Source organism: Xiphophorus couchianus, chromosome 7, assembly GCF_001444195.1.
Source record: "Xiphophorus couchianus chromosome 7, X_couchianus-1.0, whole genome shotgun sequence".
NCBI lineage: Eukaryota > Metazoa > Chordata > Actinopteri > Cyprinodontiformes > Poeciliidae > Xiphophorus > Xiphophorus couchianus.
The window spans coordinates 18,390,603-18,832,242 of record NC_040234.1 but is presented as its reverse complement, the minus strand read 5'-3'; the positions used below and the strand labels follow the sequence as shown (position 1 = coordinate 18,832,242).

General features: G+C 37.9%; 17 protein-coding genes and 2 non-coding genes across 38 annotated transcripts; 8 read left to right on the top strand and 11 right to left on the bottom strand.

Moving 5' to 3' along the window:
* Nucleotides 1-10,966: 10,966 nt before the first annotated feature.
* On the bottom strand, nt 10,967-33,324 carry marchf4b (membrane associated ring-CH-type finger 4b). The gene is made up of 5 exons (XM_028023003.1): nt 32,969-33,324; nt 31,903-32,631; nt 19,460-19,615; nt 14,487-14,679; nt 10,967-11,575 (listed from the first exon to the last, which is right to left on the bottom strand). The coding sequence occupies exons 2-5, from the start codon at nt 32,344-32,346 to the stop codon at nt 11,154-11,156; spliced, it is 1,215 nt and encodes a 404-aa protein (XP_027878804.1). The 5' UTR covers nt 32,347-32,631; nt 32,969-33,324; the 3' UTR covers nt 10,967-11,153.
* A 5,113-nt stretch (nt 33,325-38,437) lies between these two features.
* smarcal1 (SWI/SNF related, matrix associated, actin dependent regulator of chromatin, subfamily a-like 1) lies at nt 38,438-48,772 on the top strand. The gene is made up of 17 exons (XM_028022999.1): nt 38,438-39,076; nt 39,150-39,459; nt 40,290-40,340; nt 40,441-40,695; nt 40,785-40,835; nt 40,918-41,101; nt 41,307-41,457; nt 43,725-43,886; nt 43,971-44,036; nt 44,408-44,548; nt 44,885-45,112; nt 45,935-46,005; nt 46,212-46,314; nt 46,571-46,753; nt 47,867-47,967; nt 48,130-48,226; nt 48,356-48,772. Exons 1-17 carry the CDS (start codon nt 38,765-38,767, stop codon nt 48,554-48,556), a joined length of 2,667 nt encoding a protein of 888 aa, XP_027878800.1. The 5' UTR covers nt 38,438-38,764; the 3' UTR covers nt 48,557-48,772.
* Nucleotides 48,773-50,661: 1,889 nt separating this feature from the next.
* LOC114148075 (thioredoxin domain-containing protein 3 homolog) lies at nt 50,662-60,420 on the bottom strand. 4 transcript variants are annotated; one of them, XM_028023000.1, is made up of 16 exons: nt 59,935-60,400; nt 59,803-59,860; nt 59,025-59,128; nt 58,855-58,926; nt 58,377-58,493; nt 58,089-58,170; nt 57,871-57,953; nt 57,676-57,768; nt 56,155-56,309; nt 55,673-56,033; nt 55,411-55,466; nt 55,140-55,247; nt 53,446-53,597; nt 53,212-53,356; nt 51,048-51,310; nt 50,662-50,855 (listed from the first exon to the last, which is right to left on the bottom strand). In XM_028023000.1, exons 1-16 carry the CDS (start codon nt 59,965-59,967, stop codon nt 50,788-50,790), a joined length of 1,950 nt encoding a protein of 649 aa, XP_027878801.1. In that variant the 5' UTR covers nt 59,968-60,400; the 3' UTR covers nt 50,662-50,787. The 4 variants fall into 4 exon arrangements, 3 of the variants coding, with proteins under 3 accessions (XP_027878801.1, XP_027878802.1, XP_027878803.1); XM_028023001.1 differs by having other exon boundaries at nt 55,322-55,466; nt 55,673-55,869; nt 59,935-60,388; XR_003596209.1 differs by lacking the exon at nt 50,662-50,855 and having other exon boundaries at nt 51,171-51,310; nt 51,480-53,356; nt 59,935-60,419.
* A 29,366-nt stretch (nt 60,421-89,786) lies between these two features.
* LOC114148984 (U2 spliceosomal RNA) lies at nt 89,787-89,985 on the top strand. Its single transcript, XR_003596401.1, has one exon. It is a non-coding gene; the product is annotated as a U2 spliceosomal RNA (small nuclear RNA).
* A 25,465-nt stretch (nt 89,986-115,450) lies between these two features.
* Nucleotides 115,451-141,902, bottom strand: zgc:162707 (UPF0524 protein C3orf70 homolog B). Its single transcript, XM_028022989.1, has 2 exons — nt 140,896-141,902; nt 115,451-119,581 (listed from the first exon to the last, which is right to left on the bottom strand). Exons 1-2 carry the CDS (start codon nt 141,077-141,079, stop codon nt 118,911-118,913), a joined length of 855 nt encoding a protein of 284 aa, XP_027878790.1. The 5' UTR covers nt 141,080-141,902; the 3' UTR covers nt 115,451-118,910.
* Nucleotides 141,903-141,977: 75 nt separating this feature from the next.
* Nucleotides 141,978-156,752, bottom strand: ehhadh (enoyl-CoA, hydratase/3-hydroxyacyl CoA dehydrogenase). Its single transcript, XM_028022988.1, has 7 exons — nt 156,586-156,752; nt 154,879-154,982; nt 154,531-154,700; nt 153,454-153,565; nt 151,366-151,470; nt 147,550-147,891; nt 141,978-145,824 (listed from the first exon to the last, which is right to left on the bottom strand). The coding sequence occupies exons 1-7, from the start codon at nt 156,657-156,659 to the stop codon at nt 144,575-144,577; spliced, it is 2,157 nt and encodes a 718-aa protein (XP_027878789.1). The 5' UTR covers nt 156,660-156,752; the 3' UTR covers nt 141,978-144,574.
* A 1,423-nt stretch (nt 156,753-158,175) lies between these two features.
* On the bottom strand, nt 158,176-162,599 carry LOC114147462 (uncharacterized). The gene is made up of 11 exons (XM_028021895.1): nt 161,449-162,599; nt 160,925-161,036; nt 160,635-160,732; nt 160,382-160,432; nt 160,151-160,231; nt 159,923-160,012; nt 159,777-159,830; nt 159,374-159,418; nt 159,052-159,284; nt 158,487-158,661; nt 158,176-158,332 (listed from the first exon to the last, which is right to left on the bottom strand). Exons 1-11 carry the CDS (start codon nt 161,684-161,686, stop codon nt 158,202-158,204), a joined length of 1,308 nt encoding a protein of 435 aa, XP_027877696.1. The 5' UTR covers nt 161,687-162,599; the 3' UTR covers nt 158,176-158,201.
* A 4,230-nt stretch (nt 162,600-166,829) lies between these two features.
* tmem41aa (transmembrane protein 41aa) lies at nt 166,830-176,350 on the top strand. The gene is made up of 5 exons (XM_028022332.1): nt 166,830-167,083; nt 168,089-168,239; nt 168,499-168,660; nt 168,955-169,093; nt 170,373-176,350. The coding sequence occupies exons 1-5, from the start codon at nt 166,923-166,925 to the stop codon at nt 170,591-170,593; spliced, it is 834 nt and encodes a 277-aa protein (XP_027878133.1). The 5' UTR covers nt 166,830-166,922; the 3' UTR covers nt 170,594-176,350.
* igf2bp2a (insulin-like growth factor 2 mRNA binding protein 2a) lies at nt 175,916-247,226 on the bottom strand. Of its 3 annotated transcripts, XM_028022329.1 has the most exons (16): nt 246,652-247,226; nt 245,520-245,580; nt 205,477-205,525; nt 200,339-200,390; nt 197,527-197,590; nt 194,534-194,824; nt 194,254-194,388; nt 189,455-189,577; nt 186,807-186,942; nt 184,735-184,887; nt 184,246-184,314; nt 182,158-182,280; nt 181,691-181,765; nt 181,400-181,531; nt 181,000-181,113; nt 175,916-180,391 (listed from the first exon to the last, which is right to left on the bottom strand). In XM_028022329.1, exons 1-16 carry the CDS (start codon nt 246,824-246,826, stop codon nt 180,293-180,295), a joined length of 1,851 nt encoding a protein of 616 aa, XP_027878130.1. In that variant the 5' UTR covers nt 246,827-247,226; the 3' UTR covers nt 175,916-180,292. The 3 variants fall into 3 exon arrangements, with proteins under 3 accessions (XP_027878130.1, XP_027878131.1, XP_027878132.1); XM_028022330.1 differs by lacking the exon at nt 184,246-184,314; XM_028022331.1 differs by lacking the exons at nt 245,520-245,580; nt 246,652-247,226 and adding an exon at nt 221,399-221,420.
* A 3,139-nt stretch (nt 247,227-250,365) lies between these two features.
* On the bottom strand, nt 250,366-257,127 carry tra2b (transformer 2 beta homolog). Of its 5 annotated transcripts, none has more exons than XM_028022788.1 (8): nt 256,983-257,127; nt 253,686-254,420; nt 253,419-253,581; nt 252,968-253,156; nt 252,752-252,867; nt 251,744-251,884; nt 251,532-251,602; nt 250,366-251,438 (listed from the first exon to the last, which is right to left on the bottom strand). In XM_028022788.1, the coding sequence occupies exons 3-8, from the start codon at nt 253,449-253,451 to the stop codon at nt 251,428-251,430; spliced, it is 561 nt and encodes a 186-aa protein (XP_027878589.1). In that variant the 5' UTR covers nt 253,452-253,581; nt 253,686-254,420; nt 256,983-257,127; the 3' UTR covers nt 250,366-251,427. The 5 variants fall into 5 exon arrangements, with proteins under 5 accessions (XP_027878589.1, XP_027878586.1, XP_027878587.1 ...); XM_028022785.1 differs by having other exon boundaries at nt 253,686-253,819; XM_028022786.1 differs by having other exon boundaries at nt 251,744-251,878; nt 253,686-253,819.
* A 396-nt stretch (nt 257,128-257,523) lies between these two features.
* hce2l1 (high choriolytic enzyme 2-like 1) lies at nt 257,524-261,197 on the bottom strand. Of its 2 annotated transcripts, none has more exons than XM_028023813.1 (8): nt 260,910-261,197; nt 260,732-260,801; nt 259,882-259,941; nt 259,656-259,808; nt 259,451-259,568; nt 259,190-259,368; nt 259,028-259,109; nt 257,524-258,064 (listed from the first exon to the last, which is right to left on the bottom strand). In XM_028023813.1, the coding sequence occupies exons 1-8, from the start codon at nt 261,195-261,197 to the stop codon at nt 257,932-257,934; spliced, it is 1,083 nt and encodes a 360-aa protein (XP_027879614.1). In that variant the 3' UTR covers nt 257,524-257,931. The 2 variants fall into 2 exon arrangements, with proteins under 2 accessions (XP_027879614.1, XP_027879615.1); XM_028023814.1 differs by having other exon boundaries at nt 260,750-260,801; nt 260,910-261,010.
* A 500-nt stretch (nt 261,198-261,697) lies between these two features.
* On the bottom strand, nt 261,698-269,507 carry hce2l2 (high choriolytic enzyme 2-like 2). Of its 2 annotated transcripts, XM_028023815.1 has the most exons (10): nt 269,384-269,447; nt 263,966-264,092; nt 263,827-263,869; nt 263,676-263,738; nt 263,431-263,586; nt 263,207-263,324; nt 262,905-263,083; nt 262,734-262,815; nt 262,097-262,221; nt 261,698-261,998 (listed from the first exon to the last, which is right to left on the bottom strand). In XM_028023815.1, the coding sequence occupies exons 2-10, from the start codon at nt 264,023-264,025 to the stop codon at nt 261,982-261,984; spliced, it is 843 nt and encodes a 280-aa protein (XP_027879616.1). In that variant the 5' UTR covers nt 264,026-264,092; nt 269,384-269,447; the 3' UTR covers nt 261,698-261,981. The 2 variants fall into 2 exon arrangements, with proteins under 2 accessions (XP_027879616.1, XP_027879617.1); XM_028023816.1 differs by lacking the exons at nt 263,827-263,869; nt 263,966-264,092 and having other exon boundaries at nt 269,384-269,507.
* Nucleotides 265,666-265,738, bottom strand: trnak-uuu (transfer RNA lysine (anticodon UUU)). Its single transcript has one exon. It is a non-coding gene; the product is annotated as a tRNA-Lys (tRNA).
* ankzf1 (ankyrin repeat and zinc finger peptidyl tRNA hydrolase 1) lies at nt 268,849-275,336 on the top strand. Of its 2 annotated transcripts, none has more exons than XM_028023810.1 (16): nt 268,849-268,978; nt 269,339-269,477; nt 270,310-270,410; nt 270,499-270,601; nt 271,594-271,805; nt 271,884-271,996; nt 272,085-272,238; nt 272,919-273,141; nt 273,236-273,334; nt 273,415-273,597; nt 273,669-273,815; nt 273,913-274,189; nt 274,549-274,660; nt 274,740-274,907; nt 274,985-275,055; nt 275,147-275,336. In XM_028023810.1, the coding sequence occupies exons 2-16, from the start codon at nt 269,366-269,368 to the stop codon at nt 275,271-275,273; spliced, it is 2,202 nt and encodes a 733-aa protein (XP_027879611.1). In that variant the 5' UTR covers nt 268,849-268,978; nt 269,339-269,365; the 3' UTR covers nt 275,274-275,336. The 2 variants fall into 2 exon arrangements, with proteins under 2 accessions (XP_027879611.1, XP_027879612.1); XM_028023811.1 differs by lacking the exon at nt 268,849-268,978 and adding an exon at nt 269,066-269,251.
* glb1l (galactosidase, beta 1-like) lies at nt 275,333-283,213 on the bottom strand. The gene is made up of 16 exons (XM_028023812.1): nt 283,151-283,213; nt 282,746-282,915; nt 281,825-281,975; nt 280,462-280,522; nt 280,288-280,382; nt 280,034-280,214; nt 279,906-279,964; nt 279,702-279,823; nt 278,947-278,987; nt 278,754-278,872; nt 277,924-277,998; nt 277,756-277,845; nt 277,523-277,636; nt 277,258-277,389; nt 276,945-277,172; nt 275,333-275,790 (listed from the first exon to the last, which is right to left on the bottom strand). Exons 1-16 carry the CDS (start codon nt 283,211-283,213, stop codon nt 275,587-275,589), a joined length of 1,905 nt encoding a protein of 634 aa, XP_027879613.1. The 3' UTR covers nt 275,333-275,586.
* A 9,162-nt stretch (nt 283,214-292,375) lies between these two features.
* On the top strand, nt 292,376-362,332 carry myo10l3 (myosin X, like 3). Of its 3 annotated transcripts, none has more exons than XM_028023022.1 (41): nt 292,376-292,671; nt 310,492-310,590; nt 324,205-324,363; nt 325,190-325,377; nt 325,495-325,629; nt 326,531-326,655; nt 326,759-326,772; nt 326,898-326,982; nt 327,148-327,233; nt 327,469-327,598; nt 328,824-328,942; nt 331,062-331,208; nt 332,017-332,117; nt 332,391-332,457; nt 332,964-333,056; nt 334,181-334,249; nt 336,553-336,635; nt 336,741-336,849; nt 339,174-339,254; nt 340,919-341,043; nt 341,666-341,780; nt 344,637-344,743; nt 348,395-348,781; nt 348,861-348,888; nt 348,980-349,810; nt 351,824-351,947; nt 352,131-352,374; nt 353,120-353,215; nt 353,403-353,496; nt 353,795-353,850; nt 354,944-355,086; nt 355,207-355,401; nt 355,504-355,661; nt 357,160-357,283; nt 357,597-357,894; nt 357,977-358,184; nt 358,966-359,102; nt 359,251-359,374; nt 359,473-359,928; nt 360,026-360,217; nt 360,862-362,332. In XM_028023022.1, the coding sequence occupies exons 1-41, from the start codon at nt 292,651-292,653 to the stop codon at nt 360,964-360,966; spliced, it is 6,258 nt and encodes a 2,085-aa protein (XP_027878823.1). In that variant the 5' UTR covers nt 292,376-292,650; the 3' UTR covers nt 360,967-362,332. The 3 variants fall into 3 exon arrangements, with proteins under 3 accessions (XP_027878823.1, XP_027878822.1, XP_027878821.1); XM_028023021.1 differs by having other exon boundaries at nt 327,127-327,233; nt 348,983-349,810; XM_028023020.1 differs by having other exon boundaries at nt 327,127-327,233.
* Nucleotides 362,333-363,794: 1,462 nt separating this feature from the next.
* Nucleotides 363,795-368,556, top strand: pttg1ipb (PTTG1 interacting protein b). 2 transcript variants are annotated; one of them, XR_003596378.1, is made up of 7 exons: nt 363,795-364,011; nt 364,304-364,359; nt 364,920-365,028; nt 366,034-366,136; nt 367,311-367,391; nt 367,616-367,662; nt 368,025-368,556. XR_003596378.1 is itself a non-coding variant. In XM_028024402.1 (7 exons), the coding sequence occupies exons 1-7, from the start codon at nt 363,810-363,812 to the stop codon at nt 368,066-368,068; spliced, it is 627 nt and encodes a 208-aa protein (XP_027880203.1). In that variant the 5' UTR covers nt 363,795-363,809; the 3' UTR covers nt 368,069-368,556. The 2 variants fall into 2 exon arrangements, 1 of the variants encoding a protein (XP_027880203.1); XM_028024402.1 differs by having other exon boundaries at nt 367,311-367,376.
* A 2,719-nt stretch (nt 368,557-371,275) lies between these two features.
* On the top strand, nt 371,276-376,008 carry sumo3b (small ubiquitin like modifier 3b). Its single transcript, XM_028024461.1, has 4 exons — nt 371,276-371,432; nt 371,925-372,053; nt 372,203-372,274; nt 374,937-376,008. Exons 1-4 carry the CDS (start codon nt 371,412-371,414, stop codon nt 374,997-374,999), a joined length of 285 nt encoding a protein of 94 aa, XP_027880262.1. The 5' UTR covers nt 371,276-371,411; the 3' UTR covers nt 375,000-376,008.
* Nucleotides 376,009-379,514: 3,506 nt separating this feature from the next.
* fmnl2a (formin-like 2a) lies at nt 379,515-441,010 on the top strand. 5 transcript variants are annotated; one of them, XM_028024457.1, is made up of 27 exons: nt 379,515-380,179; nt 399,515-399,598; nt 403,697-403,777; nt 409,416-409,492; nt 413,658-413,741; nt 415,621-415,776; nt 419,640-419,748; nt 419,937-420,013; nt 421,671-421,764; nt 422,878-422,952; nt 424,609-424,719; nt 425,144-425,293; nt 425,747-425,848; nt 426,129-426,441; nt 426,598-426,789; nt 429,166-429,290; nt 429,376-429,578; nt 430,248-430,482; nt 430,564-430,632; nt 430,719-430,799; nt 430,885-431,014; nt 431,098-431,261; nt 431,357-431,458; nt 432,137-432,232; nt 432,509-432,632; nt 437,898-437,997; nt 438,362-438,449. In XM_028024457.1, coding segments are annotated over exons 1-27 (3,246 nt in total). In that variant the 5' UTR covers nt 379,515-380,068; the 3' UTR covers nt 438,363-438,449. The 5 variants fall into 5 exon arrangements, with proteins under 5 accessions (XP_027880258.1, XP_027880261.1, XP_027880256.1 ...); XM_028024460.1 differs by lacking the exon at nt 437,898-437,997 and adding an exon at nt 435,217-435,337; XM_028024455.1 differs by having other exon boundaries at nt 437,898-438,449.
* Nucleotides 441,011-441,640: the final 630 nt, after the last annotated feature.

Genomic DNA, 441,640 nt, shown 5'->3' with positions numbered 1-441,640 from the left:
CCTCCGTTGTCCTTCGTAGATTGAAACTTTGTGCTTCACTTAACCAGAGTACTTTAACGCAATTACAGATGTGTTCTGGTGAAAGAAGCTATAAGAAACACTCAGACTCTGGAGTGGGTGAGTACGCAGTGGACTTTCTGAACTCGGACCTCTACCATTAGGATGATCATTTCACACTGAAATTCTGGGGTTAATCTGAAGAGACAGAGCGTCTACATGTAATTACACACTTATTTTAGCTACAGAGAAAATGTTAGGAAGTTTGCAATCATAACTTGAAGAAATACTAGTTCTGTAGGAAAGCTATTTTACAGGAGTTTAATACATTTCAGTTAAACTCATTTCTGTCAGAAAAACTAGTCCCATTCACAATGCATTAATGCTTTGTTTTCAAATGCTTAGGTTCCTGTCTAACAAATATTTATTTTCCATCAGCAGAATAACCAAGGCTACAGCCATAGAGCAGGTGATTGTAGTGAAAGAAATCAAAGGGGAGAAAGTTAAAGGAAGGGAGCAGAGGCATGTCCTTGATAATGGATCAGTTGCTCTAAGGCAGCCTTATTTAATTATTTTCTTTGCTTTTGTCTTTTGCTTAATTCTTTCCGAAGTTAATTTCTCCAAGTTGGGGTGAGGATGACCTTGGATAATATGAGCAAGATTATAGGTGGCTTGTGATAAAAGAGAAGTTGCATGAGCAGTCAGCTGATCATGATGGGAGGCACATAAAAAAACAAAAACTCTGTTATACAAGCTAAATAGAAAATAATAAAACAAAAGAAAAATGCAGGAACATCAATATGAAAATAGATATAGATACTAACAGCAGGAAGAAGCAGTTGGTAAATGCCAGACTAAATAGTTTTTTTAAAATAGTCCAGCGAAAAGTCAACCAAACAAAACTGTGCAGCAAAGCTTTTTCACAACATGGTGGCTACAACTGGAAAGTCTTGATCTCCTTTAGTTATCTGTACTGAGTTAAACCACAGATAAGTAAGGAACCTTTATTACTTGAACAGAGAGAATGGGAAACTATTTAGTTAGACGTTTAGTCAGATAAACTGCCTGACCAGTCATTGTTGTGTAGATGAAGAACTAATGTTTATCTTGATCTTTAGTGGTTGAAAGCTGGTGAAACCATTCTGTATATTCTGTAGTGGGATTTTAAAAGGATCATTATTAGACAATCCATCTTTAACTTGTGTTGGCAATACCTTCAACTAAATGGTGAAGACATAATATCTGCTTACAGATGTATATAAGATGAAAATAATCATGGACTTCCCCACATCTCATTTATTGAGCTTTAGGGAACCGTACAGGTTAATGAAACTTTCACAGAGGAGTACTTGTTATCTTTTAAAACAAAATGTATATACCATAAAGAGAAGGAGATCCAGTCCAGGGGGAATACAGAAACAAGAACCAGATAATCAAAACCCTGCTGTCCACAGTGTCAAATGCTTCACTGTGGTCAAATAGCACAACAGTACATTGATCTCACCATTGATGGCCATCAATAGATGATTAAATACCTTTTATAAACCAAACCAAGAAGCATCATAAATTCACAGTCAGGCACATCAAGATCTAGTCTGCCTTTCTTGCCCTTTTTCCAAGCTTCTGTTTATTAATGGCCACTTTGAAACAGGATGTAACAGGATCCAAAAGTTAACTTTTTTTTTTATTAAAGCAATGATCTCTGTGTGTGTAGCCCTGCATCAAAGAAGCTTTAACAGTAGTGAGCAACAAAGGGAAAGCATTGAAAGAAGATTCAGAGATTGAAGCTGGAAGAATCAAAGGAAGATGATGAGTGTGTTTCCTGCTAGCTATGACTGACAATAGCTCATTAAAGGAATCACTGACTTTGGAAGATGCATTGAATTTTTTTTCTTTTCTTTTTACTTTATGTGTAAATTTGCCCTTAATACAGATGCTAAGAATTAAACTTAACATAATACCTGCTTAAATAGTTTGTCTCTTATAAATATGTGAAAACCATAAATGGAATAAGTTAGAAAAAAAAATTATTTTCAGCTTACAACACAATGTGCTAATAATTGTTAGTCATAGAAAAACTATTTCCATCCTGGGTTCTAGCATTTTCCACCAAAGGACACAACTACCAAATACTTATCAAGGTCATTCTTAAAGTAATATTTTTTCATATTTAAAAAATATAAATGTACATATCCAAGCTAATAAATATTATTATGAATAAACACATACTTCTCATACTGGGTCTTTCATCCATAATTAAAGAGACAGTGCTGATTAGTTCATATCCTTGAATAATTAAGTATGATGACTATCCCACACAGCGTTTGATAAGCAAACTCATGAGCAACAAGTACTTATTTCCAAGAAATACCTTCATACTTATATTTCATTACATTATTAGCTGGAATTTTTTAAGACGTTTTCAAGATCTTCCAATAACAAAATCACTTATTGCATTATTGACTCAAAAACTATATCTTATTGTTGGCTAGTCATGACATTATTTGCTTTTTCATATTTAAAATGTCCACAATTATTGAATGTAGGGTCAGGTCTTTTTTTCTTGGGGATACGTCTACACTGAAGACCTTCATCACTACATAGCCACAATTTGCTATTTTGGTCACTGTGGATCTCCGGCTTTCAAATCGCAAGGCAAAACATCGCTGACATGTTACGAGAGGAGGGAGCTGCCTTACAAAACTGGAAATTGAGAAGCATGTGGCCTACTTTAGGAGATGTCTCTAAACAGAGTCACTCCATAAAGTCTGATGTTTGCTAACTGCAGGAATGCATCCGTCTGTATCGATGTTCAGAGACAGCGCACTCAGGAAGTCTCTCATCAGGGGCGCAATTAGAGAAATGCAGCAATACTGACCTGCTGGAGCTCTGCTGCTGTTAATAGAGAATGAAGTATGGGTGTGTGTGTATGTGCATGTATGGCGGGTGGGGGTGTATTTCCAATGGGATGCTGAGTGAGCACTGGAGCGATTAAGAAAGAAGCAATCGAAGAGCCTTTTACCTGGACGACATTCCCTTACACAGCTGCTGCATCCAGATGAAGACTCACAGCAGAACAACTCCACTTCAAAACACAAACAAGATCACTGTAACAGCCTCTGACTAAATGGAATTTAAAAAAAAAATTCTAATAACAATAACATAGAAAAAAATATATAATTAGTTATATTTTTTGCATTTATTAAAACCTTCATCTTCTTTTGCAGGCAAGAGTTATTTCCTGAAGATTGATTGTATATCTTGTGCAAAGCTACATAACACAGGGAATTGCTTGCATAAAGATTCATTTTCTTAGTAACTTAGAAAATTATTTAAAACAAACTGATTTAGTTGTTTCATATCCACTCAATCAATGCTTATTTATATTTTGCTGGTCTCAGCACATGTGAACAAGCTGTTGAATTTAGTAAAAAAAAAAAAAATGAAGGACCACATTTTTTAAAATCCTTAGATTTGGTTAAAATCGTGCATTGAACATTTGTAATTTCCATATCTTCATGGACCTTTTAATATAAAAATTGCATAGCTGTCAGAAAGGAATATATTTATCATAATTTCTTTGTCATTCAGCTGTTTTTGTGATGACCATTTATAGCAGTCTTTCTTCTTAATTTCTCACAGTTTGTGCATTTATTTTCATTGACAGAACTATACTTTGCAAAAGTATTGACAGCCCTTAGGTTTTACCATAAGTTGTTGGGTTACGAACTACAAAGTATCCCATTATGTGAATTTATGGGATCACATAAAGTTGGATTTAATGCTATAAAATCAAAGTTGTGAATGGAAGGTTTTAATTCTTTTTTATTTAAGTAAAATATTAAAATATTTGAAATGCATTTGTCTTTAGCCACCTTTACTTTGACACTTCTAAATAAAAGTCTGCCTTTATGTGATTACCGTAAATATCAGAATTTAGAAGAAGTATAAACACTTTTTTAAAGATCTGTAGATAACAAAACAAGTTCATTCATTGTTTTCATTATAATTATTTCTGAACATGGACATTTATTTAACTGTTACATTTTCAACAGCTCATTTGTTGTATTTGTATTAATTCTTATTTTTCTGACACTGAAAATTCCTTTTCTTTCATTTTTCATGGGAGATTTTGGCCATAGAAAAGACTGTGCTGCAGTTTTAGAGGAGTTAATTACAGGAAGTACTAATTGGCACGAAAGTCATGGCTAAAACTGGGGAATAGAAGTTCTTCAAATTTAATTTGACTTTAAATATTTCTGACTTGTCATTATTGCGACTAACAATTAGTAAAGTATGAAATGTAATTTTTTTCAGGTCAGTCATGTTCTCTCAGTCCAGTCAGTTGGGGTATTTTTTTTAACATTGTTGAGGCCAATTATCTTAACATGCATGTTTTTGGACTGTTGGACACAACTGGAGCACCAAAAGAAATACACAGAGGAGAACATTCAAAACCCAGATCCAATTGTTATAACAGCCAGTTAGGATTTTTTTTTTACTGAAATGAAATTTTAAATTGAATTTATGTCAACATTCAAAGGAAGGACTTTTGTTTGTTGAACCATTAGTTTGACAAGATTTATCACACAACCTCTTTAAAAAGCAGTTTTACAGTGGCCCCTAAAGCATTTTGTCACCAGCAAGTTGGAAATTTATTTTATTTATTTGCTGCTATTTATTTTGATAATTATGTGGAAAATGTAACAGCTTAACACACCGTTAATGTTTCAGTTTCTACAGTGTTATTTCCAGCATGGTTCTAGAAAATTTATGCAAGAGCAGCCCGATGCTAATCAGGATAATCATCAAAACTGTTTTTAACCACTTCCACGGGTTAGCAGCAAGTTTTTCTAGGGTACTTTGAACAATAACCCTTAAATTTCAAATATATGCACTAAACAGAATGAGAAGAATAAACCCATTCTGATAAGTATTTAGAAATGTCAAATTGCTTTCAGTAAAAGCAAAAAGATTGCATCCTGACTATAAATGAGCAAAAACAACATCTCCATTTAGAAATAATCTCACAACAATTTGCTCCTCTATTCTCCTGTGCATTTATCTTCACCGTTAATGTGTAAAATTAGGCCATAACCGATGCAAACAGCATCTCTGTTTTTCTGTCTTTAGCAGTCACCACTCCTCCTGATACTGACAGTGCCTCAGCAAGCAGCGCCAGCTACACTTTAACTGTTATTTTTGTCCATGTATTATTTATAGGCGGTTTATACTAATAGCAATCACGATGACTTTATTGAGTGCTGGTCATTAGTATGCGCAGAAATGTTTAAAGGGAGATGATAGTGAGGGAGAAGAGAGCATTACTTTGTTTATTTTCTCTAAAAGCATTGTGTTTCTTGCTTGCTTGTTAGTGACATCCTAATTAATGCCAAATGCAAAGTTTTAAAAGGTCATAATTATAAAGAGATTATTGAAAAATCCTTTTCAGCTTCTACTTCTGATTCCTCTGAGTTGTCTTTTTAAAAATATATGTGCTTTAGCTCTTCTAAAGGCCTGCTACAGCTCAAGATGAATGTGAATTGTAAAGCACTGAAGCTGCAACTACGTTAATAAGGTTACATAAATGTATTAAGAATTGTTTTAATAAACATAACACAGAAATGCAGAAAAAAAGATAATTATGCTATGTTATCCGCCCTGTGAGCTGCTTCATTAAATTTTCTGCCTCCATAGATCCAAGTTTGTTATTTTTTTTTCCTTGGGTGTAAAATTCAAAGGGGATTTTTTTTTCTTTCATTTGCTCTGTTTTGCAAGATGTCGTGGGCAGTATATGAAGCAGCCACCAGGGGGGGAACAAATGCAGCAAAAACATGTCACAGACAATCATTTCACTGACATATGAACAGTCCTGACAGGCTAAGAACATTTCATCTTTCCTATTTGTTCCTCTCCTGTAAATATCTATTTGGGAGAAAAATTAAAACCCATGAGGATTTTTTTCTTAGTCTTGAATACATAAAGGTACCTAAATGCATGAAGGATACACACTCTGTTGTTTGCTTTGTCATCCTCACAGTCTGTCCTGGGCGTGATTCTCAGCTCCAGATTTTCTGTTTGTGTGTGCGGCACGTTCCTCAGGGTCCTTCGATTTCCTCCCACAGTCTAACTGTAAACTCTAAATTGCCCACATGTGTTTTTCAGAAAAACATCCAATAAAAGCTTGATCAACCTTCAGCTGCCTCTGACCCTGAATGAGAATAAGACGAATAGATAGCACATACCGGCTTCCAGCTTCTGAAATTAATCAATTCATCTCACTTCAATGAAAAACAGCTCCTGAAAATGCTCTTTTTCATCTTTGGAGTCAAGAGGTCCTGGGAGTAGTTATAATGCAGGCTTTGTGCTTCAGACTTCAGACAACCGGCTACAAATGCAATTTATTCAGCTTCCAAAACCAGTTCGCTATACTCAGAAAAATATATATATATATATATATATATATATATATATATATATCCTGATTAATTATTTGAAAATATCTAAACAATTTTACCATAGTGGATATAAAGAGATTGCTTGTTGTAGTACAATATGAAACATTACGGATTACATGTTGGCAAAATTATTACCAAATGATGTTAACAAAAACAACATGACATGCTTGTATTTAAGAGGCAAATATCATCATATTAGAGACAAAAAAAAAACCTTTTTTGGTATTGTTTTGTTTCTTTCTTTAACCAGATGACATATTTTACAAACATTTTTTGGCATCAAAACATCTCTAAGAAATAAGAAGTGAGTATCAAATATGGCTGATAACCAAGATAACACAGCAATAATATTCGAGAAAGTTAGTTTTTACAGCAATCTTGGCTCTTTGTGATCTCTGTCAGTACAAATCCCCTGCTAGTCTTTACAGTTTACATTAAATTAATAAACTCTCTAAACGATCAGCCCATATGTTTCTGTTATGATTATTACCTTTCTATGCGACTGTCTTTTCTCTGTGTCTGAGCCAAATGAAGAAGAGTGATAGGTAGCAGCCTGTTTGTTTTTAAGCATTTTATTTTCCCTTCCATTCACCACATGTGTAGTGTTACAGTAGCTTGAAGTGACTTTTTAGGGCCAAAAGGATTGATGTTTTAACAGCTCCATTACTGCAGTGTGGATAGGAAAAACCTGCACAACCCTGTATGTCTTGCAGATGTCAACTAATATGGTCAAACAGTGCACATCAGATCAAAAACATAGAAATTGCAATGTACATTTGCCCTGATGCTGCAAGAATTGTAGTGTTTTGATTTACAGTTTTGTGTCAGGAAGTTTTTCCTTGCTGTTTTTAAATCATAGCCAGACCAGATTAATGACAGATCACTTTTAAATCTCTCTATAGGTTGCTGGTTTGTTAAGTTTCCAAGCTGCTGCTCTCAGACAACATTTCTCTACTTTTCCCTGATCACTGGATAAAACACAATTCAAATCTTCACTTTTTGAACTGAAATTCAAACTACAGACTGTGCAATCATATTTTTTTCCTGGTTAGGCATTGTGCTGTTCTGTTATGTCTAAGTTTATCATCTTCTGCAACTTTTGGCTTATTGAAGTTCTGAGCTGCATTGTGCTGCTTTTTTTTCTTTCAAACTTTTGACATGTTGTTCTGTTTCAGTCATTAGTCTGATTATTGCTTTGCTGAGCTACAAATCCTAACACAATTGATAGGACAAGATGTAAAAATAATGATGAAGTTGTAATATTAATAATAATAGCCATCCACAACAGTATATTTGTGGATGGCTTTTATCAACCAAGAGGTTTATATTTATGATCTTAACATGAGAAATGGGGGTAAATATTTGCCCTACTAATGGAGTGATGAGATCCTGTACATCCAGCTGCTGTTGTTTTGAATTGCATCTCATCAGAACTGAGCCTGTCTGTGAATTCAAAGATACGAGGCGTGAAGAAAAGCAGCACCAAGCAGATTCATGGTGAACTCTTTGCAACCTGCCAGCTCCTTGCAAGTTTGTTCTGAATGGCAGTTCCCTCCTATTGATATCAGTTTCAGGGCATAAATTATTCAGGAAGAAATAAAGGTGCTACCTGTGTCTTTGCAGATCTTCTACTCATGAAATTTGATTTTATTAGGAACAGGCAGATTTGACAAATAGTAAGGAGCAACCTACATTTTGAAAACTGATTAAATTAATGCCACAGGCTGAACTGAAAAACAACAAAACAGCTTGTGAATGTCTTTTCTTCACAGTCTTTTATGTATCTAAATGCTTTTCTGTTTGTATAACACTTTATATGCTAATTAAAGATGTTTAAGACTGCTATTTTGATAAGAGATCTTCTCCTCTTTTGGAACAGACAGAGATGAAAAACTGAGATATAGCCCCAGCATTGCCTAAATTAATCCTTATCATCATTCTTAAGTTAATGATGTGCTTTAATGTGATGCATGTTCTTAAAGCCAGAAGGCATCGGAGGAAAAGCTCCTAAAAAAGGTTATCACTGCAATCGGCTTACAGCTTATTTGCCTGGATTGCATAGTAACAGGATGGGTTTGGGGGCGTTAAATACGTAATTTTGAGTTATTTGTGTAAACCACATCCAAATGTATTGTTGTTTTCTTACATCTGACTTCAACAGAAATGCTAATTGTTTTGAATAAACTCAAAGACCAGTCTATAAAAAAGTTATTTAGGATTTAAGTCCACTTAGAAGAGAACAAAGACAAAATTTAAATGTGTTATTTTTTGCTTACATAATTAGATAACGCCAATTATTGTTGTGTTGAACAAGGGATTTATGTGATAACCGTGTAGGAAAAGAATTTCATAGCAGTTGCACAATTGCCAGGACAATTGCCACAAAAAGTGTGGGATAGGTTTTGACCAGTTTATACCTTTTGCATTTGCAAAGAACAGGAAAAGAAATGAGACAATTGAAGCCAGACTTTCACTTATTCCTTATTATATGTACAAGCTAACATTAGCACTGCAGCACACCTAACTGCTCTAAGAGACTATAATTTTTTTTTTTGTTTTAAAAGCTTTGCAATACATATTAATTTGTTCATGTTTTTTTTTTTTACATACATAGAAAAGCAAAGTAATTGTTTTTCCTCTACAAGTTAGTATTAGCAAGCATGCTGGCACATCTAATGACAAAAGAAAATGTAAACACTATATGCTTGAAGCTCCAGATTTCTGGTCAATTAAAATAAGTAAATTTATATGAAACATGAAGTTAAAAAAGAAGCAATTTAAAACTCCAGTGGGCTAATCCTTCAGTGTATGTTGTTTTCAATATAATTTTTATTTGATCATGTTTTTGCTCAAGCTAGTGTTAATTCTGCAGCAGACAGATATCTGTTAGCTGAAGGAATACCTAGCTGCAAACTTATTTGCATGTTTACTTCAAAAGTTGTGTGATATATTTTGACCAGCTCGTGTGTGTGTGAAGGGAGGGAAGTGACAAAAAAAGAATTGGCAAAATATTTCACGTTTTCCTGTATATGTATAAGTTAGTGTCAGCTCTATAGCTCAGCTGGCTATAACAAAAAGATATAAAAGTATCTTTTTAAAAGATTATTGCTTCAAAATGCCTCAGTTATTTTTGAGTCCTGGTAATAATCTATAGCCACCATGTGGCAGATAATTTTTAGAAGGAAAGTTTAACACAACCGTACCAGTTTTAACCAAAGCCATCTATAAAATTGTCTTTCTATACATTTACCATCTTTCATTTATAATTGATATGAAGAATAACAGAAAATGGATTGCAAAAGCGTGGCACCAAGATCAGAAGCTGAACAATTATCTAGAATAAGGACATTGCAAGCATCTTTCTTGCAGTTTGTTGTGAGGCTTAATCTCAGTTTCCTCCCATCCCCATCAATGTATTCTGCTTTGGGGATGTTTTCAGCATCGTTTCTTCGCTCCCGCTACATGCTTCAGAGATCTGGTGCCCCCTGAGATAAAAACCGATCTCTGACATGAAACCGGAGCCGTGAGGAAATATCAAAGAGCATAACTAAATCTGAGAGCCAAGAGAAGGGGGTAAAAAAACCACTGGCTTTGTGTGCCAAATGTGAGCCTGACTATCAGTCTAATGGACTGTAAGTAACACCACTGTCATGGAGCAGAAATGAGAATCAGGAAACAGGCTGAAGTAATTAAACAAACCAGTTGATTACTTCCTTTACTAAGGTTTCACTTCATTGTCAGATATATTAGGATTACTACGAATGCTCTTGTTTTGTGCTTTTTTAGACTGGGTGGTACAAAATGAGGCCTTACTATCTCCTTCGTTCATTTACAAAATAAAGAGTGAGCTCTTTAAAAAAAAAAGTTCTTTGGAAAAAAAACCCATCTGAAAATGTGATTACAAGCACTTCAGCCCCCATCAAGTCGGCTGCGGTTGTCTCTCATAAGAGACTCTGGATAAAATATTTTTGAATCTAATAATGTGACATTAAGTGTCACCGAAAAGAAATTTCTGAGTTAAGTTCAGTTATTTCAATATGACTTGTTTTTTAAAGTCTGTATTTCTAATTTTCAAAGACATTTATTTTCGAATGGCAAAGCATTTTGTTAAATTTAAATAACTACTGCCTCCCAATCCTCAGCTTGTCTACTGCTACCTTTGCAGAGATCCAACATCATTCATAGCCAAGGACATTTTTCATGCAAAAAATAAAATAGAACCCCATTCAGAGGATTCTGCTCCTTTGTCCTTCATATTTTGGTTTTGTTGCCTTGCAGACCAGTCAAGGCTAAAAAGTTTGCTGCACCTGTTTTACATCATTCTGCACTTTATTTGACATGATGTAATAACTTTAAATACTGAGTAAACTGTTTTTGTTCCATTTTATTTTTTCCATGGCCTTTTTGCCTACATGAAATATGAATTGTTTCCGCTGTAGTTTTGAGAAAATTACATACCATTTTATCAAAGACACGCTTCTTGACGATGAAAATAACTATTTCCCAACCAGTTTGCAAATCAAACCACTTTGACTTTTATTCAATCAATGTCAGGACATTAAAGATGCATTTCAAAATAAACAAGAACATGATATCAATCCAGTGCGGTTAAGACAGCACTTGTTTTGTTTTTTGTTGGGTTTTTTTTTTGACTGTCAGCTGGTTCAGAAATCTTTCAGCTCTGTGTGGAATAAGGCCTCAGACTGTGGTGACTCTCATGACCAGCTCTCTTGTGCTATTGCTGGGTTGGCTGCGGGCCTCTGGCTGCCTCAGGTGGCTGAGTAGGTGGAGGATGTTGTAGGGACAGTGTTGGTCTGGCACCATGGTGCCGCTTTCGGGGTCTAGGTGCGCTCCCAGTTCCCCCTCGGCCATCACCACGGCTGTGGAAGTGGAGCCGTTGGCTGTGGAGGCTACCACCATCAAGGAGGAGTTGGAGGCGGACACTCCTATCCCATTCTGGTAGCCCTGACTGGGCTGAGACAGAGTCCTGTCCACCACAGCTTCCTTCAGGTCGTCGCTGTCCAGCGATTTGTCATAGTTCAGAACCTTCCACTGCTGGTTGACGGCCTGCCAGCGGTGGAAGATGCGAAACACAGAGGGTCCCTCGTGGACAATTAACGCTGTGGAAAGGAGAGTGGCAGTGAGACAAAGTCAGTGTCTGGCTGCAGCCTTAATGACACCACAGAGTGATATCTATGCAGTGTTCGCACAGTGTTAAAGCCAGCAGAAAGTATAAACTGACACAGTTGCAGAACAAACACACACTCATTCTTTAAGCACCTCGCCATAAAGCCGAGATAAAATCTTTATTTGTGCGATCCAGTAAAGCCACAGAGCAACTTATGACACCGCAACAATCACCGGTTTTGGATTTAGGTCGGTAAAAACGATGCATTTGCTCTCTGCAGTTGTTCGATAACGTCTTATCTCGGCCCAAAATTGCTTATTGATTCATGTTCATTGAACTCAGTATCTGGAAAATTGGAGTCAGTCTTGCCAGCAGTTGCCTGGACCCCGAGGATGTGCAGGATCAAGTGGTGAAAAGGTAAACAGAACAAGAACAGTTTCACACCTTTAATTAGTGACAATTATTTGTATGCATTCATCCTTTAGTAGGATGTTATTAAGTGTTTAAATATTTTACCTACTTAAATCTATTTTCACGATTCTTTGATGGTATTTTAATCTTTTATGTTGCCCATTCAGGGCCGCCTGCCCCATTCTACATTTTGTCACAGTACAGCCTGTTTAGGAGAATTTTATTGCAGTTGTATGCAACAAACCAACATAAATAAAATTTTCTTTTCACAAGTAAGTCTAAAAAGTGTAGCATGCATTTGTATTCAGGCCGCTTTCCTTTATTATCCCTCATTACAATGCAGTGCAACCGATTATCTTCAGAAGTGTCACAAGCTAATTAGTAAATAGAGTCCACCCATGTGTAGTTTATCTTCAAATATCTGAGAAGAGTTGTGTGTCTTGTATTCTGAGTCAATACTTGGTAGTACCAAGTTCCACTGCAATTACAACTGAAAGTCTTTTGGGTTAGGTCCATGTTTGCACATCTAGAAATTAACATCTCTGTCCACTGAGCTCATCTTGAGTCAGTGGGCAGAGTGTTTGTGGACACATTTTTTTAAGCGTGGTCACAGATTCCCAATTAGAGTTAGGCTTAGAGTTTCTCGGGTCTATTCTAGCACATGAAGTGCTAAACCTGAGCTTACCAACTCTAGTCCTGAATTAATGGCTCTATTGCGCCTCCACCTTTTATCAGTAAGTCTGAGCTACACCTTTATAGCTCTGGCTAAGAGCTTTTTGTCCTGCTGGAAGGTGAGCCTCTAACAAATCGTATTGGGGTATTTTCTTGTATTTAAAACCATCCATCTTCCCATCAGCTCATCCCCTCAGCATGCTGTTGCCACCACAAGGTTTCACTGCCCTGAACAGGGCTGTGATGTTCAGGGCATTACATTTCTGCCACATTTAACGTTCATTACAAAAAGTTGCATTCTGACCAGAGCAACTTCTGCCCTGCTTGCTGTGTTGCTCTCCATGGCTTGTGGAAAACTAGAGAGAGGAGTTCTCGTTGCTCTTCCACAAAATCCAGATCTGTTGAGTAAGGGACTTCTAGTTCTCCTGTCAACAGGTTCATGTGAGCTGAAAGACTTCTGACAAATACTCTCCTTGTCTAGTTTGACAGCTTAGATGGGTGGGAATGATATGTTAGGTTTCCAGTGGCACTATACTCAGTTTCAAGCTTTTTTAATTGAATAGTGCTTTGTGAAACATTAAGACCCTGGGATAAACTTCTCTGTGTTCCCATCTTTCTATGATGCTGTTAGTTCACAATGTTCTCTGAGGCCTTCACAAATCTTGAAGATGAAATTACACACAGATGGACTCTCTTCACTGGTTAAGTGACTCCTAAAGGCATTTGATTGCACTGGATTTTAGGAGTACAGGGGACTGAATACAAATGAGTGCCACAGGTAGTTTTGGTAAAAGAAAAAAATTGAAAACCATTTTTCCTTCTCTTTCACAATTATGCATTACTTTGTGTTGGCCTATAAAATCCTAATAAATAACAATTAGAAAACAGTCAGAGAACACCTTTGCGAGGGACTATAAATGTGAATGGTGAGTAATAAAGTGTTACTACTCTCCATAAAAAATAGAACTTAGTTATGATGTATTATTACTACTTAGGTCCTTAGATGTGAGTCATTTCTTCACTCCTGCTCTCTCTATGCAAGCTAATCAGGTCTCTCCTTTTTTACGTCTACCAGGTGACAAGTTAATCTCTGTAAAGTGCCAAGTTAATGACTGCGCAGTCAATCCTCGCCACCAAACCGGAGACAATCAATCTCCTCTTTTCCCTCCTCTCCCTGCTGTCTGTCTCCTGCAGCAGCACAAGTTGGAGTTTTCTTAAGGTGGAATTCATCCAAAGCACACGGACCCTCGAGCAGCAAAAGACGGAGAGCGAGCTTACAGTACAGATGGGATATGTTTCATTTTGGACACCCACTCAAAATCTGAAAAAAGCGGCAAAAAGATGCCTCGGTGCACCTTATTACCTCTGATGTTATGACAGTACACAACAAGCTTCAAAAGTTTCCTGGAGTTTCAGGCTGTAGCTTTTTATTTGAGACTAAAATGGAGTTCAGTAGATTTTTCAATATCTAGTGTTTATGTTTAATTTATTATATAAGGTTTGTTGCAGCAGATTTTCATCTTTAATGTCGAGATTAAATTCGTAACCGCAGCCATGCAATGCTTTACTAACCAATGCAAATTGACATGAAGCATCTGACTGCACTGTATAGATTAATGCCATTGATTGTCAATAGTTTAAATGGTTTGCCGCATTCACAAATACTGGCTACAGCCTGAACATGCATGACATTTACTTCTGCCTCTTGAGCACACCTGGATTAATGCGAGCAGACTGGAATCACTCAATATCACTCTAAATCACTGTCTCACACTTCTGCAAGAACAGTAAACATCAGTGCTTCCTGTGAGGTTTCTCACCGATGCAGACGACATCCATGAAGCCGTACATGCCGTAGCATATCTGGAAAAGCAGGTCTTGGCGCTGCCAGCGAGCCGACGGGCTGAAAGAGGACCAGACCAGCCAGGAGATACTCGCCATCAAGAATAAGGAACCCAATATGGCTGCTGCTATCTGCACTTTCTCTATCACAGTCAGGGAGATGGCCTGCCACTGCAAGAGGACACACAATACACCTCAGAGCTCTGGTCTTTATCTGATCCTCTTATTTAAATGGAAAACGTTAAAACAAAGCCGAGAAAACCAAAACTCACCTGAATGATCACCCCTTCAAACGTGAATAAAGTGTATATATATATATATATATATATATATTTATATATATATGTATTTATTTATTTATTTCAAAATAAGACAGTTATAAAATGTCAGATTTACCTGTTACAGGATAGGTGAGAAATTTACATACATTCATAATAGGAATGTTTGCTTATTTTTATTTTAAATAAAGAAGACAATATATTGTCACCTTCCTAAAATAATGGCCTATGTAATTTTTTGCCAAAAGTGATTTTTTTTTTCTGTCTAAATCATTTGACAAAAAAAGGGTGATTCCCCCGACCACCCCCCAACATCACTTTTGGGTAAAAAATGACTTGGTGCTATTTTAGGAAGATTATCTTTTTTAATTTAAAAGTATTATTTAATTAAATTCAACTCTGTTTTTTTTTTTTTTATCAAGCCAATTCTCAACAAATGTCTTCTAAAACAACCACATCCTCTTTGAATAACAGAAATACACAATAGATTCCTTCATAAAGAGAAACTTAGTCAAATAAATTCCAATATTTTCCAGTTCAGTCAAAGTTATTAATGCAGTCAAGTTCAGTTCATTATGCCAACTGGTAAAAAAAAGTTAACCACATTAAAATACCGACTTAACAAAAAGTCAGTCCTTCTAAAGAAGCACAGAGTGAAAATTATGAATCCAGGCTTAAAGCCATAGATGCAACCCCACATGGGCACCTGAATATTTAATAATATAGGATATCTAAGTTGCTTTTTTGCTTCACTTGCTGATTCAACCCAACATTTTTCTAGTGATCAATAAGCCTCTGGCACGATTCTGCCTGGATATTTGACAACTTATCTTGCTATAAATGGTAGCTCTTATTTGAGCCTGTTTGTTTCTTGGAACTTCAACAGTGCGAAGGTCAGAGTAATTTCAGAAACTTAGTGTTACTTATTTGAGGTTGTTGCTTGAGGTTTGGTCATTTCTGGATTGTTCCTAAATTAGCTAACCAATTTGGGTCCGATTGTTGGAACTGGGATCCAATTGGATGTTCTGGCAAGATAATGATACCAAACTACAATCCAAGCTGGTTTTTAGGTTGATAAACGATGCTAACATTAAGCTTAAAAATGAGCTTGACATTACAATTTATTTAAAATGTGTGTACTATGGTTAAAAGCCAGAAAACCAATCAGTTTAATGAACCTCTAACAGTTCTGCCAAGATGAGCGATCAAAAGTCCAATCAGAACAATGCCAGAAGCTTGTTGGTGTGAATAAAAATGATGGAGTTTCTCTGCAGTTTGCAAGGGAGCATTTATCTAAGTATTATTACCGAATAAATATAATGTTTATGCACATAAAGAGCATATCTAAACTTTCCACCGGAACTGTTTCCCCAGTTGAATACTTTCTTTCTGATATCAGTCTTACTACAAACTCTCTCAATAACGTTCTTGTCACATCACTAGAAGATAAATCCGAGAGGAAAGTGTGTTCTCTCTGTTTTACGGATCAAAGAGAGAAAGACTTGTTTAATTCAAAAAGCCCATTTTTTCCCCCCTCCTTGGTTTGTGATCAAAGCAACACTAGAACTGAACCTACGAAAAAAAACCCATTATAAGTCAATGGGAAAAATGGAAATACCCTATTTTTGAGGATTTTCTGTGTCGTCACAAATTTCGTCACAAATTCACCTAGAAATGCCATTCAAATTTCATTTTGTAGATACGTCTGTGATCTCTTCGAAAGTGAAGACGGCTCGTCAATACCAGTTACGGTTTGTCCACAATTTGCCTCTAAGCGACCCAAAGTTTCTCATTTTCCCTAAAATTAGAGTGCGTCTCTCGCTGATTAGAGTGAGAAATCAAGACAACTTTTTCAACCCAAATCATTTTTGAAATCGCCATCACGGCCACAAATATCGCACGATTAGTATCAAAATCGGTCCTGACATTGATACGCCTGTCTGCTCCGGTAAAATGTTTTCGAAATTTATCTAGATCGTACGGTTTTCTGTCACGGTGCTTCAGAGCAAAGTCATGCGACAGGATTTTCTGAGGCTGTCTCAGGCTTTCTCCAATGTATTTGAATAGAATTTCAGATCTGGGCACAACATTTCTTTCTCTCATCGCTGTAAATGCTCTGAGTGAGGTACAGATATGAATCTCGGGACTATCGCAGAAGACACATAGGCCTCTCATACGCTTCAAACGCTTTTCGAATATGTATTACGGTTCCCGAACAGGAAGGATTTGTTTCCAATGCTGTTTTTCAGTAAAACGTGTTTGCTCAAACACACAATTGTGTGTTTGAGAGCTCAGAGCTCAGAGCTCACACCCTGCTGAGACCATTATTTACCATAGCAACGGAACTCAAGAGGCTATTGGCTGGTGGTTAGGACTACAAATACGCATCGCTGTAGTTCTATCTATCCTCAGTTGAAACAGAGGTTGACTGAACTGGCCTTTAGAACTAATTGCTGCTATGGGCTGTATATAACTGATTTAACTCAGTAACTGTTACACATGGGATTAGTTTTGAACTTTAAAATTAAGCATAATGAAAATTTCACAATAAAAGCCCTGAATATTTTTACATGACGTAATTGCTCTTTTTTGGCTTTATTTGACTTTTTCATCCAAAGCACTGTTACACATGGTATTAGTTTGTCCCTTTGAAATGAAGCATACTGAAAATTTCAAAATAAAAGCCTTGAATATTTTTACATCATGTAATTGCTCTTTTTGGCTTTATTTGACTTTTTCATCCAAAGCACTGTTACACATGGTATTAGTTTGGCCCTTTGAAATGAAGCATACTGAAAATTTCAAAATAAAAGCCTTGAATATTTTTACATGACGTAATTGCTCTTTTTGGCTTTATTTGACTTTTTCATCCAAAGCACTCTTACACGTGGTATTAGTTCAGAACTTTAAAATGAAGCATACTGAAAATTTCAAAATAAAAGCCTTGAATATTTTTACATCATGTAATTGCTCTTTTTGGCTTTATTTGACTTTTTTATCTAAAGCACTGTTACACATGGTATTAGTTTGTCCCTTTGAAATGAAGCATACTGAAAATTTCAAAATAAAAGCCTTGAATATTTTTACATCATGTAATTGCTCTTTTTGGCTTTATTTGACTTTTTCATCCAAAGCACTGTTACACATGGTATTAGTTTGGCCCTTTGAAATGAAGCATACTGAAAATTTCAAAATAAAAGCCTTGAATATTTTTACATCATGTAATTGCTCTTTTTGGCCGTATATGACTTTTTCATCCAAAGCACTGTTACACATGGTATTAGTTTGGCCCTTTGAAATGAAGCATACTGAAAATTTCAAAATAAAAGCCTTGAATATTTTTACATGACGTAATTGCTCTTTTTGGCTTTATTTGACTTTTTCATCCAAAGCACTCTTACACGTGGTATTAGTTCAGAACTTTAAAATGAAGCATACTGAAAATTTCAAAATAAAAGCCTTGAATATTTTTACATCATGTAATTGCTCTTTTTGGCTTTATTTGACTTTTTCATCCAAAGCACTGTTACACATGGTATTAGTTTGGCCCTTTGAAATGAAGCATACTGAAAATTTCAAAATAAAAGCCTTGAATATTTTTACATCATGTAATTGCTCTTTTTGGCCGTATATGACTTTTTCATCCAAAGCACTGTTACACATGGTATTAGTTTGGCCCTTTGAAATGAAGCATACTGAAAATTTCAAAATAAAAGCCTTGAATATTTTTACATGACGTAATTGCTCTTTTTGGCTTTATTTGACTTTTTCATCCAAAGCACTCTTACACGTGGTATTAGTTCAGAACTTTAAAATGAAGCATACTGAAAATTTCAAAATAAAAGCCTTGAATATTTTTACATCATGTAATTGCTCTTTTTGGCTTTATTTGACTTTTTCATCCAAAGCACTGTTACACATGGTATTAGTTTGGCCCTTTGAAATGAAGCATACTGAAAATTTCAAAATAAAAGCCTTGAATATTTTTACATTATGTAATTGCTCTTTTTGGCTTTATTTGACTTTTTCATCCAAAGCACTCTTACACGTGGTATTAGTTCAGAACTTTAAAATGAAGCATACTGAAAATTTCAAAATAAAAGCCTTGAATATTTTTACATCAGCTACTTGTGTTTTGAGCATTATATAACTATTTTAACCCAAGGACTATTACGCATGGGATTAGTTTGGCCCTTTGAAATGAAGTTTAACAAAACTTCCAAAATAAAAGCCTTGACAACATTTTAAATCGTACTGAATGGTGCGCGTCCGCCTCACTTAACGTTCTTGCGGTTCTCCGCGTGCCACTGATTACGTTGCGGCGTTCTTTAGCGTCGATGCCGATTTGTGGCGTGACGACGCCGGGCCCAAGCCCGACGGGCGCGCCTTGGCAGGCCCCGGCTAAATTTCTTCAGAAATTTTCTAGTTTTTTTTTACAATGCAAGCTCTAAAAACTGAGTTTCGGGCTTAACATCCAACAAACAATTTGATATGAAGACAAATATGATGAGACAAGTGGAAACAAATATTTTAATACTCAGTATTTATAGTATTTGTCAGGGCACTGTTTGTAGTTATTCCCAGTAACCCCTCGCTAGTAAGCATTTAAGGAGAATGTGATCAAATCTGAAAAGCACTTTTTCGTAGTGGTGCTTTTTGCTTCCGAGGCTTACCTGTAATGGGTTCTTGGTGCTGATGGCAATGACCTGATATTTGTAGTAACAGAGCTCGCAGGCCCAGGAGCCTCTCTCGCTGATCCATTTGATGAGGCATGGCTGGTGGGTGCAGCGTACCGACCCACTGCAGCGACACGGGCTCAGGAGCTCTCCCTGCAGGGACAAACACTCAGTCAAGAAGGGATTTTCCTTTTCCAAGAACCACATTTTTCTGGATAATTTCTTGCTTTTCCTCCAACATTTTGGACATTGAGATAGAAAAAAAACAATACTTGGTTGGGTTTAATTAACTGTATGTTCCAGAAAAATCTAAAATCTCAATTATGGTATTAAATGATGGAAAACAAGTTAAACATTTACGCCGTTGTCTTTTTTTTTTTTTTTTTTTTGCATATTTTTCCAGATTTAAAATCAAATTCCAGACATTTCTATACTGCATGAATTCCAGAATAACCTGGAGAAAAAAAATCAACTGTAGATACATTTAAAACATGATGTATTTTCTTATTATGTAAAGCTTGATTGATGCTTGTGATTCAGAGGAAATCACTGCCTACAGTAATCGCTGACAGCCAGACAACAACTAGTTTTCTCATCTTATTTACTCTGCCATTGTTACCCGCCTACACACAATATTCTAAATTACACTACATACACGGATATATATCTTTACTCTGGCTTATTGATTTTACAAGGAATCTCAATGTGCATTAGATACAGGAAATCACACTCTCATACACAAAGCCGGCTGCAGCCCGCAGCACCATTCAGGTGTGAAATGAAAGCTTTGCCTTACATCTACTTGACAGGCAAATACTTGATTACTGCTACTGTTGAAGATGGAGGATTAACCACCAAAGGCTAAATGGAAACTCAAAGCGCAACTAAGCTGCAAAATACTGTGCTAAACGTACATTGATGCAGCAGTTCGTTAAAGGAACGAAATGTTGGACAAAGCATTAAAACCAGTGAAAGAGAAAAAGGGATTGTGTCCATAAATACATTGTACCTCATGACTGCAAATACAACTTGACAGAAACCAGTTTGATCAAGCATCAGCAGGGGGAAATGACATTTGGTAAGTCTTGTAAAAAATGAGACCATGATAAATCCTTTTCTAGGTATTAGCCACCATAAATCCTCTACAATTCAACTGAAAAAATAATAGAACTATTAGAAGAAAGCTACAATAACCTGGTTTCATCCAGTCATCTTTGATTGGAGGCTGAATCAAACATCTTGACTTGACAATGTTTTCCAACTCTAACTTGTAAAAGTTCTCTAAGTGTTTAAGATTATGGACATCTTTTTGTCTATAGATCCCTTTAGGGAGAAATCACAGATCTGTATATTTAGTAGTTCCCCTGTCTGGCATAAATATTCATTTTCCTCTCATGAACTTTTCTCTTTCTGGATGTGGAAATATGCTTGGACTCAATGTGATGCTGAAAAACCAAAATCTTCATCCACTTTAACATAAAAATCTAATCAAAAGACAGTTCCTTCGGAAAAAGAAAGTCAAGGTCATGATGCAGCCACTACCATGTTTTACCATAGTTATAGGGAGCATTTTGTTCCTTTTTAACCCATCTGCACTGTGTGGTTTTAGTCAAATAATGGATATGGAAAAGAGTCTTGGGAATCCCAGCATGAAAACTGAACCAAATTTCAAACTATTCACTATAATGGTAATTGATGGTAAGTTTCAATTTAAGAAGACAAAATCCTGAAATTGAATTAAAAGTTGCTTCAGGGCTTCAGTGCAACGGGCTTCAGGCCAGTTGGACTATCTCTAGCCTGAATAGGTATATGTCCAAATGGCCTAACTCCAGCCATTCTAGTGTTAAGAAAGTCTTAGTATAAGGGTTGGCAGATGTATGTAACCAGGTTACTGCATCCCTTTTTTTTTTTACATTGCTTAGGACATACTGTATGTCACAATTATATGGACAATTTTTCATTTCATTTCATTTATGGTGGTCAGATATTTATTTTTGTTTCTGACTAAAGCTGATTAATATTTAACCATCTTTTCTTTTCTATTTTCCTAATTTTTCTTTTTATTTGCCCAAGATTCATATTACAGCTTCAGAAGACCTTCAAATAAATTGAAACATTAATTAAATTTGCACTCATATCATTAATATATTTACTTCTAATCAAATATGCTTTTTATGGTTTATTAAGCTTTAGAAAGAGAGGAGAGCCTCTGTCCTTGTTCCCAAGCTCATTTACATGACCTTGAACTTTTAAGCATTGCCACATTAAAACCACAGACTTCAATGTATTTTACTGAGACTGCATGTGCTAGACCAACACAGTTTAGCTGTAGTAGTAGTAATTGTGACGTAGAAGGAAAACATTTTGTTTAATCTGGAAACACTTATGTGCATTTGTATTCACTTGCTTTTCTCTGATAGCCATAAATATTACACAAGGCTACTAACTGCTTTCAGAAGACATTCAGTTCATAAAAAGAGCCCATCTGTGTATAATATTTAATTTCAGTGCCACAACAGTTCCATGGAGGCCTGGTAGTTTTGTTAAAGAATAAGTGAACAAACAGCTACAAACACCGTACATTACCCTGAATACTCTATTCCTGCAGTGAAACATGGTAGTGGCAGCATCATCCTCAGTAGTTAAAGAGAAACTGGTCAGAGTTGATGGGAAGATGGAGGGGGTTAAACACAAAACAATACTGATAGGAAAAGTTATTACTGGCTGCAAAAGACGAAAGACTGAAAACAATAAAATCTATTCTAAGACTTGGAAATTGCTGTTCCACTTTCAGTCTAAGTTTAACTTACTTTGCAAAACAGAATGGACAAAAATGTCAGATTGTACACTGGAAAAAAGAAAACATTTCTTATTTACGGTTAAATACTGGAATTTTACTGTGTAAATACAGTATAATTCTGTTTTATTATAAATTAGAGATGCTTTTACAGTGTAGATATTCAGTGCTAATGGAGGCAAACCAGAGACTTTGTTTGCAGAAAAACCTGCACAGAAGATCGAGATCACAGAGTGAAAAGTCCATTATTATACTTTTCAATTTTTTTTTTTTTTAAACAACATGATCCTTTGACTTTAAAATTATACACAGCTTTTTGTTGTTTCACTGGCTAAATTCCCAATGAAAGACATTGAGATTTGTAGTTGTGACATTAAAAAAATTTAAAACATTCAAGAGGTATGACTACATTTGCAAGGCACTGTGCCAATCTTGACATTCATTATGATCTAAAAAATTTAAGTGTACCCATTAAAGTCATACCCTACCCTGAGAATACTTAAAAAAAACTAAAAGCTTATACATTAATGTTTCTTTTTGGGTTTTTCATCTTAGCAAGGCAAAAAAGGGACTTGTAGTGAATAAACATATAAATTAGCCCACCCTGTCTGATGTAACAAATTCCCCTTCCTCTCTCTTCTTCCAGCTGAGGTATTAAATTCTGAGGTTAATGCAGCATTTTCTCTTCCTGTCTATAACGAGCAGAAAGATTGAAACAGAAACACCCACAAAAAAAGAGAAAAAAAATCTGCAAGTTTCCAAAATATTTCCCCAGTATTGTGCTGACATCTCCAACAGATGGAGCAGCACCCCGGTTTGAAGGGAAGAGAGGAAAATCGAGTGAGTTGCAGGAGAAAAGGCTCATCCACAGATGGCCAGGGTGGGAGTGTATTGGCAGGAGCACCAGAACACTTCTGTCGAGTCCAGTGGGACTCGGGCCGCTCGCTGCGACTGGCCCGATTGCAGCCAAGAGCTGAAACCCGGATCACTCCTATACAACAGTGGCTGGAGAAGGCAGGGGAGTCCGATAACAAACATGGCATTACAGCCGACACATGCAGAAAGTGGTAACTTACTATACTTTTGCTGATCAAATAGAAATGCATCCAGGAAATACACTTCTTTGGATGCATTATTCCACCTCCCTGTGCTGCATTATCCCAAAACAACCCAGAACATCTAATTTTCTCTCTATAAAATTAGCTCGTATTGCTATGGATATATAATGGGATGAAAATAAATTAGGTTGGGCTATTCACATAAGAGCCTGGAATCAATACGAGTGAACTCTATTAACTCCAACTGAGGAAAACTGTAGTATAATATACTACCTCACACAGAAACTGACTGAAAGTGATTTTTATAATGGCCAGTAACAGCCAGGCTGCAAGCATTTATTCTATAAAATATTTTTTTAAAAAACAATTCTTCTGTGGATTTTAATAGTCTACAAAACAACAAAAAAATAGCCCAGAAAGGTATAAATTAAAATGTAGATCATAAAATTTCACCTTTGCTTACACTGATGTTTTTATAAGAACAGTGACATTTATAGAAATAAAAAAGGCCTCTCATCTAGTTTTATACATTAGCATCTTAAGTCTGTTTACCTTCCCAAACAAATAATAAAAAAAGAAGTGAAGTGTTTATGTAACTTGTTTATCTTCCATTCCCAACAAATGGCTGAGCATCCTATCCTGTGTACAGCTAGCATACAGAGTGCCTCTATGCTGAAAGGCCATATAAAAATAATGATGCCAACTTGACCCTTAAGGCCTCTCTTTGTGATCTGGAAAACATGTTTTCCAAGTGCATTATTCCTGTTAAGATTTAGGAATGAAAGCTTATTCTTCTTTTCTAGACTAGGAAGAAATCCTATAGTTTTAACGTATGCTAGAAATAATAGAAGGAAAACACAAGGGCCTGTCACACATGCAAATATTCCTCAGTATTTAAATATGTGTGATTCACACAAAGATTTTCCAGAATAATTGTTCTGTTTCTGGTTAAAAGCAATAAAAATGATAGTTCTGTACATGATCCAGGTTAAGGTCAGGTCTGAAAGCGTAGGCTGGGATGAAGCAAATGCTGCAAGAAAGCAACAAAGAACCCCCTGTTAGGCCTCTCACTGACCTTTCCCTAAATAGAACAAATAACAGGTTGAAATGTGCTTCATGTTTTTTAAAGAACACAACCATCCACTGATATGGAAACAAGAATGCTAAACCTTTGAATTTTCAGTACACCCATCTGTTTGGCTAACAGAGTGATTCCCTTAGAAGTATTTCACATTACGCCACATTACAACAAGCTTCAACTGATTTTACTGGAATTTTATGAAGAAAATACTGTCTGGCATGCATTTATATCTTTCTCTTCAATCCCCTTTACTCTAATGCCCCTAATCAAAACCCAGTGCATCTAAATGCCTTGAGAAGATACCTATTTAGTAGAGCTGATGTCTGTTTGTAATTTAATCTCGGGTCTTTGAGGTTTGCTAGAGAACATTAGAGAACAAAGAGCAACAAGATGAGCAAAGAATATAGAAGGTGAGACATGAAGATGTAGAGACGTTTAAAGCAGAGATAGATTAGAAAACAATATCACAATCACTCTGAGCCCCATTCAATCCATCAACTGAAGATGGTATGAGAATAAAACAACTGGAAACCAAAGCATCATTTAGCAAAGCAGCCAAGAGGCCTGGGCTCACTCTGGAGGAGCTGCAGAGATTCACAGCTCTGTTGAAAAATCTACAGATAGCACAACTTTTAATCCCAAACACAGCTTGACATGAGTCATGTATGAGGCCAAAAATCTTTAGTCTATATGTGTGCAAAGCAGGTAGAGATGTGTTATTAAAAGGCTACAATTTTGACAAAAAGTAGTTCTGCAAATAGTATATATATTAGAGGTTTGATGCAATTTGTAAAAGAAACCCAAAACAACAACAATAACAACAAAAAAACAGTTTAAGCCTTGTATCGTTTTCCTTTAATTCACTCCTTTGTATTTGTCTATCACTTAAAACCCTGTTACAGTTTGTGGTTATATGTGGGTTTAAAAACTTCTGCAATGCATAGTATTTTTTTCGGATTAAATCAACTAACTCCTATACTACAGTTATATGAGTTATTTGATAACTCATATAGCATTTCATTGCATCAAGTCGATAGCACTTGATTTCATTGCATCAAGTGCTATCGACTTTTTATGCATTTATATTTGCATAAAAAATGTTACTACTCAAATTTTCTGCAGAATTGGATCACAAAAGGACATGTCAAATGCCCAGTTATTGAATTGCGTAATTTCCTTTAACCTTGTATATTACTGATCTTAAAGCAGGCATTTACTTCAGGTTTCCCTGCCTTTAAAAATACAACTATTTAAAATGTACCTTTTCCTCTGTCACCTTGACAGGAAAACTCGTAAAGTCTGCACTTTACAATTTTAATATTCTGACAGATAGAAAATGAAAATCGAAACTACCCATTATCACAGCAGAATTCAAACTGTAAGGCTTTCCTCATGGAAAATAGAGGGGAGCTATTACACAAGCTTATTTCATTCAGTGGTGTCATATTAAATCAGAATACAATCATCTTTCAGTGGCTTCCTCTGTCAGCCATTCAAGGTCCTTTCTTAGTGGGATGTTAGAGGAAAAAAACCTGTGCCTTCTCTACTCTGTGTCGACTGTTTCAGCCGTGAAGATGGAAGTGTTTTGGAGGTGGACTGTCAGATCAGATACCGCCTGACGAAGTCCGGGTGACATCCTAGAGGCTAAAAAAAACCAGATAAATATTGCCAGTACGGCTTGTAACATACAGTGATACACAGAGAGCACACTCATCTCTCTTTCTGAGCGGAGCCTCATTCTCCTTTACACCTCAGCAGATCCATATCTGGACTCCACCCAAAGCTACAACTCACGGACAGCAGGAAAAAGGAAGATAAAAACATGCATATTGATGGGATGCAATGAAATCAAGTGCTATCGACTCGCTGCGATGTTTCTGGGAAGCCTTAATGAGACATGTTGGAGGAGGCCATGGGAAATACTGCGATTTTTTGCAAGACGGTACTTTGTATGCAGTGCAGAGTGTTGCCGACTATCTGTAGAGTTTCTAAGAAAACAATGACGACGGCTTGTCTCTAAGTCTCATAATGGACCTCATGCCAGTAATAATTACAAAGGCTGAGCCCAGAGGTGGACTGATATGCAAAATTGGTGTTGTAGTAATTAGCAGATGACACATCGAGAGATTATACACAGTGGAAAGAACATGAAGTGATACAGTGAATCTGTTGCTGAGTCAAAGGAGAAATAACAATGAGGCTCATTCAGATCAGAAGTTCTGCTCTTCATCTTGGTTGTCTTGCTTCTTGAGATTTTCCTTGAACAGATGAGGTGGGACATTTACTTCAGGGTGGTCTCAAAAGCGCTGCCAAAAAGCGTAACCAATTTATCGGCAACTCTTTCTGGGAGAATTTACTGTGAGAATGCTGTAAAAATCCCACACTAAAGAGATCCTTCAGCAGCTGAGACTTTCCTCTGTTCTCAACTACAGTGCTGTGAAAAAGTATGTGCCCCCTTAAAGATTTATTTTCTTGACAGATAATCAACCAAATGGTGTGATTAGATAAAGTGATTAGATATAAGGCATATTTTTTAAATTATGATTTCATTTAAAGCTCTTCAAAGGACTCAGTCCATTTTGAAAAAGTAATTTACAACTAATCCTGACAAACGGTTTTGCTAACCTTGGTGGCAACAGCTGCCATCAAGCATCTGTTTTGTCCACTCTTCTTTGTAGAACTGTTTTAATTCCCCCACAGAATAAATTATCAGTATAAAGTCATGCCACAACATCTCAATTAAATTTAATGGCGGGAGTATTATGTAAAATTGACTTTTTATAGCTTTGTGTCACGTTATATCATTATTCCCTCACCAAAAACATATCCGGAGTATTACTTTCTTTTATGAGTGCTTGAGGAATTGTTTAATTTCCCATGGCAGTGATTCAAGGGTGCCTGAATGTTTGCTTCTGTAAGGAACTGCAGTCTCAAGTCGAGCTTCCACCTCACAGAGCACCCCTGGCCCGTGCCTTCAGGTTCCTCCAGACTAGCGGCAGCAGCAATTAGCAAATACCTAGTAGAACTGCAAGTATGCTTAGCTCATCACTGTCTGATATATATATACACAGTCTTTTTTATAATAAATGGTAACATAGTTACTTGATCGTGTTTTAAAATTGACTATGTGCCTGGAAGACACATAAAAGGCCATTTTTCATGAACACTGGCCTTAACTCAGGCAAGTTCTCTAAGAGCAATTTAAATGGTCTGCCACTCTTCCATGCTTTCTCTATTTGTGAATATTGGATCTCACTGCACTTCACTGAATTTCAAAAGCCTTCAAAGAGGCTTTGTAACAGTCTCCAGGCCAAAAGATATCAATGACTTTGTCATCTGTTCTTGAAATTTGTTAGATGACATGCTGTTTTTTGAGACATTTGTGCCTCTTACATGCTATCAACCAATTAAGTGACTTCTTGATTCTGCAGATCTGCAGGTTTCCACAAAAAATATTTAATCTCTGTTGTTTTATGATTTACTTATTCACATATGCCGAGTTGGTTTTAAGAGTTTGTTTTTCCATCAGTAAATGAAATTGTGATTTGAAAACGGCATTTGTATTCACTCAGATTATCTATGTCTGATATTGAAATGTTTGTTGATCTAAAATATTTCAGTATAGAGAAAAAGCAAACATGTTTTTCTCAGAGCTTTACTTTGACAATCTTTGGGTATTTTCAACTATTCAAATATCAAAACATTAAACTATGTTGAGAATATAATAGCTGTAGTCTCTATGTTGTATCACTTTAATAGGTTTTTAAAATATTCCACTTTTTAAACAAAGCTTCCATATAAATAACTCATGTAAAACCTTTAAATGTGCTCTTTGAAATGTATTTATATTCCTCTTACATTCAGCAATATGCACTAATAAAGCTGGATGAAAACAGTTATTACCACATATTTCAGTTTTTCTTGTGTTTTACTGATTTTATAAAATTACAGCAACACATACAGTATTTCATGTGTTGCTATGAAATAAGGTTTCATGACATTTTGATCAGATGCTGCTTTTTCCAGCCTGAAACTGAAGGACAATGTCCACTCTGCTCAAAAACAACCATATTTTTTTTTTACATACATGTTCTTCCCACTGGCATTTCTCTAATAAAACTGTAATAATTTATTCATCAAAACACAGGTAAATTTGTCCTCTTTCATATAGTGTGACTTCCAAATGAGAATTTCAACTACATGCCCTTCACGCTGGAAAATCACATTAATTTTTCCATAGAGTACATGTGAAAATCAGTTATGGTTTTCTGAGACGTAAATTATTCATCCTTACTTTTAACCCACTGCTTTGGCCATGTTTCTGACACAGTTTTTGACGGGACTTCTTCCACCTATTCCTTTTACACCATTTGCTTTTCTAATATTCCTAATGCTTGGGTCAGGCTTTTAAACAGGTCAGCTAACCAATTTCTGCAGGAATTACAATGTCTAGTTTTATGTTTTATTTCAGGCACCTCCTCTCACATTTTGTTTCCTGCTCTGTTTGATGATGTGTGCAATTATCACCAATACAGCTCCAAATGTGTAGAACTGCAACATGATTAACCCGAATGCTCTTTCCTTCTGCTGTCAAACATCATGTTACATTTATTATTATTATTAATATTTGTCTGTTGCGGGTGGTGGACATGAGGAGCCGAGGCAGAGGTATTATTTGATTTTGTCATGCAGGTAACGCTTTGATGTGTCTGACTGTAATGAGTTGTTTCTGCATTTCTGCGTATCCTCCACACTTGTCAGCCAGCAGGACAAGGTCTTTCATTATCCCTCCGGCACCAGCAGCAGCAGCAGCAGCTATCTTTACAAGCCATGCAGTGGGATAAGAAGAGGGAAAAGTGCAAACCGTGAGCTGTGTGGCTGCTTTAATAAGATACTAAAAGTAAATTTTATTCTTTTTATTTTGGAAACGAAGTTGCAGCTGTAAACCCGAAACCTCGGAAAAAAAAAAAAAACCTGAATCCTCTGAACATTCCAACCCGTGTGAAGTTAAAACGATGTGGGGAGGTTTCTAGCCACTGAATATATTTTATTCATTTCATGAACAGCTTCTGTAAAACAGGTTTGTGACAAATATGAGAACACCGAGTGGCATTGCGATCATCCAAGTGTGTGCTACTGTTTCTCAGCCAGTGGAGACAAAAGAGGAGACTTCAGTGTCAGACCCAAGGCTAGAAAAAAAAAAAAAACTCCAAAAGTAAAAAAAAGAAAAAGCATTAAGCTGCTTCTGTACAGATCTGTATTTATTGCAACAGCTGTGCTTTGTTGTGCTCTTAATTGCATCTCTGCAATGTGATTCAGTGATGCAGTTTAATTAGATATGTGGTTTATTCTACAAAGGTGTCAATCTTGCAAACATTTTCACCCTTCTTTGAACTCTGCTCAACTTGAGATGATAATGTGGATTTTCTGGTCTGCTACAGCAGTGATCTTCACATCACTGCTGGCTCCTAACTCCCAAAATAGCGGTGCAAAATGCTTGAAACACAAACTATCAGTGCAAGATGTAACGAAACATTAATAACCCAGTCAAACTAGAAAACAATGACATTGTTCCATGAAATAATCTGAATTTCAAATAAATTTTGGCTGAATTTGACTGTATATAAATAGGTTTGTTATGTTGAGATGATATTTGTTGTGAATTGGCACTAAAGTCCGACCATCTACTTTATTATGAACAGTTTCCCAACTGCTTGCTCAATAAAAATAGCAAAAAACCCAATAATTTTACAGCAGCTCAACATTTAGGGATCTAGACATGGATAACTATGAGTCGTTGTTCAAACCAAGAATCAGAATAGGAAAAAAATGCACTAAAGTGTCCCTGGATATTGGATGGTTGTTGGTGTCAGGTGACTTGATCTGACTAATTCTGAAACTGGTCCAGAGATTTTCACACACAACCATCATCAAACCTTGGACCAGATGGGCTACAGGAGAAAACCGCAAAGGGTCCCCCATCTGTCAAGATCAGGAAACTGAGGCTAATTCCCACAGGCTCAACAAAATTGGACAGTAACAGATTGGAAAACTATTTACTGGTTCAATGACTCTTGGTTTCACCTGCACCGGAACAATCTGGAAGCATGGATACACCCTGCCTCACAACGGCAGTGGAGTGGTGATGATGTGGGAGATATGCTCTTGGCACTTTTAAACATCACAGCCTATTTCTAACTGTTTATATGGAGAAACATTTTATTTTTCAGGTTTTTTTGGGTCGGGGGCTTTTGCACATGTACAATACTAAATGCAAATATTTAGGGCTAGCCATGTCTGTTTGCTTTCCCCAAACACAAAACCAACAACTTGGACATACTGCTCTTTAAAACTGTAGAATTAATGAAGGTCAAAGATCTAAGCGTTATCTAGACTTAGGTTGAAAGCCATTTTAGGGCTCTACTAAAGCCTTTCCCTCCTCTCTATCTCCCAGCACTTAATTCAGGTGACAATATTCCACTGAGAAATGGGGCACTTCTTCATGAAGCTGAACAGCATCGGTTCTGGCTGCTAATACAAGTGTGACTTAATATTCACATAAATGTTATGTAAGCGTTATCAAACCAGGAAGTATGTATTTTTATGTTTTTATGCTGTGGAAATATTTTTGACACTAATTCCTGAGAAACACAAGGCAAACAGATTAAAATTAGCTCTTAGAAAGTATTTATCCCCCTTAAAGATTCATTCTGTGTTAGATCATCAAAGTTAATCTGAGAAAATACAAAAAGAACCTTTTGTATTTTTGTGATTTTATTTCATCAATGGGAAAAAAGATAAATGGGAACCAACTGAGATTATCAACATCGTTTTAGAAAGAGTTAATTTTCACTATCACACCCAGGATTATTGTCTAGAGTGCTATGGTAGTGATCTGACCTGCAAAAACGAGAATACAATGAATTCAATGAATTCAATGAATTCTCGTTTTTGCAAGAATTCATTGCATGAACAAGAATAGAATAGTCATTCTATTCACATGAATAGGCCTAAAAATCTCAAAAAATAAAAACCTAAACCAATTAACTAATTATGCTTTCAACCATTTCGAATAGCAACGAGTCTTTTAATTAAGACCAATTGGTTTTGCAAATTCTTTAGACACATGGTGTGGTGCCTGCTTCATGTCGTCAGACAGGTCCAAGTTGGGAACTGATGTTTTCAAGTCTGACAGTAATCAGAGCTGGGTGTGGCGAGTGAAATCTAGTGAACTCACCTTTACAAAAAGGGAATTTAAACACAGAGCAAGACAAATCTATATTTTGATTATTTGAAACAAGTGCAAGTAAAGAGGGGAAATAGAACAAATCTGCAAGGTGATAAATATTCTTGCTACAGGACTGTACGGAAGACTTCAGATGTATTCATTTGTCATCGTATTTGCATGTAATTAAGCCGGATCCCCGAGTATTATCGCCTACAGGGGCCCTATGTGGGTGTTAATCCTGCTTTGATCAAGAGGAGCATATTTCCCAGGACTTACATGCTCTGGTCCCTGGAAGCAGATCCTGCAGACAGGCGTCCTGAAGCCACTCTCCGTGTAGCTGGTAAGAGAGAACCTCTCCTCCAGCTTCCCCTTTGAGCAGTCATCAGAAGAGCTGCTACAGCCGCGAAGAGCTGCGGACAGCTCGGCGGCGTCCACCCAGCCCCCAACCGGCCGCTCTCCGCCCGGGGCCCCGGCGGCTCCGGCCGCAGACGGCACAGTCCGGTCGCCTCCGTTCTGCTGCTGCTGCTGGTGGCTCCGCGTTAGGGTGTTGTTGTTGTCGGGGACGGTGACGCTCGCCTCATGGCTTTCCGAAGCTTGGCCGCTCATGGGGGTCAGCGGAGGCAGCGGTGTCGGCGGTGCCCGTGGCCCGAGAAGGAGCACCCTCAGGTCACCAAGCAGGACGCAGCAGCGGCTCTTCAGCATGCCCCGGCTGCGCTGCATCGGGCTGTGTCCGGCCAGAAGATCACAGCACCGAGCCGAGGTGCTGGAAGACGAGTGCTGTTTGTGTCCCCGGCATAAGCAGACACCTCTGCATACGTGGTTGGGTGAAACGCAAGTTGTCGGGGTTTAAATGAGCTCTTTTAGTTTATGTTATTCTGAATCGGATCACTATTCCAAAGGTTGGACTTTTATTGTCTTCCCAAGAAGACGCAAACAGAAAATGGAAATAAATCCCATCGATGCAAACAAGTGTCTGAAGCCATTAGGTCCATGAGAATGAAACATCTAAAAGAGGAAATTGAAATATTAGACACATGAAAATATAAATTTATTTCATAAAGCTACATTTTCTCCTCCTTTCATGGCCTCACAATTAAAACTGTCTGCTACAACATGAACTGTATGGACTGACTTATCCCTCCTGATTCACAATCTGCCTTTGAAAAAGAATCGGAAACATAAACACTAAGCACTTGATCTTTGAATTAAAATTTTCTCACATTGAAAGCCACTGCGATTTAATCCAGCAGAGCGCAGATTGATGTGGATGTCTTGCAAGGCTTTCTGACCAAATTAAGTCAATCGATGGTTTGCGATATTTGGGAAGCAGATTAGGTCTTACCTGAGGAAATATACACCGATTTCAAGCAACACGGTCCGCAATTTCTCTGTTTCCCTCACAGATTTTCATCCAGACTGCAGGTCTCAGCTGCACGTCTCACCGGGAAGCATTTACATTCCCAAATCATCAAATCTCTCCGCATCCGAGGACTGAACCAGAGGGGGTTTAGATCCATCCGGTAGAAAGGGGTGAAAAAATCCACCCGGGCTGTCGGACCGTCCTGCTCCGGGTGAAAAGCGTCCGCACAGAGCCTCCGGTCCTCCTGTTATCATTGGCTGCTGGATGGGTGCTGCAGCTTCAGCACCATTATTCCTGGGACAGCTCCCAGACACCGCACGTCACCGCCGCACAGTGATGCAAGCAGCCAACTCATTACTACAACTGTGCAAAAAAAAATACAGGAATATGCATAATTAGCCTGGACTTGTTTTCTTTATATTATAGCTTTTTTTAAACAAAGGGATTTCTGTACATCCAAGGGCTGGATTAGAACATACATACATGGATGTATGTTTATTGGTGGCTTTTGATCTTTTTTAAAAAGGTAATATATACATGCAATTCCTTGATATTAGGCAATCTGATTATACTAAGAGGATTAATGCAATCCATCTACAACCTCTAATATCAAACAAGATCGACCATTAGCTGGATTAATTACAAAATAGAACAGTTTTACTTAGCAATCTTACCAATTTAAAATAATTACCTCTCTAGATCTCATTATCTCATTGCCTTCATGGTCTATGTGTTATTAAAAATGGATGTGCAGCCGGTTTCCTCTACTTTGTACATTTGGGATGTTTACAGACACCTGATGGGAGCTGACACCTGAGCTCCAGTGTGATGGGCTCTGGGATGACAGATGAAGAGTGTAACCAGCGGGTGGCAACCAGGCAGGAGAAGAAGAAACAAACAAGGAGATTTCGGCAATAACAGAAAAACACTGCAACGCTGCAACAGCCTGACTGACAGAAAGGTGCTGGAATTCATTTTTGGCTTTAAGGCCTGATATGTGTTTGGCTTTCCAGTCAGTCTCCATCCTCAAAATGCTCTTTTTGATTTTTGGTGTCTTGCAAAAACATATTCATTCCTTCCGTTTGTCACATTACATCCACAAAATTTCATGAACTTTGTTGCAGTTTTGTCTGACAGACAGACCTGAATGGGCAACTTTTGCCCCAGTCTCAACTCTTTAGCACCTTTTAACAGATTGTCTTCCAGAATTGACCTGTATTTAGCTACATCTGTCTTCCCTATAAACTTCAACTAACGATTTCTCACCTGTTGATTAAATGCATCCAATCGGGATGCTGCCGCCACCACCATGCTTCACATTGTGGATGGTGTTTTAAGTGACATGCAGAGTTTATTTCCATGCCAGATTTGCTTAGGGAGCTGTGGATCTCTGTCTCTTCCTTAATTACCATTGACCTCTTGGCTGCTTCTCAGAGTAAAGTTCACCTTTTCTGGCCTGTCAGTTTAGACAGACAACCATATCTTGGTGGGTATGTAGTTGTGCTACTATTTCTGTTTTCAGGTGATAAATTGAACAGTGCTTAGTTAAAGAGCCAAGGGAGGAGGCAGGAAGCAGGCCAAACCAGGCAGACAGGCCACGGTAAAGAGTGTTTAATTAAACATGCAAAATGAATTGGAGACATGGTAGGACTAAAACAAAGAACCACCTGCACGATGAACAGAAGACAACAAGCATAACAACAGAAAGATCTGACAAGGGAATGGTTGAACAGAGTGGCTGAAATGCTAGGAAATTGATTACTTGAATCCATAAACAGACAGCCAGTGTGAGGGAAAGCAGAAAGACAGGAAAGGAATGACACACTCCAGTCTTCAAGGGCTCGTGGGCTACAATGTTTACACATGTTTCCGTGTCAACACACCTTAATCAAATACTCAAGAGATTAGTTGGACTCTGTAGAACGTGATTGGCTTCTGTGAAGGTAATACAGCAATTTGATTCTGGCCTTGTACCAGAAAAGCATTTAAAGGTCGCAGCATGCTGGACCTTAAGACCCCTTGACCATAAGATGGACTGAGAAGAACAGCTGGGAAATAACATTAAATTGATTATCAGAAAACAGAAAAACCATCTAAGCAGAGCAAAATTATATATCAAATGTAAAATCCAAGAGAGACTATAATCCTACAACAAGGGGAGCACTGGGGAAACATTTACAAAACACTGAACCAAAACCTCCCAGTCTATTTGATTGTTAAACATGACCATAGTATGTGAAATATTTTTATTATGTAACCCTGCACTCATTTTATCAACTCTCTACTTACTTCGAAAGACAATTTGCTGCACTGGATGTTGTTTATTGGAGCAAAGGAAGCTAAATACAAAAACGTCTCAGTTTTGTTTGTGGAAAAAAATAAAAACCATATCTAGTTCTCTTTCCATTTCACAATTATATATACATTTATACCCCCCGCACTCCAAAACACACGCATACACACTTTCCCCAATAGCCCTGCAATACAATGCAGTCTGTGGTTATGACATGACAAATAATACAAAAAGTTGACACTTTTGCAAGAAACTATGTAATCAGAAGTTTGTCTGGTTTACTGCTGTGCAAAAGATTCTTTGTCAAAAAAATATTCATATTTGATTTTTTTTTATTGTGTAAAAGGTGTTCAACAAAAACAAGATGTCAATGAATGGATTCATTTTTAATTGAATATAGTCTAGACCATACATATCTCAGTCAGTAGTGTTTACACTGCCATGCCTTTGTTTCTTTCAGCATGCCGTCTTTCTTTCAAAGTCTGCATGCTGTTGTCAATACTGTTTCATTTTGTGAAAGGCAGGTTTTTACAAGTTTTTCTGTCTTAATCTGAGTAACAAATACCACAAAGCCACTGAAACTGTGTGATATACTTAAATATCAAAAAGTTACAAACTAACTTCTATCAGTAAAGTATAACTATTAGATTTTAATACAATCCCCCTCCTTGATGTCAAAGAGATCTACTCTTTGGATATTGTAGTAGAAAGTTTCTGCTGTTGATATTCAGAAAACACAAAAACAGAAAGTAATCTGAACTACTCTATGGAAAGTAAAAGTCCCTTTCGACTATCTGGTGTGGAAAATGTGAAAATATCAAACAAATGAACAAACTTGTTCATTTATCTACTACAGGGTCCCTCTTCCAGTACCTAATGCACGCTCACAATGTAGTAACTCTGAAGTCCTGCTAAACATTCAAAGTCAGCAAGGTTCTAATTGTCAGCAGTTTCTGAGCCAAATGCTTGGCACGAAAATCTACAAGATGCTTCTACAAAATGTCTTAGATGACACATCTCCCTGCAGGAGATCTGGTATGCTTGGATATGATAGTGTGAACAATGATTCATTCTTTTTACCATGTTAAAGTAAGCAGGTTGCTGTTATGAGAAGAGAGTTGACACAATTTCTGGGCATGTTATCATCAGGACACAAACAGGACACAAAACCACAAAAGTTTAGAGTCATATAATGGCCAAACTGTTGAATGAATCAGAACCTGAGACCTTGTTACTGTTATAAGGCCATCCTTAAATAAATTGGTCTAAAATTGGTTACAAGTTTTGGATTTGTGTTTCGTAATTCAATAAATTTAGTTCAGCTACATCACTTGAAGAACTGAACTCAAGTAAAGATTGTATATTGTTTTTAGAACAACCTAGAAATTGTCCTCAAAAATGGCATTTTGGTGTAACTTGCAATCTTCACTTTTCACAAAGAGTGAAAATTGTTTAATTAAAAAAAATTAGCATTGCGAGGAGTGCTGAAGAGGCCAGGAGGACACAGAGGGGGAGCAATTAACACCTGCAGCTGTACTGTACCATTCTGCAAAACTCTGTGTGAGAATTCAAATATAACAGCCATCAGGCTGTGAACATTAATGAAGGACCAACAGTAAACTGCCACACAGAGAGCTTACTCATGCTGGTTTTCTGCTCTGGTGGGAGAGTGCAACTGATTGCTCTTACATAACATCTCGAGTCTAAAGTGGTCCCTGATTAAATACAAGCTGAAAATAACCTCAATTGCTGATTATTTTAAACTTTTAGAAACAAATCAGACAATAACTCCACAAGTATTCAGTTTTTATGATCACCCATCTATGCAAAAGTTATAGTTTTATTTACTCTGCCTTAATATTTTTAAGCACTGTGCAATGTCATCCCTTGGTTCTTCAGACTTTAATTCTAGGCAGCACAGTGACCTACAAATGTGACTCAGTTACACCGGTTTTGTCAATTACAACGAGCCAAAATTACAGCAAACTATTGCAGAAGGTTGAAGAATGAAACCCAAAACATTTGACCCCAGGCAATCTATAAAAAAACCAAAAAAAAAACCACTAGTACCAAATAAGGAAATGTCTGTATGGAATCCTAAATCTGAAGTTTATAAAAATCCTTCAAAAAATTTATTATTCCAGCATATAGCAAATAGAAATTATCTTCGGAATCCTAACTGACCTGAAATTGAGTCAGACGTACTTTAAAGCAGTGAGTAAAAGGTTATGTTACTTAATATAGTGTTTTATGCACTTTTAATCTCTTCTAGGATTTGGGGTTATTTGAGCTTCTGATAGGCTAATCAACTGCTACCAGTTGTAAAAAAAATATATATACCTTGTTGCCACTGAAAGTTAAAAAGGAAGAGCAAAAATCCTTTCAGGTGCACAGAATGCAAAACCAGAGAAGAAAAAAGTCAAAATATGTAATGTCTAAACCCAACTAAAAAAAGAAAAAAAAAGGATGCTCTGCTATATCTTGGCCATTCATCATATTTTTAGCCAGAACAGGGCTGTTTTGTGTTTTGACTACTAGCAATTTAAAGAAATTTTGTATGTTTCCGTACTTTACTGAATGCAGTTGAAACTGACTTCTAATATATTCTTCTAGAAGGTTACTTAGCAGAGTTTTAGTTTAATTAGTCATTTTCTGTCATAATTCATAACAGACAACTGGTCCAACATGCGATCAAAACCACAAAATATAAATAGAATGTAATACAAATCTTCAGTAAAGAGCATATAATTAAATGCAATGTAATGTGCAAATGTGTAATGAGCATTTTTGACTGTTTTCATAAGACATTAAACTATAGGATTCTTAAGACAAATAAACCCAAAGGCAAAAGTTTCAGGGAGGAAACACAAGTTGTTTGTTTAAAACTTTAATTACAACTTAAAACAATGACAACACTTTTTTTTTTACTGAAAGCAATGCTGAAAAACGCCTTTTATAAAAATAGTGAATATGAAAATTGCTTATTAAAAATAAATTTCCAAATTATGCTAAAATAGATGTATCTCAGTGATAAAAATTGAAGAAAATAATTGGGGACTTTAAAAGCCATTTCTTTTAAGGGAACAGAGCCAAAAGACTTCAATCTTTCAAAACTATCTTACCTCCCATCACTCCTAGCAACCGCCACTTAACACGTGAACCGCTTGTTGTCATTCGTCACTTCCTGCGCGGCAGATCCTAAACTAGCTAAAAAGTTAGCAGCTGGTTCGGCTTGTTTTTATGAGGATATTCGGTAGTTTTGACGATGATGATGGTCATATAAGCTGAACAAACTCAATTGCCAGTTAAAGCGGAGTTATAATATCTTACCGTTGACGACACATTAGCCTAATTAGATGTTGGCTACCGTCTTTTTACACTTTAAGCTAAAAGCTTGGCCCTGTGTTTTCTCAATGGATCACAGTTTTACTGGTGACTGCGTGTTAAGGTGAGCTCGAATTTGTCTTAATTAGAAATACTTCACCATGTCCAACCGGCTGACTGCAGAGCAGCAGCGGAAGATTGAGGAGAACAGACGGAAAGCTTTGGAGAGAAGAGCCCAAAGACTCGGACAGCAGACTTCAGCGGGATTTAATGGTGCTTCAGTGCAGACAGATTTCCCCAAGCAGAGCGAAAATCACAGAAATCCTCCTTTGTGTGTACCACCACGGTTTATCCCACCTTTTAAAAAAGACTCACAGATAAGCAGTAATCAGGTCCACAGACCAAACCAACAGCCGCTACCTGGTACCAGCAATCAAGTCAACAAAGATACTCCGAATAACTTGTCCAGACAGGTGAGAAATTTGCGTAAAGATCTAACCTGCAAGAAGTTTTCCGTTTTCTTTAACCAATAAGTTATATTTTCAGGTTACTGCTCCTCCTCGGACAAATCAGCACTTGCAAAGCCTTGGGTCATCTGGTGGAGGAAGTGTTGGTGTGAAGCCAGTCCAGGCCATTTCTGTCACATCTGGAAGTGCAGCTGGTTCATTCTACAAGCCACCCAGCATACCTGCAGCGCAGCCTCCTCCAAGCTGCACCACATCGGCTGCTGCAAAGAAGGCTGCCATCTCTGTGAGAGGGAAGTGTGTGCCTCATGCAGAGGATCGTTTCAAGGTGGAAGTGGGCTATCATGCAGAGCTTATTGCCGTTTTTAAGTCCATCCCTTCCAAGAACTATGGTGAGTATCTGAGAGTGTAGCCACCTCCACACTTATGACATTTAAAAGAGACCATAAAAATAAACATTCTGTAAAAATCAGGGATTAGTTTGCAGTCTAATGAATCTGGAGTGAAATTTAAGTATTCGCCAGGTGAATATAACTGCGACTTAAAAAAAAAGCATGATGAAAAAAGAAATTTTAGCTGCACATTAGTCCATATCCCATTCTCTCAAAGTTGTATTTATTCATCTGTTTATCAAACTGTCCATTCATTTGTCAATGTATCCATGTGCCTGTTTACTTATCCATCAATATATTTGTTTGTCCATGCATCTGTTTATCCATCGATCTGCTTATTCAGTAATGTTGAGCCAACAATCATTGATAAAACCTCATCTTTAAATACATACCACAAATTCATGGTGAAATGTTTTGTTTTGTTTTTTTTTTAATGGCTAATGAACAGAATAGCGAGAAGCTTGAGTTTTTTAAAATTATAATATAATATAAACTCTGTAATGGAAAATTTGTACAAATTCTGGACACCTCATATATATTTAATCCTTCAGCCGATGCTCAATTTTGATCACTAAAGCCAAATCAATGTAACGTCAGTGAGGATTGAAAGAGCACTTAAATGAGATAAAATTTAATTATTTAAAAAACAACAACTCTTTTAATGATGGGAGCATTGTTGTGTTTTTTCCTGATGAAGAGAATAAATATTCCATAGTTGCAATAGACTAGATGCCTTGATTATTGTTGATCTGCAAATTTGTTTGATTTTAAGTAAGTATTCCAAGTTTGTACTTTCTTTTGGAGCAATGAAATCTTTTTCTCTGCTTTAGATCCTGCCACAAAAACATGGAACTTCAGTCTGGATGACTACACACAGCTGAGTATGGAAACTAATCCTAAGAACAAATCAGCTCTTTTAAGTAAGCTTATAGGTTGAAAGCATAAATTGTGGTGTGTCTGTATTTTGACATCCTGTTGCAGTGGACCAGGCAGCTGCCATTCCCTCGGTTACTCTGAGACCGCTGGAGGGAATCGGAGCTTTGGACTCGGCGCCCAGCCGACCCTGTGATGGTGCAGCACTGGCGGCGCTGCTGAAGCTGTGTAATGGCTGGCAGAAACCCGGTGCCAGTGTGCAAGGGCAGTGCATCCTGGTGTCGCAGACAAGGTTTGAGGTTGACATCCCTTACCATGCTGATGTCATCGCAGTGTTTAAGCAGATGCCAACAAAAAACTATGGTACAAAAGCCTTCCTTTTATTCATTTTAGGCTTTCCTAATGTTTTTGAGGTGTTCTAAATGTTTCCTCAAAATTTGCCTTTATTGCAGACATGAAGACACGAAAGTGGAGCTTTTCACTCGAGGACTACAAGAGACTGAGTAACGCCATTTTATTGCTGCGCTCCTTACTGTCTGTGCTGCCTTCACCATCTTGTCTAACCATGTCGTGTTTCTTGCTCAGTGGATTTGCTCAGTGGGATGGCAGGAGTGGAGGTGGAGCCTCTTCCCAGGGCAGTAATCCAGACGTTCGCTGCCAGGCTTAACGGGACCATCGCCAAGACTTCAGACGTCCCTGAGGCGGACCTCTCAAGCATCGACCCCACCCTCACCTCCACCCTTATGCCCTTCCAGAAGGAGGGAGTCAAGTAAGTGTATCTGGGCAGTAGCTACTGCTCTCTCAGCACAATATACCCAATAACTCAATACCACTTTACATATTTAGTTGTTCGTAAAACTCTGGAAATAATGAGTCTTTGTTGACCAGTTCAGTTTTAGGTTGTTTGCTGAGTGTTTTCTGTAATTTAATAATTAATTAGTAATTTAGATTTTTTTTTTAAAACTTGCCTGCAGCTTTGCAGTATCTAAGCAAGGCCGCCTCCTCCTGGCTGATGACATGGGCTTGGGAAAGACGGTGCAGGCCATCTGTATAGCGGCCTACTACAGGAACGAGTGGCCCTTATTGGTGGTGACGCCTTCATCTGTTCGATTCACCTGGGCTGAGGTACAAAAATAAAGCTAACTATTTAACTCGTACTCCTTGTTTGCATTTAATGATGGCCAAAGAAAAGAGACTAAGCCTTACTTATAATATAAGCTGTACTTATTAAATCATTGCTTTAGGTTTTAGACAATTTAAATTTTTAAATTCCCTACCTCTCCAGAATCCAATATTTATTTTTTTTCTTCCCATTGTTTTGTCACCATTTTTTATGTTACATTACAAACATGTATGGTATAGATCAGGGGTGTCAAACTCAAATACACAGTGGGCCAAAATTTTAAATTGAACAAAGGCGCGGGCCAAGGTTGAACATTTTATAAATAAATATTGAACAAGCAAGGCTTATATATATATAACTTAAAAGTGTAGGCGTGCATAATTGAGTTGCTAAAAATAATAACAAAACATATAAATGGCATATTAAATAAAATTTAAATAAAAATTGAATGCCTCCTTTCTGAGGTAAATGTCAAAATTTGCTTCGTACACAGGCTAATAAATTTGAAAATAAAATAACATAACAACTATGAATAAATCATTAAATAAACTATGAATAAACCATTCAGGCCTTGGAGTAACAAGAAAAGGTGCATAGAAAACTTATTTATTGCTCATTTTGCGACACACTGATCTACTCTCATGCAGCCAAGCCAGATACCTGGCATCTTTTCTTGGATGCCAGTTCATCAATGTCGGGGCTCAGAGTTTCAGCTGAGGAAACCTTCATTATCAAACAAAGGTGTTCGCCAGTCAGACGTCTCCTGTGAGACATTTTCGTCATCTTCACTGAGGAGAAAAGTTGCTCACATACATACAGTATGTAAACAGATATTCTGTCTCCCACCTGTCCAGAAAAGTTATATTTTCTGTCTTTCTTTTTGCCATTTTTTGGTAGGGTAACACAGTGACAGCTGTAGTATGCGGTCGCAGTGTGGTTTGGGGGAGAGGCACGGGGATGCGGGGTGCGCCGGGGCTTTCAACCCAAGGAGTGTGCAAGAAGACGGATCACCACCTTCCTAATACATCCATGTCCGCTACCATAAGTGCTACTGACACAGAGGAGGAGGCGTGTCTGCCTCTGTCCTGATTGATGCGCCAAAAAAACAGCAGAGCATTATAGGATTTGTAGTATAAGTGGTGAATGGGGCGTCACAGCGTTGCCACCGTATAATACCAGCGGGCCGGCTCTAATATTAATTTGAAATTGCCTCGCGGGCCAAATATAATTACACTGCGGGCCAAATTTGGCCCGCGGGCCAGAGTTTGACACCTATGGTATAGATGCAGGAAATTACTGTAGTCATGGATTTAGACAAGTTAAATCATAGTCAAGTGACATCAATAAAGCTAAAAACACTGAACATCTTCATCCTTTTCATTTTACCCTGTTAGCCATGTGATTCAAGTCTTTTGTTATTGATACGTGATTATTTTCCTGCAGAACACTTGTCTGGATCAGAACATGAATGAAGTCTTGTCTGAACTCAGAAAATGCCTTTAGGGTGTAAACTCTGGTGTGCAATAAGTGCATTTTTCTAATTAAATCTACAAGTTTGTATCAGATTCCAGCATTTGGAATAGAATGGGGAAAAAATAAAATTGTATTAGGAGTTTAGTGGAAACACAACTGTTTTTACAAATCCTTATTTTTTTCCCCCCATACTTCTTCTCAGCTAGAAAGCAAAAATAAAATATATTCAACTGTTAACTCTGTTAATTTGGCCCTGATTCCATTGACTGAGTTGTTCCTCTCTGAACAAATTCATCCCCCCTGTGGGTAATCACAGAGTAAACTTCCCTTCATAAAGGACATTTTCATGGACATTCAGACAGCTTGAAAGGTGACTGACAAGTAAATGGGAAGTAATTTGTGAAAAAACGGCAGCAGTGGAGACTTATGGGTTCATTGAGCCTGAATTGCTGGAGATTTTTGACAGCATGTCACTTGTAGGACACAAAGTAATGAATAGTAGCTAAAAAGCATACAGTAGCTCACGTATCTATCCATACCCGCATGCAGCATCATATGGTTGGTGGTAGCTATATATAGTGCTCATTGGACAAGAGACAATATCATTATCTAAAAGATAAAAATCTGAATTGCTTGTCCTTTGGCTATAATTTACCACCTGAGTTAAGTTTTTGTCCAACTGACAAAGAATAATAGTACTTTCTACACCCTCTCACATGAGGGCTTTAAACATAACCTGTGAATCTTAATAGTTGTGGTTCTTTTGAGGTGGTCCCTTAATGATTCTTGCCTGTAGGCCTTCAGACGCTGGCTCCCCTCCCTTAGTCCCGACAGCATCAACGTGGCGGTAAAGGCCAAAGAAAACATGAGATCTGGTTTGGTCAACATCGTCAGCTACGACCTGTTGAGCAGGATGGACAAGCAGCACGCAGGTCCTCCCTTTAACGTTCTCATTATGGTGAGCTGCTGTTGAATCGGCTCCTTCTTAATGATCTGTTAGTTTCTGTCTTTGAAATATGTTTCAAGCAACAAATCTGTGCAGGACGAGTCTCACTTCCTGAAGAACATAAAGACGGCTCGTTGCAAAGCCGCCTTACCTCTGCTGAAGGTAAGGAAACAGAATTTGAACCTTTGGGGGTTACAAAGGGTGGAAGTTCACTTTCCAGCAGCAGAATGACTCTAAACATACAGCCAGAGCTTTGATGGTTTCGATTAAAGCATTTTTATGTGTTATAATGGCCTAAATAAAGTCCATACCTAAATTTAATTGAGAATCTGTGGCAAGAAAATTGAGGATTTTTCTCTATCCAGTCTGAATGAGTTTGAGCTACTTTGCAAAGAGTGATGATCTAAACATTAATAGTCTGTATTTTGCAAAACAGATCGATAGCCCTAAAGACTTGCAGCTCTAATTAAAGCAAAAGGTGGTTCTACAAAGTGGTGGGTCCGATCTGAGGTTCTCTTTTTTTAAATCCTCAGGCAGCAAAGAGAGTGATCCTTCTGTCTGGGACCCCCGCGATGTCCAGACCTTGTGAGCTCTACACTCAGATTCTGGCTGTCAGACCTTCACTTTTCCCTCGCCTCCATGAGTTTGGGGTGCGCTACTGTGATGCCCGACAGGTAACATATAAGTCTCATAAGCACTTGAAGGCATTAAGTTTTTATTTCTCAGACTTTGGTTAATGTTTAATTCATGTGTGTGTGTCTCATTTGATTATTTCTATTTACATCCCTGCTAAGCTCTTAACAGGTAATGTTTAATTTAGTAGACTCAACCAAAAAACACATGATGAAAAAAGATAGTTGGATCAGTAACTGGACTAGATATTGGATTCTTTCTTATCAAGTTTTTATGAGCAAAATCTAGTTTGCCTTTTTTTGTGTTGTCTGTATCTCTTTTCAGTCGGTTCATCTTTCTCATCATTACATTTGCTCTCTGGTCTTTTCTGCCTCTAGCACCAGCAGAAGAACTGGGGCTGGGACTACTCAGGCTCCTCTAATCTGGGAGAGCTAAAGCTGTTGTTGGAGGAGTGTCTGATGCTGCGCCGCCTCAAGTCTGATGTCCTGTCCCAGCTCCCGTCCAAGCAGCGCAAGGTGGTCACAGTAACCATAGAAGGGGTCAGTGGCCGTATGAAAGCTGCCCTCTCGGCTGCAGCCAAGCAGCTGACCAAAACTCATCGCAGTGTAAGTTATGACTGTTACGTTGAGCTTTTCTTTTTAAATAAACCCCAAGATGACCCTGCCAGGTTAAGAAAAATATCAAAAACAAAATTAAGCGTTTTTCTTCCACAACAGAAACGTAACCTCCTTTGTGTTTCTGTTATGTAAAAACCCAGTAAAACCCATTGATGTTTGTGGTTGTAATGTGATAAGATGTGCACAACAAAGTATCTGAGCTTGTATCATGAATCAATTGATATTTTCTAATCAGTAAATTAAATTTAGCAATGCAATAAGGAGTTACTGTAAATATAAGAGAAGCAGCCATTTCCACAAGTTTTTTTTTTGTGGAAAAAAAACCTTTTTGTTTAGAGTGATAACCTCAAATCGAAGCTAATAGGTCAGACCGTATGTCTTTATTCATTTTATCCATATACAACGACATATTTAAATGAAAAATCCAAGTTTCACTGTCCTTGAATATTTCCAGTTCTAATTGTCTCATGAGTAAAACGCGATGCTGATGTGGCAGTGTTCAAATCAAAGTCTCTGTGACTAAAAGAAAGCGTGAAACTCAGTGGTTTCTTTAGGCAGGGAATACGGATGTTTGAGTTTTGCTCTCTGTGCATGAGGGAGTCACTTCAGGCTTCAAACACAGAAGTGGCTCTAAACGGCGAGGAGTGCTCCAGTCGAGCCTTATTTCAGTCTAATGGGGGCCAGTTGCTGAGCATGATTGTGCATAATCACAGTGCTCATCACAGTAATGGCAGTCGTATCAAATCATCAAACAGAATCCTGTCATTTCTTATCTTCTGCTCCTCCTTATCTATTTTTTTCTTTTCTCAGAAAATGGAGGAGAAACAGGCTCTGCTCGTCTTCTACAACCACACAGCTGAAGCCAAGCTGCAGGCCATTATGTGAGTTCTGTCGCCCTTAATGTTGGAGATCAGGGAGTCAGATCAGAGCTCGTTTGATGGATGTGGAGATAAAAATGTAAAAATGAAACAGGATCATTTGTCAGAACAATGAGATCAAAGTGGATCACGGATGGGACAAAGACTTTGTACGCAGATATTCCTATAAATCTCTGTTAAATGGCTCTGTGTTGCTCTGTCACGGCCAGGGAATATATCACAGACATGCTGGAGTGCGGCAGGGAGAAGTTTCTTGTATTTGCCCACCACAAATTAGTCCTGGATCACATCACCACCGAACTGCTTAAAAAGGTAAATTTCTTTCACATACCAATTACACATTTTCTTTAAATAAAGATTTTATGTTTCGTTTCTAAAAAGTTTCAAAATTCAAAAAGTGTGGCTTAATTTTGCATTCCTACGGGATTAAATTACTTACAAATGTTTTGAAAACTGTCTATAGTTTTGCATTTCACTTAACAATTGTATACTAAGTTGATTGTTTTAGGGTTGTAATGTTAGAAAAGGTGCTAAAGAGTATTCAAAAGAGCTTTTAACTTTCCAACAGAACGTCAGCTTCATTCGCATCGATGGGGCGACTCCTTCAGCAGAGCGGCAGCAGCTGTGTGAAAAGTTTCAGTTTTCATCCAAGTCCTGCGTGGCCGTGTTGTCTGTCACTGCAGCTAACATGGGTCTCACCCTGCACTCTGCAGATCTGGTGATCTTTGCTGAGCTTTTCTGGAACCCAGGGGTAAGTCATCACAGCTAGACATTTCTAACAGCTGACTCAAATATGCCGCACTGTCTGGTTGTGCTCTACAGGAAGCGCTGCAATCTCTGCTTTGTATGTATGTGTGTGTGTATCTCTGTGCGATATTTTCCAAAGCTTTGTTGCCTTGTGGCTATAAAACATATAAATGCTCCCCTAAAAGATCAATAGATCAATACTTGGCCATCATTATGTAATGAATAAATGAGAAAATGTGAACCCAAGCTGCCAGGCAGGAGATTAAGGAAAAAGGGAAATCAGTGATCTCTTGGTAGAAACATCCTAAAATCGCTCTGGTGAATGGATTAGTTTTATTCAAACAGAATGAAAAGAGACAAACAACCTATTAATAATTGAATTAAAAAAAGAAAATAATCAATATGTCTGAGAAATGTTAAGGCTCTGTTGTTCAAGAGGCTTGTATCCATCAGCTGTGGAAAAAATTTCTGACCTGCTGTTATACTCTTTCCCCTGGCAAGTTTTGCACAGCAGATGCTTTTCTGTTGGCGTAAAACTTATTCTGTACCTTTTTAGTTTACAAGCTTGAATTGCAGAAAATCCAGCTGCAAGGTTTACCTGTACCTGCAGATGTTGCTGTAAAAGTTTTGAGATTTTGGAGGCTTCTTTTTAAATCCAACATCTGGTTCTGGTTTAATTTTGTTTTAACATGTCCTGGGAGACTCAAAGGTACTGATACTGTACTAGTTTTGTGGATTTTTTCCTGTTTTCTACTGATATGATCTCTATTTCAGAATAACAAAATACTGATTATTAGTGATTTTTTTAAAGACCTGTCCTCCAGAAGAAATGTCTAAATATGTTGGGGTCTAGATCCATAATTTATATGAGATGCACTAATTTCTTCCTTTGGCAACAGGATGTCACAAAGTGCATATTTCTTATCCATGGTAATTGATGGATGGTGTCTTATATTATTATTTTTGACTCTCAGCACTGATCAGCAGGTTGTCTCATTCTCACAGAAGAATCCAATAATGATTTTAGTTCAGTTGTCGTCAGCAGATTGTTGACTTGTAGCAGCAGATGAAGCTGAAAAGCCTGCAGATCAATGGAAATGTTTTCTGTTTCCTGCAGGTTCTCATTCAGGCGGAGGACAGGGTTCATCGTATTGGGCAGACTAGCAATGTCGACATTCATTACCTGGTTGCCAAAGGAACTGCTGATGATCATCTGTGGTACGTCTTAATTGGGTGGAAGTATTATGTAAATTCAGAAAATATTCTCTCTTGTTAGTCATTTTTACACCTTTGTCAGCCACTAAACCAAAACTTTAGCAGTAGAGGGGTGTGAGGTAAAGTGATGTCTGCTGTGATCTAATTATTTACGTACTGATCCAGGCCAATGATTCAGGCTAAAATGAGCGTGTTGAAAGAGGTGGGTCTGTCTGAATCCAACCTTTCGGACAAAGCTGAGAACGAAAGCTTCCACTTAAAGGTAGGTTTTATATGAACATAAACAACAACTGCATTGTTTTGTTAAATTACTTCAAATCCCAATAAATCACATCTCACTTATGAAAAAACACTTGCCATGAGATCATCCTTATATCTTGTATTCGGCCAGGACCCGAATCAGAAGAGCATCATGGAGATGTTCCAGAGATCTTTCTCTGAGGAAGACGACTTTGATGAGGCCGTCCTAATGGAGGCTGCAAACGACTGGAAGGACGCTCCACCAGAAGCGGAGCCTGCTCCATACTGTGCTGGCACCAGTTTTAGCAAAGATCCCAACAAAAAGACAATGAAAGACTTCTTCACCAGATGACTGGGAAAACTGCTGTAAATTAAGAAACAATGTTCACTATCACCTAATTATTCCTTCACTGGAGCCAGACCTAGCTCCTGTTCTATCATGATTCAAGTTAAATGTTTCAGCTCTTTTGCAAATGTGAAATACACTAGAGTTGATCTTATTTCAAATGTATGTGTTCTACAATTAAAGGAAATGCCTAAATAAAACTCCAAAGAGTCTAAAATTGAATTGGTTCCTCAGTGTTGGTCATTAATTAATTTCACTTGAGGGAGATGGTGGATCACCTAAAGCTCACTCAAATGTTCTTTGGCTTAGTCATTTGACATGTTAGGGATCATGATCAATCTCCAATTGTATCTAAGTTGTTGGTTACGGTTTGGTTAGAAATACCATAAAACCTTTATCCAGGAGGTTTTTAGTTATCCACTTTGGCAGCTGCAGCTTTTGTGGTTCCTGGGTTGTTATTGCACAACTGAGTCAATTTCCTTTCGTTGGAGGAGAACATTTGAGTCAAAAGGGACCCAGTTGGATGTTCTGACAATAATGATCCCAAACACCAAAACTGATTTTGGAGCAGATCAATCAACCTCGATGATTTTAAAAAATGTTTGAACAGTGCCAGGAAATTAAATTAAATGAGTTCTACTATTTCTGATATGAAGAGTGGTCGAGTATACATCCAGAATTTTATCTTATAGATGCATTTTGTTAAAAAATAATTCAAATTATTTGAGACTGTGCTGAAAGAGGATGGCTCAAATAAACCTTAAAAATTATGGCAAGTGAGTGTATTTAAACATTTAATCGAAACTGTGTTGTCTTTAACACATTGTCAGAATTCTCCAGTTGTGGTCTGGAAAGGCTAGAAATTATTGTTAAACCGGGAACACTGCAGTTCCTCAATATAACACAGACACCACCTACTGATGGTGTGAAATGTGATGTTTTGGCTGTTTTTTCATCCCTGTTACTGAATTGAAAGCCTTTGTGTTCCCATGATACCACACATTATAATTACGAGAGAAAATGGGCTGATTTCTTTGAATTGAGCTGTTCTTTGTAATGGAAGGCGGCTGGGATTTAAAAGCAAGGAAGGAAGGTCATATTATTCAAATTGTCACTAATGATAAAACTCATTAACTCTTTAATGTGAAGATTTCCCTGCAACAAATAAATGGAGATGTCAGTCAATTATTTGACTTTCTTTCTCCTCCCAGGTCTATATAGTCAGAGGACCAACATGTTAGGTTTTACTTTGTCCACTTAGAGCATCTCTGGATGCTGCTTGTGACATTGTGATGATAAATAAAATCAGTTTCCTCTAAAGCGCTCCTTATGTTTAGAGGGACATTGCACAGTTTACGTGAAGGTAATATTTTCTGTTCATCCTTTTTCCATTTCAAAATATAAACTGAAATGCCCTGATGCCAAATGTGGGCACCCTCTACATTGTGTACTTACTGCAGCAGCAGCAGCCTTTAGTAAGTATGACAACTTGTCTACTTGTGGAGCTTTCTGTTGCCAGCTGAAAACCTTTCAGTTATTTTTTATCCAAGCCTCATGTGAAAAGGAGAAGTGCTGTCCTGCATGGACTCCTTATCACAGATTTTAGATTATGTGTTTGCTTCTGGTAGGTAAAGGACCACAGTCTATAGCTGATTTTGGAGTTTGATTTTGATTGTATTTAAAATCATTATGCTGAGATATAAGACTTCTTTCTTTGTCTTGTAAGACAGCTGCCCATTGTTTTTTTTCTCCAATTAATTTAATCAAATCCATCAAATATAATTTCTCCCCTTCTTTTTTCTTTAAAGAATTTATAAATGACCTTGTATATCAGACCAGCCTTGTTTCTAGTCATTTCCTGGGCAACTTGACCTGAAAATGTTCTTAGTAATCAAGACCTTATAATCCTGGCTGTTCCTATTAACTCTACTTTCTAAATTATATGACAAACTGAGAGATGGCTATTTTTTTCTCATAAAGCTATTTTCTGCCTTGTGGGCACAAATTTAATATTTTAGAGTAATTGGTAGATGTGAAGTAGCATATGATTGTTGAGAAAAGGTTTAATAAACAATATCATTTCAATAAGAAAAGGAAAAAAAGACTAATGGTTCATATCCATTTTTTTTAGATTCCAATTTTATTCCAACTTTTTACACCACTATACATGCTAAGCCACTTTTTAGACATAATCATTTAATCCCCTAATTACAGAAACCTCATGCTGACCCCAGATATTAGGTTTCTTCAGTTGTAGATCTTGATATTCCTTTGTTTTCATCTCCAGAACCGCCTGGCCATTCAGCTGAAATAAACAGATCTTAACTTTAAATGTAAACTTACAAAAACATATTTCAACCAATGAAAACATTATTGACGGAAATATTTCTTACTATCATAAAAATGAAATGCACGACAAAAGAAGCGTAAATGTTTGCTTGTATGAAACAATGTGACGCTAAAGATAAAAAACAAGAATGACAATCGATCAGGATACCTGAGGTGGTTCTGCTGGTTTCGCTGTCATCAGCTGGAGCTGCGTCTGCGCTGATGTCACCAAAGACAAATCGGATCTTTTCCTCTGCGTGCTGCTCGTTGGAGGATCCATGAACTGAGTTGTGGAGGATGTCGGCAGCAAAGCGGGCCCTCAGAGACTGTGGGGAGATTTCTTTAGCTTTCTCTGGATTGCTGGGGCCCATCATGGCCCGCCACTCCTCCACTGCATTCTCCTTGGTCAAGACGAGCATCATGCAGGGCCCACTGAAACAAACAGAGAGAAGATATTTGTGGAAAAGACAAAATATTGGGAAATATGATTTTTGATCCAGCATTCTACACTTGTATTATCGTCATATCTTTATAGATCTGAACAAAACATAAGTTGTAATTTATTTATTTTTTAACAGCCATTGTTTTGGTATTGTTTTACTTCTAATGAGCCACATCGTTTTGTGATCTTCATACTTTTTGATGATCTTTCAAATATTTTTTTGGACTTCAGATTGTGTAGTGACTAGTAAAAAGCTTTGCTACGGAGAGAAATAGGACAAAAGGAGAAGTGTTCAGGAACACAAGAACTATCCACAGCAGAAGTGAAGCATCTGAAAGTCATGTTTTTATTTATTTTTTTAAGAATATAAGAGCAAAACCAAAAAATTGCAAGACCTGGCAAAGGGCCTGTGAGAACATTCTTCAGGTTCTGCATTAGATGTTTGTTTGCAAAACGCTCTTTGTCAGTGATAAAACACTATTTCCTGTCTGTCAAACTGCTATGGTTCATATTTTTCAAAGATTTACTCATTAAAACAGGAAAAAATTGTGTCTTTGCAACAAGTTTGTAGCAATAATGAGTGAAAATCATCCTCAGAAAAATTGAAAAATCACCTGAAAAACTATTAAAAGGAACTTTGAAATTACTATAAAATAATATAGCTGATTTAATTATTTTATACTAAATATAAAAAAATGTGGAGCGACAAAATTTATTTGGATTGTTCTGTAATTGCATGATAACTTTCTCAAGCAGCAGTAGTTTGCAGTTAAATAAGCTTAGAAAGGAGCTGGTACAAGTGCAAGTGGAGGATTTCTACAGCTTTTGGTTCAGATTAGGATTTATTGATTTCCAATTATTACTGCAAACTTAGCTCACAACTAGGCATGAGTCATGCATGGTATATACAAAAGTTATGTAAAAGTTACAATCTGAAAAATGCAAAAACCAAATTACTAGAGTTTTCCTGGCTGTATGGAGGACAGAAAAGCAAATCACTGCAGACCCTCTGACTGTCAGTGCGTTGGCTAAAAAAGTAGCTACACTTTTCCCTTCCATAGAAAGAAATGTTTAGTTGTTTGGAAAAAATTCACAAAAATACAACGGTCATGGTATGGAAACCAATGGAGCATCAGCCATCACTCCTATTAAAGGAAATGCTTTTTTCTTGAACTGCATTTAGTGAGTCATATGTTGTACGACTGCTGGCTGGCTACTGATAACCAAGCTAATATCAGGTTACCTGTGTTACTTCATGAATGCCAGACCAGCAGCAATATGTTTGCTTGTAAACTGACTAGATTCAACTTTATTATACCTCTACCATTTTAAATGAAAGCAATTTGAACATGTTGTTAATTTTTGCCTAGAATTTTTAGTTTTAACACGATGACATTTTCATTCCAGCTTATCTAATCAGATGAGTTTTATACCAGCCAATTCCTGAAACTCAGCTCCCTGAAATAAGCTACTAAAGAGCTGCTGAAAAATACGCTACAGGGAAAGGTTACCCTTTAAAGCACAGCCGCCTCCCTCTAACAATTCAGCTGTTGCTAGGAGTATGTCACTCTCTTTGACTTAATCTCAACAAAACAGGAACAAGAATACAATCTAAGCTCATATCAGCTCACGATCTGAGTCTGATGCGCACAGTCGCTCCTCTGCCTAGCGGTTGTGTAACAACCTGGTGAAGGGACTAATCGGAGCGGAAGATAAGTCTAGAGACTGGATGTGATGTTGAACAAAGAATGAAACTGAGATTGACTTCCAAGCCTCTGGCCCCAGGCTGCCTTGACTCTAAGCTTCCAATATCACAGTATAAATTGAAGATGAGAAAAAGGAGCTGGTCTGTTTGCCTTGCTCCTGTGTTCGTGTGTGGGGACAAACCAACCGACACATAAAATCCACCAGCTGCGTGAAGAATGGCTTCTCCCTTTGCTCCTTGTAAAACTCCTCAGCCATCTCTCTTGACAGCAAAGTCTCCTTCAGCTGCGCCACGGTGAAGCCTCTCCCCTGAATCTCTTCCAAAATCGTATCTGTCAGCATTGAGAAAATAAAAGAATAAAATAAATAAAACAAAAAGAAAATCAGACTTGCTCAGTTGTACTGGAAGATCAAGGAGAACCTCGGTGTTCCTCCAGAGCATCGGGTTTGATGACTGCCAGCGTTCGTTGTTGAGGAAAGAAAAAGTTCAGCTCTCTTTCTGCCTCTTCGGGATTTGCGCTGCCATGAAGCTGGTTGATGGGCTCATTTTCTACAGCAAATTTGGCCCTCAGACTATATAGGAGGAGAGAGAGGATTCTATTGTATGTACTGCACAGTAATAATCTTATAGAGATTGACAAACACAAAGTAGTCCAACTGGGAGAAAAGACAAACATGGCTTTCCCAGGTTTTTGTCAGGCTGAAACGCAGAGCAGTGGTGTCCAAACATTTTGCCTCAGGGGCCAAAACTGGCAAATTTTAACTTCTGGCAGGCCACAAAATTCACAAAATAAAAACTTGCAAAAATCTCTTGTAATTTTTTTCTTCATTGTTTTTTGTTTTACCTGCTCAAAAAAAAAAAAAACTTTTGTGAAATCTGTATATGACTGAAGATCTAAAACAGAAAAAGCTTCAGACTGTTTATTTATTAATAAAAGAAAAGCAGACCATTTCCAAATTGTTTGTTTCATCTGTTTTTTTTCTATTTTGTTGTCCAAATTCTTTACCATTCTTGATTAGTGGCCAGGGGCCAAACAGAATCAATTCAAGGCCCACCAATGACCCCCTGGTCACAGGTTGGACACCTGTGATTTAGAAAATCTATGAAAATCAAACAAGTCTTGCCACAAATGATTCCTTAATTGGATATAAGCTTTGACTTTGTGATAAATGTATCTTCATCCATGTTGATTTGACTTTGACTAGGCCATTCTAACACCTGAATATGTCTGGAACAAAACCATCAGGCCAAATTCGGCCTCTCAAGCCATTTGCATTTTTTTTTTCAAGATTTCCATTTATTTAGCTCCATTTATTTTCCCATAAACTCTAACTACTTTCTCTGTCCTTGCTGAAGAAAAAAAATCCCCATAGCATGATGCTACCTTCACAGTGTTTAACTTAGTTTTTTACTAAATATGTGACTTCTTAAGGCATTAGACTGAACATAAGCTTATTTAGGTGTATCTGATTTAATAGAGCTGAATACAAATGTATGGCTTATGTTTCTGTAATGTGAGAAAAAGTTAAAGATGTATGAATACTATTGTAAGTCAATGCAAGATTGACCAGAAAGTTAGGTTTCATCCATGCAGAATAATAAACACTTGATGGTTTCCAGAATTGTTCGGAGGAAATTGGGTAATTCACATGTAATTTCAGGAGTGAGATCTTTTTGGTGAGCAAATTTGAGTCATTTTCTGTGTTTCTGTTCACATCTGACCAACCTCGCATTTTGCCATCTGGTAATTTTCACAATTTAATAAAACGTCCTTAGAAAAGCCACAGAAGCCTTTGCAGGCAGGAAAAGACACAATAATAATACAAAAAATATTTTGGGACGTAAAAGTGCTGCTATTGGAAATGAAGTTATTATGCATCTGATTTCTTTTTTCTTGTGTGATTGTAGAGCAGCGAATACAGGATGCCAGTCTTTCATCTTGTTATCAAAACCTAAAAATTGTGAAACAGGAAGGTGAAAAGAGGAGCTATATTTAACAAGCTGTCACACAGATTCACCTTCAAACGTCCACCGCATTTCTGCAGGAAATTATGCCTCAGTGACCCTTTACTCTCTTTTTATCAGCTGAATGAGGAGAGGAACGCGTGACTCACCACTCAGGATCCTCTTCTTTGGCTTTGTGAAGGTCAGGAGGACCGAGGATGTTCTTCCAGTGATGGACAGCTCCTTTCCTGACCAGAGCTAATGCCAGTACAGGCCCACTGCAATCACAGAGATGGTGAATAAATGTCTGCATTCTGAGATTTAGATTCACAACAGCACAGGTCAAATTTACCTTGTCATGTTTCGCATAAGTGCAGGAAAGTAGTCTTTATCCACATGTTGGAAGTAAAACTGTTTGACCTGCTCTTCGGTCAACATTACCTCTTTTTGAAGGGCGACTGTGAAACCTGACTTGTGAATCTGGGCCAAAATCTCATCTGCAAAATAATAGGAATCCCTTTAGTGATAGCAAATGTAGCTCCATTCATGTTGATTTGGTTAGGGGACAAAAGGTGGAGTGACTCAAACCCTCTGCAATGATAATTAAGCACAACCCTATAATATTAAGAAGAACAGTGATTGTGCATGTGCTTGCATTCCCTCTCAGAAGCATTTGTGCTTGTGCCTTTGGCTTGAGCCCCACCTCTGTTCTCCCTGGCAACGTCGGGTCGGATGAGAGCCAGCGTCCTCTCCACACGCTCTTCCTCCCCATCCTGCTCTGCGTCGGAGGCCGTCCTAAAGTTGGGGAAGAAGAAGGCGAGCTCCCTGTTGGCCTGGTCGCTGTCCGCACTGCCATGCACTGCGTTGAACAGCGTCTCTGTGCCGTATTGTGCCCGCAAGCTGCAGGAAGTCGGGTGGGGAAGGAGGAAGAGAGGACCAGATGGATGCTCGGCTGGTGCTCAACCAAAGAGAAGCATAATGTTTGGGTGTGTCTGATCAAGCAGGCGAGAATGTGCTGTTCGCTCCCTACTCCAGACCCAGAACTGGGATCCTTTCCAGGTATGCTGATCAACAGTGCAGAAATAAATGCATGCATGATATTTTTCACCAAACCGAAGAGTTAGTTGCTTTGTTCTCTGTTCTTTTTCTTCAAATGTGCAACATTTGGAATTTCTTTCTACTAACCTTTCGGGCTTTTCTCTCCTGGCTTCCTCTATATCTGCTGGGCCAATGAACTCACGCCATGCTGATATGATATTGGCCGTGCCCTCTATCTGAGAAAGCACTAGAATATAGGACGGACCGCTGGACATGAACTGCACCAAGTCCTCAAAGCAAGCCTGAAAGAAAGCAGAATAAACAAGAACAGACTCGTTAAGGAGTACTCTTTATGCCCCTTGAATCTTGTCACATTTTGTAAATTTACAACCCAAACTAGTAATGTATTTTACTGAAATTCAGAGGCTTGTGGAAACTCTGGAGGAGCTGCAGAGATTCACAATTGGGAGAATCTATGAACAGGAGCTATTCATTGTCCACAAATCTGACCATTATGTAGTTCACCACTGATTATGAAAAGGAAATAGCAAACATTTTGAAGAAAAAGTTCTGGGAACCAAAACACAAACTGTGTTCTAGGCAAACACTACATCCTAGTACTGAGGCACAGTGGTGGCAGCATTATGCTGTAGGCAGGGATTGTTTTTTTCTGCAGCAGGGGAAGAAAAGCTGTCAGAGTTGATGGTTGGAGTTCAACCCAGGGCAGTTCTGGAGGAAAACGAGTTAGAGACTGAAAAGACTTTAGTCTGGTAGGAATGAGATTCACCTTTCAGTATGGCAAAGAACCAACATATACAATAAGAGCAGCACTGGAATGGTTTAGATCAAAGCATACATGTAAGTTAGAATGGCCTGGTTAAAGGGCAGACCTAAATTTAACTGAGAATCTGTTGCAAGGCTTGAAAATTTGCAGATGCTTTCCACCCAGTCTCACTTAGCTTCAGTTATTTTGCGAAGAACAATCTTTTAGTCTATAGATGTGCAGAGCTAGTGGAGATATATGCCTGAAGACTTGCTGCTGTAACTGCAGGGAAAGCAAAAGATGGTTTAAGAAAGTATTGACTCAGTAGAGGCTGACTGCAAATGCAAGCCATAGCCTTTTTTTATGTGTAAAACCTTTAGAAACTATTTTTAAAATTTTCTTCACAACCATATGCCTCTTTGTGTTAGTATATTACATAAAATTAAAACTAAAGTTTATGAATGTATCAAAACAAAATGTGAGACAACAGTACAAAAGTGTTTTCAAGTCATTGTATGGACAGTCCGAGCTTCTCTTGGTGGCTCATTTGATGGAAAAACTCATGCTGATTTTAATTTGTTGAAGAATTTCTCCTTTACCTGCTTATATATACTGCTTGGATGAATCTCAGTTTGGTCTTGTAACAAACAGCACAATAAGCAATCGAAAAATTGCTTACTCAGCAGCTCTATTTTAAGCCCTGTGAGGGAACGCAGATGGGTGTCAAATGTATTTTTTTTTCACGCTCCCATTCGTATGTTGATTTAGAATATCAATTCCCCCCACATTCACTGCACCATCATCAGTTTTCCTAGGCTTAACATGATTTTGCTATGAGTGATGCTGTATGTGCTTTTCTCACCATATGCTGCACTTTCCTTGTAATTTGTGCCATTATAGCATACCTCCGCTGCTTTATGTTGGTAAAAATCTCGAGCCTCCGTTTCAGTCAGAGTGCGCTCCTCGTGTGCAAGAATCTCAAACCCAGCATCTTGAATCTATCCAGAAGGAGAAGCATCAACAGAATGGATGAATGCCAGCAGGAGGGCTTGAGAAAATCTTGTCTTCTTGGAATGTGAACATGGTTAATCTCTCTGTACCTTCATAATGATCTCATTTGCCTTCCCATGAGCAACTGCGTCAGGCTTAATGATGGCAACTGTGTAGGCTTTACTGGCAGGAACTACACGGAAACAGAGAAGAGTTTGAATGGCGATCATTATTGCTGTTACGATGCAAAACTGTACAAAGTTAAAAATGTCACCAGGGGACTGGAAGCTACAGAGATGAACTGTACAAAACATTGCTTTCACAATACCAATTATACTTTCTTCATTTTGTGGCTGCTGAAGCTCTTCCTCCTCTCTCTTCTCTTCATTTAACAGACCAAAATCCTTCACCTGAGACAGAAACACAACTTTTAAATATGCTTATGTAAATAACAAAAGCATTGCTCATCTGATTCTGTCGTTGCTCATAAATCACAACAAAAAACACTCACTTTGAAACTGCAGGAAAAAAAGCATGATTTATAGTTTTTTAAAGCTCTAAAGTAAGATTATCTTCAAGCAGCACGCCAGGTGCATATGATTGTGCCACTGCTCACCACTTTGCGACCACTGCCTTTCTCCATGACCAGCTTTTCCTTGACCAGCTCCTCCACAATCATCCTCTGGAGCATCGGAGCATTGGCCCCTCGCAGCACAGCCACCAACTCCCCACCCTGTTCATGCAACACAAACCCAGCCATTCAGCACATTTAGTTCAAATATAAAACCTCTACTTACTTTAGCCTACAGACTTAAGTAAATAAGTATAACTCTGTGAGAGTTAAGTCAGGACACAAAATAATTAGTGATTCTGATCTGGGAAAAGTGAAAATATAAACTGGCAAACAAAGACGTCATGATATTTGGTGAGCCAATTTGTAGAATGGTAAAAATAGAAAATCCGCTGTGAAATGGAGTACAAATGAAATTGAATACACCATTTATGTGGAATTTTTTGAAAATAATTCATAAAAATGTATAAATCTTAAAACAAGCATAAGCATGCAAACAGAAGTGGTAGAAACACACACTGACTCCAAAGAAAAGGAAGGTGGGTTCGCATTTTCCTCGATACTTCTCCAGGGCATCAATACTGTCGGCTTCAGCCTGTGTCACACAAACACAAACAGATGAAACAATGCTCCTCTGCTAGTGTCGCCTTCAAGTTTGAAAGATATACATTTTGAAACTAAAACACAGCTCACAGTGGCAAAATGCAGTAGGTCATCACTGAGTTCATTCTTTATCTTTCGGAGGAGACTAACCACTGCTCGACAGGGGCCACACCACTGCTGGTAAACATCCACAACTACAAGGAGAACAGTGACAGTACATGGACAAACTTTCTGATACCAAAGGATAAAACTAGATTCGTTTATTATTACAGTAGAATAATAATTAGAATTTCTCAGAAAATCTGTAGTTTTGTTAAAATAAACAATAATTTATTAACATGGTAACCTTTGCCTCACATTAAAACGTTCTTTTCCCAAAAAATGTCAGTGTGAATCAATGACACTTTAATTCATGCTAAATTTATTAATTTAAGACTTTCCACACGTCTTTACCCGGGCTGTCAACTTATTTTGTTCTTCTCTGCATTTGAGACAAAAACTTAAAAGATTAGTGATGATGCATCGATTCCTTCTGCAGTTATACCCAAGAACACAAGGGGGCAGCATAATACAACGCATAACTGGGCATCTCTATCAGCCAAGGTGGAACGAGTACACAAACAAACTGGTGTAAAATGGAAAAAAGTACCTCGTTAAAATTGTACAGTAAAGATTTTTAAACAATTTTTAAAAGTACAAGTACATACAAACTGTGCTTAATCATAGTAATTTGAGTAAATGTAATTAGTTACTTTCTGCCTCTAATGATCTGTTATAGATTTAAGCAACACTGCTGTTTAACTGAGTGTTATGTATATTTAAAGACACAAAAAGGATAAACAACCACAAGCAACCTTTTAAAGCTTACCTGTCAAACCTTTGGTAGTAAGTATTTCCTCCCATTGTTCTTGGTTCATAACTGATGCCTGAACAACAAAATTACAAATTAAAGACTAATGAAGGTAGTGACACTAACAAAAACTATTAAATTCTATCCAACCTGCAGGCTTGCCTCTTTCTTCTTCCCTGCCATTCGTGGATGAAGCTGTATTTACAGGAAACGATATAAAAATATAAAACTAATGGGAAAGCAAAACATAAAACTCCCTGAATTTGTTATTTTTACGGTAGCTTAAAGCATTCAGTTCTTTTTCTTGTTCTGTGGACCACGCAAGTGATTGTTTGACGACTGGTTGCTAAGCAACAGTTTTCTTCGACCCTGAGCAAGTTTGTTAGTTTACGTTTTAGCCATTATTAATGCCATGCCGTTATAAATGCTCTTGATTTAAAAATGAAACGTTTTCAGTCAACCGTGCAATTTCGCAACTGTGTTTGTTGCTCTCTATTTAATTTAACTTCCGGACCCTTGCACGTGCACAGATCTCCATGTCCGCCAGGGGTCATTGTTGTCCATCTCTCAATTTAGAAGACACCCTTTATTTATTATTTCTCAAGATCATCGTTATCATGGTTTACAGCGAATCCTCCCGCTTGATTTTACAGCTTGAAGTCTTTTGGGGGTATGTCTCTTCCACTGTTGTACATGTATGACTGAAAATGTTTTCCGTGTAAATAGCAAGCTCAGGGGGCTGCACAGTGGCGCAGTTGGTAGCACTGTTGCCTTGCAGCAAGAAGGTCCTGGGTTCGATTCCCGGCCGGGGTCTTTCTGCATGGAGTTTGCATGTTCTCCCTGTGCATGCGTGGGTTCTCTCCGGGTTCTCCGGCTTCCTCCCACAGTCCAAAAACATGACTGTCAGGTCAATTGGTTTCTCTAAAATTCTCCCTAGGTGTGAGTGTGTGTGTGCATGGTTGTTTGTCCTGTATGTCTCTGTGTTGCCCTGCGACAGACTGGCGACCTGTCCGGGGTGTACCCCGCCTCTCGCCCGGAACGTAGCTGGAGATGGGCACCAGCAACCCTCCCGACCCCATTAGGGACAAGGGTGAACAGAAAATGGATGGATGGATGGATAGCAAGCTCAGTCAGGTGCAATAGAAAGAATAAAATGCGGCCATGGTGATGTTTTGCTTATGCCACACTTTTCAGATTTTATTTATAAAATTGACTATTGAAAATCATTTCAATAATCAGTTGAAATTTGTTTCGAATTGACTATTGGGGGCAAAGAAAGGGAATCAGGGGACACGTGAATACTTTTTCAGTTCACCTTGTTAATATATATAATGAACCTACACAAACTATACATTTATCAGTTTAAGTAAAGCTGCAGCTATTCATATTGTTGTCAAGATATTTCATGGAATCAAGTCTTTCCTGAAACAGGGGTAGGTTCCTTTAGTTCGCTTTGGTTCACACATACCCATTTCTAATGGAAAAAAAGGCAAAATAGAGATTTGACATTGAACTCAAACCTGAGGCGTAGATGAAAGAGAGTGCACACAAACTTTAAAAATGTTCATGGTGAGTGCAGAACTGTAATTACACCAGAGCGCCTCAAATCAAAGGAAAAAATCTAAGCAAAGGAGAAGCTATTGGTCTGGAGCTTTTGATACAAGATATAAGACTTATTGTGATCTAAAAAAGTTTAGAAAGTATACATTAAGCAACGTGGAGGTAAAGGTTAAAGGTTAAGAAAATTACAGAACTGACATTAGAGCTTCTAGTAAACTGATAATGAGATATTGATATTTTGTAATCTCTGGTGTCAGTGAGTACCAAGAGAACGTGAATGACAAAAGTTTTGTCAATAACAGATGCTCTAACTCAACATATCTGCTCTATTGGAGTGGTTTGTTGAGCCTACTTCAGTCATATAGGTTCTATTTTGATTATTTCTTGATACTACAGTTCACGGACTAATCAGTCCAGTGTGTGGCTACTGAACTTGAACTCCGCTTCCAAAAAAAAAAAAAAAAGAAAAAGTGGCTAACCACAGTTAATTAAAGGTTTACCAAGGGTGGGGAGAGATATTATTTTTTCTCACAAAGCCAGGTTGGTTTGGATATATTCTTCAAGAAATGAAATAATCTTTCTGGGAACAGTTTTTAGTATTTACTCAGGTTATGTATTAAAATTTGCGTGATGATCTGAAAAGGCAAAAGGTTCAATCTGGTTCAATATTCATAATAAATTCAATCTTGTGCAGCTAATTCTTGATCTCATAACATTTTTTGCAGCATTATTATTAGACTCATGAAAAAGAATGGTCCAAATATATCATAAAATCCCAAAAGCATGATCACTGGAACCACAGGTGTAATTTTGTAATGCCTTTCTGAAGTATTGCTGCGCTAAAGCCTGAAAGTGACATTGACATTTTCTCCTCTTGCATGCCTTTTTTATGATGCAGAGAGAAAACACTTTCAAGAAACCTTTTATGCACACATTTATTTAGAAATATTTACAATGCAGGTGAAAACATGACCAACTTTAGAACACGACAGTTTAGCTTTTATATTTGCAGCTGATGGTATACTACCACATTCACACTCAGAGTGAACCTGAAGTGTTACCTCATGTCTCTCTCAGTTTTTGCTGCTATGCCTCAGTCTCTGCCCAGTCTTGATGTTCTGTGTTTCCGAGAAAAAACAGAAGCAGTAGAATCAAAAATAACACCGGAGCTCTCATACTTTCTCACTCTGTGCTGTTTATTTATATGGTGAAATTGGCCCTCATCCGAACTCTTTTCCAGGCTCTTCCCACATGAATTTCAATGAACTGCTGCACTTAAGCTGTTCAGCTCCACAGCCTCCTCCATCATGAAGAAGGCACATGGAAACTATAACTGGAGTAATTCTTAACTGGAAATTATAACTGGAGTAATTCTTCAAAAGGACAAATCAGAGTGAACAGTGACAGCAAGTGGGACAGAAAACTTTAAAATAGGACACTCTGAAAGACGTATCCCGTGTTTTTGTCATGTTTTCCTATAAGTTACTGTTTTCTGCTATCTACGTTTGCAGTGCCTTGAGAAAGTTTTTATCTCCCCTGAACTCCTCTATATTTTGTCATGTTACCCCCAAACTGGTACTGAGACACAAAGTAGTGCAAAGGAAAAACTATGCATTGTTTGCTGTTCCTAAAAGGTGTGGTGCATATCCATATTCTGACTCCCCTAAATAAAATAAAATCTAAGCAACTGCCCTTAATATTAGTGAATCTTTGTGACCAAACACAAACAAGATGACTGAAAAAGCACCAAACAGGTTAGGGAGAAGTTCAAAGCAAAAAGAATCCCCACATCATTAGGTTGTAAAACAATATTCTGTTCAATGAGATGTTCAAAGCTTATCTCATCAGCAAGACCCTAGTCACTGCTGATTTGTGATATAATGCTTCTTCCACATCAGGAATATGACTTCACTGGTGCCTACTGAAACATTCAGAAGTTTAGGAATTTCTGCAACTAATGTCATAATGTTTTATGACAATAAATTTATCAAGGTCCTAGGAAAGCTCTATGCTTCTCCACATACTGAATACACTGAAAACAGAAGGAGTTTGTTGTGATTGCAAAGCTATAAAAAAAATCTATAAAGTTTAGATCAGTAAAAGACAAGATTTTAAATATAATTGGGATCCTTAACAGAGACTTTCCATCCAATCTGACTGAGCTTGAGCTATTTTTCAAAAAAATGAATATGAAATTATGCACTTTTTGAGTTGGTCACTTAAAACCCCATTCAAATACCCAGAAGTCTGAGGTTGCAATGAGATAAATGTGGGTACCTTTGCCGGGGACTGTAGATAGTTAATTTGGTTTGTAAGGTTTGTATTTGTAACCTCATGGCTCTCACTCTGAGCCCATTACACATCCAGATGGGGCCAACAATCATGTCGCTCCATCATGCCAGCTGTGACAGCGTCCTGATAAAGCCCTTGTTCTAACAAACAAGCATTCGCTCGCTGCTCTACATAGGATCCTGCATTTTTATGTTTCATTTCATTAGAGAGATGCACGGCGGTGATTGCTTTTGTCTTATCAAGTCAATGATGAACACTGATTTGATGCTTTCGTCTCAGGCGGCCTATTAAACCATCAACCTCTGTGTCATCAGATGTCATCAGTAATGTGTGCAGGCAGCACACATTACTGATCTGGACCTGTGGGGTCCAGATCTGCAAACTGTAGATGGACTATTCTGATGTGCATAAAGGTATTGCTGTACTATTTAAAGCAACACTTTTGCATGAAGAGTGGACATTCACACTTCCAGTTAATAGGCTATGCCTCCTTGTTTTCCCTTGGACAGAGTAGTAGTGCACTGAGCTTATCCTTCATACTACACCTTTTTGCATCAAATCATTGGTTTCAAAATAATGTCTGACTCATTTAGGTCCCTTGTGCAGTAACTAGCAAACTTCTGTACATCCGTCTGCTCAAATTAGATCTTAGAAGAAAGACTCATTTCTCTCCTAGCCTAAAAACTTTGTGGCTCATTAACATCAAACACACTACCTTAAATCTAACAGCGCTCTACTACTGACCCTCGGCTGAATTTAGAGAAGCTCTTTATGCGGGATGTAAGAGTCTCTGCCACAGGCCATTTATCTGACTGTCTTTGAAGGTCTCTGCTTGAATTTGGTTTCCATACTGATGCTGGAGGCTCCATGAACCATTTAGCAGCCTCTCGGTAGATCCCCAGCACTGATGTGAACTCTCCCCCTGTGGACTGCTGTTAATCTCTCCAAGGTATGGAGAGACATGGATTTAAAGCATCCACAGTTCTGAGGATTAGTCTCCATTAGTGAATCAGAAAAAGCAGAAGTTATATTTAAGTCTGCTCTATTTATTTTTACAAAATGCTTCATCATCTCAGCTGTAAACTGAGCCCCAAAGGACTTGAGTCTAATTACTCAAAAAACAAATGTATGAATATCCTAGTTGGTTTTCACTTCTGTCCTATTTTTTCCAAGCAACACGAATCTTAGCAACTTCTGCTTTTATTATTGAACAGCTGGGTTGCAATTAACAATTATCCTAATTATTGACTAATCTGCATGTAATTATTTGATTAGTATCGGCGCTGAAGGCATCAAAGCAACACAAGATTATGTCCTTTTAGTATCAAATGCAAAGTCTTTGACAGGATTTCTCCCCCCCAAAAACATTTTCCCAATTGATCTTTTGCACCATCCATGATGCTCACTCTTTGAGCTTTAAGCAAAGATCAGAATCATGACTCCAACCATCCTTTGTCTTTAATGATGTATAGCAGGTTTTAAGTGAGATTAAGACTCCAAACAGCCCTGAATTAGAGGTACACTAATGAGCTATAAAAAAAAACTGCAACTCCAGGACACATAGAGCACTTTGAAAAATTATTCAGACCCTTTCAATTTGCAAGGCATCACAAGTTTGTTAGAGAACAAACTTCATCATGAAGATTAAGGGGGAAAAAACTTGGATATTTAAGGCAGTATTTGGTTATAAAACAACATCTCAAGCATTGGAAGTCTTACAGATCAGCATTCAAATGGAAGATGGAAAAAGTAGGCATATGGCAAACATGGTGTCAGCATCATGCTGTGGGGATGCTTATCTTCAGAAGGGAGAAAAAATGGGGGACAGTGACTCTTAACATGCAAGTCAGAGCCTAGTCAAAGTCCAGAACTAAATCTAATTAGATTCTATGCTGAGATTGGAATTGCTGTTCACATAAGCACTAGATTCAGTTAGTAGTAGTTAGTTGAACTTAATCTTCATTTAGGGGCATCAGAGCAAACGTGGGCAGAATAAAAGCGATTGTCTGAATTTTCAGTTGGTAGAAAATTGTGAAAACAAAGTATCACTTTCCTTCTATGTCACAGTTATTCACAACTGTGTATTTGCATGTCGCGTAAAATGTTTTGAATTTTTTTTTAGGTTTATGACTGTAATGTGAATAACAATGGAGAAGCAGATAAATACCTTTGCAAGATGTTGCAATTTGTAACATGCTGCATTAATACGATTCTGCAACACATCTGATGAATCATACCATATTTTAAATGCTAAATTGGAGGAAACATGGACATTTAGTTAATTAAATAAGCAAACTGTGAATATTTTAAGAATTTCACATACTTTTTACACCATACCCACGGGATATTCTTTTTGAGATGAGATTGGAACAATACGAGCTGAGGTTCTTATACCCAACTGTGTGATTAAATAGATGAATATCCAGCAGCAAAGACTTAGGCTCTGAGTTTTTTAATAGCAGAAAACTAATGTGCCTCCAGTTTGCTGGTTGCATTCTTATCAGCTCCTCCAGGACTAAAAACTTTCCTGTAAGCAAAACAGCAGTTGAATACAAAACAGCCTAATTTCCGCTGCCATCCTGTCATGGTCAATAATATTAAGCAGTGTAGAACTAAAAGAAGTGAAAATATTAACTCAGGAAGCTGCATTTACGAGCTTCAGTGATGCCTCTCAGCAGTGGTGTGTTAAATGTGATAATTCACTGTCAACATTTTAGACGTTTCCACTGGTCCTCTCCATTTCTCTAGTGCAGTTAAAAACTTGTGGCGCAACTTTAACTGAGCGATTGTTTGCTTTCTGTTTGCTGCATTACAAAAAGATTTTATGCGAAATGAGAAACTGTGTGAGCCACAGGAAGCAGTGTAGTCTGTCAGTCTCATATACCAACAGGCTGCGTTGGTGATTAACTGTGGGTCTGTAAAAACAGGAGGGAGCTTCCTTCTCTCCTCCCTAACAGGCGCTTGTAACTGTGACAGAGAAAGCCAGTATGGAGGAAGTCATCTGCATCTAAATAAAGAGCGCCAATGGCTTTGTCAGAGTCCATTAAGCAAATTGCCATATTTGATAAATGCATCCAGCATCACTTTTTGTCCTCCCCACTCAGACAAATTGGCCTCAAGCGAGAAATGTTTTTTTTTTTTCCTTCTTTGTTCCATTTTCCAAAACAGAGTGGAAACAAAGAAAGAGCTCGGGCAAAAAAAATCAGCTGAATTGTTTGAATGTAAATGATGACTGACGCAAGAGATGAGTAGCCTCATCACTTAAGGCTATACACACCTGCTTGGAAAGTCATAATTACCATTGCAAGGCTGCCAAATGAGACAATTACCGTTTTCCTGTTGAACTGTTTATCCTCCTTGTTTGCTTGCAGAAAAAAAAAAATCCACGTTATGGCTGATTGGCTGGCGTTATGGCTTAAACGTAGTTAATTTCCAATCTTTCTGCTCACAAGTAGGCTGCCAGTTGTTGCTGTGACTGTGGTGCATCATTAGTTAGAGGCAGGTCTCTGTTATCTGTCAAAGCTGAAACTGCTCCAGGTTAATAGCTGCAGTCATGCAGTCACCTACTCTACTTATTCAGCTCTGCTGCATCCTGAAGCCTTGTTTCCAGGACCTGCAGGCAGTTCACATGCTCTCATTGTCTGCCATTATGAACTTGGTTTTAAAGTAAAAACAAGAAACAACATTTCTTAGCTAACAAGGGATTTCCGAGGTTGGGCTTTTGACATAAAATTAGCACAAAAGGTGAGAAAATGTGTGTTTGGTGGATTATTTTGCTTTGCAATAATGGTTCTTAGCAAGTCTATTCTGTTGGAAAAACCTCTATTCACTTTTAAATTGTGCCACATTTCTGAGGGAAAGGCAAGAGCAGTTAAATATGTTGGCTGCACACAAGAAAAACATCCCAAATTTTCCTCTGCCAATGCCACACAGTTTAATCTGCTATTGGTCATTATATGGGGTTATTATTTGGATTGGGTGATTGAAGTTGACAATTTAGCTATTTAACAAACAGAGGAATCAGTGGTGCATTAGTAATCCATAACAGCCTGGAATCTCTTCCTCATATTGGTCACCAGCTTGTCACTCACTACTGTGGGATGGCATCCCAATCTTCGACTATCAATGGTCACCAGTCAGCCAAATGTGTTTGTCACTCTGGGATAAACAGCAAGACCCAAGCTGATCCCTAAAATATTTATTGGCAGTAAAACCTCACAAAGTCTCCAAATTCTTTAGGTATAGTCTTTGATAAATCCCGCTCGGTGGAGGATAGAGTTCAGTTCTAGATTGTGGCGCTGTAGGATGTCCGCTGGTAGTAAAATCCTGACTACACATGCATTCACTGATGTCAAGCCTTGCTTTTCCATAGATAGAGAGTTGCCGGTCCATACTGTCGCACCGTCTCCACCAAAAACTGTTTGACATTGGCCTAGAGGATTTGAAAAGTTTTTTATGGGTGCAGCTCACAATCTCAAATTTCCTACAAATGTGGCACCATTTAAGAGAAAAGAATGTTTCCAATGGCATCTGATTCATTGACAACAAAGAAAACATCAATTAAGTACAGATTTTGATCTTATTGTGCTTTTAAATACAAATCTGTGACTATTAATTATTTATTATAGTGAAAAAATATGTACACAAAGCTTTTTAGATTAAAACCAATGGCAAAAGTAAGAGGAGTAGATGCGACTCAAATATTTGTCAGCATGAACACCAAATGCATCAGCTGTCCAAGTGTTTTTATTTCTATAATTTTTAAAAGGTGCAGAGTGGCTTTCATCCAGGAGATCTGATATTTATTTATTTTTTAAACTACAGAGGGAACTCATCTCAGCAGTAAAGGACCATAAAACCAAAAGGATGAATTGAAACTTCTGCTGACAGAATCATCTTGAGTACTTTTAATGCTGCAGTTCTACTTTCAGTTCACCGTGGATTTATAAGCTCTAAAGTTTAATTCCAAAGGCTGAGCCTGGCCACTCCACACAGGAAACTCATTACATCTTTTAATACCCAAAGATAATAGATGCAAGCTGATTGTGTCTCTTGTAATATTATGCATGTTATGTTTGGTTTTTGCTGATCACAAACAAATACAAACAGAAAGGATCCACAAATTCTAAAGAAAATACATTATCTTGCTAAAGGTGTGCAATCCCGAACCCAAATTGTGTGTCGATCCAATCAGACTTCTTCTGATTGTTAGTTAGAGAATTAGTGACAGGTACAATTTCTTTTAACATCAGTGTCTGACCTCACATATTTGCTTCTGGATAAATGGTCAAGAATTTTCATAAATATGCTGAAACTTTGTGGAAATCCTTCTCTTAAACTCTTACACCATAAATATCTGCAAAGACTGAAACCAACCCCATGGAATAATAATAATTGGATGTCGCACAAGTTCATATATGTGAGAAGTCAAATTAGTAATATTTTGGGGAAGATACTGCAGTTCTAGTGGACATGTAAGAAAAAAAAAAAAAAAAGCATTAATCAAGAAAGAAACAAAAAGGATGATAATTTGTGAAACCATGTGTTAAGAGATGAGACCACCGGTTGACCTTTGCTCATTTCGCTTCCAAAACTGCCATCAGCACCTCTTACTAAGACACACAAACACCATCATGGCCTCCAGGAAATTGTCTGACCTGTTGTCTCTGAAGCAGTTTCAGAACTGATTATTCAAAGTGATACCTTGTCCTGGTGAGAGAACAAAAAGCCTTGGGGTGGCAGTGATGTAGAGGGAGGAGGAAGGAAGAGTTATCAGCAGCACAGCATGTAATTGCTTCTGTGTTATCGTTGGAAAGTCTGATAGGTGCTAATTGAAAAAAGACAGTTTATTAGCAAACTGACAGTATTTAGAGGATCAGCTTGTGATTTGAAGGTCTTATTTTGCCCAAAAGATTGCAGATAACAGACTCCTTCTGCAACTGCTCAAGTCTTCTTTTCAGGTGTAATTCCTGCTTTCTTGTGTTTTCACTCTCCTTTGTCCCCAAGTTATACAAAAGCAGAAGTCAGAGTTGTGGGTTTAATGCTCTTCATTCTGAAGTTAAAATTGAATTTCTTGTATCACATTCTTCAGCATTTTTGTTTGTCTGCGGCAGTCTTAAGACAGCAGCACTGACGAGAGCATTATGAGCCAACTGGAGCCTCTGTGAGTTATGAAGCAGAACAAGCAAACACTGACAGTCCCTGCCACCTAATTTGTGGGGCTTTCTTTTGTGAAAAAAATAAAAATAAAAAAATAGCAGAAAATAGAGGTCGATAATGAAGCTGTGCAGCAAAAGCTGGGCTTTTATTTTTAGTTTGCTGCCTGCTCTTTCAAAGGTGTATTCATGCAGCCACAGAGTTTAAAAAGAAAAGTGCGGACAAAAATAATGAGCAGCCTCAGACACAGTCATGCAGCAGCGGTGGTCCTCTGATCTTTGCCATGGCCCAACAGTTTATGTAAGATCACTAGATTAATTTGGCTTGAGCCAAACGACAAAAGATAAAATAACAGAAAAAGCTGCAACAATAAAAACAAACATTTGGTTGCAACAGATTTACAAAAGTGTGTTATCAGAAGTTCCTCCCAGTGCCTCTTAGACTGCAACCTCTTAGATGGTTACACTCCTCTTATTTATTTCACACTTTTTGTATGGTGTTTTCATTTTCCTATTTCACTTGTACATCCTGACAAAACTGCATCTGGTATTTTTGACTGCATTGTTTGTCTTACCTTGTTTATTTTACGTTCCAGGATAGTACCTGTTTTATTTTTGATTTATATAAATTCATTAAAGTACCGACACACTCTATTTCCCCAGGGAATCTATACAATTAAAATTCCATCCTATTCTATTTTCACAGAAATTTAGGTTTAAACCTTTTTATGAAATCCTGCCTGAAGATTTAAAGTGTAAGACATTTTATTCAAGCCTGCAGTAGATTAAACAAAGTAAGTTGAGAAACGCAAACAGAGTTCCTACATGTTTTTCACGTGAACAATGTTAAAATTAAATGCTGTGGTTAAGATCTGTTTATTTCACCACTCAGTGAATAGCACTGGGTGTGTTAATTGTCATCCTCACTGTAGCATCTCCAAGGATGGCTGGTGAAGAAAATATCAGGACAACATAGCAGTCTGAAAGTCGCGCCAAAACGACAAAAAGCATAGAGAAACAAACACAAAAATTTGAATAAATAAATAAATACATAAAACAGCAACAAATATAAGATGTAAAATGAGAATAAGAAAAGTAGAAAAAAACACAAGCTCAATCGAAATACTCTACATATTGTCTATCCATGTTCTCAGCTGCACCAATGATACCCTCACATGCTGCTTCCAAGATACAAAAATTAAACAATAACTTAATTTCAAAAATAATAAATTAACAGTATAAGTGTTAAAAACACTGTTTGTTTTTGGCACTCAAAAGAAAAAGAAACTTAGGCGGTGAACCACCAGCTTTGACCTCAGGCAGACATCCACTACAATTTTTTTTTTCCCCATAAACAGAACTGTTCAGCATCGAGGGTATTTTGTCGCAGTTGTGCTGCTGGCTGCTTTCTCACAGTAGACGGGTGCAGATGGGCTGCCTGCAGTTTGACTGTAGGGGAGAAGAAATGCCACGGAGGCAGCTGATGCGTACGTCTACAGCCTGCATGTATTATTCAAAAGGCTGAGTTTTGAAAAGATGATGTGCCTGACTCACCCTGGTAGACGGACTTGCCATTCCCAGGTCTCAGAGTCAGCTTTTTACCTCAACATTGCTCAATCAGCAAGAAGGAGGCTTTCATCTAAAGCACCAAGCTAATCTGAACTCAAGCTGTTAAAAATCCACTCTGATAAAGCATCTATCGTTTAAAAAACTTACGCAGTAAAATATTTGTGTTAGTGTTATTTCTTTCTTGCTGTAGGTGGTGCAGCAGTGATACAGCTGTGTTTTTCAGCACAGACTGTACCCACACTGTGAGCAGCTACAGTTCAGGGAGTATATGATAAAAATCAAAGTTAATTGAATTAGCCTTGTCTGTAAAGTAAATTGAAAGTGACTGCTGCATTCGGTTTGATTCAGCTGATTATGTTTTTATCTGTAAACAATGTAAGCAGCAAACCCAAGACTCTGTCAGCTGTACTAATCTTCTTTGCTCCAGAGTTGAAATGTATTCTCCAATACACAGCATCACACTGAACCTCCTTAAAATCAGTGACATCTCATAAAGTGGAAGCATTAGATAGGCTGAAGAAACTTACAAGTCCACATTGCAACATAATTTCTGTTTAAATCTGGAAACAAACCTTAATAGAGTTGGTTTTTCATGAGCTTCTTTTATAAAGTAAATCTAAACCACTCGGCTAAAACTGAGGATAAAACATATTAGGTGCTTGACGCCAGCGTGTGTGCTGGTTCATGGTGTTATGGAAAAGACGTCTCATCCAGATAAGGACTTGGAGCAAATTGCCACACTGGATGGGGCTGACAGGATAGTTCCTGTGACCCTCTACAGGATTAAATGCGCACACTTGAACTAATGGAGAACAGCACAGCAAAAACTGGATACACAATGTTGATCTGCAGAAATGTTCCTCTGTAAAACTGCTTGTTGTCACATTTGCAGAGGATTGCAAAAGTATTTAAACCGCCCTTGAGCTTTTCTCCATTTCATTATATCACAAACATAATCTTAATAAAGTGTACAAGGAGAAGGATTCGTGTGAAAAACCAACACAAAATGTTGCAGTGCAATAAAAATGAATGACTTTAATAAGATTTTACAAATAAGCAACTAAAAACAATGCATTTTTAGCCCCATTTACTATGATACATCAAATGACAATAAGGTGCATGCATGCAGATTATATTTTGACAAAAACTGTGTATTAGAAAAGTTGTGTCTACCTGGAACAATTTTAGATAATACTCTTCCATTGTGTAAAAAAAAAATTAAATAAAATTGTGGAAAACGTTTTATTGTGGAAAAACAGAGCTGGCATCTCATTTGGTTCTGGAGCGCTAAAAGGTAATTTTTTTGTGTAAACATGGGGATGATACACATAAGTGAGCCGTGCACAGAGCAATGTGATGGATGGGCATATATTCCTTCATGTTTTATTCAGACCTTTATCAGCTGGTGCACCAGAGGTTAAATACAAACAACAACAGTTCCAATGTCTTCAGCTGTTTGCTTAGGAAGGTCTGCAGGGACAGGAAACTTTCTATCAGAAACTGAGTCAAATATTTATTGTGGCATCAAGTCGGTAGTAAGAGCAGCTATCATGTGTTGTTTAGAACCGGTTATGCTACAAAAAAAAAGAAAAACGATGACTTATAGGAGAATTTGGGGTGATAAGATTTCCATTTGGAGAGACCAAAGTGGAGAAATTTAGAACTTGGTTAATCCAAGACTGAGGAGTTTTTAGGCAGAGTTAGAGGCAAATCCAGGATGGTTTGGACTTCTGCAGAAGACAGAAGATGGAAGTTATTAGCCACTGATGTTGAATATGGAGCTCCCACAAAATGCCCTGTAGATGCAGTCAAGGAGAATGCAGTTAAGCCCAATATTATTTATATTGGTGGCAGATTTTGACCTCAAGTTATTTTGGCAGCCATCTCAAAATATAACATCATCATCATCATTATTGACATCACAGCATTCAAATCCTTCTTATAATTGCTGACCAAGTTTCTCCGTTTTCCACCAGTAAACATATCTTTGGAAAAGAGGTTTAAATGTCTTTCAGATTTTAGTCAGATCTCTGGGTGAAAGCGTTCTCTGGGCCTTTGTGGAAGCACAAGCCGTTCTTCCACTCTCTCACATTCAGCTAACATTCACATTTCTAATCTGTACACAGATGTCAAACCCAGCTGCGACCAGAAGGTCACAGGACAGATGAAAGACAAAAGTCAGACAAGTCTGATATTATGCTTGTAGAATGTTACAAATCCCTAAAAGTCTCAGAAATTAAATCCTGGGAAATGTCATTGTTTCCAAGACAGACTGTGTGGTCTAATTCACCAAGCCAAAAGAAATTTCAGCTTTCATCCACACCTTCTGAAGAGGGCTTGCATGACAAAGGATAGAGTGGATGCAACTGAGGCACACTTTCATTCAACTTCTAAAGTGAATAAAAGTCAGCCAATAAAAAAAACAATTTGAAGCAATGTTATCTATAGATAATGTTGATTTTAAAAATTGATTTTCAGTCTTGTCTTTCCACTATTTTTTTCATCTACAACTTTTTTGGGTAGGGAAAAGAATTTTAGTGCCATCAATTTTACCTTCTAATTTGATTCATTATAAGTTCTCTATTCGATTATCATTGAGTTGGGAAATAAACTCTTTAAATGCTTTAATTTGAAATAAGCACTACAGTGCATTTGATTCAACATTAATTAAAGGTGGATTAGAAATAGCAAGTCCTCTGTCAAATGACCGTTTTAACATGAAGTGCAACTTTTTGCACAGCAGCAGTTTTTGTGCAGACAAATTTGCATGTTTGCCTTTTGAAGGGTCTTACAAGATTTAGGGTGTCTCCAGCTGTGTTTTCCACAGCTGGAAAAAATATTATCTGTACGTATCTGCAAGTTACTTTGTTCTAACGGTTTGGGCCACAGAGAGTGAGTGCATGGAGAATTTTCTGAGCTTTCTTGGAGTAAACAACTTCCTGAAGCAGACAGCTGCCATTCAGAGAGCAGTCGACCAAGACGGTGAGCTAGACAGCTAATCAAGCTGACAGCCTTTATCAGGCTTTATAAAAACCCATGGGTGCAGCAGCTATAAGTGATAATTCTCTGCAAAAAGTGACCCATTTAAAGAGCAGCTTTATCAACAGCTGATATTAAGCAGACATGCCACTGTGAAACTAATCCCTTTCAAATCAGCAAAGTCAGTTCATAAGTGGAGTCAGAAGTGGAGACTGTTTCTCTCCCTGTAGGTTTATAATAAAGTTACTCTTTCTTGCTAAAACTCAGTATTTTTATAACTGCTTTTCTCCAAAAGACGCATTTCCCACTCCAGGTAAGTGTGTTACTTAACATCCTACTTCAACAAAGCATTTGTCAAATTATGCAGGAAGCTCCAAAAGCACTGAGTCACTGTGAATTTCAGGCGCCTGGAGTGAGAGCTAAATGCCCCTTTTCTTAGATTACTGAACTTTTTACAATCACGGAGAGTGCCAGTCGAGTGTTTTCAAACTGATTGCCTGATTATTAATGGACTTCATCTAACAATAAGAGCTTGTCCTCCTTGAGCCGAACATATTCTCTTGCCTGCCCCTCTCCCCCTTTTCCTCTTCTCCTCCTTTCCAGCCACTGCAGCCGCCCCCAACACTCTGAACTCGGCACTGCCGCGAGATCAAGGGGGGAAAAAATCAGTGACCATCAATCATTTATGCAAATGAGAGGAACAACTTTCTCTCAAGCTGCTCGGCCTGTTAAACATCAGACGACACAATTAAAACGGCTGAATGCAAATCATCTTCAGAGGGGCACTGAAAGAAAAGAGCCTTTCCTTTCAAGAGCGTGTCCACGGCAGCAGGCCTCGCAGAGCCTCTGGCCCATGAGGGCAGTTTAATGAGGAAAGTCAGGCTTGAGGCTGTGGCAGTGGGAGACTGCATCCTGCTTGGCAAGGTTGTTACCACGACAATTTGCAAAAACATCAAACTCATGACGATGTTCTAACATTGCATTTTAATTAGTTTCTGGTGCCGTGGAGGATTAGGTCGTCATTCCCTTTTGGATCTTCATGCACGACGTCGCTGCTTTGGATTTCCTAACTGAGGCACTGCAGGTAAAACATGACTAATTAGGATAAGTGCCTATTGGGCTCTTGGTGTTTTATGTCTGGTAATTCTGAGTTTGACCTTTCTGCTTTTGCAGTAGTTTGGGAATAAGATAAAATGCTTCTTGTAGGACTCTGGCTGTAACTAAGTAATTAAAAATGGCTCCACTTGGCTTTAACCTTATTATTCCAGCCTTTGAGGAATACCTTCAGAAGTTCCTAAGCACTCCTCAAAGCCTGTGGCAAAAGGGATATTTTTTTCACAGCAAGGTGTATGAAAAAATTCTACAAACCCAGTGACATTTTGAAGCCTAAAAGTCATTCCTATTAGGATCAATGCTCCATTGCACACAGCCTTGTTCCGCCTTGAGAACAGCCTGTTTTCTTGCTGACTTGCACTCAGTGAGAGTAACATGATGCACATGACAACGCGTGGAAAACATGTTGGCTTTGCATAGACAAAGTTCCTGTGTTGTATTATTAATACATCACACAGACAACAGAAAATATTTCAGGCCCACATTTCTCACAGTAGGAAGTGTTGCTGTCTTAAACAAAGGCAACCTCAAACTTTTTCATTCACAAAGATGTTTCATGAATCTACTTCAATGTTAGTCCAATTTTACACAATCTATTTTTACTTTTGACTAAAACCTTAGCTATTTTTATTTCTTTTATGAGCTGTTACTTTGACTTTAGCTGTAGTATTTTTGCCTACAGTCTGACTTTCAATCCGACTGAACAATGTTTTTAATTTTTGATGTCAACGCTCTAATACAATAATAAGTTGTATCTATATTTGCCTCCTCTAAACACGTTGAACGGCTTAATTTCTGACTATGTGGCGTCGCACAACATGAGAAGTAGTTTCATTTAGTATCTGGTGTTTCAAAGATGAACTGAATATACAGATGACGACAATTTAACTATCTAAAATAATTCAGAAAACAAAATGGAAAACAAATAGATAATACAACTGTTGTCTTTTCTCCTCTTCAGGTCAGGGAGGGATCTTTGAATTTAAATTTGAGGACTGAGATATCTATAAAAGACGATTGTTTCTGAGTTTGATAAACCATTGGGTTTTGACCACATGATATAGATCATTATGCAGCAGAAAGTTTTTTGATTAACGATCAAGGTCTCAGAATTTCCATTCAAATTTTGCACAACTTAATCAAGCCATGTTCCCTGAGAAGGTTCCCTTTGGAAAACAAAGAGGCCCACATTATCTGAGATCCTCCATCTTATTTAGAGCAACCATGAGGTGTTTTTCATAAATTCACCTTAATTTCATCTGATTAATCCACAGGGTACCAGGCGAAGCTCCTGTGGCATTCAGCAAACTCTACTTGTATATACTCTATTTTCGATGGTAGGAACAGAACAGAGAAGCAGTTATATTTCAGTGCTCATTTTCTGACCTATTGCATCAGCATGTCCTTTTGTCTTTCGCATTTTGAAAAGTGGCAGATGGAAACAGAGGAAGAAGAAACATTACTGAATAATGTTTCAGCTTGATGAACTTTAAAAAGGACAATAGAATTCGCAACAATGTTTCAGCTGTTTTTAAAACAGTAATTTTTAAAGAATCATTCAATTGCGGAACCATTAATGTACTTAAACTAAAGGTTCTTTTTTTTTTTTATTGTCAATGTGACATTTTGCTTTAAGGTGTTTTAAACCCCGTTAGCAGGGGTACCAATAGACGAGGAAGCCGCTATAGTAATGAGGCCACCCAGTGAATTATGAATTTTAATGAAGGTAAAGCACAGAGTGTCTGACACAGCTCAGGACAGCTGGAGACTGATCACCTGTAGCTTTAGTCGCTCCTGCAGAGAAGACTCCTGGCTTCTCCTTCCATCAGGAAGTACAATGTTACTAATTGGTGCTTGTTGTTTTCTTTGGGTGTGCATGTCATTATCGCTGACATTAATTAAAATTATTTACTGGCTCTCAGGTAACCAGCATTACGTGTTCAGCAAGCCGTGTGGCATCTTTATGGGTATATTAAAGTCACAGGCAGGAAGCAAAAAGGTCACTTTATGTGTGAGAAATGTTCATCTTTTGAAAACAACATACAGTACCATGAAGAAAATTGTTCTTTGTTTTAATCATGGATTTATTTTAACAGTACATTTTCTTTTATCAAAGCAGGTGTGTTGAATATAAAGATAAAAATAGGAGGAAATTTACAGCATGATTGTATCATTCACTCTTTCAGTAGGTTTCTCATAGTGTTTATTTATAGAAGTTGAGGACCATTCCTGATGTAGTTTTAAAAGTAAAATAAATTCTTGTTGGACTCTAAATTTCTGGTGAACTATGGTTCACTGACTTCTCCGTATTCTCAGTGGGGGTAATTTCAGAACTGCAGTCAGACAAGTTTCTGACTTTCCCACAATGAGGTCTTTTTTAATGGAAAGAAAAAAAAGTGCATGCAGTGGTTTGGTTTTCTTTCATTTTTTTTACTTTTTAAGTTCACATCATCTGTATAAGTGTAAAATATTTTGTCAAAACTGCAAATATAATTTTTTTAGCTTTGAAGTTATTGCACAGAGCAATGATGTAAACTGCTGTCATCAGAACAGGTTTTTGATTGGTGGCCCCTCCCAGCTGGAAACACTCAAGATTTCCAATGGGAGCCATACATTTTAAAATAAACTAGAGATCAGTTTCATATTTTGCATCAGCTACTCTTTGATAAATGTTTGTTCAAAGAAAGCAGACACATTTATTGACATTTATCTAGGTCATAAATGTTTTTTTTTCTTTTTTTTTTAGAAATTTGGTGGGTGAAGTAGCAGCTTGTGTTTCTGAACCCATGCTGAGGTTACACTCTGTAACTCTTTCTTATTTCTCTCCTTGTGCATTTCCATCCATCTTTTATATCAGCTGAATGCTTGCAGGGTTGTGCTTCTACTAGTTATTGGATGGGAGGCGTGGGGCTCCCTGGACAGGCAGCCAGTCCACTACTGGGTAACCCAGAGCCACACAGGACAAATAACCATGGATCCACACACTCGGGTTTATACTAATACCTAAGAGCAGTTTAGAGTGGAGGGACAGTCAACGTAATACATTTTTGAAAAGTGTAGAAAAGATGGAGTACCCAGAGAAACACATGCATGCTAGGAGAAAACATATTTGAATGCAGCAAAACCAGCAAATGAATTGAACCACCATGTAGTGTAAAAATGCTAACTAGATTATTAATCCTGATAATGTAAATTATTATTAACATAATTTGTTTTTCTATTTAAAGACTCAGAATGATGCTTTTAGATTTTACATTCCACTCAACTCCTTTTACAGCCTCTCTGGTACGCTCCTTTAAATCCAGTCATCATCCTGACCTTTTATCAGAAACATTAATTAGTTTTGAGATGCTCAGTAATGCTTTTTGAGTCTTAAATGTTTTTCCCCATGGATGAAGAACCAAATTAAAAGTGAGCCTAATTTTCATGCAGATTGCTGAAGGGGTGACTCAGTGTCTCTGTTTAGGTTTACTGCATCCTTTGCCTCTTCTAGTGTGGAGGTGAACATATGTAAAGATGCCATCAGAGTTGAGCCCTGCAGAGGAGGTGACCTTCATCTATTTCGGCCGACGTTTATGAAATTCACAGTGCAAAGAGAGACAGGAGATTGATTATTTGTTGTTCTTTTTTAAGCCTCGAGCCAGCCTTTCTTTTCCTGTTGTTGCTCTTCCTTTGATGTTCTTCGGCTCATGCTCACCAATTGACCACTAACTCTATGTCTTATGGTATCCTTGATACATGTGAAAACTACAACACTCAGTGTAAAGATAAAACAAGCAGAACTGGAAACTGGATATCTAAATGGTCCTTCAAAACCTGCCAAATAACCTCTATAAATCCCATTCTCAGTCTTTGGACACTTCATTCACATAAGAGTGAAGAACAGTGCACCCGTGTCTGTCATGTTTTCTCTGTATTGTTGGCAGCCTTCGTGTCCTTCTGCTTCTCTGTGGATCCCTGAAGCTTTCTGTTTTTCTTCCTGTGCTCTCTTACTTCCATCTAGGCAACAGTGATTCTGTTCTTTGTGTGAACTGATGATGGATGAGACACTCAAACTCTACAGGGACACAACACAATTCAAACAGGAACAACGATGTTGCTGCTCACCTATTTATTACCTCTGGGCAAAGGGCCAGGCTCACCCTGAAAGCAGGTAGATGTTATATTATGACACTGAGAATTAATTATGAAAATCTGGACCTTTTCAGCATAATTAAAACAAATTTGAGAAAATATCCCATTGCCTTCAACATTGTGGTAGTAAATGTAATTGCTGTAGCTCATCCACATTGTCCTTTTCTTGTATCCAGAAGAACTAAAACTAAACACCTTTAAGTTGTCTTGTCTGTAAAGTTAAAGGTATATATATAACCTAGTAACAAATATGCCTTAAACAGTATAAACGTTTTGGTATTTTGCCATGTTATAACCACAAACTACAATGTATTTTAGTAAGACTTCTTGGTATAGATGAACACAAAGTGGTGAATAAATGTAAATTAGAAGTGAAAAATTAATATGTAGTTTTTGATATCTCTTTACAAATTGATGACTGAATAGAGTGTCAGGTCTTACTGTTTAAAATCTTTTACTCTAGTACACCTAAATGAAATCCATTGTAATTACTGCAAAGTAATTACTAAACAGAGCCCACCTATGAGTAATTGTAATAGTTGTTTCAATGCAGCTGGTTTGTGAAGCTCTCAGTGGTTTGTTAAAAAACATTAGTGAAGAAATGGCATCAGGAAGACAAAGGACAAAAAGGACAGGGATAAAGTTGTAGACAAGTTGTGTGTGAAGCAGGGGTAGACCATGGAGAACAGTTCAATCCATGTTGCACTGTGTGCCGGGCTCTAAAATAGCTGAGCCAAAGTTCAGACATAGGACCAATTGAGAATATATCCAGTGACTTGAAAAATGCATCCAATTAGATTGAACTTGAGCTTTTGTGTTAAAAAAAAATTGGGAAAATCTCTGTCTCTGACTGAGAAAAGATGCACCACTATAACTTAAGCATAAGTATCGACTGCCATTTAGCTCTTTGTCTTGGTCTATCAAGTAAAATACATTCAAATACATTGTTATTGTTTGTGGTTGTGACATGACAAAATGTGGAAAGATTCATGTGATATAAACACGTTGCAAGGCACTGTACGAGTATTGAAGAATAAACAGTAAAAGCTTTGAAAGAAGGGTCAGTTTGGGAAGGAGATCTTTGTAAGGGGTTTGTTTATGAGATTAGCAGGAGCCTGACGTGAGAAGCGGGATTTGGGATTAGTGACGAACCTTAACATTTTACCATTTTGGAAATGGATTACATTTTGCTGGAACATGGGGAAGCAAATCAAAGTGTGTAAAAGCACTTCCTACTTACTAATCGATTCTCTTGGACAATTGCATTCAACGAGCTTGCTGTGCTCCTAAGTGCATCTCAGAGAGTGGAGAGTATGCCTCCATAAGAAATATCACATCCCAGTCGAAAGAACTACTAAGCTAAAACAAGGCCTGATTAAAGCATTAAAGCTTTGTAGCTTGTTGATCTTATGTCATTAGTAAGAAAGACTAATTAAAGTTTTAAGTTATGTTTGAATAAGATCTATATTTACTAAAAGATTCACAAAGCAGAAGTTGACGTCAGAAAAACTGGTCTAAATTTCTCTTAGGAGTTTAACAGAAACTTTATTATAACGTATCAATACAGAGACAAAACAAATGACTAGATAATTTTATTAGCTTTTTCACACAAGATAGCCTGAAGATCACATCACTTTTGGCAATTTGAAGTAATTTCCTATTTTTTTCAGGATATAATGTAAGTATAACAATTAGATACACATGTTTGAATATGTCTGATATTTATACTACTAATATTTTTCAGCTTAATGGTTCTCTGTAAACTGTGCATTGACCACATTGTTTCTTTATCACTGATCTTAACTGGGGCAAATGAGGCCTGCAGAGTTTTTGGCAGGCCATCCACTTTCAGGGATGGCCTAGAGTTTCCCACTGCTCCATGTTTTCTCTTTTTGTGGATAACGATTCTTCCTGTGTTTTATTGGAGCCTCAATGCCTTATGGTGCTGTAACCTTTTCCAGACTGAAGGTTGTCAATGAATATGCTTCTGTTCTGATCTGTTCTTAAATTGCTTAGATGATTGCGACATGATGGTACAAGGTTGGTACAGTGGATTCCCACCTATTTGGGGTTCAGTATTTGTAGATTTTTCTGTGAAAAGTGACTCAAAAATATTTTAAATATTTTTTAAATACTGGTTTGGGTTTACTTTTTCTTCAAAAAAAATGTTTTAATGGGTTATCTTTTTCTGCTGTATTTTAATGAATAAATATTTTGTATCGCGGGGATGCTAAAGCAGAAGAAAACTGTAAGAGGGAAAAACCTGTTTGGGATGTCATCCCACTTTTTATTGTATTTTACGTGAGAGTGTTTTCTTCTTTCAAACGTGCAAGATTTATAAATATTGAGGATTCTAAACTTATCTTAATAAACTATCTTTATAAGCATTAAGTTAATGATAGTATCTTAAAATGAAAGTTGTATCTTCTACCTACGATTTATGATTTAGTATTTTGTGGAAATTATTTGCTTGCTCTTCTCTGTGAAGTAGTAATCTTTGATTCTCCAGTTTTAATATTAAGGTTTATAAATTTATGTGGAATAAATTAAATTTTCACAATGTCCTCCTGTGTTTTGCTACATAAAGAGTAATGCACAAGTTTCCTACTGATTTCCGGTTTCATAATGATATGATAATGACTCCACCTGGAGTACAGAAGCTTAATGATTTCACTTATTTTTTGAAAAATTTTCATATTTTTTTTTTAGTTTGACAAATAACTCTCCACTGTACCTGCCTAAAATGTAGAATAAAAGTAAACTGAAGCACCAAACCTCATAGAAAAATCTGGGCCACTAATTCTCTGCCATTAGGCTCACTTTGTCCCTGTTATGTGTTTTCTTTCCTTTGTCTTGCCTGGTTCTTGCATACATATTCAAGGCTGATGTGCTCATTAAAAAAAAAAAAAGCTGTAAAATGCAGCCATTTAACAGCAACCCAGCCTCTGTGACTGAGCTCAATTTAGAAAGGCATGAAGTGAAAATGGGAGGCAGTGAGCTTACACCACCTTTAAACATTTAGTTTCTCTTGCAGAGCACAAATATTCACGCTGGAAAAACGAGATTCCCTCCCACCCAAGATATCTTGATCTTCGTGAGGAAAATAAACACACTGGTTACTCCCACGCAGTTAAATGTGCTGCCACCCAGGACATTAAGCTGTCCTCTTCTGATCCCTCTGAAGGATGCTATAGATCGTGTTTCCTTAAACAAATATAAAGACACGGAGAATAGAGCCTTATGTTAGATATTTTTGCAGTCCTACTGTCCTCGCCTGTGAGCCAGAAAAACAACACCTACCCTTACAATGCTTGTTACACAACACCATTATAGTGGCAGTGCTTGAAGATAATTTTCTCCCTGCTTGCAAAGATGAAGTGCCGCTCATTGTGCACAGTAATGGCCCTCATTCAAAAAGATAGAATGGTACTGTTGTGGCAACAACAATTGAAACTTTAAAATGTTTCATTTTCTACACATATTCTTCTATCACAGGGCTGATGATAGTAAAAAACAGTGTTTTCAGCTCATTTCTGCATAGGAAAACGGAGCTTTTTCCGCTTTCCAGCTTTTCGTACAGCAGATGATCACACTGTGAAACAGCTGATGAAACGGTGCAGAGTCCATCCTCGTCGTCTGAGCACCGCAGCACTGAAATGTTTAGGGTCACGTCAGGAATGATGGCAGAACAGATGGTCCAGATGGTCCTCTACTGTTGTTTTGGCCACATCTGTCATATATTCCTGGTTGTTTAGGCCTCTCAAGCAATTGTTCACCAGTGCACAAACAGCAATCACAGGTGTTTTTCACACTTGGTTTGAGCCCTGAGTGCACAGACTTCTAAAAACAACAACAACAATGTTTCCAGCTGATAAGTGATGAGTGAGGATAGAAGTATGACAGAATGATTGGTGATGCTATGGGCATAAGCAGAAGGCAACATGACTGTTCCAACTTATTCAAGACCTTTTTACATTTTATCTGAAAAAGTTTTTCATGACAGATAGGATGTTTAAAAGACATTTATCTTCATTTATTTTCAGTATTGTTAAAAAAAAAAAGAAGAAAAATCCTGAAATAGACACCAAAAAGACACAACAGAGGAAAAAAATAAGTAAAGAAAAATCTGTTGGGGAGTAAATCCTTTTTCAAGCCACTCCAGTGCTGGTCTCATTTTGTGTAAGTGGACAGTTTCCTCAGTTTGTTGGCATTACTTGTTGTTTTAATGTCTCTTCAACACTCAGGTATTACAGATTGAATTACATTTTACAGAACGTCTAAGTGCAAATCTGATTAACTGCGTAGGCTACAAACCAGTGAACAGTGTTTCTTGAAAATTGTTTAAAATCTAATAAATATATGAAATAAATCATCTTCAGAAATTATTTGCTCAAAATCGTAATATAGAAAAAAAATTCAATTTTACAAGATTACTTTGGTGCAATGTTCTGACCATAGAGTTCATCAATACTACTAAACCACAGTGCCTTTCTGTTTCCCCCCCGTTTAAACTTATTTACTTTCTGGAAGTATTAGACAATATCCGTGACTTCTCATCTGTTGTGACAATTTTATGTGAAGCTCCCAGTCATTTATCTTGTGAGCAGGTGGGAAAAGGTCACATAGGTTGTGCTGGCAGCTCTGTTTGTGTCAGGGTGAGGACTCTGATCTGATAATGTCCTCATTAGCCAGCCCCAGCTTGTCGGAAAACTCAGCCCGGAGCAGGAGGTCCAGTCGGCTGGTGACGGCTGGCGCCTCAGGGCCATCACAGCCCAGATGAGCCCCGGATGGCAACTCACGCATCCTGGGGGGCTCCACCAAACTCAGCTCTAAGAGAGAGCAAAGTCAAGACAGGAGCTGCTGTTTTTAAGTTTGTTGTTCCTGCTAATCAGTGTCAATTTAGATGCATCACATGAATTGACGTTCAGTCTTGGATTAGCTGCTTCCTCGTATATAAAAACCTTCCATGAATATCAAAATTCCAAGCCGCTTTGCGCTCTTTTTCTCCTTCCAATTAAGTATTTGAACAGGAAATGACACCAGCACATCTGGTGCTTCATCTTGGAGTAGAAATAGAAAATATGTAAATAGAGAGTAGTGCTGTGGTAATAACCCCTGCTTCTGTATGCTGCAGCTGCATCTGTTCTGTCTGCTTAAGGCTGCTTTGTTCTCACTGCAACAGAGATCAGTTCACAGCCACTGTGTCAAACTGGGGAGGAAGAAGGTCCTCTCATTTCCTGATGGATGGGCATGAGTATGATTCAAATGTGAGGCTTTAAGAAGTGAACAAAGATATTTGATGCTGCAGAGAAATCTCAGAGAAGGTGGATAACAATGCAAAACGGAAGACTGTGCAGCTCATAGAGAAAATATTTTTCTATTATCTATCAATTATCATTCTTACCATCATTTCATTTATATATAGAGGAATAATGCAAAAACAAAATATATTTAGGTTTTTATACATCACAGTTTATCACAGGGTAAATTAAATTACCTGCAAATTCATCATTTATTATTATGTCATAAGCAAAACCATAAAAAGATATTACATCACTTAACTGTTGTATTAAGCAGCGTGCACAGGAAATTTGAGGTACCCACTATTAATTTGGTTTCATAATTGCAGGAGTTATCACTTTTTTAAACATACGGTCTCTATTTGCTGGACCATTTTTGACCATTCCTATTCAGCATAATATGAACTAAATCAAGTTGACAAAACTCTGCATTTGGTGGAAGGAGATGGTGATCTTCTGTGTTACTTATTTCATAGTTTAATTAAATAATTAGGTCAAGTCCAATAAAAGTATTCAAGCCCCTTGAAATTGTCCACATTATGTCACATTGAATATTTTTGCAAGGCGTATCACCTACAAGTCATTCAGAACAGCTAGATGATGAGAAAACATGTCTTAATTTGGAATAGAGTGGACCCCCAATGTTAGCTGGAGCTGGGGAACACAAAATCCACTCATACTTCCACACAAATCCACACAAAAGCAATATGGACAGTTATACATAGTGTTTCTACAAAGCATACAATAAAATCTGGTATTGCAACACACTTTTTAAAAGAAAATATTGAAATTTATGATCGGAATGAAATAGCAAACGAATTCAATCATTATTACGTAAATGTTGGTCCAAGACTTGCTGCTCAGATACCAAAAGATGATAGCGACGTTACCCAAAAAATTGGGAGTTGTCCAAACAGCATCTTTCTTGGAGAAACGGATGAGAAAGAAATACTGAGTATCGTAAACAAAATGGCGAATAAAAAATCAAAGGATTGGGTAAATATGGATATGAAATTTGTAAAGGAAATTATGTCTTATGTAATTAAACCATTCACCTATATCTGTAATTTGTCATTCTCATCAGGAAAATTTCCAGATGCCATGAAAATAGCAAAGGTAATTCCCATTTACAAAAATGGTGAGAAATGTATGTTTAGTAATTACAGACCGATATCTTTGTTGCCACAGTTCTCAAAAATTTTGGAGAAACTATTTGTAAATAGATTAGATACATTTATAGATAAAAATAATATATTAAGTAGTAGTCAATACGGATTTAGAGCCAAAAATTCGACATCAATGGCCCTTATGGAACTGACAGAACATATAACAAATGCTATTGATCAAAAACAATATAGTGCCAGCATTTATGTCGATCTAAAGAAAGCATTCGACACGATTGACCATAGCATTTTACTCAAAAAACTTATTAAATATGGGATTAGAGGGCCGGCATTACAGTGGATTTCGAGCTACCTGGAGAATAGAAAACAGTTTGTACAAGTACATGATACTAGATCCGAATTTTGTGAAATTACATGTGGAGTTCCACAGGGCTCAGTACTTGGACCAAAGTTGTTCATCTTATATGTAAATGATTTGGTAAATGTATCAGGGTTTTTCAAATGTATTCTATTTGCGGATGATACCACTTTTTTTTGTCAGGGCAATGATATAAAAGGGATGTTAAAAGAAATGAAAATAGAATTTATGCAAATACATAAATGGTTCAAACTTAATAAATTATCTTTAAATTTGGACAAAACAAATTATATGTTATTTACAAGGAGACAAAGAACTGTAAACACTCCATTTAAAGTTGATGGTGTAGAGATTTGTAGAGTTAGTGAGGTGAAATTTTTGGGTGTGATCATTGACGAAAAATTATCATGGAAATCCCATTTGAATTATTTAAGAACAAAATTAGCAAAATCAATTGCAGTGCTTTATAAAGTACGGGATTTTCTGAATGATCATGCACTATTTATGTTGTATAATGCACTAATTGTTCCACACTTGGTTTATTGTGTTGAGGTATGGGGAAAGGCATGTTATACTAGTACAAAATCTGTTTTTGTTTTGCAAAAAAGGGCAATAAGAGTTATTGCTCGAAAACATGGTAAATATCCAACAAATACATTATTTTGTAATTTGAGGTTTTTGAAATTCAATGATTTAGTTGATTATAATATTTTGTTGGTTATGTATAAGGCACACCTAAAAACATTACCCTTAAACATCCAAAAAAATTTTGAAAAGAGAGAGAGTGGTTATAACCTTAAGGGGACACAGATTTTTAAGAAACCTAAATTCAGAACTTGTTTGAAAGAACGATGTACTTCGATACAAGGAGTCAAACTGTGGAACTGTGGATGTTAAAAATGTTAAATCATTACACATGTTTAAAAGAATGTTAAAGATTGTTTTTTTGAAGAAGTATGAAATAGTATAAAGTCAAAGTATAGTATTGGTCAGTTGAGATTGATGATTGACCTTGTTTCTTTGTTCTTCCTTTGTTTTCTTTTTTTTGTCACATAAGACAAATCAAAAAAATTTTAGTTTTTTTTTTGTTTTGTTTTGTTTTGTTTGTTTGTTTTTTGTTGTTTTGATCCATAGTTGAGAAAAAGGGGCAGATATTATAAGATTATTTTCTTCTTTCTGCTACCTTTCATTTCATTTTTAAATTATTTTATTTTTTTTCTTTGTATTAAATTTTTTTTTTATTTGTATTGAATGAAATGAATAAAGATTTAATAATAATAATAATAATACTTCAGCCCCGCTCTAAAAACACTTATAATTGCCTAGTATTTTAACAGTTTGAACACTAAATCTACTTTAATATTCACCAATACCCACTGAGGAAACTGTCTTAGCACTACAGCAGAGGGTAACATCAACAGTGTTTCTCCTTTCTGCTCCCTGTGGTACAGACAATTATTGCCAAGGAAAATGAATGGTACCCTGGATTGGCTGTTTTGCAAATGCCAGCCAATGGCGTGCCAAGTATCACTGCACCAGGGAACTTCACCTTTCCAAACTGCTTTTCCTGTTAATACTTTAGGTAATCTCTGGAAAATCTGTGAAAAAAGCACATTTTTGCTAATATTTTGGTGTCATTTTTCACAGAAAAATCTGCAAATAGGTGAATTTGCAAATGAACCACAAATAGGTGGGGGTCCACAATCTGCATATTTTTTATATCTGTCAAATCCTAAAGTTTAAGTCAGAAATGTGTTTTCCATAGACTTTTTGGTAAATAATATGTGAAATAAACAGTTTTAAAAGAAAACATTGGATAACAAGCCACCTGTGTCAATATTACATGCAAGCCTTAAAGGTCATGTGGTCCTTTGACTTGCTTATTATAGTAAAATGTCATAGTTATAAATTTTGAGTTTTTTCACATATGACAATGATTTATCTTCTGAAGGTTTTTGCTACATTTATAAAAGCTAAGTGAGGCTGACTATGGGTGAGATATTAAAGTTAAGGTTAATGAGACTTTTTTCCGTCTCCAGCAGCACATTTGTCTAGTCTCTAAAAATTCTCTTCTCAAGCTTTGTTTTATTTTAATCAAAGACAATCTCATGATGCAACTAAGATGCTGCTGCTAATGAACTTTTCATTTGTGTCCCGACACCATATAATTTCAGCATGATATATGCCACCTACTTACTGTACGTACATATATTTCCGTCACTTTAAATGCAGGTCTTCGTTTGGAGCTGGCAGTGGAGCCTATCTGTCCAGGTTTATCATGGAATTAAATCTATTTTTGGAGTTGAACAACAGTGATTTAAGTTTTAATACTTTCAATTGTTATTTAATAGTTTACACACTGGGACTTGGGCCAAATGTTTTGGTCATCCTCCTTCAAGCTTCTCACAACAGTTGAATAGATTTTTGGCTCTTTTCTCCTGAAATCATTGATTCAACTAAATCAGGTTTGGGTAACACTTTATTTGGAGGGGTGTGCATAAGCCTGACATGACACTATCATAAAAATGACATAACACCTGTCATGAAGATGAAAGAGTTTTTATGACTGTTTATTGAATTGTGGGTTAGGGTAATGTTAATGTTAATGGCTTTTTTGCCATTTCCGAAGAGGCGGTTAGCTTTACCGCATTGACAGATGGGTAAAGCTAACAGTCTGGTGCTGACTGTCGGCTTCTATCTAACACTTCTGATAATGCTGACACTAAAGTAGGAGCACTAACATTGATTTTTAAAATATTCATTAACTCAATGAGTCGCTTCCTCTCAGCCATTTTTCTGTCAGTGAAAACCCCCTTCTCCTGCTTGGGGTCCAATCAGAAACTGAGGTTTTAAATTAACTTCCGTTGCAATCAAGCTCTGTAAGAGATGTTGGTTAGTACATGTGAGAGGGTTTGATAGTACATTTACATTTTTACAGCTATAATCACGATGTAGTTGTATTTTTTTTTTGCAGTTTTTATATTTTTCTCCTACACATTGTGTAGACAGTTTTTTATGTATCTTATATTATTTAGTATATCAATGAGTTACTGTGTTATGTTGCCTTACTTTAGCTCCACTGGTAAACTTCTTTTAACTAAATGCAACTAAACATGGAAAGTTTAGGCACGTACATTTATAGTTTTACGTGAAAAAAACCATTGGGAGAGTACTCTCTTCTCCGCTTCCTATTTGACGAAAGCGTACCCTGTAGTTACATGTAAACCCGGACATTTTCCTTTTGTTGACTGTTTAATTTCCCGAAACATACAAACATTAAAACTACCGGATCACCATTAATTATACATACCACGGTCTCTGTTTCTGTTACATGTTTTAAAATAATGTTAAAGTTTGTGAACCGTGAATCAAGTTGAGTTTGGCCTAAAACACATAGTTTCCTCCCCAGTTTTATGGTATCACTTCTCTGCCTTTTGGCTAAGATCAAGTGTAAATATCTGTTCTTATCAGTTTAATATCTGATAGTTCCTTTCAAGGGAATCATGTATTAAGTTGATTTGAGCTTGCTCTGTCCACTCTGCACATCATCCTGGTATTGACTGGACAGTATCTCAAGATGTTGCTGCAATAACATGCTCATGATCTTGAGCATTTGTGAACTGTAATCCCTCTTTAGTGTTGTTTTTTTCTTTTTTTTAATAAAGGCTTCTTCCTCTAAGATTGATGTTTGTCTCTGGAACACAGAAACTGTTGCCTTCTTGAATGGTATTGTGGCTAAATATTCCTACAATGTTTATTATTGTGTTTAACTGGTTGGACCGATGAATGTGGCACTTTTGTGCCTGTTGCATAGAATATGCTCACAGGAGTGTCTCCAATCGACTCAAATGTTGGGAAGTAACAAGAGCTTACAAATCTATGACATCATCTTCTGCCACAGTAAATAATGTACAGGCAAATTATCTAAACACATTGTAAATTTAGTAAACCTGTGTAATATTTGAACTCTAAAGAAAGTAATAGAAATATTCCGTACAATTGTATCTAAATATTCACTTTTGTAGAAAGCAACAATTTCGACTATTCACTAAAACAGCTTTAATGTCTAAACACAATTAGGAAGAAAAGGAAAACAAAATTGCATGTCTGGTTGTTTCAGGTAAGTCCTTACAAACTCCTTACAAAGGACTAAAATGACTTTGCCAAATGGTTTCTTTGCTGAGAAAAAAAAAAATGTAATTGGACAAACACACTATCCAAGGAATTTAACTCTGCATGCATGTTAATCCAGCAGTTTGTTTAGTGGCAGGAAAGAGCTCAGATGTTTCTTTTTTCTGCTTTGCATCAAAACCATATGAATTAATTATTAATAATAATATTTTTATTTAATTGAAAACACTAATTGTTTTCAATTACATTTATATTTTCAGAACCTCAAGTCCAAACGGAGAGATTTCCATCACTTATTCAGACTGGGTGATTTTTCTAAGGTGATCAATACATGACTGTTATTTTCCGCTGGGTGAAACAGTTCAAAGACTATTTTTCATTTGTAAAAGGTGCAGCGTGTATACAGAAAATTAATCACTGGCTGAAAGGCAGAACTAAGAGGTAAATACGATTTTCTGCAGTTCAAGCTTTTCTTTATAGCCCCCAGCTGATCTATTTTGGCAATCCTTTACTCTTTGTCAATTTTTGTGACTATCTGGCGATGCGAACATATGGGCTCGATTAGTAACATCTAGCTTATGCATTTACTGATCGACCACGTAGATCCTTCCCCGATACTCTGACCCTTTTGATTCTTTCTTAGTGCAAAGCCAAGCAAGAAGACGGATAGTCAGTTCCTTTTCAGCCATCTGTCATGGCCACTAAAATATCTGAGCGCACTGTAAATATAGAAGCTATGCAAAATTCAGACACTGGCTGTCACAATGTTTTCAGGAAAACTTGTGAAAAGGCCAAACAACTTTTTTCTCTTGTGTTTTCTGTCATCTTTCTTTCTCCCAGGTGTGATTGTCATGAGGAAAGCAGCACTGCTGAGAGGAAAACCGTGTAGTGAGTCATCTAGTAGGTGCTGGAGCTCCCGGAGGAACTGGCTCCCCACGTTTCGGAGGCAGGTGTTTCCATAAATCTCTGACTCTTTAGACTTTGCCTTATTTGCTTTTATACATTGTTTTTTTTGTTTCCAAGCCAACAGAAGGAAGGGGATTGCTAATTTGATCCCAGCTGAAAGATGAAATATTATGTGTCAGTGAGTCAGTATGTCACTCATGCAGCCTTCAAAGTATAAGGAAGGCATGGTAATGCTTTCACCTCATACACTCATGTATAGATTACACCTTCCATCTTTGGCTATTTCTTTCTAACCTGTAATTGAAAGCAAAAAGAAGATGAAGGTGCTGGACTTCAGCTTGAAAAGCTTAATCTATTTTTAAAACCATAAATGTCAGTGATTTTAAAAGCCATGCTGATTTATTCATCTGAGTTGAATCTGCACCAAGTGCTGTACAAACCAAAATTGCACTACTGATGGAACAGATAATAGGGGCTTCACAACACTAAGTTTAGAAAATTAGCAGAAAGCCATATTGGCTTGTTTTTAAGTAAAAATAAGGATGATTTTGCATGTAGGTCAGAAAGTTCATTTTTTGGCATCAGCTGGTCAAAGGAGCATCTTTTACATGTTGTGTGAGTCCTCAGTACAGCTTGAGGGTTTCTTCTTGTGACTATTCCACAAAAGGCCAGAGTTGAGTTCCTGCCTTAATTGTTATCCGTGAACAGATTCTCCCACCTGATTTATAGATCTGAAGCTCCTTGGTAGATATCATGTGCTGTGTGATTGTTTGTATGATGAATGTTTAACAGTCATTATACTGCTTGGCTCCTAGAGATGAGTAGGTATCACCACAAGAGGGCGCCTATTCCCCTTTTCCTTTGTTGTGCTATTGTACAGAGTAAGAACTCGTCTTCCACGTTGTTGCAGAGAGGAGAAACGTCGTTGATGATGAGGTGCAGAGCGGTAAACTACCATTACTTTTCTCATGTATGAGACTATAATGTTTAATACCGTGGAGATCTGGCTTTACGTGGACGAAGTGAAATAAAGTGAAAGTGTGGAATACTTGTGCGTCCTGCTGTTTCGCGTTAGAGTAGCACCTGCTAACCACCGCTGCTAGCTCCTACTTCAACCTCTCACCGCACCGTCACAATGTCCAGCCTGTTAGTTTGGATGAACAGGCATGTCGTGGTACGTCTGTAATTATGGCTCTTTTGAAGGCAATTAATTGACTTTAAACTTATTTGGAAGTATTAGCACAGTCTAAAAACGTTTTTAAAAAAAGTTTGTTTCCTTCCATGTTCTTCTTGCAACCTCTTCATCAGGAAGGTGTTGTTCCGCCATGTACGGTAATAAAATTGCAGGCACATAGAATATAATAGAACCTATGAGCAGTTTTTATTGCTATCACATCCTCATTTTCATGGTATATTTTAAACATTTTGCAATTAAAATGATCTAATTAGAAAATATTTAGAATACATTTTTCACATCAGAACAATGCTCAAGCATTAATCTGCACTTTGATATGTTGCTGTCTGATTTTAAAAAATGTAGCAAATACAGGTAATCACTTGGTGTTTTTAAAATTTGTGAGACATTTTCAATGTTTTGCGCATTCTGCAATTGTGGCAGAATGTGCATAGAAGAGCTCATTCTCTTTCTCCTGGCCCAATAATACCTCCTGTTTTGTACTTTGTTTCTACTTGTCTGTCTTGGTTGCCTCTCTTTCATTGCACATGTTGAAGTTGATGTGAATATTGACAGAAAAACAAACATTATTTAAGTATTCAGCCTCATTCACCCATCTAGGTGTGCTGTAAACAAAACACTCCAATTCCCGCAGAGCACATTTTGCATCCTGTGTTGCCTCCTGTGGGCTCTACCCATGTGTCACTATGGGGAGTTTACAGAGTTAGGTTGTATTTTATATGAATAATCCTCCATTCTGCGATGCATATAGGAAGAGGCTGTTTGCTGATGTTTAAGACATGATAGCAGACGTATATAAAAAATTGGGTTTTTTGCAGCTGGACATTAACTACATTTCCTTTCAGACAATGATCATGGTATTTATTTTGACAAATGTCTGCTGTCTTTTGAAAAAAAAAATATTGCCGTCATCAACCAGGAAGGGAGAACAATTCAGTTTAAAATGACTTTGGCTTTGTATTATTGTAGTGCCTTACAATTAATGCATTAGCAGTTGGAAGACCTGTTTCTCGTCAAAAATACCTTTTATAGTATTAAATTTATGTGATTTAGATGAACACCTGATGAAATGGAAATTAGAACTTTATTGAAAAAAAACAAATTTTCAGAGATGTTAAGTAAACTCAGACTGTTGTTATAATTGTTGAACGTTTCTAGTACTGATACTTTGATGTTCTGTCTTTGTTGATGAAGTTGGAAGGTCTCCTTGCCCTCACAGTAGTCTTTTCCTCTTCATACCAGCAGTCAAACATGATGGTGGTACCAAAAACCAAATTTTTTCTTACTCAAAAATGTGGTTCAATTAAATTAATTACATTTATTTATTAGGCCACAGATGTCCTTTCCAAACAAAGGATGGTTTGCAAAGTGTCTGTGTTGATCAGATTGTGATATAGGCTGTCTGAAATTATGTTCTTTCTGAATTCCTTGTGGTAAAAACAACTGAGAATAAACATCAATGCTCCAAACAATAAATCTGTAATTATTTTTCATATTGGTGTGCAAAAGCCTTTTCTCACTTTAATACCAAGACTGGAAGAGAAAATTGTCCGGCTTCTATTTTTAGATGTTCTCGCCGCCTTGCTGCTCAGTATCCTGTGCGGTTTTCTTTCATATTCTGCTTATTTTCTCTGAGATGAAACCAATAAATGAACATGATATGAAAGAGAAGTGAGAAAATCTGACTTCGTCGGCCGACAATTGCTCTTCTTATTCAGTAACTCTGAAGATACTTTTCCCAACCAGACACTGTGGTATACATGTTTGTTCTTGTCTTTTCATAGTAAACATTCTCATCCGAGTGGAGGGTCTTTGCCAGAGGAGCTGCAGCACTCTGATCCCTTTGGGAAAACTGCCACAGCGCTGACATAGCTCATAGTTATTCCTGCTCACTCATTCATGCAAACTTCCCTCTCCTTGGTCTTCTGCCTCATGCATCTCCCAAATATTTTGCTCCTTTTTCCTGCTCGCCATCCGTCTTCCTGCAGACGCAGCCATCCGTGGCTGCAACATCGGTGGCAAGCCAGCGTCCTGCCCCTGATGCTGATGGGCTGTTTTCAGATCTCTGTCTCACCCCAAAGCAACTGCACAGATTAAATGCTTAACTTTATAGATTTTTTCCCCCTTTCTCTATTCCTCTCGCTCTCTCACTCTCTGTCTGTCTCTCTCCATCCAGGCATTAAAAATTCATCCATTCTGTGTTGTGGTAAAAGTACATTATGCAAGAATCTAAATATACCCCTGGACAGGCAGGTTTTGTTTGTCCCTTTCTGTCTTTACATCTGTGCACTTGTATGCATGCTTTGTTTGGAGAAAAACACAGACCTGAGGGGCTTTTTCTTTGCTCTAAGGCTTCATCTGCTGTGTCTGTTAAATCCCAGTGGGAGGGAAAGCCAAAGAAAACCTCTCAGGTAGCAACAGGGTGACAAACATGTTAGATTAGCAACCCCTTAAATCTACAAACGCCTTTAAACTGATTAGGTTTTTTTTTTATGATGGATCAGAGGTTGAGCCTTTACTTGGTATTTGAAGTATTCCTACCTCAGACATTTGCCAGAGGTTCTGATTTGAATGAAGTTAAGCTGATCCCCGTGAACGCGTTTTATCATCCAAAGGCGAACATCGGGTAAGGAAGAAGAAAGTAAACAACAGCTTCTCCACACTGCCCGCCCGCCTCCAGCAACAAAGGCTGACAGTCACGCCGTTTGATGCTGCCTCTTGGATGAAAGGCCAAAGTAATTGGTTGCCATTACAAACTGTATACCATCCTCTACAATGGTAGCGGGCAAAGAGATAAGAAACGGGTTTTCACCATCTTTTGAACTCCAGCGAATGGCAAAGAGCAAAATAACAAAGTCCTTTGTTTAAATGAGGAGCATGGATGTTTTTTAATGTGTTAATTTTGCACTCTGTTTGCACTGTCTAATTACTTTTATCTGTGTGGTACAGCCGTTTTTATTTGCACTCAAGAATTTTTCTGCTGTTGTGTTCAAAAAGCCTTGCCTCCCTTTTCAAGGACCTGCTTTTATGTCGATGATTTATGTACTTTCAGGTTACTACACAATAACACATTCACCAGTTGATGTATTAAATAAGCTTACTCCCTTCCTCGTCATAATATACAATGTGTAACTAATAAGTGTGGACAATCCAGTTTGTGCCCTGACATGCTGAATTGCACCTCTCCACTCTGATACACAACTCTCCTTCTGGTGCCCCATTTTGCTGTGCTTTTTGGGGATCACCACTCGTCTTGCAGAAAAGTAAGAGTTTGTGTTCCTCCAGTCAAATGTGACGCCTCCTGCTCGCCAGAGCGTCTCCACAAAGACAACAGCTGGCAGCTCATCCTGCCCGTCTGCACTGATGTGTGGCGTTCCTAACTCGATCACGGTTGTGAACGCAGCACCTGCGATCTGAAAAGTTGTGGAAGCTGCCACGGTCCTGTCGATTCGGGACATGCTCCTTTCTGCCTCCTCTTCTCTCTCCTCGGCTCCTGTCACCTTCGTGTCCCAGATGTGTGTGTGTGTGCGCGTGCAAACGATGAGAGCGGCTTAGCCTGCAGGCGTTTGAAAAAAGTTTTACTCCCCTTTGAACTTTTCACATTTCTTAAAGATAAAGATATTGAAGTTTGCGGTTGAAATGTGAAGTGAATAAGTTAAAGGAGGATGAATTCATTTGCAAGCCATTTGTACATATCTCACACACTTCCACACATTTTTCTCCGCAGTCGATGACAATACCTTTGTCTGAAGTTTATTGAGAAGCAAACAAACACAAGTGTGGGTGCTATACAGCAGCACAGTGCCAGGAGCATTTATTAGCGCAAGAGGCATCACAGCAGAGGAACATCTGCTCCCTCGTGACCAATTCCTCTGCTGGTGCACCTTGCATACGTGGCGGTGTCCCCTCTGTCTTCAGCAGAAGCCGACCTGAGTGACAGTTGTTTGCAGTGCATTGGTCTGTTTTTACTCCCCGTGGGCCTAATTTGTGCAAGCTGCTTTTGAATTGTTGTAAAGAAGATGCAGGAACGGAGCTCTTGGTGGCTGGGGCATCCAGGATGTACCATTCCTCTGTGACTGCTGTTGGTTTTGCTATCAGTTGTTCTGTAAATCCACATATTTCTACCTATTTCAGCCCAGATTTTAAATATTTTGGCTGAGGCACTTAAGGTCACAGGCTGAAGAGTTTGAAGAAATTAATTCCATGCCTGACCTGGTGAGCTGCTAAAATCAGATAATACGCAGTCACAGAGAGCAAATTATATTTGCAATAACATTCACATTTCCCACAGTATATAATACATAACACCTCCTATGCCTTATATTTATAATGCCACTTTTCGTTTATAGTGCAGTGGCATTTGCTACAGCAGCTAATGATCTCCTACAAAGGCTGATGCTAAGCCACAAGTCAAAGATGCTGTTCTTTGAGGCAGAGCTCTGCTTTGCAAGTACAAGACTCTGACTGGAGCTATTTTCTCTGCAGGGGACAGGATGAATCAGCAACATCTAAACTCTGTGGGGAAAAAGTCAGAGGAAGGAGCCGAGACCTTTAAAGTGTCAGTTCTGGAAGGGGATCAAAAAAATTTAAAAAGACAACCTGCCAGTTTGACAAGTGAAGATTATGCACCTGTAACTTTAAAGGAAGACAGAATACAGAGGTTCTGCATAAAAATGTGTCGTCCTCTGCCCAAGGTGAGCTCTCTGAGCCTTTATGTGGAGCCTTTTTTTTTTTTTTTATACATCGGAACCCCCACGGCGAAAAAGGAAAACTTCTTTCCTTACACCTAAGCCATAACCACATGCCAATTTACAAGTCCCCAAGAGAGGAATTAGAAAAGTTACAGCATGCACACTGTAATCCTTCAACTGGAATTTGGGCTGATCAAATGCATCATCAGAGCAAAATCTCCCTGTTTTTAATCCCAGCTGAGTTTTAGTGTCTTTAGTTTCAGTGCCTGCTGATATTATCAGTAATGTATGTTTTCTTGACGGTTGTTCACTCTGCTAAATATTGTGCCAAGATTTCCCCTAGAAAGGTCTGTTCAGGACTTTAAATTCCTCAATTCTTAGCCAGACCTTGGTGGATTTACAGGAATGTTTTGGATCGCCATCCTGCTGTAGGGTCGAGTTCTTTTCAAGCATTAAAACATTTACAGATGGGCTCACATTTTCAAGCACCCTCTGTTACATCCTACTGTTCATGGTGGATTATAGGATGGTGAGCTGACCAGGTCCTACTGCAGCATAGCTACAGTCAAGACACTTTCTGAATTGGAAAAATCAATTCACATGAAACATTCACAACATAAATCTTTTTGTCATGAAAGCGGTCAGATGCAGGGCAAAACTGTGGTTAAACAGAGAAATGTGATAAATCGCTTATAGACTGAGCAGGTAGGACATGGACCATGGATTCATATGTGGATTCTAGCATAACAGGATTTTAATATTATGATTTATGAAACTTTGTGTGGGTATTTGTGAGAAAGAGAAAGATAAATTCAAATTTGCTTTATTCTAAAAATGATTTCTGTTGTTAAAGTACCTAAACCTTTGTTGCTAGAGATACAGCTTAAATAGGTTTATCCTCCGGCGGGACTTAAAAGGCATTTATCAGGAGGTGTGATTCAATGATATAGTTATTACTGTTTCAGAATTTTAAAAGGTCAAACTGTCAGCAGATACAAATATATCTCTTGGATGAAAGATATTGTATTTTTTTTTTTTTATCTTTCTATGCTTCCTATCTCAGTCTATTGTACAGTTCTCCAGTTGATATGTTAATACAGCAAAGCAATATGTTACCTTAAATAAATGCTTACTTTCATTTTATTAGTAGTACAAGAGTTTAGCATGTCTTAACAATAAATAAAAACACAAAAAAGTATCTGTTTTGTCCTTTTGAGTTCAGTGATTTTGACCAATTTTATTATAAATCTTTAATATTTTATTGCTGGAACTATGATTAGTTGTAGCAAAGAACGTAGAACTCAGTATTCATCTGGTGAGAGGTCCATCCCTGGGACACAACATTGCTATGCTTTTAGACTATGAGAGAAAGCTGGAGCAACAAAGAGAATGGAGAAACATTGAAAAAATGCACATAATCACAAATGTTTTTAATTTTTTGACAAACTAACAAGGTAAAGTGTATGGAACATGATTTGTAGATGTCAATGTTTTTGGGGTTTTTTTTGCAAATAATCTGAAGAGCATAGTGTGGTTACAGCATCCTATACAGAAAAGCACAGCAGTGACAGCATCATGCTGGGGGAGGTTTTCTTAAGGGATTCTGGTCAGAGTTAATGGGAAGTTAGATGGAACTAAATACAGAGTTGAAATTGTGCAGGGTATTAAACTGAAATGGTTAAATTCATAATTCTGTAGAGTTAAATCAACACTATGCCAAGTCTGTTTAGTCCTTATCAGAATTGGTGTTAATTTAAATCTCTTCAGAGTTATTTCAACAAGAAATTGAGTACCGGTAGTCTTAACACTCGAAAAAGTTATAACTACTCAAACTATTGTTGAAATAACTGTAAGAGTTAAATCAATGCCAATTCTTAAAGGAACCAAATAGACTTGGCATAGTGTTGATTAACTCTGCAGAATTTGCTGTGTAGTTGTTATCACACAGATCTTCTTGATGCTCTTACCCAAAGCATGGTAGGTCCATTAAATGAATATCAGGATATAAACTTCAATTACTCTTCTGATGATACCTTTTTCTGACAAATGGAAAAACACTTATAGATAATTATACTCATGTCTTCATGACTATAGTTGGGCAGTAATTTTGCTCTTACTGCCCTCCAGAGCAATCTTTGAGTCTATTTTTAGACAGCATATGTCATTTAACTGCTGCACAGCTGTCAGGAGCTGATGCTCTCAATTTATGTTTCTGGATATAAATTAGACTGCTCAGTCAAGTGCCTGCTGCCTCTGGAACCATGTGACTATTTAAATGATGGATTGTGAGAAAAATTCATATTATAACCCCAGTATTTAACATCACATTGTGCAAGTTACGCAAACTGTATCTCATTTGGAAAGTTTTTTTTTCAGCTTGATTATAGTTTATTGCAGGGTGAAACAATTAACTTGGCTGAGAATTTGGTTTCTGCTCTGTCTAGTGTGATGCTCATTGCATATCATTTCCACTACAATTTAAATTGCTTGAATGTAGAGCAAATTCATCATTAAGCTTAGAAACTCAGAAGTGAGAAGTGCATCCAAGCTGCAGCTTTCAAAATAGCACAGAGGAAAGCTTCAGCTATTGTTCCATAAATCAGCAGTGACATCATACCAGTTTCTGCCACGTGGCATATTTACGTTTCCTTTAGGCTTTAGAAAGTAATCACTGTCAAACAGAGAGTTTTAATGTTTTTCTGTGATTACGGCTTTGTTTTCCCAATCATTTCTCCATCTCTTGATTAATCTCATAATTAATTCTCCAGCCCACTTGATCTCAAGCTGAGCCCGGTCTGTCTCCCACTCATTGACAAAGGTATAAAAGGCTGAGTGCAAATGTTTTACAATTTCTGTGGTACAGGTTTTAATTAGAAGATTTCACCAACTATGATTTAACCTCAGCAGAGTAACAGATTAGAGAAGTCCCAAAGGGTTGGGAGAGTAGGCTGGTACTCTTTTAAATAACGTTCTCGTCATAATCCAGAACTGTTTTACAAGTTAAAATGTTTAAACACAGGAGACGAGGGGGCATTACTCAAAAGAGACTTTTTGAGCTTTATATCACGTTGTAATGTGATTTCCCCATTAAAGCCTTCCCTGGAGTGTTGCTTTGATTCTTTCAGGCATTTTTAGCGCTGCTGTGATGACGTGCTGAAGGCAGAGTGTCGGAAAGAGCGTGAGCTTCTTAAAGAGACAGAGGCCAATTTCAAGATGTTAAATTACAAAGTCAAATTTCTTTTAACTTCTGTTTAATATGTACAACATTTTTATAACAGCTGAAGGACATTCATAGAACATTGATTGTTCTATGAAATGTTAATATGTGCCTGGAAAATGCATAATACTGCTCCTTGAAATATCACTTCTAAGTAGGAGTGTAACTAGGTAACAAAACGAGACAACATGAAGCAAGGATTAAGAAAATTAGACAGTAAAAGAAAATCTGCAACTAATGTATAATAATTCAGTCCATTTGATTTGTCCATGTATTATTGTTGTAATGTTTGTCGAATACCGGAAAGGTTGAAAATGTCCCCTTTTGCTTTTACAAGAATAAAGTCTTCTTTCTGTTCATTATCTAATAAATCAGTCCTGGTTTGGTCATAATATTTTAGATTTTGAATTAGACAGAATCAAATGAAGTTCTAGCTTAAATAAAAAACATGAAATATCTCTTGAATGTAGTGCCATTGAGCTCCAATACTTATAGCTAAGAGTATGCTAACTGGGATATTTGGATTGCTTTGTATATTGTTTGCCCAAAGTACTCCCAGAACACAGTTTAGATATTGGGGCTTCTTCAGTTTTTTTGTGGTTTGTTAATATGACACAACACAACTGAAAATATGCCCTCTATCTTCAGAATAAGGTTAAAAAAAGAATACAACACAATTTCGACATAAAGTTACTCTTCTTATATCCCAGATTCCTAATAATCACAGTTATTTCACCTGACAAAGTCGACAAGGTTCTGAATCATCACCTCTGAATCTCAAGAGTCTCTAGAATGAAACTAAACACAAATACTAGCAATAAAGGATGTCTTTGTGTAACAGTTTGACATTCAGACAGTTTTATTCAGACTTGCAGTGACTCATTTCAAGATGAACTTTTATCATGGGGGTTAATAATCACTCCAGCATTAGGTCAGCTTTCTCAACAACTCGAGTGTTGATTACTACTGAACGACCAAACTGCTTTAATTAATTTCTTCAATTATCTTCGCAAGTGCAAAGAGGCAAAGGTCCGTGAATGGATTCCAGACAGTCATGCAGCGTTTGAAGTAATGGCCAGAGGAAGTTTTTTACTGATGCTTTTCTAACTTCCAGTAGCAGCTTGCTGTAGTGCTAATGTTTACATTTGCATAAAAAAGAACGGAAAGCACACTGAGCTTCAAGCTGTGTTATTTTTCTTTCTTGCCTCCTCATCTCCAACAATATTTTGGCAGAAATGAGGAGTGGGTCTGAGCTGCATGGGAGTAAAAAAAAAAACGCCTCAGCTATTGTTCCAAAATGAGCAGTTTGACATCATGGCTTTCAGATGAAAGGCATGTTTCCGTTAAGGCTTTTTGCATTTTACTTGAAATATGGCATCCAGAAGAGTGTCTCTTCCTGGAACAGTTACATTTTGATACAGTTGGATGCTACTGTGACAAACTGCAAACTGCAGAAGGCATTCTTTCAACAGCTGTTTGTCTTGCTGCTCCTCTGTAAAGGTCATATTTGTAGAAAGCATGACTAAAATTTCCCCTGTTGACAAATTGTTCAAACTGAGCTGCAAATCTTTGTAGAACCTCCAGAGGTTAATACTTTTCATCTGAGATGTCCAAAAGTTGAAACTTGCCGTATTGCTTTATAAACTAATGCTGCTTTAAAAGCTTTCTCAGCTTTTAAATAGATTATAATAGAATAGATGATCACTGATCTATTGTTTTCCATGATATTCAAACACCAGAGACCTTCAAAGAGCAGCTGAATTAATACTGAGATTAAATTGCTCTCTGTTTATTGATTTCTTTATTTATTGCACTAGATTTTATTTAAGAGCATCAAAGTAAGAGGTAATGAATATAGAGCAACAAAAAAAATTAAAACCTTTTTAATTTTTCTTTCACTTTACAGTTGTGCACCACTTTGTGTTGGTCTGTCACATAAAATACATTTAAATTTGTGCTAGGAAAAAGGCCAAAGGTGAAAATTTTAAAGTCTGAATACTTTTGCGAGGCACCAAATCATACCACTGGTGTTCCTCTTTAGGCTGTTTTAATCATTCCTGTTTTATGATTTGTTTTCAGACTAATTTCTTATTGTCTTGCTCCTAAAATAAGTCATATTTTGCCAAAAGTGTTTTTTCTTTTTTGCCTAAATCATTTTTTGGCTAAACAGTGGTGGTAATTTTGCTCTCTTTTTTCTTTTTTTTTTTTTTGGCCCAAATCAATTTTAGCAACAAATGACTTAGACCATTATTTTAGGTAGGTGATATTATGCTCTCTGGTAGATGATTTTTTTATTTCTAGGCTGCTAGCAAATATTACTCTCTCACTCATTTGTTTGCCTGGGGTTATTCTAAGAGAAACCATCACACATTTCATTTCCTATCAGTCAAAGAGCAGATCTATTACAATAATCAAATACTGTAGCTCCATTTTTTTTTCTGGTGTTACTGCTAGGAGACAGAAACATTCATTCATTCTCTAATTTCCACTGCGCTCAATTTTAACATACACAGAGGTCATTTGAATACACCCACAGATACATCTGTCAGGATTATTTCATTTAAACACGCATCAGCAAAGATTCCTCCTTCCTCTCCCACATTTTCTATATGTTGGACTGTTCCTTTCCTGAGCGTAAATCTGAAATAGCTGTGGGTGGCCGAGGAAAGTAAACAGCTGGGGTCTAATCATGTTTCTTAAGTAATCAAGGTTGCCAAAAATGTCTGCAGCACATCATAAACAGCTCACCTATGTTTACATGGCACAGCTGAGAGAGTAAATGAAAGCTAGAGACAAGCTGGGAGGAATATTACAGCACCTATAATGACTGTTGATGGAGCAGAATGTAGCATAAATCAAAGGACACACTCATCTTGAGATGTTTGGAAATTAAATTGGCTAATGGAGTGTGAGAAGAAAAGGCTGGAAACTTGCATCGATTTTTGTTTTTTAAACTAGACAATCTGAGCTACAAACCAACAAAGAAAATTGTGCTGCCAGGCATGAATGTGTCAGTTTCCTGCCTTATATGTGGATTCATTTGAATTTTCAAAAACAAGGGAGGAAAGTCCTAAGTTAAAATGTATTTTAACTATATACAGTGAAGGTGGAACATGGTGAAAATTATATTTTGCATTAAATATCTTCACTGCTCAAGGAAATTTCATTAAGAACATAAACCCTCCATCTCCAGACACTAATGAATACAATTTTAAATATAATTTGCAAAATTAAACATTGTAAACTGAATTAGAGACAAACAGCAACATGGTTATTTGACTGCTTTGAAAATTTGTCTCGTTATATCTAAGAGCAAAAGGAAAAGTTCTGTTTTTGATTTGTAATTTTTCCTTATGAAGGCTGCATTTACCCAGAGAAAGCTTGGAGTCAACATCTCCAGCTTCACAGACTGTCATCGTTTTAACAAGATGGAATCAAACTATTGGAAGATTAATGGGTGATGATCAGATTGAGTGACAGAAGTTCAGGAAGGTTGCTGGACTGGATTTGGTAGAGCAAGTGCTACCCAGTAGTTTCTGCAACTAAAGCCTCGTGTTAAACATTTGATTACCTAAATGTTGTTGAAGTTACAATCATCTTGCAAATGTGTCCATCAACACTACATTCACAAAGGATTAAAAGATGCTCTCTTCAAATCTGACCTTTGTGGAGAGTTGATTTCACATAGAGCAAATCATGAAGTTTTGTCAGGTATCGGCCCACATTGCTCAGGTGATTCCACCCTGAGTCCCAAACTCTTGACTCTGGTTTGTTTCATAAACCTCTCAAAGTTACAGTCATCCCTGTTACTTTTGCACCTTTCTCTTCCACATGTCTTCCTTCCACCGAGCTTTCCATTAATGGTGCAGTGATCTGCTTCTTTAGCAATGGTGTTTTGTGACTTACCCCATTGTGAATATCAGTGACTGCCTGCTGAACAGTTTTCTAGTCAGCAGACTTCATTGTCATTGTTTAACCAAAACATGTCATTTCTCTTTAAGAAAAAAAAAAGAAATTTCATAAATGCTGGGTAATATTCACATTTTCAGAGAAGCTGCATTTTGGGTTTTTGTTATCTGTGAGCCATAGTCATCAAAATTAACAGAAGAAAATGCTCAGAGTATCTTTCACTGTGTATGTATTAGTTTCACTTTTTAAATTGAATTACTAAAATAAATAATGTTTTTCCATGATCCTCTAATTTACTGGGATGCACCAAGCAGGCCTACCAAGCTTGAACATTCTCTGGGTCTCTTGACCAGTGTGTAAAGGTTACATTTGCTTTAGTACCGGAAAGTGTTTTTCCTCCGGCAGCTGCAGGTTTGATTCTGCAAACGTGTTTTTTCAGGTTGACGAGTTGATAACAAAGGAGTGAACTAGTCAGGTGCTGAGTGCAGAAGTGGCAGGAGTCAGTGATCATCCATCACTCCTCTCAGAGTTGGCCGGTCATGCCTACAGAGGGAGAAAGATCAACTGTCACTTTCCTCGCAGCAGAGATGTCTCTGTAGAGCAAAGGGGGGGAGGTGCTGGCAGAGTGACAGAAGGCAGCGGAGGTTAAAACAGGGACTGATAGTCAGCAACATCCATCATCAAAATACTCTTTAGACAGAAGCCTTTGTTGCATGTTGCATCAGCACATCTGCTTGCAGACCTTTTACCCTTCTCGGCTGCTAACACATGCTCCATTCGCAGCTGTCTCTGAACCAGGTACAAGCTCTATATGCTGAAGTCACAACACTCAAACGTCTCTGCTGTTATTTCTAGCAGCGGTGCCCCGACTCCCCGTCTGCTTCTTCCTGGGCTTAGTGCAAAGTCTGCTCAGTTTCCTCTGGGATGACTGCTGTCTTTTGAATAATTTAGTGCCGCCACAGCAAGCTCAGAGCAGTTAAGGACAGAGAGACGCTCTGAGTAAAACCTTCGGCGCTCTGTCATCCAGCTACCTGAAACTACCGACCTCTCATCTTTCTTCACAGGTCTGGGGGAAGAACACTGTTATGAACGTTTGTGTGTGTTCTCGTCGTTTGACAATTTCTAACGCAGAGCTACAGCTCACAACAGAAGCACTTTGCTCCGAGCAAACTGGGGCAATCCATCTTTTAGCTTCAATGATTCGATGATTAAGAGATTCAGCCTAACAAGTGCAGAACAGCTAACTGATGGGAGGGCGCTGTGTGGACGCAGTCAGTGTCCTCCAGCTGTCAGAGAAAACCAGAGGAGGCATGAATAAAGTTTAAAAATAACTTTAAAAGTCAACATTTTAGTAATCTGTGTGTATCCAATGTGTGTACATACTTGTGTACACACTTATGTGTGTACATAAGTATATATTGTAAACCTACAAGATTTTCCTACATTCCAGAAACAACTTCAAAGTATTGATGATTCTGTGGAAGAGATCAATACAAAGCTTTCTTTACATGTCTGTAGACGGACATTGTTGCTTATTCCTCTTTGCAAAATTGCTGAGTCTTGGATTCATATCTGGAATTTGAATGGATCTTTCTCCTACCACAATGTCCTTTGGTATTTGGTATTTATTGTCACTAAGGCTGTATGTTAAGGGTTGTGGTCCTTCTTAAAAGGGAACCTCCACTACAATGTAAAGCCTTTTACCCAGACAAAAAGGTTTACTCCGAGAATGGACTTGTAATGAGCTCCACCTTAAGTAGAGACGCCTCTGTCCAAAAATGTTCAATTTTGGTCTCATTTGAGGTGAGTCCCTTGGCAAACTACTTACACTTATGTTTTTCTTTTAACAGATTCTTCCTCTTGAGTACCTTGGCCGTGTCTCTGATTAATTCTCTCCTTCCCAGCTGTGTCTTGCTAGGAATGCAGTTGCATCCGATTCTTTCTATTTTGGGGCAATCCATCTTTTACCATATTTCACTATAACTTGAAATTTGGTTAGAAAATGAGACATAGCTTGCAATTACGTATGTTCATTTGCTTTAATATATCACTCAGAACAAAACTTAGGAGTGAACACGCAGAAACGAGGCCAATAAATGAAGCGGGAAATAACAAGAGGTACTGAGACTAAAATAAATTAGTGGAATGCAGAGCAACCTGCTAATGTTGCAAATTAGAATGTATGACTGCAAACAAAAACAAAACAAGGCATTTACTGTTTAGGCTTGAAAGTTTGCAAACATCATTTGCATGAAATAAATACTGCTTAAAAATTATTTGTACTTGGGTTTTAAAAAAAGAACTCTTTTTGCATGTGTTAGATAAGAAGGCTGCTCTGACTCTAATGCTGGTAAATCTGGAACTGCAAACAGCAATTTATTAATTTTGTATGAAGTCTAAATTAGAACCAGCTCAAGACAACCTTAAGGAAATTAAAAGGCCAGTTACGAAACCACTAAGAAAGATCTACATTTGGGTCAGTGAGGTCTTTAAAGGTACATTTCAATAACTTTGGACATAATAGAACCTTTTTATTAGTGTACACCTTCTCAAACTTTTGGGTTCTTGTCATTTATAACCCATCCAGGTTAAATTATATATTCAAAAAGTTTGAGTTTGTCATAGGAGAATAGATACCTCTGGTTGATTAAGGAAAAATGCTGCCATCTCATTCGGATAAGAGTCACTCTTTCTCCTGCACCCATGTGTTTAGGTTTCTACTCAATGTACGCATAATACCCCAATACTCTCAAAGCTGCAGAATAGCAGCATCTCTCTCTGGCTCAATGCAAGCATGAAATAACTTAATCAATTACAATTGTCAAGACGTTTTTCCAATATAATTTCTCATGTTTGTACAATATTTTATATCTCTACAACAAAATTCTTATACCATTATAATGCAAAAACAATATTAAAAGTACCTTTTAGAAAAGGTACCTTAGCTGCTACCCAGCACTCTAAATATTGTGATTTTGTGTTATATTTATATGTGAAAAGTATTTTGAAATATCTTGTATTTTTCTTTTGATTGTGTGGCATCTCTACACTTCTGTCATTTTCTCTGTGCATTGTTGAACTGTAAAGAGATGCAGCACAAAGTCTTAACAAGAATCATGCCACCACTAAAACCTGACTTTGGAGGGGGAAAAAAAAGTAAAAACAGTTGCTGAATCTCATGCGCTTAAGGGATCAGCTCCTCTTCTTTCTTTCTTCCTCATTATAAGATAGACGTTGCATTAATTTTTACAACCTTTAACCGTCACATAGGACACCAGCCAGCCTCACCTCTCTGCGACCTGCACCCTCCCTCTCCATAATCCCACAACAATGCAGAAAATCACATTAATGCACCAGAAGGATGGAGGTACAATGCAATCTATGACAGCTGAGGCCAAAGAGGCGTAGCTATCATTTCCATACTAATGCCGCTGGTGAAGATGATGAGGAAGAGGCCAAAACAGGGGCTTGCACTGTGTTGCTTGTTACAGAGAAGCTTTGTTGTTGGTAGAAGACCCTGCTGCGAGGAAAATCATGTGCTGGTCCTCATCTGGTGCAGCTAGAGTCCGACACACACACACACAGAACACCAAAACTCTTTTCATATTTAAATGTGTCTTCTCATCTCCTGCACAGCTCATTTTACGTTGTGATTTTAACTGATATAATTGTGTATTCTAGGTTTACTAGAACATTTGTAGATTTTCTTTCACTTTATGTGAAAGGTTTTTATTTACATGTGAGGAAACGATTCACGGCCAAAACATGAGCAACCTTTAGTTCTTTTTCACACTCTGGCTGTGCGGACAGTGTAGCTGTAATGTCTCCTATTTAGATGCGATTCAAGGACAGGCGTGGGTGCACTGCAACTTAGCTGCCCGCAGAAAAAGAAGGAAAAGGCTAAAGAGAAGCATGAGCGAGCCACAGCTGCAGAAAACTGGTAACACCAATCACCTGTGAGGCAACCAGTCATCATTTGTGGTTGGGAGGAACACTAAAATCAGAGGCACTTTATTAACTCAGAGGAAAATGCAAACATGTAGTGGAAAGTAGCAAACTTTTATTGTTGCTTTATGGCTTTATTTGAAGGATTACGACCCGCTGAAGACCAGTTGTTCCTTCAAGATCTCAGTTTACATTAACAGATCCACCAAGCTCATCCTGGGGCAGTTTAATATAGCATCTTATACAGCACTGGTTCCCACTGAAACCAATGTTTATTTAATAGTACATTAACTCTCTAACCCTATTTTTCTCCTATCTGGATTCAAATAGCTTGAGATCTGCTTGAAGCTATCTATTCCATATGTAGTGTTGTGATAGATTTGCCCCACCGTAATATTGTAGAAAATCACTAACAGAACAAAAACAGAAAACATACATGTGTTTTTGAACTGCAGCTTTATAAAACATCCATGTATGAAAGCCACATCTGTCTAAAGTGCTGCTAAAGAGGCCTTCAGCCACAGTGCTGGATCACGCGCATAGGAATTAAAGGGCTTTATGACATTAACGGATCATGTTACAGTCACAGTTCACGCTATATAAATATATAATGTTTACTGTGCTATATCTCTATCTACATAGAGGTATAAATATAGCATTTTGAATGAAGGTTGCTCTGTTTAAACCCCTGACATTTAGTTTGGTGTGCTGCTCTTCACTGTCGAAGTGAGAGTGAACATGATGGTAAGATAAAGAGAGATAACTGAGGCCTTCAGAAAAGAGACATCATCTCGCTGTCTGGAAAAAAAGTCTACAAGTGGAGGACATTTGAAACAACTCCTGACACATCCACGCCTGGGCCTCCAAGCAAGTTTAATCTAAAAGCAGACCACAAGCTGCTAAAAGACGTCTGCAAAAGCCCGAAAATGTCAAGACAAAGCCACAAAAGGTTCTTAATGCTGGTAGTTCAATACTATGCTTGTACAATCAAAACGAGACTACACAAGTTTAACTACTGCGGAAGGTGTCCAAGAAGGAAATATTTGCTGCGTAAGAAAAACACAAGTTTGACATAAACTTTTGCCAGAGAGAACTTTGACAAAGATCCGAACTTCTGAAATAATGTTTGTCTAAATTTCAATATATTCACCAGGATAGAGCATTCCTGTCCTGGAATCATGTATTGGACATTAACCAAATACATGAGTCCTGCAAAAGAACCACTTAAAAATAAAGGAGGTATGGCGGTCTCTCTTAATATTTCAACTGTGTAAAAATTTTTATAGACGTAAACCAAGTGCACAGTTTTTGGCAAATAGACATTTCAGCTATCTTATAAATGTACTGGAAGTAAAATTTAAATTTTTCTACATTTTTAAGAATAAAACTATGCAACTGCAGTAAAATAACCAATGCTAGTGTGGTGGGTGCTGTTAGAACTAAAGTAGAACTGCAGATTGATAAATCTATCCTAACTTTGATGGCTTCAGATGAAGTTAACTACATATTCAGTGGTATTTTAGTTTCTCCACAGCGTTTACACTTCTGTATTAATTATATTATTGTACTGAATTTCTCAACACTTAACTAAGGACATGAAATGTGTATTTGACATCAGTTTGAACTTAAGTGTTCCTTTTAAAATAAATCACATTCAGTGCTCTCCCTTATTCGAACAAGAAATAGCAACTATAATCATGTTTTACTGAAACGTTTCAAAGCAAAAATATCTCCCTCTTTCCGATAGCTGTAATGTTCCACTCGTCCTGCTTTTATGATCATTGGGGAAAAGATTCAAGGCATCAATTTAGACTCCATTTGCTTTCATGTGGGGCTTCTCCAATATCCTGGCTCTTTGATGTGATTAAGATGGATTCAAACTTTCACTCAGCAAACCAGAAAATTCTCTCTATCATGGGAGAAAAGAATAAAGCAAAACTTTTCTTTGGTGTAAAGGTAAACTAATGAATCCATTTATCACTGTCAGTGAACGGGCTTTTTATACTAAACCAATGCTAAAACTTTTTAAACCGTTTTGCAAATTTTAAGTAAAACTTCTCGTCCAATGCTTCCTCAGCCACACGATGATTGATGAATGCAAGCCAGCAAGAAAGATCACATTAAGCTTCACCACTGTGACTCATTTTGACATTATAAAAAATAACACTCTCCAGCTATCCAACAGAAGTGCTGAGAGAATGAATCACCAAGCAGCTTTCGGCAACAAAAAGGGAATACTTTCAAACGGAGACACTGAAGCTCGGAGCTGCCGTCTTCTTTTCACAAGGAGAGTGTCACATTCTGCGTATAAAAAGAAGGGAAAAAAATGTATTTCAAAGATGAGGGGCAGACACTGACTGAAAAGTAATGAATATTTTACAGGTGAAAGAGAGCAAAGCTGCGCTTTGTAGGACACTCTGCCGATTTTAGAGCTTATCAGAAAGTCATCACCCACAGAGCATGGCCGAAGCAGACCATGTGTCTGATAGTTTATCGGCAGAGCGCTCCGAGGTCCCCACTGTCCCTCCTGGCACCAGCATGGTGCTTGCATTGGTCCAATCACAGTGACAGCATGAAGAAACATAAATGGCCATTTTGAAATGAAAGGATTGCTGCTGTTGAGGTTCAGCCTCTAAAAAGCCAGGCATAGGGAAGAAGTTTTATGCTTTAAATGCAAATCTGGATCTTTGTGTTTAGCTGATATTTTAACATGAACAGCAAATGAAACAGCTGCTGTACCCTAGCAGAAAAAACACAAAAAAATTCAACTTTGACCCACCGTCACACATTAAATCTGTGCATTGAAGCCATTTGATGTTTTATTAAAATGAAAAAGTCAACGTTTCTTATAGCTCAAACCAAGCCCTGCAGCTTTATTGAAAAGCTGCACTGTAAAGCATTGACCTACCACAGGGACACTGACTGAACACACTTTTTCCACCTCCACCTTTATTACTTCTCTAAAAATCTCATCATTTGTCATTCTAAGCCACTGATACTCTTTACATCTTACTCTGAAAGTCGCTGCAGAGGTTTTTCTAGATAGCTTTAAAATGGAGAGGAAGAACAGGGGCCTGAAGAAAAGTAAAGACTGTAAGAGTTTTTCAATTTAGCCAAACAAATAATTCTCCTAACCTTTTGCCTCTGTGAGACTGGAACTTGTAATCCTGGGTTTTTATGGTCTTTAGGTTGAAGGACTAAATAACTTCCTTCATCTGGAGAGAGTAAACCATCCTCGATTTGAAATGGTTGAATTTTCAAAGTTACTACTTAACAAAAATAACAAAACAGCAAAAATTGGATTTGCAACTTGGAAAGTAGGACGTTCTTGATAAGTTTAAAGTAGGCTATAAAACAACACCCTAATGTTGGAATATCTCAAGGAAAATTGCCCTTTCTATTAAGTAAAATAGAAATAGTGTGGCACAACTTACCAAAACACTGCTATCCATTTAAACCAGGGATCAGCAACCTTTACAATCTCACTAAACAAAATTTGTTGACACAAAGCTACATGAAACAAATGACCTTATTTTTAAAATATGTACTGTTAGAAATTAGTTTTGATTTTTAAATTAAAGAATGATTGTACTTTGTTTTGAGGTTGTAAATAAAGAAAATTATCAAAACTTCACATCAAGGGAGTTAGTACATCAATCTTCTATGGAATATATTGGGCTAAAAAACATGCAATTTGCACCCAAAAGAAACACAAAACATTTAGTAAACTGGAATATGAATTACATTATTTAGCATCATTTGTGGATATGCTGCACACACGTTACATGAACACACCAAAGAAGCTATTTTTCCAAAACTATATTTATATTTTAAAACATTTTTTGAATTATTTGCCATTTTTTGATAGTTATTAGAAACACATTGGAGGATCTGAGGTTCTGGAGTCACAGACCACTGACTTGAATACATTTGGCTTGTATTGTTTTCATAGTCTGTTAGATGTTGACTGGAATACAGCATCTGTTAGCAGAATATTTTTAATTCTGCAACTTAAACAAGGTCTTTACTCTTACCTCTACATTTTGACACTAAGAGCTAAGAAATCTGCTGAGAATCCTTTGATATCTTTCAAAAACCTTCAATTTCTTTGCCAACAAAAAAGCTGCTTCTTACAAGTGTGAATTCTTCCTGTTCAGACAATTTCTGACATATTAAATGATTTCATATGATCTTTAATTTTGTATTACATTTCTGTTCCTAATGATGTCCCTGAACCATAACTCTGACTAGGCAATGAAGATGTGAGAACCCGGCAAAGAAAATGTGTTATTGGAAAGGTTCTCCTCCCCTTTTCAGATTTAAAATGGCTGAAATTATAAATTATTTTCAAATCTTACTTCAAAAAAGTCTTTCAACTTTGCATACATTTCTAAAATCAGGTCATTGTGCAACTAAACTTTTCATACTTACAAAACAAACGTCTGGGTGCAAAACCACATTACGCTTTAAATTTCATGCACCTTTAAACCGCGAGACACCTATGAGACTGAAGAATTGCCGTGAGATATTATTTATGCATTTTTAAGAGAAAAATAACCTACCTCGGAGCAAACTTAAATTGTGAAAACTGAGCCCTTCTGAGGTGCTAGCATTTCACAATTTTTTTTATTTTTTATTATTTTCTAACTTCTAAGTAATTGGGTTCTTCCTGTGTTTTCCCCTGGAGAGAAATAGAAATTGCATGAAATGAAGAGCAACATATTTTTGCAAACACCTTGAAATGAAGAAAAGTGGAACTGACAACACATCCCTATAGCCTGTGTGGCCATCGTGCCAGCAAAGCAGTCCTTTAACAGGGGTATTTCTTGAAATGGCATGTGTCTTCCATCCTGTGGGTATTTGTGTGCTCAAGGTGCCTGCCAACTGAACGACTTTGCTGGGAGGGATTAGCAGTACAGTGATCTCTTCAAGTGTATCTGAAGCCTTGAAAAAAGAAATATTCAACTTCACACAGATTTGGATAGAGTGCGCAAGACATCCAGAGCCTTTGCATGTTCTTGCATCATCATGCTTTTAATTGAGCTTCCTGTTCCTGTCCCATTTCTCTCCTCTCAGCCCAAAAGTGGGGAAAATAGGTACTGAGCGCATCAATATTTTTCCCAGCAAATATATTTTGTAATGAGCTTATTGATGTTAAATTCACATCAGCTGTCAGCAACAACCCCAATGATCCACGCATACAAAGAAATCATTACAAACATGTCAAGCGGTAATGAGTAATGAGGGGGGGAAGTATTGAGCTTGCTTTCTAATATAAAAGAAAACTGTAATGAGCTCAAACTGAACTTGAGGTTTATGGATAAGAAGCACAGATGAGCTACACAGCTCCAATTAATGATTAGATGCTACTTGCAGGTGAAACCAGAGGTTTGCATACACCAAAGTAAGAGACACATACACATGAAGTTAAATTAAACCAAATTACTCTTTTTTAGAACAGTTCAAATTACCAAAGTTATTTATATTTGTAAATGAAAGAAAACTTTGCAAAAACGCATACTTTTTTTTCAACTTTCTTCAAATTCTGAAATTTGAAGACATTAGCTTAGTATAAGGGATAATTGTTTTTTGAAGGTGTAATTCTTGGGTAAGATGTTTGAGTTTCCTTCTACAAGTTTGAACAAAGCATGTTTTGTACCTTGAAGTTTGCTAACAAATCTAAAATAAATTTAACAATAAGTAAGAAACAAAATCATTAATATCAATCACTTTCAAAAAGGTTATAAAGCATTATCCACAAGTGGATAATGGTGAACTTTACCAGGAGCGGATGACCTACCAAGAGGAAATCAGTGAGTTAGCAAGGAGGTCAGAAAAGAACAGAGGACAATGTCCAGAGTAGTGCAGACTCTGACTGCTTCAGATGCTATGTTCATGATCTGACAATAAAAAAGAGACTGGGCAACTTGGCATCCATAAAAGAGTTCAAATACCAAAGCAACAGCTGCACAAAGTGCACAAAGGGCAGTTACAAAGATAACAATGAAACCTTTTGGAAGTTAAGCATCCTGGTATATTTACCTTGAGACTATACGTATTTTACATAAAGGACATCATACTGACAGTCAAACATGGTGATGGTAGAGTGATGCTCTGGGGACTCTTTTCTGCCTCAGGAAGTAGAAGACTTGCCTTATTTCCTAGAGCAGCAAACACTGGAGTAATACACTCATACGCAATTATTACATATGCTTTATGTTGTTGCTGAGTGGCAGAACCAGGTTTTAAGTGGTAATTACTTTATTACATCGAGCCAGGTTAGTATGAATATATTTTCAGCATTTTAAAAATACATTTCCCATTTATTCATCTTTTCTTTAACGTTAAAAATATGTTGATGATCCGACACATTTAAGAATGATAAAATAGCAAAAGTAAAAGAAATCACAACACTGTCTTTCCAATGATCCATTTGCAACTCCCTCCTCTTCCTCATTTTGCAGGAAAGCGAATGTACAGTCACATAAACTCATTAGCATTTCATCCATGCCTTTGTTTTCTCTCTGCTCTGGCAAAAAGAATCAATAGGCATAATGCAAGTTGAAAAGAGAAGCATAAAGAAATCAATCTTGGCTTGCAGTGAGGATGAGAAACTCTCTCGCATGTGCTCTCATAATATCAGCTCCTACACAGAGAGTACGAAGGAGACGGTCTACGGGGGAGGCCCAGAGGACATGGCAGGACTTCACCTGCACTGCTGATCAGTAAAGGGGGAGGCTTAGCTGTCGCAGCTGGAGAGACTTCACTCTGATCGATATTTCATGTCTTACATAAAGCTGTTGCACAGGTCATATTTTAACCATCCCCGGGCTTAGCTCCTTTTCTTAGTGAAATATTCCTCATGCACGGTTAGAAAAAAAGGTTTCAAAAGAGTGAATGAGAAAAATCAAAGACATTCCTCAAGAGGAGACGTCTGCAGCTAAACTCGTTTTAAACAGATTCCTCTCTTTCGTTTGCAGTTTTTCTGATACTCTGCAAAGCATTAGTCATCCGTGTTGTCATGTCGATGACATTCTCATCAAATAAGTAAGTGCTGCTGCACCGCACAAAAGAGAGGGAAAAAAACACTCAGTTTCATAAGATTTATTCATATGAAAATAATATAACAATAATAAGAACATAACATACATTTTGAACTGCATTAATAAGGATTCTGTTCCAGATGTCACCCTGATTTAGGAGTCGTTTTATCTTTTTCACACAGAATCACAAAATTTGTTAAACTATATATACTGTAGATATATTATATATTTGCTAGAACAAATGCAGTCATGCAAAATGACTTCTGCTTTCTGTGCTTAAGGAAATTCAGCAACACTTGTGAAGATTTTGGTAATTTTTGCTGATAGCTTTTGACAAATGACCTGTAAAAACAAAAGAACAAAAGGAAAAGGAAGAGAGAAATGGAAAAAAAAAATCCAGCCCGCTTAATGTAACCAACTAATAAAAGGGCTGGCTCACGTCTTGTTATATCAACCACATCACAACACCTATGCAACATCCCATCTCACATTGTAATTTCCCTCTAAAGGTGCAATAAGTGATTATTTCTGTCCAATAGTACAAACTAACTGTGACAAACTATTCTAATCTACTTCTTTCCCTGCCTACTCCTTCGATTCATCATAAAAGATGCATTAATAGCACCAAAAGCCAATGAATATGCAGTCATGTTATAATATTGATTTAAAATAATACATTAGACAAATTGAGCCAATATCATGTATCTTAATAGTCTTTAGCATTCTCCTATGTTTGCTGTGCCAGAGATATGTGGAAGCAATTTCAATATCTGGCTCTTTATAAAGATCTGTATATGATTCTATTTTAATAGGATGGTTCAAATTATTTGAACTGGGGTTCTGTGGAGTTGTTATGAGCAGTCAGTATTCTGCTTGCAGTAGATGGCTACCTTAGCTAGCACAGTTTGCAGGAACAGAAATTGGTTCTCTGCAGACATGGTACAATACCCTTGAGCAAAAACGGTATTTAGATTAAATAAAGCAGATAAAAATATATAGACTTACCTAAATACCATTATTTGCCTTTATTTAGATCATGACTGCTGGAGAAAGACACCAACCTCCCAAAAAATCCTAAAAGGATAAGTGGGTATAGATAATGGATGGATGAATGGATAGATTATTTCAGTTAAAATATTGTGATTGTGATTTATAAATCTAAGCAAAAGCAAAGAAATGTGTCTTTTTCTAATGAGTTTTGCATGTTATACCAAAACACAAGAATAGAAGTCTTATATTACTTGGTTTATTAGCCAGAATTAACATACATACTGCTAAAAGCTTGTGTGAGAGAAAAAAAGGCAGCCAGCTGAATAGCAGTGCACAGCAATGGTTGGGAGGGTGGTATTAATCCACTACTCTATACTTAATTTATTAAAAGAAGACTACGGTCATTCTGGTACTATTTCTCATATAAAAAATATATTAAATTGCATAAGAGATGGAAAACAGTACAAGTTTTTAAAAACTACATACTTAGATATTGCTAATTGGCTTTCCACACATCAGAACCAATGTGAGGTTCTGGCATCTAAAAACAGAAATCTACCTCTGTTAGGCAGTGGTGTAATAAGACCTTCTGGTGCCAGATCTCAAGATAATAAAATGTCACAAATCCAAGCCTGTGTTGTAAACCGCTAACCAGCTGCTGCTAGCATATGAGTATCTGTCAAAATAAATGTAAGCTAATATTCTGAGCACTGGATGAAATGGTGAGCATTTAATCTTAGCACCCTGTTGCATTTATATACTTAAGACTTATTTTGAAGTATAAGAGGAAGTAGTTATTGAGTTGTTACCTTGTTCTATTGACAAAGTTAGCTAGTGCAGAAGCTGTCTGGTTGGTAAACCACACTCACTGACAAAAGCACTGAAAAGCCTCCACCACTTTTAAATCTCTTAACTAGCAGGTTTATTTTTGTACTCAGAAGAAACGTTGAAAACGTGACAGATAAATTAAGAACAGTTTGTAAGCATTATGGGAATATACGTATAGCTAACAGTTAATAGCGATGCAAAGATTACTGTCCGCTTTGCAGCTTCCTGTGGATGCTAAAGGAAAACATTATCTTTTTTAAATGATTCTGGATTCTTTCATAATTTCTGTTCCTATATTTTATTATATATATTTTATGTATCCTATTCTGTACTGCTGCATGTTAATTCAAAAATGTAAAATGCATAGATTGATCAAGCTTGAAATTAATAGTTTTACACTGTAGAGAGATTCTGAAATGCGCAGTCTGAAACATAGAAAATCTTAACTCTGCTTGTGTGCAATATATCGCATTTTAAATGTTTCTATGTAAAATAGGACCCCTTTAGATTTAGACATGTATGGAAACCATAATATATTAACCAGAATAACCTGGAGTAGAATATTCCATACTGATAAGATTCATTTTGGTTTGTAAAACCTTTACATTACATGTGAAATCAGAAATATAGGTCATTCTTTGTTTCACCAAAATCCAGTTAAGATCTCTTCTTGTCTTGTTCTCATGAACCTATAATCATATTGTTTTCTTCAGTGAGCTGTACCCACCTGCTGGTAAGTGTAGCCCACCGACTACTCAAACACTCCCCACAGAACCCCACTTCTAAAAATCTGACCTGTCATCTACAGTTTAGATACGTTTGTTCAAACAAAGGTGGTCAGAAGAACATAGTAACGTGTGGTAATTAGTCATAGAAGTGGTCTTTAGTGGCAGCTACCGTGTAGCAATGTGCTTCTGTGTAATTCTTGATTGTCAGATACCGACCTACCTGCCGCCTGAGATGGCGTCGGTAAAGTGCGGATGAATTGTGGCCTCTGAAAGCTTTTTTTTCCTAATGCGACAGAAGCAGGCAGCGTCTGGTCAGCTCGGAGGTGAGTCTTTAACGAGTTAAAAGGCTGATGTGCTTGAGGCCCATGAGAGGTAGCCGGCCTCGCAATCATTACGCTCAAGTGTCAGAATTAGCAATGTATGTGTGGGTGGAGTTGCTTACCAGTGAATAAGAGATGACATGGAGGTTGAATGACACTGAAGACTGACAATTGGAGAACACCAAGAGTTACCTCACTGTTCATTGTCGTCAGAGAACAAATTTGTTCCTACATAATGTAGCTCCCGTAACTTACCTACACAAGAAAATCCCAAAAAAAAGCCTATCGTTTATATCTTTCGTGTCTGTTTTGACGTGTTTCTACTCTACTCTTGAATTTCTGTCTACTGTTCACATCCTTGAGATTTTTGTGCTTCCTTCTTGATTCCAATAAGTCTCAGAAATGAACTCCATGCAGGGGAATTGGGCAGAAAAGAGGCTCTGTGAAATTTGTGGCTGTATAATCTTCAGCCACATGCAGGAGAAGAAATTCAGACTGAAGCAACCTTGCAAATACCCTACAGAACCACTAGATTGAGGTTTGCTCCCTGTGAGTCCATGGAAAATGAAATCCTGGAGTGCTGTTCTCTGTTGGACACTGCTCCGTTGGTCCTCCTCATAAGTGGTTTCTGTATGTCAGTTAGACAGTTGTTTCAATCTTTTCGATGATCTCTATCATTGATTTGGAGGGGGAGAGAAGAGAACAGTCGTCCTGGTCCCAGAGGCTTCCAGGGCTTGAGTTTCCATCTGTGCTCAACTCGTCCTCCTCATCCTCACTTCCCTCCTCGCAGGACTCCAGGTAGTGGAGGCCCAGTGCGTTGATACCGGAGTCCTCTGAGCTGGACGGGGACGAGCAGTGGTCCATTTTAGGGCCTTTTAGTTTCTCGACAGTGGAGAGGTGTTTCTGTTCGCTGTACGGCTGTGGGACCGGCGGAGCAGGAGCCTGCCGCTTCGGGCTCACCGGCTGCTCTGGCGGACTGGGATTAGGAGGCAATTGAGGTGTAGCTGGAGCGGGCGGCTGAGGGGAGGGAGGTTGAGGCGGTTCCGGTAAGGGAGGCAGGGGCCGCTGCACGTAGCACATCTTCCCATTGATCCTTTTGACAATGTAGTCGTCCACAAACAGATCCGCGATGACACAGTACTTGGGAGACTCCAGGTGAGGCGGAGACTGGAAGCTGGGTGCCAGCTTCAGGAAGCGCTCGGCCAGAGAGACGGAGAGGTCCATGGTGTCGCTGCACTCTGATCCGACGGACGGCACAGCTGTGCTGGGCAGCTGGCACACATTGGTCATGGGCTGGTACACGTACTTACCTAAAAGTAGAGAGAAATAAATGACAACGTTACTGCAAAAAGATAATAATAATAACAGTAATAATATTGAAGATATTTCAGTCAACCTAAATCGGGAAAAAATTATTTTAGAATGAATGACCTTTCAAAATGTGTAACATACTAAAAATGCAACTGGTGAGGAATACGTTAAAATATTCACACAATTATTGAATTTTTTTTCCATTTATTGTCTTTCAACATAATTACTTCACACACACAGAGTATCACATCATGAAAATCTGTTACTCAGCCTTCACAAAGCTTTGCCCTGTTTAACCCTCACACGTTTAGTTTGGTGTAAGTATTGAAGAGTAAACATTATGGTGAGCCCCCAAGACCTTGCTGATGCCTTCAGAAGGAAGATATTGTATCATGCTACGCATTTAGGAAGGGACTTAAAAAAGGAATCAAAATAATTTGAATCAGCAATTCAATAAACACTCAACAAGTGGAACAACTTCCCATGTGTGGTTGTACAAAAACATTTAATAAAACAGTTTGTAAGAGCAAAAACCTACTATGGGTTCTTGCTATTGTTGATTTGAAAATGACATTTATACAAGAACCATCACTGGTTTCCATGCTATAAGAAATGTGACTGAAAGTCTGCCAAACAGGGAAGAAAAATCTCTGGTCACCAGTAATTTTTAAAAAGGATTTTACACTGTAAAAACAAAACACCAAAGATCAGTCGGAGATAAACTATGAGTGACATGTTTGTCAAGCAGCTAACTGCGGGCTCCATCTGAGCAGACAGCCCAACTAACTAAGAAGATAATATGACCTTGTTATTGTTATGCTATTAGTGATACTTCTTAAAGCAAAACTGCAACACTTTCAGTTCAATACCAGTCCTAAATTTACCAATTGTTTACTCGTATCAACGATGTATTGAAATAACGTGAAATCACAACAAATACATGTTACAAATAACATTATTATATCTGTAATATGTTAAATTGTTTTATCGTTCCAGTAATACAGTGAAAGCCTTGTATTTTTATTAAAAGATTATTATCGTTAGAATATTTCCCCAGCTCATGCTCAGGAGAATGTCAAAATGATGATATAAATCCATAATGTCCTCCACAATGTGGAGTGAAATGCCCTCAAAAGTATACTTTAAAACTACATATAAATTTCGACATATCATTCAGACACTTCATTTAACCATGAATAACATTTTAGAAAAACATTAAGGTTAAAGTGAATAATTTTCTTACCTTGAAGTTATCAGATATGATTTAACAAAAGCAACTAAATTTACTTTTCAAGAAACATTAAAGATATAGCTTGTAACTTTTACAAAAAATATAGATTTTTTTACATATTTGTTGAAACTGTCACTATGTCATGACAGTATGGGGTAAGACAGAATAGGAAATTATTCAGTTTAATCGTAATGTTTTTCTAAAGCGGTGCATTTCTCCAGATAGCAGCTCAGGGACAATGTGGAGGAGATTGATCTTTAGATAGGATTAGCTGTCACACGGTCATGACCTTATTTAACAAATGTAAAAAAATAAATTAAATAAAATAGTCTTTATAATATAATCTTTATAATATTATTTACATATTGCACCTGTAGCAGTGACTTTCTCCTTTAATTTTCAGTTCAGGAAAAAATGAAGAATTAACAGAAGGAGTAAAACATTTATATGTTGTTTTTAATATATCGACAAACCATTTCTATATCGAGGGAAAGTTCTGTGAAGTTTTGAGAAACCCTCAAGGGATTCGAGGCAAATTTCAAACCTTTCTAAAAGCTGCCTCAGGCCTAAATCTATTTGAAACCCACAACACTGCCTACCAGTAAACACAACAACAGAGTCGGTGACTGGAAGAACAGGGCATGTGGCAGCTAATGGGCCCAGCATTTTCCACAGAAGCTGTTGAAAACCAACACAGGGTTAGAGGCAGAGAGCAAATATGAGCATCTCTGTGGCTTCGAGGTTAGCACTGTCACATCACATCAAGAGGACCCTGAAGCAACCAGAGCTTATGTGGACTTCCTCCGGGAGCTTTGGTTTCTCCCAGCATCAAAAACACGCTCAGTTAATTCGCCTGCCTTTGACAAAGTGCCCTTGACCATGACAGCTACTCAGAGCTAGAGACTGTCGGTGACTGCTGTACTGTAGCTGCTCGCTGATCAAAATACTTTAGATAGAGTGCTACTAACTCCAGCAGTATTACAGAGGAAAATAGCAGCTTCAAGTAAATCACAACAACAAGCTGTCTTTAGCATTACAGTAGAGCTGGTAGCTAAAAGTTAGCTTAGCAAAGAAGCATGCCAACACTCCTTCTCTTTAAAAGTTATGGGGTTTTCCATAATTGTTTCTTTTTTACCAATTAGCATTTAGGCAAATATTTACAGGCAATTATTGAGGCAACTGTGTTTAGAATTTGTATATACTGTATATGCCTGAAGATGTTTTTTAATATCAGTTATAGCTTCCTGCAATTATTCACAGATGCGAAATGCTAAAGAAATTCAAAATGTTTTATTTCTTGTGTCAAACCTTGGAGGAGAGATGTCAACTGCCACAAACTTAGAAAAGCTGCATTTTCAGTGTGCTTCATTTGCATTACAATCAACTATGAAGCATTGAACATGTTGCTAGTGCACCTGGCAAGCCACAAAACAGCAACAGCACAAATAAAAACACACAAAAAAATGCTTTAAGTCGATCTAGGCCAAGGATGCCCCTTTTGAATCATACATCTGTGGTAACAATCTGTTCATCCTTAGGGTTAATATTAATTTTCATATCACAAAGCAGTCTCTGCTGCCGAAGGTTAAAAAAAATATTTTCTTACTACCAACATCCGAGGCCAAACTAGAGCAGGGCAACCAAGCCATTTATTTGATGCCTGAAAATAAAATGTGTGGCCCACCTCAGGGGTGTATAAAAGACAATGTTCACAACTAGTGTAAAGTGAGAAAGTATTTACTTCATTAATAAAAAAAAAATACAATTTTAAAATTATTTTTCTTATTTATTTGAGTACATAATGTTATATAAGAAGTTTCAAATCATTGTGGCTCAGTATTAAAAGACAGTTGACTCCATTGTTAAAATATGAAATAAATCTAATTAATCCAATTTTTTGAAAAAGCTCAGTTCAGTTTCACTAGTCACTCCAAGGCCTTATTACTGGGAATAAGGAATCAACATAAATAAATCTGTTTGAACAAAAAATAGGCCAAAAGATAAAAAAAAAAAAAAAACACAACACATCCCTCTCCAGTCTACAGAAATTGAAGAACAAATGGGAAACAATTGACACTGATTAATCTTAAAAACCTTGAAATGCAATTTCTAAAGCCATAGTACTCCTGCAAACCACAGTGAGAGTCATCCCACATGAAGAAAACACAGAGCAGTAGTGAACTTTCCCAGGAGTGACCAACCCACCATTTTTAAAGAAGTTCACAAAAGACAATAGAAGCATTCATAGCACTGCTGGCTTCGTCTCATTTGACCTAAGTGTCAATTATTATAACCCCCAAACTTCAGAGAAACGTCCTGTGGAATAACAAGACAAAACTGGAACATTTTTGGAGGGCATGTGTTTTGTCATCTGGCATAGAACGAACAAAAAGAACATTAAACTGACAGTCAAACATGACGGTGGTGGTATGAAGGTTTGATGTTGATTTGCTGCTTTGGGATGGAACTATGAATTCTGAGGGAAAATGGAGAATGTTCAGCCATCAGTTTGTGGCCTTAATCTTAAGCACATTTTAGTTGTGCGGTGAAGCAAAATTGTGAGAACAAGCAATCAAATTGGCAAGCTGGGATATTACCTTCAACAGGAAGTTGAATTACTTGCTTCAAAGTTTTCCCATACAGCCAGACTGATTGAAACTGGTTTTTTTAGTTTGTTTGTTTTTTTTACTCAGATTATCTTTGTCTGAAATGAACATCAGTTTGATAATCTGAAACATGAAACTATGACAACAAACAGCAATGCATATTACAGATTCAAATGACTAATTAGTGTTAGGTTACACCAGATTGCTCACAATGTATTATAAATTAGCCTGGTCATTTACAAGTTTCTAATGCCTCCAAGATTTTGCTTGTTGTTTGCAGCTCATTGATTCCAGTGTTGCATGAATACTGTAGCTGTCTGTCTAACAGGCCCCCAGGAGAGCCAGAGAAACTACAGAAGATGACAAGCTTACACATCACTTTCAACTGCTTTGTGTCCTCGTCTTTTGTTTCCACTGGCATGAAGATCCATTGAATCAGAATAATTTTTTTTTATTCCCCAGGTTACAGTGAAAATATAAAGTACGGAAGTGGCTCGGCTTTGTGTTGTCAGTGATTTACAAATTGGCTTCTGTCACAGAATAGTTTCCATTCTTCCAACCAAATCGTTATTTAATGATGCAAGTCTCCATCAGGCACCAGTGTGGGGGGGATTAAAGAGGCTGAAGCTTTACAGTGTAAACGCCGCTAACAGAAAACACTGGAGCTCATGTCGATGCAGACAAAAGAGGGAAAGCAGCAGCCGGGGTCGGTTAAATGAGGGAAACTCAGTGGTCCATGTTCAGAATGAGATGAGCCCATTCAGCCAGACAAGAGAGCGCCCACAAATGAGAGCTAACGCTGTAAAAAGGCGATGTGTTGACATTTAGGTTTTAGCATATTACATCTAATTGCATTCATCCATCTGGAGTTTCAAATACCAAGAGCCCTAGTGAGGGACGGACAGATGCCTGCTCGGACACACGGCACACACACACACAGACATATGGAGCCAACGCTACAGCAACTCTAGCCGATTTTGGCAGAAAAAACAGGAAGATGGATACAATAGAGGCTTAACAGCGCAAGGTGGAAAATATGAGTTTATATTTGGTGAAACTGAACATAATTTGTTATAAATAAAATGAAAATGTACTGTAGCAGTTCATGGAGTAATTGAGACTAATTTTATCAAGTAAAGGGAATTACAAAGTTAGCAAACATGAACTATTTTGGTGGGAAAGTCAGCAGTTTTTAATCAAATATGTTTTATTGTGACTTCTCATTAAAAAAATCAACTCTTTACCAAATAGTACCCCAATCTTATCCCCGCCTACTTTCATTTCATACCAGGAAATAAATCAATTCACATTCATGTTTCTAAACCATTGAAATCAGTTTATTTTTCAGTGAAGTTAAATGTTATCATGAGCTGATGGAAATAAATTGTCAGAAAAATATGCAAATCCTACATAGAATTTAATTTAGTTGTACGTTATTGTCTGAAAACCTTGTATTTTAATATATTCAGGTTCTGGTCAACATTTGGGCCAGTTTTTTCTTATAAGATAAAAGAGTTTATAAATCCTAATCAAACTAAATGAAATCTGGGCAGGTTCCTGCAGGTAGGTATTATTTATTAAAGTTAAATAACTACTTTCAGCTACAGCAGACTAGGGGTATAATAAAGAAAATTACTTTTAACTCAATGGATGTCAAGGTAGGTTATAAAATGGGCCCCTGGCTTTGCTGATACTCACAGACAAATGGTTGGCATGAAATATCTTATGGTATATGGCACTATTTCATAAGCATACAAAGTTTTTAATTTTAGGCTAACTTAAAAACAAATCAATATAAACTGTTGCTTTATCTAAACTCTAACATCAATAACAGGTTGGAAACATCTGTTTTTTAACAGCTTAAACAGATGTAGACAAAGAAACATCAGGTTTGACTGAAATAATGGCAATTACCAAACATACAGCGTATGCCCATCCAAATGAATAAACTAGATTTCATTTTCTGATCACATAGCACCTTTTTAAATGTGTTAAGAACAGGATACCTGATGCTTGTGTTAAAACAGTGTTTTATTTCTTGTAAAAATAGGCACAGCTCAACATGAGGCGCATTCATTGATACACTGAAGCCTCAGCAAAGCCAGACAGATGAACAAATGTGTGCCAAGTTTGAATATCATGTAGCTACATGTCTCAGACTAAGACTGAAGGATAAATCTGGCACAAACCTATAAAAAGTACAGAGATATATTGATGCAAGTTCTCATCTTTCTCAATCCTTCTTATCAGACAAGACATTTTTAGATATTAAGTGGCGTCTGGATTTGTGTGTTATTATTCTCACCTTAAAGCCATGTTAGGGCGAGAAGTCAAGTCAATACATACAACTCTGTTCTTTCATAACTAAGCTTTATTTGTAAATGTACAATGGAAATGCTTTCAGTAGATTTATAAAGCTGTGTGGGTGTGATTCTCATTTCTGAATTTTAATAATAAATAAATTGCATACATATGCACAGGCCTGATTTCTATTCATTTTCATTCATGAATGGGTGCAGACACTCCCCTAATTAATCATTTGCATATCGCTCCATTTGTCTGCACCACCACCAGACAATAGACATGACAAAGAAAGAGACAACGGAAAAAAAATATGCACATCTTCCCCAGATGTGACACAGAGACACATTCATCAGTGAAGTAGAAAGGCAAGCCTGTTTTATCATGGATCTGCTCTTACATTAATAACTAAAGTTGCTGAATGGAAAAAGTAACACAACTAATCAGCTCTGTAGGTTTACAGAAACAACTCTGCAAAGGTGAAAGTAGAAAGTGAAGCTCATATGAAGAAAGTGTCAACATGCATGCTGGACACTGTTCTTGCCATTTGTTGGCCAAAGTGGGTAAGTTCAGGGCTGTGATGGAAATGGATTTTAATTGGTTGTAAACATAGAAAGGGCTAACAGCTGTTCTTTTTTCTTTCTCGCAGCAGGACATCCACCACAATGCCACATCATTTTCTCACTTTAAACTTCCAGCACGTTTGAACCTCCTTTTCTTTATAGTCAAGGAACACAACACAGAAAGTTTGCTACAGTATCTCATTGAAGATGAAGCTAGTGGTTTTTTTCCTTCACTGTTATTAAATCTGATTCTTATCAAAACCAGAAATAACAGACTTTTATATATGTGGGTCTCAAAGGATTGAGACCCACATATATAAAAGTTACTTGGGCTGGTCTTTATAGTATAAACATTGCATCCAACTACCCAGAATAAAACCTATTTTTATCATTAGTACCAACTTTTGCAAAAGTTGGTATTACTGCAGCACTGCTTTTCATGTCACCCAGCAACACTGAAACTACTTTGGTAAAAATACAACACCCTAGCAATCCCCCCCCCCAAAAATAATCTACCTTAAACCAAAGCTACACAAAAAATAAAGTATCTGAATATTCTTAATATTATTTTTTTTTTTATCTGGCAAGGCAATCACAGATTTCTGTCATTCAAAAAATGTAAATATGTAAATATCTCAATGGGATCAGGATCACAACATAGACTTGTAATATAAGTGCCAGTGCTTCAAAATTGATAGAACTACAAAATCTTTGCAGCACTGACTAAATATTAACAGCACTTCATGTCATGCCGCCATACGCAGACACTTTATCTACGCTGATGAAGATTCACTCACCTCAGCATCCAGAATGCTTGAGGTAGTCATAGTTGGCCATTCTTTATTAATTAATAATTAAGCTACTGAACAATAAAACAATAATTGTCTGACAAGTAGGGAGCTCTCAAAAACGGTGCAGTTTTCGACCAAGATGGTCAGAAAGTCACACAGTATAAAAAAAGAAAAAAAAAGACAGATCACCACAAAAGAAACATATTCTGCTCTTATGCAGTAACAGACTGAGCCATTCACTTCCTTCACTCCACCAGTTTAAGCCCATACAAGACTTCTTTTTTTTTAAGTGCTAGCACATAGAAAGACAAGAAACCATGTGATGGCAGCATTGGCTAAATTTGCAGAATGTAATTAAGTTATGTCCCAAACCTTTTAGTAATCCAAAGGGAGGGTGAACCAATCTGACCAATCAATTGTACAGTGTACATTTTAGGACATCTTCAGGTCTCAGGTAAACATCCTCATACATTAGAAAAAACTACCTCAGATGTCAGACTGTAGAGAAAAACCCATCAGACCTCTGGCTAAATGGCCTCAGAATAAAGTCTTGGCAAAAAACGGCCTCCGACGAAAGGTCTCAGAAAAAATGGCATCAGAATAAAAGCTGACATTGTTTTATTTGAGACCTTTTCATCTGAAACTGTTTTTGGCATTTTTTTAAAGACTTTTTATTCTGCTCAGGGGTCTATGGTCTGACATCTGAGGCTGTTTTTTCTAATACGTGAGGAAGTTTTCCTGAGACCTGAGGATGTCCTAAAATGTACACCATAGATATTTATTTATATATCATTTTTAAGTGTCTTAAATTTATCCTTTGCCTCTTAATATTTCCAGTCAAATTATTGTACATTGGGTGGACTCACCACTATTGATGCCCACAGCTGCTGAAACTTTTAGTGACCAAGAAGCTGAAACTTAAGGAAAGTGGTGGGAACCTTGTGGTTCTGAAAGAAATAAAGAGATAAATGTCTTGCAGCACCATTATGCAATGCTTAAATACCAACCTAATTAAAGCCAGTCTCCAAAGAGGTCCCTCTATTATGAATTACAGTTTCTACTGGATAAGCCATCCTGGTGCATCGTTGCCTCATAGTTTGTAAATCTAAAGTTTCTGTAAAAATTTGATGATAAAAATATTTTCCATATTTCTTCCTTTCTGTTTATAAATACTGTGGAAAAAAACAGAAGCAAAAATTAAACAGCATTGTGTGTGATCATTTCAATGAATAATAATGTTACAGTGGGCAATGTTGTACTTCATTACTAGTTATTAGGCAACAGTACAGTAATGCCAAATCCAATAATAGTGTATAGCAAGTTTACTTTAAACTGGAAATTGTTTCCAGCGTAAGACTCATTCAGTATTGTTTTAAATGAAGCTTCTGGCAAAAAAAATAGATGTTTAATGTATAAATTAATTAGATAAAAGTCTATCTTGCTTTTTTGTGTCTTTTCCTGTGTGGAAACACCAACAAATGTGATGCTGCAGGATATTTCTGGTTCTGCTTTAAAGTAAATACAGATTTAAAAAAAAAAAAAAAATTTGCCATTTACAGTAAATGCATTAACAGTAAATGTCAAACATTTTAGTCAATTCTTTGACTTGCACATTACTGAGCTTTCCACAGCAAACACAGACACAATGTTTTCCTCTGCCAGGGGTCTCATTCAACCAGCTGCTGAACATCCTACACTTTCAGCAAGGACTGAAAGAACCTTTCATCACATCACAATTAAGTACAGCTAAAAGCATTGATCAAATGAAGAGCTAATAAAGGCCATAAAATGTAGTCACAATGAAAAGCCTGTATGTTTTTCCAGCACATCTGGACATACGGATTTTTAGCAACAGATCTGACAGTAAAGTACAATTCAGAACACACTCATATTTATTCATTTTACCAAATAAAATGGGTAAAATTACTCACATGTACATGAATGACACATATGTGTGCATTTCCTTTTGAAAGGTCAACTTTTAATGGAGAGTCTCAATCTTTTCACGACTGCACATGAGAGAATATCGGAAATGAAAGAATTTCTAACTGCACTTATACAGGATAAAAATTACTTTTTTCTATTTCATCTTTATGGTCCATGTGAAAAAATAAAATCCACAGAAAACATCAAGGACATTTAAAGCTGCCTCCTTACAGTATTGAATCAAGCAGAAAAGCAAAAAGAGAATGTTGTAAATAGCCACAAGTTATTTTTTAGAGATATTTACAATTGAAGTAAGAGTAAGGAGGTTAATGGTGAAGTGGGAGGGCAAGCAGTTCATCCCCAGAGGAGGCAGTGGATTATTCTTTTGATAACACACATCTCCAGCTTGCATGTCGCTTCTCCTCCTCTTCCTGCTCGTGGCAGGCTGCAAGCTGCTTTCTCTGCTTTAATGGACAAGGTAGAGTCTCTGGAAAATATTACAGAACACTCATTTGTCTCTCTCACTCTCCATTACGGAGCTCCACATTACTCTGTCCACTTTTCAGTCCGCCTGACTGCCTGCAGGCTGAAGCTGGGACTGTAAACAAGCTCAGCGTGAAAGAAAAAAACAAAAAGAAACACAACAAGCAGTTTCACAAGTTTTGATTGTCTGACCAATCTTTATGTGCAAACCATAATTATGCATACACTTCATAGTAGTGTATGCATAATTATGACATGTCTTGTTGGATTTAGTGCAGATCACTAAATCTCCCCTATTGGCTGGGTTTTTGTGTTCAGATCTTTCCTGCGAAGAGCAGCAACACAAGCTTCAGGTTTCAGCCAAGATGACGCTCTGATTCAGGATCTTGTGAAACTCCCTTCCTCTTTCCTGTTTCAAGCACACTGGGTCAAAAACTGCTCCACATGCAGCCACTGGGAATTTTACTGAGTTCTGTAAACCAAGTTCTCTCTGTGCAAAATATGCTATTCTTAAGTTTTTCTTTCCATAAATGTTGCTTCTATGTGAAAATGTTTTTCTTTTAACAATGTCCTTTAGCTGAATAGTAGAACAGTGCTATAACAATCTTGAGCTCATCACAAATTCAAAAGTTGCCATTAGACCGTTTTCCTGCCAAACTTTCCCACCAAACATGCATGATTTCCAGTGGAATATAATGAGAATAAATTATGTGGCGGTACTGATGCAATTTGGCATTTCAAAAGGAAATTTGTTATGGTCCAAGCAGAACTTGTTGTGCTGGGCACATAACTCCTTCACTCAAACTGGAGACAATGAAGACCGGCAAAAAGGGCGAGAAACAGGCGACAGAAAGAACGAGCTAAACTTCCACTAATAAAAAACTCAAAAGCTGCATTTAAATTTTTTTTTAATACTCATATTCATGAGTAGGAATTAGGCAAGATGGTTGCTGCATCTTAAAACTGAGATTGGATAGGAAATTATCTAGACTAAATATATTACAAAATTACGAGGTTTTACTGCAAAAAGTCTGAGCCAAACAAAACCAAATACTGCTCTAAAAGTAAAATCCAACATCAAAACATAAAAAATAGTATATAGTTAGATGATTTTCATTTAAGTGGGTATATGACATCTATTTTGAAGCACAAATATGCCATTTATTGATTATATTATGAAACCAAAACAAAAACATGTTCCAGCAGTAACATTTCCAACCATACAGTCTGTTTTTGATGCAAAACAAGCATTACTTTGGTGGATGACACATTTTTCAAACAATGACATTTGGTCAACAATACAAATTTTCTCACTGAATGATATAGTAGCTTTTAAGGCTCTTAAATATAATATAAATGCAAGCAAATAAAATTAGGGCAAGTTTTGCCGTTATTTGTCAACTGAGGTTTTTAAATTTAAAATGCATCTAATCAGTTTGGGTTTTGCTGCTATAAATTCATTAATGAGAACAAGTATTTTATCAAACGGTTACATTAGAGACATTACCGCTGTGTACGTGCTGTCAGACAAAGATTGCATCAATGTTTTTATTGCCTTTTGTTAAGTGTCATTGCAGACAACATATTTCAAAGTACTCCAAGCCAAAGTAATGCAATTAGATATCTTTATCAAGATAGCTGATAAAGAGGCTGAACACTCACCTCCTCATTAGGTTTGCATTAATACATCATTAGCCAATCAGAGCTAGCAGCATTCCTATAACAATTTCCTGCCTTTTATTATGTAATTTCATATATGATATATTGCTTAGTTCTGTGCTGGCTTTTATTTCATTTGATTTTTCTCTATTTTTTATAATACCAATCAGTTCTGATTTTTTTCTTTTTCTTTTTGATACATCAAAATTGGTGACTTTTTAAAAAAAAAAACATTTTTCATTTTAAAATAAAATTACCAATATACAAACTCTGCTTTGGAGAATATTACCCTAACCTTAGCGCCTGCTCGCTAGCAGGGTTGGTTTATTTTTTCTGTTCCCGCTTATGTAAAAGTAAAATGAAAGCAAAAGAAGTAAACAGATGTGATGTTGTTGCATCATATCTGCTCCAAATCATGGCCTGAAACCTGAGATTTGGGACCCAAATGTACCCTTTCAAGTCCTACTATTTTGGTATTTGATTATATATAATATCCTTGTTTTATTGGAGGCTAGCTGTGTTTGTTTCTTCTCTACCTCAAGCAAGATTGGGTAGCAAAACAGAGGCAGCAGTGGACCCAGAATTAAACTGGCAGGCAAGATCTGAGAGGTTTTAGCCAGGAAAAAAAAAACAAAAAAACTCCTTTATATTCTCAAAGCAGAGTCTATTTACTGGCAAGCTCTACTCCTCTACGAGAGGAACTAAGCACTTGATCTTCACACGGCCCCTTTTGTGGAAGCGTGGGGTATTTTTAATGTTGTTTGTTGTCCCCGTGTGTTCATGATTACTATAAAGACAGAACACATGCAAGCAAATATGTGTGCAGCTATATATAGAAACTACTACCCAGAAAGCGATGGCGAGTAGCTGAGGAGGCAGTTACAGTAACAGCATAATTTGATGTTGCTGAAAGGTTGTGGAGCACACCAATGGGATACCTGTTCTCTCTTACTCTGCAAACATTTTGCAACCATGCAGAGAAAATGAATAACACAAATGGTTTCAAGACTTCCCAGATGGATGTCTATCTAGCTTTCCTCGACCATTAACGATGACAGGTGCACACCACTACACACTCTTCCCCGACTGTCTGACAATGCGGGTACACATTGAAAACTCCATGGAGCTTTTCTCCTCCCTGCTGTGTTGAAACAAGTGGAAAAAGTTTCATTTGAAATTTTGAAGTCACAGCAGCTTATGAGATGATAAGCAGAGAACAGAAATCCAATTAACCTCACCTTTCTTTCTACAGTCTTATATGATGCAACTCAGCTGACACTACAGCACACAATATACTGCACCCTTCACACCACAGTAAAGATTTTGAAGCGTAATCTCACGGTGAAGAATGTTGAGAAATCCAACATTTAAGTTTAATGCATTTATTTAGCAGGAGGGGGGAAATTCACCTCAACAAGTTATTGTTTTTCTCTAAATTTTAGGAGCCACACTTATCTGAATTTCTAATCATTCCTGTTGAACAAATGTAACTGCAGCATTTCTTATTTATCCTTTTCTTTTTTAGTTGAATGTTTCTGGCCTACTGTCTCCCTGAGGTTGAAACAAGGCAAAACAGAGGTGTAGTTCTCTTTTCAACAAAATGAGAAGGAGAGCATAACATGCTATTCAAATAAAGCAAACGTGTGTTAATCTTTATATAAATCACCAAATCACTTCAAGAAAATACAGCCTGGCCCAAACAATGTTTTTTCTGAAGTCAGAGCAAATTTCAATCAACTAGAACTGTGACAAAAAAGTCTGGGTGGTGACTTCAGTTTATCATGCCATCAAAGTTAGGAAGATGGTAATAAAGATAAATCTCCAAAGATCAGTGTGGAGAATCTGCAGGGGTTTTCATAACAATCATCAAATGCAATCTATATGTCCATTGTCTGTTTGGGTTTTGATGCCTAAAAAGGCTTTTCTGTCTTTCCACCACAAATACTCCTGGTGTTTTCTTAATTTTACTGGAACTTAATGTGGAATTGTGTTTTCATGAAATGAGACTAAAAGACTTATTAGTACTCAACAATAAGTTCCTTTTCCTCTCTCTCACAGCTCTGCAAGAACAAAAATGACACAAGTCTTTTCTTGGAGTCCTAGTTTGGGAATACCTGCAGCTATTTATGGCCACATCATCACACAATGTGCTTAAAGGTTCAAATGTTCAATATCTTATACTGTGAGATTATAATTCTGTAATAACAGCATAAATTAAGGAATTTTAAATGCTTTTTGGATGCAGCAATAAGTTGGAGGGTAACCAACTTATCAAATAACCTAGGAGCCATTTTAATTATTTTTCACATTTGTCTCAAAAACTCGCAGAATCGTGTTTCTGGTCAGAAATGCCCCGTAAGGGTCATCAGTGAAAGATTAATTTTTATTTTCTTCTAATTAGGCATAATTTAGCCCTCCTACTGAAAGAGAAAGAGGTCAGTGAAGTAAATCTTCCTGCCAATACTGGTTGGTAATGAGTCTTTAACACACTATATGGTGATCTTCCAGATCATTCTCCGTTCTCCAGCTGTGAGTTATGGACCATCTATTGGCAGACTAAGTGGACCACCATTGTGAGACAGTTAGCCACTATGAACTACTGACCTATACACTGAACAGGAAGACAGCAGGTTGGTGGAAAACCTTTTTAGATTTTGTCATGTTATAAGCACAAACCTCAGCTTATTTTATTGGGATTCCATGTGATTTTAAGTGATTATCTGCTTGAAAATAGAAATCTGAAAGTCTGGCATGCATTGATATTCAGTCCCCCAGACTTAATACTTTCCAATCCCTGGTTTTAAATCTTGAAAAGCTTTTTATTTGTGATGCTCAGTTTAAAACAGTGAAAGTTTACTGTCACACGTAGAACAGAGGCAATAAAAACAACAACAAAAAAAACAACAACACATTTTCTTCCTGTTGTAAAGTTTAAACATAAGTTCACATTAACCTCAGCTAAATCCAGAGAGCATAAAACCAAGCTCTTTTTCTCTTTTCTTATTAGCTAAGCTGCAGTGGGAGGATAGTAGATCAAAAAAGGGAAGGTGGTGTAATATCTAGACGGACTTCTTTCCTGGTTCTGCTCTGCTTCCATCACCAACAGAGCAGCAGTTAAAATGATCGAAGGAGCTGTGGTCTGCAAACACGAACAATCAGTCAAGAACCTCGCCTCAGGCCCCATTACTGATCCGTTAGAAAAAGGTGAAACGGTTTATAATTCAGCACTGCGCTTAATTCAGAATCAGTCAGCAAATCAATCTGCACAGGACAGGAGTAACCCTAGAAAACCTCCATGTTTCACTTTTGGATAGTTGCAACTTGCAAGCAGTGTGCTTTGACAAATGAGACAGATGAGATAATCTGACAGAGAGATCCCACTTTCCTGTACCAACACAACAAAATGTATCCCAGAAACAGAAATTGGTGCTGACAGGAAACAAGCAGATTGACAAGACTGTTCAGTGCTCATTATGGCCTCTGATAGACTTTGTTAATGAGTAATTCATCACTCTCTTTGGCAAGTGTAATCAGTTAAAGAAGGATTAAGTGAGAGGAAGAAAAAAAAAAGAATTCAGGCCAGGTGGTTCTAGTGATGCTTCAAGCAAAGGCAGTCATCAGATGTGACATATTGGCGGTGACACTAAACACAGCTAATTACTGCTAATGAGAGGCTTGGACTGATGTTGTTGTCACCAGCTGGGAACACTGCCTCCACCTACATCAAATTCTGTTTCTTTCCTCTCCATTTTCTCTGCCAGAAAAGCTACAACAGGAAAAACACTCAAAGCCGCAACGGCGGGATGTTGCTCGGTTTTCGGCTGGAAATAAAAGAAGGAATTAAGACACAGGTAATCATCGCCCCATGCTGTTCCCAGATAATGGAAATCATTTGTGTTTGAGGACATAAATGCTGAGCAAAGTGACCTTTTTTGTTTGTTTTCCTGAAAACCTATTAAAAATGTAATTAAAAAGGCAGCTCAGCAAGGCTCCCCCGTGGTGGACGAACAATTATCAGCTTCTGAACAAGTTTGTGCTAACAGGCAGCAGCTGCTGGCGCATTCGAAATGAAAACGCGACGAGATATGGGGCCGCCGCAGAGTTCTGCTCTTTTGCATTCAGCATTACTTCGCTTTGCTGGAGAGAAGTGAGCCAAGCTGAGGCAAGCATAGAAAGCAGCCGCATACAGTTTTCTCAGTGGGCGCCCTGGTTCTGTCTGATTCAGCAGCCAAAGATGGTTTATTTTCACTGCTGGTGCATGACTGTCCTGCACAGGGAAGCTGAGAGTGGAAGCAGAGAGTGATGTGAAGGTGAGAAACTATATCATGATTATTTTTTCCTACAGTTGAATGAAGAATGTCTTGCAAAAAAAAGGAAAAAAATACAATCACAACCCTTGAAAAGTTCCACATTCCCTGATGACTCAACCACAAACCTTAATATATTTAATTGGGAGGTTATGTGACAGACCAATACAATATCTGTGCTTTTAAAAAATTTGACTTTTTTTTTACTAACCACCTTTAAATAAATGCATTCAATAGTATTTAATACTTTAAAGTCAGATATGGTTATAAAACAAAATTCTGAGCTTCAAACATTTTAAAAAGTGCTGTTTAATAAACTGTTTAAAAATGGGAAGGCTATGCCAGAACTGCAAATCTACCAAGGAACCAACAGGCTGACTTTAACTCTAGAGGTCCACAGCTCCATTGGGAAAATTTGTATATCAAATACAAATATTTTATGTCAAAATTCTGGCCATTGCTGAAAGAAAGCCCAAAAAAAAGTTAGTTTAAAAAGTTTATCACAAGCCAGAGACACCAGAAAAGTGCAAGAAGGTGTTTTTGATTTGATGAGAACACATTGTAACTTTTGTGTCCCTAATTCAAAACACACTAGATATTAGATAAGGCTACAAGTAAGGATGGCAGCATCATGCTGTGGGAATTATTTTCTTCAGCAGGGACAGGTCAGCAGGTAGATCTACTGACAGACAGGGCAATACTGGAAGAAAACCTGCTAAAATCTGCAAACGGCATGAGACTGATGAAGGATGGAGGTTCATCTTCCAGCAGGAAAATGACCCCTAAACAATCAGAGTTACAATGAAATGACTGACATCAAATCATAGTGTGTTACTTCAGATTTGGATTCAATTGAGAATGCATGAAAAAATATGAAACTTTACAGACATTCCCATTCCAACCTGACACAAAGAAGGCTTTACTAAGTGAGGTGTTTTGTCAAAGAAAAGGTACACACTTCTATCCCTGGATTTAATTTTGAAAATCACGCATCGCTGTTTATGTCATTTATTTTTTGCTTCACAATTACAGCAGCCTATGCATTAGTTTCTATTGATCTATGACAAAAAAATATATATTGAAGTTTCTATTTTTAGTGTGACAAAATGTGGAAATGTTCAAGAGGTATGAATATCTTTGGACGGCAGTGTAGTTGGATAAAATAAATCTGCACTCTGCAATTGTTTTACTGCTAGAGGGGAGGATGAAGTCTAAATGTTCACAGACAGATAAACACTGGATTGGCTTTGCAGAGCCTCCTGAATGCTTTCTGCAGATTGCAATAAACACTGGAAGGGATTCATCACATTTCTGTCACATCTAATATTTCAAAATCGCGTGGCTCATTCTGAAGAGAAGGTGGGGGCATCTGAAATCCCACGATTACACAGCAAAAAGATTACAATGTGACTTGTGCGGTTGCATGCTGTAAGCCCCTGCGTGGCTGCTGCAAAGGAGATGGTGATTGTGTTTTACACTGATCTGAGGATTTTCAGGGCAGCTGGAGTGAGATGGGGATAAATTGGGGACAGCACAAAGAGACGGACACGCTGTCAGGGGTCGGGTTTATGCTATGGGGGACTGGTTCAGAAGCTTCAGGCTGAGAAAGGTTCAAACTGAGAGACAGGTGTTGGCGGTAGAAGAATGCTGCAAAATTTCACCAACACCTCTCAAAGTCACATGTTAAATTTTGAGCTGCATGTTTCCAACATCGACAGTAAAAAGGAAATTAATGAGTACAGCAGGGTCTCTGCTGTAACCCTTTTTTACAATTAAAATGTACTTTTTAGTCAGTGATTACTACCAACATCTAAAGTACCACTATAGCTCTCCATTTCTCCTTTCTCTGGAAAAGAAACATGCTTAATAAGGAGCCCAAATTAATAACAGTGTGCAACAATTTCTTATAATTGCTCAAGATTATTTTACCGCTTGCTGCCTGAATTTATTCTCAAATATAAAAATTTACTGATTTTATTTTTGATGTCATTATAGCACATACAATAAATATAAATTTAAATGTAGGTTTGATGCCAATTAGCAACATTCAGGAAAAAATGTTCATGATAACAGATTTTTCAGTCTGCATGGTACCGTTTCTGTGCAATACATTCTAGTCCTAACCAGCTTAAGTCTAGGATGTTGTTTACTGAGTGACTAAGAAATTACAGCCAAGTAGTTCCACTACAGTTCCAGGTACTGGAACTGGAACTGTACTGGTACAATGTGCATTAGCAGGCAATTTGGATGCATTAACACATGAAATTGTTTGAGTCGATTCCAGATAAATAAATGTTATCACTCAATTCTGTTACTTTCACATTTATCAGACAGGCACAGGACAGTATGAGAGACTTCATTCAGCCAGCTGACCATCCGTGTGGAGAATTAGGTAGGAAAGGCAGAGTACTGAACTACTATATGCTTTACACAGCAGCGCAAACTCTGTTCACTCCTGCACAGTCTCTAGCATTTCCTTCAAAGTACGTTTAACCAAGATAACCAGAATATACTGTACCTCAGTGTTGAAAAAAATAAACTAAACCCACCAGATGAATCACAATAAAAAAAAAAAACATTAGTATAATTGTGCGACAGTACATGACCCATGCCTTTTATCAACTTCAGAACAAGTTCTACAGAAGTGCTATTTTTAGCCATGAAATTAACACTGGCTGGTCTGCTGAGTGTTCAAAGCATTATGTTGGGTCAAAATACATGTTACTAGCAACTGTGTTGCTGTAATAACTGAGATTTAATCAGCTTTTAAATGTTTGTATATTACCTAAATCCAATCAGTTATTCATCATGCATCACAAAATCTAAATGAAAGTTTTGAAATACTTAATGTGTCACAGGCTTTAAGAGGAAATCAGCAGACATGGCCTTTAAAAGCAGAAATGAAAGTGATGATTCAGATGTGTGACAGAGTCATCAGACTGCATCCAGAAAATAGATGAGACAGAAACAGAAAAACAGAATCAGAATCTGGAACATAAAAATCCCTGTTTGCTAATGAGTCTGAGTTCACACAGCAGACTCTGTTTTCAAGAGTTTTTTATTGAAGGGTTTGAATCTGTTGAAGCGTAAATTAGGTTCTATATCATGAATAATACAGAGAGTATTTATAATAGATGTAGAAATGTTGTTAAATATAAAATACAAGTTGCTCTGAGGATATGCTCTTAGTACAAAGATAAACTTTCACAAAAAACTTTATTGCAGCATTATTTAATCATGTAATTTGCCTTAGGTACACTAAACATCCAGGAATATTTTGCAACCACAGATGCTAAAATTTATTTGATTATCCTGATTGGTTACTAATTTAATAATACATAGTGGTCATTACAGTAAAAAAACACCCATGAAAACACAATTTTCGTGTACATTTGAGGGTGTTGAAAAATATAAGTGCTTATAAATAACTTAATTGGACTCTATAGTTTTGTTCCATGAACTCCAACCTGGGAAACCAGTGCAAAGTCACAAAAGTAACGTACCTGGCAGGGTACGTTACTGAGGACTAAATTAGCTATATAATTTCCAGCTAAATAACTGCACTGACTTTGGACCTAATAAAGCACAGCAGACCAACACCAGCCGATGAAAGGACTCCTCAATTCATCACTGACTGTAGAAACTTCACACCTTTTTTCAGGATGTTGATTTCTAAATTAAATGCAAAGGTTACTCTAATCTGTAAAGACTTCCAACTGTCTATAACTTTCTTTTTAACCCAGATTTGACACTTGCAATGTTGCTACTGGTTCAGTTGCGACTTAACTCAACCAATGCAATAGTTATAGCCCATGTCAGCAATAAATGTGAGTGATGTTGCTCTTGAAGCACTGCCACAGTCTAGAGTAGACCAAATAAATCTCTCCAAAACCTTTAAGATCCTCTCAAAACTGCAGCTGTCAATGTTGCTTGTAGATGACCTTCTACACTCAGCTTTCCATTAAAGACTTGTTTTTTTATCAATGACATTTTGTGGCTTATGATTCTCCAGGGAGGTGTCAACTCATCGTTTTGTTTCATGGATGTTCTTTTAACTTCAATATGTAACCACAGATGGTTTGCTGGGAGGCGGAGAGGATTTGATTATTTTTTACTGCAGAGAAAAATACTATATCTTGAAATATTTCTGTAGTACCTTTACAGTCACAGTAAAGGTTAAACTTTACAGGGCAGCAAGTGATGCATGATGTTCAATGGACAGATAATTAATTCCAGTTGTCACCCAATCTAAAATCTAAAATTAAAGTCGTTGTTGGTTGACGTTACTGTGTAATCAAAAGCAGAACTAGTTCATGTTCATATTCATGCTTTTATTTTATCTTGTCTTGACAACTGCAACAGCCTTTTTAGAAATGCCTGCAGAAAAATCCCATGAATTTCACATATGAAAGATGTTGACCATCTCCAGTCAGGTCAGAGCGCTGCTGCAAGTCTTTTAACCAACACACAAAAGAGACTTTTACTCTCTTTACATTGGCTGCTGGTACATTTTAGAAATCATTTTAGAATTTCAGTATTTACTTGTAGAGCCCTTGTGGTCAAGTCTCAGCCAGTTTCAGACCTGGTAGAACCCTACAGCGCTTCTAGTCTGAAAGACTAGAAGAGGTCTTCCAGATAAAGGATTTCAATAGTTCCTCGAACACATTTTAAGAGCAGAGGGAGGTTGAAGACTCATGTATTCAGACTGGTTTTTAATTAGTTTATGCGGTATGATTGTATTCTGTTTTATTAGTTTGTTTATGCTTTTGTCTTATGTGGTTTTAATGGGGTTTTTTAAAGCACCTTGTGGTTTTCCAACCGTAAAAGGGGCTACATAAATAAAATGCACTTACTTTACTTTCTAATGCATCTGTGTAACATATTAAATAAATTGATATATGTATTTTCTCGATATTTGAATTTATTCAGATTTCCCTATATAATGATCAGCCATAGGATTGTAAGTATTGGTGCCTCATAGAGTGAATAAAACTGAAAAAGTAATAATATAAAAAACAACAAAAAAGGAACATAAAATTGATTTATAGTCTATAAACTACGTATTTTTCTCACAGTAATGGTTAAAATCATCTGATAAAACATGACGCACATTACCATTTTTATAGACAAATGAAATGTCTGTCTAGCGTAAAATCTATCAGTTGAAATTTTACCGATTTGTTAGCTGTTAAAAGGTACTGTGAGATTTATGAGCCTCACTTTTTGATTGATTAAATGTTCTAATTTACTGAGAAATACTTCTATTGCCACTTTATTTAGTTTTCAAATATATTTTTCTTTATCTTTTTAAAATGTCATCTCTTTAAAGAAAGCGTCCAGCTTCTCTGCCTTTTGAACATCGTAAACAAACCGAGCATTTTTTTTAGTCATCAGACGTTGAGTTTACATTCTTGTTGGTCATTAAAGCATGCAAATACAAACTTACAGTGACACCAGCCCAAGTGGCAGCACCAGTGCAGCTTGAAGCACTTCCCGTGGCTGTGCGTCGCGCAGATGGAGAGTCCATCACACGGCAGGAAGTCCGGTCTCCCCGCGCAGCTCTTGGCCAAAGCCTGCGCCTCGTCCAACTTCTCACTCTTCGGACACTTATGAGCTCCCGAGGCGGCCATGCCAACATTTCCCGGATCCAATTTTGCTTTAAAAACGCACACACGATCTGTTGGAGTAAAACTAAAACCGATCCGAGAGGTTTTTCACGGTCCACGCAGCCAAGGAAGCTTTGTAGAAAGGGGGGGATAGGTGCTGCTGGGTGTTCTGAATCCAGATCAGCTCGGTCAGTGCTCACACAAAGGGTGGCACCGCGTTCTGTGGAGGTACAAACGACGGACAATGTCACATTCGAAGCCTCCCGTGATCGTGATCCACGCATCTCCCCATCTCTCGTGCCGTGGCGTGGCGTCGGGGAAGCTCCTCAGCTGTGCGCGCTGCTTGGTGACGCGCATCCGAACTTCATCACAGAAACGGGAGGAGCCCCACGAACACAAAGCCAGCTGCTTTGCGCACTTCAAACACCACAACCAAAGGCTTTCATCAGCTCCTCACAACTTCAAAGATCAAGGCTTGAATATGAAATTCGTCATCTCCAACAAACCTTAAAGAACTAGACTTTAAAAGTGTCGATTTGTTCAGGATGTCTTTTAATTAGTGGTAATTGAAAGCCACAGAGCATTCCATAAAAGAAACCAGGCTACGTGGGTGGAATCGTGCAACCAATCAAATAAAGGATGCAGAAAATGGTTAATGGTGATGAAAATAGCAGCATTGTAAAGCAAATGATTCCAGCTGCTCTCCAGCCGCTAGGGGGCAACCCTAACATCTGCTCAGGACTGGACGTCAGACTGAGATTTACCTGGAATGAGCCATTGATTTATGTTAAAACAGTTTAGAGCTGCGGGTCTCCCTCTGTTCCTGCTGAAGCTGACCCAGGAGAAAGCAGGATCTTTTTATTTGATCTTTTGATCAAATAAAAACATCAAGCAAGATGGAAAGAAACACGACTATTCTGAAATATATATTCTGAGTATGCTTTTATTGAAGAATTTGGTCATAATTTACATGTCGAAAAATACATTACAAGTCATAATTAAAAAAAAAAAAGGTACAACGATGAGACTTTTCTTACATTTTGTCAGATTACAATCATAAACTTCCATGTTTTTCTGGGGAATTTTAATAGAATAAACCAACACAAAGAAATGCACAAATATAAGGTGAAATGGAAGTTACACATCAGTTTCTTTTTACCAGAAAATTGGTAAGAGGTAAAAAAAAAAAAAAAATAGGAAGAAGGTAATTTTATCAGATGAGACCAACATTAGCTAACTCTGCACTTCACCCTTAACACAACATCCATCAGTTAAACATGGTAGTGGCAGCATCATGTTAAGGGGTGAAATCTAGCTCAGCAGGGTCAAGGAACCACCTGGCAATAGTTGATGAGAAGTCAAACATCCTGCAACAGACTTCAAACTGAGCAGGAGGTTCAACTTCCAGAAGAATTGAGTATCCACCCCAAACTTTTCAGATGTTTAGAAAAATGTCTACTTCAACGCATTTTTATGCATGACTTCGTTTTGGTTTATTCCAATTAAATCCCTTTAAATATTGGGAAAAACAGGAGAAAACATATCAAACTTTGGGATTTTGTGGGAATTTCTCTTACTGAACAATGAATTAGTCTTGCACAGCTTCAGTCTTTTAGTGTTATAGTATATTAGTTCATTAGACTTTTTGTTTTTCACTATCAAAGTATTTTCCTATTTGTACTTTCTGCTACTATAGTCTGGTTACCTTTGTGATTAAATATTTCCTTTGGTTTATTCCTGTCATTTCTTTTTTTTCCTTTTTTTTTCTCCGAAGAGTTTTTGCGGCGCTAGTGGCTCGTATTTTTTTGACAGTAGGCAGACAGGAAGGAGGGTGAGGAGAGGGGGGAAGACATGCGGCAAAGGTCGTCACCACACCACGCCCCGTTCCTGTCATTCCTAAATGCAAATAGAAACACTTCTAACCAGAATGTGAAATCAGTCAGCTGCTGTTCTGTATAAGGTTTGACAAGACAGTAGGATTTAATGTTGTCAAATATGTCATTCATGTGTCACCCTGTTCAATCCATCCAGTGTAATGAATAGAGCGATTTCAACATAGTGTTTCATTGAGCCTCATTTGCAGATGTGCAACAGTCAGTATTTATAAAAACAGCAATATGTTCAATAGATTGTGGAGAATGATAAAAAAACTTTTTTTTCCATTACAACCTCTGATTTAGAGACTCATAATAACTTAAAGCTCCACCAAACCACAGAGGAGGTTCTTCTCTCCGCCAGCCGTCCACTAAAACGATTTTTCCCTATTTCTGCCGAGGCTGCAGCTATAACTTTAACAACCTCAACAATTTACTCCCATTACTGTCACCTTACATTTAAATGACTAGTGATCTGCATCTAAAAACACCCCGCTGGAAAATTTCACAAACTCAATTATGTTTTTATTTCATTTGGCTTTGCACATTTCTTATTCGCTTAATGTTTTGTTGTTGTTTTTAGAAGTGCAATCAGTTCTGCATTCAGAATCTGTCATTTTAACTCTATTTTTCCCCAAACAGTGCTTCAGGTTATTAAATTAAAGCATAGCACAGACAAAGCTCAGATTCTGGTACTTCAAGCTAGATCCACAACTGATGTAGACAAAAATATCTACAACTTGAACATTTTTATTGCTATGGTTTGTGCATATTTGAGTCTCTTAGAGGGCCCACTATGTGCATAATAAAGCAATTTCTTTCCACAGTATAAGTGGAGTGACACACACACTTTTGCAAAGACTATTTGCTTTCCTGACTATCTAAAAGGCCGGTCTCAAAATTACCAGAAAACATCTTGATGATACCAAAGACTTTTTGGAAATTATTCTGTGGTCTGACAAGGTACAAGTGCAAATTGTTTGGCAGGTGTTTGACTCATTACATCTCACATAAAAACAAATACAGCATTTCAGAAAGATTACAACTCTAATTTAATAAAACCTGAAAATCTCCTCTCTAACAAAAAATCCCTAAAGCAAATGTTCCGCCGATTTGTGCTGTTAAAATCAAGCCCATTTGGTAACATGGTGCAAGACCATGTTACAAAGCACATCTGACGGTTTTGCAGTGGTCTAGTCAAAGTCTGGATTTAATTCTGAGTGAGATGCTATGGTATGGTCTTAAACAGGCAGTTCAACACGAACTCTTTAGCAGGACATTTCTTTTTCACATAGGGCCAGGTTATTTGGAGACCTTTTTTCCCTAATAGATGACATGTTCACTGCAGCAGTTTTTACCCTGTTTTGGTATGGCTGATATTAAAATGTGATTTATGTTTTAAAGATTTAAGTGTGACAAATCTGTTATACTTCATTTCTATAGGTTCTTCAGCTTTTATTTGAATAAATTAAACCTTCTAAACGATTGTTACGTTTGCATTGATAAATACAAAGCAAATAGATGATGAGAGTGATTTAATGCATTGTATTAAAGCTACATGAAAGTGCAAAGTAAATGTACATTATTTGGTTAATTAGCAATGTAATTAGAAAAATCTGCTGTCACACTGGAGGTGAGCTGAAGTTTAAAGCTGGCTGCGGGGTTTCTGGATGACCTCCCTCCATTTGTGGATTGCTGGGTTGCTGATGGCTGCCAGCTTCCGGAGCAATCTGCAGGGCTGCAGACCTGGAACATCAGGGTGGATCTGCTGGTAGTGCTCCAGCCTCTCCACAACCTTGTCTAGACCCACCTGGCTAGCGTAGAACATGGGACCCCCGCGGTGTCTGGGCCAGCCATAGCCGAGCACATAGATGACGTCGATGTCTTCGGGTCCTGCGGCGATTCCGTCCTGGAGGATCTGGAAGCCCTCGTTGATCAGCGGGTAGAGGCAGCGCTCCAGCACCTCCTGGTGGTCGATGCGACGTGCCACCAGGCCGTGCTGGGCTCGATAGTCCTCCAGAAACCCGAACAGCCAAGGGTCGGGTTTAGCCACACGACCGCCGGGTTTGTCGTACTGATACCACCCTTTGCCTGTTTTCTGACCAAACCTTCCCTGTTCACACAGCAGGTCTCCCAGAGGACTGTACCTGCTGCCGCCTCGGATTCTAGCGGATGTTCCTGTAAAGGCGGGCAAAACTAAACCATCCGCCTTCCTGACCTTCCAGCCAATGTCCAGCCCAGAGAGGTCAGACACTTTGAACACACCCATGGGAAACCCGAACTCTTCCAGCACCTGGTCCACCTGCTCAGGTGTGGCTCCCTCTTCCAACAGGAAGAACGCTTGCTCCAAGTACAGCTTCAGCATACGGTTTCCTACAAATCCCCGACAGTTTCCAACTGCAACACTCACTTTTCCCATCTTCTTCCCCATCTGCATGGCGGTGGCCACGGCTTCGGGGCACGAGCGCGGCCCGTAGACCACCTCCAACAGCTGCATGACGTGAGCTGGCGCGAAGAAGTGCATCCCGACTACCAGTTCTGGACTCTGGGTTTGAGAAGCCAGCTCGTCTATGTCGAGCCCAGAGGTGTTTGTGCACAGGAGTGCGCCCGGTTTGCATATGGCCGACAGCTGCTGGAAGATGGTTTTCTTCAGAGCCATGTCCTCAAACACAGCTTCAATGACTAGGTCAACATCTGCCACAGCCTGGACGCTGCAGCTGTATTTGATTTTATCGTGTGCCAGGGGCACCCCTCGTCTCTTGGCCCCCCTCTCCAACATGCCAGACACCGCCTGCTTTGCCTCCAACAGCTGTTTCTCCTGGGTCTCCACGGCAACCACAGAGAACCCTGCCTGGGCCAGGGACACAGTTATACCTCGTCCCATGGTGCCAAGCCCTTAGAGGATAGAAATCATACGTTTAAACACAGTTAATATTTCATCCACAAATCAATTCTATAAAACTTTAAACAGTTTAATTAAATCAAGCAGTGTGAAGATTTCTTCTAAACAGGCTGCTGAGTCAAACATAAAAATTGTCTGGAATCCAAGCCTCCAAGCAGAGAGCAGCTACTCCACACACTAAACTGGGAATATCAGCCTAATTTCCAAGGATGGGATAGATGGAAAAATGAATAGACAAGCCTTAAAATACATGTACATCTAAAAAAAATAGATTATTGTGAATATGTTTAATAGTTTATTTCCTCTCTCATTTCAGGAAGATGAACTCATTAAATAGATTCAATAAACATAGTGTTAAATATTTCAATCATTTATTTCATGGAATTTTGATGTTTAAAAGTCAAAATTCTATGTCTTGGAAAATTAGAATATTGTATAAAAGTTATAGCGTATTAGTGGAAGGAAAAACTGTGACATAAAAATGTGCACCAGCAGCAGGAATAACTGCAGCCTTCAGAGGGTTGTCAAGAAAAATCGATTCAAGAATTTGAGGGAGCTTTATGAAGTGGACCGAGGCTGAGGTCAGAACATCCAGAGCCACTACCACAGATGAATCCCACACATGGGCAACACATGTCTTACTTGGCAAAAGGGAAAATCTACAGTGCTGTTGCTCTCTGCTTCAAAGTCCTTTTTTTAGGTCAATTTAAAGTTCACATTTAATTTGAAAATCCAGGTTATAGAGTCTGGAGAAGAGTGGAGAGACAAAATCCACATGGCTTGAAGTCCAGTGTGAAGTTTCCACCGTCAGTGATGATTTGGGTGCCATGTTATCTGCTGGTGTCAGTCCACTGTGTTTTCTGAAGTCCACAGTTAATTAAGCCATCTACCAGGAAATTCTAGAGCATTTCATGCTTTCTTCTGCTGACGAGCTGTACGGACGTGAGGATTTTATTTTCCATCAAGAATTGGTACCTGCCCACATTGCCAAAGGTACCAAAGGCTGGTTCAATGACCATAATGTTCCTGTCATTGATTGGCCAGCAAACTCCCCTGACCTAAACCTCATAGGAAATTTATGTTGTGTTGTCATGAGGAACCAACAAGGAAGATGACTGAAAGCAGCCATCAAAGCGACCTGTGCGTCCATTAGATGCAGGCCGCCTCCATGCCACGGCGCAAAATGAGCCCCAACCAAATATTTAGAGGATAGAAATTGACATTTTCTGCAGAAACCTGACAGTTTTGTTTAAAAAATGTCAAGTATATTTATTGGTCATACATATATTAATTTTCTGGGATACAAAATTTTAGGTTAGTAAGTCATATTCATCAAATTACATGAAATAAAGGCTAGGAATATTTCACTATGAGTGTAATATGCTCAGGTACCTTGTTCTCACCCACTAAATTAAAGTGACAGCATAATGCAGAGAGAAATGCACATTCTCTGATATCATCTTTCACATATTAAATGGTTTTCCAGAGCTTGCAATTTTAATGCACAAGCTGCTGAGCCGCACATATCCAAACTGGGGTGCATCCAATCCTCCCTGCAGGGAATAGCGAGTCCATTTACCAAACTCGGATGAACTGTTAATGAGGGCTTAGTTTCCATAGGCAACAGGACTTTGGAGATGCCACACAGATAGCTTGATGAGTCAGTGTGCCTGTGCTAATTGAAAGCTGAGTACAAATTAGAAGCCTAGAGCTCTTACCGATGACAGCTGCTTTATGCACAGGCCTGGGCTTGCTGGTGTCCCAGCGGGCTCCGCTGGCCGTGCTCCACCTGCTGACGGCTCTCTGGGCAAAGAAGTAGTACTGTAGAGCCCGGGCCTGACCCGAGTTGAAAAGTACGGAAAACAGCTCCCGCTCTCGCTCCATTCCCTTAGCATAGGGCAGCGTGACAGCAGCGTGAACTGCTTGGACACAGGTACCCGGTGCTATGGCTCCGCGGGCGCTCCGCCGCACCTGCTGCATTGCCCTTTCAAAGATCGTATCCAAATCGGGGGGACGTGGACACGGATAGGTGCTTATGCGGCGTGCATCCAAAGATTTATCTGGAAGAGAAGCAATGAGGAAGTCTCTTCAAGGAAATTGCAGCTAGTGGAAAGCAGGAAGCAGTGAAAACACACTTATAAAAGGTAGCTTCTGGTCAGACTATAACAACACAAAGACACGCACATTATAATAGTCATTAATCAATACTCTAACTGTAATCAAACAAAGTCAAAACAAAATCAAATAAAAATTACCTGAAACTGTTACATAGATCGATATGCTGAAGGCTGAAGTTATTCAGCTTAAATGTGCCTGCCATCGCATGTTCATTGCAAATAAACCATTTCCACTCTTCATAGTTTTAGTATAGCAAATGGTACACAAAATCAACAACTAAGTTAAGACAAGAAAAAAAAATCAGAAAAATTAAAAGGTAAGTGATGTTTGTGATGTTGTAAATCAACATCACAAAGGTTTCAATCAGACTTCAAAAATGCAAGTTCCTTCATAGCTGTCAATTACTCAGTTTTAATTCCCTTTTAAACTATTATGTTATTACTTTGATTAAAATCTTCTGGCAAACTGTTCCACAGCTTAACCCCGGCATCAGAGATACACATACCACAGTGTATTTATAGTATATATAGTATATATTGTAATATATTTATACTTTACTGTTTTAGTTAAAAACAATTTGAAACAATTCATGAATATCTTTAGGGAGTATATGATTGTATAAATTATTGCATGAATCTAGTTTATGGTCATATTCATAGGCATAATTTTAATTTCCAGCTAAAAAGTGCTTCCCCTTTTCAAGCAGTACTTCTCACTTCTCCACTCTGCTGGAATTTTCAACCAGCACTCAGGAAGTGTGGATATAATTCATTTTTCAGGCACATTCATCCACTCAGTCAGCTTCTGAGAGCAGGCTGATCTGACAGGCCGCTTCCAGATAATCGCAGGGACTCTGGCTGAACGCTGCAGCTCTGAGCGAAACAAAAAAGCAAAAGGTTCACTTCCAACAAAATTCTGTAGCTCTTGGAATTTTGAGCAAAGGCAAACTCTACAGTAGCTTCCAAAATATCCAGACACATTCACCTTGTCACCTTGGTGTAATGATGATGGTAACAAATCAGCTCAAAGTAGTGGATAATTGTGAACTGGAAGAGAAAATATTTAAGGTCTTCAATTTTTTGCAAGTAAAAGTTTTGAAAGTGTGACATGCACTTGAATTCACCCCTTATGATTCAATGACTTTGCAAGGCATTGTATAAGAGAATGTTTACAAGAGAAGATTTAATGTTTAATCCAACAACCTCACAACACAAGCCTTCCTGCATGCTGTGATTTTAAAGAACGAGAAAGAAAAAGATGGCCGCTCTGCCAAAACCTTGTTAGAGGCATCTTAATTCCCAATCCTAACTCCTCTGATGTGATTACAAGAGACAGCAGTCAGAAACCTTCACAGCTCTACTGAATTACTCTCACATAAGGGTCTGGGTCGGAAACTGGGTCACTGAGGTGAAGCTTAAAGCGACAGCAAGAATATCTGACTTATCTTAACCACTTTCTCCGATAGGAAACACATTTCTCAGAAGAAGGATATTAAAAATAGAGAAATGGGGATGAAGGTTATCCATGATAAAGAATTTATTCTCGGTAAACAATCACACATCGGTGAGGTGGTATGTGGAAGTGTGATGCCGTTTCAGTGTGATTTACAAGGCATTATTGCAGCAGTTAATCTGTAAATGGTTGAGCTGTGGATTTGCAGTGGATGGGAAACCTGGCTGCCCCCTCGACAGATGTAGCGGGCAGATGTTGCAACCGCTGGGTAAAAAAAAGAAAAAGTTAATCTCATCACCAGTGAGAGACTCAGATCTGTTCCTGGCCACGCCTGCATTAAATTAAATGCACAAAATGATTTTTTTTAAGCAAATGTGGACTTGTGTGGTGTTTATGTGGAGAGGCGTGACCTTAATATATTTTGTATCCTCTGCTCAAAGTTTTCATGCTTTTTTTAAACAAAAATGCATCCACAAGCTAAGGTTACTGTCCTAATACTACATGTCTGTTACTTGATTTTATTCAGGCATTTGAGCTTTACAAACACAAATCCCTTTGTCACAGGGTATCTGCACAAACACCACTTTTTCAGACTTTAATCTCCAGAGTTCTCAGTCCTTTTCAGCTCACAGTTATACTAAAGAAGTTTATTGAGAATTCATTGCAAATACTTCTGCAGATGTCAGGATTAAATTATGGTACTTGAAAAAAATTGGGTGAGTCAGGAAAAGAGAAAGAAAATAGACAAATGGGCGGATATTTTTCCATACTTATCCAGACCTGTTGAATAGTTTTCCAGACTGGCAGCAACCCTGTTCTCATGGTAACAAAGTACAGAGAGGAGACAATGGCTCTTCCTGACATTATCTTTTATTATATTATGATGTATTAAATGTATTTTTCAATCCCAAAAGTTGGCATTTTCTACAGACAAAAGAACATAGCTGTAGGCCCAATACTGACACCCAAACAGACTTCCTGCTGATTTGAACGCCTCCAAAAAAAGATGTCAGGGTTCAGAAACCTACAAACATCAGCTGCAGATGACATATTTGACACAAAGTGACGTGAAGCCTCCAGTGGAGTCATACAAACATCAATTCATGTTTGTTTCACACAGAAAAACAAAAGCTGCTCCATAAAGCAAGACCCTGCTGGGGCTAAATATGCCTCCCTCCTGTGTGTACTCCCAACACACACAACCAGCAGAGTGACGGTGTGTGTTCAGTTCACTTTATGTGAAAGAACGCAAGCTCAAACAGAAGCAGTAGACATGATACTTTGCTCCTTTCTTACTTCTTCATGTTAAATACGAATCCAAAGGTCATTCTTTTTTTAATTAACAGAAAGATATCAAGCAGAAACTGTTAGCCAAGACCCCCACAGTTTAAAACAACATTGTCTGCAGCAGATGTGGAGACATAAAGCGTTTTCATTTTTCATTTGAGAGGAGAACACTGGCTTTTCTTTTCACTTTTATCCCCATTCAGCCAAAGAGAATGACCTATTCTTCAGTCAGACTGGGAGATCGCTCCTCCGGCTCTCCAGGGATGTGGCACACTTCAGGAATCCACTCAGTGTGTAAAATGAGTCAGATTCACGTGCGTGCGGGAAATCCTCGTACCACTAATCGACTGGAGAGGGCCTCGATATTAATATTCTAAGAAAGTTTGTCCCTTTTCGCCTTCCTGAATAATACAGCAAAAGCAGTGAAGACATCAGAGCCCATCTGACAGAGCCATGAAACATTTATGGACCGTGTTGGTGGAGGATCTGGCTGTCGTGTCTTCTGCTTGCTTTGCCTTCCAAAGGCTTCACATCGACACGTCTTGATGTCGGCCTGGCCTAAAATAACCACTCTAATAGAAGTTTCTCCTCCTTCCACCGGGTTAATATTTAATGCCGGGAAGAAAGTTTCTATCACTCCATTAAATACCTCCAGAAGCATTTATCTTGCGGCTTACCTGCCACACTTTGGGCAAACTTGACAGCTGCATCCACAGCGTTGAGATCCGTCACCTCATCAACAATTCCAAGCTGCCGAGCCTCAGCTGCAGTCACTTGGCGGCCTGTGGCACACACAGAAGTCCTCTATACATTATGTAGAACATAACATATTAAAGTCAGTGGGCGTCAAATTTATATGTAAAGGGCACCTTGTTACTGGGTAGCTTATAATACTGTATATATGGCAATGCACCACTGCTAAAGTGACTTTTATCATATAAAAAATGAGAATGAGAAATGATTTCACAACTTTCCTATATTTAAATGTAATTTATTATCTCAGCAGTAGTATTAACACCCTTAACAGTCTGCCAGCCTCCCACACTTTGGCAATATACTGTATGTCCACTCTGCTTTGCCAAAAGCCTCTAAATCTACTTGAAGATGAAGACATCTCTTGTCCAAAGCTCTTTTCAGATCTCAAGGCAGACTTTCTGACACATTTAGTTCTGGACTCTGGTTAGACCAGCTGGAGAACTTCAAATTCATCCATTTTGATGATTTTAAATGCCTGCTTTGCTGAGAAATAATAATAATAATAATAATAATAATAATAATAATAATAATAATAATAATAATAATAATAACTACATCTGAAGCTTTAGGGCCGAAACTTGAAGATTTTGGTTCACAACGTCACCCAGTTTTGACAAAATCTCTAGTTCCATTTGAAAAAGCCAGAGCATGATACTGCCACCACCATGTTTCACTAGTGTTATTTTGCATTGTTTCTGTGCCAACCAAACTAATGCTAATTATAAACACATTCTTCCAGAACGTTTGATTTGTAGTGAAAGGATGCAAATGTCATGAAAATCTTAGCTGGAGAGCTAAACTTTATTGTAAATTAGTTACATTCACACGTAATGTTAGAACAAGAACAAGAAATTTTGAAATCAGATTAAAAGTTGTGTAAAACAGGGTGTTTTTCTATTAATGTTCACACAGTGCAACCAAGTTACCGCAGCTTAATTTCCCCATCTCACAGAATTGTTTGCACTTAAATATTTTAAAATCACATTAATGGTGGGAAAAGTTTTGAAATATATTTATCTTGATTTTTTATAAATCTCAAAAACTGATATTTTAGCCAAGTGTCAAACTCATTGAGATAATTCTTTATAAGTAGAAAGGCGGACACAAGCTGTACAACCTACCATGTGCTGACACCTGCTGGCCAACGGAGTAAGATGCATATAGCAACTTAAATGACTTTCTGCATTAATAAAATGCTGTCCGATAATCTGAAAAATCAAACCACACTAGAGTCTTTACTCTTACTGCAGAAGAAAGTAACCTGCTGAAGCCTGTTGAGCAACAAAAACTTCCAGAAACATCTGTTTAGAGGAAAACTTTACTTCCAGCACAAATACTTTACAAATACATCTGTGACTGGTTAACTTAGTAGAGCACTTTAAGTTGGGCCAAGGTTGGACTTTTTTCGTTTTATTAAGAATTCTGCTCTTTAAAACATTCTGTATTTAATTGGCTTCATCTGATCTTTCACTTAAAGGCTTCTGCTCTGATGTGTTGACATATAAAAGTTAGCCTAGGCCTGAGGTATCCAGTCTGATTTACTGAAGGTTACATTCCTCACAGCGCCTTGGAAAAGTAATCTACTTATCCAGAACTGGAAAATCCTTAAGTCAAATTTTATAATTTTCTTTACCAGATTTTGCATGAACCCTGGTCATTAAATTAAGCAAATTAACAGAGTCCCTGTTTTGTTTTGTTTTTCTTTTAGAGAAAACTTTGTTTTCTAATGAAGACACAGAACTTTAGAAATCCTTTGCAGCTTTTTACAGCATAGAGACTTGTCAAGTTCATAATGATGGCTACTTCTCCTTGAGGAAAACAGACTTTTGTCCAAACTTTACAACCCAGATTTTTCTAAGAATTTCTCTAGACATTTAGCTGTTTGATATGGTTAGTTATTTTGTTCTATACTTTCATAGAAACAATCAATTGAGCTGCTGGAAAATAAGACACTAAATCATTTTCATAGCAACAGGAGCATCTATATGATACGTTTTTTATGAAAGTACCTGTGGTGATGAGGTCCAAGCTAGCTGGGACTCCAATGAGCCTTGGCAGACGCTGAGTTCCTCCTGCACCTGGCAGCAGACCCAAAGCCACCTCTGGAAATCCCAGTCTGGCCTGAATCAAATTATTCATGAAGTACAATGTGTTGGTGAGCCTAGTCTCACAATGCAGACATTTGACAAAAGCGGGATTTTCTTCATATTCATTAAAATGGATCAAAATGAAAACCAACTTTTTTCACCCTGCTAATTGCTTCATCAACAACAAAATGGAAGTCCGTCCATGCATTTTGTGATGAGGTTTGTAAAAAGGAGATACAGAACAGGATTACATGGTGCAAAAATGTGGATCATCTTGGTTTTTTTTTAGTTCAATAAATACTGCATTTTAAAGCTAATTGTAGCACTTTTATGTGGTCCATGTTTGTTACATTTAATGTTAAACTATAACCAATGACTTTGTGTTAGAGCTTCAAAAGTAAAGCACAAATATTTATCAGCTCTTAAAAGTCTGATTGATGCATCTCAAGGTTTCAAAATGTGTTTTTTAGAGGATTTCAAGTAAGAAATGAGGTAAATATTAATGTATGCCACAATTTTGGGAGTTTTTCTTTTTTAAAATAGCATGCAACATCTTAACTCACAATCATCCAGCCCTTTGTGTTGATCTACACATAAAATTAAAATAAACATTTTTTAGTTTGTGTTTGTAATGTGGCAAAATATAAAAAGTTGAAGAAGCAAAACACTATAAGTCAAAACACTGCAGCTTCTCTGAAATATGCTTATCAATTGAAATATGGACCATCTTCAAAAATATAACTAAAAAAAATCAACTGTGACATGTCTGAATGTAATATGTACTTTTTGGCATAACGCTACTTTTTATATTATTATTTATGCTGATAAAGTTTACTCCATTTTAATTTACTTTAAAAGCCTGGAAATTCCGGAAAGACTTATGAAAAGTCAGTTCAGTGTAAATAACGTTATCATGAAATATAAACCTGTCACTGATGCAGCTCTACACTGTCGGAATGAAGACAGTGACTAACAAAGGGACTTGAAGTGTGAACTAACCTTAGAGTGGGCGATACGATAGTGACAAGAGAGCGCCAACTCGAGGCCTCCGCCTAAAGCGATCCCCTCTATGGCTGCCACCACCGGTTTGGACGCTGCCTCGATCAGATGGACCATTGGCACCAGAGGAGGCCCGGTCATCTTGGCCCCAAACTCTCTGATGTCTGCTCCTGTTGTACAAAATCATGATGACAAACCTGTAACATGAGCTGCCAATGATTTTAGTCATAAAAAATAAACAACTGGAACAGAACATTTAAAGAACTTTTTTAACTTTATGAAACAAGGTGAATCCTGAATTTTTTAGAAGTGCATTATCACTGACATGGAGCAGAGGACTGTCTGTACCTCCACAAAATTTTCCATTCTGGCCACAGATTACCACAGACTTCACCTCTGGCTCACTGAGCGCTCTGTGCATCGTGTCAACAATGCCTTGCCTCACCGCTGCACTGCAGAAAGAAACATAAACAGCAGATTTACAACATTGTTGGCTTTAAGCTACTCCCAACTGAGGTTCCAGAACACTAGAGTGTTTTTTGCTGAAATTCTCCTGCTTACTATTGCTACAAATACTGTTCCAGGCGAAAGCGTTCATGTTACAAACACAACCTACAATTTATTCTATCAGGGTTTTATTAGACAGACCAGTAGGACATTTTGGAAACCATACAGTGGAAGGAAAAGGATAAATGGTTTTCACAGTTTTTTTGACAAATAAAATCTAATAGGTTTTGGATCCATATATCTTTATCCCCAGTTACTTTGACACCCTTAAATAAAATATTGCACAACCAATTGCCTTCAAAAACTACATAATTAAAAGGCCGCTGCCTCAATTAAGACTTTGAATAATCACCTTCAGTGAAGTGAAGAAAATCTCTAAAGCTGGGAAAAAGAATGACACAGTATGATATCATCACCCCTGATTTTTAGCATGGGGGTGTTGTACCATGTTACTTTGAATTTTGATCTCATCTGACCAGAGCAATAATTTGCCAGGTCTCCTCCATGAGATTGTAGGAAACAGCAAATGTGTATTATTACTCAGGTTATTACTCTAAACTCCTCCTGAGTTACCATGGGACCCTTGATGCTTTTATGATTCATTGCCAGGTCAGTCAGCTAAGGTGGACGGCCATGTTGTGCCATCATATTTTTTTTTTTTATTTTCACATCATAGATTAAGTTATGCAATGTGAGATGTTTAAATCTCCAGATACTGTTTTGCTTGGGAACTGGATGCACTGGACTGTAAATACAAATGTATGCTAAGTTGCATATTTTCATTAACTAAAACATTAAGGGAGGTCAGCAAAACAAAAGCATCCATTCCATAAAGAGTTGACTTCAAACTAACAGGGAAATGAAGGCCAGAACATATTCTGGACAAGTCAAAACAGAACGACTCTGATTTAAGATGTTTGTAGAATGTTAACAGAGTGTCACTGTTAAATAAAGTTTTGTTGTCATCCAGTAAATTATTAATAACGGTGATTCATTGTAAGCACTCAGTGTATCTAAGGGAGCAATCTGATGGGCAGAGTACAACATGGGTTAAAGGTGGAGTTCAACCTCTTTAATTAGATAAGGGAGCAAAACCAAAGCTAAATTCGCTGTCTTTGTATTGCAAAGGGAGTACAAGTACGTTACTTTTACTTCGTTACTTACCTAGCAGGTATTGCTGCTTTCACGTACGGAAGGAGCAAATGTATCCCACATGGCTATGTCTATTTTATTGTTTTCTTAAAGAAATGACGGTGTGTATTCTTGAGTTGCATTTAGATTCTTGTCGGAATGTGAACTTTTTATCCCGTAACAGCAAGTTTTATAATAAACGTACGTGCAAAACACTGAAATTAATCCAAATTGCCATTTTAAATTAAATCCACGCGTTACTTCAACATTTGACCAACTGAGAAAATAACGTATTACTTACTCTTCCTTGTTTATGCTCGCAAAATGTATTTGTACATAATCATATTTTCAAAGCAAATTAGGAATGTGCAATAAGTCGTGTATTTATTTTGAAGGACAGACTTGATTGTTTCTCACCTCAGTGCATTGACGGGAGGATTCTGCAGAGTGATCATGCCAACAGAGCCTGAAACTCGGCTGTAAAAAGCCATGGTGTCCAAAAAATATTTCGTGTTGTTGTTGCACTTCTTTTCCTGTTCGCCAACTGAACTTTGAAATCGTTAGCGAGACACATGGAAGAGCGAATCAGCGACGCTGAAGTTGGTGTCTGATGCGAAGTGTCTTATTAAAGGGTTGTTTCACTCATTTTCTCAATTTAAAATACTTGCGCAGCTAAAACATGCACTTAATCAGTGAACTCTTAAGATACATTCAAAATACAAATTGTTTTTTGGGGGTTTTTTTGCACCTATACAAGAAAAAAAATAGTGGAAAGAATAGAAAAAGAAGGAGGAAGTCCAAACCACCTCCTCGTTGGATTATAAGGGGGAAGGCTCATTACTACCCCTTCTACAACATATCTTTCCCTGGCTTTTTAACCATAAGGAGATTTAAGGAGGGACAGCAAAAGCAAATGAGGGGAATAAGCAGTGTTTGACAACAACTGCACTTAATGGAAATTGAGCTGTTAGCAGGCTGTCATGAGACTTTCACACGTCTTAACTCAGAGGCAGAAGAAGTCTTCACTCAGATAACAGAAAAGAATTAGAACATCTGTAATAATATTCTTTTGCCAGATTAATCTGTTCTCCAGACACCAGAAAAAAAACGACATGTTACATAAGTACAGTGTTCCAGGAACACAACCTTGTACTAACTGTGAAGTATGGAGGTGGAAGTGTCACGGTTTTGATTTACTGTAGTATGATCTAGTCATCTCCATATTCATCGTGAATGCTACCATGTATCAGAAGGTGTTTGAAGGAAATGTGTGGCATTCTGTGGAAACAGTTGAGCTGAAGATGTAGAGGAGTAGAGCAAAAATGTCCTCAGACCAGTGTCAGAGGCTGGTAGATAGCTGAAGAAGGAACCCAGATAGCACAGAATGATTGAAACAACATTGAATCAATGTCAGCCAGAAACATTGAATCAACGTTGAACGCTGACATTGAAACAACATTGAAAGTGGTCGGTGACTTGTATGTTGAATCAACGTTAGGGTTTCAACCATAACTGACATTATATCAATGTTGATTCAACCATCATCTGTATGTCAACTTGTATGCATATTTGTGTTGATAGTACATTGAATCAGTTATGAATCAATGTTGATTCTACATTATATCAATATTGAGTCAACCATCATCTGACTGTGGTTCTGCACACATATTTCCGTTGATTCTACATTGAATCAATGTTGATTCAACACTCATCTGAACGTGGATCTGCATCCGGAATTGTCTTGATTCTACATTGAATCAATGTTGCTTCGACAGTCATCTGACTGTGGTTCTGCACACATATGTCGGTTGATTCTACGTTTAATCAATGTTGATTCAACACTCATCTGAACGTGGATCTGCATCCGGAATTGTCTTGATTCTACATTGAATCAATGTTGCTTCGACAGTCATCTGACTGTGGTTCTGCACACATATGTCGGTTGATTCTACGTTTAATCAACCATCATAACCATCATCCTGAAATAAACCACATAAAAATACCATGGCAGTGCTTAAATATTTTATTTAATTTCAGTCTTCTGGCCGTCCCTTTGGTTGCCTTTCAATGCCTCCCTCCCGGTCTGGTGCATAGCGAAACCATTTCTTTACTGTTTCGCTGTAATTTTGATCAGTTAGGCCTGGTTCGAATTGACGAGCAGCAACTGAAAGACACAAAAGAACATCATTACGATAGAGGGTATCTCACATAAAATTTCTTATTATCCCATACCCTCACTTTGTTTAGATTCTGATTCACCAACAGTCTCATTTCCTACAATTAAAATTCAAAGCCCTTTTCCAGTAGAGGAAGCTCACCTAATATGCACTCTTGCAGGATTGTGTCCTTGAATGGCTTTTTACTCTGGGAATGCCTATGTTTCTTCCCAGCCCAGTTGAACTGACTTGCCAGGGCATTTCTCATACAAGTTGTCAACATTCTTCTTACCATGTTGGCTGAATTGGTGCCTCCTACTAGAGCCAGTCGAGCAATCTACATCAGAGACAAGTACATGAAGGCATAGCATTACACAGCAGCATTATATCATGTAAATTAAAAACACAGCAGAGACATAACCTTGTTTTGATACTGTATTTATGCTTATGCACTGATATTCCACTCCATAGTGTTCATTCATGGTCATGGATATTAGCGTTATTAACCATCCTGGTCCCAATTTGGGTTAGGTCAAAATTTAAATCATCTATGTGAATAATTGCAAAATGTTTCATAAATAGCACATCTACAAGCTCTGTGACATGTTCAGAACTTGTAGATTACAATTTGTGTTCAAGTAGCTAAAGAGCTAACATTTTGCCCTTAGAAAAACACTCACACTGACATAATCTACATTGATGCTGATCAGTCTTTCAAATGAATTACCATCTTTTGACGCACTGTCTCTTCAATCAGTAATGACTCTGCTTTACTGAAATCTTCTTCACTTTCAATTGGCAGCTGGAAGGGGAGTACAAGGTTTGCTGGTCCTTGTGTGCTACCTGGTGTAATGTTACTCTGAGCCAAATTGTTCTTAATGAATTGGACATCTCTGGATAGATCCTTCACAATCACAAGAGCTTCAGCAAGCATCGATGTCATCTTATGGATAGCGAGGTCTTCAGGAGAACATTAAGAATCTTTAAGTGCAACATCAAAATAACCTGAAAATGACACATTACAAATACATTATGTCCAATAGACTTGCCTCTCAAAAGCTGCCCATTATTGCTGGCCCTTTGTGTGGTTGCATCTGCAAAACACAAATATTCATGCACAGAAGTTTAAAGGTTAGGTGTCAAAATGACACCGACTTTCTTTAGGTGTGAAATGTTTCCTACAGATCTTTTATAGATAAGGACATTTCTGCATCTAATCAGGAGAGAACTCTGATGAGTGGAATACACAAGATCACAATGGCAAAAAGAAAATACTGTCAGGGCTTTGTGTTATGTTTGCCTTTAAAAAATAATGCATAAGTGTCAAAGCATTTAAAGAGTTGGTGTCATTGCTCACACAGATGTGAGCAATGACCACAGTTCAAATATAGACACAACCTCACACATTCAGATCACAAAATGTCTACAAATGTTGGATGACTGTCTTGATACCTTCGAAACCTTGATTAGGCGCTGAATCCAATACATCATTCAGGTCGGAGTTTGCTTTTAAGTGAATAAGAAATGCAAAAACTTAGCTAAAGTGAATTCATTAGTCAACACAGATCACTGTATATGTATGTAGTAAAGTGGGTTACTCTGTGATATATCCAATGGCAGCCTATTTTGTGCACATTGTGAGAGACCAGGGCGATGGTTATACTGCCTTGAGCTGCATCCAGACAACCCTGTAGATATAGTTACATTTCGCAATAGTTTACAAGTGTAAACACAAGATACATAATCTAAATGTTTGATCAAACTAACTAATTAGCCAGAATCACTAAGATACCCATCACTATTACTGAAAGAGTACAGCATCATACCAATACTTGTACTTTGTCGCTGTGGATTCTGCAACCTGTGGTACTGGACACAGTGGGCTGTAGCAAAACCTGGCATCTCAGCTTGAACACAAAGTAGGAAATACACAAAGCAGTGAGGTTATTACTGTAACCTTCCATATGAGAAAATGTGAGACTTACATTCAGCTGACTGCTCTATATTTAAAGCATTGCTTTGACATCACAGTCTTATGAGACTGCTTGACGACTCACCATTAAGAACTTCATCAGCTAGTGATTGTTGGTAGTTGCTAGCAACAAGATCTACTAAGAAAAATAGGAAATAATTAAGAGCTAAAACTATACACAATTAGTTTTAGCTCTAAGTGCTAAAACTATACACAATTTCAGCAAGAAACACAATTTCAATCAAATTAAAATGTCCTTTTATTGGTACACTGTTATATGTAATTTCTTTTTTGACTGTGTAGAAGTGAGCATAGTGTCAATATAAAGGAAACAATACCTGGACATCCAACATCAGGTGGTTTGGCAAAACGCTTTCTTTTTGCACTGCTACTCTGATGGTCTTCAGAATCAGAATGCATAAACTGCTGATTTGGCCTACAAAACATTATGATAATACACTATATGAATATTACAACTGTAGTTAAGATACTACACTTATTAGTCAAGGCTACCGTCTGAATACATGGACACTCTGGCCACTTTGAGCCATCCTTTTAGCAGTGGTTGTTATTTTCTAGTTGCAACGCCCTAGGGAAAGTTATCACTGTGATAAAGTTAGTAATGTACCTGGATATTCTTTTTTGGCGGATAGCTCCTTCATCATGAGATTCAATTTCAGATGTTGGACACATTGTGGTGTTATATTTTGTCTCTCGTTTTTTCGCCTCATCAAGGGTCTCTGTAAAGAGCAGAGGGTAAATGCCAATTTGCATGTCTGCAGTCCAGTGCAGAACTACCCTAACAGCTCCTTCCCAACTCCCAAAAAACAGAACAATCACACCTGTGTGAAGCGCTACTATCATACATCATCTCATTCTGGCCAATCACTATTTGCCTCCTCACATTTGTCTTCTCTGATTTTACATACACAAAACATCTCAGCTGGACCTCTGAGGTACCAGCGCTTTATTATAATTATATATATTGTTTACTTGGTTTAATGTAGCCTCCTAAACAAACCTTTGCATCTGTAATGTCATGTCCCAATAGATAAACATACGTGAAAAGAAGAAAATATTGAGCTGATTTATCTATAACATGACAGCACGACTGTGTAGAACAGCTGTGCATGTGTTGCACCAGTTACTCACCACACGTAATGAGGACTCGTACATCCGTATAGGTGATCCATTTGTCGTCTGGTTGCATTCCGTCTCGAAGGGCTTTCTTGAGTGTTATGTGTTTTGGGGGCCATAACAGCGTCTGTTCCTCAGCTTTAAACCAGCTCTCTAGAACTACTGCTGTCCCACCATTTGGGAACTGTACAACTGACCACAGTGCCTCTCTACTCATCTTCGAAGGGCTAGGGATGAAATGAGAACTACTCATGATATCTCCTTACAGGTCATCCCCATTTCACTCTTCAAAGCCAAAGTGCACTACAGACATTGTAGTTTTTGGCCAGTCAAACATGTTATTTGCACAGGTAAGAATTAGATAAATGTTATTTTTAGGTAATTTATGCCATGATATACATCTCAGTTACAGATACTGCACTTTGGCAGGGCAGCATGACTATGCTAAATGAAGTAGTGGTATTACAATGGCACCATCCATGTCTGGACAGAGAAGGCATTTGCGCTTGATAGAGGCCAGTCCAACTACCCCTATATTTTCTTTCAAGCCACTGACTTTGTATGTGCCAATGTATGATGATTCACAGGGATACATGTAATATGGCTGTTTGTGTCCGTACATTCTGACGATTATATATGTATCCTCTTCTGATTTAATAATATTCTCTATTAATGCAAATCCATCTCCAACTTCAACACAATTGTCTCCTTTCTTTGTGGACAAAGTAAACCGATGAGTGGAGACCTTCCTGTACTGTTGTGAAGAAATAAACTGTGTGGGGACTGGACCATCAATGTGGATGTTAAGCAACTTTGGATAATCTCTAGAACATGTGGGTCCAACATGTGAGGTTTCAGACAACCTTTTAACTACCTGTTGTAGTGTCTGATGTGGCTTGCGTAGAAGATGCTTAATTTGACCAAGACAATTCTCAAAAGGAAATCCTGATATATTATCTAGATTGCCGAACCTCCTGTATTCTTCAGCCAAATGAGTAAGCTGGTGTATATTGTACACAATTTCATCTTTTCCATATAATTCCCCAAAGTGTTCAACAAAAGCAACCATCAACTTTTGTGCAAAGGCTAACATTTCCTCAGATATACTAGGGGACAGCAACATGTACATTCCAACGGAAAACAACATAAAATTGTCATACAGCTCACTGGGGAGTGAATCCTTCAAAACAACAGGACCCCAATATAACATGAAGGATCGGAACTCAGTAGCTTTCCACCGATCTATCTCCGACAGTCCCCTTGGTTTACGGTTAAACTCAGAAGGCGTGTAGAAACGTAGCTTTAGGAGTTTATCTGAAATGCCTGCTGCAGTTTGGGAAGGAAACTTTGTTGCTAAATGTTTCCCCTTTAACCATATATGAAGCATTTTCCTTGTAACTCCGAGACAACAGACATGCATGTAATCTGGTGGAAACATAGAAACCATCTTAACTAAACCAGATAAAGGGCTCTTTCCAATGTGATGTTCCTCATCAACCATGTCAGAGAAACTGGAGTCTGTCCTAAGTTTATGCTTTGTTTCAGAAAATGTCATTTTATTCATCCATACACCCTCCTGAAAGCATTTGTCACAACCTGAATAGCCATTGAATCCTTTGACCTGCTTAATATAAGCTCTTGCCGGCGCATCACAAATAAAGGCAGAAATTTCTACATTAAATTGCTTACCATTATAAATAATGCCATTACACAATACATTCTGAAGATCTTTGACAAACTGAGCCAGGTACTCAAAAACACTCACTGGCTTGCTTAGACCACAAAAAATGCCTACAACAAATGGGGACTTTGTGTAGTCACATGTCAGACATCCAAGTATGGGCCAAAACTGAAGTTTGGAACTTTTAAATAAAGGTAAGCCATCTATATTAAACTGGATATTAATAGTAGTCATAGTTGATGGTACACACAAACATGCCAACCGTGAAAGCACCCCTTTGACTATTCCAAAATGATAATAATCTCCCCCTTGAATTGTAGTGATGGGCACATTTCTGGGTGTTCCAAGCAATGTTCTCCCATCTTTTGGTAGGGTAGGGTGAAACATTGTCAAAATAGACAGCAAAGATGACAGTGCAACCAGAGAGATTGAATAGGATGTTGCCCAATACTTTAAACTTGTCCTGAGCAAATCATTATTGTCATCACTGTCAAGCTCATCCTCCACTATACTTTCAAAATGTGCTTCTGACTCACCTGGCAAGTCAGTATTTTCATTCACAGCACTGATAGTTAGTCGTCTGTTTAGTGGCAAGTCTGAAATATCTTGAAAAGGTAGTACATCCAACCTGCACTGACAAGAGGCTGCAACATGATATTTCTCCTGTTTCTTCCTTGGATTAGCATTAACTATTAACTTATACTCGGTGAGGATTTGCTGCTCTGTCTCTTTCAATAATTTGTTAACTCTACGTCTTTTAGCCCGAGAAGAAGCCGACATCTTAAAGAGTGTGGTGGTGCTTTACTCTAATGTAGACAAACTGCACCTGTTTACCTACAATTGTCTTCTTTCTTTAAAGCTGTTATATTTAAATATAGCTGGAAAAATAAAAAAAGGAGATGAAGAGATTCAGAATAAAATGCTGCATTTTAATATGCAAGATGAAACAAGCCGAAACATATTTGTACAATTAGATCCATATCAAGAAAGGCAATTATTATAATGCGAAAGTTACTGTTCATTTTAAAATACCAGCATAAGCAAATGCCTCACTATAGCAGGACCAAGCATCCTGAGACCTCACAAAGTGTACAACCCAACTTTAGTGTTATCAAAATCTGATTTAAAGTTAGTTTTTCAACATAATTATGCCATCACTGCTTATTTCCCTACCAAGCTGCAACTTAAGCGCAACACAATGCAGTTGGTTTATAATAAATAGGTTAAGATCAAGGTAGATTGGCCACACTTACCACAAAAGTGCTGGGGGTTGAATAATTAAATTCAGAAACAGGTTGCACCAATCCTGCTGCAAAGGGGCTATGTGGTTGGGACATACCAGTCATGAAATGGGGGAGGTGGACCACCTAACTCCTTTTAGTGACTTCTATGTGTTTTTGTGTCAACATATCACACATACATAGTCAGTCATAACATTTACAGACAAGTAAGAAGATGTACAGGACAGAATTACAACCCAATGTTACCAACACATACTACTTAAATTATAATGTGAGTAACCCTCACAAAAAATAAAAGTAGTTTCACCTGGAGTCAAAGGAGGAGAGGAGGAGAGTAGAAAGGGGGAGGGAGGTTGAGGGGTAGACAAGCCAGGTGAGAGGTGAAGGGTGGAGGGAGAGGGGTTGGGGGTTAGAATGTGAGAGTGAAGTGGAGGGGTGTAATAAACACCCCTCCACTTTTAGAACATTTAGATTACTAGTTCTTCCCCAAATCTTGTCCTCAATCAAACTGACCTGCGTGTTTTCAGTTCAGCAAAACCCTGTTAATCAGATGTCAATTAATATCATGTGTGCTGAATTAGGGAAATGCCTAAAACTTGTAGTGCCTGGAGGACCAGTGCTGAAACACACTGGACTCGACGTTGGCGGCATTTCATTTATTTGATGTTAACCACAAACCATCATTGATTTAATGACACAGTTTCAACATTAGTTAATTGGCTAGAATTGAATGGTTGTTTTATAGTTGATCCACCATCAATTGTCGACCTCAAACATACATGAAACCTTTGTGATAATAATTCAACATTGAATTAACATCGTGTGCTATCTGGGTAGTTCTTTCCCAAACCTTGTCCTCAATCAAACTGACCTGCGTGTTTTCAGTTCAGCAAAACCCTGTTAATTAGATGTCAATTAAAATCATGTGTGCTGAATTAGGGAAATGCCTAAAACTTGCAGGGCAGTGTGCCTGGTGCCGGTGCTGAAAAACACTGGATTCAATTTTGGCATTTCAATCAATGGATGTTAATTGGCTAGAATTGAATGGTTGTTTTATAGTTGATCCACCATCAGTTGTCGACCTCAACCAAACATGCAACCTTTGTGCTGGTAATTCAACATTGAATTAACATATATTCCAACAAGCCAACAGCGAAGCAGCTGTGTGGTTGGGCTATCCCACTCATGTAAACGGTGGGGGTGGACCGCTCCACTCCTTTTAGTAAGTTGTAGATGTTTTTGTGTCAATATATCACACACACACAGTCAGTGAGAATTGTTATGAACAAGTAAGAAAATGTACAGAAAGGAATCAGCACCCACTATCCTCTACAGTGCTTAATTTAAATGTGATAACCCCCGCTCAGTAATAAAATGCTCTGACCCAGAGCTCTGATGAGGAGGAGAGGAGGGGAAGGGGTGAGGCAAAACAGCTGACATTGATTCAATATTGATCAGATGTTGATCAGACATCGGCATTTCAGTCATTAGATTTCAACCACAAAACAACATTGATTCAATGACACAGTTTCAACACTGGTTACTTGGCTAGAGGTGGATGGTTGTTTGATGGTTGATCCACCGTCATTTGTCGTCTTCAACCAAAAATCAACCATTGATCAGACTTCGGCATTTCAGTGATCAGATTTCAACCACAAAACAACGTTGATTCAATGTCACAGTTTCAACGGTTTGATTGGATGGTTGTTTGATGGTTGATCCACCGTCATTTGTCGACTTCAACCAAAAATCAACGATTCTAACTATTTTTCAACGTTGATTTAACATCATGTGCTATCTGGGAACTCACTGTAGCGAGAGGACCAAAATATAGCTGGGTCAGGCGAGTTCTTCTCTCAGCTAATATCAATTTTTTTTTTGTTAATTTACTTTTTTAGTGATTAAAAAATAATTCTCCCTTTTTAAGGGAAATTAAATCACTTTAATTTTTATTATAAAACGAGCTTAGAAATTGATTTTCTTCCTTTCATATTTATTTGTGGGGGTCTAGCTGTTTGTGTATGTCTTTCTTGCAAACACATATTTCCACAGATCAAAATGTATTTTAATCATATTTATTCAATGCAGCATAATTCAGGTCATGTTTGAGCGGCCATATTTAAATTATGAACTGGAGTTTATCAAAGACAGTCCGGAGATGCTGACCGCAGTTAAACGCTTTCAAACACCGACTCTGATCCTAACTTCAGCGTTGCCCTTTACCACTGCTTTTGTCCCTCAACGGTTCCAGCTGTACACTGCTGCCCCCATCTGGAGCGGAGCGTAATTAACATCTCCATTTATTTCCACTCTTCGGGTTGATTAAAATTCTCTTATTTTGGGGAATCGTAAAGTACTGGATATTAATATAAGTGATAAATAATACTAATACTACTACTACTAATAATAATAATGTGCTTTATCTTAACCAGCCGTGAACCTTGACGGGAGTTGGATTACGCCAGGACGTGACGTCACCACCCCGGTTGGACATTGTTCTGCTCAGTGATAACGTTCAGGAGGGGAAGGGAAGAGAAGTGGTTGAGTTTTAATTTGTACCGGGGAGAATGCGCTCCCTTATCGGACTAGCCGTTGTTGTGACCGGAGCCACCCTGTACCTTTACTCTCTGTCTCTGTATCTCCCTGCTGGACCACGAAGACATCCTCAGCCGTGTCCAGAGGGGAAGGAGTCCCAGCAGACCTGCGACGTCTCCGGGGAACTCAGCAGGTGACCCCGGTGTTAGCAGTTAGCTGTTAGCCAGGTTAAAATTTCCCACTGGCTGATGGTGAACTCTTTCTCTCTCTATGTATTTTATTTTATTTTTTAAAATTCTGGGGTTAAATTATTTATTCGCTCCACTATTGCTTTGCTAATACTTTACGCCTTATGACTATTACTGATCAGCCTTCTTCCAAGAAATACTAAGGACAAACAGATCAGTAATTTACTCGAGTTAGTAGTCTTTAAGAAGTTTGGAAGCGACCATAGTTTGACTCGGTACGTTTTTATTTTATTTTTTATTTAGAAGTTTATCATCCATTCATACTTTTATTGAGCTTATCTGAGCTCAGGTTGCGAGGGTATTATAACAACACAACTCTGACAGGACTCTCCTCAACATAATCCCCAATTTATTCTGGGAATCCCACAGCCCAGAAGTGATATATCTATTATATCACATTATGGCCACCTGCCTGATAGCGTGTTGGTGCCCCTTTTGCTGCCAAAGCAATCCTAACCCTTTAAGATACGGGCTCCGCTAGATCCAATTAGACATAATAGTTCAGCTACGATATGGGATCAGACTTGCTTGAACTGCACATCCCACAAATGTCCATTTGTAAAAAGAAACAGGAAATCTGGAGGTTGTAATTGCTGTGCTCCTCACAATATTCCCGAACCATTTTGTTTTTGCGGTTGGACACATTAGCTTGTTGAAAGAGACCACAGCTTTCGGGGAATACAGTTTCCATTAAAGGGTGTACATTGTCTGCAGAAATGCTTAGTTGGTTGATACATGCCAAAGTAATACAAACATGTGTGGCAGGGACCAGCAGAGCATTGCACAAAAAGCATCACCCTTTCTCTGCTGGGTTACCTTCTTCCTGTTGTACATTTTGGTGCCATGTGGTCACACTGTTGGTGTGATTGTAAAATCACAATAGCAGACAATTCTTCTGGACTATGGAGGGTTTTTTTTTTGTTCTAACTTGAGAGTGAATGTTTCCACAGATTGAAGTTCCCATCAGACCTGGAGGACCTGCAGGAACTGTCTGAACTCCTGCAGTTTTACAAAACAGAGCACACCGCATATGTCCTGCTCCTGTTCTGCAGCGCATACCTCTACAAGCAGTCCTTTGCCATCCCTGGATCATCTTTCCTGGTGTGTGGAAGACAATAAAAACGCTGATGTATTTAAAATAGCTTAAGGTTCTTTAGTTATGTTTCAGAAAGAATCTAATAAATCAAAATGTGGCTAAAAAGCGTGCAAGGAAGGAAAAATGTGAACAATAACTCTTCCGTCATCCGTCACCTGACACTTCCAAACACTTTTATATCTGAAATAATTTCCCTCATCTCCTGCTCTGAGTGAAGTTAAGTGCTAACAGCAGACTTTTTTATCTCTGCTTGTCACTGTGCAGAACATTCTTGCAGGAGCTATCTTTGGACCGTATCTAGGACTGCTCCTTGCCTGTGTGCTCACCACGGTGGGCTCCACCATGTGCTACCTCCTCTCCCAAGCCTTTGGAAAACAACACATCATAAATCTTTTCCCAGAGAAAGTTTCCATGCTACAGAAAAAGGTACCCTGTTACTGAACACCTTTTATTTATTTTGTATTTAGTATATTAAAATTATTTTGACAGAAATGTTATTGTTTTAATTGCATCCAAGGGATTAACATATATTTTTTTATGACTGACTATGCAAAAAACAACCCGAATCAGTTATTTGTTACACTTTTTTTAGTCTATTAACTAAAATGTCAATCAAATACATTGAGGTTTCTGGTTGTCATGTGATAAAATGTGACCAAGTTCAGGTATGTGAAAACTTTTGCAAGGCACTAATGCTTTCTTTCTCACGGTTTGTTCCAGGTGGAAGACAATCGGGACTGTTTGTTCTTCTTTCTGCTGTTCCTGAGATTTTTTCCCATGACTCCCAACTGGTTCCTGAACATGTCTGCCCCCATCGTCAACATCCCTATCACATACTTCTTTTTCTCAGTATTTATTGGTGGGTGCTGCTTGCAAGGTTTTTTGATCACTGTATGTTGTGCCTCAGTCTAAACTATTCTGTTTAGGGTTGACATTAAATTAGCTCTGAAAAGACCATTGTAGACATAACTTTGTTTCAGACCTCGTCCAGATCCTTTGATGTAAACATGAGGATCGCATTGAACTAAATTAAGTCAGTGACAAAATAAGACAAAGCCAGGGTTCTCACATAGTCTTAACAGTATGGTGAGCTTTTAGCAAATTTAAAAAAAATTTAAACTCCTTTCAGTTTTTAATTCCTATTTTCTCCAAAAGACTGATTATTAAAAAAAGTTTAGGTATTACAGAGTTCTACACAGTTTTTAGCACTTCTGTTAGAGGTGTTTGAAAAAAAAAATATTGCTGTAGTATAACAAACTTTTAACCTGAATGGATATATTCAGAAATAAGCGTGCTTCACTCAATAACTGCTACTTTATGAAGACCTTTGCTGTTAAATTTTTGAATAACCCCCTTTTTGCCAACAGAACAGCAGTTTATCTTCCATGCTATTTCATTGGAAAATATAAAAAAGGAATGACTGACCATTGCGTTAGAACATCTAGAATACTACTGTAGATCCTCTCTGTTTCTCACTTCTTTTCAGCTTCATCCACAGATTTTCTTTAAATTTCAAGTCTGGAAACTGATCGTGGAATAGTGTTGATTTTTGCATCTTGTGAGCTATTTCTGTGTTGATTAATTCACATATTTTGCACTACTAATTTTCAGAAAAGACTCAGCTCTGAACCTTTTTCAGGTTATTGCCAGAGGCCACCGGATTTTTGTTTAAAAATCCTAAAAATTACAAATTTAGTTTAAAAAAACTCCTAGTATTTGCATTCTGACAAGCTTTCCCAGGCTTTTGAAAGAGAAAAATGCTGACAGCTGCATAGATCCTCCACCCTAGTTTAGTGGACATAAAGACATTTTGTACATAGCCATCCTTGATTCAGAATTTTTCTTTTATTGTGACACAATTAACCATTTACCACTTGATCTTCTGAATAAGAACAGAATGTTTTTACTTTACTCAAACCCACAGTCATTCTTGTTTAGAACTGAACTAAAATCTGTTGTTTAGTAAGTAAAACTTTATTTATACAGCATTTTTCAAGATAGAAATCACAAAGCATGTCAATAAACAGAATAAAAACAGGACAAAACTAAATGAAAGCAGATTTTAAAAATTAAGCACTTCTATAAGTATTGAACATTCTCAGTGTGGTTTGTTTTGACATTTTGTGACTCATTTTCAGGCCTGCTGCCCTACAACTTCATCTGTGTGCAGATGGGCGCCATGCTGTCCGAGGTGTCCTCGCTGGACGACCTGTTCTCCTGGGAGCACCTCCTGCAGCTGCTGGCCATTGCCTGCGTGGCTCTGGTGCCCAGCGCCCTCATCCGGCGCCTCAGCCAGAGGCGTATCAAGCTGGCCGTCCAGCCCCAGAATGGACTTGACTCGGATAAGAAGGTGCAGTGACCCCGCTGGAGGGTTTATACGTTTTTATCCACTCAGTTTTCAGATGCCTTCTGCTCTCCAGAGCAAACATTTTCAAAGTAGTAGCTGTTTAAAAAAACCTTTACGCCTATGTCGTTTTTGGTTATGGATCGCTTTACACCCGCCGGAATTGTGTGGAGATCAATAGGAAGCACTGCTTTTCTAAAAATTACAAATGCATTTGATGGACTTTTATTAAAAAAAAAGAAATGTTTTCCAGTTTTGGTGTTTTGTAGCTACAGTATTTGTGTAATGTATGAATGTACAGGAATCATGAAGAGGAGAGAAGATCTTTTGTCACTCATGTTTGACAACAAGAGTTCTGCTTTAGTTTAAACTTTGCTTTCAAAGTGCCTGTTTTGTTTTGGCCTTTAAATTCTACCTCCATGGACTCAATGAAATATTAATGTGAAAACCGCGAAAGGCCTCCCCGTATTCCTGCAGATTAGATGATGTCTCATGGGTTTAGGCTTGTCCTTTTTCTATTTGTAACTTAAAAATTGGCTAGTCTTAAGAATCCACAGCAGTCAGTCACAACATTAAAGCGTACCAGGCCTTACAAGTTCACTAATATAAAAGCACAAAACTAAGGGGCCAAACTTTTGAATCTAAAGCCATTGTATGTGCCTGGAAAGAGCCCAGATGAACAAAGGCTCCGTTCACTAAATCCACTGAACCCACAGCCAAAACCCCACTGTCACTTCAGGAAATCCAGAGTTCCCCTGTTCACAATCTGAAGGGTCACTGTTGTTTTTGTGGAGCAGAAAAATCTTCACATCCTAATATTTTAAAGCGGGTAAGGATGGGCTTTTATTTAATGCTTTTCCGTTCTTACTGTTGAATTCTTTACTGAATTTGAACTGTAAAGTTATTTCTGACCTGGTGAAGCTTTGAGGTACAAACTCTTTATTTATTGCCTCTTTTTATGAATTGTGTGTTTATCTGTTTGCTGTGGGTGCACTTTTTTATGCCTTTCTTTGAAAAAGGTTTTGCATTTGCCTTTTCTATTATTGAGGTGTCAATTATTTTAAATGTAATGTAATGTTCAACAATGTTAGCATTTACAAACAAATCACATTTTAATCCAGCACTTGGCTTATATACCCAGTTAAGATATGTAAAAAGCCTTAAAGTAAAGGAATCTTTCATTGTCGCAAAATCGAACATCAAACCCATTGGAAAAATGTATTTGTTTAAGTACATTCATTTGGTGTGGGAGAACATGAAAAAGTTTTTGTTTTTTTTATAGAATGTAAATTTTGCTGTAATTCTTTTAAAGTGAATATAACTTCTAATATATTTTTTCAAAGTTGAGCTGTTTCAAGAAACTTTTAAACTGCCACTATTTAAAATGGAAAAGACAAGAAGTCAGACTGATCTGTGATGAAGTTCAAAAGCTACTTCCTTAAACTTTCTCTTATTTACAACCAGAGCAATAAGAAAATGAATCTTTAAAACGACTAACTGTGACAGCCAAGACTGGGCAAGAAAGGCAAGTCAGAACAGGATGGTGAGAGGTTAAAAGTGCCACCAAGTCCCCTTAGCTACCACTACATACTCTGTACACACCAGCGAGGAACTTTTATACCTTAACAAGCATAAAATCACTTGAGTTTTAACTAACTGGAAATGTCTGCTTTGCTCAGATCAGACTAATTATGCACCTGCAGTTTGGGCAACACTGTAGGTGGGTGTTGAGTTTGGGGGGGAAGGACAAATCTGTGGAAAAGCCCTCATGTCTAGTGTGATCCTGTTGCCTGTTTTTTATATAAAGGTTAGTGGATGGCATTATGAGCTCTTTATCACCATTTTAAATGAAATGTTTGATAGAAGACTGAATAACCTTCTATGGGCTTCTCAATCCTGTATGAAACTGACTCTAAATGCTCCAACATTGTTAAATGTTACAGGAGAAGATAAAGTGCTTTATGATTGGCAGTAGAGGGTTATAAAAAGGCATTTAGGACAAGTGTGCTTATAAGTGCGATGTAATTGAATGTACTCAAATTAAAGCTTGGTTTTTTCTAAAATGCTTTAGCGTTATATTGTTTCTCCAATAAAAAATTAATTTATTTCAAGGCTTTTTACAAGGGTGCTAATGAACACAGTCAGTTCTGTATTAGGACTCAGTTTGGAGCTGGAAAAATACAATGGACCATCTTTATTTATTTCTATTTAAATCTGATGTGCAATATTGTTTTCTGAAAGTCCCTCCTGTTGGTGGAGTTGTTGTAATACAAGGACTTCTTTGTGCAATGATGGGTTTTGCAGGTGTAAGTGTTTCAAGTAATAAAAACAAAACAAGCTTTTTTTTCTTTCAGATATTCTTTATTGCTCAGATCCAGGTTGCTCAGCAATACAGTTCACTCACAACTCAAAACAACAGCTTGGCTGCTACCAGAAAGGCATGGATCCATGTAGTAAAAAACAGATCAGATGTCTCTCTGGTGCGGCCACTGATTTTTATTACCTTGAGGTGTTGGAAGCCTTGTTGGCTTGTGGGTAACATTGAGGGTTTGAAGCTACCAAGAAACAAAAGAAATCTCCCAGATGGAGAAAATGCGGATAAGAACTGGATCCATGTAAAAGGGAAAAAAAAACAAAACACAACTCCAAGTCTAGTGCGATGTGAGGTGTAGTACATACTGGATTACCTGCATCAATCTCATGCAATGCTTTCCACTCGACAACATAGCAGGGCAACAAAAACACTGCTGTGATTCTGCACACCTTTGACCTGCTCCTGAGAGGTTCAGCTGGCGCTTAGTGACCTCTTGTCTGTTTTTCTCCTAAACGCAGAACAAGTTTTCTATCAGCGCTTTTAAATCAGGCCTGGGTACTTTCTTTTAGCACTTCAAATGTTCCTTAAACGTTCATTATGTGTTCCAACAAAATCCTAGCTAGGATATTTTTCGTTGTCCCACCACAATTTCATGACTAGTAATATTGGTAGTGATCTAACAGGAATGAAGAGTTAGAAATTCCCAGCTACAGCTCCAGACTATATCATTTAATCAGTGTGACATACAAGAAACCAGATCAGAACAGACAACAAAAGAAAACCTCAGCTATTTAACCACTGTGTGATATGACTAACAACACTGTACACCCTTAGCCATCTGTGTAATTAGGATCTTTTCTTTCCTTTATGGTACTGAAAATTAATGCCTAACACCTCACAATACCTAGAAATACCAATCCTTAAAAATAATAAAAAATAAAAAGGTTACTACAGTCCTTGCAGGTTTCACCTCATACTGTATGAACATTCAGGATGATGTTCTTGAAGTCAAAGGGCTCCAGCTCGAGGGAAACCTGCGCCTATAAAGAGCCAAAAACACAAGAGAGATAGAGGCCTGCAGGGCCGTCTGCAATGCAGGAAAAAGAGCCGCAACGTCAGCGCACTCTATAAAACGTATCCAAAGAATATTAAATAAACTACAGTGCCTTGCAAAAGTATTCACACCCTTTTTTTATGTCGCATTACAACCAAGAGCTTCAGTGTGTTTTACTGGGATTTTAAGAGATGCACGTAACACTAAGTGATGTGTCAATGAAGTAGGAGGATTTAACATGGATTCAGATTTTAAACAAGAAATGTATCTGTTTTATTTTGTAAAATAGCTTCTTTTAGTGAACAAATACATAAACCCTGTCTTTTGATTCAAGACCTGGAGAGAAAAAGACATGATTTACCACGTTGCATTTTCTCTGGGGTCCGTTTAGCCTCCCATTTGTACTTCCAGTTCGTTCAAAACGCTGTTCTCCATTTTTTACCTGGATCACATCTCATCTACTCTGTCCTCTCTCCGCTGACTGCTGATTTTAAATTCCTTCTTCTAGGTCATAAATACCTCATTGATTTTGCTCCAGCGTATCTATCTAACCAGCCTCATGGTCCTTCGCTGAATGTTAAATCAGCTGTTTTTGTTTTTTTTCCCAGAACTAACCCGAAGCCTAGAGGAAATCAGGCTTTTTCAGTTGAACAGTGGAACAAGTGGACTTCAGATATTAGACATATTTCCTTCATGTTTTTCAGTCTCTTTTAAAAGCACATCTATTCCCAATAGCTTTTAGCACAGCTTGAGATGGTACATTCCTTTTAGCTATTCAGGTCCGCTTTTGTATTTCATGTCTTGGATGCATATATTTTTAATGTTGAGAGATCAGCCATCCTTTCTGTACACAACTGTCCCATCATTAATGAGGACATTCTCATATTTCTATTTGGTAAATCTAAAGATTTAGTTTCAGAGCTGTAAGGTTTTCACTGCCAAATCTATTCTTAAAGTTATCCTTTCTGTACTGAAACTAGTTTCTCATCAATTCTGGCTTCTTCTGTCTGTGTACAAACATAAAAATTACATTTAGGGGTTACCATTTTGGTTAGATGGTTAAAACCTGAACAAAACTGGCTGCTGTAGCAGGATAAAGAGACATTAAAGCTACTTAATTGGTTTAAATTAGGCCTCATGGTTTCCACCAGAACAACACCCCTAGACCCACAACTACTCTAGAATCGTTCATATATACACAGGTTAGAATGTCCTAGTACAAGTACAGACCTAAGCTCAATTAGGAACTGTCAAAGTTGATGTTAATACAACTTAATTAATCTGATCTGACAAGTTAATTCATCTGATCTGACTGAACTTGATGTATTTTTGCAAAGACAAATAGGCAAAAACTTCTCTAGATGTACAATAGAGACATATCCCAAAGGACTGAATACAAATGAAAGCCAAACCATTCAAGACGTTTTTCAATAAAAGTTGTTGAAAACCACGTCTTTTCCCTTTCCCAATAAAATACACAGAAATGTCTTGTTTCAACGTGAAAAACTGTTTTAAAGGGGGCGCTCATAGATTTGCAAGGATCGGTAAAAGTCTCAGTGCTACAATGAAAAGCTGTTTTCTCTGACAAACACTCTACTAAAGGTGAAGCAGACCATATAAGGAGTCGAAGCACCGTACTGCATTTTAGTTAGGTCAGGATATTTTGAATCAGGTCTGGTGAGCTCTAGTCATCAGAATGAGGTACTGTACCGGCTGTGGGGAGGCTGGCGGCAATGGCAGCCTCAGGCATTGTGTGAGTTTGTTAGACCTTTTAATATAGTACTGCAAGTTTGTGTTCACTGGGACAAAAATGATCCACCTCATCTGAAGACTAAAAGTCTGCCATCCTACAAGCACAAATAAAGAAAAAAAACAGCCCTAAACAAAAACTCCCGCTATGTTATTTGCTTGTTTACCTCCTTTTTTTGCCCCAGCTCTGTTTTTAGTATCTAACGTCAGCCATGGATTCAGAGAGGTGATTCTGAAATGTACAGCAAAACAAAAACAAAGAAAAAAAAATCAAGTTTAGAGGTCAGTTTGAGGAAAGCTGCGATGCTCTAAACTCTCCCGCCACGCTCTGATTTAAAATGTCAGAGAACGATGTATACGTGACTCTATTGTACATGTTTACAGATATACATAGTTCTTCCTGTTGTACACAGTGACATTGCAAATGACTAGACTGGTTTTGACATTCTGCACAGAAGACTTGGGTTTTACACCGCTTTCAAAGGTCCTGTCGGTGTATTTTTGCAGCTTTGTTGTTTTCTTTAAAATCAGCCCCGGTTTGCTGTGTGTTTCTATCAAACAGAGCTGGTAAGATTAGGTGGGTTGGTATAAAACGCTATTTCACATCTCACAAGTCAATAAACATCATTTGTTTTTCATTTACAGTTTTTTCTTTCAAAAAAAAAAATCCTGAAGGTAAAGTTGGGAAAAACAGGAGGTATAGGTGGTTAGTTTCTTTCTGATTTGTATCTTTCTTTCTTTTTTACCCACGATGTCTCGGGTATCTATCCTTTAACATCTCACACTTCATTCTTTTCGAACAAATTGGACTTTAGAGGTTGCATGGCGTCCAGGCAAACACAGTCCAACGGAGTATTATTTTGCAAAGTTTCACTAGTCGGCTGCACCTGAAGGTGTACAGATCTTTTTCATTAAAAAAAAAAAAAAAAAACGCTCAAAATGATCAGTTAACAAGGCATACAAAATGTGGAAAAAAAAAGGGGGGGAAATGAAAAATTGGACTGAGGTACCCTGAAGCCTGAGGTAGATCACAATACTGACATGCGCACTGTTCACATCCCAACCAAAGTTAACGCCGTGGTTCTCTTGACTTTTCTCCTATTTTTTCAGGTTTTTATCATTTATTATTATATTATTTTTCATAGTCTTAGTTTTCAAGAAAATAAACACTTCCCTTCAAAATAATATGGCAGTATCCCACTGAGGGAGGGAAAGAAGAACAGAAGAGGACTTTTCTTTTTTTTTGTTTCTTATCAATAGATCTCATCACAAAATAGGAAAAAATAGATTCATAAATATTACTCTGTTTTTATATATATATACATACACACACAGACGTACGTGCACGCACACACACACAGACACACACGGAGGAAGCTGTGCGTATTGGCAATAACCTTGCGTCTGGAAGATGAAGCTGATGGGTGATGTTTAAGAGGTGACAAAATAAGGCAACAAGCTTCCACAGTCTCTCCAAAGTAAAGCACAAAAGGACACCATGACCTGCGAGTCCAGAGGGTTTATAGAGGCAGCCGGCCACCAGCGATTACTTTTTTAAAAAAAACTCCAATATAATAGAGGAAAAAGAATGAACGAGAGGGTGACAATCTGTGTGGCTGGGCCGGCCTACTGGACACGACAGGAGTGATGTGTTCTAAAAAAAAAAGGCTGCATATTGTACATTCACAGCTGTCGTGCTGTTTGTTTAGAAAGCTCCCTGACAAAGAGAGGGTTAAAGCCAAACGTGGATGCGGTCACGTTTGCGGTTGTGTGTGTACCACAGGTCATACGGTGCCAAGCCCCACCCCTAGACTCCCAACCTCCAATAGGCATGGGCCAGTTATCTGCATGAACATGTAGCAAGATTGTAAAAAGCTAACAATTAAAAATTGATAAAACCTTTCGTTCCCACTAGAGACCGGCCGATCCAGATTTTGAGGCTGATTTTTGTAAAGCCTTGACCTGCTGATACCGATTTTAGCCATTTCTGATTTCTCCTTTAGATTAAAAATAACTTTTTCTAATGTTTTTGCCATGAATTGTCATTAATTACTTATACTAGAGAAGAGATATGATGTGATTTAAAAATGGTTATCTAAATTAATTCACTTTATAGTCTCAATTGATTGCTTTTTATCAGTTATCTGATGAATTAAGCAAAGTTCTATAACTAAAGACACTTTTGATTGATGACTGAATCCATTGAATGCACAAATGCAACCTAAACAGTCAGGTCTGACATAGACTGAATTAATGTGGCTCTGAGCCCCTTTATTTCCGCTGTTATGGACTGTTATAGATATTGTTAGCTCTGGTCTTAATCCCAATAGCAACATGTTTTGCGCAGAGTCGATGCTGCAGGCTTGAAGTCGTGCAGCACTTAATACATTCTTTTGCATCGTCTTTGCTGGTGTAGTCTGTGCATCTGTTGTTAGGGGTCTGCTAGAAATTGGGGTCCTGAGAAAAGTGTGATTAAATACATTATTTTTTCTCAATAATTTCTATAATTAACATATTAAAATACCGGTATTAATTGGGAGCAGACTTGACATTTTGGTGGCATCACAGAAGCAGCAGTCACCATGTGAATATGGATCCTTATCTTCACTCAAAGACTTTTAAAAGGCTCTCAGCATTTACAAAACCAGCATTTTCTGTGACAGAGGTTAAAGCTCACAAGGATAAAATATTACAAACTGTGCTGTGCTCCATTAAGCCACCCTGTTATCTGATAGAAGCCTTGCTTTCTCTCGCAGCCAAAATGAACACCTTGACAAAAATAGTTTCTTTTGAAATCATTTCTTACAACTTTAGTTCTTCACAAGTGATTTAGTTTTTAAACACTTCACTGATTCCGACATTTACTAACTTTAAGTGTCCGTCACTCAGTTAGAACCTCCACCCAAAGAGTCTTCTTTAAAGTCTTTTTAATAACATGCCAGAGAAAATAATAATTTTACCTGAGTTTTCTCTGGCTGTTCAGAGGATTAAGTAGCCCTGCATCCTCCCCTCCCCCACTTGTTTACTTGAAAACTACAACTAAATTTAGTGGCTATTTATTGTAGTCTTTTGCATAATTCCATTTATCAACATAGTATTAAATCTATGGTGTCGATAACATTTCATGAAACTGTAATAATAACTATACTTTACAGTATTTTAGTAGCTGCTTTGTGGATTTTAATGAATAACAATAGCAAGATTATGGCATATATAAAATTTCTGTCTAAATACTCTGATTCCACAGCGTTTTTACTTACCGGCCCATGCCTATTCTCTAAAACTAAACATGTTTTCGCCCTCCCACCCTAACCCTGTCCCCTCTGTCTGGGCCCTCTGCCACTTTGTGTTGGCCCTTGTGACGTCCCCTTTAAGGCCAAGCGTGTGACAGTGCACATTCAAAACAAATGATTACCTGCTCATTAGATAAGGTGCGCCGCTTCTTTAAGACGTAAAATTTTTTTTTCTTTGATCGTCAAAGCCTTTTTATATATATATATATATATATATATATACGGACTGTTTCAGACATCGCTGCACAGCATGGGAGAGTGATACAGTTAAATCTCATTTCACCTGTCTTTAGCAAAAAAAAAAAAGTGGCAGTCAGTTCAATGTTTCAAAAAGGCTACAAAAGAAAAAAAACAAGGAACAAAAACAAGGAACCTATTAAGAACGCAATGCCAGATGAGAGCAACCAAACAGAAATTAGCGGAAAAGAAATAATTGATTAAAGAAAAAAAAAAAGAGCAAAGCATGAGAAATGACAGTGAGGGATGCCGGGAAGGGGACGTTATCTTTTGCGTTGGCACACACACAGGCTTGTTACAAAGACTCAGAACCATTCAACAGATTCACTTTCAGGGGTTTTAAATTCAGCAAACAAAACGGGGTGAAGTCGATCGCTCTCTATGGCCAACTCAGCTCAATCTCCTGAACCAACTAACACATTTAAAACTGGACCAGGTTGTTCTGTCATTCTGATAGAAGAAGGAAAACAAACAAAAAAAAAACAGTGCATACTCTCAGTGTGTATCAATGTATGTCTCTACTCTGCATTAATACTGCTAAGGATATTCTCACAAAGAGGAGTCGCTCTCTTCGCCACTTGCTCTAACTCACACCGTCAATCCAAAATGCCTTGTGTGCACTCGTGTTAATAGGTTTATTTGTTCGATCTGTTTAGGCCTATGTTAGTCCAACTAAAAAGAGATAACGTTATGCAGGGCAACATATTATTTCCTGTGTTTTTTTGTTGTTTTTTTACTCATAAGACATTATTTCCCAAATTTTATGCTGTTTAAACCTCTCTTCTCTTCTCCTTTTTCTTTTTTGGTCTTTTTTTTCTTTTATTCTATCAGTCCATTTTCTCCCACTCTGTCTGCTCTCACAGGGCTGGCAGTGCACACAATGCCCTCAGCCTTTGGCTCTCACTTGTTTCCCCCCGTAGCGAAGTTCTTTGGTTTTGATCCCGGTGCCGCTGCTGCTGGTCTGTCCCGCGCGTCGCCCTTGGCCTCGGCCTCAGTCTGGGTCAGTCTCTGTCCGTTTGGGAGGGCTACATTCATTGGCTGGTGCCCGCTGGAGCCGCCTGGCTGGGTCACTTGGAGTGGTGCGGTGACACGGCAGCGCCCTGCTGGTGCTTCTGTTCCTGCTGTTTGACCTGCTGAATGATCTCCCGGATCTTCCTCTGTGCAGTCTGCCGGAGGAAACAGGAACAGGTGAGAGTGACGTGTGTGCAAAATGTGAAACAAGATGCAGATTTCCCGTCCGAAGCTGGATATGGATCCTTGTCTCGTAGCAATGTGAGAGCAGTGAACGTTTTTTTGTCTCATTTAAAAACCCGAACCAAGTACAGGAATATATATTTTAGTTTAGACACAGATAGAAGAATATGAGCTATGTTGGAGCCTTCAGAAAATATGAGCCCAAGAAACACTTCAATGGCTCTTTATTCCAGTTCCTTTTTTTTGTTGCACAATCACAATCATAGAATCCTGATAAAATATGTTAAGGTCTGTGGGTGTAACATCATAAAACATAAACAATTTAATTGGGAATTAATACTTTTGCAAATCACTATAGAAACATATTGCTGACCCTTTAACTCAACTTAAAAGTAGGTTTTTCATTTTGATTTATTTGACTCCTTGTTGCCATTAAAGCTCAAGCTCTGGTTGATTGAATTACTTTTTTTTTCCTCTCAACTTTTAGAGAAACAAATTTGGCTCCAAAGAAAAATGAAATCACCCAGAGATGCCCCAAAACAACAATCTTTCATTCTGTGCTGGATTGGTTTCTGTGTACCTGGCTGGCGAAGAAATGCCCGCTGATTTTCACAAAGACCTCGTCGTTCTCGTCAGGAGTTTGGTCCCGCGGTACAATGACCTCTGCACTCGTCAGGTTCTGCAGCTCATTAACCTGAAACACATCATGCATCAACACAGATTAAGATCCTGGATCAGATTTCACCTGCAGGCTCACTTACTACACACAGACATTGTCTTGGTCATAAACATTTACAGATCTCATCATGCGGTGGACATGTCATGTTAGCTTTAGGCTTTAGATATTTTTTGGAGCCATTCTTTTGAGGATGTTTGTTGGGTCCTTATTACCCCATATCACACAAAATGTGATATGTGAAGTTAAAATGTTTTTCATAGTGTAAATATAATTTCTTTTGAATAACTAAGAGTGTGCTCACCGTCTTGCCACCTTTGCCAATGACTCTGCCGGCTGCGGTTGAGGGAACCTTGATGTGCGTCTCCAGTTTGACCTCCTCCTTTCCTGAGAAGAAGTTCTCCTCTTTCAGCTTCCCAAATATCCGACCTTGGGCCTGGAACATAAAGGAGGGTATGAGGCAAGGAGAGACTGGGGAAAGTGGGGACAACAACGGTTCACTGATGTTTACTATAGCATCGGTCACTAATGTCAATCATGCAAAAACATTCCAAATTTTCTTCATGATTGAATCACACTGAGTTGGTGTTTTTACCTTAAACTGAGCCTCAGGAGTTCCAGTAATAATAACCATCCTCTCAGCAACATCTGGGCTCTCGGCTGGGGCAATCTGTCAAGAAACATTCATATGTCTTCACAGGAAGCACTCAAATACCCAATCATCTGTCAAATATTCAAAAATAAATTAAACATAAATTCAAAGAATGCAATATAAAAATTCAAATAAATGAATTGCCTCTGGTTATATTATCTGAAGTGTCCAATTTTCGAGTCATCTGCCGTTTAATCCCAAAAGCCGCCCAGACTACGGTCAGCTAGGTGCTGCTGACTCATATGGCAATCAGTTGCGACTTAATAACGTCCGCTTAATGATTGGCTTTTTAAAAAAGCATGGCACGTTTAGCTTATGTTTGAGGACTCCAGCGTGAACCAATGATTAAAGCCACTCTGAATGTTATTTGTCACTGAAGGTCAAAGAATGAGTGATGCGAAAATATCCACCTTGATGGAAGCTCCTGCAAAATGGGCGAGTTGTTTGATGTGCTGGCCCTTCTTGCCTATCAGGGCCCCGACTGCCTGAGTGGGAATAAAGAGGTAGACGACCTCCTGTTCTGGAGCCTGTTGCTGAACCAAAGAAAGAAGAACCACAATGCAGGGAACAATTAACTTTAAGAAGCACAAAAATTTAGTCTCAACTCATCAGGAAGTGGAAAAAAAGGAAATCTCTGAATGAAACATTTCCTATTAACTATGATTAACTTGTGATTATCCTTTCCTAGCGTGGTAATTGCTCATGCATTGAGGTTTTTAAAGTGAATTTTGACAAACCACAGTATAATTCCAGGCTGAAAAGTCCCCCACCAGAAATATTTGTGATGTTTTAGTGACTATGCGATGGAAAACAGCAGATCCACCATCTCTCCCTTACACAAAATGCTTACTGAGAAGCTGCAATGCCCTATTATTTACATCACTTACTGTAAATATGCAGAACTCTCTTCAATGGAAGCAAATAATGATGTTGACTAAAAGTTCCTTAAGACTGTCAGAAGATTATTTTCTTTGGCTGCATTTCACTACAATTTTATTTTTGATTCCTACGGAGAGTGAAGCGTGCCAAATTACAATAAATACATTTTTATTTTATACAATTTTATATAATAATTGAAATAATTATTTATTGAATAACTACACATCATGAAACTGACAAATTCACCTGTCAAGCTCAGTGGGCGGGTTTAGGGCAGCTTCAAGACGGACCCTGACATCTGATTGGCTGGTTCAAACAGCAAGTCAAGACAACGTCTTCCACATTTGCTAAGACTCTGAGGTCAATATTTTTACTGGAAAGCACAGAAATAACATCAATATAATTCATTTGTTGTTATTTATTTACCCCAGACTCTGGGTGAGAAACGCCAACCTTTATAATCCTAGTTTGGTCTGAAATATCTTTTATAAGTTCATGAAAGAGTGTTAGCCGAAGGTAGCACTCTCTCAATGTTAGCCCGGCTAACGTTGATCCTGTCTGAAATAATTATGATATTTTATGAACTTGTTACAGATAATTCAGACCAAACTAGAGATATAGAGGATAGAGTTGCTCTCCCAGAGCTTGTAGTACATAAATTACAACAATTTATTGAAGTTATCTTCCAGTGAAAATAAGGATAAAAGCAGACCTAATTCATCCCACTGAGTTTGATGAGAGAAGTTGACTCATCAATTAAATTATTTCATGATGTGCTTTAGCACAGAAACATGATGTAGTTTGTTAGATCATAAAATAATTATATCTAGTTTTAAAAAAAGAAATCAATACATTTAATTGAGGTAAATATAATTATTTCTGTATGTAATAATGTATTATTTTTATGTATTGTTATTTGGCAATTTTACTCTTCATGGATTCTGTATCTAATGATCAAAAATGAGAGAAGAGGAGGGCAGCATAAGATATTTCTAACTGCAGTATATGAAAGTTACATATTCATAAAAGAAGGGAAAATATTTAGGAAACCTATTACCAGAGTCGTAGGAATGATCCTTCAGTTAATTTGCGTTGATACGCTGGAGTTTCAGCTAATAGCTGCTTGGGAATTATCTACTTGATCCCTTATAATGTTTTTTCCATTGAAGCTTAATGGGATTAAATTGAATGTTTATGTAACAGTTATGGAAACAAAATACTTAAAGAATGTTATGGTTGTTTCCTGATTTCTCTAAAAACAGGTTCTAACAAACTACATTCTTCTTTTTTAACCAGCTGCTAAGGTCTAAGGAAATATTTAACCTTTGGAAAGGTCATTTAATTCCCCCCTTATATGAATGAGGTATAAGAAACAAAACAGCCTTTTTAAGCTCATATTACAGCATCTGGGTCAAATTTAAGCCTGGGCTATTCAAATTGTGTATTATTTATTTATTTATGAGCCATTCAGAAGTGGACTGAAGAGTAGAAACTCCTTTACCCTCTGTATTTCTGTCACAGGTGTTTTGTAATCTGACACACAGCAGTGAGTAAACTTCAGAGATAGTCTGAGATGAGTGAGGTGGCAGTGAATGGTGTACAGAGCAGAGGGAACGTACTGAGTGCTGGTGGGGCATGGCACTTGCTGAAGGAACCCCGTACAGGCCACTGAGATGTGAAGAGTGACTCTGGAAGTGACAAACAGCCCCATCAGATGGCATGTTAACACCCACACAAACACAAACAGGGTTAATTATTGGGGGGAAGACTTCAGGGCGCACACTCACAGTAAATCACATACTCATCATTTTGACCGTGAAGCATGCTCATGCATTCTCGTGCACTGTCTCACACCACTTACACTGGGAAATGAGCGGAGACTTTGTTTCGCACACATACTGACTCATATCAAAATAAGATGGGGGAATTCTGCTTGTTTCAAACTACATCACGCAGGAAGACCTGAGTCAACACTGTACTGTTGTCTCTAAAAGCACTTCAAGGAGAACATGGTTTACCATGTCCTGCAAACACAGACAAAACTAATCCAAAAAGGAACTTAAGGCATAAATAGCAGTTCAGAGGAAAGAAAAAAGAAGAGGACTCACTAAGAATGGGTTGTATCCTGTTGGTGCAACAGGGGGCACTGCACCACGTGGTCCAGCAGCAGCAGCAGCAGCAGCAGGGGGCAGCACCGGCAGACCAGAGGAGAAGATGCCCAGAGCGTTCAGGTTTAAGCCTGGGATCAAGTTAGCTTGTTGCTGCAAAGGAATAATGATTTGGATTTAATTAATTGAACTCTTATTTTTCCCTTGTTTAAGACAAAACTTAGTGAAAGTCTTAGTTGTTAACAAGGACTTTACATCTCTGAAATGCCTAATTGATCTTGCCTTGGGAGGACATCACCAACATATAGTAGCTAGCAACTCCAAAAATCTCCCTTTCAATGGCCAATATAGCTGATCTACTGATATCTTCCAAGCTGGGAATTAGATTTTTATATTAGATTTTTATATGTAAGAACATGTAATGGTGGAATAATGGGTATAGCCACAGAAACAACGTTAAATTCCTGTGTATCTTATACCACTACTGAGTGTTCTGGAGGTAAAACTGGTAATGATGCAAGAAATAAAAAAGACAGAGATTAAAATTTCCAAAACATAAGCAGCTGTAAAAATCTAATCGATCTTGGCTGGTGCTTTTCTCCAGCAGTCAATGTGCAAGAGACAGGGTACACTCTGCACAGGTTACCAGTGAATCACAGGAACAAACAACCACACATGCACACACTCATACATAGGCCAATTAACCTAACAAGCATGTTTAAGGCTGGTGTGAGGAAGCCAGAGTCCCCAAAGGGAAACAAGCACACACGGGGGGAACATATAAAATCCCCAGGGGGGATTTGAACCCACTATCCACCAAAGACTGATTCTTAAACAGTTGCTGTTGTTTTTAAAGTTGTTGCACAGAAGCGTGTCATAAGGATTTGATTACATAAATTGTAAAAAATGCACAAAATATTTTCCTCACTGACATTAAATCAGACTAAACCTTCACTGTGTTAAGTCAGACTTACCAAAATTATTTTGATTTGCCAAATATCACAGATTAGTAAATGAATAAATAAAGAGAAAGTGAGATTGCTTTAATTACTTTCTTTAAATTCAAATGTTTATACACACTGACATTACAATATCTTTAAAAAATTTTGGAAAACATAACATGGCTACAGCTTTTTAAGCTTCTAATAATTTCTGAAACAATTGAACTTTACTAGAGGGTTTTATTTGTGCCTATAATTGTTTGAACCAGTCATAAACACCTGAGCTTTTCCAAACCGATTCCCCCAAAAATCCTGAAAATGGCTCTGCCCTCAAAGCCATGTCAGCTGCTCTTGTTTCCGGGGTCATGACAAAACCTCCAGTTTCCTCTGTCGCCCGTCATTCCTGAATGTTCTTTGTAATATCGAAAGATTCCCTCTAGATGGCCCACTCCGCTCACAGCTCAACGTGACAGAAACAAAACCAACCCAGAGGGATGTAGTCTCTGAATGATACTGCCTGGTGATAATTTAATACTAAAGCAATAACAACAGTGGAGAACCAGCTGAACTGACACACTTGATAAAAGTAGCTTAAAACAGATCTCATGTGCATCTCCAGGAGTTTCAGCTGTTGCTCTTGATGAGCGTCGTGTTCATCCACTCCCTTCATGCTCATAAGCGGTGCAGCAGAGAGCACGCAGTGCGTGACATTCCCGCTGTTCCTCTTCGTCCGAGGCTTGACCCCAGCGGCTTATGATGTCACGGGGCTGGTGTGAAAGAGGAGCCGGGCGAAAGAGTGGCCTGAAGACATCAGTTGGATGCTGGGAAACGCGGTGTGTTACAGCAGGGACGCAGACACACACAGCGGGGAAGGGAGTGTGAGTCAGAGGCACGGAGACAGGCTGCACTCAAACACTCAGCTCACTTAATGAGCTATTCAGCGATCGTTTACTGTTATCTGTTTACAGAGCGGGCCTTACTAATGCTGGCGGTAACACACTACGGGGGAAGCTAATATGGTCCTGCGGTCAAACCCCCAGTCCTCTTCGCCGCTCACCTGTCAGTCTGTGTGAGTCACCTGACGGCCATAATCACCACAAGAACGGCACAGAAACAGCGCAGAGGGCTTACATTTATAGCAGCAATATCGTTCTCGTAGGCTTCCCTCAGCTTCTTCATGATCTCCACCTCGGCTTTACAACAAGCCTCCAAGCTTCCCTTCACCGTGATGGTCCTCTCAGGGTTGTAAATGGTTAAGTCTTGTAACCTGAAACACAGAGCGCACACACAAATCACAAGAGAAAATGTAGGATTACTCAGATTCAGTATCTTTCTGCATCATTTTTTACTAAAACTCAAGACATTTACACATGTTTATTTTAAAAATTCAATTTAATTGCATCCAAACAACACTTTAGCTGCGATATGTATTTAGGTGTTGGTGTTTTTACATCTGCTTGCATAATATTAACACCCCGCCAGAAAAGCAGAGATTTGGAAAATTATTTGTGCCTTTCGCTTTTTATAGCAAGAAAACCACAAACCTCAGTGTATTTTATTGGACTTTTCTGAGACAGACCAACATAAAGTTGTGCATGATTGTTAAATGGGGTAAAAAGGATAAAAGGCTTCAACATTTTTCACAGATACAGATCTGAAAAGTGCGATGTGCATTTGTATACAAGCACATTTACTCTGATACACCAGTGCGCTCAATTGCCTGCAGAAGTTTACGAATTAGGAAGTAGAGTCAGCCTGTGTGTCATTTAATCTCATTACAAATGAATTTAAGTTACACTGGAAAGAATAATGGGCAAAAAATGTTCCACTGTATACTTTTCAGATTTTTATTTTCTTAAATGTTTACTTTCAGTTCACAATTAGTCGCTGTTTTGGGTTGAGATGAAACCAAAATTACCAACAAAATACATTGAAGTTCATGGTTGAATGCTATCAAAGCAAATACTTTGCCAGGATTCTTCCCAGACCTGTTTGGATCGGGATGCTGGCACAATTTCTGTTTACAAGTTTAAGATCACACATACGCAATTTGCAGTCCACTAGCCATAACTAAGATAGCCCTGCTGACATAATGGAGGTTTTTTTTTTTTCCTGTTTGTTTTCAAAGCCTCTCGGGAGACAAGTTGGGAAGACATTTTCCAGCTCTCTTCTCAGGCCGAAGCCTCTGCAGGATGAGTAAAACAAGCTTTCTGTGAAACATTGTGTGAAATGAGTCTTAAAACAACGAGTGAGGCAAGGTCAGCCTGAGAACGGCAGCACCGCAACGCACACAAGAAAGAGAAAAAGAGATCATCCATCCGACCAAAACCTGGAGCGCTTGGAAAGTAGTGAACGGTTTCTGCTTTTTACAGCAAATAAAGACAAAAATGCTCATAAAAAAACTTTGAGTGAAGAAAACCATCGCACATCCAACAAAATCAATCCTCCCTTTTTCACTCTTACCTTTCCAGCGACTGCACACTTAATAGAACATCACTTTTTAGACCGTTTCTTGGAAAATCAAAGTACTCATCAAAGTTACGGCTCCATAAAACGATTCGCCTCAGTTTTATACAGCAGTTTATACTTTTCAGTCCATTTTCCTTTAGAAAAACAGAGGATGCTTCACAGAATCACCAGTTTGCCCAAAAGGATCTCCATCTGTTTCTCAGAGCAGGTTGAGCACACTCAGTCAAATGGAGTGTAATCACCTCCTCACTCATATCCTGGGGAAAGGGAGCCGTAATCAACTCAACACATTTTCACTTTTAACTACTCAGTTAGGTGGAATAACATAGAAAAAGACAAAAAGAAACATTCAGGAAGGAGGGTGTGGCTCCATGAAACAGAAAATCCTCCGCAATGTGTTGTGGTTAAGCTCAGCACGATGCGATGCCTGCTCCTACAGATGGAGCCTCATGTCAGGCTGGACTGGATGCTCAAAATGTTCTGTATTTTACCACCAAGTTGACTTTCGCACTGAAGAAAATATTCAGTGCGATGCCATTGACACAAAGAGTGAGTAAGCTGATCTTTGCGCACCTGGATGTGTTTGCCTGTCCCCAGGAGCCGAAATGTAAATGGGTCAGTGCCACAGATAGCTGAGATCTAAAGATCTTGGGTGGCTTTAATACTGAGAACATGGAAATGATTTAGCACTTTCCACCTCAATGGCGTCAACTCGGGCAAAGTGTTTCAACTGTGTTTGCAGATGCGGCAGTGATATACGACTTTAGGATGTTCATTCAGTTCCTTTATTGCTCCTGTGTGAGTCTGGATGAAGAGACGCTTATCTCCCCAGCAGACTGTGGCACACAGGATGAGTGGGACAGAACCGGACAGAAGTCAAATTAGGGTGGAGAAGAATTTAAACATTATTTCTAACTTTCCATAATTTTTTTTTTTTCATTTGTTTGTTTGGGAAAAGTAGAGAGTGGGTCAGAGAAAGTGACCACAATGCTTGCTACAATGCAGTCTGGAAAAGTTTGGAATTTCATTGATGTAGTTTCCACGAAGATTTCTACGATGTATTCCTTCATTTGCATCCTCCATATTATTGAACATCATAGTATTAAATATACCTGACCCATCCTGCCATCCACAGCTGAAAGAGATTCTGCATTTAAAGTCGGTCTTCTTTAAATTTCTGCCTTACATTCATAACAAGATTTTTTCTTCTCGAGTCATAAACTTTTTCAATCAATCCGAGAGCCGTCGTTTTAATTATTCATCAGCCTGTGGCGACATGTAAATGATTGAGTGCCCAGCGGCTGACTTACGAGGAGATGGTTATCTTGGTCCCTGTCTCCTCTTCGATCTTCTTCAGGTTGCGGCCCTCCTTCCCAATCAGTCGGCCCACCAGGCTGTTGTGGGCAAGGATTTTCAGAGGGATCTCCTCTGTCCTACCGACACACAAACACATAAAAGGTTAGTTGCGATGACTGGCTCCACTGAGTGTCGCTGACACCTCAGCGAGGGTGTGAGGAATGTTGTGGAATGTGGGCAGCTGCCTCGTAGCAAATGCTGCTGTAAGCACAGGACTTTTTCTGATAAATCAGCTAAACGATTGATCTCTTTATGTTTCCAGAGACATTCATAAGAAGCAGATCAGATGTAACCCATATAGATTCCTGTAACTGTCTAGTGATTTATGCAGTATTTACAGGACAGCAACCTCTGTTGGAAGGTCAAAAAATATTTTTGAGCTTCCTTTGCCTGAAATTTTTAAGTGTTTAAATGACAGGTTTTGAGGCTACATGAGCATGCTTTAGATGCAATTAAGAGTTTCTCCAGAGCACGACGCAAACTGTACTAGAATTTATTTATTTCTACTCTTGCACAGGGATCTTGTTTTCTAAATAATATTAAAGGAAATCAGGAATAAAGACAACAAAAATCCAGTGTGTTTAAACACAGCTTTTGAAATTAAAAAGCTGAATATCTCAAGTTTACATTTTACTTTTTAAAAATTTGTTTTTTTAAATTACGAGTGCATTTTCTTTTGTTTCATTTTAACTGCTCAACAATTAAAAATAAATGCACAATATTTGAATTAAATATTTAGATTTTTCTAGCTTATAGAGCTGTAACTCAATGTCTATCTAAAAAAAGCCTTGGATGTTTGTGAAACCAATTTCATGCGTACAACCCTTTCACATTTCTTTTCCTAGTTTTTTTAGTCTATTTTCCTCTGCAAAATATTCTATCAAAAAAAGAAATTCTTGCTGTATTTATCCAACATTACAAGTAATTTGGGGTAACGTCTGTTGTCCAATTTATTATAGTTGATCAGCCAGTCAGGGCTGCATGAAATCATTCTGAGGCACAATAAATTACTATGGACACCGCTGGTCTATAGGAAGGGGTAGCAAAGAGTCTTACCTTATCAAATAAACAAACAGTCTATTTAGTAAATATTGTCCATTAAATGTTTTCACATTACATTGGGTGTGTTGCGGAAAGGAAGCTGAAAGTGTTCCTGGAATTAGTTTTTGATTCTATTTGATTTCAATAAGAATTCCTTTGTGCTCAAAAGTTCAAAACAAACAAGAAAGTGCAACTGAGAAAATCCCTCAGACCACAACAAGCCTTTTCGCCTGAAAAGGTTTGTTGTTTTAGGGGATTAAAAACAACAAAGCAATTTGATTTGATATGAAGAACTACAGTTCTTGCATTCTTTCCTATAAAACATTCCCTACTTTTTATCACAAAAGCAGAACTCAGTTAGTTTATGTACTTCTTCATGATAACTTTCCAGCATGAGTCTAAAGAAACAAACCTAACATTGAAGGTAATTTGAGGTAACCCAAACCAAATTGAAGACCAGAAAAAAAAATGTTAGGACAGAAAATAGATAGAAAAATAATACTTTGAATCAGATGATTCATGTTTTTCTAGAGGATTTTTTTTTCCATGTAATTTGAAAGCAATGGAAGGTGAGTCACATTTTCTGTTGTGTTTAGTACAGATAATTATTATTTTTGAAATAACATTCAGCTATTGTGGAGTAAAGATGCAGGATGAGAAAAATGCACAATTTTGCTTGGACAATTTTATATATAAAGCCAAACATATATTTTCTTCTGCAAACATGAAGATAATGTATCTGCAATTAGACAATAAAAAGCTTCCTGTGCGCTGCCAGTGCTGACAAAATATTAACTGCAAAACGTCATCACTTTTAAAGGTTCAAACAAAGTATGATTTCACCACATCTGCCTCTGATGGGAGCAGATGGCATTATGATCATTTACAGGAAAAGGAAGAGTGCAACTTCTGCATTATATGCATTTCTGCTTTGTGTGCCAATTACAGGGTGTGAATGTGAATCAGGGTTGTGGCGGGGTGTGGTGGAGGGTGGCCAGATGCTGGGGGTTTCATCAGGGCTTGCTCTCAGACGTGGCGTGTCTTCAGAGATGGGGGGGCTGCGATCTGCAAATACAAATCTATGCTGCAGGCTGACATTAGTTAGGGGTGAAGTGAGAGGGAATGGCAGATGTGTGGGTTTTGTGGTTTGAGTTTCAGTGTGTTAAGGCTGAGTGAAATCACAGGGCGCAGGAAGGCAGGGGCGACCGGTTTTATTCCTGCAGGTGTGGCACCCAGGCGAGGCACTCGCTGTCCCTTTGTTGACTTATCTCAGAGGTGTGGGCGTCATTGAAGGCACTTTTGAAGGCAGGGTTAGAGCTTGACTGATCGAGGTAGGTTACACCAACTCAAACACTGAAACTCCTTTGCTTTCACTTTGAGTATAGTAATAATAATAATAATAATAATAATACTTTACAGCAACAATACCCAGACTTAATGAACACTGGTTATTTTTTTTTCTATTACAACATTCAGAAATGTATGCAGATTGTAAAATCCTTTTTTTCCTGTATGTCAAATAAAAACTGCATATTTTAAGAAATTGTGACATCACTGTTACGTCTTTAAATTAGAGGACAGCTGCAGTTAGATAAATGTTAACAACAATGAAATACAACATAGGTCAAAATAAACAAAGAAGAAAATTTATCAAATAATAACATCTTTAATAAATGCATAAATTAATAAAAAAAAGTATAGATAAATGAAATAAGATACAACTCTTTTGGCCAAAGGTCACCACTTTGTAACATCGTACATTTTTACAGTCATATTACTTCCCTACACATTTGGTAACACTGTGTTACTCTCCAATGTTAGTATATTAATTCATATTGAAATTTTTTGTGACTTGATCCTTTCCACTTGTCATGTTGATGCTTGCCTGTTGTCATGGGAACCAGGTTGCAGATTATACAACTATTTGAATTAGAAGACTGAGAAAATAAACGTGGCTGAATTGGCTTATTAAGGACATTCTACAAAACTATACAATGAAGGAATTTTTATTGGTTTAGCAAGCTTAATTTAAAAGAAATTAAAACGATTAAAATTATTAAAGATAAAAATATAAAATGATATAATACAGAAATGAGCATAACGTTTTAAAGTTAAAATAAATAAATGTAATAGGTAATAACTGTTTTAACTTATATTAAAATGAAAAATAAATATAAGAGACATAAGATTTGACCATTGGATGGGCTGATACCAATTTTGAATGTGTTTTCTCTACATAGCTGTCATTGTGTATTTAAACTTTCTGTATCTCTCATCTCTCTTTATGACTTTTCTAATAAAATTCTTCTTTACATCTCTCGAACTATGTAATATTCTGTAATATTAATATTATTAACTATGTCATTTTTAAAGGACGCGTATGGTCAGAACTGCAGGGCAGGTTATTTTTCCACCCTGAAACAATTTAATTACCATTTAGTCGTTGCTATGGAGACCAGATGAAAGGTGTGTTAAATCACAAAATGAAGAAAATTAAATTTTGTCCATTTGTTTTATTGATTAGATAAATAAGCACTGTAAACGAATTTGCAATGTAAATTTGATTGGCTTCAAAAATTTGAGGACATGGGAAAAAAAAGATGTCCAATTATGCTTAGAGCCGCAGAGTGGGCCATTTTTACCCTTCATTAAACAACGTCAAATTCTTTCCATTTGGCTGTTTCCATAGAAACAACCAAATGGACTATGGAAATGTTTCCATAGTCACCATAAGCACTTTGTGGCAACTTTGGCTAGCAACATAAACAGAATTAATCTTTGTAAATCTGGTTTATTGATTATGTTCAACTCATAATTTAGATTTTATTAATCAGAATTAATAATATTCTGATTAATAACATTAATCAGAATATGTTTTTTTATGCTACCCAATAGAGTAGAATAAATTCTCTAAACTATAGTTTGATGCTTTTCAGGTACTGAAATCATGAAAGAAATGAAGTCAGTTTGGGAACACTTGGACTTTTGAACATTAAGGATTATTACAACATTTAGACCGGTGATCAAAATCAATCCACAGAATGATTAAGATAAATATGTGTATTTTCTGCAGATTCCACCTCTCTGGTGGTTCTAGCAAATATCACAGTATTACTTCAATATCCTGATCTAAGTGAGCCTTTTCCTTATGTCTTTGTCCACCAGGACAAGCTCTACACATCAAACAACTAGTAATATTTTCTATTTCAATGAGAAGCATGTGAAATAGAACAAGGCTTGGTCAAAAACCAGCACAAGAAAACTCTTGATACATAAAAAAAAATTAAATAAATGAAAACACAATCTCCTGTGTTTTAAAAAAAGGCTTTGTGACTGTTCTGCATTCACATGCATGCTCACAAATAAAAGCAAATAAACAACAGAATAAAGGTTGCTGTTTACGCCAAGAAGAAGCTCAAAGAGCCATAAAAAAGGTACGGAGTCTCGTTAAAAGTGTCAAACCCAATTAGATCTCCCGGCTTGGACTCTTAGACACTAAGCTGCAATCACGTGCCTGCCTGGATAAGTATCCGTGTTTACTGTGTTAGTGGTCCAGGCAGAAAGGAGTGCACAGTGAGATTTAAAAGTGTGCATGCAGGGTTAAAGGATGAGATTATAGCCCTGGAGACATGATGGTTAATCTCCACATGGGATTGTATATTTACGGCCAGTGGTACGCGTGTTTGTTTGTGGAAGCTGCATGTGGGCTTACGTCTTGGTCTCGTTGGCCTCCTTCTCCATGATGTCCAGGATCATCCGGCAGGCAGATGAGCATCCCTCGGGTGTTGAATGGATGGTGATGGGTTTTTCTGCTGCGCCTGCATTTTCCTTCCGGTGGATGTCCACCCTGAAGGACGGATGTGGAAATCAGATGGCTCACAGATCTATGTTAATTTGACTTGGATAAATTGATTATGCTCTCTATTTTTGGGATAATGGACAATAAATCCAACTTGACAGTTGAAACTTTTTAACTGAGTTAAAACGCGTACTTGGACTGTGTCTGTTTGGTGACATTCTTGATGGTCAGGCCTTCTTTCCCAATGATTGCTCCCACAAACTGAGTCGGCACAAGCATCCGCAGCGGGAAGTCCGGCTGGCTGAGACGGGGCAAACCAAAGCCTCCAGATGGTCCGGGCTGGGGGGTGCCCTGGTCCCGGGAGGACCGGCCTCCGCGCCGCGTTCGGGGAGCCTGGACGGGCGAGGCGCCATCCATGTCCATGATGTACGACACGTTTAGGGCGTAGTCGTCAAACTGGTGTCCTGTCAGCTTCTCAATTGCTCTGAGGGTAGGAAGAGAGGGAGGCAGAAACAGAGAGAAAATATTGAACTTTGAGTGGTCCTGTCTATCACTGAAAGCACTTTTACATTCTCATTTACCCAAGCACATGCACATTAATACACAAGTCAAATTTGAAGGCAACTTGGACTTTAGTGCCTTGCCCAAGGACACAGTGGCAAGGGGAAGCTGTAATTAACTCCATAGCTTTTACTATCCCTGCCACGCCCACCCCAAACACTGATTCTATCCAAATAATAAGCCTTGGATATCTCTCTATCACTTGTACCCTTTTATCTTTCACTAAACTTTCCATCAATGTCCTGGAAAGTCTCTTAATACTCAGCTTCTTTACAGTAACTTTGTGTGGCTTACACTCCTTAAGGAGTGTGTCAGTGTCTGTCTGGTAGATAACTGTGAAGTCAGAAATCTTTCTTATGAGTGTGTAAACCATAGACATTATGTAATATTTCTATTTTTAAAACGTATTTTTGAAGAGAAATCGTACTCATCAAAATTACAAGAAAAACAAGCACATTAAATATGTCACTCTGATAATAATATTCTGTACAATAAATTTTCTCCTGAAATCTTAAACCTGTATATTATTATGAGATTGTTTTTGAGCTGCTTCATATAATCTGAACTAAACAGCTTCCCAAGATATTTTTTCTTTCAAATTTGTGGATTACCTAAAGATAGTGAATTTCTATAGAACATAAATGTTCTCAAGATTTCATGACAAGATGAAAAAGTCCTTAGCCAATTTTAATTAATTTGACCCCAAATCTGTCCAAGCTTTGAAACCAGAGTGACATTTACCAGAAACTATGCAGTAAAGGTGGAGAAAAACATAAAAGTCACACGTCCAGTCTCTAATTTCTCACAACACTTACAGCAATAGATCACAAAAAAAAGCTTCCAAAGCTGTCCTCTGGAATATATTGCTCTACCAACAAAAATGTGTTCAGTCTGGCGCCTGATTTCAGAGCGTTAGGTTTCTGAAAAATATGAGCTACAGCGCTATGGATGACTGAGAGAAAATTGTGTGTTTTAAAAGCCACGACTCCATCGCTAAGGGTATTTTTAAAGCACAAATTCTTCCCATTAGATGGAAGAAAAAAAAACATTCTGTGTCTCTGTGCAGATTCTGGATGATGATGCATTAATTTAAAACAAAACAAACAACAATTACATCTAATCACAGTGAGTTCTTTAGATTCAAAGAATTTTGGTTGATACTGGTCAAAGAAACAGCTTAAAAATCTTGTTCTCAGTATGTAATGGACGCAAAGATTCAACATTAGGATTTCCATTACTTCAGATTTGATTGTGAGTCCGAGTTATAACCTACTGGTAAAACATGACAGCAGCTTGTTACGTCTATGATGGACATGAAAACCCTCATAGTTTTAAATATAATGTGGGTACATTTTTAAAGCGACTCTGCAAAATATTGTAAGGTCTTTTATACAGAGTAATTACATCACTCTGTATAAAAGAAGACAAAATAACATAGCCATGATGAATTGATGGCAGATCTGACCAATTTTACAGACTTTGTAGGAACATTTAGCTCCTTAGTTATCTGCGTAGCTCGAGTTACCTGTGTAATGAAGATTAAATAGTAAATGAATAAAGCTTTTTGTCCAATTGGCACAAAAAACTGCTAGTGTGATATGAGGTGAAAACTGGAGTCTGCAGGTGTGTGAGGGAATTGACCCAGTTTGACCTTACTCCCAGTCAACAAGCATGTTTAATTTCTAGAGGCGGATCTGGATGGAGTTGTGTTGGGTGAGCTGACTTCTGACCCATCTGCAAATGCATGTTCCCCACAGCCAACGAGAAAGAGAAGCTGCATGGCAGCTATGAGCTGACTTTTTCTTTTCTTTTTTACTTTATTTGTTACTATACATAATGAAAATGAATGGAAAATAGCACTGAGCATATAATTAATGAATGTTTCTGAATAACATATTTTCCACGTAGCACTGATGTAAAATATGCACATTCAAAGTCATTCCAAAACCCACAAACCCACAACCTTAAATATATGTATTTTAAACTCTCATTATCAGTAAAAAAAAAAAAAGAATAGAGTCCACACCATCCAAATCATAAGTATTTTTAATTGTATTTCTTTATATTTAGTCCAAATTCAGAAATAATCTTCTGTTCTGGACTAGCATTATTGGAATGTTTGTTCCTTCAAACTTTCACCCTTGCAAGTCAGTTGTTGTTTTTTTTAGTTGGTATAAAAAAATCCTGTAACCTGTGATCCTTCACCACGTCCTCAGTTAAAACAAAAACCAGTCTGTTAGTGTGAACTTGAGCACAGATTCTTTTTTAAAAGTCAGTAGTGATTGTGAAAGTTGTATAGTGTGTCCCCAACTTTACCTGAAATGTTAGATATAATCGTTTCGCCAAAATGTTAGTTTTTCAGGAATCTAGACAGACTATTACTTGGCACTTGAGACAGTTAAATGTTTTATCTTTAATGTTAACTAAAACCATATTCTGCATGATGTTGCAACTTCCTGTTTAAATGTGTTTATATTTATATGCATGTTCCTCTAAATATACTGGCTTTGATCTTACAATTCACAGTTTGTAAAGCAAAGAATAGATGAGCTACAGTGCTCAAATTTGCAGTCTGCCATCTGCACATGAGCGTTACTCATAAGTAACATTATTTGTGCTGCTTACACTTTAGCTTCTTCCTTGGTTGCGTATGTAACATTCACCACTGCTGTTTCTGTGTCAGTGTTCACTGTGGGACAAGACAAGGAGAGAGAGAGATAAAGAAAAACATGAGATACAGCAAACAATGGAGTACACATGGACATATCAGGTCTTTGTTGTTTTCTGTAGGTGAGTTGGACACGCGTCCACGTTCCCGTGGCGACCCAGAAAGCTGCTTGTCTGTGTGAATCCATTACAGCCATCAGCACGCTGGCTTCTCTCCAAACCCTGCTGCTTCCTCTACAAAACGGAGCTGCTTAACACAAAGGCCTCGCTGTCACTTTCACAAAAACGGATCTGTGTCCGACATAACCGCCTGAACATGGCAAATAATCGCCAATTAACGAAGATGAAGCACACAACAGAGACACACCTTGACTAGATAGGTGGTCTAGGGTTGTTCTGCGAAGACAGGGCAGAGCATAGTGTGTGAATCCACAGAGATCATACAAGGTCTGATTCAGAGAAAGATGTTAATTAGAGAATCTATTACAAGCAGTGACAAACAACACAATCAGCTTAATCAGGTGATCAGTTTGGATGATGAGCTGATTATTTAACTCAGTTTAAAGGGAAAAAAGCTGAATCTAAAGCTAAAGTACAGAAAAATGTGATAGCCTCAGTTATATTGAACGTCCAACAATGTAATGTACAGCTCTGCCCAAAGGTTTTCCTCAAATACATTTTTGTTCCTGTTTCCAAACAGACAAGACTGTAAAGAGGTTTCGTGGCTATTCTCTAGATTTATTGAAGGTTTGTTTTTTTTAAGTTTATCTTTGGACTTTTGTTGCATTTTCATTTTTTGTGGCGTTCTTCCAGTTGACAATGCAAACATATAGTGCAGCTTTCACTTACAAATTAGGAAAATGGAGGAAAAATGAAACAGTTTAGAGGAAAAAATTATTTCCACTAAATGAGCAGTACAACCTTGCTAGGTTAAGGACAAAAAATGTGATTTAAATCACCAACATCACACCTAGATTCATTTCTAAGAGTTTCCATAACATAAGTGTGACTAAAACCATTTTTCAATTTACACTATTTTTACATTGATCGGAGTCTAGGATCTTTAAATACTAATCAAGTCAGAAATGTTTCCAGTAAATGATAAAATCATTACTCTGCATTGTGCATCTATGAGTTATGTTAATGAATCCTGGTGAGCAATACCGTCCGGCATTTTTTTGGCAAATCTGCAAAGATGAAGTTGAGCCACACAATAGTTGAATAAACCTAATGAAGAAGGCTTTCGCATGTCCTTCATGGCGTGAACTTTTAATCTAATCGATTAATTTCAGTTTATGACATAAAGCATCTGACGCTTCTCTCAAACTCAAATCCAGTTTAGTTTGTTCCACTTAACTCTAAAGGATGTGACTAAGGCAAGAAAAAAAAATCTATAGGATTTACCAGAAATGTCAAATACTGTGGAGGCTGATGTATCTGAATGTCATGCGTTTGAAACAAAATTTAGCAAAAACATGATACAGCATGTGCAAAACACATCATCTTTTAGTAGATATTCTACAATTTGCCATGTTTCCAGCTTAAATTCTCCTGATTTTTGATCCAAAAATGTCATTTGACTTTGTGGGAAATTGTGTTATCTTTGTTTTTTTCAGATTTGACTAAACGAGTCACAACTTACTGTATGGTGTCTTTTTCAATGGCTGCCGGTAAAAGAGTGCCAAACATACTGCTTAAAATTGGTTCTTGAAACGTTGTCAGCTATGTGTCAATACAACACTTGCTTATCACCTGAATTTAGGAGGCTTTTTATGCTTGACCCATTCATGGGTGAGACGTAATGATGTCAATAAAAAAAATGTAGTACTTGCCTAAAGCTGCCACATACCAAATAAAAAGTTTAAACCTTCATAAAGTCTAAAGAATTATTGAACTGGATCCGATTAAAAGATTAAAAGAGAGTCCAGATGTTTGTACTCCAAAAGCAATCACATTTTTTCTTTGAGAGGTGGCTCTGTTGGTAATTCAGAGTAACCGGTGATGTTTGAAGAGACAACCGGAGGAGGAAATTCCCTGGTGGTGTTTGGTAGAGAATGAAGCAAACTGTTTTAAAAACTTTAGGCGTAAAATAATTTCTCTGCTGGGTTCTCTTTCAGCACCTGTCATCACAACAGTGGGAGGTAGCTCATCCTGGCTGTTTTAGCACACAGAGAATCCGTCAGTAAGTAAGTATGTGCCAAGAATTTTTCTTTTTCTCAAGCTTGCATTTTTAGGTGTCTATTTGCTGCCCCCTCCCCCCCCCCGCCCCCCCTGCATGTCTGATCATGTACAGACAACAAAATCCTCCACACACACCACGAGTGAGTTCAGAAGCTTCACCACAGGCGCCTGCTGTGCCTTCCCCCCGTTACCACAATGCTGCATCCCAAGAGAGATGCAAAACTCAAATACACAGGCGCATTATTCCTGGATTTCCTCCATGTCTGCCCACTTCAATCCATACGCTAACAGGCCCAGGGGTGGCAGACTTTTCTTATTTAGAGCCTCATCCTGTCTCTGGCTCAAACATTAACGCACAGAGACAGACAAGATGATAAAGACTGAATCACATGCAGAAATAGGTTATGTTTAGATAATGGATGTGTGTGGTGATGATAATGAGGAAGCAGAGTCACGCAGGGGGTCGTGACTCACTGGGGGGTCTGGCTGTTTTTGTGTGTGTGTCACTAAAAAGACACATGTGTCAAACAGTTGGAGAAGGATGAAGTGAATACAAAACGTGTGATGATCAAGGAGTTGGGTACTGTACCTTGCTCCACGTTCTCTACAGTACCATACTGAGCAAGAAGGCCATCCAAAACCTGAGGGGAGAGAGCAGAGTTCAGGTTAGAGGCATAAATACACAGAGCGGGACAGAGCAGAGTTTATAGCACTCAATTTTTAAACGACAATGTCCAAAAGAAAATGGTAGAGTAAATTCTTAAAGATATTACAATGGTTCCCACTAATTAGAGCACAGCATCCTGGGTTATAATAAAGTTTTGTTGATGAAGTAGACATCAAATACTTCAGCTTTGCATCTTAAAGTGTATTAGGAATCTGTAAAACACACTTGATGACAAATAAACAATAAAAAAGCAAAGTTACTTTTAAAAAAATGTCTGAATTTTGTCACGCAAATTAGAAAAAAAGTAAAGAATGAAGTTAGTAATTTGCAGAAAATGCATGAGCTTTTATTTTTGTCATCATTGGGTTAATTCCAGAAGATAGTTGTCCATTAAGGTATGCTACTAAATAGTGAGTAATAATCCAGATTGAATTTTTCAGGTCGGTTGCCTGAGTGATTCCTGCCTTTCTTGGGGGCGATGCGTGCCAGACATCACCTCATGTTTTCTCATAGACCCATTTTCACAAGACACAAAAACATCAGTATAGTGATTATCATAATTTCAATCCATAAGCAGAACAATTTCTAACTTTTTATGAAGCAAATTCTAACCAAATCCAGACCCGGGACATAACTTTTAACATAACCCTCTTTTAAATAAATCCTGTCTCATCTAAGAAGGATGACTGTACTGCTTCTACTTGTGTAGAAATTCTGTGTAAGCTTTTATGTAATTAACTGTAAGGACTCTTATATTTAAGTTGGAAACAGACTTGCACGATGACAAAAAATGTTTTATAGTTTATTGTAAAACATGTTTTAAACTGCAGCTCTAAGTTAACACTGTGAGAAGTCATTGAGGTCCATCACAGATGTTGCTATGATATTGTTTCAACAGCAACAGAAGTGAAATTATTCACAGAATAATGCATCATTCTCATAATTTATACCTCGGTATGTTTGTTCACCTTGAGTTGAGTTGCCTGAACTCTTTACTAAATAATGAATGGAGATCATTTCTTCAAGCAAGTAAAAGCAGGAATGGAAAGTGTATAGTTCATTTTTAATTAGCAAAATTTCATTGAAGGGGGGAGAAAATTCAAGTTTCCCTCCACTGGAAGGACAAATACATTATTGATGTAGAGAAACTTTAGCAAGTATGTTGTAAGGCCCTTAGAAGCACTCTTCCTCATTTTCCCTCATTAGTTTTCCCTCGATATTGGAGTTGTGAACCCTCTGGAAAGTAGTTTTCATGTAATTTACATATGAATGCTTTTTCTACACTAATGTATTTTTCTGTTGTTACTGATTTTTTATAATTAACGCAATCATTTAATCAGTACTAACAGCATGTTGATTTACTCTGCTGTTCAAAGTTAAACATGCACCAATTTTCTAATCAAAAAATGAAAAATAATTTTTTTTAAAAACACCAGTGTGTGAAACTTGGTTCAGCTACCCAATCTTTGACCAATTTTGCAAACATCGTTTGGGGAAATTAGTCTATAACTTTTTATAAAATGCTAATTGACTTTAAAAACTTGAATGCTTTCCACAGGAACTATACCTTTCACCATACAGATATGCAGTGCAGCCGTGTTCTAATGAGGTAGGTCGTTACAGTCCTGCTCTCATGTGTTTATCCCCGTTAGCGTTTAGACATATTTCTGTTTGGCGTTTAACTTTTGCATAAGATTGTTTTCCTTTGCTTTCAAAAGACTGGACTTAAGATTGGATCAAGCGTCTTTTGTCAAATTAAGGATGCACTGAACGTTCAGCAGGTTAATAAAACTTGTGGATTCTTAGATTGATAGGCTGATTTGGTGAGTGGCACTTTAGATTTTCAAAACTGTATTTGTTGTGAATAGAATGACTTATAGATGGTAGTTGTCATTTATTTGTTTATCACACTGTAAAATATTTAAAATGAAACCAGACAGAGAAAGTGAAAGAGTAAAAGTCTATAAAAAAGAAACATGGCCCCTGTTATGTATTTTGCATAAATATTGAGCTGGAAGGTGTATAGTTTATAGTGAGTCCATTACTTTTTGTAATAATTATTTATTTTTCCACCAATTATGACTATTATATACTTAAATAAGTACAAGTATATAAGTATGGGATGCATGCATATTGTATGCATCCCATAAAATTCAAGACAAGACAATTCAAATTTTTTTTAATTGTTTTTAATTATTTTAGAAAATTCTCAAACATGTTGAACCCTCTTAAAATGTGTTTTAAATTAAGTGCTTGCAGAAAAAGAAACAAAGGTTCATGTTTTTTGGGGGTTTTTTTAGGTGTTCGGAGTTTTTATTTTTTATTTATTAGCTATGCTTTTTATTAAGCCAGGAAATAGAATGTTAGATTTCTTTCCGTTTGCTTGTCAGCAGCGCACAGGATCTGTTGCATCACTGCATTGTTGTCCATTTATCTGGAGAGAACGGCAGTCATTTTGGCCCCACTCTGTCTAAATATCCTTTAGACAGAATACATTTAGACATATACATTTAGACATATCCTTTGTATGTCTAAATGTCCTTTGTCTAAATATCTGAAGAATTTTAATTTTGCTTTTCCAGCAACAGATAAAACTCTGCATACCAGTGCAGTTTTGGAGAATATCTATGCTTTTAATTGTCAGTTTTACAATGATTACAGACAAACACAAAATTCACCCAGAAAATAGAAATACGTGTATATTGGTCAAAGTTAGAATAAACAGGCCAGAGATTAAAAGAGGCGATTAACGTAATTGTCGGGAAACAACCAGGTTAGCTGTAGTTTAACTCTTCAAACAGTGTTGAGGTGCTTTATGTAGAAATGTACCAGAAAAGGTATATTCAGGTTTAAAAAAATGAAAAGGGAAAAGAAATTCTTAAAATGGTCCATCAAATTCAGTATAATGCCAGATGAAATGCCAGAATGGGGACAAAATGACTGCCGTTCTCTCCAGATAAATGGACAACAATGCAGTGATGCAACAGATCCTGTGCGCTGCTGACAAGCAAACGGAAAGAAATCTAATATTCTATTTCCTGGCTTAATAAAAGCATAGCCAATAAATAATCAGCTAATAAAAAGTTGAAATAGCCTCAATGGTTTGTAAAGAGCAGAAGAACAGTATTCTGATCAATAACTTAGGCTTGTTTTTGTTTCATATTTCTGCTTTAGTCTACATATTAATATAGCAATACACAAATTTCATTGATAAAATTATCTGTGTGAGCATTTCTGTTTAAAATACATTTAAACATTGTCTAAATGCACCTTTGTCTACATAGGCTAAAATGTGGTTACATTTATTCCAAAAGTTAAAGTTTTTCTATGTGCTTTTAGAAGGTTATCAAAAGTCAAGATGTAGACCTCTTTTGTCCATGACTGAAGTCAGATAAGCGTATAAATTAGCTACACATTCACATGGTAGTGTGCTCAGACAATATGCAAGTTGGGGGCTTTTTGTGCATGTTGTAATTTCTTCCAAGTTTTCTTTTTTTTTTTTGCAAACAACCAAAAATTGAACAATCATTTTTCATCTGCCTTGGAGATATTATGTCAGCATTGAGTCATCTCTGAGCAACTGAGTTGCAGATATGCCGCGGCTAGATGAGAGAGTGTACATCTGGTTGGAAATTAGGATTTCTGCTTTGGAACTGACAGTTTTATTTTTATGAAAACAAAATGAAATTTATGTTTCTAACTCTTGTTTCTTTGGTTCCAATACAGAGAACAGTTCAATCTGGAGAGACTCCGACGGAGATGAGAAGACAATTAGAAGAGTTTATTGACAAACAGAATTTAAAGTCTTTTGCGCTCGGGCCCCGGCTTGGGATAACGGTTATCGCCGTGTTAGCGATAGGCTTCAGATGAGCATCCCCGATGCTGTTAGGAACGTCCTCCCCCAGGGCCCGGCACTGGTGGTGGAGGTTGAAGAAGGGTGCGGGCCTCAGGACCGGGCGAATGGAGGAGAAGGGGTGGTGGTGGGTTGAGCTCGGCTGGAGAGCAAAGGACGCCATGAATGAAGGGCCTTATCAGCTGGGACTTGGTCGATGATTGGACGTGACGTGGCTTGGTCCGGCGTTGATAGGTCGACGATTGTGGACAGGTTGCTTCAATTAACGGGTCCCGGTGGGGATAAAAGAGTCTTCCAGTTTGAATTTGCGCCTAGGCTTCATTTCAAACAGATGTAAATAAGCCATTATGTTTGCCTCTATTTTCACAATTTTCAGCTCTCATCAATCAAATCATACAATTCTTTAAGTGAACATTTCTGCCATAATGAAAAAGCTAGATGAAATCCATTCATCCTGGATTAAATGAAGATGTGAATTTTTCCATAAGTCACAGACTTTTGTGCCTTTTTTATGACTTTCTAAGCTGAGATGACTTTTAGTCCAAATAGTTTAAATATTGTTCTTATACAGGTCTAAATTAGGCCCACATGTAGACCTAACACTGATTTATGTTGAAATGTATTTAAAAATCAGTTATTGCTTTGAAGGTTTGTAAGTCAAGATGTTATATTATTTTAGCGGCAGTGGGATTATGTTATGATTTTCTGTTATGTTCAAAAATACCAATAAAATGTCAATAAAATTACTTTTTGGACAAAATGCAGTAAAAATGCGGATAAATTAAATAATTGATCAAAAATAACCAATGAAAATAAAAGTTTGATTTGATTCTACCAGCTTAGTGTCTTGCATCATGTCATGATCTACTAAACACAAAAAAAATTTCACTTAAATTCTTAAAAATACTTTTTCAATTCATTAAAATGTTTTGAGTTTCTCTGTAGATAATGCAGAGATATGAACACAGAGACCTTGGACCCCCACGGGGACCAGATGTTGACACAACGACACAGTGTCATCGCCACGGTAACAAACACTGACCGAAACGCGTGCTCACAAACACTTCAGCCCAAACTACAAAGGCCGGTGACTCATTGTCAGGAAACTGGTTTATTTGCCGCCTGTTGCTGTTCGACTGGGCATCACAGTCTCTCTCACACACACACACACACACACACACACAAACAGAAATAGAAAACAACTGACCTCCCACTGCAGATGAGGGGGAATGTTCCGGATCTGGATCTTCCGACTCCTGCAGAGATGAGAGACACAGATGGAGTGGATTTAAAGGACCTGAACCACAAACTCAAATACATTTACAGTCATCTGTTTACAGTAAAACCAGCTGTCACTCTATTTATAGTTTATTTGTAAACAGGTTTATCGTAACAGCAACTGAGGAGGAAAGCCTTAGATTCACAATCAGACATTATTTCATACTAGAAGTACACATTATTCACCAATGGGAAGAAGTCCCAATGTTCAATATCGTCAGTCAAGACCTGATCCAGACATGCTGAGAGAAACAGTGTGGCTACGGTTAGCCATTTCTGATAATATCATCCGAAGGCCATGAGGAAACTTAATTATTAGACATCTTCGTTCATTAATTAATGAATGAATTTCTAATAAATTTTAATAAAAAGCAAGAGTATCTCCAGAGAGTTTTGTAGAGTGGCAAGAAGGGGACAAATGATAATCTTAGAGTGGGACAACAAAAACCAAAACCCAGAGCAAAATATCAGGAGTTTTATCAGTTGTGTTTATTCTCCATAAGATTTGTTTAAACAAGACAATAGTCCATAAACTAATTTCTTCAAGTAAAAATCAGTTTGTTATAACATGCTTTTTTTAGTTCCTGTAAAATTGTGTCGATGGTTTTAAAATATCTCCAACTTATTTAGGTAAATATGAAATCCTTTATTCATTGGAGGGAGGGCTTAAGGTGAATGAAAGAAGCACTATTATTGACTTTTCTTTATTATTATTATTATTATTATTATTATTATTTATGTATAACATAGTTATTTATATTTAAAAGTAACATTAATTTAAGCGAATAAATTATCAGATCACATTATTGTATTATATATTTAGATAAATAATTACTGTTCTGCTAAATTGTGAAGTAAATAATAAAGCAAAAAATATTATTTCTCATAATAACTATTATTAATATAATAACTATTAATAACAATAATAATAATAATAATAATAACAATAATCATCATCATCATTATCCTTGGTAACAATATATTAATAGATGCTGCAACTGATTGAAGGTTGTTATTTTCTCTGTATTTCAGTCATTAAAAAATATTTATATAAATCAATCTGACAGGTGTGCTAGCCAAAATATTGGGGGTGGTTATTATCATTGCTTTAAAAAGTAAATTAAATGATCATGATTACTTTTAGACAAAATTGGAATAAATTTTAGATTTAAAATTCTATTGATATTTTGATACAACATTTCAAGCCAAAAGTTCAAGCTTAGATAATTTCTCACTACTACAACCATTAAATATTAATAATAAAAACAGATCCATTTGTTTTGGCCAATGTATATAAATGAGTTTAATAATAATCTATATTCTCATCACACTCAGAATGATTAGAAAAGACACGAGAGGGACAAAATTCAGTCACTGTTTAGAGTAAGATGAAGGGTTTGCATCCTCGGTGACCTAATCAGAACTGTTTTTGGTTTTGAATTAATCACCAAGAATATGAAATACAAAATCCAACCTCAGACATAAACAAGTCAACAGAAATGTGATTTATTTCCTTCAGTTTAGTTGATTCAAACAGCAAAGATGCTTAAACCTGAGTTCCAAATCTGATGAGCTCTAAATCTTTAACAACTTAATCAGAATATTTAGAAGCCAGGTCCCACTCTGCTAATTTTAGGTTCCAGGGTTTCCACGCTGTCTCTCTGCCTTCAGCGAGTCTTTCAGCTCAAAAAGCAAGGCCACACAAACCACCCGTGCCCACAAGCTGTTAACAACAGCATTAACGTGAGAGAGTGCGGTGCAGCACTGCCCTGACCGAGGAGCTAAGTTACTCTGAAAAGACATTTTTAAAAAGCATATCAAGCATTTGCCTCAAGAGTATAACTGGAGGAGAGACAGTAATGAATGAAATGGAGGAATTTTCACCAGAGAGGGGCAACAAATGCATGCGCAGACACAGACGCAAATTTCGTATTTTCTCAAAAAGCAAAAGCGCAAAAAAAACCCTTGGCTCAGGATCTGTCTTCTTGCAGTGAGTGAACAGAATCCTGTTGGCAGTTGGACAGAAAGGCATGTCTCTTAGTAATTGTGTCGCTCAAGGGCAGAAACAGAAGGAGCAAACTCTTTAGACATCCATCCAAACTTTCAGTAAAACAACAGAGCATATTGTTTAAAAGTCAAACTTTATAAAATACAACAAACATAATTTTAAACTAGCTTACATAACATAAAGTATAACCTTACAGACGAATACAGTCATAGATCAACATTTTAAATCTTATGATTATCACTGTCCTCTAATTGTGAGGCTTTTAATAATTTCTTTGAACTGTATGTTTTTCCCAGGGTGGAACACAGGAATTGGACACATACATTTTAATCTCTTTTAAATTTTCCCTAATCCACATAAAAGCTTAATTGCACATACACGTTCAAAGCTATGCATACGCCACCACTAATATTTGGTTCAAAAGCAAAAGACACCTGGACCACCCGCTACGTTTCCTTCCAGGTTTCTGTCAGATTTATTCATACAGATTTAAATATATTTAAGCTTATGTCTTTTAATTTAGCGAGGAGTTCAACCACAAGTTGGAAAAGTCTCTTGAAGTCATTTTTAAATTACAGGTGTAATAATAAATTATCTGTATGTACATGTCATTCAAACGTCACAATGATGAAAGGATGGCTTGAAGAGTTACATCTATGGACACTGTACCAACTGTCAAGCATGGTGGTAGTAAGATCATGCTGTGGGGCTGTTTCACTGCCAGTGCAGGTGCTTTCAACAGAAAGTATGCAAAAAGTTAGAAGGTAGAGTAACTTCAGATTTATTAGCTAGACAGAAACTATTAGCCAGTTTTCCCGAACACAAATCAAAAACAATTTTAAAACAGTTAAAAAAGGTGAAAATTAAGCTTCTTAAGTGGTTTTGCTAAAGATCAGACCTCAACACTTTTTGAAAATTTGGGGAATCTGTTTTAAAAGTCAAGTTCATTTACATTACACTTTTAGAAAAGTTTAATCGTTTTTCTGATCAGGGCACATCAAACACATCCGTTACCGAGTCATAATAACAACAACTCTCAGACACATGGCCACTATAATGTCGGCCATGCTTACTGCACTAATCACATTGAACACTAAAAAAGAAAGAAAAGTAAGTTTAAAATGACAGTTTTGACTGTTTTCGAATGTTTTGAAATATTTTAAATCAATTTTTCTCTCACATAGTGGCTTGACGTCGGATCAGATTGGTATCAGCAGGTCAAATTTAACAAAAACTGGTCGGAAATTGTCCACAAACTTCCAATTAGGTATCTTGAATTAGATTTGAATAAAAGGAAATCCACCACACATTAAAATTTTTGCACCTAATTCTTGGTTTTGAAAATGACTGATTCTATAAATTATATAATCTTTCAACCCTTGAAAATAAAACTCTCCATCAAATCATTAAAACCCAAAAAAGTATTACCTTCGTGCCTTGGTAAGCTTGGTAAGCCTGGGTAAACTTTTCTCTGGAACAGGAAGTTAATCTGGCTGTGCACTGACTATTGCAAACCTGAATATTGCAACAGTGATGTCGGTCAAGTGTGTGTTTTATTCAGAGATAAACAGCGACAAAAAAAAAACAAGAAAACCAAAACAAACAAGCCAACATTTCCCAGAGGATCGCATCACACTGCGGCCTGCAGGCTTTCTGTCACTGATGGAGGTTTAAAGCAAGAGGCTTGATGAAAGAGCTCTTTTGGCAGCCGATATCCAAACACGGGCAAAACACATCACCTATTCCGACGTAGTAAACAACCACATGGCAAGCAAAAAGCGGCCAATTGCTAAAAAGTGTTTATGGCCCAGTTGAAACCTCTGAACAGCCCAAGGGCTGGCATCCCTCAGCTGCCTCCGATGGAAACTAAAAGCTCCTTTCATTCGGCGTTGTCTGTGTGAATATCCTGCGATATCCAAGGCCCAGTCCTCTATTGTGTTTCTGCCAAATAATTATGCCGCCTGTAATCTTGATGCAGAACAAGACAACGCGATGCCACACACTGCAGCATCCTTTGCAACTTTTTCTATCCTCTTTTGTGGGATTTAAAATGACATTTTTCTCCATAAAACCAAATTACTCTGGCATCTTTAGCTGTGCTTACTTCAAATAGTGACCTTGCTTCTTTTTTTTTTTTAAGATTGACTTGCCTGTCACTCTCACATGCAGGCGAAAGCTCTCTGAAGCGGCATGTTGTGGAAAATATTACAGCACCTCCTAACAATCCTTTAATGTCTCATTTTCAGCATATTTGTGGCCACGGGCTGACCAGAGGTCCACCGCCTTCTGTCTTTCCATGTGTCTCCGGCGTAGGGAGCGGCTCACACTACATGCCATTCTGCCACATCTGCTGTTCACTCCCTGCAGCCTTCAGGGTCCTCTGCAGACATCAGCTGTTTGTGCTGAACTCATATGAGCTGCTTCATAACCAGGGAGGAATCAGGTGTCTGCTATAACATCCAGTTTGTTTGGATTCAAGCATGAATTCTCTTGACTTCTTTAGAAAAATCTGAAATGTAGCTGTGGCAGAAGATACAGGCTCAGGTTGATGTTATTTAAGGTTTGTTGAAGCTGCCTGCAGCTGGTTTAAAACAGTCTGCCAAGAAAAAAAAAAGAAGAAAACATTTCTTGATTGTGGCTTCAAATATCTAATATACCATTTATTTGAAAAGCTAATATTTACTGTATCCACACCTGAAAATAGCCAGAAATTGGGCCGTTGAAGGAATTTTAAAAGGACAGTTTTGATTTTTAGATATGTGATGTCGACAACAAGTAGTCTAACCCACTATTTTGAGATTCAGATATAAAGAGAGAGCTCTTGAGCTTGATGCTGTGTTTGAGACTTATATTCTTGAAAAATAAAATGAGATTTTCTGCGAGTTATAGACCTATTATATTGAAGGACTTGGCTAATAAAGAAATCCATTGAACTTGTCAACAGCATTCAGTTACAAAACCATTGAAGAAGCATTCAACATTTTAAAATAAAATATTAAGGACATTGTTGGACGTTTCATTTGAATTAACCTAAAATTTGAAAATAAAGTAGGAAGAAAATACATATTTGAACATAAACTTGTCAAAACCAAGGACATTTCATGCAAGTACACCAGTATAACTATGATATTCCTTAATAACATGCATATAACATACCACTTACTCCAGAGGAACTGAAGCCGCACCCCCTACATGCACTGTGCATTCATCCATCACATGATCAGATGATTTGTAGAAGCCTGGACTGCTGGAACCACATTTTGTGTCCCAGAGAACAAGTATGTTGTAGCAACACAGCTGAGCAAAGGGACATAAGATGTGGTTAGTTTCTATATTGTGTAAATATATTAGATATGGTACTGGAAGTAGCTCCTGGCTCTCTGCCTATGAAAACACAAAATGTTTATTTTTATGTTTGTGTGTGTTACAATGGTGAACATGATTCTAGTTCACAGGTGTCAAACTCAGGTTCTCAAAGGCCGGTGTCCTGAAGTTTTTAGATGTGTAATGAAATGGCTTAATTACCTCCTCCTTGTGTAGATCAGTTCTCCAGAGCCTTGCTAATGACCTAATTATTTTATTCAGGTGTGGTGCAGCAGATGCACATCTAAACGTTGCAGGACACCGACCCCTGAGGACTGGAGTTTGACACCCCTGTTCTAGTTTATTCCAGTAATTTCTCATTCATACTCATCAAACCCAAAAATTTCCCATTTGGACTATTTCTAAATTTCCACATCCTAACTTCCCATTAAAAGATTTCTATAAAGGTAAACATTCATTGTAAATTTTTCAGTCCTTTGTGTGCAAGTATAATCTGCAAGTATTTTTCAGGGGGGGGGAAAGGTTGCGTATTCAGAGACAAGATTCAAACAGTTTGTAAAGTCTACGAGACGACGCAATGGGATAACAGTTAGTTAATGACAATGATATCTGTCATTAACTAATGACGCTAATATCTGCTCCACAGCTTCTTATCGGCATGAATTTAAAGTGAGTATTAGAGTCCGGTGTACATTTGATTGTCCAGTTGGAAATCTGATATACTGAGACTACTCAAACCTAAGCTGGATACATCTACTGTACACTGAACAGGAACTTCTTAAAACCACAGTTTAGGTTTGATGAAAGCTTTATTCTAAGTATGAAAATACTAGTACAGGCATATTTGGGAGAACAAGAACAAATACTGCAATATATGGCCTGATTAAGCACAGACACCAGTTGTTTTAAACTGATTAAAATCTTTAAAACACTGTTTGTGGTTGGTAAAAAGTTTTACTCAATTTGTGAAAACAAAATCTGTGATATTTGTTTGTTTGTTTTTAAATGCCAATAAAAATATTTCTGGACCCACCAATGTAGAGTTATATTTAATAATTTAATAAAGATGGTAAAAGCTTGTTTCATTTACAGCAGGTAAGATATTCTATCTTTCTAATATTTTATTAGAACTTTTTTTTAAAAATAATGAACTATCCTTTTAACCCCCTAGCAGGCAGACAGAGGAGAAAGTACAAAGATATTTGGCTTTTATCAGTACAACCTACAGATGGTTCTCACAAAATTACCCAACCTTTCATTTTCTTCTGCTGCAAAGACAGGAAACCCAGACCTCACACCTCAATTCCTTCTAGAGCAGGGGTGGGCAACTCCAGGCCTCGAGGGCCGGTCTCCTGCAACTTTTAGATGTATCTCTACTTCAACACACCTGAGTCAAATAATGAGGTCATTAGCAGGACTCTGGAGAACTTGACTGCACTTAGGAGGTGAGTCAGCTGTTGGATCCAAGAGTGTTTCAAGGGAGACATCTAAGAGTAGCAGGACACCGGCCCTCGAGGACCAGGATTGCCCACCCCTGTTCTAGAGGATTCAAAGTTTCTCCCAGGCCAAATGGGACATATGGTCCATCAATGAGTTCAAAATTGCTGGGTCTCCTCTCAGTAGGACAAAACCTCCAAAGAGACATGATCTACCTGAACCACCTTAGATGACTCCATCACATGGAGAGGAGCACCGTCTTTTCTCCGGTATCTCTAAGGCTGACCCCAGCCGTCCTATAGCTCATTTTAGTAACTTGCATGAAGGATGCTGTCCTTTCTGTCATGATCCAGACTTCATCACTCTAGCCAAGAAGCAAAACATTGACAAACTAGTAAAGCGAGTGTTTGCCAGAAGTCTTGATTACAAAATTATCTGACAATAACTTCATTTCAAGAATATTTTTCACTTTCATGGTGATATTAGATGGGCTAGACTCTACATGCCTGCCTCCTAAACATGTATTGTCTCAAAAGTGTAAGGAATCCTGTCTTGATTATGTCTTCTTAGTTTAGTTGTGTGAATCATTATCAAGTCGGCCTTTGTGTGGGAAACCTCATCTTCCCCTCTCCTTTTGTCAGGTCTTCTATTCACATTGTCCATCTTGTTCCTTTAGCTCCTCTCCCGTTTCACCAGCCTTGTTATTCCCATGGATTTGTGTTCAGATTTCATCTGAATTAAGTTTCTGGGTACATTTTTATTCTGTTTGACACACCCACTCCCTTTCTCTCTCTTTCTACAATGTCTTAAAGAAAGTCTGACTGCTGTTTAACCTATGACGACCTTAAAAAGAAAAAACAGGATTAAGCCCAATTGATTGATCATTTGGCGTCACTAAAGTAAACTTTTGTTCTTGCTTGTACTAAAATGATGGATTTCCACCAATCATGAGTCACACCAGCATCTTGACAGAACTCATTAATTCACAATCAAAGCATTTGAAATGTTATTTGATCTAAAGAAGGTAAAGTAAATTTAGCCAATGTACTTAAGGCACTGAAACCTACAATGCAAATGGAAGTAAAGCCTAAAAGAACTGCTATGACTATTAGTATGCCAGCAAAAGATGTGATAGTTTACATTACGATTATTGTTTAAAAATGCATTTTACATTTGGACTGCACATAAAAGCCATTGAAACCAAAACATTATACTAATAATAAAACAGTTTGTGTATAAAGACAAATGAAAATGGACTGAAGAAGGAAAATGTGTTATTCTTTTCTTCTTATATATATATATATATATATATATATATATATATAAAGAGCCTCTTTTCTGTGTAAAGAAAACTATAATTTGCAACCAAATTTAAGAATAAGAAAGCACTCAGAATTTAGCCATAAAGCATAACAAAAATAAACAAATAGAAAAAAATAGAGATTGTAGCAAATTGCTACTCTGGGAGACCATTTGATTTCCACAAGAATTACAGGACCATTTTCACCAAAGGATTTATTTTTGCCAGGCTCCAACATACCAAAGTCAGACCTGATCCAGCCTCCTGTTCTAGCAGCTTTTAGAAACTCCTGTTTACTGACCTTTGACCTACCCCTGTTTCTGTGCTGCTCTTGTTTGGTTTTGGCTAAACTTTACACATCATGGTGTGATGTTTGGTCTTTTCCACTGTGACTTACCAAACAATTAATACTGACGTTCAGATTTAAATTAATAGAGTTTGAGTGAAGATGAGTTGAAAGTCTTATATTTGGTGGAGGTTCTACTGCCTGTAAAGGCTTTCTTTATCCTTCTAAGTGGATGCAGTATTGTGGATTTTTACTTTAAGGGCCTTTCTGTATCAGTTTCTTCTGTCTTAAGGCATACTTCCCAGTCTGTTTGCTTCTCCCACTGACTGTGTCATTAATTTCATCATCTATTGCTGCCCAAACACCCAGTCCCTCTGTAGATAATTGTTTGGTGCCCAGATTTCTTTTTTCATTCCCTCTAATTGCTCAAGCTTGCCATAAAATTGTCTCTGTGCAGGTAATACCAAGTACATAACAGCTAAAGCAGCCCACATGTGAAACCACAAATAGAGAAATCCCAAGACAACAGCAACCAAAAAAACCAACCCTGGTTTAAATGAAAATTTCTGGTCAGGGGTATTGTTGTGCTACAGTTGACCTCCAGAAATTATAAATATGACCAGCTGCACAACGAGGCGCAGACAAAATTATGAAGAAAGGTTTTGCATTGCAGTGTTGCACAAGAAATATATCGCAATGGATGAAAAATCTTGGTCTTTAAAAACAATCAATGGCAAATAAAGAGCTGATGCAAAAGTGTTGCTATGTAAAAATAATAAACAGAATTCAACCAGACTGTTTTAATTTTTTGTAGCTTTACATTTAATCAAATGCAACACGGGTGACTGTGCTGCTGATTTGACTTTCTGATCATTCTCAAATGATTCACCAAACTCAAATTGGCTTCAATGCTGCTTACAAGTTCCAGGTTGGAACAGGCATAAATTGGAATAATTGTTAAAAAATTATTAATTATTTTACACATGTTTATTTAAAATGTTTGTTTTGATGTTCTAATGAAGTGAAACCATGTTTTTTTTGGTGTGTTTGTTTTTTATACACATTGCCACCTTACTGTGCGAATGTCATACCTGATATGCTTCTAACAGTCTCCTGTCATTAAAAACTCCCTGTTACACAACAATACAGTGTCGGCGGTTGCTGCCGAAGAAAGCAATTAAAGTTTCTCCGACGCGCTCATCATTAAACCTAACGAGGCCTTTAGCAGCACTGTTTGCCCCTGCTCTTGTGTCTGGACGTCAGCGACGCCTCATAAAGCATGCCAGCCTGCACGCAGCAGGGGAGCCTCTCTGTGGCTGACTGAAAGGCCTTCCCAAATGGCCTTTCAGTCAAGCTCTTTCAGAGTAAAAACTCCACAAACATTTCATCCCCGCAGCCGGAAAGCTCCTGCCTAATTCACTTGAGTGATAAAGCCTGTTTTCCTCCATTTACCTGTCATTTCTTCTCTCCCGCCTCCATTTGGCTGTCAACACTCGGATGTGTTGTTTTTCGCTGCGATCAACTCAAATTACAAAAGACTAACCATTGTTTCTCACACACACATAAAAGCAAATTTGCTGCTTAATGCTTAAGGAGAGTAAATTTGAATAAAATAAGATTTTCTTTTTTTTCATCTGAAATGTGGACTGGCCGTTGACGCAACTTTACCACAACTTCTCACCAGTCCCAGAAAAAAATAAAATAAAATAAACTGAACTGAGTGGAATGTGATCTGTCCACCGTAAGTGATATTATACAGATAAATTATAACTGAACACAACTGCAGTCATAAATCATCGGGGGGGATGTGATTACGCACCTATTTCATGATCGTATTACCAATGCCGTCTGCGCACAGAGTAAGCAACACTAATTTCTCTGCTCCTTTTATAACTGTAGTGTAGTACTAAGTACAGCATAATGTGATCATCTTAATGGCCAGCTGCATTTACACCTACTACTGCATGTATGTAAGCTAATGTCTCTCGCATGTCTTTCGTGTGGCTCAATCTATCAAAACAAGGGTAACGTAGTACACGATACGACTCAGGTAGCTCCGGGGAAATAAGGCGGTGGTCCTTTTACGCCGACTACAGAATCGTCTAATCTCAATTAACCCAATTTCTGGTTTGGCCCTTAAGCTCTTAAGCGTCTAAACGCTCTGAAATCTCAAAGAGGCAGCAACAAGTCAACAATATTTAGGAGGAGACCCCTTCATTGCAGAGGATATCCTGCATATCCTGGTCTCAGTCTCTGGTGGCTCTCCCACCGTGAACTCCTTCTCCTCCCCGGATTAAGACTGAGGACAGTCCATTTCCGGGCAGCACTCTTAAGTGCTTCTCTGAGACCTGGGCAGTTGTTGTGGAGCAGAGATAAAAGGATTTGTATGAGGGAAGTGCTTAAATGTCCTTCAGCTCCTGAGATGTGTTGCAGCACAACGAGAAACAAAATTCTGATGCAGCGAGTAACAAATAACAAACACAGTGTAGAAATCTCTTTCGATTCTGCGCATGGCTGTCAACATTTTTATCTTGACATATAGAAGCTGAGCTTTTTTCTACTTTCTGGAAGTAGAAAAAAAAACACTGCACTGCTTTTGCTGACGAACTGTAGATTGTTGCTGCTTTATTCTCACTTAATTTAAAAAGTAATTTCCATAAGAACTTTGGAAAATGAGGTGTTTTGCTTTCTCTAAAGAAGAAACAAGATCTGGGTCAAAAGTGAGACTTTTTTTTAGCATCAAGACACCTTCATTCCTATGAATAAATTTCTTTCCTCTCTTTGAAATAGTCAGATATTTTGAATCCAAATAATCCACAAAGCTCTGTGCAAACCTTTCAGAGAGAGTGGGGGGCATTTCATTAAAGTTAAATCTTTAAATAGCTAGTAATACTCGAATGTTCATTCTCAACTTACTTAATCACTTTGCTTCACGCTGTTACAATATTATAAAGCCCTTCTAATAGCCCTTCTTTTAAATCTCAACTAAAAACCCACCTGTTTAAAATTGTATTTGAAATGTAATCAATTACAAATTTAATGATGGAACTTGACTTAATGCTGTGTTTTGATTATTGATTCTATGTTGCATTGTGTTTCTGTGTTTGATATGATGTAAAGCACTTTGAAATGCCTTGCTGCTGAAATGTGCTATACAAATAAAATTTGATTGATTGATTGATAATACTGGAGTTACTGATAAGATATTTTTTGATTCTATTAGAGAATATATTTCAATATAATCATTCAATTTGCTAATTAATTATCATTCTTGTGATTCTGAAAATATGAATGACTAATTGCTACAGTACATGACCCATAGTTTTGATGTATTATCATCTCTACATTGTCTAGGGCAGGGGTGGGCTTCAGGCCTCAAGGGCCGATGTCCTGCAACTTTTACATGTTTTACACACCTGAGTCAAATAATGAGGTCATTAGCAGAACTCTGGAGAAGTTGACTGCACTTAGGAGGTGATTCAGCTATTTGATTGAAATATGTTGGACCAGGGAGACATTTAAGAGCTGCAGGACACTGGCCCTGCAGGTCTGGTCTAGGGCCTAGGGATTAGTTGTATAGGCTGGTTTGAGCTGGTATTTAATTCAAACTGAATGAAAACATTGTTCAAAAAATATCATGCTATCACAGCAAATCAAAATAGTACAAATCGTTTACAGTATCCTACAACGGCCCTCAAAAATGTCCACAACCTTGTTAAATTGCCAGATTGCTTTGAATAAAATAAAGTATAATTGTATGTGTATAATTTTATATAAATCCCATACAAATGCACTGAAAAACAAACAAATCAAATAAAGGTGTGCAAGCTTTGACAAATACTTTGCTGCTTCATTCCAGCAGTCAGTCTTCTTCTGATCACATCTCCCATCGTTGCAGCTATCCTGATTGAATTTTCCTGACTTTTGCTCTTTTAAATCTTTTGGCAAAAGCCATTATTTGCTAAGCACAGTAGTTCCATAGGAACAGCAAGATCTCATTGTGTAAATGTAAATGTCAAAGGTGCACAACTTTCCACAAGTCTATTTATAAATCATAGCTCAATGAAGACAGTCATACTTGGACAAAGTATGGGACAAAAGTGACAGTAAAAATGAGAAATTAATCAAAAATTATATTAAAAAAAGACAAGATAATGTGTTGTTCAACGATTGTGAAATGACCTACTGAGTGCTACCAAAACATGGACGTCTCTGTCTCTCTTCAAGACATTTTTGAAGTCCCAGCATCTCCTACCCTAGCAGCGACGCTTTGTGTCCCTCCTCTCTCTGCTGCACTGTCACCCCGTCAACTCTGACAGAACCCTACAGTGGTCTTCCTTCAAAGCTGCTTATTGTCAGCTTTCACATTAATAACATACAACCTGTTCGCTTAAGATTATCAGTGGATGGGGAGCTGGGGTCCGTTTCAGAAAGCATGTTTTGTGCCTGAACACAGAGCTCTGCTTTTGGTGAGACTTGGATTTTTCTGTTTATTTATTTGTCTGCTTTAGACTTTGTCTAATTAATAATAAATGTTATAGATAGCATTAACATAGCTGTAATAATGTAAAACAGAATTTTGCTATTCTATTTTGGAAAATAATAAATTTAGTTTAAAATAAATATTTAATATTGTGACTAAAAGACTTAAAATTCAAGCCACATTGCTATGCAAAGTTTTATGTTGGTTAGGAAATTAAGAATTCCTTTTTGATGGCAAAAAATTACTTTTGTCAATATATAATAACAGCTATTTACATTGAAGCCTACATTTAGTTTTTCCATGAAAAATATTAGTGATACTTTCCCCAGCATTTCCTACCCTGAATAAATATTATTTGTCCTTCCAGCTGTTAATGTGACATGAAAAAAAAAACAAAAAAACATCCTCACGAGCCCATTGGAAAACATACAGTGAATCTGCTCTCCTTCCCTAACCACATCTTACACATTTCATACTCTGCGCTGCAGAGTGAACAAAGCTGCTGCTCCGTGGCATTGCTAAACGTTTTATCTCAGCGTGTAGCTCTGAGGTGCCTGTTTCTGTTTCACTCCCAGACCTCAGTGGGCGAGGGCTCATCAGGATTCAGCAGGTTCACCTGCCCGTCTCTTACTTCACTCGATAGTGTGCGGTGTGGCTGCTCAGCAGGGAAGCGCATGCTTCTCTAATGTGAGCCGCAGCCTTCCTGTTGACATATGTCTCCTCTTGCTATCCTCACTTGCTCAGCTGGCTAATAAAAAAAATGTAAATACAGAAATGCGAAGCAGTGGGTTTTTTTTTGGTTGTTTTTTTTTATGTTACTTGACCTAGAGCGATGATTTAAGTCTGATATAGTGCACTGGAGTTTAGAGAACAATATTTTATATTTTCTGAATAGATTTAAGCAATTAATGCTCTAGTACAGAACTGCAGATATTAGCTATTTTATTTTTCATGACAAAAACTTGCATGTTTATACTGCATAAGGATGATTTTTTTGTCAAAAAAATTAGAGCCTTTTAGATTTAATTTACATTTCAGTTTTATGAGAATCTCACCATATAACTTTGAGTAAAACTACCACTGCCTTACAGTAAAATGGTATTTACACAAAAATGCATAACAAAAATGGCCTAAAAGCTTTTATTTAAAGGGAAATTCAAAGATAAATACCAGCATTGCTAAAATAAGATGAAATACAGCAAGAGAAATTCCAGTCATTCCAGAAGTTTGGACTTCTGGATCCAGTATCTTATAAAAATTACTGTAAACCACAGGAATGATGTGGGCCTAGGCCTTATTTTTAACTAGATTTGCAGTGAAAGTGATATATATATATACTGTATATATATATATATATATATATATATATATATATATATATATATATATATATACATGTACAGTTCATTTTAAAACATATATATGTCCAATCATTTTAACTTCCTTATAAAATTGCTCGGTTATAAGAAAAGGTTATATCATCTATATATTACCTTGAAAGAAAGGCCTAAAGTCAATATTCTCTAGTTAATTATTACCTTAAAATAACTAGTAAATCACTCAAATGCAGGCTACTATAAAAACTAGAAATCACATAATTAGAATGAGTAACATTGTGTATTTTAACTATTTTGGGGAATTAAAATTTAAAAGTAATTACAAAATATATTTGAGTGTAGAAACTAAATAAATGATTTATATGTATAGTTTATAGATTCTAATATAATTTTATTTCATTTAAAAATTTTAATTATATCTAAATGTTTTTACTAATAATAAAAAATATATCTTGACAAGTCAAATTTGCTCGTGTTTAGTCCCTCTTATGAGTTCATTTACATTTTTTCCAGTCATTCTCTCAGTGTTAGATACACATACATCACTTAATGAATATATTTGTCGTGTTGCTGAATGGTTTCATCCACAAGAAGCAATTCTGACACATCATGTGTCTTTGATCCATGTTTGATGTCTTCAAATCCAAACCTTCTGCCATCTTTACTTGCTCTGACTTTTTAAAACAGCACAACTCCAGTGTGCATCAGTCAGCAGGAGACTTAAAATAAGGCACAAATATGTTGCTCAAGGCTCATTTAGAGCAACAATCAATGGGTAAATGCGACTACTTACACTAACTCCCAATCATTTTTCAAAAACACAATTAAAATTCCAACACAGCAAATCATTTTCATTTCTAAATCATGTTGCATCTTGCTCACACGTTTTGCATGGAGAAAAACAGCCATGCAGGCCTATTCATGAGTGAGGTATGAAGAGTTCCTCCGTTGCTGCTGGAATCACCTAGCAGTGTTTCCCAGAGTCAAAGCAACACCGTCCTGCATGTTAAAGAAGATTCCCCGCTTTTACTCATCTGACGCTCTTTCATGAGTAACTAACTGACTTTTGCTGAGCTTGACAATGAGCCGTTGAGGTGTTTCACACCTTTGAATCAAGCGTGTTGTTTGAGCAACAGGCATGCAAAACGTGCAGGACGGCGTGTCCCAGGAACCACGGCTGGGCAACAATGTCCTACGACACAAAGCCAAAGAAAACACACATGGAGAAGTGATTCAAATGGACATGCAGTGTCATGTCATGTCCCATTCTGTGGACATCAAATGCCCGTTGGATCCTCCGCTCCACTCTGAGTCCCCTCCACAAAGCACGCAGTCAGCAAAGCCACTGACAGAACCACAGAGCCACAGCGCCAGCCTACAGGGACACAGCCCAAAACACACAACCTAACTTATAGCCAGCCGCCTGCTGCCTTCTCAGACCCACTGGCTGTCTCACACACCTCAGTGCTCGGAGTTACTGACAGGTGGACACCATGACATGCTGCTGCGGCGTGGTGAGGACCCGCTGTTGGCTGCTCCTCATGGCTGCTTCTGCTTTATGCCGAGCCGTGCGGCTTGCTCCTCAGGTCTCATCCTTTAATCTGCCAGCCATGAGGTACTACACCGGAGCTGGAGGGCTGAGCCCATAGGTGCACTTCCCAGTGGGGTCAACTTACAGCATGCACACACACCAATCAACAAGCCCTCGAACTGTTTGCCCGCCCGCTCTGCTGTACTCTCCTCTGCCTGTGTGTCGTCTCTCATCGTCCCTCTCTCTGCCCGCCTCACTTCTTCCTCCTGCTCCCCCTGGAGTCAGCCGGCTTTACTTGTACGCCCCTGCACACACACGCACACACGCCAACTCACACACCACATCTCCTCTGATTTCTCCCCTCCCCCTTTCTGCAGGTCAGCTACTCTTACAGAGTGAAAATTTGCTCTGTAACCAGTTGGAGACGAGTGTATGTTCAGTGTATGAGAAACTGAAGGGAAATTTTTTAAAAAAGAAAAAAAAAAACTTGTCTGTGAGTTGGAGCCGCTGTGACAGAGAAGCCCTGACTGTCCAAACACCGGCATGTAGTTTTGTTCTAAAGAAAGACCGTTACGCAATCCGGTTTCACTTTCGTTTTGAATAATTTTTGGAAAAATGTGTTTTATTTTTTGCTTTTTAACTGAATCACATCTGCAATCACATGAAAGATAAAGAGGTACGTGCAAATAACATATAAATACCTTTATTTAAACATTAAAAACTAAATACTCTGTAAAGGTTTAGAATTAAGTTGAAATAATTTCAGCACAGTGTAGTTATAAAAGGTTAAAAGTCCTCTCAGCACACTTTAAGCAAAAGCGACAGGCACAGTTTAAATCCAGTTACACACAATCCAATTCAGGTAATTCCGGTAATCTCAGATCAGAATAGGATGGTCCAAATATAAATTACATCTATTACTGAAATCTAATTTGCAAATCAACTAAGAATAAAAACAGCTGCAATCATTAAATATTTTTGCTAAAGTCCCATGCTATCAATTTGTACTAATACCCAGGATAAATATGTTTATAAATGTCTTATATTGTAGTACTACAGCAAATATCTAGAAAAATTTTACATTTAGTATTTAAAAAATATTATGGAATAAAATATGAGTTTTTACAAAATTACAACTGCAGTCCTTCTAATAACTTCAATTAATTTTGATACAATGAATTTAATAGAAAATGTTTCAATTAGATTTTGTTTTTTCAAAATTAAAAGCATAATAGGGGTTATAGATGCAAAATATTTTTACATCCTAAAAGTTGGCCAGACTGCTGATTAACTATTGATCTCTGACCCACAACTTACTGTATTATAGAAACCAATTTTTTTAGCCACCCGTTAAATAGGAAGGACAAGAAAAATCCCTTCGGGCAAATGTCTGTTGGTCTGAATGTCAGTTTGAGGAAAAGTGCTGCTAATGTAAACTTGCTTTTATTTTTTTGGTATGTAACAGTTCAAACTGAAAATGTTCAGGATGAACCTTCCAGTTTGGCAGGCATGTGTACCTAACCAATAAAACATTATTTAAAATGTGTGCATTTAGGTGGTTTATGCACAATACTTTTTGATTTCTTTTGCAACTTTGTGATTTTTGAGCCAAATGCAATCGATAGAGAAACAAATTGAACTTGGTTTGGCTAAGTTCAATTTGTCATAAATATTTTTTAATATAGTTTGCAGTTTGTTTTCTTAATTTATTTATTTATTGTTTTTGCCTTGTGCAGGCCTACATGAAAGCTGCATATCTGGATAAAAAACATTTATCGTCAGGTAACGTACATTTTCTAACTGTGAACTTTGATGATTATTTTTATATGCTTAGTTTTTACTAAGTCAAGAAAGATTCAAGATCATCCTTCATTGTTGAATAATTAATACCATATGATTTTTAATGCAAATTTACGCCTCTAATATCTACAATCAGAGCAATAAGAAATAAAAAAAAAACATTAACCACATTGCAGCTATGACAAATGAGGCTGGATTGATGTTTATCTTGCCACTAAGCATAGTGAAGAAGCTTGTAAGGGAGTTTAAAAAGGCTCTCTAAATTTCACAGATCAAGAGCTTAGCATTTTCTGTCAATACATCACACTTCAGCTATAAAACATCAGTTAATTTTAAAGCATTTGGACATTCTTACCAAGGTGGTAATCACAGTGAAGGGTGCCATTTGGGAACAACAGATTACTTCACCCTTATATCAAGCAAAACCTTTAAATGTAATTGGATTTATAGGAAATCAAAAAACAAAAAAAAACAACCTTTTGTTTTTTCAGGAGGAAAACGCCTGAGACTGAAAGGAGACCCAGCTATAATAAGGAGCCCAGACAAAAAGCCCTTTCACACAAGTGAGGGGAAGTAAAGTAAAGTAAATTAAGTCTGATAAGACATCCAGAGATTAAGAAGGGATAGGATTATGCATAGAGGGAGGATTTATGCAGGTAGGGTGGTAAGAAATTAAAGGTTTAAACTCTGAAGTGCAGCAACAGGCAGTACTGGTTCTGCTCCTACGTGCGGTGCTGTTTCTATAAGCCTCTATAAATGCAGAAAAAAGTGTCCACTGCATTAACTACATTGTAGTGCTTCTCTTCAGAAAACCTTCGATCTTCTTGTGCCATGTGACTCACATGTGACTGAAGTGGTATTTTCCCTGTCCGATTGTAATCCTGTATCTTCAAATCTGGATATGTTAGCATGCGCAGGTGATTATTTCAGCAATGATGCCTTTTAGTTGACAATTATCTTACATACAACAGATCAATAAATAATAAATACATCACTAAATATCTGGAGTTGACATTAGTACTTCATTATAAGAGCCTGACATTGTGAGCCAAAGGTAAGTTAGCAGAAACACGAGTACAGTGTCTTGCAAAAATATTCATCATCTAAATATTTCTTAAATTTTGTCACTTTGTAGCCACATCTTTCATTGTACTTTATTGGGAGATCCAGATATTCTATGCAGGTTTGTTGGAGAACATTAGAGAAAACCATCATCATGACAATCAAAGAACACATGGAGTTAAATTAGGTTAAGTGAATAAAAAAGCTTCCAAAGCTTGTAATATATCATACAGAGCTATTTAATCTATCTTTAGAAACTGACAAGTTGAGAAATTAGAGCATTAGCTGGAGAAGCAGTCAAGAGACCCATAATAACTCTGGGGGAGCTGCAGAGAGCCTCAGCTCAGATGCGTAAATCTGACAATCTTAACAACTAAACGACTTGAAACTTGGGCAGAGCTTCACCATCCAGAAGATGAAGCCTAAATTTGCAGCTAGAGCTACCACAGAACGGTTTAAATTTAAACATAGTAACGTGTCTAAACAGCTGAGTTAAAGTCCAGACCTAAATCAAATCGAGAATCTAACCATGTGTCATTTTCTTTCCATTTTACTGTCCTGCACTACTTTGTGTTGGTTTTTGACATGAAATCCACATGCAATAAATTGGCTTTTGTGACCTGAACACAACTAAATGTGAAGAAGTTGAAGGCAGGTGTGAAGGTAAGGCTCGGCAGGAGGTGAAATAATGAAAAGATGGCCAACTGAAATAGTTTTGTGATGAACAAGACTCGCAAAGAAATCTCAGCTTCATGTTCCAAGCACAACAAAACCTCAAGGAGACCTACAGCGTTACTTAGCAGGACAAACAGAAGCTAAAATAACCTTCTATCGCAATGCGAACATTGAAAAGTGCCACCTGAATTGCAATCAAAGCATTAATTAAAGATGAAAGGGAGGTCAGTTGTGTGGTTTATGATTCATCAGAAAGAACCTTCCAGGGTTCATTCGGCTAATTTCACAAATATTTGTAGCCCTGCTTGATCTTACGACACTCCTCCTCCACACAGGAACACCAAAACAAATCTGCAAGCATTTAAAGGCGGGCTGCTTTCATCTTTCCTGGCAGAATACACGTGAGGCTGGTTTGCCTCATGAAGTTAAAGACGGGGGTCATTAGGAGAGAGGGCAGCGCTGACAAACCAGGAAGTCCGTTCTCAAAGCAGAACTGACACTGGAGCATGACAGAAGCACACAATGCATTCAGATCATTGTCTTTTGTGATCATCCAGAGTGTAATATGTAAAATTGATGCCAGATATCTACATTCATTGTATAAAAACCACAATTGTTTATTTTTGTCTAGCATTGAATCACACTAAACTTTTTTTTCTATTTTATTACTGCAGTTATTTCTGTTTGTAATTACAGAATGACAAAAGATGCATTATAAAACTATTTTTTTTACAAAACCCAAGGCATGACATCATGTCAGACAGGTTAACTCACAACAGTTGAATAAAATAAAGGAGCGTCTGTGGATATATTTTAAAATATCAGGGACAGAATTGTGTACATTAGTTTATCCTTAGGCGCTATTTGGAGGTGCAACGTTCATCTGTTCAAACATTTATACATGAGTATAAACAGCATGGGGGATTTCCTGCTATCACACCGTTGGAGAAAGGAGTCGGCTTCTATGTGCCAGAGATGAACATGCATGGCTGTGAAACATGCAAATCAACCCCAGAACAAACGCAGAGAACCTTATGAAGATGTGGATCATCATGATGCGTAATCTGAAAGACCACTCAGCATGAAAGAAGACATTACTCAAAGTCAATGTAAAATGCCAAATCACAGGGGGCTGTATGAAATTCAAAAATCTAGTGATGTTGTGAAATATTATCAGCTGCCACAAATCCACATATTCCTCACTCTGCTTGCTCTCTTCTATCATAATGAAGCTCCGACATGCTGTGTGACCTTTATTATCTTGGGCGTCATCATCAGGTGTGCACGCTTCCTGTCCAACAAGGTGAATATCTCATTGACTCCCGACACTTAAATCAAATAATGCAACGATACTGCATTCAAATGAGTGCAATATTAATATGGCACATACTGATGCTGTAGTATGTTGAGTAATCATCAGACAAAACTGAAACTTAAGTATTACATTGGGAGGAGAAAGGGGGAGCTTGCAAGCCAGAGAAAACAATGTTGATGCATGGAGGAGGATGCATTATGTTATGTAAGAGCTTTGCTGCAGGAGGGACCGGTGCACTTCACAAAATAGATTGCATCATAAGGGAATTATAGCAATGTTTGAAGACGTCAGCCAGGAAGGTAAAGATTTAAGAACAAATGGGTCTTCCGCAAGGATGATGACCCAAAGTATGCCCTCAAATTAGTTACAAATTGGTTTCAGAACAACAAAGTTAATGTTTTAGAGTGGAATCACTAAGTCCAGATCTCAGTCCTGTAGAAAAACTGTGAGCAGATTTGAAAAGGCATTTGTGAGAAAGGCGGCCTACAAATCTAAGTTTCACCAGTTCTGTCAGAATGGATGGGCTGAAATTCCTGCAAACTATTGTGAGAAACTTGTGGAAAGAAAACATCTGACCCAAGTTTAAAAGGCAGTTCTATCTGATACTGAGGAACTGTGTTTAAACATCTGAATCTGAGAAGTTTAATTAAAATCTCTCTCTCGCTTTTTCTCTCTTTCTCTCTCTCTCCCTTGCTCTCTCTGTCTCTTTCTCTCTGTCTTTTGTTTTTAGCCAGCGGAAATTTTTTTTGTGTAACTAATTGACCTTAAACTGGGATGGGTTAGTCAGATTTAACAATCTGACAATCTGATTGTTAAATCCTAGTCAGATTTAACAATCTGACTAGGAAAAAAGAGAGAGGAAAAGAAATCATACAATGTATGTAAATACTACCTGGTTTCAACTGTTCAAGCAAATATCTAAGGTCAGAGTGAAAATAAAAGCAAGCCAGAGCTGGTGGGAGCTGATGGGTATGGTCTTTTTGAGTGCTGATATTTGTTAACAAAAAAAAAGGCCCATCTGTGTTTGGGAGTTTGAGTGAGAACCTGCGAGATCCCATCTTTTGCAACGTGCTGTAAGCGCTCAACAAATGAACAAATGCCTGAAGTGGGCGTACATCCATCAAAAGGGCGCACCAATTACGCCTGAAAAAACAATCCTGAGTCCAGCTAGATTAGACTCCTTTGTTTTCCTAAAGTGCAGCACATCTGATGCATGATCTTCGGTGGCTCCACATCTCCACCGCTGCCTATCGGACATCAAACCCGCCTTTGAAGCTTGTCATTTTACATCTCTGTAATTTATCGGCCCGCGACGTCAAACTAGCGGAAACCAAGCCGCCTGGAGTCAGTCCCCACACCACTTGAAACAAAATCGTCTCAGAAACGGACTGCCTTCTTCCCACTTCGGTAGGATACCAGTGGCACACACACTCACACACACACACACAGGCATCTACTGTACTGTTGAGGAATCTGAATAGCGGTAACCACAACTCCACTAAGAATAACCTGCCTGTCTTGGTTACACTATCTGATAGGGCGGCTCACATTCAGCTTATAGTACATAACATACAGTTGTACGCTGGTTACACCCCCTTATGCATGCGTTGCCGTTCCGCTGCGTGTATGCCGGAGGAGTGGTGACTTTGAGAGCTGGAGGGAGGAAGCGAGAGGCAATATTACACGCCATCTATCTAGGTGGTATGCTGACACAACACATGCACATGCGAGGAGGAGGAAGAGGGATGGAGGAAGGGAGTGCTGCAGAAAAATGGTAGTGGAGTCTAGGTACATTTCTTTTGTTCAGACTGAAAAAGGACAAAAATGATTTAAACACTCACAGAATTTCATTTAATTTGTTGATTCACTTCAGCCATATAAATAGAAGAAAATACATGTTGCACCCCTTACAGGGTAGAGGGAACTAAGAAGAATGCATGTACATATACCCACAATATATACAGTAATCTGCATACAATTTTTAAAAAAGTAATTATCTAGTTCATCTTCTCAATGTTATTTGATCTGTATTTATACATGAGCAACAATAAGTATAGCTCCAAAGGGAATGGAAAGAAGGCAAACCTCAGAGCAAAATTATGTGGTTGCTATTGTGTCAGATTTGCAAGATATTATGAGTTATAATGTAATAAACATACAACCCTGACAGAAATTACAATCATTTTGATACCTGTACAGTACAATGTGCTTATATTATATACCGAATCATGTACATATGCGTTTACAGAGTAAATATTCTATACATACATATTGCCTTTAGTGAATGATACATTTTATTGTCAGTACACTAGATTACTGTTATTCCATCATCGCCACATTTTTATACTTAAATTTAAGTATCATCGCCACATTTTTATACTTAAATTTATGAATTATGTTATATAGTGTAGAGATATACTGTATTTTCCAATACATAAAGTTACACATGGTGATACCATGACAATATAGGTGTTGGTGGTAATCATAATTAGAGGTCCTGAAGGGGAAAAAAGCAACTTTAGCAACATTATTCGTACAGCAGCAACCTCAATAACTTCCCCAACCTGCCTTCTCTGCAAGAAAGTATGCATGGCTGCCCTGGCATCAAATATGTACCAGCCTGGTGAGCTGACGACGCCCACTGCTTTACTTTGTTTTAACGCCCACTGTTTCATCTTGAAGACTGAACTATAGGACACAGTCTTCAGCTTTAACTGGATAAGTGTCAGGGTGTGCTTGATTTAACCCGGCACAGACAGGACACCCATTGGGTCACATCATAACGCTGTTTAAATGCAGCACAGCCAGAAGACGGAGAGGGACGGATCACAGCCGCTCGGCATCAATCTGCAGAACTCGATGATGGAAGCGTTCACGTATGTTCAGAAAGGTTTGCATGTGTTGTTTCAGTCACTGACAATGTCTGTGTGTGGACTGATAAAAGGGTAGTTTAAAAAATGTGTCACTGGTTGACTGGTAGCAAAGTCTTAAAAAAGGCACAACGCCAAAGTCAATAATATTTAGCATTAAACCATTTAGAGCACATGTGTCAAACTCAGGGGCTGCACAGTGGCGCAGTTGGTAGCACTGTTGCCTTGCAGCAAGAAGGTCCTGGGTTCGATTCCCGGCCGGGGTCTTTCTGCATGGAGTTTGCATGTTCTCCCTGTGCATGCGTGGGTTCTCTCCGGGTACTCCGGCTTCCTCCCACAGTCCAAAAACATGACTGTTAGGTTAATTGGTCTATCTAAATTCTCCCTAGGTGTGTGTGTGTGTGTGTGAATGGTTGTTTGTCCTGTATGTCTTTGTGTTGCCCTGCGACAGACTGGCGACCTGTCCAGGGCGTACCCCGCCTCCCGCCTGGAACGTAGCTGGAGATGGGCACCAGCAACCCTCCTGACCCCATTAGGGACAAGGGTGAACAGACAATGGATGGATGGATGGAGGGTGTCAAACTCAAAGCCTGCAGGCAAAACCTGACCCACGGAAGCTATAATGTTTTAATAGTTTGTTGATAAGTATTTTTATTCAATATAAAAAAGTTAATAAATATTTGTATCTATATATTTTGAGGACGTTCATGAAAATCCGTTTGATACCCCTGGTTTAAACTTCAAAGCCTTTTCAAGAAGATACAAGAGATTTTTCTCCAAGGTTTTTTTCCTCTGCAGAGAAAGTATTCCTTCCGTCCTCCCCCACTTGGTGCTGCGAGCTGTTAGCCAGTTGTGTATCGAGCCCATTCTCAAAGTGAGAATGTGTTGGTGTATCACATCCAAACACAAGTGTGATCATTTGAAAAATTTCCAGTAGCTAAAACGACATACGATCAGGCTACAGGCTGCTTAGAGTGGTGCGATCCCCTCCCTCACCTGTTGCTGCAAGCTGCCAGTCAGCTGCTTATAGTGTCCAAAAGACAAAGGTGGTCTTTTGAAAGTATTCCAGTAGTAAATACCACATAAGATTTGAACACTGAAAAGTTTAGAGTAGCTCATTTTGGTTTTAAATTTTATCTCAAACACTATGAAACTGTGGTATTTACACTCAAGGTTATCATACAGTAAGAATCTTTAGCCTGCAAGAGATATGTTCTTAGATACAATAATAGTTTTATATCTGTTATTTCCACAGATTGGTGGTATTCTTGTTTAAGGTTATCAAACGCATAGAAGCATAAACAGGCAGGTGCCAGATCAGAGCTGTTGGTATTCCCGAATCCTTCCATATTCAGGAAAATATTCCAGGTGTATTCTGGGAAATAGCAGCGAGTTCAGTAGCAAACAACACCGTGAGACTACAATGTTCTCATTTTATTATGCACTTCTTCACCTCTATCACAACAGCAATATTCCACCACTCCTCCGGCAAACAGATTCTGTTGTGAAAAAAATAAGAGGACCTTCAAAGTCACCCTTTCACCCGGCAACTTCCTGTTCTTGTTCTCCGTCCACCCACGTCTTCCTTGCCGTCCCTCTCGCTCGCACAGAGCATGCTCTGTCCTTCTCTCCCAAAGTGACGGACTGGGCCACTTGGCAGGAAGACAGATGGAGTCGTCCTACTCTGCAGCACCTGCCTGGCCCACATTACCCAGCTCATCTCTGGCCTCAGCAAATCAGAGGGGGGATCAGGCACAGCTGCGTAAAACAACAGGCTTCGCGGCGTATCACAGCAGCCAAATACAAAACAGCACTTCTGCTGAGACTACAGGAGAGCCCAGCGAGCGCTGCGCTACGCTGCAGAGGCCCGAGCAGCTCTGGAACACGCAGGAATGTTGCAAATACGGTGGCCCTGAGCTGAGTTACAGACCAAACATGTGACAAAATACAGCAACATTAGAGAAAACACAGCAAAAATAAAAGATATTACTGGCACAACAAGCCGTGGTGTAGCAGATGTTATTGCAAATATTAACTAGCTTTGTTACTTGTCTGGGTGGCACCTTTGTAATTTTTTGTTTATTTGTATTGTTTTGGGAATTTGTTTTAGGTATAAACATTCAAACAATGCAATTTTGGAAATGAAAATAACAGCATCTCATAAAACACAAAGAGAGGACATTTCACAGAAATCCACTCAATTAAATGGACTTAAGGAAAAATTTTAAACCCAATCGCATTACAGAATAAACAAATTAAAAAGCTGCAAATATTTCTTTTTAAATCTAAAAAATATGCCATAACCCAATCCTAAAACACACATTTGTAGAAACAAAAAGTTACCTTTGCATTTATAAAATTATTATTAAAAATGATATAAGTATATGAAGAAGAAAATAGTTTCTGGTTTATAAATACAGCATATTTTTTTAATTAAATTTTTTGTGTGTTTTTCAGGGTTTTGGGCGTTGTGTATGTGTGTATTTTCTGTTTTGTTTGCTCCTATTCTTTTTTTTTTTGTTGTTTTGTTTATAAAATGATTGATAGAGATGCACCAATCAAATGGTCAAATATTGTTTTTTCTTCTTTATTTGCTCTTTTCTGATACTGAAAAATCCATTTTCACCATGATTAATGCAAAATACACAGAACACTGTTTACTTTTAATCAATATATGCATCAACCAACAGCATTTGCTATGATTCACTTTTTTGAGTTTAATAAAATCTGACAAAGGTAGTAGGTATGTGCTTAAGTGTATAAAAGGATATTATGTTGTTACTCATTCATTTTCTATTGGAATTACAATTACTAGCTCCACAAAAAAACATCCAGCACATTTTTTTCTCCCTATTTTTGAGTGTTGTAGTCCTTAGAAAAAGATTCTGAAAATCAGAAATCTGTATTAGTCAGAAGACCCCAGGGGATGCATCTCTACTGATTCCACAAACATTGTAAACATCCAGACTACAGAGCAGCTCTAATAATCTGGGAGCTGAATGGCATCTGAAATCTAAAGCGTTTCCCTCAAACAAAAAGGACAACTAAATCTGGAGAACAAAGACTTTCGGATCGGGGTTTCAAATCCAACTTCCTGTTCAAGGTGAAAAGAGAGATGCATGTTCTTAAAATATATAACCTGCTCCGTGTAAAGCTGCTGTATTTTCATACACGTCAATCTGAACGCTGAAGGTCAGATGCGTTTGAGCTGGTAACTGTCAAGGATAGCGACGGACTGATATGGGATTGTGCATGATTTACAAATCCATCCCAAAGCAGAATTTAAAAACTCCCACACATCCTGCAGAGGCAGGACAGCCTGAGCAGTGGGAGAAGAAATGCTGCCCTCTATCAGCGGCACTCATTCCTCCCCACGCAGGAGCAGAAACACACAATCTAACCCAAGACGGTATGAGGGGCCGTTTAGGACAAAATTTACGTTTTGTCTCTCACACACTACCAAAAGGTCTCGCATACTCCAAAAAAATAGCCACGCACACTCCAAAAAATTACGTTTTGTCTCTCACACACTACCAAAACGTCTCGCATACTCCAAAAAAATAGCCACGCACACTCCAAAAAATTACGTTTTGTCTCTCACACACTACCAAAAACTCTCGCATACTCCAAAAAAATAGCCACGCACACTCCAAAAAATTACGTTTTGTCTCTCACACACTACCAAAAAGTCTCGCATACTCCAAAAAAGTAGCCACGCACACTCCAAAAAATTACGTTTTGTCTCTCACACACTACCAAAAAGTCTCGCATACTCCAAAAAAGTAGCCACGCACACTCCAAAAAATTACGTTTTGTCTCTCACACACTACCAAAAACTCTCGCATACTCAAAAAAGTTACATTTTGTCTCTCACACACTACCAAAAACTCACGCATACTCAAAAAAAATAGCCACGCACACTCAAAAATTACTCACGCACATTCAAAAAATACTCAAATTGCGTATACACACACTACTAAAATGTCACACACACATTCACAAACGTTAACTTTCTCGCTCACATACACTACTACCAGCTCGCTCACATACACTACTACCAGCTCGCGCACATACACTACTACCAGCTCGCGCACATACACACAAACGTTAACTTTCTCGCTCACATACACTGCTAACAGCTCGCACACACACAGACGTTTATCTCTCACATACACAAGACTAAAGTTGAACACACACACAGTACTAAGACTCGTTTTATGTATGTGTGAGAGCGAGACTCTTTATGAATGTGTGAGAGCGAGACTCTTTTTGAATGTGTGAGAGCGAGACTCTTTATGAATGTGTGAGAGCGAGACTCTTTATGAATGTGTGAGAGCGAGACTCTTTTTGAATGTGTGAGAGTTGTCACGGAAGAGGCGGGGCATAATTTTTGGATCAAACTGCGCATGCGTAGATCCTAAACTATAAGTTTTGATTGTTGACTCACTGTATGTTCTATTACTTAGTATATTTGTGCTTTTAAATATATATAGGACGTTTAACTTTCTTGTAGATTAAATGTGCTATAGAAATAAATGAATCTGATTGATTGATTAAAAATAGCAAAATTGCTGTAGTACAATCTGTCCACTGGGTGCCAGTATTACAGGAATTATTAACCGGCGCCAACTAGTGCCGAAGAAGAAAGAGTTTGCTATACCGAACATGGCTAACTCTAATTGTTTAAAATGGCAGCTGCCTGACCAATTCTCTCTCGTTTCGAATTAGAGTTAGCCATGTTCGGTATAGCAAACTCTTTCTTCTTCGGCACTAGTTGGCGCCGGTTAATAATTGTATGTGAGCGAGCTGGTAGTAGTGTATGTGAGCGAGAAAGTTAACGTTTGTGTGTATGTGCGCGAGCTGGCAGTAGTGTATGTGCGCGAGCTGGTAGTAGTGTATGTGAGCGAGAAAGTTAACGTTTGTGAATGTGTGTGTGACATTTTAGTAGTGTGTGTATACGCAATTTGAGTATTTTTTGAATGTGCGTGAGTAATTTTTGAGTGTGCGTGGCTATTTTTTTTGAGTATGCGTGAGTTTTTGGTAGTGTGTGAGAGACAAAATGTAATTTTTTTGAGTATGCGAGAGTTTTTGGTAGTGTGTGAGAGACAAAACGTAATTTTTTGGAGTGTGCGTGGCTATTTTTTTGGAGTATGCGAGACCTTTTGGTAGTGTGTGAGAGACAAAACGTAAATTTTGACCTAAACGGCCCCTCATAAGACGGGGGTGGGGGAGAGAAGCACGCGCATGTGTTGATCTCGTCCTCGGAAGTCCTTTTCCCCCCGTCTTCCTTTTCCATCAGAGACAGAGGAAGCACAATGGTCAGACTGCTGAAAGGTTGTGCCGGCGGCCCGGCTGTGTGTGGAGGTTCTGTTGGGGCCGGCGGCGGCTCCGTCGCATACATATGGAAAGGGATGGAAGTTAATACAGAAGGGTCACAGAGGAGTTGTGAGTGTGACCACAGAGGTCTACACAGGCACCTTCCTAACTTATATATCCACTGACATGTAAAATCAGGGCTCTGATCCGTTCACCAGGGGATGGGAGGAAATCACAATCCTAACACAACTGAAGCAGTGTTTTCAATGCTTAACTAACCTCCTTGGGCTCTGGATCTATTTCCCTAAAAAAAAAAAAAAAAAGGCCTCCATCCTTCAACCTTTCTTCCTTTAACTCAGCCAACCACTCAAAACCAGTTCCCATGGCAAAGCGGAGCACCTAACCTGCAACAGTTGGAAGTGAATACACACACGGAAGTAGACACACATGCAGGAGCTCAATGGTTGCACTTTTGCTCACACACCATGCTGTAAATGTCAGAAGACTGCGCCTCACTATCCTTCAACATTTTAGTGGTTCACAGAGAGTCAGCATCAGAAAAGACCCTGGTATCAGGAGAATCTGCTCCAGCTGCATTGAAAGATTGCACAAAAAAAAACTCTGTCCATGATGCTGCTCTTTTACAGCTCATCTGGATGAGACCAACTGGAAATTTCTGAATAATGCAGCAGAACTAGTTCTCAGACATTGGCTAATTACTGGTATGAAAATGTACTAAAGGTTTCAAAAGATTTCTGTCACGCCCTTTTTGAGGTTTTAAATCTCCTGGCTGAATAGAGAATACCTGCTCCTACTGTGCACAGCCAGTCTGCTAGCTAAAGGAAAGTTTCTGCACTTTTTGTTGACATTTTAACGTCCTATACAAGCAGCTGGTGTAGATAGCACAGCTAGCATCACTAATTCAGTGTACATGTAGGTCTGTACTTTGACTCTGAGATTCCGAAAAGCCTGCCAAGATTTCAAAACACAGCATGTTTAATGACAGGCAGAGGTTGAAAGCTCAAACTGCTGCTATAGTTTCAGCTTTGTTGTTATTTATTTAAAGTTGTCCACAAAGACGTTCAGAGTTTCCTGTAAAACAGATTCATACAACTCTTTTACTTCATTTACAAGCACGTCGCTATTACTGAAAATAACTCATATTTAGGTCTGCGTCAGTCAGTTATTACTGACTGACTGTAATAGTGTAATAGAGGGGTGTTGTTGGTGGTCACTTTGGTGTATCAGAATAAGACAGGATTTTTGAGTTCCTGACCTGCTGCTCAACAGCCAAGGTCAGTGAAACTGAGAATCTGCAGATTCCAGCCACTGGCCACTTGTTCTGTGCATCTTTGCAATTGTTCATAATGAGATACAAGAGAAACGGCCAAAATCACCAAAATTTTCTCCAGCTGAGATTTTCGCACCCAATTTTTGCTGTGCACTACACGTCAGCTAGCTGAAAGAAGGTGACTACACTTTCACTTGCTTACAAGTATGAAAAATTTGTCTGGTTCAAAAAACAAGGATCATGGCCTGGAAACTAAAGAATCTCAACCGTCACTTTTATTAATTTAACACTGTTTGCACTGTTCCCGTATCTTTATTTCCTTTCGTCTAAAGTTAATATATTTAAATTTTATGTATGTAGAATGTGAGAACTTAAAAATGAAGTCAAATTCCTTGTCTCTGCTCACAATCACTGCCAACAAACTGATTCTGATTACTTAGAAAGCAGAAGCCATGACTAATTAATCAACTAAAATAAGCTTCTTATGCTTGTGCAAGTCCAAATAGCAAGATCAAAAAGTTATATATTGTATTACTTTACCAAAAATAATCACATTGTGCTGTTAGTTGAAGTTTGAGTAGTTGCTGTTTTTATGTTCTAGATAAAAGCAATTTAATCCTGCAAAGCATTTTTTGCAGTTACCATAAGAATCTCATAATTGTTCAAGCCAACTTACAATGTATCCTGCTTGATCTTGAAGTGATTGTCTGGTTCTGAAAATGTGTTAATCACAAAATAATGTCTTTCATAGTTTGACCTTTGTGGTGTATAAGAACTCAGATTGTAGCACCAATATCTTTTATTTTTGTCACATCATAAATGTGCACTGAAATCTTGCACCCATAGAAAACATTGTCAGTTTTTTTCACAATTTAAAGCCCTAACAACACTTTCTGTGGATGTCATTTTCCTCTAAGGAAGAAAGCTTGATTTGAATAGTGTAGGTGGCATCTTCACTTCAGCGAGCGCCATGATATTGTGTGATGGGTTTGGCATGTAGATTTGATTTTTCACTTGCCAGGAAACTGTTCTTTGAGAGCTCTCTGGAAGAGGAGCTGCTTCTGCCTGTATACCCTGAGCTGCGTGCTGATGCTCATTTTAAGTTTTTCCTTTTTTTCTTTTTTTTTACTGAGTCTGATGCAAACTTTGCTTTACAAGCATGGACAAGTCTAGATTCTGCACAATTTACAGAGTGCATCAATGATCTTCTTTTTCATTGTTGCCTCTGTCTTACTTGTGTCTTACTTGTCACTTGTAGCTGCTCCATCTTTCCAATAGCACTTTGTTGCTGATCAGCTGAGAATGCAGCATTACTTTTTATCATCATGTAATACCAAATGTTACAAGTAGCAATATGACGTGGAAAAAGAGTTTGCAAATAGTTGTTTTTCCTTGTAGTACCCAAAAGCCACCATTCCTCAATCTTTTAAGTGCAGCTTCGGGCTCTACTATTAAGTCTCTTTACTTCTGCTGGGTACAAAATGCAGGGTTCTCGAATCCTGAATAAAATTCCAAGCAAATTGTAAATTCAGTCACAGTCTAAAGGTCTCAGAGGCTCAGAGAAAAATGAGTGATAAAAGCCAAATAGCATTAAGAAAATCAAGCTTCAGACATCTGTTTGTTTGTGATTGTGAAGATTTGTTTTTATGCCTTTTTTGTCTTTAAGTGGCATTTTAGAAAATATTTAGCAGCTACTGTGGAACTTTTGTGTTTTTCAGGTTTACTTGTGGACTTGCACAATATCAATGTGCCTGATCTCAATTGCTAAGGCATGCTTGAATAGAATAATCACAGCGTTGTTGTATTTCCAGGTAGATACCTTAATGCGTTCCATGAAAATAATTAATCTGACCAGTAGAATGGATGCTTGTACTGGTTAAGAACCAGTAGAAACAGTTTAAAACCTGATACTCCAACAAAATGCTTAAGCTCACAGAAAAAGGAAAAGTGGAAAACAAGGTGAAGAGTTTCAAAAAGTAATCAATATAACCATTCCAACTATCAACAACCACCATGCAGCATCAGTTTCTGTATTTTTTTCTAATTTTGAAAACAGTGTAACACGCAACATTACACCTCAAGCATGTGTTGTGCACTGCCAGTTGGCTGGCTGAAAGGAAGGTTTCTACACCCTCTCCTTACTTACATGAAAGTAAATATTTATGGTAACAAAAAGGATGGATAGTCACCCTCCTACCAAATTTAGTACCTATCTATTCTACATTTCCGACTCTGGTCTATCCCATTGCAATCAATCTGTGACGCCAATTAGCCTTTAATAAGCTTTCACAAGAGGAATTTCAAGAGGAATATGTTCCATCTTTGGATCCGATGTCAATTCATTCTGAAAAGACAGGAGAATTTTTTAAAGACCAAAAATCCCAAATCAAGCCGTCTATATGACCAGCTGTGGGTCGTCAGCCTTTCCTCTGAGAATTTAAGTCTCAGCTCCGTCTCAAACCTGATTGGCTCCTTTAGATGCTTCACCTGTTCGAAAACCATCAGGGGTCTTAAGTTGTACCAGCGAAGCAGTTTTATATGGTGATGATACGGCACAAGCACGGGGGAGAGGGGGTTCTGCCAGTGTGAGAAATGCCACCTGCTGCACGCCTCAGCTGCCCACCCTCTCAGAACGCCACACCCTCGTTAGCCCGCTGTGACAACCAGCTTCACTGAAAGCCTGGAAGTGCTCAGCTTTATATCCAAAATGAAGCAGTCAACATTTCTGTCTCTGCTCTGTCATTTCTACGTGACTTCTCTGTTCCTATGCTGAACACGGACAAAAATCCAGCAAACAAGGGGGGTCGCTGAAGACAAAGGAGAGACCTTGCATCTTTGAATTTTATTTTGTCTCCAGTAAAAGAACTTGAGTACAGACTCGTAATCCTGATTTATATCTCATTAAATCACATCCAACAAATTTAAGGATGCCAGCGATTCATAAAAGCCTGATTAGTGGCTATACCTCGAACATCTGCTCACATCAGTGTCTGAATGAGATGAGAGCAGCCCCACTTTTCCCTTTCTGTGTCTTGATAGACGACTATGGATGGACCAGCATGAGATTTTCAAAGTGTGAAAATCTTCAGAAAAACACAATAATTTCACAGTATCATTTAAATTAATGATAACTTTTGTGACATTTGTGTGTTACTTTTATCGAACTTTCCCATTTTTTCTTTGTATCCTATGTACTGCACTTTAGGATACTACAGAGTTGTAAAGTTGCTTGAAACCATTTTCATACAAAGTATAAAAAACTACTTTACTTTTGTTTTTCCACATGGTCTAAAATTAAACCAGGCTAAACCTTTAGAGCAGTTAGAATTAGCAAACACAACTCTAGTTGCTGAATTCAACAATAAGAAGAGATGAATTTAAACTTTCTTTAAATTCAGATTTTTTGCAGACATTATCCTTGTATTTGGAAGAAGTTTGTCGAGATCTTTGCCAATTCCTCCTGATAGAACTAGGGTAACTGAGTCAGGTTTGTAGGTCGCCTTGGTCACACTCACCTTTTAACTCTTCCCATGAATTTTCTATGTGATTAAGACTGGACTTTGTAATGGCCACTAAAAAACACCGACTTTGTTGTCCTGAGGCCATTTTGTAACTAATTAGGTGGTAAAAAAAAAAAAAAAAGACCTTTTTCTAGTTAAGCTTTAACTTCCTGGTTGATGTTTTTATATGTTGCTTCAATATTTCAACATAATGTTATTTCCTCATGATGCCATACATTTTGTAAAGTGTACAAGTCCCACTTACATAAAAAAAACACTCAAATAGCATTACACTGCCACCCACATATTTCACCATTCAGGTAATACTCTCAGTCTGGCAACCTTCACCATTTTTCTCCAAATCAATATGGCAAAATTCACCCTATGTCTCCAAAAATGAACACCTTAATCTCTCTATCTGGCTTTCATGTTCCTTTTGGAATAATGACTTCTTCATTCCCGAGTAGCCTGTGAGATACCATTTGTTTCACTGTGGATAATGACTCTTTTTTTTATTAGCTTCAGTCAGTTAAAACTGATTAAAACTTTCTGTTTCTTTTCACATGTAATTTTCACAACTTTCTTTTGCTTTTCACATATTTCACAAGAAAACGCACTCATCTCTGAGACGCAGAATCTGTTTTGTTTTCTGAAAGTGTAATGGCTGGACCGATAGAGGAAACACACTTTGTTCATCTACGCTTCTCTTCCTGATAACTTGGATGATGTCTTGAGTTTTCCATCATGTCACACAAGAAAACTCCATTTAACTTAAATGTTGTGCATTAATGTCTCAGAATAAAGTCATGATATCATCGCCAGGGCTTTTCCAAAATTCTTTGAAGGCTTAATAGACTTAGTTTATGTAAACTTGTTAATCTAAGGATGGCAGCAAAATGTTTTTAATAAATTATCTGTCCTATGAATTTATCATTTAGCAAATAGAAATTCTTTTGATGATTCTAACGGACCTAAAATTAAGAAAATTAAAATTTTATTTAATGTCAGACGGGGAGAAAATAAAGTTGACGCGTTTTCGTACCGTGAGATACCTGGTTTCAACTACAGACCTTCTTTCAGTAAGCTGACGAGCAGTGTGCGGGAACAGGTAGGGGAGGGGCAGCACTGCATTACTTAATGCACCACACAGCCAAAGGAGACTCTGGCCACTCCGGCGTCTTCTTTTACATCTCAATAAAAGAACATTAAATGGTAGGAATAGTGAGACAGAACAGTTTTGTTTTCTAGCCCATAGAAAACCTTGACACAAGTAAGTAACTGTTCCATGTGCAGCCAAAATTAACATTTCTCTTTTCTTCTCCTCAAACAGCTGACCTCCATAAGCCAATAAGAATAAATCATCAAGGACAGATTTTCGCGAAGGCTGTTTGAATGAAAATGGCTGAAGTAGCTCTGCTCCAGGAGGCTTTATGACACTCATCCCTAATCAATGAGGGGCTTACTTTGTGTCCATGACAGGCTGTATCCACATTAATATAACCACTCAGAGATTAAATAAGAAGACCCACAGCTCGTATGGCTGAAGCTGTCAGTCATCATGTGATTTCCCCTCAGGTGGAAACTTTCCGCTTTCAATTGTTGTATATTTCTTTATCTTAGTCACTGGCTAAGCCATCATCTCAGAGGGATCCTCCTCATCCCAGCCACACCTTCCACACCTCCTCATCACCGCATGCTGCTGTCCACAGTTCCTTTGCTGATTATTAAATCTTGCTTTTAATGAGTGTATCGCTACAGTAACGAATTAGTCATGCAACAGGTTGTACAGCAAGAAGAAGAAGAAAAAAAAGCTTACTGAGAAGTGGATCTCTACAGATGCTGCAGTGAAACACGTGGAAGGGTCGGATAAAAATATTAGAGAGCTTCCAACTCTCAGGAAGCTTAGACAACGATCTCACAGATCTGATAGGCACACTATGAATTTACAATTCTTTCACATCTGATCCTTGCTGCTCCCTTAAGCTACATGTGCTCTGACGCACTAGAAAGCCGGTTTCCACTTCAGGAGAGTGGAGGATAAAGAATTTTTTTTTTTAACTTTCAGAAAAAGTAAATAATTGCTGTACAAATTGTGTAGCACTTGAAAGAGGCAGATTTTAAATGCAGCACTAAAACTAAATGCTTCGAGCTCATTCGTGACTAATTTATTTTTATTTGTACACTGACGAAGCGCTACACTGACTTCAATGTTAAGCATATTGAATTGAAGTGCTCTTTAAGCCTGGCGTCTCCAAGCATCTTCAAGCATCCCAGATCTTCCTTCTGCAGCCAGGTGAGCGCTAAATGTGTCTCCGGATGTCAAAACCGGAGCCCAAACCAGGAGCGCTTCCACCCCCCCCCTCCTCCTTCCACCGGGATCAACCGGGGAGTATCATTGGATTCAAATTGGATCAACTGATGGCTATCGTGTTTCGCTGTTTAAACTCAGAGTGCAGTCTTTGACAGCCCAAACACACAGATGTGGACGAGGGGCTAGCGCCGTGGTGCAATGCAGATGTTTACACCCAGAAAATAATGGGGGGTCGCGGTGCAATATACTTTTTAAAAAAATGAGCACATAAAAGAAATCATCATTCTCATTCCGCCTCAAGAGTCAGCAATCAGTTTGAAGTTCATCACTTGCCATATGTAAGCTTATAAAGGATGCATCAGACTGGTAATCACAAACATTTCAGCTCATTCAGGCCAGCAGCCATTCTGATCACTGCACAGCTGCATCTAGCTGAATATTGATACCTGACTATCGATCAAGCTCACAGCTGGAGCCTTTCATCCATAAGCCACATATCATTCAGGTCACACCCAGATCAATTTAAGGTTATTCAAGAAACTGTTCCTTCTTCCTCTGATTTACTCCTTGAGGAAACTGCAATTAAGTAAACAATAAGAAACAATAAGAATTAAGAAAAAAAGGATTTGTTAATATTACAGCAAACAAACTTTCCTTTCCTTTTTTTCTAATAATAAAGGCATTCCACAAATAATTTTAAAATGTTTTATACCTCTAAAAATATCACAACAAGCTTGTATATTTTTTCCCTTTACTGAATGAGTTCTGCTGGAACATTTATTTACACAAATGGTATATTTTAAGGCTACAGTTTTAGATTAACGCAATTTGACGACAATATACAACATGTTTTAATTGTGCTTTTTATATCCAGTAATTTCTCTGTCATTAGAATTTTACATTAATAAAGCAATGCCTAAGTAATCAAAATGCTCAAGGAATTTAAAGCTAAAAGTTTTCATAATGTTGCAACTGTTTTGTATCAAATTATTCTATTTTCTCTTAAATGTAAGTCTGAGAAGTTATTGTTCAAATGTTACAAAATATTTTAGGATTCATAATACTTTACTGGTTTCTCTGAATTGATTTGAAAGCACCAAAGCACAAAATAGCGCAAGCAAATGTTACATTTTATTGATAAATGAGATGTGAAAACCTCCTGATCTCACACTTCAAAACCACATTTTAGAAAAAGGCCCATTTCCTCACATGATCAGTAAATGTTATCACAAACACATCATCTCCTCAACCAGTCTCATTTAGGGTTGTCTCTTTTTTTACTACAATTTTTCTTATGTTATACCTAATTTGTTTAGTAATGCACCCTTTTTCACGTGGTAAATATTACATGTCAAAACAAAACAACCCAGCAGTAAAAACAGCAAACAGCAGCTCAAACTACAGCAGGCCTGAATTTAAAAAACTGAGGTAGCAAACAGGATTTAAGATTCCTCATCCCTCCCAGCTCATATAATGACACATTCACGACAGGTGAATGTACCATTAGGTTTAATGTTACAATTTTTTTTACACCTATTTAAGTACAGGATTTGCCAAAAACATACATAAAAACAACATAAAATTAGAATTCTAAAAAATTATAACCTGCATACATTACATTAATCGAGTCCTCACCTGCAATGTGTAAATATGAATTTCAGTCTCTAAATAGTGCAATTAAATCTCATTTGTAAAGTATATCTTACTGTTTATACATAAGTACATACATACATGTAATTAATGTGTAAAGTAAAAAAAAAAATACTTCTATTAATTACTGAAGGGTAAATGTAATTTAGTTGGAATGGTTTGAAGGTCAAAAAGATCATATGTTTTCCATATAACTGTTGACCAGTTATTATAAGTTGTATATAGAAACAGATGGGATTGTGCCACTAAACCCATATTGGCCTGGATTTGATTTATTGTGTATTTCTGTATAACTGGGCATGAACTGGACCTGTTTTCTTTTCTTAAAAAAACAAAGAGATGACCTTGAGATGACAACAATTTAAACTATTTAAATTAAATTGAACAAATAAAAATATGCCAGAAGCATGTTGCTTAAAAATAAAACGTGTACTTACACTACATTTTAAATGTATTTAGAGAATGAAGCAGATTTGTATCATACTATTGATGTATTCAAAATAGCAGTAAACTGTACATTTATACACAGTTTAGTACAGGTGACTACAGAAAGTTATTTTAAATACAACTCAAGCTTTGTTTTTCTGCAATTTAAGTTAAACTAAAACATTCTTAGTGGTTCCAAGAGAGTGCCCTTTAAGTACACTAATGTGCAAAAATACTTAAAGTAAACTGACAATTATTTTTAAGTTCTACTTTAGCTCAAAAAATAGGTTAAATCAGGTATGATTTTCTATCATTTAAGCTCAGTTAAAATGCGATTACTTGTTTCAAAGTTACACACTGCACACAAACTAATCTAAAAATATACTTGCAGAAAAGTAAAGATCAGTCTGGTTTCCACTTCCGCATGCAAAACTAAATACATGTTACGTTGTGCTTTTTTACAATTTAACCTAAAGGTAATCACATGTTTGAAAATTAGACAATTTAAACATAATGATCTGCAAACATCCTTTACGTTTGGTGATCACCCTTAATGCAACTGTATTAAAATATATAAAAATGTGTAACATTAATTACGCTTTTTTTTCAGAGCTCTGTTGTTAAAAGTAAATCCACAAATTCAGAGGTTAATTTAGATTCTTTCGCATTTGTTGTTTTTTTTAACGTGATAAAGCATTGTAGTTGATTTAATTAAAAGTTATGAACGCTCTAGTTCATCCAGTTGACTCTGTGTTTTCAAAATGAACACCTGTACGCATCACCCGCTGCCCCGCTCATGGACCTCGCAGACATGGCGAAGATTTCGCTTTAAGGCCCCCTTTTTTCCTTCTTGCGGGGAAACACACTCTGCGGGTCCAGCAGCTGCACATACACACCGCCGATTGGACACATACGGCCAGTCACAGGCACCGTATGGACATTTTGCTGCGTGCTGGTGTCCACCTATAGCCGTGCAGGCAGCAGCAGAGCGCAGGGCCATCATCATGGCAGCCATTATAGGAGGGCTCCTCCAGCTTTTCCACGGCCTACGTGCACATTAACTCAGGGGAGTGGCGCAGGCTTTGACACCATGTTTGCGCCTCGCAGAACGAGCCGTAAAGCGGGGAAACTGCACGTTTTCCTCGACTGTAGTGCAATCTAAACGTAAATAACGCTCTATGAAGGGGCTGCAGGGCGAAGAAAATGGGCTCTAATACAGGAAAGTGTGGCTTTGCACTAAAAAAAGGGGGAGGACTCACATGAAGTAGAGGTCACGTGTTCTTGCACAAAGGGGGTTGAATATTTACCTTTTTTGTCACGCAATGTACTTTTTTCCCTTAAAGATAAACAATTATAATTACGTGTATTTAATTTGGCTACGTAAAAACGGCGTCACACACCTAAAGACGGTGTTTTCTAAACATAAAAAAAAAAAAAAAAACTTTAAGGTTTTATATGCTTTTGAGTCCACAAATTCAGCATGTCCATAGATTATATAGTATCCAAAGAAGGTCGAGTGGCTGCAACTCATTGCGCGATAGAGTTCCAGCACATAATGAAACTTAACCTTATCGCCTACATGCACAGCAATGCACATTCAAGTTGGATCATATCACATAAAGCAGAATAAACCCAATCAGGACCCAAACGTGCCATGTTTGCATGTGTGTGTGAGTGTTTGCCTGTGGGATATGGCCCTCGCTTGCAGATCACGCAACATGGCAGCAGCCACGGCTGTGTTCTGCGGATGTTGGGACTAAACTGTCTTTTTCTGTCGCTTTTCTTTCTTTTGTTTGTTTAGCCACACGCACAATTAGGAGCTTTCATCGCCAAGCAACAACAACAGCAGCAGCAGCAACTACAACAACAACAGGCTGGCAGAAATCTCACGAGAAAAACAGGGAAATGTGGCTTACTATATTTCACAGCGGAAGCCTACAGGTCACACACGCAGGCACACACACATTCACTCACTCACTCACTCACTCACTCACTCAGACATCGGGTAGCAGCACAGTATAGGTGTGTGGGTGTGAGTGTAAGCGCCTACCTTAGCTTTTTGGGAACAGAGTAGTCTACCTCTATCAGCTTTCCGTGCAATTCAACTTTACCTGCAGGGGCGAGAATGGACAGTGTAAGTCATGTGTCTGCAACAATGCACGCCAACACTTCATGAAGTAGGTGCGTCCCCATTCATATTTTTAAAGAAAGTGCTCGGTGCGCATCGTGGCGCACACAGTGCACACATTTGCATTATTCCAACCACTTTGGAAAGGCATTTCTTGCGCCATAACGAAGCTTAATGAGCTTATATAGTAGTAGTGTATGAGTGGGGGTGGTGGGGAGGTGAGGGGAATGGGCAGCCATGCTTTCCACTCCCACAAGCATTGCAATGAGGGGGATATATGTTTCTCCTGTAAAGAATACAACACCAAGCAGATGTTAGGTAGGTGTTGTTTTTTTTAATTTTTTGGCTACTATCACGCAAATAGAAGGAGCGAGTGGCCTGGCGCAGCACGGAATTAGCGTCTCACCTCGTCCTCCTCCTCCTCCCCCCTCTCTCCACCTCCTCCTCCAACACTCAGCTACCTGTTTATGAGCCCTTTTCCTCCGGACCCCCGTGACCCACCTCCAAGACACCTCGTAAAAACATAGCCGGACACCGGGGGAACAGGGATCCGACAAGTATTCCGCGCTGGCGCCGCGCTGCGCTCCTCAATAAAATCAGGACGAAAAATAAGTGAAAAATAATTATGCCTACCCGAACCCAGTCAGTCAGTCAGAGACCATCCCATATACATTCCAGCGGCTGATCGCGAAAAAAAAAGAAGGAAAAAGAAAGTAGCGCCATGCACTATCGGAATCGCCTTAAAATAAAAGGAGGAATTAAAAGGTGATTCTTGCGCGTGGAAATTTGCCTTAAGACCGCGTGTGTTTTCCTCTGTATATCTTTCGAGTGTGTCCTGCGTGGGATCGATCATTTATCCAATATCTCCAACTCTGATCACAAACACCGTCCCGTGCAAAACACAGATTTGTTGCGTTGTTGATTTTTTTTTATTTTTGTAAAGAAATCAAAATAATAAATATTACACATTTTACTTTGACCTAGTGGAGTGTGCTTTCCCCTGTCAGCAGCGAGCAGCATCACTCAGCGCAAATATCAAAATCCACACACTTACCAGAGAGAGTCTCTATAGCCTTTATGGCCGAGTTCTGGTCGGGGAAGTCCACAAAAGCATAGCCGGATTTCAGCAGGACCTGCTCGGGCGCTGGCAGCTCTCTCTCCCCGAAGAGCTGCTCCAAGTCCTCGACTGTGACCGAAGGACTTAAATTCCCAACATATAGTTTGTTCATGATCTGAAGAGCAGAAGAAGGGGGAAAATCTCGAAAGGCTTGCCAGATATCAAGAGTGAGACGATATTGAGAGCCGTAGAAACCAATTTTTGAAAAACAAAATAAAAAAAAATTAAATAAAATGTATTTTGAAAAAACAAAAATCGTCCTCCAGGATAATAGGGAGCTAAATTAGCGACCCCCCAGTTACCGACCAACTCTGGCCCTGGTCAAACTCTTTCAACAGAGACTGGGGGGTGGTGGTGGTGAGGTGAGGCAAAAAAAAAAAAAAGTGTCGTTACGACGCTATTACTCCGGAGCCAACAAGCGCCGCCTCTAAACAAAATCTCCCTTAAAAATCACAAGAAAAAATGTTTGGAGGTGCATGTGCCGCTCGTCCGGCGTACAGAGGGGCATGGTGATGACTGTGCTGTGTTCTGCGAAAGGGATGGGCTTAAACGAGGCAGAGGGGGGTTATTTCATCAAATCATAATAAGGGCCTCCAGGTTGCATGGGAGTAAGGGGCTTGGCTTGGTTTGGAGTGAGAAAAGAAGGGACGTGCAGGGCCGTTTCCAGAAAGTCTTGAAAGGGCGGCTCTACGGGGGCCACTAATCATTTTAAGGTTTTACAACAAAATCAGACAAGATTAACCTGACTTGAACTTTATAGGGTTTACAGTGGCAACAGACTCCTCATAACCCCATTTTTATTTTTTTTTTATGTTTAAGTCGTTCATTATTATTTCTTTACATTTTATAATGTAAGTGAATGTTTTCAAGTGTATGTGTTCCAATAATTAACTACTTTTATTTATTAATTAATTTTTTTAACATTAGTACAAGCTGTTTAAAGTCTGTACAACATTTACAGTCTGTGACTTTAAAATACTGAAACTGTGTTCAGTATTTTATTCTTTTCAATAAATATGTGATCCTGATTTCATTTGAAGGCCCAAAAAGGGGGGAAAGTAAATAAATGCGGCACCTCAGCAAAGTTCATGGCTATAATATAGATTTTAATGCCAAGATATTAGCACAAGATATGTCCATGTCCCTGAAAACATATGCAAGTGTAGACAATGGGCAGATTGAATGGATGGACGTTACTATGAGCAACATTTGTCATTCTAAGTGTAACACACTCCACATAGGTCATATATAAATATATATTTTTCACTTTCTCAGTAACTTTAACCAGTTCTATTTTCATACTAAGATTTATGAATATACTCATTCCAAGGAACTTTTATTGCACTACATTCAATGAGATTAAATTCTATAGTGTCCAACTCTGAAGTCTTTAAGGTCGTCAGACCAGGGGATGTTTGTCAGTCACTCCCCTTGTGCCAGCGGAGAAGGAGGAAGTAAATGGGAGCTGCTGTGTGGAAAATTCAAATCGTTGTCGACTTAAACCAGTAAACCAATGATCCCTCCCCTCAGTTGAGGCTTTCAATTATTTATGAGGGAGCCAGAAATATGGATTTCTGGGATCCTTTCACTGCAGTCAGCACCTGTTTAAGAAATATTAGATTTTTGTAGTATTTACATTGAAATACAGGCAAAAGCATTCCTTCAACAAACACATGAACAAAAAAGCAATAAAGAAAGTGAAACCACACTGCTGTCCTTGTACATATTGTTCCTGGAGAAATAATAATAATAAATAAACTAGATTTATAGCTTGGAGTCTCTAAATCCCTTTGTGAGCACAACCTAAATGGTGGAAAAGCTGAAATGCTGATAAGAGCAGAAGGGGATTCTTGAAGGAGCCACTCTGAGCTGTACACATGAATCCTTTTATTTGCGATGGCGGTTGTGTAAGTGTTTGCAAATGGGTGTGTTTGGGAGGGAAGCATGTTTTAAGGCGGACTGCAAACAAAAGCTTTGCAAGGCTGTGCTCATGCATGGATGTGTAGTCTTGTACCTAGTTACCCAAGGGGAGGAGCCTAATTCTTTTCTCTTTACATGTGACTTCTTTCCTTGAGCTTTCGGAGCATTACTGCCACCCCACTGTAGTGCAGAAAGTACCAGCAGCAGGAGTGACCAGCTCTTGCCTTGTTTACGTCAGTGTATGAACAGAGGAATGTCCAAACTGTGGCCTATTTACAAAACAGCTCTTTAGTTACTTTCCTGATGGCATGCACACACACTCATTATTGTGGGGTCTTTGTTTTTGCTGCCAGTCAACAAATCAACAGTTAAAAATGGAGAGAGCAAGCTCCAAACCCCAATAAAACTCAAAAATACAAATTTCTGCTTTTAGGCAGCTTTCTGAAAATTGGGTCACTGGGCTTTCAGATTCTGCAAATTATTTCCACCCTGAATGGAAATGCATGTGACATTTGGAGGAACGTGGAGACACACATACATGTGGACTTGTGGTGGAACATGGAAATTAATTTCCAAGGTGTGGTCAGCAGTGCACGAGTGGTTTCTGTCTCCTCACTGCTGCAATGCCTGCGCATATTACACACTTTCAGAACACTGAATATTATAGTACTGGGTTTAAAACTTGCAGCAGCTTTTGTTAACACGTAATTCTTTTGTTTTTAAACAGCTTTCATTCCCTATCATGTTTCTTTACCTCCAACTTTGGTTTAATCATCCAAAATTGGAGCAATAACAAAAAGTAAACTTTACACAAATATGCAAGTAAATGCAATGTAAATTTCTGAACATGTAAAATAATTATTTGGATATTGACTTGAAGGAAATAACACTTTCTCAACACTACTTCCTCCTGGTGTGTCAGTTTAAATATGGTGTCTGCCCACTTTTCTGTAAAATGAAACCAAACTACTCTTCCTTAGAATTTGTTTGTTGGTTTCATTTAAAAGGTACAAATTTACACCAAAACAGGATCAATTCACCTAACCTGCTACAAAACAAAACATGTGTCTTGTAGATGAACTACAACAAAACTGATCATTTGTACCTTATCTTGGTAAAATTAACCTTTGAGTAATCCATTACAACACCCTTCTCAGGACTTTTCAGAGGTTCACAGTGACCAGCAGGGGTAGTTGTTGAACTTCAGTTTCCTGTTGATTGATGAAGCTTGTTTCTCTTCATGTGAGGAGCAGCGAACATCAGTTTGAACTGGGTAAGGAAAATAACCTGATCTCATGGCTGTGAAGGTGAATTTACATGTGATTTGATTATGATAAAAGTCACCCAGTGAGCAAATGCATCATGTCTCACTTGGACAAGTTTTTTTCTTTCCCAGCTTCAGAAGATTAAATTCTGCTTTTAGGCAAAAACTCTTCAAAAAATATTGAAGAGTTTTTGTAAGCATTTATTATTCCCCTTCGAAGAATCGGGACTTCCCATAAATAATTGGTTAAATGTAACAAAACATAGGTGTTTTTCAGCAATATCCTGTGACTTTCATGTTTTTTTCCCATTTAGACAGTATTGGGTTTTTTTACTAAATTGTATATCACAAGCTTCATAAGTTACTGTTTATCAAACTATTGAAATGCCAGCTTCCCAGACAAATCATAGAAAATATCACCATTTCCATGAATCAGGAGGGAATGAACATAGAAACCCAGCCTAGTGTGGAAATTAATACAAGTGTTAATTGTATTTTAAAGCAAAGCCTAAATGTCAAATTGTTTCACGAGTTTTACAAACTTTGAATAAATTCTGATTAAAACTCATTTGCATAGTTTACAACAGTTAATTTTCTGTGCAAAAATCCAAACATGTCAAAAACAAAAGAGAAAACAAAAGCTCAAATTTGTCACCATTTAAAATATTTCTAAGCTGAAAGTTAACAAATGCAGACTTTGCTGTATGTAAATTATATACTTAAAGCATATTCATAAAAAAAGGTTTTTAGCATAGAGAGAAAGAAGGCCAGTCTTCAAAAACTACACAATTCTTGGTGGAAAAAAAAACTATTCCCTTTTAATTTGTTTAAATTTTGCTGAATTCTCACTCAGTTTGTACACAACAAAACCCCATAAATTAACATGCCAGTTAGAACAACACTGCCCTGTACATTTAAAATTTAAAACAAGGACACAAGGCTTCAAATGTGTTTTTCCATTTTCATTGATTATTGATAAGCAAGAGGAAGAATGGTGATCATCGTCATCTGTTTGGTTTCTTTAGTGTGGAGTTGAATGAGAAATGTGTCTGTTAAACAGGAGTATGTTGTCGTGACCAGACACTGAATGTTCTCTGAAGTTAAAAAAAAAAGTATGTCCTGACAGGAACAGTGACTATCTGGAGAACAACAGTGCCTGATGAATTGCAAAGATTTATACAAGTTTTAATTTGTTAAGCTCCAAATTACACAATAAACTAACCAGCTGAGAAATAAGCAGACGGGCATCTTCCAAGTTTCACATTGTGCAGAGGGATAACTCCTACAGGGGCAGAAACAGGTGAAAAAGGTTTTCTGCCAACCCTTTTCACATCAGTACATTGCTAAGCTTACAGTGCTGGTGTTCTGCTCTCTCAGGACTTTGTACAAAATTTTCCCATGAAACTCCACATTAAAGAAAGTCATACATCACCTTAAGAATATCATATCTACAAGAAAGTCAAACAAATCTTTAGAAGAAACTCCTCGTCTGTCCATGGAAATAAGGGATTTTTGTCTGCCTGAACTGCTCAATATCGACCTGTGAAATAAAGCAGCTGTTAGTTAACACTCTACAAGTTACAAACAAACAAGCAGATGTTTTAAGACGACTGCGAGTAATATTTGAACTTACGAGGAGAATAAGACCGGGATCTTGACCGAGATCTGTATGCTCCTCTGTAGTATGGTGATGGAGATCTTCGTCTAAAATAATAATAATAATGAAAAAAAAACAATCTTACCAATAACATTCAGAGTTAAAACAACAAACAGGACAAAGAGAACCAAGGTTCAATTCTTCAGTGACAATCAGTAAAATACCAACTGACAAAATGGGAGTGTCACCTGTATGATCGGTAGTAGTCCCTGTCATCATAGCGATCATAGCCGCCTCTATCATATCCGCGGTCATATCCGCGGTCATAGTCACGTGAATAGCGCCGGGGACCACCAGGACCGCCGCCGCCGCCACCACCGCCACTGCCACTGATGAGAAAGAAACAGTCAGATGTAAAACTATAATGCACACAAGTAACATATTCCTGTTTAATTTTAAAACACAAGGTTTTTATGCTCAGCACCTCATCAGGAGCTCCATTAAAGGCAGCCATGCATATCGGAGCTTAAATTTCAAAACACCTACAAAGCTTCATGAAATGATTTCTAACTTTTTCACATCACGACTGACAACTTAAATGTATTTTTCTGGGAGGGGATTTTATGTGGTAGGTCCAAAAAAAATCGTTATGCATAATTTGGAAGTGGAATGATTTGTTTCTTAAACTCTACTTGCAAACATGAAACTGGTCATACAGGCATTCAGTCCCCAGAGTTAATACTACATACAATAGCCTTTCACTGCAATTACAGCTGCATACTCATTTTTTGGAGTGTGGCTCTACTAGCTATACAAATTTAAAGTCTGAAATTTCATTCGATGAATCTCTGTAAAACAGTTCCAGCTCCACCAGTCTGGATGTAGTGCACTGAACAGCAATCTTTAGAGTCTTGGCAGAAATATTCATATCAATGGAAAACAAAAGATTTCTCCTCACTGTATTTCTTAAAAACAAACGGATTTTAATCCTTTCCTTTGCACATGATCTGAACCAACTTTATATCTGTTTTGGGCTTGGCTCCACTGTCTGACTAGGAGTATTATTGTCCCTGTTGGCAAACACAACCAACAAAACCACTCCACAGTCAGGCACTAGTTTTAATCTTACACATAAATTCATAAAGAAATGTTTTGAAATTAGTGGTTTTATAATGAAAAAAAGGGGGGTATAAGCAGCTTTTTAAATCACAGGAGTTATTCCTACACAAACAGTCAATTTGCTGTAGCTGACGTACTATGTGGGACGTCCCATGTAGATTCCCGGGGTCGGGGTGTGAGGTCTTTTTGTGATTGAGAAATCCACCCGGATTCTTCGACCGTCCAGCTCCATGCCATTCGCTCGGTCCTTTGCCTGATGATAAACAAAGTGTGTTTTTATATAAAATCCCAAGCAGAGTTTCTATTTTGATTTTTTTTTTTATAATAATAATTGTTTAGATAAAATGTGCTACCTCTTTAGCATCAGCTGTGTTCTCAAAGTAAACAAAAGCAAAGCCCCTGGAGCGCCTGGACTGCTGGTCGTACACGATGCTGACATCCGCCAGGCTCCCGTATTTAGAGAAAACGTCCCTCAGGTCCCTCTCTGTGGTGTACAGGCTCAGGCCAAACACTCCCAGGCAAGCATTTGGATCTGGATTAGCCTGAAGGTTTAGGAAAATTAAAGGTATACATTTGACTATACAGAAATTAATTACACAAAAATATGCATACTTATTTCAAGTCTGGTAATGTTAGATCAAAACATGAAAAAAAAAAAAAGAGAGAAACATGGGTTACTCACAATGGATACCATCATAATAATTACCAATTACATTGCTATTTGTTTTTTCTGATATTGTGCTACTCCACAAACATAATGAATGAATACACTTTATTTTTAAAAAGTGTGCCAGAAGAACACACCCGATTGCCGATGTGCCTGCGGCGATTAGACATGGGGGAATGACTGAGGCTCCTGTGCCGGCGCTCTCCGCTGTAGGAGCGGCTGCGGGACCGGCGCCGGCCGGACCTGGAGCGGGACCGGGAATGGCTGTAGTGCTTATGAGAGCCATGGTTAGAATGGGAGCTGAAACAGCAGAGACAAACTTTTAACATTTATCCAAAACACTGCTTGAAGGATCTGATTTCTGTGCCACTACTTGCTCTTTAAAAAAAAAAAAAAAAACTCACCCTGATCTGGACCTGGAGCGGGACCAGGACTTAGAACGGGAATGGTGGGATCCATCTTTTGAACGAGCTGGAGTGCGACTCGCCGACTTCGCAGGGGCACGGGGACTCGCGCTCCTGGAAGCTGAGCGAGACTCCTGAACGAACCACACACACACACACACACCAGCACGTTATCATCACAGAAGAAGTGATAAATATGAATAAATGTGCTACAACAACTCTGTAGTTGAGATTTAAAACTATCCTGGAAAATTTGAAGGAAAAAAAAATACACAAGATGTAAAAATTGGCAATTATGAATGCAAGTTAAAGCTATTTTATCTAACCAGTGGAAGGATGGTATCACTAGGATTACATCAGCAAGTATAATTAGGTAATTAAGATTACAAAAATAAAAGACAAAATAAAATAGCAATAACATAAATTAAAGTGTGATGTATTCAATAACAATGACATGCACGCATTGGATAAGTAGACCAGAAAATTACTTAGCGCAGCGACCTTATCCAGATTACTTCCTTAACTTCATTTCTGTAACTTCATTACTTCACATTATTCTTCTTTCTTCAATTTTCTTACATCTTCTGACTTCCCCTTCTCACACACTGCTCAAAGTTCTTCCCTCCTCATGTTTAGCATGCATTCAACAATTCAGCTTCACACATCTGAGCTTCATATTACTGAAAATAAAGTGGACATGAGACTTCTTCTGCATTTTCTTCGTCGAACCTTAACCTTAATGGAAAAGAAAAGGATGAAGAATTTATGACTACAATTAAAACGGCACGCTCATTCAAATTTTCATCAGGATTAAGTTTACAAATGCTCAGTGTTAGTTCGATTCATTTCACTTTCAGTGGTTCCACATTCACTAGTGTGTCTTACAAGTAATTTCATAAAAAATAAGATTGCAATAAAAGGGAAGATGCAATAGTTCAGTAAATTGTTGCTCAATGAGCATTGCAGCCAATTGGTCTACCCTGTTTTTGTATTTCCCTGATGGAAACCCAGGGATTTTGAACACACAAAAAAAAATTACACACAGTACATCCATTTGTTCTTAATTTTAAACACGCTTATCCTTTTTACTTACAAAAAATAAAAGTAGTCTTGCTCAAATAGTTTCCGTTAAATTGCATTCCTATCATAGTGAAGATAAAACCACTGTAAATGAAAAGGTCATAATGAGAATTAAACCCACCCCATTATCTCCCATTTTACACAAAGATAAAGTAAATCTAGATTAACCAAAACAACTTCAAGTTAAAGTTACAACTCATTTGTATTCACCTCCATCAAAAAGCAGCGACCAGCCATATCCTGTAAATGCTGATGTGTAATTATCTTTACTGAAAAACCAGATCTGCCCTACCCTTCGGCATACTGCTAACTGGTTAAGCAGGCGTTCAACAAGTCACAAGATGATTGAAGATAAATATTTGACGTGTTCCAAAGTTAGGACATCCCTTGCTAAATCAAAGCCAGGTTCATAATTCAGCAGAAGGGTTTGTAAACCCACCACTGGATAGATGAACAAGTTACACTGCTGTTCCTGAAGTTTGCATCTGATTGAACTCAGCTTTGTTCTATGAATAAAGGTTTTTTTTTTATTATATTTACAAACTTGATCATTTTGACCTAAAGATTTCTAAATCTAAAATAATTAGATACCCAGCAATGATCTGTGTTGATGTATGCTCTTTACATTAATAGCAAAACACAGGTTGTGAAATAAGCATTCAATTTATAAAAAAATAAAAGCTTTTATTTTTTTAAACCAACTGATAGTGGCTGATAATGGGATCCCTCAAACACTACACGTCCCAGATAAACTTGAAGACATATTTCTAGGTTAATGACGGATTCAACAACATGTTTGTGGTTTGTACCACTGACCATTTAAATAAAAAAAGAAGCACCGTTTTACATTTTCCACAAATAAGATATATCCAGCTTCAAATTTTAAACGTACTTGTATTTTAGATTTCAAACCAAAGCGGAATAAAGACTGCATTCGTCGAATTTTGTGAAATAACCCTTTAAGAATCTGCAGCTGTAAATCGGACACCAACTTCAGCATCGTGCTTCATTGTCTACTCAGCGGAGCAATTAATTGAAGCGCCTGTTTAAACATCGAATATTACGACCTGCATGAACGAGGTGAAACAAATGAAGAATCTTGAGGCCGTTTGATTTAAAACAGAATTTTTTTTTTATTCTTCCTTGTCGATTTAATGGCGCGGGTTAAGGCGCGCCAAAAACCAACAAGGAAGGAAACCCCAGACTGCTGTTCAGTCAACATTACTAAACGAAGTGCACGTTTTAAATAAGTATAAAAACCCACCCTAAAAAGGAGCAAAACGAAACGCATATTACATAATGCAAGATGGAATTTCGTGTGGAACAAAACGGCGCCACCTCGACGTTCTAGAATATTCTATCAAAGGACATCGAAAATGACATTTCTACGCTTAAAATAGTTACATTTACGCCAAGACTTTGGTTTGCCTAACTTGCAATGCGTCTGTCTTCTTGCTATTGAAAGCGCTCATCTAACGAAAAGATCGCTAAAACGAAAGGAGACGTTAACAACACCCTAAATTAACAATAAAGATAGGTTTCGATTCGTAGGTTCCTATTTATGCATTAACAAAACAGCTGTCTTTATGCAAGAAAAAAAAAATCTCTGTACATGCTTAAATATATATATATAAGGTTCACATTTGCCCTATGTCGTATAAATATTTTTAAATCAATTTGAGGTGCTAAAAGATAAAAAACGATCATTTTATTACTCTACAACCTTCTGTAGCCCAGGAATTTAACACACGATAAATAACCCTAAACTGCATGAGTGGGACTTTTATTGTTTAGCGCCGGATCTAATTTAATGTGTTGCTAAAAATATATTTTGTAACGGAGTTGGTGGCGAATCACCGGATACGAATCGGAAGCCAGCTTCTTCATCGTTAGCCTACGGCCTAGTTAACACTGAAATGCTAGCATTAGCCAGGTAGCTAAAGTTAGCAACATACGTTTTTACAGTAAATTATTATACACAGTTGATCTTATATTATAAAAATCACATCAACCTCTTTAATGCGTTAGAGAAATACACATTTGAGGCTACAACTGGAGTTTTAAGCTACCAAGGTGAGCATTTGGTCAGTGGTGTCAGTTGACAAATAAAAACCGTTGATATGACAGTTTTCTCATCAAATGGCTTTTTTCGTTGCTGTTCATGCACCATAGGAAATAAAAAAAAAAACTTAAAATTGCATCAGAGTTCATACATACCCGGCCCTTATCATTGTCGCTCATTTTTAGTGCTAGAGAATAAGCTACACGGAGAAATCGTCAACCTGATACTAATACGCGAGGCTAACGACTATGGTCGCGTGTGTGTGTGTGCGGTAATGTAAAACTGTAGCTCCTCCCTTCCGCAACTGTTCTCACAAGCACGTGACTTAGTAACGTAAAAACGTACGTCATTTCATAAAGTTGAAATATATTTATTGGAGATTTTTTTTTGTTTTCATTTAAAAAACATTTAAAACATATTGCACATCTCGAACAGGAGTGCAACAAATTTGACAATTACTTGTGAATTCTATTTAATTTACTTTTATTTAATAATATAATTTTTTTTTTTTTATCTCCAGTTCAGGAAGTCACCATTTTGCGGGAACACGTGTGAGGCGCTTGATGTTTTCAGTGCTGTCAGACAAGGTCATGTTATTGCTGCTGTGCTGTCGCCTTGTTTATAAGAGTTTCAGATTTAATAACCCATCTCTAATAAGTACACAAAATGTGAAACTGGCCACAAGATTTTCTGTTGCATTTTCTTTATTTAAGCGGACAGAATAGTGGAAATGACAGAGAGGATGGTACAGAATTATTTTTTAAGACACTTGAAACAATTATCTAGAGCTTCGGCACTGAGTATGTTTATTCACGGAGGGTATATATTGTATTAGCAATTCAATGGCCTTGCACTAAAAACAATAAACACAATTTTAAAAAAAATTAGACCTCTTGGTAATAAAAGCACATCTACTGCAAAAATAATTTATCTTGAGTTCTGCAACATTTACTCGAGAATATGTACTTCACACATCTCGCAGGACCGTACTGCTGAGATGTTGAAATTCATTACTCATTAGCACCTGGAAGTGAGAAAAAACAATCAAGCAGATTAAAAATTATTTTAAATTCCTTTTTTTTTTGGAGATGTTTGTGTGTTATTTTACATACCACAGCTATAAAGAAGATTTATTTTATGCAGGTCAAGTGTACTTGGTCCATCTCGCTGGCCAATAGGAATGTAAGGGTCTGGTTTGGGGATGATTGTTGGTCCACCTTCTTCAGAGAACGCATATCTGAAGCAGAGAAAATGTAAGGTTACCCCAGCATTCATTAATGCAAAAAAGTGTATTTTTAAATTGATTCTAAAAAGTATATGTCCTTAATCAAATTTCTTCTGTTTTTGTGTTGTTGTTGTTTTAAATCACAGTTACATATTTTAGATCATCAACTATTTTACTCATAAGATTACTTAAGTAAATAAAATGTTTAGTTATGATGATTTATTTCATAAGGGACATGTGCTATGGAAACACATGGCCCCACATAAAAAAAACAACAACAAAAAAAACAATTTTCTAAACTTTAACACTTTATGTTACTTTTGCTAGCAACAATTGCCATCAAGAATTTTGTTGGTGGCAATGAGTGTTTTACATCTCTCCTTAGGAATTTTGACCCACTCTTTTTTACAGAATAGTTTTAATTCTGCCACCTTCTAGGGTTTTTTAGCATGAATTGCAAAGCTTTGGTATCTCAACTGGATCCCAGTCTGGACTTTGATGAGGGCACTTCAAAACCGTGACTCTATTTTGGTCTTTAGCCATTCACATTTGGACTTATTTGCATACTTTGGATTGATATCCTGCTGCAACATCATAAACCCGATGGCTGGACTGCATGATTTAATTAGTTACAATAACTCATCGATTTACTGAAGTGGAAAAGCAGCACCTGATCACCTCGTATAATAATTTTATTAAAAATGTAACTGGACACATCGTCATCTGAAAAGTTAAACTTTTTTCTCATCAGTCTATACAATGTTCTTCCAAAAAAAAAATTAATGCATGAATTAACAATTACTTTTTCACACAAGGCCAGGCTGGTTTGGATTGTTCAAGTAATTTTTTGAAGATTGCCTTTTGTACGTACTTACTCATCTCTATTTCATATTAAAGTTGTTTTAAAAATTTAAGTGACATAAAAAGCAAAAACAGAATACACATCACTACATGTTGCCTTAAGCAGCATCTCACCGTCCATAATGCATGACAGAACTGTAGTCGTATGGGCTGTTCAGATTGTTCGTCGCTTGTTTCCTGAAGTTGTGTATTTGTTCTGTCACACAGAAAAAGGGACATTAGTCTTATTTAGTTCAAATGTATTGGGAATCCTTGGACACGGCCATTCATCCAAACCTGGCAAGATGTTCTTCCACACAATGGTGACATAGTGGTCTCGGTCCGAGCGGGATTGCTCGTGCACAAAGCCGAGGGCATGCATGAATTCATGAGCAGCAATCCCCGACCACATGCATCCAGGAGTCTGCAGTGACAAGGTCTGGCTTCCCCCAGTCTGCCCCAGAAACGACCAGCAACTGTGGGAGCACAGAGTAAACCTTACAGTGCTTCCTCACACAAAGCAGAGTTACAGTACATGAAGTAGGGAGTCCGTCTCACCCGTAACGAGGCTGGATGTCGAGGAAGCTGGCCTCATGAGTGCGAGGAATAAATTTGATGCAGGTTCCAGAGGAAATTTCTTGCATTCCTGTTTCTATTGTAATTCTGTCCATATCATCTGCAGATAAAAAAACAAAACAAGACTATTTAATTAAAATAGACCAAAGGGTATCAATCTGTAAACCTCTTTAAAATGGATTCCTACCGTATACAGGAGAGAGGATGTAGGGAACGTAAACAAATCCATCAATTGATTTAGGCCACAGACAGGCATTCCCAGGGCAGTTTATGGCACTGCGCACGTATGAATAGGCAATATCTCCTTCTCTGAATGGCAGTCCTGTGGGCACCCGCAGCCCTGAAGTGCAACATTTAACAAAGCTTACAAAGAGTGAATCAACATAGTTTATTTTAATTTACATTGCACTTACTGCTGTTGACTTCTAGGATCTGATCCATTGCAGTCATTTCATCTCGGTCCATGAGCTCATCTTAACACAAAAACATAGTGATCCATGTCGGTTTTGTAAATGTTATTGTTTCAAATGTACAATATCAATGCATGTAAATGTGCATCTCAGTAAATTAGAATATCATTAAAAGGTAATTCAATTCAAAAAGTGGAACTAGTTTTATTGAAACATTTTAAGTGTTTTTTCCATAATTTTTTACAGTTAGGGCTTATGAATCACAGATGGATATTAAAGAACCCAGAATTTATTTTTCAAAAAATTGGAATATTACATTAGACCAGCAAATGATTTTTAATATAGATAGGTTATCTTGTGCCATATTAGAAACCACAGCTAGGAAAAACTGCCGACTTGACAGTTTCCCAGAATACAGTTACTAACACCCTGCAGGAGTGTAGGCCACAAAAGGCCTTTGCTGAAGAAGCTGGTTGTTCACAGTGTGGTACATGACAACATATTAATGGAAAGTTTAGTTAAAGGAAAAAGTTTTATAAAAAACCTATACTGATTTAATTTTCCAACAGGACTTAGAAGCTGCAGACCACCATTAAAGCAATTAACAGAGCCACAATCAATTGCCTCCAAAGAAAGTTGCTCTAATGCTGTAAATCATGGCAAAAGGAGCCTCAACCGAGTAGGACATATTTTTATTAGTAGGGCACTACCTATTTCTTTATTGATCTAATATGATGTTTAAATAAACAAAAATAAACACTTGAAATATGCCACTCTGCATGTAAAGACTCTATATGAGTCTCACTTCTTGAATTGATCATATCCATACTGAGATGCAGCTGTATGTAAATACCTTCTTCAAAGAGCTCACCAGAGTATTTCCTTTTCAGTCTCAGTTTGCCCTCATGTACTCCAGTGGAATTCTGTCAGTAATGTTGTGAATAGATATATAATATTAGCAATAAATCATTTAACTGTAGAGTACAATAAATCTACCTCTCTCTATAAAAGCATTTTCTCTTGGTACTGACCTTAACGGGGACCATATCCACCGGGATGAGCACGCCAAACAAGATGCCTAGAAGCACAACTCTAGAAGCCATATTTGCTTTTTCAAGTTTCCCCAGTTTCAGATCACTGCTCAGCAAAGTTCCCACCTTCACTGGATCTATATACCCACTTCTCCTCCGCTGCTCTGTACTGATTGGGCTCCACTCCTGTGATGAGAGCGTGGGCTGAGACCTCTCATCATCCAGCGGGTGTAATTTACTCAAGTCCACTACTGATCCGCAACAGGTGGTCCCGCTGCTGGCCTTCATTATTCAGCACTTTCTGAAATGAGACACTTAGAAGTGTTTTGCTATCAAAGCAGTTGCTTTCAGAGGAATAACTCTCCACCCAGTCCTGCAAGACCAGCAATTTGAGTCTGACTGTAATGGTAACCAGTGATTTAGGTGATATACTATCAGATGATAACGACAGCTCAGGTAAACATATATAAACAGAAATAAATCCCTCCCCAAGCATCGTTCCTATTTTTATTAAGGGGCAATTTTGAGGGGTAAATACTTAAATGGCGAGTGGTGTGTGGTAACAGTGAAATCTGCCACTTATGGTTATCATATCACAAAAATGATCGGAAAATAAGGCCAGGAGGAATTATTTCAGTATAAACCAGACTGGCTTTCTATTTGCCAGTATTTCTATTTGATTTCTATAATCAAATGAACTGCAACTTTTTCTTTATTTAATATCATCACCAAAATCTTCAGCTACTTCAACATATTGCAATAATAATGATGCAATTAGGTTTTTTTTATTCTTTAACATCTTTATTGCAGGAAGTGAACAGGGATATTAAGTGACTACTTAAAACAAGGCAATAACTTTCATTTCATCTTTCACTATACAACAGGAAAGATATATGCCAATTCTGTCTACTAAAACATTAAATATAAAGTTACATGTCTCACTCAAACAAATACAAGTACAGCTCCACAAAACAAGGCCTAAATATTATGAGATTGTATGAAGATGTTTCAGCAGCAGTTTATCACGTCTGCTTTCAGAGGATTCCTGCTTCACCTCGTCTTGGTTCAGGTTCTAATCATCATTCACGGCTGCAGAAAGAGACAAAATGAAGCAGTGTTTAGATTATTTACCAATTTATATAGTAGCTCTGAAATATATTCTGTTAAATGTTTTTTTCTGTACGAACCGCATTGATAAAGCCTGTTGATTTTTAGCTTGTCAACTTGACTGAGAGACGATGCCTGGCCGAGCTTAACGTTCCTGCCGTTCTTTGGGACGATGGTTGGTTCTCCGGCCACTGAATAGGCATACCTTAAAATAGAAATATACAAATGCTGATAACATGCTGATAACAGAGAACAGCACCAGGTAAGACACTTCTTACATGGGCTCTGGTTCAGGTGTGACAGGTGTTCAAAGTGACAGCAGAGACTGTTTGTTTGTGTGTGGAGGCTTTGGAAGCACTATCTCTACTTGTAGTCCAACGTTTGTGCATCTAACCCCAATTCTGGAATGTGCTTTGCTTCTGTACCACATTTATTCCATCCACTAAACTTTCCATTAACATCTTCAAAATGTTTGCTGTAAGCTGTCATAGACGAGAACATTTTAGTGATAAGAAGCATTGTTTTTGGTCTTATGTTCAATTTTTCTGAGAACCTGAATGTGTAATTATTCTATTTACTGTATGAGTTTTACATTTTGGATTTACTAAATTTAATAAATTACTAAAATAAAATATATGTTTATGTTTTCTAATTCACTGAGATTCACCTGAAGATTAGAATTAAATTCAGTTTTACACATAAAAAAATACGACTTACATCCCAAAGTGCATAATTGAGCCAAAGTCATACGGCAGGTCCAGATTTTCTGTCTTAAACTTCTCAAAGTTTCTTACTCGATCTGTTGGAGAAAAAATGCATTGCATTTTTTTTACTTATTGTATTTGTTTGATGTGTGTGTTAAAGGTCACCAGTGTGCTTTGATATTACCTCTCCAAATGTTCGGCCACATGATGGTGACATAGTTGTCGCGGTCAAAGCGGGACTGCTCATGCACAAAGCCCAGGGAATGCATAAACTCATGGGAAATCACTCCGATATTCATGCAGTCTGGATTCTGGAGCGACAGGGTCTGTTTTCCTCCACGAGAGCCAAGGTAGGACCAACATCTTTGTTTACAAATTAAAATGTAGAGAAACAACACTCTTTGATGCATATGTTTTGCAAAAAATGAAATATTTTATTAAAATAATGGTATGTTGTAATATATGTATTTTTTGGTCATAACTCACCCTGACTTTGGCTGGATGTCGATGTAGTCTCTTTGGTGAATTCGTGGAACAAAACGGATACAGGTGCTGTCCTCTATGTTGTCCATTCCCTCCTTTATCAGCTTTGTCTCGATGTCAGCTGTTTATTTATTTAAAGGATGTACACAGGAGTAAGAAATATTACTAAAGAATATTCTGTAAAAACATTCTACAGTGATAGTGGGTTTACCAAACCCTTAACTTACAGTAATCAGGTGAGAGTGTGTAGGCAACGTAGACGTGTCCATCCACAGATTTGGACCAGAGGCAGCTCCGGGCGAAGCAGATCTTTGAGCGCCTTCCAGTGGACACAGCAATATCGCCCTCTCTGAGGGTGGTGGAACCGTCGATGACGTGGGAACCTGAAGTAGAAATGATTCAGGGCAAAATCAAAAATAGTCAAAAATTCAAAATATGTTGAAAAATCTCTCAATAATTATAAAATACTCACCATGAAACTCATTGACTTTAATTATTTGATCCATTGCAGTGCCCTCTTTTTTTCCTTCAGGCTCTAGAAAAGAAGAGTTAGTCAGCATAAGTTCTGCCATTATTTCAGCTACATTCACAATATATATATATTTTTTTTATTAAAAAATTACCCCTGAAACCAACAGGTATCCATTTGGGACTGAGTAAAAATTTCTGCAAGAAACAACAACAAAAAAACAAGAACCGAGCAGTAAGCAGATTTCTACATGTAAAACTCCCACTCTTTCTTCCATTCCTCTGTATGTTTACCTGAGCATTGACAGCCGAGAGACAAGCTGAGAGCGCACACAGCAGGATAATCTGCTCCATCTTTTCCTGGCAGATCCTTCTTCAGTGTTGCCATTTGACCTGCACTAACACCCAGTTTTATAGGCCGCTGTCCGGAGATAATACCCATGATTATCCCAGGTAAATTACTGGGCTGCTGTTATTTGTCAGTGAGTTTAATCCCCTAATTAGTTTGACTTTTTTTTCAAAAACAACATCTTCAACAGGAGCATAATGTGAGGTCCTACACTGTTTAATAACAGCTCGACTGCAATTTAAATTAAACGGTCTAATGTTTGGCACTGGATCGGTACAATTTTAGGATTTAGATGGTGTGTATGTTCACCAGGACTACTGTTTTCCATTTTACTGAAACTAAGCTTACTCATGGCTCACATGCTATGTTATGCTGCTAATTTCACATTCTAACATACTCTTATCCACACGCTCTAATGCCTCTCAAACCAAATCTTTCTGCAGTAATAAGTATGCTTTCATACAACCAGGGTTACTGTATATCCAGACTCTGCATACAAAATACCACTCCTGATTAGAGTTTGGGTTCATGTGTATATTTGGAGATTAGGACAATGTTGTTGTGTTTTGCTACTTTCACAAAATCACTTCATTTGTTGTAAAACCATTTAAAATTGTTCAGCATTTAATAAACTGTTGCTTTTTAATTCAGTGTCACATTACAAAACTTAAGTATATTTTCTTAGAATTGTGTGCAACAAATCGACACAAGTGGAGCGTAATTGTGAGATGCGAAAATCAAAGAATGGTTTTCAATTTTATTTTTTTTTTACAAATAAGACTTTGTAAAACCACCTATTGCTGCCGTTGGAGCTGCAAATAATTTTCTCCCTTTTATGTTAATTCTACTTTGCAAAATAACTTAACCTTGCTCATTAAAGTATGTGAAAAGATACCATATTTATTTTAATAAAATTCTGCTTAGATTATTTACCCCATGCTTTCCTTGTAACAAACCTTAAATGTGACTTTTTGCCAATTCTAGAGTTGATTTCTTTGATGTAGTAGGTTTGTTTGTCTCAATAAATCCAAAGTGATATATTTTGCACCCTAATGAATTATGCATTTAATAAATAAAGGAAATACTTTATTTAAGAGAAAATTGGTTAATTTGTCTTCTAGCTGACTGGCTGATGCATTTCTAATCAGTTAGAACCTAACTGCATTTAAGTAATTTCACTTTTTTTTTAGAAACTGATTAAATTTCTTTTTTGCAGTTTGTATGAGATGTTAAGTAATTTGTTCATATTTATTTTTGTGCTTGTTTTATGCAGTTTTGCAAATTCACATTTGCATTCTTATTTAGGTTATACTGTTTGTGTGTCATTTACTTGCATTTTATTGTTTGGTGTATGCTGCTGTGAAGCCTGAATTTCCCCACTGCTGGATCAGTAAAGTCTCAAGTAAAGTACTTTTTCTATTTCTATTGTTAAATGACTATTTTTGTTCAGCATTTATTGTTGTGGAACACCTCGCTGTCTCAATAATTTGAATAATAAGAGAGACCATTAAATTAAGTAATGACAATGAAACGCTGTTAAACTAGTCACAACGAGGAAAGACGGCGATTTCAACAGCTGTTTAAAGCAAAAATAAATAGATAGAGTGGGGAATTGGACACAGCTGTGAGCAATAAGAAAAAATTCCGCCCGAACAGGGACTTGAACCCTGGACCCTCAGATTAAAAGTCTGATGCTCTACCGACTGAGCTATCCGGGCTCTGCATTCCCAAAACGGAAGTACCCGTTATAAGGCAGAACCATACGTCACACGTTGACACGTTTTATTGTTGTATGGCGAAACAACACCTCTACAATAATGACAGCATTTTCAGACCTTACATTTTTCCAAGAAAACGATGGATTTGTAAGTTGACTTGGTGTAAAATTGAACGTTGACAAGGCGCTCAACACGAAAATTGTTTGAAAAAAAAAAACACAAAACACATACGCTTTTCTCTTGTAGAAACAAATTAAGGACCTGGAGCGTGCCATCAATGAAACCACTCAGAAACTGGAGGAGGTGCGGCAGGAAAGACTGCGTGTTGAGGAGGAGACCGCTCGCTGGTATTGTGCATCGCGTTTAAATACATTTTCTTAAAAGTATTCATACAGACAACTACCTTGATGATGTCATCGCTAAAGGTTGCATACCATAGGTCCATAAACGATACGTCAGCTTATCAGCCATATTGTTGGTGGCAAGTTGATATTGGAAAGTAATAAAACTATGGTTTGAATCGGCATCTTTCGTTTCTATCCAACTAATTGTGGTTGTTTTTAAAATAGAGATAGATTTTTTATTGCATGGGACATAAGACAGAAGAAGTTTATCTTAAACACAATGTACTTCAAATTCAGTTCAAATTCAAAAATGCTTTACTGAAATTAAATGTTGTCGTACTAATTCAAAATTCTCCAGAGTTATTGTGGTGATGACTATGGTCAAGAAAAGCCAGTTCTGACTAAAGACACTTTTACCCCCCTAAGACAGTCTCATGAAGAGGATGGTCAGGGTCACAAAATGACTGAACTCTCTGAGTGTCTAGGGATCTGGATGCAATCCCTAGACACAAAAATGCTCTGGCATTTCTATGGTATCAGTATATTTTATTAGGGTTGTAATTTTTCTTTTTTTTATATAAATAGAAAAATTCAGTTTTCCCTGTGCTTTCCCCCCCCCCACACACACACTATCTTTTGCTTGCTCTTTGGCTGGCTGACTGTCACTGTTCTTATTGTAACAAAATCTGCCTACTAAAGCGATTGCTGCATTATGAGGTGACCTTAAAATCCACATAAGTGGCAGAAGATCAGTAAAACACACTGTTTTTTTTATTTTTCAAAGAGTCTGCTGAAACACAGCAGGGTCCTGATTTCATGGCTTCAAACATTTTAAGTCTTTGTGTGATTACACCGCTCTCACCTTGGTTTTGATCTCTGTTCTCATCTCCAGCAAGAAAGAAAATGAGCAGAGAAGGGAGTTGATGATGGAAAATGGTGCAAAAGGTATTGCACTGCACCAATTAGGCAAGCTTCTGTTAAAGGAAAAATATATCTCAGAACATCTGGATCAACAGGCTGCCTCACATAGGTAACTAGACATGCTGCTTGCAAAAGAAAAAAAAATCCATAAGTAACAAAAGTACACCATGTTTACTATATTTTCAGAAATAAAATTGGTATTTTGGAGGAGCAGCTCAAGAGTGCCTCAAGTAAGGTCCAAAGTCTTTCAGCTGAAATCCTGGAGGTGAAAGAGCGCTTGGCAGAACTCAAAGCTTGTGGCGGTGCAGGTATTAAAATGTTTCAGGCTGTTTATTTTCTTCATGTGGTTAAATGTAATAGAAAGTGTTGTCCCTTTTTTGTTTACAGGACAAGCTTCAAGTCCTGTGGCAACCAGAAAGTCAAAAAGAAAACCAAGAAAAAAGTAAATTGTTCCCATGGGAGTTATTTTCTATTAATTGTACTCAGTAATTTGCTGTCTTTCTCTCTCTTTTTAAAAATGAAACCAATAAAATCTTTATTTCCACCCAAGCTACTTTTTTATTCCACCTTTACATGCATATGATGTTAGTTGTTTGTGCACCAGGCTTTTCGGGAAATTGTTTTCTGAAATAAAACTCCAAATCCAGTTTTTAAGTGTGACAAGGCCACAGAGTTCATGAAAGCAGAGGGGAAATATGCTTTCATGATATGAGGGAAAATATGCTTTCATTTTATTAAAAAATAAAAATAAAAAAATAACTTTGACATTTAGAAATTGATACGTGTCTACTTATTGGTACTAACAAGTTAATTCTAAAACTGATTTACGTGAAATTGTCTAGTTTTCCCCTCACGAAAAGCAAATGACACGGTGGAAAGTGTTTTCACAATTTGTGAATGCGAAAGAAATGCAACCCTACCAGAGTTTTCACACATTTTCCATGAAGCATAAACTGAGTTTGGGTGCATTTTATTTCCACTAATAATCCTTGTGATTTACAACATGGTAATTTTATTAAACCTTAGAACAAAACATAAAACCTGTGTAAAGTTTTGCAGTTGACAGAGCAGAAACCAAACCTGAAGTCAAAGAAATTGTAGGGCACAGACCTCCAAAAAGGGCTTTATGTTTGAGTGGCCAGGTGGGAGCCAGTCATTACCAGATGGCAGATGGCAGCGAAATACCACATAGTCATAGTGCCAGGAAAAATCTGGCACCACATCATTATGAAGTACTATTTTAGAATAAGTCTAATGTGACAAAAATGTATCTGTGGATTATTTTTGTACATATCATGGCTAAATTAAATGCTAAAAAATGCTAATTGGAAAGCTGAAATGTCAAAGTGCAATGCTACTACAAAGGCTAAAGGTTGGTGCTTGCAAAGCAGTAAATGCAGGTCTGCCATTCATTTTCATTGGTGCTGATTGGCTGTACCCCTAAAAGCTGTGATAAGGAAGTCAATGTACATTGGCTATTAATGCTTGCTTAGACAATAACATTACATTATATCCAAGTCTCTTTCATAAGTGTTATTCTTATTATTCTTAGCTGTAAGAGGGCCCTGAAGTGTACGTCTGTTAAGGCCTCATAGAATTTTGTACTGGTCCTGTTTGGGCCTATATTCAGGAGGGAAACCGGTAGGTTTTGTTCCCTTCTGTCTGATTTTAAGTTCAGTCAGGTTTAAGTGTTTGGAGTAATAAATACCAAAGCAATACCGGTGACACGTACTGGAAATCGCTTATATATGTAAAAATGAATTGAAATTTAAATCCGAACATTTTTGGAAATATGATTACATGCTTAAAAATTCAACTGCTACTGATTTACTGTGCCATTGTTCCCTTCTGTTTGTCAGCAACCTTTGCTCCGCAGATACCAGCACAGCTGCCGCCGCGCCGCATAATTGACACTCTTGAGCTTCCGTAGTGGGTTGGAGGAAGCACAACATTTTCTGACCGCCTTCCTTTTATGGTGAGTTACTCTTTATTTTTAGGTCATTTTTATTAATTACTTCTATAGGCGCTAAATCATTGTTGGAAGAGTTAAAACTATTAAGAAGTCGTGTTTCATTTTGAAGAGAATAAACCAGCTGTCAATTCTACACGTGTCGTTAGCAGGACACATTGTCAAATAGTTGTAACGGTAGCTTAAAAAACCACAGTTAAAGATTGGTTTACACTTTGTTTTCAGATCGTAGAGTGTATGTTCTCATTACTGCATACACCAAGAATCGAATGGCTAATAGTAAGCTATCTCTGTATCTGTGTACAGTATTTTTTTAAAAAACTAATCTGGTTTGTATTATTTTATCTGTATTTTTTTTTTTATCAGAACAGAAAATATATATATATATAAACAATGACAACTTGTACCGACCTCCGCTCCATCTTCGACTTGTGCTCAAATGAAGAAGCTTTTAAGCTGACTGAGGTAAACTCTGTCCTGAAGGAGACTGGATCATCCACAGACTGTAAGTATGAGCTGTACAAGTGAAGCTCTGTAAGTTAGAATACCAGCAAAGAGCTGATTTACAGTAATATAATTCAAACAGTAATATAAAGACACCAAATATTCATCCATTCTTTCACAGAGCAATGTATTTGAAGGGCAGTCCTGTTAATTTTGATGTCTATAGCTGAAAGTTAATGAAAAGCCAAAAATAAGTTGCTCAGAAAATTAGACCATTATGCTGGAGTTGCAAAAATACCGTTTAATTAAGAAATGTTATAGTCCTGACATCACAAGCAAAGAGAAAACTGCTGACTTGACTGTTGCCTAGCAGTCAGTAATTAACACCCTTCACGAGGAGGGTAAGCCACAATAGGTCGGCGCCAAAGAAGATGATAGTAGCAAACACATTAAATGGAAAGTTGAGTAGAAGGAAGATGTTTACTTTTTGAGAGAATTGAGGTAAACAAGCCCTGGATTGTAGCTTGCCAGAAGCTTCTTTTGTGGGCTAAGGAGGAAAATGATTGGACTGTTGCTCAGTGGTCCAAATTCCTCTTTTTAGATGTACTAAATTTTACATTAGAAAAAAGTAAATTGTAAATTTAGAAATCAAAGTCTGGAGGAAAAGTGGAGAGGCTCATAATCCTGCTTGCTTGAGAACCAGTGTAAAATTTTCACAGTCAGTGATAACGTGGTGGTTCCAAATCACACGGCACTTTATGCTTTATGAATTGAACTATTAAAATAATAGAATCCCAATGACATTGTATTTTGTTGATATACTCTGCAGCTTGTGTATTATGACAATGAGAATTTTCTTGTTCATTTCATTTCTGGTTCATGTCACTTTGCAGGTGTGACAATTAGAGGTCCACATGATGACTGGAACAGAGAGGTGTCAGACAAAATGGCCTGCTCAGCCTGCAAATGTTCCTTTGATAACAGAGAGGAACAGGTGACCCCATCCGGTTAAACACTCTATGAAACAGATGTGTGTGTGGTTGAGCAACACCAGTTTATAGTGGGTTGTGTTGGTTTTGCAGAGGGAGCACTACAAGCTTGACTGGCATCGGTTTAATTTAAGACAAAAGATGGCAGGATTGCTTCCCATCACAGCAGAAGAGTTTGAGAAGAAAACCAGAGCCGGTGGGGAAACAATGGCGCTCTGATGGAAAACTGTTTGTGTAAATATTAGAAATCCTTTATGTCAAATGTCATTTTCACCCACTAGCTCTTAATAACACTCAACAAATATATAAAAATTACTCTACTAATTCAAAAACACTATTATTAGTAACACATTTTCCAACTATTAGGAGCAGAAGTCTTAGTAGACAGTCAAAGTGCCACACTAGTACCACAAAAGTAAAAGCTAAACAACTTTTTGACATAGGTTTACAGCAAAACTGAACAATTCAATGACTGTGATGTACTAATTAACTAGGTGGCATTAAAAACCTTAACCGTAGCATCTTAAGTGGTCAATACATATTCTGCTTGCTAGTTTAGTAGCACACAAGTTAAGTTGTTTTAGCTGAGAATTTCAAAAGTCGACTAGTAAAGTGTAAAAATAGGTATTACCTTTGTATTTTTCCCCAACTATTCTAGTGAATTAGAGTAACTAAAAATATCTAATGCACCAAAATGGCATATTAGCTGGCTATTTTTTTTCTTTTACAAAACGTTATATGCTTAAATGTGCACTTTTTTAACTAGCTGACATTTTTAGTGTCCATTAATATGTCCAAAAAAACCATTCCTAGTCAATTAGTGCACACTTCAGTCTGTCTCTTTCCCTCCTTTTTTAGTTGCACTAGTTTACTAGTATCGCTGAAAAAGCTTCAAGTAGTCAACACTGCTAGTGGACTAACGGTGACATGAAACGTTTTTGCCACCTTACAAATTTCTTCTGTTTTGATAACCAAATTAAATCCAAAAATACTTAAAATTATGAATTTATTCACTAAGAAAAAAATCAGTCTAGTCAAGTCTGGTTTTACATGCAAGAGCAACTGTCTAGCTAGAGCAGAAAAACATGGCTAATATAAAGGATGTCTAATATTTACACAATCAGCTTCCCTTGGTGCGAAGGTTTTTAAAAGGAATAAGGAAATATAATTGCTTCTTTGACTTTGCAGGAGACCTGTCGAGTATCTCAGGGTCTGAGTCTGACTCTGATGGAGAGGACATGGAGAGTGACGGCAGAGGAACTGGGAGTAACATTACTGGAACAGACAATGAGAGTTCAGCTGAGCCTAATGCAACAACTGGCCGGCTCAACAGTAAGGTGGTATTTCAAAATGCCGCAGGAGAATATCTGTCCATCTATCGCTGTGCGCTTATGGGAAAGGTGAAGCTCAGCAGGTACACCTCATATTGGGATTCCTCTTCACTACTTCTGCTTATTTATTCCATTTGCATATTTCAGGCAGATTCTGATGAGCACAATGTAGTTTCCTCTCTGAATACTGTGAATCAGAAAACTGTCTGGGTCATACTTATGACGGGCGGCGGACATTTTGCTGGAGCTGTCTTCGAAGGGTTTGTTCATCTTTTAGATCACTGTAATTATAATAAAGAGCTAAGCTGTCCATTGTTGTCAAATTATCACAACGTATTTGTGTTTTAGAAAACAAGTTCTCGATCATAAGACTTTCCATCGATACACTGTTCGAGCAAAGAGAGGCACTGCCCAAGGACTGAGAGATTCCCAGAACCGCAGCCACATGGCAAGATCTGCAGGAGCGACTCTGAGGAGATACAACGAGGCAGCGCTCGTTAAGGCAAGGTTACAGAGCATTCATCTGCCCCATTATTTTACGTTTAGAGTAACATAGCAAAGTTATTAAGCTGATGGCTCTTAACCATCACAATAACAATACATATGCAGTTTTTATTTTACCTTTTAGCTCACGTTTAGATAATTCACTGAGTTTGTATTAAAATCTTCCCCATTCAAATTGACCAAATCTTAGGTATTTACTGTTTTTGTTCAGATATATTTGCTTTTTAGGGGGAACATATCCTGACATTTTTAATCTAGAGTAAATTTTTTTGTTAAAGTGTTAAAATAACTCAAAACTTGAATCTGAACATTATCCAGGCTACAACTTTTGAAGCAGCATGCTTTTGCATGTTTTTTTTACCTCACTTTTTCCCTCCGCCTAACTTTGCTTTAAAATACTTTGATGCAACACTCTGTAAACAGCCTGCTTCTTTAGCTATGACATTTTGTGTTTTTTTCTTCTCGTTGAAGCTGTTGGTGACTGTTCTGTTCAATCAGCAGCCTTCCCTATAATTCTGAAGGCATTTCTTTTTAAAAATCCTTTTTTATTGGCCATATATTATATTTAGATTTTCAGAAACTTATTAACCTTTGAACTGTATTGCTCTGTTTGTAATGGATCTAAGTGAGTTTCAGTTTTTAACGGAGATTATTCAGAGCTGCCCTGACTCTCTGCAGGACATTCAGGATCTTCTGCTAACCTGGGCTGAACACTTGAACAGGGCGTCTGCCGTGTTTGTTCGAGCTCCCAGCTACAACAAGGCCATCTTCTTTGGAGGCCGCGGGGGTGCCCTCCAAAAAAATGACCTCCGGGTCCGCTCACTTCCCATCGCCACGCGCAGGGCGACGTTTCGGGAAGTGCAGCGGGTACACGAGGTCCTCTCTACTGTCCAGGTGTATGGTGTGTTTAAATACATGTTTAGAGCAGTAGCATGTTGTCTATTTCTGTAAATCCAGGGGGTAATTATTGAATAATCCTAACTATGACTATGCAGGGAAAGACGCGGACATGTCTGCCGTTTTTAGTCCGACTAAGACGGCATGGAAAAAGAAGCCCAAAGCTGCAGCACAGAAAATCACGGGTGAACAGAAAGGTACGTTTTAATCCTGAAAGCCTCTCTGAGGGAACTGTGTTGCTATGCTGAGGAATAATATTTTAATTTGTTTAACACAGATATATTGCTGGCACCAGGGGAAGAAAATAATGAAAGCTCAGATGAAGAGGGAGAAGAAATCCAGCTGGAGATGGTGGAGCTCACGATAGGAACCCTGGACCTCAGAGAGCATGAAATGCATCCCTGCAGGCGGAGGAAGAGGAGGAGGAAAAAGAAGGAGCAAGGCAAACTTCATAATCAAGGTTGGTCTAGTTCAGTCTAAATACCAGAGAAACATGCATAACATGGCCGACATAAACCCCATCTCCAACAGAAACAGGAAGCATGAATGCTGGAGCAAGTGAGCTAGAAGACGTGGTGTCCAAGGCTACGCCTGCAGAAGAAGAGGAGGAGACGCCTCACCAGGAACAATCTGTAAAAACAAGGAAGAAGAAACCACAGGGGCAAAAACAACTAGATGGTGAGCACAGATGCCTAAATTTGTCTGTTATAGCATCATTTCTTCAACACTACAGTGCTATGAAGTGGTCGTTAAATCTGTTATTTTATCTCTCTAGAAGCTGTTGATGAGTCAGTTGATTACGGCCTCAGGGATGCTCTGTTTACTGCATGCAAAGTTGGAGATGTAGGTGCTCTCTGCAGTCTCCTTCAGCTACCTCAGGAAACGATGGACCATCCTGAAAAGATGGAGGAAAATATCTCTACAGCCCCTTTAAGCCTCCTGAATAAACCCATCGATTCATCAGGGTTTTCTTTGCTGCATGTCGCTGCAGCAGCTGCACAGAAGGCCGTCGTCAGGCTGCTCCTACATGCAGGAGCAGATCCTGCATGCAGGTATCAGCCACTCTGTAGTCCCATGCAGTACCGTAAGAAGAGAAAATCACTTATTTTTATTTCCACAATGAAGAAAAAAATGATCAACGAGTTAGACAAACCTCAAGTCTTGACAAAATTAAGTAGAAATCAGAACAAAAATCTGTCAACTTTTTCTAGAAATTCAGATTTTTGTCTTTTAAATAATGGAGTAAAATTGAAAATGTGAAAACTCAAACTCTTTTCCTGGAGTATAATCCAAAATTCTCAGAATTTGAAAGAACATTTCAGGCTTTTCAAGTCTCCGTGGGAAGTCTGATAAAATATATTGAAGTTTATGTTTGTAGCCCATTCACTAACTTTGCAATATCTCTTCACAGGGATAACAAAGGCCAGACGCCGTATACTGTCGCACCCGACAAAGATACTAGGAACGTCTTTCGTAAATACATGGGTGAGAACCCTGATAAGTATGACTACAGCAAGGCACAGGTGAGAATAAACTACCTGACTGTGAATTTCATCAAATGGAAGCGGTGAAGCTTACGGTTTCCCTGCTGTGCAACTCCAGGTCCCTGGGCCTCTAACGGCAGAGACTGAATCCAAAAAGGTGGAGAAGAAAAAGGCCCAAAGAGCTCAGAGAAAGCATCGGGAGAAAGAACAGAAGGAGGAAAAGAGGAAACAGGAGTTGGAGGCAGAGGAGAAGAAAAAGTTTGCATCTCTGACAGATCGGGAAAAGGTGAGAAAACGCGCCATTAAGCTGGAATCTCAGTAAAAGCACTGTGGATGTGTCATTGTTTTGCTCTTTGATCATAGAGAGCGCTGGCAGCAGAGAAAAGGTTGGCAGAACAAGCGGTTGCCTCAGGGGTCAGCCTCTCTAATGTCCAGTGAGTCCCCTAGAGATAAAGATTTACAGGTTTTGATAGGCGTATTTTCAGGGTTTTCTGATATTTGGTGACATTTTCTTCTCTTCAACAGGAGGTGCTGGTCATGTGGAGAATCTCTGCTCGGGAAAATCCCGTTTAACTACCTGGAGTATACATTCTGCACCCCACGATGCGTGCAAGCTCATCGGAAAGCAAATGCTCCTCCAAACAAGTCCTAATGCATATTGGGGAAAAATTAATCTAGGTGATAAAAGTTAAAAGTAAAATGCTTCTCAAGTTTCTTTTTCTCCTTTTTATTTTTGGTAAAAACAAAAATTTTGATTTTGTAAAATTATTCAAGATAATTTAATAAACACAGTTAAAAAATCAAATTATTATACAAGATATTTACATAATGTGCTGCTAAGAATGTCTGTAGGATGATCATAAAGCTGATTGATTAAATATTATGACCAAAGTTAAAGAACAAGACAGGGGAGCGAATGAAGAATTGGCAGCAGTAAAGCAAGAATTATTTGCTCATATTATTAGTCAGGATTTCCCAGCAGTGGCGTTGAGCTGAGGCCGGTCCATAAAAACAATCCGCAGGTGTGCTGGGGCTCCCTCCAGCTCCAGTAACGTGATGTTGTTGGGCAGACTGGTGCTGAGCAGGGGCCCGGGGACGTACAGAGTCTGCTGGGGACCCCTCCCTGGCCAGTATCGTCCCAAATTCACCCCATTAATCCAAACCTGGCCCTGATTAGAAACAAACACGTCATTTATTATTCTCACAATAAAAGCCTATAAAAACAATCATTACTCCCTCCACACTTATTGGAAGCCCTGGTAGAGATGCGGAAAAAGCCTTAAAATAAATGTATCTTTTATTGCAGTAGCATTATCTCACTGAAAAAATAAAATCCAACCATTTCTGACTGTATTTAGTCAGAAATAATCTTATGTTAAGAAAGACATTATTTTACAATAATACCTGAGCCCCAGTTTTTTGTTTTTATGTTTAATGCCTTGTTCAGCTGTGTTTTGTGAAAAAGATGGCTATGGAGGAAGGTTTGTGTCTGGTGACTCATTCTGGTGGCCACAGGTTTTAGATAGGCCCAAAGATGACCCATGTTCAGTTTTCCTTTATTTAAAATATTCTGGTATTTTAAATAATTCATGCTCTCTAACAAGGTTCCTTGACCCTTTGTAGGAGAAACAGGCCCACAGTATCACAGCTCTGCCACCATACTTAAGCATGAGGTGTTTTCTTTTTTTTTTACATTTTCAGCTTACTGGTAGAGTCTGCCACATCTGTATTTCAAATGTCTATGCATATAGGAGAGCTTATGATGCCAGGATCTTTAGAAGAGAAACTGGCCCAAAACATCTTGCTTTACTGTGGGCATGAGAAGATTTTCCACATTCATAGCTTGTTTCATGTCAGGTCCATCTGGGGTGTTTGTTGCTGAAAAGCTCAGTCTTTGTCTGATTTCACCAAAGAACACATAACATTTAAGAATTGTCATGTTTATATTCTGTGATGGTAGAACAGAAAAAGCTTAATCCTGTCATGCTTCTCTAACAACTAGTTGGCATCTAAATTAGATGTTTAGAAGTTTATGGAGACTTTCTGAGTCCAGTATGCCTTTCTTAGCTTCAGTTCTCCTAAGACTGGTGCCCAAACTTTCCAGCTTCTGACCCGTAAAATAAAAATGTAGGATGCCAATAACCTCAACTCTTGGTTGGGCATACAAGCATGTTAATTGAGTCAGCTAAAAAGTAGTGCAATGGCAATAATCAGCACCAAAGGGAAATATCTCCAGATTTTCAGCGACGAGGCTATTTTAAGGCTTTCTACATATCGGTACCAGAGGAGCCAATACGTGTGTAGGAATAAGATGATGAATTACCTTTGTCCATTCAATGAGCTTGAGAAAAGTGTCCCATGCTAGCCCGTTAGGTTGTAAGGTCCCCATGTAAAGGGTGGGTCCAGCTGAAGGTTCTCTTCGTGGGGATGGGACAGACTTCCGACTGTTTGAATGAGGCCATCCTCTTGAAATGGCTGCGTCAATGTCCAACGGATAGATCTTCCAGCCTGTCAGTACATCTTTACCTAAGATCAAGTTGCTCACCAGGCCCTAAAACACAGAAATACTGTAAGCAAGAGAACCATAGTTTCTGTGTGTACAGTTTGACTGACGGTCATATTTAATGTTGCCTTGCCTTGTAGTCGTTGATCTTACTGCCAAAGTTAACTCTGCCCATGTTTTCAACTAGAATATCCAACGTGTCCCCCTGTTTTCCTGTAACATTCATCACGAGTGTGGTATCTCTCTGCAACAACCCCTGGAAAACCTGTTTGAACACATTTACATTAGCTTCCAAAAGGACAACACTATACTTAGATTTGTAATGTTAATCTGTATTTTCCGCACTGACCTGGAAACCTGGATGGCTAGACAAACAAAAGTTCACAGAAAGCTCTTACCCCATTGACTGACACATAAGCACGGTCATGAACCCCATTCAGCGGCGATATAAGTGGCGTGGGCTCTGTGAGGTCGTGGGGCAGCGTGGTCCGATACAGCATGTACCCATAGTACTGGACACAATGGACATGACAGGTTGCAGACACAACAGTCTAGTTTTCTCTATTTCAAGAGGTTTACTGTCTATGCTGCTAGCCTTTTCTCTGTTGTTGACTTCAGAATGGCACCGTACCTGTTTAATCTCTTCAAACGTCAGAGGATACTTGGATTGGACTGGCCCAAGAGGAGAAATTGTATCTAGCAAACTGCTAATGTTTCCAATCTGTAAAAATAGATCATAATGAGTCACTCAAACATTTTAAAATGTGTTTTGGCCAAAATTTTGATTAGATTTTACTACCTTTTCCAGCGTGACAAAGCCATAGGCAAACTTAGGAGTTGCTGGCGGCATGGGACCAGCGGGGATGTCTCTAAACTAATGATAAATAATGAAATAAACCTATCAATTTGTTACTTTTACCAAAATCAATCAGGACATCTCAACAAATCAGAATATCACTCAAAAGCTGGTTTATTCAAGTAATTCAATTCAAAAACTAATACTCAAAGAGTGCTACACAGTAAGAGTTTATTCCTATTCATTTTGATGATGATGCCTGAAAGTGAAAATTTAGCTTTTCATACATGGATTAGAATATTACACAAATTATGCAATCATGGAAAAGCTGCTGACTTTACATTTTTACAGCAGACAGTTGTTGATAACCTCTACTTGGAGGGTAAGTCTCAAAAGATCGCTGCTAAAGACACGTTCTATACACACAGCAATAAAATTATGCATATCAATGAAAACGTTGTGTGGAAGAAAAAAAAAACTAATGTTGAGAAAGCCTTAAGAGGTTTGTGAAGCATAGCCTGTTAAATAGTGATGCAGTATTTCATGCACAATGACTCTATGCTCATGTACTCAAGACTACATGAGCATACAAGACGCTGTATTAAAAATTCTTTTTTATTGGCATAATGTAATATTCAAAATTCTGACAGTGAATGTTGTGTTTTCATTAACTGTAAATTATCATTAGCATTAGTTAACGACTGAAATTTATTAGTTGGTGTGCAATTAACTGAATTAAGAGTTTCACATTTTGAGATAAAATAAATAAACTTTTTGATTATCTAATTATTGAGAATTACTTGTAACTTGTTTGGTTATTCCATCACCGTTACCTGCTTTACGACATCTCTGATGGCCAATAGCTTCTCTGTGGGGTCTCCTGCCTCAGTCAGCGGGGCGTCGTAATCATAGCTTGTCACTACAGAGCGGAACCTGCTGTCATGATCAGCACCTTTAAAAGAGGAGTGAGCCTTTATAGGAGATCTCCACACTAATGTTAAAAACCATGAAAATAAAAGTATTTACCGTTCCAGTAGCCAAAGTTAGTCCCTCCTTCAAACATGTACCTGAGAAGAAAGGGGTAGAGAACATGAGTTCTGAGAAAGATATTAGTAAAAGCTGTGAGGTTCCGTCTCTATCTTCGTACCAATCTTAACTCAGGTGGAAGATGAGCAGCATTCAGGCATAAAAAAACTTCCCCAAATAATTTACTCAGCTTCTTTGCATTTCAGTAGACTTTAAAAAATGCTCAGGAGTATTTTAGTATCCAATTTTAGTATTGAATAAGAAATGATCAATTTGGGGATTAAGTAGCCCTTTAGTCTGTGACTGACTTTCAAATACCATTGATTTACTTTTTAGGTCTAAAATATTTATCCTCCACTGGTCACCAAGACCTGGTACAAAGACTGGATAGGAAATGTGTAAGAAAGTAGCAAAATACAAATGTTTTAATACCCTCAGAAAGCCTGGAGAAGTGTTGATTAATGACACTTAGATAACAAGAAAGTTTTAGTAGTTGGAAGCAAAGGAGATAGTCACTGGGAATAGTTTATTTATCACATCCAGATATGTGCCCCCAGCTGAAAATGAGCTTTTCTCATTGTTTTCTAAAACTCTATGCCCTGAAATATGTAAATCAAATACCTAAAAATACGCAATTAGCCTAGGGTCTCTACCTTAAGACACATATAATCACTTTCAATGCCTTGGTCTGCTGACTTATCAAATATGTGTAGAGAGAAGGAAAGCTGGAAGCCTGGGAGTTCAAGGAGACATACATGTTGACGTTGGCCCCCATGGTTAGCATTTCTTCAAGCACTCTGCTGACCTTCTGAGCTCCAACCATGGCATGCTGATCTCCCCAGTGGTCCAACCAGCCTGTGTAGAACTCTGAGTTCACCTGCAAGAGATCTAAACCTGTTACATCCATAAAACATCACCAGGTCAGAAGATGATGATGGATGGACTGGTGTGCAACAAACCAGGGGTCCTTGAGGCTCGAATCTTCTCTGGCGCTTGAAGGCAACAGTTATGTTGGTGTCTGAGGGAAATCAGGTAAACAATGAATGATGAAGCTGCAATTTCCATAACACAGTCAAATACCACCAACCTGTGCCAAAGTCCACCGTGGCATACAACCCATCCAATGATCCACATGTCATCTCCTTGTCTGTGTTTCCATCAGTGGTGAAGAGAACGACATCCTCGCCCAGAAAGAAGCGGAACAGCGTCCGCAGGTGACGCATGTAGTTGTAGTCACAGGCGAAGTAGCTTCCATATTCATTCTCAACCTGCCATTAAGGTTGATTCATTGTTACCTGCAATCATGTGCTAGAGATTATTGGTATTACCGAGTCTTTTTACCTGGACAGTGATGATGTTGCCACCATTGATGTAGAGCCAAGGTTTAATTTTGGGGAGGAGGACAGCAAGCCAACTGCTGACTGCCTCCAAGTAATCTGGTACAGAAGAAAGCATATTAATTGGGCATTAATATATTTGTGAAAACAGCATACTGGTATATTGGTGTCTGATTACCTGCGTCTGATGAGCGAAGTATGATGTTTGGTTTTTGAAGAAGCCATGCTGGTAATCCACCCTGGAACATAGGTTTAGTAAAGACATTTAGTTTTTGGCAAATTATTGTTGGATCACAGATCAGATCACAATCTTCACCTGTAGTCAGTGGCATTCCTCAGGGATTTGTTGTAAACCCTTTTCTCTTTATTCTCTATAGTCTGACTGTGGTTTCGTTTTTAATAAACAAGGTACACATTTTAATATATGTACTGATAACATGTAGATCTACAAAATCTAATTTCACTCTCCCATCTTGCTCACTTATGTGGTGTCTATGTGAAAATAAATCAAGGTAATCTGGTAACACATTTGTTTTGGATGAGCTTGTTAACTGTTCTCTAACCCCTCTTCCCAAGAACTTAGATGTCTTTTTTTTGATAGCACATTAGAATTTGAAAAGCAGATCAGTCCAGGTTGCATACTTTCATGTTAACAATGCTTCTATTCTTGTAAATGCTCTGATTGCATTTCTGATTGGCTGCTGCTAAACTTTCCTCTCTGGTTTTCAACTTTTGCATAGACTTCACCTGATACAATTCTTTTGTTGTCTTTCATTTTGTTTATGTTATGTGGACTTTCCACCCTTACTTACTGTTTATTACCAATTTTAAATGTAATCTATTTTTTCAGTCTCTACTTCTGGGTGCAATAGAGAATCTGTGATGTTATGGACATTTTTTGCACAGCGTTTTTTTCTTTTGGTGAAAAAATAAATGCTGTCAAATTACAGCTTGGATTTCTCAAAAGTTAATGCAAAATTTATTTGAATATAATGGAATGATAACACCAGAAGGACATAGAGTTATGCCCATTTGTCTGGTAAACATCTTTGAGATTACAGTTGTTATAAACTGGTACATCTTAAATGTATTTAAATTGGCTGGATGTACAAAATAGATTAAATTAGCAGTCTGTCACTGTCATAAAGTTTAAAACTTTGTACATGATTTATTTATTTTTTTTACATTAATAGACATCTTCCATTACCCAGGCACATGTCACACTGTACTGTGACACACGTTGCAGGTTATTTTTGTTCTCCCTTTGTGTGTCCCTTGTGTTTTCCCCTTTTTTTAACAGGCTTTTGGAGTGAAAGACATACATTTACAGTTTTGATATGGTTTGTTGGTTAAAACAATAACTTGACATAAGGGTTGTCTTGTTTTTCTTTGACATTGTCACTTTCACAATGCTGCTTTAAATGTTTGTTACATTGTATTATTTGTATAATTTAGGTCTTGTTGTGCAATTGAGTTGCTCCTTTTTTAGCCTGTGATGTCAAAAACTAAATATAGTACATGACCAAAGTTACTTAAATTACCATTTCCCATTCTGCACAGATGTACGGTCCTGGACGCAGGATGACGAGGAGGCCTGTCTGGTTGGCCAGATTCAGAAAATGCTCCAAATCTCTGTCTCCTGTGAAGTTGTGGACTCCCTGAACTGCTTCATGGAAGTTCCAGGGAACATATCTGAGAACACAAGGTGGGAATAAATAGGTTATAAAATATATATAGATGGTGTTTTGCAAGAGTATTCATATCCCCAGAACTTTTTAACTCTTGTTAAAGCAACAAATCTTTGTGTATTTTATTGGGATCCTATGTGACAGACTTAGAAAACAGTGTATAACCATGGAAGTAAGTTAGATATTTTATTGCTTTTTCTTCTTACAATTAAAAATATGTAAAGTGTAGTCTTAGTTGCCTTTCTTTACTCTAATACCTATATTTAAAATTTAAATAATAAATACAGTAATTGCCTTATTTGTGCCCTGTCCCTCTACAAATATCACATTTAAGGATAGTTGGCAGCAAAGGAAGCAATAAAAAGAATTGTTTGCAGTTTTGTAACAAATAGGGCACACATGAACAAAAAATACCTTTCTGGCCTCCATGTTTTGCAGGAACTGAATACATCACAATACCCTGAACATACCATCCCAACAGTGACGCATGGTGATGGCATTATGATGCTGTGGAGAGGATTTTCTCACTAGGAATACTCAAGGGGTGAATGTGCACAACCTGTTTCTCTCTTACTTTATTTTAATACAAAACGAAAACACCATGTATCCTTTTTATTTCATCACAATTTCGCACTGTTTATGTTGGTCTGTCGCATAATATTCCAATAGAATATACTGAAGTTAGTGGCTGGAACTGAACAAGACATGGAAAAGATCAAAGAGTATGCAAAGCAATCTGTGTTTTTAGTATTAAGTTGGATGTGTTTTGCTCACACTTGGACGGCATTGAGTCCAGTCATGTACATCTTCACCAGGCGGTCCTTCCAGTAATACTGCGGGATTCTGGAGTAGTGGATGCTACCAGAGATGTACTGAAAAGGCTTTCCATCTTTCAGGAAGCAGTGGTTCTTGTAATCTATAGAAAAGGTTCTCGTTCCAGTGACCTGCGAGAAGAACCATGGCACACAAAGTGATGGGAAGTTCTGCACACTGACACACCTGGTGGTCATTTTCATAATTTAAACAAGGAAGCAGAAAGATGTTGATCACTGCTGTTAAATCTCTGCTAGTAGGTAAAAACACGATTGCAGTCAAAGAGCATAACATGAAGTTTATCTGAACTGCTCTAGAAAAAAAAAACACCCAGAGGAATGTAAGGTTTGTTAGTTTCCTTCTTACCAAACTTCCAGAAAGAGTCGAAAGCGCCGTGCATACTGCAAAGAGGAATGAAGCAGCAGCCATGTCCGCTGCCTCCTGGGATCAGCTTTACCTAAAACACAGACATCACTCCATTTATCGCCCTCTTTTCCCAGAATTGACGTTCTGCGTTTCTTCTGTATGAATGCTTATTGAGGAAGCAACATTTTAGTCAATATCCAGCCCGCTTCACAATCACTGTCATGTGATGTTTATTTTCTCTCGCAGCAAGGTCCTAGAGCCCGTTATTTAACCCCAATTAAGCCAAGTAATTGTGAAGAGGGTGGAAAGAAATACATGAAAGTGTGTTTTATTTTTTACACTTTTCTATTCAGTCAATATTTTGTGGAGTAATTTTTCACTGTACTTTAGGTTTTGTCTCTCTGTCAGCTTTGCACATGTCATTAGCAACTGGCTGCGTCTCTAATGTGCTGCAATTCATTCAAAATTAGGTAGATAGACAAAAACATATGTGTGAATTTTGGTATTTTAAATGATAAACTAAGAATAAGTAACATTTCCCAATCTATTCAAAAATAAATGGGATGATACAGTAAATCTACTGCCACACCTCTTTTTTCCCCTTTTTAAAAAAAAAAAAAAAATTAATTACTCAAGTAAATGTTACAGAGTAAATGTAGCTATTTTCCACCTCTGCCCCTTTGATATCCATATTTTGGTAGGTCTGATGTTGTGACATGCTCTTTCTAACTTTAGAAGATTGATTTAACCATGAAATGTTAAAAACTCCCCCAAGTTATTGTTTTTAACCCTATTAGAATAACCCTATTATAAATTATTATTAATCCTGTTATCCATGACCTGTCCGCATTTATTGGTCTAATGTTGTTCGCTTACAAACCTTAGGGGCCTTCACAGAACAGATGCATTTATTAAATTAAATCACACATAGGTGGAATCTTCCTACTAATTATGTGACTTCCGTAGAATTGGTTCTATTATATATATATATATATATATATATATATATGTGTGTATATATATATAGATAGATATATATAGATATATATATAATTTAGGGGTATCAGAGTGAAGGATACTGACATACAAAGGTCACCAGATATGTGAGACTTTTATTAGTAAAAATTATTAAACTGTCTTTTCCTTCTCCTTCAACTAAAACCCTAAACAATATTTGGGAATTTGTTGTTCTATCTTAAACAGACGTTTAAAGCTAAATAAGTTAAATGTGTGGATGAAGAGAACCCTCAGCTGGTGTATGACTGCTCTCCCACCCTGCTGTCATGTTATGCAGTATGTCGGTTGTGAACAATTGCCTTTATGTTCAGCATGGCAAAATGACAAAGCAGCCAGTTCAGGAACAGCTTGCTTTATTTTAACTTCAGGGGCTGTTTTTGTTTTTTTCCTGAACGTCCTTTTAAGGGTTTTTGAATGACTGTCACTTAGCAAAACATTTATTTATTTTTAGCTTTTATGTTCATCAATATATTGCCTAAATTTGCCTGAAAAGCATACAATGCTGTGGTGATATTTAATGAAGTGCCACCAACCATATTTATTAGGAGCCATCTTTATGTTCTTTGGACAACACTAGATGGCGCCTTAATACCTGAAGATGGCAATCTGGATGCTTCAAAGTGTCTTTTTTAACCACCATCGGTTGTGTTTGCACTTTTCTCTTTTTATCCATAATTTCTTTTTCCAAATATGGTGTTTGATCTCAATAAAATAAATCCAACTTGCTTTTCGGACCCATGATCTCACCATTATGGTAACAAAGGGTGGCAGTAAATTGGCCACTGTGCTAATGTGCAACAAGAACACTTGTTTATCTCAGTGTGACCTGTAATAACTAGTCAGTAACGGCTGCATCGCCAAAATTCATTGTATTTATACAGATAATAATAGAGGCTTTTACTCTTTCTGTGGCAGTTTGATCATCACCACCATTTTTCTCAGTAACATTTTAAACTCTAAACCCATTTCCTGTCTCTTCATTCATTACTTTCAGTACTGAAAGAATTCAATTGGTGTGCCCTCTAATGGCTAACGACGAGATCTAGAGTGCAGATAGGACAAATGTTCTGGCTTTGTGGCTCATTAGCCTTCTGTTTGAAGCAGATTATTGTCCTGTGAATGAGAGGACCAAAGCATGACGCTCTGCAATCTGGTTATTAGCGAGATGGTGCTTACTGAGAGCAAATGTCTGCGTTTGAAGAAGCCCTGATGGAGGCCTGAAACCACAAAAACACTGAAGATCCTAATGCACTGAGAGTGTTTATCACTTACTGAATCACTGAGGAAGAAGTGGAAGTGGAATGGCTAAAAGAGTTGATTAAAAACAAAAAAATATATTTTCCCAACGTAAACATTGCAGTCCAGTTTCTTACTACTACTGTTAGGAGAAGCATAAAATCACTGACCCGAGGGCTGGGCGTCACCTCCATGAAGTCATTTCCCCAGAGTCTGTAATTAGATTGGAACCTCCCCTTTGTGCCACCACCCCCAAAATGAGGCCCTCTTTGTTGTCTCTGCTGGAAGCAGGTGTATTCACAACCGTTCAGCCCCCATCTCCCATATGTACAGTCCAACTCATTGGGGGCAGCTGATGTTCAAAGAGACCACCACTTTTGTATGGAGATACCACTTCACATGTCATAATAACAACCAGTGTGGTCTCATCATATAAAAAAAAACAATATTGTTGTAGCCTAAATTTTCTTTGATTGAAGTATTGGTCCTACTTTCATTTATAATAAGCTAAATTACTGACAACATATTTATTGCATTGATTTTTGTTTTTTACCTTGAGAAATAAGAAAAAAAAGCTATAAATATTTTTTTTTCTACTTGGTCCCTCAAATAGAGGGAAAATGTAAGTAAACCAAAATGACAGAGTCTTTAAAGCAGCACCGATGTTCTCTGTTCTTTTTAGAGAACTACTTTGTGGAACTACTCCTTGTTAAAAGCTGCAGTATGTAAAATTGACAACGTTAAGATACTCCTCCTGGTTCTGATTGGTTGTTTTTGACTGAGAGGCACTGAGATGAGGTGGAGGATCTTGCTCTTTTCACAGATTGTCTCATAGTGTCATGACATGGTGACAGTATTGACAAATGTGTAAAAAACATAGTTTTGGAAAAGTTATGTGTTAAATAGCAATAAGTAGTCTTTATCTCAGTGATAGCCAAACTTTTTGTGACTTTGGCCAAAATGATCAAGCTAAGAGTACTTGCAGCTAAAAAAAACCATATTTTTAAAAAAGTAGAGTAATAAAAATTAATATTGTGAATTATGTATTTTACCTGCTTAATATTAAACTGTGCATGCACTGCTGAAATGACAATCAAAAACCATTCTCAGTTTTCTGACAGGAATAACCTGATTTTTTATTTAAACGTCATTTTATTAGGTGCCAGTAACCTTGACAGCTGTGATTTTATTAAGCATAATTATCTATTTCCATAGGATGTCATATGTCCTACCAAAACACATATACTCAAATTAAAGTTTGGATCTTCAAACTTTTTTTTTTATTGAGATGATCACATTGAACTAAAAGATTACTTTGTATTTTGAATTTATTTTAATCATGACAAATTATTTGTTTAACTTAGTATTTACCCGGGACGAGACCTGTTTCTACCAATACTAATACAAAACAACAGATGATTATTTTTAAGCATATAAACATAAAAGGTAAAATTCATTGATAAGTGATCATCAGGAAGTTGAGTCACATGCTGAGGAATAAGGATGAGGAATTCCTTAAAAGTCTAGTGCTGAGCTCAGGATGCAGCCAGGAATGTACCTTCACTGTGTTCTCAGGCCCTGAAAGGCCCCTGAGTCACTGCCGGGCTAATACTCTGGAATCTGAGAGGAATCAGCTCTGAGAAACTGAACAATAAACAAAAAACATACCAGACCAATAACAAAACCTCCTGCTATGTGGGCGCTTTATATGACGTTTGCAGATCAGCCATCATTTTCTGAGTTTCTTGGAGTAATTAGGCCATAAATACGTACAGATTAGGAATGGAAAGCAATCTCAGTGTGGGAGTTTTAAAAACACAAGACTTTACAAATAAACAGGAAGCTGAACTTGTGGGGGAGCATGGGAAGAGTGTGAGTTGGCTCTCATTCCTCAGTCTTAAGGAAGGTATGGTATGCCCTCAGGGCGCATGCTTGTCTAAAGAGAACTTCGGTTGTATGGAGGATATTATGGAGATGTTTTTGGCAGGAAAATAGCTCCACATTATGGCATATGGTTGGAGATTAATCATAGCACATAAAAATCCCTTCTATTGTCTAAATGAATCATATGATGTCTATTTTAAAATTTCCTCTTTCATTGCCCAACCAGTGAGAAATATTTTTTAAATTTTCAAAAACCAGTCAGGATCTGGTGAACAAAATCAGGTAAACAACAGGTAGTGAAAAATTGATCATGTAATTTTGACATATTTTCCGATTACATCGGCTAATAATTATTTGTCAATTTTAAGAAACACACATTCTGTGTAAAAGCCCTAAACCTTCAGCCCAAAATGGTCAGTTGATGATTAAACATGAAAAAAGTAAAATAAATAAAAAAAATAGACGGCAATGTTAAGGCCAGAAATAAGATCCTCTGGCTTTGTGAAACACAATGAACATTTTGCACCTTTCTTCTCAGCTGTTAGATATGATTTGGTTTTACCTGTTTGGAACCTGCTTTGGGTTCAGAGTTGCCTTAATTCTTCATGGTGTGTATTCAAGAAGGTGCTGAAAATTCTTTTCTGAGATTTTGGTCCCTATTGACATTTGTCAGCTGCTCCTCCATGATGAAAATCTGCTATTCCACTACCAGACAGAGATCTAGTGAATATGGAGGCCATTGGAGGGCACTATGGTCATAAAGGGATGGATATGGCCAGCAACAATATTCAGATAGGCAGCGGTGTTCAAGCCATTTTTCAAACCATTACTAACCAGAGGTTAATTGAACTACTGTCTCCTTTGACCTCTGACATCAAAAAGCCATTGCTGTTCACACAGCTGCTTCTCAGCAGATTGCTCTCTCTCCTTCTCAGACCACTTTCAAGAAACCCAAGAGAGGATGGAGTGCAAAACCCCCAGCAGATCAGCAATTTTAGCAACACTTAGACCATCTCTTCTGGCGCCATCAACAATTCATGTTCAAATTCAATTAAATTATTTTTTGTCTCCATCTTTGCCACAAGTAGATGCCTGAATGCTTTATGTCATTAGTCATTCGACTGACTGAATGGCTTTTTGCGATAAAATCAACTCAATAGGCGTACTGAAAATATAACTCATAAGTTCTCATAAGTTACTCATGAGAACTTATGAGTAAAACCGAAACAAAAACAAAACCACCTTAAGGAGGGAAATAAAAAAAAATAATGTCTTAGATTTGTGTGGATATGAGACCCAAGACTTGGTCAATTTGATTTAAAATGTGTCAAGTCATCTAAATCCCTAAAGGTAGAGGGTAGCATTTAGGACATTTTGCAACAAGACATCAGCCTGCAAAGGTCTTATTGCTAATATGTGCATCGTCATGGAGGCAAGAAAGAAGGCAGAAAAAAGCCTGATATTACATATAGTAATATATAATCTGATAGTTTTCACTCACACAATATTTATGTTCCTTCATTAAAGATTTGCTATCTCATAACACCAAGAAAGATTCTTGATATAGGTTTGAGTAATGCCTTCTATTGGAGACCAGCTGGCTCTGTCATGTTCCATGTAATTTAATAAACACTGCAGACGGATTTATCATCGACCGTATTCACACCTTAATGTGTTATGGCCTGCTGGAGTGATCCAATAAATATTGAATCACTTCTGTTAGGGATTGTGTTTATATTTCAGGGTGTCTGTGCTTTTTCCCCCTCGTCTATCTTTGTCGAATTATATAAGATTCAATCAGTTTTAACCTTCTTGCCACCTTTCCCCTGTTTGTTTTGCTCCATGGGTGTGTCCAATAGTTTAATCCACTGCTCCCGTAACTCCAGAGGGGCCCATCCTGTGAGAAATGAACAAGCAAATGGGACATCACTTTCATTAGTGAAATTAGTCAGCAAATATCATTACATATGTACTTTTACTTCTGTGTGAATTCACTCATCAGTCACTTCAATATCATATATCATCTTTGTAATGCCATACATGCAAAATCCACAAATATTTTATTTGTTCACTATATTATTTAAGCTCACTCTTTGTTGAGGACCTTCAGAGTCTGCAGTCCATGCATCAATGATACTCTTATGTAATATTTAATTCAGAACCTATCAATACATGTTTTTTCTGTATGTAAAATGAAAATACTCAAATTTGAGAGTGTTTCCCTTAACCTGAGCCATAAATTATAACAAGTGGCAGCTGCTGTGATGACATAACTCAGTTCGGATCAATAGCATCTACTGTTTAGGCAGCAAATATGGATTGGTGAGGAGGGAGGCTTTATGTAACCAAACAATCTCCAGCAGACCAATATTATGGTTTGGCTGTGACTGAGGATTTAGAGATACTAACCACTGACTCTCAGTGAGTCTCATGTCAAAAGGTCAGACTTAACAATTATGTATCATGAGCTATCAAAGGGGGCCCACTTGAATGACTTTGCCTTGGGCTCACTATTATGTGGGTAGGGGGGCTGCAGGCTGTTGCCCCAATGACCTTGGAAGCCGCCTTTAATGAATATTGTATAATGGTGTACAGTGCTCTGAAAACGAACGTACTTGGTATCTGACAGATTCCTTTTGTTTCAGATCATCACACAAATGCACATATGAGACAAGTATAAACTGAAAAAATATATCAAACGGTTTTCAATTTATGATTTCTCTGACTAACTGAGAAAAGGCTATTCAAACCAACCTGGCTTGGTGTGAAAATCAAATCGTTTTTTATGTTTAATTATGAACTGACTGGGATTTACCAATTTGTTCGGAAAGCTGAATTCACGTTTACTAACCAGGCACATGACTGATTACAGCCTTGATTCTGAAGAATCAAGAAATCAACAAGTGATCATCTCCTTTAGGAGTGTCCAGCCTACCTAAATTATTGAAAAATTAATTTAATGACTCATCCAGGAGGCCACAAAAGAACAAAGGAACAATACTGCAGTCAGTGATCATGATTCAACAATATGAAAGAAATGTAATTAGTCTTTCACAGTGAGACAGGCTTCAGACATTTCTCAGACATTCAAACTATTTGTGCAAACAATCAAGGGTTCTTAGTTGTAGTCTTTAAACCTTGATGACCAAGTTGATTCTTGACTCTCTTTGTCTTCCCAGGCTGGAAGATTCCTTTCTCTGTCAACTTCTCACAGTTCATATTCATTGATTGGTTTTATAAAATGCAATTTGGCCAACAATAGAGGATAACTGCAGCAAAATGCAGCAAAATCAAACATTTTTTTTTGATAATAAGTCTAAAGAAAGTCTACAGAAAGACTTATTATCAGTCTTTGCACTTAGCTTACCTGCGCCATGTTTCTCTTTTCACTTGGGTGACATGTTGATTCTCAGCTAACTTAAAACCCAGGTCTTTCAAAAGACATATCAACATCCTTTGCAGATAAACACTAAGAATAACCATGTTTTACTTATTAAACAGCCAAGGTGTTCAGTCTCTCTTCAACAGTAACAAACGCACTAAAATAAATAGCTAAGATTCAAACTGGACAGACCTCTTTGAAAATGATGATGCAAGTGATGGTGTTTCAGTTGTGTGCACTTTTTGTCATATGGTTGTGTGATTTTAGCCATTTTAAATAGATTAAATGTGAGGGTGTCCTAATTTATTCACCACCAGAAATTATATTTGTTGTGATATTTGGAGAAAAGTTTAGAAGGTATTCGTTTTCCAATATTTATTGTCCCTATAAAAGCACTAGAAATATAAGGCAAGGAATCAGGCAGAAGTTTCTATTCTGCAGAGAATCAGGTTATTTGTCATCACTTCCAGTCAGCAGCCCTCTCAGCAGAGAGTACTTTTGGCACTGCAAGAATTGATCCAGTATTAATCCTTACAGGAACACAAAACAGTAGCTGGACTGTTCACTCAAAAGCTGATTTACTGTAACCTTAAAAACAGCAATTAGAAATGTACCACAAGAAGCTTTTCTGTTCTTATGCCTAAAAAGATATTGATTATAACTTAACAGTGGCATAAAAAGAAAACTAAAAATGATGGCTAAACTTCAAAGGTGATCTAGTCAAACTTTTCAGAAATATCAGTCAGGATTTAAAGGGAAAACTGAAGAGTTTCAACATGGAAAGCACTCAGATTTTTTTATTGAATCAATGGATGAATTTCGCAATGTCTTGTTTACACAATGAACATTGTAGGAAACATTTAACTAAGAGACAAAACTAGTGTATTTTATTATCACAGAGAAAATGAGCAATTAGTTTGTAAAGGGTCAACATTCCTTAAACCTTATAAGAACCTTTCATTAATTAGCGTTGTGTTCTCAACCAGTGGGATAATAATGCGATGTGAGGAGGCTTCCTGATTATATTCATGTGTGGGGTGTCATAGTCAACACGTTAATTCCTTTTGTTTATTAAAGAGAACAAGGAAAAAAATCAGACAACTGACTGCTGAATAAGCATGACTAACTAAAGTATGCGTTTGTTGAACTGAAAACAACAACAATAATAATAATTAATGCAAGAAAACACTTGCAGAAAATGAAGAAAACGAGCCTAATTAAATGTTCAAGTCATATTCAATAAATTAGAATATGCATTCTGAGGCTCTTTGGTCAGATGAAAAGTGACTTTTGAAAATAACCTGAAATCAGTTAAAGATATTTTTCATTAAGCCCACATTTCTAATCATCTTTGTGTAATTATTCTATATGACGTTTTTCACTGAGTGAATTGAGTTATTGAAATAAATAAGCGACAACATTTTTTTTTTTCTTCCTCCTTCTCTTTAAATCTTAATCAGGAGAAGAATTAAGATTGATAATTTTCCATACTGTAATCTGGAGTCGTTTCTGATTTTAACTAAGGTGAGCATTTCCTATGAATAAATGCTGTTCTATTGAATAACATGCGTTGAATGCGTTCATCTTTTACAATAACAGAACTCCATGTCGAGCAGAAACAAAGAGGGCGTATGCCGAGGGGAGGTGCGCTCTTCCTGGAGACTCCTCCTCTCTGCATAATGTGCCGGCTGCCTCATTGAAATGACTAGACAGCAGAAAAACAGACTCTCAGCGTCAAGTCGGGACACTGGCGAACCGGCTAGGGAAACAGCCTAAAGTGACCGAGAGCGGGGCTGGAAAATGGGCTGCATTTAACCGACAGAGAGTCCTTTGAGCCAGCGGCAAAAATTAACAAAGAATAAGTTTTATTCGCATCAAGGAAGCGGATGGGAATTATTCGGGATTTGGGTTTTTTCTCCTCCTCAGCTGTGGTACCCTAAGGTCAGATTACAAAGAGAAGAGAGGTCGGGCTCTGTTGGAGATGGATTTCTTCTTTGCAGAGGTAAGTCGGATCAGTTTTCTTCGCATTAAGCGCAGTTTTACGAGCTGCTTACTTTTAGTGTTACCCGGAGTGACTGTGGGACCCCGCCACGCTCTTTGTTTAGTTTTATCGTGCGGTCCGGCTGTGTTATCGGATGCATTTACTTTTTACCTAAAAGAGGTTTTTAGAAACTTGTGGGTTTTTTTCCTGTTCTTGTGACGCTTTTTCATTTATTTTTATATCTTATAACAATGTTACTTCCTCTGAGCTGGACTCTAATGGAAACTTAAAAGCCTTTAATAAAAATCCACAACTATTCACTATCATCTAACTGGAGAATAAACAATAACAGGACAAACTGACTCAGTTCCATTATCAGAACTGAATCAGTTCTGATAATGGAACTGACTCAGTTCCAGTTATATATATATATATATATATATATATATATATATATATATATATATCATTGTGGCAGTACCTACTTGTCTCCATCCTGGCTGGATGTGTCATGAGCCATTCAGCCCAAACACCTCAGGGTTGAAGGGAAATCATGGCTGCAGGTCTGATTTGTCATCCCCCTGTGACTCAGAGGAGGGCACAGACTCGGACAGAGAGACAGTGTGTTGGTGCTGGTAGGATTCTCCTCCCAATGTTCACTTCTTGTACCACCAGCCTCGCCCCTAGGTGATGTGCTGAGTTCTGGCTCAACATAAGACTCATAGATCATGCTTCTTGCTCAAAAAAAGATTATTCCATATTTTGGCCTAAAACTCACTAGAGGTTCTTCTTGCAGTTTTACTAACTTAGGAAGCTTTCGGGTTTTTTTGTGTGTGTGTCATATTTTCAGAGTCAGGATTGCTTACTAACAATTTATGTTTGAATACTGTTTTTTCATGCACAGTGCCAACTAAAACTGTTCCCACTCCTTTTAATTTTCCTCATTTTGTCACTTTACAACCACAAACTTCATAGTATTTTACTGAGATTTGTGCTGTTGGACCAACACAAAGTAGGGCATAGAGGAAGATAAAGAATACAAATAAAAATCCAAAAAGTGTGGCATGCATTTGTATTCAGTCTTAACTTGAACATAAACAGGGCCAACTGACTCAGCGAGTCTTTGGAACAAAAGCTTACATGTCCACATGCTTGGTGTACTACATGGCTTGTGATACTAGATGCAAGACTTCTTATGGCTTTATTTCAGCATAGCTTTCCATGCTGTTGTTCTTTTAGCAAATGTTCCCACCTGAGCTGTGGATCTCTGCTGCACCTCCAGATTTAGTGCTGGGCTCTTCGGTTGATTATCCAACCTGTCAGCTAAGGTGGAAACCCATTCCAAGTTAGGTTTGTAATTGTATCGTACACTAAATTTTCAAGAATAGATTGAACTGTGCTCTGTAAGATGCTGAAGCTGAGGCTCTTGCTTAATAAGCTAGCCTTTTGACTCCTCTGCTGTGTTTGTTGGTCTTTCTACAGCTGATTTCCCATAAAAGTTCTTTATCAAACCTCTGAGGCCTTCACAGAACATCTGGATTTATACTGAGATTAAATTACACAAAATCTTAATTAAATACACGGAAGTTCATGGTTGTAGATGGGTAAAATGTGAAAAGTCATCAACTGATTTCTTTATGTAAGGTGAAGTGACTTTCAAACAGGGTTTTCTTTTTACTTGGTAATATGTTCGGATGAAAAACATTTGGACTCAGCTGTCTCAGATAATGCTGAGCTGGATTACACTACATAATCTGACTTTATTAGAGTGATATCCCATGCAGGAGAAGATTAATATTTAAGATAATCTGTAATTTATCTATCTTGTGGATTTTTAAAAAAATTCATTTCAACCAAACTGCTTATCTATTTTTATTTATTTATTTATTTATTTATTTATTTATTTATTTATATTTGCATCTCTGCATTTCTGCATTTGTAAGTGTTGGCATCATTTACATGATGCCATGTCTGATATGATAAATGTAAATCCACAATGTTCCATGCTAGTCATCTGTTGCAAAAATGTTGTAACAATATTTACTTTAAAACAATAATCCAGCTACAGACTAACTACAGACTGATTTTATTCTTTATGATTGTTATTTTATAAAAAATAATATAAAATGTAAAATTATGGGATAACAACTAAGTTACCCCATATCCCATAAGTTATCCTATAAATTGTGAAGTTTGAAAACCGTTTTTGGTTTCCTTTTTTTTTTTTTTCTTACTGTTTTTCCAAAATTAAATTTCAGTTAAATTCAATTACATGAAAATATAATGGTATTTGGTCATTTTCTGGGTGTTTAAACTTAAAAGAAATCTTTGACTTTATTTTGTGACGGGGTATACATAATTATGCATATACATAATTATATGTATATATATACATAATTATACCCCGTAACAAAATACAAAAACTGTGTTAGATATAAATCGACTGAACTGCCCTGGTCCTTTAAGTGACCTTTGGTGTCATGGAAGAAAGCCAGTTTCTTAAATTCTGCAGAGTAAGAATTTGGATTTAATTAAGCAGGAGTCCTGGATGCAAGAAGAGAGCTTAAGTTCAACCCTGTGAAACTAAGTGCAACAGGATAAACCCTTAGCACAATTCATTAATGGGGATCTAGAAATCTGAAAATTAACAAAGTTGTAATCTATTCGTTTCATTGTCTCATTTTGTTTTGACTCACTTGAAAATCTTCTATTGTAGTTTAGCGTCAGGATTTCTTTAGAGGTTTGTTTTACTTAAATTGCATAAATAGTTTGTAGAAAGTCTTTTTGTCACATTCAGGACTGCAAGTTCTTTAGGTTTGTCTCTTAATGGCGTTTCACTGACTGAATTTATACTTTCTTTGGTAAAACTCTCCAAACTCAGTCAGATTGGATGGAGAAAGCTTTTGAAAATGTCTTTTTTCTATTACTGTCTCAAATTATGAATAGGATTTGATCTGGACTTTGACTTAATTGTTCTGGCTTGAATATACTTCAATTTGAACCACTTCACTGAGGCTGTGGCTGAATGCTCAGGGTTAGTGTGCTGCTGGACAGGGAGCTTCTGCCACAGTCTTTCATATCATCTAACATGTTCTCTTTCAGGACCCTCTTGGATTTAGCTCAGTTCATCTTTCTTATCAGCTCTGAACAGATTCCTTGCTGAAAAAAAACAACCACAGAGTATGATTCTGCTACCACCATGTTTCACTGTGGGGAGGGCATGTTCACGTCTAGTGTTGCTTTTTTGCCATGCATAAAACTCTGTATGCTGGACAAAAAGTTCAGATCAAAGCACCTTCTTTCACATATTTTTTGCGTCTTCTGCAGCTCCTCCAGAGTTACCATGGACCCTGGCTAATTTTCCCTGGCCCTACTTTTTACTGTTACTTGAGTAAAAATATGTTGAGGTAGCGTTACTCTTACTTGAGTACAAGTTTTGGTGTACTCTGCCCACTTATACTTACGATTAATAAATTGTCCAGTGCGACAGAATTGTGAATGAGTTTACACAAAAAGTGCCCAGAGGACACCTCACATGCCTGAATTGTGCCTTGTATGATGATATTTGTGCCTGGGAAGGTAGTTACCGGGCAGCAATCATGGCAGCCTGACAAGAGGAGTGGCGACTACGAGGGCGTGTACGCTAAGATCTCATCCTGAACGCCCATCCTGTCCATCAGCGAAGGCTCTCAGGAGCTGACACGCCACCATAAAAACCTCAGCGCCGTGACTCCACGCCCAATCCATCCGCTGAGTGAATGTGGCTCCAATTTAAAGCCCACCAGCTGCTGGACCTGGTAGCAACATATATATCTGACTTCATTAGATTTCATTAGAGCTTCTTTATTGTCACTTTTAATCCGTTACAGATGAGATGTCCCCTCAGATATTAAAATCCTCGGTGAAACATCCAGCTGATGAAGTAGAATTTCAGCTATTTTGTAAACGTGGTAGACGATTCCTGTATAGCAGCGGCAGCAGCTGCACTCTGTAGAGCCACACGAGGAGTTCACCACACCCATTAACTCCTTCCTTACATTACATTGCAAATTCCTTCCTCTTATATATACTCTGACAGAGAGAATCCCAAATTCCCAACCCTGACCTTGCAAATTCCAGGTCAAGGCTTCCTCTCATCCCATCATCGTATTGCTGTAGTGGCAAGGCTTCAGGTTTCACACCTTCACCCTTCTACACACAGATATAGGCTCACACACTTAAAGCATCCCTAGGAACGCTTAACTTACCAGCTTGGTAAAAAAATTCTGTCATGACTTGGACATTGTGAGAAACCTGTTTGGAGTCTCTAGGCTATTTTCCTCCTGCAATGTCGACGGCCTTTCTGTTCGGTTGTCACATCATTCATCTCCTACTTTAAAGAGCTGAGAGTCAGAGTTTGCTGCTCTGACTCTCGCTGCTCTGACTCTGCAAAGGTTTTTGCATTTTTATCGCAAAACCTGTTGCAAAGGACGGTAATCAACAAATGTATTACGTTCTGATTAAGAAAGACAGTCTCTTCAGTTCTTTCCAGATACATTTTCAACCACATTACAGCACTGAGGCTGCAGGGGTGATGGTTTTAAATGACAATAATCTTATTTTGAATGCTACATTGTCTCATGTCGTAATTATAAATTGGGGTAAAGAAAGATCACAAATGGGGTTCCTCAAAGCTCTATTTGTGGGTCACTTTTATTTGATTTCTAAATGACAATTTTAGATTTATCTAAACTTTTACATAAACTGCTGATGTATAATGTTATTTCTTTAAGTGATGATTCCAACGAATTTATTGTTAAATATCAAACTCAGACTGATTCAGTGAGGGTAAACACCACAAAGCATACAGTAAACCTATATTTTAGCACAAATTGACAGGTCAGTCTTGTTGTCAGAGTCCTGACCAATACCAGTTAAATAGATTATATTACAGCAGTAAGTGTACTGGCTCCCTGTTTTTATAAGGATGTTACCGTCATTTAACCAATCGTTTTTGCTAAATTGAAATCATGGTTTCTTTCTAATCATGTGGTCTTTAAATTCTACTTTTATTCTCTTGTTTTTTAATGTGATGTGCTATATAGCACTTTGGATTACCTTTTATATGAATCATACTATACAAATAATCTTGACTAGATTTCCATCCAGATGGCCCTTGAAGTGAGGAAACTGTCAGGAAGGAAAGTTCCGATGTGGTGAAGGAAGGAAAGAGAGATAAAAAAATGAGGCCTGCATTCCTGTAAATCTTCATTAAGCAGCTCTCCTAATTCTCAATTACTCATGAATTGGTTATTGTGAGCATTATCGGGCCTGATTAGCGGATTGTCAAACTGTGCTGTTGAAACTGTGGTTAATTTACAGCACTGATTGTTTAGGATTAAAGAGTGGAGGGCATTATTACAAAGTCGGTGGTTTGTGTGTGCGTCAGTAGGAATCCTGCAGCTTTGCTTTAGTCCAGTGTTTGGATAATCTGTCACAGCAGTGCAGAGGCTAATTAGCAACAGATATTTGTCTAACCGTGAACCAGAAAACATGGATTATCCTCCCTGAGTCAGGTGAGCTGGTGTAACTCATGAGAGTTTGTTTAACTCTGCTTTCAAACTATAATGGACCGTTGAGTATTTTGATAGATTTCAGCAGAGCAGCCTGTATCTGATATAACTGTATCAGTAACCTGACCTCCCCCCCATCTATCAATGAGCTCAGCTTCATGTTGGGAGATCAGTGCTATGATAACCTCCTGCTGACACCAAGCTGTTGACTTTAGCTCTATCAGCTACATCTCTAAGCTCTTCATACAAAGCCGTCTGCGCTTGTGCTCATCAGAGGAAAATGTATGCCCCTGTCTTTCAACAGGTTTTCAGAAGTAACAAATAGTGGCGCACAGACGCGTGGCTTCCTGTCTGCTGGGGTCATGATGATGGGCAAACAATCGCTGTGTAGAGTCTCTCTTAGTCACATCTGCTTATCCACCTGGAAAAAATGTTGGAGGGATCAGAGTTTTATGATACAAGTTAAGCTTTTATAGGCACATTTCAGCTTTAAGGCTAGAACTTTATTTTTCTACAAAATAAGTTTTACTTTAAATGTTTATGAGTCAGCATTGGCCATCATTGATGCATTGACCACTGATGTTTGGTTATTTCTAGAGACTTAGTCAAAAAATATAGAAATACACATTTATTTTATTCACAGTTGTGATAGTTTTATGATAATTGATTGATTACTCAGGATGAGGTGACCAGCTACACTGACTATTATAATATTTAGAGAAGTAGGTGGTGTGAAATAGACAATGGACTGAACTTATAGAGCGCTTTTCCAATAATTTTGACCACTCAAAACATCTAGTGTAATGTGACTTTACACTAGAGTCACATTCACCCATTCATACACTGACACACAGATCGGTAGGCAATTTGGGGTTAAATGTCTTGCAAGGGCACTTCAGCATGTGGCAGGAGGAAGCTAGAATCGAACCTACAACCCTCCGATCACAAGATGACTACTCTACCCACAGTCGCCCCCTTTAGGTCAGAGGGTTGCAACTCCAGTGTTTTCAACTAAAATCAAATGAATGGTTAATGATCAGACCTTTGCCAAAGTCACAAACATGCAAAGGTGGTAATTCAAGCTTCTGTTTCAGGTGTTTGCGCTGGGATGTCTCTATTGACAAATAGAGTTACAGCTTTCTCGCTACATACATTTTCATACAAAACTTGATTTTCCTCTTTTTTAAGAAAGGAACAACAGTAGCAGCCAACGTTTAATCACCTAACTGGCAAGGAATGTGGGCCAGTACTGATGGTTTACACTAGTAGTGCCCAGAGCTACTCTCCTGCAACTTTTAGATGCATCACTTCCCCAACACATCTGAATCAAATCACTGAATTTCCTCATCAGCATATCATTCAGCATAGCGAGCCATTCATTTCACTCAGGGGTGTTAGAACATGGATGAATCTAGTATTTGCAGGATAGCAGCTCTAAAGGACTGGAATTGGGCACCCCTCAATTACAGCAGTGTAGAAATTCTTGTGTGTTTTTTAACAAATAAATTCCAATAATTCAGATGTATATTTTTTATTTTATACGAGATTGGAATAAACTCTTAAGTTCATCTTAGTAACATGACCATATTTCCAAAACTTTCTATCTCTGATCTGAGGGAGACTGTTTGCCTAATATTTAACCAAAGCTACTCTTTCCTCAGATTCACAACTGAAAATAATTTTCAATAATCCCTTCATACTTGACCATGAAATCTCTTAAATGTATTTTTCATGCAGGTGTCGTGTTATTTCTGTGATTCATGTTTGGAAATGTATGTCCTGTATCTTTGCCTACCAGAAGAAAAAAACAAAACAAAAAAACAAGTTGCTGGCCATCCTATTGGCTGTCCGGTACGCACAGACACGCAGAAGCTGTGCGACAGTAACCAGTCTCTTAAATCCTCTGGTTCAGAAGTCCCGTCAGGCAGCTTAATAACAGCTGACCTGTGATTACTGCTTCCTTCCCAGATGTTAACTTTCCTTATTTAACCTCCTATGATTACTGTCAGCGGATAGGGAGCTTATTATAGGATTGGACATGTGTGTCTCCAACTTACACTATCCCATGAGTGTAGGTTCACTACATGGAAATACAGCCTCGGTTGGAAAAAACATTTGTAAGCATTGCGTCCTATGATGAGATTACTTCTAAAGCTGCAGTTTCAGATGTAAGCGGTGAAGCAAACATTCATTAGGACTGAAGTACGCATCACTCACTGAGGGATCCTCGGCTGCAGAGTTTAATCTGCAGTCCATTTTTTAACATTCAGAATGACGTGTATCAATTCTCCAAATGACAATAATATATTTTCACCAGTTGGATGGCATTTTGTGGTACCTGATGTCTGAACCTGAGAAAGATTTATGAGTGAGATGCTGCAGTAGATGATAGAAACGTCATAATGGTGAAAAAATAGAAAAGAGAAGAGGGCAAAGAATGAGAGTAAATGCAGTTATTACATGAAGTGCAATATTTAGCAACAATATTGTTGTAGTTCTACTACTTCACATTTCATTACTTCTGCTTTCTCTTAATCATGAAAAATTAACAAAGAGCCATGTCTATAGCCGGGTACTTGGACTAATGCATGAACTGGCAGCTTGTTTGTGTTTCCTTTCAGCTTGTTAAATTATTAAAGTCTACATTGTAATTTAAAGTGAACCACTAACAGTGCTGAGTGAATATCTCGTCTGTCTGTGTACTCCAAGTTTCCCTTTTCGTTTCACTGCAACATCATCCATTAAGAATGAATCCTTCTCTACTTAGGAAAACATTAGGTGATAATTGCATGTTTCACACTCACATATTGAAAGGCACATTTTATCAGTACACATTGAGCAATTGAAGTGTCTCTTTCATGTTTTTTGATCCTCCAGCTTGGCACCTTTTCTGCATTTGAAACAAAATTATCAATATTATAATTGATATATACCCATTAGATGAAATGTCTTTAATTGCAGTTGTTTGAGAGCAATGTTTGTCATATCATGAGACTTAAAAGTGTGGCTTACATTTGCATTCAGCCCTCTTTTCCATGCTGCCCATAAATAAAATCCAGAGGAGCTAAGTGTATCCATCCATCCATCCATCCATCCATCCATCCATCCATCCATCCATCCAATGTTTGTCACGCACGTGACAAAGGAGGTGAAAAAGGACATCTGACGAGATGAGACAGATATTGAATGCTTCATCCTACAGAGAACTATTTATTCACAACATACAAATCTCCCCAGTGAAACGTTGTGGTGGCAGCTTCATGCTGCGGGAATGCGTTTCTTCATCAGAGCTGATGGATGATGAGTGGAGGTAAATACATGGCAAACCTGGAACAAAGCTTTGAAAACTCACTGACATACCTGGTTAAAGTTGTCACTGTAATCACAGTGAATGAGATTCTTCAAAATGATTTTATTGTAATGGAATTTGAAAAATTCCCACCTACTTCGCAAATATGGTGAACTCTGTGTTGGTCTTTCAGATGAAATCCCTTAGAAATACGTTGAAGGTGGTAGTTGTAATATGACCAAGTGAAAATATTGTTGCAAGGCAATTTATATGTATGTATTCAACAAGCTAACTGATAATAGATAAGTTGTTTAATCAGTCAGTCTGGAAAGCACATTATCCTTAAAAATAAACAACGGCACCACTTTAGCCATAGACATGTCACAGACAGAATAACATCCCAATATGGAGTCACTGACACCTCCCACTGTCCCACTGATCGTGCCCCAAATGTCTCCCACAGTCAAGCTAACACACCCGAAGTCCCTGACAGTTCTGGCTGAGTGGCATTCCTGGGATACCCCCAGGATCCCTGCTGTGTGACCCCTCTATAAAAGTCAGGTGGGTCCAGGAGAGGTCAGACATGCAGAAGACAGACAGGAAGGGGGGTCAGCCAGGTTGCTCTGTAGATAGAGTGAACTCACAAAGCTTAGCTGAATATCCACTCAAATGCATAATAATCGCATCATTTCTGGCCGCTTTACCCATCCCTGCAGACATCTCTGTTATACATAAATACAGTTTAACATTACGATCTGTATAGGATGAATATATGTTCACAAACGATAGCAGAACCTCGAGTCGGGAGCCTGGCAGAGAGTCAAGTGCTCCACTTATTTCTGTTATGCTCCTAAAGACGTGGTTTGTAATGCAAATGATCTTCAATAGACTTATTAACAACACAGTAGATTAGCTCCGTCGGATGATGATGGGGGTGGAGCATTTTAACCCCTTTCACCCTCTGCAGACGGGGTGGGTCTGCTCACTGACTGTCACATACACACACGCAGAGACAGACATCTAATGTAATCTAAATAAAGATGAAAAAAATGCTACTGAATGTGTTTGATTGTCTTCCAGCATGTGACACTTTTGTTAATAGGTTTCTGCCCTTCTGTTGAAACAAAAACAGCTTGTGCCCATCAGTTTCTGTCAGCGTTAAATAAGAACGGCAGCTGCCTCCAGGCAGTCCTCCTCTAAACATGTTTACAGTCTCCTCAGCGTGGGGGCTTGAGCTGCGCTGCAGTATGAGAAACAATTGAGGATTTTTCTCCCAGACACAAACTGGAGGAAGCCCTGTTCCCCATGGGGATTCCTCCTACTCCATTAGCAAATTTTCTGATCAGCTGCTCACTCTATTATTAATTCATACGTCCTCCCTGCACAGATGTTAAAGGTTGCCTTTAATCATCTGATGTTCCTCCTCTGTCACCGACATCCCCCCCTCCCTCCACTTTGACGTTCTGGCTTAGAAGTGTTAGCTGTGCCGCTTTCAGGAGGTGGAAACAGCAAAATGAGAAAATCTTAAGGATAATCAGCATGTTTGAGAATGATGCCTAATTATTTGAAGTTAGCGGAAGAGCTAGTATTTTTGTGATGTCAAGAAAATTCAATGAGGTTTTGCTTTTTGTAGAACATATAGCTCTCAACCTACTGGAGATCCTAAATCCACTGGGACCTTTGCCCAGATTCCCCTCTTAGCCTAATTCAGCCTGCTTAATTAATCTCACCAGCTACTTGGCACATTTCTGCTCGTTCCACTCTCACATCATTCAGGAGATGCCCTTACCATCCCTCCATTATTCTCCCTGTTTTTGTTTCCAATTTAAAGCATAAACATAAAGCAAAAAAAAAAAAAATTCAATAAAATCTTTTTCTGTATGCCTCTCCAACTCAGAAAAAAATTGTGAGTGTGCTTTCTTAGCTTCTTTTTTAAAAACTGGAAAATTGGGAGTAAAACAAATTTGCAAACCATTTAAAAGAACTGTCCTGTAAATCTTCTTCCTTGTGGTTCTCAGCCTCATTTTGCGAGAGCCTTCCTTATTTAATAGAGATGGTGTGTGGCTCCACACCACCACAATGCACGCATACCTTCCTCTATGCACATCCACACACACTGATGACTTCAAATGCTGATGTGCAGCCATCAGTTTAATGAAGTTTGGTTCATATTTTTGTAAAAGGATCAGATTTCTGTCTCTACAAACTTACTCACATGGAGACAATGAGCTGAATTTCTTTCTCCAATTCATCCTGAAAGCTCTCAATGATTTGTATATGTTTTCTCCCAATTCATGTTGCAAATTTGCCCTGAAGGATGGGCAGGCGCATGTGTTTTCCAATTTTTTTTAAATTCAGTTTGTCCACAATGTTTGATTCGGGATATAGCATATGTTTATTCATCTGACTATAACACGTAAATAGGAGCAATATGAAATGCATCTTCAGTATATATAGAAAAAAAGTCCAACAAACTAAAAGTAGTTTTTAAAATTATTTTTAACTAAGTAAACCCACTCAAAATATACTGATTTTTTTTTTAAAAGCAGCATATGATGCAGTTAAAGTTTAATGAATACTTTCAATCATTTGAATTTCTTAAGTAAAATTATTAATTAAGAAATTAATATTATTTAATTCTTAATGAACTAAGATTAATTAAGAATCCTGATTAATTTCCACGTCTGGAAATTACTGTGCAAATAACGATTCTTCATAAGATCAAGAATATCATGGACAACAATCATGACATTGTAATACAACTACAACTATCTTCAGTCAGAGGCTTTTTCAGAACCACTGTAAAACAGACTGCTACAGGAGATCCTTCCTGCCCGCAGCCACCAGCTTCTACAACAACTCTTAAAAAAGAAAGTAGTTTAATCTGAGTTACATGCAGGGGTGGACAAGTGAGTGTAGATGATGTGTGAATGAATTGTGAGACCAGCAAAAGTAGGCCATCTCTAACAGCAGCACCACTGAGTTCAGGTTACTAGTTGTGCAGTTTATCTTTATCCTTTTAGGAGTTGCTTAAATCAGGTCACAATGGTAGAAAGTGACCCACAAAAACACAAAATCTCTCTATGTTTGGACTTTTATGTTGACTTTTATGAAGCAGAGAGTGTGTAAGGTAAAGGTGAATACAGGCGAGCTGTTTTAATGTGCTGGTAGTTTATTTTAAAGTCTTTAGTATCTGCACGGTGATGTTAATCTGTTTAAAGTATGATTTTTTAATGTAATTTTTCTTGCTCTTTTGAGTGAAACAGTTAAGCTTCTAAAGAGTTTGTAGCTTAAATAACTCAACAATAAAGTGACTCAGATAAATTTGAACTGTTCTCTGAACTGATTGTATGTATGAGATGCAACAGAAACATTAGTTGACCCAATGATTTGTTGCTCAGCTGGCAGCCCACTCTGTGACGTGGGTAACTGTGGCCTAATCTCTCTGGACAGATTTTAATGCCAGTTGTGAATGGTCGCTGTAAGGCTCGTCTACTTACATCCTGATCAGCCATGCTAATGGAGAATCTGTAAAGGGACATGGTCAAAATGTTTCTCTTTGTAACAAATGTTTTGTCTGGGTCTTGCAGTGTGAGTGTCCTCTCTGCAATACAGCTAGCTGCTGTTAAAAGGAAGAAAGTCACATATTAGACTGATTCTATGTGATTGGCTTTTGAAAGTTAAAAATGAGACTCTATCCCTATATAATTTCTTATTTTTGGGTTGCTTTTGATAACCAGTCCTAGAAATATTCTACTTCACCATAAAATATCAACACTGACTTAGTCAGAAGGTGATGTGAGAATTAAATCAATGAATTTCAAATAAATCGTCTTACAAATGGTTAGATCGATTTGCCAAATTTTCATATATTAGTGGGGACGGGAGGGGTGCTGGTGCCTGTCTCCAGCGAGCATTTCGGGTGAGAGGCACCCTGGACAGGTCACCAGTCTGTCGCATCATACATGTTTGTTAGAATTATTTAAGAGATGTTGAGGCGAACAGTCAAAAAGGTTTTGGTTGGTTTGTCTGGGTCAAGAGAAATTGGTTTGCATCCCCCATCACACCGCATGAGTTATATTTTTTAAGATACAATAAATTTAAATTAGATTTAGAAATAATAGAATGGTAAAAATACAGTGTGCATGTAGTTCCAATACATGCACACTGCACACAGAGTTTAAAGCTATTTTTAGCTCTTGTCTCAAGTTGGGCTTTTAAATGACCAAGTAGCTAAGGCTACTTTTAAATGTGTAATAATTTGTAATTTAGGATCAGAAGGCTATGGATCTAGACCTCAAAAAGCCGTGTCCAGAACTGCTGTCAATATTCCCTTTCAGTAGAAAGGAGTGCTCCATGACTGTAACATTTCCTCTCTTCAGTATCAGAAAAAAATAGCACATAAATATCCCTAAAAGATACATTTGAAGCAGATCCTCTGCATCTAAGCACTACAATTAAAATACTTTTCGGAAAACCAGCTGTGTGCACTCAGGCTTCACCCTGCAGCACCCACAGCTGCTGAATGGTGTTCACTAAACAGGGGACACATTCATCACTTCCCTGAATCCACACTGTGATCCAAGAAATTAGCCTGTCATAACTAATTGCTCAAGCATGTCCAACTCAGGTTGAGTTAATTAGCTTTCCTTTGTTGCGGCTCATCTGATCACCTGATACTGTCTGAACTCATGCCATGGCAGGCAGACAGAGATAGAAGGAGAGAGACAAGAATAGAGAGAGAAAGAGCAGTGGCACCTTGTGCAGTGTATGTCCTTAAATATTTAAGTGGCGTTCATTAGAAAATCTCTGAGCTGAATGTCATCATACAAGCCGTGGAAACTCAAGCCCTGAGCTGTGGCATCACGTCTTTCAGGCAGAGTGGTTTCTGTGTCAGAAAGCACGATGGGACGTTTCTGCGAGGCCTGTTGCTGCGGACCGAGTTACTGTTGTCACTGGGTCAGCCTCAGCACTGCTGCTGCACGTGGTCGGTGACACACAGCATCAGAAATCGGTAACGGGGTTCAGCTGAAAGTGAAGTGGCAGCAGTTCATCTTAGTTTTCTTCAATATAGCCATTAAAAACATCTGGTTAGAAAAGACAGAAGTGGAGTCAAATGACGCCCTGTAATTAAACCCAGAGGCAATTGCCTCATTATCAAATGTGCGCTGTACTTTCCAGGGATTATCATGCAAGAAGCGGCTGGTTCACTGTTTTTATAGAATGGTTGGCCTTGCAGCAGCAGCAGCAGGTAATTCAAGTCTCGGGGACTTTAAAACACGAGCTGATACCCGTGCCCCCTTTGTGTCCCAGCTGGCCTTTGTTTGAGATATTTCCGCCTGGGCAACTTCCGAACACGGAGTTAGACGAAGCAGCCTTTGTCCCAACTTAGTGACGGAGCCCCTGAGGATGGAGAGATGAGTGTGGGGGGAAGTTTTGTTTGGACCATCTGTTGCTGTTGCTGAGACAATTTGTCTTGACTTTATACCCTCCTTTCTCAGACTCCTTACACACACACACACACACACCCACATGCATTCAGAGATACAAAGACAGATAGATGGACAAAACCCCAACAAATGCTGCTTAAGTTACTTGAAAATATTTAAATTTATCTTAAATTATTCTGATTAAATATCTTGTTAGAAGCTGCAAAAGACTTAAGATTCAACTGAGATTTAAGATTAGGGTTTAGTTTTGATCAATATTATATGACTTGAACATTTTGAAGTGAAAATCTCTGAAATGCAGCAAAAAAGACTAAAGTTTTCAATAATGTTTAGTGAAAATCTAACACTGCACACACTCATACTGAAGCTTTTCTATTGATGACATTGTTGATAGTACAACAATACAGCCAAAGTACACTGATGTGTTAGAGTGGTCTACTCAAGGTCCAGTCAATCAATTGAAAATCTGTGGCAAGGTTTAAATTGTTCAGATGTTCTGAGCTAGTTTTACAAAGAAAGGTTTGCTAAAGTTTGAGTCTCTTGCTGTGCAAATCTGGTGGCAAAATAACCTAAAAGACTTGAAGCTGTATGTGTAATAAAATGTGGTTCTACGTCACTTTGCGCACCTGACTTTTCTGATATTTTCACCATTATTAATTTCAGTGTGACACAAAAATAAAGGTTGTAGCATAAAAATATGGCAAAATCAAAGGATATTGATTCGTTGCAAGGCACTGAAAGTAAAATTATTTGCACCTTTGTCCTAGTTATTTTCTCAAGAAGACATACCACTCGCAGACTTGACAACTGTTCCTGTCATGAATGAATTTTAAAAGTACTTATGAGATGTAGCAGGCAAAACAAACTCCAGATGAACAGAGAACATCTGGGTCTGTCTCAGCAACTGAGCCGCCTAAAACCCACACATTTTTCCCCCCCAAATGTCTGCATGATTGAAATTTTCTACTGATGCAACACTGGATTTACTGAGCGGGAAATCACAAATCCATGAGCCATCCCAAAGCTTTCCAAGTTACTACTTGCCCATGGTTGTTGCCTGCTTGTCTTGTAATATTTAGTGTTACAACATATTTTCATCTTTTGCCTCTTTGTCATCTTTGTAACCAGAATAATTGACACAAAGAACCTGAGCAGGATGGAAAGTTAAACAATTTAAGGCTTGGCTTAAACTCTACTCTCCACAGTTATATAACAGCAAAAGATTTACTTCAAATCCTCACAGGGAGCTCGATTAATCGCCTCACTTGTCTCACATGAAGCAGCTTTTAAAGGTTCCAGCCTTGCACAGTGAGATGGTACCAGGCCGACACTGTCGCCCCCCGATGTGGAGCTCACTAATCATGTAATGAAAAAACTGAACTTCTGTGTCAGTGTGAGGCCACGTGTTGCGGAGCACCTCCATTACACATGTGTTTGTCTCCTTTTCAACACAATAGGAGGTGGGACATTATCAGCTGCCCACACCCTTCCTTCCCCCACCTCCTTATCACTTCCCCTCACCTCACCCGCCTCTTAATTTATAGGACCCTCTTCATCCCACTGGCTGCCGTCCCCTGAGGCCTGATGGCCACTTTTAGCTCTGCTTGATTAGCCGGATGTAAGCAAAAAAAAAAAAAAGAAGGCTTGATGGAAGAGGGCTGCTTGAAAACATCAGTGCTTTGTCTAAATAGCAGAACTAAATTTGAAGAGTCAAAAAACGATGCAAGACCAAACTTTTATTTCAACTGTTAAGGAAATGCATTTATTGGATTTTGTAACAGAATAACTCCACAAGCAGCAATTGTTCCTAAAGCATCAAATCATATCATGCAGAACCGTCCTGGTAGTTCCTCTCATACACTCCATGGATGAGAGTGTATGCTGCCATAGCAGCCTGTTGTTAATTGTTAATGAGGATTGATGTCTGGAAGTTGTGACCTCGTCTAAGGTTTCCTAGTGGAATCCATGCATATTGATCTTTTCAGTTTTTATGCTCTGTTGGACACACAATTCATTTACGCTCCACGCACCCCCGACCGCCTCATCGGCAGCACTTCTGATGATTGATGGTTGGTTAGAGACAAGCTTTTTGTGAGGGGGTCTGACTCTGACATAGGTGTTCAGCTAAAACCGTTCTCATTTTTTTTTTTTTTTTTTTTGCTCAGGTCCCTCTTGAAAATGAGATCTAGATCTCAACGGGGTTTACCTGATTAAATAAAGGAATATAAAATGATACTACATTCTGCAAGGAGTGAGGGTGTAACTCACTCTAACTCCAAGGAGTCTTACTTTCAGGTGATCTACTAAATCTGACTTGAGCAACATATTTTCAGGATTTATGGAAGTTTTGGGTTTTAGACTTTGAATGCTGATTTTTCTCTCACATTCTGTCAATTCCTTGACCAGTTGGAAAAAACATTTTACTATGGATTTTTTTGGTTCTTTGTTTCCAAAATGTTTATTGTTTTTATAAAGGCATATATAGGGTCATATAAAAAGAAGAGTTTTACGGTGTGTCTGAACCAGCTTTCCACATCTAGACACAAGACTTTCAATTTCTTCTCTGTAAAATGGAACAAGCTAAATCCAAACTGACAATGTCCATAGACATTAACTCTTAAGTTTGTTTCAAGTTTATACTTTGATCATCATCATCATCATGAAGTTTATTTGTATAGCACATTTCAGCAAAAAGGTAATTAAATGTTTTTTACAAGATAAAAACATAAACAAAGAAAAAATATTACACTGCAGTGGAAAATTAAGAGAAGTAATGAAACATTAAAATCCAGCACAGACAGGTTAACAAGCAAGTCAAGTCTGTGATGGTGAGAATCTGGTTGTCCAGTGGAAAGTTTCATCTGGGAAATATTGAAAAAGCTTGAGTGCAGGTAAAACCCTGAAAAATGAGATAGAGTGCTGGAAAAAGTTTAAAAGCAGGATTTCATTTCTGTCTGTTTCTAAGACAATTCACGGGAACCACAAATCAAGATGGATTCAAATTCAACTAATTTGTTTTGTTCATTTTTGTCAATTAATTCATTTATTCACAATAAAGTAAATAATAGCTAGAATTACTTTAATACACTAGCAAAAATCTGTAGTTTAATGTTCAAAATGTTCTTACAGGAAAGAATTGAGATACATTTCATCTTCATTGGTTAATACTAATATAGCTGCTTCAGGGCTTGTAATCTTATATCTTCTAAACCAACCGTAAGTCAAAGGTTTAAACTTTAAAGCTTTTTTGACTATAGTTTGGATGAATCAAAGCCGTTGCTTAGAAGTTGTAGTAAAATGTCTGACGTGACCTAAAGTTGAAGACCTTTTCCAAGTAAATTTTTCTTTAAACACACTTCGATGTGTCAGATATGTCTTGTACGTGTAAGTGTGGGAATAGAAAAAGTACAATCAGAAGGTATTATTCTTAGCATAATTTTATGCAAATCCCTAAAACTTTAAGGTCAGACGCTGTGTGTCTGACCTTCTTAATGTTATTTATTTAGCACTGGTTCACAAGAAGTATATTATGTTGTTTCTTGTGTTTCAGGGAGCCCGTGTCTGGCTGAGACATAAGGAGCAGCTCCTTCCCTCCACTGTCAGCTCTTGTGATGACTTGTCCCTGGTTCTCACATCTGACTACGGAAAGGTGAATTTTTTTTCCCCCCTTCATATCTTGCTGCTTAATGACCTGGTCCACTTGCAACATGACTTGCAAGAAGTTATTTCAAGTCCACCATAAAGCAAAAATGCAGCTTAACGACCAAGCTGCAGCTTCAATGCATTGTGTGAATGAAGCTTTTCCGCTCAGTTTTATTATAATGTAAGGAGGAAATTACCCATTGTGCATGCGTGCTTACTGTACTGATTGTTTTACTGTATGTGTTTCATTTGATGGTTCTACAGTGCGATCAGCACCTTTTGTAAGTAAATACGTAAGAATGACAGGAATGAAGTCCCACTGACAAGTCATTGAGCTGAGCTAATCTGCCTGGCAGTGTGCAGTAGTCTTTGTGTCTGGAGGAAATCCTGTTTAAGACGAAGACTCATAGAGAGAAGTCTGCATGTCAGATGCTGCAAATCAGAAGAATGCAATAACAAGTTTGCAGAGTTTTCTTTGTGCAAAGTGCCTTTAAATGCCCGGGTCCCTCTTGAAAATGAGATCTAGATCTCAACGGTCTAAAAGTCATTAACAACTTTGTGTCTCACTAAACAGACTGGAATGTGTCATTCAGGAAGTTCAGTGTCCACTTTTTGCCAGCATCCAGAAGGCAAACATCTAAATAAAGAAAATAATTAAATAAATACATAAATAAATAAAAAATGCATAATAGTCTATGAGTTTTTGGACTCAGGTTAAAATGACTTCTGTTCACAGGATTTAGACTTACAGGAGTACCATATGGCCATCATGCTAATAATTGTTCTAGGCTGACTGTGATTCCCTCTCTCACTATTTCTAAAATGATAGAAAAAGTAAAATGAAAGATGGTGGGAAAGTTTGAAGTATTAAGAAACAATGTGTGAAAATACAACTATGGGCATAGGTATTCTTGCAGTAATGGGTTCACTTTAGTCCAGTTAATGTTATTTATATAGCACTGGTTCACAAGAAAGGCATCCCTCTCCACCCGCTAGCTAAAAAAAAAATTCAGATCAGTAAAATTTGTTCATGCCATGACAAATTTGCGGAAAATTATCGTCACTTTTATCCATTTTCAGTGGAGCTTCAGATAAAAAGAAATACTTAGAAGATAGGATGAATAAGTTGGCAAACTCACCATAACAGCTGTATTCAACCAACTCTAAATGATTGCATTTAGAGTTGGTTGAATACAGCTGAGAAAAGAAAGAAAAAAATGAAATAAAAAGAAGACTTGTCTATGTCATAATGCATTATATTTAATAGCTACATTTGTTTTCATGCCCTATGATCACCAATATATGGTGAACACAGAGCCTTTTTAGAGAGCTGTGGCTCCAAATGCTGCTTTTATATGCTATTTAAGTATAATAGAAGTACTAGAAACTAAGTTAAACAGGAATATTGTGACCACATATCACAATTAACAGCTGACATTCTTTAGTATATTTTGAAGTACTGATTTGAGCTTCAAAATGGGGTCTTACTCCTAACTTTGGGAAGTACATTGCTGATTTTTGGGGGGGATATTTAGCAAAGAAATTCACAGATTATATGCACCACACAATACTTTTCCTCTAGCACATTAATATGCAGCCTGTCACTGACCCAGACTGTTGCCTCAACATGCTATTAAACATTAACCTTCATGCCATGCCAGGGAATTGTGGTGTGTTGAGCTTCAACAACTTGAATTGTGGTGTGTTGAGCTTCAACAACTTGTCATCCAATACTGACAAAATGTCTGATTATCTTCCACATTTTGACCCATCTCTGTTTGTTCAGTGCGTTGATATTACTTCAAAGAAAAAAAAAAAACACAACATTTTGCTTTAATAACCATGTGGGAGTTTTGTTTATTCAGTCCAAGATGTTTGCCTTCTGGGCGCTGGCAACAATTGGACACTGAACTTCCTGAATAACACATTCCAGTCTGTTTAGTGAGACACAAACAAAGTTGTTAATGATTTTTAGACCGCCATCGAGCCTGTGGATGACATCCCGGTGTGGGGGCTAATCCTGGACAACAATAGATCAGTACTATAAAGAGGAAGGTTTGTTTATCTGGCCCGGAAACAGGAACAGGAATTTCACTCTCAATGCACAGATCACAGACGAGTGGATCTCAGGAAACATCAATTCTATATACTATATACTCCCAACTATATCTTTGGTTATTTCATAGCTCCGAGACAACTTAGATCTGGTTACAGAACTGGCACATTCTGCACCAGCTCATTGCTTTATGGCTACTGAAAGCTTCTGTACCCAAAAACAGGGCTTTGGTAGCACCATTTTCCAGAACACATAACATCTTTTGTCCAAGACTGGAGTAGAAGAAGTTTTCATGAACTTGATGATTAACTGTGTTTAGAATAACCTCAGTAGAGGTGTGAAGTACTCTACCACAGAACACATGGCTGCAGACTTTCTTCTACACATGCATTGGCAGAGAGAAAATGTGGATAGCATTGTGAGCTACTTACCTTATTCAGTGCATTCATTTTTGACAGCATGCCAAAATCACAGCACCACATAGTGCCCAGGCATGACAACTACAGGGGATTCAGGGTTTCTAGGTGGGCTCATCTAAACAGTTGATGCAATAAATATCTGAAAATCCCAGAAGTTTCCAGACATAGGTCTTGTATAGCCTACCTTCAACAATCAATCAATCAATCAAATTTTATTTGTATAGCACATTTCAGCAGCAAGACATTTCAAAGTGCTTTACATCATTACAAACACAGAAACACAATGCAATATAGAATCAATAATCAAAACAAAGCATTAAGTCAAGTTCCATCCATAAATTTGTAATTGATTACATTTCAAATACAATTTTGTCACGGAATTTAAGCGCCTGTTCTCGCAGGACTCCGTCGTCCAACACTAGCTCTGGTCCATCACTGCCTCTTTTTCAATGGAAAAAAACTATACCTGGAGACCCAATTTGCATACTAATAACATTATCATCCAACACTTATAACCCAGTTTACATTTGTTTTGTTCTTCCCTAATGTTCTTGATCACATAACCTGTAGCTTACAATGCCTGAATATCTAAAACAGCTGCTCTCATTCACATATGGTAAAGTTTTTTTAGTCAGAAGGCAAAAGTGGTTCATTTGGAACACATGTTTAATTGCAGTCACTTGTAAAACACTATAACTCTGTATTTCCTGTGGTTTTGTTCAGACAAATGAGCTGACGATCTTTAACAATGTAAATAAGAGACACCATCTGTGCCTTTTTTCTGGCCATAATAAGTGATACTTAACATGATGTATTGTAAACAAAAAACATATTACCAAGCACATTTTTTTCTCCCAACATACTCGCTCTCTCTCTCTGTTGTGCACTTTAAATTCAATACTGAAATCTCTTGCTGCGAGATGCTTTGAGTGAACATTAGTTGTGGAGAATATCTGAACAAGACGCTATTATTTTATTCTTATGAGGCAACCCATTGATCCCAAGTGGCTCAAATTGTCACTCATCTGTACACAAACAAATTATCTGTGTTCATCACTCTGCTGGTAAAAACTGAAGCATGCATGCTTGGAAGCTCATTAGTCATGTACTGTAAATACGTTATTGCACAGTAGTTGTGGTAATGTGCTGCATTCTGAGCCTAGGGTGGCCAGTCAGTTTCGAATATAAAATGATCAGTGAGCAAACGCATTTATCCATGCGGCATTCTGGGATGCTTTATGATGTGGTAAGTGGTGAAAATATCTGGAGTGTGAGTGGACACAGTGGAAAAGAATTTCAAAACCCTGAATTAGGACCCCTAAACTCTAACAGTGGGTTAATGTTGATGTTTCTGTGACAGGAAATGGGGGATGGGGGGACTTTTGAATCTGACCTGATACTGGAATGTCCCATATGATTGCAACATCTGAGCGGAGCATTTTGGTTATCAGGCCAAACATATGGGCTCCTCTGCTGCTTCGAAGTAAAAAGATTCTGTAGCGAGAATGAGAGGAATGCAAGACTGAATAACAGCTCGTCTCCATCTTCAGGATCCTCCACTGACCTCATGTGATCCTCTGTTCCTTATGTGGCATTTATCAGAGCTTTATCAGCACTTTGGGAACCAAACAGAGTTCTATAGAACCAATGTTCTCAGTAAAGTCCTGACATCGTGTACTGTATGTCCAGATGTTCATGAGGAACTTCTTTGAACCATGTCAGAATTGTTGGGGGGGTTTTTGTAAAAGTTTTAACTCAAATGGGTTTGTGAACGTAAAGATAGAGGCCTGTGCCTTTAGAAACAGACCTAACCCCTTTCAGTTACCATGCATGTCTTGTGAGGCCAGATGGCACTATGACTCTTACCCAGCTGGACTAACAGTGTGTGCATTATTCTCAAAGTAGAGTGCATTAAGAAAAGAAAAATCGGATGAGTCAACTAAAAAGCTATTGTTGGTGATGTCTTTTTTATCCCTTTTAAAGGCTTTTTCATAAAAGTTACGTCATTTGATTACAGCTAAATAATAATAATAATTGTTTTTTATGTGTAAAAACAGTATATAATTTTAATTCTATGTTATTTACATAATATTTGGTATCAGTTAAAGATGTTTGGATGCTTTCATTTTTCATTTTCATTTTACGTCAATTTTTTTTCCCATAGTCCTCTAAGGCACAGCTGGTGTGGTTAAAATGGATCATTGAAGGCCCCTTCCCTTAATCACTCCGAGTCTTTATGTCCATTCATGACTAAACCAACAGACGTATTTCTTGCATCTGTCTTTCTAAATTTGTTGGTAAAATTTAAACAAAATGTTTTCCGTGGCAGTTTTTATTGTATTTTTACCGTCATTATTTCTTTCTTACACACTCCCTCCATCTTTTCATTTTCCTACGGGGCCTGGGTGGGATCCCCTTTGCAGCAGATGGATTCACTGTAAGACAGAGAAACACTTTTAAAAATCAAAAAGGAAGACAAACAAAGAACGACTGTGTTTGTCTGTTAGTGTTTGTGTCTGTCCACGTGTCCCTCCTAAAGGGCTGCATTTATAGGAAGCATGTCTGAGCAGAAGAGCCTGACTCCACCTACAGTATGTGTGAATATTAAGTGGGGCTGGGTGAACAAAGCAGCAGCAGCAGCAGGGCGGGGCTTCAGAGAAGAGCGAACAAAAGGACAAAAACATCATCGTCTCCAAAAAAGTTTAAGTGCACTAGAAGCTCCTACTTATAAGAATTTTGTTTCTATTGAGGCGCAGCTGTAGATTTTTGCAGTTTATTACATTTTAACTGGTTCTGGAAATGTATGTAGGAAAAAATCAAACCAATAACAACGAACATGCATACATTTTCTAATTACCTCTAGTTACCTGTAGTGCTATAGCTTAAAATGTTGTACTTATTTACTGCTTATCAAAAACAAAAAAAAGATGACTAAACTGCTAAATGTTGTTAATGCACATCAAATATTAATTTCAGATATTAAGCACAAGATGCTGAAGGTAATAGAAAATAGAGGAAATAAATAAACATAAATGTGCTAATTTATCTATAAATAAATGTATTTACCATATATTTATAAATAAATATATATACAGTTCATAAATTATTAGATGCTGAATTTTTCTCAATTTTTACATAATTGTTTCTTTGTTGGCTGTGCCATATTGGTTTTTGAATGTTCAAATCATAATTTTGATCAACACAAACCAACCCCGAGTCTGTTAGTTTCACCTAACTTCACAAACATGTCATTTTCTGTCATGTGTGCAGCCACGTGCTCTGCAGCGGAGGTTTCCAGCTTTCCAGTGTCAACACAGTTTGGAAAGAATCGAACAGTGCAATAAACAACTTCACCACTCAATCCTAAATCACATGTAGTTGTAAATGGCCTGAAGTAATCTCTGGCTGCTACTATATCAACTCTGACTTCAAACGTTCGTCTAACTTGTGGCACGTGGGTAGTTCTCGAACAGCCAATTTTTATTTTTATTTTTTTACAGTTGGATTTGGGTTGCTCATGTATTTGCTTGTAAATTGCTGGTAGAACTAGTTATTATGGTTCTAACTAAACATTATTGCATCATAAGCTTGTAGAAAATTACAATTAAAAAAATGTGACATTCAAAAATGTGATATTTATTCAATAAATGTAATATTTTCAGTGAACTGTATTAAGATGAAGAAGAACTATTAACAATCTACAGTAACTGAGCTCTGCAACCCATTTCACTGTGGTATAACCCACAGTGAAACTAAGACCCCTTTAAGGCAAAACAGGGAAAAATGAAACCCTTTTGATGTTGGAAATTCCAGCTCAGCTTTCCATGAACGTTGTCCCTGATGTTTTGGACATGTAACAATCCCTGCGGGGTCACATTGTGAAATCTGAACAGTGAGGTTTTTTAGGGTTTTAGGGTAGGTTTTTTTGCACTGTGGTCTACAGACATTTTCACACACAATGCGCACTGTCTCTTATAAAAGCTGGTTATAAAGTATTCTACTTTAACTACAAACATTAACCTGACATCTTTCTTGTAAAGAAGTCAAGCTAGAAATCAAATGTTTTATTACTAAAACATTTGAATGTCTTGAACCTTGTTTTACATTTTATCGCATGTCCACTGCCGCTGTCAATGTATTTTATTAGGATTTTATGTGAACTACTATCACAAAGCAACACATAAACTTGGAAAGAAATAGATATTTTAAAAAATTATTACTGATAAAAATCTGAAAAGTGTGGTGTGCATTTGCATTCATCCCTCAGGAGTCAATGATTTTGTCTTTTGAGGTTTGTCTCTACCAGCTTTGCACATCTTTCTGTTCATTCTTGTTTTTGAAATTACTCAAACTCAGTCAGATTAGATCAGCAGCTTCTGAGAATATCAGTCCACAAGTTGTACCACTGGCTTTACGAAATATATAACTTCTGAAGGCAATTAGATGCCCTGGACTTTATCTAAAGGCATCATAGTAAAGGGCACTGACATATATGTGCCACACTTTTCAGATTTTAATTTAAAAAGAAATTAAAGCAGTGTGTCGTTTTCCTTCAACTCCACAATTAAGCACCTCTTTGTCTTGGAATATTGCATACAAATCTATTAAAATGTCAGTGTTGTTTTTTTTTAATGGAGAAACTGTGAACAAGTTCATGGGGTGAGTATACTTTAACAAGCTGTTGTTCCTCCCTTATAAGTGCCATGAAAGAGTAGACAAAATATTCCAGAGCTTCATGGTTGTTTTCTGTTAATTTGTCTTCCTGTCAGCCAGTTTTATGAGGCAATAAGCTTAATATATAAGCAAAGTTGTTGTGAGTGTAGAGAAATATTCAGGAGTCATCCGAGTCTCTACTACTTATTCCTGAAATTTGAGCTGAAACTAAGAGGAAACTCTTGCCTTTTAGCGTTTTCTATTCTCATCTTTATGCTGGTGACCCTAATGCCACTTTATACTTGAGAACTCTAAGGAATGCTGACAGACAGAGGAAGTATCATGTAGTAACATGTGGTTTGTTTGATACTGTGTTGGGTTAAGAAGAAGCAAATTAAAATCTTAGTTTTGTTGCCATTTCTTCCCACATAAATGGATAAAAACAATGTAATTTAGCTCCCTTTTTATGTTAACAAGGCAGCCCAGGATAATGATGATTAAATCCATTGGCTGACATAATTCTAAAGAAAAGCAGACAGTTTTATGTGTAAACTAGAAAATTCCTGAAGAAATTTAACCGGGGCCTCCCTAAGTGTGCCCGTCGGTTTGGGCCTGGCGTTGTCATGCTAGAAATTAGCATCAATGCTAAAGAACGCTGCAATGTAATCAATAGCATGTGGAGAATCACAAGAATGTTAAGTAAGGTGGACGTGCACCATTCAGTATGATTTAAAATTTTGTCAAGGCTTTTATTTTGAAATTTTTGTTAAACTTCATTTCAAAGTGCCAAACTAAATCCATGTATAACAGTCATTGGATAAAATCAGTTATATAATGCTGAAAAGAGCAATAATGTTGTGTACAAATTGTCAAGGCTTTTATTTTGAAATTTTTTGGTTAGCTTCATTTCAAAGGGCCAAACTAATCCCAGGTATAACAGTCATTGGGTTAAATCAGTTATATAATGCTCAAAAGAGCAATTACCTGATTTAAAAATATTCAAGGCTTTTATTTTGAAATTTTCAGTATGCTTCATTTTAAAGTTCCGAACTAATCCCATGTGTAACAGTTACTGAGTTAAATCAGTTATATACAGCCCATAGCAGCAAGTAGTTCTAAAGGCCAGTTCAGTCCTGATCTGTTTCAACTGAGTCTTCCACTATAGTTAGTGCTAACCAGCAGCCAATAGCCTCCTGAGTTCCGTTGCTATGGTAAATAATTGTCTCAGCCAACTGTGAGCTGTGAGTCAGACATGCTGGGTGAGACTATTCTCTCTTTGAGCCAGCCAGTTTCACCCACAAAAAAGCATTGGGAACAACTCCTTCCCGTTCGGGAACCGTAATACATATTCGAAAACTGTTTGAAGCGTATGAGAGGGCTATGTGTCTTCTGCGATAGTCCCGCGATTCATATCTTTACCTCACTCACAGCATTAACGGCGATGAGAGAAAGAAATGGTTTGCCCAGATCTGAAATGTTTGAGAAATATATGGGAGAGCCTCAGAAAATCCTCTCGCATGACTTTGCTCTGAAGCACCGTGACAGAAAACCGTACGGTCTAGATAAATTTCGAAAACATTTTACCGGAGCAGGCATGCGTATCAATGTCAGGACCGATTTTGATACCAATCGTGCGATATTTGTGGGCGTGATGGCGATTTCAAAAATGATTTGGGGTCAAAAATTCTCTTCATTTCTCACTCTAATCAGTCAGTCACACTCTAATTTTAGGAAAAATCAAAAACTTTGGGTCGCTTAGAGACAAATTGTGGACAAACCGTAATTGGTATCGACGAGCCGTCTTCACTTTCGAAGAGATCACAGACGCATCTACAAAATGAAATTTGAATGGCATTTCTATGTGAATTCGTGACGACACAGAAAATCCTCAAAAATAGGGTATTTGTAGGATTTTTCCCATTGACTTATAATGGGGTTTTTTTCGTAGTTTTTTGCGAATTATGTCGCCATGTTAGCGGTATGAGCCGCATTAACGGTTACGGAAGAAAAATAAAGAATATTAAAGAGACCCTTGTTGGGTGTAGAGTAATAGGTTCCTGCCATTGCTTTGCATGGCAGGCCCCAATTATTTCCATTCTCAAGTAAGGAGTTGAGAGATTTTGGTGAAAGGCTACATTTATGAGCAACAGAAGGATTTATGCATTAAAAGAAACTCATACAGGTTTCTGCAGCTGAACCATTCCCAGTTAATATCTGAATTCAGTTAATGTTAACAGAAAATACATCACTGTCTTTGTTTACCATGTTCTCTGTGCATGTTACTTTTCACTCCAAGTCTCTTTGATTCTATCCAAATTCCTACCTCAACTACCAGGATTTCCTTTTGACTTATTGTTAATTTCTTGGTTGACAGAAAATCATTTTATCTATGAATAAGGTTTGAATAAGTTTAACCTTGGCTACAGATACTCAAATCTCACCTAAATGTGCTGTATTTACTTGTTATTTTATGAACATCTCATGTTTCACAACATTTCCTTTGCTTTAATGAGTTATAATTTATGACTCCAGATCAAACCAAAACATCTCTGAGCACCTGTACCAACTAATAGTTGTTCATTGGAGTCACATAATTCCTTACTCCTTCAGTCTACTCTTAGATTCCTAGTAGACTATAGAACATACCTTTAAATGTAAGAGTAAAATGACCCAGTGGTAGTACAATTTGAGATGTGGTTCATAAGAGACACCCCATAGCAGACAGATCTTTTTGTATGAGTCGGGTTAAAAAGAGACCAAAATTATGAAATGACAAAATATTAAAATGACCAGCACATGCTGTTATACAGTAAATGCTACTTTTAGCTGCAGCAATTGTTCTGTTCAAATTTTGTTGAAAAGATCATTCTTCATCATCAGACTTCAACACTGTGATCCTAATAGTTCATCAATGCCAAGTTATGTAAGAACGTAGGTTTTTATAGCAGCACTTAAGATTTATTTGTCTTATCGGGCTTGGTTTGTAAAAATACAATTAAATCAAAACATGTTTTTGTTTTACAACTGTTCTTCCAGGCATCTGCTTTTATTAGTCACTTGGGTGCTGCTGTGATTATGGGCCATTTTTGAGGGTGTGGAGTTGGATAAGATTGTGGATGGACATGTTTGCTGGAGATTTCTCAGTTTATGCTGGAAGCTGGATAAATGAGATCACTCCCACAGGCCACATTTTTCACCATTTTCTGAACTGTGTTAATAACAAAAACATCGAGCAACTCATGATATTGATGTTGTTGTGATTATTTCTCTTCAGCTCACATCCATTCTCCAATTGATGTATATTTTTTTATTACTTTGAATACCTTTTTTAAAATTCATTAAACAGATCTATATCTTATCATGTAACTATAGCTATAATCTGTTCCTTTAGATGAATAAAAAATATATACTTGGATAATAATTCAACAGGACCAGAAATGGTATAGTGTTGGTAGAAGATTTGACAAATTTACAGAAATATTTAAATACCAAACATATACCGTAAACTGACCTCATTGCTCTAATTCAAAGCATAAAACTAAGAATATTTGCTGATTTTAATGTAACATTCAAATCATTGCAGTTTGAGAGACGTCTCCTTGTAGCAGTTGTATATTGTTTTGGCTTAAAAACTCACTTAGATTTGTCAGTGTTCAGGTGCTTACTACACAGAAACCCTTTGTCATTTTGTTTTTATTGAGTAATACATTAAATAATCAGGTCCAGATGAATAATTAGATGGACTATCTGCTTAAGTAGCCAACTTACAGTCAGCTGCCTTATAGGAGACATGCTGACTGGAATGGGAGTGTCTTTTGCAACTCAGAACATTTACAAAGAGACAAATTTATCTGTTTTGTAAGTGAGAAAAAGGTGAAAAAGTCTTATTTTTTGCCAGTTTTATATCAGTGGACAGCAGCATGCTGGGGAAGAGATGTTGCTGTCTTACAATACTCTTACATTTTTGACCAGCTAATACCAACTAATCTGAATTTGTCAATAAGAAATGCAAAAGAATGTATAAACATAGCATAAAAACTCCTTTTTTCTTGATGTTTGTACCATTTTGATGATTTTATCTGATACCTTTGTTGTTTTAATTGTCTTTTTAAACTCAGTCTTATGTTTCCTACTCCTTAATAAGATTTTAGCACCACTAAGGGGTTATGGGTTTTTTAGTAAACTTAATGTATGGACTTATGTAAACAGTAAACTACAGCTGGACTTTTTTTTTGCCTATTCTGGTCGTGAATGCCAATTAAAAGCGTAAACACAAGTCAAAACCAGACATTTATTGGCTGTCTGGAAATGAGCTGCTCCATGCCTGGTGAATCATATTGATTTTACAAGCCTTGAATTTATTATGTGTGCACTGCCACTTCTTCTTCCCCCTTGTGGTTAAATATGTTTTGATACACGTTGGTGCTAAATTGTGGTCTTCCTGAGTCAAATTCAAACATGATTTATCAATTACAGAATAATCGCTAAAGCCCAGACCTATTCATCTTGTCTTGAGCACATCAACTGACTGAAACCGTCGTAAGCCCTTCAGCAGCCAATCCTTGCTGGCTGACTCAGCAGTTCTATGAAATGCCTCCCCCCAATTGGAAGACACTTGGATATGCCAGTACAGCCTGCAGTAATTCTCTGGGACGCCACAATCCCAGCCTCAAGTCCATCAGTGTCGATCTGGACCCATCTTCCCATCAAGTGGCCAACACAGCCGTGGTCTGTCTGTCCTTTTATCTTATTTCTGGGACATTAGTTCTGTTAGCCACAAAGTCCACAAGACTCTTTGTGGATAGCTGTGGGTTGATGTGAATGTTTCTCTAAATTTGTGGAGAATTCAGTGGCGACAGTAAGAAATCCCTCCGTTCTTCATCCGTCGCACATTAAAAAGTTAATGTCACTGCTCCACCTACTTTGATATGTTACATCAGTCACATGGTGTAAGATTTGCTTAACAGAAACTCAATGGAGAATCTAAAAGGTGAATGAAAGGTGAATTATGTCAGCGGGTACAGACAAGCTATACATGCATTGTCTTTATTTCACCTCAGTCATTCCTGTTTGAGCTTGTGTATCGGCATGTCATCGATATGGGCAAACGAATGTGGAGGTGAAATCAGAAAAATTATTAACTGTTGCAACTTTTTTACCAGCACCAATCTCAAAGATAATGTCTTTGGGTGTATTTCTTCAACTCTGACATAATTTCTCAAAGTTATCCATTGCTTAACAGGGTGTGTAATTTCATATTAGTTTGTAGCCGAACAACGGCGCCTTCTTAAAGCGAAAAGGTTGAATCTCAGTTCACCAGGCCTTTTCTGTGTGTGGAGCCTGCATGTTCTTGCCTGTGTGGGTTTTGTTGGATTTTTAATTTTTCAATCAAAAAACCTCCATTCTATCGAACACCTTAAATATCAGGGTGCATGGTGTTTGAATCTGTGTTGGAGGCTCTTCCACAGCAGAAGTTCATGTTCTACCATGCAGCATGGGCATTGACAGAGGATGCACTTTCTTTGTATTGTGCCAAATTTGTACTATGCAATAATTATTGGAAGGCAGGTTTATCTTTGTATTGTACAGTGTTGCTAGTTTCAGTCACAAAAGCATTGATTGCATAAAAGCCTGTTCATATTCTGCAAGAACTGAACAAATTGTTTGTTCACCTGTGGTGGCTATTAATGACACAATTCTTCATTACTAGTTTTTTCTTCAAGAGAAACTTGCAGATTTATTATTTTTGAGCAGACGTTATGCTGCTCATTACTATCTTTCAGTAGCTCTGTCTTTTGAATCACCTGCTACTGGTTTATACTATGATGAATGTACCAGACAGGTCTGAATTCAACCACATGGAGGCGCTACAAATCATCAACTCAGAGGTCAATCGAGGAAAACAACAAACCCAGAGATGGGGATTAGCTTTTTGTTTTCTCATTTTTCTGAATACACATAAGTAAACTTGCATAGTAGTTTGAAAGAGATGGATGCATAAAAATTTCCTAGTGTTTACTTTGGTTTATATTATATGTTGTCTATGTTTATATTGTATTGTATTTGTTTTGAAGAATTGAAACTAGATTTAAAAATGCTTGTGTATAACATGCTCTTAATGGGATTTTACAGTACAGTTTTGTTACATTTCAGATGTAATTTATGGTCACTTTTTCAGATTACTGAGCATAGCAGGGTTTTTTTTTTTTTATTAGAAGTAGTAAAAAACATTCAATATGTATTTGATTATGTTTCTCTGTATTTTTGGGCAAAATATGTTAATAATTGAGGTTAATGTAAAAAGAATTCAGATCACACAGTTCTGTGTCTTCTTAGGTCTAAAATTAAGATAAATATAGATTAACACTGGAGATGGCTAACATGAAATAGCAGCTTTTGGATCCGCAATGTTTTGAACAATAAACATTGTCAATATGCAGTAGTTTCTTGTTTTTCTGAAGCTAAATGCATTTTTGCTTATGTGCCGATGCAGGTGATCTGTCTACAGAGAGAGGAGCTGAACAGAGATACGGTGAACCCAATGCACCCCAGCAGCATCAATGGAGTGGAGGACATGTCCACACTAGCAGAGCTGCATGAAGCTGCCATCATGCACAACCTCTTCCTGCGCTACCAGAAAGACAACATCTATGTGAGTTTCAACCAGTGAGCCCACTTGTGTTTTTACATCAGGAGGGAAGACATATATGTATGGACTCGAGTCGGGATAAAATGCGCTGGTGGAAGAAGGAGGCCATCTAACTCTGTAAATTAATTCAACATGGAAAAACTGAATTGCACCGATGGAAAGTTACTGCACAAACTTGCTTAATGGACATAAATCATAATTTTTCGGATCTTTGCTGTTCAGCTTTGATCAGGCTTGTAGCTCACAGTAGTTATATAAAAACTCTGGAAGGAAATTATGTCATTGGGGTATTTATAACTGAATTCCTTGTTTGTTTGTCTTATCTGCTCTAAATGTCAGGACTGATTTTACAACCAAACTCTGAGGTTCTGCAGAAACCCTGCAGAGTTTATTAAAAATAATCACGTGGTGCATTTTCATTTTTTGTTGTTTGGAAATCCTATCTTCTAATCTCATCTCAGAGCGTCTACCCCGCATGTCCTGCAGAATGTCAGCATTGTGGCATGATGACCCAGAAACACACTTTGAAGAGGCACTTTCCCCAAAGCGCATTAGAAGAACAGGACCGGTGGATCCTAAAATATTAGCAGCCTAACAAACTAGGCCACAAAGGGTAGCTGAAAAGTCTCCCTGACTTTGGAAGTTGTATCAGAGGAAATGTTACCTGCAGATCTAATGGAGCAAGTTAATGGTACTAAAGCACAACTGTTGACCAAGCATTAGGAGCTGCAAAATTTCTAAATGCTGAGCAGTTTCTCGTACACTATAAGTATTCTGTTGTATTTCAGTAATTAATTTCTTTCTTCTTTCTCCTTTCACCTTCCTGTAGACCAACATAGGTTCAATATTGGCAGCAGTAAATCCTTACCAACGGATAGCAGGTTTGTACGACTCCACTGCGGTCGACTTGTACAGCAAGCACCAGATGGGGGAGCTGCCTCCTCACATCTTTGCTGTGGCTAACGAGTGTTACCGCTGCCTGTGGAAAAGACATGACAGTCAGTGTGTTCTCATCAGGTCAGTGAGGACTACCCTGTGAAATAAGCAACTCATCTGGAGGGCTTTCCATCAAGGCTATGTGTGTGATTATGAAAGATTATGAGTCAAAAACATGTTCTGTCTGCTTATCTTCAGCGGAGAGAGCGGTGCTGGGAAAACAGAGAGCACCAAGCTGCTGTTGAAGTTCCTCTCGGTGATGAGTCAGAACTCGTCTGGTACTCCTCTGTCGGAGCGGACCACCCGGGTGGAGCAGGCACTCGTCCAGAGCAGGTACTGAAGAAACAAATCCCCCGCCCCTAACCTGAAATCTTTGAACTGATATGCACAGATTCACCCTTTAGACCAGAACACAAGAGTCTTCAAAGAAATTAGTGATTAGAATGAACCTTGTAGCAATGTATTTCAAGTTGCTTGCAGTTTTGTGACTGTAACCTTATAGCAAAAAGTTACAAATAGTTACTTTTGTAACCCTATCTTTAAAAGAAAATCATTCTTTGTGTAGCTTCACCTGCTAATATGTTTAGTCCATCTGATTCCTTGTCATAAAAAAATTTATTCTATGAGATTTTTTATAAATCTACTTTTGTTGTATTTAATTGAGCCTAAAGAGGTTTGTAAATATGACGCCACTACGAGCATGTTTTGATTCTTCATCTTTGGAACGGGATCTCATCACAATTATTAAGCAATTATTCCTAAATAAGATGATTGATGGGTTTTAAAATACTGTGGCTCAGTCCAGTTCTTTATAATGTTATATTTCTGATTCCAATTTGCATCATTAAATACTAAACATGAGTCAAGACAAACCTTTAGGAACCCCTATGAATAAGAAAATGACTGTTTTTTAGTAATGATCTTTACACTAGTTCCACATTCACCTATCCGTATTTACAAATTCACTCCTTTACACACAGATTAGGAGGCAACTTGGGGTTTAAATGTTTTGCCCAGGTTCACATTGACAGGTGACACTTAGATAAAATACATGTTCTTGACATTACAGATAAATAGATTGAATTACTTCATCATAAAGCTACGTTGAAACTAGATTTAGATCCATATCGGCAACTACGTCTAGTCAAAGTCTTCGTTATTGAGGAGTACATTCTGTTGGTGAAAATGCACAGCAATGTTTGATCTGCATTATTTTGTGTTTTTCTGTCTGCAGCCCCATCATGGAAGCCTTTGGGAATGCAAAGACCGTTTACAACAACAACTCCAGTCGCTTCGGGAAGTTCATACAGCTCCACTTTTCACAGAACGGGAACATTCAGGGAGGATGCATCATTGATTGTATCCTTGAAAACATGACTAGTACATTCTGAAAAGTTTTCTCTATTTATGCAAATCTTGATAGATTCATTTGATTTTATTCCCCTTGACTTCCAATCGCCAGATTTACTTGAAAAGGTGAGGTTTCAGTGTGTAAAAGTATTTAGGCACACACCGTTTTTGTTACTTCTGTATTATCACAAGCATTAATTAGAATTACTGAAACAAATGAACCTGCATTCTTGTCATCTTTTCTTTATTAGAACCGCGTGGTCCGGCAAAATCCAGGCGAGAGAAATTACCACATCTTCTACGCCCTACTGGCAGGAGCAGACAGAGACCACAGAGGTAGGTTCCTCCTGAATTTAAGTCACATCTAGACAACATCTGAACAACTCTAACTGTACTTTACATTTTTAAAAAGTCTTGGAAAAGGTTTAAAGCTAATGTTTTATTTTATATACATGTTGTGTTTGCACACTTGTGTTGCAGACATGTATCTTTTGTCTGAAGGTCCAGAGTCGTATCACTACCTGAGCCAAGCAGGCTGTGTTCAGGACAGCAGCCTGGATGACAAGCAGCTCTTTAACAGTGTGATGGTGAGTTGTTCACTGCAGTTCTTTATTCCACCCCCAGGGGACGCCATATACCTTGCTGTTAAATAGAAACGCTAACATACAAGAAAACCTGCAAGTACTTCCACGGGTGATTATTCATCAGTATTTCAAAATACAGCCAAAATTAAGTGCTGCAATTCTTCTGAGTTTAGCAGATGTTTTGACAGAGGTACTGTGCCTGAAGAATCTGAACTGTAACATGATGTATTATTTTCAGGAGGCTCTAAAGGTGATGGAATTCAGTGAGGAGGAGATCAGAGATGTGTTCAAGTTGCTGTCTGCTGTCCTCCAGATGGGAAACATTGAATTCATGACTGCCGGCGGAGCTCAGATCACTTCAAACGGAGGTGAAGAATACCACAGAGGCAGCAATATATAAATGCATTTACTACACTGTTACATGCATTATAATATTTATATATGATTATAAAATTTAAAAGCTGTCGTATATTGAACCTACATAAGGAAACTCTGAGTTAACAGATCTGTCTACTCTTTCCTTTTAAATAGCTTCTTACACCTCTGTGTATCCTCCTTTGACTTATTTTTAAGCATTTCCCAGACACTAAAACTAATTTTGAATCTTCTTCCTGTAGTAACAACATCCTCACTGCAAGGTGTTGTGGTCAGAATGACTTAATATCTATTAGCCATGGTGAGACTCCAGATCTGGTTACTGGTCCAGATCAGAATGAAAATAATCTTATTTTGATCACCAGTTTATTTTTAAGTGATTTCTTTTTATAAAAAAATAAATAATAGGCTTTGTTATAAAAGTTAAGCATCTAGCCCTTTGATAGCACTTATGTAAAGCTGTTATGTTATGATAGTTACTCCAAGCCAAAATACCGATAGATAAAATGCCGATCATTCTTTTTGTCTGATACTGATCAGAGTCATTTAAGATAGGAGTTTGTTGATACAAATGACTAATTTGAAACTATTTGCAGTAAAGTTAATGTAGACTTTGGTACGTCTGTGTTTGAAAACTCCGTAGATTTAATTCACTACATGTTTGTTTTGACAATGACAGATATTTTGTCATATTAGAAAGTTCAGGATAGTCTTATGAGTCTGCCCAAGCATGCTACTAAGGGCTAATATTTTTAGACAGATACTCAATTAAAAAGCCTTGACAGGAACACAGGTACTACATTGAGACGTTCCAAAATGATAAATAATATATTTTTCAAAATTTAAATCTAAAAACCAAGTCTGTGGAAATACAGACAAGAAATTTCATACTTTTCCTAAAAAAACAAGTGTGTTTAGGAAAACTATAGTAATGCTGAACCACTGAACCAGTCTTCCCCTGAGTTTGATTGACTTTGCACAGGCAGACAAAGCCCTGAACAGGCTGTAACACGATCTCAGGGCTGCTTTGTTCGCTACGTCTGACCTCTTTTCTGAGGAACCTGTAAATTACAGCAGTGCCATGGCTGCAGAGTAGAGTTTCCTCTGAACTGTGTGGGATCGTAATCCATATCTGTTGTTTAACATCAATGTGTGTGAAGCGCCTGTGTTCTGCACTACTTATTAATTCAACACAATGTACATCTGTGTGTGTTTCAGTGGTCAGTAATGTCAGCGAGCTGCTCGGTCTGGACTCTTTCCAGCTGTCAGAGGTGTTGACCCAACGCTCCATGATCCTGAGAGGAGAGGAGATCTGCTCCCCCCTAACCGTGGAGCAGGTAACGACATGGCTAACCCGCCATCCGTTAAACATCCCTTTAAGGTTGACTTCATCATCGTCCTGTTGGGTGTCTGCTTTCAGGACAGACACCCAAAAATCTGCGTATTTGTCATCCCTCTGCTCACTCCCGACACTCAAACAGTACCACACTGAGTCTTAGTCTGCTGCCCTCTGCACCACATGCCTCTCCAGATCCCTTGCGTGACTCTCAGCCATTTCCTGCTTTTTGTCTGCCAGATTCCCGGGACAATAAAGCCATCGTGATAGTGATCTCAGTCAAAAGCACAATAGACCCAAAAGCTGAGGAGGGGTGAAGTGAGAGCCCTCTCCTCTGGAGGCAGTGCAACCAGGCACCGAAAAGCTGGCACCATAATTCACCCACGTCTTTCTGACGCTTTGAATTTCCACACTGTCGCCTGTAATTAATGCAAACGTATCTCGAGACATCAATTGTGAGTGATGTCCCTTTCACCATATGCCAAAAGAACATTTTGGCCCATGACACTGCCCACGTTTTTTTAATATTTTGGCCAGAGCCGAGCGTCCTCAGCCTACTCACGCTCATAAATGTCAGTAAATATGCAGCACAGACCTTTGTTATTATCACAGGGACACGAAAGCCACAAGACAGCTTTTCATGAGCAGACAAAGAGCTGGTAGTGTCGCCCTGCCGCTGGCCATTGTGCTCGTTGTGCCTGGCCTTTGAAGCTACTTGTCTCCTAAAAGACCTCATTATTCTTGCCCTGGGGTTTTACAAGAAGGACTTCTTCTCACAACCGCCAGAGGTTAACCCCACCCCCCCTCTTCTTCAGTCCCTACCATCATGCACAAACAGCCATTCTTCTCACCCCTGTGACGGAGATCCTGGAGCCACCGGGGCCCTCTCTATACCCATTAGCAGCAAGAAGCTTGATGGATTACTCAGAAGTCCTGGGGCATTTTCGTTCCATGTACAGTACACACCACCACTGTTTTGTTTTTACTTTCAGTTCCAGCACAATACCTGTGCAGGAAGTATAAGTGGGAAGGTCAAGCTTTTTGTTTGTGCATGGATGGAGTTTGACTGAGAGGTTCAATGAACCTGAGGATAATCAGATTTTGGACTGTGGGTTTAATCTAATTTAGGGGTTGTTTTGTTTTTGTCTGCTTTTTGTGCTTTTTTTTTTACATTTTACAATGTTCTCATACAGTTCATATTGTGGTTAGGAAAAAGAAAACAGGAATGGTAGAGGCCTGGTATGGAAAATATGAAAACCTTTTGGGGAGAATTGCTTGCAAGGGCGCTTCCAACTTCTTGTGTTGCTTTAGTGCAAAGAGCATTTCTACCCCTATTACCTTTTAATATTTTGCAACATCACGACTATAATGTATTTTATTTGGAATCTAGGTGAAAGTTTAATGTGAAGTAGTGCATAAATGTGAAATGGAAGGAAATCTATATGTGGCTTTCACATTCCGCTACAAAAACAAACCTGAAAAATGTTGCTTGCTTTTTGTATTCAGCCCTCATTACTGTGCTTCTCCTAAATAAAACTCACCAAAACCATTTATCTTCGGATGATTCATGATTAGGAGAGTCCTGCTTTCATGGTGTACTTTAATCTCAGTTCAAATCCAGCTACTCTGTGAAGGCCTCAAACCTTTGTTCGGAGGCAAAAAGTTCGGTGTTAAAGGGTTAAAGTTGTGAAGGAGTTTAACTTTTGTTAGACTGAAAGAACTGAAGGGAATTATGAAAGCTTACTAATGAATTTCTCTGAATGTCTTAGTTATTTATTGAATAGTAGAACATACCTGCTGTGTGTCACTACTTAGATATGTAGGCAATAAACAGTCTCTGTTGTGACAACAGACATCAGACAAACGCTGCCACAACTCCCCTTTGTCTCCAAACCTTTGTTTGCTCTGTGGCCACAGCACAGAGGCCTCACACATCATCAGTTCAACAAATCACTGTTTTAATCTACTCCACCACCATCTGACAGAACTAATTAAACATCTTCTCCGTGCTGATTTTCATCTTGTTTTGCAACGCTGTCTACAAAGTCTTCTCTTTCCTGTGAAAAATGCATTGTGTGGCGTTCATTGTATCTGTTATCGCTTTGTGTTATCATCTACAGGCGGTGGACTCGCGGGACTCTGTCGCCATGGCTCTTTATTCTCAGTGTTTCTCCTGGATCATAATGAGGATCAACCAGAAGATCAAAGGGAAAGACAACTTCAAATCCATCGGCATCCTAGATATCTTTGGCTTTGAGAACTTTGAGGTGAGGTGATTTGTGAAGTGCCTAGAGGTTTGTTAGAGAACATTGATGAACAAACAGCTGAATGAAGACCAGATAGGTCAGGAAGAAGGTTTTGGAGAAGTCTGATGCAGGGTTAGATTAAACAACAAGATAACTATTAGCCCTGAACTCCTGGAATCTTACCTTCATGGAAGAGTAACATTAGGAAAGCCATTTTTGAAAGAACATCATAAGAAATTCTGCTTCCAATTTCCGAGAAGTCAAACATGTGAAAGTGGTCAGATGTCTGTAAAATTGCCAGCAAAATTAACATTGTTTTTTTTTTTCATTCTATGAACTACTGACAACATGTCTCTGAAATTCCAAGCAAAAATTTTGTATTTTGACAAATGGTGAAAATAACGAAAAAGATTCAAGTGCTTTCAGACCTCAAGCAAGTTCATATTCGTTTATAAACAACAATACTAATGTTTTCACTCAGGAAGAGTTCAGAAATCAATATTTGGCCCAGTCAAAGTCCACGTTAGGGTGAACTATCAGATGTTTGACCAGAGCGTATTTGTGGTAAGACTTGAAAAGCAGTGTTAAAAAACACTGAAGTGCTTTTGTAGATAAGAATGGACACAGATTTTAATCTTTTAACGTCAGAGGATTGAATACAAATACACATTTGAAAATTGTTGTTGTACTACTTCTTCTCCCTTTCATACCTGCAGTTGGTCTATCAACATAAAAGCACAATAAAATACATAAAGGTTTTGGTTGTAATATTTAGGTTTAATTTGAATCTGAACTGATTTGCTTTAAATGAGATTTTTCTGACCGGCAGGTGAACCGATTCGAGCAGTTTAACATCAACTACGCCAACGAGAAACTCCAGGAGTATTTCAACAAGCACATCTTCTCACTGGAGCAGCTGGAGTACAACAGGTCAAAACATAGCGCACAGATACACATCATTTGAACATAAAACAAGAGCAAGACAGAGCCGTTAGTTAAACTGAAGGTGGGTGTCGTCAGGGTGAACGACCAGGCTTTTGGAACAGACTCAGTTTCTTCCTCAGCCAGTTGTTTTCTAGTATAAAAGACCAGCAGCTCATTTCACCACATGTGATGCTGGATAACACAGCCTTTATGTCCTTTTGCTTTTGTTTTTTTTTTTGTATATATACATGGTATGTGTGTGTGTGTGTTTTCTGACAGGGAGGGGATCCAGTGGGAAGCCATAGACTGGATGGATAATGCCGAGTGTCTGGATCTCATAGAGAAGGTAAAGCAGTTTGAACGTGAGAAAGCACAGTCACCGTGGGGACCGACCGCTAACCGCCCGCCATGGCGGTGCGGGCCGACCCAGACGCCACTCTGTGCTTACATACACTGACTCCCTTCTCACAGTCTATCATTATGGAGTCTCAGTTTGCATGTTGTTTTTACAGTAATACACACCAGTCGGTGGTTGGAGGTAGGGTTGATGTAAAACACGACAACAATTGTTATTTTACCACCAGAGATAGAAATTATGCTGAAACTGAGTGTTTGCAAAGGCTGGGAACAATGTAGCTATTTTATTTCTGCGCATTCCTCACATTTGTGTTGCTTCATTTATATTATTTCTGTGGTATTAGTGAGATTTTGTGCACATAAAAATATAAATCAAACCATTGAAGAAGAAAAAGAACAGTTTCCTTCTGGTATTGCTATAATGTAAGTTGCCAGATGCTAGGATTACAACTAGTTTGATCATGACTGTCTTTCTTATGTCTGTGTCTGCTTTAGAAACTGGGCATGTTGGCTCTTATCAACGAGGAGAGCCGCTTCCCCAAAGGCACGGACTACACCCTTCTGGAGAAATTGCACAGCCGACATGCAGTAAGTCCACACAGCTAAGATCAGAGTTTATCTCTGAACTCAAACAGCTGAAGAGCAAAAGGATCTACCTGGTTCTGTCCACGGAAGCTGAAGGGAGTTCATTTGGCGTCCTGAAGGGGTTAAACCTCCATCCTGGCCAGTGATTCGCCTGCTGAGCTGAAAAGTCTTTGTTGTACCTTGTGCAAACCCCTCCCTACACGCTTTTACACACAACAATGCTGAAATCTGATCAGCCATTCTCCAGCTCTGATGAGCTTTGTGTGCAGGGAGAGAAAAGGCCTTTCTCAGAACATTTTTGTGACTAAATGGAAAGAACTGTAAGGACCCACTGAGCTCTCCCTGAGGTCTCAGCCCTGTGTCGGTGTTTTAATTTTGTTAGACTTTTTAAAATTTCCTCTCACTCAAGGAGAAAAACATTTAAAATGCGAGATTATTGTATGATACAATCCTGGTCGGAGGTTTAAACACAAACATAACAGGGACGAACTTAATTTATCCTGGGGCTTCAATGATTCATTTTAAAATGTCATTTTCAAGGTGGAGTAATTACACAACATACAGCTTCAGCCATTTTTTAAAATCAAAAATTGTGTGAACAACTTTGAATTTATTATGTGTTCACACAATAACCCATATTTTTTAGTTTGTTGTCACACTTTATCGACAAGGACCTGAGATAATTGTGGCTGGATAGGTTTTGTGATCAGAGAAGAAAAAAGACTGGACCTATTTTATAATAATGGCAATAAGAATATTTAGAGGAGTGTATGTAAACTTCTGACCAGCACTTTAAATCAGCCAGCCCATATTTAACCACTGTAAACTTAAAGAAATCCAAAACCTAAAAAAAAATGAACAAACTTTGTATAAGAGAACAAAACTCTTAGTTTCTAAAGCTTGAGAAATCAAGCTATGATGGGAAAAAATTCGCTGTAAAAGATTATTAAAAAAATAGTTAATAGAAAATACAGTGAAACAGTTGTGTTGGCTGCATCCTTCTGGGTCATTAAAATGTCTGCTGAACTCTTGGAGGACCCAGAGTTCTGTCTCTCCTAATCAGCTCGTTAGACAGACATGGACTTAATGGATAAAAGAAATCTTGTCTTCTTGTCTTTTCTTCCCAGACAAACCCATACTATGTGAAGCCCAGAGTGACTGACCACCAGTTTGGCATCAAGCACTATGCAGGAGAGGTGATTAACGACTCTTGCACCAACACACAAAGACACACATCACTGTCTTTTTCTTTGTGGATTCAACGTTTAGTGGAAGTGAGGTAATTGCTGGATGAACAGAGCGGGTTTCTTTGCCAAAATCTTCTCCAGGATGTCGGTGTCTCACTCCTCCTCTGCTGTCTTTTTTTTTTTTTTTTCCTGATTCAGGATAAAAACTTTCACCGTCATCATCTTCTTCCTGGGCTGGCATTAATACAGGCAATGCCCCTGGTGAAAGTGAAGAAAGGAGGAGTAAGAGGAGAATGATCAGGAACAAAAGGGAGCAAATGCAGAGATTAGATAGGATTGTGCTTTTTAAAGACTGGTTTTATGACTCCTGCCTCAGACAGCATCTCTTCAGCGCAAAACGATCAGTAGCCAGGCATGGGCAGGCTTAGTTGAGATACAAAAGGCCAGACCAGGCTGGTGTTTCCAGTGTTTTTATCAAGATAGAGGCAAAAATGTAAGAAAAATTACACATGGAACGTTTGGTGTACATCTGAATTCAAGTAACTTAATTCCGATGGCCTTAAATACCATCCAGGGAAATCAATTAGCTGCAAAATTGACCTTATTTCTAAAAGGTTGAGTCAATGGAGGCGCTTAAGAGATCCACATTTATGCACCAACTGTATCAAATAATAATTATTGACTATAACTCCACATATCTGCCTTTTATTGCAAAAAATAAAGAAGAAAAGCATTAAAAGTAAACAATAAGATGTCTTGTTTTCAGTTGACCTCTACTGCAGTGGCTCAACAAACATATGTATGAAGGTGTTCTGGTCAGATAAGATCAGAGCAAATTCAATGGCCAACATGCAAAATGTTTTGTTTGCCAAATAACTAACACCTCCACATCACCCAGAACAGATCATCCACAAAATGAAACTGTAAGTTTGCTTTTGCTCGGCATATTAAATGTTACAAGAGACTAATGTTTGGGTTGACCTTTCACCAGGACAGCAATACTTTAAACATGTAGCCAAAGCAACAGTAGGATAGCAAGATCAAAACATTAAATGTCATAAGATGGTCCAGTCAAAGTCTAACCATGAACTTCTTTTCAGAGATGCTCTCCAGGCAATTCCATTGATCTTTTTGCAAAATGAGTCAAAGTTGCAGTTTCTCTATATGCAAAACTGGTAGACATACACCAGTTGACACTCAACTATAATTTTTATCATTCTTGTTGAGCAAGTAAAAAAAATCCCATAAAATATATAAATGTTTGTGGTTGCAATGTGGCAGAATTTGAACAAGTACAATCAGTGTTAATGCTTTAGTAAAACACCAAAACTGCATCTTTGAAAATACTTTTCTGCAAATAAACATGTAAATGTATTTTTGTAAAGGCTCTAGTAGTTACTGCAGCCATGGTTATTTCACTAAAATGTGCTTTACTTTCAGTGAACTGGTTTTATAGTAAAATTCTGATTTTGTGCCAGAGAACATATTGGAACTGACACAAAACATAAATCTATTAGTGTTTCCCTTTTAAACAGCAGTGTATATTAAATAAATTAGTGCCTCTGTGATTTATGTGTACACGTTTCATCATGTTTGGATCTGCTAGACCCTCCAGGCTTGCAAATGCGCTTCCCTCCCCCCAAAGAAAACTAACATGAAGAGAAATGAGGCATGTATAATATGCAAATAACCCACATTTTTTGCATATAATATGAGACTTGCGCCTTTATTTTCAGTAAACAAACAGAGTATCTAGAGAGCTCATACTAAGTGTGTTGGTGTGGAGAAAGGTGAGTGTAGGAACGTCTTGATGAAAGTTAAAATGACTCAAACCGTGACAAGTTGCACAGCACTCCATTAGGCCTTGAGGTGAATCACAACTCAAACCATTTGTGTTTGCATGCTAGACTGAGGTTACATGTGAATCCTCTTCTAAAAAACAGATGTACTTTATGCATTTTTATGACAACAGTAGAAAAACTCTAACTTCTCAGTGCTTTAGTTATTGGTCAGAAAAGGTAATTCTGCATGAAAGCAGTTATCATCACAAGGTGTGTCAGAGTTGCCCTGAACATTATGCAAACTCTATGCAAGCTCCCTCCACATTGTGATGCCAAGTAGTTTTATTATTATAATTTTAAAAGCTTTATGGTTTTATGTATATTCAGCTTAGTTACTGACTTTATAATTTTCTGTTGCAAAATTTGTCTGCACCAGGACAAATCTGGTGTTTCTGGTGGTTATTATCATTATTATATTTTTAAGTTGCTTCTGTCACTATTCCTACCATCTTTTGTTATGTCATTGTGAAGGTGCTGTATGATGTGCGGGGAATCTTGGAGAAGAATAGAGACACTTTCAGAGATGACATTTTGTTCATCCTCAAAGACAGCAGGTAAGCACATGTCCTCGTTTGTATCCTGCATACTGGTACACCAATGCAATCAGCTGGCATGAACGAGTTTCTTTGACTGCCGGTCGTCTTCTGCTGCGCCTTCAGGCTCGACTTCATCTATGACCTCTTTGAACGAGTTGGCAGCAGAAGTGGAGACGAGACTCTGAAGATGGGGACAGCTCGTCGGAAACCCACCGTCAGCTCTCAGTTCAGGGTGAGACAGCTGGATAAGGCACTGGATAACTTTTTCATATCTGTGGTATTTTCTCAGCACATTGACAAGAAACATGTTGTAATGATGCACCAAGAATTTGGGGACTGGGACTAATTCATGTTCATTTTGGCTGGACCTAATCACAGATCTGCTGAACAGAAACAAAACTTAAATTATAATTTTGGACCCAAAGAGGAAGGATCCAGAGTCAGCACGCAGTTTCAGTAATTACAGCTAGAAACTAGTGACCAGGTCTGAAATCCACATGTAGTGATGGACTCAGACCTGAAGCTTCAGAATCACACAAAGACAGTTACAAAGTCAGTCTTCTATATCCTACTAGAAGAACATTTTTGGCAATAAAGGACTATTGTTGCAGCAAGATCTAGAGAAACTCATCCAAGCATTTATCTTTAGTTGCATCGATTCCTGCAACAGTGTCTTCACAGGTCTGCCGAAAAAATCAAACAGCTGCAGCTGAACAAAACGCTGCTACTCATGTTTTCACTAAAACTACGAGGATAAAGCACATCACCCCTGTTATAAAGTCCTTACACTGGCTGCCTTTAGCTCACAGAGAAGACTTACAGAACTGTTGTTATTGAATCAACCTTCCAAACCACTACAGTCTTCTGGTTCTGGTCTGCTCTGCATCCCAAGAATCAGAAGTAAAAATGGAAAAACAGCATTTAGCTTCTAAATCTGGAACAAACTTCCAGAAAACTGCAAAACAGCCGAAATCAAGGTTTAAAATCCACGTTTAGAGTGGCCTTTGGTTTGCAGTACCTGGAAAACTGATCAACATATTTGATGTGTTTTTGCTTGATTATTTTGATGATGGCATTTGACAAAATGCCATCATCAAAAATGACAAAACGTAACGGTTATTGCTTGTTTCATCATTGATGACTGTATGATGTTTTTATGAGGTAAAGCACTTTGAACTGCCTTGTCGCTGAAATGTACTATACAAATAAACTCGACTTGACTTGACCAGAACACCCTAACCACAACAATCTTTGATGTGGAAGTTGTTGCTGAGCAAAAAAGACTCAAAGTTACTTCCACTGGGGTGTTTAAACACAAAGTCATAGCATGCCCAAATAAGAAATTAAAAACGAAGTTGTAAATACTATGTGAGCATTTCAGTTTATTCTAGCTGCTACATTTCACTCCACAACCATTTCATACTTCTCTAGTGTTCGCTTTTTTTTTCTTTACTTTTGAATGATTAGTTTTTCAAAAATAAGTACCCATTTTGGCAATGTCTCTTTGAAATTACTTTTTCAGATGTTGCTGTGTATAGTTTATTCGGCAGAAGGAGAAAATTATCCTTTCAAAAAAGCTTTTAGTAAAACTTAGTTGATGGATATGAAAAAGGAGGCAAATGCTGTTTCACAATATAGGCTAGAAAACATGTTTTTAATTCTGTAATTTAAGGGTTTTACAGAAACATTTAACTCAGTTAAAATTTTTACTGGCATGTCAAGACATAAAATGGGCCAGAAAACTCTGATGGTCATATATTTCTTTATCATTGTACAATAAGGAGAAGTAAAACACACAGAGGGGGAGGAGAAGGGTATCTGTTTAGTATCAACTGAGGATGATGGATGATGAATTGGAGGGAAAACTGGAGCTGTAAGCTGTTGATGTGTGGAGGAGGGGATGCTACAGAGGACTCCGTTTAAACACGTCCTAACTACAGCGAGCAAGCAAGGATTTGGCAGGTCGCCCTGGCATACAGGTCCAAAAATCCAGGGGATTAGGTTTGACGGCTGGGCAGAGAGGGGCCAACCAGGGGCCAGTCACACTCAGCTGCTGGAGACCCAGTGTCTGCCGTACTGAGAAAAGTCTGGGTGGTTCAAGGCTCCTCAGAGTGTGTATTTGTCCATGTTTCTCTCATAAAAAAGTAAATTTAGATATACATAGGTGAAATAAAAATGCTATTATCTTTTCATTTCTTGCATATACTTAGATTTCTATATCCTTCACATTAAAATAGCAGGAACAAGGAAACAGGTTGAAGGAAACAGAGATGCAAAAGACTGACACTTTGAGGGACACATATACTGGTTTTCGAGAAGCTGTCAGTACTTCTTTTAAAACTGACTCGCATGAAGGCAGTACATTTAAGGTTTTACTGTACTTTTAATTTGAATACATTGGTAAAACAATTTAATAATTCCCAGGTGATTTGTAACTAAAATTGTGTATAGAATGTAGAAACAGAAGAAAAATTTCAACTTTACCCTGAGTTTTTTTTTTATTGACCTACAAGTACAAGTTTTGTTTTTTACTGTCTTTGCGCCAATGTCTTTCAGGACTCTCTCCATTCCCTGATGGCCACATTGAGTGCCTCTAATCCTTTTTTTGTACGCTGCATCAAACCAAACATGGACAAGGTAAGTCATGCAAATTTCATTGGACAGGAAAAAAAAAGTTTGAATCTCTGCCAGGTCTTGTCAAGGTCGCATGTGAAGTTAAACCTCCTTGGTGCTATTCATAGCTCCCCCTGCACCCAGAGCTCATATTTGTGCTTCAGCCTCTGTGCTCTGATGGCTACGACCACAAATAAGATTTTCTCACTCAAAAGTAGAGTTACTGTTTAGCTGTAGATATTCGCTACTAACATACGACTTCTTCTTTGGTGCAAATACTCATTTCTCCCACTGTATCTTTTTATCCAGAAGTCAGAGGTGACGGCTGTAGTTGATGTTCTGCTGATTGGCCTGCATATCGTTCTGCATGTTCTCTTCCTGTTTTGTCTCGTCCTTTTTCAGTGTCCACCTCTCTGCTCTCTGAAACACACCTCCTTGTCATTGTCCCTGCCTCATGTTGCTTTATCTTGCTCTGGGTGGTCAAGATGAAGCAGGCAGTTAATTTGTTAATCCTGCCCTGCGACAGAATGACAAGCATGCAAATTTATGTAGACCCACAAATGGAAAGTGCGCGTTTGTGTGATTTACATGCTGGAAAAAAACGTTGTCGCAACGGCTCGTTTTTTATGCTTTCAAATCAACATGACGTTCTTCTTTCAGCTCCCTCAATCCTCCACAGAGAAGTTAAGAAATCAAAGGGCGACAATGAGGACCTTAATCCGTTTATTCTCAATATTTTCCTGCAAAATAAGAACATGCATTTCCATCCTTGGCCCTTCCTAACACATGATATTTATGAATTATTACATTTTATGTTGGTTATGTTAGTGAAAATGTAGACTTTATACTCAGCAACAATTGTCGGTGGGAAACTGCATAGTCTGAATAACACAAATATGGCCTATTTATACATGTAAAGAAATAAGAAAAATCATGACATGCATAGCCTATTATAACAAAGAATGGCTACAAGAGTGTTCAGAAATATTTTAGATACATAAAGATTCAAACAATTGTTCTAGAGCTTCCAGAAGTTAGAAGAAATGTCTGGCAACAATTGTTGCCGGTGGGATTAAATGGGTTAAGATGCAAATTTCCATGCTAACAAGTGTTGGTCTGTAATTAGACTGACATGTAGAAGAATTGTGTGGGCCCTCTGTGTGATATATGGCCTTCATGTGGACACAAGTGATCTGCCGGCCTCCAAAGAGAGGCAGCAGATATGGCAGATCTTCAGCGATAAGCAGGCCTGAGGATTATTGGTAACAACGCTGTTGAGGATTCCAGGAAGAAAAAAGGCCCCCCAGGCTCCAAGGTCTTGCCTAACAGAGCTCAGGTTTCCCATCTGGCGATGTTTGTGTTTCTTTTCAGTAACCCGACTGTTAATGTTAAATGATAGAGCTCTTTGTGGTCATTTACTTTCTAGTTCAAGTTAAGCTTGACTCACCAGAGAGGTTGTTTGAGTGGGTGTTGCCTGCAGTGTTTAGCTGTGTCATAACTTTCTTTAGCTGCACTCAGAGATGAAGGTTATATTTAAAAGATGACATGTCTGCATGCTTAAACACCAGCTGTGCATTTGCTCTTCACCCCTTTTCTATTAAAATGACATCATAAAACAGAGTTATTGGTGCTCCAATCACTGGACATGAATTAAAAAGTCATTCTTCTTGTTTGTTTGTCTCTGGCAGAAGGCTAATCAGTTCGACCCAGATGTCGTGTTGAACCAGCTGCGATATTCTGGGATGCTGGAAACTGTAAAGATTCGAAAGGCTGGATTCCCCGTCCGCAGAACATTTAAAGACTTTTTCAGCAGGTAGGAAAACCAGAAGTAAGCCCCTCTCAGACTGTGCAGCTATATTTGCTAATAGAAATTAAACAAATAGCACAAATGTAAATGTATAAGATTTGCTAAACGCTCCTGTTACTTTAACTGCAACCCTTTTATTTTGTTCAAAACAAACGTGTCAGGTGGGTTTGAGATAAAACAGTATTTGTACTTTATACCAGCTGAAGAATCTGTGATGATGTTGGCCTGTGCCTGATAGAAAGTGCTTTCACTGAGGCTGCCAACAATTATTGTAGTTGAAATTGTACTTTCAAATACAATTTAGACACCATAATATAAAAATTATCTAACTATCAAAGACAGAATAATTATTTTTGCTTTATGCTTCAGATAAGGCTGTAATTTAATTGGGATCATAAATGTAAGGCATCATTTTTTTTTTAGAAAGAATGACTTCTGTTTAACCCTAAAAAGTTTCCATCAAATTTTGTTTAAAATGTATCTAATTTTTACTACATTGTGTCACTTTGTCATTGTTTTTACTTACTCTGATCTTATTGTATAGTTATACCATTGAAAAAGGATATAGATTTTATTTTAAAATAAAGGCAATCAAAAATATTTTCTTCATGTTTTTGTGTTTTCACAGGTACAAAATGATCCACAAAAACAAAACCCTCTCGGCAGAAGAGAAGTCTTGCTGTTTGGAAATACTCAACCTTCATGATAACACCAAGAAAGAGTGGCAGCTGGGGAAGACAAAGGTGCAGCTCCTATACACACACTTATAAAAACATGCCATGACTTGTTGTTTTTTTCTCTCTTTTTTTGTCAATTTGGAGTGACTTGTAGTAGATTCATGCCCTGGGTACTTCTAGTAACCACAAACAACACCGCAGCTCAATGTTTCAAATTATTTTCTCTTTAGCCAAGAAAGAAAATATCAACTTTCTAGGTTTTTGGTTTCTCAAATATGGATGGGAAAGTTTAACTGGATAGGCTCAGGGAGATGTTAGAAAGTCAGTTTATGTTTTTCTTTAAGACCACAGAAGGCCACAGAATACTATTCGGTTAGCAACTCACTTGACAAACACCTTGTTAGAGAGCTTTTTTATACACCGAGTGCATAAACAAGCCACGTTTTGCCAAAAAAAGAAAAATCAAGAATGTTTGAGTTTGCAAACCTTTGAGACCAAGCTGAGCTTTCTGTCACTCCTAAACTGTTAATGGGCACCACGGTCTCTGACTCGTGTCCCAAAGATTTGTCTGAGTCTTGGTGACAACTTCCTCCTCCTAAAAGAAAAATCCTGAGTCAGACAAGGACTTACTGTAATCACGAGACAATCCTGCAGGAGCTGCGATGTTTTCCCCTTGACACACTCACCGAGCTGTGCATTAAACAAACAACTGTCCGTGTGAGTAATATCGAGGCAGACTTACAGTCACGACATGCTTCGTGCCCTTGTTTTTGAAGAGTTTTAATAGCTCTGCATTGCAATCTGAAGCTCATTCGCCTCTTTATTTCAAAGAAAGATCGCCTTTAACTAACTCGTTCAATCAGGCTGCACAAAGTCAAGAGAAGTTATGAAGAAAACAGCTTTTATGGAGTTCTTTTGAAATCAGCTAAACCCGCATCTGACCCCCAGTTCCTTCCTGCCCTCAGTTGTGGTTCCTGCGTGGCTGAGACTTTTCAGATTTGCCGTTTCCCTTTTGGACACTTTTCTTGTAATATCTCATTTGGCTAGCATGCTGTGAACAGTGTCAGCCTGCACACATGGCAGGCCGAAACACATGGTGAGACATGAAAAATGATGCGAGCCATATGTACAGCTCGCTTTGAATACATAACTGATGCTTGACCGCTAATGTGCAGATGCCAGTGTAAATTAAATCACACACACTCACCCAGAGGAGGTGGCTGAACCCTAAGGTAACATTGCCTCACTAAGGTATTCATACTACTTGAACTCATTCATTCCAAACACAACCAACAGTGTGTTTTATTAGGATGTATTGTCATAAACCAGGCCCAAATGGCTCTTTGGACCTTCCAAGATGACTCTTAATAACTTTGGCTAAAAGTTACTAAGAACCAGGCAGCTGTGGTTTCTAAATTTAAATATAACAAACTCAGGTTTTATTAACAGGTCTTATGACATTTCTGGCTCTAATTATGTTTTATTTGACAGGCCTGAGAGTAAAAATGGGTCTTCAGGCTGTAAAGGTTGCAGACCTTTGTCAGAGAGTAACACCAAGTACTACATAACTGTAATTTGGACAACTAATACTTCACAGAAACACATGATAAGTCAGATTGAGCTAAATAATGGTTAATCCTGGAAGAAACCTGTTAGAGGCTGCAAAAGCCTTGAAACTGGGGCGGAGCTTCATCTTTGAGTCGGGGAATGATAGATACAGTCAGACCTACTGCAGAAGGTTTAGTAATTTCAACTACAAGACTTTGACTGAGAAAAAGGCTTAAAACTATGTATATCTTCCTTAAATGTTATGTCTCATTGCAATACATTAAGGTTTTTTGTTGTAAAAACTGTGAAAGGGCTCAAGAGAGCTCAATACCTTTGCAAGTCACTGTATGACACAACGTTGCTAAGCTCATGAGTTCGTGTTTCTGGTGGCAGTATGTTATTCCTGGTTTCTGGGTAATGTTGTGTGGCTTGTGGGAACGAGGCACAGGGTCTATGTTTCCTTCTGGTGGAACCAGCTGTGTGTAATTATGTACGCACTGATTGTGTCCAGGGGAAAGCTGTGTGCCCCGAATTAGGAGACTAGCGTTGATATTTGCTGGCTCGAGCATGTGTTTGAGAGCCGTTTGTTTTACAGACGGGGGAAGGATGTGGATGAAGGGGAAGCTTCCTCCTCTCACAAACTTTCACAGAGTTGGGCAGAGCTGCAGCTGTGGGATCCTTTGATAAGTGGAACATCTGGGAAACAAACACACAAACACTTGAATGTCTCCACCCGAACCTCTTCTTCTGGGGAATAAAGTGGCCACATAAGCTCTGTTTTAGCTCAGACAAAGTTACAGGGTTTCCAATCTCTTACACCAAAAGTGAAAATGTTGAAAAAAAAAGTTTCCAGGAGTGAGGGAAGGGTTAACTCAAACTCTTTCTCCTTCCCTCATGAGACCAAGGAGAGGTGTGGCTTTCTATCTGGACAGCAGCCACCATCCCTCCCCCTCATATCCCTTCATCCCTCCCTCTCCCCTCCCCGTTTGCTATGCCTTTCTGCCTGCATACGTCAGTCTAGCTACCAAGGCAGCGGTAGCAGCAGAAGAGGAAAGCTCAGGAAGGACGCCCGAACACAATGAGGCTCTGCAGCAGCAGAAACACTGCAGTCTGTCAGTCAGTTTTCCTGCCTGTTCTGCTCTGCAGTCAGGAAGACCAGCTTGCATGATAGCTACAGCTGCACCACAGCTTCCTCCTGCAGAGACCAACAGAAAACAGGGGCCCTTCACATGTCTGTGGGCCCCTGTCCCTTTTTTTTTTATTATTTACAAGCTTATCAAGCGTAGGAACTAACCCATCCTCTTTGTCATCCCTCCCGCCCCATCTTGCCTCTCTGTCACCCCCACGTCGGCCGTGGCGCTGCCCGTCCTGCAGGTGTTCTTGAAGGAGGCGCTGGAGCAGAGGCTGGAGAAGGAGAGGGAAGAGGTGCGGCGCAGGGCTGGCATGGTAATCCGCGCCCACATCCTCAGCTATGTGGCAAGGTGAGTGATTGGACGGGGGGTTGAATTGCTGAGTGGCAGCGGCAGTTGTCAGTGTTTGTTTTGTGGTGGAGGTATGCAGCTTATGTGTTTGCGTGCATGTGTGTGTGTGTACACATGGGGGAGGTGGAGGGTGGATTAGGTGCTTTCATACATGGCTTTGGCAGAGTTATCTCTTCCCTGTATGTACATGCGTGCTATGTGGACTTGCTGAGCAGTACATGGCCCAGTTACTGGACAGCCAGTCATTGTTGCAGAACATCTGGGTTTTTTTTTTCTCTCTCAAGAGCCTTCATTTGGGATCTTTTTAGTTACAATTAAATTATAAAGTTAGAGGGAATGGAGCTTTAAGAGCCTGGTGACATAACATGGTTGTTGGTGTTCTTTATTCTATTAGCATACACCATAGCTAAAGCACTTAATTTTATACAATGTAGTAAAAAATGTTTAACTTTACTGTCCCAGGGAGCAAAAGGAGAGAAATTGATTTGAAATGCTTCTTATTTAGAATAATCACATAATCATACTTGCTAAAATGCATCCTGGAGCTAAACGTTTTGTTGATAACAAAAAAATAAGTTGTTACCTATAAACATTGCCCTGCGAAAGTATTCATAACACTGCAACTCATCCTGATCACAACATACATAATGTCCTGGCATGGTGGTGGCAACATCATGCTGCCTGGATGCGTTTGTTCACGGAGGCCGGTCAGAGTTGATAGGTAGATGGAAATCCTGGAAGTAAACCTGATAGAGGCTGGAAAAGGCTTGGGACTGTAAGCAGAACATTAAAAAATACGGAGCAACATCTACAGTGGAACGGCTTAATTCTTACTGTGCTAGAGTGACCCAGTCAAAGTCCAGACTCAAATCCAAATGAGAATCTGGGAGAAGAATTGAAAATACACTTCTGGTCTCCATTCAACTTTTCTGAGCTATTTGTCAAAGAATGGATAAAAGGACCAAACTTCTGCATAAATGCACAGTAACCATCTATCCAATCTATCTATAGTAACCAGTAACCATCTATCTATCCAAAGTTTGGATGAAATATTTGGTACCCTATGATATTTCTAGTTCCAGTTATGAAAATTCTGCATGTGAATGAAATATTTGGCTTGTTGGATGGACTTTTTTTGGTCTTGTTTCCCATGATAGATGCATTTTTCAGGGGCTGAGATGCTATTTCATCTCAGCCTTTAGCAGAAAGTGATGAGACTTTCTGATAATGCGAACAAAGGAAGCAACCAGGAAATTGTAGGAGTATGATGATTAATATCAGCTTAGTAATATTCAGCAATGGTATCACAATTATATGTTTTCTTCATTTTGTGCAGCTCTGGAGTTTTGGAATTTAATTAATTTTTTTTTTTATTAGGATGGTGCACATTAATCAACATCACCACAATTTATGGCAGGATCGCCATCTAGGAATTAGCACAATAGCTAAATTACATTCTCTGTCCAAGACAAGTAAGGGAAAAAACTAAATACCTCACATACATATAGTTATATTAAAAAAAGTTTTAAAAAATAATAATAACATCAACAAAAGAAAACATTTACACAAGAAATAACTAGCCAACAGACAAACAGTATAAAGACAAGTATAAGCAGTGGAAGACATTATGAATGGATACATAACTGACTTGCTTTCAACTGATGCTTGGATATCTTTTTAAAAGTTATGTAGTTTTCACTGGTAAAAATAAGTGCAACTGACAACCTGACCTACTTTCTGATTTATTATCTGATCACTTTGGAGAAAGAAGTACTATAACCTATAACTTAACACTATACAACAATGTGAATTTATTGACCCACCAGTATTCATGCACTGTACAGAATGGAGGTGCAGCAGAAGTGACATGTATATTTTATAGACTTGATGTATCATACTTTTTGCATACCCAGAGAACTTGCATTTTTCAATATGTTAACCTCCATGGTAAAAGAGGAAAAGTGTGATGACAGCTTAAATGCTGTAAAACCTCTTAGTTCTTCAACAAACTCTCAGATTTCTTTAGCTCACATCAACATATTTATAAATTCCTCTAGTCTTTAGAATTTTATAATGGATTTTAACATGGTGAAAATCAAAGGGAAACAGAAATGCTTTTTGAGCAGAAACTGAAAAGAATCTAACCAAAACTTGACTAATTGCATAGCCCGACTCTCTTCTATTCACAATGCTTGTTAAACATCTGCATATGCAGACGCCCCTTAGGCATTTAATCTAACTGTACTCCACCTGCATGCAGACATATATAAGGTTACATACAGTACTGCGAAAAGCTCTGCTGGGAGAATATAATGGGGCTGATGACTGCATTCAGGTTATGGGTTTCCTTCCTCTCTGACTTGTTCTTGCTGAAGCCAGAGCCTTGGGAAGTTCCCTAAAGACACAAGTACAGGCTTTGTGTTATTACACGTAACATTATATCAGTACAGAGGCCATCCTGACACCAGAGGAAGCACATGCTGTGATAAAAGTGGACGATAGGTCAGACTGGGGGTCACAGAGTCAGAGCAGAGTGCGTGTGTGGTCCCCAGAAAGTTATGTGCTGTTTGGACGTGTCCATGTTTATATGCATCTAATGCACGTGTGCTGTGTGTGGGTGTTGGGGCTGAGTCACAATGCTAAACACAACGGTCCACAGAGGATTGGCACAGCCATACAGGCCTTTTTCTTTCCAGGGAGTTTATTTAAACAGAGAAGCAGAAATAAAGATGCACCAATCAGAATTGTGTGTTTTTGTACAGCTTTGACCTGCCAAAACAGATTTTTTTTTTATCCTAAAACCTGTTCCTTTTAAAGAACAATAAAACAGGAAGTTTCAAAAACAGCCTTTAAGCTATTTATACACTAGCCGTCCTTCTGTGAGGGGTCATTAATTAGTTGTAATAGGAGCAGAGGTGACGTCATGCACACGTGAGTGCCGTTGCTGTAAAAATGGAAAACAAATTATTAGCATCTTTAGCATGTTATGATAGCATTTAGTTCTACTTGGAGGTTTGAGCTCCTTGAACAAAGGCTTCAGACTTGACTGAGAAACATGGTCCAGGAATTGAGTTGTTAATGACGTCATTGATCAAGACAAACTAAAAAACCCCTTTGTTTGATACATTCAGTACATTTATATTTCAAATCAGACAAATATCACACTTTATGACGTTCCAGAAAAATACAAATCAACACAGTTTATATACATGCTTCAAAAAGTTAAAAAAAAAAAAAGGTACGTGCTTATTTATTAAATTAAGGGCAAATGGTATCAGAATTGAATTCTGCTTGCATAAATGCAGCATTATTAGCAAACTAGTTGAGAAAGTGTTTGCTTAAGTCAATAGAGACTTGAGACTTGATGTGTACTTGTCTTCTTGAAACTTGACTTGGACTTGTCTGTCAGAGATGTTAGATGTAACTTACCTTAACTCTGACATTTTCAAAAGGCTGCCAGCACTTTCAAAGCACGCAAAAACTGAAATATTGTCAAACTTAAACAGAGTTACTTTCAGTTACTCAATTCAGCCTTTATGTTTGCTGAAAGTACTGCTCTTTTGTAGCTAGACAGAATAACAGAAATGTATTGTTTGAGGTCAACATCAGTTCTTTTGGACTTTTTTTTAAAATATATATATCTGTTTATAGGAAACAATACAAGAGGGTCCTGTACAGCGTTGTTACCATCCAGAAGAACTACCGTGCTCACTTTTGGAGACGCGCTTTCCTGCGCCTGCGCTTGGCTGCCGTTGTCCTGCAAAAACACCGCAGGGGACAACTCGCTCGGTCCGTCTGCCACAAACTTAGGGAGGAAAAGCGGAGGCGGGAGGAAGAGGAGAAGAAAAGGAGAGAAGAGGAAGAGGAGAGGAGGCGTTTAGAGGAGGAGAGGAAAAGGATGGAGGAGGAAGAGAGACAGAAAGAAGAGGAGAGACGAAAGGAGGAAGAGGAGAGCAAAAGGAGGGCAGAGGAGGAGGAGCAGAGACTGATGAAGGAGAAAGAACAGCAGAAATTGGCAGCTAAAGGGGATACAACAAGGTAGAATGTAGTTTTTGTGTTTGTTGTGTAACTTTGTTTACTTTATGCTCTAATTATAATATCAATATTTTTTCTGTAGGAACTCCCTGAACGGTGCTTGCCCTAAGGTAACTCAATTTCATCTTCTGCTTCTAAAATAATAACTAAACATGATGTGTGAGCACATGTTTGAATTTTCTGAACCATTCTGGTCAACAGCAGGATCTCACCCAGACTCCGTCCTACAACCACACCTCTGAGGAGGAGAGCCGCCAGATGGAGGAGATCCTGCGTCTTGAGAGGGAGATCGAGCGTCTGCAGAAGCAGCAGGAGGATGGCGTGTCGCTCCTCGGGGACGTTTCCCACGAGGAACTGCGTCAGATGAGGGACGCTGAGATCTACAGGCTGGAGAAGGAGGCGTCTCGCGTGGCAACAGAGTTCCTGGAGCTGCTGGACTTTGGAGGGCTAGAGCCATCGCTCTCAAGTGAGGAAAATCTCCACGAAGTGAATGAATCGGCAGCTCCTTTGGCTGAGGAGGAAGTGGACGAGGGTTTCCCCACGGAGGACGAATGTGTTCCTTTGCCGGACTTTCCTCCCCCAGCTGCAGTTCCTCTTGATACGGACGTGTTTCAGAGTATTCCTCCTCCTCCCCCTGCCTTTGCAGAAGGACTCATGGTGTCCTCATCCTCAGGTCCTCACTCTGCACCAGAAAAACTCCCCCCTACCCCCTCTAATGGACTTAATCATACCCCCATTGTTACAGTCTCACAAACCCGTCCCCCTCCTCCTTGTCCTCTTATAGTGACTAATGGAGAAAAGCAGCCATGCCAGAGAACTACCAGGAATTTGGATTTTGTGCCTTTGAACAATGTGCCATCGCAGTCAAACCTGCCAGACGCAGAGTCAGACTATGATCAGGAGGAGTTTGAGGAGGTCCACGGGAGCTCAGGTGCTAGTATCAACGATGGCCATATCACCGACGAGGAGGTGTTACGAGAATCCTCCTGCACCCAAAACAGTCTGGATTCTTTCAGAGGCAGCTCAGACTCAGTAAGTTCTGCTTCTGCTGAATATTTATCTATCAAACCTTTCTTGCCACATTGTACCCCCACACCTCTGTGTATTTAATTTTATGTGATAGACCAACAACCTGGAGTAGGATTGTTGTCCATCTAAAAGGTGAACCTCTGTCACGGACTTTTGTAGCCTCTCAACTATGGCTGGAAAATAAATAAATAACAATAGTGATAGGCACGTGACCAATATTAATAAATTATATGTTCTATACAATGCTGAATAGTCTCACTAAACTCTGATCCAGCATTCTGGTGGCTGTAGGCAGAGGAAAGGCTTTAGCTACTCCAACAGCAGGCTTAAACGTTTGGTGGCATCAACTAATTCACTCACTCTTTGGTTACCTAGCAACAAACTGTTGCTAGGTAACAGTTTGTGACTTGTACAGCAGCAGTTTCAGGTTTCTCCACCGTGCCTCATAACTGCTTAACAATAAAAACAGTGGCATGGAGTGGAAGAAGAAAATGAGTACAACAGCTTGAGGGGAAATGGTGGATAAAAAGGTCACTTTGTTAGCTTGGCCGTATTTTCTGTATTTAAAGGAAGAAAATGAATCAATAATTATCTATATCGACTGATATGAAACGTTATATTGTGATACATTTCACTAAATTATCCAGCCCCACTCTCAACAGGTTTGCTCTGTTTTTCACTCCATCCATCCTCCCATCAACTTTCACCAGCTTCCCTTATATTTCCACATCATAATTCTGCCACTACCAGGTTTCCTTCTGGGATATGCAGTGTAGGTTTTCCCCCCAATGTAGGCTTAAAGGTTCAGTTCTGGTTTCCTCAGATTAGCCTACCTCGATCTTCATGTTTGCTGTGTTTCCTTCATGACTTGTAGCAAACTTTAAACAGGACTTCTTATGGATTGTCTTCCTCCCTCACCTGAAGGCTAGATTTGTGGTGTGTGCAACTAAAAGTTATCCTAGCTTGAGATTCTCCCACCTCAACTATGGAAGCTCCTCCAGACTGACCATCGGCTTATTGGATGCTTCTCTTCGCCTGACATTTTAAGTTGTTTGGAGATGTGCCATATGGTCACCATTTTGAGATGTGTTTTTGATCAGGGCTATGTGAGCTGTTCAAAGGTTTTGATATTGGGTAATAACCAAACCCTGCTTCTAGCTTCTTTACAGCTTTAGCCCTGATGTGCCTGATGTGTTCCTTGGATATTATTTGGTAGCATGAGAGAAGAAAATGCTTTAAACAGTTATACTCTACATTGTTCTGGTCAAATACATAAAATCAGAATAAAATACATAAAAGTTTGTAGTTCTGACGTGACCGAATGTGTTCAAGAGATTTGAAAACTCTTGTAAGTCACTATGTTGTAATCCAAATCACAGAAAGTAACATCTGAAGCAAGTAGACATAAAAATCCAAAAGAGCAAAATCCTTTGTGAGAAAACTCAAAATATGCATTATTAAAGTTGAACCTAAACAAGAGCTCACTGAGGTTGCTCTTACATGCACTAAAACACCAAGAATGTCTGGTGTTTATTATTTTGCTTTAACATATGACTTCTCCACACATGATCCTTTGCTGTGTTGCCTGCTGCTGTCACCACAAGGCCCAGCTCACATGGAAACAACAATGAAGCTGAGTTGAAATCATTTGTTTTGGCTCCGCAGATGTGGCTGCATTTGAGCCTAAATGCAAGGTACTGCAGGCTTAGCAGAGCCTTCAGTCTGAACTTTGTGGCATCAGCAGAATGTCAGAGGAAAAGAAAAATGTTGTATGTGTTGGCATGCAGAAACGTGCATCTGTGTCGGTGTGAAGGGATGGCTTTTAAAGATTTCTGTAAGCGAGTTCAGACAGAATGTCAGAAGTGAAATTACAGAATTGTGCAGATCTAAAGGAAGTGGTCATTAATTATATTTGCAGCTCAAGGATTTTTTACCTTATGCATGTTGAGCAAAGCATTTCTGTGAATTTCACATCCACCCAGAGTGAAGCAACATCACAGTGCTGCTGTGTTTCAGTTCATTGACAGTGACGAGGAGAATGACGGCTACGTGGACACAGATGAGGAGATTTCTAATGGGAGAGTGAGTTTGCTGAATGGCAGTGGGCCTCCATATTTCCATGGCTACCTCTACATGAAGGGTGAGTACCGAGCCACTGCGCATGAGGCATGCAAACGATTAATGCACAGCTAAGCACAGCTTCAATATGTCGACATTGGGTCTTTCAGACTGGTACATATCCTTGCATTTTAGTCACTGGAAGCAACATTGTTTTAAGTGCAATATCTCGTCACATTTTAAAATTATACAATAAACATTTCAGGTGGACTCATGATCCCATGGCGTCGCCGCTGGTGTGTCCTCAAAGACGAGACCTTCATGTGGTTCCGGGCCAAACAAGATTCCCTCAAATCTGGCTGGCTTTACAAAAAAGGCGGAGGGATGTCCACTTTGTCTCGGCGCAACTGGAAGATGCGATGGTTTGTCCTGCGTGAGGCAAAACTCATGTACTTCGAGAACGACAGCGAAGAGAAGCTGAAAGGAACGATAGACATCCGTGCAGCCAAGTAAGAAACCTTAAATAAATGTCATACAGTGTCAAGTATTTTAAAGTAGTTTTATTTCCATCTTGTCACAATACAACCACATATATTAACATTTTCAAGTGGAAAGAAGATGATAAACGGGCCTCAAAATCACTTACAAGTCTGAAAAATGCATTGTGCTTTTACATTCAGACCCCCTAATATCCTAATACCTTTAGATAAATTCAAATGCATCAAATTCCCTTCAGAAAACAACCTTGTAGGAAACAATCTGTAAAAATGACAACTGTCGTTATTTTTTCAAAAAATCTGCCCTCGAGTTGTAGTAAACTACAAGCCATCTCAGTGGAAACATTAAACATGTGGGAGGAGGTGTCTCAGTCAGATAAAACCAAAACTGAACTTTTTTGGACTAAAATCCCAAAAAACTAACACTGCACAGGACCCTGGCCTCAACACACCATGATGGCCATAAAATTAAAATGCGGTGGCAGCAGCATCATTCTGTTGGGATATTGACTCTATAAAGCATTAGCTAAAGGAAGCTGAATTCAAACACTGATTTTTATTTATTTTGAAACTTCTTTGACCATCATTGCTTGCTGCTTTAAGTTGGTTTGTTGCATAAAATCCCAATTTGATTCATTGAAATTTGTGTCCATAGCAGGACAAATGTTAAAAGGTTTAAAGGGTATAAATAATTTTTGCAAGGTACTGTAGTAATCATGTTATCATTGTCAAAAATTACTCTGCGTGTCTTTTAAAGGGAGATTGTGGACAACCATGAGAAGGAAAATGCTCTGAATATTGTCACGGAGGAGAGGACTTATCAGATCTATGCCGAGTCCCCCGAAGATGCCAGGTAAATTATATTCCCATTATTTCCATTCATCTTGCTCTCTGCCAAGTGCTGCTTTTTTTAATTGTCTCAACCTACAAGTATAGAAATGAAGTTCCCCCTTGTGGTTGCCCGATGGAAGTTCACCGTTTAATTTGCAATTATGTGTTTGCTGACTTTGTGCTTTCTGAACTCCCTCTGACCCACTCAGTGGTTGGTTCAATGTGCTGAGTCGGGTCCACAGCGCCAGCCCGGAGCAGCTCCTGGAGATGCACCACGAACAGGCCAACCCAAAGAATGCTGTGGTGAGTGCCTCGGCTCCAGCCTCAGTTATTATTTTTTTTATTTATTGTACAATGAGAAGTGAATAAACATGTAACTGATTCCACTAAAGTCTGAAGGTCCAGTCCAGTTTTGAGGTTAAATTATAACTTTGGTTTTACTTGAAGAATTTGAAACTGAAGCTCTCTGATCCATAGCAAGGTTAATTTATCTGACCTACAACTTCTCTTTTGCAGCCATTAACAGGACCCGATGTCTACAGAAAATATTTTGGATTTAAAAAGCAAAGCTTTTCATTCACACCACCTTTTTTCTTCCTAGGGTACATTAGATGTGGGTTTGATTGATTCTGTTTGTGCATCAGACAACCCAGACAGGTGAGTTTCTTAATGTTATTTCACCTATTAGGATCTTTAAACATCTTTAAGTTCTTTGTGAGTTGCTTCTATGCAATCAGACTGTCTTTAAACATTTAATTTGGTCTTGATCAACAGTTTTGATTTGGCTTTTGACTGCTCTCTCTCCCTTTTTATCATGTTCTGGTATCTCTCTATGATTGCAATGTGGTTGGCTGACCCATTGCAAAAGAAGAAAGTATACAAAGAGAAGGCAAAGGAACAATTATAGTGGATAAACAGTCTCTGAAAGCAAGGCTGTCTTCATCTGGACTATTTTTTTTTAAAGATGCCATTCCTTTATGGAAAGGCATTTGCCAAGGACTCATTAGAATCCATGCCACTTTTGTGCAGCACGCATTACATTTTAATTAATGTTATTTTGTACCTTTGTCCACTCAATTTCCAATTTTGTTTACAAGTCTGCAACACTTACCTATTTTATTGACAGAACAAATATTTTATTGAAGTGAGTGTTACTGCACTAAAAGTTAAATTTTCTGATAGTCTCCTAATTAAGGAAAATGTATCTGAATACAGACAAACAGGATGCTGAAACCGATTCAGTGACATTATTGTCAAGGGTCGCTAGCTAGGGATAATCCAGACAGATCAACAAACCAGCATTTATGACATGGTATTCCAAAAAATATGCTCAAAATAGGTCTGTGATCTTTAAAAAACTGGCCATTTAAAATGTGGTTGCATTATTTGCTGGTGTTGCGACAATATGTCAATGTGAACAGACCAACAACAGACATCACAATCTTTGTTTGGTCTGGCACCCTAAGACCAATCATTTAAAAATGCCTTCATCTAAAACAAAACAAATTGCCTGAAAGCAAGATATTTTTATGCCCAAATAATTTATAGGTAACACAATTTCTCCAAGTAAATTCACAGCAACTTGATAAAAAGCCAAAATCCCCCAAAAAGTGTAAAAAGCTTTTTTATGAGACCAATTTCAAATATCTGGAGGTCTGGCTGCTTGGAAGGAGAATATGCAAATCTAAGATGTGGTTTAACACTTTTTTTTTTAAAGAACATTTTTCAAAGTGATATTTTCTCTCTCTAGACCAAACTCCTTTGTGATCATCACGGCCAACAGAGTCATCCACTGCAACACAGACACGCCTGAAGAGATGCACCACTGGATTGGTCTGCTGCAAAAATCTAAGGGAGATACAAAAGTCGATGGGCAGGAGTTCCTAGTCAGAGGTCAGCCTGGATCTGGATTCATATGCATGTGTAGTGATAGATTTTCATACAGAAGATTAAATTTAAGTAATCAATATTCTAAGTAGCAATCCAGGACAACATGTTGGTTTTAATTCTCAGGCTGGCTGCATAAAGAAATGAAGTCAGGAGCAAAGAGTACCTCTCTGAAGCTGAAGAAGCGCTGGTTTGTTCTCACCACAAACTCCCTTGACTATTACAAGTCATCAGAGCGCAACACAACTAAACTGGGAACACTGGTCTTGAACAGCCTCTGTTCTGTGGTGCAACCAGATGAGAAAGTCTTCAAGGACTCTGGTAGGTTTAACATCAGTTAGCACCATCATTTCTGACCTTTTTTTGCATATATTGACATCACTCACACATATATCCCGTGTCTCTTTTCTCCACTCCTCCCAGGTTACTGGAATATCATTGTTTATGGGCGTAAACACTCTTACCGACTTTATACTAAAATGCTGAATGAAGCCATGCGGTGGGCAAACGCCATACAGGGAGTGATAGATAACAAAGTTCCCATCGAAACACCAACTCAGCAACTCATCAGGGACATCAAGGTGATAAACTTTTTAGTTTGACTTTTTGTTGTGATGCAGCCCTGATTCACTGATAACTGACGACTTTAAGGATTGATGATTTATCTCAGAACTGACCATTTCAAATATTTCAGTAAAATGACAAACATTCTTTCTAGCTTAGCAAACCTTTGGCAGGGACACACACGGTTGCAAAGTGAGGTACTTGAACTGTGTGCTGTGCTGTTCATGTGGTTTTGCTTTTCCAGAACATCACCACTTTCTCCCTACCATACATTCAGACTTTGTGACATTAAACTCTGTAATCATTCTTTCAGTTCTATCTTAGCATAAATTTATTTGTATTAGGCCTAATTTATACAAGATTGAGACCATATTTTCAATACTTAAGATTACTTTGAACTTGGAAGGTCTCCATAGGTTCTTGGTGAAGTCTTCTTGTTCTTATTACGAATGCAGTTCACTCTCCTTTCTGTGTGCTAGCATTTGGTTTGTTTTGAGCATGCACAAATCTCCCATGCAGAGGTTGTATTGGTTTGTTATGGGAGCAGCAGCATCTCAGGGTAGTGTGTGTGTGTTTGGGGGGCAGGGGGGTGATATAGTGGCAGCAATTATCTGGTGTGGATTAATTATCAGAAAATTTAAAGCAGGCCTCACTCCAAGGCTACAACCTCATCACACCCACACTGGGCTGGAGGTACTCCACGGAAATTAATGTAACACTCTTGGCACCGTGGCTGCTATGTACTGCAGTGTGTAATGTCATCAGCAACAAATGCTGCTCTACACTTGAACTCCTTGTACATCATAGAAATTGGTATGCACTGGCCTCGTCCAGTGCGCATATATTCAAACTGTCCAGATTTGGCTGTGCTGGTTGCTGGGAAACTGAATACAGTGTTTTCGGGGTGACTTCAAATGAAAAACAGTTTTCATGCTTTCAAAGTTATAACATTATTTTCATTATTAGCCATAAAAAGCGATGAAAAGATAGGAGGAAAACGTTAAGTCACAAGGTTTTATGATATAATTTTGCAATAGTCAAACAATGACTTATAGTTCAACTTCATTCTATTTTGCCTTGATTTATGTTTGGCTTACTATAATCAGTGACAAATACAAAGACGTTTTATTTTTTATCATCTGCATGAGTCTTCCAGATAGCATGGTGGTTAAAATTATTGCATAATCTTCAGCAAGAATGAAACATGAGTGCAGAAAACCGTAAAAGAAAGGTCAATGTATCAGATGGCAGAAGTGTTGAGAAACATCCTCATTCAGATACGATCCCTCAGCTGTGTCATTGTGGTAGGATGAGTATCACAGGGAATTTATTTGGCAGTTGCTAAGAACATAGTAGCCTTATGAAATGCCCTCACAATGAAATACAATTTTTATTCATTCCAGCTGTGTTTGAGAAATCCTGAAGACTTTAGAGCAATCTTAATTTGGTGAGAAGCATTCTTTGTGAGTCAGTTAATAAGGCAGAAAATAACAAATTTGTGATTTGTTGTTACAGGAGAGTAGTTTAAATGTGGAGGCTGTGGAGCAGACGTACTGGCGGAACCCCATCCTGAGATATACCCAGCATCCTTTGCACTCCCCCCTTCTACCTCTACCTTATGGAGATGTCAGCGTCCACTGTGAGTGTTCATTCATGCAGTTTTCAAAGTTGTTTTTTACTTTTTTTATTTGTATTGGCCAATTGTGCACTCAGAAAAATCTTTTTAAGAACATTATAGAGGGCATCCAAAGATTAGTGTCAGCTATAAGATGATCCACCTGATGTAATCATTTTTATGTCATAAGTTTTCTGTTTTTCTTTCTGCATTCTGTCCTGTTAACTAGTCTTTTTAGTATATTTTTATGGTTTAGTTTGAAGTATTCAATGAGTGTGATTAAAAGAAAATTATTTTCTCTGGCTAAGCAAACTGTTCTCCCCTCTGTGTCTCTTAGTGCAAAAGGAAAAAGGTTACACGAGCCTGCAGGACGAAGCCGTGAAGATTTTTAACTCACTGCAGGAGATGGAGGCCGTGTCAGACCCGGTGCCAATCATTCAGGGAATCCTGCAAACCTGCCAAGACTTGAGGCCGTTACGAGATGAAGTTTACTGTCAGCTGATCAAACAGACCAATCACGTCCCGCACCCCAACAGTCCCGCCAACCGAGCCCACTGGCATCTCCTGACCTGCATGAGCTGCACCTTCCTGCCCAGCCGAGGAATCTTGCGCTACCTCAAGTTTCACCTGAAAAGGTGAAGCTCTGCTTGGACTAAGCAATGAAAAGTTTGAGTTGTGGTCTGAACGTTTGTTTTTGCACCTCTGCATTTTCTTCAGGATTAAGGAGTTGTTTCCTGGGACAGAAATTGAAATGTTTGCCCATTTTATCGGGGAGTCTCTGAAGAAGACAAAGGCGAGAGAGTTTGTTCCATCCCAGGAGGAGATCGTGGCACTTCTTACCAGGCAGGAAATGACCACCACAGTCTACTGCCATGGAGGAGGCTCCTGCAAGATCTCCATCAACTCTCACACCACCGCTGGAGAGGTACGTAGACCACAATCACTGCTCATTGATTAGTTTTCTTTGTGTCGAAACAAATCCCACTTTAAAAAGTCATTTTTAGAAGATTGTTAATACATAACACAGCTGGGCAGTACTTAATCTTCTCCTGAAACTCAGTGCACAAGGTTGGAACGTACAATTGAGGAATTCTTGACCACTCCTCTTTTTATTATGTCTGTAGTGTCCAGACTCCTAGGTTCTCTTTTCATTTTCTCTCTCAAGCTCTGCCCAAAGGTTTCTAAAAGGATAAGGTCTGGGGACTGAGGAGGAGGTTAATTTTGTGTTTGTTAGACTACTCCTGTGTTGATTTAACCATATATTTTGAATCATTATCCTCATAAAAACCCAATGATGAGTTGTGGTTGTTTCCTGCTAGAAGTCACCAGATGTTTATTCACATGTTGCTGGTATTTCACAAAGTCAATAGACTCTATAACACCATCAATCCAAAAATAAAAACTAAACCACATGTCCCCTTTATGGATTATTTTAAGGCCCTGTGTCTCATCATATTTATACACAAGGAAAGTACGATTCTATAGATTACTAAAGTAAAGTTCCTGGACTCTGAACTGCTTAAGTTGAAAAAAATTAATTAATCACCAGCAATTGTGTTACATTTTATATCTTAAAATGTGATTTTTCCTACTTTAAACAAATGTAGTAAATGTAGAAAAAATAATTTGCACATCTTTACAAGTGGTGACACTAAGAGTGAAAGCTGCTTTGTTAAACATATGACTCTATTTCTTCTCTTTGTCAGGTGGTGGAGAAGCTGATCAGAGGTCTGGCTATGGAGGACAGCAGAAACATGTTTGCACTCTTTGAGCACAACAATACTGTGGACAAAGCTGTGGAAAGCAGGGTGCTCGTGGCTGATGTTCTGGCTAAATTTGAAAGGTATGCTTGAACCTTTTTCCCCAGACATTATCTTCAATCAGAGACACAGAAATCGGTGTCCTGGGAATGTCAGTGATATGAAGACGAGGCAATAAAATTGTATAAAACCAGATGTGGGAGTGACAGATTTACGGCTTTCTCTCCCCAGACTGGCTGGCAGTGAGGAAGCTCGGGATGAGGGCCAGTGGAGGCTGTATTTTAAGCTCTACTGTTTCTTGGATGTCGAAAGCATGCCAAAGGAAGGAGTGGAGTTTGCGTTCATGTTTGAGCAGGTTTGTTTTTCTGATTTCAATTAAATTTTAATAAAATTACTAAAAAATAAAAAATACATTCATGTTAATGACAATATGTTTTTCTTTGTTTTTGCCAGGCCCATGAGAGTTTGACTCGTGGCCACTTTCCTGCTCGTGAAGAGACACTGCAACACCTCGCTGCTCTGCGCCTGCAGTTCCTGTTCGGAGACAAAACCCGGATCGCATGGAACCTGGAGAACGTTTACCCTGTGGGTCGCCTGCGCAACCGCATCCTGCAGTTCACCAAGGCGGGTGGAGCCTCCGGGTCGGGCCAGACTCTGGAGCGAAGGAGGACCAGCTTCCTGGACGGCACGCTGCGGCGTGGACTGAAGACGGGCTCCATGAAGAAGCAACGCCTGGAGGAGGAGCAGATGCTGGAGATGTGGATAAAGGAGGAGATGTCTGCCACCAGGGCAAGCATTGTGGAGAAGTGGTCCCACATCAAGGGTCTGGATCAGCACCAGGCCATGCTCAAATACATGAGCATAATAAAGGAATGGCCGGGATATGGATCCACACTGTTTGATGTGGAGGTAATTTTTGATGTACAAGAAAGTAGATGACTTCTGGAAAGATTGGGACAGGTTTATATCAGTCTTTGTGATTCTGCTTATGTTTGGGTCTTCACAGTGTAAAGAAGGAGGATTCCCACATGACCTCTGGTTGAGTGTGAGCGCCGAGAATGTGTCCGTCTACAAGAGAGGCGAGCCAAAGCCTCTGGAGACGTTCCCGTACGAGCACATTGTCTTCTTTGGGGCTCCACAGCCCTGCACCTACAAGATCACTGTGGATGAGAGGGAAATGTTTTTCGAGACACCAGAGGTACGATTTTTATTGGAACTTCTTATTGGCTTGTAGAATCCTTTGTGCCCTAACTTTTTCAAATGTTGTCACATTGCAAACACAAACTTTTCTGTATTGGATTTGATTGATTATTCTAAAAAAAAGTTTAAAATGTTCACATTTATTTTTGAATAAAACCTGAAAAGCGGGACATGGTTTTATATTGTCTTTTGGAGTATGTTCCTGACCTTTCACATAAATTTCTGCTGATTCCTCTTAGAAAATAACTCAAACTCACGTAGTTTGGTTATATCAATCTTTAAACAGTAATTCTTAAGTCTTGCTACAGATTCCCAATTGAGTCCAGGGCCATTTTAACATTATAATATCCTTTGATCTAAATCATTCCCTTGTCGTTCCAGCTATATCTTTACTATTGTCTAATTGCAAGATGAACCTTTGCTCCTTTTGCAGTCACTAATTTGTTTTTCTTCAGAAGTTTCCCATATTTAGTTACATCTTAAAATGTAACTAAATACGGAAATATAATTGATTCCCGTATTTATTTCAAGGGATATAATTGATTTTGCAAGACATTGGACATTCCAGATGCAGTTTTGTTTCTTTATTTTTTAACCATTCATAGCTGTTGACTCCCCTTTAATTTGCTGCATTTCTGCCAGGTCGGAGAGATCACGAAGATCATGAAAGCATACATAAACATGATCGTGAAGAAGCGCTGCAGTGTCAAATCTGTGTCCAGTTATGGAACCAACTGGATCCGGTGATCTACTGGAGACCGACACCATACCCACTCAGCTGCCTAAATGGCACAGAGAAAAGGTCGAGATGAGAGAAGAGGAACCACCTGCGATTTTGCTACAAAGATTTTGAGTTGACATCAACACACTCCATTTAGAAATTCCCCCAATAATACCCAAACATGATACTTCTCCTACCTTTTTGGGCAGAGATTCTGAATGTTTATCCCGATGGACCTTCAAGATCTTCCATGTAATCTCCAAAGAGTTACACTGGTCATTTCACTTTTTTTTATTTTTTAAACTGAAATCAGGCATATTCGTCATGGATTTTATTTAAACATTTTGAACTCTTTGAGTATAATTTGAAACACCTCCACATCTAAATTACCAAATCAAAACATTTCACACAACTTATGTGGCATATGCACACTGACAGAGTTAGCACCTTTATTTATTAGATTGGTGTTTTATTTTTCAAGAGTTCTTGGCCCCTTTTCTAATGAATGTTCTCCAGAATGGAGATCCCCTCAGGGTATTTATTAAGTCCCCTCATTCTGCCTTACTTAACAGCATAAATGTGGCCTTGCAGAAGCAAAATATAAACTGGTTTGTGATTATTTACACATGTGAGGCAAAACCAATATGCTAACAGGTTAAAAAAGAACTAAAACTGATCAAACATGATGTTAGTAGATACACCAATTAAAAGCCTAAAACCCTTTTGTTCTACCAAGACTGAAAATTACAAAGTAGCATAATATGTGTGCTTCTGTTCCAGAAGAACAAATGTGAGCTGAATGTATGTTTAAAAACAGCCAAAATGTGTGTTATAGAATGAAAGCATGACATTTCATTGCATTTGTGAGCATAGTTTGCTTGTGTGTTTTTGCCTTTTGTCAGCAATCAAGTGAGGGTGTGGTATTTATTTATTGAAAACACTCAATGGATTTGAGAGACAAGAAAGCTAAATGCGCTCGTAATGAATTGTTAGTCTAATTTGTGCTTGTATGGACACGGAAAGTGATGCTGAAATGGACCAGACGAATTGTCTCCATTTTGTTTCTGGGCTTCTCTGACTGTTAAATTTGTATTATTAAGTCAATGCCAACCAATCTGCAGTATAGTTCATGGTTAGAGTAATATAATGTCGACATAATGAGCTTAGTATTTACCTCACATTAGATGACTGTCCTCCATTACACCACGATCATTTTCACCAACAGTGGACACTTTGGTCAGCTGCCGGCAGCCACACCAGAGAGTGAGCCACCTTGCCGTTGATTACGACTGTATTTTTGAGACTTCTGATTGTTTTGATGAGGCAAAAAACCCTGAAAATGTTTTATATAAGAATTTAAAAATGCTTTAATAAATTATTGTATTTGAAATAGTTTTTGTGTTGGTTTCATCCTTTACAATATGATTGAGACGATGTTGGATGTGTCTGAACAGGAAACATCAGAAATGAATAAATTACAGCAAAATACTGAATATTGATTCATCTTTTAGCTTGGAAAACATAAATAACTTTCTTTTTAAACACTTCAAGAAAATATGTTCTGTCTTTAGTGAATGATTTGGAAAATACGAATGTTGTGCTCCAAACCAGCTCTGGTACTGGTCAGTTGTTGGCCACCTCAGTAAAAATTTTCTTGCTCTGCCTCTAGTCCCAAGCAAGTTAAGGACAGGTTGCAACAATAAAAAGAAAACATTTGGATACATGCATATTCAATGTAGTTTATTTATACAGTGCCAAATCACAACGCATGTTATTTAAAAGCACTATACAATAAAAACAAAAAAATCAGTGCAGTTCAATCATACAGGTCCAGTCCATACACTCCAATTGATCCTAGCAACCAAAACCTACAAACAAGTTCAGTTCATAACTAAAATTGGTCAAGAAGTTTTCTATCTAAGGAAACCCGGTAGATTGCATTGAGTCATTGACTCCTCACTCCTTCTGGATGAGCATGTAGCGACTGGACAGTCGATTGCATCGTGCCGTTGACCTTCCCTCACACTGAGAATGCATGTAGCGACAATGGAAAGAAAAAACCCTCTTTCTTGCCACAACCAACTGGACATGTGAGAAGACAGAGCATACACAAAAATGAAAACATAAAAGCACTGATCCAGGAATACTTTCTAAGTTAAAGAAACCATAAGGGGTTAACGGCAGCAAGTTGCTCCTCTGGGAGAGAAACCCAGTTAAACAGATGAGCCAGTAGTTCAATGTTTTAAACACTGATAATTAAGCTGCAGTTAAACTCAGTGCCTCTACAAAAAACATTACAAAATTAGTTGAAACATTCAAATATATTTCTCTAAATGTAAGTAGCTTCTACCTCTTTAGCCATGCTAATATTATTCATGCAAAATCTTGATGAGCCTACAGACAGATATAAAGACAGAATGCCCCTTACAAAAAAATCCCATGAAAATCACATGTGATCACGTGACTTTCACATGTAATTTTCATGGGATTTTTTTTTGTAAGGGTTATGTTATACCATAATCATCTTTAGACAGTTAACTATTTTTACTGAAATTTTACATTATGCTCCAATATTTTGTCTATAAGCAATTAAAACCTGCAAACACAGCAGAATGACTTAATTGGTTTTACAACTGGAATCGTGTGGGTTTTGTCACTACGGTTTACCCGAAATTGGTTCATTATGGTCCCTGTCATTAAAATGGGTAAAGTTCTCATTTTGTGCAATAAAGTTTTTATTAGTTTGAAACCCAGTCAGGAAAATAAACCTAGCGCTAGTTAAAATCCAGACAGTAAGCTTTTTTTTTTTCACCTTATGAAGCATTATTATCTCTCTGCCACTGATTCATGACAGAAGCGTCAGCTGCTCATGACGTCCACCATCGTAAAGCAGACGTCCAGCCTTCACTTTTCACAAACGCCTTTTTTTCCGTCTCCACAGCTTCCCACTGGTGGCACCATGTTCGGGTTTTCCACCTCAACCTCCTCTGCTTTTACTTTATTTTTTAACATCTGTGTCTTTACTGTTTTTGTCGCTGCAGCAGAGGCGCAGACACCGTCCCCGGCTCCGGGTAAGTTTTCTTCAGGCTGTTGTGAATTGTTGTTTTTTTTATGTGCGGTCATTGTGGTCAGGAGGTTGTCACATGACATCAGTAAATTAGATTTATAGTGAGCAAAAACAAAGATCAGCGACGTGGATAATGATTTGGCCCATAAGCTTTCTAAACAGGGCTTTTGTTGCACTCAACAGTGAAACCTCGTGTTTTTCAATCTGAGTTTTAAACTCCAAGTGCCAAGATGGAACACTCACAAACCTCTGTTTTATTGTGCTTCAGTTTTCATACCTCATTTTCTCTGTTTCAGCTCCTTGTAGCCTGAAATCCAACAGTAGTTGTGATGAATGTCTGCAGAATGTGGCAGTAAGTTTTCCACCCCTCAGTTTTTCCACTTTCTTGATGTGTTGCCTTGGTCAGTGCGTTCTTTTGCTATTGTGATTTCTCATCAGAAGTCAGCGATGTTAGATTTGAATTTGTTTGTACTTTTCCCTCTTTTTTTCTTTATAAAATCTTTTTTTTTTTTAATAAAAGATCACCAGCCAAAAATAAGAAAAAAATACATTCGTTACGGATTTTTAAAGATTCCCAGACTTGCGCCTAATTCTGTGCACTGACTGTAGGGGGCGCAGTATCAACGGTACACGTCAAAGGGGTTATCCTTCGTGTTTTTAACCACAAAACAAATATTAATTAACCCAAACGTATGAAATAAACAAATATGTACAAGTTTAATTCGGTTTGACTGAGGTTGAGTTTTTAAAAACAAAATGATTTGAGTTTATTTTTCTGTACCTCTTTGAATAGGGAAAAAATTTGCTTGTATTTAGTTTTATGTGTGTTTTATAACACCAATACCCATTCAAAAATCCATTGAACTCTCATATGTACCAATGAATATCTTTGTGGTTTTTTTGCTGTTGCAGTGTTTGTGGTGCTCTTCCACCCAACAATGCATGGACTACCCAGTGAAGAACATCCTGCCCCCCAGCAGTGTTTGCCCCCTGAATGATGCACGATGGGGGGTGTGTTGGGGTAAGACAGCAACATGGGCTGTGTGTCAGCCTTGTGTATATCTGTTGTGTTTTGACATATATTTTGCGAGTATATGTGATGTTTTTTTAGTTGGAATTATTGAGTAAATATCAGGTATGTGCAGTTTTATTATAGTAATTTTATTTTTATATATGTGTTCATTTTGAAAATTCAAACTCAGGCAAAATTGAAACAAGAAATTACATTAACAAAGAGCATAAAATTAAAAAAAAAAAAGCATCATGTATATCTCAAAAAGGTAAATAAATCGAATTCACCATTTCAAAAAATCAGCAAAGCAAAATCAACCAGTTGCCAACAGTATAGTATTTCTCAAAGGTTAATATTCCATGTTAATAATGTTTAATTTTTATGCAGTTTTTACTGTTTAAATTCTTATTATTTCTATCAGTTTTTTTAGCATCATCTTTGTTTTTGAATGTAAATACAAAAAGTGTCTGCAATTAAATCCTTTAACATTCAACCACTTGTCGAACTTGATCACTTCACAAACCATATTTCATTTTAGATTTAAGTTATTCCCATAAACAATGCATCATATAAAAAAGCAGTTTAGAAGGTATTTCACAAATGTATGTAAAAAGATTAAAGAGAATAATTGGGGTCAATATGTCAGGCATGGATGATCCTGTCTGGGACCCATTTTTAGCCAGGTTACTGACTATATGGGCCCCATGCGTAAATGGAAGCTAGAATTTCAGTCAGCAACCAATTTCCAGAATTGTTTGGCTATTGGTGTAAATCTGAGCCTACCAGACCTTGTCAGCAGTTTTAGAAAAATAAGTTTAAAATGTTGGAACATTGTAAAGAGCTGCTACTATTTTTTCAAACAATTTAAAATCAAACATTTTATCTTTGAGATTAGTGTAGTACAACCTGCTAGTTGATCATAAACCCTCAGGTCAGAGATCACATTGTTACACTGCTGAAAGTTTTTTTTATGGGTGGATTTTATTCATTTCAGTTTTCTTTTAAAATTTACAGTCAACTTCCAGATATTGATCATCACCATGTCAGTACTGGCTGGAGTCATCATCATTGCCATTCTCGTCTGCTGCTTCTGCTGCTGCAAGTGTCAGAGGATTGGGTAAGCTGTGAGTCACATGAAACACACTGGCAGAGGAATCTGGTTTATAACCAAAGGAGGAGGCAGAGTGGTGGTGAGTGGGACACAATGGGTTATTATTCTGTAAGGCTGGGCTGACACCGCTATCTCCAAAGAGCTTTCTCTCACTGTTGCATTTAAGCCTCAGCCTCTTGTAAGAGCTTGGATAATAAAAGAATAACTTCACTCTATTTTGGATATGTGCTTAGTTTTTATTTTCACTTTTTCAATGTCAAAATCAATAAGCCACCTTCTTTTCTGCAGCATTCCTTGATAATTAGTATAATCTTCTCTTTTGTTAGCCAAGAGCACTTATTCAGATGACTCCTCACTAATAAAAGTCTAAAATATGGTGCCTTGAAAAGTATTCAAAACATTTTAACTTTATTACATATTACCACATTGAATAACAAATGTGGGAATTTACACCAAAGCAAAGTAATATATAGATAATTGTAATTTATTTTCACAAATAAAATTTATGTTTGCAGCCTGTTTTATAACCCAACTGCTTTGAACTTCTCCAAAGCTCTGTCGCCGACCTGTCACCTCAGAGGAAAAGGGTTTTTTTTATGCAGCAAGGATATATTAAAAGTGTAAGGGCTGCTCAACAGAGGATACCCAGACCACGTCACATTAACCAAACATATAAAAAATGACATCAATGCTTTGTGTTTTGTCTTTTCGTTCCACAAACAGAGCACTAACCCACAGCTGGAGCTTTCTGCTGTGTTTTATGGTGCTGTTTTGTATTATGTTCTCCAAACCATGAGAATAAATGTTCTGTGACTTTCACAGAACATTTGTATTTATATTGAGATAAATTACACACAGACTGACTCTATTTACTAATTAGAATACTTTGGAAAGCCACTGGTCACATTGGATCTTATTGTGACGGTGTCAGAGTAAGAGAGTCTCAAAGAAATGGAGCCACATGTTCCAGCTTTTTCTTTCAGTCCAATCATTAAGCATTATTTTGTGTGGTCTATTGCTTAAAATCCCATTAATTAAAGTTTTTGGACGTAAGCTGACAAAATATGAACAGGTTCAAAAGACACCGAATCTCATAAGAATTTTACATCTTCTTTAAACCATTTAATACTTTGAACATATAAACAAAGCAGTCATATTTTTTTATTTTTTTATTTTTTAGAAACAAAAGAGAAGATGCGCAGGTGGAGAGACAGACCCGAGCGAGGAAGGCCCGTCAGAAAGCCAGGTGAATGGCTGTTGAGTAGGTGTCTGCTAAGAACCTGATCAATCCCTGTTTTCTAGCTAGATTTTCATGTGGCCAAAATCTAATTTCAAATAATTTTCAACCAATTACATGTTTCTTGTTTCAAATATACTCTACACATTAACTCAGTTGCGTATTAATTTGATGTGAAAATAAACAGATCCAAGCTGTCCGAGTTGTCTGCCGTTCAACAGTTTGTCCTTGATTTTCTCCCCTTTTAGGAAAACAGAGATCCAGCTGAGGCATGATGAAATAAGACAGAAATATGGTGAGACCTACTCTTTTGATGATGGAATTTGGAAATATCAGCTAGGGATTTTAGGATATAGCAAATTGTTAATGTGCTGTTTTTAAAAAAGAAAGAATAGCATAGCAAAATATATTTGATAAGGTAGCTAGAGAAAGTGAAGAATAACAAACGATAATGAAAAGAAGATTACAAAGAAAAATCTATTTTTTTTCAAGTGGTCAATGTTTCCATCTAGTGGATAAAGGCAGAACTACACTTCTCCAGTTACTGAAACTGTTGCTCTTTTGTAAAATCCACATTTGCCATTATTAAACACTAAAAGTAATTAATGCAGTTAGCACAGATTCCTAAATTCAATCTTTGTTCATGTATTTTAATAGGCATAGCGAAGGAAAATCCTTACGCCCGCATGGATGATCATTAGGAGGAATGTCCGTGAAGAGGATCTTTTTGATGCCAATGAAATACAGTCACATGTGTAACTATTGATAAACTGTGATCTTCCAGATTAATTTCAGTGTGACCGAGCTAAAAATAAAAACCTTGTCTTTACTTAACACTTGTTTCACAAACAAAGGCCCCCTAATGTCAGTTTAAAAGGATTGTTCAACTAATATGCTTTTCTGTCCATGTGTAAAACAAGCTGTAAGGCACAGTGTTGTCACCCAAGACAGGCTAAAACATTGATACTGAAGGATTTTACAGATATTGCAGTGTTATAACAGCTATGCTTTCATTCTGCATCAGAACGACTGCGGTCTGATCTAAAGGGCCTCTAACAGGTTTTTATTTTGTCTGATTTCAAACTTTATTAGATTAGTCTTAAAATGTATCAGAGTCTTTTAATGACTTGATTCGTCAGATCTTTGTGCAGGTAATAATAGATTTGAAAATAAAGACAATAAACAATTGTTTGCTCTGCTTTTTTCTACTTATATATTCTATGTTTAAAAAAAGATTATTTTAACCACAAAAAGAATCTTGTGGTTAAATAGTATGTCCATCCACTGAATAGCATGTCCATCCACTGTACAGTATATGCACTTAGTAGTTATTCAGACCTCCTTTCTCACAAATTACTGGATTAATGCAGCGTAGCATGGAGGCGATCAACCTGTTGCACTGCTGAGGTATTAAGGAAGTCCAGGTTTCTTTCATAGCAGCCTGCCTTTGTTGTTGGCTCTGGTTTCTCTCATCCTCTGATATGTCGATACTCCACAGATTTTCTACCTGGCTTAACTGAGATCAAGCACAATGAGGTCATTAAAACATCTATTACTACATTTGGCTGTGTGGATAGGTGTCAAGTCCTATTGAAAAATCAAATCATCATCTCCATAAACTTGTCATCAGAAGGAAGGATGAAATGCTAAAGTTTACTAGTACATGGCTTCACAGACTTTTCCAGCCCTTTTTCAACCCTAATTCCAATCTGAATGCAAATTTTTCAAGTTTGTCCTAAGTTTTGAATTTTGGCCTTACAAAATACCAGAATTTGCACATAACTTTATCATTTTTTTGTCTTTCTGGTGACATCATTGTAAAATATTCAAAATATTGTGCTTACTCAGCATTGCAGTGCAGAGTAATACATTTTACTCTTAAATAATTTCTTGAATGACAAATTTTGACATCCATTTGAATAAAATATATTGAAGAAGTGCTAATACTTTTGCACGAGTACAATTTTTGTGTACACACGCCTAATTATATAGTGGTAGAAAAAAAAGACAAAAATGTAATCATTTTGGAGTGGACATCAGCCATGATGTTGATCCTATTAAAAAAAGAAATGTGAGCAGAGCGAAAAAGTTGTATTCAAGTAAGAAGGCCAACAAACCTGACTCAGCCAGACGCACTAGGGAGAATGAGCCGAGATAAGAAATCCAAATTTGTCAGAGGATACAGATTAAAACTGAGGTCTACTTAATATCCAGGAAATGTGTGTTGTTTTGTAATTTTAAAAAATGCTCCTTGAAAAAGTGGAAACTTAATGTTTCTGGCATTTCGCAAATAGAAACATCCTTGGTAAAGATAACTAACCTAAAACAGACAATGAGAGAAATGGTTTTGTTATTACAGTGTGACTAAACGTTTGGTTTTACCTATATTTTCCTCCAAATAATTTATTTTATTTAAATTACATATTCTTAAGCAAGTATAACATCAAATTAACAGTTGGAGCAGGCTTGCCATACACATTTAAATCAATATTACATATTTGGATTAATGATTCAGTCTCCCTGCTTCTTCTTCTTCTTCTTTCCTTTTTTCATGGCGGTTGCCAAACAACTTATGAGTGCATTACCGCCACCTTCCAGACAGTCTCCCTGCTGCTGGCTGAAGCTAGTTTTATTTCGTTAAGACGGGATACGTCATATCCTACGGTACGGAGCCCTCTAGGGGACATGGGGAATTTATAACCTGCTAACAGGCAGTTAGCCTTAAAAATTCCCCATGTCCCCTAGAGGGCTCCGTAGTGTTCGTAGTCTGAATGGTTTAAAGAGCTGCTTTCAGTGCCGCTCCATCTTAGCCTTAACAGACATAAACATGCAGTAATAAATCGATTTTCAATCAGTGTTTTGCACCAAACAGTTAATAATAATAAACAAGTTTTCACTGAGGCTCTGTAAGAGCCATATGAATGAAATAAGTAATTATTGATATGACAGGAGCAGCGGCTTTGACACTTGTGTGGTGGGTGTGTCGATGTGGGCGTGACGTCACCAGGTATGAATGGGAAGGATACTGGCTTTGTGTGTATTAGGAAGCGGTGAGCGGGGCGGTCAGTCCTTGCAAAGTTTGGAGCCTGATCATCAAAATGGAATAAATCGATAATTGTGACAGAACAAAGAAAAGGTTTGGAGTTGATTGATAAACGGACAGATGAGATTCCCCGAGTTAACCCAGTTCGGCCCTTTACCATCATTAGTTTGTCGTGTTTTTAATAATAAAAACTTGTTAATAGTAAAAACTGTTTGGTGCAAAACACTGATTGAAAATCGATTTATTACTGCTTGTTTATGTCTGTTAAGGCGAAGATGGAGCGGCACTGAAAGCAGCTCTTTAAACCATTCAGACTACGAACACAACATAGACACAATCAAAACTGTCAGATGATTTATTACCCGCGATAATAACTCAGAAATAGTCCAAATTATAATGTATTTTTATTTCTTTCCTACTTACGGAAGGTTTCTGTTTATATCGTAGGTTTGTGGTGCCTTTCTATCCTAAAGAAAGATATAAAACTTCAGATATTTCACAAAAAGATACTAACATTCATGGAAAAACCTCACATAACCTTATATTAAAGCAGAAAGTACGGCGCCCACCGTAAGAAAGGCTGGCAGTGTTCAATTATGCTGCATAACTGACCAGTACAGTATTGCGAGGTAACGCAAAAGTTTTGCGAGGGAACGCAAAAGTTTTGCGAGGGAACGCAAAAGTATTGCGAGGTAACGCAAAAGTTTTGCGAGGGAACGCAAAAGAAAAAAAATTCCCCATGTCCCCTAGAGGGCTCCGTAATATCCGGCCCAGCTCTCTCACGGGAGTGCGCAAAATTTCTGTACGCGTTCACGTATCCGCGGCCCCGTGAAGTTTTGGAACACGTGATGCCGTTTGGTCGAATCAGATTTTAAAGTTCTGTCCTGTGCGCGCTCTTGCTCCAGACGAAATAGCCGGGCCGTAGGAGGTGAGAGCAACCCGCCTCAGCAGCACCGACACCAGGCTCCACGTTTGTTCCAGGCACCGGAGAAAGTAGCAGCATGTCTGAGGAGAAGCCAAAGGTTGGTACCGGGGTTCTGCTGCGGAAAGCCGCCTCTTGGTTCAGTGTTTAATGCTAATAATTACCGCTGTAAGTTTGCGCTTAAGACTGCGGTAACCGTGTTTAAGCGGGCAGACGGGGAAAACAAAGGTTTGCGGATATTCTGGGTCTGTGCGCACATTACGCTTGAATTTAATATTTTTGATAAGTTAACTGTAGTTTTAGATATTGGGCTGCATTTAAAATAATTTATATTCTTAAATACAAGCATGCGGGATGGTTAGGGGGTAAATCATTTGCGTTTTCCCTGAGCGTTTGCGCCATTGTGGCTCTCTGCGCCAGTTTTCAGCATGGGCTAGCATGCTAAGCTAACCCCCTGGATGAACAGAAAGCGGCATGGATGTGTGAAACCTTACCTCGGCGCTGAAATCTGACAAAATTAGCTCTAGCTACTCGCTCCCGGCTAGGCTGCTTCTTGAGTTCGTGATGATGAGGATGAGTAATTTTGTTGCAGGAAGGAGTGAAGACGGAGAACGACCACATCAACCTGAAGGTAGCAGGTCAGGATGGATCAGTGGTCCAGTTCAAGATCAAGAGGCACACTCCGCTCAGCAAACTCATGAAGGCGTACTGCGAAAGACAGGCAAGCTCAGCCCCCTTTACACTGAAATACACCTAGTTTCTTTCCAGGTGAAAAGAAACCAGGGAGTTTTTTTTGTTTTTAATTTCAGACTTTACATCACAACAGCTGGTTTCAGTTTTGATTTTGAGTTGCTTTTTTGTCTTTCACAGGGGCTTTCAATTCGTCAGATAAGGTTTAGGTTTGATGGACAGCCGATCAATGAAACAGATACACCTGCACAGGTTTGTAAAGTACAACATCGCATCTTGTGGTGAAAGCAAGGTTACATTTTTCAGCTTGCGTTTAGTGCTTCCAGATGTTTGAATGCTCTTTAAAGCATACAAAATAACTTTGAGAGTAGGGAAGCTCTGGGTAACATTTTGCCATTCCTTGTCTTGAGGAATGATTTTTATGTTTGCGGAATCCAATTTTGTGAGTCATGTCCTTTGTATGTATTTTAAAATGTACAATGTGGAAATTCCCTACAAATTTATGACGTATGCTTCCAGAAAACGTAAGCTGACGTAAGCTTTTAAAGGAAACATGAAAGGAATTCGGTAAGGGGAGATTTTTAAGGATGCAAACAGGGAAACAATTATTTGAGATATGAGTAATGAGAAAAAGAGGCAAGAAGGGAGAAATGACCCAAAAAATGAGATAAGACACAAATAATAATAGGGATGAAGGATTTAGAAAATGAAAGGACAAAAATAAGGTGAGAAGGACACATTTAGTTTTTCATACTTATGTTTTCTTTATTTTATGTCAATATTTTTCCAAGTCTTGATTACAAATTTCTCAATTTTTCATATTAAAGTAAAACATCTTTAGCATCTTTAATGGTCATGATAAATTTTTATATAAATATGTTTATCTTTAAGTAAACACAACCTGAGCGTCAGTATAATGTTAAAGCGGAGGTTTAGGTAGTTTAATGATGTTGAGCTCTCGGGTGCGTTCCTTTCCAGTCAGCTGGTTGATGTGATGATTAAGCAAAGGAGGGAGAGGGGCTTCTATTGAACTGGAGGCAAAGCATTTGTCAGCAGGAATCTGGAGACCCTTGGAGCGATCAGGGTTGATTGTTATTCATTAACTGCTGGAAATGTAAATGAGCTTTGAACTAAAAACTGCTGGAGATCCCCTGCTGGTTGGTTAATACACACCCTAGGTTTGTGTATCTTCACTGACTTTTTATAGTAATTGAGGCATTTTCTAAACTCAAAATTCTCTGTTTCAGTATTAAATCAAATGAGTAAAATGAGCAACAAGTTATTTTGTTGTACAGCTAATAGCCTACAAACAGAGAAGAAGGCATTTCTCTGTTACATGGATAAAACAAAAGTATATAAACACAATGGGGTGCAATATGAAGTGCACTATGTTGGCAGCATTTTAACACCTTGAGACAGAGAGCTGAGAAGCTGGTGCTTCTCCTTTTGATACTTTGGTATAGTTTTATTCATTCGGTCGGTGTGAGGGGGTCTCTAATGCCGAGGGCCTCATTCCTGCAGTGGAACTGGAGCGGACCCCGTACAGAGGGCCAGAACACTCCAGTGACCCCTCAGGTCCCCTCACTTACTTGACAGTGGCAATGCAGTTCGCTCATCTGCCGTATGTATTGCCTAAAATTTAGTGCCAACTCCTTCTACTCTCCACACCTTTCTGCTCTCCGGCTCAAAAATGGTGTGCAGTCGATGTTCAGCAGTTAATCTTAAATGCCTGATTAAAAAAGGTGAATTGAAGATGAAAGTAGCCATGTAACAATGCTATCATCATTACTGTTTCATCACACTTATCAGTTTTATCACAGCTTGTTGGAATATATGTAAAATATGCTAGATGGATTATTGCAGACTGAATGTAATTTATTAATGGTAAAGCTGACAGCAAACACTTTTTTTTTTATTAAAGTATGCTTGCATTATGTCTACCATGTTAACAGATTTGGCTACTGATATTTAAATGACATTGGAAGACTGCAGCGTAATCCTACAAAGCATTCAGTCTTATTTTAATGAGCACAGTAAATACTGTCAAATGTTTTAATTAGCTTAAATTATTAAAAATGTAGTGAATGTTTGCAATTGTTCATCTGCTATATTGATAATTTTCATAAAGTAGACTTTGTCAAACTGCTTCAATAAAAACAGTCCCGTGCTGTTTGCACTTGTGCCCAGTATAAGCAGACCCTCACTACAAAACTGCTGGTCCATGAAATCAAAATTAAATCGAAGAACCAGACTTTTTAATATTTTAAAATTCAGTTAAAGTTGCTCTGCTTTCATTGATCAAACTTTGAACAAGATTACTGTGAAAACAGTCTAACAGAAATGCACATTTAAAATTAAAGTTGCTTTTGAAACATTATAAATGAAACATTGATAAACATTCTGATGTATAATACTGCCACCAGACAAAATGTTATGTTTCAATGGTTGACTGTGTCTTCTATGATTGTATTTTCTGTGTTTTTATGATGCAAAGTACTTTGAACTGCCTTGTTGCTGAAATGTGCTATACAAATACACTTGATTGATTGACCCTTAAAATAATATGTGAAGCGGCTCCTAATAGAGGAACTGATGCAGCAAAATATTTCACTTCACGGTTGTTTTCAAGTTACATCTTTGAGTTTTTAAAGGAATCAGGTCATCACCCATTTTATTTATTTTTTGAGTAACCTAATTTCTTTTTCTAGTTTTCTGTGGAAACTGGGGGGGGGGGGGGGGGTATGCAATTCTCTTTGTGTTGTACTTTGGAATAAAACACCCACTGTTCTGGATGTGTGTATGAATATTTAAGCTATTCTAAGATTTTTGAACTTTCCTCAAAATTATTAATTTGAACAGATTTGTATGACCTTGTGCATGCTTTGTTTTTATGACTAAATGCTTTTTGTTACAGCTGGAGATGGAAGATGAGGACACTATTGATGTATTTCAGCAACAAACAGGAGGAGTATACTAAGTGGCATTTGGACTATTGGTGTAATGTCAGATTTTGTTCATGTTGTATTGTTTATTTCTACAAGTTAAGTTTTTGTTTTGTTTTTGTTTGTTTTTTTTCCTTTTCTGTGCTTGGCTTAATGCCAGGCTCATGTTTTTGGCAGACATTCAGGGGCTGGGGGTAGGGCAATCCTAAGTCTGAAGTAATTCAGGGGAGCCCTTTTAAAAGTGTTTTATTCTCCTAAATGAACTATTTGTCTGAAGCTGGGGCTTACCTCAGATCGGACATCTTGTAAATGGAGGGATTGTGTGGCAAGATGTGCTCGAAACTCTTGAATCATAAGCCTTATTCTGTCTCAATTTATAAGCATTTAGACTTAAAACGGGTTAAAATATTTTAATTGACGTACTGGTTAAGATATCGTGTGAAATTTTCCTCAACCTGAGGCTGATTCTGATGTCTGGTAACGTTTTTAAAACCATGTAACATATTTAACATAAAAAGGAAAAAATCTTGTGCAACAAAGGGTTAAATATCCATATTATATTTAAAGCCAATCTAAATAGTGTTGTATGGTTTGCAGGACCAAAAATGTGGATCTCTAAGGTTGTAGATGTATAAGTTACTGTACATTGTTGGTTCCTTAGTCGTACGTAGGGAAAACCGTTTCCTTCACTTGTAAATTGACTTTGTCACATGTAACTAAACTTTCAGAGTGGAAAAACAGCTCACCTTTTTGGTCCATTACAGGCGCATTTGTATACATGCAAAGTCATGCAAACTGTCTTGACAATTTTTGAATAGGTTTGTAAAAAGTTCATCACATCTTTTTTTTTTTTTTTTTTTTTTTTTTGTTAGCTGCTTATTGTTTGATTACTGGGATTTTTTTTTTTTTTTTGTGTTACTTTGAGAATGTCGGTGTTCTAAATTTAACTTTTAAGAGCAAGTAGGGACATTGGCTTTTCTTCATCATTTGTACATTATTTGTCCCTGTTCTGTGTACAATAAATATAGTTTGATACCTCTTGAATTGTCTGCTTGACCTTCATTTGTGGGACATTGCTGGGAGGATTGGTATTTTTACATAGTTAAATATTCCTATGTGCAGGTTGTATTGGGGTATAATTTGAGTTACGAAGCCACCACACCGGGAGTCTGTTTAGTTTTACAGTGCGTTTAAGTCTTAAACTTTAAGACATCTGTATACACTGCTGTGAAAATGTATTTGACCCCTTCAAGATTTCCTATTCTATTTTGTCACACTTAAATGCTTCAAATAATTTTTATATCAAAGAAAATATGATTTAGGTCAAAAGGCTGCAAATCATTCCATATATTAAAAGGAAGATCTTGAACAACTTGGTCCTATAAGGAAAAGGTAACCCCCCGCCCCCAACCTAAATGCCATTAATCATTTGTGATGACTAATCATATACAACCATAGGGATTTTTGCCCATTGTTCATTGCAGAAATGTTTAAATCCATCTCCACTGAAGGGTTATATAGCATGTACACCCCATTTAAGGAAATGCCACTGTACATTATTTATTACTAAATACTTTAGTTACAAGGTGAAGTTAGTTAATTCCTTGGGATATTTTTTGTAAAGATAAAAAATGTAGGAGCGCTTTGATTATGGTAAAATATCAGTAATGGTTATTTAGGACCTTAATGAGGGTTATTATTTACTAAATGGATGTAAAATTTAAATGTCCACCATGAAATGGATTTGGCCTTTTTCTGTGTAATACAAACAAGACGCACTAGATGGCGTGATTATGCCTTAGGCTGATTCTTTCACAGCTCATTTCAGACTCAAACTTTTGCAGCCCCAAGATTACAACTACAAAAGCATATCTGTTGCTCCAGACGCAGACGAGGGCTGAAATCTCACGTACCTCCTCCTATTTAAGCAAACTTGATTTCACAGATGTTCTTGAGCAGCAGCTAAGTGAAGTCCCCCCATGAGGTTGCTCACACAAAGGTCTGATTGTGTTGCATTTATTTCTGGCACTTTCTTTGAATGTTATGTTTCCTCAGGCGGGTTTTAGATATCTACTTATTTCCAGAAATGGCTCAGAAACGCAGCTGTCTTATGCCCCCTCCGCCTATACATTTAACCTCCTGCTGATGGCTGAACCAGAATGTTTTTTTATGGACTGATCAGAGCTGGCTGCTGCTTACTTTGTGGAACGTCTCTGCAAAGATAAACTGTGAGACATCTCTGAAATTATGGAAAGAAAACAGTGGCATTGCTTACATAAACTGTGGGAGGTAACTCTAGTGCGCTCATTCAGTTTTATGTCAGTAAAATGACCGTTGGTCGTATCAGGAGCACTCATGACTCATTACACAACCTCATTTGTTTGACAGTGCATTTATGAGAGCTACACTGATTGTTATTGTATTAGTGTTGAGTCAGTGAACAGCTTGTGTCATGTGCTTTTCTGTTGTGACAGTGGTGAAAGGGCTGCTTATTTCTAAGAATAAGTAGTTCACTTACACAGGCACATAAATACACCAAGAAAAACATGTGTGAATGGAGGGTGATTATATTTTATTAAATTTGCATGTCGTATAAAATATAGATTTTACGCTTCCTTAAACTGTTTGCTGTAATTTACGCTAAGGAGGCTTGTTTTAGACAATTTTCAAATGTGAGTAAATAAAAACACCTAAAATAATTTTATTTATAATTTGATATAGTACTTTGTAAAAGTAAAGACAAATCTTTTGGGGATTGCCTCTAACAACTTTGCATGCCTAGAGACTGATTTTGTTTTTGGTTTTTTGCCCATTCTTCTCATCAAAATACCTCAAGCTGAGATTGTATTGAGAGTATAAAATCTCAATCCAAGTATCTGAGTAACATTCCAGTCTTGCCACAGATTATCAATTGGATTTCGGTCTGGACTTTGACTGGACCATTTTAGAACATGAATACATTTTGATCTAAACTGTTACACTGTTTTGTTGGGCTCGTTTACGGGCTTAGGGTTGTTGTCCTGTTGGAAGGTCAACCATGGCCTGTGTTTCAAATTGTTTGCAAACGTTTGTAGTTTTTCTGTCAGGATTATTGCATATTTAACTCCATCCATCTTCCTATCAGTTCTGCCCAGCATTCTTGTCCCTGATTAAAAAAAGGCAAAGATGTAGAATTTTATTGGAAGAACAATTTTATTTATATCTCCCTGAGAAGTTATGACTGCCATATTCCAAAAAAAAAAAAATTACAGGAAATATATACCAGTTTCAATAAATTGTTATTCCTTCAACAACTTTAAGTTTCTTTAACACATTTAAGTTGCAACAGTCCAACTATTTAATAATCTTATAGTCAACAGTTGAAGAAAATGTCATTTAATGAGGTATGTTCTATTATCTTGTTGATTCAGGTTTAATGTTAAATAAAAGCCATTATGTTTTAAAAGACCATAATCTAAGTCAATTAAACCCATTAAACTGACAACCTTAATGGACTTTAAGCATTAGCTGTATAAACTGTTCATCACACAGGGAAGGAACTGCAGCATGTTCTCCATATGGATGGGAGAACATGAAATGATTTCATGAGGTCAGTCAGCAGTGTTTCCCATCCTCAGTCAGCTAAACTCAGATGTGACACCCTCCTCTGTGGAATCAGTCCAGCAGCCTGAATAAAACCACTGTCCCTGTGGAGAACTTCTGGATTATCTCCAGATCTCTCCATGCTGATGTCACTTTCCAGAGCATGAAGCCAGTCCCCGCCCTGAACAACAGATCCGATTTCTTTGTATTGCATGTGAATGATCTTGAAGACAGAAACAAAAGAGGAGTGGCTGTCTTCGGAGTTCCACAGAAAATGCAATCATTACTCTTCATGGATGAAGAGTCACTGTCACTGCCTTGAATAGAGATATGTGCATAAACTGAGGGTTTACTACCCTAAACATTCATATAAAGATAAATGTTGCAATTGGAATAATTACTTTTAACACCGATTAGTGTTTATAAAGCAATATTTTGTTTTGTACCAACACAACACAAAACATTTGTGCTCCAAAACGGATGTGGCTAAATATGAAAACCCAACTTTGAAAAGTGTGCTTAATTTCACAATAAGTTTGTGATTAAATAAAATATGTTTGTAGCAAAGGATACTTTCTATGAAATAGTATTTGTTACAGTACATAAATTAGAATGTTATTGAAAAGTTTATGTATTTCAGTAACTCGAGTCACTAACTGAATCATGTTATATATAGAATAATTAAACAAAAAACCAAACAAACCAAGAAAACAAAAATGATTTTTTGGATTCCAAACTACTTCTGATATTAGGAGTTCTAGTACTTGTGGTTTGTGGTCCATTTGGTGCGTTTTATTGCTTCCTGTATGTAAAAAAGAATCAAATGACGTATATTATTTACACTATAAATTGCTTCCTTTCTAAGAAAGACCTGTGGCGCTAAGGTTGTTTGCTTTTTCAATGAACTCCAACTACCACAATGCAACACCGTACACTATCGTCTCCTTAGCTACGGGTTTGGGAGCTACGCCCCAAGATGAAGTGAGAGGCTTGGCCCCGTCAAAGGGCTCCCTGAGAGCCCCCTCCTTCCTCCTCCTTAACAAGCTGGTCAGCAGCGCAGGGATTAGGAAAGCCAGCTCCGCTCAGGAACTACAGACACACCGGGGATTGAAATAAGCCTGAATCATGCCCGTCGTCATCTGTGTCGGCTGGGAGCGGAGCCGAAATTGTGAAAGATACGGATAATACCAGGAGGAGGAGGAGAGGTGGAAAGAGTCACGCTCCCAGGTCTCTTCCGTGTGGAAAATGCCTCTTCAGGGACTCCGCTGCTGTCGCTCGGACCCGTCGCATTATGCCGCCCACCTCTCGTGTGTCTTATTTTAAACAAGAAGAAGAAGAAGCAGCAGTGACCTGGGTAATAAGCCCGATAAGAGCCGCATAAACAGGCAGAAAACGTAAGGGCGTGTGGGATATACTTCCAATAAATTGCGAGGGATTTTCATCGAGAGTTAACAAGAAAGAAAAAAAGTTGTGCCCGCTTGCTGGTGTTTTACCAAAAAAAAAAAAAAAAAGAGGAGCAAACATGGGAAACGCAGGGAGCATTGACCAGCACACCGACCACCGACACAACATGCCCCTGAAACTGCCCATGCCAGAGCCGGGGGAGCTGGAGGAGAGGTTCGCACACGTTCTGGTAAGAGAAAAAAAAAAAAAAGTTGTGTCCATGTGTCTCCCCTCTTTGTTCTCTCCACGCTTTAGTGTCCTGGTACGGGACAGCTGTGGACCTCTGTTTGTCCAGGACGCCTGATAAAAATCTGTTGGCCATTTGGGGCAAAAAACACATTTTGAACAAAAACAACTCTTTATTTGGTTTAAAAGTGCATGCAACGTATCTGTGTTTAGAAAAACTTTCTGTTTGACTTTTAAATGTTATCAAACATTTCACTGCTGAACTGAATATTTTAGCTTTGCTTTTCAATCAGTCAGTCAAAAATATTTTATTAAACCCTTTTTTTTAATATGACATAGCAATGCAAAGCTCTCCACCACCAAAATAATATATTTATGCTATCTATATATATAAAATTGAACTTGAATCCAGTCATCTACAAATATCAATTTTATTTCCAAGAAGTCTTCAATTTCAAATTGTTTAGGAAAACTTGCCAACACCTTTGGCTGTCATAATTTAAAAGTTTAATTGAGGTAAAAAACTGTTCAGTTTAGGAATGGCACTCTCCAGCTACAGAAGTTTAAAAGAGCAATTTCCAGATAGACAAAGTCATCAATCCTTGGTTTATTGTGGACATTACTCTATCCTCAAAGTGCAAAGTAAGGTAAAGTTTGAGAAAAGTTCTGGATTCTTCCAATAAAGAGATGTCAACTTTAAGATCTTAAGTACTTGAAGATGCTAAGAATATATTCAACTACTATAGGATAGGATTTTTCCCAACATGTCTTTGCATACAAAAATGTACCAGTACTTTGTCCAAGAAGTCAGATTATAAAGTATTCTACAATGTTTTCTTTGCTTTCAATTTGTTACAAAACGCACAGAGTTTAAATAATGTCACTATTGTGAAGTGAAAGTTCCATCCACATAATCCATTTCTCTACTTGATTTGATCTGAAAACAAAACCAAAACACTCTAAATAAAGTCCACTGTTTGGAATGTCGCAACATTTTTTAGGCTGTGCATTTCCTAACTCAAGATGTAGGGCGCACCTGCATCGTTGACATGGAAAGTTATTGGCTTTATTGTCCCATTTTTCTTTCGACTTTGAGTCCAGACGCCAGCTCATTGCTAAAGTCTTAAGTGCCCAGCATGCCAGGTCTTTTGCAAAAACTCTTGTCGCATCATAAAGTTCCAGTTGATCTGTCAACAATTATGTTGCAAGGTTAAATGGACTTTGAAAACTCTTCCAGCTGCTGTGTATGCCCAAGACAAGAACAAGTCTTTGGATTGGCTGCATGTGCTCCTGATGCAGTTGGGATCAAAAGTATTATTTGCAATCTTTTTACAACGCGTAATTAGGTAAGCTACTAATGTAGATAAGTAGTCTCTCTCACTCTGCTGCCCGCTGCTGAATAGACCTGCGTAGAGGAATAGTGAGGTTGAAATCTGAGAGCTGGAAAAATGTGGGTCAGACGTGATTGTTGCCTGGCCTGGTGTTCTCATACATCAGCTGTTTAGAAGAAAGATTTAACTTTAGTAAGCATTTTTTTTTTTTTTACTGCTTTTAGCTTTTTTGATTTTGTTTCAGTTGCAAGGCAAGGTGTACTTCTTTTGTTAACATTGAATTATTGGATAGCATTGCACAGATTACTCATTTTGCAAAAAAAACCCCTCAGAGATGGAAGTGGGATTGTTGTTTGACAGACAAGCCTGTGGTTAGGGTGTGATTGCTGCTCATCGGATATGGATGAGTCCCTTTAATAGCCAGAGGCAGCTTCAGACTTTTTTTGGTTTTTGGTGGGGAGGAAGTATTGGAAAGCTTTGACGTCATGTTCCTTGAAGGATTATTCGTACTGGTCGTTTTGAACGTCACCAACTCATCTTCCTCCTCTAATTAGTGGGTTTAAAATGATTAGGATCCATAAAGTTTACTTTAGATAATCCCTCATTATGCTGCTTTCCAGAAACAAACCTACCTGTCTAAACTGAAGATTTCCTGGACTGACTGGCGGTAAAGCCGATTCTCATATAGCATGTCAGGGAACTCCCCTCCCCTTCGTCTCTCTCTCTTTCTGCTGCCAGCATGATGCCTCATCTCTTGGCAAGATGGAAGCCCTTCGGCATCAGAAGACTTTGGTGCCATTACCAGAGCATTTAGTGTGAGTTACCACCCTTTAAACTCTAATGTGTATCAGCTGTTGCCGATGTTGGGCGGCTCTTTTGAGTGGCTCTGTGTGACTCTGATCCAAGGAGCAGATGATAAGCATGATCCCTCTCAGGCTTTTGTTTCCTAAGAGGTTTTTAGTGTTGATGAGTCAAGATTTGTACTTGGCTCTTGTTCAGTGGCACTCATTAATCACTTCCTGTGTAACACCTCCCCCACTATTAATAATCTATCTGACTAATTTACACTTAGATCAGTCTTGTTGTACGCTAATCTTCATACTTGGGACCTGTTGATCAAAGAGTAGTGCAGGACTGTTTACTCGCCAGTCACAATGGGTCTGATCAACTGGCAAACCCTTGCATCACAGCAGGGAGCTGCTGAGATTAAAGACCTCAGCTCTACGTGACCACATTTAAGCGGTCTGCTGAATTTCTCATTAGGCTACGCTGAATTTGAATTTCCACACTGTGTGATGTGGAAAGCCCTCAGCTCTAATATTAACTCTTCACATCTCTGACTTCTGTAGTCAGAAAGACGGTCACAGGGTTTGGAGGTCGAGTTGAAGGTAAAAAGTCGATACCACTTAAGCTAATAGTTTCCAAGTATCACCACACGAACTATCACCACATGTTTTAAAAACTTTTAAAACATGCATTCAACAGAATATTTATCAGTTTGTGGTGTTTCTTTCTTCTTTTTTTTTTTTACTTTTCATGTGGGGAAAAAAAATGATCAGAACATGGTTTTCATACCCCAAAGTCCAACATGGCTGCCACATGTTTAAAATTAGTGATGGCTGTCTCATTCATCAATTCCCCTCAATTATTCAAGGAGGGCACCCTGCCCAAAGAAGATCACTGGATGTCATAATTTTATGTGTTCACAGTTTATGCTATTACATGCTATGATATTAATCTTATCAGCCTAGCTAAACAATGACAGATAACGTCATGAGCTATTTCTGTCCTACATCATTGCTCCTCTACTTTTAGTTCTTTTTTTTATGAAACACCAAACTTGACAAAGGCTAGATGAAAACACCCCCTTTGTACTGTTTCACAGAGTCTTGTGCACTTGTACTGTACAGAAAAACATGTCACAAAAACCAGCAGAGCAGGTAAGGATATCTGTACTTTTTAAATGAGCTGAATTTGTTTTGATGGCAGCACATACTCTCCTGTGAGTAGCAGCAGGAGTATGCAAAATAACCTAAGTTCTTCATGCCCTGCCCCTGACACACAGAAAAAAACCCAGTCATCACTGAATAAAAGGTTTTGACCTGACTTGCCTGTCAGTGAAGAAATACTCTCTCGGGCTGTATAAGATTGAGCTTGGTAAGGAAATACAAGCATGATAGTTAGAGAGAGAGAGATGCAGTAAATAAAGATGAAAAGGTGAAAAGAGACAGAAACAGATATAATATGAGATCAAGAGACAGACAGACTCACCTAAATGAAGAAACAGATTAAAAAAAAAGATCTAGAGAAGAAAGCCAAATGTGTTTTCTTCTGGAATGTTCTGTTAAATATTTTGAAAATGTTAAATAACCTGCTGAAGTTTTTGTTTGTGAACACACCCTACATGACCAAATCTTTAGAGGAAAATGCTGTCGTATCTCTCACCCACATTACTGTAATCCGTTAAAGAGAAATGCATTGTTGGCTTGAGAAAAGATCAGGAGGATGAAACAGTCACTTTGTTGTAGTCTAAGCCTTCCTGTTATTTTCCAAAGTCTTGCACTCTTTTGTGGCCTTGTGAATAAACAGCCCATATCTCTGTGAAAAATACAGTAAATTTAAAAAAACTTCTTACATCTTTGTGCTTCCTGACTTTATTTTAAACATGTTACAATTCCTAAAAATAACTATCTTCTTCCTTCAGTAACAACTTTTACAATGAAGAGTTGTGTTGCTACCATGACCTACTAGCATTTGGGTATGGTATGATCAATAAGCAGAAAAAAGGCTAAATGTTTTTGTTTCTAACCCAGAACGAGATCTTTTTTAGTTTCCTAACACATATAAAAACCGGTAAGTTCCAGTCCATTTCTGCAAAGCATTTGTATTGCAAAGCTTAAGCAGCAGGTTTAACGCTGCACAAGTTTTTTTTTTTCTTTTTTCCATCAGTTGATTTCTTTAGTACGTTACACCTTCAAGGTAATAAGCCTGACAGGCTGAACAGAGCTGTTTGCCAAGTTTTATTTCCATATTTACACAAATTAAGTCACTTTTGACAATACCAGGGACCAGGAGTTTGTTGTATTTCTTTTTTATTAATGTTGAGTTTAACAATTTCACAATTTATTTAGAAGGCAATTTAAGGATTTACCAGCCTTCATGTGAATGCATTTCCAGATTATGTGGAGTTACAACTTCAAAGGAAAACTACAAAGCTGCAGTAGGTTAAGTTGTAATCCATCCTGTCCTGGATAAGATGATGTTTGAGTCTGCAGATTCCTCCAAATGAAAAGTCTTCCCTTGAATCCAGTCTCACAGATCCCAGGTGTTCTTGCCTGCTGTTTGAAACAGACTAATTGTATTGTAATTCCTCAGCCATGACGTGAGCTTTTGATTCACATGCGACCTTGGCCATGAAGTTAGTACAAGGTTTAACCCAAATAGTGTCTTGTTTAAGTACATGTGGGCATTTTGCAGTTTGCATGGCTCCATTTAAAGCTTCGTTTGCACTAAGAAATCTGATGATTTATTGTGAGAGTTTAAGGTTGATTGTTTCAGGCATGCAAAACTATCAGCGGTTATTATGCTTCTTAAGGTATATTGCAGAGAGATGGTGGAAGAAAAGTGTTGACGACAAACATAACGATGGCATCTTCTTTGGAAAAATAGTCACTCCATATGGGATTTACTACAATTTTTCAGAATAGTCACATGTTTTAAAATGCACCAAATAAAAGTCAAAAGAAAAGTAGGGCAGCAGCCCTAAAGCACAAACCTAAAAGAGGACGTATTATTCCCTTTGACGCCTGGATGGACCCTCCTGGGTACAGATCTGTGACTAAACTTGGAATTCTGCAACTCCTCTGGTTTCTATAGATTATGTATATCTACACAGTGTGTTGGTACATTTAGCTCACAAGATTAGGCTGAAGTTGATATTGGGCTCTGAGTGTCACTGCAGCGTGTTCTCCCCTTGGTTATTAATGATGTCATAATCCTACAATATTGCAAAGCTTTGAATAATTGTTAAAAACAAATAAGTCTGTTATTTTTCTCTTGACTTTGAAATATCTCAAAACAAGGGTCCTCAACAGGCAGAAAAATATCTGGAATGGAATTTCTGTGTTTTCCAATTCTGAAGTTCTGATATAAACCCTAGTTTATATTAGGACTCCAAAATGAAGCACAAACTATTGGGAAGCTTGAAAAATGTTTATTTCCCAACTTTATTTTCTAATTCATTGCTTAAGTTTTGTGTTCTTGCTTTCCTGCAATTTCTTCCTTGTGTCTCTCCCTCCTTTCTTCCCTTCCTTGTACTTCTTGCCTTCTTTTTTGAAGTTTTTTTTTTTTTTTACAACGTGTTGATCATTAATCTGTTCTCACAAGCATTTTTTTTATGTCTCCAGTCTGATCTGGCAAATGAATACAAGACACGATTAGAGATTGAAACGCTGACTTTAAAATTTTAACAAAGCCAGAGTTCCTAATTATTCTGGAAAAAAACTTGAAAATCCTGACATTTGGCCAAAGTATTTTCTGGTTCTGAGTAAGATGAGTAAAAAAAATACTTTATTTCCAATTTAATGTGTTTACCTATTAGCATATCCAGCCATCTGCCTCTCTGTTTATGATTTGTCCATGTCTACAGCCTGCCTGTAAAAAAACAAACTACAAAACAAATTCATGGTGAACTGCAGTTTAGGACTCCAAAATGGAGCACAAACAATTAAAATATTATTCAAACATGTAACTATGAACATGTTAAAGAGAGGATTAGATGAGAAATATTTTAACGCTGTAGTGCTATGAGATCTTATACCAAATTAAACCTCTAATATCATGACTGTTGCTTTGTTTCTCACAGTCTGAATGTCAAAAAGTTATGCTAGAGAAAAACTAGCTCCAGGCCTGATGCCTGTTCTCTGGCCTCAGTTAACCACAAAGCTGACGTCAAATAAAGCTGCACCCACATGCATTATGCGATTGCACTTAGAAACTCCTTGCACTGCTGTGATATCATTACTGCTATCAGTGATGTAAAGAGGTTACATGTTTAAGTGCCATATGGGGGACTACATGCTTAGCTACTGCAGTTGTTGTTCTAGCTGCTCCTCTCAATAGTCCAGATTACATCTAAGCTGCTTTGTTTGAAGGCGGCTGAAGTGCCAGGAGTTATTTGTGTTGTGGGGTTCTGCGTCTGAAATCTACCCTGGATTAATCACAAGAGTGGCCTTTCATGTTCGACTGAAGCCTCGTTTGTCACTCTGACGGGTGTGGAATGAATTGGCTGGTTACCTGGGGTCTGCTACAACCTCCACCATCCCCGGCTGAATTAAGCTTTCATAGAACTGATATTAAACCAGTTTTAAATTTCACACTAGATGCGCTTTTAAAGTTGCACCAACAGATGCTATGTTGTAACTTTCCAAATGAATAGTGATGTCTAGCATTAATTTACATTTGGACAAAAACAAGAAACCAAATGAGAAGCAAAATATTTCACCATTTCAAGAAAGAGAACTGATTAAAAAAAAATGTCTTAAAGTAAATAGATCCACAATGTTGCCCTGAATAATATAGAAAAATCTCACCTTGGATATATTTACTCTGTCCGGAGAATAATTTCATGTTAAAATGTATTAAACAATTACAACTGGCATAGTCATTGGTGCCCACATAGGCAGGAGTAGAACCCATATTTGTCTTACCACCACACACAACGAGACGAACAATAAAGGTGCTGAAAAAAACATCTCAATTTCTCACTGCTGCAAAGAGTGGCTTCTAGAGGCCACCAAGTCTCCATAACAACCATTAGATCCCACATACATGCCAAGAGATTGTTTGGCAGCGATGAGAGTAGAAAAAAAAAAGTCCTTTCAATCCTACCAACCTAAACATGCAGAGTTATCTCAACTCTTCAACTCAAGCAGTGATCATTTGTAAGACGAGAATAATATATATTTTTTTCTGCAAAATGCACTCTCAATTAAGAGAACAAGGAGGACTATGTGTAAGCACCTCTGTTACTTAGCTGTTAAGTATGGAGGTGGATTGATGATGCTGTGGGCCTGTTTCTCTTCCTAAAGCCATGGAAACTTTAAGTGCATTTCATCATGCAGAATTTATATAGAAAAATGGCATTCTCTGTCAAAAAGATGGAAAGTAGTTTGTCACTGGATCTTTCAGTATGATAATCATTCAAAACACTTTGCCAAGGTTACACAGAAATGGATTAGCAAATACCATATCAAACATCCTCCCAAGTTTTCAGACCCAAGTACTGTAGGAAAAGTTTGCAGCAAGCTGTAAAGAAGAGGGTGTAAGAGAAAACCCAGGATTCAGGATGATCTAAAGGAATTGAACAAAGAGGAATCTTTTTGTTCCATGTTAATGGAGGAAGTGCTTTTTTTAATTGGTGATTGGAAAGAATTGACAGCAATAACTGGTTAATTTTGTTTCCACTGAATAAGTGTACTGACATTACAGGCGTGTTAAATGTTGTGTGTGGATTAAGGATTCATTTATGTTCCCTTTTTACACGTTCATATTGTGGTTGCCTTTAATTGTGGCCTGCAGTGTGCCTGTCTTGCTACCCATTTACAGAATCCAGGAAGTGAATAAGTTAACCTCTTTTATTTATTTTTTTTCCATGTCGACTCTTCTTCATTAAAAAGCAGAACAATGGTTGTTGTCTGGGGCGCAGAGGGAGAGCGGTGGCTGAAATCCCGTGCGTCAGCTCCACAGAACAGAGGTGCTCTTTATTCCCTGGGGTACCCAAGACGGAGCCTGGCACTGGACCCAGACCCGGCAGCCTATGAAAGACCACCGCTCGCACCCTTGTGTGCGTGTGCATACGTGTGTGTGGATTTCTGCTGTGTTGGACCAGCCGGCTGCTCACCCTCCAATTAGCCACAACTGAGTTGAGCATGAAATGCTTGGGGAGCTGTGAGATCGGACTCATGTTCTGAAAGTTGGAGTGGATGTGAGATTCAGCTGTCTTCAGAGAAAGATTCTTGATTGAAACCCAATACTTGGAGTCAAGTGGTGTGTTCTGATTTGCCTGAGGGTCTGCTTTAATCAGGCACAGCTGAGCTGAAAATAGTCTTATTACTTTCAGTTCACTTTTGACATCTTTCTGGGTTTTATTTTTGTTGTTGCCTGTGTGGGTTGGAGACACTATAGCTTTCAGTTTGAAAATATGTAGTCATAAGTTTATCTAACTTCATTTCCCTGCTGATGAACCAGTCCCTAGAACATTCGTTAGACAATAATAAAGAAACTATGAGCAGAAATGTCCTTGCAAATTTGACTTCAGTTTCACTCACACTCATTGTGTTTTGACTTGGCCATTTTTATCTCAGCTTCAGTGTTGTTGTTTTTTTTCTCCCTGCAGGTGTAGTCTTACATAGCCTTGAAAAGACCAGTCTAGTTCTTTTATTCGGTGTCAGTCCATTGGCAGTGTTATCCAACTGGACTGGTCCAAGTTGACACAAAAGAGCAACAGAGACCCAACTCAGAGGAGAAGTGCAGTATGGTCAGGATTTGTTCAGGGTCCAGAGTGCCTGCTGTAACATAAAGCCAAGCCATACAACAGAGCACAGTTTCTATACAATTTTGAAAAGTATGGAAGTTTGAAATGAGAAATGTGTAGGAATCCTGACAGAGGCTTTAAAAATGTAATCTAAAAAGAGGTTCGGCAAGATCTTTAAATGTCCGTGTCATTGTGACAAATAAGTAGGTTGTGGCATCAGGCCTGGTGTTATCTGAGAACCAAGGTTGTTCTATTGCTTGCTTTACAGACCTTGGCTTGTTTAGTTTGTTTGCAGTTTGATTTTAGTCAGTCGGAGAATCATGAAAATGTTTCAACTTGTTGGTGTAGTCATTATTGGTTATAGAAATCTCATTTGAATGTAATGACTTCAGGAAAATGGTAGAATTATCATCTGCAGTTCAGAATGGGAGGTCCTGCTGCTTTTACATGCAACTCAATGCAACTGTCTTCTGTTTTGAATAAATGCCCCCACTTTTCTCTGAACTGTTGAAGTTTTAAGGTGTGATCATTTCAAATGTGGGGGATGTACAGTGGTGTGAATGATGAAGGTTTCCCTTGATCAGCAATGATCACAGAGACCAAATACAAACATATCAGATTTTTGTTTGCTCAATCCATCAACACTTAAAATCCAATCATTTTCTTTGTAAACACATTAAGAAACAGCAGGTTTATCAATGCACTTTGTTTTGGGGTCAGTCAGAATCAGATAAAGGTTAGGGACATGTACTTTGGTGCGGGAATGGGGATAATCTTGTAATCTCATTATTTCCTGTAGGATTCAAAACTACTCCGTCTACCAGGAAAGCTGCTGCACTTTTTTTTCTTTTAGAGACGCACTGATTAAAGTCGTGGCCGATTTTTCTAATCTCTGTTTTTTGTAGAGATTTGACTTTTTTCAGTCTTCATGCTTAAAGCTGTCATTATTTATATTGGAAGCAAAGAAGAAACCACTCCATGCATATTTGAGGAGCAGCTGCAAAACAAAGTTTGTTTAACATTTTAAAATAAAGACAAAATGATTAGTTCATTTTGTTATTGATTTTATTTTAGGAATTAGCTCAGTTAGAGTGGTTAGTCACTAATTGTAAACAGCAACTTGTGAATGTCACTAGAGAAGATTGATTATTTTGAATAAGGTGCTATATCCACTGGCAGACTTTTTCACTTATAACAAGCATGTTCCCGTTTTAAGTGTAAAAAGTCTGACAGTGGAAATATCGTTGTTTGTTTGTTTTTTTAAATTAATATTAAGGAATTATTGACATAAAACTAGCTAATTCCTTATTGAAAGGTTACTTATATGGTCCAAAACCTAATCTGAAAAGGATTTTTAAATTACTATTATTATTTTTTTTGCTGCCATTTACCTTTTAGGTTAAAATACTTTTCTTTTCCAGTTAGTCAAAAAGTATTTATTAAATTTCAGTTCTATGTGACATAAGTTTGGAAAATTGTGGAAACTGACGAGGATGTGTTCTGAATAGTTCTTTGGCATAATGTATGCTATGTTTTAAAGTTTTCACTTAGATAAATTATAGTTTTGTTGAGTTGTTATTTTACTCTTAAAATATATAAATTTTTTAAATATCACTCCTAGATTACACAAATGAGAGAGCATGTGTTATTGACCTTAGAATAAGTTATAATCAAAGTTGAAAAAAGGGCAAGTAGTTGTCTCCAAATATTCTGGCAGAAATGTTAGTAAAAACACTGCTGTTGTGAGGTTTGTAGGTTTAATAAAACAAAACATGAACTGAAATATCTGCTCTGACCAAAGTCAGTGAAGTGTTATGTTTCTAAATGTGAAAGCTCATTTAGGTTTGATTTTAAACTTTAAAACTTACTGGTTTAGAGAAATGACACAAATGACACAGATAGGAAGATTTGAAAATGTTAACCACAGTTTAAGCTTGTCAGAAGAACATGATCTTTCCCTAAGAATATGGTCCAAACATGCTGTATAAAGCCTGGACTTATGTACAGACTTTTACACTCTTCTTGTCTTTTTTTAAAAGGTTTTGTTTTCAATAAACAACTTTTCTGATTCATCACTTGTGGACCTGGAATCCAGCTTGGACTCCACCTCAGTCCAGACTCTTTCGCAACCTCACAACATCTGGTCTCCTGCTCTGTGACTCCATGTATCTCTTGTTTTATTTGGACAGCGCCCCGCAGCTCCAAACCATCCCCGTAACGTTCTTCCGGTGTTTGGATGACATGAAGCGGTCGTGCTGTTTTATTTGGCCAAAGTTGTTATTGTCCACAGCATATGCATTTCACCCAACTTATGTTATATTATGTTCATTTAGCCACCACACAAATGAAAAATGAAGGTTTTATAAATGTAATATCTTAAAGAGGATTGGGAAAAAGCTGCAGGATCAGTTTGGCTCTGAGTTGAAGTGTACGCAGAGGAAGCAAAATGTGATTCCACCCATTTGCAGCTGCTTAATGTAGTGTTCCTGTTCCTTCACTCTTATTTTCTTGAATTTCTTGATTTTGTTGACTATCAATGTTAAATAATTTCATTAATTCAGTTTATAAAACAAAACTCATAATAAAGTACCATTAAATACAGTGAGATGTATTCCAAATGATTATTTCTGTTAATTACAGATCACAGCTAATGAAAGCCCAACATTCTGTCTTTCAGAAAACTTAATTTCACAATACCACTAAAAATGTTATGGACTACAAACTACAGCCTTGAGAGGATTATGAAATGGTCTACTCAGTGGTGTTGCAAGCTGATCACCTTCATGCTGTGCTGCATTGATGCAGTAATTCAAGTCAAAGGAGCCCTGACCAAATGTAAAGTGCATATACTATACAGTGAATGGACAGATTTCACATTATGCTGACATAACCTTTTATTTCTTATTATATATATTTTCTGAGAAGCTATGTTTCTCTAACCTAAAGCTGCCCTTTGGAGTAGTTTCTTGTAAATGGTTGTGACAGACTGAGCCTACATGAGATTGTAACTCATCACACTGAGCTAAAAGGATGGATGACCATTAGAATGAGGGGGCAAAACAGGGCTAGGTCCATCTGATCTGCCTATTTGCTCTCAAAACATTCCAGTGAACAGCTTCACGTACAGGAAAGCTGTAGTTGAGTCAACGGGGATCCTGGGGATTACAATGATAATCTAAGTACAGACAGGGGACACCTGTGCCCCGAAAAAGAGGCGGAGGATTACGGAGCCACACTGTGCTAATAAGTGGGGGTCAGCTTCCTTCAGATGGCAAAGAGTTGGAGTAGAGCTCATTTCTCCTTTCAGTTTATGCCTGAGAGCAGTCACTATGACTACGACAGGCCATTACTCGTGTTTCGTATGGCGCGGTTGTACTTTTCTTATGTTTGTGAGCTCCATGGATATATAAGAATAGCTATGCTGTCATGGAGACTTTTTTGTTATACTATGCAGCACAAACCTTTTATCTGTTGGATAATTTAAAGAGTTGTCAATGAAGCAAGCAATTGGAAAGAACAGTATGGTAATCACTCATTTCCGGAGTATTGAGTAACTTGTGAATATTTGGCGTGACAAATTATTATACTGATGTAATCTGAGGTTTTGTTGTGGTGCTACACATTCATTTTAAATGATTAGGCTCAAAGAAAAAGAAGAGGTGATAAAACCAGAATCAAACCAGATTGGGACGCTGCTTTGGAACTGAAAAGCATGTTTGTTAAGCTAGCTTAAAAAAACAAAGAAAAAACCCCCAAAAACGTTTGGCTCATTTCTTGTTTGCTATCAGGGCTGAGAAACCGGTTTTGATGGCTGGATCACAAAATTCTGCATATTTAATAGGAATAGTTTGGGTTTTGTTCCATAAGCAGGAACAGTAGAAGGAGCAGAATATGAGTATTTATCTAACTCAACAGCTCAACTCCCATAAGGCCATTATGATGGATAACAGAGTGGGGGCTTCGAGATGTTGTACTGCACACTCGAACCAGATTTTTGTTGTTTTTACCTAACAGCACCATAAAATAAGTTGAAACTCTGGACCCTGGGACATAGAAGAATAATGTTGTCTTTATAATTCTGTCTCCCAATCAAGTAATTATCTTATTTTGTTGCATTGTTTCATTGGGGATTGGTTTGTGTACATCCCACTCTTTTGTCTCTTCGTACTTCTGTCTCATGCCCCTAAAGGCACAATTTTGTAAACATACACTTAAATAATCACATATCAGTTTAATTCTCTTGGTAGTTAGTGATTTACTGATTTACATAAATTATGGAGATAAATATTCATTAAAATGTATTTATTTCAAATTTAATTGTATATTTTCTTTAACTACTGTATAATAACTCACTTCACTAGTGCCTGGTTCACATGGCAGGATAATAATGCCAATTTTGTCTCCATTTTACCCTTTCGACAGTCTTAAGGATGCTACGATTATTGTTTTATATATATATATCAATCATACCTGTTTGATGGTAGGTCCACCACCATCAAACAGGATTTCTTCTTGCTTTGTCTATATATGTATATATATTCTTTTTTTTAACATTTTTTTTATTGTCATATGGGGGGTCTCAGGTTTTGAAAATCAACCGACAATTTCATAATCTTGCTGTGACACAGTGAAACCTGTTGTAAAGTTGAATAGTTTTTCTGTTAATTATGATTTTCTTCTTCCAGCAAGTGAAAACACATTTACATTTAAAACATTACATCAGATCAATTAAAACATTTTAACACAAAGATGGAGGCTTAATGAAAATTATGTCTAATATCTGCTTAAAGGTTGTTGTTTGGAAAAAGTCCTTTTAGTCTGATAAACAAGCCTCATCAACCACATTCTAATTTATTGATGGTATGGATGCCTGAGCCTGACAAGGCACCATAATAAAAGCTCCTACAAACAATATGTCACATAACTTTAAAGAGTATGACTTCTCACTCTGCCCACACTAAATAGTTTTCTTCTACATGACTTGAAAGCATGCAAGTCATTTGCTTTTGGAAGTCCTTGGTGACATGTTCAAAGGTCTCTTCTGAGCTGCAGCTGGGGTCATATTGCTTTTTCAATATTTGGTCTAGAGTTATTTTTTGATCTAAGAAGCTCTTCCATCAGTTCTGGCACAAAGGGGTCTGTTTGAACATCTTGTCATGTAAAACACTTTATTGATAGGTCCACCACCATCAAACAATATTTCTTCTTGCTTTGTCTACATAGTTTGTATCTTTTCACACTGTTGCTAGCTGAAGTTGGCCCTTCATGTAGGCTATGTGTTTGCTTTTCTAGCCAACTGTATGCACCAAAATGCATAGACCTCATGGGAAGTAATGGGCGCTTTCAGAGCTGTCTATTTTTGCTACTCTTATGACAGCAGCTGGCTAATGAAAAGATAAGTAAACATTATTTTCTACTTAGTTTTGAAATTAAGACTTTGTGGGTTAAGCTTTGGAAGAAATTGCTAGAAAAGAAAAAAAGTTTGTTGCTAAACAACTAATTTTGGTTGGTGTATTGTGATTGCTGCCACTGATAAATGAATTACTGCAGGATTTGGGATTCATCTGGAGATACTTTAGATAGCTAGTCTGAGTTTTACTTACCATGTTAAATGTTTTTAAGAAACGGGTAGCTCATCTGAATATGCAAAAAATAAATACTTGTTTGTCTTTATTTTTTAAAAGATTTGCTTTGGAGGTGTCTATTAAAGTCAAGATAAGTCATATAGGCATAGCTATGACTTTAATCTCATACAATTTTTTATGGATGCAGGCTGTTTAAAAGATTTGAAATCTTTATGTAAGATGGCACGTAAAGTTGCTGTGTTGGAAAACATCCTAAATATACACATTTTTCTTTTATATCTAAAACTTCTCAGGAACTATAATGTTTTATTTTTAGTCCTACTCTTATCACACCTATGGAGGGACTTCAAATGAAAAATACCCTTCAGGCTATATACAGGTCTATTTTTGTCTGAACTTGTGTACCAATGGCTCACCTTTTAAACTATTTGACCCATTTTGTAAAAACAAGCCCATCTGTTAGTGGGACCAAGCATGTAGGAATACGAGTGCTATAGTTGCAGTGCTATATATTGCTTCTCTTTAAAGCTTATTGCACAATCATGTCTTACCGGTTTTTAAAATGACACTATGTTGCAGACCTATTTCCAGAAGTCTGCAGTTCATATTCATGTTCATATTCAAAAGAAGTGTCCAGACTTGTTACTGGAAACTGTTGCAGCATATTCCACATTTATTGGTACCCCTGGTTAAAGACGTACTAGAGTTAATAAATCCATACTTTATTGCAGTGGCATGATGACATAACCAATTCTTCAGTGACTTTTAAAGTTTTTTTTTTTTTCTTCTTATCCCACTTACTATTGCCTTCTCTGTGTGTTAGTGTGATAAATTTGGGGCCCAGCCTTGTTTTCTTAAATTTGAAAATTGGGCAAATTTAGGCATGCATCTGTTTTTCTGAAACCATTTTGTGTCTTATAAATATCAACATACATGCCTTGCAAGAATAGCAGGGGTTTGCATTCACTAACGGCACACCTTTTAGGATACTAAAAGTTTTTTTGCAGGTCTAGACAATTTCTGAGTTTTTCAGTTAGATTATATTAGTGCAATAAAATAATTTTTACTTAAACACTTTTACACTTTTTTTTACACTGACTACGTGTAGATCACACTTTGTGAATATCTGTCAACATTTTTTATGTAGCACTATCAAAGTTTTAAATTGCAGTTGGGAAATATGCATATGTTGGCATTAACTCATTGAACAGTCATGCTTCAATTAGTGTACTTAAAATATGATTAACAGTAATTTAACGGTACATTTGATTGATGTGCTAATCGGTCAAATTTAGGTGATTCCGCCTGTATTTTTCTGGGTGGTCTGCCATCAGGTGTTCATAAATAGCTATTCCTTAAGAGCCCTTCGCCCTTCTACTACCTCCCCTTATTAATAACAGAGACATGGGTGGTGTGGTTGTAGACATGGGGGTAACCCAACCTGAGTAAGCTAAGTGGCTGTCACTGCTCGTTAGCACTGAGCTGATATGGAAGCTGGTACAAATGGTTCTTTGCTTTAGTTGGAGGCTCACCAAGCACGAAGCCCACAGCTCAACTCACTCAAAGTGAATCAACAAATCACCCAGAAGCCAGGGACAACTCTTCACGTGGAGAGCACCCAAATAAAAAGATAGGGAAAACAATGAAGGAAACTGCAAATTAAAGTGATCCAAATAACAGAAAGTGATATATTTACTAATAAATTAGCAATATAAACCATGGAGGCTAACTTTAACTATTGCTGTAACTGAAGGCTTGGCTGTCTAAAACTGTCATCAGCTGAATTTTTAAGAGTGAGTAAAATATATTTAACACAAACATTGAAATTGGTTCACCCCAAACTCTCAATGCTATTGACTTGAAAGGTCAATCCTCAGGGGTTAAACCACAAGGGACCATCGGCAAACTTTGCCCTAACGACCTAAAAACCATAGAGGAAGAAAAGGTTTTTGTAAGACTAATGTATATTGTGGGACTTGTTCATTTAAGGCCCTTAATTTTTTTCCCTACAATTAATGGAGAACCAGTCAGTGCAAAGATGCCAAAACTGTAGTGATGATGTTGACCTGTTTATTTACAAGTTGTAATTCTGGCAGCTGCACTTTGAACCTTCAGAAATAGTTCTAAAATATTACAGTGAAACAGACAGGTTGAAGCAAAGACATGATTTATTACATTGAGTGAAGTCTTGGACACCTGCACTCTGATTTTAGAAAGATTTGTTTAACAATGTTTCAATTTCTAATCGACTCAAGCTATATCAATTAATCAAAAACTTGTTTTCTGAGGATCAAGGAGTTTTGATCATCAGAAATCTTGTTATATTGTAATATTGAGCTGTTGAATAATCACATTGGCAGGGGCATTGATCAAAGTCCCTGTTTGTTTTTAGCTAAAGAAAATGATCATTTAAACCACTTCTTGATTTCTACCAGGTAGTTTATGAAGGTAAAGTAGAAGTGGATGTCATCAGCATAGAGATAATGGAATAACAGACAACATTAGAGCACTCTATAATTTGTTCCAGTGGAACAAGACCAAGTAGGAAGGAAAAGGCCCCAGGCCAGAGCCCTGGGGAATACCACAAGTCATGGCTGTTTTTTCTGACGTGACCTGATTTTACAGAGACTAAAAAATCTGGTAGTTAGATCTAGTTATAAAAACACTACCAGACAAAGTATGGACCTACATGCCATCCAATATGACATTTTTTTGTGTATCATTAATTATTTATTACATTTATGTTACTTTCTACTATGGTTTCAAGATGCAAGAAATCATTCAACTCCGTCCAGTTGTACGAGTTCATTTTGTGGGTGTAGAGTTGTTCATGTTAACATGTTAGAAGCTGTTTGAATCCTATTAACATACACTTGGACAACCAAAAAGATAGTGGAATGCATAATGGACCAAATGGAATAATTGATTACCTTAGAACTCTCCAAAGCACTTACGTAATTTCTATGTCATGAACATAATGTGGAATACTGTTTAGTCTTTTTATCTTCCCTTCAGCTGTTGCTAAGATGCAACGACAGACTAATCCTTATTTCTCCTTAGCAGCTCTATGCATTTGATTTCCTTTCCAAATGCACCTTTTCAATATGAAAATGGCTGGTAAAGATAAATTACACTGCCACTTCATAAATACAAGGCAGAGAAATAAAACATTACAGCTTCACAAATCTGAAAATCAAATTGGGTTTCAGACTTTTCCTTTAGGGTCCAACTTCATCTTTGTGTTCCCTTTGTTAAACGGGTCTGATCTGAGGGTATTCCTAATCCGTTTTCTCTGTAAAATGATGCAGAACAAGAAATAAACTAAGCAGTATTTATTAGCTTTTTCTCTCAGCGATGGAAAAGTTCCTTAAAAATACAGTTTGTGCTAGAGGTGGCTCAAGCAGGAGTTAAATTTCTTTAAGCTTTTCTGATCCACATGAGGGTTGTGTTTGAGGAAGCATGATTCTGTGAAGCTGCAGAGGTGTTCTTGCTGGAAGCAGATCCTAATAACGTTAAGACGTTACGCAACAGTTATTTTTAGTTGTGCTGCTGTTCAGCAAGTACTTGTTACATTGGATTTGTTTAAAAAAGTTCTCTTTGTAACACTGGCAGAACGTAACTTCTGTAGAAAATGCATTCAAAGATTAAGACTTAGTGTTCATCATCATAGTGATTAGTGTAAAATATGATGCTTTTTCTCTCAGGTAATAGGCAGATAATAAGAGGAGAACTACCCCTCCCTTTTGCATCACTATTACATTCATCTCATTAGCCAGAGATGTTCTTTTCTTTTGCTTGATATTTTTCTCCTTGGTATTTAGCTCAAATCATATAGCTTCTTTAAAAGACAGGAAAATATATTTTTAAATACTACCATTTTAAGAAGTGGAAGGTCTAATGTTTCAGTTCAGTATGGAAAGAGGAACAGTTCTTATTTAGGAATGTGTTGCAAAGTGTTACTAGCTACAAAAGATATTTACGAATAGATTAATCTTGTTTAAACTACTTCTATATCAGAACATACTACCTTGCACTGTACTGTGTTTCCCCATCTAAGGAACTAGTCTAGAATTTGAGGAGCAAAACATTATCTCACTCTGCTCTGCACAGCAATTCTTCTCTGGACAGCTCGGTGCCATGATCCGAGTAGCCTGCCAGGTGTTGTAATAAAAGTTAAGATGTACATCATTTTGGTTCCGTCAGTTGAGGCAATACATGTGTAGCTTTGCTCCATTTGACTGTTTTAACAATCTGTTATTGTTTGGGTTGGACTAATTCTCATATATACTAACTTTAAGACCAATAAACTATCCTTAAATTGTAGGAATCACAGATGTGATGTCCCACAAACAACAGAAAATTAAACTTTGTGCTGCAGTCTAATTCTACTCAAAACAAGCCAAATTGGCAGAGGACCGAGGGCTTCAGAACAATCAACAAAGTAACATGGCGTCAAACAAAATTTAACAAAATTGAAATTAAAAAGGCCTTTTTCCAATTTCACTGTTGACTTGAGTTGATTTTGGTGTTATTCTCAAACATAGTGTCTGGTCATTGCAGTTTGTAGATGGTGCTTGATTCCTGGTTTCATATCCGGTGTTTTTACTTGCGTTTTGCTGTTTTAGTTGTACTTTTCTAAACTCCTCTATCACAATTCAACACAGTTCCTTTTGCGAATTAGTTTTACAACTCTTTGTTTTTAATGCACTCAGTAAACACCCACATTGCATTCTTGACTTACAGCTTGTGGATGCTGCAAATACATTTGATATAAACATACATGTTAAAACATGATTCCGTCTTTAATGTAGGGTAACACTCTTTTCATTCAGCCTCTATAATTAATAATAGATTGAGGTAATTAACTGTGATCTTTTTCTCTCTTTCAGAACTCAATGAATCTTCCTCCAGACAAGGCTCGACTGCTGCGACAGTATGATAATGAAAAGAAATGGGAACTAATCTGCGATCAGGTGAATATCTCTTCTCAATAGGATACAATGTGGCATCTGTATGACTCAAATCGAGTGACACATTTGTAACAAGGCATATTGACAGCTTGAACATTCTGTTTCAAATCTAGTGATGCATACAGATGCATACATGTCTTGCATTACTCATACCTCGTGAAAGTTATGAAAAGATTGAATATTAACCCGATGTGTGTCAGGATGACGGTTCCATGCTCTGCTATTCTACCTTCATCCTACAAGCCCCTCCTAATGCGCACAGATTGCCTTAACTTTCTTGGTCAAGTGGGCTAAGTGGCACAGCAGGGTGCAGAGCTCAGTTAGCCAGTTAAAAACTCCCAGCCTGTTATTGGAGTCAGTGCTGCATGTAGAAAATAACAGAGTGCACATGTTGTGCAGTGAGCTGTGGTCTGACGGCAGCCACTGCACCAGAGTTTTTCTGCCTCCTCGAGGAGCCAGGAAAGGGATAGACCAGATCACAACCATGTCGAGAGTTGGTGACCCTGAAGAGAATCGGGCCGCTGACCAGCAAAGATTCCCCCAGCATGGGTGCCAAACTTTTCAGAAATCTTTCAGCCTGAAAGTGAAGCTGGTTATGGGCCTTTTCAGATTGCCAGTGAAGGAGTTTCTAAATAATTACCTCACAAGGATGGATAATGGCTTGTTGAAATTCATCCTTTTAAGTTAGAAGGCCTTCACTTGTTGCTAAGCTGATTTTTGTAGGTCGGCTACTTGATGTTTTGTCCCCCTCGCTTTCACTACCAATCTATATCTGTAACAGTTTACACAGCTCCTGGAGTAAGATGTATTCTGTGTCCATAGTTACAGTGAATCCTTTAGAGTAACCAAGCAACCGTGACAAAAGGTAGACCCTGTCTATCCACCAATCTCCCTTTAGGCTGAAGTTTTAAGTTGTTACTGCAAGTATGAGGAGTTTTTCTCTTAATAAAAACTGAAAAATTGCAGAGCAGACAACAGCCAGATCCTGTTACTGTGACCTTCTTCCTGCTAACAAGGCATTTTCCAGACAGTTTCATCCTTCTGCAGTCACACCATGTTCTTGAAAACATCCAAAGATTTTAACTACAATGTGTAAACAACTGCTTGACTTCTTTTACTTGAACAGACTCGACAGATTCTTTGAAAAAAACGCTGTTTTTAATTTCAACCTGTTGCCCAGACAACCTTACTCATATAGGCTTCTAGGAACCATGTGTGTTGAAGGTTGGTTTGCGTTACTCACATTTTATTTTACGTTTGGACTGCAATCGGCCCACTTAGTATTTTCGCAGAGTTGCTGGGTACCAGAGTGAGTTGTCTTGTTTGTCTGTTGCTGTCCTCTGAGAGAGACACTCTTTCCTGTCTCTGCTCTCATATTGTATTTCCTGTTTTTCTGGAAGAGACTCTCTGGCTCTGATAAATGTAGTGATGCTGATCTCATCTTACTATCTGTGTACAGCAGGTAGTCATGGGAGATGTTCAATTACAAACTCTGTCATGTTTGCATGTAAACCTGTGTAGTCACTTTTTTTTTTTGGACATCCGTGAGTCAAGTTAAGGATACAGGATTGTCTAAATGGGTGGTACTTTTTGAGTACACTCTGAGTAAATACTTGAAGTTGGACTTTTTCAGTTGGTTGTTATTTTTTTTAAATAACTGAAATACCTTTTGTATAGATCTGTGCTGTTTGGTGCAGTTAAAATTTGCATTCCAGTATTTTCCCAAATTTCAAAACTGTAAGTTGACGGGGGGAAAAATACAGGGGTTCTTCTTTTAGTCAGCTACCCATGCAAGTCCTAGTAACAGGAGGAGGGAGACATTGCTGTATTACTCATTGCTCCATACAACCAGGAAAAACTGACTTTCTCTGGTTACTCATTAAAATACTTTATACCGCAGGACCAGTTTGAATGTTGTGGTTTTGAAGCTGTACCCGTCTTAAAACTTGTTGTGCCTTGACAACGGTAAATGGCTCATGTGTGGAGTATACCCTATGTTTCTACATTGGACTGGCAAATTTTTTTGGCCACACTGCTTTACTATGTAGGATATTAGGCACAAGACTTAGACTTAGACTTGTACTTTATTGATCCCTTGGGAAGACTCCCTCAGGAAATTGAAGTTACCAGCAGCTCCCAGGCAAAAAAACAAAGATAACACACAGTAAGCAAAAGTGCAAAAGAATACAAAATACAAATTAAATACTAAGGTACACACTAAATGTGAGTAACCAAAACCTTAAATTATGCAAGAAAAACCTTAGATTATGCAAGAAACAAGGAATAAGAATATAGAATATAAGAATATAAGTAAACATAAATACAACACAAAAAAAAAATAAGAATTTGGCGGATAGATTGACCAGTGATATCGTATTGCACTATGTGGTTTGATCTGATAAGTATGGAACAACTTTGTAGAAATAATTTTGTGACGTTTTAATTGTTAAAAGATTCACCACAAAACCACAGTGAAAAAGTAAAGACAAAAAATGGTGGAAACATTAACATTTGGATATAATTTGACATCATCACCGCAATGCCAAATTATTTCCTCCGAATGTAACATATTTGCTCACCCAACCAAACCGGCCCTTCTTTGGGTTGGTGAGTGTGTGGACTGGATGCACAGTCATCCTTGAGCTGATTAGCGCGTGTGACTTCCTAACGTTCTTAGTTTCTTAAAGGGCACATGTTTCATATGAGGAGCGCATTTAGAAAATCTAAGTAGTCAAAACACTCTTTGGCATCTTCATCTGAGATGTATTTAAGTGTATAAAAGGACAAATAAAATGACTAACTCTGGATTTTTTCCAATGTGAGTCTCATTTTAGCAAACAAACTGAAAGGGCACAATGCAGGAGATGTACAAAAGAAAAAAATAAAATAGAAATATATAGAATATTGCAGACACAATCAATCTTATTCCCTCTCCATGTATCACCATCTGTTTGTACATCTGTGTCTCATAACACAACAAGCTCAGAACAATATTTAAACAGGATTTAAATGTCTTTGTTTTGGAATAAGCCGCAGTCTGTCTCTTTGACTGCGCTGCTGCCTCGCTTTTCTCTGGCTTGCACAGCACAAGCAGAGGGGCCAAAATTGTGTTTGCAAACACTAACCAGAACTAATTGCTCAGTCTGCCTCGAGGAATACGTCTTTCTTCTTCTTCTTCTTTTTTATTATTTTTAAATTTCTTAAAACAATTTACCCATACTTGTTGAAGTTTCACCATTGATAAACTGCTGTGCTGCTGCTCTCAGTCTGAAACAAATACAATTTCCCGCTCAACACACTGATCCAAATCCTAGACTAATCTCCTGTTTTTATATTTGGAGCACAATGGTGTGGGCTTAAAACCTGGTGGTTGGTTCAACTTGGGTTATTGTACATCTACAGTGAAATAGTTTTTCACAGCAAAGCCTCATGATCTCCTGGGATTTGTTTTTGTAATTGTTTTTGTTGAATCCATCAGGTATTAAAAAACCTCCTTCCTTTAAAGGGATAGTTAAGTATTTTTAAGGTTAAGTTAATAGGCTAAAGGCATCTAATATATTACCTGCAATAAAGAATGCTTTTGGTGTCATTGGTAGAAATCCACATTAGTTGTGTACATCTCTGTTTACTTTTATACTGTGATTTTCCCACTAAGTAACAAATAAAAGTTGATTCTAATCCTAAACCATTCATTTAACACAAAAATGTAAAGAAGTGTTAAAACTGGGTAAAAATCTTGACAGAAAATAGCATCTTTCTGTGACTGATTTTATTTCATGCAATATGAAACGAGTCATATGAGGGTTTGTCATGTCTGCAGCCACTTATGAATGGAGGAACTGTTTTATTTTCCTTCTTGAAGTGGAAGATAATCTAAAGTTCCCATCTATGGATCGTTGCTCAATGTGAGTTAAAGTTTCCTTTGTGCTGAGGATAAAAAAGGATGTGAGTGTATTTTTGTTTTACTTTGTGTGTGACCATCCAAATCACTGAACCCACAAAAAATCTAAATGTGTGTTTCCGGAGTCTTTTTTTCTTTATTTCTGCCTCATCTTTTCCCTTCCTTCTCTCTAATCTCATGTTCTTTTCTCCCTTTGACAGGAGCGATTTCAAGTGAAGAACCCACCTCACACGTATCTCCAGAAGCTAAGGAGCTATCTAGACCCTGCAGTGACACGAAAGGTGAGTGTTCAGCCTAACATGCTTTCCTGTTCTGGTGGCCTGGCAGCTTTCAACCCCCTCCTAGCCCAAGCCTCCTGACCTTCTTACTATTGTTCAGGATATCCCCACAGCTGACGAAAGATTGCATTGAAGAGTTCCCTGGGAGACAGCTCGGGAACTCAAGTTGCAAAACACTGCAGATTAGTGAGAAAGCAGACAGTTGTTTATCGGGAACGCCCTGGTTGGAGAAACCCCTGGCCAGAGTTTAATAGTCCTGCTCTGTGGTAAAGAATGAGCAGGGGAAAGACAGACATATTCCTGCATTGACAATTCCTTACAGCTTCGCAGGCTCCTGAAAGAAATAATCAGGAGTTCCTTATCTATATGATAAAAATGCCTTTATGTTGCTTTAGCAGCCCGCGTTTGGATGTGTTGCTTGGCTGCATGAGAGGGAGAAAGTTGGAGGCTAGGGAGGAGCTTCATGTGGACAAGTATCAGCCAAACTTCTCTTGTTTGCCAAAATGAAGTCTTTTTGGCTTTGGTTGTGCAAGCTGTAGCGAGAAACGCCAGGGGACCTGTCTCTGTGATAATCAAATTAGGCAACAAACTTGGACAAAACAAGAACAAATTACTGAATAATTCCATATGAAGCTGCTGTGGCTAAAAGTTTTACCCTCAATGACAGGACTAGAGCGGCATGACAGAACCAAAGCAAGCTAAAACTGTGATTATGGTTGTAAAAACAGTGAAACGGCTGAGTTTTTATGAGGTTGTTTTGAAAACTTCTCTGACGTGGGAAATTTTGGAGTCTTCACAAAAAAAATTACAAACAGGAAAAAAACATTACGACAACAAATAATTGATAACATATGTGCAAGAAAATGTAAGTTTCCTTTTCAATAATCATGTTGATCTAAGATAGTCTCGTAATTTTTTAATGCAGATGAGTTCAGGCCTACAGTGCTGCGGTTGGCATATCTATTGCCTGAGGAGTCATGTATTTAGAGAATCTGATAAAGAAAAGAATTGACAGCAGAGTGTTTCAGGCATAATAGACCTATCAGTGTCTAGGTTAAATCATTGTATCTTCTGCAACAACGGGTTTAGTGTGAGAAGGTTTAGACTAGAGATGCACTGAATGGAGTGAGGGGCAAATTTCCGAGCTCCTATTTTGTGAATTGTTGGCATGTCAAAACCAATTTTAATTTAATTTGATTTCTTAAAAGAAAAGCAAACGGTACTAGTGAATTTAATGGTGAACAATGTTGAAACAATGTTTACTGTAATTTTAGAACAGAGATGGAAGGATTACAGAGTATTGATGTGTTAAATTGTTTTTGGCATCTAATGGTAATAAGTTTGGTTAGCATTACAAAAACAACAGTAAGTCATAAGATTTTCAAATCACAGTATTTCTGAATCCAGCCTATTCTTTGTCCGACAGAAGTTGAAAGCTCAAAAGAATGAAATGGAACATAAATGGCGTACCGTATTCTGTCTTCCTAATGCCTATATTGTTTCTTTTTTGATGTTTCTGGACATCTCTTAGGTCTGAGCTCACTGAAACTAAAAATAGAAAACTGAGTCTTCATCCCACAGTTACAACTTCCATAATGAAGGGTGTTGCTGTTACAATGTGAACCATGTAAAACTAATAACCTGCCAGATGCTTTCCTCAAAGTAAGTTACATACTAAAGAAATGTTAATTTTTTATTTAAGCAGTTAAAAATGTAAAATTCATATTATATGGATTCATCATATACTGAATTCTGTTTGATATTAATTTTGATAATGACTTACAGCTAATAAAGACCAAAAATTGGCTTTTCAGTAAATTTGACCAATTAAAAACAACTTTTAAAACATTAATTATTTCTTAAGACCCACACGGTCATTATGAAGACTGACAGGTATTCAGCAACAACATTTCCACCCTCCACAATAGGGCTATGCTATAAAAGAATGATGTTAGAAAGCTGATTTATTACAAATTTCTATTCTCAACCATAGTAACAGGAAGTTGGAGAGGAAGGCAGGAAGAGAAGCTCATTCAAGAGTTTAGGGAAGAAAGATTCTGACATCCAGCAGGAGTCGATGCCTCAAGAGCCACCAAACACAGATGTATCCATGGCCTGGGACTTCAGCTGTTGGATTCTTGAGTTGGGCTTAGGAAATATAAGTTTTAGGTGTTGCTCAGTATACCCGTCCCACTCCTTCGATGGTCAGTCTTCTTATCAGAAGTAATTTTTGAATCTATATTTGGAAATCAAGGTCCTAAAATCTGACAAGAGACAAGCTGAAGGTCACCATTAAGTCAACCCGGGCTTCCTCAAAGCTTCCTCCATAACACAACTCACTGATCCAGTAATTTATGCAAAAGGAGCCCCAAAAATATTTTGAGTGCAGATACAGTACGGTAAATGGTCATACTGTACCTTTCAGTAGAACATTTCTATTTGGGTCTAATTACTGTACATGTTTTGAGTAGGTTTAACTGTATACTAAGCAAGAGTTGGAATAGGTACATAATCTGTTTATCCTTGAAGTATTTTCCAGCATTTTAAATGTTTCCTTGTCAGAGGCAGTGACCATGTTGAAACCTTTCTAAGTATAAATATTCAGCATTGCCATTGAAGATCAATCATATGAGCTGATCTACTGTCCCTCCATTTTTTCTATTTAATCAGCTTTAATAAAATATGTCCCAGGAAGATGTCACTTCAGTTCTCTCCCACCTTGTTTTTAGCTCTGGTGGCCTCACGTTTGTTGTGTAAAATTAGCCCGACATGAAACTGGCGCTTTTTCTTTGCCTCGATTGAAAGCTTGAAGTGGACAGACGCACAGGAACAAGATGAAAGACTGAAACGAGCGCAGCAACAGGGAAGGAGAGGTGCTGAATTAAAGAGAGTTTATTGAGGGAAGGGGCTAAGAGATGGACGGACGACAGCAGAGACAAAAAACTAAGCACAAGAGGGCACGGAGGAAGAGAGAGTTATGGGCTTCTTTCTACATTCCTGCTCCATCCCCCTTTTCTTCCAACTCAAACAATTGCCACTTTGTGCCACTGTGAGAGAGCTGGAGGTCATTGCCTCTGCTTTCCATAGGCAGGCTCCCGTGCATTCCTCCGAGCAGCTCCCAGCCAATCGGCAGCCAAGGAGGAAGAGCCTCAGTCTAGCTAGTCCCCAAGAATGCATCAGTCGTTGATTTGCTTCCAGAACGACCCCTCCTGTGCTAACACCTCCCCAAACCTCAGTTTTTCACTCTCCCCTCCTTTACATTCTCCCTGCTGTCTCCTCTTCATCTCTCCCCCCTCCTTTCCTCTCAGCCTCTCTCTCCCACTGTCTCTTCCTGCTCTCTCTGTGATGCAGCTGGTAGCACTTAAAGTTGTGGGGGTTGGTGGGGGGCTGAGAGAGCCTGCGCAGTACCCCGAAATGTGTTCTTTGCTTTCCATATCCTATTTTTTTTAAGTACTCCTCCCCAATAATAATAAAAAAAAGATTCTCTGTTTCTCATCTTAAACGTACACCACCCTGGACCAGAGACGTCCACTGGAGAGGATCAGCTGTGGGAACAGCTCTCTTCTCTGTGGATGTTAATAATAGGCTGACACAAGCCTGAGCTCTGCTTCCTCCCAGATATAAACGCATCATGGAAAGAGACTGGGAGGGTTTGTCTCGTCTCTTCTTTTCTGTCCACACTTTTATAGCACCGCTTCAACCTTCTCCAGGTTTTACAAAGTGTTTTACAATGTGTTGATCCTTTACCCATTCACACAAGTGTTCTTTTCTTGTCTAAGTCTCCAGTCTAATCTGAAATTAATACAAGGCAGGAGTGGAAGATTGGACCACTGATGATTTTAGGGCAGCTGTTACCCAGGGCTCCTGATTATTCTGGAAAAATCAGGGAACTCTTAAATTTGGTAGAAGTATTTTCTAGTTCAAAGTAAGAGGAGTAGAAATTCATCCATCAACCGATAGATTCATTACTCCTCAGTTGATCCAAATCACCTCTTGTCTGTGTATTTTATAGTGCATATATCTTTGTGCACTTGAAATAAGACAAAAGTGACTTAAAAGTAACTTTTCAGCAACAGATGGGAGCTCGTTTTAATAAAAAAAAAAATCATTTATATTGTTGAAAAAGTACTTGTTCCACTGGAATATTATTTCACTTATAATAAGACACTTTTCCCATGTTATAAGTGATATAATCTGCCATTTTTCAACAACATTAAGGAATTTTTTACTTAAACCAAGCTACCGTATCTTGCTGAAAAGTTATTTGTAAGTTAGTTTTGTCTTCAAGTGTTCAAAGATATTTGAACAGGAAACTAGATTTAAAAAAAAAACCTAAGATTTTGTGCTTTTACAGCTCATCTTACCCTATCCTGAATTGAATGTATAATTAAACCCTAATCCATAATATTTTACAGTTTTCCTGTTTCTCCTGTCAGATTGTCTAAAATGTAAGTGACAAACGTATAAAAACATGGCTTCCTGTAAAAATAACAGCTCATGATATAACATTTTCTTTATCAAAGTTCAGTTAGGTTTTCTTCTGTATTATGAAGAGGTTTCAATCTGTCTCATGTGGGGATTTTTCCCTCCTCATTACGTTACAGCCCATTTGATTGCCTCGGGTCATTTGCTCAGCTTGTTTTGTTCTTGTGGTTGTGTAATAGACTAAACGGCCTCTTGTCCACAGTTTTGCAGATAACTATTGAGTCAGAATGGGGGAGAAAAAGGACATAGGAATCCTCCACTCATATTCATTTTTCTTTTTTTTTTTTTGTCTCGATCAGGAGCTGGGTCTCACCTTTGCGTGGTCTTCAGGTTTTTAGAGCAGCTGTAGCCTGAGTAACAAACCTGAGAATCTCTGTTCGTTTACGTAGCTGCTGAGTGTTGAATCTATTTAAAGACGGAATCTACTGCCTTTAAATAACAAGATTGGGCTTATTGTAGTTGAACTAGCACTATTTAAGATACTTACAGTAGCAAGGTGTGTTTTTACACTTGATTATTAGGAAAAAAAATGACCACAGTGAAACATGGTGATGGCAGCATCATACTTTGGGATCAATTTTCTTAGATCCCAAAGCATAATTTTTCTCCGGAGTTTGTCCCATGAGAGCATCAATACATATCAATAAATTTGAAAATCTGATTCAAACTGAATGTAAAGGTGCTTTGACAAATTTAGTATTTTAAATTGTGTACATCACGTTATAAGTGGACAAAGTGTTGAAATGGTTTATCATGGTGTCAGGAAAACTTTTCTTTTACAGGGTTGACTTTAGTTGAGAGTTTGACTGTATGAGCTATAAAATTGAGGTAAAAAGAAGGAAAACAAGAAAACTGTAGCTTTTTTCCAGTGACTCAGCTCTTCATCTTTAATAGCCTAGTTAATAGCTTCTTTTCTGTTGAGGAACGACTCGGCCCCCATTTTTTATCCTTGGATTTTATAATCAGTACGTGCTGAACTCCCTCCTCACTCTCACTTCAGTAGATCTGTATTTGTGTTTGTCTGACCTTTCTTTTTAGAAAAGAATGCCCCCCTCGGCCAAAAAAAATATCCCTGATCTATGTTCCTACCACATGTTGATTTATTAGGGTACGATGAAATCTAACCTCCCCCCCCAATTTTATTTTCCTTCCTCAGAAATTCAGACGGCGGGTACAAGAATCCACCCAAGTCCTGAGAGAACTGGAAATTTCGTTGCGGACCAATCATATAGGGTGAGTCACTGACTGTGCTGAAGTTTGTGTAGTAAACGCGTCTTGTGTCTGATTATGTTCGATTTAAGGGGGGAAACGTCTGGCATTCCAGACACTAGGAGATGCAGATCCCCCCTTTTTTGTATCATTCCTATCTGTGCTGTGACCTAATATTACACCGAAAGCCATGTGGCGGCGAAGAAAAGATGAATCGGAGGATTGTTTCGGAGCAGCTGACACATGAGCAGCCTCTGGAGGGAAAACACATTTTTTCTTTGCTGGAGTTTGGCCGCGCCACCGTAGCATTTCAGTGCATGATTCCGATGATGAGATATTAATGTGGATATTGCTACATAGATGATGATGATTTCACAATAGATGAAACACTAGTGCATTTATGTGCTATGTTAGGTATTCTGAGATAACAAGTCTAAACCCGTGGCAGCAGATACAGATTTAGAGCTGTACAGTCAGACTGGAGCAGAGATCAATATCTCACTGAGAGTCTCAGTGTTTTTTCATGCTTTAGATCACACATCTGCGTCTCCATGGGCTGTGATGAGTGTGTTACTAATGATGCCTAATGCATGATGGGATATGTTGGATCCAAATTCCAATTATAGTTGTAAAGAAATGCTGCTTTACAGACACAAGGGATGTCTGCGTCTGTGTTTTTTAATAGTGTTTGTCCTAAAAAAAAGTCTGGAACTTGATGCAAAGTTTTTCCAGGCATAGGTAAGTATGAAAAAAAATAAAACAAGAATGTTGAAAAATATGTACATTTCAGAACTTTTTCCTTCCTTGTATCCTTTGTTTCCTCTTTTTATTCCTTTCATTAGTTTTTTTTCTTTCATTTATTTCTTGTTCAGGTCTCATTTTATACTTTGAAATGAAAGACTATTGAGTCTGAAAAGTTCAGCCTGGAAAAGTCTGAATTTTTTTACATTATAAAATTGCAGGAATCCTGTAACCTGTGAAAATGGGGAATGTATGTCCTTAGCAACCACAGTTATGAGCATTACCAAGACAAACACTACCAGAACAGAAAGTAAACCTTTAAATGCAGCTTATAGCAGAGCTCTTAAATCTTATCTCAGATTAAACATTTTTTCTCACTACAATCATATTTCTCACAATGTAGTAGTCATTTTACTCAGGAAGAAACATGACTTTGTGTTAGTCATTTATAAACAAAAGACATGTGATTGACTCTGAAGATTACATTTCTAGAAAAAAGAAATGACACACTCTTCTAATTTTAAGATTTTACACATAAGAGGCACTTCTAATTTTTAAATCTAACCTCAAACATAAAAATACACACAACAGATGCTATGCTGTCAGTACTCATTAAGAGAAAATGAAGTCAAAATTATAAAAATCTCAGTGTGGAAAACCAAAATAAACCCTTACTGCTTTCATTAGATCGAAAAGCCTATAATTAACTGATTATCAGGATTATAAGTGTAATCACTTCTATGAAAGCTGGATTTTTTGCAGCTTCTTGTTCTGAACCCTACTGGTCAACACAATGTCAGGACAGAAAGACATCAGCAATTACGTTGAACAAGCCACTGTTTCTTCTCATTGATCAGTGAAAGGCTACAAATTCACTTTCAAATTCTTCAAAGTTCATCATTAGTAATTGAAAAATAATTTTCACAAGTGAGAAACATTGAGACTGTTGGTGGCCTTCCCAACAGTGAACATCCCAGGGAAGCAAGACTGTGTAATTCTCGGATATTACAAAACCCCTAAGAGTCGCATTTTACCCAATGTATGCTTCAGTTTGGTCATCAGGTTTTAAATTCTTGACAGTAAAATTTGAAAAAGATCTTATAAGTTTGGTTTCTTTGAATGAGACAGGAGAAGTAAGTCTCTAGAAGGCTTGTAGAGTTGTCTCTGAATAAACCACAAGACAGGGACTGAGATATGCTTTGGGCAGATGAGACCAAAAAGAGATGTTTGGTCATGATGCACAGCACCATGTGTTTGGCAGTGACCAAAAGCGTATTGAGCTCAGTGGTGGAGGATTCATAATTTACACTCGCTTCACAGCCACATGACCTGTGCAACTTGTACTCACCGAGTCGACCTTGATTTTTTCTGAATTCCAGTGTTTAAGTATCAAATTTGAGGCTATTTGTTGATTCCAAACACAGCAGCAAATCTTTAACAAAATGTCCTGGAAAACATGTTACAATGGCCCTTTAATCAGTCAACCTGATTGAAATGCTGAGAAAGTGACTTTAGAAAGCATTGGAGAAACTATAAGGTGAGCAGATATTCTTCTTTTGCATTGAAGTTGGAACTAGGCGGGTTTATTAGATTTTAGTTGCCGTACTCTTAGCTGTAGATGTCATTGAACCCTTCTGCTGGTGAATCACTGGGTTTACTGATGATTTTTCCATTTTGTCTTCATGTTTGCTTAATAAATATTGCAAGTCTGGAATCTGTTCTTTGTTTTTGGAGACTTGTAATTAGCCTTAAGTAAATGTATACCCTGGTAAAGACCAGATGAGCATTTTAAGTAGGTGGTAGCAGCAGATCTTGAAGGATGCAGCCAAGAAAGCATTTGGTGGCCAAAGACTATTGAAACAGCAAAAACACTAGTCAGTCTAAACTGTCTCCTAAACCCTCTGTTTTTCTCTTTTCCTCCATCCCACACACATATATATTCTTCAATTTGTCAGTTTCACCCACACTCTGAGATTATCTCATGTGTCTGACAGCAGCGGCTCTTGCACTCCTACAGACTGTTTACACACCGATTCTGCTCTTTAAACCAAAACACAACTCCAGCCGCAGACGATGCCCGTGTTGCAAAGCAGCTGAACCAGTGTTTAGAAGGATGAACTCTTTTTAAAGATGTTGTGTTGAAAAACAAGATTACATGAAGTCAGTCTCTGTTGGACAAATGAGGAGCTAACCACGGAGGCGGGGGAGGGACATGGAGAGGTCAGGAGCTGCTGATTGAAACGGAGCAACAATGTCACCCACTGACACAGTGAATAATTGCTGCTTCTTTTCAGAGGTGAAACGGAAAGTTTGATCAATCATGCTGCGCATAATGGGCGGATTGTCCCCGAGCGTGCTCTGCTGACGCTGACTCTGGCTCCACGCCTGCTTGCCTGTGCTCAACATGTTGCACTGTGGTCACCAACATGTGGAGAATGGGAGGGTTGTCAGCATCTTGTGGTAATGACCACCATATGGGCAACGAAGCCACTCCGTCAGTCTGTTTTAAGACGATGGCCCTGCCTAGCACCAGTTTACCAGACTCTCATACTAGATTGTCCAGCTCCATGCAGTCACACCACATGGGGGCCAATCAAGATGCAGCTACATAATCATAATCATAATCTCAGTGCATAATTTTTAAGGGAAAGAAAATGATACACAGTTGTAAAAAATAAATAAATGAAAAATTTAAAACTTAAAATCTGAAAAGTGTGGCATATATTTGTAATCAGCCACCCTAAGTCAATGCTTTATAGAACCACCGTTGATGCAGTTACAGCTGCAAGTCTTTTGGGCTTGAAGAGAGGCTAGCTCAGTTATGATGCACACTTTGTGAATGTCTCTGTTTGAGTAAATCCTTGCATGTGGAATTCATCTACTGCTCTGGAAGATAGGGTACTTATTTTCAATTGTTTATTTTAAAAAATGTAATAAATTCTAGGCAGCATAATAGGTAACATCAAATTTGAAAAAGCTAAAATGACTCCTTTTGGGTCATATAGCAAGAAAAAAGGAACAACCCTTCTTCAGAAACCAAATCAGTGATTTGGTTTCTGAAAGTTTTTCTTCATTAAATACATTAAAAGAAAGAACTTGCATTTTCATTCTTGGAACTCAACTGTACAATATGATCAACTTTTTTTAATGTGTTTATTTTCTATCATGCATTAAAGATCTTAAGAACTCATACAAAATCAGAAAACCAGAACTAGACCTGATTAGAAAGTCTCCAGAATAGAAGAAACTCAAAAGTGTTCTACAAGAAAACAATACAGCAACTTTTAATTCCTAGCAGTGTTATTTTGTTACACTTTCCTGTAATTGTACCAAAATATCTGTGTTACACTTTTATTTCTGTAAATGTCCATTAAAATTTAATTGATGGTCACAACAATTCATTGGCAAATTTATTTTGCAATAAACTTCTATATTTGCTTGTTTTCAGGTGGGTGAGGGAGTTCTTAAATGAAGAGAACAAAGGCCTAGATGTGCTGGTGGAGTACCTTTCATTCGCGCAGTACGCTGTCACGTAAGTCCCTACATGCATCCTCTGTGGGCAACAGTGTTTCAGAGGAACCAGCACAACGCTGCTATTCTACAGACGCTGATGCCTCTCCACTCAGCGCCAGCTCCACCGTCTCTGCAGTCAGAAACACTGAGTCACTCGCTGACCGTCGCTAACAGATTGTGTATTATAGCAGCCGTATGCTGCTATTCACGAACTGACTGGGTGATTATTAGTCACTCCTTGAGTCCCTCTTCAAGCCCTGGTGGCCTTTTTTGTTTAATTTGAAATTCATCACTTGACTTCAGCATGTGTGATTATGGTTTGTCCACATTATAGAGGTTGGCTGTAATATTACATTTATACAGTGCTGGAGCAGCGCATAAGTTTGGTGGGATAAAATACCTTAGCCGCTACCAACTTCAACAAAACATTTCATTTGTTTAGCTTCACATGTTTAAACGCACAAAACCACAGTGGCGTCACCGCTGGGTCATTAGACTTTGACATGTCATGGCCTATATGACAACTTGATAAAATGTTTATGTTTTGGTTATTGGACTTTCTAATCAGAAGCCAGTGATTAAAAACAAAAAAACATTTTAACTTTTTTTGGTCAAAACAAGTTGGCAGAAATTTAATTTAGATGTTCCTTTAACGTTTGAAATGATAAAATTATAAAATTACTAGCAATCCCACCTGATAAACAACCATTTTTAAAATTATATTCAGACACCTGCCACACCTCAACTATTGTTTGGATCAGCGTTTTCAACATTAAGCTCACAATGCATGAACAATTCAAACATTTTTTTAAAAATCCTTTACCCTCGTCAAAATATATTATCATTTTAAACTTGACTATGTTGTCATTCATTTATATTTGGATGTATTTACCCTCTAATAGAAGTGGCAACAATTCTGAATTCCAAGTTTTTGGTTAATACAGTTAAAAAGGTCAAACATCTCACCTTTTTAAAAAAGTTTAACAGTCTCATAAGGTTTATGTTGTCGTAGCAGTGAGGAAAAAAAGATTTTAATGGAAGTCAGTGGGGAAATTTTGCACACAGGATTTTTTGGCAGTACATATTACATAATGCAATCAAATCAGTTTTGTTGCTTATCTCTGATTTTTCAAACATCCTGTCAAGAATTACAAACTCACAATGAAAGTGTTATAATCTTCAAGGTAACTGATTGCTTAGCAGTTTTAATCAAGCCTAAAGTATAAAAAAAAAAGAAATCTGAAAAAATGCTGATGTACAATAATATTTTTTTGTTTTTTCGGGGTTTTTTGGCGTGCGTCAATTTTGGCCACAAAGGTATTGGAAGATGACAAAAGGCATCATAGGTGTAAGAATAAGTTTTCCTTCAAAAGTTCTTGCCACAAGCTTTTACACTATCAAAATGATCTGATAATAAAAAGAAAAAGAAAAAAGAACAAATATGCCAAAGGGGAAGATGCGAAAGGTAAAAGAAGATCAAATGAAAGCCATTAAATTAGACGCACTACAGAAAAGACTCTGACGCTGCTAATTTTATGCTTGAGTGATCACCGTTCAGAGTGTACAGCTCTAAAAACAACAGACAACCAAAAATGTTGCATAGTAAAACGTTTTGCTGAAAAATACTAGCTCCATTGATAGCTTTTTACTTCTTTTGAACTAGTCAGCAACAGTACTGACATTGAACAAAGCTGTTTTTTTGTTTGTTTTTTTAAAATCTGGTAACATTTATGGTAACATTTAGAGAATAAATCTACTGCTTCAGCCAAAGTATAGCAAGTCTCTGGGTGGTCCTTAATTGTGGCTCAGACTGTTAAATAATAGCAAAATAAAGTGTTTTTCACAATTGGAAAGTTTTTTTTCACAGCTTGTTGACTCATCTACGTCTCATTTTCCAGTTATGATGGTGACTGCTTGGAAAACAATGCAGATGTTATGATGGACAAGTCCAAGACCTGGAGTCGGTCTATAGAGGACCTGCATGGAGGGGGTACCCTGCCAGCCCACATCACGGGGAACGGCATCACTCGGGGCGGGCGGCATTCCACGTTACGGTACTACAAACATTACCATGCGTTTCTACATTTACCTGATGGTGGCAAAGTTACCCAGCAACTGTGTTCCTTCCCCATTTTCTGTTTTCAGCATTTGGCTTAAGCAGTGTGATTATTTTGAGAAGTCACACATTTCTTATGATGCCTCAGCTGCCTCTTTGTGTAGTCATGGGGTCTCTAAGACTTTAAATGGCTTAAAACACATGGAAGGGGGAAAAAACCTTTTTGTATGGATTTTTGTTTTTTGACTGTGGCTGGCCAAACTCATGATTATGACACATGACTGACAATATTTCAGGCGACACACTAGATTTTTTTGTAGGTCATTTTTCTTTTAGGGCCAATATTTATAAACACCAAACTAACTCCAAATCCTCAGTACACAGGATTTCACTGCTGTTTATTCACAAGGCCCTGGCTAATATACACTTTGAAGCACAAATCCAACTTGTTCATGCATCATTTCTCTAATCCCTGCTGTCATGGCTTTATTCTCTCAGTTCAGAAGTCATATTGACGTCTGTTGCCTCTAATCCTTAATTTGAAGAGATTTACCTGAGCACTTCGTACACAAAGAGCATTACTAAGTCAACTGCCACATGAACTTTTGAGACCTTTGCACTACAATAATATTTAGGCAATTCATAGTGAATTGTTCTGTGTCAGTTTGACACACACATATGTCATATATATATATATACAGTATATATAGTAAGACATATTTTACACACTTTATTACAACTATTAATTCAAGACTGTCAGACAAAGATAAGTCTAACTTCTGCTCTGCAGAAGTTTTTCCCCCTTAAACTTCCTGAAATGTTCTTATGTTAATCCAACAAACAATCTATTTTAGTGGTATTTGTGTGATAGACCAACACAGAGTAGAAAGTAAAAATATGAAGTATGGAGTCTTATCTCCTAGATATGTTAGATATGAGTAGATGTGTTGTAAAATTATCTGTTGCTGCAAATACATTGAAGTCTTTTGTGACAGTTTCTACCAAAATTGTGCACATCCAGAAACAGACTTTTTGAACATTTGTCTTAGTAAATGGGATGAATACAAATGCAAATGATTTCCTTGTTGCTACTTTCTATTGGTCTGTCACAAAAAACACAGCAAGAAATAATGTGAAGTTTGCTTTTTAACATGACATAATTCAAAGATCGATTGTTAGAATGTCCGTCAGCTACCTACAAAACCTCAATACAAAAGTGGTTTCCACCACTTCATTCTGGTGCTTTATTTGTCTTGTTCTAGTCAGCTAAGTAAATGGTGTTGGTTCTCTTGTGTCACTTTTCTGGAGTATGTTCAGTATGCGAAAATGATCAGTGTCTTCAGCTGTCTTGACTGTCTCTTCTGTTTTTGTCCCCGTCTTCATCAGTAGTCATCTGCTCTTTTGTCCGCCACTCTTCGACAGCAGGCAGGTCGCCACTTCCCTGTTCCCTCTTGAGACGCACACATAAACACACAAAATGCAGCGTCCACAGGCTGCCGCTCACATATACATCCCCACACAGCACCATTTCCTTATTATACCTTTTATATTATACCTTTTATAGCTTATTATACCTTGTTAGAGCTGTCTGGTTTATTTGTCCTGCTGTTTCTGTCAGGAAAGTGAATTATTTGTACTCCCAACCTGCTCCCTCCTCTTAGTCCTCCTCATTCTCGTGTGACTGAGCTCTGCTTCTCTTGGAGTAAATGGTTTGTTCTGTACTCATTGTTTCTGTTTGTGTGCTGCTTGTGTTGCTCCTTGAATGACATTCCTGTGCAGAACTTAACCTAGATTCTCAAATGGCCACTACAGATCGCTTCTAGAAATGTTTCTGTATTTTGGTTTAGACAGAGAATATACTTACCTTTTGCTTTTTAGGTAGTATTAAAATAATCTATGGCTGGCATATTAAAGCCAAACTAAGTCATTTTTATTTGCTTTCTTCAAATTGCCTCTTGTAGGATGCCGGGTTCGTTGAACTGTCCAAAGTGTTCTCAGATGAGACGGTATGTCTGAGGAGTTAGGAGTTCGCTAGCAACATGTAGACATCTTAGCCCTGTATCTTATAGCCTGTAGTGTAGTTCTAGTGTTTGGTTTTTCCATGTGGCACAAATTAAACTGTTATTACTCAATACAGTCTGCACTGTTGAAAATGCAAATATTTTTTACTTGTTCTCACATAAACCTAAAAATCTTTTCTGTTGAAACTTTTTTGTCCTTCTCCAGAACATGAATCAGATTTTTCACAAAGCACATTAACCTTGTTTATTAATTTGTCTGGTTCGCATGTCAATCAAGATTTTTTGTCCCTCAGTCATTTACATATAGGCCTTTATTGAATCTCAGTTCAATACATTGAAGTTAAAAGCTACTGTGTTGTCATGTCTACAGTAAAGTGACACCATTTCTACATCCGACATTGTCTAGATTATTTTTGTGATGATGTTTCACTTAGATCACTCAGCAGTTACGTTTCTGATTGAGCACTCTCATTTTCTTGGCACAATGTATATTTTACCATAGCTGGAGAATTGTGCTGGGCAACTTTACTATGTTGCTCCAACACAGAGTCAACTGGTGTAAGAAAGCTGCGGTTATGTTCCAACAATGTGTCACCTATATAGTGCACATAGGTTTATCATTTGTTTTTAAAGCTCAATTGTATTCGATTCATGCAGTTACGTCCTTTACACGCTAGTATGATTACGCTTGTTTTGACATGATTCATAATTTCCTCCTTGTGTTTTTCAGTTCAATTCCAGTTAAAACCAACTGTCAAAGTTGATGTTCTGCTTTATAAGATTAGTGCTTGATTTTGAATCTCTTGAATATGAATGACTAATGTTTTGACTGTGCTCTGCTTTCGCTTTCATTATGAACAGAAGTCTGTAAACACAACAGCCAATTGAATTGTTTTTTATTTTGTTGCAGTTATTCCCTTTTTTATTTATTCTCGTAAGGTATAAATTTGCTCAGTAGAACAGAGAACAAAGACTCTTTCAGACATGTCAAAGCACGTTCATTTCCTGTGAATTTATTCCTGTTCTTAGTTCCACTTCACCTCTGTTAAGATGATTAATTGGGAGGGGAACCTTTCTTTTTTTACTCCTCTGTATTATTTTTGGTAACTTGTCCAATATGCAGCTGTGATTTTGATTATTTTTGGTTTTGTGAGGTACTTTTCCCTTAACTCTAACACATGATGTTTATGTGTCAGAGCAGGCTTTAAGATGACTTATTAACCATCTTCATCTGAAATCTGCTGCCTCCTTCTTTAAAAAAACTGCTGTGACTCACTGATAAGTTTTACCTACAGGCAGGGACTCTGACAGGAATCAGCATGTCAAACTGTCGCCTGAAGAAATGTTTTTCTACTGAACTTGGACTTGGAAATTGAAACTTGTGATTGTAAAGTTTGCAAATAAACAGTTTTACTTTAACTGGATCAGTACTTGCGTCGTCTCAGAAGCCTAGTTTTTGTTTTTTGTCCTCGTAAAGTTGCACAGTCACCGTGCTGCATGCAAATGACTGGCTTCTATTATGTTAGCTGTGATTGATATCTAAGTGAAGGACATCAGGCTAAAACAAAGCAACTATCTTGTGGCCCCTGTATGTGGCAGTAGATCATATTGCCGTTGTTTGTGGTATTGTAAAGTGGCTTGGCGCTTTAACAGCCTCTCTGTACGAACAAGGGGCTGGGTTATTGTTCTCATTTACAAATAGCATCTGTTCTCTTGCTTATCCAGGCTTTTTACACGTGTTCAGACACAAACCGACTTGACACTCCGTTTAGAAACACATGCACTATTTTCCCTTTTTAGCAACTTTTCTTCAATCTTTTTTTTTTTGTTTGTTTTATAGCTGCAGCACACTGCCGAGCAGGAGAACACTGAAAAACTCCAGACTTGTCTGTAAAAAGGACGACGTCCATGTTTGCATCATGTGCCTACGTGCCATCATGAACTATCAGGTAAGCTTTCTTTTATCTACAGGGACAACATGACCTTTCAGGCTGAAGCACAACCATCTATTTGAAGCTAAATTCAATTTGCTCCCCTGCTGTCCCTCCATACCTTATTTATCATGTACAATAATATTTAAAGGCTGCCCTATTTTAATCTGCTATTTGTCTTTGTCTCCATTATATTTGTGTTTCAGTATGGCTTCAACATGGTCATGTCACACCCACATGCTGTGAATGAAATTGCACTAAGTCTCAACAATAAAAATCCACGGTAAGATAAAGGAAGAAGTCATGAAAATGTAATTGTTGGACGTTAATCAAAGTGAAAGTTGGCAACACTTTCCAGATAATTAAAAATCATAGTGAATAAAATTTGTTCTTTCCTTCCAAATATTTTTGTTGTGGCTGCTAGTTTATTTTTAAGCAGTTAAATTTCTTACTGCAGTATTCTCAGTTTAAATTTCATGTTTTAGTAAAAGTACAACCATAGTTTCAGAGTATCAGCTGTGTCTTTTAGTGCTTTCATTGCTCTTAGACACATCCATCAGGAAAGAAGGAAGATAAAAAGCTCTACCAGCAAACTCCTCTACACAGACAGATGCATAAAGAGATCACTGCTGGGAAGCCTCTGCTGTGTGTGTGTGTGTGCGTGTGTGTGTGGATTGATGCATGAGTTCTCAAACAATGCCCAAAGGTTACTGGATGTCCTGAAAAGTTGATGTGAAACCTCTTTGCATCACATGTCACATATTCTTTCCTTCAGGCTAATAAATCCTGCATCAATAAAATGAAAACAACACAAACGCACTGAAACTCAACAAATGACATGTTGATGATTTGATACTCCTGGTATAATCAACATAGCCTTGCAAAAGTATTAACGCTACCTTGAACACTTAAACACATTATCACATTACCACCACAATGTTTATTTTATTGGGGTTTTATGTGATGGTAATACCAAGTAGAGCATGCTTTCGAGGTGAAAGGGAAATGATTATTATTTTACAAATGACAGACTAAAATGTGTGGTGCCAATTTGTATTAAGCCTCCCTGAATCAGTTCTGTATAAAAACATTATCCATTCCAATTACAACTAAAAAATTATATAAATCTGCCCTACAGCACATGTAGTTGATGCAGATAAGTATTTAAAAATGCATTAAATTTGGCCAAATGCAGAAAGCTCTTTAATGGAGTACTGACCTAAATCCTGTTCCTGTTGCTAAGTAAAGACGAGAATGTTTTTGTAAACCAATATCATCACAATACTATAAATTTTGTGTTCTTATTTTTTTGCCCCACAAGTAGTTTTAGGGTTGAACCTCCACCTTAGTCTGCCATTTTCATGCAGTTACAGATTTACTTCCAGTATAGCTCTGCATTTGCCTCCCATCTGTTTTCTCATCAACTCTGACCCGTTTTCCTGTTCTTGCTGAAGAAAAGCTTCCCCATAGCATCACAGTCAAACAAATTGTCAAATGATTAATAACGTTTTCCTGGACAATAGTTCTTGATTAGGATGGTGTATATAGGGTGACGTACAATTGGTGTTTTCGCACCCAGAGTAATGCACTCTTTCCACTCTCAGAAAATGGATTTTTTATTACTTAACCCTGCTTTAAAGTTAGAATTTTACTTGCAGAAAAAAAAGAAAAACATCCTTCCAGGTCAAAATTATCCACTACTTTGTGTTGGTCTGTCTTATAAATTCAGAATAAAAACACACTGAGGTTTGTGGTTGCAGCATGAGTGTGGAAAGTTTATGGTACTTTGCGAGGCACTGCAGTGTTGTTGATGAGGGGTTATTATGATATTTAGTTAATGCTACTGACTTTACACTTTAAGTTTATATTTGCTTCTCTATATTTGCTGGCAAATGCCATTTACTAACCTCTCATGCCATAACTTTCTCTGTGGTTTACAGAACCAAAGCTCTGGTGTTGGAGCTCCTGGCGGCAGTTTGTCTAGTGAGAGGAGGCCATGAAATTATTCTCTCTGCCTTTGACAACTTCAAGGAGGTATGACCAGCTTAGAGAATGGTAAACTGGGGTTCTTTAGGGAAACCCTTAAGTCTTTACATTCCAACTGTGTCGTTTCAAACAATCTCTTGGCCCTGGAGGAATGTTTCTCCGGCAGATTCCCCCTCGGCATTGCTTCAAAGGGTTCAGAGATACCGGTTTGTCTGTGTAGCACAGGATAACCCACACACACCCATCAGACAAAACCGCTCCGTGCGTGTTAACAAGATTCGTCAGGCACACCAAAGCTCAGAAAAGCACAGCGACAGATGTTCAAGATAGCCTTCCTGACCTGTGGCTGTCAGGAGGGAGGTATCCTGGCTGCCAGGGAGAGAACTAGCGGCTAACCACAGTCTCATTTTGTAGCAAACATCTTACGAGCATAGAGCGAGCACAGTTGATGTAATATTTACACCTCTGAATTAAATATTGAGTGTGGCGCTTTCAGCGACGGTGGCATTAGTGGGAGAGAAGAGCTCACCTAATGAGACGGAGGCTGAGAAATGTTTCTGATGGTGTGAAACCCATCAGCAGGGTCACAGATTTTGGGAGATTTTTTTTTCATAATTAGGCAGCACTGTTAGCTTTACTTTACTGGAGATGATTTGCTGCTACAAAGAACTGGCTGAAGGCAGAAGCTTGAGGTTTTTAAATAACCACGCTTCCTATTTCTACTGAATTCTTTATTATACTCTCTCCCAGTCTGCCTCTCTACCCTCCCAGTGACCTTGCTGATCAGCCAAACATCACTCTACCCCATTTTTACATCTTTCTAGATGTCAAGTTCTATTTTAAATAGGCTTTTTGCCACAAAAACACTGTATTTCTGGGATAAAGTTTGCAAAAGGTGTACAGTGTCTGCTGTAAATAGGATTAAAACAGGCATATATGAATAATTTAGATAGACAGTAATCACTTTGAAGGCTGAGTAGAATTTATCATCAGACTGTTTTAAAGGCATTTTTCACCTATACTGGTGGTTCATATGATGCAGCAGCTGCTGAAATCTTGAGTCTTCTTACTTTTTACTCTTTTTTTGTGTTAATTTTATGATTATGGTTTCATAATAGTTTATAATAAATAATAATTTTATACCCTTTTTTTGTGTTGCAGGTATGTGTGGAGTCGCAGCGGTTTGAGAAGCTTATGGAGTACTTCAAGAATGAAGACAACAACATTGACTTCATGGTGAATTCAAATGAACTCTTTATTATACAGATGCATAAGTATGAGATAACCATAAATAGAAATATAATAGCATTTAAATATGATGAATTAACTTTTATTTTAAACCACCTAGTGAATCCAATGTCATGGATATGTCTCTGTGTGTGTGAGTGTGTGTGATTGCTCTTGAAACTTTAACCAAGATTCTTACCTTAAGAATCTCCACCAACTTCTTGAAAGAACTTGCTTCACCACCCTCTCAAAGCTGCAGTTATCTTTGTTGTACACCTTTTTCAATGATATTTTTTCCTTCCACTCAACTTTCCATTAATATGATTTGATACAGCACTCTGTGACCAAACAGCTTCTCTAGCAATGGCTTTTTGTGGTTTACATTCCTTATGGAGGATGTCAGGGATTTTCTGCTGGAGAACATCATGTTAGGAGAAATAAAATCTTGAAATATTTCACTATGGACAAATTTCACTTTTTGAACGTAATTACTGGAAATAGATTTCAATTATATTACTTGGCCATCTGCTTGGGTTAAAATGACTCTCCTGTAAGCCCCGTTTTAGACTGCAGTTTTAAAAAGGAACTATTTAAAACTTTGATACCGGTAATGTGATTATTTATTTTATTTTCTTAAGAAAAATAAAATAAATGTAAGATCCACTGGCTGAATCATTTAGTGGATGAGACGGGCCCACAAAAAGCAACAAGGAGAACAGATAGTGACTGAATTAAAATAAAAAAGTGTTCACACCTACACCTATTTAAACATTTCGAACAGCACTGCAGATACCCTCTTGTTAGACTAAACTTTTGAATAAACATTGAATAAACAACCTTTCTTTCCAATTTTGAGATAAATATTTAGCTGTCTGTATTTGTAAGAGTCCAGCCTGATGAAGTGAAAACCAGTCAATGTTGTGTCTGTCTGCCAGATGCCTAGCAAGTTTGTCTCCATCGCTTACAGAAACGCTACATCTGGTAGAACTTGTTGTTGCGTCAGGATTGACTAACATAAATGATGACAGAACAGGAAGCTGCACATAGTTTATATTTATTTATCTTTGATTGATTGACATCTCTCTTATTGACATAATTATCGTACTGTGTACCTTTTCCACTTCGGCATCATAGGATGGAATATTTGCATCCAAACTTGTTGGAGTTCATGGACTTTTTGCAATAAAAAGCAGCAAGAATCTGAAAGAGAAATGATTTGTCAGTAGATCTGTAGACATGATAATGTATCGTCTTGTCCCATGCAATGTTGTAGGAGAACACTAAGTGCCAAAAAAATGTTTTCAACTGCAAAGTACAATCTTTTTTTTCCATGGAGAGTCAGTATCTGTTATAAAGTGTGAATTTATTTTCAGAATCTTATACATATTTAACAGACCACAACCAAATTTGTCCAAATATGTGAATGGTAGTAGCTTTCTTATTTACATCAATTAGATTATATTAGGCATACTTGTCTTCAAAGTGTAATACCATGTGTGCTACTTTTACTCAGCTTTATAATACTGTCAGAATCGTCTACTGGAAATCAGAATAATGACCATAAATCAAATTGTGCAGCATTATATGTATGAAATTTTAGCTTATCTCTGCTAATAACAAATGTTGTTTAACTGACTCTTCTGCTTGTCTCTTTACGTTCTTCAGGTTGCATGTATGCAGTTCATCAACATTGTTGTTCACTCAGTGGAGGACATGAACTTTAGAGTTCACCTACAGTACGACTTCACCAAGCTGGGCTTGGACGACTACTTGGATGTGAGTTGAGATTTACAGAGAACTCTAAAAGCCAATAACTGCTTTTCTGTTTCTTTTTTTTTTTTTTTTTTTTTTTTTTCTTTTTTAAATCTTTATTCATTTCATTCAATACAAATAAAAAAAAAAAAAAAAAAAAAAAAAAAATTTAATACAAAGAAAAAAAAATAAAATAATTTAAAAATGAAATGAAAGGTAGCAGAAAGAAGAAAATAATCTTATAATATCTGCCCCTTTTTCTCAACTATGGATCAAAACAACAAAAAACAAACAAACAAAAAAAAAAAAAAAACTAAAATTTTTTTGATTTGTCTTATGTGACAAAAAAAAGAAAACAAAGTTTCTTTACAAACCTGCATACGTGAGATGGGTGCAGTCCTTGGGAAAGAAAGTGGACTTTAATCACTATTTTGTGTCTGTTTAACAGAAACTGAAGCATACAGAGAGCGATAAGCTCCAGGTTCAGATCCAGGCCTACTTGGATAACGTGTTTGATGTTGGAGCGCTGCTTGAGGATGCAGAGACCAAAAATGCTGCCCTGGAGCGAGTGGAGGAGCTGGAGGAGAACATGTCGCATGTGAGAACCCACAAGAGTTGTTTTATGACATTAAAAAAAATCAACATTTATTTATTCATTTATTTATTTATTACATATGCTTCTTTTGTAAGTTGCACTGACATTTTTATATGCTCCTATGTGAATTTGTGCAATGTAATGTTGTTCAGCACCGTCTTTGAGTCGATACTGAACGACACAGTGAATCTTGAATTAATGCTCTGACATATTGCATAAATTTGCTGCATGATCTGATTTTCCCCTCTACTGGAAAAGGTTAAATGCTCATTATAATGTTTTCTGTCATAGCAAACTGATGTATCTGCAAAACATTAATCTCCTGAAAATTTCTAACTTATGAAGACATGAACACGATCAATGCGTTACATCGCTGCCCTCCATGACCTTTTTAGAGTTAGAGATTGTCTCTGCAACATGTTCATCTGTGACCTTTGACCCCTTTCACTCTCATAGATGACAGAGAAGCTCCAGGACATGGAGAATGAAGCTATGGCCAAGATTGTGGACCTGGAAAAACAGCTGATGACGAGAAACAAGGAACTTGAAGCCATCAAAGTCAGTTCTTACTCCAAATATTTTTTTACTTAAATCTTCATTACTTGTTGAAAATATGGTGCATCCACTGTTACATTTCCCTGCAAAAGGATTGATAGCCCTAGGTTACAACCAAAACCTACTTTTATTTTAGTAGGCCAACACAAAAAAATGGAAAGAACATGACGCATACGTTTTATGCTTTTTCACAGCTGCATCAGATTACAATGTCTCTCTTTTAAATAGCACACTGTAGCCAGCTTTACTTCCTAACATCTCTAGCTCTTCTTTTCCCATGCAGGAAGTCTACAAAGACTCCACCTCTCAGATTCACTCGCTGAGGCTGATGCTTAAGGAGAAGGATGAGGCCATCCAGCGCCAGAGTAAGCTGGAGAAGAAGATCCACGAGCTGGAAAAGCAGGGAACCATTCGGATCCAGAAGAAGGGAGATGGAGACATCTCAATCTTGCCTTCTTTGCTGCCCGGTGTGGAGGGTCTGCCGGGTGCCATGGTGGGGGCAAATGGGATGGCTGCCTGTCAGAACAATGCAGGAGTTGCAGGAGGCATGTCTTCTGTACCTGCTCCACCTCCTCCGCCGCCAGTGAACGGGCAATGTAGGTTTATAATCAGATCAGCTGCGTGCCTCAAATATTGAAAACCCAAATGAATAAAAATGGTTTAGAACATTCAAGATTTAAGGACATGTTGCGTCCTTAAAAATGTTTGAGGAAAACAAATGGTTCATATTAATCTGTCGTTGTCTCTCCCAGTGCCAAATGGACCATCGATGGAAATTCCCGCTGCAGCTGCCCCACCTCCACCGCCACCACCTCCCCCGCCACCGCCGCCCCCCGGGCTCCCATCAGAGATTTCTGCCCCTCTGCCTCCTCCACCTCCACCTATGGCGCCCCCGCTTCCCGGATGTGGGACGCCCACTGTGATCATGAATTCAGGATTGGCAGGTGAGGTTAATTAATCCTGTGGTTTTCATTAATCTCCTGAAAATTTCTAATGTATGAAGACATGAACACGACCAATGCGTTACATTGATCATGTTATTGCTATTTCTTATCAATATAGCAAAAACATTTTTTAATTAAATTAACAGGAATTTAAGATTTATGAGCTTTGTTGGACTTTTAAATTAAAGATTCAATTAAAACATTAAAACATTTTGTCTCCTAAGTTACCCCCTCTCTGAACTGTTAAGTCTTGAGTTAGATGTCTCATTTCTTTTAAGATTTTTATTTGTTTTTTTTAACTGCTGCATCCCACATTCACAGCTTTAGATGTGCTAAGATAACACTTTGAATGAACTCAGTATGCAGACAAACCTGTAAGATCTGTATGTACATGTGGGTGTCTTGTTGCTGCTACATATATATGGGTATGAGTAAGTAGACTTTGTTGCTCTGTGAAAACTGAAACCTATGAGTTGAAAACTCTTGCCTTAGATTAATGATGCTCTCACCTGTGGTGTCTGTAGTATCTGCTCATGTAAACATTGTCACTGTTCCTGGCCGTTATGCTGACCTGTCTCTGAATTGTTTTCTTTCCCCGCCAACCAGAGGGACCCATCAAGCTTTTCTGTAGGTTCTTGCTGTCGAGTTCAATGTCGTGTTTCCCCCCCACACCTTTAACCATGTCATACATGTATTTTCCCCTGTGGTGGTTTCACATTGGTTTTAAATGTGGTATCAGGCAGGTAGAGACACCCCTGCTGAAATTACATTTAGCTGTAATTTCAGCAAGAGGTGGTTGTACAAAGTACCGACTCTGAAGTGTTGTAGACAAATGCATAGCTCACATAGATTTTTGTTTGAGAAGACAAAAAACTGAAAAAATGCTTGAATTTCCTTCCAGGTGCTCAATGAAATACTAATAGTTTGTGGTTGTAACAACATAACATATGGGCATCTTCACAAGGTGCTTTACATCATGATGTAGGGCTCTAGAGTGCAACCATATTTCAGTTCAGTGCGCCAGTTCAACCAGTCGCAGATAAACTCAGTGGATGTAGCAGGATGAGCAGAGAAAATATAGAGTAGTTGAGTTCTGAGCCGTCAGAAACTCATTTCCAGTGCTGTGACATGGAGCCATCAACCTCAAGGTTATGTAAAGTCTGAAGATGGCATAAGATTAAGACAAAAGTGTATAGATTTTGCAGACAGTGACTTGACCAGTTTGAAAACTGATAACAAAATGGAATGCATTTACTGGGAAATGTTTAGGAAGGCCATGTCTGGTAATAGTTCATTTGTGATTGGCTCCAGTACAGTACATTTCCAACTGAAATGCTGATAGAGCTCATAGTGAAATGTTCAGTTTGAGATGTTTGGAAGGTGTTTAGAATATCTTTTTTTCATGCTTTCATGCATCTATTTTTATATTGGTGAGCTGAATTAAAATTTCAGCTCAGCAGCACACTTGACAGTTTTACAAGATACCTCTGTTACAATTCCGCTTCAAATAAAGAACTTTGTTTTCTAGATTGTTAATTAATGATTTACAAGTTAATATTGTCTTAATGGACAGTGATTAAACACAAAATCACAAAGCGAACCTGTAAAACTGCTACGTTAAATGTAGCAGCAACTTTTGTGCTGATGCACCTGAGAAAAATGTTAGATACTCCTGACTGTAAACAGTGAGTGTAAATGCCTGAAAGATCCGCTGTACCCTTTTAAAAAACAAAATGCCACATTCAGAACTTGTGAATGGTTTAGCTTCACTCTTGACTGTAGTGCTTTGACCGTCTGACATTTTGTATGAATGACGTGTCACAATCTTTAAAACAAGTTTGTTGCATGCAGATACTCATTGAGCTGCTGTGGCACGGAGATGGTTAAGTTGATAGAAATCGTGTGCAGCCGGAATGCTGTTTGCCTTTCCCATGATGGCTTTATCTTTCACTGCGTTGCTGCTGACACCTTGTCGGTACGCCGATGCAGGACGCCGCCTCAACGTTCAGCTTCAATGGAGCAGCTCTTGTCGCTACAAATAGCTTTAATCTGCACAACAAATAGTTTGACCCCAGGCCTGGCGAGTAATCCTGGACCATATGCACAATTTAGTGAACAGATATAGCCTTTGGCCTTGTTCCTCTGCCAGGAGGCAGGAGGCTTAGCTTAAATAAAGAGAAGAAGGAAACCATCCTGTTTTAATTGATGGACATCTGTGTTCTCTGCTAAAACATTTGAAGTGTTCAAAATGAATGTTTTCAGAAATCAGATGTTTCTTGTTACAGATCCCCCTTCTCCTGCATGTGTGTGGCTATGTTCTTATGGACCCTTATAGTTGATCAGGGCATATTTTTAATTTCTCTTTGTGTCATTTAGCTGTTAAGATCAAGAAACCCATCAAGACAAAGTTCCGCATGCCTGTCTTCAACTGGGTAGCCCTGAAACCAAATCAGATCAACGGGACCGTCTTCAACGAGATCGATGACGAGAGGATACTCGAGGTAAAGGCCCGCACTCAGAACAGGGTCTCTATTTCGACCTGCTTCCTATCCTAATAAAAAAAATAACATCTTTGGTGTCTTTTAGGACCTGAATGTTGATGAGTTTGAGGAGATGTTTAAGACTAAAGCTCAGGGCCCTTCCATTGACCTCACCATGAACAAGCAGAAGGTCACTCACAAGGGACCCAACAAGGTGGCCCTGCTGGACTCCAACAGGGCAAAGAACCTGGCTATCACACTGAGGAAAGTGGGCAAGACGACCGAGGAGATCTGCAAGGCCATTCAGCTGTAAGCCTCCAACATTTGCTTGTGTTTGTTTATTTTACATTTATCTGCTTTAGAAGCAGTATTAGTGAAATAACAAAGCATATAAAAGGGTTCATGTGCAGTCTTTAAAAATCCATTCTTCTTTCAAAAGAAGTATGGAAAAAAGGAAATTTGGAATGAAGATAAATGTTTGGATTTTCACAGTTAATTCATCATTCAGTTCAAAATGACTTCAATATATTTCTAACGCAAGTAAAAAGTAGTCGTTCTTATAGTAGAGTAAATATATATTTGGTAACAAAAAAAGGCTACTTGGGTACAGAAATCACTCTTGACATTTTGACATTTTTTCAACTCCAACTTTTCCATCATAACATCTGCTTTATCTTGTGAATGTGATGTAATCAGACAAAATATATATTTTTTGCAAATGTAGGTCATTTTAAGATTAAAATAAAAATGAGCAAAAAGAAATAGCATCATTACAAGATAACAAATTCAACTCAGAGATGTAAAGTAGAAAATATAAATAGTAAGCTACAACTAACAGTTGGAAATCAGATGTAAAACAAAATGTCTAGATTAAAGTGTAGATGTGTAGTGTTAGATTTTACCAAATGGAAACCCCATTCTTTACCTCGTGCCTCTGTTAGGCGTGTTCCTCATCTCCATCCCCCGTATCTCTTTTAGATTCGACCTGCGGACTCTGCCGGTAGATTTTGTGGAGTGCTTGATGCGCTTCCAGCCCACCGAGAACGAGGTCAAAATCCTGCGACAGTTCGAGAAGGAGCGCAAGCCTCTGGAGAGCCTGACTGACGAGGACCGCTTCATGATGCAGTTCAGCAAGATTGAGCGGCTCATGCAGAAGATGACCATCATGGCCTTCATCGGAAACTTCAGCGAAAGCGTGCAGATGCTCACGCCGGTGATTAAGAGAGTCTCACACTCGATATTTGTCTTTTGTTGCTGAATCGTGAAATTGATGTCAAACTTTGCTTGTCGGCAGCAACTTCATGCCGTCATTGCAGCGTCTGTGTCCATCAAGTCATCTCAGAAGTTAAAGAAGATTTTAGAGGTAACTGGAGATATTTTGTGTTAGCAGAGTATGCTGTTCTGCACATATAGGATTTAGTTTGTGATCCCTGTTTGCCTCTACTGCAGATTATTTTGGCACTTGGAAACTACATGAACAGCAGCAAAAGAGGAGCAGTGTATGGATTTAAGCTGCAGAGTTTAGATTTGGTAAGCTGGTTTTAAAGACGGTTAAAGTTACACTCACTTTTTCTTTTCTTAAATCATAATATTTCTATTTTTTTTCCCCCCTCAGCTTCTTGATACCAAGTCAACTGACCGGAAAATGACCTTGCTACACTACATCGCCAACGTGGTCAAAGAGAAATACCCACAAGTGTCTCTGTTCCACAATGAGTTGCACTATGTTGAAAAGGCAGCAGCAGGTGGGCATAACCTTTTATCTATTAATCAAACATTTCCATGTTTTATGCGAACCTCTGGCGTAATGTTCCCCATGTGCTCACAGTGTCGCTGGAGAATGTCCTGCTGGACGTTAAGGAGCTGCAGAGAGGCATAGAGCTGACCAGAAGAGAGTACAGCATGCACGGTCACAACACCATGCTGAAAGACTTCATCACACACAACGAGAGCAAGCTGAAAAAGTTGCAGGATGATGCCAAAATTGCACAGGTAACACTGAATAACGGAGAAAAACCTTTCTCTCAGCGATTGTCAAAATATTTAATCACTGAAGCTGCATTTCGTTTCCCTATCTTCAAAAAAAGGACGCCTTTGATGAGGCTGTGAAGTTCTTCGGAGAGAACTCCAAGACAACGCCTCCGTCTGTTTTCTTCCCAGTGTTTGTGCGATTTGTGAAAGCCTACAGGGTGAGTTGGTTGAAAACAAATTTGTGTGGTGAAGAAAAGGGGATACATGGTTTTCACCAATAAAATCTAAAAATGTGTGCATTTCTGTTCAACCCATTTATTCTGATAACTGAAAAAGAAATCCAGTGCAACTAATCGCCTCCAGAAGTCAATTAGTAAACGGAGTTCAGCAGTTTGTTAATTAATGTCAGTACAAATGCTAGCAGTTCTGTGAATACTGAGGTGTTTCTTGGTGGGAAAAAAAACATTTTAGTCAACAAAGAAGATCATGAAGACAAAAAATATGGCAAACCTGTCAGAGATAAAGTTTTGTTGAAGTTTCAAGAAGAGCTGTTTCGAATGAATACTTTTGCAAAACTTGAAACTCTTCAAAAAATAACAAAAAAACATATGGTTGATTTGAGCTTGAACAATTTTGCAAATAAAAATGTACAGCATTTGAGAAAAGGTCAATTGCGCCCCCTGGAGAGTTTAAAATTAATTTAATTTAGAAAATGCTCATTTCTACAGATCACTAGAATACTGGACGAAACAAAAAGCTCTTAGAAATGCTGTGTTAATGGTCTTCCCATACTGATTAAATCAAAAATACTTAGGGTAAGATGTAAATTTGTAATTTAAAAAAAATAATTATGTTTTTATTTATTTTTTTATAAAAATAAATCGGTGGCTCTTCAGCAAGCGGAGGAGGACAATGAACAGAAAAAGCGGCAGGAACAGCTCTTGATGGAGAAACTTCTAGAACAGGAGGCTATGATGGAGGAAGACCAGAAGGTGAGTTAATCTTTCTCTGAACTCCTTTGCTCCCTCCCCTGAGGATCACAATGACCAGAAGGGAATCCAGCTCCACTTCCTCCAGATTCCCGTCTGGAGGATTAGTCGAGCGCATGCCGCCTGCTGGGCACGGTATTTAGCTTCAACAGCAAGACTCCCTGCTGACGAACATCAGTCAGGATCAGTGACTGTTCAATTAACTTGCATGATGAAGGGATGTGATGTGGGAGAAGAAGCTTGTTGGTGGTAAACCTTGTTGTGTGCATGTTCCCACAGTCTCCCTCCCATAAAAGCAAGCGGCAGCAGCAGGAGCTGATCCAGGAGCTCAGGAGGAAGCAGGTGAAGGACAGCCGTCACGTCTACGAGGGCAAAGATGGCGCCATCGAGGACATCATCACGGGTAACATCACCAGATCCAGGCTACAGTCTGCAGTCAATCACACATGTTTAATACTCTGCATGAAGGGTCACGTCAGCTTGAAACCAAGGATTTCTAAGCCAACTAACACAACTCAGCTCTTTTTGAATTTCAGCTTGTGGCCAAATGAGGCAGCTGATTCAGTGCTTCTCGACTGAAAGGTGCCTGATAATAATGACTTATCTTAACTTCTTCACCTTTGCTTTATAACACCATCTGTACTGTGCGTATGCAGGATGAGGGTATGACCATCTCTGAATGTCAGTCAAAACGAGAAAATAATTTTATTTGACTTTCATAACAAGGAGACATTAAACTTCCTGTGGTGAAGGTTGAAGTACAATTATTTGCTGCTTTAAATTGCTTCCTTATTATATTTCAAAGGGAGCAAACAGCACTTTTGCATCTAATTTGTCTCCTATTAATGATAAATGTCTTTTCTAATAACTAGAGATGCATCAATCAGTCAGCCAGAGATTGGAGTTGACCAATTCTTTTTTTCTGTCCCATAACTTGAAGCATTTTTGTTGCCATTATAGAGTTTCAAGCATGCAGAGAGTGACAGTCCTTTAACTGTGTGCCTTTTGTTTTGAGAAAATAATTTTTATTTAGGAAAGGAAACCAAAAGTATACTGAATCCCATTTTAGTTTTCAAGAGAAATTTTATGTATCTAAAACTGGCAGATCAGCGTTCTACAAAATAGATCTGTCACAACATCTCAGATCAGAGCATCTAATAAGAATAAATCAGCAAAATGAACACAATGACATTATTTGAAAACCAAAATGGATTCAGGTTAAGACGATCTATGACGCAATTCCACTTCAGTTGAAGATGGGAAGAAAAAATACTGCAAGGATATGAACAAAGAACACATGTTTTAAAAATGTTTTTTTATATATTACTTTGTTTTTAAATGCAATGCATTTATATAACAAGGCCTTTTAACAAATTTGGCAGTTTAAAGTACTATTGCAACGTATGAGCTATTAGGCTTTTCCAAAAATCATTTACTTATCACAGTTTGTCACTTAATTTCTAAATGTAAGCATGTTGACAAAAAGAAACAAAAATCATGGATAAAAATGAAGACATTGAAATGTTTTTTTTTTTTATTTTCCAACAGTTTAGTTTAACTATTTTTCTTCTCTAAAGAGGAATTGGTTAAGTGCAGTTCTATTTTCTGCATTCATATTAGAACAGATTAGATTTTTATAGAATAAATATGCTAAACTAGTCTGTGTGGAAATGTTTTTATACAAAAAGTATCAAAATAAATGAATAGCTAAAACACCTAATGGACCACACATGGGAACACATTTCACTTTTCAAAGTAAAACTTTGCTTCAGCCGTTTCAGTGGGAAATGTTTTCAGTGAAAACATTGTCAGAATGTCCATTTACATTTACAGGTTAAACTTTCACAATGTTCTGTTTTTTTAGTGTATTCTTGTGCCCATTTAGTGATTTCACAGCAATGTGCAGAAGTTTTAAACAGCAATCCCAAATTTCAATGCATCTTGATTCAAGGGGTTAGAGCTTGTGATTCTTTAATGTGATCCTGATCAATATATCTCCAGGCTTTCTAATGGTCCTTTAAGGGTTTTGCCTTGGACCACTGGCAGATTTTGGATCTGGTTGTTGCCCAGGACATCATTCTGCCAAGGGACAACAGAAGATACTCCCAACTGGGCTAAAAAATGCAGCATTTGAATAAGAAAAAAGCCACTTTTATGTACGTTTGTAAAATTAGCGTAGTATTTATTTATTTTTTTTACAAACATTGATTCAGTTCCCTTCAGTTTATCTATTCAGTTCTAATTCACAACAAATATTGTCCCAAGGCATTCTACAAGGAACAGAAAGTAAAGTAATTTAGATACTTCCCAATTTAATGTTATCAGACAGTGCAGTCGAGTTCAGTTCATTATTCAAATTTTAAGTTTCCTATTTAAGGGAACCCACCAAATTGCATCAAGTCATTGATTTGCAGAATTCACTCCTATTGCCATATAATATTGGACAGTTACATTGTTGATTATGCAGCAATCGCTCATAATGAGGTTGTAGCAACAGCATAAAGGGAAGAAAAAAAAAACTTCCCCTTAGCAGGAAGAAATCTCCAGCAGAACCAGAACTGGCTCAGTGCAAACGGAAATGGTTAGTTACTGAACTAAAAACAAGTTTAAAAACAGGGAAAAACAGCCAAACTCTGAGAACTTTAAATATTCATCAGGTCTGGAGAACTGTTAAACAAGATCACATTAAAAAATTACAACAAAATTTGCCTACTTTTGCACAAGATTGCATCTTTAAATAATACTAATTACTCGGTTTGAGTCTCTAATATGTTGTTTTATAATCTGTGAGGTTTAAGATAATTGGCAAAACAAAAATAAGGTTGTAGAGTTGGCTTCCAAACTCGTTTCTCCAGGGTTCCTGTTGCTGTAGCTGGGTTCTTGCTTAGTGCTAACCGTTGCTAAACCCAGTAGAGAAGACCTGCTTTTCTCATGCCGTGTTTGTCCTGATTTGTGTCCTGGCTATTCTCCCTGTCGTCTCAATGCAGTGCTGAAGACCGTGCCCTTTACCGCCCGCACAGCCAAGCGCGGGTCTCGGTTCTTCTGCGAGCCCGCTCTCAATGAGGAGTACCATTACTAAAGCTTGTAGATCTCTGTCTCTTCTTAAAGGTTGCTGGAACAAAACGTTTCTTCTTTATGTTCTTCCCCTCCTTGCATGCCTCTTCACTCCTACCGACCCCCTCTTAACCGTTTACACTCCTACACTGTGGTCACTGTGGTTTCCCAGGGACACACACACACACACACACACACACACGCTCACCGAAGATTGAGTGTGTGTTGTGTAGATTTTCTTATTTCTTAAGCATGACGGTGTGTTTTGGGAACTGGTTTTCTCGGCCCACCTGCATGAAACGTGACGTCAGTATTTTTCATCATCATTTTACCCACCACAGCAGACCATAATGTCACAGAAAGATCAGCATCCCAAGGAGTGAACTTTTCCCCTCAGTTAGCATCACTCAGGTCAGGCTGTGTGCTGCCATCTGGTGGCCATCCATCTAACATGGCCTGCATGTTGCGGCTCAGTTTGTCATATTCAGTACTACATACAGTATTCATATATGTACACCTCGGGTATGACTAATATTATGACGTATAAGTGCCTGTGGCATTATCACTTGCTTGTTTGTGTGTTCCAATGTTTTAATGATAAAATCATTGTGTGTGTTAATTTATCACATGTCATCACCACTGTTTATACAGTTTGTTGCATGCTGTTTGCTTTAACCTTGCTGCTTTCCCACAATGCACTCTTGCTCTTGTAGTTAGCATGCGCTTGCTCCTGACGGCTCACTCTTCAGTCAGGAAGTTTCTGTGCTCTTACTGTGCCTTGCAAAAGTATTTTAATTCATTTCATTTAAGTGTACTTTTTTACATTACAACCACAAACTTGAGTTGTACTCTGGGGGGATTTTATGGGATAGACTTGCACTAAGTAGAATACAATTTTGAAGTGGAATAAAAATAACAGATTTACTTTTATTTTTTCTTTATAAGTAAAGCCTGAAATGTGTGGTGTGCATATATATTCAGTCCTCTATACTCTAACCCTAAAAAGACTCCAGTTATGCTATTCACACATTTTTCTTTTGTTGAAGATTAGGAACAAAGAAATTATTGAAAGCAACCCATAAGAAATGGGCTACAGCCAAGAACATGGCAAAAATATGGAAGGCAGTGCTCTGGTCATGTGACATAAATATAACATTTTGGTTGGTATGGAAAAATAACCCTGCATATTGTCCTTAACAATATGAAATATGCTATTTATTGTCAAAGGCATCAGAGTCAGAGGAGGAGGAGTACCATAAGAAGAAGAAGCGGCCTATATAGGAAACCTGTATAGGCAGCGTATGGCTAGCTGCCCGTGACAGCGGCTAGCCATACGTGCTGATCTTGTAATGGCTCCCCAAACAAAAAACTGTTGTCCAGGCAACTTGGACACACCAGGATAGTCGAGGGCACTATGAGGAAAATTATCCTCACATTGAGGCTGGCACCTCCATGTTCCACCAGTAGGATTGTGAGTTTTGCTGTCTTGGCTAAGCCTGTTGAGATGCAAAAATTTAGCTGGATGACAAATTGTCCCAATAATTCCTTACGATTTATGATAATATTGTTTTGAGACCATTTTTAAGTGGAATATTGATAGTAGCATAATAATGCAAGTTTGTCCTCTCACAGACCAATTAACTTTAGTTTTGTAAAGAACGCTTAATCCTGGAACTGGAAGATGTTTTAAATATCCAAGATCCAACACAACCAGAAACGATAAATAAAACAGAAATCAATTCTACACACAACGGAGACCATAAATAAAATTATGATATCTCTGTAAACAAAATTCCCCTTCAAAAAATTATTAGTTATCATAATGAAAATGATTGTGATCATTTTAATTAACATATGATTCATTCATTATTTCCTTATTGCAACAAGCTTAGTCTTTGCAAATTGGCTAAATAGTTACTTTTTTGTCATTTCTGACCAAGGCAGTGTCTTCTAGATGTTTGTTTTCTTTTTTATGCTAAATGGCTTGTGGTGAACTACTAACAGGATTTGCATTGTGGGTTCCACTTCACTACTTTTTGTTAGCTTATTGCAAAAAATCCCAATATAATAAAGTTTGTGGTTGTAATGAGAAAATGTTGATATACATTTGGATGGAAAGACTTTTGTAAGACGCTGTATATTCTGCATGCTGTCTTGGTAAAACTGTGTGCACTAACTCTCCTGGAACCATGTTCTGTGCTGCATAACGCTGTTAGTGAGTGTATGCTTGGCTGCGTGCATGCTTTGGTTGGTTTTTGGTGCTGGTTCTGCTGAATATAACAACAACTGGCCTGTATGTTTGGAACCATTCTTTGTTGTTTACAGTCGCTCCTAACTGGAAGTTTGAAATGGGCTTGTCTCCTTATACGCTGGTAGCCACTTTGCTAAAGCAGTTTGGGTCTAGTAACAGAAATGAAACGAGCTTCCATCATCCTGTGCAGTTGAACCAGTTAACATCCTCCAGCTCTGTCCTCTCTGAGCCTCTCCTCCTGCAGCCTCTCTGCCTTGCTCCAGCAGTTTGCAAAGCCAAAGCGAACATGTCGAGCTGACATGCACCAGTCAGCCCACGTCTTCCTTTTATTTTTAACCTTCATTTTGTCTTTTCTTCATCCAGAACTAAAGAAGAATAATATTACTAAATTTCCAAATGTCTACTTGAGGGTAAGGAAGTCCTCCAGTAGCACCCCTGTAGTGGTGGATGTGTCCCGAACCTGGCAAGCATTTCTTTATTACCTCCCTTCCTGCTTCATATTTTTTGTTTGTTTAGGTTCCTCTTTTCCATCTGTTTAGCCTGAATATAAGAAGTCTTGCTTTCTTTAGTTGTTTCTTCAATCTTTTATTAAAAATATATGCATCTTGGATTCACAAGATGTATGAAAAGTTTCTGGATTCATGCAGAGCTTTATTGAAAACCCATCTCGGCCAGACTTGTTTTATTCTGTGTGCTTAGATCTCACGCTGCTTTGAAAAGTTAGGCTACCAGCACTCCTGAACATGTGGGCTCATGAAAGATCCAAACATTGACATGATCCCCTGACTTAAAGCTCTCCTATCCCGTCCCTTCCCCGCTTCTGCCAGATTTGAGGAATCAGCCTTACAGGCGAGCGGACGCCGTGCGGAGGAGCGTCAGAAGGCGCTACGACGATCAGAACCTGCGGCCGGTGAACAATGGAGAAGTGGTCATGTGACGAGGGGAAACAGAGGACGTGCAGGAGAGGATGGGAGGAGAGGAACGTGGATGGATGGTGGGAAGGAAAGTCCGATGCAGAACAAAGGATATCGGGTGTTTGTAGCAAATAACGAGGACTATATATGCGCTAATATCAAACAATGAAGGACTGAGATGTGTTTGGGACCGAATTTAGCGTAGAAATCAAGCCAAGTGCCTGAACCTTTTTGTTTTGTGATCTTTTTTGTCTTCTGTGTGAATGTTTTAATTATACCCCCAGTCCCCTGGTACCCATAAGCAATACAACTTGAGTTGGCTTTAATGTTGATGAGATATAAAACTAGACATGCTGTGGCCTTAAGGGCCATGTGAAATGGTTATCCTGGAAAAGCTACCTTAGAATGTCCTGGAAGTGTTTGCCCTGTTTTTCCAAGTTTTTCCTCTGTTTCTTAACTTTTGACACATTCCAGTGCTCTCATTCATTCCCCACAAACCTTTTTTAATCATCTCATTCTTCTTTTAATAAATCGGGGTGAGCTGGCATGAGGAAAGTGAGCAAAATGTATTTAAGACTATATTTTTACTAAAATATGTTTTAAAAAAAAAAGAAAAAATATGTTGGAAAAAAAAGACCACTCTAATGTGAACTGTATTTATTGCAGACATCTACATACTTTCTACAGCGCCTGGCAAAAGTATTCGTACTGCTTAAACTTTTTGTTTTTATTTGGAATTTATGTTATGGATCAACACAAAGTGGTGTATATCTGAAGGACACCGAAGCGTGGTTTTAGAAACAATTTGACGTAAAAATCTCAAAAGTGTGGCATGTATTTGTTTTCATTTGCCCCAGGCAAATTCTTTATAGAGCCCACTTTAGCAGCAAGTCTTTTGAAGTATGTCTCAAGCAGTGTAACATGTCAATTTTTAGATGGTCCCTGCTTAAGAAAACCATCCCACATAATAATTCTGCCAATGCCATGTTTCAGACTGTGGCTAGAGTTCAGGGCTTTGGTTTTCCATCACAATTTTTATAGAATGGAATATATTTTATTGATCCCCAAGCGGAAATTGCTTATTTGTTGAACGATATACCTAAGAGTGAATAATAAGGGGTGAATAGTAAAAAATGACAAAATATAAATAAATAAATAGCAAGCAATCACATGCAATATATTAAACAACCTATAAATGAGCGCAGAAAAAAATTGTAATCAATTAGCACAGACTTGGGCATTGTAAAGCCTGATGGCAACAGGCAGAAATGACTTTCTGTGATGCACTTTGGCAAAATGAGTCTCTGACTCAAGGTGCTCCTGTATCCGGTCAGCACGTCATGGAGTGGATGAGACTCGTTGTCCAAGATGACCTGCATCTTGTACAGGATCCTTCTTTCTGACACCACTGACAGAGAGTCCAGGTCCACTCCAACGACGTTACTGGCCTTCCGGATATATATTTATATTTAATATATATGAATATTTAAAATCTAAAAATAATGCTTAGTTCTTTTTTTTTTTCAATTTCACAATTGAGCACTAATTTGTGTTGATCTATCGTTTAAAGTCCTAATAACGTGTCAGAATTGGGATGCAAACACTTTTGCAAGACACTGCATATTTGCTGGTATATTCAATGAAAAATAATCAGATTTTGTAGTTTTTAACTGAAAAGCGTTCCTACTTTAACTTCAATTTAAATATTTGCTTTATTTTTAAATCAACAGCCTTTTCTGTGGTTTTGGGAACAACTTAAGAGAACTACACAAGCCTATAAAGCAACATTACTCATTTCCTACGATGTTCTTAAACTACCCCACACAATGGCTTTAGTAAAACTTGATACAATTGAACAATAAGTTGCTACTGTCTTCTCACTTTACTGTATTTTAATGTATAGTATTTAACCACTGAAACAAAACCATTGAAGCTTTTCATATTGTGTGTCATTAAAGGCACGACCACACAAACGTTTCCTGTACAGATATTTTTCTACAATTTCTTTTTTTTTTTTACTTACTTTGTCAGATAGTTAATAATGTACATATTGTTAAAACAAGTATTCTTTGCCTTGTGCTATACAACTTTGAATGTTATTTTAACTTATAGTTGTTTTTTTTCAGTTTTTGTGTATTTAAATAAGCCAAATGCGGGCATAAATCCACAATAGTATGTTTTAATCAGAATATTTCACTGTTGCATAGAAGGCACAGGATCGTTACGTTTGTTTGGGTCGCAGGTGCATCACTGCTAAATGCTTTGATATAAAAACATTAACACATTTCAGCTGAATGGCCACACTAACCATTAAAACTATTAGTTGGCCTGTAATGAACTGACAGAGCGATGCTGCGTCCTGTTAAAGACAGTGATATTCTGCTTGTTTTTCTCTCAGCTTCACTGTGTTTAATTAGATGCTTCCAACTGGGTAGTACTGGCATTTTCTCCTCTCACTACAAATGTATTGCAGACAGGTCTCAGTTCTAAATAACCCTTTTTTTTAAGAATATGTGATATGAGATTTTCAAGATATAAAATAAACTATTTACACTGAATAAAGGATTGTGTGTTGTGGATTTGTTGCACAATTTTATTCCTGCAGCCAGGTATTTTGTGATGAAGATCACAAAGTTCACAATTAAGTCTGATTTTGGTAATTAAGTGATTGTTTGACAACAGTCCTTTTATCGGTGGCACTTGCTGTACAATGTAATGTTTTTATTTTTTTTAGCAAACTGTACTTCAGCCTTACAAAAAGTCAAGATTAATATGCCATATTACATGGAAAACCACAAATTGACCCACAAAAACAATTTGAAAGCAGAGCTAGCTACTGATAAAAATATAAATATAAAAATAGTCACAGTAAAACAAAGAAAAAAAGTTGTACAAATGCCAAGCCCTCACCTCCCAATATAAAATCAGAATTTAAAACTGGAGCAACTATCAATTTTATTTTGGTAGCAATATATTCTCGGCATTTCTAGATTATGTGGGTGTAGTGACATTTTGCATTTGAAATGCCTTGCTGCTGAAATGTGCTATACAAATAAAATTTGATTTGATTTGATTTTACAGTGGTTGGCCAGTAGGTGGCATCATAGGGAGTCGCACATAAAGTTAAATGGTGTGATTTATAATGTAAGACTATCTAGACTATCCAAGGCTATAAGTCAGCCTTAAAAACGC

Bases quoted from the DNA above. Each gene is read 5' to 3' on its own strand.
- tra2b (XM_028022785.1), bottom strand. From the start codon at position 257,006: ATGAGCGACAATGATAAGGGCCGG. The intron at 253,157-253,418 runs GTGTGTTCTTCT...CTAAACCTTCAG, and splicing joins GCAGGCACATCGGCAATCGG to GCTAATCCAGATCCAAATGC. The intron at 251,603-251,743 runs GTGACACTCCCA...TTATTATTTTAG, and splicing joins GACTACTACCGATCATACAG to ACGAAGATCTCCATCACCAT.
- fmnl2a (XM_028024455.1), top strand. From the start codon at position 380,069: ATGGGAAACGCAGGGAGCATTGACCAGCACACCGACCACCGACACAAC. The intron at 420,014-421,670 runs GTAAGATAAAGG...TGTGGTTTACAG, and splicing joins CTCAACAATAAAAATCCACG to AACCAAAGCTCTGGTGTTGG. The intron at 432,633-437,897 runs GTAACATCACCA...TTCTTCATCCAG, and splicing joins CATCGAGGACATCATCACGG to AACTAAAGAAGAATAATATT.
- LOC114148075 (XM_028023000.1), bottom strand. From the start codon at position 59,967: ATGGCAGGGAAGAAGAAAGAGGCAAGCCTGCAG. The intron at 58,494-58,854 runs GTCAGTGTGTGT...TTGCATGAACAG, and splicing joins CCACCTTCCTTTTCTTTGGA to GGTGGGGAGTTGGTGGCTGT. The intron at 55,248-55,410 runs GTAATGTTGACC...CTGTGATTGCAG, and splicing joins CAGTCGCCCTTCAAAAAGAG to TGGGCCTGTACTGGCATTAG.
- marchf4b (XM_028023003.1), bottom strand. From the start codon at position 32,346: ATGCAGCGCAGCCGGGGCATGCTGAAGAGCCGCTGCTGCGTCCTGCTT. The intron at 19,616-31,902 runs GTAAGTCCTGGG...TTGTCCCTGCAG, and splicing joins GCTTCCAGGGACCAGAGCAT to GGAGAGCTCCTGAGCCCGTG. The intron at 11,576-14,486 runs GTGAGAAACCTC...TCCTTTCCACAG, and splicing joins CATGGATGTCGTCTGCATCG to CGTTAATTGTCCACGAGGGA.
- hce2l2 (XM_028023815.1), bottom strand. From the start codon at position 264,025: ATGGAGCAGATTATCCTGCTGTGTGCGCTCTCAGCTTGTCTCTCGGCT. The intron at 263,870-263,965 runs GTAAACATACAG...TGTTTCTTGCAG, and splicing joins TCTCGGCTGTCAATGCTCAG to AAATTTTTACTCAGTCCCAA. The intron at 262,222-262,733 runs GTAAGTCGTATT...TTCTATTTTAAG, and splicing joins TCAATTATGCACTTTGGGAT to GTATGCCTATTCAGTGGCCG.
- ankzf1 (XM_028023810.1), top strand. From the start codon at position 269,366: ATGACAACTTGTACCGACCTCCGCTCCATCTTCGACTTGTGCTCAAAT. The intron at 270,602-271,593 runs GTGGGGAAACAA...TTGACTTTGCAG, and splicing joins TGAGAAGAAAACCAGAGCCG to GAGACCTGTCGAGTATCTCA. The intron at 274,661-274,739 runs GTGAGAATAAAC...GTGCAACTCCAG, and splicing joins ATGACTACAGCAAGGCACAG to GTCCCTGGGCCTCTAACGGC.
- glb1l (XM_028023812.1), bottom strand. From the start codon at position 283,213: ATGGCTGCTGCTTCATTCCTCTTTGCAGTATGCACGGCGCTTTCGACT. The intron at 280,383-280,461 runs GTAATCAGACAC...CTTCTGTACCAG, and splicing joins ACTTCGCTCATCAGACGCAG to ATTACTTGGAGGCAGTCAGC. The intron at 278,988-279,701 runs GTATGTCTCCTT...CTTTCTTCTCAG, and splicing joins ATGGGGGCCAACGTCAACAT to GTACATGTTTGAAGGAGGGA.
- LOC114147462 (XM_028021895.1), bottom strand. From the start codon at position 161,686: ATGAGTAGTTCTCATTTCATCCCTAGCCCTTCGAAGATGAGTAGAGAG. The intron at 159,419-159,776 runs GTATCAAGACAG...TGTGTTTTGCAG, and splicing joins GCCTAATCAAGGTTTCGAAG to ATGCAACCACACAAAGGGCC. The intron at 159,285-159,373 runs GCAAGTCTATTG...GTTCTCCTGAAG, and splicing joins TAATGGGCAGCTTTTGAGAG to ACCTCGCTATCCATAAGATG.
- tmem41aa (XM_028022332.1), top strand. From the start codon at position 166,923: ATGCGCTCCCTTATCGGACTAGCCGTTGTTGTGACCGGAGCCACCCTG. The intron at 167,084-168,088 runs GTGACCCCGGTG...ATGTTTCCACAG, and splicing joins GTCTCCGGGGAACTCAGCAG to ATTGAAGTTCCCATCAGACC. The intron at 168,661-168,954 runs GTACCCTGTTAC...GGTTTGTTCCAG, and splicing joins TTTCCATGCTACAGAAAAAG to GTGGAAGACAATCGGGACTG.
- igf2bp2a (XM_028022329.1), bottom strand. From the start codon at position 246,826: ATGAACAAACTATATGTTGGGAATTTAAGTCCTTCGGTCACAGTCGAG. The intron at 205,526-245,519 runs GTAGGCGCTTAC...TCATCTCTGCAG, and splicing joins TCTGTTCCCAAAAAGCTAAG to GAGTCGGAAGATCCAGATCC. The intron at 194,825-197,526 runs GTAAGCAGCACA...TCCTACCCTCAG, and splicing joins ACCAAGGAAGAAGCTAAAGT to AGCAATTGAGAAGCTGACAG.
- hce2l1 (XM_028023813.1), bottom strand. From the start codon at position 261,197: ATGAAGGCCAGCAGCGGGACCACCTGTTGCGGATCAGTAGTGGACTTG. The intron at 260,802-260,909 runs GTCAGTACCAAG...CATTACTGACAG, and splicing joins TGGATATGGTCCCCGTTAAG to AATTCCACTGGAGTACATGA. The intron at 259,110-259,189 runs GTTTGGATGAAT...TCTGTGTGACAG, and splicing joins GTGGAAGAACATCTTGCCAG to AACAAATACACAACTTCAGG.
- ehhadh (XM_028022988.1), bottom strand. From the start codon at position 156,659: ATGGCTTTTTACAGCCGAGTTTCAGGCTCTGTTGGCATGATCACTCTG. The intron at 154,983-156,585 runs GTGAGAAACAAT...TTCTTTCTGCAG, and splicing joins CCTCCCGTCAATGCACTGAG to TGCAGCGGTGAGGCAAGGCA. The intron at 151,471-153,453 runs GTACTTTCATAA...TGTGTGCCACAG, and splicing joins CTTGGACCTCATCACCACAG to GCCGCCAAGTGACTGCAGCT.
- pttg1ipb (XM_028024402.1), top strand. From the start codon at position 363,810: ATGACGTCCACCATCGTAAAGCAGACGTCCAGCCTTCACTTTTCACAA. The intron at 364,012-364,303 runs GTAAGTTTTCTT...TCTCTGTTTCAG, and splicing joins GACACCGTCCCCGGCTCCGG to CTCCTTGTAGCCTGAAATCC. The intron at 364,360-364,919 runs GTAAGTTTTCCA...TTGCTGTTGCAG, and splicing joins AATGTCTGCAGAATGTGGCA to TGTTTGTGGTGCTCTTCCAC.
- smarcal1 (XM_028022999.1), top strand. From the start codon at position 38,765: ATGTCCAACCGGCTGACTGCAGAGCAGCAGCGGAAGATTGAGGAGAAC. The intron at 40,696-40,784 runs GTACAAAAGCCT...CCTTTATTGCAG, and splicing joins GATGCCAACAAAAAACTATG to ACATGAAGACACGAAAGTGG. The intron at 46,315-46,570 runs GTAAATTTCTTT...ACTTTCCAACAG, and splicing joins CCACCGAACTGCTTAAAAAG to AACGTCAGCTTCATTCGCAT.
- myo10l3 (XM_028023020.1), top strand. From the start codon at position 292,651: ATGGATTTCTTCTTTGCAGAG. The intron at 325,378-325,494 runs GTCAGTGAGGAC...GCTTATCTTCAG, and splicing joins AGTCAGTGTGTTCTCATCAG to CGGAGAGAGCGGTGCTGGGA. The intron at 359,929-360,025 runs GTAATTTTTGAT...GGGTCTTCACAG, and splicing joins CCACACTGTTTGATGTGGAG to TGTAAAGAAGGAGGATTCCC.
- zgc:162707 (XM_028022989.1), bottom strand. From the start codon at position 141,079: ATGGCCGCCTCGGGAGCTCATAAGTGTCCGAAGAGTGAGAAGTTGGAC. The intron at 119,582-140,895 runs GTAAGTTTGTAT...CTCTACTTTTAG, and splicing joins CCACTTGGGCTGGTGTCACT to GTAAGTACGTGTACCAGCCC.
- sumo3b (XM_028024461.1), top strand. From the start codon at position 371,412: ATGTCTGAGGAGAAGCCAAAG. The intron at 371,433-371,924 runs GTTGGTACCGGG...ATTTTGTTGCAG, and splicing joins TGTCTGAGGAGAAGCCAAAG to GAAGGAGTGAAGACGGAGAA. The intron at 372,275-374,936 runs GTTTGTAAAGTA...TTTTTGTTACAG, and splicing joins AAACAGATACACCTGCACAG to CTGGAGATGGAAGATGAGGA.